Source organism: Phyllobates terribilis, unplaced genomic scaffold, assembly GCF_046119375.1.
Source record: "Phyllobates terribilis strain yellow unplaced genomic scaffold, ASM4611937v1 Scaffold_8__6_contigs__length_399053987, whole genome shotgun sequence".
In the NCBI taxonomy this organism is placed as follows: Eukaryota; Metazoa; Chordata; class Amphibia; order Anura; family Dendrobatidae; genus Phyllobates; species Phyllobates terribilis.
Genome location: NW_027362768.1, coordinates 278,232,017 through 278,808,732, shown reverse-complemented (window position 1 = coordinate 278,808,732; position 576,716 = coordinate 278,232,017). Strand labels below are relative to the sequence as shown.

The 576,716-nt window shown below is 44.8% G+C and overlaps 3 protein-coding genes and 2 long non-coding RNA genes across 9 annotated transcripts; 3 read left to right on the top strand and 2 right to left on the bottom strand.

The window, feature by feature from the left end:
- Positions 1-143,481: 143,481 nt before the first annotated feature.
- On the bottom strand, positions 143,482-285,082 carry BAIAP2L2 (BAR/IMD domain containing adaptor protein 2 like 2). The gene is made up of 14 exons (XM_073644288.1): positions 284,870-285,082; positions 284,056-284,131; positions 281,240-281,326; positions 206,682-206,743; positions 195,028-195,099; positions 193,453-193,569; positions 190,342-190,488; positions 182,459-182,524; positions 176,110-176,221; positions 175,801-176,026; positions 151,703-151,759; positions 150,966-151,125; positions 145,736-145,776; positions 143,482-143,950 (listed from the first exon to the last, which is right to left on the bottom strand). The coding sequence occupies exons 1-14, from the start codon at positions 284,918-284,920 to the stop codon at positions 143,875-143,877; spliced, it is 1,350 nt and encodes a 449-aa protein (XP_073500389.1). The 5' UTR covers positions 284,921-285,082; the 3' UTR covers positions 143,482-143,874.
- Positions 285,068-399,181, top strand: LOC141157258 (uncharacterized). 2 transcript variants are annotated; one of them, XR_012247772.1, is made up of 3 exons: positions 285,068-285,327; positions 354,641-354,825; positions 397,743-399,181. It is a non-coding gene; the product is annotated as an uncharacterized lncRNA (long non-coding RNA). The 2 variants fall into 2 exon arrangements; XR_012247773.1 differs by lacking the exon at positions 397,743-399,181 and adding an exon at positions 366,308-366,621.
- On the bottom strand, positions 337,143-403,346 carry PLA2G6 (phospholipase A2 group VI). 3 transcript variants are annotated; one of them, XM_073644286.1, is made up of 18 exons: positions 403,198-403,326; positions 401,829-402,045; positions 397,840-398,055; positions 396,220-396,403; positions 395,720-395,907; positions 395,193-395,289; positions 387,708-387,890; positions 384,298-384,406; positions 373,924-374,058; positions 373,025-373,115; positions 368,488-368,651; positions 355,362-355,512; positions 346,211-346,347; positions 345,470-345,624; positions 340,984-341,151; positions 340,820-340,893; positions 339,280-339,440; positions 337,143-337,536 (listed from the first exon to the last, which is right to left on the bottom strand). In XM_073644286.1, the coding sequence occupies exons 2-17, from the start codon at positions 402,035-402,037 to the stop codon at positions 339,296-339,298; spliced, it is 2,406 nt and encodes an 801-aa protein (XP_073500387.1). In that variant the 5' UTR covers positions 402,038-402,045; positions 403,198-403,326; the 3' UTR covers positions 337,143-337,536; positions 339,280-339,295. The 3 variants fall into 3 exon arrangements, with proteins under 3 accessions (XP_073500387.1, XP_073500385.1, XP_073500388.1); XM_073644284.1 differs by having other exon boundaries at positions 337,144-337,536; positions 403,212-403,346; XM_073644287.1 differs by lacking the exon at positions 373,924-374,058 and having other exon boundaries at positions 337,144-337,536; positions 403,212-403,346.
- On the top strand, positions 359,684-360,451 carry LOC141156522 (uncharacterized). The gene is made up of 3 exons (XR_012247654.1): positions 359,684-359,730; positions 359,993-360,064; positions 360,324-360,451. It is a non-coding gene; the product is annotated as an uncharacterized lncRNA (long non-coding RNA).
- Positions 403,347-497,577: 94,231 nt separating the features above from the next.
- On the top strand, positions 497,578-538,144 carry MAFF (MAF bZIP transcription factor F). 2 transcript variants are annotated; one of them, XM_073644283.1, is made up of 3 exons: positions 497,578-497,767; positions 521,326-521,385; positions 532,851-538,144. In XM_073644283.1, exons 2-3 carry the CDS (start codon positions 521,350-521,352, stop codon positions 533,259-533,261), a joined length of 447 nt encoding a protein of 148 aa, XP_073500384.1. In that variant the 5' UTR covers positions 497,578-497,767; positions 521,326-521,349; the 3' UTR covers positions 533,262-538,144. The 2 variants fall into 2 exon arrangements, with proteins under 2 accessions (XP_073500384.1, XP_073500383.1); XM_073644282.1 differs by lacking the exon at positions 497,578-497,767 and adding an exon at positions 515,309-515,390.
- Positions 538,145-576,716: the final 38,572 nt, after the last annotated feature.

Genomic DNA, 576,716 nt, shown 5'->3' with positions numbered 1-576,716 from the left:
AGACAAAAAGGTGAAATGGCTGAGTATAGTCCGGTAAGCCCAAGGCCGGGGCAGAGACAACAGCCTGTTTAAGGCGGTCAAAACATAGTCTGTGTTGATGAGAAACACGTGGATCTTCAGCATGAAACCAAACTGAGCCTTCATTCTTGAGACAGTCGTACAGAGGTTGCATGAGCTTTGAGGCATCAGGGATCCATTGCCTGCAGTAAGTGATGAGGCCAAGGAAAGTCTGCATAGCGGAGTAGGTGGTTGGGAAGGTGATATCCATGATGGCTTGTTTTCTTTCTTCAGTCAGATGTCTAGCACCTTGTGATATACAATGTCCGAGGAAAATGACCTTGGGCAGACACCATTGGACCTCGCCTTTCGAGACTTTACAGTTAGCTGAGTGAAGAAACCAGAGAAGGGATACTGACATCTCTGGCAAATTTTCTTCAGTGCCACAGAGTAAAAGATCATCCACATACTGTAGAAGGGTGACCTGAGGGTTCTCTTGAACCCATGGCTCCAGAATAGACTTTATAGAATGAGTGAATTGGTTAGGAGAGTTCTGGGCTCTTTGAAAGGTGAAAACAAAAAGAAACCACGAATCTTCATGTAAGGGTATACTGAAGAAGGCGTTGGCCAGATCTAACACCGTAAACAAAGTGGCCGTTGGAGGCAGCTGAGACAAGAGGGTGTTTGGGTTGGGTACCACTGGAGTTTCTAAAATGGTAGCTGCATTGACGGCTCTGAGATCCTGAACCAACCGGTATTTTGGAGGCTCTCCTGGAGCGGTTTTCCTTTTTACAGGAAAGAGGGGTGTATTGCATGGAGATACACATCTGACAAGGACTCCTGATTCCAGGAGGGAAACGATTTGGGTACCCAAGTGTTGTTCTTGTGCAGCCTTGAGGGGGTATTGTGGCAACCGTGGATACCTGTGTCCAGGCTTGAGGTGTACTCGGACCGGGGGAACCTGCAGGAGGCCGACGTCCTCTGGCCCACTGGACCACAGAGAGTTAGGTTGTATGGTCATCATCATGAGAGGGAAGGCTTTAAGAACACAGCGGTCTTCAGTCCCTTGTTCGGAATGAGGGTCCCGCAAAAGAAGCTCCATACCATGCTTTCCGAAGGTAATTATTGCCTTCATCCGCTCTAAGAGATTGGTTCCCAACAGATTGACAGGACAAGTTTCAGAGACCAAGAATCTTGTGAGTACTCCGGTGAACGGTCCTGCAGACACAGGGACTGTGAGTGGAGAGGAAATATGTTGGCCTTCCACCCCAACACAGGTGAGGGTATCCGGTGATAGGGATACAGAAGGAGGGAGCTGTGCAGAGGAAATGACAGATGTGGCCGCCCCAGTGTCCACCAGGAACTCCAGTGGTTGATGGTTCACCTGTAAAGTGACAGTCTCTGAGGATGTGGTCAAGGCTACCACACTCCCAACATAACATTCATCCTTCAGAATCACGAGGTTGTCTTCTGTTTCTAGATGATCCCTTGTCATCTCTTCTGTCTTGTCTTCTATATGTGGGAGGAGTATCATCACCTGTGCCTTTAACTATTACCCACTTGATTCTATGTTGGTTGCCAGGGAGGGGGTGGGTAGCTTTCTTGAGCTTGATATACCATGGCAGGAGCGGTTTTCTTCTTTGGCTTAGTATCCTTTTCCATTTTTAGCATTGATTTTTGGAAAGCTTTAACGATATCCACCGCGTCGTTGAAAGAAGAAGAACGAATCTCGGGCCGTACTCTCAGGACTTCATCTCTGAGAGCGTCTTGTAGGCCATCTATTAGGGCCTGAACCAACAGGGCGGCCTGCGTCTTGACGTGAGGACTGTATCCAAGATGCTCAAAATGCATGCTGAGTCTTGCAGCATATCTTTCCACAGATTCATCAGGGTCTTTTTGAACATCTTGTACAGACCCAGCTTGATCTGACAAGCGATCCTGAGCCCAGACTTTTAACTGTTTCATGTATTCTAGGCCGGATTCATACGTACTAAGGGGTCCTGCTTTTGTGGAATCCATAGCCTTTTGAAAGCTCTCCGTTTTCGGCTAAGTGAGCCTGGCATTCTGCAGCCAGAGTAGAACCAGCAGCAAGGGCAATTTTACGAACCAATCCTCCAGCATGGCTCATACAGGTGTTTGCAGGGTTGACTATGGCCCCCACCCGATGTGTAAGGATGTCACCATAGCTTATTGACAGAGTGACAGGGCGTCCTGATGGGTCTACTAGGTTCCGGGAGCGGCAGGGGTCCCAGACTTCTGAGGGGCTGGGGGGGTGGTGCTCTTTCAGCAGTTGCTTGGAGCAAGGGCCGGAGTATGGGCAATGAATGTGGGGCGGAGGATGCCATAGGAAACGTATGGGGTAAAGGGGGGGGGGCTGGAGTATCTTGAGCCCATCCCTCATCTGGCTCCGTATCGTCTTGAGTAACAGTATGTTGGCGGAGGGAGAGCAGTCTGGCCTGAAATTCTGGGGGGGTTGAGGAGGATATCCCCAGGGTTGTGGGTGACTCCCATAGGAAACAGGGGAAGCGTCTCAGCATCGTGGACTGGAGCAGAGGGTATCACATTAGTTTCAGATGGGTACTCTGGGACTACGGGCTTTTCCACCTGTGCTGGTGGCTGGTAATATGCACCGGACGGATCTAGTAGTGGATATAGGCTGGATTGGGGCTTTCCGGGCCTCCCACAACAAGTAAGAGGTGTAGCAAGATGGCCGTGGGAGGGAGGAGTTAAAATGGAAGTGGGATTATTCTTGGAGGCAGGAAAAGGTGTAGTAAGATGGCCGTTGGAGGGAGGAGGTGGGAGTGGGGGTGGGATTGTTCTTGGGGGCAGGGAAAGGTGTAGTAACAGGCATCAACGGGGTTACGGCCAATTTGAGGGCACATAACAAATCACAATCTGCAGCTTTCATGTATCCGAACAAAGGCTCGGCATTCTCTGTTCCCCCCTGCACCATCTACTCTAAGATGTGCCTGAGCCTGATGCAAAAGTCGTCACCCAACTTTCCCAACTTCTGTGTAACACATTCTTTCCAAACTGAAGACTAAAGCCTGCCTGTACTGGATAAGCTTATCATGTTATACAAATTCCTAACATTCTTCTTGCCTTCTTGCCTTCCCGTAACTCCACTAATTGGCTTAACTCCTACAGCAGCATTCCGCAACTTACGAGATCTTTCAAATTTGAATATACACAACATTTTCTTATAGAATGCAATGATCTGTCGCGACTCAGATCACTGGTGCAGCCGACAGGTCGCCACTCGTCAGTGTAGAGTACACCTCTCAATACACTGATAAGACAGAGAGTAACCTCTCAATCTGTCCCTTCCCTAACCTTGAATGGCGACTTTACAGTACGACTCACCACGGCACCCTGACAGCAGAACCCCTCCTTATGAGGTTTCTCTGTATAAGACGAAGAGCACCTCTCAATTCGTCTTCTTTCCTACTACGGCATCACCCGTCAGTGTAGAGTCACCTCTCAATACACTGTTTCCTAACCTTGACTTTACAGCAGTCTCTGTATTAGACGAAGAATACTCCTCAATTCGTCACAGATTCTGACAGCACAACACCTTACACTACAATTCAGGAATGCTTTGAAACTTCGACTATCAGTTACGGGAGGCAGCTATCTAAGAAAAGTACAGTGACCGGGGGAGGAGGAGGTGGTGTGCACACGAGCACGCGCAGGCATGCGACGTCACTCGGTTTAACACTTGCTGGTTCAGGACGTGGTGCGGGACGCCCAAGGTCTCACCACTCGACCGGTCACCCACCCAGATCCAACCTGACAATCCCACAGAAACCGCTGCGGCTGACACACAGGCAAGTGAGACATATAAAATACATCTCAACTTACCGTGTTCGATGGAGGTTGATCAGGCCTCAAATTCAGCCACCGCGGTCACCACCAGGGAAGTCAGCAATATGGGTCCGGGAGGGCGGCGTACCGCTAGCCACGCCCCACGTTGGGCGCCATTTGTGGGGGTCGTGATGACATTCCACTCGTCCTCCAGTCACTCCAAATTCAAACTATGAGCATGGGTCAACCATTCAAAGAATGAGTCAGACAACAAGCTGGTTCAAGCTCAGAGCATGCTCAGAAGACTACTACAGTCAACGTCCTCAGCAATGTTCTGCGTTTATTTTTACATACACAAATCTAAATACACTACATAATGGGAGGGAAAAGGGGTTGTCCGGGGCGGGGTAAACCATGAAAGTCCAGTGTCTGGCCACTCCTGATTGGTCCACATCTCCTTATCTCAGTCTCTGGGCAGATATTGCAGCCGTCAGCTTATAATCTTGTTTCGTTTCTCTGAAATAAGTCCTGGCAACACTGGAAATGTCTTAGTTTAAGTTTCGATTTGAGTATTACGTAGCAAGGAAAGCTTATTGTTATATGACACAAAATGGTGGTTAGTACATTAGCAAAAAAGCGTATAAAAGTTACAAGAATATAAAAGTTACAAATATATATATTCTCTTTTTCCCCGACAGAAGTTCATCAAGAGAATGCCAAGAGTGTGCAAAGCAGTCATCAAAGCAAAAGGTGGCTACTTTGAAGAACCTAAAATATAAGACATATTTTCAGTTGTTTCACACTTTTTTGTTAAATATATAATTCCACATGTGTTAATTCATAGTTTTGATGCCTTTAGTGTGAATGTACAATTTTCATAGTCATGAAAATACAGAAAAATCTTTAAATGAGAAGGTGTGTCCAAACTTTTGGTCTGTACTGTATCTCTCTGATTTAAGGGCATAAAAATTCAAATTTTGAAAATTGCTAAATTTTCAAAATTTTCACCAAATTTCTGTTTTTTCACAAATAAACACAAGTGATATCGAAGAAATTTTACCACAATCATGAAGTACAATATGTCACGAAAAACCGGTCTCAGAATCAGGGGGATCCATTGAAGCGTTCCAGAGTAATTACCTCATAAATTGTGGTCAGAATTGTAAAAATTGGCTTGGTCATTAACGTGCAAACCACCTTGGTTTGTAAAGGGGTTAAAATGCCTAGAGTGATGATGTTAGAGGAGTTTGCTGGGTAACCTGAGACACCCGGAGTGGACTGCTGCAAAGGGAGGCAGCCATAGAAAAGAGCAAGGCCAGGACAGTGTCACAATACTGTTGTCTGATAACCCGGGACCAGGGGCTCCTACCCTGTCCCTAACGCTAGGGGCACCCTAGCTATCCCTGCTCCCCAGGGTACATCTGATGGTGAAGATGCTGGGGACACTTACATTGCTGTTCTCCTGAATCAGCCCTTATATGTTACTTCCCCCACCCAGGTAAGTGGGGAGGAATAGTGTATATAAATGCACAAAGCAGACAAACAAGGAAAGGACATACAGGGTTAAATGAAAATACCAAACATACAAAATATGCACTCACAGACAACAGATGGAAAACACCAAAGGGATTAGGAAGGTAAACAAAAATAGAAGAGGAAGGGACTATGCACACGGCCAAAACACCTAGCAACAGTCACAGAACAACTCTCCTTAAACGCCTCTACTGAACCTCCACTCCTCACTAGGCAGTACAACACTTAACACTGGCAATCTAGATTGCCAGAGCAGACACTATGTAGGAGAGGTGAGTGGCTGATACTGCACAGCTGAGAATCTCCAGGAAGAAAGCTACAGAGACTCAAAGCTTTGTAGTTTAACTCCTGCACTACTGGAAGAAACCAGCACCATTTAATAAGAGGGAGAAAGTCCCTCTAATCAGTGCAGGAGTGCGTGAACTCAGACGCTGCGGTCTTTTGGCTCCTCTCTGTCGCGGTAAACCCATGACAGACTGGTTGAATAACACATGCTTGCTGCTAATTAAAAAAAAACCTCATATGATTGAATAGAACTGATTGGAACCCCTGACAAATCATTTGTGAACCACGCGTCGGGTGTTTGGTGTGTGAGCTACTTATTACTTATTACATTTTGTCTTCACCTTTACTGCATTTGATTTTTTCTGTGGGATACATATTGACTGGTACTCCAATCTCCATCATTATATGGTCATAGACCCCAGGTTTTTAGTATATCTGTTACTGCTTATTTTGTATATACATATTTTATGATTGGGGCTTTTTTATTATTGTGGTTCTCACAGTGGCTCACCCACCAATTTGTCCTTGTCTCTGTATGTTGGGATTTTTTGTACAACCTTTTTAATATTTTGTATTCAATAAAGTTTAAATGTTTTAAATTAATTATTGTTATGATTTCAGTCCTGGCACATATTTTTTATTTTTTTTCTATGTCATTAGCGCCTTTTTGGACACCTTACCCTTTCCCGGTATTACAATTTTCTGTAGTGCATCAAATTTCTGCAACAAATCTGTTGCGCATATACCTTTATATAATCAAGATGTGATAGGCTGAATATATGAAGTTTCCTGAGCATACTTAGAAGCTGGAAACTTATAACTGCTTCCCCAAAGCAAGCGGTTTGAGGAGCAGGTATTTGATGGTAGAACATCCGGGATTGGACACATACATACTGAATAATAATATGACTGCTGGACCAAGAGTTGACATTGTCCCACAAGTTTAATTAGCAGCAGAAGACACAAAACACCTGGAAATTTTCAATGAGACTATTTGTAAAATTGTGTCTTTTTCCTTTGTAGATATATTGGAGCAATAAAAAATGTTGTAAAAGTATACCTTTAATTTGAATTCATGTGAGAACTTAATGGTATATTTAGATTGGGACAGACTGTGGGACAATGTTTCATTGCCTTATGCCGTCAACAGGTGAGATTAGAGGTGACTGGGAAACGGCACTGACTTTGTTTTGTTTGTAACTGCAATAGTTAAGGCAATGAGCGGCATCATGCCAGCATGTTTTGGAGATAAGTCTCAGAACTCGTTTCTAGTTTCAAACCCAAGCCCAAGGGCTTTTGGTTATGTCCCCTCCGCCTCTTCAGTACTCGGCCCCCCTCCCTATACTTCACTTGGGGCACAATGAAGTCTTTTGTCCCCAGTGATGCGGATGATGTGGAACAGCCAGCAAATCACATTGCGGTTAAAGAAACGTGTAGATGATACAGACCTCGGGCGCAGGACACCTCCCACCTAATGTGACAGGGACAAGGTGACATAGAACTGTATTCTGGGAAAGTGCCCCATGTTACCTCCGTTCCCAGAAATATAACCTGAATTTACTGCAAGGATACACACAACACGAACTGCAGAACTACAAGTGCCAGTATGTACCAATGGACGAACCACAATGCAAGTACTACAAGTATTCTTGGTATGAGTCTAAATATTTTAACCCTTTACTCCTCCCCTCAGCTATAGTAGAGGCAATGATCCCATTTGGACAAATGCTATTTTACACGTGTTGTTTGTATTTACATTATTTTCTTAAATATTACAAACTTCACACAACTTTAACATATTTACCGTACACACGTTATATAGAAGAAAGAAACCGGAAGTAACAAGACACCTTCTCGAAATCAATGTTTACGCTGCAGAACTTCTTTTAGCCATAGTATGCACCTTGGTTTCACTAAGTAGAAAGACAAGGACAGAACAGGGCATCCCCTAGTGGGCAATGTAATAAGCTAAAAATAAATATACCTTTCATGATATTGAGTATTCTGGCAGAAGAAAAAAAATTTTTTTTAGCTGTAATTAGTTTTCCTAAGTAGGATAGAAAGCAAAACACTAAGGCTATGTTCACATGTTGCGTTTTTGCAGCAGCCAAAACCGGCTCTCATGGCAGTAAAATTGTTGAGTACAAAATGCCCCTGCGATTGCAGCAAAAAATGCACCATGGTTGAAAAGTGTGACCACAGTCTTAGGCTATGTTGTTCACATGTTGTGTTTTTGCTATTTTTTTAGCAGCTTTTTTTATGCACATTAAAAGCGGATTTTTACAGTATCAGCAAAAGCTATGACAATTCAGAAATCTCGCGCACTCACTTGTTTTTTGTTTCCTGAGTGAATTGGACAACCGCAGTGTTTATTAAATCCGCATGTCAGCGTTTTTGCAATGTTTTTCACTTTCTCATGACTTTTTATGGGTGAAAAAATGCTGCAAAAAACGCTGAAGGATTTGACACGCTGCAGATTTAATAAACTCTGCAGTTTTCCAATTCACTCCGGAAGCTAAAAAAACCCAAATGTGTGAATGATATTTCTAAAATGTCATAGCTAATACTGTCAAAATCTGATTTTTATTTGCAAAAAGCTGCTAAAAACGCAGAAAAAACACAACGTGTAAACATAGCGTTGGTTTTAAATAAATTGGTGAACCAGAGAAAGTGTCGGGGAGTAACTTTTCAAATAAAGGTTTTTTTTGTGTGTGTTTTTTATTTTTGATTACTGGGTTCGTAATGGGATGTCTGATAGACACCTCTGCATTACTAACAAAAGGGCTTAATGTCAGATGTGATTTGAGACAAAACACAGCTGTCATCAACCCCAACTAATATTACTTCAATTGCCAACGCACCAGGGCAATCAGGAAGAGCAAGTCAAAACACCAGAATTGGCGCATCTCATGTGATGCGCCACTTCTGAGGCGGCTGGGGGCCGGTATTTTTAGGCTGGGAAGGGCCCAATAACCATGGACCTTCCCAGCCTGATAATATCAGCTCTCAGCTGTCTGCTTTACCTTTCCTGGTTATCAAAATAAGAAGGGCCCCACGTCATTTTTTTAAATTATTTATTCATTAGGTTAAATTATTATTATTTATTATTATAGCACCATTTATTCCATGGCACTTTACATGTGAAAAAGGGGTATACAGTACATACAAGAACAATTACAATAATCTTGAACAAAACGTGACGGCGACTGGTACAGGAGGAGAGAGGACCTGTCCACGAGGGCTCACAGTCTACAAGGGATGGGTGAGGATACAGTAGGTCGGGGCAGAGCTGGTCATGCAGCAGTATGCTGGAGCGAGGGTTACTGCAGGTTGTACGCTTGTTGGAAGAGGTGGGTCTTCAGCTTCCTGTTGAAGGTTTCCACGGTAGGCGAGAGCCTGATATGTAGAGATGAGCGTTGTTCTACTCGAACTGTTCGCCAATCTCAAATTCGAGCTGTTTTGGGCGGTGTTCGAGCCGGTCGGCGAACACGAACAATTTGAGAAAAATTCGGCTGTTCGAGGTTATGTTCGATAACTGTTCGTGCACCAAAATCATAACTGGATTTTTTCTCAGTAATGATGAAAATTAATGTTAATACGCAGTTTGAGTGTACAGCGGGGCGGGGGGAGGGGCAGGGGATGGATCTCTGCAGGAACAATGAAGATCTCCATTTTTTTTTCTCTTTCCCGCATTTGCAGTGGGGAGGTGCAATCTGTCAGCCTATCAGCAGCGCACACACGGAGCGAAGTGCTTTTTTTCACACAAGCAAGGGCATGTGTGATTGGCAGTGTATGTCACATGTCCTTGCCCTATAAGACCAAGCCATTTTCCCCGTCGCCACCATTTTCTCACTGCTGCAGCTGCGTGTTAGACGGCACCGCTGTTGCTGTGTGCGCTATACCTTGTTAATTTCAAGCCAATTTTCGCACAAATATACAGATAGCTTGGGAGTAGGGAATAGTTGTGATTGCAGTCCTTTTAAGGACTAGGTTACAGCATTTCCTACGACTTTTATCAGGCAGGTCTGTGCTCTTAAATAGATAGATTGTGGGAGTAAAGACTAATTGTAATTGGAGTCCTTTTCAGGACTAGGTTACATCAGTTCCTATCAGTTTTTGCCAGGCAGGTCTGTGCCAGTGCTGTGCAAGTTTTTTTCACAGCATTTGGCTGAATCTAGCAAAGCTAATCCTTTTTGGCCTATTGCAGAGTGTGTTAGTCAGTGGAGTAGCCTATCTGTGTTGCAAGATATACCACCTGTGTATAGAATACCAATTTTTTTACTGCACCTAGTGAAGTAAAATCTTTTGGGCATAGCATCATTCTATTAGTCCATCTATACTGACCTCCATCAGGTTGCAAACTGAATATAATTTTTTTCTGCATCTAGCTCTGAAAAAATATTTGGGCTTCTAGCAGTGTGTGGGACTTGGTCTATTAGTCCATCTATACTGACCTCCATCAGGTTGCAAATTAAAAATAATTTTTTTCTTCATTTAGCTCTGAAAAAATATTTGGGCTTCTAGCAGTGTGTGGGACTTGTTCTATTAGTCCTTCTATACTGACCTCCAGCAGGTTGCAAATTGAATATAATTTTTTTCTGCATCTAGCTCTGAAAAAATATTTGGGCTTCTAGCGGTGTGTGGGACTTAGTCTATTAGTCCATCTATACTGACCTCCATCAGGTTGCAAATTAAAAATATTTTTTTTCTGCATCTAGCTCTGAAAAAATATTTGGGCTTCTAGCAGTGTGTGGGACTTGGTCTATTAGTCCATCTATACTGACCTCCATCAGGTTGCAAATTAAAAATAATTTTTTTCTTCATTTATCTCTGAAAAAATATTTGGGCTTCTAGCAGCGTGTGGGACTTGTTCTATTAGTCCATCTATACTGACCTCCATCAGGTTGCAAATTAAAAATAATTTTTTTCTGCATCTAGCTCTGAAAAAATATTTGGCCTTCTAGCAGTGTGTGGGACTTGGTCTATTAGTCCATCTATACTGACCTCCATCAGGTTGCAAATTAAAAATAATTTTTTTCTGCATCTAGCTCTGAAAAAATATTTGGGCTTCTAGCAGTGTGTGGGACTTGGTCTATTAGTCCATCTATACTGACCTCCATCAGGTTGCAAATTGAATAAAAAAAATTTCTGCATCTAGCTCTGAAAAAATATTTGGGCTTCTAGCGGTGTGTGGGACTTGGTCTATTAGTCCATCTATACTGACCTCCATCAGGTTGCAAATTAAAAATAATTTTTTTCTGCATCTAACCCAGCCAATAGTTTTGGCCTGATACCACAGTTTGGCCACTCAGCTCTGCTCGGTTACCATCCATTGTTTTTTTGTGCAAACAACTCCAGAGTTGTGAATTAGTTAACCACCAAAATGAGAGGAAAAAGGCCTGCTGCTGGTGGAAAGGGGAATAGGCGTGTTGGGAAGGGGAAAAAAGGTTGTGTCCGTGGGGTAGGTGCAGAAGAAAGACCATCTTCCAGCCAAACTAAAATGTCTACTTCTTTTAGCGGACAATGTGATAAGATCCCTTTCTTACGGCCACGCCAATCGCTACAAATTCCAGATGAGGCACAAAAACAGCAGGTGCTTCAACGGATATCAAGTGCTCCTTTAATTGGGCTCTCCTCCACATCAACTTCAACATCACAAATACTCCAGTCCTCAAAGGTGTCACCCAAATCGCACTTGCTTCCTCACAGCTCCCAAATCTCCAGCTGCCCGTCTGAGTATGAGGTAGAACAGATGGTTGAGTCTGCAGAGCTGTTTACTCATACTATAGCCTGGGAATCAGAGGTCGACTCCAGCGCTTCTGTGAATCCAGACGAGGAAATGATCTGCACTGATGCCCAGAATCTTTATGAGTCGGATCCAGGACCAGACGCAGAAGGTTCTGACCATAATGTAGACCCTCATTCCCAAACTGTAACTCCTGTTGGTGGAGACAATGAGGAAGACGATGATAAGACTCAAATACCTGATTGGAGCGACAACTTTAGTTTTTTGTCAGGGCAGGAACAGGTTGGCTCTGAGGACGACGGGTGTGATAACGCACAGGGTGATGATGATGAGGTCGGAGATCCCACTTACTGTCAACCCACAGTCAGCCAAGAGATGAGGTCAGCAGAGGAGGTGGAGGAAGATGCTAGTGACGACGAGGTCAGGTTGCGCCTTCCTGGACAGAGACGTAGTACTGGAAGCACGTCAACAACTGCATCCTCAAACACAACTCTGCCTCTCACCACAAGTCGTGGTGGCTCTTCAGGTCGCATGGGTGCTAAGCCTTGCATAGCCTGGGCATTTTTTCAGATCGATAAAGATGACCCAACTCGTGTTATCTGTAACATTTGTCAGCAAAAGCTAAGTAGAGGCCAAAAAATACATAGTTTGAGTACTTCATGCATGAACCGGCACATGGACATGAAGCATAAGTTGCAGTGGGAAGCTCAGTGTGCTACAATGCGGTCTAGCCGGCCGGGCCAACCACCGTCTGCCATATCTTGTGCATCCGCGGCCTCTTCATCCTCTGTGACTGGGGGGACAGCAGTCACACCTGTTTTGGGGCGCAGACCTGCCACCTCTTTACCCGCAACAGCCAGCGTGATTGGCAGGTCATCATTTTCTTTGGAGGTGGTAACACCAGCTGGTCTTGAGCGCTGTCCGACATCGATAGCACCACCTTTGGATCAAGGCAACCTAACATGTCCGCCTGCATCTTCCTCACAGACCGGCAGTTTGCCGGGGACACCCTTATCAACCCCGTCTAAGCACAATAGCCAGCCCTCGGTCCCTCAGATGTGGACAAGTAAAAGACCATTTCCTCCTAGCCATGAGAAAGCTAAGAGGTTGAATTTCACCATCTGCAAGCTCTTGGCTACAGAAATGCTGCCTTTCCGCCTGGTGGACACAGAGGATTTTCGAGACCTTATGTCCGTCGCAGTGCCCCAGTACCAGATGCCCAGTCGGCACTACTTCTCAAAGAAAGGTGTGCCTGCGCTCCACCAGCATGTCGCACACAACATCACCGCTTCTTTGAGAAACTCTGTGTGTGACAGGGTGCATTTCACCACAGACACTTGGACGAGTAGGCATGGACAGGGGCGTTACATGTCGCTGACTGGGCACTGGGTAACTATGGTGACAGCAGGACAAGGGGCTGCTGTCCAAGTCTTGCCGTCCCCACGAGTTGTGCGTCAATTCTCTTTATGTCATTTTTCCTCCACTGCTTCTGCCTCCTCAACCTCCTCTCGGTCTTCCACCTGCACCCAAAGCCTGTCTGGTCATGCCACAAGCTTTCTAACTGCGCAGAAGGGATCCTGCACACCACCTTACTATGCTGGCAGTAGGGCTCAACGTCATCAGGCGGTTTTTACATTGAAATGTCTGGGAAATGTGAGTCACACAGCTGAGGAGTTGTGGTCAGCTCTGGAGAACCAATTTCATGAATGGTTGTCTCCACTGGACCTGAAACCAGGGAAGGCCGTGTGCGACAATGCTGCAATCCTGGGTGCGGCCCTTCGCCGGGGCAATGTCACACACGTGCCTTGTATGGCTCACGTGTTGAACCTGGTTGTCCAGCAATTTTTAGCCCACTATCCCAGACTAGATGGCCTTCTGCAGAGGGCACGGTCGCTGTGTGCTCACTTCCGCCGTTCGCATCCCGCAGCTCAGCGACTTACATCTCTACAGAAGTCGTTGGGCCTGCCACTTCACCGGCTAAAATGCAATGTGCCTACCCGGTGGAATTCAACTCTGCACATGTTGCAGCGACTGTGGCAGCACCGACAAGCCCTGGTGCAATACGTTCTGACGTATAGCCTGGGCCAACGAGATTCAGAGGTGGGGCAAATCACGCTGGAGGAGTGGTCTCAGATCAGGGACCTATGCACCCTTCTGCACAGTTTTGAAATGGCGACGAAGATGTTTAGTGCTGACGATGCCATTATCAGCATGACTATTCCGGTGATTTACATGCTGGAGCACATGTTAAACAGAATTCGGAGTCAGGTGGTGGCACAAGAGGAGGTGGAGGAAGTAGAGGAGGAGGAGTTGTATGCGGAAGGGCTAACATCTGCAAGGTCCAGACGGTCGGCAGCACCAAGGCGGCAGGCATGTGAGGGTGGGGGAGATGATTTTACCAGGGCGCATGGTAGCAGCCAAACTAGTGAGGAAGGTGCAGGAGCCCAGGAAGAAGTGGAGGACGAACTGATGGAAGACTCATCAGATGAGGGAGACCTTGATCACATTTCTGTTGTGCGAGGTTGGGGGGAGAGGACAGAGGAAGGAAGCATGATTGCTACCTCGCCACCAACACAACAGGGACTTGGTGCTCCTGGATGCGCAACACACATGAGTGCCTTCTTGCTGCACTACCTGCAACATGACCCTCGAATTGTGAGAATTAGAAATAATCCTGACTACTGGGTTGCCACACTGTTAGATCCCCGGTACAAAAGTAAATTTGCAGAAATTATTCCTGCCATAGAAAGGGATGCACGCATGCAGGAGTATCAGCAGAGACTGTTGCAGAATCTTACATGTGCTTTTCCACAAAATACCAGTGGTGCACGTAGTGAATCTCACAGTTCCAACTTGCCAACCGTGGGACCGTCAAGTGTTCAGCACTCAAACCGTAACAGAACCACAGTATCTGCTGGTAACATCAATTTTGCGGAATCATTTCACCACTTTTTTAGCCCATCCTTTGCAAGGCCACAGGAGACAAGAAGTCTGACACATAGTCAACGCCTAGAGACGATGGTACAGGAGTATCTCCAAGTAAACATTGAAGCCACGACTGTGTCACTGGACCCTTGCTCTTTTTGGGCTTCCAATCTGGATAAATGGCCGGAGCTAGCCACTTACGCCTTGGAGATCTTGTCATGCCCCGCAGCCAGCGTTCTGTCTGAACGTGTGTTCAGCGCTGCTGGTGGTGTGCTGACAGATAAGCGCACGTGGCTCTCCACTGATAATGTAGACAGACTCACGTTCATAAAGATGAACAAATCATGGATCCGAAACGACTTTTCTACCCCTGTGTCATCCTGGGGAGAGTAAAAGCTTGATGATTGGTTAAAATCACCCTACCAACCGTTTTAAGCTTTCAAATTACTAATCATGTTTATCTGTATCTTGACTGGAAAATAATTTGGGCTTTGTAGCAGTGTGCAGCACTGATCCTATTAGGCCATCTATAATAAGCTTCACCAGATTTAAAATTAAAAATAATTTTTAGCTGCATCTAGCCCGGAAAATAATTTTGGGGCTCCGAGATGCGCAAGACACATAAGTGCCTTCTTGCTGCACTACCTGCAGCATGACCCTCATATTGTCAGAATTCGAAGTAATCATGACTACTGGGTTGCCACACTCTTAGATCCCCCAAACTTTTCGATCAACCTTTTCATTTTAATAAAGACCAAAAAAATGGTCATTTTTGAAATTATAAGCATTAGCAGGTTGTTAGAAACTGAAATCAAACAGTTTTCAACTCAAAACTTTATTCTAGGTGATGTTACATTTTCACATAGGACCCCTTGTTCGAAAGGAGCTTCTGAACTCTCTCGTCCATTGAATTTGTCAGGTTTTGGATGGTTTCTGCTTCAATTGTTTTGCATGAGGACAGAATACCCTCCCAGAGCTGTTGCTTAGATGTGAACTGCCTCCCGCCATCATAGACACTCCTTTTAATGATGCTCCAAAGGTTCTGAATGGGGTAGAGGTCAGGGGAGCATGGGGGTCACACCATAAGTTTGTCCCCTTTTATGCCCATATCAGCCAGAGATGCAGATGTTTTATGTGCAGCATGAGATGGTGCATTATCATGCAGAAAAATGATCTTGCTGTGAAATACACGGTTCTTCTTCTTGAACCATGGCAGGAAGTGCTGTTTGAGAAAATCCACATACATTATGGAGTTCATCTTTAGCGCCTTCAGGGATCCTAAAGGGGCCGACAATCTCTCTCCCCATGATTCCAGCCCAAAACATTACTCCACCTCCTCCTTGTTGGCGCTGTAGCCGTGTTTGCGTGGGGTGTCCATCAACCAGCCATCCTCCACTCCATTCATCTGGACCATCGAGCGCTGCACGGCACTCATCCGTGAACAAAACAGTTTTGAAATCAGTCTTCATGTAATGTTTGGCCCACTGGAGCCGTTTCTGCTTGTGTGAAGTGGATAGAGGAGGTCGACAGGATGGCATATGCACAGCTGCAAACCTCTGAAGGACCCTGCATCTTGTTGTTCGGGGGACGTTGGAGGCACAAGCAGCTTCAAAAACTTGTCTGCTGCTATGACAAGGCTTTTTTGCCGCTGCTCTTTCAACCTGACGTAATTGCCTGTAGGAAAGAGTCCTCAATTTGCCCTTATCAGCACGCACACGTGTGTACTGTGAATCAGCTACATACTTCTTGATTGCCAAGACACTTCATCCTGATCATCGCACAATGTTGATTGTAGTCATGCCTTGACCTAAACACTCCACAATTTGTTGCTTCTCAGCAGCCGACACATCCTTTTTCTTTCCCATTTTGGCAGAAAATGTAGGCTGCTTAATAATGTGAGAGAGCCTTCTTAAGTAGTCTTGCCTTTCATTGGACACACCTGCCAAACTAATTAGCACAGGTGTCTGCAATTGCTTACAGTGATATAAAGAGCCCTGACACACATCACCATCAATGAGTTTAACTGACAAACAAACAAATTCTTCCCTTATCACTCCTAAACACTTTTTGCATAATAATTTGGAACGCAGTGTACATGTGCTTTTCCACAAAACACCAGTGGTTCACGTAGTGAATCTTACAGTTCTAACTTGCCAACCGTGGTCTGTATGGAATTGTTCAATAAAGGGCCCAAAATTAAGATAACATAGATGGGAGAGGTCTCTATGAATAGGAATTCCTAAGTATTTGATACCCTGTGAGGGCCAGGCAAAGGGAAAGTTGGACTGGATGGAATCCTATATGGATTTAGGGAGGGAGACATCGAGGGCCTCAGACTTCGCTGCATTGATTTTAAAATTTTACCATGTAACAAAGTGATCTATTTCAGCCATAACAGCAGGGATGGATATATGTGATTGAGTGATATATACTAGGACATCATCAGCAAATAGAGAGCACTTGTACTCGGTGCCTCCCACCTCAATCCACCTAATATTGGGGTTATGGCGAATTGATGAGAGCAGGTGCTCCGTCACTAGGATGTATAAGAGAGGGGACAGAGGACATCCCTGCCTTGTCCCATTGGTGATTGTGAAAGGTGATGAAAATGTTCTGACGCACCCCCTGGGCCTTGGGACACCCGGAGCCGGACCCTTTTTGGTGGATGCTGGTGGTTGTAGTCTTCGTGGCGGCGATCCGGTTCCGTGGCTCAGGGCGGTCAAACCAGTGGCGGAACTATTTATGTGGTTTTGATGTTTAAATGTCCGACTACGCCACCCGTGGATTGCGGTCAGAGTGAACCGCCGCTACAGGGCAGACCGCTAAGGCTGGTGTTGTGGGTGCAGCAGAGCGTAGCATAACTCCCCACGGGAGGAGTATAGCCTCAGGGCAGTGTATGCGGAGGATGGGGGTGATGGTGCAGGGCAGCAGCAGTAACGACACGGAGTCAGTGATGCAGTTCAGGGCCTTTACTCACAGTTCTTATTATCCAGACCACGTCTGCAGGTAACGGCTGCCCACGTCGTACTGTGCTCACCAGGTGAGGGGCTCAGACAACTCCCAGATAACTTTGGAGCGCTTCACAGGACCCCCTTTGTGTGTCCTTTGTCTGGCCTTTCTTACCAACACTTCTGTCCGGCTGCCTCGGGCCTCCTCTTGGTAAACTTGGCGCCAGTTTCCCTGACCCTATGTGGTGCCTTCCTAGCGGGTGGAGCAAGGGGCTGCGCCACATAAAATGTCAGAGCCTCCGGTTTCTAGCTGAGGGTCGTTTCCTGCCTCCACTAGTTCGGGGACCGGTCTCCCCCTTTGGCCTGACCCCTCCACGCAGGTGGATTCGGGCGTGCGGTGGCGACTCGCCCGTCCGCACCCCTGGGATCCCTTCATTCCTCGTTCCTGGAGCCTTCTCCGCTCCTCTTCCTTCCTTCTCCCTCTTGCAGGCCTGGGCCTCTGTTACTAGGCCCGCCTCCGGAGCAGAGCTCATGCAGAGCCCCTGCTCCCTGCCACTTCTGCTCAGACTTCTCTGCACTGAACTAAGATGGTGCCCACCTTTTATACTCCCTTCTCAATGCACCCAGGAACTGCTTCCTCCCTGCTCCTGCACTGCAGGGTTCCCCTTCCTCAGTGTTCCCTCCCCCCACTCCAGCCAGGGACAGGGACTGTCGTGCCCATCTCAGGGGCATATTGGTCGCCCTGCCCCACGGCAATGTGGTGTAATGCATGCAGGTGTCGGGTCCTGATCCACACTCCATCCTTATCTGAGAGTGAGATATCACACCTCTGGGTGAGGTGCAATACGTCTGTAGCAACCGAGCCCTCGGTGCTACAGTTCCATTTATCTTCACCCTAGGTGACGTATTGTGATACAGGGCCGTGATTTGGGCTATAAAAGGGTCCCCTAGACCCCTACCCCAAGCTTTTTAAGAGAATCATATATGGCGTGCCAGGAGACTCTATGGAATGCTTTCTCAGCATCCAACGAGAGTATCTACTTACAAATTTTTAACTGCATCTAGCCCAGGAAATACTTTGTGCCTAGTAGCAGTGTCTGCTAGTCAGCGGATTATCCCGGCTGTTAAGCAAGCTACACCACCTGTAGTTTGGACACTTAATTTTTTCAAAGGAAATGCTTCGGGACCACGGGATACTTAGTGAAGAGCATCAGGAGGCACCCCAAGGCATAGGGGCTGGGACTGGCACTAGGATGCCTTGCGGTGGACAGCCGAGCTCGATCCTTATAAAAGCTTTTTAACTGCAGCAGCTTTAGTGGACGCTACTGGAGCTGGAATTACGCGGCTGCTGGCATGAGACTTGCCCTCCAATAGATCCTTGTAAATGGATTTAAAGTGTATTCATTCAAATTAGAGGGACAATTTAAATTAAAAAGCTTAGAGCTGCCTCCACCACAGGGGGGCTCTCTCGACCCACCAGCGGACAGGCACCAGTATTGGGAGAGGGGGGCTGGCCGTCAGGGTTCACCGCGGCTCTGGCACAAACCCGGCGACACGGAGGTGGCACGGGCAGGAGCGGACTGGCCGTCTCGGCTTCTCACTTTTTGGATTTTAGAAGGGCATGACATGCCTATATCTGTGTCTCCCCCTCCTTTTACTCCTCCACCTCTTTTCTTTTCGCATGACTATATGTACTTGTCACTTTTCCATGTGTTAGTTGTGTCTTCTGAGCAGTTTGTCAGCTTTTGGACACCTTTGAAGGTGTTTTCTATGTGTTTCTATGTGTTTTTGTTTGCCTGCCATTGGTTTTAACGGTGTTCGAAGGTGTTTGACGAACAGTTCGACGAACAGTTCGGCGAACACACGGGTGTTCGACGAACCGAACCGAACTCGAACACTACGGGGGTGGCTCAACACTACTGATATGTTGTGGTAGAGAGTTCCAGAGTAGGGGGCATACACAGGAGAAATCTTGTATACGATTGTGGGAAGAGGAGATAAGAGGGGAGTAGAGAAGGAGATCTTATGAGGATCAGAGGTTGTGTTTAGGTATGTACCGGGAGACTAGGTCACAGATCTATGGAGGATACAGGTTGTGGATGGCTTTGTATGCCATGGTTAGGGTTTTAAACTGGAGTCTCTGGGCAATGGGGAGCCAGTAAAGGGATTGACAGAGAGAAGAGACCGGGTAATAGTGACGCACCCCCGAAGCCGTGGGGTACTCGGCAGCCGGGCCTCTGGTTGCCGGGGGATATCACGGTGGCTGGCCCGGTCCGTGACTCAGGGCGGTCAGTGAAAAGGGGAACTTCTATTATATGGGGTTTTTGGGATTATTCGTGACGCCACCTGTGGAATGCGGCTACGGGGTGCCGCCGCTGCGGAGCAGTCCTCTGAGGCAGATGGTAGGGCAACTTGTGATGGAATGGCTCCCCACAGGTGGAGCGGGCTTCAGGGCAGCGTGGGGGATGTACTGGATGGTGGTGCAGGGGAGAGATGGCAGGATGGTCCCGGAGGAAGGATGGACACTCACACAGGGGTAAGCTTCAGTACCTTTACTGGTGATGCTGCAGGCACGGTCCAGGGTACTCCAGGTGAAGGGCACACTTCTGGACTCTCCCCAGTGAGCGGGTATAGGGCCTCCTGATCCTTTGCTTTACTCACTAAGCTTCTGGCCTGCCTGGAGCTAGGCCTAGCTTGGTTACTGTCTCTCTCTGCACCTACTGACCTGGAGGTAGGGCCTTCTCTTTGGAGATCACTCTCCCTGGATGCTGGGACCTCCGTGACTCCTAGCCCTGGTACTTTAGTCAGTGTTTGGTGAACCTGGGACCTGTAGTCCTCCAGGAGTTCCGGTGATTCCTACTGGGTGTAAAGGGTCCCTGTAGGCGCAGACCCGGCGTCCGGTATATATATCGGGGTGAGCCTGGTATGCTCCTCTGCCCCCTCATTACTTCTTCTTTCTCCTCTCGCCTTCGGCCCACTCAAGGCCCTCACTAGGCTTCCACACGTGCTGTAGGCCTTGGCTCGCCTAAGCACAGCAGCCAGCTTGCTGCTTTCTTCACTGCTCTCTGAGCGGCAGCACACTCTCAGCTCACTCTGAGCTCTGTCCCTCTCTGTGTCTCAGCAGGAACTCAACTGAGCTGCCTGGCTCCACCCTCCCTATATATATCCCTAACGGGCTCCTTCTGCTGGTCTGAGGTGGTAGGGTGAAGGTGTGTGAATGTGTGAGGGCCTCTTGTGGAGAAGTCCATCCATGCACCCTTCTGGGTTCTGTGGCACCAATGCACAGCAGAGCGCCACAATAGCGGGGAACAGGTGGATTAGTCGGGCAGCAGAGTTTAGGATAGATTGGAGGGGCGCAAGAGTGTTGGAAGGGAGGCCACAGAGCAGGAGGTTGCAGTAGTCAAGGAGGGAGATGATGAGGGCATGCACTAGTGTTTTTGCAGATTCATGGTTGAGGAATGTGCAGATCCAGGAGATATTTTTGAGTTGGAGTCAGCAAGACGTGAAAAGGGCTTGGATATGTGGTTTGAAGGAGAGATCATAGTCCAGGGTTACCCTAAGGCAGTGAGCTTGCGGGACTGGGGAGAGTGAACAGCTATTGACGTTGATAGATAGGTCGAGTGAGGGGGATGAATGAGATGGTGGAAAGATGATGAATTCTGTTTTGTCCATGTTAAGTTTTAGAAATCTAGCAGAGAAGAAGGATGAGATAGCGGACAGACATTGTGGGATTTTGGTTAGTAGGGAGGAGATGTCAGGTCCAGAGAGGTAGATCTGTGTGTCATCAGCATAGAGGTGATACTGAAAGCCATGAGACTCTATGAGCTGTCCCAGGCCAAAGGTGTAGATGGAGAAGTGGAGGGGTCCTAGGACTGAGCCTTGGGGGACACCGACAAATAGGGGGTGAGATGAGGAGGTGGTGTGTGAATGGGAGACACTGAATGTCCTGTTTGTTAGGTATGAAGAGATATAAGATAGGACCAAGTCTGTGATGCCGAGAGATGAGAGTGTTTGTAGTAAGAGGGAATGGTCCACTGTGTCGAAGGCAGATGACAAGTCTACGAGGAGGAGGACAGAGTAGTGTCGCTTGAATTTGGCGGTTAGTAGGTCGTTGGTGACTTTAGTCCGGGCAGTAAATAAGTAAATAAGGCTAAACACCCTTTAGTACCACATGAAAGGCACTAAAGGGTGCTAGTTTATTATATGTAGGGGGCTTGTGACATTATATATCTACAGTATATCTATCTTTTCTATCTCTCTATTCTGAGGGTTCTGGCTGTGAATTTACTGTACTCGGATGATGAAATTTCGTGGTTCCTTTGAGAAGTGTGCGTAAAAACCGGTTCCGTGTGCCATCTGATTTTTTTCTCCCACCCATTGACTTGCATTGGCGAGTCTCGTTCGATATACGCAGTCAATCATAGCATGCTGCAATTTTTTTCCTGATGCCGCTTAGACCCGAGAAAAAATATGCAGATGAGCACTGCCTCATTGAATAACATTGGTCAGAGTGCAATGTGATGTTCTCTAGCATTGCACTCCTCCATATTATACACAAGTGTGAGCGAGCCCTAAAACTACAACGTGTCTGCCAGGATTTTTTTTTAAATCTCTGCAAATGGGGGGATTTTATTTTGGTCACAAAAAAACTGCATCGTGGCTGCAACGTATGAATGCAGCCTAAGAGAATAGGTTTTCACATGCAGCAGATTTGTTATGGAAATTACTACATGTAAAAAATGAGTTTTACAGATATGAATGGGTATGTATCTGCAAGCCTCATTCAGATTATTAGGACATTGAGAGCCAGCATCTTTTTCTAAAATCCTCCAGGATTCTCTTCATACATTCCGTACATACGTGGGCTTACTTCATGTACACAAAAAAACAGAAGTGTATTGGTATATTACAGGTAGGGTATTAAATTAAAAATAATTCACCTGCAACTCCTCCGCTCTCAGTACTGTGTCCCCCCGACGTTCGTCTGGTATTAATATCCAATCAGGTACAGTCTTCACATTCTGTCTGAGCCTTTTTCTTCAGCTCTGATGGAATGTGAAGGTTTTAGTGTGAAGTTCCACTTTTCAATAAGTTTTGGAGCAAAAGCCAGAAGTGGAATAAATCATCTGACGCGCCCCTGGGCCTGTGTCGCGCTGCGTTGCGCACGCGGGAGCTTACCCGGAGCCGGATCTGTTTAGGGTTGTAGTCTCGTGGCGGTGACCCGGTCCGTGCCCAGGGAGTCAAACTGGACGGCAGTCTGTTAGCGGTAGAAAATGGTTGATGACTACGCCACCCGTTGAATGCAGCCAGGGGGCTGCTGCTGCAGGGCAGACCGCTGAGGCCGGTGGAAGGATGGTGCAGCGTGATAGTATAACCCCCAACGGGAGGGGTATGGCCTCAGGGCAGCCGACGTGGATGATGGGGGTAGCAGGAACCACTCAGAGACGGTATGGTAGCGTTCAGGGTCTTTACTGGTAACAACGATAGACCCTCCCGGAGTACTTGCTAGCGAACGGGGCCTGGTCAGTCCTTGAGCAGATGGGATCTCCCCTGGCCAGGCGTAGTTGTAGGCCTCCCAAGCTGACTGTACTCTTCTGGCTACCTTGCTAGAAGCTGATGTAAGTAGCCCACGTCCCTGAGTGTACCGTGTGGTGCTCACCCGTATGGCCGGTGACTCGGGGCCTTCTAATGGCTTCCGCTCCACGATGGCGGTGCTGGTCCCACGCGTGTGACCGGGCCTTCGGGCTTCTGGGCCAGGGGACCTGAAATCCCCTGCCTGACGGATTCTGCTGCTGGGTAGAAGTTAGTCCCCACAGCCTCGGACTCCGGGTCCGGTAAAGAATCTTCTTAGTCAGGGCGAGCTCTTTAGCTGCCAGCCCCTGACTCCTTGTGACTCTGTTGCTTCCTATGCTGCTCTTGTCTCTACTCTTCCTGGACTCACTCACCCTGCCTCAGCCCCGAGTTTATACAGGGGAAGTTCTTCCCCTCCCAAGGCTGGGCAGGAGGTGTGGCATGCACAGGATCCCTGACCAAAGGACCTCCCACCTGCTCTCAGACGTAATATCTCTATCACTGTGACAACCAGACCCCTGGGGTGTCACACTCCCCCCTAGTGAAATTTAGTACTCCGGGACTAAACACTTTTTAGAAAAATATAACAAGGTATATCAAAGAACAATAAAATACAATAAGGAAACACAATAAGATGGTCACGGATGTCCGCAACCGGGTGCAGTCTTTGAAGAAAAGCAAAGGTGTCCATTTCACCAACACAGGGAGACGTAACCAGGTAGGGGTCTGTCCTACCCCAAGTCCTTAACAGTCTCTAGTCCATCCTGGGTTACGCTCCAACTATATACAAAGGATTCCCGGTAAATCCACCGAAGACTCCTAAAAACAACTAGAAACACAAAATTACACACAAGCAACAATAAACAGGTAAACATTGTAAAACAACTTAAACATTTAGATCCTCCAACGTGCGGGTAACTGGCCTCTAGTGGCCCTAGTGGACCTACGGAGCTGACTGTCTGGCCCTGAACTACAGGGTGTAGGAGATGTCAAGGGTAAACTGGGCAGCTGTCTACCGGCTCTTTGTCTCACTAGGGGTACGGCAGGCTCACTATAAGCAGAGGGTGGATTCTCCTGTTCCGCTTGGGTGGAGTCTTCTGCCTCCTGGACCGGCTGCTCTTCCAGCTCTACCCGTTGCTCCGTAGGTTCTTGGGATGATGGTTGGAGGAAGGTGAGTACGGGTACCACAACTGCACCATTGACTTGAGTCCAAGACCGAGGGAAGTCCCCGAGCACGGTACTAACCATATCTTCCCTTTCTTCCACGGGTCGATGGTCTTCCTGTTCCTCCTCAGGGTTCCTCAGTTGTTCGGGGCACTTCTTCAGGTGGTCCCGGGATACAATGGCTGTGGTTTCCCCTCCGTCTTTACTGATGGTACAGACCTTCGGGTTCTCGTGGCTTGAGGGCAGTACGGTGTACGGGTCCTTCTCCCACTGGTCGTCCAACTTGTGGAGCCGTCTCTTCCTCTTCAAGACCTGCTCTCCGGGTACCAGGGGAACAGCGGGAGCATACTGGTTGTAAGTCTTCTCTTGTCTTTCCCTAGCCTGACAGAGACTTCGCTCCACGCTCTCCTGTACTTTCCGGTACTGCTGCTGCCTCTCTGTGTCCCAGTCTGTTTCTGGTGAAGTGTCCTCGGGCGTCAGGACTCCCATTTCCAGGTCAACAGGTAACTTACCAGGTCTTGCCCTCATTAGGTAAGCCGGGGTACAGTTGGTGGAACCTACCGGGATGTGGTTGTATAGGTCCACCAGATCGGGCAACTTCTCAGGCCACAGACTGCGTTCTTCCAGGGGCAACGTTTTTAGAAGATCCATTACCACCTGGTTCATTTTCTCACAAAGTCCATTAGTTTGCGGATGGTAGGGTGTCGTCCTTATCTTCCGGCAGCCATACAGATTGCAGAATTCCTGGAAGACCTCCGCTTCAAAGGCAGGTCCCTGGTCCGTCAGCACTTGGTCCGGGTACCCGTGTGGACGGCAAAAGTGCTGCTGGAAGGCTCTAGCTGCTGTTCGAGCCGTTAAGTCCTTGACGGGGACGACAACCAGAAACCGGGAGTAATGATCCACGATGGTTAACGCGTAGACGTAGCCACTTCTGCTGGGGGTCAGTTTTACATGATCCAAGGCTACCAGTTCCAACGGTTGCCGGGTGACGATGGACTGCAGGGGAGTCTTCTGGCTGGCCCGGTCCTTCCTTCTCAGATTGCACGGGCCACAGTCTCTGCACCACTTCTCGATGGTTCCCCTCATGCCTACCCAGTGGAACCGCTCGCGCAGCAGGAACTCCAGCTTTTTCCACCCGAAGTGTCCAGCTCCGTCGTGGTATGCCTCCATCACCATGGCTGCGTCTCTTCGTGGCACCACTACTTGCCAGAGTAGTTCATGCGTCCTGGAGTTAACCATTCTTCGGCACAACTTCCCCTTGTAAAGGAACAGTCGACTCTTCTCTGCCCATAGTTGTTTGGCTTCCTCTGGAGCGTCTGATTCCAGGCTAGCCTCCGGGCGAGTCAGCATCTCCTTCACCAGTCGGACGGCAGGGTCGCTGTCTTGCGTTTCCGCCCAGTTGTAGTGAGGTAAGGGGTTCAACGTAGCAGCCTGCTTACTCCTTACCCGGTGGGAATACTGGATAGTCCCATGACGGTGGAACGCAGGGAGTTCAACTTCTTCCAGTCCCTCCGGATCTTCTCCTCCGTCCGGCAGGTTGGGCATCCTGGACAGGGCGTCCGCGTTGGTATTGGAGCGCCCTGCCCGGTATTTAATTGTGAACTCGTAGTTGGACAGACGGGCCATCCACCTCTGCTCCAGGGCACCGAGTCTTGCCGTGTCCAGGTGTGTCAACGGGTTGTTATCCGTGTATACGGTGAACCGGGAAGAAGCGAGGTAATGCCTAAAGCGCTCGGTGACTGCCCATACCACGGCCAGGAACTCTAGCTTAAATGAGCTGTAATTTTCGGGGTTCCTTTCGGTGGGTCGCAGTTTTCGGCTGGCATAGGAGATTACTCGTTCTCTCCCCTGCTGAATCTGGGACAGTACGGCTCCTAGCCCGATGTTACTGGCGTCGGTGTAGAGGATGAAGGGCTGGCTATAGTCCGGGTACGCCAAGATTTCATCCCCCGTGAGGGCCATCTTCAGCTGGCGGAAGGACTCTTCTTCTAGCTTTTCCCATTTGAAGGGCGGCTTCTGGTTCTTGGCCTTCCGGGACTGGCCTATCAGGAGGTCCTGCATAGGTGCTGCCTTTTTGGTGAAACCGGGAATAAACCTTCGGTAGTAGCCTACCAACCCTAGGAACTGCCGCACTTCTTTTACGCTGGAGGGGCTTGGCCATCCCTTAATTGCGGTGATCTTATCGGGGTCGGGAGCCACTCCGTCAGCGCTCACCACGTGTCCCAGGTATTGCACCTTTGGTTTCAGGAGGTGACACTTGGAGGGTTTCACCTTTAGGCCGTAACTCGCCAGAGCTTCGAACACCTCCGCCAGGTGTTTCAGGTGGTCCTCATAAGTTTTGGAGTATACGATGACATCGTCCAGGTACAACAGGACCGTCTCGAAGTTTCTGTGGCCCAGACAGCACTCCATTAATCGTTGGAAGGTTCCTGGGGCGTTGCAGAGTCCGAACGGCATGCAGGTGAACTCGCTAAGTCCCATCGGGGTGGTGAATGCGGTCTTCTCCCGGTCCGCCTCTGCTACAGGAACCTGCCAGTACCCGCTAGTGAGATCCAAGGTAGAGAAGAAGTTAGCAGATCTTAAAGCAGCCAATGACTCCTCTATCCTTGGTAAGGGGTACGCATCCTTGTGTGTGATACGGTTGATTTTCCGGTAATCTACACACATCCTCATGGTGTTGTCTTTCTTTTTGACTAAAACTAGTGGGGCTGCCCAGGGGCTACAGCTATCCCGGATTACCCCAGCCTCCTTCATGTCTCTAAGCATCCCCTTGGCGTGTTGGTAATGTGCAGGGGGTACGGGTCGATACCTCTCTTTTATGGGAGGATGATCTCCCGTGGGGATGCGGTGTTCTACCCCCTTGACTCGCCCGAAGTCTAACGGGTGTTTACTAAACACTCTCTCATACTCTTGAACCACCCGATAGACTCCTTGTTTCTGGTGTGAGGGAGTGGAGTCAGTACCCAGATGTAGTTGCTGACACCAGTCCTCCATGTCTTTCTTAGAGCCGTTACCTTCCTCCGGGTGAGATGGAGGCAAGGGTTCCACAGATTGTATAGAATTTTGATTAGTGGTATATAATTTGGCTAGCGTGGCATACCGGGGCAGGTACACTTCCCTCTCCCCGATATTTATTATGCGAACGGGCACCCTCCCATGGCGTACATTGACCACCCCCCGTGCTGTCAAAATGGTGGGCCTACTGTCTGAGTAAACTGGTTCTACCATTGCCTGGTAATCTCTACCTCTCAGACCAATAGCTGCCCGGCACCAAATCATCATTTCACTTTTTGGGGGCATGGCAATAGGAAAAGGGTCACACATTCTTACGCTACCAATCTCACCGCCGGAGAGTTCCACTTGTTGCCGTTGCATCAGTGCCCGGATCTCTTTCTGGAGCACCCGCTGCTCGCCGGAGCTGGCATTCTTGGCAACCTGCTGTAAAAGGAAAATCACCTCTGCAAGACAATTTTCAATTACATTAGTTCCTAGAGTTATTTTTGGGTGACTCTCATGTTTGTCAATATCTACAATGATCAGTCCCTGTGCGGCCAGTTCGACTCTACCAATTTTGATGGTCACCTCTTTAAATCCGATCTGTGGCACGGGCTGACCATTGCTGGCGATGATACTCAAGTCGTCGTCAGGGTAGCGGGTAATATCCGAGTCATTCCAGTACTGCTTGAAGAGCACGTACGGGATGGTGGTGACCTGTGACCCGGTGTCCAGTAGGGCACTCATGGGAATGCCATCCAGTACCACAGGCAAGACTGGACGTCCTCCCACATATCTGTCGCGCCAGTTCGATGGGCCTGGTGATCTTTTTCCTGGGGGTTGGCCCTCTACCCCAGGTTGTGCCCGTTTAAAGAACAGTACCTTTCCATATGTCCGGGTTGATTGCAGCGGCGGCAGATGGGTCGTCCGTCCTCGCTGTATCGGTCACTGGGTCTTCCTCTGGCCGGTGGGGTCCTCCTTGGTCGACGCCACGGGATGTCCTCCGGTCCGGATGCCAGCTGGATCTTCCCTGGAGTGGAAACCTGTAAAGACTGCACAGTTCGGGTTAGCGCAGCAACGCTTTTAGCTAGCTCTTGGACCTGATGGTGTAGGTCTGGAGCCGGGTCATTGTCCAAAGCCTGCGCATCAGCTCCCACAGGCCCTGCTGACAAGGGCGCCGCCTCCTGGTAGTAAGTGGTAGTGGGGCGTCTGTGGGTCACAACGCCACCTGGTGCCGGTTCTCGGAGCACCCGGATGGCTCTGTCCTTGAACTGTGCAAATTCTAGATGAGGGTCCTGTAAGGCCATTGCCCGCAACTGGGTGCGGTGGGCATTGCAATATAAACCCTCTATAAATTGTTCGGTCAACAGCCTGTCCTCGTTTCCCACTCCATTAGGGTCGGTCTGCTTAATGGCCCTCAGGGCCTCTTGTAGGTTGAGTGCATAGTCCCTTATACTCTCATGCGCTCGCTGCTTGCACCCGTAGAATCTAAGTTTAATCTCGGCTGAGGTGCGGGTATCAAAGGTGTCCTTCAGCCGGGTTAGTATCCCTGCGACAGTCTTCCTCCCAGGTGGCCAGGATTTTACTTCCCTTTTGGCTGCCCCAGTTAGTTGGGCCACCAGGATGCTCACTTTTTGCTCTTCTGTGAGGGGGTACACCTGGAAGAGGCTATCCAGCTTTTCTCTAAAGTCATGCAGGGTATGTGACTCCCCTGAGTACTGGGGTAGCCAAGCTGCTCCCGGGATATAGGGCATGGTGAAGGGCATAACTGCAACAGCGGTAGCGCTGGCGGGGGTTGAGGCAGTGGAGCTCTCCTCCGTATCCGACATCTTCCTCCCCCCTAGTGGACCGTGGCCTACCTTGCGATGATCCTGTTCCGTAGGCCGCGGCTCCGCAGTGGATCGTCAGGGTTGAGGACCTTCCGTCGCGCTCCTGTGACGTCGGCGACTGCTGGGCTCCTTCCAGGACCTTACGCAACGTCCGGACGTGAGGCGGGGCTTCAGTTCTCGCGCGCTTTCGGAGTCCACGCCCCTCTTCTTCCCGCGCGGCGTCCTCAAGATGGCGTCCAATGGCGGGAAAACTCCACGGATGGTGGGAAGAAGGCTGAAGATGGCGCCGGATGGCGGGAAACTTCACCGATGGCGGGAAGAAGGCTGAAGATGGCGCCGGATGGCGGGAATCTTCACCGATGGCGGGAATCTTCACCACTGGTAAGTTTGAACAGTCTTTGCTTTTCAGGCACGCAGTACCCGGTGGTTGCGGGCACGTGATCCTGCCGACTACGCCAAAGTTGACGCGCCCCTGGGCCTGTGTCGCGCTGCGTTGCGCACGCGGGAGCTTACCCGGAGCCGGATCTGTTTAGGGTTGTAGTCTCGTGGCGGTGACCCGGTCCGTGCCCAGGGAGTCAAACTGGACGGCAGTCTGTTAGCGGTAGAAAATGGTTGATGACTACGCCACCCGTTGAATGCAGCCAGGGGGCTGCTGCTGCAGGGCAGACCGCTGAGGCCGGTGGAAGGATGGTGCAGCGTGATAGTATAACCCCCAACGGGAGGGGTATGGCCTCAGGGCAGCCGACGTGGATGATGGGGGTAGCAGGAACCACTCAGAGACGGTATGGTAGCGTTCAGGGTCTTTACTGGTAACAACGATAGACCCTCCCGGAGTACTTGCTAGCGAACGGGGCCTGGTCAGTCCTTGAGCAGATGGGATCTCCCCTGGCCAGGCGTAGTTGTAGGCCTCCCAAGCTGACTGTACTCTTCTGGCTACCTTGCTAGAAGCTGATGTAAGTAGCCCACGTCCCTGAGTGTACCGTGTGGTGCTCACCCGTATGGCCGGTGACTCGGGGCCTTCTAATGGCTTCCGCTCCACGATGGCGGTGCTGGTCCCACGCGTGTGACCGGGCCTTCGGGCTTCTGGGCCAGGGGACCTGAAATCCCCTGCCTGACGGATTCTGCTGCTGGGTAGAAGTTAGTCCCCACAGCCTCGGACTCCGGGTCCGGTAAAGAATCTTCTTAGTCAGGGCGAGCTCTTTAGCTGCCAGCCCCTGACTCCTTGTGACTCTGTTGCTTCCTATGCTGCTCTTGTCTCTACTCTTCCTGGACTCACTCACCCTGCCTCAGCCCCGAGTTTATACAGGGGAAGTTCTTCCCCTCCCAAGGCTGGGCAGGAGGTGTGGCATGCACAGGATCCCTGACCAAAGGACCTCCCACCTGCTCTCAGACGTAATATCTCTATCACTGTGACAACCAGACCCCTGGGGTGTCACACATCCATAGGCTTTCAGGTTAAAAAACGTTTACAGCACATTATTGTTTTGTAGGTTCCTTCTTTATCTATGGAATAGCACAACTGGTTGCATTAATCTATATAAAAAGGTATACTAATGCCTGAAATGTGCCTGCATTACAGGGATATTAAATCGACCTAAATGTAAAAGTGTAAATTTTCGGCTGACTTCACAAATCTGTAATCCACGGTTCGTGTACAGAGAGTGCTGTCCAGACCAGCTGTGGGTCGCCTGACCCGAACTCAACAACCTCATATGATCACAGACATCGGGTCACGAGACCAGCCGCCGGTTCTGGATATCACAGTCTGCTCTTGGACCATGAATTGCAAGTATCAAGCTCACCTTAAAGGGAATCTGTCATCAGGTTTATGCTATGCAATCTGACAGCACCATGATGTAGGGACAGAGACCCTGATTCCAGTGACGTTTTACTTTGTTTACTGGATGCAGCAGTTATATTAGCGTCACAGGTTTCTCTGCTGCAGATTGAGTAGAGCTCAGTTGTTGAGCTGTGTATAACCTGCCCACACCACAGCTTTCTGTGAACATTGTATAGTGACAGCGAGCTGCTAATCAGTGCTGTGGGCACTGTTGGACTAGGATGCATGAGGACAGTTGTCCTGTAGTGATAATCCCCTGCTGATAAAACACTGATTGTATTGAGACAACAAAATACAGCCCAGTAAGCGACACATCACTGTAATAGAGGACACTCTTCCTACATTATGGTTCTCTCAGATTACACAGCAAAAACCTACTGACAGATTCCCTTTAAGGAGAGGATATTGCAGAGCAAAAAGACCCATTTGAGTGTTCTACAAGAAAACTAGACTTTTTATTGTTTTATACCCCAAATTATACGCCTCCCTTCCAATAGGTGCCCTTAACTATCATAGCAGTCAGAACACACTCCTCTTAAAGTAAAGCAAATGGCAAAAGCAGGGTGTAAACATCCCACTGCTAACCACAACCTTTAACTGGGATTACGTATGTTATTATTATTATTATTATTATTAATTTATATAGCGCCATTGATTCCATGGTGCTGTACATAAGAAAGGGTTACATACCAAATACAAATATCACTTACAGTAAATGAACTAATGATGATAGACTGGTACAGAGAGAAGAGGACCCTGCCCTTGCAGGCTTACATTCTACAGGATGGTGGGGGAGGAGACAGGTTGGGGGGTTGCAGTCGCTCCGCTGTTGTTGATGTGTATGTTTTACATTACTACAAATGGAATAAAATGGGAAAACAGCAGATGATAAAATGTATGGAATTAAAGCCCTATATGTTACTAACACCTGTATCCCATTCTCCTGATGATGCCATAGATGTAATGAAAAACTATATAACATCAGTAAGGTCAAATGAGTCAACAAGAAATAGATTCTTGCAACAAGTGATCATCTCCAATGTCAGTGTGACGCCCTGCAGCTGCAGGCTGTCACAGAACTCCTGGGTGTTGCACAGATGGGATTCTCCCCAGTGGCCTCAATACATGCAGACACCTCCACCCAAGTCCACTAGATGGAGCCCTGTCAGGTATATATATACTAGGGGGTGGAGTTCAGGAAGTCAGTCAGTGGGAAGCAGTGAGTGTGACACGATGCTGCAGCACCAGACAAGCTGAAGTCTGTGTGGCTGAAAGCCAGGCTAGGCCCAAGCTGCGGGCTAGTCTGGCCAGTGAAAGCCTAGAGTGGGCTAGAAGGCAAGGAGAAGAGAAGAGCCATGAGGGACAGAGGAACCACAGAGAGTTTGTTCCCTGATGCAAGCCGGGCACCGGGCCCGAGCCTATTGGGATCCCTCTGCCCAGTAGGGAATCCGGCATACTGAGGAGGATTTCATATCCCTCAGTCCACCCGTGAATACCGCATATTCAGAGGACTAGGTACCACGAAGGCCCCAGGGTCCAGGGATCATGGTAACCAGTTGGAAAGCCCTCGCCGCCAAGCAAGACGGGTGAGAGAAACATCAAGGGAGCTAGACCCTGTTCCAGGCAGGTCAGAAGCTCCAGGGAGAGAGACAGGAAGATACAGAAAAGAGGCCTTACACCCGCTCACTGGGGAGCAAGTCCAGAAGTGCAAACCACCTACAAGTACCCCGGACCGTACCTGACTACCATCTGCAGTAAAGGTACTGAAACTAGCCCCGGTGTGTGTGTCTGTTCTTCCTCTGACCCAGCTGGGTCCCATCTCTCCTGCATCCCTTTACACCATCCCTGCCATGGGGGTCTGCTCCACCTGTGGGGAGCAGAAACACCTCAGCTACCATCCCATCACCCCCCGGAGGTCTGCAGCAGCGCTGGTAAACCTTACCAGGTACCACAGGTGGCGTCACAAACTATTTATTCATTTTTATCCAAGTTACAAATTCCCCTTTTTGGTTGACCGCCCTGGGCCACGGACCGGGCCAGCCACCGTGATATCCCCCAGCAAACAGTGGCCCGGCTGCCGAGTGCCCCATTGCCCTGGGGGGCATGTCATCAGCTCCCAATGATGTTGTCTTCTGCTGAATCTACAGGCCCACGAGAGTGTCCCATGGTACTAAGATGGGCCCATCTATCTCTGGATGTTTATCATTTATCACATTTTAAATGTGTCATTATGAGGAGATGGACATACTGCCCACATTCCCCCTTGAAGACTCAATTATTGTTATGGTTTATAATTAGTGATGATCGAGCATACTCGCAAGTACTCAGTACTCGCCTGAGCATCTCAGTACTCGAGATGCTCTGAGCTCACCAACTACTTGCGAGATGCTTGGTCGGATGCTCGGGTCCCCTCTCTGCATGTTTGGCTCTCTTTAGAGAGCCAATGAACATGCAGGGATTGCCTGCCACTCATTGTAATGCCGCAGCCATGTTGGTTGTGGCATTACAGTGATTGGCTGGCCGCACAGCGTCATCAGGTCTATATCAGACCTGGCGCCGCTGTGCTCGTCAGTCTACTCCGTAATCAGGCAGTGTAGGGAGAGGTGCTGCTGAGCTAGGGAGAGATTTGCTTGTTTATTAGGTAGTGTAGGTAGAACAGAAGTATATTACACATATCCATCTCAACAAACAGTCCTTCTGAGGACTAATCCATCTGCAGAGATATCAGGCAGGCAGTGTATATAGGCAGGCAGGCAATGTATATAGCAGACTGCAGTGCACATAGCACAAGAGGCTCCATTCCAGTTCTGCCTTCTGCTGCTGTTAGATATTTCTAGACAAAGGCCCAAGTCTCAGGGGCCAGGAATAATTTTTTTTGGATCTTAATCCTCATTATTTGCTTAAAAAGCAATCCAGAGGACACCGTTTTTCTGTGCCATTTGCTTGTTGGCACTGCAGAATACAGCCAGGTCTTTTCCATATTACAGCGCTAAAAATCCAGCTACTTAAAACTGTGGTTTGTCCGTCACACGGATCACATATACGTTTTCAGAAAATACTGCCATTTCTGGCCTCCATTAAAAAAAATTTTCAGTGTGTCAGCGAAGTTTTTGACACCGGTTTGCTGTTCAAAATAGTTACCTACAGGCCAGGTATTTAAAACTGTGGTTTCTCTGTCACACGGATCACATATACGTTTTCAGAAAATACTGCTGACGCGCCCCCCTGGGCCGTGTGTGTTGTGGAATACCCGGAGCCGAGTCTCTGTGTAACGCTGGGGGTTGTAGTCTCCGTGGCGGCGACCCGGTCCCGTGGCTCAGGGTGGTCAAACCAGTGGCGGATCTGTTTATTTGGGTTTTGTAATGCTTAAATGTCCGACTACGCCACCCGTGGATTGCGGTCACTAAGGACCGCCGCTGCGGGCAGACCGCTGAGGCTGATGTTGTGTGCACAGCAGTGGGTAGTATAACTCCCCATGGGTGGAGTATAGCCTCAGGGCAGTGAATGTGGATGGTGGGGGTGATGGTGCTCGGGAGCAGCAGTAATGACTCAGAGTCCAGTGATGCAGTCCAGGGTCTTTACTCACAGTTTTACACTCCAAGCCTCTTCTGCAGATGATGGCTGTCCAGGTCGTGCTGTGCTCACCAGGTGAGGGGCTCGGCCAACTCCCAGGTACCTTTGGAGTGCTTTTCAGGACCCCCTTCGTGTGTCCCTTCTCTGGCCTGTCGTACCCCACAATTGACCACGTTTCTGTCCAGCTGCCTCGGGCCTTGGCGGGCAAGCGTATGTTCCGTTTCCCTGGGTCCTATGTGGTGCCTTCCTAACGGGTGTAGTGAGGGGCCGTAACATGTGCAATGCCACGGCCTCCGGTTACTAGCTGAGGGTAGTTGCTCTCCTCCACTAGATGAGGGATCCGGTTCCCTTTCTTGGCCTGACCCCCCTACTCTGGTAGCGGCGGGCGTGCGGTGGCGGCTGGCCGGTCCACACCCCTGGGGTCCCTTCAGTCTTCTCTTAGAGCTTCCTCCATTCTTCTCCCTTCCTTCCTTCTCCTTCAGGCCCAGGCCTTAAGACTTGGCCTGCCTGCGGAGCAGAGCCCATGCAGAGCCTCTGCTCCCAGCCTCCTTCTCTCTCTCTGCTCTCTCTCACTTCCTACTCCTTTCTCCTCTACTCTAAGATGGTGCCCACCATATAGACTCCCCTATACAGTGCACCCAGGATTTACTCTTCCCACCCACACACTACCGGGTTCCCCCTTTCTAGGTGTTCCCTCCCCCCACTCCAGCCAGGGACAGGGACAGTTGTGCTCACTCTTGGGAGCATTGTCGCCCTATTCCCCGGAAATGTGGTGTAGTGCATGTGGGTGTTAGGGTCCTGAGCCATACTCCATCCTTACCTGGAAGTGAGATATCACACCTCTGGGTGAGATGCAATACCTCTGTAGCAACCGAACCCTCGGGGCGCCATTTCTGGCCTCCGTTAAAAATTTGTTTCAGTGTGTCAGCGAAGTTTTTGACATCGGTTTGCTGTTCAAAATAGTTACCTACAGGCCAGGTATTTAAAACTGTGGTTTCTCTGTCACACGGATCACATATACGTTTTCAGAAAATACTGCCATTTCTGGCCTCCGTTAAAAATTTGTTTCAGTGTGTCAGCGAAGTTTTTGACACCGGTTTGCTGTTCAAAATAGTTACCTACAAGCCAGGTATTTAAAACTGTGGTTTCTCTGTCACACGGATCACATATACGTTTTCAGAAAATACTGCCATTTCTGGCCTCCGTTAAAAATTTGTTTCAGTGTGTCAGCGAAGTTTTTGACACAGGTATGTTGTTCAAAATAGTTACCTACAGGCCAGGTATTTAAAACTGTGGTTTCTCCATCACACGGATCACATATAACTTCGCTCCAAATTCATCCATTTGTAGTGAGCGTGGAAGATATTGTCCTCCATTTAAAATGGGCAAGGCGGGTGGCAAAGGACAGGGAACTGGACGTGATGGTGATGGTGCATGCAGAGGCCGAGGTCGTTGGCAAGCCGAAATTGTGGCACAACAAACATCCACATCTTCTCGCCCGACCTTCCTATCCCAATTCTTAGAGGATCGCAGCACACCACTATTGAACCCAGAGCAGTGTCAAAAGGTTGGTGGATAGCGGATAATGCTTCCAGTCACTTTGCCACCACCACTACCACCACCCTGGCTTTCACACGGTCAAGTCTCAGTAGCCATGAGTCTGGACCGCATATTTCTCACCCTGATCCTCCTTCCTCCCACCATGCCGAGTGCCAGGAGACAACTGATCCCACACTTGGACACTCCGAAGAGCTGTTCACTTTTCCATTTATAGATTCGGGCCTCTCACCCGGTCCACTTGAAGCAGGGCAAGAGGAGATTGCATGTAGCGATGCACAAATATTTGAGCAGCCACGGTCACATGAAGGCGACGGTGGGAAAGTGTCACAAGAGGTGGTCGATGATGAGACACAATTGCCAGAAAGTCAGGAGGAGGATCAGGTTGCGGAAGTGGAAGACGAGGTGGCGGATGATATAATAACTGACCCAACCTGGCAGGGGGACATGCAGAGCGAGGACAGCAGCACACAGGGGGAGGGAGGCAGAGCACCCCAACAGGCAGGAAGAAGCAGTGTGGTGGCCGCAGACAGAAGGAAGGCAACTGTTCCCTGTAACACCAACACGAAGGAAGTTGCCAGTACAACTGTTAGGTCTTCCCGAGTCTGATTGTTTTTCAAAGACTCTGCCGATAACCCCTAAAAGGCCATTTGCACCACCTACCAGGCCAGCATCAGCAGGGGTGGGAAAACTACCAGCCTGACCACCACCAGCATGATCAGGCACATGGCAGCAAAGCACCCGACTTTGTAGGCTGAACCCCAGGGTCCAGGAAGCACGTTCATGTCCTTGTCCCAGCGCAGCATTCAGTTGTCCATACCCCAGTCCTTGGAACGCAAGCGCAAGTACGCAGCCAACACCCCACAGGCCACACTACTAAATTCCCACATTTCACGACTGCTTGTGCTCGAAATGTTGCCTTTTAGGCTCGTGGAGCCTTTTAGGCCTCGGTACTCGGTCTCCAGCGGCCACTATTTCTCCCGGTGTGCCATCCCTGCATTACACAAGCACGTGTCCCAAAACATTAGCCGTGCCCTCAACAACACAGTTACTGGGAAAGTCCACCTTACCATGGACACGTGGACAAGTGCTTGTGGGCTGGGACGGTACATCTCGCTGACGGCACACTGGGTTAACATAGTGGAAGCCAGGACCCTGTCGGACCTTGGGATGGAACACGTCCTCCCGACGCCAAGGATTGAGGGCCCTAGGTCAACCAGGGTTGCCCCCACAGTCTACAGCTCCTGCACCTCATCCTCCTCAGCCTCCATCTCTGAAATGACCACATCAGTCACAAGCTGGAAGCACTGCAGCACTGCCTCGGCCAAACGGTAACAGGCTATGCTGAAGCTAATATGCTTAGGTGACAAACTGCACAATGCTGAAGAGTTGTGGACAGTTCTGAAAGAGCAGGCAGATCTGTGGCTCACACCGCTGAACCTACAGCCAGGCATGGTCATGTGTGACAATGGCCGGAACCTGGTGGCGGCTCTGAGGCGAGGCGAGCTCACACACCTACCATGCCTGGCCCATGTGCTTAACCTCAAGGTTCAGTGGTTTCTCAAATCCTACCTGGAGCTGCTGGATCTGCTTGTTAAAGTACGCCGCCTGTGTGCCCATTTTAGAAAGTCACCTAGAGCTTCCGTCGCCCTTGCCGTGTTTCAGCAGCGTTTGCAGCTTCCGGCTCACAGACTGGTGTGTGATGTCCCCACGCGTTGGATCGCTACACTGCAGATGTTGGGAAGGATTTGTGAGCAGAAAAGGACAGTTGTTGAGTACCAGCATCAACAAGGCCGTCGGTATTCAGTTCAGACTCTACACATAAGACCTCAGGAGTGGACATGGATGTCAGACATATGTATCATCCTCCAAAACTTTGAGGACTCCACCAAGATGGTGAGTGGCGATGACGCCATAATTAGTGTCACCATCCTGCTTCTCTCTCTTCTGAAATGCTCTCTGCTCACAATCAAAGAGGATGCATTGCAGGTGGAGCACGATGAGATGGAGCAAGGAACCATACAGGGTGATTACACACAGCCCAGCCTCATCTCATCAAAACGTGGATTGGGTGATGTTGTCACTGAATTTTGGGTCTTCTATCCTTTGGATTACGAGCTCTGAGAGAATGAAGACACAGGACAGGATGTTTGTGTCTAAACATACTCTAAAAACTTTATTACAAAACACAGGGCTAATATACACCCTAAAGGCAGGAAACGGATTTGCCATATATGGTTCGATTATACAGTTTAGCTGAACAAGCGAAAAAAGCTAGTTTCTGTATGCTTTAAAATATTTAATTAGACTTATCTAGTTAGCAAGGTCATTTCATCTTTCTGCAAAAACACATTATTGCTACACTAGAAGAAACATCTGGCCAGGGAGAATCACTTTATCTTCTCCCAAGGACACGCTATTGATACAAGAAGGAACATTCATAGCTGTTGTTTTCACCTAAAATAACTGTCAGACTTATATAGCATAGATGGGGCCTTTAAACTTGAGGGACTCCATCTTCTGCTATAACATTCCATCCTTTTGTTCCTTCATTTATCAATACGAATTTCTATGTTTTCTTTTAGTACATCGCTGAATACACATTAGAAAAAACTTAAAAACCAAATAAACCGCAAGACACATTAGCAAAACCTGTAAAATAGCTTGTACTATACCAGCCAACCACCCACCAATACCTTTAAACCAATTTGCGGGATTTAGAAAGGAAAATCTCTGTGTGGAATTATTGGCCCAAGTATCTGAACAGTTCACCCAAAAGTTTATCTCTTCCCATGAGACCGGAACAGCGAGAAAGGGTATGCTAGTGGACGTCACAGGGGCATGTGTACATATCCAACAGTTAGCAATGGTCTGGTTTTGCTCCTTTAGTCCATCGATTAGAGCAAGATGGTGTCTAATGAATCTATTGTCGTCTCCATCCATGGTGCCTAACCTAGTCCATGCACCTGTGGTCGCAAGTATGCAGGTAAGTATAAACAATGTCATCATTCTTTGTCCGCTGGTTCTCCTAGTATCTTTTTGCAATGGGACGCGTGCGTGGATCCAGGTCTCTTTTCCCTCTAGCTTAACGGCTGTACTTGTGGTCAGCAGAACTTGAAAGGGTCCGTCAAACCGTGGATCTAGGCTTTTCCTCACGTGTCTTTTTATAACCACCCAGTCTCCAGGTTGCAGCGTATGGCTGCTAGAGTCTTGATCTGGATCTGGAAGAGAACTGAAGACATTATCGTGTACTTGCTTAATCTTTTTGTGTAAAGCCCTCACATAGGAACTTAGCACATGGTTGTTCATTTCTAATGCTTGCGGATAGAAACACCCTAGGCTGGGTACGTTGCCAAACAATATCTCATATGGAGAGAGTCCAGTCTTTCTATTAGGCGTGTATCTTACTGAAAACAGAGCAAGTGGTAAACAGTCTGGCCATGGTTTTCCTGTCTCAGCCATGGCTTTCTGAATTTTTAATTTCAATGTCCCATTCAGTCTTTCCACTTTACCACTACTTTGTGGGTGATATGGGGTATGGAATGATTGTTGAATTCCTAGAGCTGACATGACTTCATTCATTATTTCACCTGTGAAGTGTGTACCTCTGTCACTCTCAATTACCTCTGGTACCCCATACCTGCAGACCACCTCCACAAGCAGTTTCTTTGCGGTTGCCGCAGCCGTGGCTTTGGCAATCGGGAAAGCCTCTGGCCATCCTGAGAACAAATCAATACAGACCAACACATATTCCCATGATCCTGACTTTGGCAGCTGAATATAATCAATTTGCAGTCTCTGGAATGGATAGAGGGGCCGGGGGGTGTGTTTGGGTGGTGTTTTAACTACTCTACCCTGATTATGTGTAGCACATATCATGCACCCTTGTACGAGGTTTTCAATACAGGTGGAGAATCCTGGTGCCACCCAATGTTTCTGCATCACACTCATCACACCCGTTTTAGATTGGTGTGTCGGCCCATGTAGTATCTGGGCAGCTGCTGGGTACAGTGCCCTTGGAAGGCATCGTCGTGTCCCTTTCCCCCATACCCCATTTGCTTCATTCAGGCATGCACCTTCCTTTAACCACTTATCAACCTCCTCCTTTTGAGCCTGAGCCTGCATTTGGGATAAGATGTCCTCCGACACAAAGGGGTTTTTAGGGGCACTTAACTGACGTACTGTTGACCCTTGTTGCGGCTTACAGGCTGCTGTTTTTGCCGCTGCATCTGCCATCGCGTTTCCTCTGCTTACCTGGTCGGTGCGTCTGGTATGAGCTCTTACCTTTATGACAGCTACTTGTTTAGGCAGTTGTAGCGCATCAATTAACTGCTGGACCGCATCAGCATTCTTAATGGGGTGTCCTGCTGCCGTCAGGAAACCTCTTGACTTCCATATTGGACCAAAATCATGCGATATACCGAATGCGTACCTAGAATCTGTGTAAATGTTAACAATACTACCTTCCGCTAGTTTACAGGCCTCGGTTAGGGCCCTAAGTTCAGCTTCTTGAGCCGACTGGTGTGGGAGCATTGGTTCTGCCTTGATTACTGCATTGAGGGAGACAACTGCATATCCAGTATGGAAGGTACCTGAATCGTCCTGATGACGGGATCCATCTACAAAAAATTCAAAATCTGCATTTTGTAATTCATGTTCAAATACAGTAGGTAAACCTGCCGTTTCTTGTGCCATCATTTGTACACAGTCATGAGGAACTTCCTCTCTTGGATCTTCCTTAAAAAGCAGAGTACCTGACTCCTCCTTTAGATCCGAGAGAGGTAACAAAGTTGCTGGATTCAGGGTAGTACACCTCTGTAAAGAAACATTGGGAGGCATTAACAGTGCACATTGTAACCTGAGATGACGTGCTGCTGAGAGGTGAGCGGGTTGCACTTGATTCAATATAGTGTAGACATCATGAGGTGTTAGAACGGTGAGCGGGTGGTCAAGAACAATGTCTGCGGATTTATGGAGTAATAGTCCAACAGCATGCAGAGCACGTACGCAGGATGGTGCACCTCTGGCTACCGCATCCAATCTGCCACTAAAGTAGGCAACAGGTCTCTGATTATCACCGTGTGTTTGAGTTAAAACTCCTGCTGCATGTCCAGCTTGTTCATGAAGGTACAGAGTAAATGGGAGCTCATAATTAGGGGTACCCAAAGCTGGAGCGGCCAAAATACGGTTCTTGAGAGAATAAAAACAGTCTATTGCCTCTGATGTTAGTACAAAAGGTGTTGGGGTAAGACAGTCATAGAGGGGCTGCATTAAAACAGAGACGGCATGAATCCACTGTCTGCAATAGGAAACAAGTCCAAGAAAAGTTCTGAGGGCTGCAACATTAATGGGGATGGTGAATGCCTGTACTGCTTGTTTGCGTGCATTTGTTAAATGACGGGCTCCTGGTGTAATGCAATGTCCCAAAAAGGTGACTGAAGATTTACAAAACTGAAGCTTATCTTTCGATGCCTTGCAGCCAGCGTGATAGAGAAACAACATAAGCGATATAGTTGCACTATGACATTGTTTCCTGGAGGGGGCACAAATGAGCAGGTCATCGACATATTGCAAAACAACGATATGTGGTTCAGACCATCCCTCCAGTATTTCCTGCAGACTTGCAGTGTACATTGTGGGTGAATTCTGGGCACCCTGTGGCAACACTGTCCATGTATACTGACTACCCTGGAATGTGAAAGCAAACAGGTACTGGCAGTCAGGATGTAATGGTACACTGAAAAATGCATTTGCCAAATCGATCACTGAAAAACAAAGAGAGTTAGAAGGTATCTGTGACAGAAGAGTATGCCGGTTGGGCACAACAGGTGTTAGAAGTTCTGTGGCTTTGTTAACCAACCGGAGGTCATGGACCATTCTATATGCGGCTGGTTGTCCTGGCACACTCTTTTTCTTTACTGGGAACAGGGGAGTGTTGCAAGGGGACTGGGTTTTGACTAGGACTCCTCTCTGTAGTAATTTTTGGACCTGCTGGGCTATGGCATTCTCCTGAGCCGAGCTAAGGGGATACTGACTCTGTTGGGGTAAGATGGCTCCTGGTTTTAATTTTACTATTACTGGTTGAACTCTTAACCTACCAACATCTGTTTTGTCTGAGGCCCAAAAATCATGTGGTACAGCCTGCTCCAATATCGGGGGAAACTCATTTGTCTCTTCTATGCTGGCAATATCTAGTGACATAATTTTGCAAAGGGTACTTGGTTTTAAACCTGGGGTCATGGTGACAGTGCCATCGGGATGATACTCTATATGTGCTTGTAATTGGGACAACACATCATTTCCCAAAAGGTTACATTGGCCTCGGGGCGATACCATGAGCTGGCTATGTACAGTAGCTCCTTGAATTTGCAGGGGAATTCTTTTAGTGACAGGAAGCAGGACAGACGAGGAATTGAAGGGGGTGGCAATGACATGATGTGAAAAATCAGTGTCAGTGTATGGCCAATCACCTTACGTAATTACTGAATTGTCGGCCCCCGTATCTACTTGGAAATCAATTTCATGTCCCCCTGGTAGGTTCACCTGCACTATACAACTGGGAGTTGGGGGTAAGGAGATGAGGGGGTTCATGTGCAAGCTATCCTCATCCTATGGGGGCGTTGTTTGGTCAGCTGGAGGACCCGTACTCTGAGCATTTGGATACGGGTTGGTCCTACAGTTCTTTCTAAAATGTCCTGGCTTTTTACATCCGTAACACAGTTTCTGTCCTCCTCCTTCAGTCCGTCCTCTGCCTCTGTTGTTTCTGGGGGTCGTCTCTACTATATGTATTCTGGCAGCTCTTTTTGCCGGCGCTATGTCATGTTGTGCCCCCTGAGCTATTCTAGCTAAATCTTCTGCCTTCACTGATCTCCAGTCCGGTCTACTTGCTTTTACCTTCTCTGCAATCTCTTTCTTTAGTCCATTCATTAAAGCACTTGCTAATACCCTCTCACTAGTCTTATTCCCGGGGTTGAACCCCATTTCTGACCAGGTTTTCTTTAGTGCATAGAAATAATCCTTAGGATCTTCCTCCTTTCCCTGCACTCTATCTTCTAGTGTAACTTGCTTTTCTGCTTGCCTGTCTTGACATGCTTTTACCAACGCTGCTGCGAATAGGACTCCAGCTGCTGCATCATTAGATTCTGCATCTACGGGTCCGGTCCTATTGGCATACTGTTTTTTTGTCTCACCTATCAACCTATCATAGCGGGCTTCATCTGCCAATTTTCCCTTAATTACCCCCTGCAGATCTATTCTAGTGAAACCTACAAAAGACAAAAATATATCTCATACCCTACCATCATTATATATAAATGTAAAGCAAAGTTGCATAATAAATATAGGGTACTTAGTGAACTATTTTTGATCAAAAAAAGTATACAAGCCGTCCCACCAGCGGCAAGGTGACCCTAAATTGGGACGGTACCTATACTGCCTATATTAAAAACCTTACTGTATATCAAAGTTGAAGTAATGCATATAAAAGGGTAGACAAATAGGACCGGGTCCCAACTCCAGACCACCTAGGCCCGTGGTAAGCTACATATATACTAATCAGCTCAACAAAGGGGATGCCACACCCTTAAATTGCACAGAACGCAAACAAGACAAAAAACCAAGCAATGTGAACTGAGGTCTAAGATGGTAGACATGCAAGAAATAGGAGCATGTTCACACTAGCAAAAAGAAGCAAAACCTACAAAAGACAAAAATATATCTCATACCCTACCATCATTATATATAAATGTAAAGCAAAGTTGCATAATAAATATAGGGTACTTAGTGAACTATTTTTGATCAAAAAAAGTATACAAGCCGTCCCACCAGCGGCAAGGTGACCCTAAATTGGGACGGTACCTATACTGCCTATATTAAAAACCTTACTGTATATCAAAGTTGAAGTAATGCATATAAAAGGGTAGACAAATAGGACCGGGTCCCAACTCCAGACCACCTAGGCCCGTGGTAAGCTACATATATACTAATCAGCTCAACAAAGGGGATGCCACACCCTTAAATTGCACAGAACGCAAACAAGACAAAAAACCAAGCAATGTGAACTGAGGTCTAAGATGGTAGACATGCAAGAAATAGGAGCATGTTCACACTAGCAAAAAGAAGCAAAACCTACAAAAGACAAAAATATATCTCATACCCTACCATCATTATATATAAATGTAAAGCAAAGTTGCATAATAAATATAGGGTACTTAGTGAACTATTTTTGATCAAAAAAAGTATACAAGCCGTCCCACCAGCGGCAAGGTGACCCTAAATTGGGACGGTACCTATACTGCCTATATTAAAAACCTTACTGTATATCAAAGTTGAAGTAATGCATATAAAAGGGTAGACAAATAGGACCGGGTCCCAACTCCAGACCACCTAGGCCCGTGGTAAGCTACATATATACTAATCAGCTCAACAAAGGGGATGCCACACCCTTAAATTGCACAGAATGCAAACAAGACAAAAAACCAAGCAATGTGAACTGAGGTCTAAGATGGTAGACATGCAAGAAATAGGAGCATGTTCACACTAGCAAAAAGAAGCAAAACCTACAAAAGACAAAAATATATCTCATACCCTACCATCATTATATATAAATGTAAAGCAAAGTTGCATAATAAATATAGGGTACTTAGTGAACTATTTTTGATCAAAAAAAGTATACAAGCCGTCCCACCAGCGACAAGGTGACCCTAAATTGGGACGGTACCTATACTGCCTATATTAAAAACCTTACTGTATATCAAAGTTGAAGTAATGCATATAAAAGGGTAGACAAATAGGACCGGGTCCCAACTCCAGACCACCTAGGCCCGTGGTAAGCTACATATATACTAATCAGCTCAACAAAGGGGATGCCACACCCTTAAATTGCACAGAATGCAAACAAGACAAAAAACCAAGCAATGTGAACTGAGGTCTAAGATGGTAGACATGCATGAAATAGGAGCATGTTCACACTAGCAAAAAGAAGCAAAACCTACAAAAGACAAAAATATATCTCATACCCTACCATCATTATATATAAATGTAAAGCAAAGTTGCATCATAAATATAGGGTACTTAGTGAACTATTTTTGATCAAAAAAAGTATACAAGCCGTCCCACCAGCGGCAAGGTGACCCTAAATTGGGACGGTACCTATACTGCCTATATTAAAAACCTTTCACTAAGTACCCTATATTTATTATGCAACTTTGCTTTACATTTATATATAATGATGGTAGGGTATGAGATATATTTTTGTCTTTTGTAGGTTTTGCTTCTTTTTGCTAGTGTGAACATGCTCCTATTTCTTGCATGTCTACCATCTTAGACCTCAGTTCACATTGCTTGGTTTTTTGTCTTGTTTGCATTCTGTGCAATTTAAGGGTGTGGCATCCCCTTTGTTGAGCTGATTAGTATATATGTAGCTTACCACGGGCCTAGGTGGTCTGGAGTTGGGACCCGGTCCTATTTGTCTACCCTTTTATATGCATTACTTCAACTTTGATATACAGTAAGGTTTTTAATATAGGCAGTATAGGTACCGTCCCAATTTAGGGTCACCTTGCCGCTGGTGGGACGGCTTGTATACTTTTTTTGATCAAAAATAGTTCACTAAGTACCCTATATTTATTATGCAACTTTGCTTTACATTTATATATAATGATGGTAGGGTATGAGATATATTTTTGTCTTTTGTAGGTTTTGCTTCTTTTTGCTAGTGTGAACATGCTCCTATTTCTTGCATGTCTACCATCTTAGACCTCAGTTCACATTGCTTGGTTTTTTGTCTTGTTTGCATTCTGTGCAATTTAAGGGTGTGGCACCCCCTTTGTTGAGCTGATTAGTATATATGTAGCTTACCACGGGCCTAGGTGGTCTGGAGTTGGGACCCGGTCCTATTTGTCTACCCTTTTATATGCATTACTTCAACTTTGATATACAGTAAGGTTTTTAATATAGGCAGTATAGGTACCGTCCCAATTTAGGGTCACCTTGCCGCTGGTGGGACGGCTTGTATACTTTTTTTGATCAAAAATAGTTCACTAAGTACCCTATATTTATTATGCAACTTTGCTTTACATTTATATATAATGATGGTAGGGTATGAGATATATTTTTGTCTTTTGTAGGTTTTGCTTCTTTTTGCTAGTGTGAACATGCTCCTATTTCTTGCATGTCTACCATCTTAGACCTCAGTTCACATTGCTTGGTTTTTAGATCTATTCTAGTGGCATGGTACGTATCCTGTATGGTGGTGATCATTCTAGCAAAACCCATAGGGGACTGGGACGGATCTGGCAGCTGGGAGATCAGTGCCAACTGCTCTGTAGGGCTCCATGGTCTATACATTAACATTGTGCGAGCTTCCTGACCTGGAACCACTGCATCCCCCCCTGCTGCTGCTGCTGCTGCTGGTGCTCCTGGCACAACTACCGTCCTCATTGGGAATTGTCTAGCTGGGTGGGGTCTCGGTCCTCCACATGCCACACAGATGTCTACTGTCAAGGGATTCTGCTGTCCACATCTGGGGCAAACCCAACATTTAGGTTCCTGGGAATTCTGGTACTGGGGTGGGGGTGACGTCGGGAGCGGACAGGGAGGAAAATCTGTCATTCCAGTTTTTGTCAGTCTGTAACGTCCGTCTCCTAATTCTTCAATCTTTCCTTCAAAATAAGCGCATGCATTCATCCATACATCTACTGTCCCTAACAGACCCTTATCTTTCAGCCATCCATGATAGGAGTTAAAGAAGGATTTCCATTTCTCTCCATTCATCTCTCCATTCTCATTCATTCCCGCTTTACACAATATTTTGTCAATTCCAATCAGTGCCTGTTTCCCTTCTCTGCGTACCACTAAGTCTTTGGCTATAATGCCTTCCTTGGCATTTTGGTTCCCCATTTTTTTCGGTTCTCCTCACCTAGAAGAGACTCCTCAGTCACTTAGACAATGGGCCACAAAGGTTTCTGAACCATTCCACTACTAGCCTCTCTAGGACTTATACGCCAACCAGAAAAACAGACCAAAAACATCAATCCCGGGACACATCCACAACACAATCATCAGATCCATACTTTCATTCTTAAATTCTCCAAAGGATAGAAGGCAGGACTGTCAATTTATCTGAGGGATTCTACTGGTTCAAAGGGACCCGAGCCAGACAACAATCTGTTGAATTACCTGGGGAGCCGACCGCTCGGGGGTGAGGGAGTCTCTTCTATGCAGTGATATAATTAGGTAGAATATAACAGTTATTCTTACCTCAGCGCTGTATATATCACCAACAGAGTGCTTCACTCGTCCCATGTCTCGGACCGGTCGAGCACCCTTGGGTAGATTAACTCAATGTCCCTGTTCGAGGCGCCAGCTGTCGTCACTGAATTTTGGGTCTTCTATCCTTTGGATTACGAGCTCGGAGAGAATGAAGACACAGGACAGGATGTTTGTGTCTAAACATACTCTAAAAACTTTATTACAAAACACAGGGCTAATATACACCCTAAAGGCAGGAAACGGATTTGCCATATATGGTTCGATTATACAGTTTAGCTGAACAAGCGAAAAAAGCTAGTTTCTGTATGCTTTAAAATATTTAATTAGACTTATCTAGTTAGCAAGGTCATTTCATCTTTCTGCAAGAACACATTATTGCTACACTAGAAGAAACATCTGGCCAGGGAGAATCACTTTATCTTCTCCCAAGGACACGCTATTGATACAAGAAGGAACATTCATAGCTGCTGTTTTCACCTAAAATAACTGTCAGACTTATATAGCATAGATGGGGCCTTTAAACTTGAGGGACTCCATCTTCTGCTATAACAGTGACAATGAGGAAGAGGAGGAAGGACAGGAGCTAGTTTCATGCACTATAGACGGTACTACCTGCACAACTGTCATACCGTCTGTTAAGCGTGGATGGCCTGAGGACAGAGAGGAGGAGGAGGAGAGCATGGTCAGTCGTCCTATTGGTGAGGACATGGAAGTCTTGCCTGTTAGCAGTCTGGCACACATGGCTGAGTTTATGGTACGCTGCCTTTCCAATGACCCTCGCGTTCTCAAAATTTTGGGTGACAGTCATTACTAGTTAGTGACACTACTAGACCCACGCTACAAGGAGAACTTTCTATCTCTTATTCCTGAGGCGGACAGGTCTACATAAATGGGGCAGTACCAGAAGGCCCTTGTTAAAAAATTCCCATCTGAAAACGCTGGCGGCAGAGGTCACAGTTCATTGGACAACCAAAGTCTACAGGCGAGAGAGACACAACTCCAATCCAGCAGAGGCAGGGCACTGTCAAAGTTCTGGGAGAATTTTCTCAGCCCCTCCCATCGCACAGGCCCTGAGGCCCGGGGTACTCTCACAAGGAGTGCAAAGTTTGGGAAGATGCTGAGGGAGTACCTTGCCGACCGTACCATCCGTGATTCCTCTGTGCCTTATAATTATTGGGTATCCAAGCTGGATATGTGGAATGAACTGGCTCTCTATGCCTTGGAGGTCCTGGCCTGCTCTGCCGCTAGCGTTTTATCAGAGCGGGTTTTTAGTGCCGCTGGTGGAATTATAACTGATAAGCGCATCCGCCTGTCAACTGAAAATGCTGACAGGCTGACGCTTATAAAAATGAACAAGGGCTGGATTGGGCCAGACTTCTCAACACCACCGAATGATACCAGCATAACATAAAGTCAAATACAGTGTCTTTTTTTGGGAGGTGTATTCCCATGCACTTTTTCACAACCACACATGGGTATATGCTTCCTGCTTTTGGCTATTTGCTCTTGTCCTCCTCCTTCTCCTCATCCTCATCCTCCACCACCATATCACCAGGGTGACCGTGGTCCGTGATGCAACACCCACAGAATTTTTTTAAAGGCTGTTTATGATGCCCGTAAAAAAAAATGTTTATACAGTATGTTCATGTATACCCCCCAGGGGTAAATGTTTGTCAGCCCATACACTTAGTGCATGGGCATTACAAGTGTAGGAGACCCGCTCCTTTCTAATGGGAACATTTTTTTATGAGTGCCTCCCAATTTTTGGCAACCCTTGCATTCACTGCATAGGCAAACACAATGGGAGACCCACTTCCTAATAATGGGAACATTGTTTTCTGGAGGCCCTCTGACCTCCACATCTCTTCCAAGGGGCATTGGAGTGCCTCCATATTTTTGGCAAACCTTGCATTCACTGCATAGGCAAACACAATGGGAGACCCACTTCCTAATAATGGGAACATTGTTTTCAGGAGGCCCTCTGACCTCCACATCTTTTCCAAGGGGCATTGGAGTGCCTACAAATTTTTGGCAACCCTTGCATTCACTGCATAGGCAAACACAATGGGAGACCCACTTCCTAATAATGGGAACATTGTTTTCAGGAGGCCCTCTGACCTCCACGTCTCTTCCAAGGGGCATTGGAGTGCCTCTAAATTTTTGGCAACCCTTGCATTCACTGCATAGGCAAACACAATGGGAGAACCACTTCCTAATAATGGGAACATTTTATTTCAGGAGGCCCTCCTCTAAGTCTCTTCAAAGGGGTATTGGGGTGCGTCCAAATTTTCAAAGGGGTATTGGGATGCGTCCAAATTTTGGGCAGCCCTGCCACTCATTGCATATGCTATAACAGTATAGGAGACCCACTCTTTAGTAATGGGAACAACAAAGCATAGCCGGCTGATGGCTCTCTAAGAATAGTGAGGGACGACTGCTGGCCCTTTAAGAATAGTAAAGGCTGCCTGATGGCCCTATAAAAATAGGTTTTGTGACTTTCAGAGTCCCTCCTTCATAAATGAAACAGGATGTGTCTGATCATGTCTCACACACCACATGGCCAGATAAGGTTGTAAAATGTTAAAATGACATTTCCTGGTGAATGCATTTGTCATGGTTGAAAGCAATGCGAAAGTGCAAAAACGCATTAAAAACGCTACGTGTGAACATAGCCTATGATGTGGAGGAGTATTTTTGTTTTTGGTTATTTATTTTGCCTTATATACAAGTTATTACTCTGGAAAGGATGTTCCTTAACATATTTCCCAGGAAAATCCATTTTGTTTTTGTGAGTCCGTAAAAGTGGCATAATACCTCTGACAACATTGTTGACGGCAGTGACCTGGGAGTCAGAAATGCTTCCAGGGGTCTTCCCCATGCTGTTCCCATGCCATTTGAGCACTGTTCCCATCTATTTGGGCAATTTTTAGGCCCTCTGCAGACCGCCGGGGGGAGCCGCTGGAAAAATGCTTGAGTTTCCCATAGACTTACATTGGGCTCATTGCTTGGGTCGAGCACCCAAGTATTCCAATGTGCTCGACCCGAGCATCGAGCACCCGAGCATTTTAATGCTCGCCCATCACTATTTATAATGTGAATTGAAATATGCATTATTGGTCATAATGTTGTGTTCTGCCCAACTGTAGGGAGAGTTAGAGATAATATTTGGGACTAGCCCAGAGTGTGAGGGGATCAGGTGAAGGGACAGAGACCATTTCCTGTCAGGACGACAGATAGGGCCCAGTGTGCATCAGAAGAAGACCTAAGGTCTGGAAAGTAAACAGTGCTAAATGACATGGGTGTCCCGAAGTTAGAGGAGACCGAACCAGTGGATAGAATGATCCGGAGTAAAAAGGAAGGAAAACTGACAGAAGGACAGAGTGATCAAGCAGAGATGGGTCCTTGGAAAGGACGCCTAGCAGTACGGCCCTGAGTTTATAACTCAAAGAGGTAATGGGCCAGTACGGGACAGAGGACATGAGATGAAGAGAGTGCCCCAGGCAGGAGTTCCAAGGCATCAGGAGCAGAGAAGCTAAGTACTGGCCATATTGGCAAACTAGTTCCCTTGAGAGGGAAGGGGATGCGGAACCGTGGGTGAAGAATAGGACTCTCACTAACTGGACTGTAGTACTGATCTGGGTTGTGGTGAAGGAAGGTGAACCAGTGGATCCAGAGTCCAAGTGAGTTAAGAGAAAGAACCTGAGATCACAATCTGCGCATGCGCCGCCTCCGGCGGCCATTTTCCCACAGCCCACAATATGTAAATCAATGGGAAGGGGACTCAGCTCACTGGCTGACATTTTATGAAAGCCCTGGGCCTTGCACCACTGGGAAATCCCCTCCTTCCAGCAAGGGGCCCGCATTATCATCCCACTCCTGCCGCCGCCGGTCTCCTGCAGCAGCAACCCTGCTTCCTGTGACCCAGCTCCACCACAGCCGGTAAGCTATATTCGGATTATAAGACGCACCCCCATTTTCCTCCCAAATTTGAGGGGGAAAAGTGCATCTTATATTCTAAAAAATACAGTATGCTCCACCAAGTTATCATTCAGTAAAAAGTTAATTTTGGCTGGTGGTCTCCCTCATTGAACTGTTCAACATATGGTCCTGGCTAACCTAAGTCATCGGTAACGTGAGGCCTACTAGGGTGTTGCGCCCATGTAGATGAAGTCCACACACCCAGCCAGGTCTCCCACCAGGGTGTAAAAGACAAGTACCTCGCCCAATGCTACCGCCTGCGCCACGTTACACTATTACAAATAATATAGGAGTGTATATGGGTTTGAGTGTAAGAACCAGGACGAGTACATTTGGCTTCAAGTATACCAGGAGAGCCACAGTGTCACAAGCATCTGAATCAACAGCCAGATCTAAATAGTTGTAAGGCTATGTGCCCACGATGCAGAAATGCTCAGGATTTTTTCCTGAGCGATTCTGCATCTCCCTGGGAGAAAAAAACGCATGCGGATTGTACATGCGGATTGTACATGCGTTTTCCTGTCAAGGACATGCGGAAATGAAGCAATTACCCACTGACATTTCCGCATGCGGATTGACAAGCGCTTTCCAGGCGATTAGCATCACTTGGAAAGTGCTTGTGACAACTAGGTCACACTATATAAATCCATGCAAACAGCATGGATTTATATAGTGTGACCCGAGAGAGTGGTAAAAATAAAAAAATAAATATATACTTACCCTCCGATGGACCCCGGTGTCCCGCTCACTCCGTTCTCCCTTGCCGGCAACAGTGAATTGAAAGACCTGCCGACGTCAGCGTCACGTGACCCGTCACATGACTCTGACGTCAGCGCAGGTCCTTCAACTCACTGCAAAATGCCGGGAACCAAGCAGGAGCGCTGCGCGGGCTGACAGAAGGTAAGTATACATTTATTTTTTATTTTATTCTTGTTTTTTACAGCTTTTTATGGTACCTGGGTGTGGAGGAGAGTCTCATCTTCTCCACACTCGGGTACCATCCGCACATTAGAACGCGCCAATAATGCAAGTACAAATGCAGTCTTGCGGAATTGGCGCATTCTAATGCAAGTCAATGGCGGCGATTACGCCGCGCTTCCGCAAAATTAATGGACATGCTGCGGATTTTTGAGTGCAGAATAAACGCAGCATGGGCATTGAAAGTGCGGAATTGCATAGGGGACCATGGCAGAAGGCTTACCATGCGTTTATCATGCGTTTACGCTGCGGAAATTTCCGCACCAAAAACGCATGAAATACGCATCATGGGCACACAGCCTAACAATCTGTTAGCTCAAAGCAGCTAACCAAGGTAAGACTCTGCATAGACCAATCTGTTTAGTCTAAAGGGCTCGCTAATGTTTACCCTTTAACTCATATACAGGGATCTATGGTCTTCACTGGCAATTCTGGCCTTTGGGATCCATAGGTTGCATCTGTAGAGTAGCTGTTGACCAGTGGAGCAAGCCAAGGGAAAAATAGACAAGTCAGGGTGAGAACCAGAGAATTAATGATAGGCCACGGCCCAACTATCAGTATTTGGTCAGTATTCGGTCAGTATTTTTTCTCAGAGGTGGAGGCCAAAACCAGGTGAGGAACAATCAGAGAAAAGGTATAATAGAAACAAGTCACCAATTCTGCATTTATCACCCACTCCAAAACCTAAGATAGAAGTAAAATGAACATATACCCTGCTGTAAGTAAAAAGCAATGGTGCATATAAATAAATAGAGTACTTAGTAAACACTGTTTTTGATAAAAAAAAAATGGAAAATCCATCCCACCAGCGTCAAGGTGTACCCAAATCGGGATGGTCCTGACCTCTAATATTCAAACCTAACTATGTGTTAAAGTGACGTCAATGTGAATAAGGGCCAAGCAAGACCGGGTCCTGAATATGGACACCCAGCAATAGGAAGCTATATAAATGTAATGTCCAGCTCAAAGAAAGGGAGGCCACACCCTTTCCTACACTGAGTGCAGAAACCCATTGCATACAATAACCCCCACACACAGCTCTATTGACCAAATAAATGGAAACGCTATGGGTCTCGGAAAATGGTGACAATAAAAAAATATATCTTTTTTTTACAAATTTCCTATTTTTTTTCACAATTAAAATAATAAAAACACTGGACAAGTTTGGTATCACCGTAATTGTACTGACAAGGAGAATAATGATGCTAGGTTAACAATGTATGCTGTAAAAGCAATTCCAAAAAAGCAATGTCTGAATTTTTTTTTTTTTTTTTTAGCAATTTCACCTCACTTGGAATTTTGTTCCTGTTTTCCAGTGAGGTATGTGATAACATGTATGGCGTTATTCAAAAGTACAACTCTTCCTACAAAATTCAAGCCCTGATCTGTTTATCTGGAAGGAAAAATAAAAAAAGGTAATAGCCCTTGGAAGAAGGGGAGGAAAAAATTAAAATGCAAAAACAGAAATTGTCCATGCCGGGAAGGGGTTAACAAGGGTGCCACAAACCGTATTTGGCTGCTTAACCCAGTCTCTATTAGTCTGCTGACCAGCTGTCCAGTTTGACAGGTCAGACAAGCGTTACGATTGGTCAGTAGCACTATCTGTCATCCTAGCTGGACAGCCAGGTACATTGGGCATCCAGCATCTCTGTCTGCGCCACGGCAGAAACCATAAGGCTAGGCCATCAATTTCAGATCAGTGGGTCCCTGACTCTCGATCAGCACATGACCATTCAAGCAGATGATTAAGGAATGGTTCCAGGAGTCGGACTTGATATTGATTCCTTCTCCAGAGTGTGTATTATATAAACGTGTGCTGTCCAAGTTAAAATAGGTATAGCACATTGACCAATATAACTCAATTGGGCTGTTAAGATAACAGTGGTTTCACAAAGACCAAGTGTTCACATGAAAAAATAGCAGCATGTACTGTTCTCTTCCGTATTACGGATGAGAATTATCATGGGTTTACAGAGAGGGTCCAGGAGACCGCTGTGTCTGATTCCACATACTCCTGAACAGTGCAGGGGTTAAACTGTTCAGCTTGGAGTCTCTGAAGCTTCCATTCTTGGATGATCTCAGCTGTTCAGTATTGGCCACTCCCCTCTCCTATATATACTCGCCTCTGCAATCTGGATTGCCAGTGTTAAGTCTTGTACTGCCTGGTGAGGAGCGGATGAGTCGGTGGTTGGTAGAGGCGTTTTGGAGTGTTTATCTTTGACTGTTGGTAGGTGTTTCGTCTGTGTGCAATCCTTCGTCCTCTCCTATTTAGTTTCCCTACCTTTTTCCCCTGGTGTTCCCCTTTGTTGTCTGTAAGTGCATATTTGTATAATTGGTATATTTATTCATCCCTGTACGTCCTTCCTATTTTGTCTGGTTTGTGTATATACATACACTATTCCTCCCCATTTCCCTGAGTGGGGGAGGAGGACGGATATAGGGCTGATTCAGGAGTTCAGCAAGGTAAGTGGCCCCAGCATCTTCACCATCAGAAGTAATCTGGTGTGCAGGGATAGCTAGGGCGCCCAAGCATTAGAGACAGGGAAGAAGCCCTTGGCCCCGGTTAATCAGACAACAGAAACATGTTGAGAATTGTGTTTTCAATTCTGTGGGGAAAAAAATCGGGTGCCATAGAGGTCATCCATATTGCATCTGATTTTTACGGATACATTGCAATTGTTAGCCTAAGAAACTATATTTGATCATATACATTTTAAACTGTTGATGTACAGTATAATTACAATTGCCACACGAAAGTCTTACAGATGACACAGAGATGGAATACAGATAACAATATGGATGAAAATAGTTAGAGTTTTATGGATGAAAATCGGACAATTGCCTCATCTGAACCAGGCTTAAAGCTAATTACTTAGTACCTTTGGGTGCCTCCAACTTCATACAGAGGTACTGTGGAAATATAGCTACATACAGAGGTTAACCCCTTAACGACATATGATGTTCTGGGTACGTCCTATACCGGTTCCCTGACTTTGATGCGGGCTCACAAGCCTGCACATGATAGCTGTGATAATTCAGCAATCATCTGCCTCTAATAGTCACGGGCTGAACAGAGCTGTTAACCTGTCAAATGCCGCTATCAATCTCTGACAGCGGCATTTAATGCATGCCAACAGGGGTGTGCAGCATTCTATGTGCCCATCAGTACTCCCGTGACGTGATCGTGGGGCACCAATGGGTTGCCATGACAGCCAGGGGTCTGCTGAAGGCCCCTGTGCCTGTCATGATTGTACTCCTTTGAAAGCCAGTCCATGGCTGGAATTCATAGGAGGCCATCAGTTTTGCTATATATAGCAATGCTGTGGCATTGCTGTATAAACCACAAGCAAACGGTTGATCACAGGTTCAAGTTCCCTAAGGGGACTAACAAATACAGAGAAAGGTTTAAAAAAATGTTTTAAAAAATATGGAAAATAATTCAAATCACCCCTTTTCTCCCCATTAAAAATTAAGAAATAAAAAAATACATGTCTTTGATATCCCTGTTTTCATAAAAGTCCGATCAATCAAAATATAAAATAAATTAATCTGATCATTACATGGTGTAACGAGAAAAAAATCAAAACGACAGAGTTGCGGTTTTACTGCCACCACAACAACACAAAATAATGTAATAAGAGGTCTTCGAAACATTGCATCTACCCAAAGATAATATCAATAAAAACATTGGCGTGGGGCATATAAAACAAGCCCTCACACAGTTCCATGTCCTGAAAATTGGAAAATGACGTCACAAGCAAATTACATTTTTATACAAATTTCTGAATTTTTGCTCTCCATTTAAATAAAACAAAAACTATACATGTTTGGTATATGTGTAATGGAGAATCATATTGTCAGGTAATTTTTACCCTAAAATGAATGCTTTAAATGAATAAACCAAAAAATATTTGCGGAATTGCACTTTTTTTGCTCTTTTGCAACACTTGGAATTTTTTTCCCCGCTTTCCAGTACATCACAAGATAAAATGGATGGTGTCATTCAAAAGTACAACTCTTCCCGCAAAAAACAAGCTCTCGCAAGGCTATGTCGGAGGAAAACTAAAAAGTTATGGCTGCTGGAATATGAGGAGGAAAAGAGGAAAGAGCAAAAATGAAAAATCGCTCTGTCTTTAAGGGGTTAAGATTTTGCATCAATTGGACAGAAAACAAAGCTGTCATGCTGCACTGGATTCTGATCTGTCATCATTATCTTCCTCTACAATCAGAGTGTATTTCTGGTGGACATACCCAACAAAGCCTATGCGGAAGCACATACAGTCTACTAGACCTTCATCAGCTGGAAATTACATGGATAATAATACAACATGGCATAAATACATCTGAGCCCAACAAATAAAACTCCAGAAGTAATACTGCTGCATCTGTGGGGACAATGCAAGTGCAGGAGAGCAGCGACAAAGAGTTCAGAGGTAGCACTTAGGTCGTTCAGAGGTAGCACTTAGACCCTGGAGTCCAAAAGGACCTGAAGACATCCCTGTCATATAAGACACAGGTATATATAGATGACATGTTAGAATGGGGACTACTCACAAATATCGCTCTGGGGCAAAGGGGCTTCAAGTTATACATCCGACTGACCGGCATTTCCAGTATGTCTAAAAAATCTGAAAATCAGGGAAATCTGTCAACAATAAATAAAAGGAAGAAATCGGAAGAAGCAGATTCATAATAAAAATTGGCTTACTAATAAATCTCAGCCTTACTAAAGGAATCAATAGGAGCTGAGGAAAAATAAGCGACCAAGCGATTGTTTAAATGGTTAATAGTACAATAAGCCTTATATTGCCTGGGACTATATGTAAACAGGACAGCAGAACTGGGCCATGTTGGGACTTGGACAAAGAAAGGGTGGGATGCGGGGGACAGTGAGATGGAAGGAATGCAAGAAGGGGCATTGCATGGGGGGTGAGGGAGGGCAGGGGTGCTTGTGAGGCTAAATTAAATTCAATGAGGTCACATGCTCAGCCTGCTTTCATCTGTTTTTCGGTTCCCCCTTTTAAAGAACAAGGAAAGCCATTCATGGTCCGGCATCTGAGTTGGCGGGACACAAGGCCCCCCGGCTCCTTCCCCTTGCTTTTTAATGGCCATATTCTCACTGTTAGGGCCGAGAAGGAAATAAATATGGAAAATAAGAAATATGTAGCGCATGATTCCATGGGTGATTCAGACATAGCCCTGCAGGGGGAGGACAAATGGAAGGAAGCCAGGATTAATTGTTCCGTCTCACAGAGGTCAGAGATACGGTACAGTAATGAAATAGCTATGCACTGACCTGTATACTCCATGTCACCACCTGCATGTGTGTCATATGGTTTTCCCCCCAGACATTCATGCTTTACTGTTGATGGCTCTGCTAATTTTATAGGACAAATTACTATTATTTTTTGTTATTATGATCAAGTGGATACTGATTGTAGGGACTTCGAAACTTTTTTTCTCCCAGAATATTCTGTTTTCTGCTTGGGTCTTCCTTGGCATACATCTGGCTCAGGAGCAGAGGGCAAGAAGTGGGTATTGGCTCCCATCCCTGTGTAGCACCCTGAGGATTCGGCTGCTACAGGGGTATTGCACCTCAACCCAGAGGTGTGATATTCCACTCCCGGGTAAGGATGGAGTGTGGAACTGAGCTCGGTAGGCTGCATGCACTACACACATCCCATTTCCGAGGAGCAGACCGACGGTACTCCCACTTAGAAATGTGCAGGTACGACCGAGTCTGTTCCTGGCTGGAGTGGGAGGGGGGTGGTACATCCCAAGTAGTGTAGGGGCAGATAGGGGGAGCAGCCTGGGTAAAGATAGGAGCTCATTGGGTGCTGGTCACCTGAGCTCACACATAGAGGGTGTATATAAGGTGGGCACCATCAAAGAACAGGGTCAGTCAGCCACAGTCAGTCAGGCTGTGAGTCAGTTGCAGAGAGAAAGTCAGCGAGCAGAGGAGAAGAGAGACCCAGAGTGAGAGAGGAGAAAGAGAGACCCAGAGGGGGAAACAGAGAAGAGAGGACTCTAAGAACCCAAATTAAATCCCCGGGTGAAGAGTCGGCATCAGGGTACCGGAACCCAAGCTGGTGGGGGCAAAAACACACCCCAGCCAGAGACCGGAGGCCGTGGGCAGCGTCTGCCACGGCCACCCACCACATCCACCACGAAGGCATACCACGTGGAGGGTCAGGGAACCCAAGGCCAAGGGTCTCCCAACAGAAGGCCCGAGGGAGCTGGACCTGGGTGGATCAATAGTGGGGACGGCCAGAGAAAGGACAGAAGGAGAGCTCAGGGTCACGCTCCGGACTTATTTGGGGGTTGGCTGGATCCAGAACCTGGTGGACGCAGCACGGCTCGGGAGGTCACTCGAAGCTGGAGTGACCGGAACATCAGCAGTGAGTAAACATCCTAAACTGCATAACCCGACTCTGTCTCTGATTGCCGTCTACACTGCATCACCACAACCCCCATCCTCTGCACCTGATCCCCCTGAGGCTATACCCCACCCGTTGGGGGTTATATCACCAAAGCTGCACCTACACCATCAGCCTCAGCGGACCCTGCTGCAGCGGCGGCCGTAGTGACCGCAATACAACGGGTGGCGTAGTCGACATTAAGAACTTATTAACATCTGTAGGACTGCCACATACAACTGAGTTTGACACCCTGGGCACGGACCGGGTCACAGCCACTCGGAAGACTACAACTCCCATCTGATCCGGCTCCGGATATTCCCCCTAAAGAATATGGCCCAGGGGGTGCGTCAACTTTGGCGTAGTCGGCAGGATTACGTGCCCGCAACACCCGGGTACTGCGTGCCTGAAGAAAAGAACGAGTTTACCTCAAAAAGAAGTCTCCTGCCGGTTCCGGAGGGTCCCCGCCATCGGACCCCATCACCAGTCGATTCCAGCCGGTTGTCCGCCATTAACCGCGTTTTCCCGCCATCTGCAGAGTTTCCCGCCATTGGGAAGCGATTCCCGCCATTTCCAAAGGTTTCCCGCCTTGGAAGAGCGGACGCCATTATGGGCGTGCCAGAGGGTGGCGAGAGGCCACCTCCCATCGTGGGCCAGGACCGAAAATGGCGCCAAAAGTGGAAACCGCCCCCACCAACAGAGACTGTGATGCTAGAGGTGTCTGTCAGCGTGAAAGAACAGCCCCTGGAGCTGACAATCACCAAGTGGCCCCGGGACCGCCCTCGAAGTGGGAGGAGACGAAAGGAGAGAACAAAGATGGGTGCCGCCTGGAGCAGTCTAGAGCGAGCGCACCCGGAGGCAAGAAGCCTGGAGAAGAGTATCGGAGGAGCTTACCCGGAGATGGCGAGAAAGCAGAGCAGCACCGGCCCGTTGGCCAGGAGCCTGCTAGAAACAGAGGAGGGAGAGCAGAGCAGCACCGGCCCGCTGGCCAGGAGCCTGCTGGAGACGACTGTAGGAGAGCAGAGCAGCACCGACCCGTTGGTCAGGAGCCTGCTGGAAACAACGACCCCACTAGGCCTAGTGGAGGTCCTAGCACAGCTCCCCCGAGACCGGGAGTGTGCACAGACCGCTCTGGAGGGCCTCGCACGGAGGATGGCCCGGGTACAGCGAGAGACATTGGCGGAGTGGAGCCGAGAGATGGCCCAGCAAACCAAGACCCGGAGCACGCCAGCCAAGATGAGGAGACAGACCGCCTCTGAGGATGGCGCGGGAGGACCCAAGGCCGGAGACGGCGCCGAGAAGGGAGCCGAACGCATGGAGGCAGGTAAAGGGGACGTCTATACCCCAAACCGGGAAACCGCTTACCTGCCCCAGCTCCCCGTCGCAGAGCCCGAAAGTCCCCCTGCTGTGCCCGAAAACGCCATGTCACCGACGCAGACTAGGCCCCAACCGGAAGCCGCCGCCGCGACCCCTGTGACGCCATGCGCAACGACCCCGAGCGTGGCAAAACAGGAAGCAACACCAGCCTGGTCGCAGGGCCTAGAATCCCCGGGCGTCGCATCACCAACAGCGCCCCCTACCTCCGCGGAGCCTCCGGCCTGGCCGCAAGGCCAGGTAGCCCAGGGCGCCGCCGTCCTAACGGTGCCCTTCACCTTCCAGGTGCCCCAGACCTGGCCGCAAGGCCTGGGCAACCCGGGCGCCACCACCACCGCGCCCGCGCCCGTAAAACCAAGGGTGCCGCGTCTGGGAGAGGACTTGTTTGCCCAGCACACATGGCCGGACGGGCAGCCTTTCATCTGGCCCCAGGAATATTATGGACTGGAGCACCAGAGGAGGGTTGGGGCCATGTGTGCACCCCTGATTCCGGCTCCGAAGCCCGTGATAAGGATCTCGCCCCCGCTTGAAGAGACCCAATTTGAGTGGGACCCCACCGGAGAAGATCTAATGGGGTTCACTCAAGAAACCCGGGCAGCTGCAGCGGAGCGTGCTGAGTGCTGCCGACAGCAGCTCGAGGAGTTTGCGAGGGAGCGGAGAGAGAGGCGGGTCCGGGAACAACAGGCCCAAATAAGGAGCGCCGAGCAGAAGAGCCGGACCAGGAGGGACCCACGTGCAGCGCACAGTCCCCGCACCACCGGGACTGTAATCAAGTTCAACATGCAGCACGGGTGGGGCTTCATCCGAGACCACAACACCCCCGGCGACGTCTTTGTCACGCGCAGAGACGTGGAGTCCCATCTGCCGGAGGGGCACAGAGGTCGTGACCTTTACATCGGGGACGAGGTCACCTTTACCCGGCACAAGTGTGCCAAAGGACCTTACGCCCTCCATGTGCATCGCCTGACAGAGGAGGAGCTGCGATGTGAGGAGGAAGAGCAAGAGGACCCGGACGGGTCTGAAGCTAAGATCCCCAAAGAAAGAGCAGGAGGAAGACGTCGTTAAGTACAGCGGAGCAGGTGCTGTAAATAGTTACCCGACCGGGGTACAAAGAAACTGTTACTGCAAATATAGTCCCCGTTGGGACCAGCTGATGTGAACTGTTTACCCGTGTTTCCCTTAGTCCCACTGACCGAGGACTGAGAGCGGCCACACTGTCCCTTGTACATAGTTGCGCTTCCTAAAGCGCCCCCTACTGGTTTTACTGTAAAACCACCTTAAAGAAAGGAACTGTCGCACTTTGCCCGGTCAACAGTTGCCCAGTGACCGGAGGAGGCGCAAGAGACGACGAGAATGTTTATTATAAAAAGTTTTATTGATGCTGCTAATTTATATGATGTTTTATATGTTTTATATGTTTATGAAAAAAAAAAAAAAAAAATTGTATGTTTGGATGTTTTTGTCTTACAGCCCGAGGACGTGCTGTGATTTACCAGGGGGGAATGTAGCACCCTGAGGATTCGGCTGCTACAGGGGTATTGCACCTCAACCCAGAGGTGTGATATTCCACTCCCGGGTAAGGATGGAGTGTGGAACTGAGCTCGGTAGGCTGCATGCACTACACACATCCCATTTCCGAGGAGCAGACCGACGGTACTCCCACTTAGAAATGTGCAGGTACGACCGAGTCTGTTCCTGGCTGGAGTGGGAGGGGGGTGGTACATCCCAAGTAGTGTAGGGGCAGATAGGGGGAGCAGCCTGGGTAAAGATAGGAGCTCATTGGGTGCTGGTCACCTGAGCTCACACATAGAGGGTGTATATAAGGTGGGCACCATCAAAGAACAGGGTCAGTCAGCCACAGTCAGTCAGGCTGTGAGTCAGTTGCAGAGAGAAAGTCAGCGAGCAGAGGAGAAGAGAGACCCAGAGTGAGAGAGGAGAAAGAGAGACCCAGAGGGGGAAACAGAGAAGAGAGGACTCTAAGAACCCAAATTAAATCCCCGGGTGAAGAGTCGGCATCAGGGTACCGGAACCCAAGCTGGTGGGGGCAAAAACACACCCCAGCCAGAGACCGGAGGCCGTGGGCAGCGTCTGCCACGGCCACCCACCACATCCACCACGAAGGCATACCACGTGGAGGGTCAGGGAACCCAAGGCCAAGGGTCTCCCAACAGAAGGCCCGAGGGAGCTGGACCTGGGTGGATCAATAGTGGGGACGGCCAGAGAAAGGACAGAAGGAGAGCTCAGGGTCACGCTCCGGACTTATTTGGGGGTTGGCTGGATCCAGAACCTGGTGGACGCAGCACGGCTCGGGAGGTCACTCGAAGCTGGAGTGACCGGAACATCAGCAGTGAGTAAACATCCTAAACTGCATAACCCGACTCTGTCTCTGATTGCCGTCTACACTGCATCACCACAACCCCCATCCTCTGCACCTGATCCCCCTGAGGCTGTACCCCACCCGTTGGGGGTTATATCACCAAAGCTGCACCTACACCATCAGCCTCAGCGGACCCTGCTGCAGCGGCGGCCGTAGTGACCGCAATACAACGGGTGGCGTAGTCGACATTAAGAACTTATTAACATCTGTAGGACTGCCACATACAACTGAGTTTGACACCCTGGGCACGGACCGGGTCACAGCCACTCGGAAGACTACAACTCCCATCTGATCCGGCTCCGGATATTCCCCCTAAAGAATATGGCCCAGGGGGTGCGTCACCTGCAATGCCAACAAAAGAACAGAAAAAATGTACAGTAAATGGATGAAAGTATTGGGACACCTCCACATTATACCTACTGGAGCTTTAATCACATCACATTCCAAATACATACTTGTAGTCTTTAATATGAAGTTGGTCCCACCTGTAATGGTAAGATTGATAAGATTTTGGAACATGTGGTAATTTTTACCCATTCACCCAAAACAGCATTTGTAAGGTCAAACACTTATATTGGAGAGGGCCAGGCTCACAATCTGTTTTCTAGATCAACCCATAGGTGTTCCATAGTGTTGATGCCTTGGATCTGTGTGGATCAGTCATGTCTTTTAGACCAAACTCATTCAACCTTGTCTTTATGGACCTTGCTTTGTGCACTGGTGCACAGTCATGGGGAACAGAAAAGGGTCTTCACCAAACTGTTCCCACAAAGTTGGAAGTTACAATTGTTCAAAATGCTGGTATAGGTGGCGCTATAGAGTTCAAGTCCTCTTTTTCTCAGAAGAGGCAATTTGCATGTGGTGTACTGAACAAATTAAAATCTCACTTAAAAGAAACATGAGTCAGCAGTCAGTCAGAGACAGGAGGCAGGCAGCGGGTGGGTGGAAGGAGAGCTGTAAGTGCAGTGTCCCACCCACTGCACTTGCCAATCATTAGCATACAACTTTAACTATGGAATTCTCTAAAACGGCAAAACATATTTCTACAAGAAAGGTAAGGATTTAATCAACATTAAAATTCCTTTACATACATGTGTGACATGCAGAAGTAGTGCTGTTGCTTCAAAAGCACGCAGCAACTAGAGGGTTTAACACAGTCACAGGAGACAGGGAGTGTTTTAGCAGAGCCCCAGAGAGATTTTGGGGAACTTGTTATTGTAGTCTGGCTGAAGCCGAAGAGAAAGGTGGTGTGTTATCTGTATCTGACAGAAGGCATCTGAACAGGATTCAGATTAGTAGAGAAACTAAACACAGGTCAGATAAACTCCCTGAACTAACAGTGTGGAGTATTATCTGGCAGGAAGATAAGGACTGGAAGGAATTGTGTCACAGGGATCATCTCCCTCATCAAACCCTCCCCCCTCCATCTCCATGCAGGATAAAAAATGTTGTGTACTATTGTGTTCTTGTGAAGGAAAAGCCTGTGATTGTGTATGCATAGAAGTGTGCTGCTAAGAGATCTAATCTGTGCTGAATTATGCTACTGAAGAGACTGTAATACTGTGCCTTGTGAAGAAACTACTGTATTATTACTGGAGCCGGTTGCTCAAGAAACTCAGACTGTAATGTAATGAAGATTGTTGCTGTAATATCCCTGAATTGCACTGGCTGTGCTTCAGATTAAATTCCACTGTTAAACTGTTGAAAAAGACTCTTTGTCAGATGTGTCTGGTCAGCAATTGAATCTATTGTGTGCCTGAGAGAAGCTGCAGCCTATGGTCGCCCTGAGTAACGGTTCCCCCAGAATTCCAAAGAATTCATGAAACCCGTCTCGCCCTATCTGAACCTGGCGGTGTGCGTGTCACATATGTTCATGTGTTGCATTTTTGCATTTGATTTTCTCACTCGTTTTTGCCAGAAAAAAAAACACAGCATTATACTGTACCAGCAAACTCAATGAGATTTCTGAAATCTCATGCACATGCTGCTTATTTTTTCCTTACAGATTTGTAGCAGTTTAAATTTCTGTGTTTTACAGCGATTTTTACCCTTTCAAATAAATGGGATAAAAATGCATAAAAAGCACACACAAAAAACTTTTAATTAATAGGACAGATGGACTGCAGACTTGTGAATCCTCACATCGTGTGCACTGTGCACTATAAGGGTTCTCCAATGCTGGCACTGGGAGGAGGTGGTCATGTGACCACAAGTGTACAATTTGCGTACTTCTGGCCACATTCTGACTAAACATATGAAGTAATAAACAGACATGGACTTTTAAAGGAACATGCCTCCTGTTTGCCTCCCGTCGCACTCAAGTGAGTAAAAACCCTACAATTGGTGGAGAATGCGGGCAAACTGGAGGCATGTTCCTTTAAAAGTCCATGTCGGTTTATTACTTCATAAACCAAAAAGCAAAAAGGAAACAAACCACCTTTAGTTCAGGCAAACAAAGTAAAGTATCCTTTAAGCAAGTCTCTGCTTAACCAGTCCTGTGGGCATACAGGCTGGATAGCATCCAGTATCCTGGCTCGGTCTGGAGACAACAATACACAGGAGGCCTTCTCCCTCCAAACACACAGAACATGTGCCAAACAAACGGCCTCCATTTTATAGGTTGTTAACCACACCCAGAGGTGAGGTATGTGGGTTGCTGGACCTGCCCAACTGTCCAAACTACCCGGAACCCGGTCCCAGGTGCACCAATCAGTCCTCTTAGTGCTTACGTGTACTAGAGCAACACTCCGGGTTACATCACAGAGGACAGCCATCTCTGTGACACATACCTCCCGTCAACTATGCGACCGTTAGCCACCTTACATACTTCCCCTCTTCTGCCTAAAGCCATGGGGCTTGGCACCTTCTACTACCAGACAGGGGATTCTCGAGAGGGCATCGGCATTACCATGTAGCTTCCCTGCTCTATTTTCTACATGGAAGTTGAAATCTTGTAGGTCTAAGAACCCGTAGGTGACCCCAGCATTTTTACCCTTTGTTTCCCTAATCCAACTGAGTGGGGCATGGTCGTATACCAATCTAAACTTCCGTCCCAACAAATAGTACCGTAACGTGTCCACCGCCCACTTTATGGCCAAGCAATCCTTCTCTATGACCGAATAATTCTCCTCACATGAGGACAGCTTCCTACTCGGGTAGAGAACAAGGTGCTTCTCCCCGTGTATCTCCTGGGAAAGGACTGCTCCTAAACTGACATCTGAGGAAGTCTGAGGCTAGGAAGAAAGTAACTTTTATGGATAGGTATTTATGTGGGATCTCTTCCATAGCTTCAGAGAAGAAACATAAATCTATTAGGATTAAGTACCAATTTACTAGGTCAGGGGAAGGCAAATCTCTTCTTAGCAGTTTAAGACTTCTCCTACCAAGTGCTCTAATGATAGGATCTATAATGTCACAAGACTGAGGATGGTAGGTCTATCCTAACAGACTTCTAGAGGATTAGACGTAGAGTATACATTATTTATGACTTTGTTAAAGTCCCAATTTACCACAGGTGTGAGGATGGAAAAAAAGTTTTAACAGACCAATTCAGGCCACTACTCCAAGAGCTTTTACAAGGATCTACCCACAAAACAGACAGGGCTGAAGTTTAGACCTTCTAAGTCAAGGTCAATTAATTCAAGCCTGAAGTTTAGACCTTCTAAGTCAAGGTCAATTAATTCAAGCCTCTTAAAACTATTTTGTACAGGAAGATTATAATATTGTTAATAAAAAGTTGTCTTTATTCACTCTCTTAGTTGAATATCAAGCTAAATAGATTTATTATTATTATTATTATTATTTATTATTATAGCGGCATTAATTCCATGGCGCTTTACATGTTTAAAAGGGGTATACATAGCAAACAACAAGTAAAATAATTTGAACAAAAATGAGCCAGCCACTGGTACAGGAGGAGAGAGGACCCTGCCCGTGAGGGCTCACAATCTACAAGGGATGGGTGAGGATACAGTAGGTGAGGGTAGAGCTGGTCGTGCAGCGAGGGTTACTGCAGGTTGTAGGCTTGTCGGAAGAGGTAGGTCTTCACGTTCCGATTGAAGGTTTCCACGGTAGGCAAGAGTCTGATGTGTTGGGGTAGAGAGTTCCAGAGTATGGGGGATGCACGGCAAAAATCTTGTATGCGATTGTGGGAAGAGGAGATAAGAGGGGAGTAGAGAAGGAGATCTTGTGAGGATCGGAAGTTGCGCGCAGGTATGTACCGGGAGACTAGGTCACATATGTATGGAGGAGACAGGATGTGAATGGCTTTGTATGTCATGTTTAGGGTTTTGAACTGGAGTCTCTGGGCAATGGGGAGCCAGTGAAGGGATTGACAGAGAGGAGAGGCCGGGGAATAGTGGGGGGACAGGTGGATTAGTCGGGCAGCAGAGTTTAGGATAGATTAGGTTTCTGTCAATTATCAAAGACAATTATTTGTCACAACTTGTGCAGGAACCAACTAGAGGGACGGCCCTTTTAGACTTAATATTAACTAACAGGCCAGACAGAATAACTGAGGTGCAGGTCGGGGGGCACCTGGGAAATAGTGACCACAACATTATACAATTCCACATGTGCTTCAGTAGGGTGCCCAGCAAGGGAGTCACAAAAACACTGAACTTCAGGAGGGCAAAGTTTGATCAGCTAAGAGATGCCCTTCACCTTATAGACTGGGATAGTATCTTCAGTAATAGGAGTGTAGCGCCCCGAGGGTTCGGCCGCTACAGGGGTATTGCACCTCAGTCCAGAGGTGTGATATTCCACTCCCGGGTAAGGATGGAGTATGGACCAGGGCTCAGTTAGCTGCATACAGCACACACACCCCATTTCCGAGGGACAGCTCAACGGTGCTCCCACTAGACAGAAGTGCAGGCACGACCGACTATGTCCCTGCCTGGAGTGGGGAGGGGGGTGGAACACCCAGTGCTGTAGGGGCAGATAGGGGTTGGTTCCTGAGCGTAGATAGGAGCTCATTGGTTGCAGGTCACCTGGGCTCATGGTCAGAGGGAGGTATAAAAGGTGGGCACCATCTTAGAACAGTGTTCAGTCTGTGAGGAGAGGAGAGCTGACAGGGAGCAGCAGCTCAGGCTGAGTGCTGCTCCAGAGGCAGGCCTAGAGAAGAGGCCGGAGCCTGAGAGGAGAAGGAGAAGTGGGCCTGGAGAAGAGGCCAAGGGAAGGAGGAGAAGACAGAACAGGAAAGAAGGAGAAGAGAGAGAGAAACAGAAGGGCTCAGAAACAAGAAGGTGGAAGGGACCCTAAGAACCCACGAGAATCCAGGGTGAAGGGTCAGGCAGATTAAGGGTACCGGATCCCAAGTTGGTGGAGGAGAAACTACCCTCAGCCAAAGACCGGTCGTCGTGATCATTTATTGGTGCGACACCTCATCAAACCTGCTAGGAAGGCACCATATAGGACAGCGGAGGACCGGGCCCACGTTTACCCGCACAAGTCTGCGGCAGCTGGACAAAAGTGGGTCACTGGTGAGGCAGGCCAGAGAAAGGATTAAAGGGGGTCCTGTGCCATGCTCCTGAACTGCCTGGGAGTTGACCGAGCCCCTCACCTGGTGGACGCAGCACAGCTCGGGCAGTCATTCCCTGCAGAAGTGACTTGGATATTAACCGTGAGTAAAGACCCTGGACTGCAGTACGTTGTCTGTGTGCTTTTTCGCTCCTCCGGCACTACCGGTACTGGGACTCTCACCACCATCACTCCCACCATCCACTACACTGCCCTGGGGCCGCACTCTTCCCGTGGGGAGTCACACTACCCTAGCTGCACACCTCATCAGCCCCAGCGGTCTGCATGCAGCGGCGGTTCCTAATAACCACAATCCACGGGTGGCGTAGTCGGACATTATCTGAAGCACGTAGCAGACTACCATTGGCCTGACCACCCTGAGCCGCGGGACTGGGCCGCCACTACTACCACCCCCATCGTTCCCCTATCGCCCGGATCCGCGTGCCCCACGGCCCAGGGGGCGAGTCAGGAGCACTTATAGAAAATGGGAAATTTTCAAAACAGTCCTACATAGTCACTGTAGAAGGTACATACCTTATGGGAATAAAAGGGCTAGGAATAGGAGGAAGCCAATGTGGCTAAATAAGGAAGTCAAGAGGGCAATGAAAAACAAAAAAAGGGCTTTCTCTAAACTTAAACAAGAAGGCAGCGAGGAAGCGCTAATATCTTATAGGGAAAAAAACAAAATCTGTAAGAAACAAATAAGAATAGCAAAAGAGGAGACAGAGAGACTAATTGCCAAGGAAAGTAAAACAAATCCCAAACTGTTCTTTAACTATATAAACAGTAAAAGGATTAAAACGGATGGAGTTGGCCCATTGAAAAATAACCTGGGTAAAATCATGAGGGTAAAGCTAACCTACTCAATAGCTTCTTCTCCACTGTTTTCACAAAAGAAAACAATTTATCAGAGGAAATGCAGAGTGATAAAGTAAACCCTCCGCTAAATATCACCCACCTAACCCAGGAGGAAGTTCAGAAACGCCTAAATAATATCAAAATAGACAAGTCACCAGGCCCAGATGGCATACACCCCCGGGTACTAAAAGAATTAAGTAATGTGATAGACAGACCGCTGTATCTTATATTCAAGCACTCTTTATGGACAGGGACTGTCCCAATAGACTGGCGCCAAGCAAATGTGGTACCAATATTCAAAAAGGGGTCTAAAAGTGACCCTGGGAACTATAGACCAGTCAGCTTAACGTCTGTTGTGGGTAAATTGTTTGAAGGATTTCTTAGAGATGCTATTGTAGAATATCTTAATGATAATAACTCTCTAACTCCATATCAACATGGATTCATGAGGGATCGCTCCTGCCAAACAAACCTGATGGCCTTCTACGAGGAGGTGAGCTCACAGCTGGACCGGGGAGAGTCAGTGGATGTTGTATACCTTGACTTCTCCAAAGCGTTTGATACCGTGCCACACAAAAGGTTGGTATATAAAATGAGAATGCTTGGTCTGGGGGATAATGTGTGCAAGTGGGTAAATAGCTGGCTGAGTGATAGAAAGCAGAGGGTGGTTATCAATGGAGTAAGCTCAGGGTGTGTCAGGGTTACTAGCGGGGTGCCTCAAGGGTCTGTCTTGGGCCCTATATTATTTAATATATTTATTAATGATCTAGTGGAAGGGTTGCATAGTAAAATAGAAATATTTGCAGATGATACTAAACTTTGTAAAGTAGTTAATACAGATGAGGATAGGGCACAGCTACAGGAGGATTTAGATAAATTGGGGAGTTGGGCCAAAAAATGGCAAATGGGGTTCAATGCCGATAAATGTAAGGTCATGCACATGGGAAAGAAAAACAGCAGTCACCCATGCATATTAAATGGGAAACCGTTGGGGAAATCTGACATGGAGAAGGACCTGGGCGTCTTGGTTAATAGCAAATTAAATTGGAGTGCCCAGTGTCAGGCAGCAGCTGCAAAGGCAAATAGAGTCATGGCATGCATCAGAAGAGGAATAGGGGCATATGATGAGAACATTGTTCTTCCTCTGTATAAAGCGCTGGTAAGGCCGCACTTAGAATATTGTGCACAGTTCTGGGCTCCGGTGCTCAGGAAAGACATATTGGAGCTAGAGAGGGTACAAAGGAGGGCGACTAAGGTAATAAAGGGAATGGAGGGACTAGAATACCCAGATAGGTTGTCAAAATTAGGCCTATTTACATTGGAAAAGAGAAGGCTTAGGGGAGTATAAATACATCAAGGGGCAGTACAGAGATCTCTCCCATGACCTGTTTATACCAAGGATGGTGACAAAGACGAGGGGGCACACTATGCGTCTGGAGGAAAGGAGGTTCCTGCACCAGCATAGAAGGGGATTCTTTACGGTCAGAGCCGTGAGACTCTGGAACTCTCTGGGAGAGGAAGTGGTGATGTCCAACTCACTTAATGAGTTCAAGAGAGGCCTGGACGCCTTTCTTGAGAACAATAAAATTACATCTTATGCTTAGTTAATTAATCCAGGGATTTAATCTGACTGCCAGATTGGTGTCGGGAAGTGAATTTTTCCTCAATGATGTAAATTGGCCTATACTGCATGGTATAGGAATAGCGGAATAGCTGCAGTGCACAAGAAATAGGCTGAACTGGATGGACGCTTGTCTTTTTTCGGCCTTATAAACTATGTAACTATGTAACTATGTAAAGATTGGAGGGGTGCGAGAGTGGTAAAAGGGAGGCCACAGAGCAGGAGGTTGCAGTAGTCGAGGCGGGAGATGATGAGGGCATGCACTAGTGTTTTTGCAGATTTGTGGTTGAGGATCCTATTTCTTGGTGGGTTCAGGCCTGGACTGTGAAAAGGACCTCCTTACATTATTGAAGCGCCCACTAGATTATTATATGTGCTGGACAACCTTCAGAAGTCTTCCGAAAAAGCCATTCCATCTGAGTGAGTTGGGTCATAAGAGTCAAAAATCTGCATTTGCAGTTGATAGTGCTAACATATGGCAAGAGACCCACTGCTGCCAAGACTCTTACCTGTAGTACAAGAGTAAGAAATGGAATTGCTCCTGGAAATTTATGACAAAGCCTAGAAGGTATTGTTCGTTAATGGAACAATGAACCTATTATTATCCAACAGTGTTCAAGTACTTGAACAGTAGTCTTGAAACTTAGGCATCACATTGTCTTCAGAAGAAATTTCAAATAGTGAGAGGTAAGAAGCTACAGGTATCCCCTGTGTTATCAAGGGAGCTACTGTATATCGGATCCAAAGAGATCCTGCACAGAAGAGCTGTGAGTTGAAGGTGTTTGACATGGCTAATTATTTTAACAGCTGTTCTAGTATAAGGTAAACACATATTTTGGCCAGAAAGTCGAAGAAAACCTCTTTCTCCTAAATGTCTTTAAGAAATCTGAGGTCAATGCTAGCTGTGGAGTTCACCTGCACAGCAACTGACACTTGTGACAATTGTCAGTTGTGGAGTTTTTCTGCACAGCAATTGCTAGCTGTGGTGATTTCCTGCACAGCAATTACTTGTTGTGGAAGACATGGCCATAGTGTTGTCTGACAACTTAGCAGTTGGTAGGTAGTAACTCAAGATAAACTCTGTACATGTTTAACTCCGGCATGAAGATCTAACTTGGGCTTGAAAAGATCCATTTTCTTAGAGCATTGAGAAATTAATGGAACTTGTAATTCCTAGCAATTCATCACTCCACTGTTTAGCAGAGTAAATCATCAAAGGGCAGCACGGTGGCTCAGTGGTTATCACTGAAGCCTTGCAGCACAGGGGTCATGGGTTCAAATCCCATCAAGGACAACATCTGCAAGGAGTTTGTATGTTCTCCCCTTGTTTGCGTGGGTTTCCTCCGGGTTCTCCGGTTTCCTCCCACACTCCAAAGACATACTGATAGGGAATTTAGATTGTGAGCCCTAATGGGGACAGCGATGATAATGTACACACGTGGTCAAAATTGTTGGTACCCCTCGTTTAATGAAAGAAAAATCTATAATGGTCACAGAAATAACTTGAATCTGACAAAAGTAATAATAAATTTAAAATCTATGAAAATGAACAAATGAAAGTCAGACATTGCTTTTCGACGCTGCTTCCACAGAATTTAAAAAAAAATTTAACTCATGAAATAGGCCTGGACGGAAATGATGGTACTCTTCTTAACTTAATATTTTGTTGAACAACCTTTTGAGGCAATCACTGGAATCAAACGATTCCTGTAACTGTCAATGAGACTTCTGCACCTCTCGACAGGTATTTTGGCCCACTCCTCATGAGCAAACTGCTCTAGTTGTCTCGTGTTTGAAGGTTGCCTTTTTCAGACGGCATGTTTCAGCTCTTTTCAAAGATGCTCAATAGGATTTAGGTCAGGGCTCATAGAAGGTGACTTCAGAATAGTCCAATGTTTTCCTCTTAGCCATTCTTGGGTGTTTTTAGCTGTGTGTTTTGGGTCATTATCTTGTTACAAGACCCATGACCTGCGACTGAGACCAAGCTTTCTGACACTGGGCAGCACATTTCTCTCTAGAATCACTTGATAGTCTTGAGATTTCATTGTACTCTGCACAGATTCAAGACACCTTGTGCCAGATGCAGCAAAGCAGCCCCAGAACATAACAGAGCCTCCTCCATGTTTCACAGTAGGGACAGTGTTCTTTTCTTGATATGCTTCATTTTTCTGTCTGTGAACATAGAGCTAATGTGCCTTGACAAAAACTTACATTTTTGTCTCTTCTGTCCATAGGACATTCTCCCAGAAGCTTTGTGGCTTGTCAACATGTAGTTTGGCAAATTCCAGTCTGGCTTTTTTATTATTTTTTTTCAACAATGGTGTTCTCCTTGGTCGTCTCCCATGAAGTCCACTTTGGATCAAAGAATGACGGATGGTGCGATCTGACACTGATGTTCCTTGAGCTTGAAGTTCACCTTTAATCTCTTTAGAAGTTATCCTGGGCTCTTTTGTTACCATTCGTATTATCTGTCTCTTTGATTTGTCATCAATTTTCCTCCTGCGGCCACGTCCAGAGAGGTTGGCTACAGTCCCATGGATCTTAAATTTCTGCATAATATGTGCAACTGTAGTCACAGAAACAGTAAGCTGCTTGGATATGGTCTTATAAACCTTTACCTTTAACATGCGCGTCTATCATTTCCTTTCTAATCTCCTGAGGCTACTCTTTCCTTTGCTTCCTCTGGTCTATTTTGAGTGTGGTACACACCATGTCACCAAACAGCACAGTGAGTATCTGTAGCCCTATATACAGGCCCACTGACTGATTACAAGATTGAAGACACCTGTGATGCTAATTAGTGGACACAACTTGATTTAACATGTCCCTTTTGTCACATTATTTTCAGGGGTACCATCATTTCTGTCCAGGCCTATTTCATGAGTTTAATTTTTTTTTTAATTCTGTGAAAGCAGGGTTGAAAAGCAATGACTGACTTTCATTTGTTCATTTTCATAGATTTTTATTTTATTATTACTTTTGTCAGATTCAAGTTATTTCTGTGACCATTGTGGGTTTTTCTTTCATAAAACGAGGGGTACCAACAATTTTGACCACGTGTGTATGTAAAGCATTGCGGAATTAATGGTGCTATATTAAGTGAGCAAAATAAATAAATAAAGGGCACATTCAATGTAACATTCTTGATGAATGAATATGTCTCATCAGGTTCATATCTAATCTTGAAGAAGCTTTCCACTGCTTACTCTATTACAGGATGTTTACTTCTGCAATCATAGCATCTTCCAAAGCTTTAAAGAACTATAACTTCCAAGAGATGGACACTGGAGCTTCACCATAGTTAACAGTGAAAATCCGCCAAGTGGATGGACTACTATAATTTCTGTATTCTGTTACAAAAAAGAATACATATCAGAAAATGCAGTGAGTGGGGTCATTGCTCTCAGCAGCATTCAGGCCATATTGATAGAGGAGTCTAAGTATAGATTTTGGGACATAGTTCTTGAGATACTGTATCTCCCGAGATACATGTTCAGCAATGGTCCCCAGTAGGTGGATACTGAAGCTTTCCCTGGTCAACATCCTAAATCCAGAGATTAGATGAAGTTCAATAATTTCTTTATTCTCTTCTCAAGAATATATACTTATCAGAATAATGCAGTGACTAGGGGCATTGCTATTGACAATGGTAGACTCTCTTCCTAGAGCAGATGTGACGGATAGATATCACACATGGTGTTGTTAAGCATCCAGCAACTAGAGGGGTTAACAGGGTGCAGCTAGGGGGGAGTGGCCAGGCCTGCCTCAGAGAGACTGAGTAGTGTCAGTTCTGAGTTGGGGAGTGAGCTTAAAGGATGCAGACCTGTTTTCCTGTTAAGGCCGGACAGGCCTCTAGTTAAAAAAAAAAAAACGATGTAAATAGCTGGACAAGCTACAATTTATTTTTGTTTGCCTTATATTTTTATTTGCACCTGTTGTGCCCTTTTCTGCTGGATATGCGGGCACATCAAGCCAAGTTGGGGATTCCTCACTCTCAACTTATGGACTGTGCCGTACCCTGTCCAGGGACTGTTACTTGAATTTGCACTTTATGGACTGTGCCTTAATAGTTTACAAGAAACGGACATTGTTTCTGCCCCTGTTTAAATGATTGTCCCCTTTTCCTGTTCCAGGGTCCTTACCCAGAAAGACCGAGGATCCTGTGCCTTAAGAGAAAAAGGACTGTGTTCTTAAATGGCACAAACTTTCTCAGGAACATTGAATGTATTGAATATGTGTTTTATTGATTGTCAAGTATTTTACCAAAGACTGTTGCAGGATTGAAATATGTTTGCACTTGAATCTGAGAAAAATGTGTAGCGGTAGTTAGGGAGAGCCGGTTGAAGACGGGTAAAAAGCTCCGGCTGAAGAAGCGACTGTTGGTTAAAATTTTGCTTCTAAATGTTTTTTTTCCTTGCAGTAGGATGACTGACAAGAGAGCTAGATAGAGATGGGTTATTATATGTGTAAATTGCTAAAAGGGGTCCACAGTGTCCAACTACCACCACCTCACCTTTAAGTAAAGGGGCAGTATTGGGGGAACACTATCTGAGGATAGTTAGGGGAGAACTACCACAACTCCAAAGGGCTGGTTAAAGTAACCAGGTAGAAGGGTAAATGTCGAGGATGACATTCAAAAAGGAGGGAAGAGTGTGATGGGTAGATATCACACATGGTGTTATTAAGCATCCAGCAACTAGAGGGGTTAACAGGGTGCAGATAGGGAGTGGCCTGGCCTGCCTCAGAATGACTGAGTAGTGTCTGTTCTGAGTTGGGGAGCGAGCTTAAAAGATGCAGACCTCTTCACCAGGCTCATGAGGGCCCTGGGACTTTCTCATTGCAACTGCCGTCCAGTTGTTAGTGGTAACTACAGGAGGAAGTAGTGAAGAAAGGAGTGAACTGTTTTTCAGCAGAAGCAAGGAGAGAACACCACGTCTGAGGACTGAACTCATCCATCTATTTAACTCCCCCTCCCCTGTACCTCACTGCAATAAAGGTAAACCCGGGGACTGCTGGTAGGAGCCCTGTGCTAATGGATGGACTGTGTGCTGTACTGTACTACTAAAAAGACTGTGTGCTACTGTTAAGGAAATTGTATTGTTGTTACTGGAGCCTGTTGCTCAAAGAACATTTACATTGCACTGGCCGTGCTGTGAGAATAAATGTGACTGTTCAACTGTTTCTGAAGATTCGTGTCAGTTATGTCTGGTCAGTAATTTAATCTGTCCTGTGCCTGAGAGAAGCTGCAGCCTATGATTGCCCTGAGTAACGGTTCTTTGGCGCCCCTGAGGGTTCGGTCGCCACAGAGGTACTGCATCTCACCCAGAGGTGTGGTATCTCACTCTCAGGTAAGGAAGGAGTACAGCTCAGGACCCTAACACCTGCATCCAACACATACCCACAGTGGGGGTAGGGCGAGATTGCTCCTAAGGGAGAGCACAGTCCTGGGTCCCTAGCTGGGGGGCAGGAACTATGTAGTGGGTGTGGGTGGAGGAAGTAGCTTAGGGGAGCACATGAGAGGAAGGTATAAAAAGGGAAGGCATCTTAGAAAGACAAGCCAGTCAGTCTGAGGAGAGAGAGAGAACAGTCTACAGTGAGAGGAGTGGGGCAGGGCTCTGCAGGAGCTCTGCTGAGGCAGAGGGCCTGAGGAGAGGCCCAGGACTGAAGAAAGAGGAGAAGGAGCAGGAAGGGCTCCAGGAACGGAAGAAGGAACCCCAGAGGTACGGGCAGTGCTGGAGGCCACCCGTACGCCTGAATCTACCGGGAGATGGAGGGGTCAGGCCACACAAAGGGGATCGGTCCCTCAACTAGCAGAGAACTTTATGACTCAACTAGAAACCGGAGGCTGCAGTATTTCAAGTCCTGCAGCGAACAGTCCATATCAGTCTCACCAAGAAGGTAGCTATATATGACCCAGGGGACAGAACAGACGTCGCCCGACAAGGCCCGCAGGTACCGGATTGGGACACTAGGTATGAGGTTGTCAGGATCTAGGCCTGGAACCTGTTGTTTCTTTTGCCCTTAGTTAACATGGATCTTTATGTTTCACATCGGCCATCTTGCTTCCTGCCAAAGATATATATAAAGTCAGCACCTGCTCTGTTTCCTTGCTTGTGTATTATGTTTTGGACCTTGTTCCTCTGCAGTCTCAAGCCTGGACTTACGATCCCTGTTGGTCCTTTTCTAACAGCGGAGTCCTCTGCCGACCTGCACGTCTGGATCCCCGCCTGGTGACCGAGTGATTGCTAACACCTGACTTCAGAAATCTCCAACCTGACTACACCTGCGGCTATGTAAGAACTCCCGCCAGCTTGTGTTCCTCTGCTCTGCAAGAGAGTCTGTCAGTGCTGGACATCTTGGTGCTCTTATTGCTCAGTGACTTTGCATGCTATATTGCCGAGTGTAAGCTCTGCCGCTATTGTCTGTTGGATTGGCTAAAGACTCGTCTGAACTTCTATGCTGTATTGCATTCAAATCATCAATACAATATCACTTGTTTAACCCTTGTGTCTGCAGTCTCTTTGACCTAGCTACTGGTGTCCAGTTGTATCCACTAGTATCGTGACAGAGGTGCAGGGAGACGGCCAGAGAGAGGACACAGAAGGGGGTCCTGCTAAGTACTATGGAGATATCTGAGGGTGGACTGAACCCCTCCCTGAGTAAGCGCAGCACGACGAGGGAAGTTACTTTGGCGCCTGTAACTTGGACTGCAATAACCGTGAGTAAAGACCCTGAGGACTGCACTTCCTTGTCTCTGTGATTATTGCTGCGCCATCAAACCCTGCACTACAACGCCCAGCATAACTCATAATATCTACATTGCCCTGGAGCTAAGCTCTACCTGTGGAGAGCCACACCATCCCTGCTGCAGTAACATCGGCTCCAGAGGACCTGCTCCGCAGCGGCGGCTCCCTTAGCTGCATACCACAGGTGGCGTCACGAACTTTGTACATATTCCCCTGTAAATAATTCCCTACGGTCACGGACCGGGTCACCGCCACTGTGACATCCCCCAGCATCTACCGGTACCCCACGGCCCAGGGGGTGCGTCAGTTCCCCCAAGATTCCAACAAATTTATGTAACCTGTCTCACCCCTATCTGAACTTAAGCAGCGTGCGTGTAACAGAGACTCTACATCGTGCCAGTGACTCGCCCAGCCCGCGACAAGGGATAATGAGAATGAACAAATGGACCCCACAGTTTGGCACACAATTTCTGCCCAGAGCATTAGAACAGTGGTCATACAGTACTGTTTGGACACATGGCAGGGCTTGGAATGGAAGAAGTGCCACTTGACTTTTAAATAGTAGATTATGCTGGAATCATAGGCGGATTATAATGAGGGCAATCTGGGCTACCGCCCGGGGCCCCGAGGCTCCGGGGGGCACATGGCCAGATTGCCCTCATTATAATATGTGCGGCGCCGCGGCACATACCGGCAGTCAGAGGCGGGGGGGCACGGCCGCTGCTTCTTCTTCGGCCAGGCCAGCACTGCACCTGTTAACTTCCCTGTGTGCTGGCCCGGCTACGTCACAGCTAGGAGACACGGCCCTGTGCGTGGCCGTGTCTGCTAGTGTGACTTCACGCAGTGCGCACCCTGCACTGCTACTTACCACCGGAGAGGAGCTGGACGACTGGAGCCGAGCCGGGGGATGGTGAGTGAGTGTTGAGAGTGTGAGTGAGTGTGTGTGTGTGCAGGCAGATATCATTGTGTGATGTCTGTTTATATGTATTTTTGTGTTTCAAATGTGTTTATGCGTGTATGTATATGTCTGTATATGTTTGTGTGTGTGCGTGACTGCGTGCGGCCTCCCGCTGTATCTGGGGGGGCGCCGTGTGGCCTCCCGCTGTGTATAGATGGCATCGTGTGGCCTCCAGCTGTGTATAGATGGCTACGTGCGTCCTCCTGCTGTGTATAGATGGCAATGTGCGGCCTCCTGCTGTGTATAGATGGCGCCGTGCGGCCTCCTGCTGTGTATAGATGGCTCCGTGCGTCATCCCGCTGTGTATAGATGGCTACGTACGGCCTCCCGCTGTGTATAGATGGCGCCATGCGTCCTCCTGCTGTGTATAGATGGCTACGTGCGGCCTCCCGCTGTGTATAGATGGTACCGTGCGGCCTCCCACTGTGTATAGATGGCTTTGTGCGGCCTCCTGCTGTGTATAGATGGCTACGTGCGGCCTCCTGCTGTGTATAGATGGCTACGTGCGGCCTCCTGCTGTGTATAGATGGCTACGTGCGGCCTACTGCTGTGCATAGATGGCTACGTGCGACCTCCTGCTGTGTATAGATGGTGCCGTGCGGCCTCCTGCTGTGTACAGATGGCTCTGTGCGTCCTCCCGCTGTGTATAGATGGCTACGTGCGGCCTCCCGCTGTGTATAGATGGCGCCGTACGTCCTCTCGCTGTGTATAGATGACTACGTGCAGCCTCCCGCTGTGTATAGATGGCTACGTGCGGCCTCCCGCTGTGTATAGATGGCTGCGTGCGGTCTCCTGCTGTGTACAGATGGCTCTGTGCGTCCTCCCGCTGTGTATAGATGGCTACGTGCGGCCTCCCGCTGTGTATAGATGGCGCCGTACGTCCTCTCGCTGTGTATAGATGGCTACGTGCAGCCTCCCGCTGTGTATAGATGGCTACGTGCGGCCTCCCGCTGTGTATAGATGGCTGCGTGCGGTCTCCTGCTGTGTATAGATGGCTACGTGCGGCCTCCCGCTGTGTATAGATAGCTACGTGCGGCCTCCTGCTGTGTATAGAAGGCTACATGCGGCCTCCCGCTTTGTATAGATGGCACCATGCGGACTCCCGCTGTGTATAGATGGTGCCATGCGGCCTCCTGCTGTGTATAGGATTGTGGCAGCTCATATTGTGTGTAGGGTCTCATTCTCATACTGTATATAGGGGATGTCAGCATACTAAGACTAAGTGCCCATGTTGCGGAACTGAAGCAGATTTTTTACGCTTCTCCCTGGCGGGAAAATCGCATGCGGATTTTACATGCGGTTTTCCCGCCAGGTAGAAGCGTTTGTGAGGCGTCTTTGCAGCGTCTTTGCATGCATTTCCGCATGCGGGTTATCAAGCACTTCTCCAAGTGATTTAAGCATCACTTGGAAAAGTGCTTGACAACTTGTTCACACTATATAAATCCATGCAACCGGCATGGATTTATATAGTGTGACCAAGTAATAGTTAAAAAAAAAGAATCAGAATGGTAAAAAATAAAAAAATAAAGTTTATACTCACCTACCGATGCATTCTCTGCCCCGTCCGGAGTCTTGAGCGGCTCACGCTGTTGTGTGCAGGACCTGCAGTGACGCCATTGAGTCATGTGATGGGTCACATGACTCAATGACGTGGCAGGTCCTTCACACAACAGCGCGACGGCGGGAAAACACCGGGAAGACATCAGAAGATAAGTATAAACTTTATTTTTTCTTTTTTTTACAGGTTCTTTGGTACCCAGGTCTGGATGAGAGTCTCCTCTCATCCAGACTTGGGTACCATCCGCACATTGATTCCGCAGCGCTTCCGCAAAATTAATGAACATGCTGCGGATTTTTGGCCTCAGCATATACGCTGCGGAAAAATCCGCAGCATGGGCATTGACATTGCGGAATGCCATTGGGGACCATGGGGTGCGGATATACATGCGTTTTACAAGTGTTTACGCTGCGTAAATTCCGCAGCATATACGCTTGTAATACGCAACGTGGGCACGCAGCCTTAATGGTGTTCAATATTAAGTCATACAATTAAGGTAAAACAAATTATTATAATTAATATATTAATATTGTGCCAAATTAATTTCACGTGAACTATCACATGATCTATCACAGGGGATCATGTGACATGTCACATGATACATCAGGTGTGTTTGTGTGGGGGGGGAGGCCGCACCTTCTAAACTGCCCGGGGCCCTTGCTACTCTTAAATCACCCCTGGCTGGAATAGTTTATGGGTGCCATTTGCAGCCCTCTTAATGTTCCAGGACAGCAGACAAATACCAAAAGCAACCCACTTTTGGAATTTACACCCCTCACTGAATTCATCTATGGGCATAATTACTATTTTGACTCCACAAGTGTTTTCCAGAAATTAGTGCACAGTGGATGTTGCAGAATGAAAATTTCAAATATACCATTTTAGTGCCCAATACATTGTGCCCAGCTTGTGTTTCAGGAGACCCGCACCTCGTAGATTGTTAAGTAGGTTCTTCCCTCTAAATTACTACCCCTCATTTTGATGCAAAATCCGGCTTTGGCACACTGTGATGCTTAGACGTAAGGGGGCTGGGGCACTTGGCTTTTGGAGCACAGATTTTACAGTTTAGTTTTTGGGACTTGTCACTTTTTCATAGCCTTTGTATAACCAGTAATGTGGAAACCTCCCATTTTTCCAATGATGGACCTGAGAGAGAGAATAAGGTCAAGTTTTGATACTATTTCGAGGTATATAACATATTTTAATCCATTTACCTATACGTCCAAGGTCGTCTCCTCCCTTTTGATGCGGGTTCCGGCGCTGAGCCCGCATCTTTCCCGACACATAACAGCTGATCTGATCAGCTGTCATGTGCCCCTAACAGCCGCTGGTGGAATCGTGATCCACCCGTGGCTGTTAATATGTTAAATGCCGCTGTCAAACTCCAACAGCGGCATTTAACATGGCCACGCCAGAAGCGCGTCATAAGACCCACCCATCGTCGCGCCCATCACATGATCGCAGGCCGCCGATGCGTTGTCATGACAATCCGGGGTCTGCAGGAGACCCCTGTGGTTGTTTGAGCCGATATGCTATGAGCACCGCACAGCGGTCGGCGTTCATAGCAGATGAGCTTTTTTGTTACACATAGCAGGGCTGCTATGTATAGCACAGGCGATCAGATGAGACTATTGAAGCAAGTGAAAAGTGTAAAAAAATGTTTTTAAAAATTTAAAAAAATTTAAAAGTTCAAATCACCCCCCCTTTTGCCCCACTCCAAATAAAACAATTAAAAAAATACAAAAATGCACATATTTGGTATTGCCGCATTCAGAATCGCCCGATCTATCAATATATAAAAATAATTAATGCGATCGGTAAACAACGTAACGAGAAAAAAAATCGAAATGCCAGAATTAAGTTTTTTTGGTTGCTGCAAAATTGCAATAAAATGCAATAACAGGCGGTTAAAACATCATATCTACCCCAAAATGTTATCAATAAAAATGTTAGCTTGGCGCGCAAAAAATAAGCCCTCACCCGGCCCCAGATCCCGAAAAATTGAGACGCTATGGGTCTCGGAAAATTGTGCCATTTTTTTACCACTTAAATAAAAAAGAACCTATAGATGTTTGGTATCTGCGCACTCGTACTGACCTGGAGAATCATAATGGCAGGTCAGTTTTAGCATTTAGTGAACATGGTAAAAAAAAAAAAAAAACTATTGTAGAATTGCACTTTTCTTTCAATTTCACCGCACTTGGACTTTGTTTCCTGTTTTCCAGTACACGATATGGTAAAACTAATGGTGTCGTTCAAAAGTACAACTCGTCCAGCAAAAAACAAGCCCTCACATGGCCATATTGATGGAAAAATAAAAAAGTTATGGCTCTGGGAAGAAGGGAAGCAAAAAACGAAAATGCAAAAAACCCAAGGTGGTGAAGGGATTAATATTGTTCCAACGATGAGGTTTTAGTGAGTTTTTATGCTGCATATTTTCGAAAAAATGCAAGTAACCTATTTTACCTAATGGGTGCAGAAAACTCACCAAAAGCTCATCATGGGACTGTAGCCTTATTCGGATTTTTGGGAGGCCAAATAAACAGCAATTCAGGCATCGCTTTTTTTTTTTTTTTTTTAAGTTTTACGCCGTTCACTATGCAGTAAAATTGATAAGACAGCGTTATTCTTTGGGTCAGTATGATTACAGTCGTAACAGATTTATGTTTTGTCACTTTTACACTGTAAAAACATTACAAAAAAAGTATTTTTTTTGGCATCGTCATATTTTAAGAGCTATAACATTTTTATTTTACAGAGCTGTATGAGAGCTTGTTTTTTGAGGGCTGAGTTGACGTTTTTATTGCTTCCATTTTGGGGTGTATAATGTCTTCTGATCACTTTTTTATTTTAATTCTTGGAGGCTGTATGAACAAAAAAGAGGAATTCGTTTCATTTTATTTATTTTTTTAACACTGTTCTCCATGCTTTAGAAATGACAACAACTTTATTCTTCAAGTAAGTACAATTACAGCAACTTTTGCACACTGAAAACACAGAACACTGGCTTTTACAGAAAATAATTAGTTTTTGCATTGCCATATTCTGAGGGCTATTGTGAGGGCTTTTCTGTGCAACACGCTGAGTTGTTTTTTTACTGTGCATACGATTGTTTGATCGGCTGTATGATGAAAAAATATCATTTTTAGAGTGTTTCTTTTTTTCATGTGTTTATCATATGGGTTAAATAATGGGACCATGGCTTCGGTTCTTCCTGATGTTGCAATAACTGCATATGTTTTTTGTTTTTTTTTATATAGCATGCATTTTTAATGGCGAAAAAAAAATATTTTTTTTTATAAATTTTATTTAATTGTTCTTTACCGAGTCCCACTATGAGGCTTGAATGTTTTACACTTTGATTGCTTGTCTAAATCATTGCAATATACTCATGTGTTTTAGGCTGTGTTCCCACAATGAGTTTTTGATGCTGCGTACTTTTGCTGCTTCAAAAAAAAGCATCTTACAGTTCCACCAAAAGTGGATGGGATGTATAGAAATCTCATGCCCACTGTACTTTTTTTTACTCCACGTAAACTGATCTGCGGTGCATGTTACAAATCTGCAACATGTTATTTTTTCTTGAAAGTACGCTGAGTTTTATGTGTAGATTTTCCCCATAGAATCACAACAGATGCAGAAAATTTGCGGATAAAAAAATGTATGTATGTTTTCAGAGCATTTCCGCTAAAAACACACATAATTCACACATGAGATTTTGTCAAAGCCAAATACCAGGAAGTATCTAAAACAAAGCAGCTTTATTTAAAACATGACACACCAACAAGAGGGGCCCATGACCAGATTGCCCTCATTATAATGTTTAATGCACCGTGCCGCTGATGCGGCGCACATATTCCGGCAACTTGCAGCTACGTGCGGCCCCATACTGTACCCAGGGAGCTACGTGCAGCCCCATACTGTAACCAGGGAACTACATGCGGCCCCATACTGTACCCAGGGGGGCTACATGCGCTGCCCCATACTGTACCCAGGGGGCTACGCGCGGCCCCATACTGTACCCAGGGAGCTACGTGCGGCCCCATACTGTACCCAGGGAGCTACATGTGGCCCCATATGTTACACGCACGCCTCTAGGTTCAGATAGGGCGAGACGGGTTTCATGAATTCTTTGGAATCCTTGGGGGAACCGTTACTCTGGGCGACCATAGGCTGCAGCTTCTCTCAGGCACACGATAGATTCAATTGCTGACCAGACACATCTGACAAGAGTCTTTTTCAACAGTTTAACAGTGGAATTTAATCTGAAGCACGGCCAGTGCAATTCAGGGATATTACAGCAACAATCTTCATTACAGTACAGTCTGAGTTTCTTGAGCAACCGGCTCCAGTAACAATGCAGTAATTTCTTCACAAGGCTCAGTATTACAGTCACTTCAGTAGCATAATTCAGCATAGATTAGATCTCTTAGCAGCACACTTCTAGGCATACACAACCACAGGTTTTTCTTCACAAGGACACAAAAGTACACAGCATTCTTTATCCTGCATGGAGATGGAGGGGGTAGGGTTTGATGAGGGAGATGATCCCTGTGACATAATTCCTTCCAGTCCTTATCTTCCTGCCCGATAATACTCTGCACTGTTAGTTCAGCGAGTTTATCTGACCCGTGTTTAGTTTCTCTCCTGATCTGAATCCTGTTCAGTTGCCTTCTGTCAGATCCAGATAACACCCCCCCCCCTTTCACTTCGGCTTCAGACAGACTACAATAACAATCCCCCTGGGGCTCTGCTAAAACACTCCTTGTCTCCTGTGACTGTGTTGACTCCTCTAGTTGCTGGATGCTTTTGAAGAACAACACTTTCTGATTCCTTTGCTTGTGTTATTTGTAACAGTTGCTGGATGCTTTGGAAGCAACAACACTACTTCTGCATATCACACTCTTCCCTCATTTTTGAATGTCGTCCTCGACATTCGTCTTAGTTGGTCAATCTGACCAATTCTGAGACAGTGGTGAAAGCTTAGTAACTATATATATAAATTTGTCATTGTCAAATTGGTATAACATTTATAAACATTGGTAACAACCTATTCTTACAACCCTTTTTCTTGTAGGACTCCTGTAAGAAATAAACAATTAACACAATTAACACAATCAGTATTTCTTCCGCTGGAGATATTCGTACGTCTTCAACCAGCTCTCTCAAAAGGCCAAAACAAGTCTTTCCACCAGGTAACATTGTCCATACTGTCTCTCGTTGGTGAATACCATTCAAGTGGGCTTACCTGGTCCGCAGGCAGAGATACCTGTTTCCAGTCGACAGTCCTTGGCACTTGACTTGGTTCTCCAAGTGTCTCGCACGTCAACATCATTGGCCTCCTCACTTCTCGAGTTGACATCCTCCTGGTGGGTTGTTCCTCAGATACCATGGGTTCTTCGGTTACAGGAGTTTCTTCTGCCGCACTCATTTTTCGTACTTCCTCAGATGATCTTGGAACTGCCTCTGTAAGTTCCTGTACTTCTCTTGAATCGTCCGTTTCTACCTCGTCTGGTAATTCTGCTACTCCTAAGTGTTGATCGGTCTCTTCAGTGACCGGTGTTCGATCATCAGATCTGAATTGGACTTCATCTGTACTCCTTGGTACAAACTCTGGAGCCTCGGGACTTAGTTCACTCTCCTGAGGATGGTACGTCCCTCTCCTTGCCGTCCGAGAAATACAACGGCGTGCTCTTCCTCATCAGAACTTTCAAGGTCACTATCCACCTCCGGAGCTTCAGTCTGTGGTGGTCCCTTAGTCGATCTCGGTCGATGTCGGCCTGCTTCTGGGAAGTCTTGTTGTGGTGGGAGATAATCACAGGGCAGTAATAAATTCCGATGAACTATTCTGGTTTTCTTGTCCCCTCTTTCCAATCAGATTTCATACACTGGACTGTCATCGGCTTTCCTCTTTACGACCACATACACCTTGTCTTCCCAGTATGAATGAAGTTTTACTGGACCATGTTTCTCATGTATGTTCTTGACTAGCATGCGGCTTCCCAGTGCCAATTCTGCTCCATAAAATTCTTGATCATAGTACTCCTTACTCTTGCTCTGTCCTTGCGTAACCACTTTGGACACTATGTTGTATGCCTCTGCCATCCATTCCTTCCATTTCCGAACGTACTCCGGATACGTTCTGTAAGTCTCTAACACCGGAGTACTGAACATGATGTCGATTGGCAGTCTTGGCAATCGTCCATACAATAGGAATAAAGGTGAGTAGCCCGTTGCATCGCTCTTTGTACAGTTATAGGCATGTACCACTTTTGACAGGGAACTCTTCCAGTCTTTCTTCTCGTCAGCTGTTAAAGTGCGCAACATTGACAATAATGTCTGGTTAAAACGTTCCACTTGTCCATTACCCTCTGGGTGATAGGGCGTTGTGTGGGATCTCTGAATTCTACAATACTCTCCAAGCTTGGCGAAGAGCTGGTTCTCAAATTCTCTTCCTAGGTCTTGGTGTAACCACGTAGGGAACCCAAACCTCAAAGCAAAATCATCGAAGATCTTCTCTGCCGCTGTTCGACCAGCTTTATTAGTGGTGGCACATGCTTGGGCAAATCGAGTAAAATGGTCCATCACCACCAATATGTATTCGTAACCACCCTTGCACGTCTCGAGATGTAGAAAGTCTATTGAGACCATCTCAAATGGATACGCAGTTTGGATGTTGCCCGGGTTGATGTGTTGGGACGTTTATCTTTCAGACACCCACTCTCCCTGGTCACGTACAGTACCTCTCAATATCTCTCTGCATGTACGACCAGAAGAAACGTTCATAGATCAAGTTGATTGTCCTTTCCACTCCCAGGTGTCCCATGTTTTCATGGAGTTCTTTGAAGACCAACCTACGGAATACTCTGGGTAGTACCAACTGCCAGTTTTTTCCTCCTTCACGATACAGAATACCGTCTTCACTGAGGTAGAGCTTCGTCCATTCTTTAACTAAAACAGATACTGCTGTTGACTCATAATCTCTCTCCCTTTTACTTGGAAACCGATTTTGGTCCACATAAAGTAGTATTCTATCAATTATCTGATCTTCTCGTTGTGCTCTGCGGATTTTCCCTTTTGGTAGTTGTTGAATAGACAGGGGGTGATCTTGTTCTCTCGCTTTTATAGTGGTTTCCACCGTCAACGGACACCACAATGGTGTGTTTTCCTCTTGATAAGCTTGCACTGCTTGGGTAGTGCTCTCAATTGCTTTCAGACTGACTTCCTCCGAGCATTCTTGCATGAACTCCTCAGGCTCTAGTGGAATTCTCGACAATCCTTCAGCATCTACATTGCATTTTCCTGGCCTGTACTTGATGCTGAAATTGAAGTCAGCTAGTTCAGCGACCCATCTCTGACCCGTTGCATTCAGTTTGGCTATAATGAGGACATTGGTCAAAGGGTTATTGTCAGTGTATACCTCAAACTCTTTGCAGTAGTAGAAATAATCTCTAAATCGTTCACAGATGGCCCATTTCAATCCAGGAACTCCAATTTTCCGGAATGTAGATGGTAATTCTGCACGGCGTCTGTCAACGTTCTAGAACCGTAACCAATAGCTCTAAATTTTCCATCATGATGCTGATACAGGGCAGCTCCCAGTCTAACTTCAGAAGCGTCACAATGAGAAACAAATGGTAAGTTGAAATCAGGATATCCCAAGATGGGTGGTTTTACCAGGCAGTCTACTAGTTCTTCTAATACCTCCTGGTGGTCTGGTGTCCAGAGAATGGGCTGTTGGGAGGAAACGGCGTTGTTTCTTTTAAGCCCGGTACTACCTGCGTTATTTTTTTTCTCCGTGGGTTTTGTTGACTCTGTCATCGTCCCCCAAGAGAAGGGAAAGTGGGGCTGCAATCCTGGGGAAGTTCCGAACGTAAGTACGATAGTAGGAGATGAATCCTAATGAATCAGCGCACAAGTGTTCCAGGGATACAGGGGGATCCCAGGACCCTGAGGTGGGTCGTGCAATTTCCTCTCCTGGGCAACTCCTGTTCCTTGGTGGGGAGACTGAATTCATGGTAGACCCCTGGGCGGGTCTCACACTGGCTGGATATACTGTTTTAACGGTTTCAATGTGACCTAACACAGTCTTTGGATCCAGTCTAATTTCGTATTTCCTAGTATTCATCACTGATACTGTCACTTGAGCAAACCCACCAGTAGGAATCATAAGCACAGTCTCACCTTGAACTAGGCCTTCTGGAAGTTCTGAGGAGTCTTTTGGCACGAACTGTCTTTACTGGACTTTTCTTCCCGGTTCTACCTGGACTCCACACCTCACCCCCACCATTTCGTTTGCAGTGATGATGGTTGGGCACAAGCCTACCTTGACTTCTTTTAGGTCCATTATATTCTGTGCTTTCTTTACTCTATGAATCACATTTTCCACCACGGCGTTGGGTATGGCAAGTGATGTGGCAATTGCATCCACCACCAGCGTCCCTGACTTGTGTTTTGTGATGACCTCACTGATTACATTATAACCCAGGATAGGATCCTCTGCCACGTTCTGATCACTGGTCACGAGAAAAGATACCAAAAGCTCAATGGTGTTGCTGTTCTTCGTGGCCCTCCATTGGAAAGTCACTTCCACCCAGCCTATGAAAGGGATTTCAGTCTGGTTGACAGCTTTGCTGGGGAGTTCCACTGGTCCTAAGAGTTCTTTTAGCGACCGAAGGCAGGCCTGTGGCAGGTAGTGCTTTCTCCATTCTTCATGTAAAAGGATCGCTTGGGCTCCTGTGTCCCATAGTGCTTTTACCAGGAGTCCATCTAGCTGGCACTGTAAAGCACCTTTCACCGATTAGGCTGATGAGGCTATCTTTACTGACTGAGAAATCCTCGTCCCAGGAGTACATCGTTTGACCTCCACACTGGGCGTTAAGTAACTGATGCCCCTGTCTTTCTTGCATCTGTTGTAGATGGGAACACACTTGGGGATAGTACTGATGCAGCTGTTTTACCTCATGCGCCATTCTGGGGTTTGGTGAGATTTGGATTTACTTCTGGGGCCTCCTCTGTGTTGCGGTTACTAGTCGCCCCACACTGGCAACCTCCTGTCTTTTAACCCAAACGACCGTGACCATTGGCATTCCTTGGCATAATGTCCTTCCTCATCACATCTCAGACAGTGGACACACACCGTACTCTGATTTGATGAACAGCACGCTTCACAAGCTGGGTATCTTCTGTTTTGGAACCCACTCCTGGATCTGAAGGATACAGGTTTTGGCCTGGAACGAACCAACTTTTTCACCTCAATCAACTCGGCTTGCAGTTCCCCTATTACTTCCTCCCAGTCAGTGCTGGCAGTCCTCTCTTTTGTTGGTGATTTAAGGTTCCCTCTCAGAGGTGGCGCTGGAGGGTCTCCATGATGATCTCCAGACTGGCCACCGTGGGTCTCCAACTTCAGCTGACTCATTTTGGTGATTTTAGGAGCCGAGCCTTTCTTTAACTTCTGTTGGCTCTCTGACTCCAAACTAGCTGCCTCACGCATTTTTTCAATTAGGACTTCGTCCAGAATGCCAGGATTTTCTAGGTACTGTTTCAGCTTCATCTTGATGTCTTTGCTGATTAACCCCATTCCCAATGATCTCAAGAACTTCTTCTGGACTCGTCCAGCTTCAAACTTCTCCTCTGCTTCTACATTTCTGGATGCAAACAACAGTCTATACTTCAGTTCAATTGCTCTGAACAAGAAACTTTGGGGTGATTCATTATTTTTCTGTGAGAGGTTAATGAGTCAGTGGAACAATTCTGAAGTACTCTTTTCTTTATAGTACTCTTTTAAAATCATCTTCAGCTGTTGCAAGGTCAATTGACTCTTTATTTCTAGCATACTACGGAGGTTCAGTCCTGGGCTGATCGCTCTCCCCATCCCTCGACGATCTCATCTGGCTGGTAGCCTTTCTGTAAGCCTGCATCGATCTGGTGCAACAAGTTCATATAAGACAGTTTCTCTTTCTGTTCAAACTCTCCAGTCTGTCCCAGGATCTCAAATTCTTTCCTTATGGTGATTTGTGGTGTTAGAGAGGACTGTGTTCCTGATTTATCTAACCCGAGCAGGGTAAAGGTTCTGTCTGAGTCTGTCAGCCATTCAGAGGTTTTGGTCGATTCCTGCAGGGAGGTTGTTAGGGCTTTGAATTGTTCTTTCAATTCCTGTAGTTCTGTCTGCGGACGGAGATTCCCGCTTTTGGTAATTGGTGCCGCCCCTCCATCCTCCAACTTCAACCTGGTTAGAAACTGTGTTATCTCCTGGAGGAATATCCCCATGACACCTTCAGCTTCTTTCTCCCCCAGCTCATCCAATTTTGCATTAATGACAGCTAACAGTTGCCTGCAGTTGTGTGCTTTAGAAATCTGTTCTTCTGACATCTTTATATGTTCTGCTACTGTTCTCAATTCTTCACAGGTTAACTGAAGAAGCAGCTCACTAATTCTGTCCATTTGTATTTCCACATCCATTGCTGCTAGTGAGTTTTCTTTAGGGCTGGTCCTCTTTAACTGGTGTAGCAGAGTTGAATTGAGGTGCTGTGCTGCTGTGTTTTTCCGGACACTTTTCCTCTTCTCCCTCTACACGCTAATTCCCGCTCAGGATTCTCTGTACACGCACGCCTCTAGGTTCAGATAGGGCGAGACGGGTTTCATGAATTCTTTGGAATCCCTGGGGGAACCGTTACTCAGGGCGACCATAGGCTGCAGCTTCTCTCAGGCACACCATAGATTCAATTGCTGACCAGACACATCTGACAAGAATGTTTTTCATCAGTTTAACAGTGGAATTTAATCTGAAGCACGGCCAGTGCAATTCAGGGATATTACAGCAAAAATCTTCATTACAGTACAATCTGAGTTTATTGAGCAACTGGCTCCAGTAACAATACAGTAGTTTCTTCACAAGGCACAGTATTATAGTCTCTTCAGTAGTATAATTCAGCATATATTAAATCTCTTAGCAGCACACTTCTATGCATACATAACCACAAGCTTTTCCTTCACAAGGACACAATAGTACACAGCATTCTTTATCCTGCATGGAGATGGATGGGGGTAGGGTTTGATGAGGGAGATGATCCCTGTGACAAAATTCCTTCCAGTCCTTATCTTCCTGCCTGATAATACTCTGCACTGTTAGTTCAGGGAGTTTATTTGACCTGTGTTTAGTTTCTCTCCTGATCTGAATCCTTTTCAGTTGTCTTATGTCAGATCCAGATACCGCACCACCTGTTAGAACCCTCCTGTTTGTTTTTTTCCATCTTGTGTTTTGCGGTCATGTGACCATCTGCCTTTATATTCCAGATCCGCCCTTTTGGCTGTGCTGGACTTCAGTGTTTGATTGTTTCTCTAGCCATGTGCTTCGGTGCCTTTCTCTGTCAGTTCGCTTGGTCCTTCTGGGAACTCTAGTACCTTTCTGTCAGTTTGTCTTTTTGTGTTCTGCAACAACTTCTCTGTTTAGGAGGTGTCCCATTTTTGTCCCAGTCCTTAGTTCTTTTAGGGACCCCTCCCCTTATGCTATAGGTCTTCGTTCAGACTAGCCGAGGACTGAGGCGGGTCTGTTCGCTAGGAACAGGCAGCCCGCTACATCGTAGGGATTCAGATTAGTCTTACTGTAGGGACAGCTTTCCCCTATCTTTCCTTAGTACTTGTTGCAGATCATAACACCACCATTCTCTTCAGCTTCAGCCAGACTACAATAACAAGTTCCCCACAATCCCCCTGGGGCTCTGCTAAAACACTCCCTGTCTCCTGTGACTGTGTTAACCCCTCTAGTTGCTGGATGCTTCTAAAGCACAACACTTACGGTCTCCTGTGATTGTGTTATTTTTAACAGTTGCTGGATGCTTTGGAAGCAACAGCACTACTTCTGCATGTCACACATACTGTACCCAGGGAGCTACGTGCGACTTCATGCTGTACCCAGGGAGCTACGAGCGGCCTCATACTGCACCCAGGGAGCTATGCGCGGCCTCATACTGTATCCAGCGGGCTACGCGTGGCCTCATACTGCACCCAGGGAGCTACGCGTGGCCTCATACTGCACCCAGGGAGCTACGCGTGGCCTCATACTGCACCCAGGGAGCTACTCGTGGCCTCATACTGCACCCAGGGAGCTACACGTGGCCTCATACTGCACCCAGGGAGCTACGCGTGGCTTCATACTGTACCCAGGGAGCTACGCGTAGCCTCATACTGCACCCAGGGAGCTACGCGTGGCCTCATACTGTACCCAGGGAGCTACGCGTGGCCTCATACTGTATCCAAGGAGCTACGCGTGGCCTCATACTGTATCCAGGGAGCTACGCGTGGCCTCATACTGTACCCAAGGAGCTACGTGCAGCCTCATACTGGATCTAGGGAACTATGTGTGGCCTCACTCTGTATATAGATGGATATGTGTGGCCTCACACTATATCTAGGGATTTATATGGGGGCTCATACTGTATCTAGGGAGCTATATGGGGACTCATACTGTATATAGTTGGATGTCAGCATACTTAATTGTGCTCAATATTAAGTCATACAATTAATTATAATTAATATGTTAATATTAATTCCTTCATGACTGGAGCATTTTCCGTTTTTACGTTTTCGTTTTTTGCTCTCCTTGTTCCCAGAGCCATAACTTTTTTTATTTTTCCATTAATGTGGCCGTGTGAGGGCTTATTTTTTGCAGGACAAGTTGTACTTTTGAACGCCATCACTCTTTTTACCATATCATGTACTGGAAAACGGGAAAAATTTCCAAGTGCGGTGAAATTGTAAAAAAAAAAGTGCAATACCGCCGTTATTTATTTATTTTTTACCACGTTTACTGAATGCTAAAACTGACCTGCCATTATTATTCTACTGGTCATTACGAGTTTGTAGACACCAAACATGTATAGGTTCTTTTTTATTTAAGTGGTGAAAAAAAATCCAAAGTTTGCTAAAAAAAAAAAAAATTCGCCATTTTCCGAGACCTCTAGGGTCTCCATTTTTTGTGATCTGGGGCCAGGTGAGGGCTTATTTTTTGCGCACCGAGTTGACGTTTTTATTGATACCATTTTGGGGTAGATCTGATGTTTTGATCGCACGTTATTGCATTTTATTGCAATGTTGCGGGGACCCAAAAAACCTAATTCTGGCATTTAGAATTTTTTTCTTGCTACGCCATTTACCGATCGGATTAATTATTTTTTTTATATTGATAGATCGGCGATTCTGAACTCGGCGATTCCAAATATGTGTATGTGGTTTTTTTTTTATTGTTTTATTTTGAATGGGGCAAAAGTGGGGTGATTTAAACTTTTAGATTTTTTTATTTTTTTAAATATTTTTAAAAACTTTTTTTTTTTACTTTTTGCTTGCTTCTATAGTCTCCAGAGGAGACTAGAAGCAGCACTTGCGTGATCGGCTCTGCTACATAGAGGTGATGAGCAGATCGCCTGTATGCAGCAGATGTGCTCGCTTGCTATGAGCGCCGACCAAATATGTGTATGTGGTGTTTTTTTTTTATTGTTTTTTTTTGAATGCGGCAAAAGTGGGGTGATTTAAACTTTTAGATTTTTTTATTTTTTTTAATATTTTTAAAAACTTTTTTTTTTTACTTTTTGCTTGCTTCTATAGTCTCCAGAGGAGACTAGAAGCCGCACTTGCGTGATCGGCTCTGCTATATAGAGGTGATGAGCAGATCGCCTGTATGCAGCAGATGTGCTCACTTGCTATGAGCGCTGACCATTGAGCGGCGCTCATAGCAATCTGGACATGACAACCACAGGGGTCTGCTGCAGACCCCGGGTTGTCATGCCAACCCATCGGTGACCCGCGATCATGTGACGGGGTCACCGATGGGTGGGGTAAGTGACGCGCATCCGGTTTGCGAGAGTTAAATGCCACTGTCAGAGATTGACAGCGGAGTTTAACTGGTTAACAGCCGCGGGTTGATCGCGATTCCACCCGCGGCTGTTGCGGGCACATGTCAGCTGTATAAATCAGCTGACATGTGCCCAGTTCAATGCTGGCTCAGCGCCAGAGCCCTCACTGAACTGGGGGTTCCGACATGGTGCGTACTATTACTTACCACATCGGAAAGGGGTTAATATTGTGCAGAATTAAATTCAGCCTATTGGTTCGGCCTCCACAACAGTCACGGTCTCTCATGTGGCCCCTTGTGAAAATTGATCTCCCACCCCTGCTCTATTTTGCTTAGCGCTATGTTATGCATAGCGCTGTACACAAGGGAAAAATTTGCGTGACACGCGTTGCTTTCGCTCTTTTTCTATCTGCAGATATGCACCAAAGCACATGTGTGTTGCTCACATGACTTATCACATGATTTATCAAAGGGGAACATGTGATACATCAGGTACTGGTAGGGGGCCCGCGCTTTCTAAACTGCCCGGGGCCCTGGCTACTCTTAATCCACACCTGCTTGCAATCCTCCATATTCATGAGCTCTGTATAAATCCGCCCCCCACCACTGATTGGCAGCTTTCTGCCTATGCACAGTGTACACAGAAAGTTGCCAATCACTGGTGGGGGCGGGCTAAAATAGAGCCCATGAATATAGAGGACTACATGGCAGCAGGTTTACTAGTTGTCTAGTAATAATCTCCTGCTGATAAAACTGTGGTTTTATCCAAACTGCAACAAGCAACCCAGTAAGGGACACATCACTGGAATTATGTTATCTACCACTACATCATGCTGCTCTCAGATAGGGTAGCAAAAGCTGGTAACAGATTTCCTTTAGGGCTGGCTCACACTGTCGTATAACACGGCCGAGTGCTACCTGATGTCTTATCGGATAGCTCTATGGGGCAGTGTTATTCTATGAGGCAGTGCAGATCTGCAATTATTTTCTCATGCCAATCTGTCATAAGAAAACAATTGCAGCATGCTGCAAGTGGCTCCGATATTCGGATCAAGCGCACCCATACAAGTCTAAGGGTGCGTGTGAAACATTGGACTGCCTCGGATGTCATGTGAGTGCAGTCCGATGTTCGCTCACGGAGACAATGGAGAAGATGGAGAAATTAAGTTCTCCATCTTCTCTGCACCTGTGCTGTGATTCCCTCATTCGAGAAAATCGGATCACAGTAAACTGACACTCGGCTAAAACTCTGACAGAGTTTGAGCCTAGTGACATTAGCATAATCGGCCTGATTGTCCCGCATGAGAGAATATACGCCAGTGTGAGCGAACCCTTAGACCTCGGCCCCACTATCAAAACCAGGTGAGGAACAATCAGAGAAAAGGTATAATAGAACCAAGTCACCAATTGTGTATTTCTCACCCACTCCTGGTTTTGGCTTCCACTCCTGACAAAAAATACTGACCGAATACTGACCAAATACTGATAGTGGGGACGTGGCCTTAGGATGATTCTAGGACATGAAATAGCAGTCAGCGCCTGCACCCAACCACTATGCGGACAAGTACACGGCACTGCATATAGAACCAGCCATGTCTGCAAGGTTTAGCTCTTGTCTGAACTTAGCCTAAAGGGGTTACATACATGCCTTTTCTATGTGCTCTAGTAGCCAGGAAGGAGTGTCTATAAAGAGAAGCTCTCACTTTGGTTCATCCAATCTGTCCACGTACTGAAGACACTGACACACGTAGACCCATTCATATCTATGGGTCTGCGCACGTCCGTGTGCTCCACGCGCTGACATGTCCATTTTTTACACGCTGCACGGTCCGCAAAATGTCCCACGCTGAACACACACGGATGACATCCGTGTGTCATCAGTGTGACTCATACCGGCGCCTGGGAATCAGTGTACAGTTAGCACTGTTCCCAAGCACCGGGTGCTGAACAGTGCCCTCATCATTGTCCCCTGCTTGCGCTGTGATCAGCACGAGCAAGGGACAATGTTGGGAGTAGTAGTAGTCTGCTCCCTCAATGTGTAAAGATAAGAATAAAATGATAAAATCCTTATACTCACCTGTCTGGAGATGTCCCCCGCTGTAATCCTCTGACCGCTGATGCTGAGGAGCCAGGGAGAATGAGCCGCTCCAGCAAGTGAGCCCTGGAGCTGCTCTGAGCTCTGGAGCAGCGCAGGGCCCCGCTCGCAGGAGCAGCTCATTCTCCCCGGCTCCTCGGCATCAGTGGTCAGAGAATTACAGTGGGGGATATCTCCGGACAGGGGAGTATAAGAATTTTATTATTTTATCCTTATTTTTACACATGGACACTGCGGGAGCAGACTACTACTACTCCCAACATTGTTCCTTGGTCTTGCTGATCACAGCGCAAGCAGGGGACAATGATGAGGGCAGCGTTCAGCACCCAGTGCTTGGGAACAGCGGTAACTGTACACTGATTCCCAGGCGCCGGTACGTGTGATACTGATGCAACACATGGACACGGATATCTCCAGTACGGGTTTTTCCGGTACCAGAAAAATCAGGACGTGTGTAACTGGCCTTGAGGAGATGTAAATTCAGACGCATCAATAATGAACTGTTTTAATAAAGAATAAAATGATTGCTGTGAAGAGACAACCCTGTTAAATGGAACTGGTCACTCGATCGGTGCTGCCCAAAAGATGGGCATCAGAGCCTGGCTGCACGATTTACGATGCGTTTCAGAGCTGGCCGGGCTCTTCAAAATGTGTTTTCTCTGAAACACCGAAGTGTTGGACAATGGATAACACTTGTCACCTATCCACATGAAAGTGATACATTTTTGACCACTCTGCACTCGGACTCACTGATCCAGGGTCCTATTTCCCCTGACTGAATGGAGCGTTTATCATCCTATGCTCATGCTCATACTCATGCACATAACAGCTTCCTTCATTGTCTATGCGACTGACAAAGATAGCCAATCACAGTACTCGGCTATTTCAGTCAGCCCCATGGACAATGAATAGAGAGGAGGTGGGCACCATGCATGACCACTGCTCAATTTAAACAAGGACACAGGGCCTTGTTTTAATGATTGGTGTGGGTCCTAATGGTGGGACATTCACCAATCATACATTTATCTCCCAAACTGTGGAAGAGTGATAAATGTTAATTGTGTTCTATCACTTTTAACTTCATGCAAATGTAGCGCCCCGAGGGTTCGGCCGCTACAGGGGTAATGCACCTGAGGTGTGATATTCCACTTCCGGGTAAGGATGGAGTATGGACCAGGGCTCAGTTAGCTGCATGCATCACACACACTTCATTTCCGGGGGACAGCTCAACGGTGCTCCCATTTATACAGTAATGCAGGCACGACAGACTATGTCCCTGGCTGGAGTGGGGAGGGAGGAGGAAAACCCAGTGATGTAGGAGCAGAGGAGGACGGTTTCTGAGCATAGGTAGGAGCTCATTGGGTGCTGGTCACCTGAGCTCACACTCAGTGGGGAAGTATAAAAGGTGGGAACCATCTTAGATCAGGGTTCAGTTCAGTCAGACAGTCAGTGAGAGGAGAAGACAGGGAGCGGAGGCTCTGTAGGAGCTCTGCTCAAAGGCAGGCCTAGGGTGAAGGCCGGAGCCTGGGAGGAGAAGGAGAAGTAGGCCTGGAGAAGAGGCCGAGGGAAGGAGGAGAAGAAGGAACAGGAAAGGAGGAGGAGTGACAGAGAAACAGAAGGGCTCAGAAACAAGAAGGCAGAAGGGACCCAGGAAATTACGGGTGACGGGTCAGGCAAGAAAAGGGTACCGGATCCCAAATTGGTGGAGGTAAATTATCCTTCAGCCAAGAACCGGAGGTCGTGATCATCACTTGGTGCGACCCCCTGCTAAACCTTGCTAGGAAGGCACCATATAGGATAGCGGGAAACAGGGCCCACGTTTACCCGCATAGATCCGCGGCAGCTGGACAAAAGCTTGGTCACTGGTGGGGCACGAACCAGAGGAAGGATAGAAGGGAGTCCTGTGCCATGCTCCTGAATTGCCTGGGGGTTGACCGAGCCCCTCACCTGGTGGACGCAGCACGGCTTGGGCAGTCACTACCTGTACAGAAGTGGCTTGGAGTATACGAACTGTGAGTAAAAGACCCTGGACTGCAACACGTTGTCTTTGTGCTTCTTACTTCGCCAGCACTAATGGTACTGGGACTCCCTGCACCATCACCCCCACCATCTACTACACTGCCCTGAGGCTACACTCTTCCCGTGGGGAGTTATACTATCTCAGCTGCACACACCATCAGCCTCCGGGGACTGCCTTGCAGCGGCGGTTCATAATTGCCGCAATCCACGGGTGGCGTAGTCGGACATTACCTAAAACATATATGAGACTGCCACTGGTCTGACCACCCTGAGCCACGGGACCGGGTCGCCACTACTACCCCCATCATTGCACTGAAGCCCGGTTCCGAGTGCCCCACGGTCCAGGGGGCGAGTCACAAACTTTTTAAAATTAAATTTAAAGGCTCCAATATCAATTAATATAGCAGAAAGGCTCTACTCAGGCACTCTTAATATTCATGTGGTCCAAAGAATAGTGGTATTTGACATTTTAACTCAATAGTAGGTTCAAGTGCCATAAATTTACACTGCTTGGTCTTTGTCTTTAACCGAACATTATTGTAAATTTAGTGCGCTAGGTTTAAAGCTCCTGTAATCTACTAGTTTATTACGGTTTCTGTTTTTTATTTTGCTGGCTACATATAGGTGCATCTCACTAAATTAGAATATCAATCAAAAAGTTAATTTATTTCAGTTCTTCAATACAAAAAGTGAAGCTCATATTATATAGAGTCATTACAAACAGAGTGATCTATTTCAAGTGTTTATTTCTGTTAATATTGATGATTATGGCTTACAGCTAATGAAAACACAAAAGTCATTATCTCATTAAATTACAATAATTAACAAAAAACACCTGCAAAGGCTTCCTAAGCATTTAAAATGGCCCCTTAGCCTCTTTCAGCAGGCTCCAAAATCATGGGGAAGACTGCTGACTTGACAGATGTCCAGAAGGCAGTCATTGACACACTCCACAAGGTCCCAGAGTTCCAATTTTCATTTGGAAATCAAGGTCCCAGAGTGTGGAGGAAGAGTGGAGAGGCCACAATCCAAGCTGCTTGAGGTCTAATGTGAAGTTTCCACAATCAGTGATGGTTTGGGGAGCCATGTCATCTGCTGGTGTAGGTCCACTGTGTTTTATTAAGACTAAAGTCAGTGCAGCCGTCTACCAGGAAATTTTAGAGCACTTCATGCTTCCCTCTGCCGACAAGCTTTTTGGAGATGGAAATGTCATTCTCCAGCAGGACTTGGCACCTGTCCACACTGCCAAAAGTACCAATACCTGGTTTAAAAACAACAGTATCGTCTGACCTTAACCCCATAGAGAATCTATTATAGAGAATCTATGGACTATTGTCAAGAGGAAGATGACACCAGACCCAACAATGCAGACGAGCTGAAGGCTGCTATCAAAGCAACCTGGGCTTCCATAACACCTCAGCAGTGCCACAGGCTGATCACCTCCATGCCAAGCCGCATTGATGCAGTAATTGATGCAAAAGGAGCCCCAATCAAGTATTGAGTGCATTTACTGAACATACATTTCAGTAGGCCAACATTTTGGATTTTAAAAACATTTTTCAAGCTGTTGTTATAAAGTATTCTAATTTACTGAGATAATGACTGTTGTGTTTTCATTGGCTGTAAGCCATAATCATTAACAGAAATAAACACTTGAAATAGATCACTCTGTTTGTAATGACTCTATATAATATATGAGTTTCACTTTTTGTATTGAAGAACTGAAATAAATTAACTTTTTGATGATATTCTAATTTTGTGAGATGCACCTGTACTATGCAGTGAACAGAATCATAGGCATTGCTGATGTGGCACCCCAGGGGTCTGGTTACCACAGTAATAGAGATATTATGTCTGAGAGCAAGTGGGAGGTTTCTCTGGTCAGGAGCCCTAAGCATGCAACACAGCCCACCCAGACCTGGGAGGGGAGGAATCTGCCCTTATAAACTGGGTCTGGGGCGGGATTAGAGCAGACTGAGCCTGCAGAACAAGCAGAGCAGTCAGAGCCTGGAGTGAAGTCCCAGACAGAGACACAGTCAGGTCTGGAGGACAGCAGACACAGGGAAAGTAACAACAGGAGCTCTGTAGGAGCAGGAGCGAGTGCCAGAGGCTGGAAGCTAGGAAGCTCGCCTTGGCTGAAGACATTAAACCCGGACACGGAGTCCGAGGCTGTGGGGACATCCAGGTCCAGCAGCAGAATCCAACCGGCAGGGGATTCCATGTCCTCTGGCCTTAGAAACCCGAAGGCACGGTCACAAGCAAGGGACCAGCACCGCCATCGTGAAGTGGAGGCTAACGGAAGTCACCGGCCATGCGGGTGAGCACCACACGGTATACTCAGGGACGTGGGCTACTTCTACCCGCATAGAGCAAGGTAGCCAGGAAAGAGTGCAGATAGTCGGGGAGGCCTACAACTCCACCTGGCCAGGGGAGATCCTACTTGCTTACAGACTGACCAGGCCCCTACTGCTAACCAGTACTCCCGGGAGGGTCTGTGTTATACCATCAGTAAAGACCCTGAACTGCACCACACGTCTCTGTGTTTCATCGCCGCACCAGCACCATCAGTATTGGGACGCTCACACCATCACCCCCATCATCCACACTAGCTGCCTTGAGGCAATACTTCTCCCGTGGGGAGTCATCCCATACTTGGCTGCGCATACAACATCAGCCTCAGCGGTCTGCAGCGCAGCGGCGGTCCCCACTGACCGCAATCCACGGGTGGCGTAGGCGGACATTTATCACACTAAGACTGCCACTGGTTTGACCGCCCTGGGCACGGACCGGGTCACCGCCACACTGAGACTACAACCCCCAGCGATCCGGCTCCGGGTATCCCCCTGCACAGCACAGGCCCAGGGGGCGCTTCAACTTTGGCGTAGTCGGCAGGATTTCGTGCCTGCAACCACCGGGTACTGCGTGCCTGAAAAAGACTTTTGAACTTACCTGTGGTGAAGTTTCCCGCCGTCTGGAGTCGTTTCCCGCCATCCGCAGCCGATTCCCGCCATCAGACGCCATCTTGGACCGTTTCCCGCCGTCTTCTGCCTTCTTCCCGCCATCCGCAGCTGCTTTCCGCCTTCGGACGCCATCTTCGGGACGCCGCGCAGGAAGAAGAGGGGCGTGGACGCCGAAAGCGCGCGAGATCCGAAGCTCCGCCCCACGCTCCGACGCTGCGTAAGGTCCTGGAAGGGAGGAAGAGCGACGCTGACGTCATCGGAGCGCGACGCCAGGTCCTCAACCCCGACGATCGACTGCGGAGCCGCGGCCTACGGAAGAAGAGCATCGCAAGGTAGGCCACGGTCCACTAAGGGGGAAGGAGGATGTCGGACACCGAGGGGAGCTCCACTGCCACAGCCACCGCCAGCGCAACCGCTGCAGCAGTCATGCCATTCACCATGCCCTATATCCCGGGGGCAACCTGGCTACCCCAGTACTCAGGTGAGTCACATACCCTGAGTGACTTTAGGGAAAGACTTGATAGCCTCTTCCAGGTATACCCCCTCACATAAGAGCAAAAAGTGAGCATTCTGGTGGCCCAGTTAATCGGGGCAGCCCAAAGGGAGGTAAAGTCCTGGTCACCTGGGAAGAAGAGGACTGTCAGAGAGATACTAGCCCGGCTGAAAGACACATTTGATACCCGAACCTCAGCCGAAATAAAGCTCAGATTTTACGGGTGCAAACAACGGGCACATGAAAGTATAAGAGACTATGCCCTAAACCTACAAGAGGCCCTGAGAGCCATTAAGCAGGCAGACCCTGACAGCGTGGGAAATGAAGACAAGCTGTTGACTGAACAATTTATTGAGGGTCTACTGTGCAATGTCCACCGAACCCAGTTGCGGGCAATGGCCTTACAGGACCCTGACCTGGACTTTGCACAGTTCAAGAACAGAGCCATCCGGGTGCTCCGAGAACCGGCACCAGGTGGCGCTGTGACCCACAGGCGCCCTGCTATCACTTATCACCAGGACGCGGCGCCCTTGTCTGCAGGGCCTGTGGGAGCTGATGCGCAGGCTTTGAACAATGAGCCGGCTACAGACCTGCACCATCAGGTCCAAGAGCTGACTAAGAGCGTTGCCACGCTAACCAGAACTGTGCAGTCTTTACAGGTCTCTTCTCCAGTAAAGATCCAGCTGGCATCCGGACCGGAGGACGTCCCGTGGCGCCGACTGAGGAGGACCCCACCGGCCAGAGGAAGACCCAGCGACAGATACAACGAGGACGGACGACCCATCTGCCGCCGCTGCAATCAACCCGGACATATGGCAAGGTACTGTCATTTAAACGGGCACAACCTGGGGTAGAGGGCCAACCCCCAGGCTTAAGATCATCAGGCCCATCAAACTGGCGGGACAAATACGTAAGGGGACGTCCGGTCTTGCCTGTGGTACTGGATGGCATTCCTATGAGTGCCCTACTAGACACCGGGTCACAGGTCACCACCATCCCGTACGTGCTCTTCAAGCGGTACTGGAATGATTCGGACATAACCCGCTACCCAGATGACGACCTGAGCATTATAGCCAGCAATGGTCAGCCCGTGCCACAGATAGGATTTAAGGAAGTGACCATCAAGGTCGGTAAAGTTGAACTGCCGGCACAAGGACTTATCATTGTGGACATTGACCGTCGCGAGAGTCACCCAAAAATAACCCTAGGTACTAATGTAATCGAAAACTGTCTTGCAGAGGTGATTCTTATTTTGCAGCAGGTTGCCAAGAACGCCAGTTCCAGCCAGCAGCGTGTGCTCCATAAAGAGATCCGGGCACTGATGAAACGGCAACAGGTGGAACTATCTGGTGGTGAGATAGGTAGCGTGAGAATGTGTGACCCGTTCCCTATTGCCATGCCCCCAAAAAGTGAGATGATGATTTGGTGCCGGGCAGCTATTGGTCTAAGAGGTAGAGACTACCAAGCAATGGTAGAACCCGTCTACTCAGACAGTAGGCCCACCATTTTGACAGCACGGGGGGTGGTCGATGTACGCCATGGGAGGGTGCCCGTCCGCATCATCAATATCGGAGAGAGAGAAGTATACCTGCCTCGGTATGCCACGCTAGCCAAATTGTTCACCATAAACCAGAATTCTGTACAGGCCGTGGAACCCTTGCCTCCATCTCAACCAGAGGAAGGTAACGGCTCTAAGAAACCAATGGAGGACTGGTGTCAGCAACTGCATTTGGGTACTGACTCCACTCCCTCACACCAAAAACAGGGAGTCTACCGGGTGGTTCAAGAGTACGAGAGAGTGTTTAGTAAACACCCGCTAGACTTCGGGCGAGTAAAGGGGGTAGAACATCACATCCCCACGGGAGACCATCCTCCCATAAAGGAGAGATACCGACCCGTATTCCCTGCACACTATCAACACGCCAAGGGGATGCTAAAAGACATGAAGGAGGCTGGGGTAATTAGGGACAGCTGTAGCCCCTGGGCAGCTCCACTAGTCTTAGTGAAAAAGAAAGACAACACCTTGAGAATGTGTGTAGACTACAGGAAGGTCAACCGTATCACACACAAAGATGCGTACCCGTTACCAAGGATAGAAGAGTCCTTAGCTGCATTAAAATCTCCTAACTTCTTCTCTACTTTGGATCTCACTAGCGGGTACTGGCAGGTTCCTGTAGCAGAGGCGGACCGGGAGAAGACCGCATTCACCACCCCGATGGGACTCAGCGAATTTAACTGTATGCCGTTCGGACTGTGCAATGCACCAGGAACCTTCCAACGGTTGATGGAATGCTGTCTGGGACACCGGAACTTCGAGACGGTCCTACTATACCTGGACGACGTCATCGTCTATTCCAAGACCTATGAGGACCATCTGGAACACCTGGCAGAAGTGTTTGAAGCCCTGGCGAACTATGGCCTAAAGGTAAAACCCTCAAAGTGTCATCTCCTGAAGCCAAAGGTACAGTACCTGGGACACGTGGTGAGTGCTGACGGAGTAGCCCCCGACCCTGACAAGATCACCGTGATTAATGACTGGCCATGACCATCCAGCATAAAGGAAGTGCGGCAGTTCCTCGGGTTGGTAGGCTACTACCGAAGATTCATTCCCGGTTTTACCAAGAAGGCAGCTCCTATGCAGGACCTCCTGATAGGCCAGTCCAGGAAGGCCAAAAACCAGAAGCCACCCTTCAAATGGGAAAAGCTGGAAGAGGAGTCCTTCCGCCAGCTGAAGATGGCACTCACGGGGGATGAAATCCTGGCGTACCCTGATTACATCAGCCCTTTATCCTCTACACGGACGCAAGCAACATCAGGCTAGGAGCCGTACTGTCCCAGATCCAGCAGGGGAGAGAATGGGTAATTGCTTACGCCAGCCGAAAACTGCGACCCACGGAAAGAAACCCTGAGAATTACAGCTCGTTCAAGCTAGAGTTCCTGGCAGTGGTGTGGGCAGTAACCGAACGTTTTAAGCATTACCTTGCCTCTTCCAGGTTCACCGTGTACATGGACAACAACCCGTTGACACACCTGGACACTGCAAGACTGGGTGCCCTGGAGCAGAGATGGATGGCCCGCCTGTCCAATTTTGAGTTCACGATCAAGTACCGGGCAGGACGCTCCAATACCAACGTGGACGCCCTGTCCAGGATGCCAAACCTACCGGACGGAGGGGAAGATCCAGAAGAACTGGAAGAGGTCAAACTCCCTGCGTTCCACCGTCATGGGATTACCCAGTATTCCCACCGTGTGAGGGGCCAGCGATCCGCTACGTTCAACCCCTTACCCCACTACAACTGGGCGGAGACTCAGGACAGTGACCCTGCAGTCCGTCTGGTGAAGGAGATGCTGACCCAGGCTGACGCCCGCCTGGACCCAGACGCTCCGGAAGAGACGAAGCAACTGTGGACGGAGAAGAGCAGACTGTTTCTCTACAAGGAGAAGTGCCGCAGAATGGTCAATTCCCGGACACATGAACTGATCTGCCAGGTGGTGGTACCGAGACGGGACGCAGCTATGGTGCTGGAGGCCTACCACAATGGGGCAGGGCACTTCGGATGGAAGAAGCTGGAGTTCCTGCTGCGTGAACGGTTCTACTGGATAGGCATGAGAGGAGCCATTGAGAGGTGGTGTAGAGACTGTGGCCCGTGCAATCTAAGAAGAAGGGAACGTGCCAGCCAGAGGACTCCCCTGCAGCCCATCATCACCAGGCAGCCGCTGGAACTGGTCGCTCTGGACCATGTTAAACTGGCTCCAAGCAGAAGCAGGTATGTCTACGCCCTAACCATCGTGGATCACTACTCCCGGTCCCTGGTGGTGGTCCCTGTCAAAGACCTGATGGCTCAGACAGCAGCCAGAGCCTTCCAGCTGCACTTCTGCTGCCCACACGGGTACCCGGACCAAGTGCTGACAGACCAAGGACCAGCCTTCGAAGCGGAGGTCTTCCAGGAGTTCTGCAACCTGTATGGCTGCAAGAAGATAAGAACGACGCCCTATCACCCCCAAACCAATGGACTCTGCGAGAAGATGAACCAGGTGGTGATAGATCTGCTCCATAAGTTGGACGACCAGTGGGAAAAGGACCCGTACACCGTACTGCCCTCAAGCCACAATAATCCAAAGGTGTACGTCATCAGCAAGGATGGAGGAGAGACCACAGCCACTGTCTCCAGAGACCACCTGAAAAAGTGCCCCGAGAAGTTACAAAGCACGGATGAAGATCAGGAAGACCCTCAACCCGTAGAGGAAAAGGAGGAAATGATCACCACCGTACTCGGAGCCTTTCCCGGTCCTGGACACAAGTAAACAACGCTATCGTGGTGCCCGTCCTCACCTTTCTCCAGCCAGCCCCTTAAGTGCCTACAAAAGACCAGGTAGAGCTGGAAGAGCAGCCGGCCCAGGAGGCAGAAGAGTCCACACCAGCAGCCCAGGAGAATCAACCCTCTGCTAGTAGTGAGCCTGCCGTGCCCCTAGTGAGCCAAAGAGTGCGCAGACAGCTGCCCAGCTTACCCATAACACCTCCTACACCCTGTAGTGCAGGACCAGTTAGTGAGCTCCGTAGGTCCACTAGAGTCACTAGAGGTCAGATGCCCGCTAGCTGGAAAATCTAAACTAATGCACTGTGAATTTATCTGTTTATGGTTTATGTTTGTTGCCTGTTATTAATTATGTTTCTCAGTTACCCTGCAGATTTCTTTGGATTTCTTTGGACTAGCAGGTTATGGACGCTGGATAACCGGAACAGTTTTGTAGATAGTTGCACCTTGGTGCCTCTTGCGAAGATGGCCGCGGAAGAGAAAACCTGTCTGGCGTGGCCTACTTGCGGCCCAAAGTAGCTAGCTCCAGCCTTGCAGCCACGCCCAAGGCCAACGCAAGGGGTTTACTTTGGACAGGTCCCCTACTTCGCTTAAAACTTCACCTTGGGTGATATGGACACCCGGTTGCGGACACGCCGTATCCTTTAAAGAACTAAAGCTTCTTGTAAATATGTTATTGTATTATTGTTATACCCTGTATTTATGTTTCTTAAAAAAATGTGTTTAGTCCCGGAGTACTAAAATTTACTAGGGGGGAATGTGGCACCCCAGGGGTCTGGTTACCACAGTAATAGAGATATTATGTCTGAGAGCAAGTGGGAGGTTTCTCTGGTCAGGAGCCCTAAGCATGCAACACCAGTACTCCCGGGAGGGTCTGTGTTATACCATCAGTAAAGACCCTGAACTGCACCACACGTCTCTGTGTTTCATCGCCGCACCAGCACCATCAGTATTGGGACGCTCACACCATCACCCCCATCATCCACACTAGCTGCCTTGAGGCAATACTTCTCCCGTGGGGAGTCATCCCATACTTGGCTGCGCATACATCAGCCTCAGCGGTCTGCAGCGCAGCGGCGGTCCCCACTGACCGCAATCCACGGGTGGCGTAGTCGGACATTTATCACACTAAGACTGCCACTGGTTTGACCGCCCTGGGCACGGACCGGGTCACCACCACACTGAGACTACAACCCCCAGCGATCCGGCTCCGGGTATCCCCCTGCACAGCACAGGCCCAGGGGGCGCGTCACTGATGTTTTTGTAGAACTTGGCGATCACATGATCACATGATCACCAGGTGTGTGGCCGGCATAGCAGAGCTGCTGGATCCTAACAGACTCAGATCAGCTCTGTCAGTATTGTGTGGCACAACAAGGAGCTGTTTCCCCTGTCACTGGGGCTCCTATGAAAATAAACAGTAAAGGAAAAAAATTAATAAGTTCCCTAGTGATTTTTTATGATAATTTATGCAAAAATATATACATATAAAATAACAAAAATCTGTAATAAAAATTAAAAAGTCTTAATATATATATATATTTTTTTAAAAAGCAAATAAAAGCCTACTTGAAAAAAATATCTACAATACCATAAAATCCTGGATAAATCATTCAAAAGGGTATTTGATGTGATATGTGAACAGTAAAAAAATAAAAACTACAAAAATATGCTTTTTATATATTTGGGTCATTTGTTTAATAAAAATTACACATTAGTGTACTACAGCGCACCCTCTGTGCCGAGCAGTGCAGAGGGTCAGACACTGAGGAGACCGGAACGGGGAGAGGTGAGTATTTGATTATTTATTTCTATGTATGGAGCATTATATGGGGCCCATTATACTGTATGGAGTGTGGAAACCTACATCGAATGTTTTAGGAGAAACTCAACGTTTGCCAGTTTTGATCAAATGAGGGAGTCGATCGATCGGAGACAAGAGCACACAACCATTGTCAGTGTATGGGCTTGTCTGACTCTCACATGCCCAGTTAGAAATCTCTATTACAACCACAGAGATATGAAAAGGGGGGATGGCTTTACAGGCTTTACGTTCCCTAACAGAACAGATATTTTAATTGGGGAAAGAAGATATTTTAATTGGTAATAACAAGGTCATCCTTGAATACTGACTGTATCCAGAATTTTCCTATGCCTTCTTGTAATAAACAAAACTTAACAGAAAGACAGCTCTATATCAGAGACAATTCCATGTGTTATTGCTTTTTATGAATAACACTTAAAAAGCTAATACTAAAATACAAAATTATCAAAGATATATGAATTGTTTAAATAATGATCACAGCAAAGTATAAATACACTGCTCAAAAAATAAAGGGAACACTTAAACAACAGAATATAACTCCAAGTAAATCAAACTTCTGTGAAATCAAACTGTCCACTTAGGAAGCAACACTGATTGACAATCAATTTCACATGCTGTTGTGCAAATGGAATAGACAATAGATGGAAATTATTGGCAATTATCAAGACACCCTCAATAAAGGAGTGGTTCTGCAGGTGGGGACCACCGACCACATCTCAGTACCAATGCTTTCTGGATGATGTTTTGGTCACTTTTGAATGTTGGTTGTGCTTTCACACTCGTGGTAGCATGAGACAGACTCTACAACCCACAGAAGTTGCTCAGGTAGTGCAGCTCATCCAGGATGGCACATCAATGCGAGCTGTGGCAAGAAGGATTGCTGTGTCTGTCAGCGTAGTGTCCGGAGGCTGAAGGTGGTACCAGGAGACAGTCAGTACACCAGGAGATGTGGAGGGCAACAACCCAGCAGCAGGACCGCTACCTCCGCCTTTGTGCAAGGAGGAACAGGAGGAGCACTGCCAGAGCCCTGCAAAATGACCTCCAGCAGGTCACAAATGTGCAGGTGTCTGCACAAATGGTTAGAAACCGACATCATAAGGGTGGTATGAGGGCCCGACGTCCACAGATGGGGGTTGTGCTCACAGCCCAACACCGTGCAGGACGCTTGGCATTTGCCACAGAACACCAGGTTCAGATGAAAGCAGGTTCACACTGAGCACATGTGACAGATGTGACAGAGTCTGGAGACGCCCTGGAGAGCAATCTGCTGCCTGCAACATCCTTCAGCATGACCGGTTTGGCAGTGGGTCAGTAATGGTGTGGGGTGGCATTTCTTTGGAGGGCCGCACAGCCCTCCATGTGCTCGCCTGAGGTAGCCTGACTGCCATTAGGTACCGAGATGAGATCCTCAGACCCCTTGTGAGACCATATGCTGGTGCGGTTGGCCCTGGGTTCCTCCTAATGCAGGACAATGCCAGACCTCATGTGGCTGGAGTGTGTCAGCAGTTCCTGCAAGATGAAGGCATTGAAGCTATGGACTGGCTCGCCCGTTCCCCAGACCTGAATCCGATTGAGCACATGTGGGACATCATGTCTCGCTCCATCCACCAATGTCACGTTGCACCACAGACTGTCCATAAGTTGGCGGATGCTTTAGTCCAGGTCTGGGAGGAGATCCCACAGGAGACCATCCGCAACCTCATCAGGAGCATGCCCAGGCATTGTAGGGAGGTCGTACAGGCACGTGGAGGCCACACACAATACTGAGCCTCATTTTGACTTGTTTTGAGGACATTACATCAAAGTTGGATCAGCCTGTGTGTTTTTCCACTTTAATTTTGTGGGTGACTCCAAATCCAGGCCTCCACTGGTTAATAAATTTGATTTCCATTGATGATTTTTGTGTGATTTTGTTGTCAGCACATTCAACTTTGTACAGAACAAAGTATTCAATGAGAATATTTCATTCATTCAGATCTAGGATGTGTTATTTGAGTGTTCCCTTTATTTTTTTGAGCAGTGTATTTACCATAACAGGAGCAATATATGGGGCCCATTATACTGTATGGAGCAATATACGGGGTCCATTATACTGTATGGAGCAATACATGGGGTCCATATTACTGTATTGAAGCACTGTATGGGGCCCATTATATTGTATGGGGCACTATGTGGTGCCCATAATATTATATGGAGGACTATGTGGTGCCCATAATACTGTATGGAGGACTATGTGGGGCCCATTATACTGTATGGAGCAATATTTGGGGCCCATTATACTGTATGGAGCACTATGTGGTGCCCATAATACTGTATGGAGGACTACGTGGTGCCCATAATACTGTATGGAGGACTATGTGGGGCCCATTATACTGTATGGAAGACTATGTGGGACCCATTATACTGTATGGAGCACTATGTGGTGCCCATAATACTGTATGGAGGACTATGTGGGGCCCATTTACTGTATGGAGCAATATATGGGGCCCATTATACTGTATGGAGCAATATTTGGGGCCCATTATACTGTATGGAGCACTATGTGGTGCCCATAATATTGTATGGAGTACTATATGGTGCCCATAATACTGTATGGAGGACTATGTGGTGCCCATAATAGTGCATGAATGACTAGGTGGTGCCCATAATACAGTATCAGGGACTATGTGGTGGCCATAATACTGTATGGAGGACTATGTGGTGCCCATAATACTATATGGAGGACTATGTGGTGCCCATAATACTGTATGGAGGACTATGTGGTGCCCATAATAGTGCATGAATGACTAGGTGGTGCCCATAATACAGTATCGGGGACTATGTGGGGCCCATAATACTATATGGAGGACTATGTGGTGCCCATAATACTATATGGAGGACTATGTGGTGCCCATAATACTATATAGAGGACTATGTGGTGCCCATAATACTATATAGAGGACTATGTGGTGCCCACAATTATGTATGGAGGACTATGTGGTGGTCATAATACTGTATGGAGGACTATATAGGAGGAAAATGACTCTGTAAGGGCTGCAAAGTTGTGAGATTTGTTCTGTGAGCCCATTTCATTGAATATTAAGGGTTTTTTGGGAGGGGGATGGGGGCAAATAGAACTTCTGCTATGGGGCCCCATGATTTCTATGTATGCCCCTGCCTTACAGGTCTGGTTATTAAGGAGTTGAATTATATAATTTAGTTACTGATTTATTTCTTTTTATTTTGACTTAAGTACAACAACAATTTGACTGATGAGGAATTTGCAAATTCTGCTTGCAACGTGTTCATCAGTTCACTATAAGGGATATATTCCATTATAGAAGAAAAAAGATCAGTGGAGAGCATCATGTGATGAAATTTGCCAGTGTAATATATCTGTAGCAAGAGTGATAATAGCTCATGGACCATAATGCATTCAGATTAATTAGGTCTCATGTGGCCTCTGACCTTTAGAGGTTTAATGGCTAATTACGGTTAGTGATCTAATCCCTACTGTGTCAGGGAGGCAGGCTCATCATTGTTCTCCTCCAGAGAGAACTAATTAAACTGCTGTCTATAATTAGGGACCAAGGCAAGATTAACAAGGAATGTTACAGAAAATTCTGTAAATGTATCAAATACAAGAAAATACACCTTTAGGCTGCGTGCCCACTATGCGTTTTTCAAGAGTTTTTGATGCGGAATTTCCGCAGCGTAAACGCTTGCAAAACGCTTGTTAATCCGTGCCCCATGATCCCCTATGAAAATCTGTATGTTCTGTGCCCATGCTGCGGAATTTTCCGCTGCAGATTTTCTGTGAGTAAAAATCCGCAGCATGTCCATTATTTGTGCGTTTCCGCATGCGGATTTGAGGTCACAATGCATTTGAAAAACGCAAGTCAAATCTGCATGTAAAAATGCTGAAAAAACGCTTGAAAAACGCGTGTAAAATCCGAAAGAGTTTTTACTGCCAAGAACATGCAGAAACACTGCGGAAATTTTCTGCTTCAATTCTGCATCGTGGGCACATAGCCATAAAGTGAAATACAAAATTATAGTTACCTAGAATTACATTATATGACATTGGAAAAATCCTGAAAGCTCGGTCAGAATGGCCCACCTAGGAGCTTACATGTTCTTCCAATGGGCCTAAGATCTGACATAATAATAGGGCCTATGTGGTCCAATGTGGACAACCACTTTCTGAAGCTGGCAGTAGATAAGGTCTCTTTCTTATGGGGTTTATCACTTCCTTTGGGTTACCTGAATTTGCAATGTAGTTAACAGTGCAGGTAACAGGGGACATACAAATTTGCTGTACAGCTGTGTAGTGGCTTTACAAAACTATTTTAAAAACTGTAAAACAATCACTTATGCATAATTTTTGCTAAATTAATTATATCCCCCAATGCCATGAAGAAGATGGAGACATTTTTTTTTCTTCTCCACATCTGAGAAAATAGATTCACATTGTGATCACACTCTTTCCAGACTGTGATTAGAGTTTGATCAGAGTGTAATTAGCACTGTTTAGGTAAGAATGTCTCTCTGTATTTTTAGGCACTTACAGCTAATAATGGATGCTATTGGGAACTAGGGCCACAGTGTCTTCCCTGAGAGGCTCCATATATACCCATGAGTGCATGTTTACATATTATATTTGTGGATATTCATATAATTAAGTCACTTCTGTTACCTGTCTTATTTTTACCTATTTTTGCATTAATAAATATACCTTTTATACCTTTAAACTCCAGTTTTCCTCCTGTTTTTATCAAATCAGACTGTGATCAGAGTGTGATTAGCATAATCGTCCGGATTTTCTCAGATGAGAGAAAAACGGTCATATGACCTTAGCCTAGATATAGGTCATCAATATGAAAGTGGTGGAAAATCCTGTTTAAGGCTACGCTCCCACAATGAGCTTTTGGTGAGTTTTTCATATTGTAGATTTTCTGCACCTATTAAGTAAATTAGGTTACTTGCGCTTTTTCATTACTTTTTTATCACATTTTTGATGTTGTGGTTTTGTTCTTTTTGTTGTGTCATATTTTAAATAAAGCTGCTTTGTTTTTGATACTTCCGGGTATTTGGCTTTGACAAAACTTTATTGATACATGTGTGGATTAGGAATGAGCACACCTGAATGGTAAAGTTCGGGGTCCATACCGAACACCTAGTCTTCATGCACAGACTCCAAACAGGGACTTCTCCAGGAAGTCTGTGTTACTGTTTGGATTCGGCAGCCCGAACATCGGGTGTCTCCCATGCTGTCATCTGTGTGACAGCGCAAGAAACACTGGCTCTGATCGGCGGTAAGTTCTTTGTTCATTAGAATCATTACCGCAGGTCAGAGTGCTGTGGTTTCCATGCTGTCCCATAGATGAAAAGGTTACCGCCGGTAACAGGCTTTGGCTGATGAGAGTACTACTCATAGCAGCGAGAGCAGGTGTATAATGATGGTAATATTCACCAGCCGGCACCTGTGCTATAAATAAATAATTTTAAAAATGACATGCGGTCTCTCTATTTTTGACAACCAGCGCAGGCAAAACCGCAGCCCCTAGCTGTCAGCTTTATCATGACTGGTTATCAACAATAGATGGTTCCCCCGCCGTTTTTTTAAAAAAAAATATTTAAATAAATAATTGTATAAAACGGCGTAGGATTTCCCCCATTCTTGACAACCAGCCAAGCTAAAGCGGACAGCTGGGGGCTGGTATTCTCAGACTGGGAAGGGGCCATGTATATTGGCTCTCTCCAGGCTAAAAATAGCAGCCTACAGCCGACCCATAGAAGGCGCATCTATTAAATGCGCCAATTCTGGTGCTTTACCTGGCTTTTCCCACTAGCCCTAGTGCGGTGGCAAGTGGGGTAATAGATTTGGGGTTAATGTCAGCTGTTTTATGGCTGCTGATATCAAGCCTATGGATAGGTACTGGAGAGGCATCTATAAGTCGCCCCCATTACTAACCCCATAGTTAGATTGTAAAAAATACCTAGCCAGAATAAAGTCCTTTAATTTAAATAAAGACACAGACTTTCAAAAAAGGCACCGCCGGTCATTTTATGCAGTGTAAAATAAAGCACAGTGGGCATGAGATTTCTATGAATCCCATCCACTTTGCTGGAACGGTAAGATGCTGAGTTTTTCCACAGCAAAAATACGCAGCATCAAAAACTCACCAAAAACTTATCGTGGGAACTAAACCTAAACAGCTCAATAAATCCAACATTTCTGATGCACGGTCAGCCAAAGTGTTCTTAGATTGCTACTGACACATTCATGCACTATGGTGTCCTTTTGGCAAATATTATTATTATTCATTATTATAGCGCTATTAATTCCATGGCGCTTGACATGTTTAAAAGGGGTATACATAACAAACAACAAGTACAATAATTTGAACAAAAACGAGTCAGCGACTGGTACAGGAGGAGCGAGGACCCTGCCTACGAGGGCTCACAATCTACAAGGGATGGGTGAGGATACAGTAGGTCGGGGTAGAGCTGGTCGTGCAGCGGTATGGTGGAGCGAGGGTTACTGCAGGTTGTAGGCTTGTTGGAAGAAGTGGGTCTTCAGCTTCCTTTTGAAGGTTTCCATGGTAAGCGAGAGTCTGATATGTTGGGGTAGAGAGTTCCAGAGTAATGGGGATGCACGGGGGAAATCATGTATGCGATTGTGGGAAGAGGAGATAAGAGGGGAATAGAGAAGGAGATCTTGTGAGGATCGGAGGTTGCGTGCAGGTAAGTACCAGGAGACTAGGTCACAGATGTATGGAGGAGACAGGTTGTGAATGGCTTTGTATGTCATGGTTAGGGTTTTGAACTCGAGTCTCTGGGCAATGGGGAGCCAGTGAAGGGATTGACAGAGAGGAGAGGCCGGGGAATAGTGGGGGACAGGTGGATTAGTCTGGCAGCAGAGTTTAGGATAGATTAGAGGGGTGCAAGAGTGGTAGAAGGAAGGCCACAGAGCAGGAGGTTGCAGTAGTCGAGGCGGGAGATGATGAGGGCGTGCTTTTGCAGATTCATGGTTGAGGAATGTGCCGATCCTGGAAATATTTTTGATCTGGAGTCAGCAAGAAGTGGAAAAGGCTTGGATATGAGGTTTGAAGGAGAGATCAGAGTCAAGGGTTACCCCTAGGTAGTGAGCTTGTGGGACTGGGGAGAATGGACAGCCATTGACTTTGACAGATAGGTCAGATGGGAGTTGGGCGAGATGCTGGAAAGATGATGAATTCAGTTTTATCCATATTAAGTTTTAGGAATCTAGCAGAGAAGAAAGATGAAATAGCAGACAGGCAGTGTGGGATTCTGGTTAGTAGGGAGGTGATATCAGGTCCAGAGAGGTAGATCTATGTGTCATCAGCGTAGAGGTGATACTGAAAGTCGTGAGGCTCTATGAGCTTTCCCAAGCTGAAGGTGTAGATGGAGAAGAACAGGTGTCCTAAAACTGAGCCTTGGGGAACACCGACAGATAGGGGGCGAGGTGAGGAGGTGATGTATGAGTGGGAGACGCTGAATGTCTGGTCTGTTAGGTATGAGGAGATCCAAGATAGGGCCAAGTCTGTGATGCCGAGAGATGAGAGTCTGTAGTAGGAGGGAATGGTCTACTGTGTCAAAGGCAAATGACAGGTCCACAAGGAGAAGGATAGAGTAGTGTCGCTTGGATTTGGCGGTCAGTAGGTTGTTGGTGACTTTAGTCAGGGCAATTTCAGTAGAATGGTGGAAGCCAGATTGGAGGCGGTCAAAGAGGGAGCAGGAGGAGAGGTGGGAGAACAGCTCAAGATGGACGTGTTGTTCCAATAGTTTTGAGGCATAGGGGAGAAGTGATATGCGGCGATAGCTAGACAGAGAGGATGGGTCAAGGGATGGCTTTTTGAGGATGGGTGTGATTGAGGCATGTTTGACGCATGAGGGGAAGACATCAGTTGCTAGTGACAGGTTGAAGAGGTGGGTTAGGGTGGGGATGAAGACTGTGGTAAGGTTTGGGATGAGGTGGGACAGGATTTGGTCAAGTTTGCAGGTGGTGAGATGTGACTTGGAGAGTAAAGAGGAAAGTTGATCTTCCGTGATGGTGGAGAAGCTGGTTTTGGAGGAGGACAGTTGATTAGATATGAGGAAGGACTGTGGGGACTTATGGCAAAAGCTTTGTCTGATGCTGTCAATCTTCCGCTTGAAGAATGAGGCAAAGTCTTCAGCTGAGATGAGTGGAGATGGAGGAGGTGCTGGGGGACGGAGGAGAGAATTGAAAGTACTGAATAGCTGTTTAGGGTTGTGAGACAGGGAGGTTATGAGAGATGATAAGTACGGTATGTTTGTTTTTAAATATTTGACCAGTAAAGCTACAGCTCAATTCACACCGAATTTGTGGTGTGCATACACCATTGTGTTTCCATTGTGTTCATACACTGTTCTGTGCAAACTTATGCAAAAACTATATAAGTCATATATGAAAGTATTGGCACCCTTGAAATTGTTCCTAAAATTGAAGTATATCTCCCAGAAAATTATTGCAATTACACATGTTTATTTCCTTTGTTTGTATTATGTTCAATTAGCCTTTTTTTCAGTTTTTTTGTTGTTCCAATACACACAAAGGAAATAAACATGTGTATAACAGAACGTGTAATTGCAATAATTTTCTGGGAGAAATACTTCATTTTTGGGAACAATTTCAAGGGTGACAGCACTTTCGGCCATGGCTGTAACTTGATTTCCCACAGCTCCAACTACAGTATATTGAAAAGTGTAGATGCTTTGCAATACAAATTTATTTATTTAAAAAAGTGCAACTGTGTAGGCTCTAAAGTAATTCTCAAATATTGCGTGAAAAATGCTTAATATTATACTACAAGAACACTTCCTGCTAGTTATCCAAATTTCCCAGTTACATATTCAGGTTGCCATGTGACACAAAGTACAACTGATTTTCTTAAAGGGTCTGTGAGGAAGATAACTATATAGCTTTATATACAGTATATACAGTGGGGGAAATAAGTATTTGACCCCTTGCTGTTTTTGTAAGTTTGCCCACTGACAAAGACATGAACAGTCTATAATTTTAAGGGTAGGTTAATTTTAACATTGAGAGCTAGAATATCCAAAAAAAAATCAAGAAAATCTCATTGTATAAATTAGATACATTTTTTTGCATTTTGCAGTGAGAAATAAGTATTTAATCCCCTACAAACCATTATGAGTTCTGGCTCATACAGACCAGTTAGACGCTCCTAATCAACTCGTTACCTGCATTAAAGACAGCTGTCTTACATAGTCACCTGTATAAAAGACTCCTGTCCACAGACTCAATTAATCAGGCAGACTCTAACCTCTACAACATGGACAAGACCAAAGAACTTTCTAAAGATGTCAGGGCCAAGATCATAGACCTGCATAAAGCTGGAATGGCCTACAAAACCATAAGTAAGACGCTGGGTGAGAAGGAGACAACTGTTGGTGCAATAGTAAGAAAATGGAAGAAATACAAAATGACTGTCAATCGACATTGATCTGGGGCACCATGCAAAATCTCACCTTGTGGAGTATCCTTCATCATGAGGAAGGTGAGAGATCAGCCTAAAACTACACAGGGGGAACTTGTTAATGATCTCAAGGCAGCTGGGACCACAGTCACCAAGAAAACCATTGGTAACACATTACGCCTTAAAGGTTTAAAATCCTGCATTGCCCACAAGGTCCCCCTGCTCAAGAAGGCACATGTGCAGGCCCGTCTGAAGTTTGCCAATGAACACCTGGATGATTCTGTGAGTTATTGGGAGAAGGTGCTGTGGTCAGATGAGACAAAAATAGAGCTCTTTAGCATTAACTCAACTCGCCGTGTTTGGAGGAAGAGAAATGCTGCCTATGACCCAAAGAACACCATCCCCACTGTCAAGCATGGAGGTGGAAACATTATGTTTTGGGGGAGTTTCTCTGCTAAGGGCACAGGACTACTTCACCGCATCAATGGGAGAATGGATGGAGCCATGTGACACGCCCCCTGGGCCGTGGGGTACTCGGCAGCCGGGCCTCTGTAGATGCCGGTGGGGGATATCACGGTGGCTGGCCCGGTCCGTGACCCAGGGCGGTCAGTAAAAAGGGGAATTTCTATTTATATGGGGTTTTTGGAATAATGTTCGTGATGTCACCTGTGGATTGCGGCTAAAGGGTGCCACCGCTGCGGAGAGGTCCTCTGGAGCTGGTGTTACGGCAGCAGGGGTGGTGTGGCTCTCCACAGGTAGAGCTCCAGGGCAGTGTAAGGTGTGTATGTTGCGCTGGGCATTGTAGTGCCAGCAGGGAGAGATGGCGCAGATGAAAGAAGGGACGGAGGCAGTGCGGTGCAGTCATCCGAGTTTTTACTCACAGTTCTTATGACGGTTCCACTGGTGCACTGTACAGGTATCAACCTCCCACGTCGCGCTACGTTCACCAGGCCGGGGATCAGCACTTCCTCAGGCAGATCAGGAGTACCTGGCAGAACCCCACTTTCTTGTGTTCCTAGCTAGACCATCTTCACGCTAGGTCTTTCTCCCTCCTGCCCTGCACTTCCCGTTCTCAATCCCGCTCGGGTGCTCTGAAGTCCCTCCTGTCTCGTCGGAGTTCCCGGACCTGCTTGACCCTCATGGGGATTAGAATGAGACTTCAGCAACTGGCTATAGAAGCCAGAAGCCTCCGGTTTTCCCAGCCGAGACGTAGAGTAGCACGGCTGGACCAGGGGCCGGTCCCCTTCTTGCGGCCTACGATCCCTCTGTCTTCTGACAGATGCAGGGCATACGGGTGCCGTCCTGCACTCGCCGTACCCCCTAGGATCCCTTCTTAGAACGGAGTCTACTCCTCTGCTCCCCACCTGGGCCTCTAGAACTGGGCCTCTAGAACTGGGCCCTACTTGTGGAGCAGAGCTCCTAAAGAGACTCTGCTCCCTGACTGTTCTCCACTGACTAACCTGACTGAACTGCCACCCTAAGATGGCTTCCCATTATATACCTCCTGTAAAAGTGCTCCCTCAAGCTGCTTCCTCCACCCACACCCACTACTGGTTCCCCCTACCTCTGGGTTCCCCCCACTCCAGCCAGAGACAGGGCTCAGCAGCTGCGCACATGCATGTTGCTCTTCCAGCCGGCCTGGAGCAGTGTAGTGTTGGATGCAGGTGTTGGAGTTCCGGGCAGCACTCCCTCCTTACCTGAGAGAAGGAGATACCACACCTCTGGGTGAGGTGCAGTACCTCTGTGGCGACTGAACCCTCAGGGGCGCCACACATGTACCATAAAATTCTGAGTGACAACCTCCTTCCCTCCGGCAGAACATTAAAAATGGGTCGTGGCTGGGTCTTCCAGCAAGACAATGACCCAAAACATACAGCCAAGGCAACAAAGGAATGGCTCAAAAAGAAGCACAGTAAGGTCATGGAGTGGCCTAGCCAGTCTCCAGACCTTAATTCCATAGAAAACTTATGGAGGGAGTTGAAGCTCCGAGTTGCCAAGTGACAGCCTCAAAATCTGAATGATTTAGAGATGATCTGCAAAGAGGAGTGGACAAAAATTCCTCCTGACATGTGCGCAACCCTCATCATCAACTACAAAAAACGTCTGACTGCTGTGCTTCCCAACAAGGGTTTTGCCACCAAATATTACGTTTTGTTTGCCAGAGGGATCAAATACTTATTTCTCACTGCAAAATGCGAAAAAAAATGTATCTCATTTATACAATGTGATTTTCTTGATTTTTTTGGGATATTCTATCTCTCAATGTTAAAATTAACCTACCCTTAAAATTATAGACTTTTCATGTCTTTGTCAGTGGGCAAACTTACAAAAACAGCAAGGGATCAAATACTTATTTACCTCACTGTGTTTATATATATATATATATACTGCATAAACTGTAATGCACTTTTTGTGCCTTTGTGCTTTGTGGGCTTTGAATTGGCGGAAGCTGTTGTTTAAACAAGTACACCCATATAGTGATCCTATAATTAAGCTGGGTACATGTACAATGGTCTAGTTGATAGGGAAACAAAGTTGCGCTGGATGTCTGAAGGGACTAAAAGGCCTTTCTAACACACGAGAGAATAACATTATAATATAATGGCGTTAGGAGGGACAGTATAATGGCTCATCTTGACAACATATTCACTGCATGAAAATGTATGATTATGCATGCTTTATAATATTTATTATAATATTCCTTATATTATTCCTTTTTTTGCTTAACATAACAGTCTTTTCTCCAATTCTCTTTTAACACTTAAAACATGTTTGTTTTGTAAATACTTGTATTCTTAATAAAATAACAATTAAAGGAGTGGTCCAAAACTACATTTTTTTTAATTCTAAATGTCTATTTATTGTAATAATCTAATCTCTTTTGTAATATACTTTAATTAAAAAGTCCATACTGTTCCCTCTCTACTCTATCTACCTATTTTATTATTATTTTTTTTTACCAACTTCCTGTTTAATGACGCTTTGCTTGAGAACCCCCAGTGTATGCTGAGATACTCAAACGAGACGTCATCATGGGCAGAAGCTGCGGTCACTGCTGCAGCCTCTGCTCTCTCCCTGAAATGAAGTGTCATCAGTGACGTGCGTTTCAGAGATTGGGCTAGTCCCTACTCTACAGAGCCTGCATCGGTTGTCCATACCAATATATGCTCAGTAGGATCCGGTCAGTGTGCGATATTCTTTTTAATGCACAGTTAAAACACAAGGCAGAAAGTAGCACAAATAGGGCTTATCCGACAAACATTAAAGTTATTTTTTATCAGATTGTGCTAACCTGATCCGTAGTGTTAAGCGTTTTAAGTTTGATGTTCAGCTGCTGCGGATCCACGGGTTGTCAAAACCGATGAATATCAGGATCTGTAAAATTTGTGGATACCTCCTGCGTTGCTGATTTATTGAAGACATCAATTCAAAGAGATTTATTAACTTGCAGTTTTTATTCAATGCGTTTCGAAGTGACAGGCATTTCTTCTTCAGGAACAACCACATACAGACAATATCATACAATTCAGTAAACTTTGACACAACTCAGACAGTCATGTGTTGATTTGGTGCCTTAATTCAAAATTCAAGCCTTTAAAAACTGTCCTGTACGAAATTGTCTGTATGTAGTTGTCTCCTGAAGAAAAGTGCCTGTCACTTAGAAACGCGTTGAATAAAAAACGCAAGTTAATAAATCTCTTTCAATTGATGTCTTTAATAAATCAGCAGCGTGGGCGTTATCCACAAATTTTCCAGATCCTGATTTAAGTGCACAGTGACAGTGCGCTCCCTCACCAGCTCTGATGGCAAGTGACGAGTCGGCAAGAAAGCGCACTGTCAGCTTGCCTTGTAAGGAGATAATTTGGCTAGCAAGGGGAGAAGAGATCAGTTCCACCATCGAAAATGATGTCACTTCGGGGGCAAAACTGGTCTCTACTTTCTTGCTTAACAAGTTACCTCCTTACAATACGCACTGACATTGTGCTCTCTTACCAGCTCGTCACTTCTCATCAGAGCCGGTGAAGGAGCGCACAGTCACTATTATAAAAAATATTGCATAGTGACAAGAATCTACTGAGCATAAGTTGGAGTTAACAACCTCAGTAGAGCAGGAACTAGCCCAGCCCCTGAAACGGGTGTCACTGATGAAGTTTTTTTTTAAAAAAAAATAAAGCAGTTAGAGTAGAGAGGGAATGATAGGAACTCTTTAATTAAAGTATAATAGAAAAGAGATTTGATTATTACAATAAATAGTTAGACATTTAGGATTAAATCAGTGTTAGTTTTGTACCACCCCTTTAAGGATCTGGCTTTCACAGAACTCTGCATTTTTGCTGATCCTAAATACTGACAGGAAGAGGTAGTGCACTGCACTACATAACATTACATATGCGTTCATAGAATCGCATTTTCAAGATCCCCAGAAGATCTAATAAGTATTGTAAAAAATAAATTAATTAAATGTAAAAAAAAAATCACAAGGCAGAATCCACCTGAGAAAGAGCCACAAAAGTGCCACATAAAATGAACCGAATGGAAACCCTGTAGCAAATAAAAGATGTGATATGCTCATTCTTCAGGCAGCTTCCGCTCAGAAGACATCCACTCTCTATACTTCACATTATAGAATAAAAGACGCTGCAAGAACAACAGCAAAACCGCCGCAAAAGCAGTTTTAGGAAAGCGATCACCGTTTTCCTGAAATGGCTTTGCTTGGAAAAACTTGGCGGCTGCACAGGTGTCTAAAAGACGACCTGTGAACATTGCCAGATTCCAGTTTCTCTCAAGAAAAAATGGTTTAAGAGAAAAAAAAACAAATGCTCCCAAAAAGACACATATTTTGTATTACCTTGTCCATAACAATCAGTACTATAAAAATATATCATTGTTCATTCCTCACGGTGAATGCTGGAAAAAGAATAATACAAAAATCAATGCCAGAATAGCTGTGTTTGTTCATCCCCACCACGCGAAAAATGCAAGAAGAGAGAATCGGGCAGATTATGATAATCACACTCTGATCAGAGTGGGAGCATAGTGTGATCCGACTCTCTTGAATGAGAGGACGGTGACAAACATTTCCATCTTCTCCATTCTTTCAGTGCGTGGAAATCGAACTGCGCTCAGATGTCATCCGAGTGCAGTCCCATGTTTCCCATTGACTTGTATGGCCGAGTGTGATCTGAATTTTGGGAATGCAGCAATTTATTTCCTCGCACAGTCTTTGTCCAAGCAAAAAATCAGACATGTACATGGCCCCACAGACTAGCATTGTTCCGAGTGCGATCCGATGTTTTGCCTGGACTTGCCCTTAGAATGAAGCGGCACTGCACATCCTCAACCACAGTTACATTGATTCCCTATGGGGCTGCCGAGTGCTTTGCTCAGCTTTCTCCAGCAGCCTCATATGGAATGAATAGAGCAGTGATCTGGCGTCTGACTTCATGCTCAATTTTGTAATGGGGATAATAGTTCCTCGTCGGGGATAAAAATTCCTTGTTCTGCCAATCGGTGCAATTCCCAGTGATCATTCATTAAATGGACAGTGATCATTCATTAAATGGACAGTGATCATGCATTAAATGGACAGTGATCATGCATTAAATGGACAGTGATCATGCATTAAATGGACAGTGATCATGCATTAAATACATGGTCTTCCAGTAGGCAGGGTAGCAGGCACCTCCATCTTCAGAATGCCAACATTGGGACTCCCATCCTGCAGACATTTCTCTCATAGACAATTGATTTGGAGTAAATATTTGTGCAGTATGATTCCTTCCTGTGTTTGTAAGACATGCAATAAAAGATACATGAAACAGAAAACAAATAAAATCTTGTATATTATATGGAAAAAACGCATCCGATCTCACAGAGGTAAGAAACTAAACTGTCATTACAATGTGATTATGAAGACAAGAATGGATATCTGATACTGTGCAATTTATAAATTAATACTAATGACCAGTTTCAATGGTAAGAAATTAAAACAGCAAAAATGGAGTAAAGAAGGACAATTAGAGCAGGGACAAGATCTTATCTGGTAGAGGAGAAGTAAAGGGACAGGACTGTACAACACTGCTTGGCTGGCACTGCGTCCCCAGAACAATTGGGCATCTGTAGGACATGAACAATAGGAGCACACAAGCTGTAACTGGGGGATGCAGGGGGCCTGGGCTCCCTTTCATCCCCTGCCTTTTTATCACCCAAAACCCTCAGGCAGAGCAATAAGGTCTCAGGGTCAATTCAGCATGTAAAAAATCCCACCCCCTAACCTCTCCGTACCAATGACGCATGGAGAAGTATGACGTCTACTATAACGCCAATACATAACAGAGGGCAAAGGTGCACCGTGATAGCAATCATTTACAAAGCATTACTTCCTTTAATCATCCGTACAATTCTTGCATGCTTTGCAAATTCTTTTCTTCTTCATAAAAAAGGGCTTAGTGGCTAAATGTTCCTTGCCCACTGACACTAGCAGATTTAAAGCCGTCTCCTGGAGAAGCCAATGTAAAGCCATTATCTTTATAATCTATTGGTCTAAAACCGCTGTACATTTTTTTGATATGTGATAATTATTAGCACTGATTTTCTAAGCTCTTTACTTCAGCCATTAAAAGGGTTGATTGTGACTTGTAGGATTGCTGCTTCCAATAGGTGGCGCTATAGAGTTCAAGTCCTCTTTTTCTCTGAAGAGGCGATTTGCATACATCTTTGGCACAATTTTTTATTTCTTTTATTTTGTATCCTTTTAAAAGTCTCAAAAAAATGAGTCAAATTGAGAATTCCATTCAAAATCCTTACCCCAAGGGAGATGGGAAGTAATGGAGTGAGATGAGCAAAAAGAAATGTGACATTTGGTAAAAGTTGCATTTCATGATTCTATTTAAAACATAAGTATATGTAAAGTTGTAGAGGAAAATAAAAAAAGACTTAAAAAAAGAAAGAGAACTTAAAAAGTGGCTTAAAAGATATCGAGAAAAAGGCACAAGTGCTAAAGCCACTAAAAAAGGAGGAAATTACTCCAGAAAAGTGTAGAAACAACAATGATGAATCAGGACAGAAGACCCTGATACCAGCGATGTGTTACTTACTGGGCTGTTTGCTGCAGTTTTTATACAATCACTGTTATATCAGCTGGAGATTATAACCTGCTGCCTAGGCAGTCCTCCAAAATTATGAGCTGTGTCTAACCCCGCACTCCCCACTGAGTGACAACTTTGTGCCTATGCACAGTGAACACAGAAACCTGCTAATCAGTGGTGTGGGCAGGAAAACAGAACTCAGCAGAGAACTTCTAGATCTGCAACAGAGAAAAAAAGTGATTTTATCAAAATTACAGCAGCAGTAAGTGATACATCACTGGAATCAGGGTCTCTGACCCAACATTATGCTGCTCTCAGATGAGGTAGCAAAAACATGGTGAAAGATTCAACATCCTAGGCAGGGCCGGCTCCAGGTTTTTGTGGGCCCCGGGCAAAAGAGTCTCAGTGGCCCCCTTTAGCACATACCACAATTCATGATGCACAGATACGAAGGAGAAATATAGGTATATAGCACAGGGCCGCCCTGCCACCTCATCCTTCACATATGCAGACACGCACAAGCACACACACACAATACGCAGACACGCACACACACACACAATACGCAGACACGCACACACACAATACGCAGACACGCACACAATACGCAGACACACACACAATATGCAGACACGCACACACACACAATACGCAGACACTCACACACACACACAATACGCAGACACACACACAATATGCAGACACGCACACACACACAATACGCAGACACACACACAATACGCAGACACACACACACAATACGCAGACACTCACACACACACAATACGCAGACACACACACAATACGCAGACACACACACACAATACGCAGACACGCGCGCACACACACACACACAATACGCCGACACGCACACACAATACGCAGATACGCACACACACAATACGCAGACACGCACACACACACAATATGCAGACACACACAATACGCAGACACACACACACAATATGCAGACACACACAATTCGCAGACACACACAATATGCAGACACACACACACACAATACGCAGACACACACACACAATACGCAGACACGCGCGCACACACACACACACAATACGCCGACACGCACACACAATACGCAGATACGCGCAGACACGCACACACACACAATATGCAGACACACACAATACGCAGACACACGCACACACACACAATATGCAGACACACACAATACGCAGACACGCACACACACACAATACGCAAACACACACAATATGCAGACACACACAATACGCAGACACACACAATACGCAGACACACACACACAATACACGGACACACACAATATACGCATACACGCACACACAATACGCAGACACGCACACACACGCACACAATATGCAGACACGCACACACAGTGCACAGACATGCGCATGCACACACATACACACATGAACATAGTACACAGATATACACACACACAATACACAGACACACACACACACAATACGCGGACGCACACACAATACGCAGACACGCACACACAATACGCAGACACGCACACAATACGCAGACACGCACACACAATACGCAGACACGCACATACACTGCACAGACATGCGCATGCACACACATACACACATGAACATGGTACACAGATATACAGTGCCTACAAGTAGTATTCAACCCCCTGCAGATTTAGCTGGTTGACACATGCGGAATTAACTTGGCATTGTGACATTTGTACTGTAGATCAGCCTGGAAGTGGGAAATGCACTGCAGCAAATTTTTTTTTTTTTTTTTTTTTTAAAAACGTTAAAAGTTAATTCAGAGTGTCATTTATTATTCAACCCCTCTAACCACAAGAATTCTGTTTGGTCCCCCTAAAGTATTAAGAAGTAGTTCAGGCACCAAGAATAATGAGCTTCACATGTGTGGATTAAGGATCTCTTTTGCCAGCCTTTTCTGACTATTTAAGACCCTCCCCAAACTTGTGAACAGCACTCAGACATGGTCAATATGGGAAAGACAAAGGAGCATTCCAAGGCCATCAGAGACAAGATCGTGGAGGGTCACAAGGCTGGCAAGGGGTACAAAACCCTTTCCGAGGAGTTGGGCCTACCTGTCTCCACTGTTGGGAGCATCATCCGTAAGTGGAAGGCTTATGGAACTACTGTTAGCCTTCCACGGCCAGGACAGCCTTTGAAAGTGTCCTCCCGTGCCGAGGCCAGGCTTGTCCGAAGAGTCAAGGCTAACCCAAGGACAACAAGGAAGGAGCTCCGGGAAGATCTCATGGCAGTGGGGACATTGGTTTCAGTCAATACCATAAGTAACGTACTCCACCGCAATGGTCTCCGTTCCAGACGAGCCCGTAAGGTACCTTTACTTTCAAAGCGTCATGTCAAGGCTCGTCTACAGTTTGCTCATGATCACTTGGAGGACTCTGAGACAGACTGGTTCAAGTTTCTATGGTCGGATGAGACCAAGATCGAGATCTTTGGTGCCAACCACACACGTGACGTTTGGAGACTGGATGGCACTGCATACGACCCCAAGAATACCATCCCTACAGTCAAGCATGGTGGTGGCAGCATCATGCTGTGGGGCTGTTTCTCTGCCAAGGGGCCTGGCCATCTGGTCCGCATCCATGGGAAGATGGATAGCACGGCCTACCTGGAGATTTTGGCCAAGAACCTCCGCTCCTCCATCAAGGATCTTAAGATGGGTCGTAATTTCATCTTCCAACAAGACAACGACCCAAAGCACACAGCCAAGAAAACCAAGGCCTGGTTCAAGAGAGAAAAAGTCAAGGTGTTGGAGTGGCCTAGTCAGTCTCCTGACCTTAACCCAATTGAAAACTTGTGGAAGGAGCTCAAGAATAAAGTCCACATGAGACACCCAAAGAACCTAGATAACTTGGAGAAGATCTGCATGGAGGAGTGGGCCAAGATAACTCCACAGACCTGTGCCGGCCTGATCAGGTCTTATAAAAGACGATTATTAGCTGTAATTGCAAACAAGGGTTATTCCACAAAATATTAAACATAGGGGTTGTATAATAATTGACCCACACTTTTATGTTTAAAATTTAATAAAATTCAACTGAGCAACATAACTTTTTGGTTTGTAAGATTTATGCTTCTGTTCATAAAACCTACTCTCGTTTGCAGTTTGAAGGCTCTAACTTATTTGCATCTTATCAAACCAGCTAAATCTGCAGGGGGTTGAATACTACTTGTAGGCACTGTACACACACATACAATACGCAGACACGCACAGATACATACTGTACACATACATATTTGAACACATTCTTAAAAACACATATAAAACAGACATAAATATATATACACAGTCATACACACTGACATACACAGACATTCACATCACACATGCACACACACAAAAGAAATATTTTTTATATGGGGATTGGGGAAGCTCACTCACCTGCCCTCTGGCCTGTGTCCCGTCCAGCTCCTCAGTCATGTGGCAGTGCAGGGCCTCAGGTGTGTCACATGGCCCTGGACCATAGGGGGGCCCACTCGCCATCAGGGCCCGGGCTGCTTCCCCGGCATCTGTGCAGGACCACCGGTGCTGTTCAAGCCCTGCTCTGCTTCATTCAGCAGTCAGTGTGCGGTCAGTGTGCTGCTGCTCCACCAATCAGGCCCAGTGCTGTCACTTTCCAGACATGGCCGCGCGCTGTACTCTTTGCGCCTGTCACTGGTAGTAATGACACGGCAGGTGCGACACACAAGCACAATTAAAGGCGCAGTGTTGCCCCTGCGTGTCATTACTACCAGACACAGCCGCACTGCGCACAGCGCCCGGCCATGTCTGGAAAGTGACAGCACTGGGCCTGATTGGTGGAGCAGCAGCAGACTGACCGCACACTGAGGCTGTGTGCCCACGATGCGTTTTTCAAGTGTTTATGCTGCGTAAACGCTTGGGAAACGCTTGGTAAACCTTCCCCCATGGTCTCCAATTCAATTCCGCACTTTCAATGCCCATGCTGTGTATTTTTCCGCAGCGTTTATGCTGTCCTCAAAAATCCGCAGCATGTCCATTAATTTTGCGGAAGCGCTGCGTTTTCGCCGCCATTGACTTGCATTAGAACGCGCCAATTCCGCAAGACTGCATCTGTACTTGCGTAATTGGCGCGTTCTAATGTGCGGATGGTACCCGGGTGTGGAGGACAGGAGACTCTCATCCAGACCTGGGTACCATTAAAAGCTGTAAAAGAAAGAATAAAATTAAAAATAAAGATTATATTCACCTTCCGACGGCCCCCGGACTCCTTCTCTGTGCTTGCCTGCAGATCGCGCAGGACTGAAGGACCTGCGGTGACGTCACAATCATGTGACGGCAGGTCTTTCAGTACAGCGTACCGCGATCTTTTGGCAGCCAGGAACGAGTGCAGCAAGACTGCAGGGGCCATCGGAAGGTAAGTATAGGTTTATTTTTTTATTTTTAACCATTCTCTCGGGTCACACTATATAAATCCATGCTGGTTGCATGGATTTATATAGTGTGACCAAGTTGTCACAAGCACTTTCCAAGTGATGCTAAAATCGCTTGGAAAGCGCTTGATAACCCGCATGCGGAAATGCATGTGAAGAACGCTTCACATCCGCATGTCCCTGGCAGGAAAAACTCATGTACAATCTGCATGTACAATCTGCATGTACAATCTGCATGTACAATCCGCATGCGTTTTTTTCTGCCAGGGAGATGTAGAAACGTTCAGGAAAAAATCCTGAGCATTTCTGCATCATGGGCACATAGCCTGACTTCTGCTGCCTGAAGCTGAGCAGGGCTTGAACAGCAGCGGCAGCCCTGCACAGATGCCGGGATAGCAGCCCGGGCCCCGAAAACGAGTGGGCCCCCCTGATGGTCCAGGGTCCCGGCACTTGCCCGGGTACACCGGGTGCTGACGCCAGCCCTGATCCTAGGGATATAATGTTATTTTTGGCTTGTTTGTTTTTTCATATGCACATTTGGAAAGCAATAACTTTCTTACTTTATTTTTCTATGAGAGCAGCTTTGTTTTTTGTAGGATAAGTTGTAATTTAGCTTTCCCTCTGCTTTCATGGACTGCAAGTGCGCGGTGAATGCTGGGCTGTGGTGTGCGGTGAAACCCCACCCACAGCCCATCAATCAGGGGGTGCCTGCGAATGGGTCACGCCTCCAGTAATCCAGAAGTTGACCGTGACATCAACGGATGTCAGAGGAGCCTGCAGCCGGGGTCACATGATGCCTGCTGAGTGGTCAGCAATAGCGCCGCTCACAGGAACAATTGCCAGTAGTATGTATTTACAAAAAATACTTGTTTACAAGGTTTAAATCAATAGGAGCAGTCAGAGCTGCCATCAGGAATTTCGGGGCCCCATACTGGCAACATTTTGAGACTCCGCCCAGGCTTCAACCAAGCTCCGCCTCCATCCCTTGAACCTTCCACAGTCCCACCGCCCACTCTTGGAAAAACTCCACTTCTGCACCCCGTCCTCACCAATCACACATTACCAGTTCCCATCGAACACGATATCACATTTATAGCCAGCAGCTTTTGTTTTCGCCAAAAGATTTTTTAAGCCACTACCACAACAAGGAGAGTCTACTGGTCGGGCCCTATTCTACTCTAACCTATTAAACATTTCTTATAATACCCAATACTCTTTTTAGGTATATTTTTATTTAGGGAATGAGTCACATACATTTTTTAAAATGACCACTGATATCACATACAAGGGACAAATACCCCCACACCAGGACCAGATCACATATTACCACCACATACTGACTGAATAATATCACATACAAGAGACAAATACCGCCACACCACACTAGACCACATATTACCACCACATAGTGTCCAATTAATCCAACATACAAGGGACAAATACCGCCACACCGTGACCAGATCACATATTACCACCACATAGTGACGGAATAATACCACATGCAAGGGACAAATACTGCCACAGCATGACCAGATCGCATAATACCACCACATAGTGACCGAATACTACAATACTGATCGATAATAAAAAAAACCCAGAATGCTGATATTACCCTAATTGCCATTATATGTACACAGGAGACCTGTACATAGTATACAGTGTATAGTGTCAGCGTGCAGATAACACACTGACTGACTACCGGTAACATCTCTAGTTGAAGTCCTTCATCTTCGCTTTTCCTCTTCATCCAGCGCAGACCACCATCACCTCTTTTAGCCAGGACTCGTCTCTGCATAAAATAACAGTTATCTAGAGCACCACTTCTAGAGCACATTCCCCAATTTTCCACAACTTCTACACTACACCAGATGAAGAAAAAAAAGCGACATAGTGCCACCCTGAACAGTAACAGGACCCCGCTCTCACTGAAAACAGTATCCTCAAAAATAAAATACATCACAGCAGTAATAATATCCTTTAATTAGCCCCTACAGTAATAATGTCCCACATCCTGCTCCCATATGTAGTCCATTCTGGACCCCACATGTATCTCAATTCTGCTGCCCCCCCACCCCACGTATCTCCATTCTGCTGCCCCCCCCACCTCATGTACCTCCATTCTGCTGCCCCCTACGTATCTCCATTCTGCTGCCCCCCCACATATCTCCATTCTGCTGCCCCCCCACATATCTCCATTCTGCTGCCCCCCACATATCGCCATTCTGCTGCCCCCCACATATCTCCATTCTGCTGCCCCCCACATATCTCCATTCTGCTGCCCCCCACATATTTCCATTCTGCTGCCCCCCACATATCTCCATTCTGCTGCCCCCCCCACATATCTCCATTCTGCTGCCCCCCACATATTTCCATTCTGCTGCCCCCCACATATTTCCATTCTGCTGCCCCCCACATATCTCCATTCTGCTGCCCCCCCACATATCTCCATTCTGCTGCCCCCCACATATTTCCATTCTGCTGCCCCCCACATATTTACATTCTGCTGCCCCCCACATATCTCCATTCTGCTGCCCGCCCCCACGTATCTCCATTCTGCTGCCCCCCCATGTATCTCCATTCTGCTGCCCCCCACATATCTCCATTCTGCTGCCCCCCCACATATCTCCATTCTGCTGCCCCCCCATATCTCCATTCTGCTGCCCCCCCATATCTCCATTCTGCTGCCCCCCCCACGTATCTCCATTTCCCCCCATTGTCTCTCCATTCTCCCCCCCCATTGTCTCTCCATTCCCCCCCCCCCATTGTCTCTCCATTCTTCCCCCCCATTGTCTCTCCGTTCTGCCCCCCAATGTGTCTCCTTTCTGCCCTCATTGTCTATCATCCTGTCCTGGTGCTGCTTTAAAAAAAAAAAAAAAGTTAAAAAGAGAAAAGTTTCTTCTTAACTTGAGGCGCTCCAGCGCAGGGCTCTCCCATCACTGGAAGCATGATCGCTGGCACATGACCGTGACATCATACACCAGCTACGTGCGCACTGACTTCAGCCGCCGGCCTGCGGCTGTTAACTATTGCCGTGCGGGAAGCTTCCCGGGCGGAAATAGATGTAAAATGAACCTGCATCCAAGGGCGCACGTTCACTGAACCGGCAGAATGCTGCTGCTGGGGCCCGGTGAGCAGAAGAACGGGACCACGACCAGGCCCTCTCTGTTCAGCGGGCCCCATATGCCAGTAAGGGCAGTAATGCCCTGATGGCGGCCCTGGGGGCAGTATACTATGTAGTGGACAACCTCTTTAAGTCAAAAACTGAGAGAGGCAGGAAGAAAAGCTAGTTGTTACGTGACCATAAGGCCACGGCCCCACTATCAGTATTTGGTGAGTATTCAGTATTTTTTCTCAGGAGTGGGAGACAAAACCAGGAGTGGGTGATAAATGCAGAATTGGTGCACTTGTTTCTATTACACCTTTCCTCTGATTATTCCTCATCTGGTTTTGACTCCCACTCCTGAGAAAAAATACTGACTGAATACTGACCAAATACTGATAGTGGAGCCATGGCCTAAGCATCAACATCACATATGAGTGAAGTGGCCATGTGATGACTGCTGGAACCAGCAAGCAGTGCTGAATCCTGGCAGAGAGTACATTACACGCTGTTAAGATTGGCTTCAGGGATTCATTTTATAATTAAAGGTCTCGTCCAAGTTAGAGATGAAAGTCTGCAGTCGCTCTAGGTGACTGGAGGCTTCTGAATTCTCACAGCGCATGCACTGCACACTTTTAGGATTTTCCATTGTAGGTGACAAGAGTAGACGGTCATGTCAGCACAAGCACACGATTCTGGCCACATTCCGATTAGACGTGTCTGGACTCGCTGAATTCATTTTCATTGAGCATTGTCTAATCAGCACATGATTGCATGTATACAAATCGCATACTTGCAGTTTTGTGACCTCACACTCTCACCGCCTACACCAGAGAATCCTGACAGCTTGCAGTGTGCACTGTGAGAATTAACAAGACTGCAGTCACATAGAATGACTGCAGGCTCATAAACTTTGACAACCCCTTTAATGCTCCTAAAATAAATAAAAACATAGTAACCTTTAATTTTTTAGACAGCACAACACTTTATTAACATAGCCATGTATTACGTAATCTTACAAGTTATGGATTGCTACATGTATACAGGATCAGAACCAATAACAGCACAAGAATCCATAGCCAGAACCACCAGCAGTACAGGAACACATCATCACAAACCTCATCAGTACAGAAATACATCACCAGAACCACCAGCAGTACAGAAATGTAATATCAGAACCACCAGCAGTACAGAAATACATCTGTATAACCCCTATCAGTACAGAAATACAGCATCAAAACCCTCATTAGTACAGGAATACATCACAAAAACCACCATCAGTACATAAATATATCACCAGGACCACCAACAGTACATAAATACAACACTAGGACCACCGTCAGTACATGGTACATCAATTGTAATATCAGGTCAGACCCATATACATTTGTATCTTATAAACCTACAACTTCCAGTACATCTTTGACAATGGTAAGGAGATACCGAGAGTTGTTAAAAGACTGCGAACCACACAGGAACCACAGTACTGATGAGAATTAGTCAGTTTCACAAATAAACATTTACATCCAGGTACCTTATAGATGACGTGGTCTCTGATTGGAGTAGTTCTCTTTCTTTTCTTATTCTTGTCCAAATGCCATGATGACTTTTCATAGCCACTGCACATCTCTGCAGACTTCCATCTTCTCTGTTCTTGTGCAGCACATCCCCACACAATACCCTTAAAAATAGCAGAGTCGTTATCATTCTCCGGAATAAAAATATTTGCCCTACGCTGTGCCCCTGAATAAGTAATTGATCCTCATTGTGTTCCCTGCACAAAATATGACCCACACACTGTCCCTCTTATGGTACATGCCCTCCACACTGCCCTCTCCTTTCCATACTGGGCCCCATCTTCACACTGTCCTCTCACACTGTCCTCCTCTATACTGCATAGTCTCTATACTGCCTAGTCTCTATAATGTGCTCCTTCATCACACTTCCCCTCCTCAGTGTACTGTTCCCTCCTTGCTGTGGCCTAACACTGTCCCCCCATGCTGCCCCCTGTACCCACCGCCTCTCCACTACAGTGCCTTTATCCTGTGCCCTCTCACAGGTTTCTCATCCCATACTGTCTCCTCACACTATTTCTCTAAATAGTCTCCTTACACATCTCCTAGCTCTCCATACTGTGTCCACACCCATCCCACCCTCGCTCCTCATACTGTGTCCGCATACATTTCCCTTTCGCTCCCCATACAGTCCATACCCATCCCCCCCCACTCTGGATATTGTGGCCCCATACATTCCCCCTTTGCTCCCCATACTGTGTCCTCAAATGTACCTCCTCACTCCCCATACTGTCCTTTGATTTCTCCCCCCATACTGTGCATGCACCCATCCCCCCTCGCTCTCCATACTGTGTCTGCACCCACCCCGCACTCTCCATACTGTGTCCTAAAATTTCTTCCCCCCTTTTTCTCCCCATACTGTCTCCAAATACACTCCCCCCTTGCTCCCCATACTGTGTCCGCATACATTCCCCCCACCCTCTCTCCCCATACTGTGTACTCAAATTTCTTCCGCATTTCCCCTAATTGCAAATAAATCTTTGGTGTCTTCAGCGTCATCGAAGCACTTACCACACCAAACTTGCCACCTACAGTTAGGTCCATATGTACTTGGACAGAGACAACATTTTTCTCATTTTGGTTCTAGACATTACCACAATGAATTTTAAACAAAACAATTCAGATGCAGTTGAAGTTCAGACTTTCGGCTTTCATTTGAGGGTATCCACATTAAAATTGGATGAAAGGTTTAGGAGTTTCAGCTCCTTAACATGTGCCACCCTGTTTTTAAAGGGACCAAAAGTAATTGGACAGATTAAATAATTGTAAATAAAATGTTCATTTCTAGTACTTGGTTGAAAACCCTTTGTTGGCAATGACTGCCTGAAGTCTTGAACTCATGGACATCACCAGACGCTGTGTTTCCTCCTTTTTGATGCTCTGCCAGGCCTTCACTGCGGTGGTTTTCAGTTGCTGTTTGTTTGTGGGCCTTTCTGTCTGAAGTTTAGTCTTTAACAAGTGAAATGCATGCTCAATTGGGTTGAGATCAGGTGACTGACTTGGCCATTCAAGAATATTCCACTTCTTTGCTTTAATAAACGCCTGGGTTGCTTTGGCTTTATGTTTTGGGTCATTGTCCATCTGTAGTATGAAACGACGACCAATCAGTTTGGCTGCATTTGGCTGGATCTGAGCACACAGTATGGCTCTGAATACATCAGAATTCATTCGGCTGCTTCTGTTCTGTGTCACATCATCAATAAACACTAGTGACCCAGTGCCACTGGCAGCCATGCATGCCCAAGCCATCATACTGCCTCCGCCGTGTTTTACAGATGATGTGGTATGCTTTGGATCATGAGCTGTACCACGTCTTCGCCATACTTTTCTCTTTCCATCATTCTGGTAGAGGTTGATCTTGGTTTCATCTGTCCAAAGAATATTCTTCCAGAACTATGCTGGCTTTTTTAGATGTTTTTTAGCAAAGTCCAGTCTAGCCTTTTTCTTCTTGATTCTTATGAGTGGCTTGCACCGTGCAGTGAACCCTCTGTATTTACTTTCATGCAGTCTTCTCTTTATGGTAGATTTGGATATTGATATGCCTAGCTCCTGGAGAGTGTTGTTCACTTGGTTGGCTGTTGTGAAGGGGTTTCTCTTCACCATGGAGATTATTCTGCAATCATCCACCACTATTGTCTTAAGTGGGCGCCCAGGTCTTTTTGCATTGATGAGTTCACCAGTGCTTTCTTTCTTTCTCAGGATGTACCAAACTGTAGATTTTGCCACTCCTAATATTGTAGCAATTTCTCGGATGGGTTTTTTCTGTTTTTGCAGCTTAAGGATGGCTTGTTTCACCTGCATGGAGAGCTCCTTTGACTGCATGTTTACTTCACAGCAAAGCCTTCCAAATGCAAGCACCACACCTCAAATCAACTCCAGGCCTTTTATCTGCTTAATTGAGAATGACATAACGAAGGGATTGCCCACACCTGTCCATGAAATAGCCTTGGAGTCAATTGTCCAATTACTTTTGGTCCCTTTAAAAACAGGGTGGCACATGTTAAGGAGCTGAAACTCCTAAACCCTTCATCCAATTTTAATGTGGATACCCTCAAATGAAAGCTGAAAGTCTGAACTTCAACTGCATCTGAATTGTTTTGTTTAAAATTCATTGTGGTAATGTCTAGAACCAAAATTAGAAAAATGTTGTCTCTGTCCAAATATATATGGACCTAACTGTATGCGGCGCCGAGGAATGATCACTGACGTCAGCAGTGTGATCACATGACCTAATGACGCTGCTGACGTCGCCCAGACCCAGAAGTGCTGGCAATCAGGGCTTCAATTGTACTCGTGCCTGAAATATGCAAATAAAATTGATCACTGGCAGCCAGCGCTCTGCATCTTCTCTGAGCTGACTGTCTGGACGCTGGACTGGAGTCCCACAAATAGATCCGCTCAACTCTAATTGTCACTGCAGATTTCTCCATTTTTAAATGGGTGGTGTGCAGCACAACCTGCAGCAACACCTGCTTGTAACCTTCAGATTTTGCAGAGGTTTTACCTGATGCTACCTGGTTTTGTAGTAAGATACGCAATGGAACATTTTATTATTTCTGAACTTACTTTTAATGAGGACCAGTCATCCGATCAAAAGTGGCCAGAATTTTGCTCTTATTTTATTCCCGCTGCTCCCCTGAGTAATCCACATTTTACTTTTTAAAATCCGCCATACTGTTCCAGAGATATAAGCCTCATCATCCTTTTTTTTTATAATCTTTTCAAGGGGTCGTGGTTACATGATTCTCTGTGGATGTGTCTGTGAACAAGTTCCCCTTGGAAAGACCATATCCATAGCTCCCAACCGTCACGGATTCAGTGGGACTGTCTCGAATTCTGCGGGACTGTCACGATTTGAGGGCTCAGTGCTGCATTTCGTCACATCAAAGCTTTTTGTCCCAGCCAGAGGCGTAGCTAGGGGTTCAGCTCAGGTTGGGCGAAACATCTGAGTGGGCCCCTAACCAGGTAACCTTGGGTACAACTATGGTGGTGAACCCTGATCATGGGTATTGAGGATCCTCAGGAGATGAACGCTCTGAAAATGAATCTCTACACAAAGACCAACACTGATATTATCACCATATGGTGACCATATAGTGGTAGATACCAGTGCTGCAGAACATACAAGTAATCACAATACAGTTATATATAGTAACTTACAACTGATGTTCTTTCTGGTGGAGTCATTCATTTTCCCGTCTTTTCCATCTGGCCCAGACCGACATGACGACTTCTCCAGCCAGGACTCGTCTGCAGAGATTACAACGAAAACACATTTGACTTCTCACATTTCCAGACCCATCCCCATCTATCCCCAACCTGCACAAATGCTTCATCTTGCTGATACCCCAATACTGAGCCTCTGCTGTCGAATGTGTCCCTATTACTGCACATGCTGCGTGGTACAAAAACAGAGCTTATCTTAGTGCCCCACATAGTAATGACACCACTGTGCCCCTTGTAAAGTAATAATGCCTCCTTTGTGCCCATTAGATGGTAAAATTTCTGCCTTGAAAAGATTAATGCACTGTGCAAATGCACTAGAAAAGTGTCCACATTTTGCCCATTTGATGGTTACAACACTCTGAGTGCCCTTATAACAATAATGCTTCAATAGTGTCCACTTGACATTTAATTATGTTCTCTGGGTCCCCCAATATACAGCTTCTCTATATACAGTATAGTGGACCCATAGCTCCCTTATACAGAGTATGATGTCCCCACAGCTCCCCTATATACAGTATGATTGGACCATAGCTTCCTTCTACACAATATAATGTCCTACAGCTTCCCTTTACACAATATGATGGGCCCACAGCTACCATATACACAGAACCACCGTCAGTACATGAATGCAGCACCAGAACCACTATTGGTAAATGAATGCAGTGCCAGAACCAGTAGATTAATACAGCACTAGAATCATGCTTTTCTTTCTCTGCATACTGCCCACAAGATAATGTGCCTTCACATATACAATAAAAGTCCCTATAAGTTTTGGCTCTATAAGGTGCTTACCTTTCCCACTTCGGCAACAGGGTGAATGGGGCAGCAGGGTGACAGCCACAGTATGGTGGCAGTGACAGAAAGGTGACTGCCTCAGCAGGGTAACGACCCCTGATCAGTTATGGATTGGTATATTTGTACGTGATCAGAACCACGGTTAGTACATGAATCCATTACTAGATGCACTGTCAGTACATGAATCCAACTTCTCCATACTGTGCCCCCACTTCTCCATATTGTCCCCTCACACTCTCATCTCTACATACTGTGCCCACACTTCTCTATAATGTCCCCAAAGCTCTCACCTCTCCATACTGTCCCGCCACACTCCCATCGTTACATACTGTTCCCCCACTTCCCAATACTGTGCCTCCACTTCTCCATATTGTTCCCCACGCTCTCAGCTCTCCATACTGTCTCCCCACGCTCCCATTTCTACTTACTGTTCCACTGCTTCTCCATACAATCCCGTCAAACTCCCGCTTCTACATATGGACCCACACACTTTCAATTCTCCATTCTGTACCCCCATTTCTCCATATTGTCCCCTACGCTCCCATCTCTCTATACTGTCCCCCTACTTCTTCGTATTGCACACCCACTTCTCCATACGGTCCACCCACGCTCCCATTTTTCCATATGGTCCCCCCACCTCTCCATAATGTCCTCTACTTCTCCATATAGTCCCCCCACACCTCCATATGGTCCCCCCACTTCTTCATAAAATCCCACCACACTCCCTCTTCTCCATATAGCCCTCAGATGCTACCAGTTCTCCATCCTGTTCCCCCATACCCATATTGCCACTTACGGCTCCCACCTCTCCATACTGTCCCTCCACTTCATGTTGAACACCCATTTCTCCCTAGGGCCCCCCAACTCTCCATAATGTCCCCCACTTCTCCAAATAGTCCCCCATGCTTCCTCCTCTCCTTACTTTCCCAACACTTTTCTATATGGTCCACCCCCCTTGCTGCTCCCTCTCACAATTTTCCCCACTACCCCATACCGTGCAAGCACAATGCGTCCTTTGCGGCTCAGTGATCACAGCAACAGAGTGATGAGGTCAGCTGTGTGCGACCTCATCACTCCACTGTACATCGGGGCGGGGAGATGAGAGCTCCTCTTCATGCCCTTGCTGCAGTGTTGCTCAGATGTATTCATGTCTAAGAGATGTGAATACAGTTGAGCACAAGGATAAGGGAGCCGGCGGCGAGTAGCTTGCTGTGCAGTCCTGGCTTAGCCATATTGGAGTGTTGTGCACTCCGATATAGCTAAGCATAGCGTAGTTCTGGATGGGCGCCCCGTGGTGGGCCCCGTGGTGGGCCCCCCCCTGAGCACGGGGCCCAGGGCGACCGCACCCTCTGCTCCCCCCGGTTGCTATGCCACTGGTCCCAGCTTCATCATTCTGCAGCTCCTCCTCCAGGGAACTTGGCTTCTCTCTGCATAAATTAAATTATATATTCACTGCCTCTCCTGTGATCAGGTCCCCCTGGGACTCGAGCTGACATGTCCAAATGAGCTACAGCTTTTACACCTAGGAGAATTTGGTAATCTTGACCTCTATTGCAGAAAATAAACACAGAAGCAGGTTATACATGTCCATAGAAATACATAATGTATTTCTATGGTTCCTGTATACTGAGGTGAAGAAAAATATTTTTTTGTACCTATAAAAGTAGTAAAAATAAAAAGAAATTACAAAAAAAAATTAGTTATTTTTTTCTTTCTGTGAGTCTCCCGGTCTGATGAAGTAACAGGGAGAATTTTGTGAACTTGATCTGTATTACAGGCTCTGACTCCACATGCAGATTGTACTGATAGGAATACACTGCTGTGTACAGTGTATGTATTTATTTTCTAGAGGGAGAATAAGAGATTTTTTCATCCTATAAAATTACTAAAAAATAATGAAAACACTTGATAATGAAAACAATTTTTAATGCGTTTTTTTAAAATAATAAACATCCCAAATCAGCAAATAACAGACATATTTGGTGTCCCTGTAACCATAACGACCCGCATAACACAGTGATCAGATTATTTACATGGATCGGTAAATTACGTAAAAAAATGGCGTGATTGATATTTTTTCTCTATTCAACCCAGAAAAAAGTTAATAAAACTGTAATGCTGAGGCCGTGTTCATAAGTAGCGTAAATGCTGTGTTCTTTCTGCTGCTTTTGTCTGTAGGTGTTCGCACCACACAACGCAGTAACAATCTTCTCTGGTTATTACATGTTTGCAGTATTTCTTTTATGCGATTTTGGGGCAGAAATGAAGCAGAGTTTTTAACGCTTTTTTAATAGTACAAAAAAGCTTTGATTCTGCGTTTAAAAATGCGATAGAATTTTTTATTTTCATGTGCTTTTTTCAGAAGAAGCCTATAGAGAAAAACAGCACCAAAACCGCAGAGTTCAGCAGCGTCTTCAGACCACAGAGCGGAGATTTCATGGAATCACGTCCACTTTGCTTCAAAATTTAGACCTTGTTCACATGTAGTATAAATGCTGCTTTTTTGCACAAAATTCTCCTGTGTTTAAGGTCCAAGCAATGTAACATAGTAACATAGTAACATCGTTTTTAAGGTTGAAGGAAGACTAAGTCCATCTAGTTCAACCCATAGCCTAACATGTTGATCCAGAGGAAGGCAAAAAAAAACATGTGGCAAACACTAAGCTCCACATTGGAGAAAAAAATTCCTTCCCAACTCCATACGACTATCAGACTAGTTCCCTGGATCAACGCCCTATCAAGGAATCTAGTATATATAACCTGTAATATTATACTTTTCAAGAAAGGCATCCATGCCCTTCTTAAATTTTAGTAGTGAATCACTCATTACAACATCATGCGGCAGAGAGTTCCATAGTCTCACTGCTCTTACAGTAAAGAATCCCCGTCTGTGATTATGATTAAACCTTCTTTCCTCCAGACGTAGAAGATGCCCCCTTGTCCCCGTCTCAGGCCTCAGAGTAAAAAGATCAGTAGAAAGGTCTTTGTACTGTCCCCTCATATACTTGTACATAGTAATAAGATCACCCCTAAGCCTTCGTTTTTCCAAAGTAAATAACCCCAAGTGTAATAACCTGTCTTGGTATTGCAGACCCCCCAGTCCTCTAATAACCTTGGTCGCTCTTCTCTGCACCCGCTCTAGTTCAGCTATGTCTTTCTTATACACCGGAGACCAGACAGTATTCTAAGTGTGGTCGCACTAATGACTTGTATAGAGGTAAAATTATGTTCTCCTCATGAGCATCTATGCCTCTTTTAATGCATCCCATTATTTTATTTGACTTTGCAGCAGCAGCCTGACACTGGCCACTAAACGTGAGCTTGTCGTCCACCAATACACCCAGGTCTTTTTCAGTTACAGTTTTGCCCAGTGTTTTACAATTAAGCATATAATTATACATTTTATTTCCTCTGCCCAAGTGCATTACCTTACATTTATCCCCATTAAAGCTCATTTGCCATTTATCAGCCCAAGCTTCTAGTTTACATAGATCCTCCTGTAATATAAAATTGTCCTCCTCTGTATTGATTACCCTGCAGAGTTTAGTGTCATCCGCAAATATTGAAATATTACTCTGTATGCCCCCTACAAGGTCATTAATAAATATGTTAAAAAGAAGGGGGCCCAATACTGACCCCTGTGGTACCCCACTGTTAACTGAGACCCAGTCTGAGTGCTTTCCATTAATAACCACCATTTGTTTCCTATCACTGAGCCAATTCTTAACCCACATACATATATTTTCCCCTATCCCCATTGTTCTCATTTTATGTATCAACCTTTTGTGTGGAACCGTATCATGAAAACTGTGCCCCCTGTGGTCTAAAGACGCTGCTGAACTGTGCGGTTTTGGTGCTTTTCTTCTCTCTTGTCTTCTATGTGGGGTCTTTAAAAAATGCATGTAAAAAACTGTCGTCTAGTGAAACTACATAAAGATGAGAAAGTTCTGGTGGCTCCGACTGTGAATGAATGAACAAAAAATACTCCATAGGTTCCAACTAGAGATGAGCAGGTAGCACAGATGACGTTGCGCTGCCCTGAGTGATCAAAAGCCGCCAGGGACGCCTGATGGTTAGGGATTCACGGCCTCCTGTCCAGCCACCAGGTACCACTGATCTGGACATTGGACTGGAGAGCCGTGAATCCATCCACTCATCTCAAGTCCCAACAGTCCTGGATACAGCGGACAGTCCTGGTTTTGGGTCTCCGCCCTGCAGTCTCAGGCGTCTGCTGAATGTCCCTCACTGCCAGCACCCCTCTAACAACTCCTCCTGCCAGGGGAGAAAGAAAAGGTAAATGGGCGTAGATTGGGGTGTGGCCAGGCCAAATTTGCCACGGACCGCTACGCGCGCCGCATGATCTGTCCCTTCTTTCTGTTCTTCAAAGGTTGGGAGGTATGCTACATAAGTGAGCATAGTGGGAACATTGCAAAAAAAAGTCCATCTCTCTGCAACCGTATGGTGGATTTAAAAACAAACAAGCAAAAAAATGGATACTGAGGGAACAGCGGGAACAAATTAAGAGCAAAAACTGGACATTTTAGACCTGTTGACAGGACTTCTTTGAAGTGAAAGAGGGTGAGCTAAGGACAAGAGAAACACCTGGACAAGGGAGGTATTGTTTCTAGAAGAAAGCAGCCATGGCTTACTAACCCATACAACTGGTTAGGTGATGGTGCCAGATGATTCTGCACTTTGGGTTTCATCCTTTGCTTAGTTAGAACTCTCACCATCAACATTTGCTACTTTTTGCAAACAATCTTTCATATTCAACCTTTACTTGTGTATAGGATTCTCAGGCCTCGCTCACACGAGCGTATAGTACGGTCGAGTGCTATGTGATGTTTTATCGGATTGCCGCCCAATGTTATTCTGTGGGGCAGTGCAGATCTGCGATTATTTTCTCATGCCGATTCAGCAGCATGCTGTGACTGGTAGCGAGACTCGGCTCACAAGCACCCATACAAGTCTATGGGTACGTGTGAGACATCGGACTGCACTCGGATGTCATCTGCCTGCAGTCTGATATATGCCAAGACAGGCAATGGAGGAAATGGAGAAATTACTTAAAAGGGAATCTGTCAACAGGTTTTTGCTACCTATTCTGAGAGCAGCATAATGTAGGAGCAGAAACCCTGATTCCAGTAATGTGTCACTTACTAGGCTGCTTGCTGTAGTTTTGATCAAATCAGATTATCACTAGAAGACTAGTAAATGTGCTGCTATGTAGTCCTCCATATTCATGAGCTCTGTATATCCCCACTCCCACCACTGATTAGCAGCTTTCTGCCTATGCACAGTGTCCACAGGAAGCTGCCAATCAGTGGTTTGGGTGGTGATATACACAGCTCAGCATTCAATGAACAGTTAGATCTGGTGTTGATAAAACAACTTTTAATCAAAACTGCAGCAACCAGTAAAATAAGTTATATATCACTGGAGTCAGGGTCTCTGCTCCTACAATATGTTGCTCTCTAATAGAGTAGAAAAAAACCTGGTAACAGATTCCATATAATTGTCTCTAGTGGGAAAATCCATTGAGTTCTTGACAGCCTAGAGCAGCTGTAGATTAAAGTAAGTTGTATTAGGTCCAGTAGCATGACCAAAATGGAGATAAAATACCTGGATGCCGTAGTAAAATAATGCAGTGACCATAAAAAATATACAATTTTATATGAATTTCTTACTTAAATGCATGTATTTTTTGGTTAAAATTGATTTTTGTGATTGGGGCTCATTAAAAAGTTTGTACCGTTTGCCTTCTATAGCCTCTGTGCTGCACTGCCCATTGCTGACTGCAGAATGAGGTAACTGAGAATCTGTCAGTGAGCTCCTTCTGATGGTCCAACAGCAGAGTTTCCCACTCCTTTAGCCATCTTTTTTTTTTTTTTTGCTCTTATCAGCTGATTTATGACCACAAACCACATCAAAGTTGAATTTGCAAGGAAATAAAAAAGCTTGTAAAAGCCAATCTGTGCAAAATTTTTAATGAAACCCAGTTGCAAAAATGATGCTTAACCCCAAATACATGCATTTAAGGAAAAAAATAAATAAATTGGCCCCAGAGGTGTACAAGCTGATGAGAAAATATCTTGATGTACACCCAAAACTGAAATATTATCAGAGTCCACTAGATGGCAGTGTAACAATGTTTAGGTCCTCATCTTTTTATTTTTTTTCCCCTGGTTCCTCTACAGTCGCTAGCAGCAATATGTTCACATATATCATACATAGAATAGTGTGACCCCTTATTGCTGACGTTATTAGGGATTTATGTAGAGAAGAACAGTAATAAACTTCTGAGTATTAAGCATGTAAGGCAAGAAGCTCATCCGGTTTTCTAATATATTAATCTTTATTTACATCCATCAGTATTTTGCTATAATCACTTCTTATTAATATATATATTTACAAGGTATTTAAGTGTAAGTCACCAAATCTATTATATTTCTGCAAACTCCACAAAATGGTCATTTTCACAGAAGCAACAAGGAGATGACATCATCCACAATAAATCCAACATGAAGATCTGATTGGAGATATTTACAATCGCTGGAACATAAATGTACAACATGTGCAATAGTTTCCAACCTATGGATACAAACTGGAAGTAGGTTTATATATTTAATGACACCTTTATGGCTATTCGTGATTAATAGGGCTTCATTTTATTGTTGTACCCACTGGACTCCGGGAAAATGGTGGCATGATTCAGAAATATGAACCATCTTGTCTCACCGTATCAGAGGAGCAGATCGATCATTAGTTACGGTGGGACGGAGCTTTACCGTTGCAAACGGATTTGTTCCCCTGGTAGAAAGTAAAAGTGAATTAAAATGGAAGAATTGCCAAACTTAACACAAGATTATTGGATATAGATTTATTTTCTTATTTCCTAGGGACAACATTAGGTGTTTAGTCTGCATAAAATGTCTTACTACATTGCAAAGCAGAGAAAAGACTGCTCCAAAGAAAAAAAAGAAAAGCGACTTAAAAAAACGAAAATGATGAATCGGGCCCTTTGTCTATTACATAGATACAGAACCTAGCACCTCAGCAGAACCTGACATCCACAGTGTAATATTTTTTTTACTTAAAGGGGTATAATAAATTTTTGCAAACAAGCTTGGAGCAGATTCATCCTTGTTTTTTTTTCTGTAACAAAAATTGTTCCAACAGTGACTTTTTTACCTGCGTCATATTCCTTATTTAAAAGGGAACTTGTTTTGTCCAGAAACACTATTTACCTGCAGTTAGAGGGTTAGTCTGTAGGTAGATAGGATGGGGCCATGTTCACATGTTGTGTTTTTTTTCAGCATTTTTTAATGCAAATTAAAAGCTGCATTTTACAGTACAAGCCGAAGCTACGATATTTCAGAAACCTCATGCACACACTTGTTGTTTTTTGTTTTATTTCCTGACTGAATTGGAAAACTGTAGCATTTTTGAATTTTGTAGGATGTCAATTCTTTCAGCATTTTTCACCCATAGAAAGCAATGAGAGTGCAAAAACGCAACTAAGCATTTTTGCAGCGTTGTTTTTTTTTTTTGAGTGAATAAAACTAATTTCTCTAAACAAGTACTATAGACAAATCACAAGAGTAATCTGCACCAAAAAAAATGCTGCAAATATGCTGAAAAATGGGCTTTTTGAACACTGTGCTTTTACTGCCAAGAAAGCAGGTTTTTGCTGCTGGAAAAAAAAACGCAGCAAAAATGCAATGTGTGAATATAGCATTAAAATACTAGCTGGCTGCTTTAATGGAAGCATGTCTACAGGGAGGAAATTAAGTTTTATACTGCAGCCGCTCGCTTCCAGTCAATGGGGGGGGGGTACAGGGAGCGGTTATAGTCACCGGTCACTATACTGTGAGTGCAGATGTAATCACTGCCTGACACATTGATAGTCTGCTGTGCATACACATTACACACACTGCACACACACGCTGCACACACACGCTGCACACACACGCTGCAGAGCAGGCGGTCAGTAAAAGTGTCGGGCAGTGATTACTCCTGCCTCACTGTATAGTAAGTAGTGACTGGAATTTCTCCCTGCACTGGTGGAAGAAGATGAATTACTGCAGGCGGTATGAAGAAGGTTCTTTTATTAAGACAACGCTTTTCGAAAACTGATGTTGTACTTAAGTAGAAAAAGACAAATCTTGACTTGAGAAAGACGTCAGTCCGGCTTCGAAACGCGTTGTCTGAATAAAAGAACCTTCTTGATACCGCCTGCAGTAATTCATCTTCTTCCTCCAGCGCAGTCTATTTTATCAGTGATTTTTATTCCTTTTTTGGACATTTCACCTGGGGACTCTCCCCAGCCACGATGGAGCAGTAGGTGGATCTTTTAACCCACTATCCCTAGGTGAGCAACACCTTTTTACCATTTTTTCTCCCTCCTTACATAGGGTCAACTTATTGTGTGCGCTTTCCCCGCAGCTCTGTCTAAAAAGGGTAAACTCTGCATAGAGTTTGCTTGCTAAATATATTTTTTTCCATTTCACTTTCCATACATACAAGGTAGAGACAAAAATATATTGAATTCTACTTTCCGTTTATATCAAAATACTTTATTTTAGCTGGACTTACTTGGGAAACAGATTTCCGCGCACCCCTTCTTCTCCAGACTTCTGAGATTAAAAAAAGCACACAATGAATAACACATAGACATATACATAACAAACACATGCAGATATACAGTACTGTGCAAGCGTTTTATACAGGTGTGGAAAAACTGCTACAAAGTAAGAATGATTTCAAAAGTAGAAGTATTTTTATATCTATTAACAATGAATAAACAAAAGAGAAATCTAAATCACCTCAGTATTTGGCGTGACAGTCTTTTTCAAAATAGCATCAATTCTTCTAGGTACACTTGTACTTAAACACAGCTTTTGAAAGAACTCGACAGGGAGGTTGCCCCAAACATCTTGGAAAACAGACCACTGATCTTCTGTGGATGAAAATCCTCAAATCTTCAATGTTGCTAATTTCTTGGTGTCTTTAAAGAAGTTGGCCACAACTTTTTTTATGCCCTTAATGTATCCTCCCAGGGCCCATAAGTATATTTGTAAATACCTTCTGTTGCAGGTTCTGCCTGTGAGCGGGGCTATCGCTGGCAGCTGACATGCATCACGTGACCCTGTGCTGATGACAAGTGAGGCGTGACTCAGCGCTGGGGTCCCTGCGGTGACTGCTGGGTTGTGGGCGGGGTTTCCCCATGCGTCACACCCAGCATCCACCGTGCGCTTTCCCAATGAATGGGGAGAGGGAGAGCACGCAGTGGATGCTGGGTGTGACGCGGGGGTAACCCCGCCCACAACCCAGCAGCCACCGTGGAATGCGGAAGAGGGACCCCCGGCTGCAGCCTGGACTTGTCAGCGGATGTCAGCGCTGGCTGCAGCCGGGGGTCACGTGCTGCCTGTGAGCGGCCAGTGATAGCGCCGCTCACAGGCAGTAACTGCAACACAAGGTATTTACAAAAACACTTATGGTTATGGGCCCCAGGGGGATACATTGGGGAGGGGATAATAAGTAGTGGACAACCCCTTTAATGCTGAGATATACAGGCACAGTATATTACTTATCCATCATGCAGAACAATCAGGGAGGTGTCTGATTGGCTTCAAATTTATTCTGCACCAGGACAAAGACAGCAAACAAACAGCCAATATCATTAAGAATTATCTTCAGAGTAAAGAAGAACAATGAGTCCTGGAAGTGATGATGTGGCCCCCACAGAGCCCTGATCTCAGCATCATCCATCCTGTCTGGGATTACATGAAGAGACAGAGATTGGCGTAAGCGACATCCACAGGAGTTCTGTGGTTGGTTCTCCAAGATGTTTGGAATAATCTGCCTACTGAGTTCCTTCAAAAACTGTGTGCAAGTACAAGTTTACAGAGAAGAATTGATGCTGTTTTGAAGGTAAAGGGCGATCACAGCAAATATTGATGTGATTTATATTTCTCTATTGTTCATTCACTCTGCATTTTGTTAACTGATAAAAATAAACAAATTATCACTTCTATATTTGAGAGAATTCTTTCCACGCATGCCAAAATCGTTTGCACTGCAAAAATGGAGCCACTGCAAAACATTGTCTATGCCCTGTTATTTACTGACAGACTTTTGGCATGTGGTGTTCTAAGGGAAAGCAGGTTCATGCAATAAAGGGACAACGTTACATTTGTCATAACTAGGCTTCTATTGGTGGCAGAGCTCAATGTGCATGCTTGGGATTAAGGAATAGTTAAAGGGGATGTCAAACCACAAAATCCACACAGTAAATTACATTTAAATGATATAATTTACTGATATAGGTCAATGGCCTCATGTGCCCCAATCCTCTAGTAGATCTAGTTTAGGGTCTCGGCAGCTTTACATCCAGTCCCAAAGCTTCATGCAGCATACTGGTTCCTGTTTTGGCACATGACCGGAGCAGTGTGCAAAAGGGGCTATCTGACTACTCATTTCAATGGCTAAGCCAGCCTCCTTCACTCACAGCTCTGATCATGTGCTGACATAAGAAATACTGTCCAAAGAAATAGAAGTAAAGCTGTTGAGACCTGGGATAAGAGGTTCCAACAGAGGGCGTGGGGCACCTGGCGTAATTAAACCAGGGATGAACCTACCATGGGTGCAGTCGCACAGGGGCCCAAGAGGTAAGGGGGGCACTACCACCTCCAAAGCAGGTGGAATTGTGCATTATGGTGAGATATTACACTGAAAAGGGACTATATATTGTTCTTGCATAGGGGCCTCTTCTGTCTGTGTCCACCCTGAATTGAACTATATCATAGTTCTACTACATAGAAATTACATTATTGACACTTGGGGCACAGTCAGCCGGCCCTATAAATCAGATCCCGGCACTCACGTGTTGGTGGTTAATTCGTTTATTCCACAACTCACAATTTGTTTATTTGAGTTGTGGAATAAACTAATTAACCACCAACACGTGAGTGCCGGGATTTGCTTTTCCTAGAACATTACTTTCCACATGCACCACCCCAGCTGTACGGAGTGCCGACTATATTCTCTTGGCCCTATAAATCAGACCAAGATCGGAACACAGTGCACGGACTGGCCGGCGTCTCTGCCGACCCAAGCGTGTCAACTGCATAGAAATATATGAGGCTGGCACGCTCGGGTCCGGAGAGCCACAAGCCAGTCCAAGCATTGCGTTCCGATCTTGGTCCGATTTATACGGTTGTCATACGGTACCCCAAGTGTCAATAATGTAATTTCTTTGTATCTGCTATGCCTAGCGAAACCACACACCCACGACCCACGCCCTGCAGTCAGATTCTTCACGCCGTGGACTCTTATACATGTATAGATCTAACCCCACTTCTATCACAGTTTGGGGACCTCCATGCAGGGTTGCAGACAAGGATCATACATTTAGCAGTCAGAGCTTTCATCCTGTATCCACCAGAAGTGTGGCTCAGGTGTCATAGATGTGAGGATGGAGCTAAAGGGACCCTGCTGGGAAGAGAGACGAGTTTGAGAGTATGTGGGGTCCGAGGTTATAAAAGTAGGGGGGAAAGGATGAAAGATCATGGGGAACTTACTGACTGTATAACCATGCAGTGTTACACCGTGCCATTACTGACCAAAGCCTTCTGTAGGTGGCAAAAATCCCATTTTTACCGGAATACATGTGCTTTTGTCTTAAAGAGTAACCATCGTTTTCATTTTCATTTTTGAAAATAAACAACTTTGTATTATATATTTTCAGAGAAATCTGCTTATTTCACATTCTGGATTGATTTTTCACTCTCAAATCACTGGTTAAATGCGTGTTCAGTGAAGAGAGATTTTTCCATTACTGAAATAGGAGAAGACAGTTGGCGCTTTTAACATTACATGCAGGGGGAGGAGCTGGAGGCAGACAGACATTCTGCTGCAAGTTCTCCTGAAATAACTGTTACTGTTCTTCATAGGATTCTATAAGCACCAACTGTCAAATCCTATCTCAGTAATGGGAAAATCTGTATTCATTAAAGGCAGATTTCATCTGAGAATTGAGAAATGTAAGAATGAAAGATCAGTTCAGCAGGAGAAAGAAGCGGATTTCACTAATAAGATAAATTACAAAGTTTCTTATTTTCAGGTGTACTATATACAGTGGGGAAAATAAGTATTTGATACACTGCTGATTTTGCAAGTTTTCCCACCTACAAAGAACGGAGAAATAAATATTTGATCACCTACCAACCAGCAAGAATTCTGTCTCTCACAGACCTGTTAGTTTTTTCTTTAAGAAGCCCTCCTACTCTGTACTTATTACCTCTATTACTTGCACCTGTTTTAATTCATTACCTGTATAAAAGACACCTGTGCACACACTCAATCAATCAACCTCTCCACCATGGCCAAGACCAAAGAGCTGTCTAAGGACACCAGGGACAAAATTGTAGACCTGCACAAGGCTGGGATGGGCTACAGGACAATAGGCAAGCAGCTTGGTGCAATTATTAGAAAATGAAAGAAACACAAGATGACTGTCAATCTTCCTTGGTCTGGGGCTCGATGCAAGATCTCACCTCATGGGGGAAGGATGATTCTGAGAAAGGCAGAAATCAGCGCAGAACTACAAGGGAGGACCTGGTCAATGACTTGAAGAAAGCTGTGACCACAGTCTAAAACATTACCGTTAGTAACACACCACGCCGTCATGAATTAAAGTCTTGCAGGACATGCAAGGTCCCCCTCCTCACGCCAGCACATGTCCAGGCCCGTTTGAAGTTTGCCAATGACCATATGGATGATCCAGAGGATGCATGGGAGGAGGTCATGTGGTCAGATGAGACCAATATAGAACTTTTTGATATCAACTCCACTCACCGTGTTTGGAGGAAGAAGAAGGATGAGTACAACCCCAAGAACTCTGTCCCAACCATAAAACATGGTGGGGGAAACATCATATTTTGGGGGTGCTTTTTTGCAAAGGGGACAGGACAACTACACCGTATTGAAGGGAGGATGGATGGGGTCATGTATAGCAAGATTTTGGTTAGCAACCTCCTTCCCTCAGTAAGAGCATTGAAGATGGGACGTGACTGGGTCTTCCAGCATCACAATGACCCGAAACACACAGCCAGGGCAACTAAGGAAAGGCTCAGTAAGTAGCATTTTAAGGTCCTGGAGTGGCCTAGCCAGTCTTCAGACCTGAACCCAATAGAAAATCTTTGGAAGGAGCTGAAACTCAATGTTGCCCAGCGACAGCCCCGAAACCTGAAAGATCTGGAGAAGATCTGTATGGAGGAGTGGGACAAAATTCCTGCTGCAGTGTGTGCAAACCTGGTCAAGAACTACAGGAAACGTCTGACCTCTGTAATTGCAAACAAAGTTTTCTGTACCAAATATTAAGCTCTGTTTTTCTATTGTATCAAACACTTATTTCATGCAATAAAATGCTAATTAATTATATAAAAATCATACAATGTGATTTTCTGGATTTTTTTTAGATTCTGTCTCTCACAGTTGAAGTGTACCTACGATAAAAATTACAGACCTCTCCATTGTTTGTAGGTAGGAAAACACGCAAAATCGGTAGTGTATCAAATACTTATTTTCCCCACTGTATGCATACAAAAAAATCACAGTTACACAATTTATTCCTCAGTCTCTACATTAAATCGGTCATTGTCAGGGAAGATGGTCTAGTTAGTACTGGAGTGTTTATGGGCCACTTGGTTGCAAAGTATGGCTTGTGGATTGATGAAGGTGCAGTTACATGCGTTGAATCAGCGTTTTTAATAAATGTGCTTTTAGTCCCTTGTGTGAGTCCCAGGTGGACTCCTGCACTTACTTTTACACTGTTGTTCATTGGAGGTGGTGGAGGAGCTGCATTGGAAGCTTTGGGGATAAACCTCTGATCTGCGGCATTCTGCTTGTAGTCCGGCTGTGGGATATTGTTCATACCATCCAGGAGATCGTTGGCACTGTGTGCACTACGTAGCATGGTGGGCCTGCACAGACAGATTAATACAGTAGTTATAGCATATCATATATAAAACCATACTTACTGCAGCGTGATCATTAGGATTGCTCCATAGTTACCAACAAAATAATGTTGGACAGCAATCACCAGGTGTAGAAAATATGGAAACAATTCCTTTATTGCTCCATGCATAAAGCAGTTCAGACCTTTCTCAAGCTTAAGAAAGACAGGAATAAGCTTAAGAAACCTGAACTGTCGAAGCGTTGCTTTGTTATGTGCATGGAGCAATAAACGAATTGTTTCCATATTTTCTACCCCTGGTGAGGGCTGGCCATCAATTTTTTGGGGGGGATTATATGTAGATCAGAAAATTCTGGTCTTTCTTGTGGCCACTTACAATAAAGAGGGCTCTGAGAATATATATATATTTTTTTTTGGGTCCATAGTTACATCATTAGTAGGGTTGAAAAAAAGATACATGTCCATCAAGGTCAACTGAAGGATAGGGGTGGATAAAGTGAAGCAGTATAGATGCAACCATTACTCTAGCACAATACTGAAATAAGAACAGCGCCCATCCTTATAAATCATGACGTGTGTCTTGCCTGGAATTAAAATCTGCATCCATAGATTTTACATATGCCTCAGGAAACCAGCCAGTCCTATGAAGACAAAAGGGGAGGACAATTAGGGATAAGTTGCAGTAAGGAAAGCCGGTCCTATATAATATCAATTTATTATCTCTACTTACTCAAGTGAGTATTTGCTGGCCTACTCTGTTCAATGTTTATATCCGGCCAAAATCAGAGCCAATATCAGCTGATCGGTGTTGGACCCCACCGATCTCATACCAAACACTTATCCTAAGGATAAGTCATCAATATCAGGTGACCGGAGAACCCCTTTAAAAGGAGATTTAACCTAAGGCTGGCCATACACTTAGGTGTTGTCTTATTTGGTTATCACCCCTGACCTCGGCATGTGTGCTCATTAGGAAGAGAGGAATCTGCCAAACACCTTTGGGGGCAGATTATCTCCCTGAGAACAAAAAGTTAAGGAACTTTAGACCTAACTTGTCCAAATCTTTCCCCTTGCCTACGGTGAGCTTTAAGGACCCCATACACATTAGATTAAAGTTGGCAGCACCTGCCGATATCAAAGGGTTTGGCCGTCAGTGTAATGTGTATGGGGGCCCCGGACAGATGATGTCAGGGAAGAGAAGGATCCATCATGTCTGATTTCAGATTCCTTTTTTTCTCAAGAGATGAGTTGCCAGCAAAGATGTCTGTCAGTGGCTTTCTCGTAGAGAACACAGGAGCGCTCGGCAAAGTGAGCCATCTTGAGAGAGCCGGCCAAGATAGCTGCCAGAAGAACGATGGTTTAGCCAAAAGGTATCTAAAATGTATGGGAGCTTTAGACTTGCCATACACATTAGAAAAGTCATCTAATCCTGCCAAATTCAGCACAATTGTAAAACTATATAATCAATAGGGGAAGCCAAAGTGTTCCCTAACTGAGGATGTCCTGGGAAAAGAGGGTATGTTTGATGTCAACATCCCCGATCTAGTGTTCCCATAGGAGATGAGATATTCCAAAGGGCTAATTCCCCTCTATCCACTGGAATACACTTGTTTTCTTGGTGGAATCTTGAAAAATATCTCAGGAACAGAAAACGGATGTTTCCAAATATTCCTTTATTGCATCATCATAGAAAAGCTACAAACAAGCTATGGCGACATTTATATTACAGAAGGAGAAAGAAGTGGGAGTTCTGCAAGTCCCGGCTGTAAGTATGGAGGGGTATGTGGAGGGGATGCCTAGAGCTGGGGCAGTATTATTTATATGCATAGTAACCTTAATAATCTTATATCTATACAAGACTTTTGATTCTATTTACTTCAGTCCTGGTATAAAATAAAACACAACATCATTGATTGGTTTATTTCTGCTATTATATGTATTTTGTGAAAATTGCAGCTTTTGTAATTCATGCTTTAACAGTATTTAACCCATGTTGATATGGCTACTAGCACCTAAGCAAGTACTTTACGAACTGGGGTATTACAATTAGGTTGCCTGCTGGTAAGAAGATGAGATGCCTTGTGTGTTCTCTCCGAGTCAACCATCCTTCGATCCAAGACTTGAATGTTGATTGGCCTGGTTACAATACCAACATCATCAAGTGGGGTAGATGGTTATACCTAATGAACCGGATGCGTTTTGCCGTGTGATGGCTTCATATTTTGCAGCCATTTTCTAATGCCGCTGTTAGATAATATGAGAAGATGGTGCATCCAGTGAATGGGAAGTTGTCTATTAGCTGACCGCATTATGGGATGAAATTGGAGTTAGCGCCATTAGATGCCAGAAGGGAAGACGGAAATGCCCACATGAGGTAGGTCGCGGTTCAGCGTTGTTACAATGGCAGTGGTAGAGGTTGTTTGACAAACCCTAAATCGCTGTGGTTGGTATGAGGTTATGGTCCTCACGAAATAATAAACACCAGATAGGTTGTCAGGATGACTTACATAAACTACGGATAAAGAAATATGATCTAATGGCCAGATCGAGCACAGACAGACCTATATACACTATCCCTGTACTCAGTTATGAATGGTTTTATCACAATTTTATTGAATTTTGATGTTTTTACTTATATTGATATGATTGTTTTTAGTGGCCATGTTAATGGAGTGTGACCAGGAGGAAGAGGAGTAGTTGCTGTGCTCTGTAGATGTTCTACATGTATTGTGAAGTTGTTTCTTATAAAGGGAATCTGTCACCAAATTTTTGCTACCAAATCTGAAAGCATAATAATGTAGAGACAGAGACCCTAATTCTAGTGAAATGTCGCCAACTGAGCTGCTTAGTGTAGTTTTTATAAAACAACTGTTTTATCAGCAAGAGATTATTACTAGTGTTGAGCCACCCCCGTAGTGTTCGAGTTCGGTTCGGTTCGTCGAACACCCGTATGTTCGCCGAACTCTTCGTCGAACTGTTCGTCGAACACCTTCGAACACCGTTAAAACCAATGGCAGGCAAACAAAAACACATAGAAACACATAGAAAACACTTCAAAGGTGTCCAAAAGCTGACAAACTGCTCAGAAGACACAACTAACACATGGAAAAGTGACAAGTACATATAGTCATGCGAATAGAAAAGAGGTGGAGGAGTAAAAGGAGGGGGAGACACAGATATAGGCATGTCATGCCCTTCTAAAACCAAAAAAGTGCGAAGCCGACATGGCCAGTCCGTTCCTGCCCGTGCGACCTCCGTGTCGCCGGGTTTGTGCCAGAGCTGCGGTGGACCCTGCCGGCCAGCCCCCCTCTCCCAATACTGGTGGCTGTCCGCTGGTGGGTCGAGCGAGCCCCCCTGCGGTAGAGTCAGGTTTCTGTAATTTGAATGAGTACACTTTAAGTCCTTTTACAAGGATCTATTGGAGGGCAAGTCTCATGCCAGCAGCCGCGGTAATTCCAGCTCCAGTAGCATCCAGTAGTGCTCTTCACTGAGTGTCCCAGGGGCCCGAAGCATTTCCTTTGAAAAAATTAAGTGTCCAAACTACAGGTGGTGTAGCTTGCTTAACAGCTAGGTTAATCCGCTGACTAGCAGACACTGCTACTAGGCCCAAAGTATTGCTTGGGCTAGATGCAGTTAAAAATTTGTAATTAGATACTCTCGTTGGATGCTGAGAAAACATTCCATAGAGTCTCCTGGCACGCCATATATTATTCTCTTAAAAATCTTGGGGTAGGGGACCCTTTTATAGCCAAAATCATGGCCCTGTATCGCAATCCGTCAGCTAGGCTGAAGATAAATGGAACATTATCATCACCTTTCATAATTACCAATGGGACAAGGCAAGGATGTTGTCTGTCCCCTTTCTTATACATCCTAGTGATGGAGCAACTGCTCTCATCAATTCACGATAACCCCAATATTAGGGGGATTGAGGTGGGAGGCACCGAGTACAAGTGCTCTGCATTTGCTGATGATGTCCTAGTATATATCACTCAACCACATATATCCATCCCTGCTGTTATGGCTGAAATAGATCACTTTGGTACATGGTCAAATTTTAAAATCAATGCAGCGAAGTCTGAGGCCCTCGATGTCTCCCTCCCCAAATCCATACAGGATTCCATCCAGTCCAACTTTCCCTTTGCCTGGCCCTCACAGGGTATCAAATACTTAGGAATTCGTATTCATAGAGACCTCTCCCGTCTATTTTATCTTAATTTTGGGCCCTTTATTGAACAACTCCATAGAGATCTTACTTCTTGGACGGTGAAGGATTTTTCCTGGTTCGGCAGAATAAATATACTAAAAATGAAAGTCCTACCTAAACTCATACCTCTTCCAAACCATTCCCGTGGTAATTCCCTCAAATTTTTGGAAAAGACTACGCAGTAGCTTTTGCAGATTTATCTGGGCAAGTGGGCGTCCACGCATTCGGGGGGACGTTCTGATCAGACACAAACAAAAGGGGGGCCTTAGCCTTCCGGATTGTAGAAGATATTACATGGCAGCAGTACACGCTAGAATCCTGGACTTCTTCCATCATTCGGAGGGGAAATTGTGGGTCAAAATAGCTCAATCCATTTGTCCTAAAGCTCTTACCACTCTCCCATGGTGCGGCCATTTAATTGTCCCCTCTCTTGGCCTCATGTCATATAGTACTTATGCCACTGCTTTGGCTTTGAGATCCCAAAAAAAAGTTTATCCTCAATCGACCCCCAGGGCCCCTTGCTCCCGATTTCAGATAATCCAGATTTCCCACCAGGACTATCTGCAAATAGATTTCTCGGTTCAAATAAATCCCATCCGATATTATTTTCTCATGTCATCTCCAATACTTTGCTGCTCCCCCGTTAATGACTTGTTACAGGGAAGAGCCACTTCCCCGAAGGCTAATTTTGAATATAGCCAGTTACAACACTTCTATTCAACTGTGAAGAAGCGCACACATCTTCATAGAGATCTCACAAACTTTGAAAAATTGAGCCTATCATTGTCACCCCCTACACACTCCATCTCCCTACTGTATAATCTCCTCATTGCCCAGGTAACTGACAATAGGCCAGGATTCTGCGGTGCATGGGAAAGGGAACTGGGGAAGTCCTTCTCTGACTCACAATGGGATAAATGTTTCTTCCTAACACATAAAACCTCAATAGGGTCCAAAGCTCAGGAAACCTCCTTCAAAATTATCTCTAGATGGTACCGGGTACCAGCAGTCCTTCATAGATGGTATCCAGTAGTCTCAGATAGATGTTGGAGATGTGGGGAGGGGGAAGGGACAATGTCACACATATGGTGGGCGTGCCCTATAATAAATGCATTTTGGGCAAAGGTGGTTCCCATGATTGAGAAAATAACTGGTTTGACTATCCCTGATACGCCAGAAGCCCTCCTTTTATCAATGTTACCAATAAGTAGTTATAAAAGGTCATCAATAGGCTACCTAATACAGGCGGCTAAGAATGTCATTCCACGACACTGGAAAAGCAGAGACCCACCCACTGTGGAGGAATGGTTTGCCGAGATCTCCCTCCTTAATAGGATGGAGCATCTGATTGCCATCTCACCGGCTGATGTTGATAGATACTGTGTGATTTGGAGGGATTGGATTGATTTGCAAAACTCTGACGCCTACCATCTAGCCCTCAACTAAAGTTATCCGTGATGTCGGCACAACAATGATCATAATCGCACTCTATTGATTGGTGGTCTGCCGTGGTCCGCTCCCTCTCTCTCTATCTTTCATATGGAAAAATACATGCTTGATCTGGATATTGATGGAAAACCCTCCCTGTACCCCCCAATGTACTGTTGTTATGCATAGATTTATAGTTATACTACCCCTTTTACTATGTATATTGTATTTTCTTGTACTTTTTCAACACAAAAATAAAAAAAAACTTGAATTTGAAAAAAAAATTGTAATTAGATCTACAGGCGGTGGCTACTCCGCTGACTAGCAGACACTGAAGCTTGGGAGCATACCTCTGATTCCCAGGATATAGTATGAGTAAACAGCTCTTCAGACTCAACCATCTGTGTTACCCCAAGCCATAGTGTATGTAGTTTCTTACGGTTAAAAGGGGGGGGGGAGACCCGACCCACCTGGAATTGACGATGGCAACGTCATGTAAAACACAGCAAGGGGACTCCAAAAAGAGTCTCCATTTGTTCCCAAAATTGTGGCACAGACACCACTTAAGTGGCATCAATTGTCCCAGAGTTGCTTAAAATGGTTGGTGAGGTGATTTTCCAAAATCCTCAAGCTTTTAGTCTCCCCAGAATGACACAGGTGGGGCAGATGGTGGTTGTCCCGGCCCGCTAGGCCGCATTGTAGCACAGTGAGCTTCGCACTGCAACTTATGCTTCATATCCATGTGACGGTTCATGCATGAAGTACTCAAACTATGGATTTTTGGGCCTCTACTTAGCTTTTGGTGACAAATGTTACAGATAACACGAGTTGGGCCATCCTTATCGATCTGAAAAAATGCACAGGCTATGCAAGGTTTAGAGCCCATGCGACTCTGCTACTAGCAATACTATCAAATGATTCGCTGGGTTAGATGCAGAGCGTCTGGGTTTGGTTGGGGGTCCCCACAGTCTGCCTAGGCTAGATGCAGTTAAAAATTATTATTAGATACACAGGCGGTGCAGCTTGCTTCGCAGCTGGGCTAATACGCCCAAAGTATTGGTAGACTCTATACTAAATAAGGAAGGATTCACTGACTGTGGTGGCCCCTCCGCGGGCCGTGTTGATTGGTGGAGATTTGGTGGATGATTATAGGAGAAAGCTCCTTAATAGAGAAAGTTGGTGGATTTATACTTTAAATACACGTGTACCAGCGGGTTTAAACATCAGACATGATTTGATGTATCATTATGAGTGATCATTTATAGATTATTATTATATATACAGTACAGACCAAAAGTTTGGACACACCTTCTCATTTAAAGATTTTTCTGTATTTTCTTGACTATGGTAATTGTACATTCACACTGAAGGCATCAAAACTATGAATTAACACATGTGGAATTATATACTTAACAAAAAAGTGTGAAACAACTGAAAATATGTCTTATATTCTAGGTTCTTCAAAGTAGCCACCTTTTGCTTTTATGACTGCTTTGCACACTCTTGGCATTCTCTTGATGAGCTTCAAGAGGTAATCACCGGAAATGGTCTTCCAACAATCTTGAAGGAGTTCCCAGAGATGCTTAGCAAATGTTGGCCCTTTTGCCTTCACTCTGCGGTCCAGCTCACCCCAAACTATCTTGATTGGGTTCAGGTCTGGTGACTGTGGAGACCAGGTCATCTGGCGTAGCACCCCATCACTCTCCTTCTTGGTCAAATAGCCCTTACACAGCCTGGAGGTGTGTTTGGGGTCATTGTCCTGTTGAAAAATAAATGATGGTCCAACTAAATGCAAACCGGATGGAATAGCATGCCGCTGCAAGATACTGTGGTAGCCATGCTGGTTCAGTATGCCTTCAATTTTGAATAAATCCCCAACAGTGTCACCAGCAAAGCACCCCCACACCATCACACCTCCTCCGCCACGCTTCATGGTGGGAACCAGGCATGTAGAGTCCATCCGTTCACCTTTTCTGCGTCGCACAAAGACACGGTGGTTGGAACCCAAGATCTCAAATTTGGACTCATCAGACCAAAGCACAGATTTCCACTGGTCTAATGTCCATTTTTTGTGTTCTTTAGCCCAAACAAGTCTCTTCTGCTTGTTGCCTGTCCTTAGCAGTGGTTTCCTAGCAGCTATTTTACCATGAAGGCCTGCTGCACAAAGTCTCCTTTTAATAGTTTTTGAAGAGATGTGTCGGCTGCTAGAACTCTGTGTGGTATTGACCTGATCTCTAATCTGAGCTGCTGTTAACCTGCGATTTCTGAGGCTGGTGACTCGGATAAACTTATCCTCAGAAGCAGAGGTGACTCTTGGTCTTCCTTTCCTGGGGCGGTCCTCATGTGAGCCAGTTTCTTTGTAGCGCTTGATGGTTTTTGCAACTGTACTTGGGGACACTTTCAAAGTTTGCCCAATTATTCGTACTGACTGACCTTCATTTCTTAAAGTATTGATGGCCACTCGTTTTTCTTTACTTAGCTGCTTTTTTCTTGCCATCTCTGGGAACTCCTTCAAGATTGTTGGAAGACCATTTCCGGTGATTACCTCTTGAAGCTCATCAAGAGAATGCCAAGAGTGTGCAAAGCAGTCATAAAAGCAAAAGGTGGCCACTTTGAAGAACCTAGAATATAAGACTTATTTTCAGTTGTTTCACACTTTTTTGTTAAGTATATAATTCCACATGTGTTAATTCATAGTTTTGACGCCTTCAGTGTGAATGTACAATTTTCACAGTCATGAAAATACAGAAAAATCTTTAAATGAGAAAGTGTGTCCAAACTTTTGGTCTGTACTGTATGTTCCTTTTTTCTTCTTTTCTTTTGGATTATTTACATTTATATGCATTGTTTCTATGCTATACGATTTTAACATGGTATGTGTTTAAATTTCTGATTAACTCAGCCTTGAACAGGTGCATAGCAGGACATGACATATAAATACCACTTCCTTGCTGTTTTTTTGCTATGCAATGAATAAGAACCTTTAGTTCGAAACGCGTTTGCTGTTCTTCTCCAAGGTGGACTTTTAAAATATTTTTTGTATGACCCAATAAAAAGTGGATTTTAGAAGATTTGTTCAGCTGGATCTTCCTGGTTCCTCATGTTCGTCTGGTAGCACTCCTGGCTCCGTGCTGTTGATCTTCTAGGTGGGTGAGCTGATTTTTTCCTTTCTTTTTCTGCCATGTGGCGATTGGTCATCCACTTTCGCTGCCCCTTACTCAACGAATTCACAAACATCTCCCGTCGGTTTGGAGCCCCATTATGCCCAACCAAAAACATAGGCCCCACAACTAAAAAAAATCGTTCTTAGGCATCGAAATCAACACCACAGCAAGGTTGTTCCGCCTCCCATGGGAAAAAATACCAAAACATTACACCTGATCTAGTTTTTTTGCGCAGTATGGAAAGTAACACTACAGCAGATGCAAGTATTACTAGGTCTCCTCGTGTTTGCGAGCCGGGTTATGCCAGTCGGAAGGGTTTTTTCTCTTCATTTATCGCCCGCAACAAAAGGGGCATCTAAACCAAGTCATACAATCAGAATCAACAGGCAGCTACGGGCGGACTTAGAGGTGTGGAAAACCTTCTTATAATCATTCAACGGTCACACGTTATTTATGTCAGCAGAACAGTCCAACATTGAACTAAGATTATTCACCGGGGCGGCAGAATCAGGCGGATATGCAGCGATACTAAATAACCAATGGTGCACAGGCTTATGGCCTCCGTATTGGGCAGAACAAGTGCTGACAAAAAAAACAGACACTCCTGGAACTGTTTCCAATAGTGGTAGCAATAGAAATATGGGGCGCGCGCCTGGCTAACAAAAATATACTCTTCATAACAAAAAACACCAGCCTAGCGCACTTCATTAATAATATGGCATCATCGTCTAACCCAGTGCTAGGCCTACTACGCCGGCTAGCATTCCTGTGCCTAAAACACAATGCATGGGTCCGCGCTAGCCACGATGCTGAGGGGTCTAACGCTGCTGCTAACGCTTTATCACAATTCAATTGGCAGATTTTCACAGAGCTCCTCCCCAACGCCCACCCATCGGGCAACAGTTGCCCAGCCGCCCTATGGGATCTAGTGGAGAATAGTTGATGCCATTAATCAGAGCGTCAGTTGCCCCGTCGATGTGGCAAGCATATGGTAAGGCATGGGAACAGTGGACACGACTAGTAGCAGGCAGACGGGTTGACCAATGTGAACAAGCCAGATTACAAGTCACCATAGAATTTCTCCACCAGCTAATGATGAGGGGCATATCAGGGGCGTCAGCGCAGCGGTGGCTGACCGGAGTAGCATTTCACTTCCAACTACTGAAATGGGGACATGTGACAAAGAGATTCATCATCAGACAATCCATAAAAGGGTGGAAAAGGGGTCAGCCAAGTCAGGAGTGTAGACGTCCCGTCCCGTGTCACTAAAACTGATTTCTCACATCATATCCCTAACACCATTAACATGACACTCACAATTTGAAGCAACACTACTGTCTACTGCATTTGCGATCGCCTTCTTCGGGGCGCTATGCATAAGCGAATTAGTCCCTCAATCCAAAATTAACACCAGTGGAGGCTTATTACACCAGGACATAGTCATAGCCAATAATGCAATACGTCTACGCATACGCAAATCGAAAACGGTTCCAGCGGGCAGGGGCACTTGGATACTTCTACAACCCACAAATGGTACGCTGAGTCGGGTAACAATAGTAAAAACATATATAACCATCAGATCACAAAGTAATTTCTTCCTATCACACATTGTTGGAACGCCATTATCAAGATACCAGTTCCAAGCTATATTTAATAAATGCATAACATCGGCAAGGAACCACCCCAAAGATTATGGGACACACTCATTCCGCATAGGCGCGGCCACGGAAGCAGCAAGAGCAGGACTGTCACAAACGGAAGTTCGGAGGATAGGGAGATGGCGATCCACGTGTTTGGCGAGATACATAAGACCGGACTTGTTATCCTAACGTGGTTTGTTTCATTTACAAGTGACGCTAAGCCAACAGTGTGGGTGATAGGCCACTCGTATATATATATTGTGCAGAAAAAAGGGCGAAAGTCTGCCCAGGCGGGAGGAAATTTGAGTTTCATAACACATATTTGAACTGGAGAGGTATTAGAGGCCTGCAATGGCCACAGGTACTAATGGAGGTAATCAAGGTAGGGAGAGAGGCAAGAGGTCCGGTCATCTTAGTTATACAGGCCGGGGGAAACGACCTAGGTTATCTCAAGAGCACATAACTAATGGCAATAATGAAACTAGACACTGAGCGCTTCAGAGAATTTTTCACAAAAATAGTCAGAGATTGTGCCGAGCGCGGTATGGCAAGGTGCCCGAGACATCACGGCCATCGAACGGACAAGGCGGTTAATAAATATTTGGATGGCAAAATTTATAAGAGACAGAGGCGGACAACTGGAAGGAGATAAAGCAGGCCTCATACGGCCCGACTGTGTTCACTTAATGGATATTGGACTGGACATATTCCTGTCAGGACTCCAGGACGGAGTGGAACAAGCGTTAAGAGTGATGGACGGGGGTCAGAGTCCTGCATACGAGTACGCAGGATCCTCCGTGGCCTGGAAATAGAAAGGACATGCTGGAGAGTTACACTTGTTGGCCAACTTGCCGTTGTGGAGACTGGAGACACAGGGCATGCTGCAACAAGCTGAATTATTTTAGAAATAAAATGCATTTCTAATGTAATGAGTATAAACAGTTAATAAAGCTGTGACCGATCCTCACCCATCCAGTTGTAAGAGTTACATGATTGTATTGTCAATGAAAGGGGGGCGGTAGGGGGCTGAGCGTCTGGGTTTGGTTGGGGGTCACCACAGTCTGCCTAGGCTAGATGCAGTTAAAAATCATTATTAGATACACAGGCGGTGCAGCTTGCTTCGCAGCTGGGTTACTACGCTGACTAGCAGACACTGAAGCTTTGGAGCAGACCTCTGAATAAACAGCTCTTCAGACTCAACCATCTGTGTTACCCCAAGCCATAGTGTATGTAGTTTCTTATGGTTAAAAGGGGGGGGGGGTTGAGACCCAACCCACCTGTAATTGACGATTCCAACGTCATGTAAAACACAGCAAGGGGACTCCAAAAAGAGTCTCAATTTTTTCAAAAAATTTGGGGCACAGACACCACTTAAGTGGCATCAATTGCCCCAGAGTTGCTTAAAACGGTTGGTGAGGTGATTTTAACAAATCCTCAAGCTTTTACTCTCCCCAGGATGACACAGGGGTAGAAAAGTCCTTGCGGATCCATGATTTGTTCATCTTTATGAACGTGAGTCTGTCTACATTGTCAGTGGACAGCCGTGTGCGCTTATCTGTCAGCACACCACCAGCAGCGCTGAACACACGTTCAGAGAGAACAAAAATTATTATTAATTTGAAAGCTGGTGGAGCTTAGTATAGATGGCCTAATAGAATGAGTACCACACACTGCTACTATGCCCAAAATTATTTTCCAGACAAGATGCAGCTAAAAATTATTAGCAATTTGAAAGTTGGTGGAGCTTAGTATAGATGGCCTAATAGAATGAGTACCACACACTGCTACAAGCCCAAAATTATTTTCCAGGCAAGATGCAGCTAAAAATTATTAGTAATTTGAAAGCTGGTGGAGCTTAGTATAGATGGCCTAATAGAATGAGCACTACACACTGCTACAGGCCCAAAATTATTTTCCGGGCTAGATGCAGCTAAAAATTATTAGTAATTTGAAAGCTTAAAATGGTTGGTGAGGTGATTTTAACAAATCCTCAAGCTTTTACTCTCCCCAGGATGACACAGGGGTAGAAAAGTCCTTGCGGATCCATGATTTGTTCATCTTTATGAACGTGAGTCTGTCTACATTGTCAGTGGACAGCCGCGTGCACTTATCTGTCAGCACACCACCAGCAGCGCTGAATACACGTTCAGAGAAAACGCTGGCTGCAGGGCATGACAAGATCTCCAAGGCGTGAGTGGCGAGCTCCAGCCATTTATCGAGATTGGAATCCCAAAAAGAGCAAGGGTCCAGTGACACAGTCATGGCTTCGATGTTCACTTGGAGATACTCCTGTACCATCGTCTCTAGGCATTGACTATGTGTCAGACTTCTTGTCTCCTGTGGCCTTGCAAAGGATGGGCTAAAAAAGTGGTGAAAGGATTCCGCAAAATTGCTGTTACCAGCAGATACTGTGTTTCTGTTACGGTTTGAGCGCTGAAGACTCGACAGTCCCACGGTTGTCAAGTTAGAACTGTGAGATTCACTACGTGCACCACTGGTGTTTTGTGGAAAAGCACATGTAAGATTCTGCAACAGTCTCTGCTGATACTCCTGCATGCGTGAATCCCTTTCTATGGCAGGAATTATTTCGGCAAATTTACTTTTGTACCGGGGATCTAAGAGTGTGGCAACCCAGTAGTCAGGATTATTTTGAATTTTGACAATTCAAGGGTCATGTTGCAGGTAGTGCAGCAAGAAGGCACTCATGTGTCTTGCGCATCCAGGAGCACCAAGTCCCTGTTGTGTTGGTGACGAGGTAAGAATCATGCTTCCTTCCTCTGCCCTCTCCCCCCAGCCTCGCACAACAGAAATGTGATCAAGGTCTCCCTCATCTGATGAGTATTCCATGCCCATCGCCAGTTCGTCCTCCACTTTTTCCTGGGTTCCTGCACCTTCCTCACTAGTTTGGCTGCTACCATGCGCCCTGTTTAATCCCTCTCCCCCACCCTCCCATGCCTGCCGCCTTGGTGCTGCCGACCGTCTGGACCTTGCAGATGTTAGCCCTTCCGCATACAACTGCTCCTCCTCTACTTCCTCCACCTCCTCTTGTCCCACCACCTGACTCCGAATTCTGTTTAACATGTGCAGCTAAAAATTATTAGTAATTTGAAAGCTGGTGGAGCTTAGTATAGATGACCTAATAGAATGAGTACCACACACTGCTACAGGCCCAAAATTATTTTCCAGGCAAGATGCAGCTAAAAATTATTAGTAATTTGAAAGCTGGTGGAGCTTAGTATAGATGGCCTAATAGAATGAGTACCACACACTGCTACAGGCCCAAAATTATTTTCCAGGCAAGATGCAGCTAAAAATTATTAGTAATTTGAAAGCTGGTGGAGCTTAGCATAGATGGCCTAATTGAATGAGTACCACATACAGCTACAGGCCCAAAATTATTTTCCAGGCAAGTTGCAGCTAAAAATTATTAGTAATTTGAAAGCTGGTGGAGCTTAGTATAGATGGCCTAATAGAATGAGTACCACACACTGCTACTATGCCCAAAATTATTTTCCTGGCAAGATGCAGCTAAAAATTATTAGTAATTTGAAAGCTTAAAATGGTTGGTGAGGTGATTTTAACAAATCCTCAAGCTTTTACTCTCCCCAGGATGACACAGGGGTAGAAAAGTCCTTGCGGATCCATGATTTGTTCATCTTTATGAACGTGAGTCTGTCTACATTGTCAGTGGACAGCCGCGTGCACTTATCTGTCAGCACACCACCAGCAGCGCTGAACACACGTTCAGAGAGAACGCTGGCTGCAGGGCATGACAAGATCTCCAAGGCGTGAGTGGCGAGCTCCAGCCATTTATCTAGATTGGAAGCCCAAAAAGAGCAAGGGTCCAGTGACACAGTCATGGCTTCGATGTTCACTTGGAGATACTCCTGTACCATCGTCTCTAGGCGTTGACTATGTGTCAGACTTCTTGTCTCCTGTGGCCTTGCAAAGGATGGGCTAAAAAAGTGGTGAAAGGATTCCGCAAAATTGCTGTTACCAGCAGATACTGTGTTTCTGTTACGGTTTGAGCGCTGAAGACTCGACAGTCCCACGGTTGTCAAGTTAGAACTGTGAGATTCACTACGTGCACCACTGGTGTTTTGTGGAAAAGCACATGTAAGATTCTGCAACAGTCTCTGCTGATACTCCTGCATGCGTGAATCCCTTTCTATGGCAGGAATTATTTCGGCAAATTTACTTTTGTACCGGGGATCTAAGAGTGTGGCAACCCAGTAGTCAGGATTATTTCGAATTTTGACAATTCAAGGGTCATGTTGCAGGTAGTGCAGCAAGAAGGCACTCATGTGTCTTGCGCATCCAGGAGCACCAAGTCCCTGTTGTGTTGGTGACAAGGTAAGAATCATGCTTCCTTCCTCTGCCCTCTCCCCCCAGCCTCGCACAACAGAAATGTGATCAAGGTCTCCCTCATCTGATGAGTATTCCATGCCCATCGCCAGTTCGTCCTCCACTTTTTCCTGGGTTCCTGCACCTTCCTCACTAGTTTGGCTGCTACCATGCGCCCTGGTTAATCCCTCTCCCCCCACCCTCCCATGCCTGCCGCCTTGGTGCTGTCGACCGTCTGGACCTTGCAGATGTTATCCCTTCCGCATACAACTCCTCCTCCTCTACTTCCTCCACCTCCTCTTGTCCCACCACCTGACTCCAAATTCTGTTTAACATGTGCAGCTAAAAATTATTAGTAATTTGAAAGCTGGTGGAGTTTAGTATAGATGGCCTAATAGAATGAGTACCACACACTGCTACAGGCCCAAAATTATTTTCCAGGCAAGATGCAGCTAAAAATTATTAGTAATTTGAAAGCTGGTGGAGCTTAGTATAGATAGCCTAATAGAATGAGTACCACACACTGCTAATATGCCCAAAAGGTTTTACTTGGCTAGGTGCAGTAAAAAATTTGTATTACATACACAGGTGGTGTAGCTTGCAACACAGATAGGCTACTCCACTGACTAACACACACTGCAAGAGGCCCAAAAAGATTTGCTTAGCTAGATTTAGCCAAATGCTGTGAAAAACACTTGCACAGCACTAAAACAGACCTGCCTGGCAAAAAGTGATAGGAACTGATGTAACCTAGCCCTCAAAAGGGCTGCAATTACAACTAGTCACTACTCCCAACCTATCTGTCTATTTAAGAGCACAGACCTGCCTGCTAAAAGTCATAGGAAATGCTGTAACCTAGCCCTGAAAAGGGCTGCAATTAGAACTAGTCCCTACTCCCAAGCTATCTGTCTATTTCAGATAAAATTCGCTTGCAATTCACACAGTTATACTGTATAGCACGCACACAGCAGCAGCGGTGCCGTCTAACACTCAGCTGCAGCAGTGAGAAAATGGTGGCGACGGGGAAAATGGCTGGGTCTTATAGGGCAAGGACATGTGACTTACACAGCCAATGACACATGCCCTTGCTTGTGTGAAAAAAAGCACTTCGCTCCGTGTGTGTGTAGCGCCCCGAGGGTTCGGCCGCTACAGGGGTATTGCACCTCTGCCAGAGGTGTGATATTCCACTCCCGGGTAAGGATGGAGTGTGGACCAGGGCTCAGTTAGCTGGATGCATCACACACACCCCATTTCCGGGGGACAGCTCAACGGTGGTCCCATTTATACAGTAATGCAGGCACGACAGACCATGTCCCTGGCTGGAGTGGGGAGGGGGGAGGAAAACCCAGTGATGTAGGAGCAGAAGGGGACGGTTTCTGTAGCATAGGAAGGAGCTCATTGGGTGCTGGTCACCTGAGCTCACACTCAGAGGGGAGGTATAAAAGGTGGGCACCATCTTAGGACAGCAGTCAGTTCAGACAGTCAGTGAGAGGAGAAGACAGGGAGCGGAGGCTCTGTAGGAGCTCTGCTCAAAGGCAGGCCTAGGGTGAGGGCCGCAGCCTGGGAGGAGAAGGAGAAGCAGGCCTGGAGAAGAGGCCGACGGAAGGAGGAGAAGTGACAGAGAAACAGAAGGGCTCAGAAACAAGAAGGCAGAAGGGACCCTAAGGACCAACGTGAAATCGGGTGACGGGTCAGGCAAGAAAAGGGTACCGGATCCCAAATTGGTGGAGGTAAATTATCCCTCAGCCAAGAACCGGAGGTCGTGATCATCACTTGGTGCGACCCCCTGCTAAACCTTGCTAGGAAGGCACCATATAGGATAGCGGGAAACGGGGCCCACGTTTACCCGCATAGATCCGCGGCAGCTGGACAAAAGCTTGGTCACTGGTGGGGCACGAGCCAGAGGAAGGATAGAAGGGAGTCCTGTGCCATACTCCTGAGTTGCCTGGGAGTTGGCCGAGCCCCTCACCTGGTGGACGCAGCACGGCTCGTGCAGTCATTACCCGTGGAAGTGACTTGGAGTATACGAACTGTGAGTAAAAGACCCTGGCCTGCAACACGTTGTCTTTGCATTTCTTGCCGCGCCAGCACTACCAGTACTGGGACGCCCAGCACTACAACCCCCTCCATCTACGCTCACTGCCCTGGGGCTACACTCTTCCCGTGGAGAGTTACACTACCTCAGCTGCACACACCATCAGCCTCAGTGGACTGCCTCGCAGCGGCGGTTCATGATAGCCGCAATCCACGGGTGGCGTAGTCGGACATTACCTAAAACTTATAAAGGACTGCTACTGGTCTGACCACCCTGAGCCACGGGACCGGGTCGCCACTACTACTCCCAGCATTGCCCTGAAGTCCGGTCCCGGGTGCCCCATGGCCCAGGGGGCGAGTCATGTGCGCTGCTGATAGGCTGACAGACTGCACCTCCCCACTGTAAATGCGGGAAAGAGAAAAAAAAATGGAGATCTTCATTATTCCTGCAGAGATTCATCCCCTGCCCCTCCCCCCACCCCGCTGTACACTCAAACTGTGTATTAACATTAATTATCAGCATTACTGTGAAAAAATCCAGTTACGATTTTGGTGCACGAACAGTTATCGAACATAACCTCGAACAGCCGGATTTTTTTCAAATCGTTCGGGTTCGTCGAACGGCTCGAACACCGCCCAAAACAGCTCGAATTTGAGATTGGCGAACAGTTCGATTCGAACCGCTCATCTCTAATTATTACTAGAGGAGTAGTAAAACTGCAGCCAGGTAGTCTAACCATGCCCCCACCAATGATTGACAGCTTTCTGCCTATGCACAGTGTACTTAGAAAGCTGCCAATCAGTGATGTGGGCGGGGTTATACAGAGTCAGCATTCACAGAACTGCTAGATCTGCAGCAAATAAAACATCACTGGAATCAAGGTTTCTACCCCTACATTATGCTGCTCTCAGAAGGGGTAGCCAAAACCCAGTGACAGATATTCCCTAAAATGTTAGCTCGAAAAAGGCAGCTTGCAGCTGAACTTCTTTATTAGAGATGAGCGGTGTTCGACTAGAACTGTTCGCCAATCTCAAATTCGAGCTGTTTTGGGCGGTGTTCGAGTTGTTCGACGAACCCGAACGATTTGCAAAAAATTCGGCTGTTCGAGGTTATGTTCGATAACTGTTCGTGCACCAAAAGCGTGTCCTGCATGTCTGGCGCTATTTAGAGCACCAATCATGCAGGGATTGTCTGCCACTCACTGTAATGCCACAGCCATGGTGGTTGTGGCATTACAGTGATTGCCCAAATCGATGGGAACAGTGCTCACAGTGAAACATGAAAAGCCGGCAATTCATCAGCGGCATACACCGGTACCCGAGAATTTAGAACAGAAAGAATAGAGCTTCACACATAGATTAGATAGATAGAAACATGTCAGTCACATATATATGAAGTACAGTGACAGTGTTGCTTACTGTACTTGTCATTTAGTGTAAAGGATTTATCAAAAAAAATAATAGTGTTTTCATGCACCGTCTCTTTAAAAAAGCCGGCCGGCAATTCAGCATCTGTACCCGACAATTTATAACAGACAGAATAGAGCTTCACACATAGATTAGATAGATAGAAACATGTCAGTCACATATATATGAAGTACAGTGACAGTGTTGATTACTGTACTTGTCATTTAGTGTAAAGGATTTATTAAAAAAAATAATAGTGTTTTCATGCACCGTCTCTTTAAAAAAGCCGGCCAGCAATTCAGCATCTGTACCCAACAATTTAGAATAGAAGAAATAGAGAATCACACATAGATTAGGTAGATAGAAACATGTCAGTCACATATATATGAAGTACAGTAACAGTGTTGCTTACTGTACTTGTCATTTAGTATAAAGGATTTATTAAAAAAAATAATAGTGTTTTCATGCACTGTCTCTTTAAAAAAGCCGGCCGGCAATTCAGCATCTGTACCCGACAATTTAGAATAGAAGGAATAGAGAATCACACATAGATTAGATAGATAGAAACAGGTCAGTCACATATATATGAAGTACAGTGACAGTGTTGCTTACTGTACTTGTCATTTAGTGTAAAGGATTTATTAAAAAAAAATAATAGTGTTTTCATGCACCGTCTCTTTAAAAAAGCCGGCCGGCAATTCAGCATCTGTACCCGACAATTTAGAATAGAAGGAATAGAGAATCACACATAGATTAGATAGATAGAAACATGTCAGTCACATATATATGAAGTACAGTGACAGTGTTGATTACTGTACTTGTCATTTAGTGTTAAAATAAAGGATTTATTTAAAAAAAAATTGGCGTGGGGTTCCCCTTAATTTTAGTCTCTAGCGGAGGTTAAGCAGACTGCTGGGGCAGATGTTTGAAGCCTGGGAAGGGGGTAATGCCCACGGAGCTTCCCAGGCTACTAATATCAGCCCCCAGCGGAATACCTAGCCTTTACTAGCTATTAAAATGGGGGACCCCCCAAAAAAATGACGTGGGGTCCCCCCTATTTTAATAGCTAGCAAAGGCTAGGCAGACAGCTGGGGGCTGATATTAATAGCCCAGGAAGGGAGCCATGAATATTGGCCCCCTCCCAGGCTAGAAACACCAGCCGTCAGCCGCCCCAGAAATGGCGCATCCTTAGAATGCGCCAATTCTGGCACTTAGCCTTGCTCTTCCCACTGCCCTGTAGCGGTGGCAGTGGGGTAATAGGGTTGGGGTTGATGTCAGCTTATAATGCCAGCTGACATCAAGCCCAGGTTAGTAATGGAGAGGCGTCTATAAGACACCCCCATTACTAACCCCATAGTCAAAGTTAAAAGAAAACACAAACACCCAGAATAAAGTCCTTTAATTGAAATAAAGACACATTCCTTTATTGTTCTAAATTAAACCATACTTACCGTCACGCCCATTCCAGCTGAAGCCAACGATCTCCTGCAATAAAAGAAAAATAATAAAGCAACCTCATCCTTACCTTTCCATGGTTCCCACGACAGCTTCAGCTCTGCTACATCGAGATAACAGGCTGGACCGCAGCAGAACGCCGCCATCCAGCCTGTCATCCCGCAGACACTGAGAAGCGCAGGCATTCTTGCGCTCTGCAGTGTCTGGCTGTGACGGCATACAGATGAGCCGAGGTCATGTCCAATGAACTCAGCTCACCTCATGCACGTCACTGACAGCGTGGGAGAATTCTCCTGCACTCAGCACTTCAGCGTGAGAATTCTCCCACGCTGTCAGTGACGTACATGAGGTCAGCTGAGTTCATTGGACATGAATGAGCTCACCTCATGCACGTCACTGACAGCGTGGGAGAATTCTCACGCTGTAGCGCTGAGTGCAGGAGAATTTTCCCACGCTGTCAGTGACGTGCATGAGGTGAGCTGAGATCATTGGACATGAATGAGCTCACCTCATGCACGTCACTGACAGCGTGGGAAAATTCTCCTGCACTCAGCGCTTCAGCGTGAGAATTTTCCCACGCTGTCAGTGACGTGCATGAGGTGAGCTCATTCATGTCCAATGAACTCAGCTGACCTCATGTACGTCACTGACAGCGTGGGAGAATTCTCACGCTGAAGTGCTGAGTGCAGGAGAATTCTCCCACGCTGTCAGTGACGTGCATGAGGTGAGCCGAGTTCATTGGACATGAACTTGTCTCATCTTTATGCCGTCACAGCCAGACACTGCAGAGCGCAAGCAAGCCTGCGCTTCTCAGTGTCCACGGGATGACAGGCTGGATGGCAGCTTTCTGCTGCGGTCCAGCCTGTCATCTCGATGTAGCAGAGCTGAAGCTGTCCTGGGAACCATGGAAAGGTAAGGATGATGTTGGTTTATTATTTTACTTTTATTGCAGAAGACATTGGCTTCAGCTGGAATGGGCGTGATGGTAAGTATGGTTTAATTTAGAACAATAAAGAATTGTGTGTTTATTTCAATTAAAGGACTTTATTCTGGGTGTTTGTGTTTTTTTAAATACTTTACTAGAAATTCATGGTGGTCATGTCTAATATTGGCGTGACCCCATCAATTTCGGGCTTAGGGCCAGCTGATAATGCCAAGCTGGCCTTAACCCCTTTATTACCCAGTGAGCCACCGCACCAGGGCCCTGGATGAGTTGGGTACAGCGCCAGAAGATGGCGCTTCTATGAACGCGCCATTTTCCGGGGTGGCTGCGGACTGCAATTTGCAGCGGGTGGGGCCCAGAAAGCTTGGGCCTCCCTGCGCTGCGGATTCCAGCTCCCAGCTGCCTAGTTGTACCTGGCTGGGCACAAAAATAGGGCGAAGCCCCACGCATTTTTTTTTTAAATTATTTCATGAAATTCATGGAATAATTAAGAAAAAAAGGGCTTCCCTATATTGTTGTGTCCAACCAGGTACAAATAGGCAGCTGGTGGTTGGGGGCAGCCCGTCCCTGCCTGCTGTACCTGGCTGGACACAAATATAGTGCGAAGCCCCACGTCAATTTTTTTTTAATTATTTCATGAAATAATTTTTTTAAAAAAGGGCTTCCCTATATTGTTGTGTCTGGCCAGGTACAAATAGGCAGCTGGTGGTTGGGGGAAGCCCGTTCCTGCCTGCTGTACCTGACTGGACACAAATATAGGGCGAAGCCCCACGTCAATTTTTTTTAAATTATTTCAGGAAATTCATGAAATAATGAAAAAAAAATTGATGTGGGGCTTCGCCCTATATTTGTGTCCAGTCAGGTACAGCAGGCAGGAACGGGCTGCTCCCAACCACCAGCTGCCTATTTGTACCTAGCCGGACACAACAATATAGGGAAGCCCTTTTTTTCTTAATTATTCCATGAATTTCATGAATCTAAAAAAAAAATGCGTGGAGCTACGCCCTATTTTTGTGTCCAGCCAGGTACAACTAGGCAGCTGGGGGCTGGAATCTGCAGCGCAGGGAGGCCCAAGCTTTCTGGGCCCCACCCGCTGCAAATTGCAGTCCGCAGCCGCCCCGGAAAATGGCGCGTTCATAGAAGCGCCATCTTCTGGCGCTGTACCCAACTCATCCAGGGCCCTGGTGCGGTGGCTCACTGGGTAATAAAGGGGTTAAGGCCAGCTTGGCATTATCAGCTGGCCCTAAGCCCGAAATTCATGGGGTCACGCCAATATTAGACATGACCACCATGAATTTCTAGTAAAGTATTTAAAAAAAACACAACACCCAGAAAAAAGTCCTTTAATTGAAATAAACACACAATTCTTTATTGTTCTAAATTAAACCATACTTACCATCACGCCCATTCCAGCTGAAGCCAACGATCTCCTGCAATAAAAGAAAAATAATAAAGCAACATCATCCTTACCTTTCCATGGCTCCCACGACAGCTTCAGCTCTGCTACATCGAGATGACAGGCTGGACCGCAGCAGAACGCTGCCATCCAGCCTGTCATCCCGCAGACACTGAGAAGCGCAGGCTTGCTTGCGCTACTCAGTGTCTGGCTGTGACGGCATCCAGATGAGCCGAGGTCACGTCCAATGAACTCGGCGCACCTCATGCACGTCACTGACAGCGTGGGAAAATTCTCACGCTGAAGCGCTGAGTGCAGGAGAATTTTCCCACGCTGTCAGTGACGTACATGAGGTGAGCCGAGTTCATTGTCGGCTCATCTGGATGCCGTCACAGTCAGACACTGAGGAGCGCAAGCATGCCTGCGCTTCTCAGTGTCCGCGGGATGACAGGCTGGATGGCAGCGTTCTGCTGCGGTCCAGCCTGTCATCTCGATGTAGCAGAGCTGGAGCTGTCCTGGGAACCATGGAAAGGTAAGGATGAGGTTGCTTTATTATTTTTCTTTTATTGCAGGAGATCGTTGGCTTCAGCTGGAATGGGCGTGATGGAAAGTATGGTTTAATTTAGAACAATAAAGAATTGTGTCTTTATTTCAATTAAAGGACTTTATTCTGGGTGTTTGTGTTTTTTTTTTAACTTTGACTATGGGGTTAGTAATGGGGGTGTCTTATAGACGCCTCTCCATTACTAACCTGGGCTTGATGTCAGCTGGCATTATAAGCTGACATCAACCCCAACCCTATTACCCCCTGCCACCGCACCAGGGCAGCGTGGAAGAGCGAGGCTAAGTGCCAGAATTGGCGCATCCTATGGATGCGCCATTTCTGGGGCGGCTGACGGCTGGTGTTTCTAGCCTGGGAGGGGGCCAATATTCATGGCTCCCTTCCTGGGCTATTAATATCAGCCCCCAGCTGTCTGCCTAGCCTTTGCTAGCTATTAAATTAGGGGGGACCCCACGTCATTTTTTTGGGGGGGTCCTCCATTTTAATAGCTAGTAAAGGCTAGGTATTCAGCTGGGGGCTGATATTAGTAGCCTGGGAAGCTCCGTGGGTATTACCCCCTTCCCAGGCTTCAAACATCTGCCCCAGCCGTCTGCTTAACCTCCGCTAGAGACTAAAATTACGGGGAATCCCACGCCAATTTTTTTTAATAATAAATCCTTTATTTTAATACTAAATGACAAGTACAGTAACCAACACTATCACTGTACTTATTATATATGTGACTGACATGTTTCTATCTATCTAATCTATGTGTGAAGCTCTATTCTGTCTGTTATAAATTGTTGGGTACAGATGCTGAATTGCCGGCCGGCTTTCTTAAAGAGACGGTGCATGAAAACACTATTATTTTTTTTGATAAATCCTTTACACTAAATGACAATTACAGTAAGCAACACTGTCACTGTACTTCATATATATGTGACTGACATGTTTCTATCTATCTAATCTATGTGTGATTCTCTATTCCTTCTATTCTAAATTGTCGGGTACAGATGCTGAATTGCCGGCCGGCTTTTTTAAAGAGACGGTGCATGAAAACACTATTATTTTTTTTAATAAATCCTTTGCAGTAAATGACAAGTACAGTAAGCAAGACTGTCACTGTACTTCATATATATGTGACTGACATGTTTCTATCTATCTAATCTATGTGTGAAGCTCTATTCTGTCTGTTATAAATTGTCGGGTACCGCTGCTGAATTGCCGGCCGGCTTTTTTAAAGAGACGGTGCACGAAAACACTATTATATTTTTTAATAAATCCTTTACACTAAATGACAAGTACAGTAAGCAACACCGTCACTGTACTTCATATATATGTGACTGACATGTTTCTATCTATCTAATCTATGTGTGATGCTCTATTCCTTCATGTCTAAATTGTCGGGTACCGGTGTATGCCGCTGCTGAATTGCCGGCCGGCTTTTTTAAAGAAAGCGTCTTCTGAGCAGTTTGTCAGCTTTTGGACACCTTTGAAGGTGTTTTCTATGTGTTCCTATGTGTTTTTGTTTGCCTGCCATTGGTTTTAACGGTGTTCGACGGTGTTCTAAGGTGTTCGACGAACAGTTCGACGAACAGTTCCTCGAACATCCCGGTGTTCGACGAACCGAACCGAACCCGAACACTACGGGGGTGGCTCAACACTATTCTTTATAACTTTTCAATGATGATGCAATAAAGAAAGTTTTGGAAATATCCGATGCCCATTTTGTGTTCCTGAATTGAGTGACCGGGTGGAGAGTCACTTCCAAGAAACATGGAGTTACAATCGTGGTTCAAGGATTCCAATTTCTATCTGGCAAAATAGCAGTCAGCAACTTTGGAGGCCCACCGCTGTAATCCCACCAAGAGGTTCCACATTTGAAGTTTATGAATCTGCCATTAAGCCAAGTGCTGAACTCCGCTATCTTCATCAGTCCATAGACTTGGAATGGAGAGGCAGCGCACATGCTCAACTGTTGCTACATTGAAACAGGGAACACGTGTCCATCAGAACAAAATGTAATCATGTTATCATTTCTACAGCTGTTAGATCAGTAATTGAGGTGAGGACTACGATACATAAAATGGACCTATGTACATTGTTGCTTAAACCTAACTTACGTGGAGAGAGCATCGAGTTTTCCATACAGCCAACCATTACGAGCTTCTGACACCAGTAAAGTGATCACATTGCCTTTTGAAAACTGCAGCATGGTAGGATTTCCTCCTGGTTTATGGTCTACAATGGCCTGGACCTTCCTATTTCCAGCATTTGCTGCTGCTGCAACTGCAGCTACTGCTACCTCACCAAAGGAATTAGAACGAGAACGAGTACTGCCTAAAGTTCCTAAAAGAAATGGAATAAAAAAAAACTATTTAATATGTTCAGGGAGAGAAGAATAAGGCCAGAAATGAAAGTGTTTGTCCTACCATTAGACGGTGTCCTACGCAGTCCTCTCGTAGTATGTTCAACAGGGCCTCTCATATTATTCTGCTCTTGACGACTGACCATGGATACAACATCGACTACAGATCTCGGTGTCTGAATGATAAATAAAAATGTATTTGGGATTATTGGCCATTAAAAGGGAACTTGTCATGTTCCCAAACACTATTAACCTGTAGATATAGGGTTGACCTGTAGGTCAATAGTGTTACAAAGCCATCCAGCCACCTTACTGAAATCATAGCCCCCTGGGAGAAAATGAGCTTTATATCTCTTGGGAGCCCCCGGCTTTCAAAGTACAGATGCCTGGTGCACCTTCCGTGTGGCTAAACATTTAAGTGCAGCTTCCCACCTATTTATTTTATCTCTATCTCCACCCACCCCCTCTTCTTTGATTGACAGCTCCGACTTTATAAAGACAGAAAAGGGCGGAGATAGATGGAAAGCAAGTTGGTGGGAAGGAATATTCTGTGCTTACAAAACCTCCTTTCCGTCACAGAGGCATGCTCAGAGCATCGGCAGTCACCGCTCGGTACACAGTGAGTGGCGGCTGTAAGCATGCCCCATCACTTTGATTGACAGCTCCTTCTATGCAGAGCATGTTACCATTCAAAGATGCCGGGTGTGCTTACAGTCGCTACTCACAATGCTGTAATCCGTGTCTGTAGAAGGAGACGCCTCTATGACTGAAAGCCAGTGGTCCCGGGAAGAAACATTTTCTCTTGGTAACGGCACTTTTAGTAAGGCGGACAAACAGCATTATTGAGCTAAATACTTGCAGATTAACCCTATATCTGCAGGTAAATCGTGTTTGTGGACATGACAGGTTCCTTGTAATATTTAGGTAGTACATACAAAAATAAACATTTCGTAAGGCAATTCTTCATTTTTTAAATGATGTACTTTTAGAATATATTCACAAATATTAGACTTGCCAATGACTTCTCACGCAGATTTGCACACAGTAAATCCCCAGTGTATTACATTGACAGCTAAATCTTATCTATGCATTGCAGAAAATTTAGTTGCAAAATTGAAACATGGCGTGGATTCTAAAATATGCAGTTTATTAATTTTAATTCTGCCAATGCAAAAAGTGAATTCTGCAGCAAATCTGCACCAAAATCTGCAGTGGCATCTGCATATAACATACAAATTATGATACAGGTACTTTGTGGAAAAATCCACAGCAAATGTGTCAAGTGTAAAAATGACTATCAATGTCAACTGGAATACAAATTATTTAGACATTGCAAATCTAGTAAATACAGGAAAGACTTCAAGTATAATATTTCACTGGCGCCGCAGACTGTGTTCACATCTCCACTTATCCTTTCAGTTTGCTCATTCTGTTTAGAACAGATAAATAGAATTAGGATACTGAGCAATTCTTTGTCAAGCTGAAGCAGAGGGGTCCCATTGATTTATAGTGGCATGAGAAAGTATTCACTCCCTTGGCTTTTTACCTATTTTGTAACATTGCAACCTGTGTTTAAATATTTTTGTAATCCGATTTGCGTGTGATGCATCATCACTAACTAGTCTAAGTTGGTGAAGTGAAGTGAGAAAAATATAGGTAAAAATGTAATTTATGGGATAAAATAAATTAAAATTGGCATGTGCATATGTATTCACCCCTTTTGCTATGAAGCCCCTAAAGATTTCTGGTGCAAGCAATTCCCTTCATAAGTCACATGGTTAGTGAAAGGAAGTCCACCTGTGTGCAATCTAAGTGTCACATGGTCTGTCAGTATATACACTTTACCTTTTCTGAAAGGTCACAGAGACTGCAACACCATAAAGCAAGAGGCACCACTAACCAAACAACACCATGAAGACCAAGGAGATCTCCAAACAAGACAGGGACATAGTTGTTGAGAAGTACAAGTCAGGGTTGGGTTATAAAAAAAAAATATCCTAATCTCTGATGATCCCCCGGAGCACCATCAAATCCATTATCATCAAATAGAAAGAACATGGTATCACAACAAATCTGCCAAGAGAGGGCCGCCCACCAAAACTCTCAGCCTGGGCAAGGATGGCATTAATCAGAGAGTCAGCACAGAGACCAAAGGTAACCCTGAAGGAGCTGCAGAGTTCCCAAGCAAAGACTGGAGTATCTGTCCATACAACCACAATAAGCTGTACACTCCATAGAGGTGGCCTTTATGGAAGAGTAGGCAGATAAAAGCCTTTACTTATACGCGGGCCACGAACCGAGGAGTGCCTGGAGGGGCGTGACTAGGGGCCTCGCCAGATCCGACCACACGGCGGCTTAATAGACTCCGTGGTCCGAGGAGGGACGTGGGAGGTGGCCCAGATGCTACTCCAGGTCAGACCCCAGTCACAGCTGTTGACCCACACCAGGGAATGCAGGAACGGGCAGGTTAGGCTGGTATGCAGACAGGTGGGTACTGGCAGACACGGCTGGTATGCAGACAGGTGGGTACTGGCAGGCACGGCTGGTATGCAGACAGGTGGGTACTGGCAGGCACAGCAGGTATGCAGACAGGCGGGTACTGGCAGGCACGGCACGTATGCAGACAGGCCGATACTGGCAGGTAGGAAAGCAGGCTGAATAGGGACCAGTACAGACTGGGATACAGGAACAGAGCCGCTGGTGTGGTGGACAAGCAGAGCAGAACCGCAGGCATGGAGGACAAGCAGAGCAGAACCGCAGGCGCGGAGGACAAGCAGAGCAGAGCAGCACCACAGGCGCGGAGGACAAGCAGAGCAGAGCAGAACAGCAGGCGCAGAGGACAAGCAGAGCAGAACCGCAGGCACGGAGGACAAGCAGAGCAGAACCACAGGCGCGGAGGACAAGTGGAGCGGGGCGGAACCGCAGGCGTGGAGGACAAGCGGAGTAGAGCAGAGCGGAACCGCAGGTGCAGAGGATGAGCAGATCAGAGCGGAACCGCAGGTGCGGAGGACGAGCGGAGCAGAGCGGAACCGCAGGTGCGGATGACAAGAGGAGAAGAGCCAAGCGGAACCGCAGGTGCAGGCAGACAGGACAGGGCTCTGTTCACATGGAACAGACTGGGAAACACAGGAAGATAGGGAGAACATAATAGGTAAATACGGAGGCAGGGAAACGGGACAAGCAGAACCAGATACACACAAGGTACTTGCAATGAAGTAGAGAGTGGACACAAAACTCACAAACAGAAGTACAGAGACAACGGGTTGGAGTTAGGTGCAGGTTCAGACACTGCAGGAAAAGGAAAGGATCGGACATAGAGACAAACAGGTAACGCGTAGGGCACAGTTCAGACAGGAACTGAACCTGGAACAAGATACAGGAACGAGCCTGGGAACTCAGCCCCCTGGGTGGCAGAATCAGACAAGATACAGGACAGGACCTGGCAACTCAGCTGCACAGAACACACTGAAAGAAAGCGTTTTTCAGGCACCTCCTACTGGGTGGAGGGGGTTTAAGTATCCAGTGACTCACAGCAATAGGCTGGGGACGCATTAGGACTGCGCACACTGTAACTTTAAGAATCAGGAAGTAACAGCGCCGCCTCCCTAAGCAATCAGACAAGAGACATGCACACAGCAAGTAATGGAGCAAAGTGTGCAGACTGGACTGATAGGTAAGTTGGCAGTCTTGCATGGTGGGACATGGTAAGCCATGCCAGCACGCCGCCAGGGATGTTACAGGCTTGTTTTGAGTTTGCCAAAAGACACGTGGGAGACTCCCCCAATGTATGAAGGAAGCTGCAGTGGTCAGATGATACCAAAATTGAACTTTTTGGCCACCAAGGTAAACGCTATGTCTGGCACCAAACCAACACAGCTCTTTACCCAAAAAACACCATCCCCACAGTGAAACATTGTGATGGCAGCATCATGCTGTGGGTATGTTTTTTCGCAGAAATAAGGGGGGATATTCTTGAACAAAATCTGTTTTAGTCTGTCAGTGATTTTTGAGTCTGGGATGGAGGTTAACCTTCCAACATATTGCTTCCAACATACAGCAAACTGCTAAAGCAACACTCGAGTGGTTTAAGGGGAAACGTGTAAATGTTTTGGAGTGGCTTAAGCAAAACCCAGATCTTAATCCAATTGAGAATCTATAGTCAGACTTGAAGATTGCTGTTAACTATCTAACTTGAAGGAGATGGAGCAGTTTTGCCTTGAGGAATGGGCAAAAATGCCAGTGGCAAGATGTGGAAAGCTCATGGAGACTTATCCAAAGCGACCTGGTGCTGTAATTGCCGAAAAGGAGGCTCTATCAAGTACTGACGTTAGGGAAGTGAATAGTTATGCACACTGAAGTTTTTAGTTATTTTGTCCTATTTGTTGTTTGCTTCACAATAAAAAGAAAACCAAATATTTACAATTGTAGCCATGTTCTTTACATCAACTGATGCAAACCCTCAAAAAAAAAAACAAACAGTGAAATTCCAGGTTGCGAGGTAGCAAAACATGAAAAATGCCAAGTGGAGTGAATACTTTTGCAAGCCACGGTATATGAGATCAGTTTTGTTTCTCTTTGTGGTCTATTTTTGTAATGGAAGAAAAAAATTAGTCATTCGAGACTTTTTGTTATGGTCCAAAAAAATTACACCAAACAGAAACCAGATGGAACCATTATAAATCAAAGTTTCTGTTTGAAATAGCAATGCACAGGATCCTAATTCCATTTATTCTGTTCCGTTTGTCTGTTTTAAACAGAACAGACAAAAGACAAACATAAATGGACATGTGAACAGTGCGAAAGGATACCTATTTAGAGCCTTTTAAAGGGGATCTGTCATCAGATTTCACAACACATTCTGCATATATGCATCATGTAGCCAAATCAGTTCTCATACTTTGCACTGATGAGGGCCAACAGCCCAAAACACCGTGTCTACAAATTGAGATTCTGATTTGGCTTTTATCTTAAGTCATATTGCACGACTCGTTAAAGTGTTGATTGTGACTTGTAGGATTGCTGCTTCCAATAGGTGGTGAGGTAGAGTTCAAGTCCTCTTTTTCTCTGAAGAGTCAATCTGCAAATGCATATATTATTTAACTTGATCTCTTAAACCTGATGAGCCCAGTGTACTGTATGCCAAAATGGCTGTATATGATTATGTTCCCACAATGAGTTTTTGGTGAGATTTTGATGCCATAAATTTTCGCTGCGCAAAAAACACAGCATATTACAGTTCCAGTAAAGGGGAGGTGAATAATAGAAATCTCCTGCCCAGTTTTTTTTTACGTAGTGTAACCTGGCCTACCATGCGTTTTTTAAATGAGCAAAATGTCAATTCCTTTTGCAGTTATGCTGAGTTTTATGTGGGGATTTTCCCAATAGATTGGATTATAGGTGGAAAATCCACTGGTAAAAAATACATAAGCGTTTTTAGTGTGTAATCACGTAATTTTTTATTTTTACATGCGTTTTATTGTGTGTTTGATGCTGCCGTGTTTGTCTCTTATTGGTATGTCATGTTTAAAAGCTGCTCTGTTTTTGATGCTTCCTGGTGTCATAGTTAATATTTTATATCTTGCTTTGATTATCATTTAAGGGCCATTCCATCAAAACTGAAGATTGCCACAATTTTTTTTAAATTATTCATTTTATAACTTTAACCTCACTGATTAAAAGTTAAATGTACATATTTTTTATTACATCAATTATATTACACCTTTTTTAACATACTGGCCTAGTTAATGGGAGTATTCTTGCACTAAAAGCAACAATTTCAGTTATTTTTTGTAGCTTACATATCCTTTTGCGGTAATGTACTATAACTTTCTCTTCTGTGGGTACAAGAAAACCTCTGTCTTGGTACCTGAGACCAGACAAGCCTTGTACACTTGCAGACATGGAGGTGTATGTTCTTGTCTTCAATGCATCGTTCCTAATTTGGCCAACGCTGGCAGATCTGGAGATCCCTTGTGTCTCACCCCAATTTAGCTCTTTCAGTAAAGGGGTTTCCACGACACTGGTATTGTGTGTTTTTTTTCATGTGTAGTTTAGATGTGTTTTTTCCGCAGCAGAAACACAATAAAAACGCTTATTAATTTTTTACCTGTGGATTTTCCGCATCTAAAACAATTCTATGGGGAAAATCTGCACATAAAAATCAGCATACCCACAAGAGAAATTGACATGTTGAGGATTTAAAAAACATACTGTAGGTCAGTATACACAGCAAAAAAAAAAGCATGGGGATGAGATTTCTATAAATCCAATCCACTTTGCTGAAGCTGTGTTTTTTGGGCAGCAAAAATACACAGTGTTAAAAACTCTCAAAAACCTCACGGGAAGTTCATCTGAAATGGGCTTGGGCTAGTCATTTGCTGACCCGATGTATAATTTTGAGAAGCTGAACCCACCTGAGCTCTGCTTGCATCAATCTGTTCTTTCCAATTAGACAATCGTACGTTAAGCACACCATGAGCCTAAAACACAAAGCAAACACCCCATTAATACATCTGAAACTATCATTACATCTGGATGAAAACAACTTTAATGCCATAGTGTCAATGAACATGAGATATTCATGAGGAATCGAGTTCAACCTGGCCTACAGAAGTTTTGTTTGACCTACAGTACTGTACAAAAGATTTAGGCAGGTGTGGAAAACATGCTGCAAAGTAAGAATGCTTTTAAATATAGAAATGTTGGCAGTTTCTTTTTATCAATTAACAAAATTCAAAATGAATAAACAAAAGAGAAATCTAGATGAAATCAATATTTGGTCTCACCACCCATAACTTTGGTATCGTAGACCCCTCAGTAGTCAAACCCGACTTCATACACCCCTTACTTTACGTTTCCTTCATCCCAACCAACCCCTCCCTTCAATAAAATTCTTACACTTTAGGTTGGATAATTTGGCCACAGCATCCTTTATTATAACAAATACATTACAACTTTAACAGCTTAGCCATATAATAAACTTTGTAAGGACCTTGGAGCTACAAAATCATACAATGATTCCAAAACAATCCAATAAACCGTAATTACTTCTAGCCATGATCCACAGGCTCATGAGCACCATAACCCAAACTGTTTCTTTCCAATAACAGATACCCAGGGACCCAACATTCTCTTGCCGTAAGTAAAAAAAAAAAATCCCCAGACCAACTAAAAAAAGTTACCAATTTAGAACCAACCTCAAAGACCTCACCAAGCGCCACAACCACAATGAGAGCACTTTGATCACCTCAAATGCTTGAGTACCCCCTTTCACGCAAGCGCATGGTCCATTCAATGCCCTCTTGCCTGGCCAAAGACCACAAATCAATACCCAAGACAATTAGATGTACCCGATCTGGCAACCAAAACTTGTCATCTTCATGTTCCAGATCGAAGTGATGCACTGCAATGCCCCCGTTCCGACTAACAAAATTAGAAATTGCCCTATTAACTTTTATACGGGCCTTATTCAACTTCTCCACTGACTGAGTGTTCCGCCAGGTTTTTCGTGGAACAATTTCTAACCATACATGGATGAGCCCAGAGAAAGATACCCAGAGAGTCAACAAATCATGCTTTATGTCTCTGACTAACTCTCTGAAAGGGCTGTACCAGTAAATCATTACCTCCAACATGTAAGACTAAAATATCTGGGGCCTTGTCTAAACTAACATATCGGTGCATTTCTTGTAACACTCTGCTCCACCCCATACTATACCTCTAAAACCCAGCCACCTGACAACCGCTGATTCTCTGGAAAAACCAAGCTGTCTACCTTCCTTACTCACATTTGCCCGAACCGCTACCCAATACACATACAAGTGGCCCATGATCCATATCAGAAGAGAAGTGTGCTCTGTAATAAAACAACAAGCAAAGGAAAAATGGCCTAAAGACTGAAAAAACATGCCATACCATTTTATTGTATTTACCGAAACTACCCCTCCACTAATTCAGGCCTAACGTATGACAGAAAACGCCAATGCGTTGAGCAATTTCTAGGCTTAAGCCGCAGACAGCAGCTTCCATTGCGGCCCACGTTGAGAACAGAATAAGCTGCAAAACAAGAAGAATCCCACCCCAAAGCCAATAAGCATCTCCTAAATATTTTGGCAAACTGATACCTTGATAGAAAGGAACCATCTTCATGGCATAGCAATGGGCCACACTGCTGTGGCCTAAGAGTGTTAAATTGCTCTAGACTTCGTAAACGACACATAACCAATTCAGGGATGGCGCCTAAAAATAATGGTCTGCCTCTTCCTGCTTGGGCTGTCTTTGATTTCTGAATCCAAAATTCCACCCCTCTATTAGTGGAAAAGCCATTCCTCAAAAATTGAACCACAAATTGATGCCAATACATTACCCAGGCGCTCTAGCAAAACAAAAGACACTGGGCACCTGCCGTATTTTTGTGTTCTGCCCTTCAGAAAACCTTTTAGGGCTTGTTTCACAAAAAAATTCTTTGTTAAGTAACTTTGACTGAGCAACTTAGCTAAAGACTATTTTTCAACTGCTCCATTACTCAACCACAATAACAACACTCCTACCTGATCCTTTTCTGAAAATGTGCCACCAAACAATCCTAACCAACTCCCCAAAGGTGCCATACCGACTGATATGCTACCCATGTGCTACCGGCAAGAGACGACTTAATCATGGGTTCGGCTGCTCGAATATCAAACTATTATCACAATTAAAGCGTACCTTGTTGTTTTGAAGCCACTGTTTCTACAGTGTTATAACACGAGTATCGGAAATATCTCTAGAAGAGCAATAATCCTAACAGACTGAACTTGAACCTCTCCTTGGGCACCCTACCCACACACCACTGCCCTTTAAAATAAGCACTAAAACTGGAACTGCCAGCTGCACCTGTATAGAAATCGAGCTCAGAATTATCCACTACATCATTGGTATTCCAATGCTCTAAAAACTGTGCCATACTGCTAAATCCGCCTTATGCTCTTCTTCCTGGCGCATATAATGGTGAGGAGCCTAACTCCACCTGTAGAGCTAGCCAACCTACAAGAAAAAACCCTCTTTATGGGTATGATCCAACAAGCAAAATTAAGCATGCCCAAAAAGGATCAAATTCCTATGAGAGTGAGCTTCATCACAGGACATGCTTTAGCTACCTCAGCTCTCAACAACAATATCTTTTCATCCAGGACACAGAATTCCTATTTCTTGGAGTTAATGACTATACCCAGAAAACAAATATATGTAGTGGGACCCTCGGTTTTTCAAAAGGAACCCCGAAAAGCCTAGCTACCAATTCCTTGGAACTGAGAATAGACTCACACAAGGGGGAATCCCTGTGGCCGATACACAAAAAATCGGTCAAATAATGTATAATGGATCCAAAACCAGAAACATTGCATACTACCCACTCAAAAAAATAACTAAACGCCTCGAACAATACACAGGAAAGAGTACAACCCATTACCAAGTAACGATCAACAAAATATGCTCCATCACAAAAATAGCTCAGTAAATGAATGCTGTCTGGGTCAACTGGCAACAACTTGAAGGCAGATTCGGCACCAGTCTTCGCCATTAGAGCACCTTTTCCATATCTTCTAACCCATCTAGAAGCCTCATCAAAGGACGTATGTACCAAAGAACCAAAGAACAAAGTTCTGAGTCAATACCACCATTAACTGACATTCCTCGAGGATAGGAAAGATGCTAAATTAGCCATTTGGTTCCTTCTTAGGGACAATCCCTAATGGGAAAATTAATAAATCAGGAAAGGGGGGTAAGTTAAATGGGCCAGATATTCGGCTCTGAGCTACTTCCTTCCCCACCTTATCCGAGACCACTGCTGACTATCGATAAGCTGATTTTAGGTTTTTGAGGACACATGGAATTTTAAAGGGGGGAGGCAGAATTGTAACACCCTTGTTGAAACCTGCTATCAGTAATTCAGCTTTTTACGATCAGTAAACCTATTTAGATAAGGGAGCATCCCAGTTAACTTCACCGGCATCACTCCCTTGATAATTACTGTTGGGTGTCTTTCCCTCACCTCTCTTGAAACAACTTATGGCACTGTGCGATGATCTGGAGCAATAGGAGCAGAGAGAGGTGCTAAAACTTACAGCTGACCCCAAATTTTCACTGGCTGTCATTGAATTGCCGCACAAACCCAGCTTTTGAGGTACCGGCTGTACAGATTGACTTTCAGATCCCCAATTTGCTGACTGACCAGTGATACCTACCCCCTTGAAAGGAATGCCCATATCTAGCGGGGGCTATCATGCGCAACCTTAGGACGATATCCTTTTGGTCCCATCGTATAATTAGACAAATGGCTTTTCGCTGACTAAACTATACATCGTAGCTCAACCACGCCTGTTCCCCATACACCCTGTAAGCCTCACCTATGGAATCCATGTATCAAACGATAGGAGAACAATTCTCAGGTGTCTTTTCGCCAATAACACTAACAAAATTCACAAACTCTTGCAACCAATTTGTGAATGTCTAAGGATTCAAGCGCCATCAGCTATTCTCTTGCTCCTCTTTTTTGCTATCGTCCTTTTTACCCAAAAGTAAAAGAGAAAAAATTTGGAAGCATTCGTCTTTCTAAATTTTTTTTCTTACTTTTTTTTTTAAGATGGGCACCTAGGAGACATTCAAAGCAAACATACACTTCACCACATGCCCTATCATCCATGTGAATCCTATTATTCTTTTCCGTCTGCATTGATAATGACACTGGGGCTGAAACCTGTGTCCCCTCACCCAGACTACTTTGCACCTCACTTTGTATGCTGACACATTGCTAGTAGATCAAACTTCTGTGAAATCAAACTGTCCACTTAGGAAGCAACACTGATTGACAATAAATTTCACATGCTGTTGTGCAAATGGAATAGACAATAGATGGAAATTATTGGCAATTATCAAGACACCCTCAATAAAGGAGTGGTTCTGCAGGTGGGGACCACAGACCACATCTCAGTACCAATGCTTTCTGGCTGATGTTTTGGTCACTTTTGAATGTTGGTTGTGCTTTCACACTCGTGGTAGCATGAGACGGACTCTACAACCCACAGAAGTTGCTCAGGAAGTGCAGCTCATCCAGGATGGCATATCAATGCGAGCTGTGGCAAGAAGATTTGCTGTGTCTGTCAGCGTAGTGTCCAGAGGTTGGAGGCGCTACCAGGAGACTGGCCAGTACACCAGGAGACGTAGAGGGGGCCGTAGGAAGGCAACAACCCAGCAGCAGGACCGCTACCTCTGCCTTTGTGCAAGGAGGAACAGGAGGACCACTGCCAGAGCCCTGCAAAATGACCTCCAGCAGGCCACAAATGTGCATGTGTCTGCACTAACGGTTAGAAACAGACTCCATGAGGATGGTATGAGGGCCCGACGTCCACAGATGGGCCACAGAACACCAGGATTGGCAAAGTCAAAACTGGCACCCTGTTCTCTTCACAGATGAAATCAGGTTCACACTGAGCACATGTGAAAGATGTGACAGAGTCAGGAGACACCGTGGAGAGCGATCTGCTGCCTGCAACATACTTCAGCATGACCGGTTTGGCAGTGGGTCAGTAATGGTGTGGGGTAGCATTTCTTTGGAGGGCCGCACAGCCCTCCATGTGCTCGCCAGAGGTAGCCTGACTGCCATTAGGTACCGAGATGAGATCCTCAGACCCCTTGTCAGGCCATATGCTGGTGCGGTTGGCCCTGGGTTCCTCCTAATGCAGGACAATGCCAGACCTCATGTGGTTGGAGTGTGTCAGCAGTTCCTGCAAGATGAAGTGAAGGCATTGAAGCTATTGAATGACCCGTTCCCCAGACCTGAATCCGATTGAGCACATCTGGAACATCATGTCTCGCTCCATCCATCCATTGCACCACAGACTGTCCAGGAGTTGGCGGATGCTTTAGTCCAGGTCTGGGAGGAGATCCCACAGGAGACCATCCGCAATCTCATCAGGAGCATGTCCAGGTGTTGTAGGGAGGTCATACAGGCACGTGGAGGTCACACACAATACTGAGCCTCATTTTGACTTGTTTTAAGGACATTACATCAAAGTTGGATCAGCCTGTAGTGTGTTTTTCCACTTTAATTTTGGGGGTGACTCCAAATCCAGGCCTCCATTGGTTAATAAATTTGATTTCCATTGATGATTTGTGCATGATTTTGTTGTCAGCACATTCAACTTTGTACAGAACAAAGTATTCAATGAGAATATTTAATTCATTCAGATCTAGGATGTGTTATTTGAGTGTTCCCTTTATTTTTTTGAGCAGTGTATATTGGCTCTATCTCCCATAAACCCAACCCCTGGTAAAACACTTGTTAAACCTGTCCCCTGGTTACACTCTACACCTTGAGACATTAAAATAGGAGGAAACGGACAAGACATGGAGTAATACTCATGAGGCTGCATAGGAGCTATGATCCCACTAGCTGCCAGAAATCCCATATCCAAACAACTGTCCTCAACTTCTGTCCCAATAGCTATCCTTGATGTATCTTTTGTGGAGTGGGAGCTCCCGGAGATGGTAGAGGGGGACTGTTTGTCTGGGACCCATAAGGCCTCAAAACACCTGAGAAAGATGGTGCAGAGGAGGTAGGTGGACCAGAAGACTGTAGCTGAAATGATGACTCTCCTGATCACAGCCGATCCAGTCAAGGTGTGGGTCAGATGGGCATCCGCTAAAGAAGGAGTGGGCCACCCAACAGGAAGATCACTGCAACGGCCCACCCCCAGTGGAGGACTACCAACCGCCACAGGACTCAGCCGCGCACCTGGATTCCTCCCAAGCCGCGGGGCCTACCTGACCGTTTTGTTCGCACTGGAGGGTCCCTGGAGGGCTCCAGTTCTGACACTGAGCCCGAGTAGCCAGATTAGGAGACAATCTAGTCAGGGGCCGTGACCTGCAGGGGTGCCGCTCAGGCAATGATAAGGTTACCGCCGACTCTGCTTCTCCAATGATGATCCAGCAATTTACTCTTTCAGCCAGCCTGGAGGATTGGCACCAGAAACAGTCTTCAGATGTTCCAGGTGCAGTTCCACCGATGACATCTGAGGTAAAGGAGGGGGATCCCGAAGCAACTCTATTCGTGTCCCTAGAAGCAGGATAATGAAAAGCTTCGCCCCTACTATCTCTGCCCCTACTCCTCCCACTATAGTGACCCAACCTTCCCTCTAAACCATTTTCATGCCGACCTCCACCCAGTGGCAGGGACTAAGGCTTTTCTTTACCTTCATAAAAGCGTCTATTTTTCTTGGTACACTTGTACACAGTTTTTGAAGGAACCTGACGGAGAGGTTTTTACAAACATCTTAGAGAATTAACCACAGATCTTCTGTAGCTGTAGGCTTGCACAAACTCTTCTGTCTCTTCATGTAATCCCACAAAGACTCACAGATCACTTTTCTGAACAGTAGATGGGTGCAGCTGATCCCATTGGTTGCTGCTAGTTTTGAGCGGCACTGCTAGACATCTTCCGATGTCAAAGGAAAGAATGCAAGATGGGTCTTTCATCAGCTGCACTAAATTTCCTTGGCCATTCACTGTGTCTACGGTCCTCGACAATGCTTATTTCTTGGTGATTCTTCAAAAGAGCTTGAACAGCACATTTTGAAACCACAGTCTGCTTTGATACCTTTACCTGGGAGAGACCTTGCAGTTGCAGTATAACTACCTTGTGCCTTGTTGCTGTGCTCAGTCTTGCCATGGTGTATGACCGGTGACATGAAAAGGTCGTCGACAACATTACAACATTGTAGGAGAGTTTGTCTGCTCCTCACACAGTTTTAAGTGTTATACACAACTGTTCCTGTTTTAGCTAATGACTGTGTTTCAACCTTCATATGAAAATAATGATCATTATGACCTGATTGATATAATTAGTTACTCATACACCTGACTATAATACTACAAAATCCCTGACTTTGTCCAATTGTTGCTAGAAGAATTGATGCTTTGATGCTGTTTTGACGGCAAATGACGGTCACACCAAATATTGATGAGATTTAGATTTCTCATTTGTTCATTTATTTTCCATTTTGTTAATTACTAAAAATAAACTATTAACACTTTTATTTTTTAAAGTATTCTTACTTTGCAGCATTTTTTCCATACCTGCATAACATTTTTGCACAGTACTGTAATTTTGATACTTTGATAATTTTTTGTGCTCAGAGTATAAATGATCACATTCTTGATCTGCAGTTCTCTACCTTCAACACTCTAATCTATCAGGTAAGTTGATTTATGTAACAAATCTTTAAGAGAAACAAATGATGTGTAAGGGGAAACTTCGTACCCGGTTGTGATATTGCACAAAGGTATTGCACAGTAGCCAATGTCGTTCGGCCAGAAACCGGTATCTTCGCTTCTCCTCCAGTTCTGCTGCTTGCTGGCTCTCTCTGACAAATGAAAGCATGTCGGAATGCAACATATTCACTTTTTCCTACAAAAGATAAAAGACCAAATCATTTTTCACTTTTTTCCTGCAAAGTATGAAGGAACAAATCACCAAGAGAGTTACTATTAATATAGCAGACTATGGGATTCAACATCCAAAGGAGACCACCTCCACTCATAAGTATGGTACATGGAGTGACCATAAATGAAAAGGACAGTAAAATATGGCAGAGAAACTTGCACAAGAAATTACCTGCAAAACTAGGAAAGGGGTCGCTGAAGGTTGTTGTGGTGGAGCAAAGACCATTTCTAAATATTTCTTTGGTACCTCAAGGTTCGTAATTACTAGTATACATACAATATCTAATGTGTGTCTACACATGGAAAGCAATGTGCCTTTATATTGCACAGGTTTGGATAACAATGTTAACTATGAAATGCAGATTTCTATTAACAAAATTGATAAATCCTCAACTTTATAACTTTCTTACTAATTTTTTTATTTGGTAGCAATAACACGTCAATAAAGAATTGTAGGGATGTGGACTGTCATACCTTGTTCCTGCCCCTGAAGACAACAGACGCACTATGTGAATACAGTCGTGCGGTTTTATATGAAAGTAACATGTGTCCAATGTAATGTACAGCATATAAGGTGTTAATACATAATGTGAGTATAGCATAAGGATAAGCTTAGGACAGCATAGGATATAGAATAATGATAATAGGTTTAGCATATTAGATAGGAAATGGTTAAGGATAGAGCTAGCCCAATGGGTGGGCACTAGTGCTGATAAAAGGGGACCACTTACTGGTTAGAGGGAGTTCAGTGTCAGCCAAGTTCAGGTGGTGCGAGTGGCTAGGGGCAGCATGGGCCAAATGTTCAGGGCAGTGGGCGGCCAAATGCAGATCCCTGATGGACATTCCAACAATGTCTGGAGCCTAGGGCTAGGGCCAGGTACCATGAAGCGTGCCTGGTCTTCCGACATCACGAGATCGGTAGACATGGAGTTACATGGGTGTCAGGTGGACGGCCCCGGGTGCACTGCCAGAGTGGACAATGAATCCGAATGGAGTCAGCGGGCTTGAGGGTAGTCCACAATGAACGTGTGGAAGAACTGAAGAGGAGTTGTGCTAAGGTGCAAGAAAGTCTGATTTGCTTTGCCCTATTCCACTTGTATCCACCTGATGAACTTGGACTGTTTAGTAAAAGTTTGACTGTTGCAAAGAACTTGGTTATCCTATGCATTGTGCGCAGCGGCTCCTGAGGACGGAAGCCTGGAGGCAGCGGAGGCCTGTGACCTACAAGTGAGTGTGATGGACCCCATACTCTACAGCAGACTGGGACACCCATTGTCTGTAAAGTGCCAGAGCGAAACTGGACAGCAGCTCGGTCGCAACTACCACTCTCAGACACTTTACAGAATCATCAATGGGAAATAAAATAATGAAACCTTAGAAGTAAGTCTGTACTCAAGATAATTAGCCTAATTAGGAAAAACATGTATACAGCAGTTACAGCGTTCTGGCACATTAGTAAACCCCTTTATATAGGACCTGTCACCACTCCTGACATTTCTGTTTTAGTAAAGACCTGTATTCCCTATAATATTACAATTCTAGAGCATCTTTTTTTATAACTCCCAGTTGTATCATTCTTTTGTTATTTTTACTAGCAATTTATTAATAAGTTGACAACTGAGCATTACCAGCCTCTCACTAGGTGTCAAGGCAGCCCGCTTCTCAGTATCCTCCATTCTCTCAATGTCTAAGATGGCAGATACACAGGTCACACTGATCTAGCAATGGTGTGAAATCTAGTGCAAAGCCTTTATAGAAGCGTTAAGGGTGTGACAGCACCAAGAAATCTCTTTATAACCTCACATATCATCTATCATTAGCCCAGCTCCAGATAACCAATAAGCTGGCACTGCAATGTATCTATCATGGCAATGTTCCCACTGGGACATGGTGACTATACAACACTGTGAAGCTACACAAAGCTTATACCGCACAATAATGCCCACACAGAAATGCTGAGCAAGAACGGCAAAGGGAACAGAGCGCACGATAGGGTGATATCCTATTAAAAGAACAATAGAATTCAAGGGAATGTGCTCACCTGAGCGAGTTGTGTCAGGCACAACTCCTATACAGGTATGATATCAGCTGCTACCCCATGGCTGGGGGACGAAAGCCTCCAGAATATTTGACTGAATTGGAGAATGCACTTCCGAAATAAAGATCCTATCTTACTACATAAAGAGCTTAAAGTTGAGGTAAGTCCGAGAAAAACCATCAGCTGCAATGTTACACGATTAGTTGTAACATCATTGAATAGAAATGTTCTTGAGGCAGAGATTTTAACAGGATCAGCTGAAGGTGATAAAGTATTTATACCAAGAATTGATTTATGTCCATCAGGAACAGGACTACCATTTAAATTGAAGAGACGACAATTCCAGTAAAACTGGCTTTTGCAATGACAATTAATAAAGCCTCAAGGAGAAACACTTGAACGAGTCGGCATTTATTTGCCTCAGCCCGTGTTTGGACATGGCCAATTATATGTGGCGTTATTAATTATGACAACTTTGTTGTTTATCGTGTAAAAAGGCTGAAATTCAATAGACATGGGTAATTTGAGTTAGTTTTTATTATGTAGAGCACACTTTTATAGCTTCCGAAACTTATTTGTTTTGGAACTCGGGCTGCTAGTTGCTAAAGCGGTTTTTATGCCACAACGCATTTCGACGCCGGGCTGTACAGTTGGTCTTTACACTTGCGAAAGACATCAGTCCAGCATCAAAACTCATTGTGGAATAAAAACCACTCAATCTATACTAGGAAATAGGACCTTTATTTCGGCAGCAAAGCTCAACATCGTCCAATTTGGTCACATAGAAGTGTAAACAGATTCCACTACATGATATTGGTGTAATATTGAAATTAAGACTGATGAGCTACAGTGTCAGAAGTGTTGGAATAAAGACTTGCATCTTGTCCTTACTTTCATACTTTGCAGGTTACGGTCCCTTTGTCTCTCCATTTTCCAAGCATCTTGCATACATTTATCAAGGGTACTTGCTCTCTGGCGATACTCCATTTCATAACGGTTTTGGCTGTCCTGTGTAAGAATGGAAAATAAAATACCAGAGAAAAAATCCATACAAGTAATAAACTGATATGTATACAGTATATTACACAACGCTATCCCTTTAGTACGACATAATGTGGGTACAATAGTCACCTTACATTCAAGCAGGTTTCCTTCTAAAGGGGTTGTCCACTTAGGGAATTCTTTGTGTTGTTGGAATGATCCGCTTATGTTCAAGATCCCTATCTCTTGTGAATGGTGAGAACTTGAAACATTCTAAAGCGGTGTTCCCCAACTCTAGTCCTCAATGCCCACCAACAGGTCATGTTTTCAGGATTTCCTTAGTATTAAGCCAGTGGTGGAATTATCACCTGGGCAATACTAAGGAAATCCTGAAAACATGACCTGTTGGTGGGCCTTGAGGACTAGAATTGGGGAACACTGTTCTAAAGGACCTGTCCTTTTTGCCATACCCATGCAAACATGTAATTTGAATGGCCACTGTGTAATACTTTATTTCCCCGGTGGTGGCGCTGCAGGAAAACGAAACATATGCTGTCAGGCAACCCACTGATTACAGCTAATCTTTGGGGAACCTGACAGATAGTTACTATGTTCTGCTTATTGGGAACCTTTCTAACAAGTAGGCATTGTCTAAATTGGAAAATACCTTTAAAGGGAATCAGCCACTAGGTTTTTGTTACCCCCATCTGAGAGCAGCATAATGTAAGGGCATAGACCCTGATCCTGATTACTGGGCTGCTTGCTGTAGTTTTGAGAAAATCACAGTTTTATCTGCAGCAGATCAACCAGTTCTCTAAATGCTGAGCCCTGTATAACCCAACCCACACCACTGATTGGCAGCTTTCTGTGCACACTGTGCATAGGCAGAAAGCTGCCAATCAGTGGTGGGGGCATAGCTGGACTACATGGCAGCAGGTTTACTAGTCCTCTAGTAATAATCTTCTGCTTATAAAGAGTGATTTTATCAAAACTACAGCAAGCAGTCCAGCAAGTGACACATCAATGGAATCAGAGTCTCTGTCTCTACATTAAGCTTCTCTTAGAATAGGTACCAAAAACCTGGTGATAGATTCCTTTTAAAGGGGTTGTGCAGTACTGAACAATCCCTTATTAACAGCCCGAGGGATGTGAAAAAATATAAATTCTCAGTTCCTGGACCGGCATCGTCCCTCCAAACGCAATGCTGTGTTCCCAACAGGACTCTTAGCATCAACACATGGCAGGGACATCAGAAGCCCCTGATCGGCTGCAAACTTCATATTTCGTCTGAGTCGAAAGAAACAGTATAGCATCAGTTTGCAAGGTGAGTATTGATTATTTATTTTTCATCTTCCTGGGTCCATTAATATGGAATTGTACAGTATTGGTTAAATATTCAGAACGCATTGGGGTAAACACATGAAATTGTAGTCTGAACATATAAAGGATGAATAAACCAGGATATATATTGTAAATGCTACTCACTCGTATAAACTGCATATCCAGCTTTGTGTTCTTGCCCATTTGTTGGACAATCTCACCATGTAATGTCTGAACCTATAAAACATTCACAAATTATTCTGGCTCAAAAGTCCATGAAGTTTTAATAACGGAGGTTAAGGGCTTTCAGTTAAAGACTATTTGTCCATAGTTTTTAAAATCAATTTAGAAATTATACAGAACAAAAATACATGTTGAAAGTTGTCTCTTGGTTCCTAAAGACCCCATACACATTAAAGGGATCCTGTCCCCTCCAGAAATGCTACTTGCCTCCAGATACAGTTGTATGAAAAAGTTTGGGCACCCCTACTAATCTTAAGCTTAATGTTTTATAAAAATTGGTGTTTTTGCAACAGCTATTTCAGTTTGATATATGTAATAACTGTTTCTGCCTTGAAATGAGGTTTATTGTACTAACAGAAAATGTGCAATCTGCATTCAAACAAAATTTGACAGGTGCATAAGTATGGGCACCCTTATCATTTTCTTGTTTTAAATACTCCTACCTACTTTTTACTGACTTACTAAAGCACTTTTTTTGGTTTTGTAACCTCATTGAGCTTTGAACTTCATAGCCAGGTGTATGCAATCATGAGAAAAGCTACTTAAAGTGGCCACTTGCAAGTTGTTCTCCTGTTTGAATCTCCTCTGAAGAGTGGCATCATGGGCTCCTCAAAACAACTGTCAAATGATCTGAAAACAAAGATTATTTAACATAGTTGTTCAGGGGAAGGATACAAAAAGCTGTCTCAGCGATTTAACCTGTCAGTTTCCACTGTGAGTAACATAGTAAGGAAATGGAAGAACACAGGGACAGTTCTTGTTAAGGCCAGAAGTGGCAGGCCAAGAAAAACATCAGAAAGGCAGAGAAGAAGAATGGTGAGATCAGTCAAGGACAATCCTCAGACCACCTCCAGAGAGCTGCAGCATCAACTTGCTGCAGATGGTGTCACTGTGCATCGGTCAACTATACAACGCACTTTGCACAAGGAGAAGCTGTATGGGAGAGTGATGCGAAAGAAGCCGTTTCTGCAAGCACGCCACAAACAGACTTGGCTGAGGTATGCAAAAGCACATTTGGAGAAGCCAATTTCTTTTTGGAAGAAGGTCCTGTGGACTGATGAAACCAAGATTGAGTTGTTTGGTTATACAAAAAGGCGTTATGCATGGCGGCAAAAAAACACAGCATTCCAAGAAAAACACTTGCTACCCACAGTAAAATTTGGTGGAGGTTCCATCATGCTTTTGGCTGTGTGGCCAATGCCGGCACCGGAAATCTTGTTAAAGTTGAGGGACGCATGGATTCCACTCAGTATCAGCAGATTCTTGACAATAATGTTCAAGAATCAGTGACAAAGTTGTAGTTACGCAGGGGATGGATCTTTCAGCAAGACAATGATCCAAAACACCGCTCCAAATCTACTCAGGCATTCATGCAGAGGAACAATTACAATGTTCTGGAATGGCCATCCCAGTCCCCAGACCTGAATATCATTGAACATTTGTGGGATCATTTGAAGAGGGCTGTCCATGCTCAGGGACCATCAAACTTAACTGAACTGGAATTGTTTTGTAAAGAGGAATGGTCAAAAATACCTTCATCCAGGATCCAGGAACTCATTAAAAGCTACAGGAAGCGACTAGAGGCTGTTATTTTTGCAAAAGGAGGATCAACTAAATATTAATGTCACTTTTCTGGTGAGGTGCCCATACTTATGCACCTGTCAAATTTTGTTTGAATGCAGATTGCACATTTTCTGTTAGTACAATAAACCTCATTTCAAGGCAGAAACATTACTGTGTCCAACAGTTATTACATATATCAAACTGAAATAGCTGTTGCAAAAACACCAATTTTTATAAAACATTAAGCTTAAGATTAATAGGGGTGCCCAAACTTTTTCATATAACTGTATAATGATAATCTGCAGGTAAATAGAGTATAAATCCTGTTAGACTGCCTTACTGGAGTAGCGGCTAGAGGGAGAAAATAAAGTTACAGTGGATATAAAAAATCTACACACCCCTGTTAAAATGTTATATTTTTGTCATCTAAAAGAATCATACCAATAGGAATCATTTCAGAACTTTTTCCACCTTTAATGTTAGACATAATCTGCACAAATCCATTGAGAAGCAAACTGAAATCATTTTGAGGGGGTAAATAAAAATACAATTAAAATAATGTGGTTGCATAAGTGTGAACACCCTCTTATAATTTGGAACGCGGTTGTGTTGAAAATTTGCCAAATCACATGTAAACTCATGCTGAATAGTAATCACTGCACAGCTGCCATCATTTACAGCGATTCTGACTGACATATGCTTAGCTGCATTTTACAGCAAAAGTCACATGGTCCATAAACAGCTTACAACACAGCAAAGACAGCTCACTGGGGAAAGTTACCAGTCAGGAGAAGAGTACAAAAAAATTCAAAGGCATTGGATATACCATTAAACACTGTGAAAACGATAATCAAAAGTGGCATCAATTTGGTACAACAATGACATTACCTAGAACTGGACATCCCTCAAAAATTGTTGAAAAGAAGGAAATTGGTCCAGGGGGTGGCCAAAAGGCCTACAGCAACATTAAAAGAGCTGCAGGAATTTCTAGCAAGTACTGGGTTGTGTAATGCATGTGACAACAATCTCCCGTATTCTTAATATGTCTGGCCTGTGGAGTAGGGAGGCAAGATGGAAGAATTTCCTTACAAAGAAAAGCATCCAAGCCCTGCTATGTTTTACCAAAACCTATATCAAGCCTGCCAAAAGCATGTGGACAAAATGTGTTATGGTCTGACGAGAACAAGGTTGAACTTTTTGGCCATAATTCCAAAGGTAAGTTTGGTGCAAAGCCAACACTGTGCAACATCAAAAGAACACCATACGCACAGTGAAGCTTGGTGGAGGCAGCATTACGCTTTGGGGCTGTACTTCGCCAGCTGGAGCTGGAGCTTTAGTCAAGATGGAGGGAATTATGAACAATTCCAAATATCAGTCAATTTTTCAACAAACTCTTTAGTCCTCTGCTAAAAAGTTGAAGATGAATTTCATTTTTGAGCATGATAATGTACTTAAACATGCCTCCAAATTAACAAAAGAATGGCTTTGCCAGAAGAAGATCAACGTTTTGGAATGGTCTATACGGAGCCCAGACAGAATCTAATTAAAAATCTGTGGGTGAACTGAAGAGGGACTCTGTACGCGGGAGATCTCGCAATCTGACAGATTTGGAGCACTACTGCATGGAAGTGGTCAAAGATTGCCAATTCTTGTTCCATGCTGATAGACTCCTACCCAAAAGACTGAATGCTGTGATAAATTCAAAGGGTACTTCAACAAATTATTAGTTTAAAGGGGTTGTCCGGTCAAAAGTGATAAGTCTGCAGTCACGCTGTGTGACTGCAGACTTATGAATCCCCCCAGTGCACACACTGTGCACTGCAGGGAGTTGCCGGTTTTAGACCCTGGATCGGAGGGTATGTATAAGTTATACATACCCCCAGCAAGTCCATACACTTGTATTGAGCGAGGCCATTCCCCATCTAGTGTCGTGGATGGCCAGTGGGCGCCTCCGACTAGAAGGCGTGGCCTTGCTTAATACAAGTCTATGGAGAGAGAGGCCATGCCCACTGGCCGGGTGTTAGAACCTTGCTCTTAGGTTTTTTTTCCTTTGCTGGTCACATGACCTTGTTGGCCTATTTAATCCTGCTCCGCCCTTCTGGCTTTGCTGGACTTCATTGTATATCTACTTTCTAGCTAGCCTGTGCTCTGTGTCTTGCTCTGTTAGTTTGCTTGGTCTACTGACCTCTATGTTCTATATATTTTGTTTGTTCGTCTGTCTGCTACTATTTCTGTTAGGAGGTGTCCCATATTCCTCCCAGTCCTTAGTACTTGTAGGGATTCCTTCCCCACATCTATAGGTCTCCGTACAGACTAGCTTAGGACTTTAGCAGGTCTGATCACAGGATCAGGTCCCCTGTTACATCGTAGGGATTAAGCTGAGTTCTATCGTAGGGACAGATCTCCTCTCTTTCCTTAGCTCTGGTAGCAGAACATAACACTTAGGACTTTAGCAGGTCTGATCGCAGGATCAGGTCCCCTGTTATATCGTAGGGATTAAGCTGAGTTCTATCGTAGGGACAGATCTCCTCTCTTTCCTTAGCTCTGGTAGCAGAACATAACAGTAAGTCCAGCCAGCAAATTCTCTAAGGAAATATTTTTCTGTTCCATCATGGTGTCGGTTCAGGATTTGGTTCATCGCCTGCAGGGACTCTCTCTGGAGGTGGCCGAGCTCCGTCAGCACGTGAGTAACTGTCCTGGAGCACATTTCTTGGAGCCTAAGGTATGTTTGCCGGATTTATTTTTTGGTGAACACCGAGAATTTTTTTCATTTAAAAATGCTTGCTTATTGTATTTTCGTTTGAGACCTAAGTCCTCTGGGGATGAATCCCAGCGCGTAGGGTTCATAATGTCACTTTTGCGCAAAGAGCCTCAGGAGTGGGCCTTTTCTTTGCAACCTAGTGATACATGCTTCAGATCAGTGGATAGTTTTTTTTCTGCTTTGGGACTATTATATGATGATCCTGACCGTGTCGCATCAGCTGAGACTGAGTTGAGACGTTTAAAACAGGGATCAGGTAATGTGGAAAAATATTGTACTCATTTCCGTCGTTGGTCTACTCAAACAGGGTGGAACGATTCTGCTCTGAAAAGTCTATTTCTTGCTGGGCTCAGTGAAAGGGTTAAAGACCTGCTAATTGCTTATCCTACACCTGAAGATTTGCAACAGGCTATGCAATTAGCTATACGGGTGGATAGAAGACTGCGTGCAAGGGTTAATGAGAGCAAATCCTCTGCTATGTCAGTTTCTGGTTATGAGAATGTGTGTACTAACAGTGGTGAACCGATGGAGATTGGATCGGTGGCACCTCGCTCTCAAGAAAAAGACTGTCGATTTTCTGAAGGCTTGTGTTTCTATTGCGGAAAATCTGGTCATTTGATTAAAGGCTGTGAGCTTCGTATGAAGAAAGAAAAAAAAATGGTCAGTCACGCCCGTATTGCCTGTTTAAATTCCAAGGGTATATTTTTAGCTGCTTCCACGATTGCTCAGAAAAAATTAATGGAATTTCGGGTGTTTGTTGATTGCGGGTCTACTCTGAATGTAATTGATGGGGGATTCGTGGAAAGACTCAATTTAAAACCTGAACCTTTATCATCCCCCATTGCTGTGGTTTCTGTGGATGGCTCCCCTTTGAAGAATATTACTCTCAAGGTCTGTGAATTTCCTCTCACTATTAATGGTGTTCACCATGAGAAATTGGATTTGGTAGTGTTGAATAACTTGCCTTCTCCAGTAATCTTGGGATTGCCCTGGTTAAAATTTCACAATCCTGTACTGGATTGGTCTACCAGTGAAATTAAATCCTGGAGCCATAAATGTTATGACAAGTGTTGCAACGGGCGTATTGCAGCTTTGGATAGGGGAGAATTGCCTGTTCCTATTCAGGATTTTTGGAGAGTTTTTTCTGAGAAGGAATCGCAGGTTTTGCCTCCCCATAGAGACTATGATTGTTCTGTTGAATTTGTCCCTGGAGCGACTCTTCCTAAAAGTCGTTTATTTAACCTTACTATTCCTGAGAGGAAGGCTTTGGAGGAATACATACAGACAAGTTTGGCCGCCGGTCACATTAGGCCCTCTAAGTCTCCTGTGGCGGTTGGATTTTTTTTTGTAAAAAAAAAAGGACGGCGGTTTACGTCCTTGTCTGGATTTTCGTGAGATTAACAAAATTACTGTACGCAATCCTTACCCACTGCCATTGATTCCTGATCTGTTTAACCAGTTAATGGGGGCCAAGTGGTTCTCTAAAATTGAATTTAAGGGGGCATACAATCTGTTGCGCATGAAGGAGGGTGACGAATGGAAGACTGCTTTTAACACTCCTGTGGGTCATTTTGAGAATCTGGTTATGCCTTTTGGTCTTACTAATGCTCCTGCATTTTTTCAGAATCTGATTAATGACATCCTTAGACCTTTGATCGGCAAAAATGTGGTTGTGTATTTGGATGACATTTTGATTTATTCGCCGGATCTGGAGTCTCATTGGCGGAGCGTGCGTGAGGTATTACAGTTATTAATGGACAATTCGCTTTTTGCTAAGCTGGAGAAATGTGAGTTCGCTGTACAGAGAATTAGTTTTTTGGGCTACATTATCTCCAGCAAAGGTTTTGAGATGGATCCGGTTAAGGTTCAGGCTGTGCAGGAATGGCCTAGGCCTATTGGTTTGAAATCGATACAGAGGTTTTTGGGTTTCGCCAATTACTACAGAAAATTCATAAAAAATTTTTCTAGTATTGTCAAACCTCTGACTGATCTCACCAGGAAAGGTGCTGATGCGGTTCAGTGGTCTTCTGAGGCCATTGAAGCTTTTGTGTATCTCAAGGAGAGGTTCACCTCTGCTCCCATCCTTATGCAGCCTGATGTTACTAGGCCGTTTTTGGTTGAGGTTGATGCTTCCTCTGTGGGGGTTGGCGCAGTATTGTCTCAGGATAACGGGGATGGATTACATCCCTGTGCCTTTTTTTCAAAAAAATTTTCGGAGACTGAACTGAATTACGATATTGGTAATCGGGAATTATTGGCTATTAAACTCGCATTTGAACACTGGCGCCACTTCTTGGAAGGTGCGGAATTTCCCGTTCAGGTTCTTACGGATCATAAAAATCTGATATATCTTGATGCTGCCAAGCGCCTGAATGCCCGTCAGGCTAGGTGGGCACTGTTTTTCTCGCGGTTTAATTTCTCCGTTACTTACATCCCTGGTACTAAGAATGTTAAGGCGGATGCCTTGTCTCGCAGTTTTTCTCCCATAGTCGGTGCTGAGAAAGAGGAGAACATTTTACAAGAAGGTGTTGTGATAGCTGCTTTGGACTCCGTTTTGGAAAATGAGATTTCCTGATAAGCCTGGTCCTAGGGGATCCGGAGGATCCTCTTAGAAGGGGGGGTACTGTTAGAACCTTGCTCTTAGGTTTTTTTTCCTTTGCTGGTCACATGACCTTGTTGGCCTATTTAATCCTGCTCCGCCCTTATGGCTTTGCTGGACTTCATTGTATATCTACTTTCTAGCTAGCCTGTGCTCTGTGTCTTGCTCTGTTAGTTTGCTTGGTCTACTGACCTCTATGTTCTATATATTTTGTTTGTTCGTCTGTCTGCTACTATTTCTGTTAGGAGGTGTCCCATATTCCTCCCAGTCCTTAGTACTTGTAGGGATTCCTTCCCCACATCTATAGGTCTCCGTACAGACTAGCTTAGGACTTTAGCAGGTCTGATCGCAGGATCAGGTCCCCTGTTACATCGTAGGGATTAAGCTGAGTTCTATCGTAGGGACAGATCTCCTCTCTTTCCTTAGCTCTGGTAGCAGAACATAACACCGGGGGTATGTATAACTTATACATACCCTCCGGTCCCGGGTCTGAAACCGGCAAATCCCCGCAGCGCACAGTGCTTGTGCTGGGGGGATTCATAAGTCTGCAGTCATACAGAGTGACTGCAGACTTAACACTTTTGACAGGACAATCCCTTTAAGGGTGTGCATATTTATGTAACATCATTCATTTAGCTCTTTAGTTTCCTTTTTCCACCCAAAATTATTTCAGTTTATTTTTGTATTTGATTGTACAGATTATAGGTAACATTAAAAGGTGGAAAAAGTTCTCAAATGATTCTTCTTGGTATGATTTTTGAACATGACAAAAACTTGGCATTTTAACAGGGGTGTATACATTTTTTTATATCGACTGTGTATTCTCCTTGCAGTTGCTCACTTCCAGTAGTTGTGTATTCTCCACTTCCAGTCATTAGGGTGGTGTAGGGGGCATTTACAGTCACCACTCACTACACATAGTGAATGTGCTGTGATCACGCCATAGCAGATGGACAGCCTGCTCTACACTGTGAGTGTGTAGAGCAGTAGTGATTACAGCATGCTCTCTGTGTAGTGAGCCAAGACTGTAACCGCTCTCCCCAATGATTGGAAGCGAGCAGCTGCATGGAGAAATAAAAACATTATTTCCTCCCTGTAGCCGCTGCTCCAGTAAGGCAGCCAGGTAGGATTAAAATGCTATTTACCTGCAGATTACTCTGTAGCAGGTAAAAAGCATTTCTAGAGGCGATGGGTTCCGTATAAAGCTATTTTGGCGGGACCGGCCGATCATCTAAAGTCTTCTGACTATCCTCCTGCAGATGATGCTTTAGGAAATAAGAAATAGCATGTGAGATTTATCAGGTTCCATACTTTTCTTCTTTCTGGAAATAAGCCACTACTAAAGGTTGCAAGATGGCGGCTTGCTCTCTCCATGGAAAGTAACTAGCGCTGATCCAAGCGTGCACATCACCAGAGTGTATTTGGACATCTTAAAGTGAACCTATCACCGTGAAAATGCAGTCGAATTTGCAGGCATCAAAATATAGAGCAGGGGGAGCAGAGTAGATTGATATATACAGTACAGACCAAAAGTTTGGACACACCTTCTCATTTAAAGATTTTTCTGTATTTTCATGACTATGAAAATTGTACATTCACACTGAAGGCATCAACACTATGAATTAACACATGTGGAATTATATACTTAGCAAAGAAGTGTGAAACAATTGAAAATATGTCTTATATTCTAGGTTCTTCAAAGTAGCCACCTTTTGCTTTGATGACTGCTTTGCACACTCTTGGCATTCTCTTGATGAGCTTCAAGAGGTAGTCACCGGAAATGGTTTTCACTTCACAGGTGTGCCCTGTCAGGTTTAATAAGTGGGATTTCTTGCCTTATAAATGGGGTTGGGACCATCAGTTGTGTTGTGCAGAAGTCTGGTGGATACACAGCGGATAGTCCTACTGAATAGACTGTTAGAATTTGTATTATGGCAAGAAAAAAGCAGCTAAGTAAAGAAAAACGAGTGGCCATCACTACTTTAAGAAATGAAGGTCAGTCAGTCTGAAAAATTGGGAAAACTTTGAAAGTGTCCCCAAGTGCAGTTGCAAAAACCATCAAGCACTACAAAGAAACTGGCTCACATGAGGACCGCCCCAGGAAATAGACCAAGAGTCACTTCTGCTTCTGAGGATAAGTTTATCCGAGTCACCAGCCTCAGAAATCGCAGGTTAACAGCAGCTCAGATTAGAGATCAGGTCAATGCCACACAGAGTTCTAGCAGCAGACACATCTCTACAACAACTGTTAAGAGGAGACTTTGTGCAGCAGGCCTTCATGGTAAAATAGCTGCTAGGAAACCACTGCTAAGGACAGGCAACAAGCAGAAGAGACTTGTTTGGGCTAAAGAACACAATGAATGGACATTAGACCAGTGGAAATCTGTGCTTTAGTCTGATGAGTCCAAATTTGAGATCTTTGGTTCCAACCACCGTGTCTTTGTGCGACGCAGAAAAGGTGAACGGATGGACTCTACATGCCTGGTTCCCACTGTGAAGCATGGAGGAGGAGGTGTGATGGTGTGGGGGTGCTTTGCTGGTGACACTGTTGGGGATTTATACAAAATTGAAGGCATACTGAACCAGCATGGCTACCACAGCATCTTGCAGCGGCATGCTATTCCATCCGGTTTGCGTTTAGTTGGACCATCATTTATTTTTCAACAGGACAATGACCCCAAACACACCTCCAGGCTGTGTAAGGGCTATTTGACCAACAAGGAGAGTGATGGGGTGCTACACCAGATGACCTGGCCTCCACAGTCACCAGACCTGAACCCAATCGAGATGGTTTGGGGTGAGCTGGACCGCAGAGTGAAGGCAAAAGGGCCAACAAGTGCTAAGCATCTCTGGGAACTCCTTCAAGATTGTTGGAAGACCATTTCCGGTGACTACCTCTTGAAGCTCATCAAGAGAATGCCAAGAGTGTGCAAAGCAGTTATCAAAGCAAAAGGTGGCTACTTTGAAGAACCTAGAATATAAGACATATTTTCAGTTGTTTCACACTTTTTTGTTAAGTATATAATTCCACATGTGTTAATTCATAGTTTTGATGCCTTCAGTGTGAATGTACAATTTTCATAGTCATGAAAAATCTTTAAATGAGAAGGTGTGTCCAAACTTTTGGTCTGTACTGTAGTTTTATGAGAAATGATTCAGGATAACCTGTGATTCTCGGTCCCGTGGGGGCGGTCCTATCAGTGACTGACAGCATTCTATGTATAAGTGTGCTTAGAAAGAAAGCTGTCAGTCACTGATGGGTCCGCCCCCACTGGACCAAAAAAAAAAAAGCAGAGGTTTAAATCATGAAAAAACAGGTTATACTGAATGTGTTTTCCCCAAACTACATATCAATCTATATGGTGCCTGCAGATTAAACTGCATTTTCATGGTGACCGGTTCCCTTTAACACTTTAGAGGTTTTTAAGCTATCCTCGTAGAGTGACCAAGACACTAGGATTTATTAAAATAGTCCAAAAGTAAAACTGTCTTTTTTTGCCCAGAGCAATCAGTCCCAGTTCAGCTTTGATTTCTAAAGCTTCTTTTAAGAAATTAAAGATTTGCTGGAATTGCTTGCTATGAACAACGAAGACAGTTTTGTCATTAGGCAATTTTGAAAAATCTGCCCCAATATATAATCTTGTTTTGCCTTTAGTTTTACTATTTTGTAAATAACGGAATAAAATTCACCAGCGACTCTTGTTCCCTACAGCAGCTAAATTGGATTTGTGACCATATACCCTTGTTCTGATTTGCTACTTAATTAAAGGGGTTGCTCATTTTTTTAAAGGAAATATGTGAACAGGTTTTTGCTCTCTAATCTGAGAGTTACATGATGTAGGGGCAGAGAACCTAATTCAAGTAATGTGTCACTTACTAAGCTGTGTGTTGTTGTGTCAATAAAATCGGTGTTTTATCAGCAGGAGATTATCACTACAGGACTAGGGGTCTCTTGTCTCCTAGTCAACTGCTCTGTGTAATCCCACCCCCACCACTAATTGGCAACTTTCTGTCAATATGCATTGTACACAGAAAATGGCCAATCAGTGGTGTGGGAGGGGTTATACAGAGCTCAGCATTCAGAGAACTGCTTGATCTGCAGCGCAGAAAACAGTGATTGTATCAAAATGACAGCTTGCAGCCAAGCAAGTGATACATCACTGGAATCAGTGTCTCAGCTGGTACATCATGCTGCTCTCAGATTACATAGCTAAAAACCTACTGACAGATTACTTTTAAGATAAGTCATCATTATCAGATCAGTGGGGGATCAACATCCAGCACCTCCACCAATCAGCTGTTTGCAGCACTAGCTAGATGTTAACAGTGTGTGAAACTGTAACAGCGTGGCTTAATAAATAATGGCCATACTTGAGTACTGCAGCTCAGCTCCTATTGAAACAATAAAAAGATGAACTATAATAATTTATTAGGTTATTGTATAAAAAGGTCATGTAACATGGAAAAAAGGTGGTAACTTCTGGGGTTAGAAATAAATAAATTGATAAAGACAAACTTCTGGAGATTTCAATTCTTGAAGAAAATGCACTATTTGGTTTTACCGAAAGATTTGCTATTTGAATAGTTAAGGAATGTCTTCTTAACCAATTATAAAGGTTACATTGTGTAAACATTATAGTTACAATTCCTTACCACTAACTGAAGCCCAGAACTTGCATTTTTGCAGTTGTCAGCCATCTGGATGAGTATTTGACCTATAATATTGAAAGGGAGAACATTGCAGTTATGTGTAACTGAAGATCTTGGCTTTGTCTTTCACAGTTTAAAATATTTTTTTATACACTTCAGTAGAGTCCCTGCACACAATTTTCAGAAAAAAAATTCTGCAACAGCAATGTGTGAAATCACCAAATGATCAATTATCTTTTAGGTATCATCTGAAAGACACTGGGTAGATTTATCAAGCTAAATGTGCCAGAATTTCAATTTTGCCAAAAAATTTACTTGCACTGTATCTATTATGAATTGTAGACACCTTCATCACCTTGAATGATAATGCTCATTGGAGACGAGACATAGCATAGGGTATGGCACTGTGCACCAAAAAATGTGCCAAAATGTAGTTCAAATATCTGGCACAAAGTAAGCCAACTAATAGGTGATGTAAACTTGGACTAGACAGTATAAAAGTAAGTCAAATTTGTCAAACATCATGAATTACTATGATAAATCTTTTGCATTTTAAGATTGTCTTTACAGCTTCACAGAACTGAATGGACAGTCCTATTCTTATAGGCTAAAACTAAATTTCCCAGCAGCACACTGCTTCTCCCCAGTGCTGCAGGTACCATCCTCTGCTATCCTGTGTGTTTCCTGATAGAGACAGATATAAACTGCTCAAAAAAATAAAGGGAACACTAAAATACCACATCCTAGATATCATTGAATAAAATATTCAAGTTGCAAATCTTTATTCATTACATAGTAGAATGTGTGGAGAACAATAAAACTTAAAAATGATCAATGTAAATCAAAATTAATATCCAATGGAGGTCTGGATTTGGAATGATACTCAAAATCAAAGTGGAAAATCAAATTAGCGGCTGATCCAACTTCAGTGGAAATGCCTCAAGACAAGGAAATGATGCTCAGTAGTGTGTGTGGCCTCCACGTGCCTGCATGACCTCCCTGTAATCCTATACCTGGGCATGCTACTGATGAGGCAGCAGATGTTCTCCTGAGGGATCTCCTCCCAGACCTGGATTAAAACAGTCAACTCCTGGACAGCCTGTAGTGAATGGAACGAGACATGATGTCCCAGATGTTCTCGATTGAATTCAAGTCTGGGGAATGGGCAGGCCAGTCCAAAGCATCAATGCCTTCACCATGCAGGAACTGCTAACATACTTCACCCACATGAGGCCTAGCATTGTCATGCATCAGAAGGAACCCAGGGCTCACTGCACCTGCATATGGTCTCACAATGAATCTGAGGATCTCATCCCGGTACCTAATGGCAGTCAGGGTACCTCTGGCTTGCACATGGAGGGCTGTGCGGCCCTCCAAAGAAATGCCTCCCCACACCATCACTCACCCACTGCCAATCGCCCTGCACAGTGTTGGGCTGTAAGCCCAACACCCAGTTGTGGACGTTGGGACCCCATATCACCATCATGGAGTTTGTTTCTGACAGTTTGAGCAGACACATGGATGTTAGTGGACTGCTGGAGGTCATTTTGCAGGGCTCTGGCACTGCTCCTCTTGTTCCTCCTTGCATAAAGGAGGAGGTAGTGGTTCAGCTGCTGGGTTGTTGCCCTCTTATGGCCCTCTCCACATCTCCTGGTGTACTGGCCTGTCTCCTGGTATCTGCTCCATGCTCTGGACACTGTGCTGACAGATACAACTACCCTTCTTTCCACAGCTCACATTGATGTGCCATCCTGAATGAGCTGCACTACCTGAGCAACTTCTGTGGGTTGTAGACACTGCCTCATGCTACTGTACCTCTAGGGGTGAGAGCAATGACAAAATGCAAAAGTGACCAAAACAACAGCCAAAAAGAATGAACAGAGAAATGGTCTATGGTCACCACATGCAGAATCACTCCTTTATAGGGGTTGTATTGGTAATTGCCTATAATTTGTAACTGTTGTCTGTTGCATTTGCACAACATCAGGAGAAATTGATTCACAGTCAGTGTTGCTTCAGAACTGGACAGGTAGATTTCACAGAAATGTGATTGACTTGGAGTTACATTGGGTTGTTTAAGTGTTCCCTTTATTTTTTGAGCAGTGTATATTTTCTATATAGAGAAGGAGATGCGAGAAAGCGTGAAAGAACAAAAAAAAAAAGAATACACAGAAGAAGAGAGGGAAACGGAGGAGAGAGGGGAACAGAAAGAAGAGGTAGAGAAAGAAGGGAAACGGAGAGGTAGTACAGTAGACTACTTACTGTACTTCATTATTGTTATTAGCAAAAACTTGATTTTATAACAATTTCATAAGGTTGCTTTTGTTAAAAAATATATATATATCCACATCTAATAATTAATGTGATGGGTAATCCGGTAAACATGACCATGCTCTCTATTGCATGCATATAAGAGCTGAGCATAGCATAACTGAGCTGTGCTACAACCCGACTGTCAGGGCAATGAGGATGTAGAGTGTTTTATTAGACAAGGTAATTGGGTTTCATGAATCATACAAGGTCATTAGGTGCAGCTTCAGCAGGAATCACTAGTATTTTAAGAGACAAGCATAGATGAGCTGTATTACAACCCGACTGCCAGATTATTAGACACAGTCATTACATGCATCTGAGCATGCTCAACCTATTGCATTAGAACTACTGAAAGATGGATCTAGTGGCAATGGAAGGAAAACAGAACCTTGAGGGCATCATTAGGGGGTGATAGCTAATAGATTTAAAAATAGGTTGTATTGGCATGCATGATTAATTATGCACGTACAGAAAACTGAGACCACATCATAATGATTCTGGGAATAAACCTTTAACATGATACCATTGAATCTCTGTAGTTTTTTCCATTGTGTCAGGCACTGACTTCATAATTAAAGTGGTTGTTCCACGAACAAAGCACATTTTAATTAATAGATCTTTGCATAATAATAAGTTCCACATTTGAATTTGCTCATATAATATTATAAATGTGCCCCTGCTATGTGCTGTGTAAAGGCTGTATCCAACCATGCAGAGTTGCTGTAGTTCATGGTTGGCACATACCATAGCTCTTAGCCAGGGGTGGAAGCATAAGTCACTTATGATAAGTGAGTATAGTATACAGACAAAATAGCAGGGGCTCATAGCTGCTGATTTCTGAGGCAACACATTTCCCTACCTGAGGTAGCACATTTCTCTGTTTGTTTTATCACAGGAGTGTATGTTTCTGCCACGTCACCAGTTCTGTGAGCTCATCAAAAATCAAGTCTGTGACATACAATTTCAGCAGCCGCTGGAGCTCCTACATGACTGACAAGATTTATGATGAGCTTAGAGTGCTGGAGACGTGGAAGAATCACCAGCTCCTGTGATTCCTCAGGCAGGGAAATGTGTTACCTCAGAAAGCAGCCACTGCGAACCCTTGCTGTTTTATCTGTATACTCATTTATCATAAGTGACTTATACTTCCTCCCCTGGCCAGGAGCTGTGGTATGTGCAGACCATGTTCCTGCATGGTAAGACATAGCCATTACACAGTACATACTGTAAAAGGGGAACATTTATAAAATTATCTTAGCACAGGAACTTTTTTTTTAACACATCGAATTCTGGAACATATTATTAAAAGATCTATTGATTAAATTGAATTTTGTCTCTCAGTGAGACAACCCCTTTAAGCTTAATATGAGTTAATCAGAGCTGCAATGTAGAGCCCATAGACTTCTGTAGGTCTGTAGGGCTCTAATAGACATTTCAATTATTGACCAGACAATGGCACAATGAGTGCCTTCTAGTGATGAGTGAGCATGCTCGCCACTGCTCGATACTCGATAGAGCATTGGGGTACTCGGGCACACTTGTTACTTAATCGAGTATCACGGGTGTTTGAGTACTGTGCTCGAGTCCCGGCCCCGCATATTTGGTGTCAGCTAGACAGCCAATTAACATGCAGGGATTGCCCACCATACATGGTAATGCCATAGCCACGTTGGATACTGACATTACTGTAATTGGCCAGCTGCATCGCGTCATGGGGTCTTATATAAGACCTGGTGACGCGATGCTCGGCACACTGTGTTCAGGAAGCAGTTCAATGAGAGTTGTTATAGGAGTGAGAGCGTAGTTTAGAACAGGGATATAGTCAGGGTTTAATAATTGCTACAGGAGTACCTGTATACTGCTCCTGCAACATTAAAACAACAGTCCCTTTCAGGGATAAATATTTTCCTTTCTGTAGTAAAACCGCTGTTATCTGCATTCAGTGGAGGGAATGTTTAGGATTAGAGACATCTAGGCACGGTTTAATACTACTATGGCAGTACTTGTCTACTGTTGCTGCTGCAATGTTAAACAACAGTCCTTGTCAGGGCTAAATATTTTCCTTTCTGTAGTAAAACCACTGTTATCTGCATTCAGTGGAGGGGAAGTTTAGGATTAGAGGCATCTAGGCAGGATTTAATATTGCTATTGCAGTACTTGTCTACTGCTGCTGCTGCACCGTTAAAACAACAGTCTTTGTCAGTGCTAAATATTTTTTTGACTATTAATACCGGAAACTTTGCAGGCATATACAGTACTAGATGGTGGCCCGATTCTAACGCATTGGGTATTCTAGAATATGTATGCAGCCTACCGGGCGCAATCAGCAGAACGTTGTTTAAATCTGGCGCCAAAATCGCTGATTGGTCGCGACCGCGACCAATCAGCAGAGCGGGGTTTAAATTTGGCGCCAATAATGCTGATTGGTTGCGGCTGGCGACCAATCAACAGAGCGGTGTTTAAATTTGGCGCCAATGTCGCTGATTGGTCGCAACCGCTGGCCGCGACCAATCAGCAGAGCGGTGTTTAAATTTGGCGCCAATATCGCTGATTGATCTCGGCTGGCGGTCGCGACCAATCAGCAGAGCGGTGTTTAAATTTGGCGCCAATAATGCAGATTGGTCGCGGCCGGCGGTCGCGACCAATCAGCAGAGGGGTGTTTAAATTTGGCGCCAATATCGCTGATTGGTCGCGGTTGCCGGCCGCGACCAATCAGCAGAGGGGTGTTTAAATTTGGCGCCAATAATGTTGATTGGTCGCGGCCGGCGACCGCAACCAATCAGCAAAGCGTGGTTTAAATTTGGCGCCAATCTCGCTGATTGGTCACAGTCGGCTGGCAGCCGCGACCAATCAGCAGAGCGTTGTTTAAATTTGGCGCCAATCTCGCTGATTGGTCGCAGCCAGCGGTCGCGACCAATCAGCAGAGCGGTGTTTAAATTTGGCGCCAATATCGCTGATTGATCTCGGCTGGCGGCCGCGACCAATCAGCACAGCAGTGTTTAAATGTGTCGGCAAGATCGCTGATTGGTCGCGGGCAGCGTCCGCGACCAATCAGCACAACAGTGTTTAAATGTGGCGCCAAGATCGCTGATTGGTCGTGGGCAGCGGCCGCGACCAATCAGCACAGCGGTGTTTAAATTTTGCGCCAAGATCACTGATTGGTCGCGGCCGCTGTTTAAATTTTGCGGTAAAATCGCTGATTGGTCGCGGGCAGCGTCCGCGACCAATCAGCACAGCAGTGTTTAAATGTGTCGGCAAGATCGCTGATTGGTCGCGGGCAGCGTCCGCGACCAATCAGCACAACAGTTTTTAAATGTGGCGCCAAGATCGCTGATTGGTCGTGGGCAGCGGCCGCGACCAATCAGCACAGCGGTGTTTAAATTTTGCGCCAAGATCACTGATTGGTCGCGACCAATCAGCAAATCGTATTGGTGGGGAGCGGAATCGTATTGGTGAGGACCGGGGAGCGGCGCTGCCTGAGCGGCTACTTCCGCTGCGAGAAGCCGGGAGGGGAGCGGAATCGTATTGGTGAGGACCGGGGAGCGTCGCTGCCTGTGCGGCTACTTCCGCTGCGAGAAGCCGGGAGATGAGCGGATGCTCGCAGCAGAATTATCCCGACGCCGCTGGTCGGGATACTTCTGCTGCTATCGCCCGAGAGATGAGCGCCTCGCGCCGCCTCATCTCTCGGCTGCATCGCCGCTGACCTCCGTCCGGCAGATGAGCCGCTAACGGCCGCCATCTTTTTCTCAAATCCCGCGTCTCTGATTGGCTGCGGCCGGACCAATGAGCGACGCGGGATTTCCTGGAAAGACAGACAGAAAGACAGACAGAAAGACAGACGGGATAAGACGATTATATATATAGATACTGCTGATGGTGCACGCAGAGTCCGAGGCCGTGGCCGTGGGCCAGTTGAAACTGTGCTTGCTGTGGGAGCACAACAAACACACTCATCCACGAGACCAAGCTTCCTGTCCCACTTTGCAGGTGGGCGCAGGACACCACTATTGAAGCCAGAACAGCATGAACAGGTGATCGGTTGATGGAAGATAATGCTTCCAGTATGTTTCCCAGTACCACCCGGGCTTCCACACGGTCCAGTCTCACTAGCCAAGAGTCTGGACCACATAATACTCACCCTGATCCTCCTTCCTCCCACCATGGCGACTCCCAGGAGACAAGTGATCCCACACTCGGACACTCCGAGGAGCTCTTTACATTTCCATTTATTGATTCTGGCCTCTCGCCCTGCATGTTTCAAGAGGGACATGAGGAGCTCATGTGTAGTGATGCCCAAATATTTGAGCAGCCACGATCAGAAAAAGACGACGGTGGAGAATGGCAAATAGTTTCTCAAGAGGTAGATGATGGAGAGACACAGTTGCCAACAAGTAATGTTGTTAAGTCAACAACTCAGAAGGACCAGAGTGCGGAAGTGGAAGACGTGGTGGTGGTGGACTATGAAGTTACTAACCCAACCTGGGAAGGTGACATACAGAGCAAGGCCAGCAACGCAGAGGGGGAGAGATCCACAGCACCATAACAGGCAGGAAGAGGCAGTGGGGTGGCCAGAGGGAGAAGGCGGGCAACTGTTCCCCAGAGCACCCACAAGCGTCAAGTTCCCAGGCCAAGGGATAGATGTTCCCCAATCTGGCGCTTTTTTAAAGAAAGTACGATTAAAGAATGGTCATTTGCAACCTGTGCCCTACCTAGATCAGCAGAGGCCTGACCACTACCAGCCTGACCATCACCAGCATACTCAGCCACATGTCATCAAAGTACCCGTTTAGGTGGGCCGAACGCCTGGGTCCACAATCAGCGTCTGCGGGTGACACCACTGCCTCTTCCCTTGTGCTATGTGCTTGCCAATCCCCTGTAGATGACACAAGTGCGGATGCCTCACGCCCTGTCCCCGTCGTTGCACATTCGCAAACACCATCAGCAACCATGTCCAATTTCTTGTCCCAGCACAGCGTTCAGCTGTCCCTACCACAGGCTTTTGGAATGAAAGCGTAAATACTCAGCCATCCACCCACAGGCCCAAACACTAAATGGGCACATTTCCAGACTGCATCGATTGGAAATGTGCCGTTTAGACTTGTGGACACTGAGGCTTTCCGCAGCCTCATGGCGGCGGCCGTCCCTAGGTACTCGTTCCCCAGCCACCACTATTTTTCCTGGTGTGCCATCCACGCCTTACACCAGCACATGTCCAATAACATCACCTGTGCTCTAACCAACGAAGTTACTGTGAAGGTCCACTTAACAACAGACATGTGGACAAGTGCTTGTGGCCAGAGATACTACATTTCCCTGACGGCACATTTGGTGAACTTATTGGAGGCTGGGACCAAGTTGCACCCTGTGACGGCACACATGCTACTGACGCCAGGGATTGAGGTCCCCAGATCCATCAATGTTTCCTTCACCTCCTACACCAGTTCCTACATCACTCCCTCCTCCTCATCCTCCATCTCCGAATTGTTATCCATGTCAGTCGCAAGGTGGAAGCACTGCAGCTCTGTCTGCTCTGATGAAACTAATTTGTTTAGGTGACCAACAGCACACAGCTGCAGAGTTGTTGAAAGGTCTAACAGACCAGACAGACCTGTGGTTCTCGCCACTGAACCTACAACCAGGCATGGTCGTGTGTGACAATGGCCATAACCTGGTGGCGGCTCTGAAGCTTGGCAAGCTTGCACATGTACCCCGCCTGGCCCACATGCTCAACTTAGTGGTTCAGCGGTTTCTTAAAACCTACCCATATTTTCCTGAGCTATTTGTGAAGGTACGCCCAGTGTGTGCCCATTTCTGCAAATAAGCTACAGCTGCAGCAAGTCTGGCAGTGTTGCTGCAGCGCTTGCAAGTGCCAGTTCACCGAGTTGTGTGCGACATGACCACACGCTGGAACTCCACATTGCATATGTTGGCAAGGCTTTGTGAGCAGCACAGGGCAGTAGTTGAATACCAGCTACAACATGCCCTTCTGTATTCTGGTCAGCGATCGAACGGAACAACCGACGAGTGGGCATGGATGTCTGAGATCTGTGAGGTTCTATAAAACTTTGAGGAATCAACCAAGATGACGCCATAATCAGCGTAACCATCCCACTTCTGTGTCTACTAAAATGCTTGCTGCTCACAACTAAAGAGGAAGCTTTGCATGTGGACCAGGTAGAGATGGAGGAAAAAAGTTCACAGGATGGTACTACCCAGCTCAGCCTCATCTCATCTCATCTTCTCAGCAAAGATTGGGTGATAATGAGGAGGAGAAGGAGGAACAGGAGATGGTTGCCTGCGCTACAGAGGGTCATACCCACACCAGCTTCATCTCGTTTGTTCAGCGTGGATGGGCTGAAGAAGAGGAGGAGAAGAGGGAGAAGGAAATGGAGAGTCATCCTCCTGATGGGGACAGGGAAGTCTTGCCTGTTGAGAGTCTATCACACATGGCTGACTTGAGGTCTCTCGCGCTATACGCATCTTGGCCATTACTGATTACTGGTTATTCACCCTTCTTGACCCAGGCGACAAGGAGAACTTTCCATCTCTTCTGTGGTGGAGAGGGCTAGTAAAATGGTGCAATACCAGAAGGCCCTAGTTGAACAATTAGTAAAAAAAAATCCCATCAGACAACACTGGCAGCAGAGGTCATAAATCCTTGGGCAACCAAGGAGAAGAGAGGAGGGAGACACCAGGTCCAACAGAGGCAGGGGAACATTATCACAAGTCTGGGACAGTTTCATTAGACCCTCCCAGTGCACAGGCTCTGATGCATGGGGAAGTCTGACAAGCAGGGAAATGTTTTTGAAGACGGTAAAAGAATACCTAGCCGACCATCATCCTCCATGATTCCTTTGTGCCGTACAACTATTGGGTATCCAAGCTGGACACATGGCATAAAGTGTCCCTCTATGCCTTGGAGGTGTTGGCCTGCCCTGCCGCTAGTGTTTTGCCAGAGCGGGTTTTTAGTGCTGCCAGGGACATAATAATTGATAGGCGCATCCACCAGTCAGCTGAAAATGCTGATAGGCTGACTCTTATCAAAATGCACAAGGCCTGGATTGGCCCAGACTTCTAAAACCCACCGGATGACAGTAGCAGAACATAAAACCAACTCAAATGTAGGGTCATCATGCGACCCTTACTCCAAAATTTTTAGAAGGTCATTATGCGTCACTCTTTTCAAACTTTTAGAGGGTCAATATGCGTCAGTCTCTCCAAATTTTTAGAGGGTCATTATGCGTTACTCTCCAAAATTTTAGAGGGTCATTATGTGTCGCTCCAAATTTTTAGAAAGTCATTATGTGTTACTCAAAATTTTTCTCTTCCAGGGTATATTGCAGTCCCTCCTTCTAATTTTTGGCCACCCTTGTATTTAGGACATAGGCTTTATGAGTCTAGGAGTCTCACTACCTAACAATTTTAACAGAATGTGTATGAGGCAATCCTTTTTGTCTAATACAGGGTGTATCAGAGTACCTCTTCCTTCTCATTTTTGGCAGTTTTTGCATTGTCCGCATAGACAACTCAGAATCTCTCCTTCATAAATTAAACAGGATGTGTCTGACCATGTCACACATACCACATACCCAGATAAGGTAATAAAATGTTAAAATTACATTTACCAGTGGCTACCGGTGGGTGTAGTTTTATTTCCCCCTCTACTATGTCATCTACTGTAGTCATAAGCGTTGGGGAAATACAGTGAGAGATGGCCTGGCTATTAAGGGGTAGAGGAGGCAGTTGTTTTTTTTTCTCTCTTTTTAATTTTGCCTTATATACAAGTCATTATACTGGAAAGATTGTTGTCCTAAATTTTTTTCCTGTAAAATCCACTTTATCTTCGGTTTTGTATGTTTTTTATTGTCAGTCCGTAATACTCTGACGTCATTGTTCCCAGCCGTTGACCTGGGAGTCATATGCGTCCAGGCGTCTTACCCATGCTGTTCCCATTCCTTTTGAGCCCTGTTTCCATCCATTTCAGCGATTTTCCTGCCTCCCCAGATCTCCTGTTTCCTGACGGAAAAATGCTTGAGTTTACCATTGTCTTCCATTATACTCGTTACTCGAGTCGAGCCTGTCTGAGCTTTTGAACTGCTCGATTCGAGTACAGAGCATTTGAGTATTTTAGTGCCTACGACTTTATAGAACAGAGCCATAGGGGGTCTGGGTGCCTTCCTGCACCATACTCCATAACCATGACAAGGAATCTGAATGATCTTAAAAATTAGTATATCTTGCTGCATATACTCATCCTTTATTTTTTTAAACCTGGTAGATATGTGTGAAGGTTAAATATTACAGCACTGAGAAGACATGTACGTCAACTGAGTTTGCAAAGTGAAGCGATAGCCTGTTTGTAAATTACCACTATGAGGGTGTGAAGAAAGCAGCTATGCCGATTTTTTTTCTATTTTCTAGTGTCAAAGTCCTTTCCTTTGTCATTAAGTGAATCTCTGCAGAGAGAAGAGATAAGCGCGAGCGATAATAAGGATGGTTACTTCCTGGAAAAAGATTTGTTTTATATGAGCAAAGGAGAACTCCTTTTATAAATACTATAAGGGCGGTTTATTTATTTTTTTCTTGATCAGCTACCGAACTTCAGTAAAGAAGGACAAAACAATGTGGTACCCAGAGAAGTTACATTTCTGGGTGCAGGTGAGAGCTAAATAATAAGGAAAAACTATCAATTTAGTTGATTATTTCTTACTGCATATACTATACATATCATTATATTTCATATATATCCTCCTAGTTGGGATCCTAATCAAATTTTCATTATCACAGTCACACACTTAAGGGCCAATTTGATGGGAAACCAGGTTACAAGTCAGAGAATACGCTGCACAACTATCAGGAAGAAGTTTAAATTCCTAGAAATGGTCGTTTCTCAATAACTGTGCAGTGTAAACAGGCAGCCAATCACCCTACAAACGAGCAAAACAAAAAGATCTTTTGGCTTGATTGGACCAATGATGCACAGAACAATTTATTACCCATCGATCTGTGCCAATGAGAAATGCAGACTGCCTAACTACGCAGACTTTTCAACCATTGACATGTGGCTGATTGGCAATCGATTAATGCCGCCGGTCGTCAAGTCTAAATGAGCCCCCAGTATATTTTTGATGGATTTTTTAAGTCTGACTTGAGCCCAGGATTTGATAGCTAAAGCTTGATTCTTTTATCAGATGTATGCAAATTGTCTCTTCAGAGAGGAAGAGGACTAGAACTCTAGTTCTACCTACAGGAAGTAGCAATCCTAAAATTCAATATCGACTCTTAACAAGCCTTATCACATGACTTAGGATTAAAGCCAAAACGTCAATTTGCAGACACTGTGTTTTGGGGTACTGCCCCTCGTCACTGCAAAGTGTGAGATCTGGTTTGGCTGGGTGAGAGGCGAATGACTGGTATCCAAGGGGTAACGTTTCTCCTTTGAGAGAGTGACATGTCAAGACTGACATGCCGAGGTGAGGAGACTTTTAAGCTGCAATTCTCCTCTGGGAAATATAAGTTAAAGACATGCTCTGGTGTATATGACGCGCCTCCAGGGCCGTGGGTTACTCGGCAGCCGGACCTCTATGGATGCCGGTGTGGGATATCACGATGGGTGGCCCGGTCCGTGACCCAGGGAGGTCAATAAAAAGGGGAATTATTTATAGGGGATTTGTAAAGTGTTCGTGACGCCACCAGTGGAATGCGGCCAAAGGGAGCCGCCGCTGCGGAGCAGTCCTCTGGAGCTGGTGTTACGGCAGCAGGGATGATGTGGCTCTCCACAGGTAGAGCTAGCTCCAGGGCAGTGTAGGATGTGTAAGTTGCGCTGGGCGTTGTAGTGCCGGGAGGCAAGATGGCACAGATGAAAGAATGGACGGAGGCAGTACAGTGCAGTCATCCGAGTTTTTACTCACAGTTCTTATGACAGTTCCACTGGCGCACTGTACGGGTATCAGCCCCCCAAGTCGCACCGCGTCCACCAGGCAGGGGTTCAGCTCTTCCTCAGGCAGATTAGGAGCACTTGACAGAACCCCACTTTCTTGTGTTCCTAGCTAGACCGTCTTCAACGCTGGGTCTTCTCCCTCCTGCCCTGCGCTTCCCCACTCTCAATCCCGCTCGGGTGCTCTGAGGTCCCTCCTGTCTTGCTGGAGTTCCCAGACCTGCTTGACCCTCACGGAGATTAGAATGAGGCTGCGGCAACTGGTCTATGAAAGCCAGAAGCCTCCAGTTTTTTTCAGCCGAGACTTGGAGTTACACGACTGGTCCAGGGGCCGGTCCCCTTCTTGCGGCCTACGATCCCTCTGTCTTCTGACAGATTCGGGGCGTACGGGTGCCGTCCTGCACTTGCCGTACCCTCTGGGATCCCTTCTTTAGATCGGAGCATACTCCTCTGCTCCCCACCTGGGCCTCTAGCACTAGGCCCTGAATTGTGGAGCAGAGCTCCTAAAGAGACTCTGCTCCCTGTCTTACTAACACTCTCTCCTCAACTGTCCTGCCACCCTAAGATGGCTCCACTTTTTATATCTCACTCTATAGTGCTCCCCTAAACGGCTTCCTCCACCCACACCCACTACTGGTTCCCCCTACCTTTGGGTTCCCCCCACTCCAGCCAGGGACAGGGCTCAGCAGCTACGCACATGCATGTTGCCCTTCCAGCCGGCCTGGAGCAGTGTAGTGTTGAATGCGGGTGTTGGGGTTCCGGGCAGCACTCCCTCCTTACCTGAGAGAAGGAGACACCACACCTCTGGGTGAGGTGCAGTACCTCTGTGGCGACTGAACCCTCAGGGGCGCAACATATACCTCTGATGGAAGACTTAAATAAAAAAATATATATATATACTGCGCACAAAAACATTTTTTATGTATAATCCATTTTCACTGAATTCTCAAAATAATAAACAGACATTTGTATACAGGTTACAAGCACCAATAAAGGCATAAACTGGAAAGAAAAGGAGATGTCATTCACCTGTACAATATTGCAAAATTGTGTATTGTATGACTTCTGAAAATACAGTATAAGAAATGGTTAGGCTAAACTACCTAAACTACTAAACTACCTACCTACACCAAACTGGTGTATGGAGAGGATAAAGGCCAGAGATATTTTTATACCAATAATTTTGAGCTGTTTAGGAAAATGCAGATTGCTTCACCCAGAGCAGGACTGGGATTAAAATGTAACGTTGGCACACATATCCCACCAGAGTACTTACATTACTCCCTCTCCCATCAAGGAAAAATAGTTACATGCATTTCAAGGTTCTATAAATTTTGCTTTACTTTGTCATATCCCTCACCATTCCCTTAAAGGGGTTGTCTAGGATTTATTTTCATTTTCACATAAGCTTACAGGTGTAGAAAATGGCAGCACAACAATGGTTATCCTTCCAAGGCCAGTGATGACCCTTTATCACTGCCCCGGTCTTTACCGACAGGCTGCAGTGGTGATGTCACAACTACAGGGCACGAGACCGCTGATACACAGGGAACAGTGGTCATGACAGCGTAGACAGCAAGAGACCACTGAGCCCAATGATCGGTCACATGCACGGTAGTTGTAGTGGCGTCAGCATTGAAGCCCATCAACAAAGACTGTGGCAGAAGCAAAGAACTGGCGCTAGGGCAGGGGTGGGACAGCATAGCTGGGCTTGTATGGGGAAAGCAGTATGTCTTCAGTGGGAATCTCCATTATGGCGCTGACAGATACTGTCAGACTGGGTTTAATTAGGTTCACTAACTTAAAATGAATCCTTACAGAACAAGTGCATGTCCTTATTTTTACTCACATTCTAACGATGTAACCGTAGACAAAGGAGATTTAATGAAATGGGTATTCCTATCTCCAAGATCCTAACCCAATATGTAGTAGGTGTAATAATAATAATAATAATAGCAAATACCTCTAATTAGAAATGTAGTATAGTTTTTCTGATGATGATAATAATAATAATAATAATAGCAAATACCTCAAATTAGAAATGTAGTATAGTTTTTCTGATTCGCTATGTCTTTTTCCTCATGTGCAGGCATTGCAGTACCTCACGTATCCATGGTTACGACCATTGATATAGTGACAGTTAGTTAGCTAGTTGCTAATGGTTGTAACCATGGATACCTAAGGTCCTGCAATGCCTACACACGAGGAAAGAGACATCAGCAAATCAGAAAAACTATACAGTACTACGTTTCTAATTGAAGGTACTGTATTTGCTACTATTATTATTATTACAACTACTACATATTGGGATAAGATCTTAGAGATGGGAATACCCCTTTTAAGGTCCAATAGGTCAACCAATAAGAAATACACCCTGGAGAGTTTATCCCCTCTGGTAACAAAAAGTCTAATAATAAAAGGAAACAACCCAATATTGCTAAACAAGAACGTACTGAGTAGAATATGACAAAATCATTTAAAAAAATAGCATTCCAGACTCAAAGCCCACCAGTTTTTTTTTATTTGAAGGCTGGAGTGGTGCCATTAATCTAAGTTCCCTGCATCCGGTCTTATACTTCCCAACCACCATCTTTATCTGTGCTCGGCGACGCTTCAGTCGGTCTCCAGCAATTTCTAACCCGGCAGATTGCTTCGGTGTTTGCTGGGTGACCAGAAGTCACAACCCAATGTAAGTCTATGAGAAACAGAACGAGGCTCTCATAGACTTACACTAAGAGCTTGTGACTGTTACCCCTGACTTCCGGTCAGTCAGAAGTTGCAGTCACAAGAAGGCGCCGAGGAACTGGAAAGGCGTAGGGAACAACTAAAGAATAGGATCAGGTAACTTAGATTAGTGACACCACTACAGCGCTGAAATAAAATAAAATGCTGGAATGGTGCTTTAAAGCACATAGATCTGTAGTTTCATTGATATATACATATACCCCTTTTAAAAACGGATCCGTGTGTCCGATCTAACAGTCTCCGATCATGTCCTATTCTCATCCATTTTGCAGATCAGACTTTGATATTAAAAGCTATGAGGGGCAGAAAATGAAGTTGACCCAGGCCCCGCACTCGGAGGGGTCCACCCGGAGCTACTGTTACTGTTACCTATATCAGCATGCATCTATCATGCAGCATGGAAGCTAAAGCAGAGGGCATTATACAGTGTGGAACAAAATGCTGGGGCCATTATACAGCATGGGTGCTAAACCGGAAGCCCTTATACATCATGGGAGCTAATCTGGGGGCCCTTATACAGCGTGGGAGCTAATGCTGGGGCCTTTATACAGCGTGGGAGCTAATCCAGGGCCCTTATACTTTGTGGGACTTAATGCCGTGGCCATTATACAGTGTGAGACCTAATGGCGGGGCCATTATACCGCATGGGAGCTAATGACGCCTGCCCTTATACAGTTTGGGAGCTAATGCCGAAGCCCTTATACAGCATGGGAGCTAATTCCAGGGCCCTTATACAGCATAGGTGTTAATCCAGGGGCCCTTATACAGTGTGGGAGCTAATTCAGGGTCCATTATACAGCGTGTAAGCTAATGCCGGGGCCATTATACAACATAGGAGCTAATGATGGGGCCCTTAAACAGTATAGGAGCTAATCTAGGGGGTACTTATACAGCATGAGACCTAATGCCGGGGCCCTAATACAGCAAGGAAGCTAATGCTGGGGGCCCTTATACAGTGTGGGAACTAATTCTGGAGCCCTTATACAGTGTGGAAGCTAATATAAGGGCCATTATACAGCGTGGGAGCTAATGCCAGGGCCCTTACACAGCATAGGAGCTAATTCGGGGGCCCTTATACAACATGGGACCTAATGACGGGGCCCTTATACAGCATGGGACCTAATGTCGAGGCCCTTAAACAGTGTGGGAGCTAATCTGGGGGCCCTTATACAGTGTGGAAACTAATGCCAGAGCCCTTATACTGCATGGGAGCTAATCTGGGGGCCATTATACAGCATTGGAGCTAATGTGAGGGCCATTATACAGTGTGGGAGCTAATCCACGGGTCCTTATACAGCATGGGAGCTAATGTGGGGGCCATTATACAGTGTGGAAGTTAATGTGGGGGCCATTATACAGTGTGGAAGTTAATGCGGGGGCCATTATACAGTGTGGAAGTTAATGCGGGGGCCATTATACAGTGTGGAAGCTAATGCAGGGGCCATTATACAGCGTGGGAGCTAATGGCAGGGCCATTATACAGCATGGGAGCTAATCAGAGGGCCCTTATACAGCTTGGAACCTAATGCCGTGACCCTTATACAGTGTGGGAGTTAATCTGGGGGCCCAAATAAACTGTGGGAACTAATGCCAGAGCCCTTATACAGCATGGGAGCTAATCTGGGGGCCATTATGCAGTGTGGGAGCTAATTCGCGGGTCCTTAAACAGCATGGGAGCTAATGTGGAAGCATTATACAGTGTGGAAACTACTGTATAGGGCCATCATACAGTGTTAGAACTATTGTGAGGGGCAGCATCATACACTGGTGGCAGTCAAACTGTGGGGACTAATTTACAAGCCATTATATAGTGTGGGAGCTAATATGAGGGACATTATACAGTTTGGGGGCTACTGTGTGGGCCCTCATACAGTGTGGGGTCCCTCATGCAGTGTGGGGGCCTTCAAACTGTGGGGGCTACTGTGGAAGCTACTGGGGGGGATCATTAAACAGTGTGGAGGCTATTTTGGAGGCTATTATACAGTGTGTGGACCATTATGCTGTGTTTTGGGGGAGCTGTGGTCACAACATACTGTTTATAGGGTAGCTGTAGGCCAATCATACTGTAAATAGGGGAGGTGTGGGGGAATTATACTCTGTATAGGGGAGTTATGGGCCCATCATACTGTGCATAGGGGAGCTGTGGAACCATCATACTGTATATAGAGGAGCTGTGGGACCATCTTACTGTGTACAGGGGAGGTATATGGGCATCATACTGTGTATAGCTGTATATGGGGGGACTCAGGGGACATTATTAAAACTTAAGTGGACACTTAAGAAACATTATTGTTATAGGGGCAGTCTTAGTATTGTGACTGTCAAAGGTGCACATAGGACATTATCCCTTTCTGGGGGCAAAATGTGGACTCTGTTTTCTAGGGAACTTGCACAGGGCATTAATATTTTCTAGGTGGCGATGAGAGCACAAAGGAGGCATTTTACTATGTAAGGGGCACAGTGGTGGCATTATTATGTGGAGCAGTAAGAGGAGCACAGTTTTTGTACCACACTGCAAGTGCAGTAGTAGGGACATATACAGCTACAGCAGATCAGCATTTGGTGGACAGCAGGATGAAGACTTTGTGCAGGTTGTGGGTAGATGTGTACGGTGCTGGAAATGTGAGAAGTCAAATGTGTATTTGTTATAATCTCTGCAGACGAGTCATGGCTGGAGAAGTTGTCATGTCGGTCTGGGCCAGATGAAAAAGACGGGAAAAGTGAACAATTGCATCAGAAAGAATAGCTGTAAGTCACTATCTGTAACTGGACTGTAATCTCTTACATGTTCTGCAAGGCTGGTATCTACTACTATACGGTCACCGCATGGCGGTAATATCAGTGTTGGTCTTTGTGTAGAGATTTATTTTCAGTACCAGCGCTGTCATCTACTGAGGTTCTCCTACATCCACTATCGGAGTGCGCCAACATAGTTGTAATCAATGTTACCTGGTTAGGGGCCCACTCAGATGTTCGCCCTCCTTCACCCCTGAGCTGAGCCCATAGTTACACCTCTGGGATCATATAGAACGGATGACACACAATACTGTATACTTCAGAGTTCTATCTGAGTTTCATCTGATGGAACACTGATCAAACTCAAATGAAACTGTGATGAAACTCTGAACAAAATCACTCATGAAACCAGGAACGTTTTTCTCATACTTGAAAAAAAAAAGACGTCTGAATGAGCGCAAATAAATTGCTGACAACAATAAAATCAATAAAAATTCTGAAATCTGTATAAATATAGAAATGCCAAAAGAAAAAAATAGAACAATATCAGGTACAAATACGTCCATGATAAAATAATTGTAAAGAAAAAGCTCAGCGATTCAACACAACGCTGCCAGATATCATTCAGGGGGACTATAATTAAGATTCATTACCCAATATTACTTACTCGACTCAAACTATACAGCTAACAAGCCAAGAGTACAAATTCAAAGGTTCACATTAATATTTAAGGGTAATGCCAGATGGCATTGTTGTGACGTGGTCATGACGTGGTCAAAAACTGTGTACAGCTGACTTCATGCATTTTTTACCTAAACAAACAAGCTTAGTCTGCAAGTTGTTTAGCAGGGTCATTACCACTGATGATCCTCATTGATTAAACTGGGTCATAAAGTCAAAAAAACTCACTCAAGTCACATCTGCAATTTGTGAAAGAGTGTGGCCTGGGCTCCTCTAAGACGGTTTTTTTTTGGTTGCTGCTCCATTTGGCCTTACCCTAATTATTTCTAACATGGAAGCCCATGAGAGAAGGACTATATGTTTCTAAGAAGCCTGATGATGACAAAAATCACATAAGGACAGTCCCTTCATTCAGTATACTATACAAGAGCCTTGACTTCATAACAAAATATCACTTTACAAGTCCTTACATAGTGTAATAAAAGAATGATGGGTGCAATTTAGTTAACGAGATCAAAGGTACAAACACTCCCATGATATTGCACACGCTCTTTTGAGTCATCAATGACACCTTTAATTCATTATCTCCAAATGTCATGCACCATGAGCTGCTTTGTTGGACAGTTTTGGCTGCCACATTAATGTTAGCAATTTTTAGGTTCACCTGAATATAAACATGCTGCTATGTATTTATTATATGTTTTGGGCCAAAATTTAAAAAAAATGATCACACACACAATTGTGCCATGTAATATGCCTGGAAGAAAGAATGCATCAAAAACAAAAAAAGAAATTCAAAATGGTTCCTAATCCTGACAGCGGCTCACTCTTGAGTTCTGTTCTGCATTACCCTTAGGAACTTGCTCTTCTGTTAGTTGCTAGTCCAGCCATAAGCCCTACATTGCTATTTTTCATAAATATAACCCATGTCTATTGATACATAGACACCAAGTCCATCAAGTTCAACCTTTCGCGATCAACAATATCTTATCTGTGTTTAGGAAAATAACAAATCCTTACTTGGGTATTCCAGAATTTTCCCAGTACAATGACGTACAGTTTGCAAATTTCACTAATGTCATTTATAAATTGGCAAATCTTTTTTATATTTTTGCATGAATTGTAGCTTTTTATCTACGCTGAGTGACTATTTCTTTCGGAATTTTGACAACTGAATTGTGATGTTACTATCTATTTTTTATGGGGTATTGATTTGGGTAACCCTTGGGTATCTTTTTTGACCAATTTTTTTTAGCAATGTTCTTTCAATTTTTTAATACCGGGTTGTATTTGTCATGTTAAAGATTAAAGGGACTCTATCAGCACAGAATGACTATTAAAACCAAGTACAGGCGCTTGGTGCACCCTTGGTGTGGCCAAACATTTAAGTGCACCTTCCCACCTGATTGTTTTCCCTCTATCTCCCTCTCTTCTTTGATTGATAGCTCAAGCTCTATAGCGCCGGAAAAGGGTAGAAATAGACTGAAAACAAGTAGGTGGGAAGGTGCACTTAAAAATAAACTGTCACCAGGTTTTCCGAATATAAAGTACGACCAGCACTTTAAGCCCTCTATTACAGCATTTTAGTATGCTATCTGTATGTCCCTAATTCCCTATGCAAGATACAAAAAAAGACCGTTTATTATACTCACAGACGGTGCGGTCCTGTCTTCATCCAGCATCTCTTCTCTTCTTACTATCGTCGGGAAAGGCCAAAGAGCGCCGATAACCCATAGGTAAAACCAATGCGGTAAAAGAGGACTTAAAGGTGCTGGCCCTACTTTATATTGGGAAAACCTGGTGACAGGTTCCCTTTAAATGAATGGCCACGCCAAGGGTGCTCCGAGCGCCTGTACTTGGTTTGATCAGTCATTCTGTGCTGACAGAGTCCCTTTAAGCTTAGGCATCAATCATTTCATTGAATCTTACTATGAGATTTATATTTTGGGGTGTTTTTGTGTTTGACTTTTAATGACGGTCTACATTCTATTTTTCTTTTTAATACAGACTTTTTTGTTACTTGTATTGTTGGTTGATTGTTGTAGCAACGGCCCCAGCCTTTGTAAGCCATATCACAGTCAGGATATTGTTCAGAAGATAAGGGAGGATATGATCTGTAATGCAGAAAGGACTAGAAAGCTGCAATTTGTTGCCAAGTAAAAAAAAAAAAATGAACTCATAAATGACTGATAAAGGAGCAATCTGAATCCTTTTACTTAATTGCTTTAAAATATATGATTCCTTCACATAAACTGCAGTCACAAAGTGTGATTTCAATTACTACCTAAAACAAACATGTCTCCTTTAACCCCTTCACCCCCGGAGCCTGTTTTCACCTTCATGACCAGACCAAATTTTACAATTCTGACCACTGTCACTTTATGCGGTAATAACTCTGGAACGCTTCAACGGATCCCCCTGATTCTGAGACTGTTTTTTCAGGACATATTGTACTTCATGATAGTGGTAAAATTTGTTTGATATGACGTGTTTATTTGTACAATTTTCAAAATTTTTGCCAAATTTCCGATTTTTTTCACAATTTTCAAACTTTTAATTCTTATGCCCTTAACCCCTTTTTGACATGAGGTGTAATAATATGTCTCTGTGACGTGGGCCTTAACGACCAGGTATGTATTATTACGCCTCACTGATCTGTGCCCGCACAGAGGCTGTGTGGGTGCGATCGCCACCGGGTGTCAACTGATTCTGACAGGTGACACCCGGTACTCTGTCAAGAGCGGTCCCGCACTGCTCCCAGCACATTAACCCCTGAAATGCTGCGATCGAAGTCGATCGCAGCATTTCCGGAGCAGGCAGAGGTAAGAGAGCCCCTCTTACTTTGCATCAGAGACCCCGCGCTGTCATTACGGGGTTCCGGTCATTGCCATGATTACTCGATGTCGTCATGACGACATCCGGGTCGCCAGCCATCAGGAAGTTAGTTAGATCATGCACAGAGCACGATCTATCTAACTTGTGCCAGTGCAGAGATGACAACCTGCATAGCACAAGGATGCTGCTACATCCCTATGCAAAGTGTAAAAGTGTCAGAAAGTGGGGAAAAAAAAGTGAAAAAAAAATTGTAAAATATTAAAAAAATGAAAAAATAATCCAAAAAATAAAAATATACCGTACTCATAAATAAATATTATTATGGGAAAAAAACTAACAAACAATAAATGTACACATATTTGGCATCGACGTGTCCAGAACGACCTGATCTATAAAACTGTCCCAATACTCCCAAAAAGATGAATGTACATTAAAATGGCACTGCTGAAAACATCATTTTGTCCCGCAAAAAACAAGCTGCCATACAGCTCCATCATCCGAAAAATAAAAAAGTTATAGCTCTCAGAATAAAGCGATGCAAATTTTTTTTTTTCTATAAAATAGTTTTGGTTGTGTAAAAGCGCCAAAACATAAAAAAAAACTACCGTATATATTCGAGTATAAGCTGAGTTTTTCAGCACATTTTTTGCGCTGAAAAAGCCCCCCTCGGCTTATACTCGGGTATATACTCGAGTATATATAAATTCCGTTGGTGGATAGTGTGTGGGGGGGGTGCGGCGGCGGAGGAGCACTGCACACGCAGCTACCACGTGTGCCCACTGCTAAAGGGAAATGAATATTCCCTCTTCTTCACTCCCATGGGCTTGGAGAACAATGAATATTCATTCTCTTTAGTAGCGGGCACAGAGGAGCGCTGAGCCGCGGCTCCTGCTGACAGTGCCCACTACTAAAGAGAATGCATATTCACTCTTCTCCACGCCCATAGTCCAGGCGTGGAGAGGAGTGAATATGCCGGAAGCTCACATCAGCGTCTGAGAGCTCATGGAAGCAACGCCATGCACTGCTCAGATGCTGACATGAGCTACTGGCAGACAGGATGCAGCGTTGGAGCAGAGGTGAGGAAGGAAATGTTTATTTTTTATGTGTGCAGTTATTGGGCCATGCATACCAGGATTGGGGGATGAGGGGGCCATGCATACCAGGTTTGGGGGATGAGGGGGCCATGCATACCAGGATTGGGGGACGAGGGGGCCATATATACCAGAATTGGGGGATGAGGGGGATATGCATACCAGGTTTGGGGGATGAGGGGGCCATGCATACTAGTATTGGGGGATGAGGGGGCCATGCATACCAGGATTGGAGATGAGGAGGCCATGCATACAAGGATTGGGGATGAAGGGGCCATGCATAACAGGACAGAGGATTAAGGGGCCATGCATACCAGGTTCGGGGATGAGGGGGCCATGCATACCAGGATTGGGGGATGAAGGGGCCATGCATACCAGGATTGGGGGATGAAGGGGCCATGCATACCAGGATTGGGGGATGAAGGGGCCATGCATACCAGGATTGGGGGATGAAGGGGCCATGCATACCAGGATTGGGCATGAAGGGGCCATGCATACCAGGACTGGGGATGAAGGGGCCATGCATACCAGGATTGGGGATGAGGAGGCCATGCATACCAGGATTGGGGATGAAGGGGCCATGCATACCAGGATTGGGGATGAGGAGGCCATGCATACCAGGATTGGGGATGAAGGGGCCATGCATACCAGGATTGGGGGATGAAGGGGCCATGCATACCAGGATTGGGGATGAGGGGGCCATGCATACCAGGATTGGGGGATGAGGAAGCCATGCATACCAGGATTGTGGGATGAGGGGTCATGCATACCAGGATTGGGGGATGAGGGGTGCCATACATACCAGGATTGGGGGATGAGGGGGCCATGCATACCAGGATTGGGGGATGAAGGGGCCATGCATACCAGGATTGGGGATGAGGGGACCATGCATACCAGGATTGGGGGATGAAGGGGCCATGCATACCAGGATTGGGCATGAAGGGGCCATGCATACCAGGACTGGGGATGAAGGGGCCATGCATACCAGGACTGGGGATGAAGGGGCCATGCATACCAGGATTGGGGATGAGGAGGCCATGCATACCAGGATTGGGGATGAGGGGTGCCATGCATACCAGGATTGGGGATGAGGCGGCCATGCATACCAGGATTGGGGATGAACAGGCCATGCATACCAGGATTGGGGGATGAAGGGGCCATGCATACCAGGATTGGGGATGAGGGGGCCATGCATACCAGGATTGGGGGATGAGGAAGCCATGCATACGAGGATTGTGGGATGAGGGGTCATGCATACCAGGATTGGGGGATGAGGGGTGCCATACATACCAGGATTGGGGGATGAGGGGGCCATGCATACCAGGATTGGGGGATGAGGGGGCCATGCATACCAGGATTGGGGGATGAGGGGTGCCATACATACCAGGATTGTAGATGAGGGTGCCATATATACCAGGATTGGAGATGAAGGTGCCATACATACCAGGATTGGAGATGAAGGTGCCATACATACCAGGATTGGAGATGAGGGTGCCATTCATACTAGGATTGGAGATGACGGGGCCATGCATACCAGGATTGGGGATGAGGGGGCCATGCATACCAGGATTGGGATGGGGGGCTATGCATACCAGGATTGGGGATGAGGCGGCCATGGATACCAGGATTGGGGATGAGGGAGCAATACGTACCAGGATGAGGAAATTTACCAGTAGCTGCTGCATTTCCCACCCTAGGCTTAAACTCGAGTCAATAAGTTTTCCCAGTTTTTTTGTGGTAAAATTAGGTACCTCGGTATATAAATGTAGTATCGCTGTAAACGTACTGACCTGAAGAATAAAGCTGTCTTATCAATTTTACCACATGTGGAACGGAATAAAAAAAACAAACAAACAATTCCTGTATTGTTTGTTTTTGTTTATTCTGCCTCTCAAAAATAAGAATAGAAAGCGATCAAAAAATGTCACGTGCATGAAAACGGTATCAATAAAAACGCCAACTTGTCCCGCAAAAAACAAGCCCTTACATGACTCTGTCGGCCAAAATATGGAAAAATTATTGCAAAAACTAGTCTTTGCAAAAAAATAGCATCTTTTAGTGTGTGACAGCTGCCAAACATAAAAACCCAATATGAATCTGGTATCGCTGTAATCGCACCGACCTGAAGAATAAAGTCGTATAATCACTTATACTGCATGAGGAACAGCCTAAAAAATAAACTTTAGGATTAGAGTTACGGTTATGATTAGGGTTGTGTTAAGGTTAGGGTTGTGTTAGTGTTAGGGTTGTATTAAGGTTGGGGTGAGGGTTGTGTTAGGGTTAAGGTTGTGTTAGAGTTTGGGTTGTGTTAGGGTTGGGTTAGGGTTAGTGTTGTATTAGGGTTGAGGTTAGGGTTGTGTTGGGGTTGGGATTTTTTCAAAAGTAAAGAAAAAAAAATGATGACGATATGGCGACAAGTGTTGAGTGCAAGTGCTTGCTTTTCAAGCAAATTTTACATTCAAAGAGTCAAATGGGGCTCCTTCCCTTCAGAGCCCTGCTGCGTGCCCAAACAGTGTTTTTCCCCAACAGATTGAGTATCGGATCGGCGTGCTCAGGAGAAATTGCACAACAAATTTTGTGATCCATTTTTTCCTGTTACCCTTGTGAAAATAAAAAAAAAAATTGGATCTAAAGTAACATTTTTTGTGAAAAAAAGTTAAATGTTCATTGTTTTTCTTCTGATTCGGTCGACAGGGGTAGGGGTACTCGGATACTAGGATGGATGGGTTACTTCTGTGGGGAACACGGTTGGTCAGTTTCCGGTTCTGTGCCCTGGACCGTCAGTAAAGGGATGGGGGTCAGGATGATGGGAGAATTGTGTCCTGACGCCTCGTGTGGTAACTGGTAAAATCGGTTACCAGCACTGTATATGGTTGCTGAGGTGATCGGCATACGGCTTGTACGAACGCTATAAGCAGTAATGTCAAAGTAGGCACGCACACACATTAAGTCTTTGTTTCAGTACCTTTCTTTTACTGATGTCCGGTAACAGGTACAGTTCAGGAGGGTAACCAGGTTTTCGGTGCAGGTAGTGATATTCACTCTGGAGATTTGCGAGGCCTCCTCTAACAATGTGTGCGTTGTTTGAGATCAGTCCTGCCTTAAGCTGAACCTGCCACCTTTTACTTTCTTTGGGGTCCTTCTCCACAACTGACAATAAGGTCCTTTCCTTAGGGCTACCAATTCTCTTTCTGGGCCCCTGATCCTATACTTGGTCAAGTTTGGCAACTCTTTCCCCTTCTTCTTCAGGGGGAGTAGATCCTCCTGATCTATCCGGGTTTTCTATGCTATTCCTGAATTAATAGCAATCTCGGACTCCGGTGTCCGGGTGAGCTAAAGGGATAATAGTTTTATCTCTTTCTTTCTCCTTCTAGCCTCTGTCCCTCCTATCTTCAAAAAGGGGAAGAAGGTGGACCCAGGGAACTATAGGCCGGTGAGTCTGACTTCTATACCAGGAAAGATCTTTGAACAAATTATTAAACAACATGTATGTAAGTATATGGATAAGAATGAAGTGATTAACCAGAGTCAGCATGGGTTTGTAACTAACAAGTCATGTCAGACTAACTTAATTTCCTTCTATGACAGAATCACTGACTGGGTGGATCAGGGAAATGCTGTAGATATAGTATATCTTGACTTCAGCAAAGCATTTGACAAAGTATCTCACACCATCCTTATTGAAAAAATGACCAAGTATGCAATGGACCAGGCAACTGTTAGGTGGATTCATAACTGGCTTAGTGATCGGACTCAAAGGGTGGTTGTAAATGGCTTCACATCCAGCTGGATGAATGTCTCAAGTGGGGTACCACAGGGCTCCGTCCTGGGACCTGTATTGTTCAACATCTTTATCAATGATTTAGATGAAGGAATTGAGGGTAAACTGATTAAATTTGCTGATGACACAAAGCTAGGAGGGATAGCTAATACTAGAGAAGAGAGAGAGAGGATTCAAAAAGACCTAAATAAACTGGAGCAGTGGGCAGCAACCAACAGAATGGTTTTTAACAGGGAAAAATGCAAAGTACTACATCTGGGCAATAAAAATGAAAAAAGCATATACAGAATGGGAGGAATAGAGCTAAGCAACAGTACATGTGAAAAAGACTTAGGTATACTAATAGATCATAGACTGAACATGAGTCAACAGTGTGATGCAGCAGCAAAAAAGGCAAATACAATTCTGGGATGTATTAACAGAAGCATACAGTCTAGATCACGTGAAGTCATTATCGGTCTTTACTCCTCTTTGGTCAGACCTCATCTGGAATACTGTGTACAGTTTTGGGCACCACATTTTAAAAAAGACATAGACAAACTGGAGCAAGTTCAGAGAAGAGCGACCAGAATGGTGACTGGTCTGCAAACCATGTCCTATGAGGAACGGTTGCAGGATTTGGGAATGTTTAGCTTGCAAAAAAGAAGACTGAGAGGAGACTTAATAGCTGTCTACAAATATGTCAAGGGCTGTCACATTGTAGAAGGATCATCTTTATTCTCATTTGCACAAGGAAAGACTAGAAGCAATGGGATGAAACTAAATGGGAGGAGACACAGATTAGATATTAGAAAAAACTTTTTGACAGTTAGGGTGATTAATGAGTGGAACAGGCTGCCACGAGAGGTGGTGAGTTCCCCTTCAATGGACGTCTTCAAACAGAGGCTGGACAGACATCTGTCTGAGATGATCTAGTGAATCCTGCTTTGAGCAGGGGGTTGGACCAGATGACCCAGGAGGTCCCTTCCAACTCTACCATTCTATGATTCTATGATTCTAGGGCGCTTTCACAACACAGACCTGTTTCCTAGTTCAGGGCTTAACTGGTCCTCAGCCAACAGCTCTCTGTGTCTCTCTCCTCCTTCATCCCTCACAAGACCAACTGCCGCTTTGCTGTCTCCCTTGAAACTGACTCCTCCTCTCAGACCTGGGGTGGAAGGTGTTGTTTGTGCCCAAGTGTACATCTCTCCCTGCACCTATGGATCCTGTGGTAATTCCCCGCAGGGGTGCCACATTCCCCCCTAGTTAACTTCAGTCCTCCGGGACTGAAACATTTTTTTTTTAACAAAGATAACATAACATTAACATTTATATTTGTAATTTGAACAGAGTCTCAAAAATAAAGTTTACAATAACCAGGGAAAATGGGAAAAACGGATAAACAGTCCATACAACGCTAGTAGATCTGCTGCAAGCTGTTAAAGGGAGAGTGTTTTTGCCACCACCAGTCCTGTGGCTTCGGTCCATTCTTAAAAATGTTCAAAAAGTTTCAGATGTCCAAACAGGTAAAGTCTCTTTAGGCTTAAAGATTCAAATAAAATTAATAATTCACAATACACAACAAAACATTTACTACATGTGCCTTGGCGCAAGGGTCCTAGGTACTGCAGGGGCCTCTCCCGGTCATAAGCACTGTAGGCCCTTTGGCCCAGGGGTCACCTATTGGCCAAGATTTTGCTCTCCCTAGACAGCTTCTTACGCCAACTCTACTCACCCCTTTTTTATGTTGTGTACCTGGTGTAACCTGTTTTGGTCTACTCGTCACCCTTCTATATACTGACTTTAACTACATATTTACATTTTTGAACCCATTTACATTTTCCTTTTGTTATGGTTTACTCCCTGTATCTGAGTGGTGGGTGTCCAAAATTAATATGTGATGACCTTCGTAAAACTGGTATCCCACTGGTGCGTAAGCCTGATGTGGAGCGAACACTACTTACTGACTCATGTGTTGGTCTACGTAGCACAGGTATGCCGGAGTGTCTTCCCACTCCCCTAGTGGGAATGGCAGATACATCGATTGCAGGATTCCCTAGCTCGGCTGCAGCAGGTGGTTCTTCTGCACTTGATCCTTCTACTGGTTGTGGGAATGTCAACATGGGAATTAAATATGCTCCTTCTATTTGGGGCCAATCTGCGGGTAACTCTCCTAAGATTGTCTTAATTGTCCTTGGCGTCTCTTCTTCTGGTATGGGACAAGGGATATATTCTTTTTGCTGTAAGGGTTGAGGATACTTCTTTAAATGGTCTCGGGACACTGTTGCTGTTGCTTTTCCATTATCCTTGCTGATTAGACAGGTTTTCTGGTTGTCAAAATTGGATGGTAATACAGTGTATGGTTCTTCTTCCCATTGATTATCTAGCTTATGAAGTCTCTTTTTCCTTTTCAAAACTAATTCTCCGGGGGTTAACGGGATTCCTTGTGCATTTTTATTGAAATTGGTTTCTTGTCTTTCTCTGGATTTTGCTAGACTTTTCTCAACACACTCCTGTATTTTATTGTATTGTTCTGTTCTGGCCTACAACTCCACCTGGCCAGGAGGACTCTATGCTTGCTCCCAGACTGACCGGGCTCTTATCACTAGCCAGTACTCCAGTCCAGGCCTGTTTAAAGTATCATCAGTAAAGACCCTGGGACTGCACTGTACAGACTCTGTGGTTATTTCTGCACAACTACCATCATCCACACACACTGCCCTGAAGCAACACTCCTCCTGTGGGGAGTTATACTACCCTTGCTGCCAAACCACCAGCTTCACAGGACTGTTCCGCAGCGGCGGTCTCTATTGACCGCATTCCACAGGTGGCGTAGTCGGACATTATAACCTATATACACCTAAATACGCCTTGAATTGACCACCTGGGTCACGGACCGGGTCACCGCCACGGTGACTACAACCCCCAGCATCTACAGGCCCGGCTCCGGGTACCCCATGGCCCAAGGGGCGCGTCAACTTTGGAGTAGTCGGCAGGATTTCGTGCCCGTTGCCACCAGGTACTGTGCGCCTTTAAGAACTGTGTCGCATACCGTGGTGATGTTTTCCCGCTATTGCTGCTGTTTTCCCGCCATTGTCTGCCATTTTCGGGTCGCCGCGCGGGAAGAAGAAGGGCGTAACCGCTGGAAGCGCGCGAAGCCCAAGCCCCGCCTCACGCACTGACGCAGCGCCAGGTCCTGGAAGGAGCCCCAGCGAGCGCTGACGTCAGAGGTGAGCGACGCCAGGTCCTCAAAGGAGACCATCACCTGCGAAACTGCGGCCTACGGAAGAAAAGTGAAGGAAGGTAGGCCACGGTTCACTAGGGGGGAGGAAGACGCCCGATATGGAGGGAACTTCAGTCGCAGGCACGGCCGCTGCCGGCATGGTTGCCCCAGTACTCAGGAGAGTCACACATCCCGAGTGACTTTAAAGAAAGACTGAGCAGCTTGTTTAAAGTGTACCCCCTGTCCGAGGAGCAGAAAGTGAGCATCCTCATAGGCCAGTTAATTGGAGCAGCTCAGAGAGAAGTGAAGTCCTGGTCAGCCAGAGACAAAGGGACTGTGAGAGAGATACTGGCCCGCCTAAAGGACACTTTTGACACCCGTACTACAGCTGAGATAAAAATGAAGTTTTATGGGTGCAAACAACGGGCGCAGGACAGCGTACGGGACTATGCTTTAAACCTGCAGGAGGCGCTAAGGGCCATCAAACAGGTAGACCCCGAGATGAGAACAGACTGTTAACTGAGCAGTTTATTGAGGGTCTACTGTCCAGCACTCCCAGGACCCAGCTGCGCATAATAGCTCTGCAAAACCCTGACCTGGACTTTGCACAATTTAAAGACAGAGCCATTCGGGTGCTACGGGAACCAACACCAGGTGGCGCTATACCTCACCGGCGCCCAGCTATCACCTACCACCAAGAGGTGGTTCCCTTTTCCCCAGAGCCTGTAGGAGCTGATGCACAGACTCTGGACAATGATCTGTCTACAGACCTGCACCTTCAGGTCCAAGAGCAGGCTAAAAGTGTGGCTGCCCTAACCAAAACTGTGCAGTCCTTGCAGGTGTCCCCCTAGGAAAAGATCCAGCTGGCTTCCAGTCCGGAGGACGTCCCGTGGCGACGACAAAGGAGGATTCCACCAACCAGAGGGAGGAACAGCGACCGCTACGACCAGGACGGACAACCCATCTGCCGTCGCTGTCACAAGCCAGGACATTATGCAAGGTAGTGTAATTTAAACGAGCAAAACCTGGGGCAGAGGGCCAACTCCCAGGCATAAGATCACCAGGCCCACACAGCTGGCGAGATAAGTACGTGGGAGGATGGCCGGTCCTACCTGTTGTACTTGATGGCATCCCAATGAGCGCGTTGCTGGACACTGGATTCCAGGTGACCACTACGCCATACATTCTTTATAAACGGTACTGGACTGATTCGGACATCACCCGGCGTCCAGATGAACATTTAAGCATCTATGCCAGTGTAGCGCCCCAAGGGTTCGGTTGCTACAAGGGTATTGCACCTCAACCAGAGGTGTGATATTCCACTCCCAGGTAAGGATGGAGTGTGGATCAGGGCTCAGTTAGCTGCATACACACACTCACCCCATTTCCGGGGGACAGCTCGACGGTGCTCCCATTTATGCAGGCACGACTGACTAGGCTCGACAGTGCTCCCATTTATGCAGGCACAACTGACCATGTCCCCGGCTGGAGTGGGGAGGGGGGAGAGAACCCAGTGATGTAGGAGCAGAAGGGGACGGTTTCTGGAGCATAGGAAGGAGCTCATTGGGTGCAGGTCACCTGAGCTCAGACACAGAGAAGCAGATAAAAGGTGGGAGCCATCTTTAGTCAGTTGAGTTCAGTCAGAGCAGAAAGGGAGAGGGAGCTGACAGGCTCGGCCTGAGCTCAGCTCCACGAGGCAGGCCTAGAGAGAAGGCCGGGGCTGGAGAGGAGTAGAGAAGAAGGAGAAGAAAGGAGAAGAGACAGAGGAGTAGAAAGGCTCCAGAAACAAGAAGGCAGAAGGGACCCTAAGAGAGCAGAAGGGACAGCAACCGTTGCAAGCCCGAGTGATATCGGGTGAAGGGTCAGGTCGTGGAAGGGTACCGGATTCCCAAGTTGGTGGAGGTAAATCATCCCTCAGCCAAGAACCGGAGGTCATGATCATTTATTGGTGCGACCCCTTGCTACACCCGCTAGGAAGGCACCACATAGGGTCAGGGAAACTGGCGCCAAGTTTTACCAGAGAGGGCCCGAGGCAGCCGGACAGAAGCGTGGTCACTGGTGGGGCGCGAGAGGCCAGAAAAAGGATAAAAGGGGGTCCTGTGCCATACTCCTGAATTGCCTGGGGGTTGACCGAGCTCCTCACCTGATGGACGCAGCACGGCTTGGGGCAGTCAATGCTGACAGAAGTGACTTGGATAACAACTGTGAGTAAAAGACCCTGGACTGCATAATTGGACTCTGTGTGATTTCTGCTGCATCTGCACCATCACCCTCAGCATCCTATTACACTGCCCTGAGGCTACACTCTTCCCGTGGGGAGTTATCCCATCCCTGTGCTGCACACCAACACCAGCCTCAGTGGTCTGCCTTGCAGCGGCGGTCATCCCCGACCGCAATCCACGGGTGGCGTAGTTGGACATTCATAAATCTACAAATAGACTGCCACAACATTGGTCTGACCACCCTGAGCCACGGGACCGGGTTGCCACTACTACCCCCATCAGCACCGTACACTAGAAGGCCCGGTTCCGGGTACCCCACGGCCCAGGGGGCGAGTCACCAGCAATGGTCAGCCCGTACCTGAGATGGGGTTTAAAGAAGTGACCATAAAGGTTGGCAAAGTAGAGTTGCCAGCACAAGGACTGATAATTGTTGACATTGATCGCCGAGAAAGTCATCCCATGATAACCTTAGGCACTAATGTCATTGAAAATTGTCTTTCAGAAATTTTTGTCTTGTTACAGCAGGTTGCGGAGACCGCCAGTTCCAGTCAGCAGCAGGTTCTGCAGAGAGAGATCAGAGCCCTGATGAGAAGACAACAGGTACAACTGTCTGGTGGTGAAATTGGCAGTGTCAGGATGAGTGACCCATTCCCCATTGCCATGCCCCCAAGAAGTGAGATGTTGGTATGGTGTCGGGCAGCAATCGGTCTCAGCGGTCGAGATTACCAGGCCCTGGTAGAGCCCGTATACTCTGACAGTAGGCCCACCATCTTGAAAGCCAGGGGGTGCTTGATGTCCGCCATGGGAGAGTGCCAGTCCGCATCCTGAATATTGGGGAGAAAGAAGTCCATTTGCCCCGGAATGCTACCCTTGCCAAATTGTTCACCGTCAGCAACAATTCTATAAAAACAGTGGAACCCTTGCCTCCATCCAAACCGGCGGAGGATAATGGCTCCAAGGGACAGATGGAGGACTGGTGTCAGAAGCTACATGTGGGCACTGACTCCACCCCTCAGCACCAAAAACATGGAGTATACCGGGTGGTCCAGGAGTATGAGCGGGTCTTCAGCAAACACCCGCTAGACTTCTCGCAGGTAAAAGGGGTACAGCACCATATCCCCACAGGAGATCATCCACCCATTAAAGAGCGGTACCGGCTGTACCCCCAGCACACTACCAAAATTCCAAAGGGATGTTACGAGAGATGAAGGAGGCTGGGGTGATAAGAGACAGTTGTAGCCCCTGGGCAGCTCCATTAGTTCTTGTAAGGAAAAAGGATGGCACAATGAGAATGTATGTAGACTACAGGCAAATTAACAGCATTACACATAAAGATGCCTACCCGTTATCCAGGATTGAGGAGTCACTAGCTGCATTAAAATCTGCTAATTATTTCTCTACTTTGGATCTCACTAGTGGGTATTGGCAGGTTCCTGTGGCAGAGGCGGATAAAGAGAAGACCGCATTCACAACCCCGATGGGCCTCAGCGAGTTCAACTGCATGCCATTCGGGCTCTGCAACGCCCCAGGAACCTTCCAGCGGTTGCTGTCTAGGACATAAGAACTTCAAGACAGTCCTGCTGTACCTGGATGACGCCATAGTATACTCCAAGTCCTATGAAGATCACCTGAAGCACCTGGCAGAGGTGTTTGAAGCCCTAGCTCGTTTTGGCCTAAAGGTGAAGCCGTCAAAATGCCACCTGTTGAAGCCCAAGGTACAGTACCTAGGTCATGTGGTGTAGCACCAGACCCTAACAAGGTTACAGTAATCAAGGACTGGCCAAGACCCTCCACTATCAAGGAAGTGCGTCAGTTCCTCGGGTTGGTAGGCTACTACCGAAGATTTAGCCAAGGCTTCACCAAGATGGCGGCACCCATGCAGGACCTCCTAGTAGGCCTGTCCAGGAAGGCCAAAAACCCAAAGACTCCATTCAAATGGGATAAGCTGGAAGACGAATCCTTCAGCAGGCTGAAGATGGCTCTCACGGGAGACGAGAACCTGGCCTACCCTGACTATGGCCAACCCTTCATACTCTATACAGACATGAGCAACGTGGGGCTGGGAGCGGTGCTGTCCCAGATACAGCAGGGCAGAGAAAGAGTGATTGCCTATGCCACCAGGAAGCTCCGGCCCACAGAAAGGAACCCTGATCACTACAGCTCCTTCAAGTTGGAGTTCCTCGCCGTAGTCTGGGCAGTGACAGAGCGCATTATCTTGCCTCCTCCAAATTCACTGTCTTCACAGACAACAACCCGCTGACGCACCTGGACACTGCGAAACTTGGTGCCCTGGAACAAAGATGGATGGCCCAACTGTCTAATTATGAGTTCACCATCAAGTACCGGGCTGGGCGCAAGAATGCAAACGCTGATGCGCTGTCCAGGATGCCTAACTTGCCAGATGGGGGAGAAGACCCGGAAGAACTGGAGGAGATAGAGATCCCCGCTTTCCACGGTCATGGGGTAACCCAGTGCTCCCACTGTGTGAAGAACAGGTGCTCTGCCAACAAAGAGGCCACATTAAATCCATTGCCCCACCATGGATGGGCAGAGACGCAAGATAGTGACCCGGCTGTCCGTCTAGTCAAGGAGTTGCTGACACAAGCTGACTCACACCCTGATCCAGATGCTCCAGAGGAGACCAAACAGTTGTGGAAGGAGAAGGGCAAGTTATTCATCTATGAAGGGAAGCTGTGTCAAAGAGCCATCAACTCCCGGACACATGAACTAGTCTGGCAGGTGGTAGTCCCGAGGCGGGATGCATATATGGTCTTGGAAGCGTACCACGATGGAGCAGGACACTTCGGCTGGAAGAAGTTGGAAGTCCTGCTGCGTGAACGATTCTACTGGGCTGGCATGAGGAAGGCAATCGAGAGATGGTGTCGAGAATGCGGACCATGCAACCTGAGAAGAAAAGACCGCGACAGCCAGAGGGCTCCCCTGCAGCCCATCATCACCAAACAGCCACTTGAACTGGTAGCCTTGGACCACGTGAAGCTAGCCCCAAGCAGGTCAGGCTATGTCTACGCTCTCACCATCGTAGACCACTACTCCCGATTCCTGGTAGTAGTGCCCGTGAAAGACCAGACGGCTCAGACGGCAGCCAGAGCTTTCCAACAGCACTTCTGTCGCCTGCACGGTTACCCTGACCGTGTGCTGACTGACCAAGGTCCAGCCTTCGAAGCGGAGGTGTTCCAGGAATTCTGCAACCTGTATGGCTGCAAGAAAATCAGGACAACGCCGTACCACCCCCAAACCAACGGGTTGTGTGAGAAGATGAACCAGGTGGTGATAGACCTGTTGAAAACATTGCCTTGGAAGAACGCAGTCTGTGGCCAGAGAAGTTGCCAGATCTGGTGGACCTCTACAACCACATCCCAGTGAACTCTACCAACTGCACACCTGCTTACCTGATGAGAGCAAAACCTGGTAAGCTCCCCATCGACCTGGACATGGGAGTCCTAACACCAGAGACCGCCTCACCAGATGCAGATTGGGATACTGAGCGGCAACTACAATACCGTAAAGTGCAAGAGAGTGTTGAAAGTTTGTCTCAAGCAAGACAAAAGCAAGAGAAAACTTACAATCAACATGCACATGCAGTTCCCCTGTCACCTGGAGAGCAAGTCATTAAGAGGAAGAGGCAACTCCACAAATTGGATGACCAGTGGGAGGTAGAGCCGTACACCATCCTACCCTCGAGTCATGATAACACCAAGGTGTGCCTCATTAGTAAGGATGGAGGAGAAACATCAGCAACAGTTTCAAGAGACCACTTGAAGAAATGTCCCGATCAACTGCAACACCCTAAAAACCAAGATAGCCCTCAACCAGCAGAGGAAGTGGAAGAAATGGTCAAAACAGTACTCGGAGAATTTCCCCGGTCGTGGACACAAGTGAACAATGCAATTGTTGTGCCAGTTCTTACCTTTTTCCAACCAGCCCCTCAGGAAGCAGCAGAAGTCCCAGAAGAGTTGGAAGAACAGTTGGCCCCGGAGGCAGAAGTTTCATCAACAGCAGACCCGGAGAATCTACCCTCGGCTAACAGTGAACCTGCCGTACCCACGCAAGAAGGCACAGCCAATGGTGCACTTGCCAGTTCCATGGAGAGGTTAAGGCAATTTTACAATCTACCCACACGTAGGACTGACAGTGTAGCAGATAGTGCAGATACAGATACCATCCACACTCCCGTACTACGCAGATCAACACGTAGCACCAAAGGCCATGCCCCTGTCAGGTTCAGTGAATAAGTAGAAATACCTATAGTATAAATAGTTGCCCCTGGTGTATATTATTCTTGTGCAATTTTCATGTATTTAATTATTAATGTGTTTTGCCTTACAATTGACAATTTAGGTGACTTGGACACTTTTCTTGTTGCATTTAGTTACCCGTAGGGGTATATATATAAAAGACTCGGTGGCTGAGCACTGTGAGCAGCCCAAAAGCTGTCCTGTAAATAGTTGGACTTGTTAAAGTGCCCCTTTGTGAAAGACCACGAACAAAAACCCGTTGGAGGTGGCCGAAGATGTGGTCCAACACCTGGATCATCTATGCCCTGCAGCCACCCCAGGGCCTCCGTGGAGGGTTTGGGACGGGTCCCTCAAATTGCATCTTGCGCAGTGGAATGGACACCTGGTTGCAGATTATACTGTAACCTATTAAAGACTGTAATGTTTGTAATATTCTAATGTACCTTGTTTGTTGTTACCTGTTGTTTTTTGCAAAATATTCTCAGCCCCGGAGTGCTGAAATTAACTAGGGGGGAATGTGGCACCCCAGAGGGTCTGGTTGCCACAGTGGCATTGCTTCCCTTAAAAGAGGTGATGCCATGTCTGGAGGCAAGCAGGGGTTTCCTGGTCAGGAACACTATACATGCAACACTTCCTGTCTCCAGGCCAACAAGGGGAGTTACTCCCCTTGACAACTGGTATCTGGGGGCGGGGTTAGTTTAGTCAGTGTCAAGGAGTTGAGTTTAGGACATCGAGGAGAGAGGAGCTAGGGACTGGAGCTGGAGATAGCTCGTCCTAGCTGGACTACACGGAGAACCGGACACCGGAGTCCGAGGCTGTGGGGCATTCCAGACCCAGCAGCAGATACTGCAGGGCAGGAGATTGCAGGTCTCCTGGCCCCATCAGAAGCTCGGAGGCTCAGCAGCACAGAAGGACCAGTACCGCCAAGGAGGAGCGAGGCACCCACAAGGCCCAAGCTGCCAGCCATACGGGTGAGCACAGCACGTTACATTCAGGGACGTGGGCTACAACACAGCTATAAGCGGAATAGCCAAAAGAGTACAGTAAGAACGGCAGGCCTACAACTCCACTTGGCCAGTTGGACTCTATGCTTGCTCCCAGACTGACCGGGCTCTTATCACTAGCCAGTACTCCAGTCCAGGCCTGTTTAAAGTATCATCAGTAAAGACCCTGGGACTGCACTGTACGGACTCTGTGGTTATTTCTGCACCGCGACACCCTGCACAACCACCATCATCCACACACACTGCCTGGAAGCAACACTCATCCTGTGGGGAGTTATACTACCCTTGCTGCCAAACCACCAGCTTCAGAGGACTGTTCCGCGGCGGCAGTCTCTATTGACCGCACTCCACAGGTGGCGTAGTCGGACATTATAACCTATATACACCTAAATACGCCTGGGATTGAACACCTGGGTCACGGACCGGGTCACCGCCACGGTGACTACATCCCCCAGCATCTACAAGCCCGGCTCCGGGTACCCCACGGCCCAGGGGGCGCGTCACTAGATTTACCCCACAACAATTATCAGAAGAAACAGATCATGTTGTGCAATATGTGATTCAGCTTGCCAAAGCCTTAACTAACACCTATGCGTTAGTATCATCTTCTATTCCAGATCCAGCTGATGCAGAAGGTTGTCATACCCCCAAGCCCGGAGATTACGTGTATGTGAAGAAGCACGTTCGGAAACACGGACTAGAACCATTGTATGACGGACCATACCAAGTGCTCCTGACGACCCCAACAGTAGAAAACATGAATTTTCTGAATATAAGCATAGTGATCCAACACGTGGCAATCCGAATGTTGGATGCTGTAGCCCCCTGGGACAAGTATCCTCATGGTGTATGTTATCAAATAACACCGTTATAACACCTTTTTTATCGATTTGGTACATAAATTAGTATTACAGCACTCCGCTTTATGGGATTTGCCATCAGCCACATATTGGGTCTGTGGGAATAATGCATATAAATGTCTCCCAGTCGGAGTAGGGGGGACTTGTGCGTTGGCCCGGCTAACTCCAGCCACTCATCTTATCCCCCATAGTAAAGTAGATATGAGAGCCATCCCTCTACCCACGCCTCCAGAGAGACTGGAGGCCCAGCCTGTTGTCACTATATTGACCCCGACTCTACCATACAGTTAAAGACTAAAATGGAAGACATTAGGAAACGCAGGGAAGAATACAACAAACATAATGAATTGACCAAAGACAGTTGGTGGTCTGATACGTTTTCCTTTTGAATCCTGCTAATTGGTTTAAAGGGATTGGTAGAGGGTACACCGGTTTGTAAGTTGCGTGGTATCCGAAGTTGAGCAGGTTTTAGCTCTGGAGCGGCTGCACCGGTTGCCATGTCTGATGACTGGAGTTTCAAGAAACAAAGCTATAGGCCAAGATATCTTGGAAATAAAGTTCAAGATATTCCCGACTTGAAACTTGAGGATATGGTGTCCTTTGTGATTAAATATTTTATGTGACAACTTCCACTGCAGACTTTGACTCGCTTGTTAATGGCAGTTCATTGTCTGAGCAAGTGACAAGTGATCAAAGCAGAGAGGAAGAAGCCCAAGATGCTTCCACATCTATCGTAAGTGACTCACCTGGACAATCGAAAGATGTATATTTGAAGACCGCAAATGATCCGCCAAAAAACATCAGTCCTTTTGAACTCAATGAAAATCCTGAGTTTTCTGATAAGGAGTCTGATAATCTACATAATTACATGATAGAAAAGTTGATAGAGGAAAGTTTCACAGAGAATAATGACTTATTGGGCAATTCCAAAAAGCGTGTAGAAAAATTGTATAATTCTAACACTTCTGTACTGCAAGAGCCACCCAGTCCAACTTCTAAAATTAATGCAAAGAAATGTTTGAGTTTCCAAGATGTGGCAGCTGTAGCCAGGAAGAATGACAACACTGATAAGGCATTAAGTAAATTGTCACACAACATGGAACAGTTGGAGCTCCAGGAGTCCTTGAATTTAAGCAATGAAAATCCTAAACCCACAGATACTAAATCAGATCTGTTGACGGTAAACTCTGAAAGAATGTCAAAAGACCCGAATTCAAGGAGGATAAGTTCTTTGGATGCTTTCTTTAATACTTCAGCATTTGGACATGTGGGCAATAAATCATCTGTGGTCCACGAAACCCCTCCTATTTCATTCACTGCCATTACTGATGAGGAGTTTAATCTAGAAGGAATGTCAAGCGAAAATAAATCCTTCCATATTACATTGCCTGTAAAGGCAATATCTACACAAAATGCTTATGTTAATAAGGGAGAGCAAACTGCCCTGAAAATGGCAAACTCTAAATCGGAGAGGAAAAAATGCAGTGAAAGAAAGGAACCTATGTCTTCTAAAAAAAGCCATTAAGAAATTTGTGCAGGAAGTTGCTCCTTCATGAACTGGAGAAGCGGTTGAACCAGGTCCTGAAACTAAAGATGCGAGAACGCAGCAGGTCCTTGAACAGTTTGAAAAGCCAATGGCATCATCTCAAGATGCTGGTTTGCCACACATTGTAGAAGAGGAGGAAGATGGTTATGAAGATATGTTGCTAGTTGAAAACCAAGATGACAATGATTCCCAACATGGAAAAGACAAAGCACAATCGACTAAGCCTGCCCAAAAGACTAAAAAATCCAAATAGTCAGAAAAAAAATTAGAACACCAAGTGAGAGAGAGAAAAACCAAGAATGTAGTGAAAAAGACACCTCTATACAGTCAATCTCAACGTGGGAGATTAAAAATTGATCATCGTGATAAACAAACAGCAGAGACAGAGGAGGATCTTCTGCCGAGAAAAAGAAAGGCTAAGACAAAGCACATTAGCACACCGTATCATGCTGAACACCTCAAGAAAGAATCAGTCTTTCAAAGTGAGCCTGTCATTCGCCAAAGAGCACTTCGATCTACTGCGGCAATTAAACCGGTTGCATGTGATTTGGATTCTCTGGAGTCTGAGGGCCTGGAGAAACATGTGTCTTATGAAGTTGACAATGATGCGGCTGTTAACATTTTTAGTTCAGATCTAGAATCTGAGGCAGAAGAGCAACACAATTCACCTGAAGATCATAAATCTATTGTTTATTCAAAAAAACATAAGGGATTATTTGAACACTATTCAATTGTTTTCGATCCTGATACACAAAGTGATGTGCTTGTTGATTGCATTTCCCAGGGTGAAAAGAGTGCATTTTTTGGTGATGATGCTTGTACTTCATGGTATAGCTTTAACAACAATTTATTTAACACGGGAAAGTTGATTATCGCCAAGAAGAAATTCACTACGATTCGCATTTCAATGTCTGTTATGATTTACTATATTGAACAAAGTCAAGTGAGGTTGAATCTACACAAGTCTGAACGGATTTTAAAGGCTGGAGACTTTTTTTTCGTTCCTTCAGCTAACACAAGCAAAATAATAAATCTACAAGACAAGGAAGCGGTGTTAGTCTTCAACAAATTAAATGTATTTTCATAATTTACAGAATGTTAAAGCAATGTGAAATACATTTTATCTGTGTTGGGTTCAACTTATCTGCATTGAGAGAAAAAGAAGGTTTAAAGTTGGTTGAAATTTTAGAAAGTATAGAATTATTTCAGATTTGTTGCTGTGAAAGTAATAAAAAAACCTTTTTAGAACATACCTGTCATTTAGGCTTATTCTATTATTGGGTTAATCTGCATGTTGATAGTTCTACAGAGGTGCCTGGCCGTCATACTGAAAGTACGGCTTCAGGGAGAAAATTAACCTTATTGCTCCCTGGAGCCGCCAGTTTTCAGTCATGCAGGCATGCCGGCATGGCTACAGTCACACCTGGCACTTTGACAGCTGGCTCTGCAGTGCATCAGTGCAGAATCATCTGTCAGTCAAAGTGTCAGGGCGTGCTTACAGGTACTGCACACTCCGTACTGAGCAGTGACACTAGCTGTGCTGGCATGCCTGTGTGACAGAGGGCTTGTGGCTCCCAGGAGGAATTAAGTTAAGTTTCTCCTTGGAGTCATGCTTTCAGTACAGAAGCCAGCACCTTTTGTTATGCTATTATCCTGCAGATTAACCTTCATAGTGTTATACGTGGCAAAGTTGTCTTTTAGGTTTTACTCCAATAGTTTTATGGGTTTTTTAGACATGTGCCCCCTCGTATGCTAACCTATTTTTGGGGTTGTGGGAAAGGGAAATATTGATGACCAATCCACTACCCCTAACTAATAATATTCTATATCGGGGTAGATATATAGATGATATATTCTTTCTATGACAGGGCTCCAGTGAAGATGTTACATCCTTCATTAATCTACTCAACAGAAATGATCGCAATATCAAACTTACTTTCAAAACAGGAAGAGAGAAAATTGAATACTTAGGGTCAATTTCCAGAGTGACATCTAACGGCTTCATCCAAACAGACGTCCACCGCAAACCCACCGCTGCAAACATTCTACTTCATGCGCAATCCTCACATCCAAAAAATCTTATCAAAAGCATTCCTGCTGGACAGTTCTTAACAATGCGCCGCATCTGCTCTGACGACATCAAATTTGAAAGACAAGCCCTAGACCTCAAAATCAGATTTCACAACCGAGGCTACAATAACAGAACCATCCATCAAGGCTACCGTAGAGCAAAATTTACCAAAAGAAAGGATCTCCTTTACCATACAAGAGCTAAAAACAAGGAAGACATGGTGAGATTCATCTCCACCTATAACGCAAGAAATGGTGAAATGTGGAAAGCTCTGAAAAAACACTGGAAAGTTCTACAAATTGATCCAACTCTGAATAAATATTTACCATCTAATCCCACAATCACGTATCGACGTTCAAAACATTTGAAGGATCTTTTGGTTCACAGTCACCTAGAACCCCATAAAACCAAGGGGCTTTTTGGAACAAAGGGCTCTCCCTGGGGTTGCTGCCCATGTGGCTCCTGTGTAGCCTGTGCTAATATCGAATCTACTAAAGTCATTACCAATTCAGATCAGATGAAAGAATTCAAGATCACTCACGGTATCACTTGCATGACCAATGGGGTAGTCTACTGCGCAAAATGCCCCTGTGGCAAGAAATACATTGGCTTAACTTCAAGAGAACTGCGGCGACGAACCAGAGAACACGTCCTTGATATTAGGGCAGCCAGGGAAAATGACAACTTAGACCATCTCAAAACACTTCCCCGTCATTTCAAACAATTTCATGACTGTGATCCATCTGGTCTTCAGGTAAGCGGCATAGACAGGGTTTATCCTGATATTAGGGGCAGGAATTGGAAAAAGTTGTTGGCACAAGGAGAGGCAAGATGGATCACGATTTTGAACACCTTGACCCCCTCTGGTCTCAACGAAACAAACAGCTTTATTTCCTTCCTTTAAGCTTTAGAGTAGCACTAACATGACTGTAATTTGATCATTCATAACTTTATATACTTTTAACATCTTTTTTTAACTAATTATTTTTTCGTGTTTTATGCTGTATATGTTCTCTTTCTTGCTTATTTATTTCTCTTTTTATTCGTTTTAGTTCTTTCGCCTGACGTCTCATCTTCCGTCCAGTCCAAATTTTTGGGAGTCGGCTACAGTATTTCCTAATTTTTCCACATTATATATTATTATATTAATTAACTTTTGGTAATATAATTGTTACTATCTTAGGTATGACACCTATGTTTATCAACATGTCTATATTATTTAGTACGTACCAATATATGGTGACATTATAACTACATGGGGTTAGGTGGTGACGTGGTACACATATATATCAAATAGCATACAGTTATGGTCTCTCATGCAGTTTTTATGGCCTACATTATTTATATTTCTTATCTATTACGACATGACATCTTGGTTGTTAAAAAATCTTGTTAAAAAATCTTCTTGGTTTCGGACTGGTTTCCGCCATCATATAGCGGCATTTCGATCATAATCACCTAGGCCTAACATATTTTATATTATGTATATGGTCCCTTATGGACTCAAAGCATCTTATTCCATTATGTGGCTCAAATGTATTTTATTTTATTATTACCTTTATTTATTTTATCAAAATAACTTTTTTTACACACATGTACACAGTTATTTACCACACACACACATATATATATATTTTATGCACTTGTATTGCTTCATAATTTTCCTTACTACATTATCAATTCTCTCTTCATCAATTTATTATGTTATTCATATCATTGCCTTACGGCCTCTTCTCTCTCACTTAGTTATTTCACACATTCACATTATCATCTACAGTATATATATAATCGTCTTATCTCATCTGTCTGTCTGTCTGTCCAGGAAATCCCGCGTCGCTCATTGGTCCGGCAGCGGCCAATCAGCGACGCGGGATTTCAGAAAAAAGATGGCGGCCGTTAGCGGCTCATCTGCTGGACGGAGATGCAGCGGGAGATGACCGGCGTGAAGCGCTCATCTCCCGGCCGCTAGCAGCAGAAGGACCCCGACCGCCAGAGCCGCTGACCTCCATGCAGTTACGATGTCAAGGGAGGACCGGGGAGCGGCGCTGACCTCCATGCGGCTAGGGTGTCAAGGGAGGACCGGGGAGCGGCGCTGCGGGTCGGGATACTTCTGCTGCGAGCGCCCGCTCATCTCCCGGCTTCTCGCAGCGGAAGTAGCTGCACAGGCAGCGGCGCTCCCCGGTCCTCACCAATACGATTCCGCTCCCCGGCCCTCACCAATACGATTCGCTGATTGGTCGCGGTCCAGGAGGCCCGCCCCTCGCTACTACCCAAGCCACTCCTAGTGCCCCATCCTCACCCTGCAGCGGCCATGTTGCTACACCCATTGCATCACCTCCGGCCTCTGACCAGATGTCAGTGGGTGTGCTCCTTCCCAGTGGAACGCACCCTTCCTGTAGGATGCTTCCTTCTGGTGACGGCCATCTTAGTGCACCCTTCCTGTAGTATGCTTCCTTCCGGTGGCGGCCATCTTGGCACACCCGGAATACAGGCCGCAATACACACTACACCCAGAATGTGTATGAGGAAGATCATCATGATGAGTGTGTGACAGAGCATTAGACGCCAATACGTATGAGAGTGGGGTTGACTTCTGTCAAGCCCTTAAAATATGGGCTCAGGATAAGTTGGCTGATCAATCCACTACCCTCAACAGCACATATTTATGTCCACTTTGACATTAGGGCTAAAATATGGTGATATAAACTAATTCTCTAGATGGTCATATATCCTTAAGTTTCTAATAGATACATACACACGCTGCCTGGTTTACAGTAATTGATTTAGCAAACACTTTTTTCAGCATTTCACTACACAAAGACTGTCAGTTTCTGTTTGCATTTACATATCAGGGCAGGCAATTGACTTGGACGGTGATGCCGCAGGGTGCGCAGAATAGCCCCAATCAGTTTGCAAAGAACATGTCTAGCTGTCTGCTGCCGTGGCAGCTCGACAACTCTGAGGTAGTACTATTACAATATGTGGATGATCTTCTCTTGTGTGCCCCCACGGAGCAAATGTCCATCAGGGCCAGTGTTAGCCTCCTCAAGCATCTAGCAAAACTGAATTGTCGAGTCTCAGCCTTGAAACTTCAGTTTTGCCTCAGTAAAGTGGTCTTCTTAGGCCACTGCCTTACTCAGGGTGCCAGACATCTCACAGAAGAAAGGAAGATGGCCAGCTACGCACTAACATTCCCAAAAGATCCCATAGAGCTGCAACGGTTCCTCGGACTATGTACATATTGCAGACAATGGATCCCAGACGCCTCACATCTGATGCAGCCCCTATATGATGCATTAAAAGAAAACACTCTGGCTGATGTAAACAACAAGGACCACCAAGAACTGCTGCAACAAGCTTTTGAGCAACTAAAGTTAAGGATAATGACAGCCCCTGCCCTTGGAAATCCGGACTATGCTCAACCTTTCCATTTGTATGTCTCTGAGACAGGAGGACATGCAGCTGGGGTACTCACGCAGAGACACTGTACAAAGTAGCGCCCAGTCGGGTATTACTCAGCGCATCTGGACCCGGTAGCCAGGGCCTCCCCCAGCTGTCTACGAGCGGTTCACGCCACACAGCAGTTACTTGAAAAAATGGCAGACATCATCCTTGGACATGAGACTCACATTTATGCTCCGCACGATATTGCGGCTGTTCTGGCTTTACAGCAACCTAAACATCTGTCCACACAGAGACACCTGCGGCTGCAGTGTTCGTTGATTTTGCCAGAAAATGTGAAATTACACCGGTGCACCACTATCAACCCAGCCACCCTGCTGCCAGCACCTGAAGGAGAGGGGAAAGAGGCTTCACCGCATGATTGTCTGGAACAAATTACTGCGGAGTCAACTCCACTTGTTCTAGTGGGGGAAGTACCCTTGGATGATCCAGAACTTACGTTATATACGAATGGATCCAGATATGTTGACACCTCTGGTAGGTTTCATACTGGATACTGGATATGCTTTTGACGCGCCCCCTGGGCCAGTGTTGTTGGGGATACCCGGAGCCGGATCAGATGGGGGTTGTAGTCTCCGAGTGGCTGTGACCCGGTCCGTGCCCAGGGTGTCAAGCTCAGTGTGTGGCAGTCCTTATGATGTTACTAGATGTTCTTTTGTGTCGACTACGCCACCCGTTGATTTGCGGTCAATACGGCCGCCGCTGCAGCAGGGTCCACTGAGGCTGATGATGTGAGTGCAGCTTAGGTAGTATAACCCCCAACGGGAGGGGTATAGCCTCAGGGGGTCAGCCGTGGAGGATGGTGGTTGTGAAGGTGCAGCAAGGAGACTCAGAGGCATAAAATGCAGTTCCAGGGTTTTACTTACTGGTGTTGCTCGGGTCACTGTGTACAGCAGTGACCACCCAAGCCGTGCTGCGTCCACCAGGTCCTGGACTCGGTCAACTCCCAGGCAACTCCGGAGTGTGGTCCTGAGCTCCTTTCTGTCTCTCCCTTCTTCTGGCCGTTTCCACCAGGGATCCACCTAAGTCCGGCTCCCTCGGGCCTCTTGTTGGTCAAGCCTCCTCTGGGCTCCCTGACCCTATTCTTGGTCTGCCTTCCGGGTGGATTTAGTGGGTGATCGTGGCAGATCCTGCCCACGACCTCCGGTTCCTGGCTAAGGTGTGCTGTAGCCTCTGCCAGCTTGGGATCCGGTACCCTGTTGCCGACCCTTCACCCTATTAGCTCTCTTATGGGCTCTTGGGGTCCCCTCTGCGCCTCTGGGTCTCTCTCTCTTCTCCTCTGCTCTGCTTCTCAGGTTACACTCTGACAGACTGACGTCTCACAGACTGACAACTGACTGACTGACTGACTGACCCTGATCTAAGATGGTTCCCACCTTATATACTCCCTCTATGTGTGAGCTCAGGTGACCAGCACCCAATGAGCTCCTAGCTTTACCCAGGCTGCTCCCCCTTTCTGCCCCTACACTACTGGGATGTTCCACCCCCCTCCCACTCCAGCCAGGAACAGACACTGTCGTACCTGCACATTTCTCTAGTGGGAGTACCATCGGTCTGTTCCCCGGAAATGGGATGTGTGTAGTGCATGCAGCCTACTAGCTCAGTTCCACACTCCATCCTTACCCGGGAGTGGAATATCACACCTCTGGGTTGAGGTGCAATACCCCTGTAGCAGCCGAATCCTCAGGGTGCTACACTTTCACAACTGAAGATACATTGGTAGAGGCTGCAACCTTACCACAGTCAAGAAGCTGGTCTCTGAAGTTGTTTGCCGGTATGGAGTCCCAGAATTTATCGAAAGTGATCAAAGACCAGCCTTTTCCTCATGCGTATATCAAGAAATGCTTACTGTAACGGGTCTGGGAGGCGGAACCTCTGAGCTACTATACAAGGTCCTTGTAAGGGAGCGGGTGGCGACCAGGGTAGACGGGCAGGCAGTCACAGCAGGTGACCGGGACAGTCTCTGAATGAACGGACAGGAGGTCACGGCAAGTGACCGGGGCAGTCTCTGGATGAACGGGCAGGAGGTCACGGCAAGTGACCGGGGCAGTCTCTGGATGAATGGGCAGGAGGTCACGGCAAGTGACCGGGGCAGTCTCTGGATGAACGGGTAGGAGGTCACGGCAAGTGACCGGGGCAGTCTCTGGATGAACGGGCAGGAGGTCACGGCAAGTGACCGGGGCAGTCTCTGGATGAACGGGCAGGAGGTCACGGCAAGTGACCGGGGCAGTCTCTGAGTAAAGGATTGATACGACCTGTGGCGGCAGATGATAGACGTGAGCTCCCAGGTGAGCAGGCGAGGGTCTCTGGATAATCGGGTGGTCACAGCATGTGACGGCGGAGCCTCCAGGAAGTCCAACAGACAGGTAGCAGATGAGCGCTCCCAGGTGAGCGGGCAAGAGTCTCTAGAATAGCAGGTGGTCACAGCACGTGACGGCGGAGCCTCCAGGTAGGCAAGCAGGCAGGTAGCGGAGGAGCGCTCCCAGGTGAGCGGGCAGGAGTCTCTGGAATAGCAGGTGGTCACAGCACGTGACGGCGGAGCCTCCAGGAAGGCTAGCAGGCAGGTAGCAGATGTGCGCTCCCAGGTGAGCGGCCAAGCTGGTCCATAGACAGACTGACAGGAGTAGGAAGGCAGACCGTCGGACCTCAGGCTAGCAAGCAGGTAGCAGGAATATCAGGCAGGAAACAGACAGCAAACTTGCAGGACTCTGGCAGGAATCAGGCAGGTAACTGGCAACGGGACCTGAGGGCTGAAGCAGAGTAGTGAACAGTGCAACAACATTGCTCGGGCACCTCCATTTTGGAGGAGGTGCCTTATATATGGTGAAGTCCTCCGGGCATTGGCCGGGGACTCCTTAGGACGGCGCGCGCGGCCCCTTTAAGAGGGAGGGAGCGCGCGCGCGCCCTAAGCACAGTGGCCGGGAAGGAGCGCGCGCTGCCAGCAGAGCGGGAGGAGGACGCCGGGCTCGGAGCAGAGAGGTGAGGGGAACAGCGTCCCTGCCTAGCAGAGGGCAGGGACGCCGACGCTACAGTACCCCCCCCTTTAGGCCCCCCCTTTTTTAGGCCAGACAGAAATTTAGCAAGGATGAGAGGGGCATGGATGTTCTCCCGGGGCTCCCACGTTCTCTCTTCAGGACCAAACCCCTTCCAATCTACTAGAAAAAAGGTCTTCCCTCTTACCCTTTTGGTGGCCAGAATGTTCTCTACCTCAAATTCGTTTTCAGCGGAAACCGGAGCAGGAGGCGTGCCTGTAGACTTGGAAAAAGAGTTAAGTACCACAGGTTTGAGGAGAGATACATGGAAGGAGTTAGGGATCCGCAAGTTGGCCGGGAGTTTCAATTTATAGGCCACCGGGTTGATCTGACTGATGATTTCCAGAGGACCGATGAACCGAGGCCCTAACTTATAGGAAGGAATCTTGAGCCGGACATACTTGGACGAGAGCCAGACCTTATCCCCTGGACAGAATTGAGGAGGATCCAGACGTTTTTTGTCAGCATGTCTTTTCATACGCTCGGATGACAGAAGGAGTGCGGACCGGGTACTCTCCCATGTGGAGGAAAATTTGTTAACAAGAGATTCCGCAGCCGGATTGTTCACCGAGGTGGAGACGGGAAACGGGATCCGAGGATGCTGACCGAAGACTACAAAAAACGGGGATTTGGAGGAAGATTCGCTCTCGTGATTGTTGTACGAGAATTCGGCCCATGGCAGGAGATCCACCCAGTCAGAATGGTGGGCATTAACGAAGTGCCGGAGGTAACTGGTCAGGATCTGATTGATCCGCTCCACTTGACCATTAGACTGTGGGTGGTAAGCGGAGGAGAAGTCCAGGGTGACGTCTAGCAATTTACAAGTGGCTCTCCAGAAATGAGAAGTGAACTGTACCCCACGATCCGACACGATGTGACGGGGCAGGCCATGAAGACGGAAGATGTGGCGGATAAAGTCTTTAGCCAGCTCAGGTGCAGACGGGAGGCCTGGCAGGGGAATGAAGTGAGCCATCTTGGAAAAGCGGTCAGCGACCACCCAAATGACTGTACAACCGGCAGAGACGGGAAGATCAGTTATGAAGTCCATCGCTATATGCTGCCAGGGGGCAGCAGGTACTGGCAGAGGAAGAAGGCGACCGGCTGGCAGGTGTCTCGGAACTTTGTTGCGGGCACAGGACACACAGGCAGAAACAAAGTCTATTACATCCTTGCGCAGGTTAGGCCACCAGTAGTGCCGGGAAATAAGCTGGAGGGTCTTTTTCTGACCGGCGTGGCCAGCTAGTTTAGACGAATGACCCCAGTGTAGGATCTTCTCCCGATCAGGTACCGATACGAACGTCTTACCGGGAGGGAGACGACTTAGACTCACGGGAGCCACCTGCATTACTCTGGCGGGATCGATGATATGTTTAGGTTCTTCCTCGAGATCAGATACCAGAAAGGATCGGGACAAGGCGTCTGCTTTGATGTTCTTGTCAGCCGGGCGAAAATGTAGAACAAAATCAAAGTGAGCAAAAAACAAGGACCACCGGGCTTGGCGCGGATTAAGTCTCTGGGCATGCTGGAGATAAGCCAAGTTCTTGTGGTCAGTGTAAATTATTACCGGATGAAGAGCCCCCTCGAGTAGGTAACGCCACTCCTCCAATGCCAGCTTGATGGCCAATAACTCTCGGTCTCCTATGGAATAATTGCGCTCAGAAGAGGAGAAGAGTTTGGAGAAGAAGCCGCAAGTTACCATCCTCCCGGAAGAAGATTTTTGAGTAAGTACAGCTCCGGCTCCAGAGGAGGAGGCGTCAACCTCCAGAAAGAACTGCTTGTTGCCGTCCGGACGATGCAGCACCGGGGCGGAAGAGAAGGCCTGTTTTAAGGAAAGAAAGGCCTCCTCTGCTTCGGGCGGCCACTCTTTGGGATTAGTACCCTTACGGGTGAGCGCGGAAATTGGGGCAGTCCGGGAAGAGAAGTGCGGTATGAAGAGGCGGTAGTAGTTGGCGAAGCCCAGGAACCGCTGAATGGCCTTCAACCCCTCCGGTCGGGGCCATTTCTCGATGGCAGACAGTTTCTCTGGATCCATTCGTAGGCCGGTCTGAGAAATAATGTAGCCCAAAAACGGAAGCGAGGTCTGCTCAAAGAGGCACTTCTCATATTTAGCGAAGAGGTGGTTCTGCCTGAGCCTGAGCAGGACCTGACGAACGTCCCTCCGGTGAGTCTGGAGATCCGGAGAGAAGACCAAGATGTCGTCCAGGTACACCACAACGCAGGAGTAGAGAAGGTCCCGGAAGATGTCATTGACCAACTCTTGAAAGACGGCAGGAGCGTTACAGAGACCAAAGGGCATTACCAGATATTCATAGTGGCCGTCCCGGGTGTTGAATGCAGTCTTCCATTCATCCCCTTGACGGATACGGACCAGGTTGTACGCCCCACGGAGGTCCAGTTTGGTGAAGACTCTAGCCCCCCTCAGGCGATCAAATAATTCTGGAATGAGCGGAAGGGGGTACTTATTCTTCACCGTGATATGGTTAAGGCCTCTATAGTCTATACAGGGACGGAGAGAGCCGTCCTTCTTTTTTACGAAGAAGAAGCCTGCTCCCGCCAGGGAGGTAGATTTCCGGATGAATCCCCTGGCCAAATTCTCCTCAATATATTCGGACATCGACCGGGTCTCAGCAGCGGACAATGGGTAAATACGCCCACGGGGAGGAGTAGTACCGGGTAACAGGTCGATAGGACAGTCGTATGGTCTATGAGGGGGTAATGTCTCTGCCTCCTTTTTATTAAAGACATCAGCAAATGACCAATAGGGAATCGGAAGTCCAGGTAGATTAGTTGGGGTAGGAGAAGGACGGACGGGATGAACAGGAACCAAACAAGTCTTATGACAGTCCTGTCCCCAGCGAAGGACTTCTCCGGTCTGCCAGTCAAGCACGGGCGCATGTCTCTGGAGCCAAGGTAGACCTAGTAAGAGGGCGTGAGAGAGTCCAGGCAGAACATGAAAAGAGATGCTCTCAGAATGCAGCATTCCCACCTGCAGAGTTACGGATTTGGTGATGAGTTGGATGGGACGTGGTAAGAGGACCCCATCCACAGCAGCGACAGATAATGGTACAGCCAGAGGTTTGGTGGGAATGCGGTATTTTTCTACCAGGGACTGTGAGATAAGATTCCCGGCCGCTCCAGAGTCAAGTTGGGCTAGTTCGAAATAACGATTCTCCCCGCAGATAATAGAGACTGACAGTAGCAGAGACGGAGAGGATTTATTCTTGTCTAGGTTGACCTCTCTGAGCGAACCTAGACACAGGCGTTTCCCGACCTCTCCGGGCAGGTACGGATCCGGTGCTCCTTACTGCCACAGTAGAAGCAGCTCCCTTCGGCACGGCGTAAGTCCTGACGGGTTTTGACCATCTTGGTCTGGTCGACCTGCATAGGCTCAGGAGAGTGTACCTGGGGAGAGACGGATTTCTGAAAAGTAGGAGCTAGACGTGGAAACCTCCTCTCACGGGTGACCTCTTTGGCACGCTCCTGGAACCGTAGGTCAATCCGGGTGGCAAGAGTTATTAGGTCATCGAGAGTGGTAGGAATGTCCCGACCGGCAAGTTCATCTTTAATACGGCCGGACAGACCCTCCCAGAAGACGGATACCAGAGCGTCGTTATCCCAGGCCAGCTCCGAGGCAAGGGTACGGAACCGTATGGCATATTGGCCCACGGTGAGACTTCCCTGACGGAGGCGTAGCAGAGATGATGCGGATGAGGTCTTCCGTCCGGGTTCGTCGAAGACTTTCCGGAAAGCCATGAGAAAGGCAGGCAAGTCGGACACCAGGGGGTCTCCTCTCTCCCATAGAGGATTTAGCCAGGCCAGGGCCTCCCCGGTGAGATGGGACATGATGAAGGCAATTTTGGCCCGGTCGGAGTTAAACTGGTGGGACAGGAGTTCAAAGTGCAGGGTGCACTGATTTATGAAGCCCCAAGCCTGGGCGGAGTCGCCTCCGAAGCGAGGAGGTGCAGAAAGCCGGGGTCCGGGGTAGGATACCATGGTATTGGTGGGCAGCGGAGCTGCCGGGTTGCGAGTCATGGCACTGGCGGTGGTTGCTGGTGGAGCAGTCAGAGTGTCCAGGCGAGAATTGACATTCCGCAGGTGACCCAGGATGGACTCCTGTTGGGACCTTTGACGGGACAGTTCATGACAGAGGTCCGAGAGCGAGGGAGCTTGGGTGCCACCGGGTTCCATGGCCCGAGCAAACTGTAACGGGTCTGGGAGGCGGAACCTCTGAGCTACTATACAAGGGGGCGGTCCTTGTAAGGGAGCGGGTGGCGACCAGGGTAGACGGGCAGGCAGTCACAGCAGGTGACCGGGACAGTCTCTGAATGAACGGACAGGAGGTGACGGCAAGTGACCGGGGCAGTCTCTGGATGAACGGGCAGGAGGTCACGGCAAGTGACCGGGGCAGTCTCTGGATGAACGGGCAGGAGGTCACGGCAAGTGACCGGGGCAGTCTCTGGATGAACGGGTAGGAGGTCACGGCAAGTGACCGGGGCAGTCTCTGGATGAACGGGCAGGAGGTCACGGCAAGTGACCGGGGCAGTCTCTGGATGAACGGGCAGGAGGTCACGGCAAGTGACCGGGGCAGTCTCTGAGTAAAGGATTGGTACGACCTGTGGCGGCAGATGATAGACGTGAGCTCCCAGGTGAGCAGACGAGGGTCTCTGGATAATCGGGTGGTCACAGCATGTGACGGCGGAGCCTCCAGGAAGTCCAACAGACAGGTAGCAGATGAGCGCTCCCAGGTGAGCGGGCAAGAGTCTCTGGAATAGCAGGTGGTCACAGCACGTGACGGCGGAGCCTCCAGGTAGGCAAGCAGGCAGGTAGCGGAGGAGCGCTCCCAGGTGAGCGGGCAGGAGTCTCTGGAATAGCAGGTGGTCACAGCACGTGACGGCGGAGCCTCCAGGAAGGCTAGCAGGCAGGTAGCAGATGTGCGCTCCCAGGTGAGCTGCCAAGCTGGTCCATAGACAGACTGACAGGAGTAGGAAGGCAGACCGTCGGACCTCAGGCTAGCAAGAAGGTAGCAGGAATATCAGGCAGGAAACAGACAGCAAACTGGCAGGACTCTGGCAGGAATCAGGCAGGTAACTGGCAACGGGACCTGAGGGCTGAAGCAGAGTAGTGAACAGTGCAACAACATTGCTCGGGCACCTCCATTTTGGAGGAGGTGCCTTATATATGGTGAAGTCCTCCGGCCATTGGCCGGGGACTCCTTAGGACGGCGCGCGCGGCCCCTTTAAGAGGGAGGGAGCGCGCGCGCGCCCTAAGCACAGTGGCCGGGAAGGAGCGCGCGCTGCCAGCAGAGCGGGAGGAGGACGCCGGGCTCGGAGCAGAGAGGTGAGGGGAACAGCGTCCCTGCCTAGCAGAGGGCAGGGACGCCGACGCTACACTTACCATGATCAGATCCACAGTGGCATTACATACTCCTTACCATCCACAGTCAAGCGGCAAGGTGGAGAGATTGAATGGCACACTGAAAGGGCAATTGACCAAAATGATGCAGGAGACTACGGTCCAGTGGCCTGAGCTCCTTCCCATTGCACTATATTACATACGCACCACCCCCATAGGGAAACACAAACTGTCACCCTATGAGATACTATTTGGGTCACAACCAGCCATAGCTAGTGTGGCACCCCAGGGGTCTGGTTTTCCACAGTAATGTAATGTTATGTCTGAGAGCAGGTGGGAGGTCCTTTGGTCAGGGATCCTGTGCATGCCACACCTCCTGCCCAGTCTTGGGAGGGGAAGAACTTCCCCTGTATAAACCCGGGGCTGAGGCAGGGAGAGTCAGACAAGGAGAGTGGAGACAAGAAGCAGCATAGGAAACAGCAGAGTTACAAGGAGTCAGGGGCTGGCAGCTGCAGAGCTCGCCCTGACTAAGAAGATTCTTTACCGGACCCGGAGTCCGAGGCTGTGGGGACTAACTCCTACCCAGCAGCAGAATCCGTCAGGCAGGGGATTTCAGGTCCTCTGGCCCAGAAGCCCGAAGGCACGGTCACACGCGTGGGACCAGCACCGCCATCGTGGAGCGGAAGCCATTAGAAGGCCCCGAGTCACCGGCCATACGGGTGAGCACCACACGGTACACTCAGGGACGTGGGCTACTTACATCAGCTTCTAGCAAGGTAGCCAGAAGAGTACAGTCAGTTTGGGAGGCCTACAACTACGCCTGGCCAGGGGAGATCCCATCTGCTCAAAGACTGACCAGGCCCCGTTTGCTAGCAAGTACTCCGGGAGGGTCTGTCGTTGTTACCAGTAAAGACCCTGAACTACACCGTACCGTCTCTGAGTGGTTCCTGCTACCCCCATCATCCACGTCGGCTGCCCTGAGGCCATACCCCTCCCGTTGGGGGTTATACTATCACGCTGCACCATCCATCCACCGGCCTCAGCGGTCTGCCCTGCAGCAGCAGCTTCCTGGCTGCACTCAACGGGTGGCGTAGTCATCAACTATTTACTACTAATAGACTGCCGTCTAGTTTGACTCCCTGGGCACGGACCGGGTCACCGCCACGAGACTACAACCCTCCACTGATCCGGCTCCGGGTAGGCTCCCGCGTGCGCAACGCAGCGCGACACAGGCCCAGGGGCGCGTCAACTTTGGCGTAGTCGGCAGGATTTCGTGCCCGCAACCACCGGGTACTGCGTGCCTGAAAAGCAAAGACTGTTCAAACTTACCAGTGGTGAAGGTTTCCCGCCATCCGGCGCCATCTTCTACCTTCTTCCCGCCATCCGCGAAGTTTTCCCGCCATCCGGCGCCATCTTCGACCTTCTTCCCGCCATCCGTGGAGTTTTCCCGCCATTGGACGCCATCTTGAGGACGCCGCGCGGGAAGAAGAGGGGCGTGGACTCCGAAAGCGCGCGAGAACTGAAGCCCCGCCTCACGTCCGGACGTTGCGTAAGGTCCTGGAAGGAGCCCAGCAGACGCCGACGTCACAGGAGCGCGACGGAAGGTCCTCAACCCTGACGATCCACTGCGGAGCCGCGGCCTACGGAAGAGGATCATCGCAAGGTAGGCCACGGTCCACTAGGGGGGAGGAAGATGTCGGATACGGAGGAGAGCTTCACTGCCTCAACCCCCGCCAGCGCTACCGCTGCTGCAGTTATGCCCTTCACCATGCCCTATATCCCGGGAGCAGCTTGGCTACCCCAGTACTCAGGGGAGTCACATACCCTGCATGACTTTAGAGAAAAGCTGGATAGCCTCTTCCAGGTGTACCCCCTCACAGAAGAGCAAAAAGTGAGCATCCTGGTGGCCCAACTAACCGGGGCAGCCAAAAGGGAAGTAAAATCCTGGCCACCTGGGAGGAAGACTGTCGCAGGGATACTAACCCGGCTGAAGGACACCTTTGATACCCGCACCTCAGCCGAGATTAAGCTTAGATTCTACGGGTGCAAGCAGCGAGCGCATGAGAGTATAAGGGATTATGCACTAAACCTACAAGAGGCCCTGAGGGCCATAAAGCAGACCGACCCTGATGGGGTGGGAAACGAGGACAGGCTATTGACTGAACAATTTATAGAGGGTTTATATTGCAATGCCCACCGAACCCAGTTGCGGGCAATGGCCTTACAGGATCCCCATCTGGACTTTGCACAGTTCAAGGATAGAGCTATCCGGGTGCTCCGAGAACCAGCACCGGGTGGCGTTGTTACCCACAGGCGCCCAGCTATCACTTACCACCAGGAGGCGGCGCCCTTGTCGGCAGGGCCTGTGGGAGCTGATGCGCAGGCTTTGGACAATGACCCGGCTCCAGACCTACACCATCAGGTCCAAGAGCTAGCTAAGAGCGTTGCTGCGCTAACCCGAACTGTGCAGTCTTTACAGGTTTCCACCCCAGGGAAGATCCAGCTGGCATCCGGACCGGAGGACATCCCGTGGCGTCGACCAAGGAGGACCCCACCGGCCAGAGGAAGACCCAGTGACCGATACAGCGAGGACGGACGACCCATCTGCCGCCGCTGCAATCAACCCGGACATATGGAAAGGTACTGTTCTTTAAACGGGCACAACCTGGGGTAGAGGGCCAACCCCCAGGAAAAAGATCACCAGGCCCATCGAACTGGCGCGACAGATATGTGGGAGGACGTCCAGTCTTGCCTGTGGTACTGGATGGCATTCCCATGAGTGCCCTACTGGATACCGGGTCACAGGTCACCACCATCCCGTACGTGCTCTTCAAGCAGTACTGGAATGACTCGGATATTACCCGCTACCCTGACGACGACTTGAGTATCATCGCCAGCAATGGCCAGCCCGTGCCACAGATCGGATTTAAAGAGGTGACCCTCAAAATCGGTAGAGTCGAACTGGCCGCACCGGGACTGATCATTGTAGATATTGATAAACATGAGAGTCACCCAAAAATAACTCTAGGAACTAACGTAATTGAAAATTGTCTTGCAGAGGTGATTTTCCTTTTACAGCAGGTTGCCAAGAACGCCAGCTCCGGCGAGCAGCGGGTGCTCCAGAAAGAGATCCGGGCACTGATGCAACGGCAACAAGTGGAACTCTCCGGCGGTGAGATTGGTAGCGTAAGAATGTGTGACCCTTTTCCTATTGCCATGCCCCCAAAAAGTGAAATGATGATTTGGTGCCGGGCAGCTATTGGTCTGAGAGGTAGAGATTACCAGGCAATGGTAGAACCAGTTTACTCAGACAGTAGGCCCACCATTTTGACAGCACGGGGGGTGGTCAATGTACGCCATGGGAGGGTGCCCATTCGCATAATAAATATCGGGGAGAGGGAAGTGTACCTGCCCCGGTATGCCACGCTAGCCAAATTATATACCACTAATCAAAATTCTATACAATCTGTGGAACCCTTGCCTCCATCTCACCCGGAGGAAGGTAACGGCTCTAAGAAAGACATGGAGGACTGGTGTCAGCAACTACATTTGGGTACTGATTCCACTCCCTCACATCAGAAACAAGGAGTCTATCGGGTGGTTCAAGAGTATGAGAGAGTGTTTAGTAAACACCCGTTAGACTTCGGGCGAGTCAAGGGGGTAGAACACCGCATCCCCACGGGAGATCATCCTCCCATAAAAGAGAGGTATCGACCCGTACCCCCTGCACATTACCAACACGCCAAGGGGATGCTTCGAGACATGAAGGAGGCTGGGGTAATCCGGGATAGCTGTAGCCCCTGGGCAGCCCCACTAGTTTTAGTCAAAAAGAAAGACAACACCATGAGGATGTGTGTAGATTACCGGAAAATCAACCGTATCACACACAAGGATGCGTACCCCTTACCAAGGATAGAGGAGTCATTGGCTGCTTTAAGATCTGCTAACTTCTTCTCTACCTTGGATCTCACTAGCGGGTACTGGCAGGTTCCTGTAGCAGAGGCGGACCGGGAGAAGACCGCATTCACCACCCCGATGGGACTTAGCGAGTTCACCTGCATGCCGTTCGGACTCTGCAACGCCCCAGGAACCTTCCAACGATTAATGGAGTGCTGTCTGGGCCACAGAAACTTCGAGACGGTCCTGTTGTACCTGGACGATGTCATCGTATACTCCAAAACTTATGAGGACCACCTGAAACACCTGGCGGAGGTGTTCGAAGCTCTGGCGAGTTACGGCCTAAAGGTGAAACCCTCCAAGTGTCACCTCCTGAAACCAAAGGTGCAATACCTGGGACACGTGGTGAGCGCTGACGGAGTGGCTCCCGACCCCGATAAGATCACCGCAATTAAGGGATGGCCAAGCCCCTCCAGCGTAAAAGAAGTGCGGCAGTTCCTAGGGTTGGTAGGCTACTACCGAAGGTTTATTCCCGGTTTCACCAAAAAGGCAGCGCCTATGCAGGACCTCCTGATAGGCCAGTCCCGGAAGGCCAAGAACCAGAAGCCGCCCTTCAAATGGGAAGAGCTAGAAGAAGAGTCCTTCCGCCAGCTGAAGATGGCCCTCACGGGGGATGAAATCTTGGCGTACCCGGACTATAGCCAGCCCTTCATCCTCTACACCGACGCCAGTAACATCGGGCTAGGAGCCGTACTGTCCCAGATTCAGCAGGGGAGAGAACGAGTAATCTCCTATGCCAGCCGAAAACTGCGACCCACCGAAAGGAACCCCGAGAATTACAGCTCATTTAAGCTAGAGTTCCTGGCCGTGGTATGGGCAGTCACCGAGCGCTTTAGGCATTACCTCGCTTCTTCCCGGTTCACCGTATACACGGATAACAACCCGTTGACACACCTGGACACGGCAAGACTCGGTGCCCTGGAGCAGAGGTGGATGGCCCGTCTGTCCAACTACGAGTTCACAATCAAATACCGGGCAGGACGCTCCAATACTAACGCGGATGCCCTGTCCAGGATGCCCAACCTGCCGGACGAAGGAGAAGATCCGGAGGGACTGGAAGAAGTTGAACTCCCTGCGTTCCACCGTCATGGGACTATCCAGTATTCCCACCGGGTAAGGGGTAAGCAGGCTGCTACGTTGAACCCCTTACCCCACTACAACTGGGCGGAAACGCAAGACAGCGACCCTGCCGTCCGACTGGTGAAGGAGATGCTGACTCGGCCGGAGGCTCGCCTTGAACCAGACGCTCCGGAGGAAGCCAAACAACTATGGGCGGAGAAGAGTCGACTATTCCTTTACAAGGGGAAGTTGTGCCGCAGAATGGTCAACTCCCGGACGCATGAACTACTCTGGCAAGTAGTGGTGCCACGAAGAGACGCAGCCATGGTGATGGAGGCATACCACGACGGAGCTGGACACTTCGGGTGGAAAAAGCTGGAGTTCCTGCTGCGCGAGCGGTTCCACTGGGTAGGCATGAGGGGAACCATCGAGAAGTGGTGCAGAGACTGTGGCCCGTGCAATCTGAGAAGGAAGGACCGGGCCAGCCAGAAGACTCCCCTGCAGTCCATCGTCACCCGGCAACCGTTGGAACTGGTAGCCTTGGATCATGTAAAACTGACCCCAAGCAGAAGTGGCTACGTCTACGCGTTAACCATCGTGGATCATTACTCCCGGTTCTTGGTTGTCGTCCCCGTCAAGGACTTAACGGCTCAAACAGCAGCTAGAGCCTTCCAGCAGCACTTCTGCCGTCCACACGGGTACCCGGACCAAGTGCTGACGGACCAGGGACCTGCCTTTGAAGCGGAGGTCTTCCAGGAATTCTGCAATCTGTATGGCTGCCGGAAGATAAGGACGACACCCTACCATCCGCAAACTAATGGACTTTGTGAAAAAATGAACCAGGTGGTAATGGATCTTCTAAAAACATTGCCCCTGGAAGAACGCAGTCTGTGGCCTGAGAAGTTGCCCGATCTGGTGGACCTATACAACCACATCCCGGTAGGTTCCACCAACTGTACCCCGGCTTACCTAATGAGGGCGAGACCTGGTAAGTTACCTGTTGACCTGGAAATGGGAGTCCTGACACCTGAGGACACTTCACCAGAAACAGACTGGGACACAGAGAGGCAGCAGCAGTACCGGAGAGTACAAGAGAGCGTGGAGCGAAGTCTCTGTCAGGCTAGGGAAAGACAAGAGAAGACTTACAACCAGTATGCTCCCGCTGTTCCCCTGGTACCCGGAGAGCAGGTCTTGAAGAGGAAAAGACGGCTCCACAAGTTGGATGACCAGTGGGAGAAGGACCCGTACACCGTACTGCCCTCAAGCCACGAGAACCCGAAGGTCTGTACCATCAGTAAAGACGGAGGGGAAACCACAGCCATTGTATCCCGGGACCACCTGAAGAAGTGTCCCGAACAACTGAGGAACCCTGAAGAAGAACAAGAAGACCATCGACCCGTAGAGGAAAGGGAAGATATGGTTAGTACCGTGCTCGGGGACTTCCCTCGGTCTTGGACTCAAGTCAATGGTGCAGTTGTGGTACCCGTACTCACCTTCCTCCAACCATCATCCCAAGAACCTACGGAGCAACGGGTAGAGCTGGAAGAACAGCCGGTCCAGGAGGCAGAAGACTCCACACAAGTAGAACAGGAGAATCAACCCTCTGCTTATAGTGAGCCTGCCGTACCCCTAGTGAGACAAAGAGCCGGTAGACAGCTGCCCAGTTTACCCTTGACAGCTCCTACACCCTGTAGTTCAGGGCCAGACAGTCAGCTCCGTAGGTCCACTAGGGCCACTAGAGGCCAGTTACCCGCACGCTGGAGAATTTGAAGTGTAAAAATAGTTTTATTTATGTTTATCTGTGTATTGTTGCTTGTGTATAATTTTGTGTTTCCAGTTGTTTTTAGGAAACCTTGGTGGATTTACCGGGAATCCTTGTATATAGTTGGAGCGTAACCCAGGATGGACTAGAGACTGTTAAGGACTCGGGGTAGGACAGACCCCTACCTGGTTACGTCTCCCTGTGTTGGTGAAATGGACACCTTTGCTTTTCTTCAAAGACTGCACCCGGTTGCGGAAACGCCGTAACCATCTTATGTGTTTTTCTTATTGTATTGTTATTGTTATACTTTGTTATGTTTTTCTAAATGTGTTTAGTCCCGGAGTACTAAATTTCACTAGGGGGGAATGTGGCACCCCAGGGGTCTGGTTTTCCACAGTAATGTAATGTTATGTCTGAGAGCAGGTGGGAGGTCCTTTGGTCAGGGATCCTGTGCATGCCACACCTCCTGCCCAGTCTTGGGAGGGGAAGAACTTCCCCTGTATAAACCCGGGGCTGAGGCAGGGAGAGTCAGACAAGGAGAGTGGAGACAAGAAGCAGCATAGGAAACAGCAGAGTTACAAGGAGTCAGGGGCTGGCAGCTGCAGAGCTCGCCCTGACTAAGAAGATTCTTTACCGGACCCGGAGTCCGAGGCTGTGGGGACTAACTCCTACCCAGCAGCAGAATCCGTCAGGCAGGGGATTTCAGGTCCTCTGGCCCAGAAGCCCGAAGGCACGGTCACACGCGTGGGACCAGCACCGCCATCGTGGAGCGGAAGCCATTAGAAGGCCCCGAGTCACCGGCCATACGGGTGAGCACCACACGGTACACTCAGGGACGTGGGCTACTTACATCAGCTTTTAGCAAGGTAGCCAGAAGAGTACAGTCAGTTTGGGAGGCCTACAACTACGCCTGGCCAGGGGAGATCCCATCTGCTCAAAGACTGACCAGGCCCCGTTTGCTAGCAAGTACTCCGGGAGGGTCTGTCGTTGTTACCAGTAAAGACCCTGAACTACACCGTACCGTCTCTGAGTGGTTCCTGCTACCCCCATCATCCACGTCGGCTGCCCTGAGGCCATACCCCTCCCGTTGGGGGTTATACTATCACGCTGCACCATCCATCCACCGGCCTCAGCGGTCTGCCCTGCAGCAGCAGCTTCCTGGCTGCACTCAACGGGTGGCGTAGTCATCAACTATTTACTACTAATAGACTGCCGTCTAGTTTGACTCCCTGGGCACGGACCGGGTCACCGCCACGAGACTACAACCCTCCACTGATCCGGCTCCGGGTAGGCTCCCGCGTGCGCAACGCAGCGCGACACAGGCCCAGGGGCGCGTCACTAGATTTACCCCACAACAATTATCAGAAGAAACAGATCATGTTGTGCAATATGTGATTCAGCTTGCCAAAGCCTTAACTAACACCCATGCGTTAGTATCATCTTCTATTCCAGATCCAGCTGATGCAGAAGGTTGTCATACCCTCAAGCCCGGAGATTACGTGTATGTGAAGAAGCACGTTCGGAAACACGGACTAGAACCACTGTATGACGGACCATACCAAGTGCTCCTGACAAACCCAACAGCAGTAAAACATGAATTTTCTGAATATAAGCCTAGTGATCCAACACGTGGCAATCCAGATGTTGGATATTGTAGCCCCCTGGGACAAATGTCCTCATGGTGTATGTTATCAAATAACACCGTTATAACACCTTTTTTATCGATTTGGTACATAAATTAGTATTACAGCACTCCGCTTTATGGGATTTGCCATCAGCCACATATTGGGTCTGTGGGAATAATGCATATAAATGGCTCCCAGTCGGAGTAGGGGGGACTTGTACGTTGGCCCGGCTAACTCCAGCCACTCATCTTATCCCCCATAGTAAAGTAGATTTGAGAGCCATCCCTCTACCCACGCCTCCAGAGAGACTGGAGGCCCAGCCTGTTGTCACTATATTGACCCCGACTCTACCATACAGTTAAAGACTAAAATGGAAGACATTAGGAAACTCAGGGAAGAATACAACAAACAACGAATTGACCAAAGACAGTTGGTGGTCTGATACGTTTTCCTTTTAAATCCTGCTAATTGGTTTAAAGGGATTGGTGGATGGATTGCTGGAATATTACAAGGAGTGTTGCATATTGCTGCTTGCATCTTGTTAATATATGTCTTACTAAAACTAGTCTTTTATTGTATCCCATTTTGCATGAGGAAAACCTGCCAGTCATCAGAGAGCAAGGAGGACACTGTCAACCAACATCCAGTGCTATTATACACAGACCTCCCAGATGTAACCAGCATTGAGGACCTGGACAACAAGGGAATGATGACCTTTATCCGCTTACCCCAACCAGCCTCACATCTGAAGATCTGAGCTTTATGATTATGTCAACAAACAAGGGGGGATGGACATGCCGCGACAGCCTCAATTGGTAACAAGGGCACTAATTGGGTGAAGACCATTGTCCCTCAGGCTCAAAACATGACCCTGGGAAAGCACCTCTATTGTTGATAATAACATAATTTTTAGGGGGGAATGTAAAGGACTTATTAATATTCATGCTATCCAAGTGTAAAGGACATATTGATACTCATGCTCCATTTTGTCTGCTTGCTTTAAAATCATGTTATTATCACTCCTTGTATAACATACATTCTTTTCTCATGCTTTACATGGAACTTTCTCACACTGACCTTTCCTCACAAGAACATTTTGTCAGACACCCTGCTTCTGTTATCTAACTAGTCTAGGCCAGGATTGACCTTATAAATTTCCATCGTGCTTCAAACTAACGATGATAATATGACAATATATGTGTTTCCGTAATAATTGCACTAATATTGGCTCAAGCCTGTAGTACTGTAGTATGGCTGTAAGTGATTGGACATTAATAAACTCAAAACAATATAAAATGCTAAGCAAAATAAACGGGATCAGAGATTCTTTGAATCCTCCCATACAGAGCATTGCCTCCGTTTGGTTTTCTGTGGATTGCAATCAACCTAATAATTTGACACTCACTTGGTCAACCGTGAAGGGTTATTGCCCTCCCTCAACAGTTCGATAGCCGGGCCATCCAGCGCTGCTCCAATGCACCAAGCTTTGCAGTATCCAAGTGCGTTAGTGGATTATTTTCCGTAAAGATGTTAAATTTGGAAGCTGCTAAGTAATGCTTGAACCTCTCCGTGACTGCCCAGACCAAGGCCAGGAACTCCAACTTAAAGGAACTGTAATTTTCCGGGTTCCTCTTGGTAGGTTGAAGTCTTCTACTGGCATAGGCAATTACTCTTTCCTTGCCTTCTTGTATTTGGGACAGTACTGCTCCCAGGCCTACATTACTTGCATCCGTGTAGAGGACAAATGGTAGGTTATAATCTGGGTACGCCAAGATTTCCTCACCGGTCAGGGCCTGTTTCATTTGTTGGAAGGAGTCTTCTTGTTTCTTTCCCCAGTCCAACGGCGGCTCTGAAGACCTTCTCTTCTTAGCTTGGCCTACCAGAAGATCTTGTAGGGGCGCTGCCATCTTCATGTAGCCCTTAATAAATCTTCTGTAATACCCAAACAAACCTAAGAACTGACGTACCTCCCTTACGGTGGTCGGCCTCTGCCAGTCCTGGATAGCTGTCACTTTTTCCGGATCTGGTGCTACGCCATCCGCGCTGACCACATGCCCTAGGTATTGGACTTTTGGCTTCAGCAGGTAACATTTAGATGGTTTGAGCTTCATTCCATACTTTGTTAGAGCTGTAAATACCTCCGCCAGGTGTTCCAGATGTTCTTCATAGGTTTTTGACTACACGGTATAAAAGTACAGTCTCAAAATTCCAGTGTCCCAGGCAGCATTCCATGAGTCTCTGAAACGTCCCCGGTGCATTGCATAACCCAAATGGCATGCTATTGAATTCGCATAGGCCCATTGGTGTTGTGAATGCTGTTTTCTCCCGATCTTCTTCTGCAACGGAGACCTGCCAATACCCACTAGTGAGATCTAATGTGGAGAAATACTTAGCCGTCTTTAATGCAGCAAGAGACTCCTCTATTCGGGGTAACGGGTAAGCATCTTTGTGAGTGATCTTATTGACCTCCCTGTAATCCACACACATCCTCATAGTGCCATCCTTCTTTCTGACTAAGACTAAGGGGGCCGCCCAGGGACTACAGCTATCTCTTATAACCCCGGCCTCCTTCATGTCCTGCAGCATCTCTTTAGCACACTGGTAGTGGTTTGGTGGGATGGGTCTATGCCTCACTTTAATTGGGGGATGATCTCCTGTGGGTATGTGATGGTGTACCCCTTTTATCCTCCCAAAATCTAATGGATGCTTACTGAATACTTGGCTAAACTCTTGTACTACCCGAAAAACTCCTTGCTTCTGGTGGTCGGGAGTGGCATCAGTCCCTATGTGTAACTGCTGACAGCACTCCTCCAGCTGTCCCTTGGGGTTGTTGTCCTCCGCCTGACTTGACGGGGGCAAGGGCTCTAGTGTCTGTATGTTGTTATTACTGACAGTGTACAGCTTTGCTACAGTAGCATACCGGGGTAGTTTCACTTCTTCCTCACCACAATTCAACACACGGATTGGTACTCTTCCCCTGCGTACATCTACCACCCCTCTAGCTGTCAGCAGTGTAGGTCTATGCTCTGAATATACCGGTTCTACAATTGCATTCCTTTCTTCTGATACCCATAGCTGCTCGACACCATATCATCATTTCACTGTTTTGTGGTAATACAATGGGAAACGGGTCTGTTACTCGTGCACTGCCAATCTCCCCCCCAGACAGATTTACCTGTTGCTTGTGAATTAAGGCACGGATTTCTCTTTGAAGGACTCTCCTCTGCCCAATGCCAGCAGTCTCTGTAATCTGTTGGAGTAAAAACAGCACTTCTTCAAGGCAGTTTTCAATTACATTAGTACCAAGCACCATGTAAGGATATTTGTTATTGGGGTCATCTTCTACCACACATAACCCTTGGTCCCTCAACTCCACCCTCCCCAGCTTTATTGTCACTTCTTTAAAACCCCACCTGATTCAGTGGTCGACCATTAGCTGCTAAAATGACAAGACTAGAGTCTGGGGGGCTAAGATCAGCATCAGACCAAAATTTCTTGTAAAGGATATGTGGGATGGTGGTGACTTGTGACCCAGTGTCCAATAGGGCCGATGTGGGAATTCCTTCTAGTGTAATGTTGAGGTACGGACTACGCCAGTCATATGGGCCCTGCCGTTTTATTCCTGGGGATTGGCCCGCGGACCCAGGAATCTCGGGTTTAAACGACATCCTCTTGCAAAGTGGCCCGGTTTGTTGCAACGAAGGCAAACAGGTTGTCCTGAAGAATCCGTGTGGTCAGTGGCTCTGCGTCGGAATGGTGCGTTGGTCCCCTGAACGGGCGACTTGTTGATCCCCTCCACGGGCGACATGGCTCTGCGTCGGAATGGTGTGTAGGTCCCCTTCACGGGCGACATGAGCTTTCTCCTCATCCACGGAACATCCTCAGGGGATTCAGCTAACTGGATTTTGCTTGGTGGTTGTGCCTCCGGTCTGGCTTGCAAGAGTTTTAACACGTAGTCCATGTTTTTAGTTAGTTGTGACACCTGATTACGTAGGTCATCAGCAGATTCGGGTGCGACAGCTTGTCCTACCGCTTCTATAGAGTTTTTAGGGGTAGGCTCTAAGTTCATGTGAGAGGTATTAACCTGCCAGGATGGGATTGCAGGTTTTGCAGGTAATGGGTCTCGTAGTACAGTTATAGCACGGTCCTTTAAGGTATTAAAATCCACATCTGGATGATCTAGGACCCACATGTGCACCTGCTGACGGTGAAAGTCTGATCTCAACCCATTCATAAACTGTTCTGCAAGCAATTTATCTTCGTCTTGCACACTTGCTGGATCTACCTGTTTTATGGACCGGAGTGCCGCTTTTAAACGTAGGGCAAAGTCTCTGATGGTATCTTGCGGTCTCTGCTTGCATTGCTAGAATAGCATCCTTAGTTCAGACTGTGTGCGTTTTTCAAAAGCAGCTTTGAGCTTATCAAACACATTTTCTATAGAGTCTCCATCAGCATCGCTCCAAGTCTCAGCTTCTAGCTCTGCAGCACCTATTAATTGTCCCTGCACAACGGAGGCTCGCTGCTTTCCTGTCATTGCATACATGTCCAGCACCGTACACATTTTAAGTTTGAAAGCTGCTAAGGTACCGAGTTTACCTTCATACGTTGGTAACCATTTGGCCCCCGGTACATACGGCAAGGCAATTGGCATTATCAGAGCCATCGCTCCAGATGCTGCGGCTCCTTCACCAGCTGAGGAACCGGCTGCTGCTGCGTCTTGGGCATCCCCTCCCTCAAGGTCTCGGACATCATCTGTTTACTCATGACGGTGCCCCCCTAGTTAACCGTTGCCAGCCGCTACGATCAACTCCTTCAGTAACCGGTGACTCCAAAAAAAAAAACGGCGGGGCTATCCTTGCGCTCTTTAGCTGCGCCCCCGCGACTCTCTCCCCTCTCTGTGACGCAGCTCAATTTCTCTATGATGCAGTAATGACGGCCCGTTTTACAGTACACAAATTTTCAATAAAGTCCAATTTAAGCACACAGTACCCGGTTCTACCGGGCCCGGTATCCTGTTCGTGACGCCAAACTGATTCGGTCGACAGGGGTAGGGGTACTCAGATACCGGGATGGATGGGTTACTTCTGTGGGGATCATGGTTGGTCGGTTCCTGGTTCCGTGCCCTGGACCGTCAGTAAAGGGATGGGGGTCAGGATGATGGGAGAATTGTGTCCTGACGCCTCCTGTGATAACTGGTAAAATCGGTTACCAGCGCTGTGTATGGTTGCTGAGGTGATCGGCATACGGCTTGTACGAACGCTATAGGCAGTAATGTCAAAGTAGGCACGCACACACATTAAGTCTTTGTTTCAGTACCTTTCTTTTGCTGATGTCCGGTAACAGGTACAGTTCAGGAGGGTAACCAGGTTTTCGGTGCAGGTAGTGATATTCACTCTGGAGATTTGTGAGGCCTCCTCTAACAATGTGTGCGTTGTTTGGGATCAGTCCTGCCTTAAGCTGAACCTGCCACCTTTTACTTTCTTTGGGGTCCTTCTCCACAACTGACAATGAGGACCTTTCCTTGGGGCTACCAATTCTCTTTCTGGGCCCCTGGTCCTATACTTGGTCAAGTTTGGCAACTCTTTCCCCTTCTTCTTCAGGGGGAGTAGATCCTCCTGATCTGTCCGGGTTTTCTATGCTATTCCTGAATTAATAGCAATCTCGGACTCCGGTGTCCGGGTGAGCTAAAGGGATAATAGTTTTATCTCTTTCTTTCTCCTTCTAGCCTCTGTCCCTCTCTCTAGGGCGCTTTCACAACACAGACCTGTTTCCTAGTTCAGGGCTTAACTGGTCCTCAGCCAACAGCTCTCTGTGTCTCCTTCCTCCTTCATCCCTCACAAGACTAACTGCTGCTTTGCGGTCTCCATGGAAACTGACTCCTCCCCTCAGACCTGGGGTGGAAGGTGTTGTGTGTGCCCAAGTATACATCTCTCTCTGCACCTATGGATCCTGTGGTAATCCCCCGCAAGGGTGCCACACTTCCACATTCCAAAAATTCCTGTGAAGCACCTGAAGGGTTAATAAACTTCTTGAATGTGGTTTTGGAGCACCTTGAGGGGTGCAATTTTTAGAATGGTGTCACTTTTGGGTATTTTCTGTCATAAAGGCCCCTCAAAGTCACTTCAAATGTGATGTGATCCCTAAAAAAATGGTTTTGTAAATTTTATTGGAAAATAGTTAATAAATTACATTTATCACGTATCTGCTTTACATCTGCATATTTTTTTAAATATATATTTTTTTTCTTTGAAAGGTTAAAAGTTGACCAGCGATTTCTCATTTTTCCAACAGAATTCAAAAAACATTTTTTTAGGGACCACATCACATTTGAAGTGACTTTGGAGGGCCTATACGAAAGAAAATACCCAAAAGTGACACCAAAAACTGCACCCCTCAAACTGCTCAAAACCACATCCAAGAACCCTTCAGGTGCTTCACAGAAATTAATGCAATGTGGAAGGAAAAAAATGAGTATTTTACTTTTTTTCACAAACAATTTACTTTAGCCCCAATTTTTTTATTTTCACAAGGGTAACAGTAAGTTTTGGAAACTATACCCCTCAAGGAATTTATCTAGATGTGTATCTAGATGTGTGGTGAGCACCTTGAACCCCACGTGCTTCACAGAAGTTTATCACGTAGAGCTGTGAAAATAAAAAAAAAAAATCAAATTTTTCCAACACAAATGTTCTTTTAGCCCCAATTTGTTTCACAAGCCCCGGAGATGCCAGAACAGCAGAACCCCCCATAAGTGACCCCATTTTACAAGCTACACCTCTCAATGAATTCATCTAGGGGTGCAGTGATCATATTGACACCTCAGGTGTGTCACAAAATGTTATACCATTGGGCAGTGAAGAAGAAAAAATTACATTTTTACCATCTGTTTTAGCTCCAGATTTTACATTTTCATAGGAGGAAATGGGTAAAAATGGCACCAAAATGTATTACACAATGTCTGCTGAACATAGAAATACCCCATATGTGGCTGTACAGTACTGCTTAGCCACATGGCAAGACTCGAGAGGGGCGGAGCTCTATTTCCCTCTTGGAGCACAGATTTTCCTAGAATAGTTTGCGGACTCCATAAACAGAGCCCATAAGTGCTAGAAGAGCAGAATACCCCCCTCAAGTGACCCCATAATGGAAATTGTATACCTTTGGGAATTTATATACAGGTATAGTAATGATTAAACTGAAAGGGTGTTTCCCAGAAACAAGCAGCAGTGGATTTTGCTGAGTGAAAATTGAAAATCTGCTAATTTTGGATCCAATTTGGATTTGGAAGTGCAGAAATTGCTAAATTTCTTTTGGGGGGCGAGGAGCCAATAGTGCTTTTCCAGAGCCTTAATGCTACCAAGTAATGTGGAAGCCCCCTATATTTACGCTAACAAATGATGGACCTGAGTGGGCACTTGCTTTTTTTGTGGATTGTGTTGAAGCTTTTATTGGTAACATTTTACATAGTGTTTGGGATAATATTTATCCTGTGCTCTACGCTGAGCACTTACGTCGGGGTTTCCATCTAAATCTCCAAATGACATAATTCAGATGACACGCCTGACCGGTCCCATTCACTATAATGAGGCAGCCAAGTTACTCTGGTCTCCATCTGGCCTCTGTTCAACATTGTCCATATTTTTAGAAGTGCACAAAACTATGGCGGACCGCTCTTTTATGCATGCCTAAAAAGACAGATCATAGGCCAGACAACATCCAAAGTGACTCCATCTGCTTCATTATAGGAAATCTTCTGATGGGGGTTCCGTCTGAATCATGTATTTGTATTTACATGTAGAACCTGGTGCAAGCGCTCAGCGCAGAGCGCAGGATAAATGTGAGCCAAGCCTTACTGCGATCTTTGGTAGGCAGAAAGAACAAAGCAACAGCAGGTGAAAAATTGTTTTTTTTGTTTTTTTTTTACGCCGTTCCTCGTGCGGTATAAGTGATTAGACGGCTTTATTCTTCAGGTTTGTGTGACTACAGCGATACCAGATTAATATTGTTATTTTATGTTTGGCTGCTGTCACACTCTAAAATATGCTTTTTTTTTTGCAAAAACTAGTTTTTGCATTGCATATTTTGAGAGCTATAATTTTTCCATATTTCGGCTAACAGTCATGTGAGGGCTTGTTTTTTGCAGGATGAGTTGGCGCTTTTATTGGTACCATTTTCGATCAAATGACATTTTTTGCTCGCTTTCTATTCCGATTTTTGTGAGGCAGAATGAACATAAACCAGCAATTCAGGTTTTTTTTTTTTTTTATGCCATTCCGTATGTGGTAAAATTGATAAGGCAGCTTTATTCTTCGGGTCAGTACGATTACAGCGAAAACAACTTTATATCTTTTTTTACGTTTTGGCACTTTTACACAATAAAAACTATTTTATAGTAAAAATAATTATTTTTACATTGCTGTATTCTAAGAGCTATAACTTTTTTATTTTTCCACTGATGGAGCTGTATTGTGGCTTGTTTATTGTGGGACAAGATGATATTGTCAACGATACCATTTTTATATACATTCGTCTTTTTGATCGCGTTTTATTCCACTTTTTGTTCGGCAGTATGATGAAAAAGCATTGTTTTTTGCCTCTTTTTTTTTTTTTTTTTTTTTTAACGGTGTTCACTGAAAGGGTTAACTAGTGTGACAGTTTTATAGGTCGGGTCATTCCGGACCCGGCAATACCAAATATGTGTACTTTTTTAAAAAAAAATACTATTTATGGGTACAATATATTTGGATTTTTTACTATTTTTTGATTTTTAAAAAAATATATTTTTACAATTTTTTTTTTACATTTTTACTTAGTCCCCCTATGGGACTTTCACTTTCAGCACTCTGATCGCTGGTATAATGCATTGCAATGCTTTAAAATTGGCAGTGTTGCACTGACACAAGCCCCTTTTGACCATGCTCTGTGCATGCTCTAAATGGCTTGCCGTAACCTGGTGACCCGGATGTCATCATGACGACCTCGGATCACCATGGCAACAATCGGGCCCTTGCGGTAATATTGCAGGAGTGCCGATTGAAGGGGAGAGGGAGCTCCGTCCCTTCTAAATGCTGCGATCGATGTCGATCGAAGCATTTAGGGTGTTAAACTGCTGGGAGAGGTGCGGGCACATCTGTCAGTGAGAGCCAGGTGTTAACTGTGATGTTGGCTGAACACCCGATGGCCATGACATATATATACTTCATTGGTCGGGAAGTCCTTTCCTTCCATGATGTATAGATACATCTAATGTTGTGAAGGGGTTAAAGAAGCACTCCTATAATAGTTTTTATTCTCTTAATATATTGCAGTCGTCATATTATATAGCACTGTGTACTTACAATTGCTCATTTTGCCTTTGTACCCAGCTAATTCTTCTCTTTTCTCTGCATTATGTAGAAACAGGAAGTCTCTTTCCCCTGCAAAAAATCATTCTCCGTTTCAACTCCTGTTTTGTTCCTCTCCTCTCTGCCTGGGACTTTTGCAGTGACTTATAACTCATACAGGGAAAAGTGACCTCCTGTTTCTACATAGAGCTTAGAAGAAAATATGGGAAGGAAATGCAGCGTATTTTCTCTCAGGATTCAGGATGGAAAATTTGCAGCAGAACACCGCAGCAGCAAAGTGGGTAAGGTTTGATCAAGTCCTATCTGAGTTGCAGATTTTTTTTAAGCAACAGTACGTCAATTTTTACTGAGGAAATATCAAGGATTTGTTCCAGATTGTAACGTATGGCTTCAATTGGGAAGTGAAAATCCACAATCAAATCTGAATCTGCCTCTACCATGGCAAGGCTTCCTCAATCTCCCTGTCCTCCTGTGGACACGTGACTTCTGCAGATAGTATCAGCAATTACCTCTGTCAAAGCCAAGGAGCCGGGGAGAATGACTCCTGCAGCGAGCGGGCCCCGAAGCAGCGCTGCACTCAGTGAGTGACAGGGCACCGCTTGCTGAGCACAGCTTCAGGGCCCGCTCGCTGCAGGAGTCATTCTCCCCGGCTCCCCTGCTGAGCGGTCACATGGATTACAGCGGGGGACACTTAGGACAGGTGAGTATATGGATTTTTTTATTTTATTCTTATTTTTATAGGTGGAGACACCGGGAGCTGAATACTACTCTCATCATTAAAACCTGCTGGTGCTGATCGCAGTGGCGGCAGGGGACTATGATGAGGGCACCATTCAGCACTCAGCGCTTGGGAACAGCGCTAACTGTACCACTGATTCCCAAGCGCCAGTACGTGTCACATGAATGGTATCCGTGTGCGGTTTGTGTTTACACTACCCATTGACTTGAATGGGTCCGTGTGATCCGTGTTGCCGGCCAAAAACGGACATGTCTACTTGTGGATCGCATGGACACACACTGACATGTGCGCAGACCCACTCATTTGAATGGGTCTATGTGTGTCAGTGTCTCCGGTGGAAACGGTCACTACAAGTACTAGACACACTGACGTGTGAAAGAGCCTAAAGGGAATGCCTCATCAGAAAATTACCTATTGTTAAAATCAGATTTTTCAATTAAACATATTTTCTAAAACATTTTTAGCAATGTTTTTTTTCCTATCAGAATCTTTATTAAAAAAAATAAAAAATCTTAAAATTTTTACACTGGTCACTTGGGCTTTTTAGACTCTAAATTTCCGATGTTTCAGAACACAATACTTTTACATTAGCCACAATGAACACACATCTTTTGTATTGAAGCATCTAATGAGCGTGTGCAAAGATCATGGTGAAGGGAGAAGGAGCAGGGTCAGCTGTGACATCGCCTATAGCGATTGCTGGATCCTTTGTTATCAGATGTGTACATAGGTGTTATGCTCTGTTCACATGTCCAGTTTTTATCCATTTGTAATGCATGCAATATTTAAAAAAATGTCGATCCATTCTAAACAAAGCAACACAGATTCACACTTTGGTTTCCATTTTGCATCCGTTTTTGTTCTATTTGTAATGGATCAGTTTTTGCTAGTGGTGTTTCTAAACATCTGTAGTGTTGTGAGCGAGCGCAGAGCTTACACAGCGGATCCATTAACGAATGACATAAATGATGATCATCTGTTATAATCAGTTTCCCATAGACTAAAATACTTAGCAAAATATATCCAGTTGATATCTGTTTTTTTTAGCAGGACAAAATGCTGTGCAGACTACTTTTTTCAATCCAGCTAAAAAAAAACTGCAGCTGGATAGGAGGTAAGCGGAAGAAACTAAAGAATATACTTAAAAAATGGACACAATCCTTAAAAGTCCACCCTTTCAAATGATATAAATATTTAAACCCATACAGTAAAGGAAAATAAATAAAGTAGCTCAGAATTGCGCTTTTCTGGTCACTTTGCCTCCTAAAAACATAAAACAAGAAGTCATCGAAAAGTCATATGTACCCCAAAATGACACCAATAAAAACTACAGCTTGTTCTGCAAAAATAAGCTCTATCAACTGGAACATAAATAAAGTCATGGGGCTCAGAAAATGGCGACACAAACCAAATAGGACATATATACACCTGGGCTTAGTCAGCCAGTGTTACACGTCATATCCCTACCCTTTATAATTCAATAAAAGATAAAACTGTGCCCTGCACCTATCCACTAGTTATGTCATTCACTGTCATATGTGGCAGTCTAATTGTTCAAAGATCTATATAGACAATTATGAAGAATTAAGTGTTCGCTGTTGTATCTATCATTCTATGGTTTTCACCATTCAATATATACCGTACTTCAGCCCAGTAAAGATTCCTCAAAGGGTCCTTGTAAAGACCGGTGAAACATTTTCCCATTCTTAAGGCTAAATTCACACAACAGTATAAAAAATCGTTCAGACTTTCATCCAGAAATGTGGGATGATTTTTTTTTTTCTCACTTGTCATACATGTACAATCCATTTTATTGCAGCAGCAGCTATTAATCATTTACATGACCATTTACACTTTCCAATGTTACAGATTTGCAATCTATCCATAAATATTGGATGCTATACTGTTGCTCTGTATTGCACCCGATTTTTTTTTCGCACCCATAAACTTGAATGAGCCACTGTCATCGGATTTACGGAAGAAACTAGTGGATGCTGCGATTGTTTTCACACGTGGATTCGGTCAGTGAAAAATATCGCCCATCTGCACTGCCCCATTGAATAACATTGTTCTGAGTATTGCCCATTTATTCCACGGACAGCACGTGGACTGAAAATATGGTCATGTGACCGAGCCCTAAGAATCATTCACGGACAAGAGAGGAGATTAAAGCCTCATCTAATGTGCAAGTCAATCACCATAATAGTCAAAATGTTTCCATTAGCAACTCCATCAAGGTGACCCCATTAAAAGTACCAGGAGAGTGCGACTTCAACCCCTCCCCCCAAAAAATAGAAAAGCAGTACCTCTTGACTGTCACAAGAGTGTCTGTACCCAAAACCAAAGAGTAGGCAAGTTTTTTTTTAACACTTATGCTATTGATTTTATAGGGTTTTTTCTACAAATTTTAGTCTAAAAATCCTAATACATCTCCAAATTAGTAAAAATATTTTTTAAATGTACTGTATGTGCAAAGTGAATGGTCACATGACCCCAACTAAGATCTACAACATGTTCCAGAAGTCCACCATCTTCACAGCTCATGCATGAGCTCTGTCTTTATCCATCCCATTGGAATGTGCATAGCTAGTTTTGGACAGAAACTGAGTTTGCTGTTGATCTTGGGTCAGCTTTCTTCTATTCAGCCTTTCCTATGGGCTCTAGATGGGTCCATAAAACAGTGGATGCTCTGAAAAAGTGTGCTAACAAGTAAGAAGAGCATCTAGCAAAATCCAGAGTCGGCATTGGGGCATTGCATGCCATAGGTAGAACTGCGCTTCATGGTCATATCCAATGCAGAATACAGATAGATACGGACCGTAGGCTGCAGATATACTGAAAACTGTAAAACGCAGCAATAATTTGAATTGCTCCCAATAACTTCCCATTTCCTTTGCCTATACGTTAAAATATAATAAGTTTTGTGGAAAAACCTTTCCTCTGACTCACCCAGGCCATGACATGTAGAGTTCTGCAACGCTTGTTCACCTATCTTCCTAATCGCATTAAAATAAGACTCCGCAATTTCAGATAGACCTGTGGATAGGGAGGAGACATCAGCGTATATTATATATCAATCCCTGGTAATATCCTTTGTGAAGACGTTTTATTAAAATCAAGACTTTTCTGTTTTTCTATATTATAATCAATGGCATGACTACCACCATAGCCTGTATTTTCAATGGGGCTTTGGCTGCCTAATCCAGCTAGATCAAGCAGTCCAAGCCCCCCGGAGAACACAATGAAGAAATTGAGTTAGTGCAGACAGTAGGATGCCCTGTAATGTCACTGCATCCCATGGCCTGCCAAGCATGAAGAGAAAGAGGTACAGACTCATTGTGGGATAAGGGTTCGGTAAATATAAATTGTTGCTTTTTCCTTTTAAAAAGGTACCCAAAGGGGGAACACTATTATTGTATTTATCATATCATTAATGGGGAGAAGGGAGGTACAAAAGAACATATTTCCATATGGGCACAAACAGGAACACTACTACTTTGTAAAGAGAATAATTATTGAGTGGGGTCATAAAAGGGGAATTATTACCTGATCATGGCATGAAAGGAAGCATTATTACCAGTGAGGATATGAAAGGTAAAATAATTATGGAGTGTAGAGTACTATAATCAGAACTTAATGTGTACAGTCTTTTGAGAACAAAAATAAGGTGGTACTTTTACTATATGGGCCCCAAGGATGATATTTTTTACTATTGGTAGCATATTGGGTGGGGAGTTTTGTGTAGTGGTGGGATTATGTTGGAGGTGTGCTGGAAAACTTTGGAGCCAATGATGTCTGTGCCAAATTCTTCAGAATGAAGTAGTGACTGGAAGAATTGACACTCCAAGCTGGATGTAGAAGAAAAAGGTACAATCAATCACAACCTGTGAGCCGCTGAGTGTTTCTGTAATGCATTCACTTATGTGGTCTGCAATACCCCAGTACAGAACTGGTAACTGCCACGTCTATAATGTTACTACATCGTGGTAATAGTCTGTTCTGTCCAGTGTTTTTGTTAAAGGAAACCTGTCAGCTTGGAAGTGCAGTGCAATTTGCCAGCAGCAAGTTATAGAGAAACAACTCAACAGATTGATATACAGTTCTGTTGGAAAAGACTCAGTATAATGCATCATTCACACGTTCAGTATTGATGTAAAATACTGACCAAACACTAAACGTGGCCTAAGTTGTGTGTTATGCAATAAAATCCCTGCTCTTCCTGTGCGCTCAGGTCCAGGGGGCAGTTTTAATCAGTGATTGACAGCCACCTCTACAGCATAGTCACACTTACACAAGGAACGCTGTCTATCACGGATAATTAGATATAATGTTGTGTAATGGTTATTATATTGCAATAGCAGATACAATTCCTTTATAGGTCTGGTTAACCAAAACAAGGGTGGGCTTCCCACATGTATATTCCTGCCCATTGGCAGAGTGTTTACAAAGGGTGTTAATAATGGCATATTTCTGGCATCATTTTATGATTAAAGAGGGCAGAGCGCTACATCAGAACTGTACCCCCTTCATTCTCAGGATCGGAGTGGGGGTCAGTGATGGCGTATACCAGCCATAGGAAACCACTTTACTGCAGAACCATTCAGGACAAGGAGTCACTAGTCTTTTTGACATTAAGTATCATCATTCATTCATGTGATAACCAAAGCACTGCCTGACATATTGGCCCAGATAATCATTAATGGCATGCTGCAATTTACTACTTTCTTAAGAAACACGATTATACTAGACACATTGATAATAGTATCAATAAGAGAGTCATGCACACACTGTCCGCCATAAGCGCCAGATAGTGCCCCATGCACATAGTGCACCATAAACACTTACCTGGCCCCTTTCCCCACTCTTTCTGACATGGAAGATTTATATGAGAAGTCACTAGTGCATGCCAACCTGTATCTCCAAAGATCTCCACTAATACCTACAATATTTGGGGATATATAGGGAAGAAAGAACAGAGCTGCCATCCAATGACAGCAATCTATTCCCTCCATCAGAAAAAAAGTGGCTGCTCTTTCCCAGCTGTGCGTATTGGGACACAGACAGAGAAATACATTTATGTCCTGTTGGATGGAGGCCACAAAAACTGGCATCAAGGGGCACAAGTTGTGCAGTGTTGGACTGGGGTGCCAAGTGCCCACCAGTAACATTGACATTGGAAGGGCCCACTATTCACCTGAATGCAAATATTACATTACCCTCTTTCTAAAATTTACCTCTGCCGCTATATAATAATAAGCTGATAAAGTTTGATAAATGAATGATGATATGCTGCACTTTTCTGTACCAAGTGAATTATGCCAAGTACTGCCCACACAGTGGGGTTGGAGGCCCATGTCTGCACAGGGGCCCCCGGGGGATACAATCTACATTCCCTATCAGTATGTCTTTGGAGTGTGGGAGGAAACCGGAGAACCCGGAGGAAATCCACACAAACAAGGGGAACATACAAACTCCTTGCAGGTGTTGTCCTTGGTGGGATTTGAACCCAGGACCCCTGCGCTGCAAGGCTGCAGTGCTAACCACTGAGCCACCATGCAGCCCTATCGGCATGGCAAATAAAAGCTAACCTATGCAATACATGGTTAACAGAACCTCTAGATTATCATCTATAGTCCATGTCCAACTTTAGCAGTGACCGAATGTCTAGAGATAAAATGCTCAAAATGAATGTCCGGTGCAATGTTCTGGTTACATTGAAAGAATATCAAATACTTAATATGTGGCACAATGGTAGAGACACTTACCACTTAATGCTCGGAGGTAGTTATTACCTAGGTATACAAGGTTTTCCAGAGCTGGGTTAAATTGACCTAAAATTTTCTGCAAAGAAAAAATGAAAAATTAGGTTGATACATTGGCTGAACTCTTTTTTGCTTTGAATGTGAGTGTGATTATAGTAGTGTATCTGTTCTGTCCTTGTGTACGAGTATGGATCTCTATGAAATCTAGAATATAGTGAAACAGAACTATAAAGAAAAATTATATACGTTCTTGCCAGAAAAAGTCATTGATTTCTTCCTGTAAAGCCGGTTCTCATTACGAGAGTCATCTTTACTATTTACAATTAAACCCGAGTTAGTCATTGACACCGATCCTATAAATGATGAAGTTGCATATACAGCAAGACATACTTATTGATCCCTTCACAATCAGGAGATTCCTTTTATAAGAAATTCAAACTCCAGAGAATCTACTTTTATTGCCTAATATAAAGTCTACGAAGCAGTAGATATTCACTTTCATAAAAAAATCAAGTGTTGGGATGAGAGGGAATTCCCAGCAACTTCCCTGATCCATTATCGGATTGTTCCTGCTTGTAAAGGCCGTCCACTGACAAATAGATAGATGTGAATTACAGAGAATCTAAATTTTCAAGAAACTATTTCTTTCTTTGAAAACTGGATAATACATTCTCCTCCATCTTCTGATTATAGAACTAAGTATCTGCAGTAAATTCATAGATTTCCCTTCAACTGTTAAATTTGATCATTTTTGAATTAGGATATAAATAAGAACAGATAATTTTATGTATGAAGTATAGGAGGAGAGCGATCTCACCTTATACGAGGCAATTGTGGAGGTATAAATGGAATCCATTTCTCGAGCCATGGCTGCTCTCTCCTGGAGTCAGCAAGAAAAAAGAAGAAGGTACCTCTACCAGCGGAGTTTGGACGTTGACCACAGGGAGAGGGGAAGAGAGAATGGTTTAATAATTCACCAAGTACAATGATACCTGATCATGCAGGTAACAGAACACCTGGGAGTTTAATAAGTGCTCTGGTAAGGAGTGCACCATTTGATTATCTAGGAACAGCTGACAGAGACACAGTCTGTTCCTCCCACTGGAAGGTGACGTGAAGCCGGCTCCTGCCCCAGCACCGCTGCTACAACAGGGGACAGCAGGAGTTAGCGCAAGGGGAGTCTCCTGAAAATAGACATGATACATAGATAGATGGATAGATCAGGAGCGGACTTAGCATTGGTGCAACCTGTGCAGCCGCACAAGGGCCAAAGAGGTAAGATACAGGGCTGCCAACTTGACTTTTTTATTTTTTATGGACAGTTTATCAAAAATCACGGACGATACGTTGTAAAACCATAATAAATCATTATGATTATCAGTGACATGTCTCAGGCCATAAATCTTATATGAAGACATCAGCTGCATTCACTATAAAATGTAAAATGATGTTACGTGCAATCATGATAATCTGTATAAGTTTCTTCAACTTTAAAAAAAATCACAGAGGTCTTATTTTTTTAATGACAGTTACCTAATTTTACAGACTGTTGTGGAATTTCTGGACAGTTGGCAACCCTGGGTAAGAGGGTCCACGTCCACCTCCAAAGCAGTTGGAATTGTGCATTATTAAGCTATTGGACTGCAAAGGGCTCATATATTGTTCTTGCACAGGGGTCTCTTCTGCCTGTATTCGCTCCAGAGATAGATAGATAGACAGAAAGAATACAGCAGCACTTTGTAAGTGCTAAGATGTATGCAAACATTGAATGGGATATTTGGACTGCAGTACTGCTATATGAAATACAAAAATGAAGGTACTTCGCACATACAGTGTAAGAGCCCACCAGCTGCAACAAGGTGTATCTTTCTCTAATGGGACCCTAAACCTAATAGATAGTAGAATATATATGTATACCTTAAGTTGCTGCACACTGAGATGTGGTGAGTTTTTCATGCTGTTTATACAGAGTGATTCACTCGCTCCTTTATCCGGAAAAATTGCTGAAACTTTAAAAGAGACAGTCGACCATACTGAAATTTGGACTGTACATACTTTGTTCATGAGAAGTGAGAGTGCAATTAACCTCAGCAATGAGAATCTTCCTCGCGTAGAGTGGTCTCGCCAGCTTGTCGCCCCGCCGGTTGTATCCAGTTTGGAGGAGAGGGTTTCCATTGTGAAAACTTATTGGAAAACTGAGTTTCTAAAGACGTTTGGAGGTCGAAATCCGCAGACAGAGTGTTTTCCAAGGGACTGTGGCCACCAAGATCGAATGATTTAGCTCCACCGGATTTTTTCCTTTGGGGCCACTTGAAAGGTCGAGTGTAGAGTAACAAGCCACAAACATTATAGGCACTCCGAGAACATACAGATAGAAATTTAGGTTATGACCCCAGATGTCCTGCGGGAATACATTCAACAATATGGAAAGGCGCGTGCAGGCGTCTTTGGGTGCCAACAGGAACAGTGGACATTTTCAACACCTGATTTAGAACATAAGTTTCTTATGAACCAAGGTATGTACAGTCCAAATTTCAGTATGGTCGACAGTCTGTTTTAGAAGTTACAGCAATTTTTCCCGGGTAAAGTAGTCAGTGAATCACCTTGTATTTTGCTAAATGAAATATATTTAAATCAATAAAATGTGTTTTGTTACATTGAAAGTGACTTTCTAATATTTTATTAACAATATGTTGCCATATTTCTGCATGTCAGCACATTGTACCTGTGATTACAAATATGCACATAGGGGCGTAACGACCCCAGTTGAAACGTTCACTGCTGCGTCTTGGCCGGCGGGTCAGGCGCCCGCTGATGCAAGCAGAAACTTCAACTAGATGTGCATCCTCGGAAGCACATCCATTGGAAAGTGTATTGCACCGCACAGACCAATTAGAGGCCAGCAGCTAATGTCGGAGTGCACGTGATCGGGGGCGCGTGGCAGTGACGTCATGCATTCGCGTCACACAATGAAGTCAGCTTCAGAAGAAGACGCTGCGCAACGGGGGAGCGGAGGGAAGGTGAGTATTTTTTTTTTAAATCAGTAGCCATACTACTACATGGATGACTATGGGCTGTGCATTACACTACATGGATGACTATGGGCTGTGCATTATACTACATGAATGACTATGGGCTGTGCATTATACTACATGAATGACTATGGGCTGTGCATTATACTACATGGATGACTATGGGCTGTGCATTATACTACATGTATGACTATGGGCTGTGCATTACACTACATGTATGGACTATGGGCTGTGCATTACACTACATGGATGACTATGGGCTGTGCATTATACTACATGAATGACTATGGGCTGTGCATTATACTACATGGATGACTATGGGCTGTGCATTATACTACATGTATGGACTATGGGCTGTGCATTATACTACATGAATGGACTATGGGCTGTGCATTATACTACATGTATGGACTATGGGCTGTGCATTATACTACATGAATGGACTATGGGCTGTGCATTATACTACATGTATGGACTATGGGCTGTGCATTACACTACATGTATGGACTATGGGCTGTGCATTACACTACATGTATGACTATGGGCTGTGCATTACACTACATGAATGACTATGGGCTGTGCATTATACTACATGTATGGGCTATGGGCTGTGCATTATACTACATGGATGGACTATGGGCTGTGCATTATACTACATGAATGACTATGGGCTGTGCATTATACTACATGAATGACTATGGGCTGTGCATTATACTACATGTATGACTATGGGCTGTGCATTATACTACATGTATGACTATGGGCTGTGCATTATACTACATGAATGACTATGGGCTGTGCATTATACTACATGAATGACTATGGGCTGTGCATTATACTACATGTATGGACTATGGGCTGTGCATTATACTACATGAATGACTATGGGCTGTGCATTATACTACATGAATGACTATGGGCTGTGCATTATACTACATGAATGACTATGGGCTGTGCATTATACTACATGAATGACTATGGGCTGTGCATTATACTACATGTATGACTATGGGCTGTGCATTATACTACATGAATGACTATGGGCTGTGCATTATACTTGATGGATGACTATGGGCTGTGCATTATACTACATGAATGACTATGGGCTGTGCATTATACTACATGTATGGACTATGGGCTGTGCATTATACTACATGTATGGACTATGGGCTGTGCATTATACTACATGTACGGACTATGGGCTGTGCATTATACTACATGTATGGACTATGGGCTGTGCATTACACTACATGTATGGACTATGGGCTGTGCATTATACTACATGGATGACTATGGGCTGTGCATTATACTACATGAATGACTATGGGCTGTGCATTATACTACATGTATGGACTATGGGCTGTGTATTATACTACATGTATGGACTATGGGCTGTGCATTATACTACATGTATGGACTATGGGCTGTGCATTATACTACATGTATGACTATGGGCTGTGCATTATACTACATGTATGACTATGGGCTGTGCATTATACTACATGTATGACTATGGGCTGTGCATTATACTACATGTATGGACTATGGGCTGTGCATTATACTACATGTATGGACTATGGGCTGTGCATTATACTACATGTATGGACTATGGGCTGTGCATTATACTACATGTATGGACTATGGGCTGTGCATTATACTACATGTATGGACTATGGGCTGTGCATTATACTACATGAATGATTATGGGCTGTGTATTATACTACATGTATGGACTATGGGCTGTGCATTATACTACATGTATGGACTATGGGCTGTGCATTACACTACATGTATGGACTATGGGCTGTGCATTATACTACATGAATGACTATGGGCTGTGTATTATACTACATGTATGGACTATGGGCTGTGCATTATACTACATGTATGACTATGGGCTGTGCAGTATACTACATGAATGATTATGGGCTGTGTATTATACTACATGTATGGACTATGGGCTGTGCATTATACTACATGTATGACTATGGGCTGTGCATTACACTACATGTATGGACTATGGGCTGTGCATTATACTACATGAATGACTATGGGCTGTGCATTACACTACATGTATGGACTATGGGCTGTGCATTATACTACATGAATGACTATGGGCTGTGCATTATACTACATGAATGACTATGGGCTGTGCATTATACTACATGTATGGACTATGGGCTGTGCATTATACTACATGAATGACTATGGGCTGTGCATTATACTACATGTATGGACTATGGGCTGTGCATTATACTACATGTATGGACTATGGGCTGTGCATTATACTACATGTATGGACTATGGGCTGTGCATTATACTACATGTATGGACTATGGGCTGTGCATTATACTACATGAATGACTATGGGCTGTGCATTATACTACATGAATGACTATGGGCTGTGCATTACACTACATGTATGGACTATGGGTTGTGCATTACACTACATGTATGGACTATGGGCTGTGCATTATACTACATGAATGACTATGGGCTGTGCATTATACTACATGAATGACTATGGGCTGTGCATTATACTACATGAATGACTATGGGCTGTGCATTATACTACATGTATGGACTATGGGCTGTGCATTATACTACATGAATGACTATGGGCTGTGCATTATACTACATGAATGGACTATGGGCTGTGCATTATACTACATGTATGGACTATGGGCTGTGCATTATACTACATGTATGGACTATGGGCTGTGCATTATACTACATGAATGACTATGGGCTGTGCATTATACTACATGTATGGACTATGGGCTGTGCATTATACTACATGTATGGACTATGGGCTGTGCATTATATTACATGAATGACTATGGGCTGTACATTATACTACATGTATGGACTATGGGCTGTGCATTATACTACATGTATGGACTATGGGCTGTGCATTATATTACATGAATGACTATGGGCTGTGCATTATACTACATGAATGACTATGGGCTGTGCATTATACTACATGCATGACTATGGGCTGTGCATTATACTACATGAATAACTATGGGCTGTGCATTACACTACATGTATGGACTATGGGTTGTGCATTACACTACATGTATGGACTATGGGCTGTGCATTATACTACATGTATGGACTATGGGCTGTGCATTATACTACATGTATGGACTATGGGCTGTGCATTACACTACATGTATGACTATGGGCTGTGCATTACACTACATGTATGACTATGGGCTGTGCATTACACTACATGAATGACTATGGGCTGTGCATTATACTACATGTATGGACTATGGGCTGTGCATTATACTACATGAATGACTATGGGCTGTGCATTATACTACATGAATGACTATGGGCTGTGCATTATACTACATGTATGGACTATGGGCTGTGCATTACACTACATGTATGACTATGGGCTGTGCATTATACTACATGAATGACTATGGTCTGTGCATTATACTACATGAATGACTATGGGCTGTGCATTATACTACATGAATGACTATGGGCTGTGCATTATACTACATGTATGACTATGGGCTGTGCATTATACTACATGTATGGACTATGGGCTGTGCATTATACTACATGAATGACTATGGGCTGTGCATTATACTACATGAATGACTATGGGCTGTGCATTATACTACATGAATAACTATGGGCTGTGCATTATACTACATGTATGGACTATGGGCTGTGCATTATACTACATGAATGACTATGGGCTGTGCATTATACTACATGTATGACTATGGGCTGTGCATTACACTACATGTATGGACTATGGGCTGTGCATTACACTACATGAATGACTATGGGCTGTGCATTATACTACATGAATGACTATGGTCTGTGCATTATACTACATGAATGACTATGGGCTGTGCATTATACTACATGAATGACTATGGGCTGTGCTTTATACTACATAAATGACAATGGGCTGTGCATTATACTACATGTATGGATTATGGGCTGTGCATTATACTACATAAATGACTATGGGCTGTGCATTATACTACATGTATGGATTATGGGCTGTGCATTATACTACATAAATGACTATGGGCTGTGCATTATACTACATGTATGGACTATGGGCTGTGCTTTATACTACATAAATGACTATGGGCTGTGCATTATACTACATGAATGACTATGGTCTGTGCATTATACTACATGAATGACTATGGGCTGTGCATTATACTACATGAATGACTATGGGCTGTGCATTACACTACATAAATGACTATGGGCTGTGCATTATACTACATGAATGACTATAGGCTGTGCATTATACTACATGAATGACTATGGGCTGTGCATTATACTACATGTATGGACTATGGGCTGTGCATTACACTACATGTATGACTATGGGCTGTGCATTATACTACATGTATGACTATGGGCTGTGCATTACACTACATGAATGACTATGGGCTGTGCATTATACTACATGAATGACTATGGGCTGTGCTTTATACTACATAAATGACTATGGGCTGTGCATTACACTACATGTATGACTAAGGGCTGTGCATTACACTACATGAATGACTATGGGCTGTGCATTATACTACATGAATGACTATGGGCTGTGCATTATACTACATGAATGACTATGGGCTGTGCATTATACTACATGAATGACTATGGGCTGTGCGTTATACTACATGAATGACTATGGGCTGTGCGTTATACTACATGAATGACTATGGGCTGTGCGTTATACTACATGAATGACTATGGGCTGTGCATTATACTACATGAATGACTATGGGCTGTGCATTACACTACATGTATGGACTATGGGTTGTGCATTACACTACATGTATGGACTATGGGCTGTGCATTATACTACATGTATGGACTATGGGCTGTGCCTTATACTACATGAATGACTATGGGCTGTGCATTATACTACATGAATGGACTATGGGCTGTGCATTATACTACATTGTATGACTATGGGCTGTGCATTACACTACATGTATGGACTATGGGCTGTGCATTACACTACATGTATGGGCTATGGGCTGTGCATTATACTACATGGATGGACTATGGGCTGTGCATTATACTACATGAATGACTATGGGCTGTGCATTATACTTGATGGATGACTATGGGCTGTGCATTATACTACATGGATGGACTATGGGCTGTGCATTATACTACATGTATGACTATGGGCTGTGCATTATACTACATGTATAACTATGGGCTGTGCATTACACTACATGTATGGACTATGGGCTGTGCATTATACTACATGTATGGACTATGGGCTGTGCATTATACTACATGTATGACTATGGGCTGTGCATTATACTACATGTATGGACTATGGGCTGTGCATTATACTACATGTATGGACTATGGGCTGTGCATTATACTACATGTATGGACTATGGGCTGTGCATTATACTACATGAATGACTATGGGCTGTGCATTATACTACATGTATGGACTATGGGCTGTGCATTATACTACATGAATGACTATAGGCTGTGCATTATACTACATGTATGGACTATGGGCTGTGCATTATACTACATGAATGACTATAGGCTGTGCATTATACTACATGTATGGACTATGGGCTGTGCATTATACTACATGAATGACTATGGGCTGTGCATTATACTACATGAATGACTATGGGCTGTGCATTATACTACATGAATGACTATGAGCTGTGCATTATACTACATGAATGACTATGGGCTGTGCATTATACTACATGTATGGACTATGGGCTGTGCATTATACTACATGTATGGACTATGGGCTGTGCATTATACTACATGAATGACTATGGGCTGTGCATTATACTACATGAATGACTATGAGCTGTGCATTATACTACATGAATGACTATGGGCTGTGCATTATACTACATGTATGGACTATGGGCTGTGCATTATACTACATGTATGGACTATGGGCTGTGCATTATACTACATGAATGACTATGGGCTGTGCATTACACTACATGAATGACTATGGGCTGTGCATTATACTACATGGATGGACTATGGGCTGTGCATTATACTACATGTATGACTATGGGCTGTGCATTATACTACATGGATGGACTATGGGCTGTGCATTATACTACATGTATGACTATGGGCTGTGCATTATACTACATGTATGGACTATGGGCTGTGCATTATACTACATGTATGACTATGGGCTGTGCATTATACTACATGTATGGACTATGGGCTGTGCATTATACTACATGAATGACTATAGGCTGTGCATTATACTACATGAATGACTATGGGCTGTGCATTATACTACATGAATGACTATGGGCTGTGCATTATACTACATGAATGACTATGGGCTGTGCATTATACTACATGTATGGACTATGGGCTGTGCATTATACTACATGTATGGACTATGGGCTGTGCATTATACTACATGAATGACTATGGGCTGTGCATTATACTACATGAATGACTATGGGCTGTGCATTATACTACATGTATGGACTATGGGCTGTGCATTATACTACATGTAAGGACTATGGGCTGTGCATTATACTACATGAATGACTATAGGCTGTGCATTATACTACATGGATGGACTATGGGCTGTGCATTATACTACATGTATGACTATGGGCTGTGCATTATACTACATGTATGGACTATGGGCTGTGCATTATACTACATGAATGACTATGGGCTGTGCATTATACTACATGTATGGACTATGGGCTGTGCATTATACTACATGTATGGACTATGGGCTGTGCATTATACTACATGTATGGACTATGGGCTGTGCATTATACTACATGAATGACTATAGGCTGTGCATTATACTACATGTATGGACTATGGGCTGTGCATTATACTACATGAATGACTATAGGCTGTGCATTATACTACATGTATGGACTATGGGCTGTGCATTATACTACATGAATGACTATGGGCTGTGCATTATACTACATGAATGACTATGGGCTGTGCATTATACTACATGTATGGACTATGGGCTGTGCATTATACTACATGTATGGACTATGGGCTGTGCATTATACTACATGAATGACTATGGGCTGTGCATTATACTACATGTATGACTATGGGCTGTGCATTATACTACATGGATGGACTATGGGCTGTGCATTATACTACATGTATGACTATGGGCTGTGCATTATACTACATGTATGGACTATGGGCTGTGCATTATACTACATGTATGACTATGGGCTGTGCATTATACTACATGTATGGACTATGGGCTGTGCATTATACTACATGAATGACTATAGGCTGTGCATTATACTACATGAATGACTATGGGCTGTGCATTATACTACATGAATGACTATGGGCTGTGCATTATACTACATGAATGACTATGGGCTGTGCATTATACTACATGAATGACTATGGGCTGTGCATTATACTACATGTACGGACTATGGGCTGTGCATTATACTACATGTATGGACTATGGGCTGTGCATTATACTACATGTATGACTATGGGCTGTGCATTATACTACATGAATGACTATGGGCTGTGCATTACACTACATGTATGGACTATGGGTTGTGCATTACACTACATGTATGGACTATGGGCTGTGCATTATACTACATGAATGACTATGGGCTGTGCATTATACTACATGAATGACTATGGGCTGTGCATTATACTACATGTATGGACTATGGGCTGTGCATTATACTACATGAATAACTATGGGCTGTGCATTACACTACATGTATGGACTATGGGCTGTGCATTACACTACATGTATGACTATGGGCTGTGCATTACACTACATGAATGACTATGGGCTGTGCATTATACTACATGAATGACTATGGGCTGTGCATTATACTACATGTATGGACTATGGGCTGTGCATTATACTACATGAATGACTATGGACTGTGCATTATACTACATGAATGACTATGGGCTGTGCATTATACTACATGTATGGACTATGGGCTGTGCATTATACTACATGAATGACTATGGGCTGTGCATTACACTACATGAATGACTATGGGCTGTGCATTATACTACATGTATGGACTATGGGCTGTGCATTATACTACATGTATCACTATGGGCTGTGCATTATACTACATGTATGACTATGGGCTGTGCATTATACTACATGTATGACTATGGGCTGTGCATTATACTACATGAATGACTATGGGCTGTGCTTTATACTACATAAATGACTATGGGCTGTGCATTATACTACATGTATGGATTATGGGCTGTGCATTACACTACATGTATGACTATGGGCTGTGCATTATACTACATGTATGACTATGGGCTGTGCATTATACTACATGAATGACTATGGGCTGTGCTTTATACTACATAAATGACTATGGGCTGTGCATTATACTACATGTATGGATTATGGGCTGTGCATTATACTACATGTATGACTATGGGCTGTGCATTATACTACATGAATGACTATGGGCTGTGCTTTATACTACATAAATGACTATGGGCTGTGCATTATACTACATGTATGGATTATGGGCTGTGCATTACACTACATGAATGACTATAGGCTGTGCATTATACTACATGTATGACTATGGGCTGTGCATTATACTACATGTATCACTATGGGCTGTGCATTATACTACATGTATGACTATGGGCTGTGCATTATACTACATGTATGGACTATGGGCTGTGCATTATACTACATGAATGACTATGGGCTGTGCATTACACTACATGAATGACTATGGGCTGTGCATTATACTACATGTATGGACTATGGGCTGTGCATTATACTACATGTATCACTATGGGCTGTGCATTATACTACATGTATGACTATGGGCTGTGCATTATACTACATGTATGACTATGGGCTGTGCATTATACTACATGAATGACTATGGGCTGTGCTTTATACTACATAAATGACTATGGGCTGTGCATTATACTACATGTATGGATTATGGGCTGTGCATTACACTACATGTATGACTATGGGCTGTGCATTACACTACATGAATGACTATGGGCTGTGCATTATACTACATAAATGACTATGGGCTGTGCATTATACTACATGTATGGATTATGGGCTGTGCATTACACTACATGTATGACTATGGGCTGTGCATTACACTACATGAATGACTATGGGCTGTGCTTTAAACTACATAAATGACTATGGGCTGTGCATTATACTACATGTATGGACTATGGGCTGTGCATTATACTACATGAATAACTATGGGCTGTGCATTATACTACATGTATGGACTATGGGCTGTGCATTATACTACATGTATGGACTATGGGCTGTGCATTATACTACATGTATGACTATGGGCTGTGCATTACACTACATGTATGACTATGGGCTGTGCATTACACTACATGTATGACTATGGGCTGTGCATTACACTACATGTATGACTATGGGCTGTGCATTACACTACATGTATGACTATGGGCTGTGCATTACACTACATGTATGACTATGGGCTGTGCATTATACTACATGAATGACTATGGGCTGTGCATTATACTACATGAATAACTATGGGCTGTGCATTATACTACATGTATGGACTATGGGCTGTGCATTATACTACATGAATGACTATGGGCTGTGCATTATACTACATAAATGACTATGGGCTGTGCATTATACTACATGTATGGACTATGGGCTGTGCATTATACTACATGTATGGACTATGGGCTGTGCATTATACTACATGTATGGACTATGGGCTGTGCATTATACTACATGAATGACTATGGGCTGTGCATTATACTACATGTATGGACTATGGGCTGTGCATTATACTACATGTATGACTATGGGCTGTGCATTACACTACATGTATGACTATGGGCTGTGCATTACACTACATGTATGACTATGGGCTGTGCATTACACTACATGTATGACTATGGGCTGTGCATTACACTACATGTATGACTATGGGCTGTGCATTACACTACATGTATGACTATGGGCTGTGCATTATACTACATGAATGACTATGGGCTGTGCATTATACTACATGAATAACTATGGGCTGTGCATTATACTACATGTATGGACTATGGGCTGTGCATTATACTACATGAATGACTATGGGCTGTGCTTTATACTACATAAATGACTATGGGCTGTGCATTATACTACATGTATGGACTATGGGCTGTGCATTATACTACATGTATGGACTATGGGCTGTGCATTATACTACATGAATGACTATGGGCTGTGCATTATACTACATGTATGGACTATGGGCTGTGCATTATACTACATGAATGACTATGGGCTGTGCATTATACTACATGAATGACTATGGGCTGTGCATTATACTACATGTATGGACTATGGGCTGTGCATTATACTACATGAATGACTATGGGCTGTGCATTATACTACATGAATGACTATGGGCTGTGCATTATACTACATGAATGACTATGGGCTGTGCATTATACTACATGAATGACTATGGGCTGTGCATTATACTACATGAATGACTATGGGCTGTGCATTATACTACATGAATGACTATGGGCTGTGCATTATACTACATGTATGGACTATGGGCTGTGCATTATACTACATGAATGACTATGGGCTGTGCATTATACTACATGAATGACTATGGGCTGTGCATTATACTACATGAATGACTATGGGCTGTGCATTATACTACATGAATGACTATGGGCTGTGCATTACACTACATGTATGGACTATGGGTTGTGCATTACACTACATGTATGGACTATGGGCTGTGCATTATACTACATGTATGGACTATGGGCTGTGCCTTATACTACATGAATGACTATGGGCTGTGCATTATACTACATGAATGGACTATGGGCTGCGCATTATACTACATGTATGACTATGGGCTGTGCATTACACTACATGTATGGACTATGGGCTGTGCATTACACTACATGTATGGGCTATGGGCTGTGCATTATACTACATGGATGGACTATGGGCTGTGCATTATACTACATGAATGACTATGGGCTGTGCATTATACTACATGAATGACTATGGGCTGTGCATTATACTACATGAATGACTATGGGCTGTGCATTATACTTGATGGATGACTATGGGCTGTGCATTACACTACATGTATGGACTATGGGCTGTGCATTATACTACATGTATGACTATGGGCTGTGCATTATACTACATGTATGACTATGGGCTGTGCATTATACTACATGTATGGACTATGGGCTGTGCATTATACTACATGTATGACTATGGGCTGTGCATTATACTACATGTATGGACTATGGGCTGTGCATTATACTACATGTATGGACTATGGGCTGTGCATTATACTACATGTATGACTATGGGCTGTGCATTATACTACATGTATGGACTATGGGCTGTGCATTATACTACATGTATGGACTATGGGCTGTGCATTATACTACATGTATGACTATGGGCTGTGCATTATACTACATGTATGGACTATGGGCTGTGCATTATACTACATGTATGGACTATGGGCTGTGCATTATACTACATGTATGGACTATGGGCTGTGCATTATACTACATGAATGACTATGGGCTGTGCATTATACTACATGTATGGACTATGGGCTGTGCATTATACTACATGAATGACTATAGGCTGTGCATTATACTACATGTATGGACTATGGGCTGTGCATTATACTACATGAATGACTATAGGCTGTGCATTATACTACATGTATGGACTATGGGCTGTGCATTATACTACATGAATGACTATGGGCTGTGCATTATACTACATGAATGACTATGGGCTGTGCATTATACTACATGTATGGACTATGGGCTGTGCATTATACTACATGTATGGACTATGGGCTGTGCATTATACTACATGAATGACTATGGGCTGTGCATTATACTACATGTATGACTATGGGCTGTGCATTATACTACATGAATGACTATAGGCTGTGCATTATACTACATGTATGGACTATGGGCTGTGCATTATACTACATGAATGACTATGGGCTGTGCATTATACTACATGAATGACTATGGGCTGTGCATTATACTACATGGATGGACCATGGGCTGTGCATTATACTACATGTATGACTATGGGCTGTGCATTATACTACATGTATGGACTATGGGCTGTGCATTATACTACATGTATGACTATGGGCTGTGCATTATACTACATGTATGGACTATGGGCTGTGCATTATACTACATGAATGACTATAGGCTGTGCATTATACTACATGAATGACTATGGGCTGTGCATTATACTACATGAATGACTATGGGCTGTGCATTATACTACATGAATGACTATGGACTGTGCATTATACTACATGAATGACTATGGGCTGTGCATTATACTACATGTATGGACTATGGGCTGTGCATTATACTACATGTATGGACTATGGGCTGTGCATTATACTACATGAATGACTATGGGCTGTGCATTATACTACATGTATGACTATGGGCTGTGCATTATACTACATGGATGGACTATGGGCTGTGCATTATACTACATGTATGACTATGGGCTGTGCATTATACTACATGTATGGACTATGGGCTGTGCATTATACTACATGTATGACTATGGGCTGTGCATTATACTACATGAATGACTATGGGCTGTGCATTATACTACATGAATGACTATGGGCTGTGCATTATACTACATGTATGACTATGGGCTGTGCATTATACTACATGAATGATTATGGGCTGTGCATTATACTACATGAATGACTATGGGCTGTGCATTATACTACATGTATGGACTATGGGCTGTGCATTATACTACATGTATGGACTATGGGCTGTGCATTATACTACATGTATGGACTATGGGCTGTGCATTATACTACATGAATGACTATGGGCTGTGCATTATACTACATGTATGACTATGGGCTGTGCATTATACTACATGTATGGACTATGGGCTGTGCATTATACTACATGTATGGACTATGGGCTGTGCATTATACTACATGAATGACTATGGGCTGTGCATTATACTACATGAATGACTATAGGCTGTGCATTATACTACATGGATGGACTATGGGCTGTGCATTATACTACATGTATGACTATGGGCTGTGCATTATACTACATGTATGGACTATGGGCTGTGCATTATACTACATGAATGACTATGGGCTGTGCATTATACTACATGTATGGACTATGGGCTGTGCATTATACTACATGTATGGACTATGGGCTGTGCATTATACTACATGAATGACTATGGGCTGTGCATTATACTACATGTATCACTATGGGCTGTGCATTATACTACATGTATGACTATGGGCTGTGCATTATACTACATGTATGGACTATGGGCTGTGCATTATACTACATGAATGACTATGGGCTGTGCATTATACTACATGAATGACTATGGGCTGTGCATTATACTACATGTATGGACTATGGGCTGTGCATTATACTACATGTATGGACTATGGGCTGTGCATTATACTACATGAATGATTATGGGCTGTGTATTATACTACATGTATGGACTATGGGCTGTGCATTATACTACATGAATGATTATGGGCTGTGCATTATACTACATGTATGGACTATGGGCTGTGCATTATACTACATGAATGACTATGGGCTGTGCATTATACTACATGAATGACTATGGGCTGTGCATTATACTACATGTATGGACTATGGGCTGTGCATTATACTACATGAATGACTATGGGCTGTGCATTATACTACATGAATGACTATGGGCTGTGCATTATACTACATGTACGGACTATGGGCTGTGCATTATACTACATGTATGGACTATGGGCTGTGCATTACACTACATGTATGGACTATGGGCTGTGCATTATACTACATGTATGGACTATGGGCTGTGCATTATACTACATGAATGACTATGGGCTGTGCATTATACTACATGAATGACTATGGGCTGTGCATTACACTACATGTATGGACTATGGGCTGTGCATTACACTACATGTATGGACTATGGGCTGTGCATTATACTACATGTATGGACTATGGGCTGTGCATTATACTACATGAATGACTATGGGCTGTGCATTATACTACATGAATGACTATGGGCTGTGCATTACACTACATGTATGGACTATGGGCTGTGCATTATACTACATGAATGACTATGGGCTGTGCATTATACTACATGTATGGAATATGGGCTGTGCATTATACTACATGAATGACTATGGGCTGTGCATTATACTACATGAATGATTATGGGCTGTGCATTATACTACATGTATGGACTATGGGCTGTGCATTATACTACATGAATGACTATGGGCTGTGCATTATACTACATGAATGACTATGGGCTGTGCATTATACTACATGAATGACTATGGGCTGTGCATTATACTACATGAATGACTATGGGCTGTGCATTATACTACATGTACGGACTATGGGCTGTGCATTATACTACATGTATGGACTATGGGCTGTGCATTATACTACATGAATGATTATGGGCTGTGTATTATACTACATGTATGGACTATGGGCTGTGCATTATACTACATGAATGACTATGGGCTGTGCATTATACTACATGTATGGACTATGGGCTGTGCATTATACTACATGAATGACTATGGGCTGTGCATTATACTACATGAATAACTATGGGCTGTGCATTATACTACATGTATGGACTATGGGCTGTGCATTATACTACATGAATGACTATGGGCTGTGCATTATACTACATGTATGGACTATGGGCTGTGCATTATACTACATGTATGGACTATGGGCTGTGCATTATACTACATGTATGACTATGGGCTGTGCATTATACTACATGAATGACTATGGGCTGTGCATTATACTACATGAATGACTATGGGCTGTGCATTATACTACATGAATGACTATGGGCTGTGCATTATACTACATGAATGACTATAGGCTGTGCATTATACTACATGTATGGACTATGGGCTGTGCATTATACTACATGTATGGACTATGGGCTGTGCATTATACTACATGTATGGACTATGGGCTGTGCATTATACTACATGAATGACTATGGGCTGTGCATTATACTACATGAATGAGTATGGGCTGTGCATTACACTACATGTATGGACTATGGGTTGTGCATTACACTACATGTATGGACTATGGGCTGTGCATTATACTACATGTATGGACTATGGGCTGTGCATTATACTACATGAATGACTATGGGCTGTGCATTATACTACATGAATGGACTATGGGCTGTGCATTATACTACATGTATGGACTATGGGCTGTGCATTATACTACATGTATGACTATGGGCTGTGCATTATACTACATGAATGACTATGGGCTGTGCATTATACTACATGAATGACTATGGGCTGTGCATTACACTACATGTATGGACTATGGGCTGTGCATTATACTACATGTATGGACTATGGGCTGTGCCTTATACTACATGAATGACTATGGGCTGTGCATTATACTACATGTATGGACTATGGGCTGTGCATTATACTACATGTATGGACTATGGGCTGTGCATTATACTACATGTATGGACTATGGGCTGTGCATTATACTACATGAATGACTATGGGCTGTGCATTATACTACATGTATGGACTATGGGCTGTGCATTATACTACATGAATAACTATGGGCTGTGCATTATACTACATGTATGGATTATGGGCTGTGCATTACACTACATGTATGACTATGGGCTGTGCATTACACTACATGAATGACTATGGGCTGTGCTTTAAACTACATAAATGACTATGGGCTGTGCATTATACTACATGTATGGACTATGGGCTGTGCATTATACTACATGAATAACTATGGGCTGTGCATTATACTACATGTATGGACTATGGGCTGTGCATTATACTACATGTATGGACTATGGGCTGTGCATTATACTACATGTATGACTATGGGCTGTGCATTACACTACATGTATGACTATGGGCTGTGCATTACACTACATGTATGACTATGGGCTGTGCATTACACTACATGTATGACTATGGGCTGTGCATTATACTACATGTATGACTATGGGCTGTGCATTATACTACATGAATGACTATGGGCTGTGCATTATACTACATGAATAACTATGGGCTGTGCATTATACTACATGTATGGACTATGGGCTGTGCATTATACTACATGAATGACTATGGGCTGTGCTTTATACTACATAAATGACTATGGGCTGTGCATTATACTACATGTATGGACTATGGGCTGTGCATTATACTACATGTATGGACTATGGGCTGTGCATTATACTACATGAATGACTATGGGCTGTGCATTATACTACATGTATGGACTATGGGCTGTGCATTATACTACATGTATGACTATGGGCTGTGCATTACACTACATGTATGACTATGGGCTGTGCATTACACTACATGTATGACTATGGGCTGTGCATTACACTACATGTATGACTATGGGCTGTGCATTACACTACATGTATGACTATGGGCTGTGCATTACACTACATGTATGACTATGGGCTGTGCATTATACTACATGAATGACTATGGGCTGTGCATTATACTACATGAATAACTATGGGCTGTGCATTATACTACATGTATGGACTATGGGCTGTGCATTATACTACATGAATGACTATGGGCTGTGCTTTATACTACATAAATGACTATGGGCTGTGCATTATACTACATGTATGGACTATGGGCTGTGCATTATACTACATGTATGGACTATGGGCTGTGCATTATACTACATGAATGACTATGGGCTGTGCATTATACTACATGTATGGACTATGGGCTGTGCATTATACTACATGAATGACTATGGGCTGTGCATTATACTACATGAATGACTATGGGCTGTGCATTATACTACATGAATGACTATGGGCTGTGCATTATACTACATGAATGACTATGGGCTGTGCATTATACTACATGAATGACTATGGGCTGTGCATTATACTACATGTATGGACTATGGGCTGTGCATTATACTACATGAATGACTATGGGCTGTGCATTATACTACATGAATGACTATGGGCTGTGCATTATACTACATGAATGACTATGGGCTGTGCATTATACTACATGAATGACTATGGGCTGTGCATTATACTACATGAATGACTATGGGCTGTGCATTATACTACATGAATGACTATGGGCTGTGCATTATACTACATGTATGGACTATGGGCTGTGCATTATACTACATGAATGACTATGGGCTGTGCATTATACTACATGAATGACTATGGGCTGTGCATTATACTACATGAATGACTATGGGCTGTGCATTATACTACATGAATGACTATGGGCTGTGCATTATACTACATGAATGACTATGGGCTGTGCATTATACTACATGTATGGATTATGGGCTGTGCATTATACTACATGTATGGACTATGGGCTGTGCATTAGACTACATGAATGACTATGGGCTGTGCATTATACTACATGAATAACTATGGGCTGTGCATTATACTACATGTATGGATTATGGGCTGTGCATTATACTACATGTATGGACTATGGGCTGTGCATTATACTACATGAATGACTATGGGCTGTGCATTATACTACATGAATGACTATGGGCTGTGCATTATACTACATGAATGACTATGGGCTGTGCATTATACTACATGAATGACTATGGGCTGTGCATTACACTACATGTATGGACTATGGGTTGTGCATTACACTACATGTATGGACTATGGGCTGTGCATTATACTACATGTATGGACTATGGGCTGTGCCTTATACTACATGAATGACTATGGGCTGTGCATTATACTACATGAATGACTATGGGCTGTGCATTATACTACATGTATGACTATGGGCTGTGCATTACACTACATGTATGGACTATGGGCTGTGCATTACACTACATGTATGGGCTATGGGCTGTGCATTATACTACATGGATGGACTATGGGCTGTGCATTATACTACATGAATGACTATGGGCTGTGCATTATACTACATGAATGACTATGGGCTGTGCATTATACTACATGTATGACTATGGGCTGTGCATTATACTACATGAATGACTATGGGCTGTGCATTATACTTGATGGATGACTATGGGCTGTGCATTACACTACATGTATGGACTATGGGCTGTGCATTATACTACATGTATGACTATGGGCTGTGCATTATACTACATGTATGACTATGGGCTGTGCATTATACTACATGTATGGACTATGGGCTGTGCATTATACTACATGTATGACTATGGGCTGTGCATTATACTACATGTATGGACTATGGGCTGTGCATTATACTACATGTATGGACTATGGGCTGTGCATTATACTACATGTATGACTATGGGCTGTGCATTATACTACATGTATGGACTATGGGCTGTGCATTATACTACATGTATGGACTATGGGCTGTGCATTATACTACATGTATGACTATGGGCTGTGCATTATACTACATGTATGGACTATGGGCTGTGCATTATACTACATGTATGGACTATGGGCTGTGCATTATACTACATGTATGGACTATGGGCTGTGCATTATACTACATGAATGACTATGGGCTGTGCATTATACTACATGTATGGACTATGGGCTGTGCATTATACTACATGAATGACTATAGGCTGTGCATTATACTACATGTATGGACTATGGGCTGTGCATTATACTACATGAATGACTATAGGCTGTGCATTATACTACCTGTATGGACTATGGGCTGTGCATTATACTACATGAATGACTATGGGCTGTGCATTATACTACATGAATGACTATGGGCTGTGCATTATACTACATGTATGGACTATGGGCTGTGCATTATACTACATGTATGGACTATGGGCTGTGCATTATACTACATGAATGACTATGGGCTGTGCATTATACTACATGTATGACTATGGGCTGTGCATTATACTACATGGATGGACCATGGGCTGTGCATTATACTACATGTATGACTATGGGCTGTGCATTATACTACATGTATGGACTATGGGCTGTGCATTATACTACATGTATGACTATGGGCTGTGCATTATACTACATGTATGGACTATGGGCTGTGCATTATACTACATGAATGACTATAGGCTGTGCATTATACTACATGAATGACTATGGGCTGTGCATTATACTACATGAATGACTATGGGCTGTGCATTATACTACATGAATGACTATGGACTGTGCATTATACTACATGAATGACTATGGGCTGTGCATTATACTACATGTATGGACTATGGGCTGTGCATTATACTACATGTATGGACTATGGGCTGTGCATTATACTACATGAATGACTATGGGCTGTGCATTATACTACATGTATGACTATGGGCTGTGCATTATACTACATGGATGGACTATGGGCTGTGCATTATACTACATGTATGACTATGGGCTGTGCATTATACTACATGTATGGACTATGGGCTGTGCATTATACTACATGTATGACTATGGGCTGTGCATTATACTACATGAATGACTATGGGCTGTGCATTATACTACATGAATGACTATGGGCTGTGCATTATACTACATGTATGACTATGGGCTGTGCATTATACTACATGAATGATTATGGGCTGTGCATTATACTACATGAATGACTATGGGCTGTGCATTATACTACATGAATGACTATGGGCTGTGCATTATACTACATGTATGGACTATGGGCTGTGCATTATACTACATGTATGGACTATGGGCTGTGCATTATACTACATGAATGACTATGGGCTGTGCATTATACTACATGTATGACTATGGGCTGTGCATTATACTACATGGATGGACTATGGGCTGTGCATTATACTACATGTATGACTATGGGCTGTGCATTATACTACATGTATGGACTATGGGCTGTGCATTATACTACATGTATGACTATGGGCTGTGCATTATACTACATGAATGACTATGGGCTGTGCATTATACTACATGTATGACTATGGGCTGTGCATTATACTACATGAATGATTATGGGCTGTGCATTATACTACATGAATGACTATGGGCTGTGCATTATACTACATGTATGGACTATGGGCTGTGCATTATACTACATGTATGGACTATGGGCTGTGCATTATACTACATGTATGGACTATGGGCTGTGCATTATACTACATGAATGACTATGGGCTGTGCATTATACTACATGTATGACTATGGGCTGTGCATTATACTACATGTATGGACTATGGGCTGTGCATTATACTACATGTATGGACTATGGGCTGTGCATTATACTACATGAATGACTATGGGCTGTGCATTATACTACATGAATGACTATAGGCTGTGCATTATACTACATGGATGGACTATGGGCTGTGCATTATACTACATGTATGACTATGGGCTGTGCATTATACTACATGTATGGACTATGGGCTGTGCATTATACTACATGAATGACTATGGGCTGTGCATTATACTACATGTATGGACTATGGGCTGTGCATTATACTACATGTATGGACTATGGGCTGTGCATTATACTACATGAATGACTATGGGCTGTGCATTATACTACATGTATCACTATGGGCTGTGCATTATACTACATGTATGACTATGGGCTGTGCATTATACTACATGTATGGACTATGGGCTGTGCATTATACTACATGAATGACTATGGGCTGTGCATTATACTACATGAATGACTATGGGCTGTGCATTATACTACATGTATGGACTATGGGCTGTGCATTATACTACATGTATGGACTATGGGCTGTGCATTATACTACATGAATGATTATGGGCTGTGTATTATACTACATGTATGGACTATGGGCTGTGCATTATACTACATGAATGATTATGGGCTGTGCATTATACTACATGTATGGACTATGGGCTGTGCATTATACTACATGAATGACTATGGGCTGTGCATTATACTACATGAATGACTATGGGCTGTGCATTATACTACATGTATGGACTATGGGCTGTGCATTATACTACATGAATGACTATGGGCTGTGCATTATACTACATGAATGACTATGGGCTGTGCATTATACTACATGTACGGACTATGGGCTGTGCATTATACTACATGTATGGACTATGGGCTGTGCATTATACTACATGAATGATTATGGGCTGTGTATTATACTACATGTATGGACTATTGGCTGTGCATTATACTACATGTATGGACTATGGGCTGTGCATTACACTACATGTATGGACTATGGGCTGTGCATTATACTACATGAATGACTATGGGCTGTGCATTATACTACATGTATGGACTATGGGCTGTGCATTATACTACATGTATGGACTATGGGCTGTGCATTATACTACATGTATGGACTATGGGCTGTGCATTATACTACATGTATGGACTATGGGCTGTGCATTATACTACATGAATGACTATGGGCTGTGCATTATACTACATGAATGACTATGGGCTGTGCATTACACTACATGTATGGACTATGGGCTGTGCATTATACTACATGAATGACTATGGGCTGTGCATTATACTACATGTATGGAATATGGGCTGTGCATTATACTACATGAATGACTATGGGCTGTGCATTATACTACATGAATGATTATGGGCTGTGCATTATACTACATGTATGGACTATGGGCTGTGCATTATACTACATGAATGACTATGGGCTGTGCATTATACTACATGAATGACTATGGGCTGTGCATTATACTACATGTATGGACTATGGGCTGTGCATTATACTACATGGATGACTATGGGCTGTGCATTATACTACATGAATGACTATGGGCTGTGCATTATACTACATGAATGACTATGGGCTGTGCATTATACTACATGTACGGACTATGGGCTGTGCATTATACTACATGTATGGACTATGGGCTGTGCATTATACTACATGAATGATTATGGGCTGTGTATTATACTACATGTATGGACTATGGGCTGTGCATTATACTACATGAATGACTATGGGCTGTGCATTATACTACATGTATGGACTATGGGCTGTGCATTATACTACATGAATGACTATGGGCTGTGCATTATACTACATGAATAACTATGGGCTGTGCATTATACTACATGTATGGACTATGGGCTGTGCATTATACTACATGAATGACTATGGGCTGTGCATTATACTACATGTATGGACTATGGGCTGTGCATTATACTACATGTATGGACTATGGGCTGTGCATTATACTACATGTATGACTATGGGCTGTGCATTATACTACATGAATGACTATGGGCTGTGCATTATACTACATGAATGACTATGGGCTGTGCATTATACTACATGAATGACTATGGGCTGTGCATTATGCTACATGAATGACTATAGGCTGTGCATTATACTACATGTATGGACTATGGGCTGTGCACTATACTACATGTATGGACTATGGGCTGTGCATTATACTACATGTATGGACTATGGGCTGTGCATTATACTACATGAATGACTATGGGCTGTGCATTATACTACATGAATGAGTATGGGCTGTGCATTACACTACATGTATGGACTATGGGTTGTGCATTACACTACATGTATGGACTATGGGCTGTGCATTATACTACATGTATGGACTATGGGCTGTGCATTATACTACATGAATGACTATGGGCTGTGCATTATACTACATGAATGGACTATGGGCTGTGCATTATACTACATGTATGGACTATGGGCTGTGCATTATACTACATGTATGACTATGGGCTGTGCATTATACTACATGAATGACTATGGGCTGTGCATTATACTACATGAATGACTATGGGCTGTGCATTACACTACATGTATGGACTATGGGCTGTGCATTATACTACATGTATGGACTATGGGCTGTGCCTTATACTACATGAATGACTATGGGCTGTGCATTATACTACATGTATGGACTATGGGCTGTGCATTATACTACATGTATGGACTATGGGCTGTGCATTATACTACATGTATGGACTATGGGCTGTGCATTATACTACATGAATGACTATGGGCTGTGCATTATACTACATGAATGACTATGGGCTGTGCATTACACTACATGTATGGACTATGGGCTGTGCATTATACTACATGTATGGACTATGGGCTGTGCATTATACTACATGAATGACTATGGGCTGTGCATTATACTACATGAATGACTATGGGCTGTGCATTATACTACATGAATGACTATGGGCTGTGCATTATACTACATGTATGGACTATGGGCTGTGCATTATACTACATGAACAACTATGGGCTGTGCATTATACTACATGTATGGACTATGGGCTGTGCATTACACTACATGTATGACTATGGGCTGTGCATTACACTACATGTATGACTATGGGCTGTGCATTACACTACATGAATGACTATGGGCTGTGCATTATACTACATGTATGGACTATGGGCTGTGCATTATACTACATGAATGACTATGGGCTGTGCATTATACTACATGAATGACTATGGGCTGTGCATTATACTACATGTATGGACTATGGGCTGTGCATTATACTACATGTATGGACTATGGGCTGTGCATTATACTACATGAATGACTATGGGCTGTGCATTATACTACATGAATGACTATGGGCTGTGCATTATACTACATGTATGGACTATGGGCTGTGCATTATACTACATGTATGACTATGGGCTGTGCATTATACTACATGTATGGACTATGGGCTGTGCATTATACTACATGAATGACTATGGGCTGTGCATTATACTACATGAATGACTATGGGCTGTGCATTACATTACATGAATGACTATGGGCTGTGCATTATACTACATGAATGACTATGGGCTGTGCATTATACTACATGAATGACTATGGGCTGTGCATTATACTACATGAATGACTATGGGCTGTGCTTTATACTACATAAATGACTATGGGCTGTGCATTATACTACATAAATGACTATGGGCTGTGCATTATACTACATGTATGGATTATGGGCTGTGCATTACACTACATGTATGACTATGGGCTGTGCATTACACTACATGAATGACTATGGGCTGTGCATTATACTACATGAATGACTATGGGCTGTGCATTACACTACATGAATGACTATGGGCTGTGCATTACACTACATGAATGACTATGGGCTGTGCATTACACTACATGAATGACTATGGGCTGTGCATTACACTACATGAATGACTATGGGCTGTGCATTATACTACATGTATGGACTATGGGCTGTGCATTATACTACATGAATAACTATGGGCTGTGCATTATACTACATGTATGGACTATGGGCTGTGCATTATACTACATGTATGGACTATGGGCTGTGCATTACACTACATGTATGACTATGGGCTGTGCATTACACTACATGTATGACTATGGGCTGTGCATTACACTACATGAATGACTATGGGCTGTGCATTATACTACATGTATGGACTATGGGCTGTGCATTATACTACATGAATGATTATGGGCTGTGTATTATACTACATGTATGGACTATGGGCTGTGCATTATACTACATGAATGACTATGGGCTGTGCATTATACTACATGAATAACTATGGGCTGTGCATTATACTACATGTATGGACTATGGGCTGTGCATTATACTACATGAATGACTATGGGCTGTGCATTATACTACATGTATGGACTATGGGCTGTGCATTATACTACATGTATGGACTATGGGCTGTGCATTATACTACATGTATGACTATGGGCTGTGCATTATACTACATGAATGACTATGGGCTGTGCATTATACTACATGAATGACTATGGGCTGTGCATTATACTACATGAATGACTATGGGCTGTGCATTATACTACATGAATGACTATAGGCTGTGCATTATACTACATGTATGGACTATGGGCTGTGCATTATACTACATGTATGGACTATGGGCTGTGCATTATACTACATGTATGGACTATGGGCTGTGCATTATACTACATGAATGACTATGGGCTGTGCATTATACTACATGAATGACTATGGGCTGTGCATTACACTACATGTATGGACTATGGGTTGTGCATTACACTACATGTATGGACTATGGGCTGTGCATTATACTACATGTATGGACTATGGGCTGTGCATTATACTACATGAATGACTATGGGCTGTGCATTATACTACATGAATGGACTATGGGCTGTGCATTATACTACATGTATGGACTATGGGCTGTGCATTATACTACATGTATGACTATGGGCTGTGCATTATACTACATGTATGGACTATGGGCTGTGCCTTATACTACATGAATGACTATGGGCTGTGCATTATACTACATGTATGGACTATGGGCTGTGCATTATACTACATGTATGGACTATGGGCTGTGCATTATACTACATGCATGGACTATGGGCTGTGCATTATACTACATGAATGACTATGGGCTGTGCATTATACTACATGAATGACTATGGGCTGTGCATTACACTACATGTATGGACTATGGGTTGTGCATTACACTACATGTATGGACTATGGGCTGTGCATTATACTACATGTATGGACTATGGGCTGTGCATTATACTACATGAATGACTATGGGCTGTGCATTATACTACATGAATGACTATGGGCTGTGCATTATACTACATGTATGGACTATGGGCTGTGCATTATACTACATGAATAACTATGGGCTGTGCATTATACTACATGTATGGACTATGGGCTGTGCATTACACTACATGTATGACTATGGGCTGTGCATTACACTACATGTATGACTATGGGCTGTGCATTACACTACATGAATGACTATGGGCTGTGCATTATACTACATGTATGGACTATGGGCTGTGCATTATACTACATGAATGACTATGGGCTGTGCATTATACTACATGAATGACTATGGGCTGTGCATTACATTACATGAATGACTATGGGCTGTGCATTATACTACATGAATGACTATGGGCTGTGCATTATACTACATGAATGACTATGGGCTGTGCATTATACTACATGAATGACTATGGGCTGTGCATTATACTACATGAATGACTATGGGCTGTGCTTTATACTACATAAATGACTATGGGCTGTGCATTATACTACATAAATGACTATGGGCTGTGCATTATACTACATGTATGGATTATGGGCTGTGCATTACACTACATGTATGACTATGGGCTGTGCATTACACTACATGAATGACTATGGGCTGTGCATTATACTACATGAATGACTATGGGCTGTGCTTTATACTACATAAATGACTATGGGCTGTGCATTATACTACATGTATGGACTATGGGCTGTGCATTATACTACATGTATGGACTATGGGCTGTGCATTACACTACATGTATGACTATGGGCTGTGCATTACACTACATGAATGACTATGGGCTGTGCATTATACTACATGTATGGACTATGGGCTGTGCATTATACTACATGAATAACTATGGGCTGTGCATTATACTACATGTATGGACTATGGGCTGTGCATTATACTACATGTATGGACTATGGGCTGTGCATTACACTACATGTATGACTATGGGCTGTGCATTACACTACATGAATGACTATGGGCTGTGCATTATACTACATGAATGACTATGGGCTGTGCATTATACTACATGTATGGACTATGGGCTGTGCATTATACTACATGAATAACTATGGGCTGTGCATTATACTACATGTATGGACTATGGGCTGTGCATTATACTACATGAATGACTATGGGCTGTGCATTATACTACATGTATGGACTATGGGCTGTGCATTATACTACATGAATGACTATGGGCTGTGCATTATACTACATGTATGGACTATGGGCTGTGCATTATACTACATGAATAACTATGGGCTGTGCATTATACTACATGTATGGACTATGGGCTGTGCATTATACTACATGAATGACTATAGGCTGTGCATTATACTACATGTATGACTATGGGCTGTGCATTATACTACATGAATGACTATGGGCTGTGCATTATACTACATGTATGGACTATGGGCTGTGCATTACACTACATGTATGACTATGGGCTGTGCATTACACTACATGAATGACTATGGGCTGTGCATTATACTACATGAATAACTATGGGCTGTGCATTATACTACATGAATGACTATGGGCTGTGCATTATACTACATGTATGGACTATTGGCTGTGCATTATACTACATGTATGGACTATGGGCTGTGCATTATACTACATGAATGACTATGGGCTGTGCATTATACTACATGAATGACTATGGGCTGTGCATTATACTACATGAATGACTATGGGCTGTGCATTATACTACATGAATGACTATGGGCTGTGCATTATACTACATGAATGACTATGGGCTGTGCATTATACTACATGAATGACTATGGGCTGTGCATTATACTACATGAATGACTATGGGCTGTGCATTATACTACATGAATGACTATGGGCTGTGCATTATACTACATGAATGACTATGGGCTGTGCATTATACTACATGTATGGACTATTGGCTGTGCATTATACTACATGTATGGACTATGGGCTGTGCATTATACTACATGAATGACTATGGGCTGTGCATTATACTACATGAATGACTATGGGCTGTGCATTATACTACATGTATGACTATGGGCTGTGCATTATACTACATGTATGGACTATGGGCTGTGCATTATACTACATGAATGACTATGGGCTGTGTATTATACTACATGAATGACTATGGGCTGTGTATTATACTACATGAATGACTATGGGCTGTGCATTATACTACATGAATGACTATGGGCTGTGCATTATACTACATGAATGACTATGGGCTGTGCATTATACTACATGTATGGACTATGGGCTGTGCATTATACTACATGAATGACTATGGGCTGTGCATTATACTACATGTATGGATTATGGGCTGTGCATTATACTACATGTATGGACTATGGGCTGTGCATTATACTACATGAATGACTATGGGCTGTGCATTATACTACATGAATGACTATGGGCTGTGCATTATACTACATGAATGACTATGGGCTGTGCATTACACTACATGTATGGACTATGGGTTGTGCATTACACTACATGTATGGACTATGGGCTGTGCATTATACTACATGTATGGACTATGGGCTGTGCATTATACTACATGTATGACTATGGGCTGTGCATTATACTACATGTATGGACTATGGGCTGTGCATTATACTACATGAACAACTATGGGCTGTGCATTATACTACACTCTCCATAATCTTTGAAAATTCTTGGAGAACAGGAGAAGTCAAAGAAGACTGGAGAAGAGCAAATGTTGTTCCTATCTTCAAAAAGGGGAAGAAGGTGGACCCAGCGAACTATAGGCCGGTGAGTCTGACTTCTATACCAGGAAAGATCTTTGAACAAATTATTAAACAACATGTATGTAAGTACATGGATAAGAATGAAGTGATTAACCAGAGTCAGCATGGGTTTGTAACTAACAAGTCATGTCAGACTAACTTAATTTCCTTCTATGACAGAATCACTGACTGGGAGGATCAGGGAAATGCTGTAGATATAGTATATCTTGACTTCAGCAAAGCATTTGACAAAGTATCTCACACCATCCTTATTGAAAAAATGACCAAGTATGCAATGGACCAGGCAACTGTTAGGTGGATTCATAACTGGCTTAGTGATCGGACTCAAAGGGTGGTTGTAAATGGCTTCACATCCAGCTGGATGAATGTCTCAAGTGGGGTACCACAGGGCTCCGTTCTGGGACCTGTATTGTTCAACATCTTTATCAATGATTTAGATGAAGGAATTGAGGGTAAACTGATTAAATTTGCTGATGACACAAAGCTAGGAGGGATAGCTAATACTAGAGAAGAGAGAGAGAGGATTCAAAAAGACCTAAATAAACTGGAGCAGTGGGCAGCAACCAACAGAATGGTTTTTAACAGGGAAAAATGCAAAGTACTACATCTGGGCAATAAAAATGAAAAAAGCATATACAGAATGGGAGGAATAGAGCTAAGCAACAGTACATGTGAAAAAGACTTAGGTATACTAATAGATCATAGACTGAACATGAGTCAACAGTGTGATGCAGCAGCAAAAAAGGCAAATACAATTCTGGGATGTATTAACAGAAGCATACAGTCTAGATCACGTGAAGTCATTATCGGTCTTTACTCCTCTTTGGTCAGACCTCATCTGGAATACTGTGTACAGTTTTGGGCACCACATTTTAAAAAAGACATAGACAAACTGGAGCAAGTTCAGAGAAGAGCGACCAGAATGGTGACTGGTCTGCAAACCATGTCCTATGAGGAACGGTTGCAGGATTTGGGAATGTTTAGCTTGCAAAAAAGAAGACTGAGAGGAGACTTAATAGCTGTCTACAAATATGTCAAGGGCTGTCACATTGTAGAAGGATCATCTTTATTCTCATTTGCACAAGGAAAGACTAGAAGCAATGGGATGAAACTAAATGGGAGGAGACACAGATTAGATATTAGAAAAAACTTTTTGACAGTTAGGGTGATTAATGAGTGGAACAGGCTGCCACGAGAGGTGGTGAGTTCCCCTTCAATGGACGTCTTCAAACAGAGGCTGGACAGACATCTGTCTGAGATGATCTAGTGAATCCTGCTTTGAGCAGGGGGTTGGACCAGATGACCCAGGAGGTCCCTTCCAACTCTACCATTCTATGATTCTATGATTCTATGATTCTATGTATGGACTATGGGCTGTGCATTATACTACATGTATGGACTATGGGCTGTGCATTATACTACATGAATAACTATGGGCTGTGCATTATACTACATGTATGGACTATGGGCTGTGCATTATACTACATGTATGGACTATGGGCTGTGCATTATACTACATGTATGGACTATGGGCTGTGCATTATACTACATGAATGACTATGGGCTGTGCATTATACTACATGAATGACTATGGGCTGTGCATTACACTACATGAATGACTATGGGCTGTGCATTATACTACATGAATAACTATGGGCTGTGCATTATACTACATGAATGACTATGGGCTGTGCATTATACTACATGTATGACTATGGGCTGTGCATTATACTACATGAATGACTATGGGCTGTGCATTACACTACATGAATGACTATGGGCGGTGCATTATACTACATGAATGACTATGGGCTGTGGATTACACTACATGAATGACTATGGGCTGTGCATTATACTACATGAATGACTATGGGCTGTGCATTATACTACATGAATGACTATGGGCTGTGCATTACACTACATGAATGACTATGGGCTGTGCATTATACTACATGAATAACTATGGGCTGTGCATTATACTACATGTATGGACTATGGGCTGTGCATTACACTACATGAATGACTATGGGCTGTGCATTATACTACATGTATGGACTATGGGCTGTGCATTACACTACATGAATGACTATGGGCTGTGCATTATACTACATGAATGACTATGGGCTGTGCATTATACTACATGAATGACTATGGGCTGTGCATTATACTACATGAATGACTATGGGCTGTGCATTATACTACATGTATGGACTATGGGCTGTGCATTACACTACATGAATGACTATGGGCTGTGCATTATACTACATGAATGACTATGGGCTGTGCATTATACTACATGAATGACTATGGGCTGTGCATTATACTACATGAATGACTATGGGCTGTGCATTATACTACATGTATGGACTATGGGCTGTGCATTATACTACATGAATGACTATGGGCTGTGCATTATACTACATGAATGACTATAGGCTGTGCATTATACTACATATATGGACTATGGGCTGTGCATTATACTACATGAATGACTATGGGCTGTGCATTATACTACATGAATGACTATGGGCTGTGCATTATACTACATGTATGGACTATGGGCTGTGCATTATACTACATGTATGGACTATGGGCTGTGCATTATACTACATGAATGACTATGGGCTGTGCATTATACTACATGTATGGACTATGGGCTGTGCATTATACTACATGAATGACTATGGGCTGTGCATTATACTACATGTATGGACTATGGGCTGTGCATTATACTACATGAATGACTATGGGCTGTGCATTATACTACATGAATGACTATGGGCTGTGTATTATACTACATGAATGACTATGGGCTGTGCATTATACTACATGTATGGATTATGGGCTGTGCATTATACTAAATGTATGGACTATGGGCTGTGCATTATACTACATGAATGACTATGGGCTGTGCATTATACTACATGAATAACTATGGGCTGTGCATTATACTACATGTATGGACTATGGGCTGTGCATTATACTACTGAATGACTATGGGCTGTGCATTATACTACATGAATGACTATGGGCTGTGCATTATACTACATGAATGACTATGGGCTGTGCATTATACTACATGAATGACTATGGGCTGTGTATTATACTACATGAATGACTATGGGCTGTGCATTACACTACATGTATGGACTATGGGCTGTGCATTACACTACATGTATGGACTATAGGCTGTGCATTATACTACATGAATGACTATGGGCTGTGCATTATACTACATGAATGACTATGGGCTGTGCATTATACTACATGAATGACTATGGGCTGTGCATTATACTACATGAATGACTATGGGCTGTGTATTATACTACATGAATGACTATGGGCTGTGAATTATACTACATGTATGGACTATGGGCTGTGCATTATACTACATGAATGACTATGGGCTGTGCATTATACTACATGTATGGACTATGGGCTGTGCATTACACTACATGTATGGACTATAGGCTGTGCATTATACTACATGAATGACTATGGGCTGTGCATTATACTACATGAATGACTATGGGCTGTGCATTATACTACATGAATGACTATGGGCTGTGCATTATACTACATGAATGACTATGGGCTGTGTATTATACTACATGAATGACTATGGGCTGTGAATTATACTACATGTATGGACTATGGGCTGTGCATTATACTACATGAATGACTATGGGCTGTGCATTATACTACATGTATGGACTATGGGCTGTGCATTATACTACATGTATGGACTATGGGCTGTGCATTATACTACATGAATGACTATGGGCTGTGCATTATACTACATGAATGACTATAGGGTGTGCATTATACTACATGAATGACTATGGGCTGTGCATTATACTACATGTATGGACTATGGGCTGTGCATTATACTACAGGAATGACTATGGGCTGTGCATTATACTACATGAATGACTATAGGCTGTGCATTATACTACATGAATGACTATGGGCTGTGCATTATACTACATGTATGGACTATGGGCTGTGCATTATACTACATGAATGACTATGGGCTGTGCATTATACTACATGAATGACTATGGGCTGTGTATTATACTAAATGGATGACTATGGGCTGTGTATTATACTAAATGGATGACTATGGGCTGTGTATTATACTAAATGGATGACTATGGGCTGTGAATTATATTACATGTATGGACTATGGGCTGTGCATTATACTACATGTATGGACTATGGGCTGTGCATTATACTACATGTATGGACTATGGGCTGTGCATTATACTACATGTATGGACTATGGGCTGTGCATTATACTACATGGATGGACTATGGGCTGTGCATTATACTACATGAATGACTATGGGCTGTGCATTATACTACATGTATGGACTATGGGCTGTGCATTACACTACATGTATGGACTATGGGCTGTGCATTATACTACATGTATGGACTATGGGCTGTGCATTATACTACATGAATGACTATGGGCTGTGCATTATACTACATGAATGACTATAGGCTGTGCATTATACTACATGAATGACTATGGGCTGTGCATTATACTACATGTATGGACTATGGGCTGTGCATTATACTACATGTATGGACTATGGGCTGTGCATTATACTACATGAATGACTATGGGCTGTGCATTATACTACATGAATGACTATGGGCTGTGTATTATACTAAATGGATGACTATGGGCTGTGTATTATACTAAATGGATGACTATGGGCTGTGAATTATATTACATGTATGGACTATGGGCTGTGCATTATACTACATGTATGGACTATGGGCTGTGCATTATACTACATGTATGGACTATGGGCTGTGCATTATACTACATGTATGGACTATGGGCTGTGCATTATACTACATGGATGGACTATGGGCTGTGCATTATACTACATGAATGGACTATGGGCTGTGCATTATACTACATGTATGGACTATGGGCTGTGCATTACACTACATGTATGGACTATGGGCTGTGCATTACACTACATGTATGGACTATGGGCTGTGCATTATACTACATCAATGACTATGGGCTGTGTATTATACTAAATGGATGACTATGGGCTGTGAGTTATATTACATGTATGGACTGTGCATTATACTACATGAATGACTATGGGCTGTGTATTATACTAAATGGATGACTATGGGCTGTGCATTATACTACATGAATGACTATGGGCTGTGTATTATACTAAATGGATGACTATGGGCTGTGAATTATATTACATGTATGGGCTATGGGCTGTGCATTATACTACATGTATGGACTATGGGCTGTGCATTATACTACATGTATGGACTATGGGCTGTGCATTATACTACATGTATGGACTATGGGCTGTGCATTATACTACATGAATGACTATGGGCTGTGCATTATACTACATGAATGACTATGGGCTGTGCATTATACTACATGTATGGACTATGGGCTGTGCATTATACTACATGTATGGACTATGGGCTGTGCATTATACTACATGTATGGACTATGGGCTGTGCATTATACTACATGTATGGACTATGGGCTGTGCATTATACTACATGTATGGACTATGGGCTGTGCATTATACTACATGTATGGACTATGGGCTGTGCATTATACTACATGAATGACTATGGGCTGTGCATTATACTACTTGAATGACTATGGGCTGTGCATTATACTACATGAATGACTATGGGCTGTGCATTATACTACATGAATGACTATGGGCTGTGCATTATACTACATGGATGACTATGGGCTGTGCATTATACTACATGTATGGGCTATGGGCTGTGCATTACACTACATGTATGGGCTATGGGCTGTGCATTACACTACATGTATGGACTATGGGCTGTGCATTACACTACATGTATGGACTATGGGCTGTGCATTACACTACATGTATGGACTATGGGCTGTGCATTATACTACATGAATGACTATGGGCTGTGTATTATATTACATGAATGACTATGGGCTGTGCATTATACTACATGTATGGACTATGGGCTGTGCATTATACTACATGAATGACTATGGGCTGTGCATTATACTACATGAATAACTATGGGCTGTGCATTATACTACATGTATGGACTATGGGCTGTGCATTATACTACATGTATGGACTATGGGCTGTGCATTATACTACATGTATGGACTATGGGCTGTGCATTATACTACATGTATGGACTATGGGCTGTGCATTATACTACATGTATGGACTATGGGCTGTGCATTATACTACATGTATGGACTATGGGCTGTGCATTATACTACATGAATGACTATGGGCTGTGCATTATACTACTTGAATGACTATGGGCTGTGCATTATACTACATGAATGACTATGGGCTGTGCATTATACTACATGGATGACTATGGGCTGTGCATTATACTACATGTATGGGCTATGGGCTGTGCATTACACTACATGTATGGGCTATGGGCTGTGCATTACACTACATGTATGGACTATGGGCTGTGCATTACACTACATGTATGGACTATGGGCTGTGCATTACACTACATGTATGGACTATGGGCTGTGCATTATACTACATGAATGACTATGGGCTGTGTATTATATTACATGAATGACTATGGGCTGTGCATTATACTACATGTATGGACTATGGGCTGTGCATTATACTACATGAATGACTATGGGCTGTGCATTATACTACATGAATAACTATGGGCTGTGCATTATACTACATGAATGACTATGGGCTGTGCATTATACTACATGAATGACTATGGGCTGTGCATTATACTACATGTATGGGCTATGGGCTGTGCATTATACTACATGTATGGACTATGGGCTGTGCATTATACTACATGTATGGACTATGGGCTGTGCATTATACTACATGAATGACTATGGGCTGTGTATTATACTACATGTATGGGCTATGGGCTGTGCATTATACTACATGTATGGACTATGGGCTGTGCATTATACTACATGTATGACTATGGGCTGTGCATTATACTAAATGGATGACTATGGGCTGTGAATTATATTACATGTATGGACTATGGGCTGTGCATTATACTACATGAATGACTATGGGCTGTGCATTATACTACATGTATGGACTATGGGCTGTGCATTATACTACATGTATGACTATGGGCTGTGCATTATACTACATGAATGACTATGGGCTGTGTATTATACTACATGTATGGGCTATGGGCTGTGCATTATACTACATGTATGGACTATGGGCTGTGCATTATACTACATGTATGACTATGGGCTGTGCATTATACTAAATGGATGACTATGGGCTGTGAATTATATTACATGTATGGACTATGGGCTGTGCATTATACTACATGTATGACTATGGGCTGTGCATTATACTACATGAATGACTATGGGCTGTGCATTATACTTGATGGATCACTTTGGGCTGTGCATTATACTACATGAATGACTATGGGCTGTGCATTATACTACAGGTATGGACTATGGGCTGTGCATTATACTACATGTATGGACTATGGGCTGTGCATTATACTACATGTATGGACTATGGGCTGTGCATTATACTACATGAATGACTATGGGCTGTGCATTATACTACATGAATGACTATGGGCTGTGCATTATACTACATGAATGACTATGGGCTGTGCATTATACTACATGAATGACTATGGGCTGTGCATTATACTACATGTATGGACTATGGGCTGTGCATTATACTACATGTATGGGCTATGGGCTGTGCATTATACTACATGAATGACTATGGGTTGTGCATTATACTACATGGATGACTATTGGCTGTGAATTATATTACATGTATGGACTATGGGGGTGCATTATATTATATGGAGGACTATGGGCCAAGTAGTATATTATATGGAGGACTATGGGCTGTGCAGTATATTATATAGAGACCTATGGGCTGTGTAGTATATTATATGGAGGACTATGGGCTTTTCAGTGTATTATATGGAGGACTATGGGATGCATTATATTATATGGAGGACTATGCGCGGTGCATTATACTATAGGGAGGACTATGGGCTGTGCGTTATACTATATGGGGGACTATGTGGAGTGCATTATGCTTCTGCTATGGGGCCCCATGACGTCTATGTATGCCCCTGGTGAGTATAGTGGTTTAGTTTTTTTTTACATTAAACAACAGCAGCAGAACGGGAAACGTATATCAGGACGAGGGACATATATACTGGGATGAGGCCCAAAATAAGATATATATACCAGGATGGGGGATATACACTACAGACCAAAAGTTTGGACACACCTTCTCATTTAAAGATTTCTCTGTATTTTCAAGACTTTGAAAATTGTACATTCACACTGAATGCATCAAAACTATGAATTAACACATGTGGAATTATATACTTAACAAAAAAGTGTGAAACAACTGAAAATATGTCTTATATTCTAGGTTCTTCAAAGTAGCCACCTTTTGCTTTGATGACTGCTTTGCACACTCTTGGCATTCTCTTGATGAGCTTCAAGAGGTAGTCACAGGAAATGGTCTTCCAACAATCTTGAAGGAGTTCCCAGAGATGCTTAGCACTTGTTGGCCCTTTTGCCTTCACTCTGCGGTCCAGCTCACCCCAAACCATCTCGATTGGGTTCAGGTCTGGTGACTGTGGAGGCCAGGTCATCTGGTGTAGCACCCCATCACTCTCCTTCTTGGTCAAATAGCCCTTACACAGCCTGGAGGTGTGTCTGGGGTCATTGTCCTGTTGAAAAATAAATAATGGTCCAACTAAACGCAAACTGGATGGAATGGCATGCTGCTGCAAGATGCTGTGATATTCATGCTGGTTCAGTATACCTTCAATTTTGAATAAATCCCCAACAGTGTCACCAGCAAAGCACCCCCCACACCATCACACCTCCTCCTCCATGCTTCACGGTGGGAACCAGGCATGTAGAGTCCATCCGTTCACCTTTTCTGCGTCGCATAAAGACACGGTGGTTGGAACCAAAGATCTCAAATTTGGACTCATCAGACTAAAGCACAGATTTCCACTGGTCTAATGTCCATTCCTTGTGTTCTTTAGCCCAAACAAGTCTCTTCTGCTTGTTGCCTGTCCTTAGCAGTGGTTTCCTAGCAGCTATTTTACCATGAAGGCCTGCTGCACAAAGTCTCCTCTTAACAGTTGTTGTAGAGATGTGTCTGTTGCTAGAACTCTGTGTGGCATGGACCTGGTCTCTAATCTGAGCTGCTGTTAACCTGCGATTTCTGAGGCTGGTGACTTGGATAAACTTATCCTCAGAAGCAGAGGTGACTCTTGGTCTTCCTTTCCTGGAGCGGTCCTCATGTGAGCCAGTTTCTTTGCAGTGCCTGATGGTTTTTGCAACTGCACTTGGAGACACTTTCAAAGTTCACCCAATTTTTCAGACTGACTGACCTTCATTTCTTAAAGTAGTGATGGCCACTCGTTTTTCTTTACTTAGCTGCTTTTTTCTTGCAATAATACAAATTCTAACAGTCTATTCAGTAGGACTATCAGCTGTGTATCCACCTGACTTCTGCACAACACAACTGATGGTCCTAACCCCATTTATAAGGCAAGAAATCCCACTTATTAAACCTGACAGGGCACACCCGTGATGTGAAAACCATTTCCGGTGACTACCTCTTGAAGCTCATCAAGAGAATGCCAAGAGTGTGCAAAGCAGTCATCAAAGCAAAAGGTGTCTACTTTGAAGAACCTAGAATATAAGACATATTTTCGGTTGTTTCATACTTTTTTGTTAAGTATATAATTCCACATGTGTTAATTCATAGTTTTGATGCCTTCAGTGTGAATGTACAATTTTCAAAGTCATGAAAATACAGAAAAATCTTTAAATGAGAAGGTGTGTCCAAACTTTTGGTCTGTACTGTATATACCAGGATGGGGCCCGGATGAGGGACATATATACCAGTATGGAGGGCGCATATATACAGTCATGGCCGAAAGTGTTGGTATCCTTGAAATTGTTCCAGAAAATGAAGTATTTCTCCCAGGAAATTATTGCAATTACACTTGTTTTGTTATACACGTTTTTTTTTCTTTGTGTGTATTGGAACAACACAAAAAAAAAAAAAACTGATAAAAAGTCAAATTGGACATAATTTCAAACAAAACTCCAAGAATGGGCAGGACAAAATTGTTGGCACCTTTCCAAAATTATGAGTAAACAACTTTGTTTCAAGCATATGATGCTCGTTCAAACTCACCTGTGGCAAGTAACATGTGTGGGCAATGTGAAAATCACACCTTAAACCAGATGAAAAGGGAGAAGTTGACTCAATCATTGCATTCTGTGTGCCACACTAAGCATGGAGAACAGAAAGAGGAGAAGAGAACTGTCTGAAGACTTGAGAACCAAAATTGTTGAATAATATCAACAATTTCAAGGTTACAAGTCCATCTCCAGAGATCCTGATGTTCCTTTGTCCACGGTTCGCAGCATAATCAAGAAGTTTAAAACTAATGGCACTGTAGCTAATCTCCCTGGAAGAGGACGGGAGAGAAAAATTGATGAAGAGTGGTGGATAGTCTGGATGGTGGATAAGCAACCTCAATCAAGTTCCAAAGAAATTCAAGCAGTCCTGCAGGCTCAGGGTGCATCAGTGTTGACTATCCGTCGACATTTGAATGAAATGAAACGCTATGGCAGGAGGCACAGGAGGACCCCACTGCTGACATAGACATAAAAAAGCTAGACTGCAATTTGCCAAAATGTATGGGAGTAAGCCAAAATCCTTTTGGGAAAGCATCCTGTGGACAGATGAGACCAAGATAGGACATTTTGGTAAAGCATATCATTCTACGGTTTACTGAAAACGGAATGAGGCCTACAAAGAAAAGAACACAGTACCTACAGTCAAATATGGAGGAGGTTCAAAGATGTTTTGGGGTTGTTTTGCTGCCTCTGGCAATGGGTGCCTTGACTGTGTGCAAGGTATCATGAAATCTGAAGATTACCAACGGAGTTTGGGTCGCAATGTAGTGTCCAGTGTCAGAAATCTGGGTTGGCGTCCTAGGTCATGCGTCTTCCAGCAAGACAATGACTCCAAACGTACTTCAAGAAGCATCCAGAAATGGACTGAAACAAAGCTTTGGAGAGCTCTGAAGTGGCCAGCAATGAGTCCGGATCTAAATCCCATTGAACACGTGTGGAGAGATCTTAAAATTGCTTTTGGGAGAAGGTGCCCTTCAAATATGAGACTTGGAGCAGTTTGCAAAAGAAGAGTGGTCCAAAATTCCAGCTGAGAGGTGGAAGAAATTTGTTGATTGTTATAGGAAGCGATGAGGGTGCAGCAATTTTGGCCGGCCCATTTTTGGGGTTTTGTGTGAAATTATGTCCAATTTGCCTTTTTTTCTCTGTTTTTCTGTTGCTCCAATACACATAAAAGAAATAAACGTGTATAACAAAACGTGTAATTGCAATAATTTTATGAAGGAAACACTTAATTTTCTGGAACAATTTCAAGGGTGCCAACACTTTCGGCCATGTCTGTAATATACTGTATAATACAGTACAGACCAAAAGTTTGAACACACCTTCTCATTTAAAGATTTTTCTGTATTTTCATGACTTTGAAAATTGTACATTCACACTGAATGCATCAAAACTATGAATTAACACAAGAGTGTGCAAAGCAGTCATCAAAGCAAAAGGTGGCTACTTTGAAGAACCTAGAATATAAGACATATTTTCAGTTGTTTCACACTTTTTTGTTAAGTATATAATTCCACATGTGTTAATTCATAGTTTTGATGCCTTCAGTGTGAATGTACAATTTTCAAAGTCATGAAAATACAGAAATTTTTTTAAAAGAGGTGTGTCCAAACTTTTGGTCTGTACTATATATATATATATATATATATATATATATATATATATATATATATATATATATATATATATATATATAATATTATATAATTTATGCCAGATTGGGGGGGGGGGGGGAGTGGCCCGGTCCAAATCTTGCAGCGCAGCCCATCAGACTCTAGTTACGCCACTGAATGCACAGGTGCCTATACAGGAATATTATGACCGGTAGTGGCCACTAAACAGTGTGACAGAGCCAAGGGGTTCCACTCCGTACTCTATACCGGCCTCTGCATGAGCTGGTAACAGCTGATAAAGTAGGAGTGCCAAGTCCCCACTGACCTGATATTGCAGACCAATCCTACGAATAGGTCATCAATATCATAGAAGTGGAAAATCCATTTAAAGGGAAACTGTCAGCTGATTCATGGTCCCCAAACCATGGGAGGCATGAATCAGATCTTGGCTGCACGATTGCAGCCAGGTATATTTTTCTCTGAAACACTCTGGTGTTATAGAGAATATACTTTAAAGATAGGGCCAGTGACCATAGCCAAAACTATTCCGACACCGTCCCTGAGAGCTCATCCCAGCTAGAGGTGATTGACAGTGTCCCAATATGAAGGAGAGACCTGTCAATTACCAGTAGCAGCGCGGGGAAGAGCCGGCTGAGGGCAGCACCGGACTAATCTGGTCTCCAGCTACGATCCCAAAGTAAATCTCTCTGAACCACCAGAGTATTTCAAAGAAAAATATACCTGGATGCAATTGTGCAGCCAAGCTGCAATTCATGCTGCCCATGGGCAGGTTAGAGGACAGGTTCACCTTTAAGAAATTTACTGCCAGGATCATCTTTTTCTCTAATCCAATTTTTTATCAATTCAATAAAGCTTCACTTTTATTAATATTTTCTAAAACTATACCTTATTAAACACAAATCATGTGTTTAAAAGCTTCTGTTTTTTGCTGGCTGGTTGCCAGTGTTCAATGTATACAAATGGTAAGCACTATTTTATGTGTGTGATTGTTGTAGTAAAGTCACATGAAGGTGTGACTGCAGTTCACACCCTCACTAGAATACTGCACCTATGCCAGGATGAGTAAAAATAACATCTAAAAACTTAGCCATAAATAATGGTTACTTATCCTGGCATAAGTGCAATGATGTGAGGGTGTGAAGCGCAGTCACACCTTCCTTGGTCTTAGGCAGGCTGCACACGACTATGAAACATGGAAGATGCTTGGATCAGAAGACCGGGCCTGACCACCGGGTGTCCTGACTTGAGCGTACTGCATCATAGGCATATATTAAAGGGGTTGTCCACTACTAAGACAACCCCTTCTCAATCTTAATGTTTGCCTCTGTTATTAATTTAACACTTATACTCACCTCTGGTACCAGCGGTGTTCCAGTGGCGTCGGCACTCGCATTTCCAGGCCTCACGTGAGGCTATTACGTCATGAGTCCTACACCCAATCAGCGCTGCCTGGCGTCACTGTCCCAGTCTTTTGACAATTCGAACATCAAGAGGAAGTCATAGAGCAGCCGCAGCTTTGACTTCCTGTTGATGTTCAATACGTCTGAAGGTGGGGACAGTGATGCCAGCGCTGATTGGATGAAGGGCTCACATGACGCAACAACCTCACAAGAGCCCCGAGAACACGAGTTCCGACACAGGTACCGGAGGTGAGTATAAGTGTTATCATCTTAACGAAGGCAAACATTAAGATTGAGAAGTGGTTGTCCTAGTATTGGACAAACCGTTTAAGGAGTTAGCTCAAGTCAGGAGGTCCAGCCGATGGACCGGGCCCTCTGTTCCAATCATATATGTGATTTTAATCTGTATACATTAAAAAAAAGGGCAATTGGTCTCCTCATTTCCCAGAAGTTTACAGACTGTTGTAAAATGAAGAATGAATGCTACACAATGGTAGACATGGCTCTACCCCAACTTTTTGGAGATGTGTTGCTGCCATCAATTTCTAAAGGAGTTAATTTTTTCAAATGAAATGGAAAAATGTCCAACGTTCATTTTCTGTTCTGTGTCATGTGTCCTGTTCTGAATAAAATTTGGTTGTAAGAGATTTACAAATCATTGCATCCATATTTTCTTTACATTTTACACAACGTCCCAACTATTTGGAAATTGGGGTTGTAGATTTAGCTAAAAAAATATATATATATTTTTTCAATTGGTAATAAGAAAAAAAGTACTATGTACAAATAAGATAATAGCCTACATATGATTATAACCTACAGTTTGGGCACACACTGGGGCTCGTAAGGCTCAATCTGAAAATAGGCTGAGACAGTGGACAGGCCTGACACTTCCCATTCCTATTGTCAAATGAGGAGGATGCAGGGGAAAAAGAATAAACACATTTTATCCAACATTGCATCTCATTCCCCAAACCCATGCATCCGTGCATCTCAAATAATAAGTCCCCGTTTACTTGGTCAAACGCTTTGTTGGCATCTATAGATAGGATGAACATAGGAAGCAAGGATACAGTAGTGCAGTAGATTAAAGTGCCTTGGTGGTATTGTCCCTAGTTTTGTGGAGTGGTATAATGCCCACTATGTCCTAATGAATAATATTCTGAAGAATGAGAGTAAACCTAGAGGCCAGGATCTTTTAAAAATAGTAAGATCTTGAATGAATACTTCAAAACCAAAAGTCACACCTGACTCCAACTCATTCATGGTCTGGGTGGTTTAAAATGACTTCATTAGTGGGTTCTTGATTAGAATAGGCTGGTGTCTGAAAAAAAGAATGCTCGGCTCAGTTAGAAGACTCCAATCCAGCTTTCATACCCTTGAATAAACACATAAATCTACATTAGACAGGTCAATGTGGACCCAGTTATGCCAGTTGAGGGGGAAGGTGAAGTTTCTGTGCTTGATTAGGCTAGATGCCACTTTCGCTAAATGCAGACTACATTTTTATGAATGTGGCAATAATCTGAGTAGGGAACGGACCCAGGCATGGTGAGCAACTCAGGCTCACATGTACATTGCACACATTGACTCATCGCAGGGTCGCCAAGTTCATTTGTCACACCAAGTAGCTGAGACGTTTCGAGCCTACTATTGCTCCCTTTTACAATATCCACAGTCTGATACTTTTTTGGACAGAGAAACCTCAGGAGAATAGGAGCTTACCTACAATCCTCTCACATAGGTAGTGTATATATACCAGATATATAAGACCAGGGAGCATAGGGGAGGAAAACCATTAAGGAAGGTGTCAGATAGATTCCCACCCCCTCAAAAAGCCTAAAAATCCTAGCAAAAGTAGTAATAACGACCAGTAGCCCTAGTAGCTTCTTGTGGACAATGAATAATCTCAAGGGCACGCTCTCCTTTTCTCTTGGAAACCACGGATGTTGAGAAACTAGAGTATATAAACTTCTCTGTCCCACCTCAACCTAATAATAGTGATGACCAAAAAGAAGAAGAAACAAAACAGAGTGGGCATTTGAGTCTCATTAATCTTAAACGATTGTAAGTAAAGTCCTGGTACAGGGGGCACCATTGTCTTGGATGCTGAAGCATTAAGATTTCTCTTCAATGAAAGCCTAGGACAACCCCTGAAAAATAGCCTCATAGCATTCTCTCTCCTTCCCCAAAGTTTACAGTTGGCACAATGCAGTCATGTAGGTAACGTTCTCGTGGCATCCGCCAAACCCAGCTTCGTCCATAAGACATCCAGATAAAGAAGTGTGAGTCGTCCCTCCACAAAACATGTTTCTAATGCTGCACAATCCACTGAACTCTACTTTACACAACTACATCTAATGCTTAGTGATGCTTGCATGCAAAGACCATGAAGCTCCCTGTGCACACAGTTTATGTTGGTGATGTTAATAACTTCAAAGCTCTGTAGCAAAGCCAGGTAGGACGGAGTTAAATTCTCGCACTCCAGGTCTTAATTAGATGCACTGGGCTAAGCTTTGACTAAAAAACAGGAAATGGGTTCACTCTGGGCCAGTCTGCTGAATGAAGCAGAGTTGAGCTTGTTGAAGCTGGTGAGTGACCAGACAAAATGTGAGCTGTCTCTGAATGAAGATTGCACGGATCAGCTAGGAAAGCTGAGCACTCTGTGTGTTCGAGCATAGTAACATGTGGAAGCTGCAGCCTGTTCACAGTGAACTATGCATGGAGATGAACACTTCTGTTTGGCGCTGGAAGCTGCTGGAGCTCAGGCTGAAAGGAGAGACTGTACTAATTCTCATTCCTCATTGATAAATAAATGAGTCAATAAAGAGTACAAATACTTCATAAATATGTTATATCACAAGAAGATTTTTATTACAACAAAGACACCCCATAAAATATTTGAAAGCCCCTTAAACAGAGAAACCCCATAAAAGATGAGGCAGTGTGGTCGGGTGGGTGAGCCCGCACTGACATATGTGCCTGCTAAAATAATTCTTTAGTTTCTGTTATATCTTTGTGCCCATAAGAGGTTGTTTTGGGTTTGAATCCCTTTTATAGTTTTATGAAAGCAATAAAACTGCACGTTTGGACCACACCGCATTGCCTGTGTGAACACTACCTAATGCCTACCTGAGAGCGTGCATTCCTAAAGCTCCATTGCGTCATCAGAGCGTTGGTGACTTTCAGTTATGCCACTCTGTAGCTTTATGGGCTGCTACCTTGTTGCTGCATTGCAGCGGCTCCTAAATGCTTCCAATTTTTTTTAAATATGACTGACAGGTGATTGTGAATTTCTTCCCTCCTAAATATTCCACCAACGGACTTGTGTTACGATTGTGGCATCCTATTACAGGACCATGGTGGAATTCTGTGAGATCCTTAGAAAGTCCAATTATTGCACAAAAGTAAATGCAGACTGCATGGCAAGATGATTGATTTTATACACCTGTGGCAATAGGACTGAATGAAAAACATGAACTCAATGATTAAGAGGGGTGTATCCCAATACTTTTATTCATAAAGTGTATGTACAGTACCAGTCAAAAGTTTGGACACATCTATTCATGTAATGGTTTTCATTCTTCTTAGTGGAATATGAATATTATAGATTCAGAATGATAGCAGAGAAAACAAATAGGAGAACATATGGAAACAAGGAGTACAGAAACATGTGTGACACAAACCAAAATATGTGTTACACCTTAGATTCCTCATGTATACCCTATTACTCTGATGACCGCTTTACACTGTATTGGCATTCTCTCCAGCAGCTTCATCAGGTAGTTATCTGGAGTCGCTACCAATGGACATCTGTGGCATCACCGGCATTCAGAAAGTGTTTGTGGTCACCCGGTGTGTTTTTCAGAAGCAGCGTTAGGCCCCAGGTCTATACAGTGCTGAGCCCTATTCCTCAAGTGTTCTACGCCAGAATATAGCAAGAACAACCCAACTAAGTAAAGAGAAACATCAGCTGTGCGATGCTCTGTGTGCGCAGCTTATGTAAGAGCTGCGGACTTCAGTGTGCAGATCAGTGTTTTTAGCGATTTATGTCCATCTAAGAACCAGACTCCACCAATCACAAACTTTTTTAAAATGACAGATAAACTTTAAGACATAAAAATCACTCAATCCGGAAAATTGTTAGAAGCTTGAAGATATCCTTAAGTGCAGTCATCAAAACCATTATTCGCTATGATGAAACTTTCCCTCCTAATGACCACCCCAGGAAATTAAGACCAAGAATTGCCACTGCTGCACAAATTAACAGCACCTCAGATAGCAGCCCTCATAAATGGTTCACAGATATCAAATAGCAGACAAATATCATCATCTTATAACTGCTGTATGGGAGCCTCTACTGAGGACCGCACACAAGACGACACTTGTTTGGACCAAGTAATAAAAGGACTAGACATTAGATCAGTGGAAATCTGTACTGTGGTCTCATGAGCCAAATTTGAGATTTTTTGGTATAAACCACCGGAAAAGGTGAACAGATGGGTTTTGTGAGTCACAGAAAAGGTGAGCGGATGGTTTCTATGTGTGGTGTCCACAATGAAGAATGAAGGTGGTGGTGTTTTGAGTGAGTGCTTTGATCGTGATACTGTTGGTGATTTATTCCAATTTCAAAACACACTTATCCAGCATGGCTACCACAACATTGTGAAACAAAATGCCATCCTGTCTGGTTTGCACTTAGTGGGACCATCATAGGTGAGTGGCAACAATGAACCCAAAACCCCTTCAGGCTATGAAAGGTCTATGTGACCGACCGAGAGAGAGGGAAGTGCTGCTTCAGATGACATGGCCTCACCCGACCTCAACCCAATTGAGATTATTTGGCATGAGTTGGACCACAGAGTGAAGGCAAAGCAGCCAAGTGCTCAGCACCTCTGGGAACTCCTCCAAGACAGATGGAAAGTGATTCTAAGATGGTTAACTGATGAAGCTACTTGAGACAATGCCATGGGGTGTAAAACTATCACCAGACTAAAAGGGGGGTGAGGGGAGGTATTTGGAGAAATCTAAGGTTTAATTCACGTTTTTGTTTGTTTCACACGTTTCCATATTCACCTTCATGGTTTTGCTGCCTTCGGTATGAATCTACAATTCATATTTCAATAATAACAAAGAAAAACACTGCATAAATAGGTGTGTCCAATCTGTATGTGTGTGATATGTGTACCTACCCTATATACAGTGGGTACGGAAAGTATTGAGACCCCTTTAAATTTTTCACTCTGTTTCATTGCAGCCATTTGGTAAATTCTAAAAAGTTAATTTTTTTTTCTCATTAATGTAAACTCTGCACCCCATCTTGACTGGAAAAAAAACAGAAATGTAGAAATTTTTGCAATTTCCAGTGCATCACATGATAAAATGTATGATGTCATTCAAAAGTACAACTCGTCCCACAAAAAACAAGACCTCATACGGCTATGTGGATGAAAAAATAAGACAGTTATGGCACTTGGAAGAAGGGGAGGAAAAAATTATATTGTAAAAATGGAAAAATCACTTGGGGTTACATTCCCAGTGGAACATTGCATGGCCTATAAATCTCCCTATGCCAACTTGGAGCCCACCATACTTGGTCGTAAGTTATGTTGTCCCCTTGTTTTGGCAATTGAATGCTGTGGCTTTAATCACTGGAAACCAGCTTTGATGACAATTAATATACAACTGAATTTCTGGACACTTTTATTCTACCAGTTATAAATCTAATGAAAGGGAATATGTCACCAGGTTTTTCCCACCTCATCTGGGAACAGCATGATGTAGGGGCAGAGAAACTGATTCCAGTGCTGTATCACTTAGTTTACTGGGTGCAGCAGTTGTGACACAATCAAAGTTTTTTAAACGTAGCAGAGCTCAGAAAACTAACTGTGCCCACACCACAGCTTTCTGTGTACATTGTCTATTGACAGTGAGCTGCTTATCAGAGTAGGGGGCGGGGATGGGCCAGGATGCACATGGGCACCAGTCCGGGCAGTGATTATCTCCTGGTGATAAAACACTCATTATATTGAAACAACAGCTCACAGCCTAATAAGTGACACATTCCTGAATTCTGTGTCTCAGACCCTACCTCTTGCTGCCCTCAGATTACAAAGGAAAAACCTGCCGACAGATTCAGTATAAGTTTTGAAATTATAATAAATAGTGCATATAAGGGAGTCAAATAAATGCTGGAATACTGGTGGCAAAATGTTATCATTGTCACAAACTTGACAGGTCTCACCATATACACAAATGTGGAAAGACCTGTCAATCAAACCAAGCTGGTAATAGTGAGGGGTGAGGATGGATGTTCAAAACTTCCTACTAAAGTTGGAATCAATCCCTTTTTCTCTCCTGGAAAAAAACAGGGAAAAGTAGCAAAAATTCCTGAATAGATTTTGTTAATATTTTTATTACATTATGTATTCACTTATAGACAATTTAATAAGAATGTTAAATCAAAGAATTATTCAGTGCATTTTGGAAGAAGAGCAGCAATAATCCAGTAATAAATTATGAAGTATTATTCATATATTGCCTATAGATAAAAAAAAAAAATTACATTTGCAATATTTGTTCCTTGAAGAGTTTTAAGTGTAAGGTCACCTTTATATGAACCCACATGGATATATCTTTGGCAGTCACTGCTGTAAGTTTCAGGCTCCGTGTGTTATCTCCAGTTCAGGGACGTTATAGCATGAGGTCTGGCAGACTATTGGCTGCTGTGAACAGCAGCTTGCAATCTGCTAACATGCACAGTGCAGTCTCCTAGACCTGGAGAATTTGTACGAGACCTCAATCAGATAGATGTAATGCATATTCATTCGAGAACAACCCCGTCCATTACAGAGGTGATTGGGAAGATGGTGCAAGAGGAGGATGCAAGGACCAGTGACCCACGTACATATGGGCTCTTTGATTGGGGCAACTAGGGCGTTAAAGAAACAAATTAGTAGTAAATGTCCAAAATCAATTTGATGTTAGACACTTTACCATCAATTTAACAACCAATATCTAAAACCGCAGTTGCTCTAGCAGTTTAGACAAAAAGATTCCAGCTACATAATAAAAATACATTTTATTGAATTCAGATATATAACAGAGAGCAATAAAAAGACAGAGCAATAAACCTCCAAAAAAAGGGAGGAACACAAGCAATTTGAAATAAATTTAAATACAGAGATTGTAATCCCTAAAGAGCTATCCACAACACATAGATCACTCTTTAGATATAGTGTAGGAGAGGGTATATATATATATATATATATATATATATATATATATATATATATATATATATATATATATATATATATATATATATATATATATATATATATATATATATATATATATATACACATATACATACATGTAATCAACTATGTTACTAATAATATAGTATGCAAAGTGCAATGTTAATATTAAACACTTATAGATGACAGACAAACCAAATGAGTAGGTGATAAATAATATACATACTGCATCACAGGTCCCCAAAGGGTATCCCAGTTGCTAGGGCCCCAGCCACAAAAATTACCAAAGTGCCAAGTGCAATGTAAGTGATCACTATAGTCAAATAATATGGGTATATTACCGGGGCCCCCAGAAGAAGAATAGGCGAAACGGCGTCGGGTGTGGGGAAGACACAGCTTTACTTCCCTCCTAGGTGGCTGGTGTACCAGGTAATATACCCTTATTAATTGACTATAGGGATCACTGGCCATTTAGGATTTGTACCTTATGCTGTCCTGACATTAGGTATACATGGACGAGTAGGTCTTGATGTTTACAACTTATATTGCACTTTGGTATTTTTTGTGGGTGGGTCCTTAGCAAATAGGATACCCTTTGGGGACCGTTCATGCAATATATTATTTATCACCTACTCATTTGGTTTGTCTGTCATCTATAAGTGTTTAATATTAACATTGCACTTTGCATACTATATTATTAGTAACATGGTTGATTACATGCCTATTATATATATATATATATATATATATATATATATCTATATATATACACACACATACATATACCCTCTCCTACACTATATCTAAAGAGTGATATCTGTGTTATGGATAGCTAATTTGGGATTACAATCTCTGTATTTAAATTTATTTCAAATTGCTTGTGTTCCTCCCCTTTTTGGGGTTTATTGCTCTGTCTTTTTATCGTTCTGTTTTTATATCTGAATTCAATAAAATTTATTTTTATTATGTAGCTGGAATCTCTTTTTGTTTAAACTGCTAGAGCAACTGCGGTTTTAGATATTGGTTGTTAAATTAAAAAAACTAATCAGCAATTTATCATGTATCCGGCGGACTGTTGGTAACTTGCAAGTTGGGAATAACTCTAAGGTATAGAAAACAAAAGCCATGAAGTCCATATGTGAGTGACTGGGAGGTGCATCAGCAATTGTATCCAGTCCCCTGTAGGACGGAGACCTTATATCAGGGAGAAACTGTTCATTAGGCTCTAGGTGAAATGTAATGAATAACTGCAAGGAATATCATCCACAGGAAGAAAAGCTGGACAAGGCCTGTATCAGTAGGGATATTTCTTTACTGGCTGCTTTCAGTCCATACAAGTTCCAGTTGTTTCACAGCAAATTACGTCTTTTGTCAGGGATTACACCTGAAAGACAAGGATTTCAGTGTCACACTCTATAACTAACAGAATAAAACTTCATGAATTTATGCAGGGACGCAACTAAAGAGGTCGCAGAGATAGCCACTGCAACCGGGCCCGGCGGGTGAGGGGCCACCGACACCAGCAAATACTTCAGCTAGATGGACGTCCTCGGGACGGACATTCACCTGAAGTGGTGTATTGTGGCGCACAGATACGTTGAGTTGGTAAACGCAATACGCGCTGCCGGACAATCAGAGACCAGCAGCTGATGACGGCATGCAAGTAACTGGGGGCGCAGGGCAGTGATGTCATGTGCTCCCACTGCTTGCATGCTGAAGTCAGCTGCCGGATTCAGAAGAGGACGCCGCGTGGCGAAGGAGCGGAAGGAAGGAAAGTATAGTGGTTTAATGTATAGAAATAAATAAAGAACAGCGGCAGAACGGGGAACATATACAGGGTGGTCCAAAAGTAGGTGGACAGAAAATAATAACATTTATTTTGATTTATATATAAAATTATATTTACTAACACAAGCATAACATTGATAATTACAATTTATTCTGAACAATAATACAAAAGCCCTTACATTTTATCAACGCTGGTGCTCAAACTGTTTTCCATTACAATTTGCACAGCTTTGAAGTCTGCCTCTTACGCGTCGACAAACTTTTTTACACAAGTCTCTTTGGGTATTAATTTCTTGAAATGCATCTCTTAGGTAATTTTTTAAATCACTGACACTTTTTGGTTTTCGACTATAGACTTTGTCCTTGAGTGCTCCCCAAAATAAAAAATCCATTGGGGTCAAGTCTGGTGAACGTGCCGGCCAATCAAGTGGGCCTCTTCGGCCAATCCATTTATTAGGAAATGTTTCATCAAGATACTCGCGGACTACTCTTGAATAATGTGGAGGGGCCCCATCTTGTTGGAAATAAAGGTCATTTGAATTAGGCTGTTGCTGTAACTGGGGAACAACTTGATTCATTAGAATTTCGAGATACTTATCCCCTGTGACTGTTCCATCAAAAAATATTGGCCCTAAAACACCAAAACTTGAAATACCACCCCAAACATTGACACCAGGCTCATTTAGTTGTTGCTCTAATGTTAAATGCATGTTCTCATTATACCAGTAAATACAATTATGTCTGTTAATATGGCCGGAGAATTTGAAAATAGCTTATCACTCCACATAATGTTATCTAAAATTACTGGATTTTGTTTGATAAATCTCCCGCTTCATAACCTTATTCCACTTTCTGTCCACCTACTTTTGGACCACCCTATATATATACCAGGATAAGTGACATATTACCAGGATGGGGCCCAGGATAAGTGACAGATTACCAGGATAGGGCCCAAAATAAGGGACATATATACCAGGATGGAGAACATATATAACTATACCAGGATGAGGGACATACTGTATATATCAGGATGGGGGGGCCCCGGTCCAAATCTTGCACCGGGGCCCATAAGACTAGTTACGCCACAGAATATATGCATTATATAGACAGATTGTTATAGGATTTCGAATTAAATAGAGAAGATTTTCATGCAGATAAAACAATTAGAGCTGAATAGTATTTGTATAGACAGCCAATACCCAGCTTACCACTCTATAGAAGGAAACAGGCAGCTGGCCACTTCCCAGCTAATATGGCTACAGAAGACTGAATCCAGTCCCATACACAGCACCAGTGTTCTATAGCCGTGCAGAGAACTGTGACGATATACGGCACTTACTGATAGAATTCAGCCTTCAGGGGGCTAATAAAAGGCTTGCTAATCTTTGCAGGTGTTCCTTCTGCTGGTAGATGTAGATCTGAGTGTCCCACAGCATGTTCACTAACACCGCATCGCTAATTTCATCCAGCATGACATCTGTTTGGAGCTGTGGACTCAATCTACAATATGGATATTAAAAAAAAAAAAAAAAAAAAAAAAAAAAGCAAAGAGACAAAATGACCACAACATGTAATACAATACAGGTTTAGATTACATGTCAGTCTCAAGCAGTAAGATTACAGAGAGGCATATTCACCCTGACACATACAGTACGTAGGACCATATTTTTCTAGTTATACAGCCATAAAAGGGATATGCCATTAATCACCTACCCAATGACTAGACGACAAATTCTAAGCCGGTGGAGTGCCAGACTGGGGCAGTGCCACAAATTCTGAATGGAGCCTCCATTCATACCACTGCCCCATTCACACTTCTCTTAGCCGCAGTTCTGTATTGGTGTCGTTGTCGCTCAGGAATAAACATAAAAGTTATGGATACCACCAGTGTCTGTGGCAACCTGCCTACCTCCCCATTAGAATTGTATACCCTAACTAATTGCATATGTGTAAAGGCCCTTTAATGCTAATTAAACCCTTACCTTCATGGTAAAATTTAGTTTTTCCATTTTCGAGAAATCCAGAGTTTACATTTTATGCTAATGAGCTGCAAGTGAGGCACTGCACTTGTGGCTCTCCTTCCCCTCCTCCCTATTCCCTGCCCACTGCTTGCCTCCTGTCTCTGACTGACAGGTCACTCTTGCCTCAGTGACCTGCCTCCCCTGCTCAAATTGTCTCCTTTGAAGGGACAGTGCATGTGCACATCAATAGTCTGCCTCTCGTCATGTCATCAGGACCTTACTGCAAATGCACTGCCCTAAGCAATGATGGCGCTTGTGCGAAATCACATGCAGGGAGGGGAGGCAGGTAATAGGCAAAAGAGCTGTAAGTGCAGGTTCCCTCTCCGCTGCACTTGCAGCTCATTAGCATGAAATTTGAACCCTGGATCTCTCTAAAATGAAAAACAAAAAATCTGCAAGCAAGTTAAGGATTTAATCAGCATTAACCCCTTTCTGACATCGCTATTTTCCAGTTCTTCCAAGAACCATAACTTGTATTTTTCCATTCACATAGCCGTATGATAGTTTATCTTTTTCAGGATGAGTTGTACTGTTGCTGGGCACCATTCATTACATGATGCAATGTACTGGAAAGCGGGAAAAAAATCCAAGTGCGGAATTCCACAATTGTTTTTTATTTACAATGTTCAATATACGGTAAAATTACTCAGCAACATGATTCTCCAGCTCCGCTCCGCCCACAGCTGTTAGAGGCAGGTGATGGCAGAATATCACATTCTTCATTTACTGGGAAAGAGGCGGGCTCGGCTAGTGAGCCCGCATCAAAGTCAGGGTCTGTACATCATATGTCGGTAAGGGAACAAAGTGCCTTTACATGCGTGCCATTGGTTAGGGGCATAAAATCAATAACATTCTCACCTGAAGTATGGGATGTCTATCATCTCACACCATGCCTGGGCCCTATTTACAGCTGGTCCATCTGAATCTGTGCACTAGAAAGACACAACTAGAGTAAATGTGTGTATGCAAGCTGAATCCACAGAATAACCGAACAGTCCTTGCTCTGGATGAGCTATACATACACAGTCTATAACCATCTTGCCCAGTTCTCTTGCTCCAACCACAGTCTTCATCACCTCCCATGGGTTAGATGGCCTAAACACATCAACAGAGCTCACTTGTATTTGTGGAGGCTTCCCGGTGCCTAGTGATACCACCACACCTAACTTCTTTACCTGCTCGCCTTTCCCCTGGATAGAACAGATGAAAACATAATAATATATTATTAAAGGGATTTTATGTTAATAAGGTTACTCACTGTGTGGTTAAAAGTTATGGAGACTTCTATAAAAACTTCAAAAAACAAGTTTATGCTTCCTTTCACTGACAGCAAGTAACCGAAACTGTATTAGAAAGTTGCATGACTAGTAATACTTTATTAAGTACATGAAAGCCACTGTAAATTATATATGATAGCTGATCTGAGCATAAATGTTATTGAGTATTTCATGAACAGAGGGCAAGACCACATACCATTTATCTCAGTCTCTAGAGAGAAATTAAGTGGCCACACACCTAAGACAGCTGATGGCAAACATTCGTTCTAACCACAATTCATCCAGGGCCCCCATACACATACATGCTCAACCCATGCACATCTACTCTCAATAAAATTTGTTCATTTTTTTTTTTAATTCTATTCTAACATAGTAACATAGTCTTCCTTCAACCTTAAAAACTATGTCCATCTAGTTCAACCCATAGCCTAACAAGTTGATCCAGAGGAAGGCAAAAAAAACATGTGGCAAACACTAAGCTCCACATTGGAGAAAAAAATTCCTTCCTGACTCCACATACAGCAATCAGACTAGTTCCCTGGATCAACGCCCTATCAAGGAATCTGGTATATATAACCTGTAATATTATACTTTTCAAGAAAGGCATCCATGCCCTTCTTAAATTTTAGTAGTGAATTACTCATTACAACATCATGCGGCAGAGAGTTCCATAGTCTCACTGCTCTTACAGTAAAGAATCCGCGTCTGTGATTATGATTAAACCTTCTTTCCTCCAGACGTAGAAGATGCCCCCTTGTCCCCATCTCAGGCCTCAGAGTAAAAAGATCAGTAGAAAGGTCTTTGTACTGTCCCCTCATATACTTGTACATAGTAATAAGATCACCCCTAAGCCTTTGTTTTGCCAAACTAAATAACCCCAAGTGTAATAACCTGTCTTGGTATTGCAGACCCCGCAGTCCTCCAATAACCTTGGTCGCTCTTCTCTGCACCCGCTCTAGTTCAGCTAGTATTTTCTTTTGGTAGATTATGGAGCGGATTCATTAAAGAGGTTGGCCACAACTATTGTTAGGTTAGGCCATCAATATCTGTTCGGTGAGAGTGCGACACCTGGCATTCCCACCTATCAGCCGTTACCGGAGCCGGTAGGCAGTTCTATGATGCAGCCGGAACACAGGAGCTCTGTCAAAACTATAGTGGATGCGGCCAAGTACTACAGATCCACTCCCTATTCTTCTGATCTACAATAGCCTGCTCTGGCCACTACAGAAATGACAAAGCTGTTGTGCTTCGGCAGCATCCAAGATCTTCCGTCCAGAGCCAGTAACAGCTATCCTAAGGATAGTGCATCGATAAAACAGTAGTGGTCATCCCCATTTAGAGTTGGCTTGCACACACCGGTCTTAATGAAGGGCTCGCTGGAGTACGATACACTGAATTTATCAAGAGGCATACGCCACTAACTGAATTCGGCGGATCTTCTCTGTCGTGCACTCAACCAGAAGAGGTACTGGAGGGGCTGGAATAGCATTTCTGATGTAAGAAACATTGGCAATTTTAATAAATTTGATGGGCTGTTGTGGCCACGAGCTGTCCCCTCCCAAGCTCTGCCCATTTTGGCAGAACCGCTTCAAAGTAACATGAAACTGCCAAAAATCTGAACATTTTTACGCAACAGTTTTCTGGCGGTTCCTTAGTGTTCGAATGTGTCTTATATCCTGAGAACAAAAGGATCTGACTTGCTGAAATCCAATATGTCTGACCCTTCTTTCCTTCAAATATCTACCTTTCGGGCATAGCTTGGATATCCTCAAAAGCAATAGATGGTTGGACAGACATTCTATGGGTTTTTCCATTCTTTTGCTTCAGTAGCGCACACCTCCCCTGCCTCCTGGCTTCCTAGGGACTGTGTGCTTCTGATTGATTAATTGACTAACAGATGGCTCTGTTCCGAGCGGAGGCAGCTTTCCCTCTGCATCATCGGAGTAGCGTTCTGGCACTGAAGACAGCCCGATCCGGCAACCCAACCAACTTCAGAGCAGTGCTTACAAGTGCACAGATTTGATATAATGAGAATAATCCTTTAAAAGGGAACCTGTCATTATATTCATACAAAAAGTCTTATAAATCACAGGCAAAATGCGAGTCTCAGGAACATGTGAAAAAACTATAGGCGATAGCAGGGTTGGAAAGGGACTAAAAAGCAGCCCTAGCACACAAACCTAACCAGCCCCAATCATATACTCCCACACACCAACCAAAAGATATCAGTAAGTAATGCACGATAGCCCAAATTTTGCTTTACTTTGGTATATCTTTCAGCATTCTCTTAACCATCTAGCCACACTATTAACACATGGCACAGGAATGGCGAGGAGATGATTATCTGTTTTTTTTTAATTTATACTGGGGAATACAGTATTTATGAAGTGGTTGTCCAAGTAGAGGACAACCTCTTAAAGTAACACAAGTCACACAATAAAAACATATTGTACACACAGAACATCAAAGCATCTGCACACAAGCACTATGTACACATCAAAACAAGCACAGCGCCATGCACAGCACACTCACAGAGCACGCCATGCACAGCACACAAGCACAGAGCACGCCATGCACAGCACACAAGCACAGAGCACGCCATGCACAGCACACAAGCACAGCACACAAGCACAGAGCACGCCATGCACAGCACACAAGCACAGCACACAAGCACAGAGCACAAGCACAGAGCACGCCATGCACAGCACACAAGCACAGAGCACGCCATGCACAGCACACAAGCACAGAGCACGCCATGCACAGAGCACGCCATGCACAGAGCACACGCCATGCACAGAGCACACGCCATGCACAGCACACGAGCACAGGGCACGCTATGCACAGCACACAAGCACATTGCAACGCACACGTTATACAGGTCACACATTCACTATGCACAGAAGTCAGACATGAAAGAATTAGAGTGCACACACAACACGGGAAAACGTCATACATGTCACACAAGCACAGAGAACACGTCATACATGGAACACGTCATACATGGAACATGGAAAAACATCCTACATGTCACACACACACTGTTCATACGTTGCACATGGCACAGAAGCACACTGCACTGGGTACACAAGCACAGCACACATCATACATGTCACACAAGCACTATGCACACATGTCAGACGTGAAATAATCACAATGCACATGGCATAAAAGCACAGCACACATATGAAAGAAACGCAGTGCACACAAATAAAGGTTATGCACAGCACAAACCACCTTTTATACATGACAGTAAAGTGTCAGTCACATTGTCATGATTACTATCTTCATCCAATGCAAAGCCCAACCAGATGGATACTGCAACTAGAATAGTCTGCCCATAACACCGCTAAGCTCTGACTCATGCCAAAAAACTACAAGAAGAAATTCCTTCTCAAAATGTTTATGTGAAGCCCCCCCCTTCACCCTGCCCCCATTCCCACACACAGGGTCAATGCTGATATATGGCTCTAGACACACAGCCAAGGAGCAGATTCTCTGACTTCCCTAAAGCTAAGCAGAGGCCGCAAACACCAAGAGAGGCCGAGCTGAGAGAGTGGGGGAACTCTAGCTCTGTCCCAACACAGCGTCCTGACGGCCAGCGTCAGTCAACAAAGCAGGATGTTGTGTGCAAGCTGTTAGGAATAGAAGTCACCGGGAGAATTAGAAGCGATAGCAGGTGGTCCAATGTGGCTTAGGGCAATGCAGCCCACCATTAATCGGCCCTATTGGGCAGATGGACAGTCTGGGACTGGGAGACAGTGACAAACTGATACTTTGCTTGGATCTCAAGGTAACCTTCCAATGATCGCAATATACAGTGGGTTTCAAACCTCAAAAAAACAGTATATTTTGGCCATGGTGGCACCCTGGAAAACTTTGGGTTCTGATACCACTTATACCTGGGCAGCACAGCTGTTACCACTGTTGCTTTGTAGCACTGGGTTCAAATCCCACCAAGGACGACATCTGCAAGGAGTTTGTATGTTCTCCCCGTGTTTGTGTGGGTTTCATCCAGGTTCTCCGGTTTCCTCCCACACTCCAAAGACATACTGATAGGGAATTTAGATTATTTGTCCCTATAGGGACAGTGATGATGGTGCTATATAAGTAAAATATCTAAATAATGAATACCTAGGCCATGTGTTGCTATGTCACAGCTTAATGTTCTGCATATCAGTTTTTAATACATGTCCCACTACCTTTGAAGTAAAAAAAAAAAAAATGACCGTACCTGGCGTTTCATGCAGGTGTTGTATTCATGTACTTCAGTCATGGCATCTAAGGTGGGATTATTTGATAGCAGCCCACCATCTAGGAAACGGCCAATAGGACGGAAATAGGACGGGGCAGCACCACTGGAACGGGCAGCACGCCACACCAACTGCTCTGTAAAAGAAGGAGGGCACAATAAAAGGAAGAACGTAGATCATAAAGAGAAACCATCAGGAAATTTGCTGAATGTACTGGAATCCTCTTTATTGAGAGAAAAAAAATTGTATTAAATGACAGGTATAATATAATGGAGCATCTTAGTGACCTAAAACTACTGTGGTACTAATGTGCGCACTCTACAAGTGATTCTAAGTTAATTCAGCCTGTCTGAGTGGGGTAAAACGGTAATAGCAGCTGGCAGACACTACTCATACCTTCCCACGACAGCGCTAAACTTTCAACCTCTTCACCTACAAGTGGTAAGCAAATATAATTATGCAAAATATATCTAGAGTAACAAACCAGCTAATTATTAGGGTGGTACAGAATTTTGTTTAAGCAAAGCAGACTGTCAGAGTACAGCTTGGATTATCAGTTTTTAGTCAAATATTTTAATCCCTGAGTGTGGGGGCCACGTTTAGGCTTGTATTTGTGCTGCTCAGTAGGAAAGGGCCATTGTAGAGTGATAGTATTTCCACAGACACTGATAGCAGAAATTTTTTTAGACCAAACACCAGGTTCATGGTTGCACATAATTTACCTTCTGGTCCTGTTACCGGACGGAAAGTAGCAAGCCTCTTGAATGTTGGCTGTCGTCCTGTATTAGGTTGTTCATAGTTTCGAAACAGATGCAGTTCTGCAGGGTGCCGATCTGACAGTGTACCAGTTACCATTACCCTGGAAAAATAGAAAGGGGGAAAAAAAAGACAAAATTACTTACAGGTAATGGGATTTTCCAGAGCACATGACAGCATCACATGAAAGAGGGGAACTGCCCATCAAGAACAGGAACCTACTGAATAAAAGGGCAGAACCTCTCCCCCGCATCACTTGAGTTACAGAGCACGAGTGGACCTCCAAGACAGTTATATGTACATACCATCACAAGACAATAACTACAACACCATCTAGACTATACATCTACATTTTTATTAGTGTACACCAATACCAGTGACAGGGGGGAAATATAAGGGTGCTGTCATGGGCTCTGGAAAATCCTGTTACCGGTAAGTAATTTAGTCTTTTCCTTTTTCCCCGTGACAGCACCACACAAGAGATTTAGAAAGAAACCAAATCCACTTTAGGGAGGGACGACGGCTTGTAGAACCCTTCTCCCAAAAGATAGATCAACAGGGGAGGTCAGATCAAGCCTATAGTGCTTATGGAAGGTTGAAGACAAGGACCATATTGCTGCCTTACAGATCTAGTCAATAGACACCTCCACCTTCTCCGCCCAAGAGGTCGCGACAGCCCGAGTAGAATGAGCTTTTATACTCTCTGGAACTGATACACCACTAGAGGAGTAAGCTAACCTAATGGCTTCCCTAATCCATCTAGCTAGGGTACCCCTTGAGACTTTAAGGCCTTTCCTAGAGCCCTGGAAGGAAACAAACAACGACTGGCTCTTCCTCCATTGTTTCGTTACTGACATGTAATTTATTAAAGACCTCCTAACATCCAGTGTGTGGAATTTTTCCTAATTGGATTCCTAGGATTAGTACAAAAGGAGGGAAGAATAATCTTCTGACTCCTATGAAACGTCATGGCTACTTTTGGAAGGTAGCCTGGATCCTGTTTTAGAATAATCCTATTGTCCAAAATCTGTGCAGAGGGGGGATTAGCTGACAAGGCCTGGATATCGCTGACTATATAGGCTGAAGTCAACGCTACTAGAATTAATTTCTTTATGGCACGATTTTTAACAGATGACTCTTCTAGCGGTTCAGAGAAGCTTTGGTTAACACCTCCGGCACCAAGTTCAGATCCCAAGGAGGATTTTTTGGACTAGGGATTGGCCTAGACCTATCACATGCTTTAATAAACCCAATTATCCATCTATTGCCTGCCAAATCACAGTTATACAACGCCCCTAAGGCCACGGCCGCACCATCAGTATTTGGTCAGTATTCGGTCAGTATGTTTTCTCAGGAGTGGGAGCCAAAACCAGGAGTGGGTGATGAATGCAGAATTGGTGCACTTGTTTTTATGACACTTTTTCTTTGATTGTTCCTCACCTGGTTTTGGCTCCCACTCCTGAGAAAAAATACTGACCAAATACTGATGGTGGGGCCGTGGCCTCGACGGGTATTCTCTGATATTCCTTAGTACTGCTGAGATAATCATTAATGAAGGAAAGGCATAGGCTAGATCAAAGTTCCATGCGATCTGGAAGGCATCTAAAGCATGGGGTCTTTTCTTGGGATTTAGCGAGCAGAATTTTTTTACCTTCCTGTTCCGCCTGTTTGAGAACAAGTCTATACTTGGAAGGCCCCAAAAGCCTACTATTTTCTTAAAAACTTTCGGATTCAGATCCCATTCTCCCTGTCTTAGTCGATTTCAGCTTAGGAAGTCTGCCCTGTCATTCTTTTCCTTTTATGTATAACGCTGTGAATGACAAGAGATACTTTTCTGCAACTTGGAAAATTTCCTCCATTGCCACCATCAGGGAGTTTTCTCCCTGATGGTTGATGTAAGCCACAGTTGTTCCCCTTTTTTCCCCTCTTTCACTGGTACCTCTATGGAGAACCTGTTTCTGAAATAGATTCAAAACTTCTGATGCCAGGGCTAACTGTTCCTCCCAAGATTTCCAGGGGGATGTTACTGTGAATGTTTGCAGAGGTACAGTCCGAAATTCCAACCTCAGGCCTGATTCCACTATACCTAGAATCCAGCCACTGGATAAAATTCTTGCCCAGGCAGGGAGGAAGAGGGAAAGCCTTCCACCTACACAGGGAATGGCATCACTGGGAAAACTTCCTTTCCCCCCCGAGGAGGGAACCCAAACATGAATCCTCTATTTTTTCCTCTTGTCTTCCTATTTTTCTTGATCCCTGGGAGGTCTTTTCCGGTCGTACCTTCTCCTTCAAAAGGACATTATATACTCCGGGATGGACAAACTGGGAAATCCCTTCTTTTTATCAACAGCTTTGTCCAGGATGTCATCCAGAAGCTGACCAAAGAGATACTCTCCACCACATGGAATGAAACATAACTTGGTTTTAGACTGGACATCCCCTGGCTAACATTTCAGCCCTAGTGCCCTACGAGCATCGTTAAAGATGCACACTGAACTGGCTGCCAACCTCCGCATCTATAAGAAAGGCTGCTGATCCCTGCATCAATGGTAGCTTGGCCAGGATATTTTCTATCAGAGCATTATCCCTTAATTGACCCTCCAGTTGTTCCATCCAGATCATCAAAGATCTGGCTGTACAGGTTGCCGAGATAGCCAGTTTCAGGGCTCCTGCTGAGGATTCCCAGGTTTGCCGTAGGTATCCATCAGCCTTCCTATCCAGAGGATCATTCAGGATACCCTTTGAAGACATGGGTAACTTAGATTTTCTGGACAATTTGGCCACTGCTCCATCTATCTTTGGAACTTTATCCTACGGGGCTGTCCCCTGCTCTTCAAAGAAGTACCTTCTCTTTGAAGAGGATGGTGGCAAACCTTTCTTTTCCGACTTTTCCGTTTTGCTTTTTTCTATGTGGGCTTGAATTCTCTCTTTTACTGAAAATGTACGCCTCTTCTTTTGCTCTAATCCTCCAAACATAATATCCTGTACTGATTTGTTTTTTTTACGTCTATGATGTCCATGGTTGGCCTTACAGCTTTGATCAATTTGTGTGTCTTCTACACGGATGCACAGCCTATCCCCTGTATCGCCTGTACAGGGGATGAAGCGGAAGGAGAATCAGATCCACGTTCACCTTGTGACTTTACTGATTCATTCGAATCAGATGATAACAATCTGGTTTTCTTTTTCCCCTTTCTATTGCTTTCTTTCTTTATGGATTACGGTCTTAGGGCAGAAGTTAAAGATTCCCTTAATAATGGATTTTAAATCCATTGCAAAATTCAATGATTCCTCCCAAATAGTTTTCTGGATACATGCTGAGCAGAGTTTCTTCTGCCATGAGCAGGATAAGATATCCCCGCAAAGTGCACATTATTTATTTTAAAGCTTTGAGCTACATTTCTTAGGTCTTTCCTAGTAATTAAACAACAAGAAAAAATACCAATTCCCATGGTGAACTTTCACAAAGATCACTCACCAATCAGTTGTTAAGTTAGAGTACCGGATTCGGAGGCTGAATCAAAATCACACAATTGTTCTCCCCTGGAGGTGGTGGATCCACGATCCACTCTGCTTCTCTGGTTGGCCTTACTGTCGCTTCATCTGTCACTAGTGTGACTGCCACTGCTGCGCCTTCTCCGACGCTGGCGCTGCCATTGTCGCTGCTGCTCCTCCATAATCACAGTGGAAAGGAGAACTGGAGCAAACTAGCTCTTTCGCGGTCAGACCCCATTTTTAAATGAGGGACCAGCCAGCAGCATCTCCTCCCACTGTGAAGGCCTCCTCCGGATCCCCCGGAAGTTACCACTTCCAGGTCAGAAGTCACCGGCGTACTCGTCATCAGGGCATGCCTTCCTAGAGCAGCCCGTGCATGCACAGACCCGGGACGACGTGTCAGCCGACAGACACATGAAAAGTGACGGTCGCATGCGTTCACACATTCGCACAAGCCCCCACTGGACCTGCGGCGGCGCCTCCACGACCTGACACCGGCGCTACAAACAAGGAACCGTTCTTCCAGGCACCTGGGCCGGATCTGGGTAAGTCTTCTTCCGTTCCTTTCCGTACACGATTCTTCAGATACAGGCTCCCTCAAACACCGGAAACTAACTGATGCGGTGAAGAGGTTATGTCCTTTTATTCAGTTGGCTTTTGTCCTTGATGGGCGGATGCCCTCTAGTGTGGTGCTGTAATGGGGGAAAGGAAAATATATATAGTAAATATTATATATAGAGCCAATACAGAAAGCCACAGCTGGAGAACTTAGTGGACAAAGTTACACAATAGCAAACACATTGCATGCCAGAGAAAAAAATAATAATCTTTCAAGTGCACGGATACATCCAAAAAGAAGCAATTGTAACCAAGTTACCTAACCTTCTATGAAGGGTTTCTTAAAGGAAATCTGTCACTGGGTTTTTGCGAATCTCTGCCTCGCATTATAATGCGCCATACGCCATGTGTACCAAACCTGGTTTCATCGATAGCAGTGACGTAGCTGGCTGAGTCCCATGTCATTGCTGCCTCTCTGAGCATGTGCAGTGGGCCAATCAAGCTAGGGTGCATACACCCGTCTTAAAGCGCATTGTCAGAGAGGCAGAGATTTTCAAATGCTGAAGGCGACGCCGCTTTTGCAAATAATGTTACTCATACCCACAGAGGTGTGATAATCCCACTAATCATGTTATTAGTTTGGGAAAAACAATGCCCGGTGGGGGTGTTGGGTGGGGGGATAATTATTGGGATTTGAAAGTCACTACTAGGAACAGTGTATTTGCATGCTTGTTTGAAGATGCTTTTTGCTATTAAATAGGTTGTCCACTACTCTTTCATTGATGACTTATCCTAAGGATAGGTCATCAATGTTTGATCGACACCCCTGCTGATCAGCTGTTATCGGTGGCCACCGGCCAGAAATACTCACTTGCGGAGCTGGCCGTCTTCTTGTAGTGGCTGCCGCAGGGTACAATACATTTGCCTCCTATTCAAATCAATAGGACTGTGGACTGATGAAATAAAAATTGTTCTTTTTGGGTCCAAGGGTCGCCGGCAGTACGTCAGATGACACCCAAACTCTGCATTCAAGCCACAGTGCACTCTGAAGACAGTGAAGCATGGTGGTGCAAGCATCATGATATGGGCATGTTTCTCTTACTATGGTGCCGGGCCTATTTACCGCATACCATCATGGACCAGTTTGCATATATTAAAATACTAGAAGAGGTCAAGTTACCTTACGCTGAAGAGGATATGCCCTTGAAATGGGTGTTTCAATAAGACAACGACCCTAAACACATCAGTAAACGAGCAAAATCTTGATCCAGTCCAACAAAATTGAGGTTATGGAGTGGCCAGCCCAATCCCCAGACCTTAATCCGATAGAACACTTGTGGGGCGACATCAAAAATGCCGTTTCCGAGGCAAAGCCAACCAATGCCAAAAAATTGTGGGATGTAGTCAAAGCATCCTGGGCTGGAAAAACAGTTGACAGGTGCCAGAAGTTGGTTGACTCTATGCAACATAGATGTGAAGCAGTTCTAAAAGACTGTAGGTATACAGCTAAATATTAGGTTAGTGATTCACAGGAATGCTAAATCCTTAAAAAATAAGTACATATTGTGAGTTTGTAAAGGCAAATGCAGACACTGCTATGTTTTAGAACAGCCCAATGTTCATTTGTTGTTATTTTCTGTAAAGTAGTTAAAAGTTATATACATTGCTCTTCATGTTTTGAAATAGAAAACAGTGTGCAATGTTCCCAATGTATGGAAATAAAAACTAGTATAAAGATGTTGTGCTTAACTCATGAAAACACTGCTATTATTTTGAACACTACTGTACATGAGTCGGGTTACAGCTTCACAAAATACATTCAAGGGTGCAGTACCTACATTCAGATCGAAAAATTCTGTCAGCTTCCCCCAATATTATCTAGGTTGATAAGTTTGAGCCAAAATGGCTTAAGTTTTCAGTCTAAAAAATATCTATTTCGCATTGGGTCTACTTGTATGTGAAATAGGAGAGGAGATTGGTCTGATCGGGACCTAGGGGCGTATTTGATATTGAAAAGATACAGGACCATAGGAGGGGTTGCAGAGAATCATGCTTATTCTTGAAAGAGATCGGTATGTCGAGGATGTATATGAAAAAAACTTTAGGTTAAGAGCTCTTTCCCTCCAAATATTTACCAAATCCACTTCATTAATCAGGCGGCCAAAAGGGGACAAATTGTCATCCCCCGCTGGACACCCATCATTAATAGAGTTACATATATTATTTAAGTCGCCCATAATTATGAAGGGGATATCCGGCAAATTCGCTAGCTTCACTAGTATTTGAGACGGCTTACAACGAACCAAAACAAATCTACCCTCATCATCTTTAAATAAATCTAAATATTTAAAAGGGAATGTTCTTATGTACTCTGGGGCATAGCTAGAATGAACAGAATAACGACTAAGCCCCATCCAGGATCTGTTCAGCAGATTAATAGATTCCTTGGTCAAGTGCATTTCCTGCAGTCCTTCAATAGCCGGGATTAATTCTCCTAATGTGCTCGAAGTGCTAAGTGTGCTTGCCTCTTAGCATTGTCTTTAAGAAAGCAAAGATTCCAAGACATAAATTTTACCATTAAACCCATATTTTAAAATTCAAGAATAACTTTCAATATTCCATCTTGTGTAGAAATTTTCCCAACCCAGAGCTAAGAATTAAAACATGTGTATACCCATGAAAACCAACCCAATCTCCAAACTCTTCCCCCCACCTTATCCAGCGTAAACCTACCCTTACAAGGGATGAGGTATAAAAATATATAGAACCATTCGTTATGCTCTCTTACTGTAGGAACACAAACACTTCTTTACCAGCTCTATTGCTATAAGTATCAGAGAGAATTAAATACATACTCAGAACTAAACCGTAGCTTTAACATACATTCTTATACAATCTTGAACTTTCAAGGAAACCCGGGGTTCCAGGCTGAAACCCCCCCCAGTGAACTTTTTGCCTCCCCCCCCCGCCACCAGAAGATTTAGTGCAACAGAATTCTTCTTCTATAGACTCCTTTTCACTCAAGCCCTTCCAGCTCTCATGTCCTGTTGAGACTCCTATGGATGCCGTGAGATGTTTGGACTCTCATGAGTGTGAGACTCAAGGAAGGCAGTAGTACCAAGGGAAACCACTCAACTTAGCAGGATAAATCATGGAATATTGTACTCCCAGTGTTCTCAATCTCCTTTTAATGTCCAGAAACATGGATCTCTTTCACTGAACGGCCACTGAAAAATCCAGAAAGAATGAGACCTTCTGCCCACCAAGCCTAATGTCTTTCATCTCCCAGGCCTTTCTCAGATTTATGTCCTGATCTTCGTAAAGTAATATTTTAATCAGAACAGGCTGGGGAGGTCTGCCCACTGGTCCCAGTCTAGTAGGGACTCTATTGGCCCTTTCCATCGCCAATAGATGGGTAAGGACTTCTTTGCTGAAGGTGTCAAGAAGCCATCTTTCAAAGAAACTGCCTGGGTTTCCCCCTTCCACTTCCTACAGGACACCCACCAGCCTAATGTTATTGCGTCTCTGAAGATTTTCTAGGTCTTCAGCTCTAGCCAACAGCTCTGCCACCATCTGTGTATGATTTTGAACATCACTATGGACAGGAGGAAATGAGTCTTTCAGCTCACTTACCTGGCTCTCGACGGCCGTGGTAAGTTCCACTCCCTTCTGCACATCCAGACAGATTATAGAAATAGTTTCCTGAATAAAGCCTACTTGACCTGTAGGTGTATCAAGAGTTGACTTACACTTATTTACTGAATTAAGAACATCCAATAGGGAAGGAGAGTCACCCAGCGATATATTCACAGATGCACCCTTTGTGCCTTCCACGTCCAAAGGCCTTCCCAGTTCAGGGACCCCCCCATGAAGAGGAAGCCATTTCACATTCTACATCCATAGAAAAAGTAGAGTAGCGGGAACCCGTAGGTGACATATTTAGTGACCGTTGCACTTTCCATCATGACCATTGGGGCCTGGGCGTTGTATTTTGTGCCTTGTGAGCGAATTGCTCCAGTTTGGCAGTCACCTCACCGCTTACATCTCTCTGTCTCCTCACACAGGATAATCTGGCATTTTCCTCAACTTCTGGCTGTGCCCTTCCTTCTTCCCTACCGACACGTTTGCTGCGACTCATTTAGTCCCTCAAACATCCTCTGCAACTGGGTACACCTCCCAGCCCTCTATGGAGGCAGTGCCTAGGATATAATCCAGGTCAGGAAGCATGTTGCTGGGGGGAGAATGGCACTAATCTGTTCACCAGGGGAAGTGGAGAATGAGCACACACCGTCCCTCTTGTTTTTCCCAGAGGTTTATTTAATGCCTTTCTTTCGCACTCACAGGGGTCCTCCAAGCTCCAGGCTTCCTCTCTGCGCCACACCTGTATCTCCTTGCTGCCAGCAGCATCTAAGGTATGGTGGCACTAGGACCCAGCAACGTCTTTGCCTCCCTGCCGCACGGAAGACAGGAGAACTGACACCGCCGCTGAGCCGGGGTCCCCGGGGCAACTGGACACTCAAGAGTACAGGTGGGTGAATCGGTGAGGCTGTTCCTGGTCCCTTCTCCTTCTCTCGGCACTCCTCACCTCTCAGCCCCGTATCCGGCTTCAAGATGGCCGCTGCATTCTCCTCAGAGTGGGGTTGGCTTAAGGGCCTTGGGAGGGGGCACAGGGTCTTTCTGCCTTCTCCGCCGCTGCCAAACGGAGCCCAGCGGATTCCTCTCACCCACTGAAAAATTCCACCCAGAGGGGGAAACTTATATTACGGTAATTCAGGCTGTATTCTTCACAGGATATCAGGAGCTCTGCTGCAGTGCGGCCGCTCAGCTGCATAACCACGTCCCCCCAAAGGTGGTATTTAAAGCCTTATGTTGATGCCATTAACAGTAAAGAAACATTGGGGTCAAGACGGTAAAACACATGAACCTAGGACATTAAAGAAAACTAAGAACTGGGAAAGGGCAAAAAAAAGATTACTATAGTAAACAAAAAGAGCAAACTGGTATAAATGTTATTAGAGTTAAAAGCTCAGTAAAAATTAAACATTTTACTTAGATTCAACTCACTTGGGGTGCATCACATCTGTCATCTTGGTTTGCTCCCCAAATTCCCTTTTTAAAAACTCCTCAAGAGGTCCAGACTCATAAGGTCGTGATCCACGAAAAACCTCATTCTTCATGCGGAAGTACAAGCAGCGAAGGTATTCCATGGACTTTCCTGCCAGAACAAATATAGACATATATTTATATATGCATATTTGCAAAGTGCCCTGTAAAAGTATACATCCCCATAAAAATATATTGTTTTGTATTACAAATAGCACGTCTTCTTAACCACTTGGTGTTTTGCACCCTATTGCACAGTGCTAAACAATAGAGTTGTTTTCTAAAGGGGTTTTCTGATCTTAAAGTAAAAGAAAAGAGAAGCAACTACTCTCCTTAAAGGGGTTGTCCACTACTAAGACAACCCCTTCTTGATCTAAATGTTTGGCCCCGATAAAATAAAAAAGCCTATACTCCCCTCCCGTGCCGGCTCCGTTCCAGCAGTGTCGGCACTCGCGGTCCCGGGGCTCTCATGCGGTTGTTATGACACGTAAGCCCGGCGCCCAATAAGCGCTGGCGTCACAGTCTCTGCCTTCGGATGTTTTGAACATAAAGAGGAAGTGAGAGATCAGCTACAGACCAGACTTCCTCTCCGACTTCGGACGCTTTGAACATGGAGACAGTGACGCCAGCGCTGATTGGGCGCCGGGCACTACGTGTCATTCCCCCGCACGGGAAACCCGGGACCGCGAGTGCCGACACCGCTGGTATGGCGCCAGCATGGAGGTGAATATAGGCTTTTTATTTTGTTGGGGCCAAACATTTAGATCAAGAAGGGGTTGTCCTAGTAGTGGACAACCCCTTTAACATTAAAACTGCAACATCAAGAAGGAAAAGTTGTGGAATTATGGAAATCAAGATGGATAGAGATGTTACTGATCTGCAAATGATGAAAAAATGGAAATAAAATTTTCAAAACATCTCTCAATTTATTCAGTATAGAATATGAATGTCACATGCAGAAATACAGCCACTTACAGCCCTGTCTGCGGTCAACGAGGTTATTAATGGTTGTCTGAGGAATGTTCTTCCACGCCGAATGCACAAATCATCAAGTTCCACTGCTGGCAGCTCCCTTTATTGCCAACCAATGATGTCCAGATGTGCTTGATGGGAGACAAGTCCAGAGATGCTGCAGGACATAGTAGCATATTTTGGGCATTCAGCCTTCTCACAGTAGCACGAGCAACATGTGGCCTGGCTTTGTTGTGTTGACATACTTTGGATAAATAACCATATCCCAGATTCCATGACCAAATCAATGTAACGCCAAGCTCTTAGTTTAGCTGGAAAGAAAAAAAATCTGACTATCCAACATTTTGTCATTCCCACACCATAATCCCAGATGTAGGACCAGTGTGACTTTCCCTAGTGAAGGCTTCTTCTAGGGTTGCCCACAAAGTCTCCTCAGATTAGAAGAATGACGCATACTGATCCATACTGTACTGCAAGTGCAATTACACGTCACATACCAAGACTAAAGACATCAGTGACTACACAAACTACACAATCAAAAACATTCACACGACATTGGGCTAGGAGCCACACCAGCTACAGGTGTTCTATTGACCACACGTCACCGCTCTCAAAGGCTATCATGGGGCAGAGCATGAAAGCAAAGGAGGGCTATCCTCTTCAGCAATGAGTTCCTCTTTTGTCTTGGATGCATTGATACCCAAGATTGGTCTGGACACCACATGGGCAAAGCCATGAAGATGCCTTCACGCGGGAATATGAATGTGTCCCACTAGCAGTTTTTCAACAAGACAATGCCAGGCCGTATGACGCTCCTGCTACTGTGAGCAGCCTGCGTGGCATAGACATGCTGCCATGTCCTGCAGTGTCTCTGGATGTGTCTCCTAATCAGCACATCTGGGACATCATTGGTCAGCAATTGCAAAGGAAGCTGCCAGCAGAGGATCTTGATAATTTCTGTGCCTAAGTGCATTCAGTGCGGCAGAACAATCCTCAGACAACCATTAATAACCTTGGGAGCAGCCAAGGTGTGTAAGTGCGTGTAATTCAACATGTCCAATGCTTTCTTCCCAGAAAAAATAAGCCACTTATTCCCCTGTATCTTTTGGAAAAAAAAACATGAATGCTTAAAAAGTAATTGTGATCTAAGATCAGCAAGATGTAGGGGCAGAGACCCTGATTCCAGCGATATATATCACTTACTGGGATGTTTGGTGCAGTTTTGATAGAATCCCTGTTTTCTCTGCTCTAGGTGTAGCAGTGGTTAGAATGCTGAGCTCGGCATAACCCTGCCCACACCATGGATTGGCAGCTTCCTGTGGCAAGCAGCCAATCAGCGGTGGGGGTGGAGTTACATAGATTAGCTGGACTGCCGGGCACGTGACACCTAGCCCTGCAGTGATAATCTCCTGCTGATAAAACACTGATTGTATTGAAAGTATAGCACACAGCCCAGTAAGTGAAACATTGTTGGAATCAAGCTCTCTGCCCTGCCCCTACATCATATTGCTCTCAGATTACATAGCAAAAACCTGCTGGCATATTATAATATGCCAGCAGGTATTATAATATAATATAATTATCTAAGCGTGCATGTACACTACCGTTCAAAAGTTTGGGGTCGCCCAGACAATTTTGTGTTTTCTATGAAAACTCATACTTTTATTTATCAAATGAGTTGCAAAATGAATAGAAAATATTGTCCAGACATTGACAAGGTAACAAATAATGATTTTTATTTGAAAGAATAATTTTCTCCTTCAAACTTTGCTTTCGCCACAGAATGCTCCATTTGCAGCAATTCCAGCATTGCAGACCTTTGGCATTCTAGCTGTTAATTTGCTGAGGTAATCTTGAGAAATTTCACCCCATGCTTCCTGAAGCCCCTCTCACAAGTTGGATTGGCTTGATGGGCACTTTTTGCGCACCATACGGTCAAGCTGCTCCCACAACAGCTCAATGGGGTTGAGATCTGGTGACTGCGCTGGCCACTCCATTACAGATAGAATACCAGCTGCCTGCTTCTTCCCTAAATAGTTCATGCATAATTTGCAGGTGTGCTTTGGGTCATTGTCCTGTTGTAGGATGAAATTGGCTCCAATCAAGCGCTGTCCACAGGGTATGGCATGGCGTTGCAAAATGGAGTGATAGCCTTCCTTATTCAAAATCCCATTTACCTTGTACAAATCTCCCACTTTACCAGCACCAAAGCAACCCCAGACCATCACATTACCTCCACCATGCTTGACAGTTGGCGTCAGGCACTCTTCCAGCATCTTTTCAGTTGTTCTGAGTCTCACAAATGTTCTTCTATGTGATCCAAACACCTCAAACTTTGATTTGTCTGTCCATAAAACTTTGTTTCCAATCTTCCTCTGTCCAATGTCTGTGTTCTTTTGCTCATATTAATCTTTCCCTTTTATTAGCCAGTCTCAGATATGGCTTTTTCTTTGCCACTTTGCCCTGAAGGCCAGCCTCCCGCAGTCGCCTCTTCACTGTAGACGTTGACACTGGCGTTTTGCATGTACTATTTAATGAAGCTGCCAATTGAGGAGCTGTGAGGTGTCGATTTCTCAAACTAGAGACTCTAATGTACTTGTCTTGTTGCTCAGTTGTGCAGCAGGGCCTCCCACTTCTCTTTCTACTCTGGTTAGAGCCTGTTTGTGCTCTCCTCTGAAGGGAATAGTACACACTGTTGTAGGAAATCTTCAGTTTCTTGGCAACTTCTCGCATGGAATAGCCTTCATTTCTAAAAACAAGAATAGACTGTAGAGTTTCACATGAAAGTTCTCGTTTTCTGTGTTAGAACCTTGCTGTTAGGTTTTTTTTCCTTTGCTGGTCACATGACCTTGTTGGCCTATTTAATCCTGCTCCGCCCTTCTGGCTTTGCTGGACTTCATTGTATATCTACTTTCTAGCTAGCCTGTGCTCTGTATCTAGCTCTGTTAGTTTGCTTGGTCTACGGACCTCTATGTTCTATCTATTTTGTTTGTTCGTCTGTCTGCTACTATTTCTGTTAGGAGGTGTCCCATATTCCTCCCAGTCCTTAGTACTTGTAGGGATTCCCTCCCCACATCTATAGGTCTCCGTACAGACTAGATTAGGACTTTAGCAGGTCTGATCGCAGGATCAGGTTCCCTGTTACATCGTAGGGATTCAGCTGAGTCCTATAGTAGGGACAGATCTCCTCTCTTTCCTTAGCTCTGGTAGCAGAACATAACAGTAAGTCCAGCCTGCAAATTCTCTAAGGAAAGATTTTTTTTTTTTTTTTTTTTTTTGTTCCATCATGGTGTCGGTTCAGGATTTGGCTAAACACCTGCAGGGACTCTCTCTGGAAGTGGCCGAGCTCCGTCAGCACGTGAGTAACTGTCCTGGAGCATATTTCTTGGAGCCTAAGGTATGTTTGCCGGATTTATTTTTTGGTGAACATCGAGAATTTTTTTCATTTAAAAATGCTTGCTTATTGTATTTTCGTTTGAGACCCAAGTCCTCTGGGGATGAATCCCAGCGCGTAGGGTTCATAATGTCACTTTTGCGCAAAGAGCCTCAGGAGTGGGCCTTTTCTTTGCAACCTAGTGATACATGCTTCAGATCAGTGGATAGTTTTCTTTCTGCTTTAGGACTATTATATGATGATCCTGACCGTGTGGCATCAGCTGAGACTGAGTTGAGACGTTTAAAACAAGGATCAGGTAATGTAGAAAAATATTGTACTCATTTTCGTCGTTGGTCCACTCAAACAGGGTGGAACGATTCTGCTCTGAAAAGTCTATTTCTTGCTGGGCTCAGTGAAAAGGTTAAAGACCTGCTAATTGCTTATCCTACACCTGAGGATTTGCAACAGGCTATGCAATTAGCTATACGGGTGGATAGAAGACTGCGTGCTAGGGTTAATGAGAGCAAATCCTCTGCTATGTCAGTTTCTGGTTATGATAATGTGTGTACTAACAGTGGTGAACCGATGGAGATTGGATCGGTGGCACCTCGCTCTCAAGAAAAAGACCGTCGTTTTTCGGAAGGCTTGTGTTTCTATTGCGGAAAATCTGGTCATTTGATTAAAGGCTGTGAGCTTCGTATGAAGAAAGAAAAAAAAATGGTCAGTCACGCCCGTATTGCCTGTTTAAATTCCAAGGGTATATTTTTAGCTGCTTCCACGATTGCTCAGGAAAAATTAATGGAATTTCGGGTGTTTGTTGATTGCAGGTCTACTCTGAATGTTATTGATGGCGGATTCGTGGAAAAACTCAATTTAAAACCTGAACCTTTATCATCCCCCATTGCTGTGGTTTCTGTGGATGGCTCCCCTTTGAAGAATATTACTCTCAAGGTCAGTGAATTTCCTCTCACTATTAATGGTGTTCACCATGAGAAATTGGATTTGGTAGTGTTGAATAACTTGCCTTCTCCAGTAATATTGGGTTTGCCCTGGTTAAAATTTCACAATCCTGTACTGGATTGGTCTACCAGTGAAATTAAATCCTGGAGCCATAAATGTTATGACAAGTGTTGTAACGGGCGTATTGCAGCTTTGGATAGGGGAGAATTGCCTGTTCCTATTCAGGATTTTTGGAGAGTTTTTTCTGAGAAGGAATCGCAGGTTTTGCCTCCCCATAGAGACTATGATTGTTCTATTGAATTTGTCCCTGGAGCGACTCTTCCTAAAAGTCGTTTATTTAACCTTACTATTCCTGAGAGGAAGGCTTTGGAGGAATACATACAGACAAGTTTGGCCGCCGGTCACATTAGGCCCTCTAAGTCTCCTGTGGCGGTTGGATTTTTTTTTGTAAAAAAAAAGGACGGCGGTTTACGTCCTTGTCTGGATTTTCGTGAGATTAACAAAATTACGGTACGCAATCCTTACCCACTGCCATTGATTCCTGATCTGTTTAACCAGTTATTGGGGGCCAAGTGGTTCTCTAAAATTGACCTTAAGGGGGCATACAATCTGTTGCGCATGAAGGAGGGTGATGAATGGAAGACTGCTTTTAACACTCCTGTGGGTCATTTTGAGAATCTTGTTATGCCTTTTGGTCTTACTAATGCTCCTGCATTTTTTCAGAATCTGATTAATGACATCCTTAGACCTTTGATTGGTAAAAATGTGGTTGTGTATTTGGATGACATTTTGATTTATTCGCCAGATCTGGAGTCTCATTGGCGGAGCGTGCGTGAGGTATTACAGTTATTAATGGACAATTCGCTTTTTGCTAAGCTGGAGAAATGTGAGTTCGCTGTACAGAGAATTAGTTTTTTGGGCTACATTATCTCCAGCAAAGGTTTTGAGATGGATCCGGTTAAGGTTCAGGCTGTGCAGGAATGGCCTAGGCCTATTGGTTTGAAATCGATACAGAGGTTTTTGGGTTTCGCCAATTACTATAGAAAATTCATAAAAAAATTTTCTAGTATTGTCAAACCTCTGACTGATCTCACCAGGAAAGGTGCTGATGCGGTTCAGTGGTCTTCTGAGGCCATTGAAGCTTTTGTGTATCTCAAGGAGAGGTTCACCTCTGCTCCCATCCTTATGCAGCCTGATGTTACTAGGCCGTTTTTGGTTGAGGTTGATGCTTCCTCTGTGGGGGTTGGCGCAGTATTGTCTCAGGATAACGGGGATGGATTACATCCCTGTGCCTTTTTTTCAAAAAAATTTTCGGAGACTGAATTGAATTACGATATTGGTAATCGGGAATTATTGGCTATTAAACTCGCATTTGAACACTGGCGCCACTTCTTGGAAGGTGCAGAATTTCCCGTTCAGGTTCTTACGGATCATAAAAATCTGATATATCTTGATGCTGCCAAGCGCCTGAATGCCCGTCAGGCTAGGTGGGCACTGTTTTTCTCGCGGTTTAATTTCTCCGTTACTTACATCCCTGGTACTAAGAATGTTAAGGCGGATGCCTTGTCTCGCAGTTTTTCTCCCATAGTCGGTGCTGAGAAAGAGGAAAACATTTTACAAGAAGGTGTTGTGATAGCTGCTTTAGACTCCGTTTTGGAAGATGAGATTCTTAAAGCTCAGGAGAATGCCCCATCTAACACTCCTCATGGGAGGTTGTTTGTGCCTGGGACCTTTAGGAGAGATTTGTTTGTTGAGTGTCACGAATCTCGGTTGGCAGGTCATCCCGGAATCTCTGAGACCAAGAGACTGGTGGGTCGCAGTTTTTGGTGGCCTGGATGGCAGAAGGAAGTCATTAAGTGGGTGCGCCAATGTACTATATGTGCTAGATCTAAGTCCTCACATACTCCTGCTGCGGGGTTGCTTTGTCCTTTGGAGGTCCCCAGTGCTCCTTGGACACATTTGGCTATGGACTTTATAACTGACCTTCCCCCCTCTGAGGGTTTTACTGTCATCTGGGTGGTCGTGGACAGTTTTAGCAAGATGTGTCACTTGGTTCCCTTCGTCAAACTGCCCTGCGCTAAAACTCTCGCTAAGGCCTTTGTCAAGGAAATTGTCAGACTTCATGGCGTTCCTACTGACATTGTTTCTGATAGGGGTCCTCAGTTCGTCGCTCGTTTTTGGCGTGCCTTTTGTGACAGGTTGGGAATTCATTTGTCGTTTTCGTCCGGATATCATCCTGAATCTAATGGCCAGACAGAAAGGAAAAACCAGGATGTTGAGCAGTTCTTGCGTTGTTTTGTGGCAGACAATCAAGAGGGGTGGTCTGAGTTTCTGCCACTTGCCGAATTTGCTCTGAACAATCATACATCTTCTTCTGCTGGTTGTTCGCCTTTTTTTTGTTGTTCTGGGAGACATCCGTCGTTTGGGTCGTTCTCCAAGTTGGGATCTGCCGTGCCTGAGGAGGAGAATTTTTCCGGTGATTTGGAAAGAGTTTGGACGGATGTGCGTGGTAATCTTCAGGAGGCCAACAGAAAATCTAAAGACTACTTTGATAGGAAACGACAGGAGGTTTTGTTCGCTGTTGGTGACATGGTTTGGTTGTCCTCTAGGAATCTGCGGTTGAGGATTCCTTCTAAGAAATTGGGTCCCAAGTTTGTAGGGCCCTTTAAGGTGCTTCAGGTTGTCAACCAATCTGCTGTTAGGTTGGAGGTTCCTACCTCCTGGAGAATTAATCCGGTCTTTCATGTCTCTCTGTTAAAAAAAGCTGTTGTGTCGGATGGTGACGCCTCTGCCTCTGTTCCTCCGGTGGTGGAGGACGGGGAATATGAAATTTCTCGCATCCTTGACTCTAGACGGTATAGAGGTAGTTTGCAGTATCTTGTGGCCTGGAAAGGTTTCGGACCCGAGGATAACTCTTGGGTGAGGTCAGATGATGTTTCCGCGTCCAGACTTATCAGAGCGTTTCACAGGAGATTTCCTGATAAGCCTGGTCCTAGGGGATCCGGAGGATCCTCTTAGAAGGGGGGGTACTGTTAGAACCTTGCTGTTAGGTTTTTTTTCCTTTGCTAGTCACATGACCTTGTTGGCCTATTTAATCCTGCTCCGCCCTTCTGGCTTTGCTGGACTTCATTGTATATCTACTTTCTAGCTAGCCTGTGCTCTGTATCTAGCTCTGTTAGTTTGCTTGGTCTACGGACCTCTATGTTCTATCTATTTTGTTTGTTCGTCTGTCTGCTACTATTTCTGTTAGGAGGTGTCCCATATTCCTCCCAGTCCTTAGTACTTGTAGGGATTCCCTCCCCACATCTATAGGTCTCCGTACAGACTAGATTAGGACTTTAGCAGGTCTGATCGCAGGATCAGGTTCCCTGTTACATCGTAGGGATTCAGCTGAGTCCTATAGTAGGGACAGATCTCCTCTCTTTCCTTAGCTCTGGTAGCAGAACATAACATTCTGCCCATTTTGAGAGTTTCATAGAACAAACAAATGTAATGCTCCAGATTCTCAACTAGCTCAAAGGAAGGTCAATTTTTTAGCTTCTCAAATCAGCCAAACCGTTTTCAGCTGGGCTAACATATTTGTGCAAGGGTTTTCTAGGGTTTTCTAAACATCCATTAACCTTCTTACACAGTTAGCAAACACAATGTACCATTCAAGCACTGGAGTGGTGGTTGTTGGAAATGGGCCTCTATACACCTATGTAGATATTGCACTAAAAACAAGACGTTTGCAGCTAGAATAATCATTTACCACATTAACAATGTATAGAGTGTATTTTTGATTCATTTAAAGTTAGCTTCACTGAAAAAAAAATGTGCTTTTCTTTAAAAAATAATTAAATTTCTAAATGACCCCAAACTTTTTCAACAGTAGTATATCTGGGTGGTTAAGGGAAATAGCTATGGGTCAAATGTGCATTCATCTTAGAGTTATCTAAAATGTATGGGCAGCTTAAATGGTTATTCCCAAATGCTTATAAATGATAGCTGGGGGTGGCAGCTGGGACCCCCAGCAATTCCAAGAAAGGTGCTCAGAGCCCTGTCCTGAATGAAGCAAAGGTGCACATGCTCGACCTCAAGCTCAATTCATTGTCTATAGGAGCTGGAAATGGCTAAGTGCTGTACTGACAGTTGTTCCTCCAGACCCTCCTATGTACATACAGGATCAAACAAGTGTGAAAGTATTTTCAAAAAGGACAGGGGAATACTCTGTGGACGTCTTTGGCAGTGACTTTTATCTGCTGCAAGAACAAAGTATCAGGCATGATGAAATCCAAAGACGTTTCTTAGAATATCAGAACATGGTGTGACGTACTTAATGGCTATAATGAAAAGATAAGTATTGTTCTCAAAGAACATGCTTAAAATGTAACTACATTTCAAAGTAAGTCATATATATTGTAGTTAATAATCAACCTTTTCAGGACTTGTATTCCTTGAACAAAGTTCTCAAGTCTTCCCATATTTGTCACAAATGCAGACATCAGCCAATACTTCATGGCTACAAAGGCCACAATCAATAGGGAGCATACTGGTCAGTATTGCAGGGCTGTGGAGTTGGTAAGCCAAACCTCCGACTCCTGAATTTCCATGACACCGACTCCACGACTCCGACTCCCTCATACATGGCTCATGTTTAAGTGATAAATTTACAGCAGCACAGATTCATCTCAGCTAAAAGTCTAGACCCTTAGATCAGGAATAGGACATTTCATAACTTTCCCAAATCCTTATGAAAAAAATATTCCCCACAAACTGCATTGAACTACTGTACCCAATTTATTATATATTTTAGGAGTCGGAGTTGGTCCATTTTATAGCAACTCTGACTCCACCAAAATGGGCTCCGACTCCACAGCCCTGAGTATTTGGCATTTGTTTTTCGTAGAGCATGATCACAAGCAGTGGCAGCATACTGGACATTCTACAGGAGTACTGAGCGGTGTTTATCTCACTCCAGTACTGGATTCATAGTTACATATTACAGATTTCTAAAACTTAACATGGACAAACCAGAATTCATCATCTTTCCTCCATCTCACTCAACCCCTCCAACAGACCTATCCATTAAAGCCAATGGCTGCCCACTCTCTCCAGTCCAACAAGCTCGCTGCCAGGGGGTAACCCTGGACTCTGATCTCTCCTTCAAACCACATATCCAAGCCCTTTCCTCTTCCTGCCGACTCAACCGCAAAAATATTTCCCAGATCCGCACATTCCTTAATCAAGAATCTGCAAAAAACATTAGTCCATGCCCTCATCATCTCCCACCTCGACCTCTGCAACCTCCTGCTCTGTGGCCTTCCCTTTAACACTCTCGCACCCCTCCAATCTATCCTCAACTCTGCTGCCCGACTAATCCACCTGTCCCCTCGCTATTCCCCAGCCTCTCCCCTCTGTCAATCCCTGCACTGGCTCTCCATCGTCCAGAGACTCCAGTTCAAAACCCTAACCATGGCATACAAAGCCATCCACAACCTGTCTCCTCCATATATTTGTGACCTAGTCTCCTGGTACTTACCTGCATGCAACCTCCGATCCTCACAAGATCTCTTTCTCTACTCCCCTCTTATCTCCTCTTCCCAAAATCGCATACAAGATTTCTCCCGTGCATACCCCCTACTCTGGAAATATCTACCCCAACACATCAGACTCTCGCCTACCATGGAAACCTTCAAAAGGAACCTGAAGACCCACCTCTTCCGACAAGCCTACAACCTGCAGTAACCACCACTCCACAAATAATGCTGCACGACCAGCTCTACCCTCACCTACTGTACCCTCACCCATCCCTTGTAGATTGTGAGCCCTCACGGGCAGGGTGCTGTCTCCTTCTGTACCAGTCGGTGACTTGTATTGTTTAAGATTATTATACTTGTTTTTTATTATGTTTACCCCTTTTCACATGTAAAGCGCCATGGAATAAATAATAATTACATTAATGTTTGTGTGTCTCTGTCTCCCTCTCTTGCTCTGCTCCCTCCCTTTTCTATAAACTTCAAAATGCAGCGGTGATATGTTACCACAGTGAGTGTTCATCTTGTTTTGATGGATTTAGCTGTATTTCAGAGTTCAGAAGAAAGAACTGGCTCTTAAGTGTAGAAAGAAGCAGATTTCTCTCATAAGATATGATACAAAGTCTTTTTTGTATTTGCTTGTGCTACTGAATTATACAAAGGTTGTTGAAATAACAGTGACCATTTAGTTGTAGGCTGTGTTGCTGTAGCACCTTTGTTCCATGGTTTGATGCAGGTCCCAGGAGTTAATACTCCGATACCCATGCCAAATCTGAAAAATATGCCACATCTCAAGGAGCCCAACACCTTAGATAGAAGTTGGGCTGAGAAATCATGTTCAAAGTTCTTGTTTTCTCTATTGGGATAATAGATCAAGCTGCGGTCAGAAAACTCTGGTGAAAAACCTTCCATGAAAACAAAAAGGATGATACTTTTAAATTCAAGGGGTCCAAGACCCTTTTTCTCCTTAAACATCATCTTTCAGGGAATATTTGGGAGGCCACATTTACATTACATGGTCGCTCTATCCCACCAATATTGTCAGATTCAGACAACTTTATTCTAATGTGTTTGGAGGGCTTAAAAATCACTTCCATAAGATACGTGGTAATTTGCTGATCACTGGGGGTCCAGCAGCTGGCAGCTTGACCGGTCCCAAGAACCAGACTCTGCAGAGTCCCATAAGAATGATGCGGTGGTAGGACATGCGCACCACCTCATATATTTTCTAGGGGACTGTTGGAGATAACGGAGTACAGCACTCAGCTTTTGCCACTAGCTTTATATGAGACAGAATGAGACAAGCCTGGCCACCACTCCTTTAAATTGAGACACTGTTAGCCCTAATTTTGTTTCCGATGGCGCTCCCAGGAATTGAACCCTCAACTATGCACAAGATCTCAGTAATCCTATTAATGGGTGATAACTGCTAAAGATGGGGGTAACCGTTTAACTATGGAGGGAAATTATATTATATTAAATTATACGGAACAAAAATTCCTAGGAATACTTGTCTCCTGATAATCAGCCGGTGTAATCAGGCTGCCAATCGCTCATTTGTTGGGTGAAACGATTTTTAATAAGCTTTCTTTAAAAAAAAAAAAAAAAGCCAGCATTCTCTACAGCACATTGTGTAAGCAGGATATGTGCTGCCGAGAACAATGGAAGTCTATGAGCACAGAATTAGCAGGTTAGCACTCGTTCTCTGTGCGTGGATGTGTGGTCGCACCATCTATGCCGGCCATTAGATGACTGCCGATTGGCTTCTACGAAGCCAATTGGAGGGCGATTAACAACGCGGGTCAGTTTGTCTAAATCCATATTAAGCTTTTCAAAATAAAATATAATAAAATTATATAGCTTAGTAAAATCAATAACCTCACAACTACTTCCTAAAACTGTACTTTCTGAAGAGTACATACACCAAAATAAGCTAAAAGTTTTTATTTCTATGAAAAAGTCAATAAGAAATAGTACAATTCTTTATAACACAGTTTCCTAATGGTCTGACAGGCTTGTGATGCCCTCTGGAGGACAGCGGAGGATCTGTGAACCTAGGAGTCATTTTTATCTGCAATGTGAATTAATAAAATAGTATGCTCATGAGAAGACAGTAGAAAGATAAAGATAAGACAAGGATGCAGAAAATGTACCTCTATGTGATAATATATTCCCAAAACTTGGAAAAATGAAAATATTCTAAAGCAACAACCTAAAAACAAATGTTAGTGTAAAGTTAAAAAGAAAGTGAGGATGAACTTACCATGTACTATGGCTAATGCCAAGATGCCACCAGTACTGGTACCAGAAACCCAATCAAAGAGCTCTCTTATAGGCCGGCCCGCTAATTTCTCTATGGCGATAAGCAGCTGAATAAGAACCAGTCCACGAATTCCACCACCATCCAAGCACAGAAGACGATCCTGCCTGCAGGTACAAATGGAGTAAACCTCTTCTCTATATATCAGTTATTACATTGTCACACTCCCGGGTATTTGGTAACCAGCACTTGGCTATCACTGGCCTTTACCATCCTGCCTGTGGCTATGAGAGGAGCTGGGCTAAGCCATAAAACATTGCTAAATGGATTTTGCTGCAATGAATATGAAAAGAAATGTGGATGTGTGATCTAGGGATGTAGTAATGTTATCTTTACAGCCAGTGGGCTATACAATTAATAAACCATGGTGCTCTGCACTACTAATGTACTGCACCTTCTGATAGTAAGAGCATTATAACCGAATGCTATGTGACTAGTGTACCATGCCGACTGTAAAGATAAGAATTGGTATGCAAGAAGTTTTTATAGTGGATAAGGTTGAAAAAGTCATGGAAGGTGGAAACAACCTTTCAATGAAACTAAAACAGCTGTGTAGGAGGCTTAAAATGGAGCGCAGAACAGACAAATTCTGCTACAAGGTGGGTTTGTGGAAGACCATGTCATTGTCCTATCACAGATCATACACCTTAGCAAGACTGAGGACCGCAATAAGACACAAGGTAGTTATACTGCATCATACTGCATCAGCAAGATCTCTCCCAGACAAAGATTTCAAAGTGTACTGTTCAAGCTCTTTTGAAGAAGAAGCAAGAAATGGGCAACGTTTAGGATCACAGGTGTAGTGATCAGTCATGGAAACGTAGTGCAGCAAATGAAAGACACATCATGCTTACTTCCCTTCTAAATAGTAAGACGTCCAGCAGTGCCATTGACTCAGAACAGGCAGCAACGAGTGGGACCCAGCTAAAGCCACTGTCAAGACATGGGGTCTTCCAAGGGCATAATAGTACTCAGATAACAGGGTGAGGGCAAAACAGTGTGGCAATACTTTATTGGACCACCAAAAGGACCATAAATACATAGAACAGTCCCAGCAAATAACCAAGATGGTACAACATTCCAGTCTCACCCTTCCGCTGGCCCGTCTGCGATAGTACAGCTGCGACTTTGGGACTTCCAGGGCCAACTACCTTAACCAGTGGCCCCCCGCTTCTGGCAGGCCCCCACAGAGAGGAGGTAGCAGAAAGCTTTAGAAGCTAGCAGTACATTGAGGCACAAGGCCAGAAGACCCGAGGGTCCCACACTGGCCTCTCTGAGAGTTTCCATGGGGCCAGATGATTAGCGAGTCCCAATCTGGCTTCTCCGAATGTCTCCATAGGTTCCAGGCGACCGGAGGGTCCCACCTGGCAACTTCACCGTCCCAACCTGGTCTCCCCAAATATACCCATGGGCTCTATGATGGTCAGTGGAGCAGATTCATATCTTTCCAGTCAGGGTCATATACCCTTAGGCCGGAATCATGTCGAATCCAAATCTGTCTCTCTTTGGATGGAGCCGCCATGCCATCCATCTACTGTCCTGAATAATGTCTCTCATTCTTGTCAAGTCTTTCTGATTCTCCTTGCAGCACTACAGACATCCCTGTTTATATTTACATCTGTGTAAGGTCATCATTCACAGGTCAAGGGTCAGGGATGAAGGTGGAAGGGGCTCATGACTGATTGTTTGAGCATTTAATCAACTTGCATAGTTTGTATCTATCTTGTCGCTTTTACACAAAAACTTTTATAGAAAAAAAAAATTTCCATCATTTTATTCTGAGAGATATAACTTTTTTATTTTTCGGTTGATGGAGCTATATGGCAGCTTGATTTTTGCAGGACGTTTTCAGCGGTACCATTTTTTTTTTTATATTAGTCTTTTTGATCACATTTTTTTCCACGTTTGGTGGTATGATGATAAAGCATAGTTTTTTGCTTTTTTTTACCGTGTTCACTAAAGGGGTTAAGTAGTGGGACAGTTTTATAGGTCAGGTCGTTCAGGACGCGGCGATACCAAATAGGTGTACTTTTGTTTTTTTCATAATAATATTTATTTATGGGTGCAATATATTTTTTTAACATTTTATTTTGTGATTTTTAAAAAAATATTTTTACAGCTTTTTTTCACTTTTTTACTTAGTCCCACTATGGGACTTTCACTTTCTGCAGTCTGATTGCAGTTATAAAGGTATAGCAGAGCAAGATCACTGCTATATCTTCTAACCTGTCAGCGCTGCAGACTCAAGATGGTTAGACCATGCACTGCGCATGATCTAACTAACTTACTAGTGCCTGGTGACCGGGATGTCGTCAGGACGACATAGGATCACTATGGCAACGATCGGGACCCCGCGATAATGTCACGAGTTCTCCGATCCAAGAGCAGGGGGGCTTCTGTCCGTCTGCTTGCTTGCTAAATTCTACGATCACAGCATTTCGCGGGTTAAATGCACTTAGTGCCGGATGTCAGCTGTCAGAAAAAGCTGACATCCAGCAGCGATGGTCGAGATGTATCCATACGTCCCTGGTCAATAAGTACCCGGGCACAGGGACATATGGATATGTCTCGCGTCAGAAAGGGGTTAAATAATTAAATTGCATTTTAGTGTATGAAATAAGTATTTGATCACCTACCAACCAGCAAGAATTCTGGCTCTCACAGACCTGTTAGTTTTTCTGTAAGAAGCCCTCCTACTCTGCACTCATTACCTGTGTTAATTGCACCTGTTTGAACACATTACCTGTATAAAAGACACCTGTCCACACAATCAATCACACTCTAACCTCTCCACCATGGCCAAGACCAAAGAGCTGTCTAAGGACACCACGGACAAAATTGTAGACCTGCACAAGGCTGGGATGGGCTACAGGGCAATAGGCAAGCAGTTTGGTGAGAAGGCAACAACTCTGGGCACAATTATTAGAAAATGGAAGAAACACAAGATGACTAACAATCTTCCACGATCTGGGGCTCCATGCAGGATCTCACCTAGTGGGGTAAGGATAATTCTAAGGAAGGTCGGGAATCAGCCCAGAAATACACAAGAGGACCTTGTCAATGACCTGAAGAAAGCTGGGACCATAGTCTCAAACATTACAGTTAGTAACACACTACGCCGTTATGGATTAAAATCTTACAGGGCATACAACGTCCCCCTGCTCATACCAGCATATGTCCAGGCCCATTTGAAGTCCACCAATGACCATTTGGATGATCCAGAAGAGGCATGGGAGAAGGTCATGTGGTCATATTAGAGCAAAATAGAACTTTTTGGTATCAATTCCACTCGCTGTGTTTGGAGGAAGAAGAAGGATGAGTACAATCCCAAGAACACCATTCTAACCGTGAAGCATGGAGAGGAAAACATCATATTTTGGGGGTGCTTTTCTACAAAGGGGACAGGACGACTGCACCGTATTGAAGGGAGGATGGATGGGGTCATGTATTGCAAGGTTTTGGCCAACATCCTCCTTCCCTCAGTAAGAGCATTGAAGATGGGTCGTGGCTGGGTCTTCCAGCATGACAATGACCCGATACACGCAACCAGTGCAACTAAGGAGTGGCTCTGTAAGAAGCATTTCTAGATCTGAACCCAATAAAAAAATCTTTGGGAGGAAGAGAAACTCAATGTTGCAAAGCAACAGCCCCGAAACCTAAAAGATCTGGAGAAGATCTGTATGGAGGAGTGGGCCAAAATCTCTGCTGCAGTGTGTGCAAACCTGGTCAAGAACTACAGGAAACGTCTGACCTCTGTAATTGCAAACAAAGGTTTCTGTCCCAAACAATAGAAAGACAGAACTTAATTTATCAAACGCTTATTTCATGCAATATAATGCAAATTAAATATGTAAGAATCATACAATGTGATTTTCTGGATTTTTTTTTTATAGATTCTGTCTCTCACAGTTGAAGTGTACCTACGATAAAAATTACAGACCTCTCCATTCTTTGTAGGTGGGAAAACTTGCAAAATCGGCAGTGTATCAAATACTTATTTTCCCCACTGTATGTATGTGTGTGTGTGTGTGTGTGTGTGTGTATCTATAGCTAGCTATCTATCTATATACACACATACAGTACAGACCAAAAGTTTGGACACACCTTCTCATTTAAAGATTTTTCTGTATTTTCATGACTTTGAAAATTGTACATTCACACTGAAGGCATCAAAACTATGAATTAACACATGTGGAATTATATACTTAACAAAAAAGTGTGAAACAACTGAAAATATGTCTTATATTCTAGGTTCTTCAAAGTAGCCGCCTTTTGCTTTGATGACTGCTTTGCACGCTCTTGGCATTCTCTTGAAGGTGTGTCCAAACTTTTGGTCTGTAGTGTATATATACACATACACACACACACACATATGTGTGTGTGCGTATATATACACACACACACACACACACACACTGTACATCAGCAGGCAAACAAAGGTAAGTGGAGCTCATACAAGTGCACCTCATATGTCACTCACGTTCTTAGGCCGTCTCCCGCAAAATCCACACAGTCATGTGACCCCATCATACTGCTTAAAGCGGTGGAAACATATATCAAGTCCTGGAAACCTTCGTAATAATAACAAACAAATTTTAGAACACCGGCAAATAATCCAACAGCAGTAAGTAAAGAAAAGAAGCCAATGGATAAAAAAGCCATTCATTACTAGGATAAGGAGTAAATAGAAAAGTGATGAAAGCCAATAGAAAGTCATTACTGAAACCCATGACTGATGAGTAGACAATTCTAGAGATCTGCAACCTCTGGCACTCCAGCTGTTGTGGAATTGCAACTCCCAGCATACCGTGACAGCAACAAGCTGTCAGTGCACATTGAGAATTGTAGTTTGACAGCAGCTAGAGTGCCAAAGGTTGCTGATCCCTGTTCTATTCCATGACTCTTTCAGAAAGGTTTCGGAAGAGTGATCTAGACAGCATGCAACATTATACATATATTGGAATGAATGAGGTTCCCATGCATCACATAAATAAAGAGATCTGAGACTCCTTATATACACACAAAGACCTATACGTATAGATCTGTAAAGGAAAGCTTACAAAGAAGAAACCATTGTGCATTAAACGAGAAAGGATTCCCACATCACTCGTGGAAAAACACAGAAAGAGCACCTGGAAAAATAAAAGAAGCAGCAAGGATTTAGAAAGGAGGCTTGCAAAAAGGAAAAGGAGCAGGAGAAGATACACCCAGTAAGGGGAAGGTCACCATCATTACTGGAAACTCAGAACCATATGAATGATGAAACGTATTATTTCATGGTAATAATGTCAAAAATTAATAAGAGAAGTGAAAAATTAGGTTTTGAGTTGCCGGTATGATTGTAGGAGGGAAGATCTGTGCAGGAGACAGTCAGGTTACCTATGCTGCCATTTCTGTCCACAGGGGGCGCTGCTGTGGGGAAGGATGCAGCTACTGGAAGCTGGGTGCCAGGGGGGAAACAGCGCTGTGCTCCTACGTTACAAAGCATGTCGAGCAGCACCTTGCGATTGGACCCTTTAAAATGGGGGAGGGGAAGAAAAACATCATATGGACGGATCCAGCTTTTGAAATGGTAATGGAAAACATGATCTATCACAGACGCAACTGAAGTGGTGATGGGAAGAAATATGTTAGAAAACATGAATAATACAGTAATACATCGAATGAAGATTGAACACGCCATCCGACGAGAAAGCTGGTATAATAATTTTATTTCTAAAGCACCAACATATTCTGTGAAATCAACAGTAGGTGATGAATTAGTAAAAGTTACGTTTTAACATTATCTATTATAAAAATCAAATAATGCTGCTTAAAATAATAAGATACAGAAAAGACAACAACACTGAACTCCAACTGGGATCCTGTGCCAGTAAAATATGGAGCAATTGAAATTTTCTGAGATCAAATAACTGACTATCTACAGTGGGTACGGAAAGTATTCAGACCCCTTTACATTTTTCACTCTTTGTTTCATTGCAGCCATTTGGTAAATTCTAAAAAGTTCCATTTTTTTCTCATTAAAGTACACTCTGCACCCCATCTTGACTGAGAAAAAACAGAACTGTAGACATTTTTGCAAATTTATTAAAAAAGAAAAACTGAAATATCACATGGTCATAAGTATTCAGACCCTTTGCTCAGACACTCATATTTAAGTCATATGCTGTCCATTTCCTTGTTATACTCCTTGAGATGGTTCTGCTCCTTCATTGGAGTCCATCTGTGCTTAATTACACTGATAGGACTTGATTTGGAAAGGCACACACCTGTCTATATAAGACCTCACAGCTCACAGTGCATGTCAGACCAAATGAGAATCATGAGCTTAAAGGAACTGCCCAAGGAGCTCAGAGACAGAATTGTGGCAAGGAACAGATCTGGCCAAGGTTACAAAAGAATTTGTGCATTACTCAAGGTTCCTAAGAGCACAGTGGCCTCCATAATCCTTAAATGGAAGAAGTTTGGGACTACCAGGAGTCTTCCTAGACCTGGCCGTCCAGCCAAACTGAGCAATCATGGGAGAAGAGTCTTGGTGAGAGAGGTAAAGAAGAACCCCAAGATCACTGTGGCTGAGCTCCAGAGATGCAGTAGGGAGATGGGAGAAAGTTTCACAAAGTCAACTATCACTTCAGTCCTCATACAGTCGGGCCTTTATGGCAGAGTGGCCCAACGGAAGCCTCTCCTCAGTGCAAGACACATGAAAGCCTGCATAGAGTTTGCTCAAAAACACATGAAGGACTCCCAGACTATGAGAAATAAGATTCTCTGGTCTGATGAGATGAAGATAGAACTTTCTGGTGATAATTCTAAGCGGTATGTGTGGAGAAAACCAGGCACAGCTCATCACCAGCCCAATACAATCCCAACAGTGAAACATGGTGGTGGCAGCATCATGCTATGGGGGTATTTTTCAGCTGCAAGGACAGGACGACTGGATGCAATTGAAGGAAACATGAATGCGGCCAAGTACAGAGATATCCTGATGAAAACCTCTTTCAGAGTGCTCTGGACCTCTGACTTGGCCGAAGGTTCACCTTCCAACAAGACAATGGCCCTAAGCACACAGCTAAAATAACAAAGGAGTGGCTTCAGAACAACTCTGTGACTATTCTTGACTGGCACAGTCAGAGCCCTGACCTAAACCCAATTGAGCATCTCTGGAGAGACCTGAAAATGGCTGTCCACCAATGTTCACCATCCAACCTGACGGAACGGGAGAGGATCTGCAAGAAAGAATGGCAGAAGATCCCCAAATCCAGGTGTGAAAAACTTGTTGCATCATTCCCAAGAAGACTCATGGCTGTACTAGCTCAAAAGGGTGCTACTACTCAATACTGAGCAAAGGGTCTGAATACTTATGACCATGTGATATTTCAGTTTTTCTTTTTAAATAAATTTGCAAAAATTTCTACATTTCTGTTTTTTTTCAGCCAAGAAGGGGTGCAGAGTGTACTTTAATGAGAAAAAAAATGATCTTTTTAGAATTTACCGAATAGCTGCAATGAAACAAATAGTGAAAAATTTAAAGGGGTCTGAATACTTTCCATACCCACTGTATATTAATGGTATGGGTATGATTATAAGGACGTGTGTTTTATATAGGAATATTTTGACCACTGTCATTAATTGGACCAGATAGAGGAAATCCTGGTTTTGATCTGCTCAAATAGTTCAGACTCACTGTCCAGCTATTCCTTAATTGGACTATTGCGACAGATTGATAAGTGACTAAGATAAACTGGTGGCCCAGAAGCAATCCTAGTTCTGATATCCTGGATTTGACCCGTGTATATGCTTTTGCACCTGGATCCCATTTTCTCTGTTAGTCATTTATCTGATCTCAGGAAATTTCAATTGCTCCATATGCTACAGGCACAGGATCCTGGTTGGAGTTCAGTCTTGTCGTTTCTGTAAAATATTATTTTAGGCAGCATTATTTGATGAGGTTTTATAATAATTTAGTAAAAGTTACGTTTAACATTGTCTGTCACCTATTACTGGTTTCACAAATTATTGTGGGTGCCTAATACATTAGTGGGTATTCTCCGCTTGCTGCTGAGCACTAACATATTCTGCACCACTTTACAATTAAGAGGGGACATGTACAGACAGACGTTACAAAGTAACACTTAGTTCAACAATTACAGTAGGAGGGCCCTGCTCGAAAGCTTACAATCTATAAGGAAATGGGGGGGACACAACAGGTAGAACGTGCTTGTCATGTAAGGTCCAGACATTGTTTCAGATAAAGCTGCTTGATACGGTCATCAGTCAGTATCTGTGTAAGTACAGTTACCAAGTGCTATAGGATTTGGGAGACAGATGAATAGGAGGGAGCAGATTCTAAAGGAAAATTTAGGAGGGAGGGGGGCAGAGAAGTCAGATTAGTGAAGTGAGGTGGTAGGCTTGTCTAAAGAGATGTGCATTTAGACCATCTTTAAAAATGTTGGCGTTAGGCATTAGTCGGATAATCTGGAGTAGTACATTCCAGAGAATTGGAGCAGCAAGAGAGAAGTCTTAGGCTGAGTTCACAAGATGCGTTTTTCATGCGTTTCCGCGGCGTTTTTGCAGTTGCGTAAACGCCGCGGAAACGCATGAAAAACGCATGGTAGAAGGGCAGCAATGTTCCCCAATGGAAATCCGCATGTGCTGTGCCCATGATGCGGATTTTTCCGCAGCATAAACGCTGCGGTCAAAAATCCGCAGCATGTCAATTAATTTTGCGGAAACGCTGCTCTTTTGCCGCCATTGACTTGCATTAGACCGCATGGAATCCGCATCACTGTATATGTTGATGCGCTTTTCATGCGGTCTAATGTGCGGATGGTACCCGGGTGTGGAGGAGAGGACTCTCATCCAGACCCAGGTACCATTAAAAAAAAAAGAATAAAATAAAAAATATATATATTCTCACCTTCTGACGGCCCGTGCAGCGCTCCTGCTGGCTTCCCGGGCACTTCGCGGTTGAATGAAGGACCTTCGCTGACGTCAGAGTCATGTGACGGGTCACGTGACGCTGACGTCGGAAGGTCCTAAAGTCTTCACTGCCGGCAGCCGGGACCGAGCGAAGCCGGACACCGGGGGCCATCAGAGGGTAAAGTATAGATTTATTTTTTATTTTTTGACATTCACACACTATATAAATCCATGCCGGTTGCATGGATTTATATAGTGTAAAGTTGACAAGCACTTTCCAAGTGATGCTAAAATCGCTTGGGAAGCGCTTGTCAACCCGCATGCGGAAATGAAAGTGAAGACCGCTTCATTTCCGCATGTCCCTGGCAGGAAACCGCATGTACAATCCGCATGCGTTTTTTCCTGCCAGAGAGATGCAGAAACGCTCAGGAAAAAATCCTGAGCATTTCTGCATCGTGTGCACATACCCTTAGAGATGGAGCTGCAAGGTTTGGATTGTTTTGGATATTAATCTTAGATCAGTTGCAGAATGGAGGGCACATGTAGGGTGATATAAAGGGATGAGGGAGGGGATATAGAGCGGTGCAGAACTGTTGAGAGCTTTGTGAGTGAGAGAGATAAGTTTATATTGTACTCTGTAATGGACTGGTAACTAGTGCAATGACTGCCACAGAGTGACAGCATCAGTGTAGCAGCTGGACAGAAATATGGCCCTGGCTGCAGCATTTAGGATTGATTGGCAAGGGGAGAGTTTAGTAAGAGGGAGACTGATCAGTAGAGAGTTGTAGTACAGACGGGAATGAATAAGAGCGACAGTAAGAGTTTTTGCACTCAGTTTCAAAGGTAAGAAAAGGTCGGACTGTAAAGAGGTGTTTAACATGCAGGTGACATGAGCAAGTGAGTGATTGGATATAGGGAATTAAAGAAGTTGTCCACTACTATTTAAAATCCCCCAATGTATTTAAACTGGGAAGAGAAGTTTTTTTGTAATTACCTTGTGTGTTCTTTATTGCCTGTGAGCGGCGTTATCGCTGACCGCTCAAAGGCATCACGTGACCCAGTGCTGCGCTCCCCACTGATTGATAGGCTGTGGGCAGCGTTTCCCTGCACGTCACAGCCCAGCATTCACCGCGCACTTTCCCAATGAATACAGGAGAGGGAAAGCGCGCCGTGGATGCTGGGCTGTGAAGTGCAGGGAAACCCCGCCCACAGCTTATCAATCAGTGGGGAGCGCGTCACTGAGTCACGCCCGACTTGACGTGACATATGTGGATGCCAGAGGAGGCTGCAGCCGGGGGTCACGTGATGCCTGTGAGTAGTCAGCGATAGCGCCGCTCACAGGCAATAAAGAAGACACAAGGTAATTATAAAAAAACTTCTCTTCCCAGCTTAAATACATTGGGGGGCATTTTAAATAGTAGTGGACAACTTCTTTAACCCCTTAAGCCCCGAGGGTGGTTTGCACGTTAATGACCAGGCCAATTTTTACAATTCTGACCACTGTCAATTTATGAGGTAATTACTCTGGAACGCTTCAACGGATCCCCGATTCTGAGATTGTTTTTTCGTGACATATTGTACTTCATGATTGTGGTAAAATTTCTTCGATATCACTTGCGTTTATTTGTGAAAAAAAACAGAAATTTGCCGAAAATTTTGAAAATTTTGCAATTTTCAAAATTTGAATTTTTATGCCCTTAAATCAGAGAGATATGTCACTCAAAAGAGTTAATAAATAACATTTCCCACATGTCTACTTTACATCAGCACAATTTTGGAACCAAAATTTTTTTTTGTTAGGGAGCTATAAGGGTTAAAAGTTGACCAGCGATTTCTCATTTTTCCAACAAAATTTACAAAACCATTTTTTTAGGGACCACATCACATTTGAAGTCACTTTGAGAGGTCTTTATGACAGAAAATACCCAAAAGTGACACCATTCTAAAAACTGCACTCCTCAAGGTGCTCAAAACCACATTCAAGAACTTTATTAACCCTTCAGGTGCTTCACAGGAATTTTTGGAATGTGGAAGAAAAAAATGAACATTTAATTTTTTTCACAAAAAGGTTACTTTAGACCCAATTTTTTTTATTTTCACAGGGGTAACAAGAAAAAATGGACCCCAAAATTTGTTGTGCAATTTCCCCAGGGCACGCAGATACCCAATATTTGGGGAAAAAACACTGTTTGGGCGCACTGCAGGGCTCGGAAGGGAAGGAGCGCCATTTGACTTTTTGATTGTAAAATTTGCTTGAATAATTAGCGGACGCCATGTTGTGTTTGGAGAGCCCCGGTGTGCCCAAACATTGGAGCACCCCCACAAGTGACCCCATTTTGGAAACTAGACCCCCCAAGGCACCTATCTAGACCCCCCAAGGCACCTATCTAGATGCATAGTGAGCACTTGGAACCCCCAGGTGCTTCACAAATTGATTCGTAAAAATGAAAAAGTGAAAAAAAAAAAACACTTTTTCATTTTTATGAATCAATTTGTGAAGCACCTGGGGGTTCCAAGTGCTCACTATGCATCTAGATAGGTGCCTTGGGGGGTCTAGTTTCCAAAATGGGGTCACTTGTGGGGGAGCTGCAATGTTTGGGCACGCAGGGGCTCTCCAAACGCAACATGGCGTCCGCTAACAATTTGAGACGATTTTCCATTCAATTTGTTAGCGGACACCATGTCGCGTTTGGAGAGACCGTGATGTGCCTAAACAGTGGAGCTCCCCCACAAGTGACCCCATTTTGGAAACTATACCCCCCAAGGATTTTATTAAGGTGTATAGTGAACATTTTGAACCCAGAGGTACGACACAGAATTTGTTTACATTAGGTCATGATATTGAATAAGTTGTCATTAGTCTTGAGCGCAAGTGCTCGCTACTTGAGTTTGCATCGGGTACTCAGGTATGCACCATGTACAGCGTGTGCTCGAGTGACATGCTCGAGTCCCTGCTCCGCATGTTTCACGGTTATTAGACACCCAAAAAAAAACATGCGGGGATCGCTCGTGCATGGCAGGCAATCCCCGTAAAATTTTTTTGGCCGCGAAGCATATGGGGCAGAGACTCGAGCATGTCACTCAAATACCCACGATACTCAATGCATACCAGAGCACCCGATGCAAACTCAAGTAGCGAGCACTTGCGCTCAACACTAGTCGCCATATCGTCATCTTTTTTTCTTACTTTTGAAAAAAATCCCAACACCATCACAACCCTAACCCCAACCCTAACCCCAACCCCAGCCCTAACCCTAGCACAACCCTAACCGTAGCACAACCCTAACCGTAGCACAACCCTAGCCCTAGCACAACCCTAGCCCTAGCACAACCCTAGCCCCAAACCCAACCCTAACCCTAGCACAACCCTAACCCGAGAGTTTATTTTTGACGCTGTTCCTTGTGCGGTATAAGTGATTAGACGACTTTATTGTTCGGGTCGGTGTGATTACAGCAATACCAGAATCATATGGGGTTTTTATGACTGACAGCTGTCACACACTAAAAGACGCATTTTTTGTAAAATCTAGTTTTTGCATCGCCATATTTTGAGAGCTATAATTTTTCTAGATTTTGGCAGACAGTCATGTGACGGCTCGTTTTTTGCGAGATGACTTGACGTTGTTATTGGTGCCATTTCCAGGCAAGTGACATTTTTTGATCGCTTTCTATTCCGATTTTTGGGAGGCAGAATAAACAAAAACCAACAATTCAGGAATTGTTTTTTTTGGGTTTTTTTATTCTGTTCCGCGTGTGGTAAAATTGATAAGGTAGCTTTATTCTTCGGGTCAGTACGTTTACAGCGGTACCACATTTATATCGTTTTTCTATGTTTTGCACTTTTACATAATAAAAGCAATTTTATAGAAAAAAATATTTTTTAGCATCGCTTTATTCTGAGAGCTATAACTTTTTTATTTTTCGGATGATGGAGCTGTATGGCGGCTTGTTTTTTGCGGGACGAGATGACGTTTTCAGCGGTACCATTTTTATTTATATTTGTCTTTTTGATCGCGTGTTATTCCATTTTTTGTTTGGGGGTATGGTGATAAAGCATTGTTTTTTGCTTCGGTGTTTTTTTTTTTTTTTTTTACCATGTTCACTGAAGGGGTTAACTAGTGGGACAGTTTTATAGGTCAGGTTGTTCCGGACGCGGCGATACCAAATATGTGTACTTTTATTGTTTGTTTTTTTTTTATAATAATATTTATTGATGGGTACATTATATTTTTATTTTTGGTGGATTATTTTTTTTATTTTTTTTTAATATTTTTGCAATTTTTTTTTTTTTTTCACTTTCTGGAAGCTTATATAGTTTATTACTTTGTCCCACTCTGGGATTCACTTTTTTTTCTCTGATCGCCTGCATGGCACAGGAATGCAGCACCATCCCTGTGCCATGCAGGCTGTCAGCGCCGGACAGGGAGAAGATTGTTTGGAGATGCACTGCGCATGTCCAAACAATCTTCCTGCTGTCTGGTGACCCGGATGTTGTCATGACGACATCGGGTCGTCATGGCAACACCCGGGAAGCCTTTGCAGACAGCGATGGAAGCCGGAAGAGGAGGTGAGTATCTGCGATCACCTCCCCTTGCCCCCGCAATGCTGCGATCGACTTCGATCGCAGCATAGCGGGGGTTAATGTGCTGGGAGAGGTGCATGACCGCTCCCTGCACATAGTATCGGGTGTCAGCTGTGACAATCAGCTGACACCCGGCGGCGATCGCGCCCGCACAGCCTGTGTGCGCGCGCGATTGCCATGACGTACTAATACGGGTCTGGCTCTTAAGTCCCAGGGCACAGACGCGTATTAGTACGTCAGATGTTGTTACTAGAGGGAGGAAACATGAGAAGTTCAGTTTTGGAAAGATTCAGTTTCAGATAGAGGGAGGACATGATATTAGAGACAGGGGACAGACAATCACTGGTGTTTTGTAGTAAAGCAGGGGTGATGTTCGGAGACGATGTGCATAATTGGGTGTCATCGGCATAGAGATGTTATTGAAAACCAAATATGCTGACGGTTTGTCTTATAGGGGCAGTATACAGACAGAAGAGGAGGGGAACGTGTTGTGAATCTGGAGGAAACCCGACAGTAGAGGGGGGAGGGGGATAGCCAGAAAATGATACAATGAAAGAGCGGTCAGAGAGGTAGGAGGAGAACAAAGAGAGAACAGTGTCCTTGAGCCTGATAGAGCGGAAGCATAGTGAAGAGGAGCAGGTGATCCACAGTGTCAAATGCTGCAGAGAGATCCAGGGGAATCAACAGGGAGTGGTCACCATTAGATTTAGCTGTTAGTAGATCATTAGAGACTTTAGTAAGGGCAGTGTAACGCTAATGACTATGTCCCCGCATGGCTTACCTCCTTCCTCCATGCAGGGATGCCGACATATTCACCGCCCCAGGTGCACAGCGTGGTCGTCTCCATGCTCCTTGCTTCCTGCTGTCAGTGCAATCCGCACCTCCTGGTGGCATGCCTACTACACGTGCATGCTTCACTGTTCTTAAAGGAACGTGCGTGCACCTGCAAAGATGCCACCAGCCAGTAGATGGGAGGCATCTAAGTATGAAAGGCACCTTCTCCATTATGGAGGTGTCTAAGCAACGTTATTTTATTAGTGAGTTCATGGGCTACTAATGAGTTGTTAGGTCCCAGTCCTAAACCCAAACCCCTGGTTCTACGTGTCCGGCCAGGTCCTGAAGCCAAACCCCTGGTTCTACGTGTCCGGCCAGGTCCTGAAGCCAAACCCCTGGTTCTACGTGTTCGGCAAGGTCCTGAAGCCAAACCCCTGGTTCTACGTGTGCGGCAAGGTCCTGAGGCCAAATCCCTGGTCCTCATGCGGCCAGGTCCTGAAGCCAAACTCCTGGTCCTCGTGCGGGCAGGTCCTGAAGCCAAACTCCTGGTCCTCGTGCGGGCAGGTCCAGAACTCTGAAGCCGCTCCGGCAGAACCTGAACCAGTTCCCGAGACCTGTGTGTCTGAACATGTACCTATCCCTGTACTCCGTGTTGTCCGAACTGTTATCTCAGTCTCCGAATCCAGCCCTGTCTGTGAGTCAGTGTCAGTTCTGCCTGAGGATACAGATCCAGTGTAGTCTGAACAGAGCCCAAGTCCGTGTCCACAAGCCTGACCCCCTGGGCACTGCCTAAGAGTGGTATCTTACAACTACCTACAACTTAAGCCTGACTCCATCAGGAGCTCCAGTGAAAACCAGGTAGCCGCTTAGCTATGGCCCTCCTAGGCAAGCCCGGCCCCGTGGCACAATGAGTCCATAAACCACGTGCTCCATCATCGTGCGTGACAGGTAGTTTCTGTAGAGTGTAAGCAGCGGAGCCCAGATAGTAAAGGGTCAAAAAAATAGTTATCTGTAGACAGCGAATTAGATGGGAGTGGTTAAAACAATCCAGAAGTTTAGAGATGAAGGGAAGATTAGCGACAGGTCTGTAGTTAGCAGAACAGTTCTGGTCAAGTGATTTTGTTTTTTTTCAAGTAAAGGAGCTATGATGGTGTGTTTGAATGATGAGGAAGAGTCTGGAAGAAAGAGAGAGGTTAAATATTTTAGGTCGGTGAGTGGTGACAGCCGGAGAAAGGGACTAAAGGAGCTGTGAGGGAATAGTCTCAGTGGTGCAGATAGTAGGGCGAGAAGGAAGGAAGGAGCCTGGTAACTTACTCTTCTGTAACAGGTTCAAAGGTGGAAAGTGAACTTTAGGCACAGGGGGTTGGGAGGTGGGATATTTGATGGCTTGCTAGGTAGAAGACATCATGTTATTGATACAAGTCAAATATACATATTACACTATTAAACTTACCACTACAGTCATTGAAATGTATTACCTTTACTTGCTCTTGCTGCGAGGAGTCCTGGCGTTTCCCCAAAATCATTAGCCTGCTCCACATCAGCCCCAAAAACCATGAGGGCTTTAATAAGCTCCAGGTGATCTTTCTGTTGAGCAAGAAACATGTAGATGTCAGTTCTTCACTGCTTTCCGCTTACGTTGGACGTTGAGTTAATCTAATATCTTCAAAGATTCCAATCCAGTCATTAGCTATGATTTGGTCATGACCACTTGGTAATTATCTAGGTCTTCATCACGGCTGTGATATCATCCTAGTAATGCTCTACCACAGTTATGACAGCAACTACCAAAGATACAGCTATGTGTAAAGATACAAGTAAAGTAAAGGCTGCCACGAGAGGTGGTGAGTTCCCCTTCAATGGACGTCTTCAAACAGAGGCTGGACAGATATGTGTCTGAGATGATTTAAGGCCCCGTCACACTAAGCGACGCTACAGCGATCCCGACAAAGATAAGACCTGACAGGGATCGTTGCTGCGTCGCTATGTGGTCGTAGCGACGATGCGGCGACCCGTAACGATCTGTATAACGATGCACGCCTATGTGTTTCTGTGGTTGGGTCGTTAACAAGGTCATTGGTAAGGTGTCAAACACAGCGATGCATGCTACCCAGCGGGGCCTCAGCGATCAAAGAAATGTCCAGACCATTCCGACATGACCAGCGATCTCACAGAAGGGGCCTGGTCGCTGCTAAGTGTCAAACGTAGCGAGATCGCTACTGAGGTCGCTGTTGCGTCACAAAACTTGTGACTCAGCAGCAATCTCGCTAGCAATCTTGCTTAGTGTGACGGGGGCTTTAGTGAATCCTGCTTTGAGCAGGGGGTTGGACCAGATGACCGAGGAGGTCCCCTCCAACTCTACCATTCTATGATTCTATGATCTAGTGGCCAAACAAAACTGTTGAAAGCTTTGTGGGTGATAGATGTATTGTACTCTGTAGCGGATAGGTAACCAGTGCAATGACTGGCACAGAGTGACAGCATCAGTGTAGCAGCTGGACAGAAATATGGCCCTGGATGCTGCATTCAGGATGGATTGGAGAGGAGAGCGTTTGGTAAGAGGAAGATCGATCAGTAGAGAGTTGCAGTAGTACAGACGAGAATGAATAAGAATAGATGTGTGTGAAATGATGTCGCACAGGTGTGTGTGTGGATTTTAGCATTAGAGCTGTGTGTGTATTAATATAGTAGATCTGTGGATGTGGACATGTTTGTATTGACGTAGCAGAGCTATGTGCATTTCTATCGATTTAGCAGACTGTTATGGGATTATTGATATAGCACAGCTGTGTATGTATCGATGTAGCAGACCGGTATGTGCGTGTTGATGTAGCAGTGCTGTATGTGTATTGATGTAGTAGAGTTGCGCGTGTACATCATGCGGGAATCATACTATGTACTGTGGAGGGATATAAAAATTGATGCTGTGCTCTAAGAACACCACCGTATGGTTCCCTCTTTCTTGTTTTTAATGGTTGGAGGTATGACATACAGAAAAATCATCCGTGTTTAATCCACTGAGCCCCATTATATCAACCCATTGACTTCTATTAGATAAAAATGTTACATTTATTGTTTCGTTGGGACACAGAAAAAAAAACACCACGTGCATAAGTAAAGGTATTAAAATACATGGTAAATAAAATCAAAAACAATTAAATGTATGGGTTATGTTTTTTTTAAACGAAAAAAGGGAATATACATGCCAATCCATAATATGAAAGTGTGAACAAACCCTAACCAATCATGTTCACTCCATGTTAACAGCAAGCATGAGCGGTCATCACAAGTGTTCTTAGGGCTCATATGAATGTGTATTGCCTTCTTGTTTCTCCACACAGGAAGCAGAAAAAGGTTGTGAAGTAATAGCAGCCCTAAGCTACCGCTAATGGGTTTGTCCCATGTTCAGCCTTCAGGAACGCACTGTAGAATCTAGAAAGCTGGTAGGCCAGGGTGCAGTGCATTCCTGATTGACAGCTCAGACCAGTGGCATGGAGAAGCCCTGATGGCCTGAACATTGCACTCTGCAATGCTGTAGCATCAAAGGAGAACAAGGAGACTGAAGCTGGCCCACAAGCACAACTGAAAAAAGCCTATCAGTGCTGTGCTCTTTGCCTAGGAGACCAGCCACTACTGGTAGATTGCAGAGGTGGCCATAAGCTAAGCAACACGCAGTAAATCATAGAATTAAAAATCCCTCTGTTCTTGAGAATGTAAAGAATTTTTAATAAACAACTTGTAAAGGTACCCGTTACACAAGCACTTTGCTATTTTACCCATTTAGGAAGTTGAGAGAACCTGATTATATGGTTACGCTTTAGAAGCCATCATTCTTAGTGCATACATACAGCAATGAGACTGCAATGGGTACTTTCCCCATGCAGTAGGAAATATAAACCAATTAGGCAAATTCCACTATTGTGAACTGCTCTATATTACGATCATAGACAATCCATGGCATATCCACAGAATGCGGTACAGATTTCTGAGAGATGCAGTTCTCTCCTCTCTGCTGGCTGTCGCTTCCAGATAGAAAATTGATGGAAAGGTGGCAACAGCTCCCTCTAATCATTTCTAGGGGCTGTCTACCTCCAGAACCTGCATCTGTCAGACATTTATGGTATATGCAGTCGATAGGTGATGGTATATGCTGTAGACTGGAGAAGTGGGTAACATTGATTATCTCATGACAATGAAACCTCTGACGATGGGGGTGGTATTCATTTGACATGTAGCATCTACCTAAATATTGTTCCAGACCAAGGAACCAAGGACACATCATTCTCTAATAGCAGTGGAAGTATGATGCCTCTGCCAAGCTGCAAAAATTGTTCTGGAATGGTTTGAGTAACACAACAAATATCAAAGACTGTCCGTCACTTCCAAACAGGGAACAGGTTTGAACAGGTGCATATATAACAAATAAAGCTGCATTCTGTAACGCTATAGCATGCAAACATGAAATATATGAAATTGGAATCGTATTACTGCTCTACAAAATAGGAAAAAACATTAGGTTAGGTTCCGAGCAAAGAGGATCGCCTGCTCGTGGTTGCTTCGCATACATGAATTGGCCAATTTATGTGCGAAGTATCTTCATGTTTTCCTATTTTCTAGAGTAGTAATTCAATCCCAATTTCATGTATTTCATGTTTGTATGCTATAGCGTTACAGAGTGCAACTTTGTTAGCTGAGTAACACAACAAGGCCAAAAAATTAAAAAGACCTCATCTGTCCGATCCATAGATCCGATCAGGACTTGGTGCTGCTAACGTCTTACTGCTGAATATTGTGTTGTGTGTGTGAAATCTCTTCCACCCCCCTTTAAAAAATAATTTTTACTCCTATCTAAGCCAATATCAAAGTAAACCATTAAGAATTTTCATACCTTCATAGCAAGATGCAGAGCTGAATTTCCATGTTCACCCTTAGAATTTGGGTTTGCTCCATTTGTCAAGAGCACCATGACGCAGTCAAATCGGTCCTTCTTGACCATAATGTGTAAAGGTGTTTCTGCTGTTCTACTTACAGCATTAACTTTACTTCCACGCTCAAGCATTAGTACAGCCATCTACAGAAAGAAAAAAACGGAAATACTCATTAAGTAATCGTGCAGGCTTAAAACAATAAAGAAAAATCTTTAATCCTGTACACAGAAGTAAGACACAATGTGCGAACCGTGCTCTATTACTCTTATGATTCTTCTAAAATTTCCCCACACCCCTATTCATTCATATGCCCACCTGTGAGATAGATGCCATCTCCTGAATTTCCACAGAAGTGGAGGGAGCCTCCTCTCCGGTCACAGCACCAGTCAGAAAGGGGATATGGGACCCCGTTTCTGGACTTGCACCTTTCAGACATTTTGGCACATTCTTTGCACCTAAAACATGCTGCTGATGGAGAAACAACAGTTTCTGAACCTTCCCTGTGCATGAACCGCACATGTTGCAAAAAGTATTCGATATTTGCATGGCAGATGTAATGGACTTAGTTGCTGCTCTAAGCAAATAACACAGCTGGACCTAGCTGCTGCCACAGTGTGATGCGGTGAAAAGCTTGGCACATCTGTACATCCATTACTCATGGGATCTGTCATAATTTGAAATTAAGGCCAAGATGCCAATGTGAACATGGCCGGGCTGGTGCCAGTCAGTTTGCTGGCATGTGCATCACCTGTAGACATAAGCTGCCATACACATAAGATCACCCCATGAATGGGCACACTTGGCTAAGCCTACTGCTCCACTTAACTGGAGCAAAAGAATAAAAAAGGCTTTATATTTTTACTAGCTTTTACTTGCGGTTTCGCTCGCGTGGAATTTGGTCTGCCACATTAAGTTTCGTGACAGATCATTTTAATAGTAAAAAAAATAATCTTAGTTACTCGTACATCCAAAATTTCAGCTGTCTAACTTCAAAACAGACGGATTCCATACAATCTTTGAACCCCTATAATATTAAAGACGGAAACTCGAGGGTGGAATTGTCAAAATTCCTTTCTTAGTGCTCATTTAAGCTATAACAGAACCTATCTGCAAATTTCAAGATGCTAAGTTCAGTGGTTTCGGCTGTGCGTTGACCGCTAGGTGTGTCAGTCAATCAGGTTTACAGTTTTATATAATCTTCACCTGTATGGTGTGTTTATAAAAAGTAGCCCTATGTCCTTCCCCAGGCTTGAAATTATCCATATCAAATTTCATCAAACGGATTACTAAACACTGATTAATAAACCGGACGGACTGAAGTTACTTGCGTTTAATATTGTTCGTGTTAGTAAAGAATTAGTATGTAATTGGAATAATGGACATCTGCAGGTAATTTATCTATGTGTTTTTACTGCAATATACTCCTGTAAACTATGTTATTTGATTTATTTCGTTCAGCGAAAATATGTAGATTTTGCGATTTAGAAACACGTGAGCAAGCTACGTATAGCTGACCGTGGGAAAAACAGGGCGTGCCTAAATGTATCCCCGCTACCTTCAAAGTTTGCCCTTGCGATTTATTGATGGTCATTGAAAATGCAACTTTAAGTGGGAACTGCAAACGTTTGAAATTAAAGGGTAAGTTATTGGGTATTATTGGGATGCGTGGTATAAGAATATTTTCACCCTTAGCTTCTCCAGTTAAAATTGTGGCCTTTACAATGTGCCTGCCTAGTTCAGTGACTCGCAATCTAGTGCCACTACATAATCTCGGGGCGTCCAAGTTGCGCATTAACAAAACGGGTATACCGACCTTTAATTCGAGCTTATGAGATTGGAGCTATCCGGGGTCCCAAGAGTTAAGAAACTCCACGGGGTAGCTCGTACAGTCTTCAGATGACATGACTGTGTCGATGGAGTTGTAGGTTGTTGCATCACTGGTTACTTGGTCCAAGATAATTTTATTGATTTTCGCAACTGTTTCATTTCTTGGTGCTAGTATAGTTCTTTCACATAGCCAATTTTCATCGTGGATGTTTTGTTGCAAATTTGGAAAAACTTGAGCAATAAGTGCGTCTTCCGAATCCACAACATGACAAAATTGGTTAGTGAATAGAACCATACCTTCTTCGTCAGTTTCGATTCGACCTTCACCGATCTCGAGCAGTTTCTCAGCGTACGCGCCCGACTCTAGATCACTGAATAACTGGACACGCATGTTGGTGGTGAGGTGCAGCTTTTCAACTTTGGTCCATAAATATGAGGATTTCAGACATGCGTTAATTTCGTCTGCTGCAGTGCCTCGCTCGATGACAGGCAAAGTTTGCCTAAAGTCCCCAGCCAATAAAACAACCACACCACCCATTATTGTTTGTTTACTGTGTAAGTTTTGTAGACAACGATCAAGAGCTTCGATGACGCGTTTGTGTGACATTGTGCACTCGTCCCACACGATTAGTTTGCACTGTTGCAACAGGAGGCCACGGGCGCTGCTCTTGCTGATATTACACGATGGGGTTTCTTCGTTCACCAGATTAAGAGGTAATTTAAAGACTGAATGTGCCGTCCGTCCACCGCTTAGCAATGTTGCAGCAATTCCAGAGGAAGCCACAGCTAATGCAACGTTATGACTGCTACGAATTTTTGATAAAAGTAAATTAAGCAAGAAAGTTTTTCCTGTACCACCCGGGGCATCAAGATAAAAAAAGTCCGCCTTCACCATTCTCAACTCGTCCTACTATTTTGTGATAAATCTCTCTTTAATCAGGTAGCAAACGTGGCTCAGTTTTGCAAACGTGAGCGTCTAACTGGTTGGTATCATAGCTTAGCTCTTTTATCAACTCGTTCGACAGCTCTCCTCTACGCCGCGGTGAGGGTAGACCAAAATCGGACAATTTCTTTCCAGAAATTATTAATATTTTGTCCTCGATAAGCCCCAACGCCTCATTGAAGCAGAGATCATCGTTAACGTGATCCATTCTTTCAAATCTGTGCATGATATCCTCTGATAACGCAGTTTTATACTTGTGCCAGAGTTGTAGAGGATTGGATAAACCGCAAATGCATATCAATATGGCAAACAGCTCTCTTATTTGCGCCGGGGAGCGACATAGCACGGCCTCTTCTAAGGTGGTATCCCAGTGGTTATCATCTTCCAACAACCCCATCTTCTCACACACCTGCCGAAAAGTTGCAAGTTCTTGACCTTCAAATGTTTTTAAATCCGAGAAGTTGGTTGGACCCCTTATTACATTCAGCAGCATACGCAAGCAATAACATTCAAAATTGCTAACGTGCACCGTGTAAATGCGACCTAGAGCGTCTCCTGCCTTCACACCTGGCCAGCCATCGACAGGTGTTCCTTGTAAACGACGTTTCCATTGCTTCCGTGCCACATTCCAAGTAGCGAGGCACGTCAATGTAAAGTAATGTTTTTGCAAACGTATCACTTTGGCACAACAGGAAAAATGCAGTTAGTGTAGCTTTAGGTGGTGCTTCTAATCTCTCTCTAAAATTATTTTCCGTAAAGTAAACCCTCTCGCCATTGGGTAAATGAATCGCGAGATGAGTGACGGTTGGGTGTCTCTCGTGCAGAGGCAGACCTAAGATCCGCCACGCTGCTTCGTTACTACTAACATATCGGCCGGTTCTAAAGGTCTGCACCTCAGCTCTTGGGTCAATGTTAACATTCCCTTGCTGGCGGATGTTAAAAATAGCCTGGTCGCTACCCTTATTAATATATTTACAGATATATTTTATCGCCTGTACCGTATTACAGAACTCTACATTTAAATGAGAATTAAAAATTTTTGATAAGAGTGGAGAATATGGGACCACCCAGCTATTGTCCACCAATATTTCCTGTGTTCCTCTACGGGTTTTTATAATAGTCGTGCGTCCACCATTCTCTGGTGCTCTGCGCCTGTACAAAGGATAACCTTTGTCATTGGTTTGAGTATCTTTTAAAAGCTTCCTCAGATATTTTTTGGTACATTTTCCTTCCTTCATGCATGGCGATGAAGAATTGAATGTACCACATGGCCCGTGAATCATATTCTTTGTCACTGTATCATAGAGCTTTTGATCGGTTTCTGGGTTTGGTATCTCAGCACATATGATTTCGTCAATTTGGTTCGGATGCAATTTTTCCTTTAACCACAGCAGTAAGTGCACATGAGGCAAACCTCGCTTTTGCCACTCGATCGAGTACATGAAGCATTGCATATCACCAAATATGTTACCTTTTTGTAAGAAGAGCTACCAACTTCTGTACTTTTATTCTAAATACTCGAGCTGTTAAGTCATGTCCGTCCGTTGAATTTTGACCAGCGATAAGCTCTTTGGTGATTTCTGGCCAAGCGGGGTTGCAAGTCATTGTAATAAATAAATCAGGCCTCCCATAATTACGTACGTATGTGAACGCATCTTGTGTGTATTCGTGTAGGTATCTCGGGCTATTTACAAATGATGACGGGAGAATCACCATCTGACCTAAGTTATTTGGATCCAAATCCGCATCATTTCTTATTGCATCTTGCAAGTGAATATAATTTTCTGCGCGCAGTTTTTTTTTTTATTTAAAGAAATGAACCTTAAGCGCTCACTTTCCATCTTTACATACATGTCGACCAGAAATTGATGAAGTAGGAGCCTACACTTAAGCCTCAAATTAAAATCAATGCGACGGACTATCAAGTGAAAGGCATAAAAATCTTTGCAGGACACCTTTTTGCTTGGCATTGCTTGTTTGGTAATTGGATTTATCTGAGGAATATCAATGCTGTACCCCTCTTGTCCTTTCCAAAAAATGATTGGGTACTCGAGAGCGTCATAGAATCTATGTTTATCGGGAACCCTAGTGAGCATGCCATAGCGCGGCTGCACAACGATGTCCCGAGACATAGTTTGTTCGCTACTAACTATTACAGCAGCTATTTCATTTGTAGTAGGGGCATTGAATAGTCTCTCATGTTGACCACGTGGTACACGGTCTGGGTGAATCACTACTTTGAAATGATCGTCATTGATCATTCTGTCTCTAGCCGTTTTAAATTCATGCACCAAAATGTTGTGGTCGTGAAGTACTCGTAATTTTTTAACTATGTTTCTATCTACGCTTTGCACGCACTCAGTACGCCTGTTGATTTGTTCTTCTTCGTCACCTATGAAATAAACTTGTAAAAATTGTGGTTGCGAAATGGACGTAGGAATTAAAGAACCGATACGGTGGTATACTTGTCCTTGTATTGTAAAGGTCGGGCAAAACCCTGGCATTGAGACAATTTGATCTGCTCCAAAAGACGTCATATGAAAGCACATGTTGTATTTTCATATATTATTTAGAAAAAGGCGAGATTCATCAGTTTCATTAGAGAAAAGCTCTTTTAAAGGTTGAACTGGCTCGTCTATATAAGGAAGAGCTACTTTCCCGCCCAAACAACACATACCTGCTGCTTCCTCTTTCCACTTAAGAGCTCCGCAATATTTGCAATCTATGGTCATTGCTTCTATTTTTATAAGCTTGTGAGTTTCATAATCAAGAGTCTCGTCATACTCAAATGCAGCTTTATTAAACAATATCCATGTATTTCTTGTAAATGTTTGACGTCGCTGTGCTGCCCTTTCAGCAACAGTGCGTCTGCGAGATTCGGCCATTTCATAAGTTTCAGTGGCTCTTTGGGACGCCATGTAAGTCGCTTGCTGCTGACGTCGAGCTTGGGACTGTTCTGGGGTTTCAGCAGCCCGTTGAGACGCCAGATACTCCGCATGCTGTTCACGTCGGGCTTGGGATTGTTCTGGAGTCTCTGCAGCTCTTTGTGCCGCACAACACACCGCCTGCTCAAGCCTTCGTTGCTCGGCTTGTTGAGACGTCTCATCACGTCTAATTATTTTCATAGCTCGGGCTTTATTAGAGCTTTGCGAAATGTTAGACTTACGCTTTCGCGGAATTTTTATAAGCACTAATTACAAAATAGGTACTTAGTAAAGTTCAAACAAAATACTAAAACAATCTAATTAGTTATATTACGATCGCTGTACAGACGATATCAGTTGTATATGACTGGTCTATGAGGAGCAGCTGTGGCGCGATTACCCATAGCAACCATTCCCAGTGCTCTGTGGGAGCTGAGAGCAGCCTGCTGGTGCTGTGGGTGACATGGTCTATGAGGAGCAGCTGTGGCGCGGTTACCCATAGCAACCATTCCCAGTGCTCTGTGGGAGCTGGGAGCAGCCTGCTGGTGCTGTGGGTGACATGCTGCGCTGCACACACACAGGGCTGTGCTGCACACAGGAGGGGAGGACGCCATTTGTGTAGCGCTGCTGCCGGTGCTGTCAGGCTGCAGTGTGTGCATCCTCCATGGAGCCGCGCTCAGGTAACTGCCCCTCCCCGTGTGTGAGTCACTTCCCCTCCGCCCAGGTGAGGCGCTCGGAACATTCCCGGCTGCAGCAGCTGGCGCAGGTGAGCGCATGTTTTATTATACGGTGTTATGTGGAGGGACAATGGCGGCGGGAACCCCCTGTGTGAGGACAATGACAGCCCGGTGCCCCCGGGCAACCTGCAGGTGGAAGCCTCACACTCCCCCCGGGCTGTGGGCGCGGGCAGGCCGTGCTGGGACGTGTAGTTCCCTAGTAACCTGTTCCTGACATATGGGCTGTTTTCTGGGCTATTTTTTTTTTAAGTCTGAGAAAATGTCATAAATTATCCTTCTCCCTTCAGCTGTTTCCAGAGTGTAATGTATCAGGGTGAGCTCATGACTGACAGCTGCCAAAGTTTCTAGGAAATGTCAGTCCCTGGGGGTCGTGTGTGAACCCCCTGTGCCACACTTGTACCTGGCCACGGTATATGATCACCCCTGTATTCTGACTGTGGACAGGCGGCAACTGTGACCTCACTATACAATGATCCACTATGGGCAAATTATTGTATTATCAATCTCTTCTGACTGCTGTAAATCAGCCATTTAAATATCACCTGTGTATATGTGTATATAAGAGTTTGATAAATATACTAAAAAGTTTGATAAATATACTAAAATGTGCATTGTAAAATAGTATCTAATTTAATTAAATTTATGGTTCACAATTTTGGTCATAGTGGCTTCCACATAAAAGGTAGATATATGCTGTCGCGGACTTTTATTTAGAACTATTTAAGACAAACAATTCTACGGTACATCATCTTTGTGTAACTCCAGCATACGCCAAGATAGCTCTCAGAGGCCAGATTTTTTTCCGACTTAATTGACATGTATCGTTATATTACGACCAAAATTACATAAAATCATTACAAATTGTAGCCTATATGTTATTCCGATGTATAATCTATATTACTGTAAAGTTTCATGCAAATCCGTCCAGTAGTTTTTTCGTGAAAGAGTAACAAACACACATAATCACAAACTTTCGCATTTATAATATTAGTAGGATGTCCAGCAATGTCATACCTCAGCGGTCTTTGCCCAATGCAAAGGGATTCCATGATATTTAGGATCTTCAACATGGACTTGGTTTGCGGAAACATCTAATATAGCTTCAGCACATCTAGGTAAAACAAAGATACGTAGTTACGTTTCTTTTTATTATTAAATTCCCAGTTTGGCCTCAGTAAAGCAAGGATTTCGGAGAACTAAAAGAAAAAAAAAAAAAAAAAAAAAAAAAACATGAAAACTAATATGGACTATCAGCTCCAACAGTGATTGTCCCTTTTGGAAATCCAGCATCCAGGATAACTAATAAATGGCTGAACATAGTTACAAAAAACAATCTGGGGCTTATATAACTGTACTATATAAATATCAATGAAAATGTAGAACTGCTTACATGAAATATATTATATATATATATATATATATATATATATATATATATATATATATATATATATATATATATATATATATATATATATATATATATATATATATATATATATATTGGAGCAATTCCTGAGGGAATAGTGTGTCTGCCTCACCCTTTCATTGAGTATTTCATAGCCGTGTGAATGGCGTATCCATCCTTTCCAAGGACATCACAGCGAGCATGGCTGCGCAAAAAGGCTAGCACTGACTCAGTTTTGCCCATGCGACAAGCCACATGCAATGGAGTTTCTCCGGTGTTGCTCAGGTGGTTGATTCCAACAGAAGGTACGGAGCACAGGATCTGAGGATGTAACATACATAAAGCAAAAAATGTGTAAGACATAGAGAAAAACAAGCAGCAGGGTAAGTCATTCACATCAGGTAGTAGCTTAAACCTTTGATCACACAGTGCAGATTTGGTACACTTTTCAAAACCAGTATATGTGTTTCCTTTATATTGTTGTGGATCAGTTTAGAAACGGTGTTACAGGAACGCACCAAATCTGCACTGATGATGAGGATTTTTACAAAGGATTTGTGCAGCCACATCATGCATTACTGAAGCATAATCATTATATGTCAAGGAAAGACAGCACAGGACAAAAATAATAACCTCAATAACACGGGGGTTGTTTTGCCGGGCAGCGTAGTGGTACACGGTCTCGCCGTTGAAGTCAGCAATATCCTGGCGAGCCTGGCATTCTTCCACCAACTCCTGTATGCACTCAATATCCCCTTTCTTACAGGCCAGGTGAAGTGGGGTGCAGCCATCGTCACACTCAGTACTATTCACACTTCTGGAAAAGGAAATTCTGTATTGCATATAAAGGATAATACCTGAGCTCCCCACAAAAAGCATCTGATTACAGCTTGTTGACACCAGGTTATGGAGTTTTATACAGTAACTAATGTTCCTTTTTTTTCAATTAAAAAATTGCAAAATTCTGTAATGATCAATCAATGTAAATGATTAAATGTAATTATGGCTACAGCAAAGAGTCGGCACAAGTCATCTTCTCTAAGTGTTGTATGGTCAAAGTGTTGCTTCAAATAAACATGTCAATCATTTAAAACCTCATTATACATATTTTGTGTATGAGTACTATCCAAGTGTTTCACGGATAGCACTAGTACCCAGCATAGTGAAGGTTGCCATTCACATGTCCATGATTTTTCAAGTAACTAACGTTCCGCACAAAATTGCGGAGACATGTCCGATTTTTGGATCAAAATCAGCAATGCAAATCTATGGGTCAGAGAAAAAAAAAATCAGACTGCAATCGGATGACATCAGAGTGCTTTCCCTTTCTCACAGACTGTTAGACAGAAGAGGATAGAGATTTTTTTTTGGTTTCTAATCAGAGATGAAACTTTGACCAAACTCTGATGGTAAAACCTGACACAATGACCAAACTTTGATTAAAAAAACACTGATGAAACTCCGACCGATTTTCTCACGAGAAAATCACTGATGTGTGAATGAGGCCTAAAGACACCTGTCCTCAATGCTTCTATATAGCAGGGTTCCCCACCTCCAGTCCTCAAGGCCCACCAACAGGCCACGTTTTCAGGATTTCATTAGCATTACACAGGTGATAATTACATCACCTGCACAATAGTAAGGAAATCCTGAAAAGATAACCTGTTAGTGGGCCTTGAGGACTGGAGGTGGGGAACCCTGATATATAGGACTCCACAGAATTACGTATATTTGCCATCCTCATAGCTTCTTTCTCCAGTTTTGCTGTCCTTTGCTGTAAGGCTACTGTCATAAATCACTGAACTAAGCAAAATCCGCAGTCTGTCCCCATTCTCCTGCTATCAGATGTTGGGGACATCGCCTCTGACTCAAGTCCACCTTCACTTCAACTTCTTACCTAGCACACAAGGAACCCTACAAATATGATTACCGTTAGGACCTCAAGGATTTTATTTAAGAAAGGCATACAATTTTTGACAAAAAAAAACAAAAAACTTTCTTCAAGGGGTCTTTATTAACAATGTTAAAGGGTTATTCCCATTTCCAGAGATGGTTATGGTCAGATTGTGTTAGCAAAAACAAGCACATTTGTAATTCACTGCTTATTAAAATTTGCAACCGTTCTTGAGATATTAACACTTTTCTTTTGTTTACAGCTGGTTGCCTAGGAGACCGACCACCGCGGCTGTCTAGCTTGCAAGCACTGGGCTGTGGCTGGCCGGAATTAGGCGGTAAAAGTAACAACGTACCTACCTCAGAATGCAGTTGTGTTTAAAACTTTCCCGAAGACCCAACTCTACAGCCACGTGTGCCAAAGACCAGCTGGGGTGCCCACGTAGACAGTCTGTTAGTAGCTGGACAGTGTCCAGGCGCAGACCGTGTCTGGAGCTCTCATAGAATGGACGCATTTTGGTTGCATATTCTTGGAACAGACGTAAAGCTTCTGTCTCTGAATCCAACTGAAATAGACTGAGAGGAGATTGGAAACATTCAATTATAAGTAAATATGTGAATGACGATAACTCTGTGATAAATTAAGCCAGGTCTGTAACCCCCTTTGATTAGCTGTTATTGGCATGGAAAGGTGAAATGTAACACTAGGGCTATCAGACACCCGTGATCCTCAGAATGAAGAGGTCTCTGAACTCTTTCGGCCCCTTCTTCCCATACAATGGCTTTTCCTGCCACCTGCGGTGCGGGGAAATGGGGTGCAGCATTCATTCTTCTGTCCCTCTATTCTTAGGTTCAATGGGGTCTTGAAGTTTTCTTGTTAGAGTAGGAATCACTCTACAACCCGTGTGCAAGAGGGTCCAGGGGACGAGTTACTGAGTAGGTCAAAATGTTCTCCAGTACCAAAGGAAAGTAGTTAAAACTTTACCTTTAATCATATAGGATAAAAATATTGACAGAATGTTAAACTAAAAAAACATAATGCTTACGCGTTTCGTGTAGAAAAACCCTTAATCAATCATAGCTAGACATTCTAAAATGGAATGAAAAGAACCAGGGCTGTGGAGTCGGTAAGCCAAACCTCCGACTTCTCAATATCCCTGACTGAGACCCCACAACACGGCCTCACTACTGAGCGTGTACATAAAGTGCAGCACAGATTCATCTCAACTAAAAGCAGAGATCCTTAGATCAGGAACAGGACAGACATTTATAGGACATTTCATAACTTTAACAAATTCTTATGAAAACATTTACAGCACATCCTACATTGTACTACTGAACCCAATTTATTATATATTGTTTGAGTCAGTCCATTTAATTCCGACTCCACAGCCCTGAAAAGAACTAGAGGCACAAAACAACAATATCTAGACACAAAAACAGTGTAAATTGTAATTATGGCATAAGTAGCTTTTCGTTCTGGCATTCCCGTCTATGACATCCATAAGCCCCAATAGGGCATACATATAGAGGTTGTCCTTGTGGGACTACTCCTTTATTAATAAGACAAGAAAGTCTTCAGGGCAAAACTACTCCAAGACCAATTTCTCCATCAGCGGAATACAGGCCATTTCTACACCTGGACTCTAGAGACAAATACAGGCCCAACAGCAGATCTAATGCCCCAAGCCAACAGCATCATAGAGACGGATGACCAGCAGTCGGCCTTGTACATAAATTCTGAAATGCCATTGATTCACATTTGCTTAAAAATTAAAGTAATAGTGAAACCTAATACAAGGAAATTGCTGGCATTTTTGTATCCTTAAGACAGATTTAACTCTGCCCAAACCTGTTCTTTAATAACCCAGCTGGCAGAGCTTCAGTCTAGAAAGAATGGATCTTCCAGGCCAAGTTTCTGTACCAGTGAATGAGCCGGCTCTTTAATTGTCCTGGATTTTAAACAAAGCTGAAAAAGTAAGTAAACCTTCAGTTTTTTTTATATGTAGCAGACGCTTTAATTGCCTGCAGGCTGGTGGGGTCCAGGTCCTGAGACCCCCAATGAATGCTCAAAGGTCACCCGAAAAGTGCGCAGCTCAGACAACTGAAGCGCATTGCTCCTGCCTGAGCGGAGTAGAGAGTCACTAGAGAGCAGAGGCTTTGTGACCTCTCTGCGTGCACTCTGGCAGGAGTGATCTGACAAGCCGAAAATGGCCACTACATCAATCACTAGCTGAGACGGGCATTTCCGGACATTTAGCACACATTTAGCACACACCGCTAGGGAACGAGTAAGTGTCATGAGTGTGTCAGAGGTGACAGACAGCCGCCCTGCAGTTAGTTGCAGGAGTTCTCTACATTTGGGATTACAGACATCTTCTTAGAGGCTGTCTCTAGGACTCAGCGGCTACCTCCCTCTGGCTAATTAGCTCCCTGGCCTGGGTGTATAAATACCTGGTGTGTCTGAGAGGGAGGTGCTGGCAATATTCATTACTACTTGTGAGGCTTTAGTAAGAGCAGTACTTCGTCCTCTCTGGAGCTTGAGGCTGTGTGCGCATTTGTTTGGAGTCGTCTAAAGCTAAGCAATCCCCCCCGTTTGTCTACCCTTGTTGTCTATAGAGTTAAGTGGAGATCGACTAATGCTCATCTCCTTCCTTCCCTAGCCTTAGCCATACGCCAGGGAAAAACAGGGTGAGACACGCATACGGCGATTGGTGAAGAGCCAATATAGGGACGGTAGTTGAGACAGGGTGACACTAGATCAGACTAGGAGGTCTCCACTCCCCCCTTTCCCTAGTGTCTGGGCTCCTTTTCCCTCTTCCCTCTGTGTTGCACTAAGTCTTTCCCACACCTTGCGTGACACAAAGCACCAGAACAGTTCTGAGCCTTTTTATGACTACAATTTATGGGCTGGGGAACCAGTTTATAAAAAAAAAAAAATGCCAACTTATGCTTCAGCATCCAGGCCTCATCTTCAGGAAATTACCTATTGTTTAAGTCAGATTTTTGTGGTTAAAGTATTTTTTTTTAAACCCTTAAAGGGGTTAGCTAGGATTATAATATTTTTTTTACTATGGGCCTAGGTACTAACAGGCAGGTAGTTGCTACCTACCTGCCTGTTGTGCCCGGTGCCGATCTCTGCCGTCAGAGCTGTCACGGTCCCCTCCTGCCGGTGTCTCTGCGGCTTCCACTGACATCACATCAACAGGGCAGCGGCTTCTCTTCTGGGCTGTTCTGTTCACGGGGCATGACTGCCGATGTCATGATGAAAGACAGTCGGCTCCCCGCTGCCTAATTGCAGGAAGCCGGCTGTCAACCATCATGATTTTGACAGTCACACTCCTACAACAGAGCAAACGGAAGAGGAAAGGAAGACTAATATATTTCTATATAACTCCTTTAACAAGAGGGTGATTTTCCTTTTTTGCACTTTTGCTTTTTCTCATGTTCATTCTGCAAAATATGATCATAATGAGTTACACATTATAATATTTAAAGGTGTTTGTCCAATTAAAACAAGTTATCGCTTGTCAACAGGATAAGTGATAACTTTCTAATCACCGGGATTCTGACTGCTGCGACCCACACTGATCGTCAGAACGAGGAATTTTTATGCCTGTTGGAACTGAGTGACTGTGCACATGCTCGACCACCGCTCTATTCATTCCCTATGGAGCTGCTGAGCACTGCACTCCTCTTTTTCCAGCAGTCCAATAGAGAATGAATGGAGCGGTGGACGGGTGTTAGACCTGTTGCAACATTTTGCAAAAGGTAATAAAATTCCCCGTTCTGCCGATCGGTGCAGGTTCCAGTGATCGAACTCACACCAATCAGCAAGTTATCACTTATCCTGTGGACAATCGTTGTAACCTCTTTAATTTTATGATAATCATTTTCATTGTAGCAAACTAGTATTAGGCCACGTTCACACGTTCAGTATTTTACATCTTTATTTGTAAGCCAAAATCAGGAGTGGGTGATAAATACAGAAGTGGTGACGTGTTTCTATTATACTTTTTCTCTGATTGTTCCTCTCCTGGTTTTGGCTTACAAATACTGATGTAAAATACTGAAGTGTGAACAAGTCCTTAGGGAGAGATTGGTGCCTCTGTTGGGGAAAGTCAGTACATCAGATGACCTAAAGTCAGGTTTTCAGGGTTGAGTAGTGAATAACTCCCACTTATCCCATAGAGGTCAAGGCTGGGGATGGACACATACACCGGGGCCCTCTTTCCCAATCAGCAGGACTCCTAGACACCATCCTTAACTCCCCTTTACATCATTTCTACATTGCCAATATTGGCAACAGTTTAGCGAGCCGCACCAGAGAAAGCCAAGTGGAAACTTACCGAAAGGCATTTTGTGGAGAGAGAGGATTCACCAAGAGACATTCCCACGATTTAGCCGTCTTGCTCTTGTAGAGTAAGACTCGTCCATCTTCCCGAATTCGATGGCATCCGACATAGTCCAAAAGTGCCACCTCCCGCACTCGATAAGGATTTGTGAAAAGGCTGCCCACCGCGCTCACAGTGTTGAATATTTTTCCAAACAGCTCCATGGAAGTCACTGGGAGAAACGTCATCACCGGGAAATAAGGGTTAATGAAAAAGAACCAGATAGGAAGAAGTCTCCAGGACTGCGTGTACTATTAGATTTGTCACCCATTATTAACCCCTAATTCCAGCAGGAATACAAAGATCAAGGCCATTTATGTGATCTGCTGTTTGGGTGCAAAATAAAGGTTTTATCATGTAAAGGGGTTGTCCGGCTCGTACATTTATAGCATTCCCAATAACAGGACCCAAATCTAATTCAAGAATGGGGAGCAGAACTCCCATATAGATGAATGGCACCCGCGTCTACTATACATTTACCCGGTGGAGACACCATAAATGTACTAACTGGGACAATCCCTTTAAAGGGGTGTCAGCTGTACTTCCCTGCCCCAGTGATGCCCGCCATTGCTGCTCCTGGTCACTGGCTGCAGTGGTGACATTATGTCTACAGCATACATCACCGCTGCAGCCAATCACTGGGCTTAGCAGTGATGCTGATTTAAACAGCATGAATGGTGCACCATACATGTGCTGGGACAACCCCTTATAACACCCCGATCATTGCTAACGAGTTGCAGGAGTGACATCATGACCACAGTGCGCATGTGACCACTGCAGCCAATCACTGAGCTCAGCTTCTTGTGCTGCCTCCATAAGCATCAATGCTGAGCCAGGTGATTAGCAGCAGCGCTGTTGTGAGCGGTAGTCATGATGCCATCACTGTAGCAAGTAAACAATGACCAGCAGAGTCATGGAGGGTTGTTAAAGGGGTTGTCCGGGCACATCAGCACTGCTGCTAAGCCCTGTGATTGGCTGCAGCGGTGATGCATGCTGTAGTCAGGAACGTCTCCGCAGCAGTGGGGAGGCGGTGTTGGAGCGGGGGAGGGGAAGTACAGCTGATTTATTTTACATAAGACAAGCCAATGTGGTGAAAAATGTGACTATAGTAAATCCCTTTAATAAGATAGAGGGTGGGACACCTGGGTGGCGGTAAATTCACAGGGGAGCAATAATTATTTTTTTATTCACTGCTCTGCAGCAAAATTTTAAGGAAAATCTGTCCAGCCCCCATAATAACCATAGAATAACCTAGAGCTTTCCACAACAGGACCGAGCCCTCCTCACAGACACACACACTGGGATAACGGCCCCGAGCGGTCACCTGTAGCCACTCACGTGATGCTGCAAGTCACAACAAGCCTCCTCCATCCACCTCCCCGCCGGCTGTCACACGCTTCCGCACTAGGAGGACTTGCACGGCGGTGGGAATTACTGACCAATCCGCGCTCTCCGGCGTGAGCCTCAATCCTCTGCTAACCAATGAACGCTCTAAGAGGGCGGGACTTCCTAAGACACGAACCAATAAGGCATTGGATATTCGAGTAGCCGTGTGCGTAGCTACAATACAACAGAAGCGGTTATGGTAATGTCACATTGTAACCAAACCAGCTGGGAAGCCGCTAGCAACGTCCGCCATCTTGTGGGAGATCGAGGGGAAACAGCGAGCGCCATTTTTACTGTTGTAACCAGTAAGCTTGCCAGTAACGGGAATGGAGCGAGCAGTGGCGTAGCGCTGATTACCACGCACTGTACGGCCAGCTACAGCGCACACCGTCATTACACTTGTGTATTAGGACGATTGGAAAAAATCTTGTTGAGGAAAACCGTGCTGTTATTGGGCGGCCTGTATTAGCAGGAGTCCATTAACCCCTTCAAGACTGGGCTTTTTTTCCATTTTTGCGCTTTTGTTCTTCCTCTTCACCCAAGACATTTTTGTATTTTTCCATCCATGAGGACTTGGGGGGGGTTTGAATGAGACCATTCATTTTATTGTTCAAAGGACATGAAAACGGGAATAAAGTACAAGAGCAGTGGAACGGTGAAAAAAATATGTGATTTTGTTATGTATTTTGGGGCATTTCTTTTATGATGTTCATTGTGTGGTAAAAAATGGCCTGGAAACCTGATTGTTCCCGTCTGGAGGATCATGGCGATAACAAACTATTCTAGCAGTTAAATAAAATTCAGAACCTTGTAAGGAAAAGAAAATTGATTTGTGCCGCCATTTTCTGAGCTGTTTTTAGTTTTTCCGTGGCGGGGGCTGTGTAAGGGCTTGGTTTTTCCGTGGCGGGGGCTGTGTAAGGGCTTGGTTTTTCCGTGGCGGGAGCTGTTCGAGGACTTGGTTTTTCTGTGGCTGGGGCTGTGGGAGGGCTTTGTTTTCCGTGGCGAGGGCTTGGTTTTTCCGTGGCGGGGGCTGCGCGAGGGCTTGGTTTTTCCGTGGCGGGGGCTGCGCGAGGGCTTGGTTTTTCCGTGGCGGGGGCTGCGCGAGGGCTTGGTTTTTCCGTGGCGGGGGCTGCGCGAGGGCTTGGTTTTTCCGTGGCGGGGGCTGTGTGAGGGCCGGTTTTTCCGTGGCTGGGGCTTGTTTTTTTCCATGGTTTTTCATTGTTTTCCCTCGCCACGGAAAAACCAAGCCCTCACACAGCTCCCGCCACGGGGCTTGGTTTTTTCGTGGCGAGGGCTTGGTTTTTCCGTGGCGGGAGCTGTGCGAGGGCTTGGTTTTTCCGTGGCGGGGGCTGTGCGAGGACTTGGTTTTTCTGTGGCGGGGGCTGTGGGAGGGCTTTGTTTTCCGTGGCGAGGGCTTGGTTTTTCCATTGCGGGGGCTGTGACAGGGCTTGGTTTTTCCGTGGCGGGGGCTGTGACAGGGCTTGGTTTTTCCGTGGCGGGGGCTGTGACAGGGCTTGGTTTTTCCGTGGCGGGGGCTGTTTTAGGGCTTGGTTTTTCCGTGGCGGGGGCTGTGTTAGGGCTTGGTTTTTCCGTGGCGGGGGCTATGTTAGGGCTTGGTTTTTCCGTGGCGGGGGCTGTGCGAGGGCTTGGTTTTTCCGTGGCGGGGGCTTGGTTTTTCCATGGTTTTTCATTGTTTTACCCTCGCACAGCCCTCGCCACGGAAAAATCAAGCCCTCATCACGGAAAAACCAAGCCCTCACAGCTCCCGCCACGGGGCTTGGTTTTTTCGTGGCGAGGGCTTGGTTTTTCCGTGGCGGGAGCTGTGTGAGGGCCGGTTTTTCCGTGGCGGGGGCTTGGTTTGTTCCATGTTTTTTCATTGTTTTCCCTCGTCACGGAAAAACCAAGCCCTCACACAGCTCCCGCCACGGGGCTTGGTTTTTTCGTGGCGAGGGCTTGGTTTTTCCGTGGCGGGAGCTGTGTGAAGGCTTGGTTTTTCCGTGGCAGGGGCTGTGCGAGGACTTGGTTTTTCTGTGGCGGGGGCTGTGGGAGGGCTTTGTTTTCCGTGGTGAGGGCTTGGTTTTTCCGTGGCGGGGGTTGTGAGGAGCTGTGTGAGGGCTTGGTTTTTCCGTGGCGGGGGCTGTGTAAGTGCTTGGTTTTTCCGTGGCGGGGGCTGTGCGAGGACTTGGTTTTTCTGTGGCGGGGGCTGTGGGAGGGCTTTGTTTTCCGTGGCGAGGGCTTGGTTTTTCCATGGCAGGGGCTGTGACAGGGCTTGGTTTTTCCGTGGCGGGGGCTGTGTTAGGGCTTGGTTTTTCTGTGGCGGGGGCTTGTGAGGGCTTGGTTTTTCTGTGGCGGGGGCTGTGTTAGGGCTTGGTTTTTCTGTGGCGGGGGCTGTGTTAGGGCTTGGTTTTTCTGTGGCGGGGGCTGTGTGAGGGCTTGGTTTTTCTGTGGCGGGGGCTGTGTGAGGGCTTGGTTTTTCCGTGGCGGGGGCTGTGCGAGGGCTTGGTTTTTCCGTGGCCGGGGCTGTGCGAGGGCTTGGTTTTTCCATGGCGGGGGCTGTGTGAGGGTCGGGGCTGTGTGAGGGCTTGTTTTTTCCGTGGCGGGGGCTTGGTTTTTCATTGTTTTTCCCCCGCCACGGAAAAACCAAACCCTCGCACAGCCCTTGCCACGGAAAAACCAAGCCCTCGCCACGGAAAAACCAAGCCCTCGTCACGGAAAAGCCAAGCCCTCACAGCTCCCGCCACAGGGCTTGGTTTTTTCGTGGCGAGGGCTTGGTTTTTCCGTGGCGGGGGCTGTGTGAGGGCTTGGTTTTCCGTGACGAGGGGTTGGTTTTTTCGTGGCGGGGGCTGTGCGAGGGGTTGGTTTTTCCGTGGCGGGGGCTGTGCGAGGGGTTGGTTTTTTCGCGGCGGGGGCTGTGCGAGAGCTTGGTTTTTTCCGTGGCGGGGGCTGTGTGAGGGATTAGTTTTTCCGTGGCGAGGGCTTGGTTTTTCCGTGGCGGGGGCTGTGCGAGGGCTTGTGTTTCGCATGATGACTTGCAGTATTTCTACCATTTAGGAGCATGTACGACGTTCTGATCACTTTTTTTTGTTGAATTTTTCTATAGGTGCAGTGTCCAAATTACAGTTGTTTTCTTTCCTTTATGTGGATTGCCCTTTTGGTTGATTAATTTTATATTTTGATAGACTGGACTTTTACAGACGCCGCTATGCCAAATATGTTTTATCTTTTTATTTCAGACCTCATTCGGACGTCCATGTTGCATGTACATGTTCTGTCCATTTATTTGACAGAAAGCAACATTATAATCTATGGTGCTGTTCACATATCCGTTTTTTTTTTCCAGAAGGACAGCTGACAAGTGCCAATACAAGTCTATTGACCCGTAAAAAACACGTACAGCACACGGATGGCATCCGTCTACTACATCTGATTGTCCGCCTCCTGTAGGTGTATAATCTCGAAAATGATGCACAACAGGCGCACTTTCAGTCGGCCATCACCATTATAGTCTATGGCCCTGTCAGCACATACGTGTGAATCCCATTTGCAAGGTGCTTGAAAGTAAGAAAGGAGTTTGTATGTTCTCCCCGTGTTTGCGTGGGTTTCCTCTGGGTTCTCCGGTTTCCTCTCACACTCCAAAGACATACTGATGGGGCTCACAATCTACATTCCCTAATGGGGACAGTGCCCATCATGTCTGTAAAGCACTGTGGAATTAATGACGCTATATAAGTGAATAAAATAAAGTAAACCCCAACGGGGCCACTCAGCGGGTGCTGAAACGCAATGTGAAAGCACCCTAAGAAATATTTGTTTTCTTTTGGGAAAAAATTGGAAACTGTTGTTGCGGACAACTAATTTTGCTGCAGCTCATTTCATTCCTCCTTTAAAATTCGCTGACAGGGACTCCACGAGTCCATAAATGTTCTGACGGCGATCTTTCAGAATGACTTGCAGAGTTTTCCCCACATTTTCATCAGATCGGGCTTTCGAGTGACGTCCGGAATGAGGTTCATCATCAGTTAACATTTTGCTTCTTTTAAAACGGAAGAACCATTGTTTTTTTTTACTTATGGCGGTTCCTTGTCGGCTGTTTGTTGCATAATAACCGTTTCCGATGCTATTTTTTTTTCTTACAAGGAAACAAAATGTCATACTCGCACATTGTCTTTGTGAATCAGATATCACAAAATAGGCAAACGATTTGAACAACTTACTGAAAAGAAATATTCCTGGAGCCAAATACAACTTTCCCGACCAATGTTGGCTGGCATACTGGCTCAGAATGGATCCACAAACTTTAACCTTGCAACAGAAGCCTGTACTACAATTGCTCTGCTATCCCAAAGACCATTCATGGGTTTTTACGCATACTCCCCCCATATAGCAAAATTGACATTCTCCAATTAAGCGCAGCCTAAGGCCACGGCCCCACTATCAGTATTCGGTCAGTATTTTTTCTCAGGAGTGGGAGCCAAAACCAGGTGAGGAACAATCAGAGAAAAGGTAGAATAGAAACAAGTCACCAATTCTGCATTTATCACCCACTCCTGGTTTTGGTTCCAACTCCTGGGAGAGAATTCTGACCAAATACTGATAGTGGGGCCATGGCCTAAGGCAGAGTATCCCACATCAGGTGGCAAAGCTCATTATGGCGTCATTATTGAGTTATAGCATGGCTTCGTCCACCAGGTGGCAGTAGAGAGCCAGCTTTCTTCATTTAGAAAGAAGCTAGCTTTGAAGAATCCATTGAGTTAGTGGATGGCACCAGTGCCACACATGCTCACCTGCAGCGCCTCCTTTCAGGTCACCAATTCTAGTGAACATTGGGATCTCACTGATGCTATGGATATGTCTAATGTGGGACAATCCAATCCACTGACACCTAAAGGGGCTCTTATATCTGTGAATGATTGAGGCGATACTGAGAATGAAGGGGACGGCTTTAGTGTTGCGTCTCCTCTGCAGTTTTCCCCTGCACATGGACTCCCTTAGTAATCGCTGTGCAGTTAAACCTCCTTTTTACTGAAAGAAAGATATTTGCCAACCCTTTATTATTGATGACCTATCCTTAATAGAGGCCATCAGTATGTGATCGGTGGGTGTGCAACACTCGGCACCCTCACTGATCAGCTATTACCGGCAGCTGCCAGAAGTTTTTGGGCTGCCGATTACTCTGTTCTCCCAAAGCAAAACAAGCGCTCCTATGTATGGGAGAGATTGCCGAGATGGATGCTGGCCGAACCATCGACAGCCTTTTAATGTGTATAGGGGACTTAAGTTAAGACTGTGCCATGGCGGATGTGAAGTGTGGCACTAGAGCGGGCACGCCAGCTTCTACTAAAATGATGGTGATGAACACATGGCTAGAAGTGAACAGAAGCTAGAAAGTCTTGTCTGAAAGCTGGAGAAGCAGCATAGGTTAGATTAGGTTAGGAATAGTGATGATCGAGCATGCTTGTTGCTCGAGATTTACGAGCATGCTCGGGCGAGCACCTATTATCTTCAGCGTGCTCGGGCTTTAAGTTTTCGTCGCTCCGTGAACATGATTTGCGACTGTTTGACAACTTTAATACATGTGAGGAATGCCTGTTTTCCCCTCACCCATGACAGCACACCTTGAGAGAGGGATCCGCCCCACCAAGGACAGGAAACCGTCTGAAATAAAAGGGCGGTACCTCTCCCTCGCTTCAGTTGGTTTCCTGTCCTTGATGGGACTGTTCCGGTGTGGAAGAGCGTGCACCAGCCTGTGCACCGGGTTCCGGGTTCCAGAAACGCCGTCCGCAGTTCCCTGGAGCCGTGTCCAAGCGGGCGCAGGCGGTGAGGAGGGCTCCGGCTCCACGCAGACCGCTGCGCTGTCCTCTCCCTGCCGCAGGCCCCTGGCTGGTCGCACGCCGGGAGCAGCGTCTTCCGGGTGTGACGCGCCTGACGTCACAGGCGCGGTGCACGCTGGGAGAGGCGTGCCCGATGACGTCGGAGGGCGGCACCCGGATCCAAGATGGCGGCGCCCTTTAAGCGCTTGCCGGCCGGCTTATTTCTAACATCGGCCGGTGGGTGCCAGGAGGGGGGAGGACACAAGAACCAGAGGAGGTCCGGATGTGCCCTATTTAAGGTGGGGGTTGTCCTGGTCAAACACTGCCTATACTCTTGTGGTGTAGCAGCTATGGCAGACCAGGACAGCCAGGAGCAGCAGCAGCTGACCCCTCCATTGTTATGTTCTGCTACCAGAGCTAAGGAAAGAGAGGAGATCTGTCCCTACGATAGAACTCAGCTTAATCCCTACGATGTAACAGGGGACCTGATCCTGCGATCAGACCTGCTAAAGTCCTAAGCTAGTCTGTACGGAGACCTATAGATGTGGGGAGGGAATCCCTACAAGTACTAAGGACTGGGAGGAATATGGGACACCACCTAACAGAAATAGTAGCAGACAGACGAACAAACAAAATATATAGAACATAGAGGTCAGTAGACCAAGCAAACTAACAGAGTTAGATACAGAGCACAGGCTAGCTAGAAAGTAGATATACAATGAAGTCCAGCAAAGCCAGAAGGGCGGAGCAGGATTAAATAGGCCAACAAGGTCATGTGACCAGCAAAGGAAAAAAAACCTAACAGCAAGGTTCTAACAGTACCCCCCCCTTCTAAGAGGATCCTCCGGATCCCCTAGGACCAGGCTTATCAGGAAATCTCCTGTGAAACGCTCTGATAAGTCTGGACGCGGAAACATCATCTGACCTCACCCAAGAGTTATCCTCGGGTCCGAAACCTTTCCAGGCCACAAGATACTGCAAACTACCTCTATACCGTCTAGAGTCAAGGATGCGAGAAATTTCATATTCCCCGTCCTCCACCACCGGAGGAACAGAGGCAGAGGCGTCACCATCCGACACAACAGCTTTTTTTAACAGAGAGACATGAAAGACCGGATTAATTCTCCAGGAGGTAGGAACCTCCAACCTAACAGCAGATTGGTTGACAACCTGAAGCACCTTAAAGGGCCCTACAAACTTGGGACCCAATTTCTTAGAAGGAATCCTCAACCGCAGATTCCTAGAGGACAACCAAACCATGTCACCAACAGCGAACAAAACCTCCTGTCGTTTCCTATCAAAGTAGTCTTTAGATTTTCTGTTGGCCTCCTGAAGATTACCACGCACATCCGTCCAAACTCTTTCCAAATCACCGGAAAAATTCTCCTCCTCAGGCACGGCAGATCCCAACTTGGAGAACGACCCAAACGACGGATGTCTCCCAGAACAACAAAAAAAAGGCGAACAACCAGCAGAAGAAGATGTATGATTGTTCTGAGCAAATTCGGCAAGTGACAGAAACTCAGACCACCCCTCTTGATTGTCTGCCACAAAACAACGCAAGAACTGCTCAACATCCTGGTTTTTCCTTTCTGTCTGGCCATTAGATTCAGGATGATATCCGGACGAAAACGACAAATGAATTCCCAACCTGTCACAAAAGGCACGCCAAAAACGAGCCACGAACTGAGGACCCCTATCAGAAACAATGTCAGTAGGAACGCCATGAAGTCTGACAATTTCCTTGACAAAGGCCTTGGCGAGAGTTTTAGCGCAGGGCAGTTTGACGAAGGGAACCAAGTGACACATCTTGCTAAAACGGTCCACGACCACCCAGATGACAGTAAAACCCTCAGAGGGGGGAAGGTCAGTTATAAAGTCCATAGCCAAATGTGTCCAAGGAGCACTGGGGACCTCCAAAGGACAAAGCAACCCTGCAGCAGGAGTATGTGAGGACTTAGATCTAGCACATATAGTACATTGGCGCACCCACTTAATGACTTCCTTCTGCCATCCAGGCCACCAAAAACTGCGACCCACCAGTCTCTTGGTCTCAGAGATTCCGGGATGACCTGCCAACCGAGATTCGTGACACTCAACAAACAAATCTCTCCTAAAGGTCCCAGGCACAAACAACCTCCCATGAGGAGTGTTAGATGGGGCATTCTCCTGAGCTTTAAGAATCTCATCTTCCAAAACGGAGTCTAAAGCAGCTATCACAACACCTTCTTGTAAAATGTTTTCCTCTTTCTCAGCACCGACTATGGGAGAAAAACTGCGAGACAAGGCATCCGCCTTAACATTCTTAGTACCAGGGATGTAAGTAACGGAGAAATTAAACCGCGAGAAAAACAGTGCCCACCTAGCCTGACGGGCATTCAGGCGCTTGGCAGCATCAAGATATATCAGATTTTTATGATCCGTAAGAACCTGAACGGGAAATTCCGCACCTTCCAAGAAGTGGCGCCAGTGTTCAAATGCGAGTTTAATAGCCAATAATTCCCGATTACCAATATCGTAATTCAATTCAGTCTCCGAAAATTTTTTTGAAAAAAAGGCACAGGGATGTAATCCATCCCCGTTATCCTGAGACAATACTGCGCCAACCCCCACAGAGGAAGCATCAACCTCAACCAAAAACGGCCTAGTAACATCAGGCTGCATAAGGATGGGAGCAGAGGTGAACCTCTCCTTGAGATACACAAAAGCTTCAATGGCCTCAGAAGACCACTGAACCGCATCAGCACCTTTCCTGGTGAGATCAGTCAGAGGTTTGACAATACTAGAAAATTTTTTTATGAATTTTCTATAGTAATTGGCGAAACCCAAAAACCTCTGTATCGATTTCAAACCAATAGGCCTAGGCCATTCCTGCACAGCCTGAACCTTAACCGGATCCATCTCAAAACCTTTGCTGGAGATAATGTAGCCCAAAAAACTAATTCTCTGTACAGCGAACTCACATTTCTCCAGCTTAGCAAAAAGCGAATTGTCCATTAATAACTGTAATACCTCACGCACGCTCCGCCAATGAGACTCCAGATCTGGCGAATAAATCAAAATGTCATCCAAATACACAACCACATTTTTACCGATCAAAGGTCTAAGGATGTCATTAATCAGATTCTGAAAAAATGCAGGAGCATTAGTAAGACCAAAAGGCATCACCAGATTCTCAAAATGACCCACAGGAGTGTTAAAAGCAGTCTTCCATTCATCACCCTCCTTCATGCGCAACAGATTGTATGCCCCCTTAAGGTCAATTTTAGAGAACCACTTGGCCCCCAATAACTGGTTAAACAGATCAGGAATCAATGGCAGTGGGTAAGGATTGCGTACCGTAATTTTGTTAATCTCACGAAAATCCAGACAAGGACGTAAACCGCCGTCCTTTTTTTTTACAAAAAAAAATCCAACCGCCACAGGAGACTTAGAGGGCCTAATGTGACCGGCGGCCAAACTTGTCTGTATGTATTCCTCCAAAGCCTTCCTCTCAGGAATAGTAAGGTTAAATAAACGACTTTTAGGAAGAGTCGCTCCAGGGACAAATTCAATAGTACAATCATAGTCTCTATGGGGAGGCAAAACCTGCGATTCTTTCTCAGAAAAAACTCTCCAAAAATCCTGAATAGGAACAGGCAATTCTCCCCTATCCAAAGCTGCAATACGCCCGTTACAACACTTGTCATAACATTTATGGCTCCAGGATTTAATTTCACTGGTAGACCAATCCAGTACAGGATTGTGAAATTTTAACCAGGGCAAACCCAATATTACTGGAGAAGGCAAGTTATTCAACACTACCAAATCCAATTTCTCATGGTGAACACCATTAATAGTGAGAGGAAATTCACTGACCTTGAGAGTAATATTCTTCAAAGGGGAGCCATCCACAGAAACCACAGCAATGGGGGATGATAAAGGTTCAGGTTTTAAATTGAGTTTTTCCACGAATCCCCCATCAATTACATTCAGTGTAGACCCGCAATCAACAAACACCCGAAATTCCATTAATTTTTCCTGAGCAATCGTGGAAGCAGCTAAAAATATACCCTTGGAATTTAAACAGGCAATACGGGCGTGACTGACCATTTTTTTTTTCTTTCTTCATACGAAGCTCACAGCCTTTAATCAAATGACCAGATTTTCCGCAATAGAAACACAAGCCTTCCGAAAAACGACGGTCTTTTTCTTGAGAGCGAGGTGCCACCGATCCAATCTCCATCGGTTCACCACTGTTAGTACACACATTATCATAACCAGAAACTGACATAGCAGAGGATTTGCTCTCATTAACCCTAGCACGCAGTCTTCTATCCACCCGTATAGCTAATTGCATAGCCTGTTGCAAATCCTCAGGTGTAGGATAAGCAATTAGCAGGTCTTTAACCCTTTCACTGAGCCCAGCAAGAAATAGACTTTTCAGAGCAGAATCGTTCCACCCTGTTTGAGTCGACCAACGACGGAAATGAGTACAATATTTTTCAACATTACCTGATCCTTGTTTTAAACGTCTCAACTCAGTCTCAGCTGATCCGACACGGTCAGGATCATCATATAATAGTCCCAAAGCAGAAAAAAAACTATCCACTGATCTGAAGCATGTATCACTAGGTTGCAAAGAAAAGGCCCACTCCTGAGGCTCTTTGCGCAAAAGTGACATTATGAACCCTATGCGCTGGGATTCATCCCCAGAGGACTTAGGTCTCAAACGAAAATACAATAAGCAAGCATTTTTAAATGAAAAAAATTCTCGGTGTTCACCAAAAAATAAATCCGGCAAACATACCTTAGGCTCCAAGAAATGTGCTCCAGGACAGTTACTCACGTGCTGACGGAGCTCGGCCACCTCCAGAGAGAGTCCCTGCAGGCGATGAACCAAATCCTGAACCGACACCATGATGGAACAGAAAAATCTTTCCTTAGAGAATTTGCTGGCTGGACTTACTGTTATGTTCTGCTACCAGAGCTAAGGAAAGAGAGGAGATCTGTCCCTACGATAGAACTCAGCTTAATCCCTACGATGTAACAGGGGACCTGATCCTGCGATCAGACCTGCTAAAGTCCTAAGCTAGTCTGTACGGAGACCTATAGATGTGGGGAGAGAATCCCTACAAGTACTAAGGACTGGGAGGAATATGGGACACCTCCTAACAGAAATAGTAGCAGACAGACGAACAAACAAAATATATAGAACATAGAGGTCAGTAGACCAAGCAAACTAACAGAGTTAGATACAGAGCACAGGCTAGCTAGAAAGTAGATATACAATGAAGTCCAGCAAAGCCAGAAGGGCGGAGCAGGATTAAATAGGCCAACAAGGTCATGTGACCAGCAAAGGAAAAAAAACCTAACAGCAAGGTTCTAACATCCATCTCATCAACGCCAGCGGAAGAAGCAGTCAGACACCTCGCACACGGACGGCCGCTCCAGCAACCGCAGCGGCAGCAGGAGAAGTAAGGTGTCGGACGCTTCAGGGCCATCCAGAAGGGATTCATCTTATGTCCCGCCACAGCCTCCAAATCCGGTACCCTTTTGTGACTTTAGGGGTGAGTGATCTTCGTGAATGTCACTTAATAGTAATGGAAAGTTATTATGTGCTTCATTCCTTAGGAACCTAAGAAGAGTAGCGCCAAAAAGAAGCACAGGGTTTGCGCCTTATGCCAGGCCCTCCTTTCCATAGATTGGCAGAAACAGCTTTGTGCAAGCTGTATTAACCAAGCCATAGCGGAGAGCACCCCGGATTTCGCTTCTAATTTGAGGTCCGTAATCCGTTTAGAGGTTCAGGATTCCCTGAAAGGCTTACTAAAGGGGAAAAAGAGAATCCATAAAGATATCTCCTCCGACTATGATTTATCCTCCCAGTCAGAGGATCTTTGCCTCAGTGATTCAGCATCCTCCTCTTCATCAGACAGTGGTAGGCCCAGTTTCCCTATTGAGGATACTGACAAGTTGGTCAGAGCGGTCAGATCTACCATGGGGTTGAGGGAGGAAAAGGCAGCCAGGTCCCTGGAAGACATTATGTTCGCAGGCCTGGAGGAAAAAAAAAAGACGCTCCTTTCCAGTGAATCCTAAAATTCAGACCTTTATAGACCAGGAATGGAGGAAGCCGGAGAAATCAGGAGTGTTGCCCTCATCCTCTAAAAGGAGGTACCCCTTCGAGGATAGTGTCTCTGGGTCCTGGGACAAAATTCCTAAAGTTGATGGGTCTGTCGCCCGATCATCCAAAAGATCGTCCCTGCCCCTGGAAGATTCGGGCAGTCTAAAGGATGTTCTGGATAAGAAGGCAGATTCCTTCCTGCGTCACTCCTGGGAAGCAGCAGCAGGGGGCCTGAAACCAGTGGTAGCAGGCACTTGTGTCGCTAGGTCACTTACGGTGTGGCTTCAGCAATTAGGAGACCAGCTCAAGGATAAAAAGATATCCAGAGATAAAATCCTCTCCAATCTGCCTTTGCTACAAGCAGCATCTGCTTTTCTGGCCGACTCCTCAGCGGATTCAGTTAAACTCGCTGCCAGGTCTGCAAATTTGTCTAATGCTGCCAGACGAGCCCTGTGGCTCAAGGGTTGCCCAGGAGACCTACAATCGAAACATAAGCTATGTTCCCTTCCTTGTGATGGTAAACTCTTGTTTGGCCAAAAACTGGACGAGCTTTTGGAGAAGGCTGGCGATAGAAAGAGAGGTTTCACGGGGGACACAAAAAGGTCCTATTTTAGGAGGAAGAGATTTAACCGGGGTCGCCCTCCGGGAGAAGGGAAAAGATGGGAGCCCAGATCTAAAAAGGACTCTGGTTACATGTTTGGAGGACCATCCTCCAGTACCAAAAAATCTCCCCAATGATGCGAGGCTAGAGGTCGGGGGAAGGCTTTCCCATTTTATCCCAGCTTGGGAAGCCATCACTTCAAATCCCTGGGTGTTGAGTATCATAAAGAACGGCCTAAAGATACGCTTCAGTCAGGTCCCTCACTGAACCTTCATGATCACCTCCAGGAGGAAGTCCAGGGAGGAGCAGATGGCCCTAGAATCGGAAGTGTTAGACTTAGTCAACAAGCAGGTCCTTCACGAAGTCCCAGTTTCATAATGGGGACGGGGATTTTATTCCCCCCTGTTCGTGATAAAAAAATAACAAATGGGTCCTTAAGGACCATTATCAACCTCAAAAGTCTAAATCAGCTGATAAACAACCAGAATTTCAAGATGGAATCAGTGAATTCTGCAGTAAAACTCCTACACCACAATTGTTTCATGGCAGTTATCAACCTAAAAGATGCCTACTATCACGTCCCAATCCATCCAGACTACCGGAAGTACCTAAGGGTAGCCCTGTTCATCCAAGGGCAATTGAGACATTTCCAATTTACTGCCCTACCTTTTGGACTCTCGATAGCACCGAGAGTGTTTACAAAGGTTATAGCGGAGGTGACAACTTTTCTCCGAATCAAAAACGTGGTGATTGTTCCCTATCTGGACGACTTTCTGATAATAGGGAAATCGGAGGACCACTGTTCCTCTCAACTTTTAGAGGTCAGGACAGCTTTACATCAGCTAGGGTGGTTAATAAATATTCAAAAATCAAAACTATCCCCCCTCAAGGACTCAGATCTTTCTGGGCTTGACGCTAGATTCCCAACTCCAATCCTGTTTCCTCCCGGAAGACAAGGTTTGCAAAATAATCAGCCTGGTCTCAAGGGCCATAAAGTCTCCCATGATGTCCTTGAGAGAAGCAATGTCCCTACTAGGCTCCATGACTTCCTGTCTCCCGGCAGTCAAATGGGCCCAGAGTCATATGAGGCTTCTTCAGTGGGAGGTCCTGTCAGCACAAAAATCCTTCAACGGACATTTAGAAAAAAGTCTATCTCTTTCTTTGGAGACAGTAAACTCCCTCTCCTGGTGGACAAACAGGGAGAATCTGACCTCAGGCTTACAGTGGTCCAGACCAGTCGACCATATAATTACAACAGATTCAAGTGGCTCGGGCTGGGGGGGGTCATCTAGCAGATCTCTCAGTTCAGGGGCTCTGGCTACGTCACGAAATAGAAGCGTCATCGAACCTAAAGGAGCTTTTGGCAGTAGAGAAATCCCTGATAGGCTTTCTTCCCCACATACTGGGTCACCATGTCCAGATCAGGTCCGACAATCGGACGACAGTGGCGTATATAAATCACCAGGGAGGAACAAGATCTCGCTTCCTTATGGTAGTGGCAAACAGAATCCTGCATCTAGCAGAACAGCATCTCCCATTCCTCCGTGCTCTTTACATCCGGGGGGTAGAAAATTCAAGGGCAGATTTCCTCAGTTGCCACACTTTAAGACAAGGAGAGTGGGCTCTAAACCCGATAATCTTCCAACAAATTATCCAGCTATGGGGGGTCTCCGGACATAGATTTGTTCGCCTCCAGGGCGAACAGGAAGGTAAAGAGATTCTGTTCACTAAATCCAACAGAGAATCCCTATGCTGTGGACGCTCTCCAGATACCCTGGAAGTTCGGGAAGGCCTACGCATTTTCACCGATAGTAATGATACCGGCAGTGGTGAGGAAAATTCGGGAGGAGGGGGCAAGGATAATTCTGATAGCCCCCTTTTGGCCAAAAAGACCCTTGTTCTCCCTGCTTCGCCTAATGTCGATCTCTGATCCCTGGGTCCTGCCGGACAGGCCAGACCTTCTCATCCAGGGGCCAATATTCCATGCACAAGCCAAAGGTTTCCATCTGGCGGCTTGGAATTTGAGAGGTTGTTACTGAGCAATAGGGGGTTTTCACCAGGCCTAGTTTCTACCCTGTTGGGTAGTAGGAAGCCCATAACAACTAAGTTTTATTCCAGGATCTGGGGAAAATTCCCGGATTTTATAGATATACCTCGGATAAACCTCCAGTTAAAGAAGTCCTAGAATTTTTACAAAAGGGACTTGACCTGGGGTTGGCTACGGGAACACTTAAAGTTCAAGTGTCCGCCCTAGGGGTGCTCTATAATTGTAACCTGGCAGGGAACAGATGGGTCTCTAGATTCATTAAATCCTGTTCCAGAGCTAAGCCAGTTCGGGCTCTGAGAGTTCCTCCCTGGGACCTGAATTTGCTTTTAAACGCACTTTCTGGCGACCCATTTGAACCCCTGCAGGTTCTCTCCAAAGTTCCTCACCCTCAAAACCATTCTCTTAGGGGTCCTAACGTTGACCCATAGGGTGAGTGACCTGCAGGCCCTTTCTGTTGATTCCCCTCCCATACACCCAAATTCATGAGGACCGGGTCGTCCTGCATACAGATCCGGCATACCTTCCGAAAGTAGTATCCAGATTCCACTGTAATCAGGAGATTGTACTTCCCTCTTTCTGCAGTAACCCTAAAACCCCCGGGGAGGTTAGGTTCCACAATCTAGATGTTAGAAGGGCATTACTACAGTACATAGCCATGACTAGTAAGTGGAGGAAGGACAAGTCCTTGTTTCTGGCCTTTCAGGGGAGTAGGAAAGGTCACGGGGTATCAAAGGGAACTATTGCCAGGTGGCTTAGGGATGCCATTTGTCTAGCTTATACATCTACAGGTGTTCCGGCACCGGATGGTATTAAAGCTCATTCCACCAGAGCTGTAGCGACCTCCTGGGCAGAGAGAGCAGACGTCTCGATTAACCAGATATATAAAGCTGCTACTTGGTCTGCACCATCCACCTTCTACAAGCACTAAAAATCCTGTTGGCTCTATCCTCCTCTGACCTTACCTTTGGGAGAAGGGTACTTCAGGTGGTGGTCCCTCCCTAGGGTGCTCATATTCTCCAAAATTCTCTCAAGGTGTGCTGTCATGGGTGAGGGGAAAACACAAAGGTTACTTACCGGTAGCCGTTTTTTCCTGAACCCATGACGGCACCCGTAGTCCGTCCCCCCCCCCCCCCTCTATCTTGAGAGAGAGAGAGAAAAGAGAGAAGAGAGAGAGACAAAAGTTTGGACACACCTTCTCATTTAAAGATTTTTCTGTATTTTCATGACTATGAAAATTGTACATTCACACCGAAGGCATCAAAACTATGAATTAACACATGTGGAATTATATACTTAACAAAAAAGTGTGAAACAACTGAAAATATGTCTATGTCTTATATTCTAGGTTCTTCAAAGTAGCCACCTTTTGCTTTGATGACTGCTTTGCATACTCTTGGCATTCTCTTGATGAGCTTCAAGAGGTAGTCACCGGAAATGGTCTTCCAACAATCTTGAAGGAGTTCCCAGAGATGCTTAGCACTTGTTGGCCCTTTTGCCTTCACTCTGCGGTCCAGCTCACCCCAAACCATCTCGATTGGGTTCAGGTCTGGTGACTGTGGAGGCCAGGTCATCTGGCGTAGCACCCCATCACTCTCCTTCTTGGTTAAATAGCCCTCACACAGCCTGGAGGTGTGTTTGGGGTCATTGTCCTGTTGAAAAATAAATGATGGTCCAACTAAACGCAAACCGGATGGAATAGCATGCCGCTGCAAGATGCTGTGGTAGCCATGCTGGTTCAGTATGCCTTCAATTTTGAATAAATCCCCAACAGTGTCACCAGCAAAGCACCCCCACACCATCACACCTCCTCCTCCATGCTTCACAGTGGGAACCAAGCATGTAGAGTTCATCCGTTCACCTTTTCTGCGTCGCACAAAGACACGGTGGTTGGAACCAAAGATCTCAAATTTGGACTCCTCAGACCAAAGCACAGATTTCCACTGGTCTAATGTCCATTTCTTGTGTTCTTTAGCCCAAACAAGTCTCTTCTGCTTGTTGCCTGTCCTTAGCAGTGGTTTCCTAGCAGCTATTTTACCATGAAGGCCTGCTGCACAAAGTCTCCTCTTAACAGTTGTTGTAGAGATGTGTCTGCTGCTAGAACTCTGTGTGGCATTGACCTTGGCTCTAATCTGAGCTGCTGTTAACCTGAGATTTCTGAGGCTGGTGACTCAGATAAACTTATCCTCAGAATCAGAGGTGACTCTTGGTCTTCCTTTCCTGGGGCGGTCCTCATGTGAGCCAGTTTCTTTGTAGCGCTTGATGGTTTTTGCACCTACACTTGGGGACACTTTCAAAGTTTGCCCAATTTTTTGGACTGACTGACCTTCATTTCTTAAAGTAATGATGGCCACTCGTTTTTCTTTACTTAGCTGCTTTTTTCTTGCCATAATACAAATTCTAACAGTCTATTCAGTAGGACTATCAGCTGTGTATCCACCTGACTTCTGCACAACACAACTGATGGTCCCAACCCCATTTATAAGGCAAGAAATCCCACTTATTAAACCTGACAGGGCACACCTGTGAAGTGAAAACCATTTCCGGTGACTACCTCTTGAAACTCATCAAGAGAATGCCAAGAGTGTGCAAAGCAGTCATCATAGCAAAAGGTGGCTACTTTGAAGAACCTAGAATATAAGACATATTTTCAGTTGTTTCACATTTTTTTGTTAAGTATATAATTCCACATGTGTTAATTCATAGTTTTGATGCCTCCAGTGTGAATGTACAATTTTCATAGTCATGAAAATACAGAAAAATCTTTAAATGAGAAGGTGTGTCCAAACTTTTGGCCTGTACTGAGATATATATATACACAGTGCCTACAAGTAGTATTCAACCCCCTGCAGATTTAGCTGGTTTGATAAGATGCAAATAAGTTAGAGCCTTCAAACTGCAAACGAGAGTAGGTTTTATGAACAGAGGCATAAATCTTACAAACCAAAAAGTTATGTTGCTCAGTTGAATTTTATTAAATTTTAAACATAAAAGTGTGGGCCAATTATTATACAACCCCTATGTTTAATATTTTGTGGAATAACCCTTGTTTGCAATTACAGCTAATAATCGTCTTTTATAAGACCTGATCAGGCCGGCACAGGTCTGTGGAGTTATCTTGGCCCACTCCTCCATGCAGATCTTCTCCAAGTTATCTAGGTTCTTTGGGTGTCTCATGTGGACTTTATTCTTGAGCTCCTTCCACAAGTTTTCAATTGGGTTAAGGTCAGGAGACTGACTAGGCCACTCCAACACCTTGACTTTTTCCCTCTTGAACCAGGCCTTGGTTTTCTTGGCTGTGTGCTTTGGGTCGTTGTCTTGTTGGAAGATGAAATTACGACCCATCTTAAGATCCTTGATGGAGGAGCGGAGGTTCTTGGCCAAAATCTCCAGGTAGGCCGTGCTATCCATCTTCCCATGGATGCGGACCAGATGGCCAGGCCCCTTGGCAGAGAAACAGCCCCACAGCATGATGCTGCCACCACCATGCTTGACTGTAGGGATGGTATTCTTGGGGTCGTATGCAGTGCCATCCAGTCTCCAAACGTCACGTGTGTGGTTGGCACCAAAGATCTCTATCTTGGTCTCATCAGACCATAGAACCTTGAACCAGTCTGTCTCAGAGTCCTCCAAGTGATCATGAGCAAACTGTAGACGAGCCTTGACATGACGCTTTGAAAGTAAAGGTACCTTACGGGCTCGTCTGGAACGGAGACCATTGCGGTGGAGTACGTTACTTATGGTATTGACTGAAACCAATGTCCCCACTGCCATGAGATCTTCCCGGAGCTCCTTCCTTGTTGTCCTTGGGTTAGCCTTGACTCTTCGGACAAGCCTGGCCTCGGCACGGGAGGACACTTTCAAAGGCTGTCCTGGCCGTGGAAGGCTAACAGTAGTTCCATAAGCCTTCCACTTACGGATGATGCTCCCAACAGTGGAGACAGGTAGGCCCAACTCCTTGGAAAGGGTTTTATACCCCTTGCCAGCCTTGTGACCCTCCACGATCTTGTCTCTGATGGCCTTGGAATGCTCCTTTGTCTTTCCCATGTTGACCATGTCTGAGTGCTGTTCACAAGTTTGGGGAGGGTCTTAAATAGTCAGAAAAGGCTGGCAAAAGAGATCTTTAATCCACACATGTGAAGCTCATTATTCTTGGTGCCTGAACTACTTCTTAATACTTTTGGGGGACCAAACAGAATTCTTGTGGTTTGAGGGGTTGAATAATAAATGACACTCTGAATTAACTTTTAACGTTTTTAAAAAAAAAAAAATAATAATTTGCTGCAGTGCATTTCCCACTTCCAGGCTGATCTACAGTACAAATGTCACAATGCCAAGTTAATTCCGCATGTGTCAACCAGCTAAATCTGCAGGGGGTTGAATACTACTTGTAGGCACTGTGTGTGTGTGTGTGTGTGTATGTATATATGTATATATGTATGTGTGTGTATGTATATATATATATATATATATATATATATATATATTACAGTTATATGAAAAAGTTTGGGCACCCCTATTAATCTTAAGCTTAATGTTTTATAAAAATTGGTGTTTTTGCAACAGCTATTTCAGTTTTGATATATGTAATAACTGTTGGACACAGTAATGTTTCTGCCTTGAAATTAGGTTTATTGTACTAACAGAAAGTGTGCAATCTGCATTCAAACAAAATTTGACAGGTGCATAAGTATGGGCACCCTTATCATTTTCTAGTTTTAAATACTCCTACCTACTTTTTACTGACTTACTAAAGCACTTTTTTTGGTTGTGTAACCTCATTGAGCTTTGAACTTCATAGCCAGGTGTATGCAATCATGAGAAAAGCTACTTAAAGTGGCCAATTGCAAGTTGTTCTCCTGTTTGAATCTCCTCTGAAGAGTGGCATCATGGGCTCCTCAAAACAACTGTCAAATGATCTGAAAACAAAGATTATTCAACATAGTTGTTCAGGGGAAGGATACAAAAATCTGTCTCAGAGATTTAACCTGTCAGTTTCCACTGTGAGGAACATAGTAAGGAAATGGAAGAACACAGGGACAGTTCTTGTTAAGGCCAGAAGTGGCAGGCCAAGAAAAACATCAGAAAGGCAGAGAAGAAGAATGGTGAGATCAGTCAAGGACAATCCTCAGACCACCTCCAGAGAGCTGCAGCATCAACTTGCTGCAGATGGTGTCACTGTGCATCGGTCAACTATACAACGCACTTTGCACAAGGAGAAGCTGTATGGGAGAGTGATGCGAAAGAAGCCATTTCAGCAAGCACGCCACAAACAGAGTCGGCTGAGGTATGCAAAAGCACAATTGGAGAAGCCAATTTCTTTTTGGAAGAAGGTCCTGTAGACTGATGAAACAAAGATTGAATTGTTTGGTCATACAAAAAGGCGTTATGCATGGCGGCAAAAAAACACAGCATTCCAAGAAAAACACTTGCTACCCACAGTAAAATTTGGTGGAGGTTCCGTCATGCTTTGGGGCTGTGTGGCCAATGCCGGCACCGGGAATCTTGTTAAAGTTGAGGGACACATGGATTCCACTCAGTATCAGCAGATTCTTGACAATAATGTTCAAGAATCAGTGACAAAGTTGAGGTTACGCAGGGGATGGATCTTTCAGCAAGACAATGATCCAAAACACCGCTCCAAATCTACTCAGGCATTCATGCAGAGGAACAATTACAATGTTCTGGAATGGCCATCCCAGTCCCCAGACCTGAATATCACTGAACATCTGTGGGATCATTTGAAGAGGGCTGTACATGCTCGGCGACCATCAAACTTAACTGAACTGGAATTGTTTTGTAAAGAGGAATGGTCAAAAATACCTTCATCCAGGATCCAGGAAATCATTAAAAGCTACAGGAAGTGACTAGAGGCTGTTATTTTTGCAAAAGGAGGATCTACTAAATATTAATGTCACTTTTCTGGTGAGGTGTCCATACTTATGCACCTGTCAAATTTTGTTTGAATGCAGATTGCACATTTTCTGTTAGTACAATAAACCTCATTTCAAGGCAGAAACATTACTGTGTCCAACAGTTATTACATATATCAATCTGAAATAGCTGTTGCAAAAACACCAATTTTTATAAAACATTAAGCTTAAGATTAATAGGGGTGCCCAAACTTTTTCATATAACTGTGTGTGTGTGTGTGTGTGTATATATATATATATATATATATATATATATATATATATATATATATATATATATATATATATATATATATATATATATATATATATATATATATATATATATATATATATATAGTAGGTGTTGGTTATGTGTCTAACCTTTTCTGGAGGTCCTCTCAATGCTCTGTAATCCAACTGAAGTGAGGGAGAGGTACCGCCCTTTTATTTCAGACGGTTTCCTGTCCTTGGTGGGACGGATCCCTCTCTCAAGGTGTGCTGTCATGGGTTCAGGAAAAACCGGCTACCGGTAAGTAACCTTGGTGTTTTTCCAGCATTCCTCACATGTATTAAAGCTGTCAAACAGTCGCAAATCATATTCACGGAGCGACGAAAACTTAACGCCCGAGCACGCTGAAGATAATAGGTGCTGGCCCAAGCATGCTTGATTATCACTGGTTAGGAACTCTGCTATGAGACACTATTACTTTCAGAGGCACTTTAGGGAACCTATGAGGCACCAGGAGAGACCTCTGCCACAATTTAGTTTTTTGGGCACTAGTCATGTTGGAGACACTATGGGAGCATTTTGCTTGGCGCTATTGCTGTTCAGGACACTCTGGTTATTTTGGGAGTACTACATGTTCACTTACTATTGGAGGCACACTTATAGGCACTATGGGGCACTGATGCATGTTTTGTGGGCATTATTGATTAAAGAATCAATGGGGTTATTTGGACATAAAATTTGTCAAGGACTCTAAACATGCAGAATCCAGTGTGCAATGTAGTTGGCGTTAGAATTTTGATGTTTCCACACTCGCCACATGACTGCTTATATGTGATTTGCATACTTGCGATCATGTGGTGGCTGCTTTCTCTTCCGCTTCTCCCAATAGTCTTGTTTGAGAGAACCTATAGAAAGACTGAGCATAAAGTCCGGTGCAGTGTCTGCCTCTATTCCTACATGCATGTTTTTTGACTCATCCTTTGTTTGACCATAGAGTCTACACAATTGATTATGAGATTGTGCTTGATCTACATGTCTGACACGATATATTATTTATAATTACATGTCTCCTCTTTTTTAAATATTGTATATACACCTGCAGACAATTTTGTTCCTCCACTTTATTTATCCTTTTCTATTTTTTTGATTTATGATTGTGTTTGTACTTGGGTGTGTGCCCTCTCTTCTTTTTTATACATCTACCTCCCACTACCTTGGTCTTTAATAAAGGAAGGTTTACTTTATTAATGACATGAGTCATGGACTTTATGGTCGGTCGTCTTTTTTTTCTTTATAGGTTCCTAGTTTGTTTTTTTACCAATTTGTCCAGTAGGCAGCTATTGACTACACATACAGCTATCTGAGATAGTGACTGTAACGCCTCGGGAACGTTGAAACATCTTTTTGTATTAAGCAATGGTGATCTAAAAATTTTCATCATCTGAGATCTATGATTGCATGTGTCATTGTAAACCTTTGTAGATAAAGACTATCCCTAATTGCATCAAAAGGACTGAAGTGTAGTCACGTAGGAAATCAAGATTTACAACAAGACCAATAATACTGCTATATAATATTAAATAGTACTGCTACATTGTGAGTATATTATACCACCATATAGTGACAGAATAATGTCACTATACTGATCATTTTCGGAAGGCAGTAGTGCAGCCTCCTGAATCCTAGTGGTGTGTAATATACACAACTTTCAGATTCAGCTCTGATCACCTGTACCAGCAGTTATCACATGATCACAAGTACGTAATTTGCATATTTATGGTTGCGTGACAATTAGAGTCTCAGCTTCTTTGCTTAATGTTCTATTCTAGTTGACTTGTGACTGAAATCACATACTTGTGGTCAGTGACCACTACTGGAATTGGCAAGCTACAGTACTTGCTGACAATTTACTCAGCGTTTTAACAAACATGATCACTGTACCAAGACCAATAATAGCACCAATATTACAATATAATGGTCGAATAATACCGCTAGGCCATAACCAAATATTACCAGCATATACACTAGTGATAATGCCACCATACTGATCATTAATCAAAACCACTGTACTAGGATTGATATTACCACCATACAGTTACCATATAATGGTAATCAGTTATACATATATATATATGTGTATACTGTACAGATACCAGTTACGTTCTCACTAATTGTTGTCATTCATCCCCCCCCCCCCCCACACACACACACACACACACACACACACACACACACACACACACACACACACACACACCTGATGTATCACATGTCACATGATCCCCTGTGATAGATCATGTGATAGTTCACGTGAAATTAATTTGGCACAATATTAATTCTAATAATTTTTTTTAGGCTGTGTGCCCACTATGCGTTTTTTAAGCGTTTCCGCAGCGGCAATTCCGCTGCAGAAACGCTTAAAAAACGCATGGTAGAAGGTCTGTCATGTTCCCCAATGATAATCCGCATGTGCTGTGCACATGCTGTGGATATTTCCGCTGCGGATTATCATTGCAGAAAAATCCGCAGCATTACCAGTTACTTTGCGGAAGCGTGGCGTTTTCGCCGCCATTGACTTGCATTGGAACGCATGGAATCCGCATCACTGCATCTGTACATGCGGAATCCATGCGTTTCAATGTGCAGATGGTACCCGGGTATGGAGGAGAGGAGACTCTCCTCCGGACCCGGGTACCATAGAACCTGTGAAAAAAAGAATAAAATAAAAAATAAATATTATACTTGCCTTCTGATGGCCCCCGGTGTCTTTATCCGATGCGTCCTGGCTTGCCGGCAGCTTGCGATGGTCTGAAAAGGACCTGCCGTGACGTCATTTAGTCATGTGATGGGTCACGCGACCGCTGACGTCGGCAGGCCATCAGAAGGTAATTATATATTTATTTTTTACCATTCTTTTACGGTCACACTATATAAATCCATGCTAGTTGCATGGATTTATATAGTGTGACCAAGTTGTCAAGCACTTTCCAAGTGATGCTAAAATCGCTTGGAAAGCGCTTGTCAACCAGCAGAAATGCATGTGAAGAACGCTTCACTTCCGCTTGTCCCTGGCAGGAAAAACGCATGTACAATCCGCATGCATTTTTTCTGCCAGGGAGATGCAGAAACACTCAAAAAAAATCCGGAGCATTTCTGCATTGTGGGCACATAGCCTTACATTAATTGTATGACTCAATATTGAGCACACGGTGCCATCTATACGCAGCGGGAGGCCGCGCGTAGCCATCTATACGCAGCGGGAGGCCGCGCGTAGCCATCTATACGCAGCGGGAGGCCGCGCGTAGCCATGCACACACAAACATATACAGACATATACATACACGCATAAACACATTTGAAACACAAAAATACATATAAACAGACATCACACAATGATATCTGCCTGCACACACTCACTCAATCAAACACACACACACTCACACTGACCACCCCCTGGCTGCAGTCCTCCTGCCCCTCTCCGGTGCAGCAGTGCAGTCCGGGCACACACTGCGTGACGTCACAGCTAGAAGACACGGCCGCGCACAGGGCCGTGTCTCCTAGCTGTGACGCGGCCAGGCCAGCACAGGGAAGTTAACAGCTGCAGTGCTGGCCCGGCCGAAGAAGAAGTAGCGGCCGTGCGTCGCTGCTGGGGGAGCGGTCTGGGCCCCCCCCCCCGCCACTGTCTGCCGGTATGTGCTGCGGTGCCGCACATATAATGAGGGCAATCTGGCCATAGACACCCTGGGCCCCCTGGAGGGGGTAGCCCAGATTGCCCTCATTATAATCCACCTATGGTGCTATAACCAGTGCTCTAGACAGAAATAATGCCCCCTCTAAACTGTATAATCTTCTTTTTGTGCCCCATACATTAACAGTGCCCCCTCTATGCATCTACACAGTAATAATGCTTTCTCTGTACTTTCTCTAAGTAATAATGTGCATCCTTATAGTTATAGTGCACCATATAAAAATAATGGCCCACTGTGCCTGTTTATAATAACCCCCCCATGCCTCATTTAATGATTCCCCCATGGCCCATTATAATAATGACTCTGTACCTCCTTATAATAAATGCACCCACTCCCATCTGCTTGCTTATAATAATAATAATATTCCTGTGATCACCCCATTGAACGTCCTTATAATGATACCCCACAGCTTCCCAAACGGTAAGCTGGCCACACAGCCCTCTATATACAGTATTATAACCCATAGCCCCTATACACAGTATGATGCCCTATAGCCCCATATAAGCAATATGATGTCCATAGCCCCTTATACACAGTATTATGCCCCATAACCCTCTATACACAGTATGATGACCCATAGCCCCTCTATACATTTATGATACCCCATAGCCCCATATTGCAGATTATGATGTCCGATAGCTACTATTGATAGTATGATGTCCCATGGTCTCCTATACAGAGTGTTATGCCCCACAGCTCCTTATACACAGTATTAAGCCCAATATACACAGTATTATGCCCCAGGACATTGGCAGAAAAGTCCCTTTTGTCTATTTATGCTTTCAGTTATAGTTAAAGGGGTATTCTCATGTTACTAAATTGCTTTAGTTACTTAACCCCTTTTTGAAGTGAGGTGTAATAATACGTCTCTGTGACCTGGGCCTTAATGGCCAGGTACGTATTATTGCGCCTCACAGATCGCTCCCACACAGAAGCTGCCGCTGATTTTGACAGCTGACACTCGGCTCCCGGCACATTAACCCCCAAAATGCGGCAATCGAAGTCAATCGCAGCATTTCCAGGGCAGGCAGAGGTAAGAGCGCCCCTCTTACTTTGGATCGGAGACCCTGTGCTGTCAGTGCGGGGTCCCGATCGTTGCCATGTTGACCCGATGCCATCATGATGACATCCGGGTCACCAGGCATCAGGAAGTTAGATCGTGTGCAGTGCATGATCTATCTAACTTGTGCCAGTGCAGAGCTGACAGCCCGCATAGCACAGGGATGCTGGAGGGTGGAATCACCCTATGCTATGCAAGCTATCAGCCTGCAAAAAATGAAAGTCCCATAGTGGGACAATGTGTCAAAGTGAAAAAATAATTGCAATCACAAATTCTTTGGTATTATTCTCTTCATTTAATTTGTCTTCAATGAAAAAAAAACACAAAAAGAATTGTCCTAAAGCCAAATTGGATATAATTTCACACCAAACCTAAAAATCATGTGATGCTTCTCTAATTCGTGTAACAGCACCTGTGTAACGGGTCTGGGAGGCGGAACCTCTGAGCTACTATACAAGGGGGGCGGTCCTTGTAAGGGAGCGGGTGGCGACCAGGGAAGACGGGCAGGCAGTCACAGCAGGTGACCGGGACAGTCTCTGGGTGAACGGACAGGAGGTCACGGCAAGTGACCGGGGCAGTCTCTGGATGAACGGGCAGGAGGTCACGGCAAGTGACCGGGGCAGTCTCTGGATGAACGGGCAGGAGGTCACGGCAAGTGACCGGGGCAGTCTCTGGGTAAAGGGTTGGTACGACCTGTGACGGCTGAGCCTCCAGGTAGGCTAGCAGGCAGATGGTAGACGTGAGCTCCCAGGTGAGCAGACGAGAGTCTCTGGATAAGCGGGTGGTCACAGCATGTGACGGCGGAGCCTCCAGGTAGACCAACAGAGAGGCAGCAGATGAGCGCTCCCAGGTGAGCGGGCAGGAGTCTCTGGACAGGCGGGTGGTCACAGCACGTGACGGCGGAGCCTCCAGGTAGGCTAGCAGACAGGCAGCAGATGAGCGCTCCCAGGTGAGCGGGCAGGAGTCTCTGGACAGGCGGGTGGTCACAGCACGTGACGGCGGAGCCTCCAGGTAGGCTAGCAGGCAGGTAGCAGATGTGCGCTCCCAGGTGAACGGGCAAGCTGGTCCATAGACAGACTGACAGGAGTTGGAGGGCAGACCGTCGGACCTCAGGCTAGCAGGCAGGTAGCAGAAGTGCGCTCCCAGGTGAGCGGGCAAGCTGGTCCTTAGACAGACTGACAGGAGTCGGTAGGCAGACCGTCGGACCTCAGGCTAGCAGGCAGGTAAGCGGAATATCAGGCAGGAATCAGACAGAAAACTGGCAGGTAACTGGCAACGGGACCCGAGGGCTGAAGCAGAGTAGTGAACAGTGCAACAACATTGCTCGGGCACCTCCATTTTAGAGGAGGTGCCTTATATATGGTGAAGTCCTCCGGCCATTGGCCGGGGACTCCTTAGGACGGCGCGCGTGGCCCCTTTAAGAGGGAGGGAGGGCGCCCTAAGCACAGTGGCCGGGAAGGAGCGCATGCTGCCAGCAGAGCGGGAGGAGGACGCCGGGCTCGGAGCAGAGGGATGAGGGGAACAGCGTCCCTGCCTAGCAGAGGGCAGGGACGCCGGCGCTACAACCTGTAACTTACCTGTGGCACCTAACAGGTGTTGGCAATAACTAAATCACACTTGCAGCCAGTTAACAAGGATTAAAGTTGACTCAACCTCTGTCCTGTGTCCTTGTGTGTACCACATTGAGCATGGAGAAAAGAAAGAAGACCAAAGAACTGTCTGAGGACTTGAGAAACCAAATTGTGAGGAAGCATGAGCAATCTCAAGGCTACAAGTCCATCTCCAAAGACCTGAATGTTCCTGTGTCTTCCGTGTGCAGTGTCATCAAGAAGTTTAAAGCCCATGGCACTGTGGCTAACCTCCCTAGATGTGGACGGAAAAGAAAAATTGACGAGAGATTTCAACGCAAGATTGTGCGGATGGTGGATAAAGAACCTCGACTAACATCCAAACAAGTTCAAGTTGCCCTGCAGTCCGAGGGTACAACAGTGTCAACCCGTACTATCCGTCGGCGTCTGAATGAAAAGGGACTGTATGGTAGGATACCCAGGAAGACCCCACTTCTTACCCCGAGACATAAAAAAGCCAGGCTGGAGTTTGCCAAAACTTACCTGAGAAAGCCTAAAACGTTTTGGAAGAATGTTCTCTGGTCAGATGAGACAAAAGTAGAGCTTTTTGGGAAAAAGCATCAACATAGAGTGTACAGGAAAAAAAAAGAGGCATTCAAAGAAAAGAACACTGTCCCTACAGTGAAACATGGCGGAGGTTCCCTGATGTTTTGGGGTTGCTTTGCTGCCTCTGGCACTGGACTGCTTGACCGTGTGCATGGCATTATGAAGTCTGAAGACTACCAACAAATTTTGCAGCATAATGTAGGGCCCAGTGTGAGAAAGCTGGGTCTCCCTCAGAGGTCATGGGTCTTCCAGCAGGACAATGACCCAAAACACACTTCCAAAAGCACTATAAAATGGTTTTAGAGAAAGCACTGGAGACTTCTAAGGTGGCCAGCAATGAGTCCAGACCTGAATCCCATAGAACACCTGTGGAGAGATCTCAAAATGGCAGTTTGGAGAAGGCACCCTTCAAATATCAGGGACCTGGAGCAGTTTGCCAAAGAAGAATGGTCTACAATTCCAGCAGAGCATTGTAAGAAACACATTGATGGTTACCGGAAGCGGTTGTGCGCAGTTATTTTGGCTAAAGGTTGTGCAACCAAGTATTAGGCTGAGGGTGCCAATACTTTTGTCCGGCCCTTTTTTGGAGTTTTGTGTGAAATGATCAATGATTTGATTTTTGCTTCATTCTCTTTTGTGTTTTTTCCTTGCAAGCAAATTAAATGAAGAGAATAATACCAAACAATTTGTGATTGCAATCATTTTCTGGAAGAAACTGAGTATTATCTGACAGAATTGCAGGGGTGCCAATACTTTTGGCCAGCACTGTATATATACTGTACCCATCAATAAATATTATTAAAAAAAAACAATAAGAACAGAACGACCTGACCTTTAAAACTGTCCCACTACACTGTGTTCCAAATTATTATGCAAATAATATTTTCTCAGATTTTCCCAAATTACCTATATGAATTGCAGTCATTGTAATTTTCCAGTCAAATAACTATTAGAGTACAATTGAAAGGTTTTTGTACAAACTGCCTATGATAACAGTATATTTTTTAAAAAATAAACTCAAACTGCACTCAAAATGCATGTTCCAAATTGTTATGCACAGCAGAGTTTTCAACCTTTTTCATTTTAATAAAGAATAAAAAAATGGTCATTTTTGAAATTATAAGCATTAGCAGGTTATTACAAACTGAAATCAAACAGTTTTCAACTCAAAACTTTATTTTAGGTGATGTTACATTTGCACATAGGACCCCTTGTTCGAAAGGAGCTTCTGAACTCTCGTCCATTGAATTTGTCAGGTTTTGGATTGGTTCTGTTTTAATTGTTTTGCATGAGGACAGAATACCCTCCCAGAGCTGTTGCTTAGATGTGAACTGCCTCCCGCCATCATAGACACGCCTTTTGATGATGCTCCAGAGGTTCTCAATGGGGTTGAGGTCAGGGGAGCATGGGTGCCACACCATAAGTTTGTCCCCTTTTATGCCCATAGCAGCCAGAGATGCAGATGTGTTATGTGCAGCATGAGACGGGGCATTATCATGCATGAAAATGATCTTGCTGCGGAATGCACGGTTCTTCTTCTTGAATCATGGAAGGAAGTGCTGTTTGAGAAACTCAACATACATTATGGAGTTCATCTTTACCCCTTCAGGGATCCTAAAAGGGCCGACAATCTCTCTCCCCATGATTCCAGCCCAAAACATTACTCCACCTCCTCCTTGTTAGCGCCGTAGCCGTGTTTGCATGGGGTGTCCATCAACCAGCCATCCTCCACTCCATCCATCTGGACCATCGAGATCATTTCATGCATGATAATGCCCCGTCTCATGCTGCACATAACACATTTGCATCTCTGGCTGCTATGGGCATAAAAGGGGACAAACTTATGGTGTGGCACCCATGCTCCCCTGACCTCAACCCCATTGAGAACCTCTAGAGCATCATCAAAAGGAGTGTCTATGATGGCGGGAGGCAGTTCACATCTAAGCAACAGCTCTGGGAGGGTATTCTGTCCTCATGCAAAACAATTGAAGCAGAAACCATCCAAAACCTGACAAGTTCAATGGACGAGAGAGTTCAGAAGCTCCTTTCGAACAAGGGGTCCTATGTGCAAATGTAACATCACCTAGAATAAAGTTTTGAGTTGAAAACTGTTTGATTTCAGTTTGTAATAACCTGCTAATGCTTAAAATTTCAAAAATGACCATTTTTTTGTTCTTTATTAAAATGAAAAGGTTGAAAACTCTGCTGTGCATAATAATTTGGAACATGCATTTTGAGTGCAGTTTGAGTTTTTTATTTTTTTAAAAATATACTGTTATCATAGGCAGTTTGTACAAAAACCTTTCAATTGTACTCTAATAGTTATTTGACTGGAAAATTACAATGACTGCAATTCATATAGGTAATTTGGGAAAATCTGAGAAAATATTATTTGCATAATAATTTGGAACACAGTGTAGTTAACAATTTAGTGAACACAGTAAAAAAAAATAAAAAAATTATGCTTTATCATACCGCCAAACAAAAAATGGAATAAAACTCGATCAAAAAGACGAATGTAAATAAAAAGGTTACCGCTGAAAACATCATCTTGTCCCGCAACAAAACAAGCCACCAGACAGCTCCATCAGCCGAAAAATATAAGTTATAGCTGTCAGAATAGAGCAATGCAAAAAAATATTTTTTTTTGTAAATTAGTTTTTATTGTGTAAAAGCACCAAAACATAAAATAACAATATAAATGTAGTATCGCTGTAAACCTACTGACCAGAAGAATTAAGCTACCTTATCAATTTTACCACATGCGGAACGGCATAAAAAAAAAAACCAATTCCTGAATTGTTGGTTTTTCTTTATTCTGCCTCCCAAAAGTTGGAATGGAAAGCTATAAAAAAAATGTCACGTGCCCGAAAATGATACCAATAAAAAACGTTAACTTGTCCCGCAAAAAACAAGCCCTTACATGAGACTGACGAAATATGGAAAAATTATGGCAAAAACTAGTCTTTGCAAAAAAAGCGTCTTTTAGTGTGTGACAGCTGCCAAATATAAAAACCCGATATGAATCTGGTATCTCTGTAATTTCACCGACCCGAAGAATAAAGTCGTCTAATGACTTATACCGCATGAGGAATGGCGTAAAAAATACACTCTAGGGTTAGGGTTGTGTTAGGGTTGGGATTTTTTCAAAAGTAAAGAAAAAAAAATGATGACAATATGGCGACTAGTGTTGAGCACAAGTGCTCGCTACTTGGGTTTGCATCGGATCCTTGGGTATGCACTGAGTATAGCGGGTGATCGAGTGACATGCTCGAGTCTCTGCCCCATATGTTTCACGGCTGTTATACAGCCAAAAAAAACACGTGGGGATTGCCTGCCATGCACGAGCGATCCCCGCATGGTTTTGTTTTGGGTGTCTAATAATCATGAAACATGCAGGGCGAAGACTCAAGCATGTCACGCATGCACCCGCGATACTTGGTGCATACCTAAGTACCCGATGCAAACTCAAGTAGCGAGCACTTGCGCTCAAGTATAATGACATCTTATTCAATATGATGACCTAATGTTATCATATTCTGTGTCGTACCTCTGGGTTCAAAATGTTCACCGCTTGATAAAATCTTTGAGGAGTCTAGTTTCCAAAATGGGGTCACTTGTGGGGGGTTTCCACTATTTAGGCATATCAGGGGCTCTCCAAACGCAAAATGGCGTCCGCTCTCGATTCCAGCCATTTTTGGTTTGAAAAAGTCACACAGTGCTCCTTCCCTTCTGAACTCTGCCGTGTGCCCAAACAGTGCATTTTCCCCACATATGGGGTATCTGCGTACTCAGGAGAAATTGCACACGTTTTTGGGGTCCATTTCCTCCTCTTACCCTTGTGAAAATAAAAAATTTGGGGCTAAAAGATCATTTTTGTGGAAAAAGTTTGATTTTTTTTTTTTTTTCACGGCTCTACGTTATAAACTTCTGTGAAGAACCTGGGAGTTCAAGGTGCTCACCACACATCTAGATAAGTTCCTTGAGGGGTCTAGTTTCCAAAATGGTGTCACTTTTTGGGGAGTTCCACTTTTTAGGCACATCAGGGGCCCTCCAATTGCGGCATGGTATCCGCTAATTATTCAAGCAAATTTTACACTCAAAAAGTCAAATGGCGCTCCTTCCCTTCCGAGCCCTGCTGTGTGCCTAAACAGTGGTTTTCCCCCACATTTTGGGTATCGGCGTACTCAGGAGAAATTGCACAACAAATTTTGTGGTCCATTTTTTCCTGTTACCCCTGCGGAAATAAAAAAAATTGGGTCTAAAGTAACATCTTTGTGAAAAAAAGTGAAATGTTCATTGTTTTCTTCCACATTCCAAAAATTCCTGTGAAGCACCTGAAGGGTTAATAAACTTCTTGAATGTGGTTTTGAGCACCTTGAGGGGAGCCGTTTTTAGAATGATGTCACTTTTGGGTATTTTATGTCATAAAGGTCCCTCAAATGATTTTGTTGGAAAAATGAGAAATCGCTGGTCAACTTTTAACCTTTATAACTTCTTAACAAAAAAAATAAATTGGTTCCAAAATTGTGCTGATGTAAAGTAGACATGTGGGAATGTTATTTATTAACTATTTTGTGTGACATATCTCTCTGATTTAAGGGCATGAAAATTAAAATTTTGAAGATTGCGAAATTTTCGCCAAATTTATGATTTTTTTCACAAATAAACGCAAATCATATAGAATAAATGTTGCCACTATCATGAAGTACAATATGTCACACAAAAAAACAATCTCCGAATCAGTGGGATCTGTTGAAGCATTCCAGAGTTATTACCTCATAAAGTGACAGTGGTCAGAATTGTAAGAATTGGTCTGGTCATTAGCATTGTGGCAAGACGACTCGCTTGGCTCTACTGGAGGCAGACTCAGGACACACGTTCTCAGGTTTCCTTTCTGCTGGTTTATTATCAGCCATAAACTCATGCAGGTTTCACAGGAAAAACAAACATGACCCTTCTGGGTTAAACGGAAAAAAAAACAAAAAACAAAGTATAACTCAGTCCATAGATGAGCGGGTTCCGCCCGCTCTCGGTAGCATAATCTGCACTGCTAAAGTCCATGTGAAAAGCTCTGCAGGTTCCACAATACTGTCTGGAGACTTCCCTCTCCAGACCACACTCCAGAGGAAAAAAAAAAGGGACTGAGCTTTTACACATTGCTCAGCCACACCCTGAGGGGAGGTAGGGGGAATGGCGTCCCGCCCTCTTTGCCATTCCCATAAAACCACACACCCTTTAACAGAATAAGCCTACCAGCATATAACACACTGGCAGAAAAATAAAGTAGGTCTTAGTTCACACAGGAGAGCATCCTGAGTGACACATACCTCCCCTCACATATAAAACCAGTGACACTGTCACATATTCCCCCCCTCTGCCCAAAGCCGGGGGTTTGGGCACCTTCTGACACCAAGCAGGGAATCCTAGAGAGGGCATCTGCATTCCCATGTAACTTCCCGGGCCTATGCTCCACGTGAAAGTTAAACTCTTGAAGTCCTAGGAACCATCTAGTTACCCTGGCATTTTTACCCCTCTTCTCCCTCAACCATCTCAATGGGGCATGGTCTGATACTAATCTAAACTTCCGGCCTAGTAGGTAATATTTCAGTGTATCCACGGCCCATTTTATGGCTAAACACTCTTTCTCTACTATGGCGTAGTTCTTCTCGCAGGAGGGCAGCTTTCGGTTCAGATAGAGAATGGGATGTTCTTCCCCATTTATCTCTTGGGAGAGTACAGCCCCTAGACCAACCTCTGAAGCGTCCGTCTGGACCACAAATTCTTTCTTGAAGTCTGGCGCGACCAGGACCGGCTGCTTGCACAATGTTAGATTCAACTCTTGAAATGCGGTCTCCGTTTCTTCCGTCCATTTCACCATGGTTGATTTGGTGCCTTTTAGAAGATCCGTTAGTGGCGCGGCAATCATGGCGAAATTCGGGATAAACCGCCAGTAGTATCCTACCATTCCTAGGAATGCTCTCACCTGCTTCTTCGAGAGTGGTTGCGGACAGGTTTGAATTGCCTCCACTTTCTTGATTTGCGGCTTTATTTTGCCTCTCCCAACAACATAGCCCAGGTACTTGGCCTCCTCCTTCCCGATGGCACACTTTCTTGGATTTATGGTAAATCCTGCCTTCCTTAGCGCGTCCAGAATGGCCTATAGTTTAGGTAGGTGACTAGCCCAGTCTTGGGCTAAAGACCACAATGTCGTCGAGGTAGGCTGCGACATACTTCTTATGTGGGGCTAGGATCCGATCCATAGCCCTCTGGAAAGTGGCTGGGGCCCCCTGTAGTCCGAACGGCATCCGCGTGTATTGAAAACATCCATCAGGTGTTGAGAAAGCCGTCTTCTCCTTATCCATCTGGGACATGGGGATCTGCCAGTAGCCCTTCGTCAGGTCGAGAGTGGTAATGTACCTCGCCGGTCCAAGCCTCTCGATGAGTTCGTCGACGCGGGGCATCGGGTACGCGTCACACTTGGATACCTCATTCAGCCGGCAGTAGTCATTACAAAACCTCCACTCTCCATTGGGTTTCGGCACGAGGACGATTGGGCTCGACCACCCACTCTTTGACTCCTCTATTACTCCGAGGTCTAACATCCTCTTCACCTCGGCCGAGATCACCTCCCGGCGTGCTTCCGGAATCCGATACGGCTTCAGATTCACTCGTACGTGCGGCTCTGTCAGCAGATCATGCTCTACCACTTGAGTATGCCCCGGCAACTCTGAGAACAGCTCCCAATTCCGCTGTAGTAATTCTCGACACTGTTGCTTCGGGGCCGATGATAGAGTCTCTGCAATAGTGACCTCCTCCACCTTGCCTTCTGGTGCGGCTCCCAGGTTAGGAGTTTCCACAGGTTCACGGTCCCGCCACGGCTTGAGCAAATTTACATGATATATTTGATGCGGCTTTCCTCGGCCAGGCTGGTGGACTTTATAATTAACCTCGCTGACTTTCTCCACCACCTCGTATGGACCTTGCCACTTGGCGAGGAACTTGCTCTTGATGGTAGGGATCAGCACCAAAACACAGTCCCCAGGCTGGAACTGTCTTAGTCTCGCCGACTGGTTATAGACCCTCGCCTGAGCTTCCTGCGCCTGGAGGAGATGTTCCTTCACGATGGGCATCACTTTTGACATTCTCTCCTGTAACTGGGCGACATGTTCGATGATACTCCGGTGTGGTGTGACTTCAGCCTCCCAAGTTTCCTTGGCGATGTCTAGGAGACCTCTTGGATGCTGCCCATATAGGAGCTCAAATGGAGAGAAGCCAGTGGAGGAACTTCTCTGACCGAGAAAAGCAGAAATGGGAGCAGGTAGTCCCAGTCTCGCCCATCCTTTTCAACGACCTTCTTGAGCATCGCCTTTAAGGTCTTGTTGAAGCGTTCCACTAGGCCGTCCGTCTGTGGATGATAAACCGAGGTCCGAAGCTGAGTTATCTGAAGGACACTGCAAAGCTCCTTCATCACCTTGCTCATGAAGGGGGTTCCTTGGTCTGTCAGAATCTCTTTTGGTAGACCTGTCCGAGCAAAAATATGGACCAGCTCTCGGGCTATACTTTTACTGGACATGTTCCTTAGGGGAACCGCTTCCGGATACCGAGTCGCATAGTCCATGATGACCAGGATATATTGGTGGCCCCAAGCTGATTTAACTAAGGGGCCCACGAGGTCCATGGCAATCCTCTCAAAGGGAACCTCTATCACAGGTAGTGGGACTAAGGGGCTACGGAAGTGGGAGGAGGGAGCGGTTATTTGGCAGGTGGGGCAGGACCTACAATAGTTTTGAACTTCTCGATAACACCCTGGCCAATAAAACCTTCTCAATATCCTCTCCTGAGTTTTCTTGACCCCTAGGTGTCCCCCCAGAACATGTGAATGGGCCATATCCAGCACCCGCCGTCTGTATGGCCCCGGCACTAACAGCTGTTCCACTATCTCACCGCCCTTCAGTTTGGCCACCCGATATAGCAACTCCCCCTGCACTGCAAAGTGGGGGAATCTGGTGTCGGCCCCCGGCTCTTGGGCAACCCCATTACATACAGTAACCTGGTCGAACGCCCCTTTTAAGGTCAGGTCTCGAACTTGAGCAGTCCCAAAGTTCTCTTTGGACATATCTAGCGCAGGGAGGTCGGCCTCCTCGGTCACCGTCTCACCCTCATCACCGACAAGGATGCACAGTGGGAACTCCTCCATCTGAGACTTCGTCGGGGGTTCTTCTTCAAGGACCTGGCTTTTCCCCATACTACTTAGTCCAGTTCCCTTCCCCCACAAGTCCCAGAATAAGGAAAAATCGCGGCCCAATATGACGGGATGTATCAGGTCCTTTACTACCCCGACTTCATGGGACTGGGCACCACAGTCTGTCCCCACTGTTACTGTGGCCACGGGATAGTCCTTGGCGTCACCATGGATGCACCGAACGCCCAGGGTTTTGGAAGGGATCAACTGGTGGGGAAGGGATGCTCTGATCAAGGTCACCAGACTCCCGGAGTCCAACAGCCCAAGCACTTTTACTCCATTAATGGACACTGCACACGCCTGCGGCCCTTCGCCGGGTTGACAGTCCACGCTACAGGCTGGATAGGCATAATAGGAGACCCGTCTGCCTAGGCTGCAGTCCATGGGCTCAGGGGATATTTGACACCTGGCGGCTACATGTCCAGGGTTGTGACACCGCCAGCGAACTATATCTTTACCAACTGTTCTAAAAGCACCTTCAGTAGGAGTGGGTCGTCCCCCAGTGGTGGCTCTAGACCCCTTCCGTGGTGAACCCGCCCCCTTTTGGGTATCCCAGTAGGGAGAAGTGACTGCATCCGGTTTCCCAAGAGATCTCTCTACTACCTGGTACCTCTCTACCAGGCCGATGAAGTCATCTGCGTTCTGGGGATCACCCTGGGCCACCCAGGTCTGTACTGGCTTGGGAAGGGAATGCATGAACCTGTCAATCACCACCCGCTCAACCATCTGGGCCGGAGTGGAGGAATCCGGTTGTAGCCACTTCTGAACAAGATGCAGGAGGTCAAACATCTGCGAGTGAGGGGGTTTGTTGCTAGCATACGCCCAGTGATGAACTCGCTGGGCTCTTACCGCCATATTTACTCCTAGACGTCCTAAGATCTCTGTCTTTAGTTTGGCATATTCCTTAGCATCTTGCAGCGCCAAGTCAAAATACGCGTTCTGGGGTTCACCCGATAAATATGGCGCCAGAACCTCTGCCACCTGTGCTGGAGGAAGTCTCTCACGATCAGCCACCCTCTCAAAAACAGTCAGAAATGCTTCTACATCATCCCCAGGGGTCATCTTCTGCATGGCCCGCCTTACCGCCTTCCTGATGTGAGAATCATCAGTCGGCCCTGGGCGTGGGGAGGCTGCCCTGCTCTGGATGGCATCCGCCAAAAGATGTATCAGCTGTTGCGCCTCCTGCTGGTGCTGCTGCGCCTCCTGCTGGTGCTGCTGCTGTGACTTTTGCTGCAACTGGATCTGCTGAAGCAACAGTTTGGTCGTCTCCTGGTGCTGCTGCTGCATGCTCCGCTGGGCCTGCTGCATACTCTCCTGGTGTTGCTGCTGCATGCTCTGCTGGGCCTGCAGGTGTTGCTGCTGCATGCTCTGCTGGTCCTGGACCAGGTGCTTAACGAGCTCCTCCATGCTGCTGGACTTCCCTGGCTGGCTGGCGGCCTTCACCCAGGACATCCACCGGTCTTTGTAGCAGGTACACGTGTTCTTGGAATCCTGCACGCACTCTCACACCAACTGTGGCAAGACGACTCGCTCGGCTCTACTGGAGGCAGACTCAGGACACACGTTCTCAGGTTTCCTTTCTGCTGGTTTATTATCAGCCATAAACTCATGCAGGTTTCACAGGAAAAACAAACATGACCCTTCTGGGTTAAACGGAAAAAAAAACAAAAAACAAAGTATAACTCAGTCCATAGATGAGCGGGTTCCGCCCGCTCTCGGTAGCATAAACTGCACTGCTAAAGTCCATGTGAAAAGCTCTGCAGCTTCCACAATACTGTCTGGAGACTTCCCTCTCCAGACCACACTCCAGAGGAAAAAAAAAAGGGACTGAGCTTTTACACATTGCTCAGCCACACCCTGAGGGGAGGTAGGGGGGAATGGCGTCCCGCCCTCTTTGCCATTCCCATAAAACCGCACACCCTTTAACAGAGTAAGCCTACCAGCATATAACACGCTGGCAGAAAAATAAAATAGGTCTTAGTTCACACAGGAGAGCATCCTGAGTGACACATACCTCCCCTCACATATAAAACCAGTGACACTGTCACAGCATGCAAACCACCTTCGGGGATACTTTCTGTGAGGTAAAACATTTCTTAAAAACTGGCAATGAATTGTCCCCTGCTGTAATGTCTATATACACATGTGGTCAAAATTGTTGGTACCCCTCGTTTAATGAAAGGAAAAACTCACAATGGTCGCAGAAATAACTTGAATCTGACAAAAGTAATAATAAATTAAATATCTATGAAAATGAACAAATGAAAGTCAGTCATTGCTTTTCAACCCTGCTTCCACAGAATTAAAAAAAAAATAAATAAACTCATTAAATAGTCCTGGACAGAAATGATGGTACCCCTGAAAATAATGTGACAAAAGGGACATGTTAAATCAAGTTGTGTCCACTAATTAGCATCACAGCCGTCTACAATCTTGTAATCAGTCAGTGGGCCTGTATATAGGGCTACAGATACTCACTGTGCTGTTTGGTGACATGGTGTGTACCACACTTAACATGGACCAGAAGAAGCTAAGGAAAGAGTTGTCTCAGGAGATTAGAAAGAAAATTATAGACGCGCATGTTAAAGGTAAAGGTTATAAGACCATCTCCAAGCAGCTTGATCTTCCTGTGACTACACTTGTACATATTATTCAGAAATTTAAGATCCATGGGACTGTAGCCAACCTCCCTGGACGTGGACGCAGGAGGAAAATTGATGACAAATCAAAGAGACTGATAATACGAATGGTAACAAAAGAGCCCAGGATAACTTCTAAAGAGATTAAGGGTGAACTAGCTCAAGGAACATCAGTGTTAGATCACACCATCCGTCGATGTTTGATCCAAAGTGAACATCATGGGAAATGTCCAAGGAGAACACCATTGTTGAAAAAAAATCATAAAAAAGCCAGACTGGAATTTGCCAAACTACATGTTGACGAGCCACAAAGCTTCTGAGAGAATGTCCTATGGACAGATGAGCCAGAAACTTTCATTTTTGTCTCAAGGCACATCAGCTCTATGTTCACAGACGGAAAAATGAAGCATATCAAGAAAAGAACACTGTCCCTACTGTGAAACATGGAGGATACTCTGTTATGTTCTGGGGCTGCATCTGGCACAAGGTGTCTTGAATCTGTGCAGGGCACAATGAAATCTCAAGACTATGAAGGGATTTTAGAGAGAAATGTGCTTCCCAGTATCAGAAAGCTTGGTCTCAGTCGCAGGTCATGGGTCTTGCAACAGGATAATGACCCAAAACACACAGCTAAAAACACCCAAGAATGGCTAAGAGGAAAACATTGGACTATTCTGAAGTCACCTTCTATGAGCCCTGACCTAAATCTTATTGAGCATCTTTGGAAAGAGCTGAAACATGCCGTCTGAAAAAAGGCAACCTTCAAACACAAGACAACTGGAGCAGTTTGCTCATGAGGAGTGGGCCAAAATACCTGTTGAGAGGTGCAGAAGTCTCATTGACAGTTACAGGAATCGTTTGATTGCAGTGATTGCCTCAAAAGGTTGTTCAACAAAATATTAAGTTAAGAGTACCATCATTTCTGTCCAGGCCTATTCCATAAGTTTTTAATTTTTAAAAAAATTCTGTGGAAGCAGGGTTGAAAAGCAATGTCTGTCTTTCATTTGTTCATTTTCATAGATATTTAATTTATTATTAATTTTGTCAGATTCAAGTTATTGCTGTGACCATTGTGGGCTTTTCTTTCATTAAACAAGGGGTACCAACAATTTTGACCACGTGTGTACAGTACTTTCCTGTGCGTCCTCCCCTGCCCAGGAGATGTGGTATGATCAGACCATGTTCCTGTACGGTCAGACACAGCCATTACACAGTACACAGCAGGGGTACATTTCTGAAAGTACCTCAACACATCCAATTGTGGAACATATTATTCCAAAATTTATTAATTAAAATATACTTTGTGGGTAAACTCCTTTTAGCAGTATGAAAGTAAGCAAGATTGCAATTGACTTTCTTTTTCTGTCTGCTGTCATTCTTTTGCAGTGAAACTTTTCAAATCCTGGCCAAATATTTGCAGGTGCTAACTCCTGAGTTCAGTCACCTCTCTACAGCCCATTGTTTTATATGCAGCAGTTAGGTGCTCTGCTTCCTCTCAGCTCCAAAGCTGTTGTCAGTCACAATCATCTGGCCCCCACCTTTGGCAGCTTCCTAAACAGCTTTCCCAAACCATGCACTTGTTCAAAGGTCCTGTATTTTCAATATGCAAATATAGTGATAAGTGTACACTTCAGAACAAGCACTGACAGACCAATAATGTGTCACGGTAGCAAGACAAAGCTCCTGGATCAGACCTGTCACTCAAGGAGGGGGGGTGGACACCTCCGCAAGCAAACCCCAGCAACAAGGAAGTGAGAAGACTGCAGAGCTGTGTGCTGCTCAAGGGATAACTCAAGAATACTCCTAATCACAGAGCTGCGCATGTACAGTGACTATGAAGGAGTCAGCTACTTGCACACAGTACAAGAGTAGGCACCCTTTTCATCATTGCTTCCTGTCAGGTGAAACCCAGAAATGTAGAAAATGGCTTCAGAGAGGAGGAGAGATCAGTTTTGTGCTCCTGCTGTCTTCACTGCATGCACAGAATAGGCCAATGTCAGCGCTGATATTGACCTATTCTGTGATGCATTGAGCACTGCAAAAGTACATACCTGATGCTCTCGGAAGCCACTTGCTATACTTCAGGGTGTATCAGTGTATTGAGCGATGGCTGCTGTCAGGAAGCAATGCTGAAATTGGGGGCCCGTCCCTGTATTGTGTGAGTGCCGTTGACTCCTTCACAGTCGGTGTGTACGTGCAGCGCCTTGGTTAGGGTTTAGGCAGATCTTGCTCTGGCCAAGCATGCACTGTCAATCAGAGTCAAAGAACTGCACAGAATGCAAATTGATGTATTGGCAAATTGGTGCAGAACTCGAACAGTAACACCGACTTCCTGAGGAAATCTGTGTTCGGGGTCTGTGCCCGAACACTAGGTGTTCGGTATGCACCCCGAACTTTACTGTTCATGTTCGTCCATCTCTAGATTTTAGCAAGAAATTGCTAGCACTGTGCCACAGACCACTCAGGCCCCCCAGCCTACATTGAGGGCACGGTTATTCTCTGGGTGCCTCCTTTGGCACGGTTATTATAAACATCACCCTGGACACTCTTACTATAAGGCACTATCTGATTAGCAACAATATTTTTGTGGCTACTGTTTCTCTGGGCCCTGCTGCTCAGAACAATTATTTGGGGGGCACTATGTGTTGCTAATGAGCAACAAAAAAGATTTTGGTGAAAGCAGACCATGTTTATGATCAGCATTGGAATCATATATTGGAGTCATATAATTGTCATTCCCGCTTGAGACCACTAGCAAACATCCAATAAGATAAAGGGTCAAATAACATCCACATTATTTCATAAAATCACAGCTTTATAGTAAATCCACTATAGACCACTGGTACACATGCTAGACTGACGTGTTTCTGGACTTTTTCCACCCTTTATTCATAGTCCATAACTAAGTACTCCAGGAATATGTCAATATTTCTATCATGTATATGTATAGTTTTTAATGGATTTACAATAAAGCAGTAAATTTATGGAATAATGTGAATGTGCCACGACCCTCTTGACCTTATTGTATGTGTCGCAAATATTGTTGGGCATTGTATACTGTATTATTTCACACAGTAGACAAAAAAAAAATAATAAAAGCATGCTCATTTTACTGATGTCTGGGTCACTCTCAGGTCTCCGTGCTTCCTCTTCTTGGCACTGTAGCCAATCACTGGTAGCAGTGGTCATCACCGTAGTCAGTGATTGGCTGCACCGATCATGTGTCCATACAGATAAATCAAGATGTACAGAGACCAGCACTGGACATACTGTCTAAAGGACTTGGAACCGCCGCAGTCAATAGCATCTTTCCTTTTTTTTGTGAACAAGAGTGTATTTACGGAAACTGACCTACATGATCAGCGATCAATGTTATCCTGTGTGCTAGTGCACATCGGCTACTTTCCACTAAATTAAAAGTAAACCTTAATGGGTGCAGGGTTGTTTGTGTAATAAATTTAAAAAAAACAAGACTTCCCCCTACTAGCCCAGACCAGCACTTCTCCTCCACACTTTGTACTGTGTCCTCAATCGTCTCCCAGTCATCAACATCGGTTGGACCAGGGGCGGGCCTACCAACGGTGCAGCTGCACCGGGGTCCGGCGGTGCAGGGGGGCCCTTGCCGGGCTGCTAATATTGAGGGCAATTTGACCAGCTTCTTGGAGCCCGAAGCTCCGGGGACCCATGGCCAGATTGCTCTCTTATGTGCGATGGGCAGGGAGCGATCTCTGCAGCTCCGCTGCTGACGGGAGGAAAATGGCAGCAGAGCTGCAGAGATCCATCCTCTGCTTCCTCCCTGACAAAGGCTCGCACTGCTTGATGACAGCAGCGAGCCTTTTTTATTAATACATGGTGCTTAATCTCTGTTTTTTTCTCTTTGGAATTTTTTGGCAATATTGACAAAAAAAATCTAAAGAAGAGGTTTCTGTCTTTCTATAGCACAAAGTGCAGAAATAAGTAATTTATTTTAACCCCCTTCTCAACGCAAGACCTACTAGTACGTCCTGTGTTGGGAATATGTACAGCGGGGAAAATAAGTATTTGATACACTGCCGATTTTGCAGGTTTTCCACCTACAAAGAATGGAGAGGTCTGTAATTTTTATCGTAGGTACACTTCAAATGTGAGAGACAGAATCTAAAGGAGAAAAAAAACCAAAACAGAAAATTACATGGTATGATTTTTACATAATTAATTTGCATTTTTATTGCATGAAATAAGTATTTGATACTGTACAGAAACCTTTGTTTGCAATTACAGAGGTCAGACTTTTCCTGTAGTTCTTGACCAAGTTTGCACACACTGCAGCAGGGATTTTGGCCCACTCCTCCACACAGATCTTCCCTAGATCTTTCAGGTTTCGGGGCTGTCGCTGGGAAACATTGAGTTTCAGCTCCCTCCCAAGATTTTCTATTTGGTTCAGATCTGGAGACTGGCTATTCCAGGGGTGGACACTGACAGCTTGGGGCCCCTGTGCAAGAAATGTGTCTGGGTCCTCTGCTTTTATGGCGACAAGCTACAGACATATATAGTCTCCTTTATTATGTATATTGCCGTCCCTTATTACACAGTGCCCTCTTTTGTTATGTACAGCACCGTCCCTTACATATCGGATTATATAGAGCCCTGATTTTTATTACATATCGTCCTTTCTTGTTAGATATATAATGCAATAACTGCTGATCTGCTGATGGAGCATGGGAAAGCTTCTTTTCTGATGGAGGTGACTGATGGACTGGTCTTCTCATCACCCGCGGCTCCATCAGCTCCTCCATCAGCAGTCATTTTATATCTAACAAGAGGGGACTATGTAATAAAGAGGGCACTGTGAATAAAAAAAATAACAAGAATATGCTATGTAAGGGATGATGCTATTCATAACCAGGTATAAAGTGTCATATGCACCTTCCTCCTCCTCTCCAACTCCCCAATACATTTTAAGTCCCTAGTGTCATAATAAATTGTGAGATTGGGGTGAACGCTATCATATTTAACGTCCTCCTCCCCCTCCCACTGTTCATAAATCCATCATGGTCTTCTCCCCCACATCCCATCATTGTCTTCTCCCCCACATCCCATCATTGTTCTCTCCCTACTTCAATCGGTCTGTCATCTCTCCCCACTTCCATCATTATCCTCTCCCCAGTATATTAGATAAAAAAAAAAAAAAACACTCACCTTTCCGTCCGTTCCCCCGCAGCATCATCGTTGCTGGCAACTTTCTCTCTGACACAGGCGCTGACTTCATCAAGCCACGCGTGCCTATGTCACTGAGAAAGCGCTGGGCAGGAAGCAGAGGACAGATTCTTGCTGCTCCGCTGCCATTTGCTCCCTGCCCGCCACACATGATGAGGGCAACCTGGCTATGGGCCCCGGAGCCTTGGGCCCCCCTCCACCTCCGGGCCCCGCGGTGAAACTGCATCGGCTGCACTGGCGGTATGTCCGCCCCAGGGCTAGGCCACTCCAGGACCTTGAAATGCTTCTTACGGAGCCACTCCTTCATTGCCCTGGCTGTGTGTTTCTGGTCATTGTCATGCTGGAAGACCCAGCCATGACCCATCTTAAATGCTCTTACTGAGGGAAGGAAGTTGTTGGCCAAAATCTTGCGATACATGACTCCATCTATCCTCCCTTCAATACAGTGCAGTTATCCTGTTCCCTTTGCAGAAAAGTATGATGTTTCCCCACCATGCTTAACGGTTGGGACGGGGTTGTTGGGGTTGTACTCCTCCTTCTTCTTCCTCCAAACATGACGAGTGGAGTTGATACCAAAAAGTTCTATTTTGGTGAGCATTTTGAACCCCCAGGTGCTTCACAGAAGTTTATAACCTAGAGCCATGAAAATAAAAAATTACATTTTTTCCACACAAAAGATCTTTTAGACCCAAATGTTTTATTTTCATAAAGGTAACAGGAGAAATTAGACCCCAAAAGTTGTTATGCAATTTCACCTGAGTACGCTGATAACCCATATGTGGGGGAAACTGCTGTTTGGGCGTACGGCAGGGCTTGGAAGGAAGGAGCACCGTTTGACTTTTTCAACAAAAAATTGGCTGGAATTGAGAGCGGATGCAATGTCGCGTTCGGCGAGCCCCTGATGTGCCTAAACAGTGAAAAAAACCCACAAGTGACTCCATTTTGAAAACTAGAACCCCCAAGGATTTTAACTAAATGTGTGGTGAGTACCTAGAACCCCCAGGTGCTTCACAGAAAATGATAATATTGAGTTCCAAAAAAATGATCTTTTAGCGCCCAATTTTTTTATTTTCACAAGGAGAAAATGGACCCCAAAATATGTTGTGTAATTTCTCCTGAGTATGCTGATACCCCATATGTGGTGGGAAAACCACCGAGCAGGGCTCGGAAGGGAAGAAATTACATTTTGCAGACTTTGATGGAATGGTCTACGGCATCATGTTGCGTTTGGAGAGCCCTTGATGTGCCTAAACAGTGGAAATCCCCCAAAAGTGACCCTATATTTGAATTGATCTAGTGTTTTCCTGGTATGTGAATTTTTTTATGTTGTGGTACGCGTGCGTTATGTAGTGTACGTCAGGTTGGCTTAAGTGAGTACTGTAAATCAGAAATAAATGTATTAGTCCATGGATGAGTGGTAGACTCTGAAGCAGTATTTCATACACAGACCACACACGTGTCACTTTGATAAATGGTGTCCTTTCGTATCCCCCTTCTGTAACACCCTTTGCACCTTTTTTGCGTCCTTCCTCTCTTCGCAGTTTGAGGGACCTCTCAGACGAAATGTTGACAAGGTACAATACAAGAACCTTCACTTCTGGAGGTACTGGATGCTGCTCATTGACTGCCAAATATTAGGGCCTTGATCACTACATCCTGGAACTGAAGGAAGGTCCCGGTCTGGCCTGCACATTGTGATAGCACAAAAGCATTGTACATTGCCATCAGTACGATGTGCACAGCCAGCTTTTTGTACCACACCTTGGCCATTCTCATGGCACTGTATAGCTGGAGGACTTGATCAGGGAGATCAACTCCCCCCATGTTTTTGTTGTACCTCAGTACACAGTCTGGTTTGATAACCTGTGTAGAGATACCTCGTAGAGCGGTTTGGGTGCTGTCATCACCATGTATGGTGGTCAAGAAAAGGACATCCCTCTTTTCCTTGTACTTGACCACCAGCATGTTGTCGCTACTTTGGGCTCTGCTCTCACCCTTTCTGAGCAGCTGCCCAATTAGCGCCATTAAGCGCCTAGGGAGACATCTCTAATTCTTGTAGACTGTACCGCAGGCTGCGGTAGCTTGCACAGAGAGGGTCTTGAAGAGTGGGATGCTGGTATAAAAGTTATCCACGTAGAGGTGATAACCTTGATCCAGCAGTGGACTCCTCACAGAAGCACCCCGAGTCCTGGGCATGATGGTCAGAGTCAGGACCTGCGCTCCACATTGAGTAAGTTCCCGGAACCCGACGCCTCCTGCCAAAAGCCGAGGTCTGGACCCCCTTAACCCAAGCCTGAGAGACTACCGTCGACAGTCAAGCCGAGAAGAGCTGAGAGAGGACTACGACAGGAGAGACGTGCCAGCAACAGCGGAGGAATCGCGCAAGTGAACAGGGCCGTCGCTTCCAACTCTCACCTACAGTACCGGGGACAGTTGGGATTAGGACTGCAGGTTAGGAGGGGGCCGGTTGGTGCGTTGGAGGCTAAACAGGATCTGATAGACTTTATCCGGAAGAGACTTGCGGCCTATAAAAAGAACTCACATGTGACTCCCATGACTGGGTGCAGGGTCTGACTGGCCTGGTGGGGTACCAGTGAAATGCCCGATGGGCTCCAGCCCCCGCCCCAGAAAAGGAGATAAGAAAAAAATGAAAAAAAAAGTTTTTCAGGGCACGGGCCCTTTAAAACCGAAGACAGGGGCGCGCACACGCAGGTTTCTTACCTGACCCGCCGCGGCGACACACATCCTAGATGAACGCGGGCTGCAGTGGTGAGAGGGCGCTCTGCTCTGACAGGGAGAGCGCCGACGTCACATAGGCCGGCGGCCATGTAATGTCACTGCTATCAGAGGCCGCACTCAACAGCTTGTGGTCTCTGATAGGCCGGCGGCCTTTCAGCGTTCCTGCTATGTGACGTCAGAGCGCGGCCTGTCAGAGCACAGCGCCCTGACACAGCTGCAGTCGGCGGCCATTTAAAAGACCGCGCCAAATATGAAGCCTTAAGAGGACACCGAGGGAGCGCAGGAAGGTAAGAATTTTTTTATCCCCCTCCCACCCTCTGTGGCTGGACAGGGTAGAGGATATGGGGTCTGACAGAGGGGCTCAGGATGAAGGCAACAAAGCAGCCCAGGATGGGGTGACATAGGGGCTTAGGATGGGGACATCATTACTAATTTAAGGGGCCCAGGATGGGGACATTTCTAATTGGAGGGGCCCAGGATGGGAACATTACTAATTGGTGTTGACTATGGGGTCTGGAGGCGAAGGATCCATTATAACTTTGGGCATGAATGTGCTAAAAGAAGTCAGACAGTTCTTAGCCGAGGGCCCCGACAAAAAAAATTGGACCCGCGCCACTCGCGATCAGGCCAGCAAGAGAGTATTCCAGCATCTCTTGCGAGTCAACCAAATTCAAAAGCTGCCCGCTGCCTCCATGTATCTCGGTAAAGTATTGATACCGCCTGAAGCCACGGTGACACTGCCAGTGAGACAGACTTTACTCACTATACCAGCACATGTATCCTTAGAAGGCGTGGATGTTCAGATTGAGCCAATGGAGGGAGAGGAGGCGCCCTCCGGTCTCTTGATTGCTCGCACCCTAGCCACCGTGAGACAGGGGCGGATGCCCATACATTGCATCAACCTAAGCAGAGAGTCTACAGTTATGGCCCGACAAGAGCTGGCTCGAATTTGTATAATGCCAGAGGACCTCACCAGAGCTGACCCTATAGGATTGACACCTGTGAAAGGAGAACCATGGATCCTAGAGGTGTCACTCAACAGTCAAGACAATGGAAGAGAACCACTGGCTGGACGCCATCTCTTAGAGCAAATGGAGTGTTGGAATAATACATATTAATCTGTATGTGTATTGCAACAACTACTGTGCTGTTTCATATGTTGTACATATTGTGAGGTTGTTAACAAAATTTAGTTAAAAAAAAAAAAAACTCACACAGACAGGATGCCCCCTCCTTCTCTTCCTGTGTTGTTGTTATATATGTCTTTGTTTTCCTCATGCTGCAGTAACACCAGACTCCATGCTGTGCCTATTCTCGATATGAATAAACCTACATTCTGTATTCTAAACTCTGGATGTCACGCGGATTAATCCTCTGCTAACAGGTTGTGGGCCCAGATGTACCAGAGTCCCCAGAGTCACAGATCCCCAGAACACAGAGGAAAGAAAAGAAAGAAAGACAGCAAACTGAGAAGAAGCAAAGATGGCCACCAGAATCAGCTCCATGAAATTTACAGTGCCAAGTCTCACTAACCAGAATTATCAATCCTGGAAATTCAAAGTGAAAATGCTGCTGATAAGAGAAGGTACGTGGAAATACACACAGGAGCCTAAACCTGACCCAGTGCCACAGGAGTGGACAGAGATGGATCAGAAAGCACAAAGTACCATATCACTCAGTATAGATGATGACCAGATTGTGCATGTGTGTAAATGTAATACTGCAAAGGAAATGTGGGAGCAGTTGCAAAAGGTACATGAGAGGATAAATTTAAGCAATAAGCTCTATCTCATGAGAAAGCTGTACCAGTCTAAGCTACAGAAAGGTCAGGATATGCAGGATTACATAAGAAGTATTCTGGAAGTTGTAGAACGCCTGAGAGGCATTGGGGAAGATCTAAAGGACTTTCATGTGGCCGCATTACTGCTTAGTGGCCTTCCAGAGAGCTATGATACGCTTGTAACCGCACTAGATGCGCGTCCAGATGATGAGCTTACACTGGAGTATGTCAGGGGGAAGCTCATAGACGAATATAAGCGAAAGGCAGAAGGTCTAAACAGTAAGACATGCAACACAGAATCTGCTTTATAGACACAAAACCTAACTGATAACAGGAAGCACATAAAAGAAACACGTGAATGTTTTGTTTGCAAGAAATCAGGACATTTGAAAGCTGACTGCAGAGTCTGGAAAGCTAGAATGAATCAGCTGAAAAAGCAAAGCAGTCATCAAAGGGTTAAAAGTGCTGTATCTGGAGAAAATGATTCTGTGAATACTGAAACTGCATTTACTGTCAGTGCAAATACATCAAAGCATGCATGGTGTATAGACTCTGGAGCAACTAGTCACATGACTAATAACAGAGACTTCTTTTCTAAGCTTGACCAAAGTAAATCAGAGAATGTGATTATGGCTAATGGTCAGTACATGACTTCAGAAGGCATAGGAGATGGTTATATTGATTGTCAAATCTCACCAAAACAAAGCAGGAAGATCCCAGTAAAGGATGTGCTGTATGTGCCTAGTCTTGAAAGTAATCTACTATCTGTGAAGAAACTCACAAAACAAGGAAATGAAGTTACATTTAAGCATGATAGCTACATCATCTCAAAGGAAGGTCACACACTAGCAGAGGGAAACATCACAGATGAACTTTATCAGCCGAAATGCAAAGAGTGTGTGTATACACCGCAACAAGAAGAGCATAAAAACTGTATTCATGTGTGGCATAGGCGTCTGGCACACAGAGACCCAGAAGCAATAAGAAAGTTAGTCCAAAAGCAACTAGCTGAGGATATTACAATTGATCTATGTAACCAGACAATGAAGTGTACTAGCTGCATCAAAGGGAAAATGTCTAGGAAAGCTTTTCCTAAGAGAATTAGTACAACAACAGCACAGCCTCTAGATTTAATACACACAGATGTCTGTGGACCAATGAGCACTCTGACTCCAGGGAAGAAGAGATATTTTCTCACATTTATTGATGATCATTCAAGATATACAGTTGTCCACCTGCTTCACAGCAAGAAGGAAGTTCCAGAGAAACTTGAAATATACCTAGCTGAAGTATATAATAAATTTGGAAGAATGCCAAAGATTCTACGTGCAGATAATGGGACTGAATATACAAGTAATAAGACACAGAGCATTTTAAAGAAAAATGGAATCCTATTTCAGACCACTGTACCGTACAACCCAGAGCAAAATGGTGTCGCGGAAAGAAGGAACCGAACACTATGTGAAAGTGGAAGAAGCATGTTATTTGATGCAAATCTGCCCACAGCATATTGGGGTGAAGCAATCATAACAGCTTGCTATCTTCAGAACAGACTACCAGGTAAAGCTACAGAGAAAACTCCATTTGAGCAATGGAATAGCAGAAAGCCAAAACTACATCACATAAGAATATTCAGAAGTAAAGCATTTGTACATGTTCCCAAAGAAAAGCGAACTAAGTGGGAATCTCACACTAAGGAAGGTATCCTGGTAGGCTACAGCGAAACCCAGAAAGGTTATAGGATTCTACACCCAGAAACAAACAAGATCACAATAAGTAGAGATGTAGTGATTGATGAGAACTTTGTATCACCCAAGTTTTGTGACATCACGCCAGTAGTCCAGCTGAAGTCACAATTACAAGACAGCAACAAGGAGGATGTAGAGGTCTGGCTGGATTCTTCAACTAATGAAGGAACAACAGAAAAGTCAGGTGAATCTGAAATCAGGAGATCGTCAAGATCAAACAAAGGTATACCAGCTAAACGTCTATCCTACATTGTCAAGACACTACCTGAGTCAGAGCCGCAGTCATGGGATGAAATGCAAGCACTACCTGTCCATGAAAGAACAAAGTGGATCGATGCCGCTAATGAGGAAATCAAATCGCTTCATCAACTCCAAACTTGGAAACTCACCAAGCTACCACAGGGCAAAAAGGCAATCAAGTGCAAGTGGGTCTTCAAAACCAAATATGACTCTGAAGGTAAAGTCCACAGATTCAAAGCAAGGTTGGTCGCAAAAGGATATTCTCAAAAGTATGGTGAAGATTACGATGCTACATTTGCTCCAGTCGCTAAACAGACCACGTTCAGAGCTTTGTTAGCTGTAGCTGCTGTACAAAAGATGTATGTCAGGCATTTGGATATAAAAACTGCCTTTTCTAAATGGTGACATTAAGGAGGACTTATACATGACTCAACCTGAAGGTTATGTAAAAAGAGGTGAAGAGAATCTTGTTTGCAAACTACAAAAATCTATCTATGGTCTTAAGCAATCAGCAAGAGCATGGAACACCAAGATGAATAAAGTCTTGTTGGAAGAAGGATTTAAAAGAGGTCAACCAGATCCGTGCTTATACACAAAATATACAGATGGGAAGTGGATGTATATTCTCTTATATGTGGACGACGTGATTGTTGTTCATCAAGACGACGCAGAAATTGGAAAAATGACTGAAATTCTGAATCAGCACTTTGAAACAAAAGACCTTGGAAGTGTGACATATTATCTAGGAATCCAAATCCAGAGAGAGGAAGATGGAAGTTTTCTTCTAAGCCAAAGTGCAAAAATTAATTTGATTCTGAATCAGTTTAAAATGTCAGAGGCCAAAGGTATATCAACCCCAATGGAACCATCCTACCTGAAGCTGGAAGGAGAAGATGACCTGTTGCCTAACAATGAGAAATATCGTCAGGCAGTGGGGGCACTTCTATACATATCAACTATGACTCGACCGGATATCACAACAACAGTTGGAATCCTTTGCAGATATGTGGAAAAAAAGCGCCAAAGAGACTGGAATGCCATTAAGAGACTTCTTCGATATTTGAAAGAAACGCAAGATGTAAATTTAAAACTATCTGCAGCAGGAGATCTAGAACTTACCGGCTATGTAGATGCGGATTGGGCTGGTGATTCGCGTGCTCGTAAATCCACAAGTGGATACTTGTTTAAAGTTGGAGAAAGTTCAATCTCCTGGTCTAGTAGGAAACAAGTGTCTGTTGCCTTGTCATCTACAGAAGCGGAGTATGCGTCCGCAGCCTATGCAAGCCAGGAGGTTGTTTGGCTAAGACAATTGATGGACGATCTTGGCAAACCGACAACTCAGCCGACGGTGATTTATGAGGACAACCAAGGATGCATTAAACTTGCATGCAGTGAAAAGATCAGTGCTAGAACCAAGCACATTGACGTTAGACATCATCATCTACGTGATTTGATAGATCGTGGCATAATTCAGTTTGTCTATTGTGAAACTGATAAGATGGTAGCTGACATTATGACAAAGCCATTGCCACGAGCTAGGTTCCAAGAATTGAGAACCACAATGGGACTAAGAGGATAAGTAGTTGTTGAGTGGGGGTGTTGGAATAATACATATTAATCTATATGTGTATTGCAACAACTACTGTGCTGCTTCATATGTTGTACATATTGTGAGGTTGTTAACAAAGTTTAGTTAAAAAAAAAACAAAAAAACTCACAGACAGGATGCCCCCTCCTTCTCTTCTTGTGTTGTTGTTATATGTCTTTGTTTTCCTCATGCTGCAGTAACACCAGACTCCATGCTGTGCCTATTCTGGATATGAATAAACCTACATTCTGTATTCTAAACTCTGGATGTCACGCGGATTAATCCTCTGCTAACATGGAGGCTAACTGAGTTTTCCGCTAGCCAAGTCAGACAGTTTGAGCAGTTACTACAGCAGTGCCAGAGTGTGTTTTCTCAGCATGAAGACTACTTCGGGTGCACCCAGGACATTCAGCATGAAATATCTAGAGGAAATACTGCTCCCATTTGAGAGGGGTATTGGCAGATCCCACCTCAGATGTATCAGGAGGTGAAAGAACTGTTGGCTCACATGTTGCAGAATGGCATGATGCGCGAGAGTCAGAGTCCCTGGACGTCCCCTATCATGTTGGTCCAGAAGAAGGATGGTACTTTGAGTTTTTGTAGATTACCGGAAGCTTAATGCATGCACTGTGCGGGACTCCTATCTCTTACCCAGAATCAAAGAATCTCTATCAGCATTGGGAAGTGACAAATTCTTCTCTTCCCTCGATCTAGCTAGTGGCTATTGGCAAGTCCCGGTAGCTGAGAAGGACCGTCCGAAGACAGCATTTGTTCTCCCTATGGGCTTGTTCGAGTTCAACCGGATGCCGTTTGGGCTGACAAATGCGCCAGGGACCTTCCAAAGGCTGACGGAAAGATGCTTTGGGGATCTTAACTTCGAAGCCACTTTGATATACTTAGATGATATAATTATCTATTCCTCTACGTTTGAAGATGACCTCCGTCGACTGGAACAAGTGTTAGAGCGACTTCAGAAACACTAATTGAAAATCAAGCCTTGCAAGTGTTATCTATTCAAGTGGGAGATTGAATATCTGGGGCACACTGTGTCCAGTGCAGGAGTGCACCCCACCGCAGAGAAAGTAGCTGCAGTAAAGAAGTGGCCCACACCTACCAACCTGAGAGAACTGAGGGCATTTCTGGAGCTCGCCGGATACTACCGCCCATTCATAAAAGACTTCACTAAGATTGCGGTACCGCTCAATGAGCTGCTGAGAGGAACAGCGGGGGGGCCAAGCGACAACCTATTCAGTGGGGCTCAAGACAAGAGGAAGCCTTCCAAGCATTGAAGATGGCACTAACGGATGCCCCAATTCTGGCCTATACTGATTTTTCACTACCCTTCCTGTTGTACACTGACGGGAGCTTGTATGGCCTGGGAGCAGTATTGGCACAATTACAAGAAGGAAGAGAGCGGGTGATCATTTTTTGCCAGTCGATTACTGCATGATACAGAGTAGAAACCAGACAACTACAGTTCGTTTTAACTGGAACTACTGGCATTGGTATGGGCCATTACCGAGAAATTTGCAGAGTACTTGTCAGGGTCAGAAGTACAAGTGCGGACAGACAACAACCCTTTGGCCCACTTAGAGAATGTGAAGCTGAGCCCATTAGAACAGCGTTGGTTCGTAAGGATGTCTAAGTACCAGTACAAAATCACCTATCGGTCTAAGGTCCTGAACACTCATGCAGATGCCTTGTCCCGAGTCACCCAAGCGAGGCCAAAAAGAGATGTAGACGAAGAGCTCGAAAGTGACAAGATCCCGGATATCAGTCAGTTTGCCGCTGCTCAAATTCAAATTCTAGGCCGATCAAGAGACTAGTGGATACATCTACAGCAGTCTGACCCAGAACATTGCATGCGATGACTAAGGACGTAACCGTCTGAAACGCATATGTGATTACTCTGTCTGGAGTTTTTATGGATTTGCAATAAAGAAGAATTTTTTATGAGGACCCAGTGCTGGATGCACCTTCCTTTTCTCTTCATTGTTCCTTGCTATACTACAAGACCGTATGTGCAGAGGAGATCCTCGGTCCATAGGTGAGCTGAATACCAGGTTACCGCAAGGTTTCCTAGGACTTTCATAAGACCTTCCGATGGTTGCAAAGGCTGGTGTATTGGCCCCAACTGCGGCAAGAAGTTGAAGGAGTTTGCCGAAAATGTCATCAGTGTGACCTAAGTAAGCCCCCGAAACAGAGGGCTCCCGTTCAGACAATCCAAACTTCTGCGCCCTTGGAGGTCTTGATGATTGACTACCTGATGATCGGAACTTTGTATAATGGTTACGGGTATTGCTTGGTGATGACTGACCACTTCACCAAGTTCACAGTGGTGACTTCTACTCGAGACCAGACAGCAGAGGCTGCAGCTTCTGCTATCTGTCAAGATTTCATTTGAATATATGGGTACCCGAAGCGAATACACTCCGACCAGGGAGCCTGCTTCCAGGGGCGAGTGATGAATGAGCTGTATCGAATCTATGGAATTGATAAATCCTGAACATTGCCATATTATCCCCAAGGGAACGAAGCCTGCAAACGCTTCAACCAAACCCTGTTGCAAATGTTGCGAACGTTGTAAGAAGTCAAGAAGATGAAGTGGCCCGAATTTGTGTCTGAGCTGGTGTATAAGAATCGAGTCCATGCGACTACTGGCTACACCCCTTACATGTTGCTGTTTGGGAGGAATGGGCAAGAAATCACTGAACTGGAGCTGGACTCAGAAGACCCCTTATCCGGGCAGCAGCCCAAGTACCTGGATTCGGGAGCACCGACGCAGACTTCACACTGTGAGAAGATTGGTTGAACAGAAGTTCCGGGAAGTGGAACATCCAAGTCGGCCCCAGACCTCGGGTGGACCACTCCAGCCAGGGGACCGTGTGGTTGTGCGAGCCAAGTGGCTCCGCAGTAAGCTAGATCACCGTTGGGAGGCAATACCCTACTGAGTAGTGAAAAGGGTCCACCCGAATAACCCAGTCTACGAGGTCCGACCCTAAGGGGATGACACCGTGACATCTAGAGTGTTGCACCGCAATATGCTGTGGCCCTGCTCCTCCGAAGTGAAGGACTGTCATGGGTCTGAATCTCCAACTGAAGTAGCTGAAGCGCCACAAACAGGGGCCTTAGGGGATGAAGTAGGATGGGCTACAATGCCATTGAGTCTGTCAGAGCTGCCAGTGCCACTCTCGAGTGGGACCGTGAACGAATCGGGAGGCGATTTACAATCCCCAGTGATTGATCCTTCCGGAACTCCAGAATTTCCTCCGCAGCACTGAGCGGAGTAATGCCAGAATCTCTCCTAACCGGTATGCCCAAGAACAGTTTATCTGGTCTCAGATTCAACAGAAAACAGAAGAGTGTGCTCAACTCTTGTCTGAACTTGTGCTGCCTGGAAGGAGACGTCAATCCCCCAAGAAGTCCACTCGCCCAAGGACTGGTAAGCAAAAAGGGGGGAGGAATGTAGTAGCGGGCAAAGAACCAGCAGGAGAACTAATCCACGATGTGCCAGAGAGGAGGAGAGATTGCCATCTGCTGGTCAGGCGAAATCAAGCGGAACCAAGTTGTGCTAGAAGATTTGAAGGGGGAGCCAATTCAGATGCCGGACTTGATCAGGTGGCAAAATGAAAGAAGAACAAAAGCTGTCTATGGAGCGCTGGATTGATCACTAGAAGACAGAAATGGGGCTAAAAAACATTTAATATGCCCGGTCCACAACGCGTTTTGATAGCCAAACTATCTTCATCAGGTGGTACCTGAAGATACACTGTGTGCAGAATTATTAGGCAAGTTGTATTTTAGAGGATTATTTTTATTCTTGATCAACAACTATGTTCTCAATCAACCCAAAAGACTCATAAATATCCAAGCTTAATGTTTTTGGAAGTTGGAGTGTTTTGTTTTTTAGATTTGGCTATTTTAGGAGGATATATGTTTGTGCAGGTAACTATTACTGTGCAGAATTATTAGGCAACTTAATAAAAAACAAATATAATCCCATCTCACTTGTTTATTTTCACCAGGTAAACCAATATCAGTGCACAAAATTTAGAAATTAAGATTTCTGACATACAAAAACAAAAAAAATAGTGATCAATATACAGTACAGACCAAAAGTTTGGACACACCTTCTCATTTAAAGATTTTTCTGTATTTTCATGACTTTGAAAATTGTAGATTCACACTGAAGGTATCAAAACTATGAATTAACACATGTGGAATTATATACTTAACAAAAAAGTGTAAAACAACTGAAAATATGTCTTATATTCTAGGATCTTCAAAGTAGCCACCTTTTGCTTTGATGACTGCTTTGCACACTCTTGCACATTCTCATCAAGAGAATGCCAAGAGTGTGCAAAGATTTGAGAGTCCTCAGTGGTTGATACCATCTTTTCAGTTAGCCATTAAAAGGTAACAAATTGCAAGCTTTTGAGACTACTCAGGCCTCTTCATCAGGCATAGTATACACAAAATCTGAAAAGTCACATATGTATACACAATAGGACACAGAAATAATGCAATAGATGAGACAGGTGACGGAAAGCAGAGCTATTACTATGGGAGAGATAAACCGTTCTGGCTGTAAATATTTTAGCAGTTCATAGATAAGGAGTGTGAAAGTTTTATTGTCCTGTGACTGAGAGGGTTGTGATAACCCTACAGGTCTGATGGGCACATTCCTTAGTTGACGTAGAATGACATAAATCCATGCGACACATTCATTCCTGCTCTGAAGGTGTCAAAGGTTACCATGAGTTTATATTCCCAGACTCTTCTGTTTCTCAGGCCTTTTAAAAGTAACTTCAAATCTCAGAGTAGTCTCGAAAGCTTGCAACTTGTTACCATCTTTTCAGTTAGCCATTAAAAGGTATCAACCTGTTACGGAACCAGGTGGTGGAACCTCTGTGCTGCGGTGCAGGGAGGGACCCAGAGGGGCGTAATTAAGTATCAACTCGGACCGACCCAGGTCGTACGGCGGCTAACGACTCCGTGACCAGGGAGGGACCGAGCAGAGGGACCAGGTGCTACTCTGGGGACGACCTTGTAAGGGAGCAGGTGACTCCCACGGTACAGATGGCTGAGACTGACCGATACTGCAGATGGGCACAGCAGGCAGGCTGACGAGACATCCAGGTAGATGAACTGGCAGAGACAGCAGGCGAAAGGCGGAAGCCTCTAGGTAGGCTGTCAGGTGGTCATGGCAAGTGACGGGAAGGAGCCTCCAGGTAGGCTGACAGGTGGTCATGGCAAGTGACGGGAAGGAGCCTCCAGGTAGGCTGACAGGTGGTCACGGCAAGTGACAGGCAGGAGCCTTTAGGTAGGCTGTCAGGTGGTCACGGCAAGTGACGGGCAGGAGCCTCCAGGTAGGCAGACAGGTGGTCACAGCAATTGACAGGCGGGAGCCTCTAGGTAGGCTGGCAGTTGGTCACGGCAAGTGACAGACAAGAGCCTCCAGGTAGGCTGACAGGTAACAGGCAGGTGCTTCCAGGTAAGCAGGCGGGTGAAGCCCATAGACAGACTGGTGGACTGAATGGAAGACAGACTGTCGGGCTGGAGAGTAGTCAGGCTGGCGGACTGGACTGATAGTCAGGCTGGCGGGCAGGACTAGTAGTCAGGCTATTAGCGGGACCTGAGGGCTGAAGCAGAGGTAAGAACACTGTTGCTCGGGCACCTCCATTTTGGAGGAGGTGCAATATATATGGGAGGACCTCCAGCAATTGGCCGGGGACTCCTTAGGGCGGTGCGCGCGGCCTCTTAAAGAGGGAGGGAGCGCACGTGCCCTACGCACAGTTCCCGGGAAGCTGCTCGCGCCGGCAGCAGAAACAGGAAGAGGAGTGCTGGAGGACGCCGGGCAGGGAGCGCGGCGGTGAGAAGGACGGCATCTCTGCCTGGCAGGGGTCAGAGACGCCGATGCTATAGTACCCCCCCTTTACGCCCCCTCTTTTTTAGGCCAGAAAGAAATTTTTCAAGAAGAAGCGGGGCATGAATGTTCTTCCTGGGTTCCCAAGTTCTCTCCTCTGGGCCAAACCCCTTCCAATCCACCAGAAAAAAGGTTTTTCCTCTTACCCTCTTGGTGGCCAGAATGTTCTCTACCTCAAAAACATCCTCAGCGGAAACCGGAGCAGGTGGGAGTACCTGGATTGTTGGAAAAAGAATTAAACACAACTGGTTTAAGGAGAGATACGTGGAAGGAGTTGGGAATCCGTAAGGTGGCCGAGAGTTTTAGCTTGTAGGCCACTGGGTTGATTTGTTTGAGGACTTCAAATGGACCGAAGAACCGAGGACCCAACTTGTAGGAGGGTATTTGGAGCCGAACATGTTTGGAGGAGAGCCTAACCTTGACGGAGTTGAGGCGGATCCAGACGTCTCTTGTCAGCATATCTCTTCATCCGCTCGGAGGACTGAAGAAGTGCGGACCTGGTATTCTCCCAAATGGTGGAAAATTCGCTGACCAGAGACTCCGCGGCAGGGTTGTCCACAGAAGCGGAGACGGGAAACGGAATCAGGGGATGTTGACCATAGACTACAAAGAACGGGGACTTGGAAGTCGATTCGCTCTTATGGTTGTTGTAGGAGAATTCGGCCCATGGTAGGAGGTCCACCCAATCAATATGGTGAGCATTAACAAAGTGCCGGAGGTAGCTGGTAAGGATCTGGTTGATACGCTCCACTTGGCCATTGGACTGTGGATGGTAAGCGGAGGAGAAATCCAGGGTGACATCCAGCAGCTTACACGTAGCTCTCCAGAAGCGTGAGGTGAACTGAACCCCTCGATCCGACACAATGTGGAAGGGTAGGCCATGGAGACGGAAAATGTGAAGGAAGAACTCCTTAGCCAGCTCTGATGCAGACGGGAGACCAGGCAGAGGGATGAAGTGTGCCATTTTAGAAAATCGGTCGGCGACCACCCAAATGACTGTACAGCCGGCAGAAACAGGGAGATCTGTAATAAAGTCCATAGCAATGTGTTGCCAAGGGGCAGCAGGTACGGGAAGAGGCAGGAGGTGACCGGCTGGAAGATGTCTGGGAACTTTGCTGCGGGCACAAGACGAACAGGCCGAGACGAAGTCTACCACATCCTTGCGCAAGGTGGGCCACCAGTAATGCCGGGAAATGAGCAGGAAAGTTTTCTTCTGACCGGCATGGCCGGCTAATTTAGATGAATGACCCCAGTGAAGAATCTTCTCCTGATCTGGAACTGCTACAAACGTCTTACCGGGTGGGAGACGAGTCAGTTCTAAGGGGGCCATACTCATCACTTTGGAGGGGTCGATGATGTGTGTAGGCTCCTCCTCTAGATCGGAGGACAGAAAGGATCGGGACAAGGCGTCAGCTTTAACATTCTTGTCCGCCGGGCGGAAATGTAGGATAAAGTCGAAGCGAGCGAAGAACAAAGACCACCGGGCCTGACACGGATTGAGTCTTTGGGCATTCTGGAGATATGCAAGGTTTTTGTGATCAGTATAGATGATCACTGGGTATAGAGCCCCTTCAAGCAGGTAACGCCACTCCTCCAGCGCCAATTTGATGGCTAGCAGTTATCGGTCTCCTATGGAGTAGTTGCGCTCAGACGAGGAGAAGAGTTTGGAGAAGAAGCCGCAGGTTACCATTCTCCCGGATGAAGATTTTTGGGTAAGCACCGCTCCGGCTCCGGAGGAGGAAGCATCAACCTCCAGGAAGAACTGTTTGTTGCAGTCCGGACGGTGCAGCACTGGGGCAGAGGAGAAGGCTTACTTTAAGGAAAGGAAGGCCTCGTCAGCCTCGGGCGGCCATACCTTGGGATTTGCTCCCTTACGGGTGAGCACAGAGATGGGAGCAGTCCGAGAAGAGAAGTGCGGAATGAAGAGACGGTAGTAGTTGGCGAAGCCCAGGAATCGCTGAATCGCCTTCAACCCCTCCGGATGGGGCCATTTTAAGACTGCAGAGAGCTTCTCGGGGTCCATTCATAGACCTGTCTGGGAGATAATATAACCCAGGAACGGAAGGGAGGTCTGCTTGAAGAGGCACTTCTCAAATTTGGCATAGAGGTGATTCTGCCTGAGCCTAAGCAGGACCTGACGAACATCCCTCCGGTGTATGGGAAGGTCCGGAGAGAAGACCAAGATGTCGTCCAGGTACACCACCACGCAGGAATATAGAAGGTCACGGAAGATGTCATTGACTAATTCTTGGAAGACGGCGGGAGCATTGCAGAGACTGAAGGGCATAACACGGTATTCATAGTGACCGTCCCGGGTATTGAATGCCGTCTTCCACTCGTCTCCTTGACGGATCCGGACCAGGTTATACGCCCCACGTAGATCCAGCTTGGAAAAGATCCTAGCGCCCTTAAGGCGGTCAAACAACTCGGAGATGAGTGGCAGGGGGTATTTGTTTTTGACCGTGATTTGGTTAAGTCCTCGATAGTCTATACAGGGGCGTAGTGAACCATCCTTCTTCTTGACGAAGAAGAATCCGGCTCCAGCGGGGAGGTAGATTTCCGGATGAATCCCCTAGCCAGATTCTCCTTAATGTATTCCGACATGGCCTGGGTTTCGGCCGACTACAACGGGTAGATACGCCCACGGGGTGGAGTGGCACCGGGTACCCAGGTCGATCGGGCAATCATATGGCCTATGAGGTGGCAGTGTCTCTGCTCCCTTTTTGTCGAAGACATCTGCATAGGACCAGTAAGGTGCCGGTAAACCGGGTAGATGAGCCGGGGTGAGGGGCAGACGAACCGGGCAGACCGGGACCAGGCAGGTCTTATGGCAATCCTGCCCCCAACGGAGAACTTCACCGGATTGCCAGCTCAGCATGGGTTCATGTCTCTGAAGCCAGGGTAGACCAAGCAATAGGGAGTGAGAGAGACCGGAAAGCACATGGAAGGAGATCCTCTCAGAGTGCAGCATTCCCACCTGCAGGGTTATAGGTTCTGTGACGAGCAGGATGGTCACCGGAAGGAGTCTTCCATCCACGGAGGTGACTGCCAATTGTTCAGCCAGAGGTTTGGTGGGAATGTGATATTTCCCTACCACGGACTGAGAAATGAGGTTCCCAGCAGCTCCGGAATCTAGGTGTGCAATTTCAAAGTAGTGGTTCTCTCCCCAGGAGATGGAGACAGACAAAGTCAGGGAAGGAGAGGGTTTACTTTAGCCTAGGACAACCTCTCCGAGCGGTCCTAGGTACTGGCGTTTTCCGGCTTCACCGGGCAGGAACGGATGAAGTGCTCCTTACTGCCATAGTAGAAACAGCTCCCCTCGGCTCGGCGTGACTCTTGGAGAGATTGGACCATCTTGGTCTGGTCGACCTGCATAGGTTCGGGCGAGCGTGCCCGGGGAGTTGCTAATTGAGAGACAGGTCTCTGGAAAGTAGGAGCAAGATGAGGAAATCTTTACTCCCGGGTAGTCTCTTTAGCACATTCCAGGAAACGGATGTCGATCCGGGTAGCTAGCGACACCAGGTCATCCAGGGTGGTAGGAATGTCCCGGCCGGCTAACTCATTCTTAATCCGACCGGAAAGGCCCTCCCAGAAGATGGACACCAGGGCCTCGTTGTCCCAGGCAAGCTCAGAAGCGAGGGTACGGAACCGTATGGCATATTGGCCCACGGTGAGACTCCCTTGGCATATACGAAGCAGAGAGGAGGCAGTAGAGGATTTTCGTCCTGGTTCATCGAAGACTTTCCAGAAAGCAGTGAGGAAAGACGATAGATCGGACACCAGGGGATCCCCTCTCTCCCACAGGGGATTTAGCCATGCCAGTGCTTCTCCAGTGAGGTGAGACATGATGAACGCCACCTTGGCCCGGTCGGAGGGAAACTGATGTGCCAAAAGTTCAAAGTGCAGGGTGCACTGGTTTATGAAACCCCGAGCTAGAGCGGGGTCACCTCCAAAACGAGGAGGTGCAGAAAGCCGGGGGCCTGGGTTGGATGCCGTGGTATTGGTGGGCAGCGGCACTGCCAGGGCGGGAGTCGCACGACTCAAGGCAGACACAGGAGGAACAGTCAGTGTGTCCAGGCGGGAGTTGACACTCCGCAGGAAGTTCAGGATGGTTTCCTGTTGGGATCTCTGACGAGAAACCTCCTGGTACAGGTCAGAGAGCGAAGGAGCTTGGGAGCCACCGGGTTCCACGGCCCGAGCAAACTGTTACGGAACCGGGTGGTGGAACCTCTGTGCTGCGGTGCAGGGAGGGACCCAGAGGGGCGTAATTAAGTATCAACTCGGACCGACCCAGGCCGTACGGCGGCTAACGACTCCGTGACCAGGGAGGGACCGAGCAGAGGGACCAGGTGCTACTCTGGGGACGACCTTGTAAGGGAGCAGGTGACTCCCACGGTACAGATGGCTGAGACTGACCGGGATTGGAGATGAGCACAGCAGGCAGGCTGACGAGAGATCCGGGTAGATGAACTGGCAGAGACAGCAGGCGAAAGGCGCAAGCCTCTAGGTAGGCTGTCAGGTGGTCACGGCAAGTGACGGGAAGGAGCCTCCAGGTAGGCTGACAGGTGGTCACGGCAAGTGACGGGAAGGAGCCTCCAGGTAGACTGACAGGTGGTCACGGCAAGTGACAGGCAGGAGCCTCCAGGTAGGCAGACAGGTGGTCACGGCAAGTGACAGGCGGGAGCCTCTAGGTAGGCTGTCAGGTGGTCACGGCAAGTGACAGGCAGGAGCCTCCAGGTAGGCAGACAGGTGGTCACGGCAAGTGACAGACAAGAGCCTCCAGGTAGGCTGACAGGTAACAGGCAGGTGCTTCCAGGTAAGCAGGCGGGTGAAGCCCATAGACAGACTGGTGGACTGAATGGAAGACAGACTGTCGGGCTGGAGAGTAGTCAGGCTGGTGGACTGGACTGATAGTCAGGCTGGCGGGCAGGACTAGTAGTCAGGCTAGCAGCGGAACCTGAGGGCTGCGGTAAAAACACTGTGCATCAACTATTGCTCGGGTGCCTTATATATGGGAGGACCTCCGGCAATTGGCCGGGGACTCCTTAGCACAGTGCCCGGGAAGCTGTGCGCGCCGGCAGCAGAAGCAGGAAGAGGAGCGCTGGAGGACGCCGGGCAGGGAGCGCGGCGGTGAGAAGGACGGCGTCTCTGCCTGGCAGGGGGCAGAGACGCCGATGCTACACAACCACTGAGGACTTTCAAATCTAAATATTTTTCTAACTACTGGCTAACACGGTACGAAAATATATATTTTCCCTATACACAACAAGACACAGAAATAATGCAATAGGTGAGACAAGTGATGTATAGCAGAACTATTAGTATGGGAGAGGGATAAACAGTTGTAGCTGTACATATTGGAATAGTTCATAGATAAGGAGTGTGAAAGTTTTATTGTCCTGTGATTGAAGTCTGGTCCGGGAAGGGGAGTGGGGGGCTGTGCTGCCCCCAAAGGTCTGAGGAGCGCGTTCCTTAGTTGATGTAGAATGACATAAATCCAAGTGACACATTCATTCCTGAGTGTGTCAAAGGTTGTCATTCGTTTGTATTCCCAGACTTTTCTGCCTTTCTGACTTTTGAAATTACCTTTTAATATCCATAATTTCATGTCTGTGATGCTGTGATCAGGGATACAAAAATGTTTGGCCACAGGTACATCTATTATTTTCTTTTATTGAGTGGTGATGAGAATTCATCCTTGTTCTAGGGTTTTGCCCTGTTTCTACGTTCTGTAGTGATAACTCTGGAACGGTTCAACATATTCTAGTGATTCTGAGATATTTTTTTTTCTGCAATACATTGTGCTTCATAATAGTAGTAAATTTACGTCAATGTGATTTGCATTTATTTATGAAAATCTTGAAAAATTCGTAATATTAAACTTTGAATTTTTATGTCCTTAAACCAGTTACTTATACCACCCAAAATAGTTAATAAATAACATTTACCACATGTCTACTTTACATCAGCATCATTGTTGAAACATCATTTTTTGTTGGGAAATTAGAAAAACTGATAAACGTTTAACGTATTTAAAATGTCCAAAACCTTTTTTTTTTTTTTTTTAAGGACCACTTCACATTTGAAGTGACTTTGAGATGCCTATGACACAAAATACCTGAAAGTGACATAATTTTAAAACTGCACTCCTCAAGGTAATCAAAATCACATTCAAGAAGTTTTTTAACCCTTTAGGTGCTTCACAGGAATTTTATAGCAATGTGAAAAAAAAAATTAAATATTACTTTTCATTTTTCTTACAAAAATAATAATCTTTTTATTTATATAACACCAACATATTCCGCAGCGCTTTACAATTCAGACAATTTACAGATATTATGGGCGCTGTCCCCATTGGGGCTCTCAATCTAGATTCCCTATCAGTATGTCTTTGGAGTGTGGGAAAAAACTGGAGAACCCACGCAAACACAGGGAGAACATACAAACGCCTTGCGGATGTTGTCCTTGGTGGGTTTTGAACCTAGGGCCTCAGCACTGCAAGGCTTCTGTGCTAAGCACTGAACCACCGTGCTGCATGCTGCTTTAGCCCTAAATTTTTAATTTTCACAAGGGTAATAGGAAAAATGGACCTCATAATTTGATGTGCAATTTCTCTTGAGTTCGCTGATACCTGATATATGGTGGAAAACTACTGTTTGGGCACATGGCAGAGCTTTGAAGAGAAGTAGGAACATTTGACTTTTGGAGTGCAAAATTTGCTGAAACAAATAGTGGACACCATGTCGCGTTTGCAGTGCCACTGATGTGCAAAAACAATAGAACCCCCCCCCCTTAAGTGACACTCTTTTGGAAACTACATCCCTCAAGGAATTTATCTGAAGGTGTGGTGCTTCACAGAATTTTATAACATTAAGCCATTAAAATGAAAGTACATTTTTCCCTCAAAAATGTTACTTTAGCCTCAAATTTTTCATTTTCACAAGGGTAACAGTAGAAAATAGATCCCAAAATTTGTTGTGCAATTTCTCCTGAATACATTTATGCCCCTAATATGGGGGAAAACTACAGTTTGAGCACACTGCTGAGCTCCGAAAGGAACATGTGGCGATATGGAGCGCAGATTTTGATGGAATGGTTTGCGTGCGCCATGTCGCGTTTGCAGAGGCCTTGATGTGCAAGCAGAAAACCTCCACAAGTGACCCTATTTTGGAATTGATATAGGGGTTTACTGAGATATAGTTTTATTGAGGGTTTTCCTGGTATGCAGATTGACTAGCTTAAGCGTTATCCAGTGATCTGTGCAATGTGCACGGCCAGCTTTTTGTACCATACTTTTGTTTTCCACATGGCACTGTAAGGCTGGAGGACTTGATTATATAGATCTACTCCCCATGTTCTTATTGTACCCCAGGACACATTCTCGCTTGGGGACCTGCGTAGACGTACCTCCTACAGTAGTGAGGGTGCTGCCATTGCCGTGTATTTGGGTCAAGATAAGGACATCCCTCTTGTCCTTATACTTGACCACCAGCATGTTGTCGCTACTTTGGGCTCTGCTCTCACCCTTTCTTAGTAATTGCCCAATTAGCGACTTTGGTAGGCCTCTCTTGTTGCTGCAAACAGTACCACATGCTGCGGTAGCCCTGGCAGAATGGCACTTGAAGGCTATGTGCCCACGTAGCAGATTTGATGCAGAGCGTTTTTGCCTCTCTCTGGCAGAAAAAAACGCATGCGGATTTACATGCGTTTTTTTCTGCCAGAGAGAAGCGTTTTTTCAGCGTTTTTGCATGCATTTTTTCAAGCAGTTTTCCAAGCGATTTTTGAGCATCACTTGGAAAAGTGCTTGACAAGTTGGTCACACATTATAAATCCATGCAACCGGCATGGATTTATAATGTGTGAACAACTGATGCTTTCAATGCAGCATCTATAGTAAAAAAAAAAAGAGAATTAAAATGCTAAAGATAAAAAAAACCTGTATACTCACCTCTCCGGTCTCCTCCAGTCTGCTCCCGGCCGCGTCCTCTCTCTTCGGCATCCCGCAGTGTACTGTCAGGACCTGCGGTGACGTCATTTAGTCAGCTGATAGTCACGCGACCATCACCTGACCGCCAACATCAGCGGTCGCGTGACCATCAGCTGACTAAATGACGTCACCGCAAGTCCTGACAGTACACTGCGGGATGCCAAGGAGAGAGGACGCCGCCGGGAGCAGACCGGGGGCCGCCGGAGAGGTGAATATACAGGTTTTGTTTATTTTTAACTTTTTTATTTCTTTTTTTCACCGCGTGGTAGCCGGGATGAAGAGGAGTTGTAGTCTCCTCTTCATCCCGGGTACCACACGCACCGCGATTACGCTGCAAATTCGCGGCCATTGAATTTAATTGAAACGCAGCAAATCCTCATATACCTGCGGGTTTGCTGCGTTTCAATGTTCCTCAATGGCCGCGAATTTGCAGCGTAATCGCGGTAGAAATGGTCATGCTGCATTTTGCAACGCAATGCGAATTCGGCGCAAATTAGCGCATCATGTGCACAGCACATCTGAATTCACATTGCTTTGCATGGCAGACTATTTTACAAGCGTTTTCGCAGCTGCAAAAACGCTACAAAAACGCTACGTGGGCACATGGCCGAAGAGTGGGACACTGGTGTAGATGTTACCAAGTAGAGGTGATAACCTTGACCCAGCAGTGGGTGTGTGGCGCCCCTGAGGGTTCGGTCGCCACAGAGGTACTGCATCTCAACCAGAGGTGTGGTATCTCACTCTCAGGTAAGGAAGGAGTACAGCTCAGGACCCTAACACCTGCATCCAACACATACCCGCAGTGGGGGTAGGGCGAGATTGCTCCTAAGGGAGAGCACAGTCCCGGGTCCCTAACTGGGGGGGAGGAACTATGTAGTGGGTGTGGGTGGAGGAAGTAGCTAAGGGGAGAACATGGAAGAAAGGTATCAAAAGAGGAGCCATCTTAGAAAGACAGTACAGCCAGTCTGAGGAGAGAGTGAGAATGAACAGTCAACAGTGAGAGGAGTTGGGAGCAGAGGCTCAAAAGGAGCCCTGCTCAGGCAGAGGGCCTGAGGAGAGGCGCAGGACTGAGGAAAGAGGAGAGGGAGCAGGAAGGGCTCCAGGAACGGAAGAAGGGACCCCAGGGGTACGGGCAGTGCTGGAGGCCACCAGTACGCCCGAATCCACCAGGAGGTGGAGGGGTCAGGCCACACAAAGGGGACCAGTCCCTCAACTAGCAGAGAACTTTATGACTCAGCTAGAAACCGGAGGCTGCAGTATTTCAAGTCCTGCAGGCAACAGTCCTTATCAGTCTCACCAAGAAGGTAGCTATAGAGGACCCAGGGAACGGAACAGACGTCGCCCGACAAGGCCCGCAGGTACCGGATTGGGACACTTGGTATGAGGCGCAGGGAGACGGCCAGAGAGAGGACACAGAAGGGGGTCCTGCTAAGTACTCCAGAGATACCTGAGGGTGGACCGAACCCCTCCCTGAGTAAGCGCAGCACGACGGGTGAAGTTACTTTGGTACTTGTAACTTGGACTGCAATAACCGTGAGTAAAGACCCTGAGGACTGCACTTCATTGTCTCTGTGATTCTTGCTGCGCCATCACTCCCTGCACTACAACGCCCAGCACAACCTACAACATCTACACTGCCCTGGAGCTAAGCTCTACCTGTGGAGAGCCACACCATCCCTGCTGCAGTAACATCAGCTCCAAAGGACCTGCTCCGCAGTTGCGGGTTCCTTAGCCGCATACCACAGGTGGTGTCACGAACTATATTCTGTAAAAACTATTAATCCCCTATCAATATTCTCCTTATTATTGACCGCCCTGGGTCACGGACCGGGTCATCGCCACTGTGACATCCCCCAGCATCTACTGGCCCGGCACCGGGTACCCCACGGCCCAGGGGGACGCGTCAGGTGCACCAATTCCCACACAATTTTCCCACTCGCTCCAAAAACATTGGAGGCACTCAGAATGTTCAATCCGGATGTCCCTCCCTTTGTGAACCCCACGTCTGTGGGTGTACTCTTTCACAGTTTATACATTTTGACTTTAAACGTTACCCTCTTACTGAGAAGGTATTGCTGGAATTTAATCCTCCCCTTGTAGTGGATTAGGGACTGATCTACTCAGATGAGCCTAACTTTGAAAAGTTTGTCAAAGTTGGGGTCATCTCAGGGTGGACAATTTGCATTGTGCATTATCAATGATATAACTTGAAAATGGCCTCAAAATTTGACCAAGTCATCACCATGTGGAAAACTTGAGAGTTATATAAAATATCAGAACTCCAGTATTGCCGAAGTTCTGGCTTCATCACTACTCCCATGTGAAGCCCCAAAACTTAATCAATTCTATCGCATCTAAGGAAATCCAATTAGCAAATGAGGAAGTAAGGTTTTGGGGAAAAAAATGTGAGGGTATAAATTTGTCTGGGCCACCATGAGGTTTAAGACTTTGAAAAAGTCAATTTCTGTGAGGCCGGCTGCAGGGCCGCCATCAGGGCATTACTGCCCTTACTGCTATATGGGGCCCCGTGAACAGCAGTACAGAGGTGGGGCCCGAGCCCAGTCGGGGGTCCCCCCTCTTGTGCTTCTGCTCATGGGGCCCCTGGCCCATGCTGAAATAAAGTGCCGAGTTTCGGCGCTGGGTTCCTTACTGGAGCTGCGCAGCTGCAGCAGCTCCTTTATACTTCTCCTGACTTCTGGTCATCTGACAGCGCGTACAAGCCGTCACCTGACCAGAAGTCAGGAGAACCCGGCGGCGGCGTGCATCTCCTCGTCGCAGCAGGAGCGCCAGGATGCTGCAGGGATCGTATGAGGGGTAAGTATGACAACTTTTTTTTTTTTTTTTAAATAGAATTAATGAAATGGGAGTGGGAGGATGAGCTGCACATGGGGAATTGGGAGTGGAAGCTGCACATGAGGATTTGGGAATTGGGGGGGGAGGATGAGCGCATGGTGGATTGGGAGTGGTGAGTGGGAAGAGCGCATGGTGAATTGGGGGTGGGGAGAGCACATGATGAATTGCGAGGCGGGGGAGAATAAATGATGATGAATAGAGAGTGGGGGTGGGGAGAGCACTGACATGACATAATGAATTGGAGCAGAGGGTGCATGTAAATATAATGAATCGGGGGAGCAGGAGGTACAGAGTAGGGGGTGTTGATGATGCAGGAGTGTGACTGGTAATATATTGGGGGAAAGAGTACAGTTTCTAATTTATTTATATATTTATTAGGTAGGGAAAGTGGCTATTTACAGTTAGTTGGGGCACCGTGGTGGATTACGATTTATATTTGGAATGGTGGGTTGCATAATGACTAATTATATATTAATGGTGGGTGCACATCTGTATTTAGCTGTGTAATGTAGAAGTTGGGGAATGTGCTCTAGATAACTTTGTGTTATTTTATGCAGAGACAATTCCTGGCTGGAAGAAGTGATGGCGGTCTGTGCTGGATTTAAGGTACCGTCACACTTAGCGACGCTACAGCGATCCCGACAACGATACGACCTGGCAGAGATCGTTGCTGTGTCGCTGTGTAGACGCTGGTGAGATGTCAAACAGTCAGATCTTCCCAATGACGCAGCAAAGATACGGCGACCCGTAGCGACCTGTATAACGATGCAACGCAAATGCACGCCTATGTGTCTCAGTTCTGAGTCGCCAACGAGGTCGATGGTAAGGTGTCAAACACACTGATGCATGCTGCCCAGCGGGACCTCAACGATCAAAAAATGGTCCAGGCCATTTCGACACTACCAGCAATCTCACAGCAGGGGCCTGGTCGCTGCTACGTGAGGTAGCTGTTGCGTCACAAAACTTGTGACTCAGCAGCGATCTCGCTAGCGATCTCGCTTAGTGTGACGGGGGCTTTAGGAGAAAAGAGAAGATGAAGGACTTCACCTAGAGACATCACCAGTGATTCAGTGTATTACATGTGCACGGACACTATACACTATATACTATGTACAGGGCTCCTGTGTATAATGTCAATGGTGATCACTGTATTACCTGTACACTATATACAGAGCTCCTGTGTATAATGTCACTGGTGATCACTATATTACCTGTACACTTACGTTATACACTGCATACCATGTACAGAGCTCATTTGTATAATGGCACTTATGGTAATATTAGTATTGTGTTTTTTTTTATTAATGATCAGTATTGTACTGTAGTATTCAGTGACAATGTGGTGGTAATATGTGGTCTGGTCATGGTGTGGCGGTATTCCTTGTATGTGATATTATTCGGTCACTATGTGGTCTGGTCATGGTGTGGTGGTATTTGATCCTTGTATGTGGTATTATTGGTCATTTTAAAAAATGTATATGACACATTCCCTTAAAGAATAATAAATAAAAATATACCTAAAAAGAGTATTGGATATTTTAAGAAAATTTGAATAGGTTAGAATAGAGTAGGGCCCGGCCAGAAGAGTCCACCTTATCGTGGTGGCAGCTTTAAAAATCTTTTGGCCAAAACAAAAGCTGCTGGCTAAGTGTATGATCTGGTGTTCATTGGGAACTGGTAATGTGTGATTGGTGAGGACAAGGTGCAGAAGTGTAGTTTTTCCAAGAGTGGGCGGTGGGTCTGTAGAAGGTTTGAGGGATGGAGGCGGAGCCTGGGCGGAGTCTCATTGGGGCCCGAAAACTTTGCCAGTATGGGGCCTCGAAATTCCTGATGGCAGCCCTTGCCGGCAGTATCAAATTGGTTTCCTGATTGAGCCTCAAATTACAGGTTTAGTGGCCCAATCGTCAGGGGTGGGGTCCACAGGTGGTCACTAGAGGAGGTGGAGAAGGAGGAAAATAGAGGAATGTGGCAGCCTCTCCTCACTATCTGTGTCGGAGGCAAGGAAGGCGTATGCCTCCTCGGCTGGATACACTTTTTGAGAAGAGCATGACATTTTATTTTTTTCAAGGGGCTACTGTGTGTGTACAGTGGGTACGGAAATTATTCAGACCCCTTTAAATTTTTCACTCTTTGTTTCATTGAAGCCATTTGGTAAATTCTAAAAAGTTCATTTTTTTTCTCATTAAAGTACACTCTGCACCCCATCTTGACTGTAAAAAACAAATGTAGAAATGTTTGCAAATTTATTAAAGAAAAACTGAAATATCACATGGTCATAAGTATTCAGACCCTTTGCTCAGACACTCATATTTAAGTCATATGCTGTCCATTTCCTTGTGATCCTCCTTGAGATGGTTGTACTCCTTCATTGGAGTCCAGCTGTGTTTAATTAAACTGATACAACTTGATTTGGAAAGGCACACACCTGTCTATATATACCTCACAGCTCACAGTGCATGTCAGACCAAATGAGAATCATGAGCTCAAAAGGAGCTGCCCAAGGAGCTCAGAGACAGAATTGTGGCAAGGCACAGATCTGGCTAAGGTTACAAAAGAATTTCTGCATTACTCAAGGTTCCTAAGAGCACAGTGGCCTCCATAATCCTTAAATGGAATTAGTTTGGGACCACCAGAAGTCTTCCTAGACTGGCCCGTCCAGCCAAACTGAGCAATCGTGAGAGAGGGGTAACGAAGAACTCCAAGATCACTGCGGCAGAGCTCCAGAGATGCAGTAGGGAGATGGGAGAAAGTTCCACACAGTCAACTATCACTGCAGCCCTCCACCAGTCGGGCCTTTATGGCAGAGTGGCCCGACGGAAGCCTCTCCTCAGTGCAAGACATATGAAAGCCCGCATAGAGTTTGCTCAAAAACACATGAAGGACTCCCAGACTATAAGAAATAAGGTTCTCTGGTCTGATGAGATGAAGAGAGAACTTTTTGGTGATAATTCTAAGCGGTATGTGTGGAGAAAACCAGGCACTGCTCATCACCTGCCCAATATAATCCCAACATTGAAACATGGTGGCAGCAGCATCATGCTATGGGGGTGTTTTTCAGCTGCAGGGACAGGACGACTGGTTGCAATTGAAGAAAACATGAATGCGGCCAAGTACAGAGATATCCTGGATGAAAACCTCTGGACCTCAGACTTGGCCGAAGGTTCACCTTCCAATAAGACAATGACCCTAAGCACACAGCTAAAATAACAAAGGAGTAGCTTCAGAACAACTCTGTGACCATTCTTGACTGGCCCAGTCAGAGCTCTGACCTAAACCCAATTGAGCATCTCTGGAGAGACCTTAAAATGGCTCTCCACTAGTGTTGAGCGAGCATGCTCGACACTGCTTGGTACTCGCCCGAGCATCTCACTACTCGGGATGTTCGGCGAGCACCGAGCATTTCCGGGTTACTCGGGCGGGAGCTCGGGTCTAAGCCCTGCACGTTTGGCGCTCTTTACAGAGCCAATGAACATGCAGGGATTGCCAGCCAGTCACTGTAATGCCGCAGCCATGTTGTTTGTGGGCATTATAGTGATTGGCTGGCCGCACAGCGTCACCTCGAGTATTTAAAACCGGGTGCTGCCATCTTGGACACAGTCGCTCCGGATCAGCCAATGTAGGGTCAGTGCTGCTGAGCTAGGGAGAGATTTATCCTGCAAAATAGTTAGTGTAGGGTCTCTAAAGCCGGCCTGGTCAGACACTAATATATCTGTTTAAAAGATTCTGGTGTAGGCCAGATAACTAGAACTGTGGTTTTCCTCTTCCACGGTTCTAATCTCCTTTTTATTACCCTTTTTCCATTGATCGTGCGAGTGTAAGCTATTTTACTTCATTTACAATGGGCAAGGCGCGTGGCAAGGGACGTGGAACTGGATGTTCTGGTGATGGTGCGTGTAGAGGACGGGGCCGTGGCCAAGGTGAAAATGTGCCACAGCACCACTGCTTTCTACAATGCCACTCTCGCATCAGCTATTGACTCGGTCGCCCCTCTTATGCATGGCAGAGCGCGACGAGTCAACAGGCAACCCTGGCACAACAACCTCACTAAACAGCTTCGACAAGCGTCCAGGGTTGCGGAGCGGCGTTGGAAGAAAACACATACTCAAGATGACTTCACTGCATTCAAACAAGCAACAATCGCATTCAAATCAGCACTCACCTCTGCTAAACAGGCCTACTTCACAACCCTGATATCGTCCCTATCCTACAACCCCAAACAACTATTCAACACTTTCAACTCTCTCCTCCGCCCTCCACTGCCCCCTCCAACCTCCTTCATCTCTGCTGAGGAGTTTGCAACACACTTCAAAAACAAGATTGACCAAACACGGCAAGTCTTTACTGTCCGACCACCACAACCCCTCTGTCTTCCACACCACTTTCCCACCCCTATAACCTCCCTTCCCAACATCACGGAAAGAGAACTTACTCATCTCCTCTCCAAATCACACCTCACCACATGTGCACTCGACCCGATCCCATCCCACATCCTCCCTAACATCACCCCCACACTCGTCCCATCCCTAACCCATCTCTTCAACCTATCACTATCCTCTGGTACTTTCCCTGCTGCCTTCAAACATGCCACAATCACACCCATCCTCAAAAAGCCATCCCTCGACCCAACCGCCCTGTCCAGCTATCGCCCCATATCGCTGCTCCCATTTGCCTCCAAACTCCTTGAGCAACACGTTCACGCTGAACTTTCCTCCCACTTTTCATCTAACTCTCTCTTCGACAACCGACAATCCGGCTTCTGCCCCCACCATTCCACCGAAACTGCCCTTACCAAAATCACCAATGACATACTTACAGCCAAAGCTAACAGACAATTCTCTGTACTCCTACTTGACCTGTCTTCTGCTTTCGATACAGTTGACCTCTGCCTCCTACTGCAGATCCTCTCTTCCTTTGGCGTCAAAGACCTTGCCCTATCCTGAATCTCCTCATACCTTTCTAACCGCACATTTAGCGTCTCCCACTCCCACGCTACCTCCTCACCCATCCCCCTCTCTGTTGGAGTCCCTCAAGGCTCTGTCCTAGGACCCCTACTCTTCTCAATCTATACCCTTGGCCTGGGACAGCTCATAAAATCCTATGGCTTCCAGTACCATCTGTATGCTGATGACACCCAGATCTACCTCTCTGGCCCAGACGTCACCTCTCTGCTGTCCAGAATCCCAGCATGTCTAGCAGCCATATCCTCCTTCTTCTCCTCCCGCTACCTCAAGCTCAATGTGGAAAAAACTGAACTCATTATCTTTCCCCCATCTCGCATATCTTCCCCACCTGATCTATCTATCACAATAAACGACATCACTCTTCCTGCTGTACCGACAATCCGCTGCCTCGGAGTAACCCTTGACTCTGCCCTGTCCTTCAAACCCCACATCCAAGCTCCCGCCACCTCCTGTCGCCTCCACCTCAAAAACATTTCCAGAATCCGTCCTTTCCTCAACCCTAACTCTACTAAACTGCTTGTGCATGCCCTCATCATCTCCCGCCTCGACTATTGCAGCATCCTCCTCTGTGGCCTCCCTGTTAACACTCTCGCACTCATCCAGTCCATCCTCAACTCTGCTGCATGACTCGTTCATCTCTCGCCTCGCTACTCCTCTGCTAAGCCCCTTTGCAAATCGCTTCACTGGCTCCCAATTGCCCAGCGCATCCAGTTCAAACTACTAACACTGACCTACAAAGCCATCCTTAACCTCTCTCCTCCGTACATCTCTGAACTAATCTCCCGATATATTCCCTCACGTAACCTCCGGTCCTCCCACGACCTCCTTCTCTCCTCCACACTTATCCGTTCCTCACGCAATCGCCTCCAAGATTTCTCCCAAATATCCCCCACCCTATGGAATTCTGTGCCTCAACACGTCCAATTATCCACCACATCCGGATCCTCCAGACGGAACCTGAAAACCCATCTCTTCAAGAAAGCTTACAGCCTGCAATGACCCCGCTGCCTCCTCAACAACGCCGAAGCTACTACTACTGCAACCCCCCAACCTACTGTCTCCTCCCTATTCCCGTAGAATGTAAGCCCGCAAGGGCAGGGTCCTCTTCCCTCCGTACCAGTCTATCATTGTTACTTTGTTTACTGTAGTGATATTCTTATTTTGTATGTAACCCCCTTAGGTACAGCGCCATGGAATCAATGGCGCTATATAAATTAATAATAATAATAATAATAATAACCAACAGCCACATCTTCTCGCTCCCAGTTCTTGACCGAATTACTAGAGAAGCACACAACAACAAGACCACTATTGCGAACTGATCAGTGTGAACAGGTTATTAATTGGATAGCAGATAATACTTCCAGTTACCTGGGCACCACCACCTCCTTCCTCCGTCTTCCACACGGTCAAGTTTTAGTAGCCGTGAGTCTCGACCGCATACTCCTCCTCACCCTGATGCTCCTTCCTCCCATCATGCCGAGTGTCGTCAGACAGCAACTGATCCCACACTTGGACACTCTGAAGAGCTGTTCACTGGTCCATTTCCATATTTGTGCCCCTCGCCTGCTCCGCTTGAAGTGGTGGAAGAGGAGATCCCATGTAGAAATGCCCAAATATTTGAACAGCCACGGCCAGAGGAAGTCGACGCTGGCAATTTGTCACAAGAGGTGGATGATGACGAGACACAATTGCCACGAAGTGAGGAGAAGGATCTTGGTGCGCAAGTGGAAGAGGAGGAGGTGGTGGATGATCTATTAACTGACCCAACGTGGCAGGAGGACATGCAGAGCGAAGCCAGCAGCACACAGGGGGAGGGAAGCAGAGTACCCCAACAGGCAGGAAGAAGCAGTGTGGTGGCCGCAGACAAAAGGCGGGCAACCGTTCCCCTTAACACCAACACGAGGGACGTTGCCAGTACAACCGGTAGGTCTTCCAGAGTCTGGAATTTTTTTAAAGACTCTGCTGATAACCCCAAAAAGGCCATTTGTACCACCTGCCATGCCAGCATCAGCAGGGGTGACAAAACTACCAGCCTGACCACCACCAGAATGATCAGGCACATGGCAGCAAAGCACCCAACTTTGTGGGGTGAACCCCAGGGTCAACGACCAGTGTCACCACTGCTTCTTCCGCTGTTGTGCGTGTAATACAACCCCCTGTTGTGCGTGCAAAACAATCCCCTGTCCATACTGCATGCAAAGATGCCCCCTCCTCTCAGTCTTCACTTGTTATGGCAGTTTCTCAAGAAACCGCATCAACGTCCACGTCCCACCGCAGCGTTCAATTGTCCATATCCCAGACCTTTGAACGAAAGCGCAAATTCGCAGCCAACGCCCCACAGGCCACAGTCCTAAATTCGCACATTTCACGACTGCTTGCGTTGGAAATGCTGCCTTTTAGGCTGGTGGAGACAGAATCCTTCCGCAACCTTATGTAGGTGGCCGTCCCTCGGTACTCGGTCCCCAGCCAGCACTATTTTGCCCTGTGTGCCATCCCCGCACTACACAAGCACGTGTCCCAAAACATCAGCCGTGCCCTCAACAACGCAGTTACTGGGAGAGTCCACCTGACAACGGACACGTGGACAAGTGCTTGTGGCCAGGGATGGTACATCTCCCTGATGGCACACTGGGTAAACATAGTGGAAGCCGGGACCCAGTCGGACCTTGGGACGGAACACATCCTCCCACACTGAGGATTGCGGGCCCTATGTCAGTCAGAGTTGCCCCCACAGTGTACAGCTCCTGCACATCATCCTCCTCCTCCTCCTCCTCATGTTCAGCCTCCATCTCAGATATCACATCAGTTACAAGCTGGAAGCACTGCAGTACTGCCTCAGCCAAGCTGAAGCAGGCTGTGCTGAAACTCATAAGCTTAGGTGATAAACCTCACACTGCTTGTGAGTTGTGGACAGCTGTGAAAGAGCAGGCAGATCTGTGGCTGAGACCGCTGAACCTACATCCAGGCATGGTCGTGTGTGACAATGGCTGTAACCTGGTGGCGGCTCTGAGGCGAGGTGAGATCACACACGTACCATGCCTGGCTCATGTGCTTAACCTCGTGGTTCAGCGGTTTCTTAATTCGTACCCCGAGTTGCCAAGATCTGCTCGTCAAAGTACGCCGCCTGTCAGCTCATTTTCGGAAGTCGGCTACAGCTTCCACCGCCCTTGCTGTGTTGCAGCAGCGTTTGCAGCTTCCGGCACACCGACTGGTGTGTGATGTCCCCACACGTTGGAACTCTACCCTCCACATGTTGCAAAGGATTTGTGAGCAGAATAGAGCAGTTGTGGAGTACCAGCTGCAACAAGGCCGTCGATATTCAGGTCAGACTCCGCACATAAGACCTCAGGAGTGGACCTGGATGTCTGACATATGTACCATCCTGACAAACTTTGAGGAGTCCACCAAGATGGTGAGTGGCGATGATGCCATCATTAGCGTCAGCATCCCACTTGTCTGTCTTTTGCAACGCTCTCTGCAGAGAATTAAAGAGGAGGCATTGCAGCCAGAGTATGATGAGATGGATCAAGAAGCCGTAGCGGGCGATTACACACAGCCCAGCCTCATCTCATCCCAATGTGCATTGGGGGACAATGAGGGAGAGGAGGAGGAGGAGGAGGAGGAGGAGGAAGAACAGGATCTGGTATCATGCGCTGTAGACGGTAGTACCTGTACAACTGTCATACAGTCGGGTCAGCGTGGGTGGCCTGAGGACAGGGGGGAAGAGGAGGAGGAGGAGAGCATGGTCAGTCGTCATCTTGGTGAGGACACGGAAGTCTTGCTCATTACCAGTCTGGCATGCATGGCTGACTTTATGTTACGCTGCCTTAACTGTGACCCTCACGTTGTCAAAATGTTGGGTGACAGTCATTACTGGTTGGTGACACATTTAGACCCCCGCTACAAGGAGAACTTTCACTCTCTTATTCCTGAGGTGGAGAGGTCTACAAAAATGTGGCAGTACCAGAAGGCCCTTGCTGCAGAACTGTTAAAAAAATTCCCATCTGAACACGCTAGCGGCAGAGGTCACAGTTCGTTGACCAACCAAGGCGTACAGGTGAGAGAGACGCAACTCCAATCCAGCAGAGGCAGGGGAACACTGTCAACATTCTGGGACAGTTTTCTGAGACCCGCCCAGCTTACAGGCCCTGAGGCGCGGGGTACTCTCACAAGGAGTGGAAAGTTTCAAAAGATGGTGAGGGAGTACCTTGCCGACCGTACCAGCGTCCTCCGTGATTCCTCTGTGCCTTTTAATTATTGGGTCACCAAGCTGGACACTTGGAATGAACTCGCTCTGTACGCCTTGGAGGTCCTGGCCTGCCCTGCCGCTAGCGTGTTATCGGAGAGTGTTTTTAGTGCCGCTGGGGGAATTATAACTGATAAGCGCACTCGCCTGTCAACTGACAATGCTGACAAGCTGACCCTTATCAAAATGAACAAGGGCTGGATTGGGCCAGACTTCTCATCACCACCAAATGACAGCAGAGTAACATAAAGTCAAATCCACTGTGTTGTTTCGGGAGGTGTATTCCCATGCACCGCTTCACACCCACACATGGGTATACGCTTCCTCATTTCGGCTGTATTTTGCTCTTCTCCTTATCCTCAGCCTCCACCACCACTATAACACCAGGGTGACCGTGGTCCGTGTTGCCAGCATTGCAAGTTCCTCCATCCTAATTTTTGCCAGCTTTTGCTTGGAAGGCATACGCAAAGACTATGGGAGACCAACTCCCCAATAATGGGAATAATGTTTTTAATATGCTGTACTGCATGGCTCTTGTAAGGGGCATTAAAATCGTCTTGTTAAGCTACTGCGACCTCCAACAGTCTTCCAAGGGGCATTAAAACCGTCTTGTTAAGCTACTGCGACCTCCACGTCTCTTCCAAGGGGCATTTAAACCGTCTTGTTAAGCTACTGCAACCTCCACGTCTCTTCGAAGGGGCATTTAAACTGTCTTGTTAAGCTACTGCGACCTCCACGTCTCTTCCAAGGGGCATTAAAACCATCTTTTTAAGCTACTGCGACCTCCACCACTTCTGCAAGGGGCATTAAAACCGTCTTATTAAGCTACTGCAACCTCCACGTCTCTTCCAAGGGGCATTTAAACCATCTTGTTAAGCTACTGCGACCTCCACGTCTCTTCCAAGGGGCATTAAAACCGTCTTGTTAAGCTACTGCGACCTCCATGTCTCTTCCAAGGGGCATTTAAACCATCTTATTAAGCTACTGCGACCTCTACCATTCTTCCAAGGGGCATTTAAACCGTCTTGTTAAGCTACTGCGACCTACACGTCTCTTCCAAGGGGCATTTAAACCGTCTTGTTAAGCAACTGAGACCTCCACCACTTCTGCAAGGGGCATTAAAACCGTCTTATTAAGCTACTGCAACCTCCACGTCTCTTCCAAGGGGCATTTAAACCATCTTGTTAAGCTACTGCGACCTCCACGTCTCTTCCAAGGGGCATTAAAACCGTCTTGTTAAGCTACTGCGACCTCCATGTCTCTTCCAAGGGGCATTTAAACCATCTTATTAAGCTACTGCGACCTCTACCATTCTTCCAAGGGGCATTTAAACCGTCTTGTTAAGCTACTGCGACCTACACGTCTCTTCCAAGGGGCATTTAAACCGTCTTGTTAAGCAACTGAGACCTCCACCACTTCTCCAAGGGGCATTAAAACCGTTTTGTTAAGCTACTGCGACCTCCACCGCTCTTCCAAGGGGCATTAAAACCGTCTCTTTAAGCTACTGCGACCTCCACGTCTCTTCCAAGGGGCATTAAAACCATCTTATTAAACCATTCTGAACTCCACAGCTCTTCCAAGGGGCATTGAAATGTTGTTTTTAATTAACTCTAACCTCCATGACTCTTCCAACGGGCATTTCATTTCCTCCTAATTTTAGTCAGCTTTTGCTTTTCAATGCATAGGCGAACACTAAGGGAGACCCACTCCCCAATAATGGGTAGAAGGTTTTTAGTATGCTGTAATCCACGTCTGTTTCAAGGGCCATTGCAGTTCCTCATAATTTTTGGAAAGCCTTCCATTCACTGCTTAGGCCAACAGTGCACAGGAGACCCAGTTGCTATAAATGGAAAAAAAAGGTTTAGTTAAGGCCCTCTGACCTCCATGTCACTTCCAAGGGACATTGGAGTGCCTCAAAATTTTTGGTAGGCATTGCACTCACTGTATGCCCTATAACTGTGTAGCCGAACCGCTCCTTTTGGTACAGAAACATATCCTACAAGACATGTGTGGTTGACTGGCCTGATATTGATGTGAATGGTCCCTGTTCCTCCTGCTCTTTCTCCTTTGCCACCACCTCATCCATCATTCATCACCTGAAGCTTTGTTTTAAAGGGAGTCATAGAACTGGGATAGTAGCAGGAAAACATCCAGCAATCCTCGGAGGAGGTAGGATATGCGCCAAAACGCTGAACACCTCAGGCCTCGCCGCTACTACATACATGCGCTTGCATTCCAAGGAACAGAAAGCTAAGGAGATGGATGGCCTCATGATCATGAATAATTTACTCGTTGTGTAGGAGGCCGACCACTGCTGCTGTCTACCTTTTGAACTTTGTGTTGAAGCCTGATTGACCCAGGACCCGCAATCCTCTTTGTCTGGAGGACGTGTTGCATCCCAGTGTCCAACTGTGTCCCGGCTTCCACAATATTAACCCAGTGTGAAGGCGTGAGATGGACCATCCCTGGCCACATTCACTTGTCCACGTGTTTGTGGTTAGGCTGTCCTTCAAATAGGGGCAGCTGGGGACCGTTTATGGACACCCGGCCGCCCCCAGGCGGCTGGGGACCGTGTGTGGACACCCGGCCGCGGGGCGGCTGGGGACCGAGTATGGACACCCGGCCGCCCCCTGGCGGCTGGGGACCGAGCGTGGACACCCGGCCGCCGGGCGGCTGGGGACTGAGTATGGATACCTCGCTGCCGAAGCAGCCATGAGGTAATGGCCAGCTTCAGCCTCCTCCAAACTAAAAGGCCCCATTTCAAGTGCAAGCTAGCAGTATGGTATTGCAGCCTGGGGGTGGGTGGGTGACAGGTTGCACACTTACGCTTGCACTCCAAGAAAACAGATGCTAACTTCTATCATCATCATCATGCTCCTCACCTTGGCACTCTCAACTCCTCTGATGGAAAAGCCAGGGCCCACCGGAGGAGTTTGGTTCTCTGGTGGGCTCGTCCAATGCTGCCCTAAAGCAGGCCGGGCTAAGAAAAGTGTGTGGGGGATGTTCCGCAGAGAAATAGGGGTGGCTGGGGACCGTTTATGAACCCTCGGCCGCCCCCTGGCGGCTGGGGACCGAGCGTGGACACCCGGCCGCCAGGCGGCTGGGGACTGAGTATGGATACCTCGCTGCCAAAGCAGCCATGAGGTATGGCCAGCTTCGGCCTCCTTCAAACTAAAAGGCCCCATTTCAAGTGCAAGCTAGCAGTATGGTATTGCAGCCTAGGGGTGGATGGGTGGCAGGATGCATACTTGCGCTTGCATTGCAAGGAATGGGGGAGGTACAATTGAACACTGCCCTAGGACAAGGACTTGCACGGGGATAGTTGCAAGTCTGCATCTTCTGATGCGGCAAGGATCACTTCTGATGGGCACACTTTTAGGCAGTGACCTGGGTGTCAGATGCTTCCAGGGGTCTTCCCCATGCTGTTCCCATGTCTTTTCAGCACTGTATGCATGTTTCACACAGCACATGGCCAGATAAGATTGTAAAATGTTAAAATGACATTTCCCGGTGAATGCATTTGTCACGGTTGAAAGCAATACAAAAGTGCAAAAACGCATAAAAAATGCTACTTGTGAACATAGCCCAAGTTGTGGAGGAGTATTTTTGTTTTTGGTTATTTATTTTACCTTATACACAAGTCTTTACCCTGGAAAGGAAGTTCCTTAACATATTTCACAGGAAAACACTTTCAGTTTCGTTTTTGAACGTTTTATTGTGAGCCCGTAAAAGTTGCTTAATACCTCTGACCACGTTGTTGACAGCAGTGACCTAGGGGTCAGAAATGCTTCCTGGGGCGATGCCCATGCTGTCCCCATGTCTTTTGAGCACTGTCACTATCGTTTTGGGCACTTTTTAGGCTTTCTACAGACTGCCGGGGGTGCAGCCGCAAAAATGCTCGGGTCTCCCGTAGACTAACATTGGGCACGTTGCTCGGGTCGAGCACCCGAGTGTCACGGCGAGCTCGGCCCGAGCTTCGAGCAGAAGTGCATTTTAGTGCTCGCTCAACACTACTGTCCACCAACGTTCACCATCCAACCTGACGGAACTGGAGAGGATCTGCAAGGAAGAATCGCAGAGGATCCCCAAATCCAGGTGTGAAAAACGTCATCATTCCCAAGAAGACTCATGGCTGTACTAGCTCAAAAGGGTGCTTCTACTCCATACTGAGCAAAGGGCCTGAATACTTATGACCATGTGATATTTCAGTTTTTCTTTTTTAATAAATTTGCAAAAATTTCTACATTTTTTTTTTTTTTTCAGTCAAGATGGGGTGCAGCGTGTACTTTAATGAGAAAAAATGAACTTTTTAGAATTTACCAAATGGCAGCAATGAAACAAAGAGTGAAAAATTTAAAGGGGTCAGAATACTTTCCGTACCCACTGTAAGTCTGTGGTGTTTTCACGTGTATTGTGTAACTAAATTTTATTCAGATGTGTGTTTTGGATAAACTTCATTGGATTAGAATAGAAGTTAAAAAGGAAAGGAAAAATATGAATAGAAAAAGAATGTAAGAACAGAATAGAACAAAAAAAAGAGAATATGAAAATTTAAAATATACTACCGTAAGCGAATGTCAGTAAAGACAATTACTAAACACTTGTAACTAGCCTTTGCTAACCGTACATCTATAGATTAGGAAAAAACTGTAGTTAAATAATTACTACAGTAAATTTCTAAACTAAATTAAAATGTGCTAGTGGACATCAGTAAAAAAAAAAAAATACTGAACGCCTACTACTCACTGTGACTAACTGTAATTTTATGGATTATTAGATAAAAAAAGGTAATAATTACTACAGTAATTCCCACTAAATTTCTGAAACAATACTAATTATAATTTATAATGTGGACGTAAGCAAAAATCAATTACTGAGCATCTGCAACTCACTGACACTAACTGTAATTATGTCAGTAAAAAATACTGTAGTATAAACTAATTACCACTATATATTTTTACTATATTTACTTAGATTCTGCTGTCCCTATATCTAACCCTATCAGCTAATTAATTTTTTTTTTTTTCACAAAAAAAAAAAAACTGCAGCAAAATTTTAACAGACTCTGACCAGTGATGTTCAATACGGATCAGAACACTGCGCAGGTTGTACACACAAGGTAGTGGTGCGCATAAAGTCACAAAAAAGTCACAATGTAATAACAAAAAACCTGCAACTAAATTTGAGTATGGATAACGATCAGTGATGTGCGTCGCTGATCAGCACTCTGTGGCAGCAGGACGCAAACACAGAAATGGTGCAAGAGTAAAAATTAAAAAATAACGGAAAAAAAAGTTCTGGCCAAAAATTGAGCACGGGCGCCGATCAGTGATGGCCAGAAAACGCATACATGGAAGTGGTGCCAAGAAAAAAAATTCACTGGTCCTGCACTTTTGGCGCAAAAGTGGCGCTCAACAGCAGCTGGACATGGAGGAAGGGGATGGGGAGGGGGATGGGGAGGTGGAATTTGGGGGTTTTGGAGGGGAAGATACTGTGGTGATGATGAAAGTGAATCACATACAGCAGCAGTAGCACAGACTTTGGAGGAGGAGCAGCAGCAGAAAGAACTGGAGCACTATGGCCGCATCACTGAGGGTCCTCATAGTGATTGTGACAGCACCACACGTCACTGAGGGTCCTCATAGTGATTGTGACAGCACCACACGTCACTGAGGGTCCTCATAGTGATTGGTGCTGTCAGAGACGTCACTGAGGGTCTTCATAGTGATTGGTGCTGTCACAGACGTCACTGAGGGTCCCTCAGAACGGGTGAGAATAGGACCTCGCGGATTGAACACTGTCGTTTTTAAAACTTATGGATGGATGAATGAAGTCTTATGGGTCATCATGCTGTCCGAGAAAAAGACAGCAGTAGGACGTGTCACATGGATGTGTGAATGTAGCCTATGACCCAGTGGCTAAGTAGTTGCTCAGGACTTTTCTGCAAATATTCAAATTAGGAGATTTACTGAAATTATCTGTCTTTGTAAATAAAAAGTAAATGTTTAAAAGCAGCGATTCTCCAAAATGCAAGATCTTTATAATACTAGACCCAATTGAGTTTACTAGAAATAGATGAAATACTTTAATTGCCATCCCCAATTTGAATAACCATAATGTCAGGACAGCAATCTTTACGTCCAAGAGATATTGGACTCAGACTGTTTAGTAGTTTGAATGTAGCCATTTTTATGTAGAAATAAGGATGTCATGTGGGCAGCCCGGTGGTTCAGTGGTTAGCACTGCAGCCTTGCAGCGCTGGGGTCCTGGGCTCAAATCCCACCAAGGACAACATCTGCAAGGAGTTTGTATGTTCACCCTGTGTTTGTGTGATTTTCCTCCCACACTCCAAAGACATACTGATAGTGAAGGTAGATTGTGAGCCCCAATGGGGACAGTGATGGTGCTGTATAAGTGAGTGAAGTAACCAAATAATGGAAATAAAAATCTGACATATGGATGAAAGAAAAAACATGGTTTTTTTTCTTTCTGGTATTAACCCCTTACAGACATGTGCCGTACATGTACGGCACATGTCTTGCCTCTCCCTTTGGTGCGGGCTCTGGCGAAGAGCCCGCACCTTTCTGGGGACATAACAGCTGATCTGATCAGCTGTCACGTGCCCCTAACAGCCGCGGGTGGAATCGCGATCCAACCGCGGCTGTTAACATGCTAAATGCCGCTGTAAATCCCTGACAGTGGCATTTAACATGATCGCGCCGGAAGCGCGTCATTAGCTCCTGCCATTGGCGCCCGTGACACATGACTGTGTGTCGCCAATGGGTTGGCATGACAGCCAGCGGTCGGCGCTCATAACAAGTGAGCATTACTGCTCCACACAGACGATCTGATGGAGACTATTGAAGCATGTGGAAAGTAAAAAAAAAAAAAAGTTTTTAAAAATATTTAAAAAAATTTAAGTTTAAATCACCCCCCTTTCATCTGATTCAAAATAAAACCATAAAAAAAATCAAATATACACATATCAGGTATCGCTGAGTTCAGAATCGCCCGATCTATCAATATATAAAAAGAATTAATCCGATCTGTAAACGGCAGAATTACTTTTTTCTGGTCGCAGCAACATTGCAATAAAATGCAATAACTGGCGATGAAAACATCACACCTACTCCAAAATGGTATCAATAAAAACATCAGCTCGGAGCGCAAAAAATAAGCCCTCACCCGGCCCCAGATCCGGGAAAATGGAGACTCTACGGGTCTCGGAAAATGGCGGGGTTTTTTTTTTTTTTTACACACTTTGGATATTTTTTTCACCATTTAAATAAGAAATAACCTATACATGTTTGATATCTGTGAACTCGTAATGACCGGGAGAATCATAATTGCAGGTCAGTTTTAGCATTTAGAGAACATAGTAAAAAAAAGATCAATTGTGGAATTGCACTTTTTTTGCAATTTCATCGCACGTTCTCTAGTACACAATATGGTAAAACCAATGGTGTCGTTCAAAAGTACAACTTGTCTCGCAAAAAATAAGCCCTCACACGGCCATATTGACCAAAAAATAAAAAAGATATGGCTCTGGGAAGAAGGGGAGCAAAAAACAAAAGCGCAAAAATAACAGAAAAAGACCAGGGGTTGAAGGGGTTTATTTATATTTATACCGCAACTGATAAGAGGGTGTGTCTAACCAATTAAACAATTTATACAGCAATTATGTGAGAATTCAATTAAAAACAATTTTACTCATTATCCATTAAATGTATTACCTACACAGACACATGATAGGATAGTCAAGCTTCTCACTCAAACACTTTCCTAAAAAAGTGAACAGAGTATTTACAGTACTAGAGCGTAATGGAGTCTTATGACAACAGTCGCAACTATCTATTCAATGGGGTGATAGCACCCACTAATCACTGTTCAACTCCAAATAAGCTTATGGACACCTTAATTTGAATAATGATTGCACAAAACACAAAAAGGGTGTCTGCTAGAAATAAAGAAACTCCAAGGCAAACAAGCTATATATTTGAATGTGGGTATGGTTGGACGAGGTTGTCTGGGGCCCACAGGGAAAATGAACTTTAATGGTCCACCCTACAGCTATATGCAAAAACCTGTTGGCCATTATTCTTGTTATAGTGGAGCATCGACTGTAAATCACGGGAGGCTCCTACACATCTACTGTGCGCCACCATAACTGAGATGTACAATTCCGGTAGTTTGCATTAAAGGGTTCTTTGATGAAAACAAATCATCACCGATCCACAGGTTAGATAGGTGATAACTTATTAATCAGTGGAATCCGAGCATTGGAAACCGCACCCATCGGAAGAATGGGGATCTTTTATCCCCATTTTAAAATGGAGCGGCAGATGGGATATCTGACCGCAGCTCCATTCATCCTCTTTGGAGGCTTCCAGAAAAATCCAAGTGCAGCCCCTTATGGAATGAATGGATCAGTCGCACATGCCGCTCCATACTAATGAGGATAAAAGCTCCACATTCTGAAGATTGGTGCAGGTCCCAGCAGTCGCCCCCCTCTAATCAATGACTTATCACTTATCCTTTGGCCACATTCACACGTTCAGTATTTGGTCAGTATTTTATATCAGTATTTGTAAGCCAAAACCAGGAGTGGAACAATCCGAGGAAAAGTATAATAGAAACACGTCGCCACTTCTGCATTTATCACCCACTCCTGGTTTTAGCTTACAAATACTGATGTAAAATACTGACCAAATACTGAACGTGTGAACATGGCCTTAGGATAGGTGATTACTTGTTTTCACCATAGAACACCTGTAATTCTGTGTGCCCACGATGCGTTTTTTAAGCGTTTCCGCAGCGGCAAAAAAGCTGCAGAAACGCTTTAATCAGCACTACCAATTATTTTGCGGAAGCGCTGCGTTTTCGCTGCCATTGACTTGCATTGAAACGCATAATATCCGCATCACTGGATCTGCACATGCGGAATCCACACGTTTCAATGTGCGGATGGTACCCAGGCGTGAAGGACAGGAGACTCTCCTCCGGACCCAGGTACCATAGAACCTGTGAAAAAAAGAATAAAATAAAAAATAAATGCTATATTTACCTTCTGATGGCCCCCGCTGCGCTCGTCCTCCCTTGCCGGCAGATCGCGGTGGACTGAAGGACATGCGCTGACGTCATAGTCATGTGACGGCAGGTCCTTCAGTGTACCGCGATCTGTTGACAAGGGAGAACGGAGCGAAGCAAGACTCCGGGGGCCATCGGAAGGTAAGTATAGATTTATTTTTTTATTTTTAACCATTCTTTAAGGTCACACTATATAAATCCATGCCGTTTGCATGGATTTATATAGTGTGACCAAGTTGTCAAGCACTTTCCAAGTGAAGCTAAAATCGCTTGGAAAGCGCTTGTCAACCCGCATGCGGAAATGCACGTGAAGAACGCTTCACATCCGCATGTCCCTGGCAGGAAAACGCATGTACAATCCGCATGTACAATCCGCATGCGTTTTTTCTGCCAGGGAGATGCAGAAACGCTCAGGAAAAATCCAGAGCATTTCTGCATCGTGGGCACATAGCCTAAGTGCATATTTGCTACTGTGTAATAGTCACAAGAGAGGGAGGGGTTAAAATCCAAGTATTTAATCTCTATTGGGAATCAAGAATCTTCCCCTTATTGATATCAGAGAGAACAAATGGCCGCCACACACAACACAATCCACTATATCAATAGCACCATATGCAAGGGATAAACACCGCCACACCGTGACCAGACTACATATTACCACCACATAGTGACAGAATAATACCACATACAAGGAACAAATACCGCCACACCATGACCAGACCAGACTACATGCAGGCGATTAATACCGTCACACCATGACAAGACCACATATTACCTCCACACCATTACCAGACCACATAGAGACTGAATAATACTGTCACATCATGACCAGACCAGGTATTACCCCCACAGTGACTGAATAATACCACATAGAAGGAACAAATACCTCCACACCATGACCAAATCATATATTACCACCTCATAGTGAGTCAGTTTTTTGTTTGTTTTTTTTCCTTTAAATGGCTGGCGATAATGTCATGCTAGGTATGGGAAGAACCCAGCATACAACGGCTGGAAAAAGGGGGAAGCCCTGCAACTAGGGCAAGGAAGAGTGGAGACCCCTGAGCAGATCTAATGACACCCTGACTCCCCTATCATCCCTAAATAGGTTCCGCACCTGTCGCTGAGCAGGATACCTTAGCCCTGGCTGAACCTACAGCTAGGCCCTAGGTAGGGAAGGGGAGGGGTGAGCTCTAGTCAGCCCCACTGCAACTAAAGACAAACAAGGGAAACAGACAAGGGGATACACTAAGTTTTGAGAAGACACCAGAGAGATCACGACTACAATCCACAAAGGAACTCCAAGGAGAATCTAGCCGACTGCTAGAATTCCAGACCTGAACAGAGGAATTTACTCTATCACCAGCAACTCTTTGGAGAAACTGAGTATATTTAAGGATCCAGCAAGGGTGTGTTAATTAACAGCAGAAGGTGGAGATCCACTGCGTCCTAAAGGTCTAATCCCCGAGCAAGGTGAGGATCACCGCTGGGTCCTAGAGAGAGAGGGTTGATGAAAGGATCAAGAAGATGTTTGCAAGGCTAAGCGCAGTGACCTTCTATAGCCAGATCCAGTATGACTGTCTGTTAAACCTGACACACCCGTGACAGCGTATTAAACATCGGACTGCACTTGAATAACACCCAAGTGCAGTGCCGATGCTGGTAACAGAGGTGATGGAGGAATTACTTTCTTCGTCTCCTCCGCACCTGTGCTGTGATTCTCTCATGCGAGCGGATCGGAGCACAGTGCACTGACACTCAGCTCAAACTCGCAGCAGAGCTAGAGCCGAGTGTCATTAGCATATTGCATCTGATGCTCTTGTTCTATCAGAGAGAACAATTAACCTCCGTACACAACACAATTCCCAATACCAAGACGAATAATACCACATTTTACCACAACACAGTGACCGAATAATACCACATACAAGGGACAAATACCCCCACACCATGACAAGACCACATCTTACCACCACATAGTGGTCAAATAATACCACATACAAGGGACCGAATAATACTACATTAATGAAAATGACTAAAAACCACAATACTAATACCACAATTACCACTGTTGACATTATACACAGAAGCTTTGTATATAGTGTCAGTGTACAGGTAATACAGTGATCACCAGTGACATTATACACAGGAGCTCTGTATATAGTGTACAGGTAATATAGTGAACACAAGTGACATTATACACAGGAGCTCTGTATATAGTGTCAGTGTACAGGTAATACACTAAATCACCAGTGACATTATACACAGGAGCTATGTATATAGTGTATAGGTAATATAGTGAACACAAGTGACATTATATACAGGAGCTCTGTATATAGTGTCAGTGTACAGGTAATACACTAAATCACCAGTAACATTATACACAGGAGCCCTGTATATAGTGTACAGGTAATATAGTGAACACAAGTGACATTATACACAGGAGCTCAGTATATAATGTCAGTGTACAGGTAATACAGTGATCACCAGTGACATTATACACAGGAGCCCTGTATATAGTGTATAGGTAATATAGTGAACACAAGTGACATTATTCACAGGAACCCTATACAGTTCAAACCAGAAGTTTACATACACTATATAAAAAGACACATATGCATGTTTTTCTCAATATCTGACATGAAATCAGAATAAACCTTTCCCGTTTTAGGTCAATTAGGATTAACTTAATTTTTAATATTTGCCAAATGCCTGAATAATGAGAGAGAGAAGAGAGAATGTTTTAAGGAATTTTTATTATTTACTGCAAAGTCAAAAGTTTACAGACATTTCATTAGTATTTGGTACCATTGACCTTAAACTGAATGACTTGGGTCAAACATTTGGGATCTCCTTCCACAATAGTTGGTCGGAATTTGGGCCCATTCCTCCTGACAAAACTGGTGTAACTGATCCAGGTTTGTAGGTCGCCTTGCTCGCACATGCCTTTCAGCTTTGCCCATGAATTTTCAATAGGATTGAGATCAGGGCTTTGGCGACGTCCTCTTTCAGCTTCATATCGGCGTGGTCTTTAACATTGCTGCCAACCCATTAGAGGCCGCGTGCTGATGTTGGAGTGCGGCGCATAGCAGAGACATTTAAAGGCCGCAGACATCACTACTATGGGCCGTGAACAGACGTCAGCGCACGGCGCATAGCAGTGACATAGCTAAAGAGCACGGCCTTTGATGTCACGGCTATGCGCCGCAGGACAATGTCAGCGTGCGGTGCATAGCAGACAGTGACGTACGTTCCCGGCGGTCGTCATGACAAAGGCGAACGCTGCGCGCTTGGCGCAGCAGCCTCTGATATGCCCTTGGTTAGGAAGACCACGGTTACCAGAGGGACCCCACTATATCCGGCACAGGGGCCCACCGGGGGATTGTCCGGTGTTCCGGCGGGCCAGTATGACGCTGAATGCATGTATCAACAGTGGTTGGCACATATGCTAGCTTAATACCTTTTGGATCAGTTTATATCAACAATGGTCGATAAGAGATACAATAGGTTTGCATACTAAAAATCAATCAGATATCTCCAATATTGCACGTGTATCCGTATAATTTATATTTTTTCCGAGCACAATGTTGACATCCTCACAGAAAGATAGGACAGGAGTATAATAATAATAATTTTTACTTATATTTTGCCGACATATTCCACAGCACTTTACAATTAAGTATCTGCATCTGGAGACAGTCAGGGAACTGGTTGTGACCTGCCTGACCCTAAGCCCCAAAACTCCTGCCCTTATGAAGGGCAGTCCACGGCTAGCCCTGTTAGTTTGGTTCTGTATATTTCCTGTGCTCCTTCCGACGCATTTCCTCCATCATGGATTCCTCAGGGGAATTGCTTTAAGGCCTAATCTGCATCTGGAGACAGTCAGAATACCAATAAGGGGGTATTGACATAGAATCCTTGGCATAACACAGTATCAATATCAATACCTCCTTATTGGTATTCTGACTGTCTCCAGATCCAGATACTCATGTCCTACCTTCCTGTGAGGGTGCCAACCTTGGAGGTGAGATCATTCCAATTCTATATGTCATCACTGTGATATACCAGATGGTCAAATACATATATATACTATCCCTCAGAAGGGTTGAACTATCTATTGTCACGGTACTGTTGCAGTACTCGGGGGAAGGGGCTCCTTCTCTATCCCTCAGGGTGCCCTAGTTTATCCCTGTCCCCCGGAAGGTGGAGATGCCGTGGTCAAGTGCCTTGCTATGCTCCTGTCTTGTCCTTATCTGTTCCCTCCCCCACGCAGGAAGGTGTGAGGCAAAGTGTATAGGATTACACTAACCGGACAGACAGGGATAAATGAAAACAGCCATCATACAAAAATACACTCACCAAACAATAGAGTGGAACACAGGGAGGGTAATGTAGGTGAAACCAAATAGGAGAGTAGGAGGATGAACACGCAAACAAACTCCATGCAGAAATCTCCAGAACAACTCTCCAATCGCCAACTCCAAACAAGGCAGAATGGACTATCACTGGCAATTCCCAAATGCCAGTGGCGAGCATATATACCAGAGGGGAGTGTCCAACACAGAACAGCTGAGGCAATCCATGATTGAGAGCTCCAGGAGATCAACTGAACTGATTTACCCTAGCAATGCCAGAGCAAAGAGAACCTGCACTGTTTAGTATGATGGTGAATCATATCTAACCAGTGCAGGAGTTCGAATGACCAGACGTAGCGATCTTCTGGCCCCTCTCTGTCACAGTATCCCCGTGACATCTATATGCACGTTAAAAATTTAATTGTATGAATACACGTGCATAATTGATTTTTAGTATGTAAGCCTTTTGTATCTGTTATCGACCACTGTTGATGTAAACTGATCCAAGGGCATTAAGCTAGCATACAGTTAGGTCCATATATATTTGGACAGAGAAAACATTTTTCTAATTTTGGTTCTAGACATTACCGCAATGAATTTTAAACAAAACAATTCAGATGCAGTTGAAGTTCAGACTTTCAGCTTTCATTTGAGGGTATCCACATTAAAATTGGATGAAGAGTTTAGGAGTTTCAGCTCCTTAACATGTGCCACCCTGTTTTTAAAGGGACCAAAAGTAATTGGACAAATTAAATAATTGTAAATAAAATGTTCATTTCTAGTACTTGGTTGAAAACTCTTTGTTGGCAATGTCAGCCTGAAGTCTTGAACTCATGGACATCACCAGACGCTGTGTTTCCTCCTTTTTGATGCTCTACCAGGCCTTCACTGCGGTGGTTTTCAGTTGCTGTTTGTTTGTGGGCCTTTCTGTCTGAAGTTTAGTCTTTAACAAGTGAAATGCATGCTCAATTGGGTTGAGATCAGGTGACTGACTTGGCCATTCAAGAATATTCCACTTCTTTGCTTTAATAAACTCCTGGGTTGCTTTATGTTTTGGGTCATTGGTCGTCGTTTCATACTACAGATGGACAATCAGTTTGGCTGCATTTGGCTGGATCTGAGCACACAGTATGGCTCTGAATACATCAGAATTCATTCGGCTGCTTCTGTCCTGTGTCACAACATCAATAAACTCTAGTGGCCCGGTGCCACTAGCAGCCATGCATGCCCAAGCCATCACACTGCCTCCGCCGTGTTTTACAGATGATGTGGTATGCTTTGGATCATGAGCTGTACCACGCCTTCGCCATACTTTTCTCTTTCCATCATTCTGGTAGAGGTTGATCTTGGTTTCATCTGTCCAAAGAATGTTCTTCCAGAACTCTGCTGGCTTTTTTAGATGTTTTTAGCAAAGTCCAGTCTAACCTTTTTATTCTTGATGCTTATGAGTGGCTTGCACCGTGCAGTGAACCCTCTGTATTTACTTTCATGCAGTCTTCTCTTTATGGTAGATTTGGATATTGATACACCTACCTCCTGGAGAGTGTTGTTCACTTGGTTGGCTGTTGTGAAGGGGTATCTCTTCACCATGGAGATTATTCTGCGATCATCCACCACTGTTGTCTTCCATGGGCGCCCAGGTCTTTTTGCATTGATGAGTTCACCAGTGCTTTCTTTCTTTCTCAGGATGTACCAAACTGTAGATTTTGCCTCTCCTAATATTGTAGCAATTTCTCGGATGGGTTTTTTCTGTTTTTGCAGCTTAAGGATGGCTTGTTTCACCTGCATGGAGAGCTCCTTTGACCGCATGTTTACTTCACAGCAAAACCTTCCAAATGCAAGCACCACACCTCAAATCAACTCCAGGCCTTTTATCTGCTTAATTGAGAATGACATAACGAAGGGATTGCCCACACCTGTCCATGAAATAGCCTTGGAGTCAATTGTCCAATTACTTTTGGTCCCTTTAAAAACAGGGTGGCACATGTTAAGGAGCTGAAACTCCTAAACCCTTCATCCAATTTAATGTGGATACCCTCAAATGAAAGCTGAAAGTCTGAACTTCAACTGCATCTGAATTGTTTTGTTTAAAATTCATTGTGGTAATGTCTAGAACCAAAATTAGAAAAATGTTGTCTCTGTCCAAATATATATGGACCTAACTGTATGTGCCAACTACTGTGACCACTGTTGATACATGAATTCAAATATATAGCTAGTTTATTTATTCCTAGCAAAGACACCCTTTTTGTCTTGTGCATTCTATCATTATTCAAATTAAGGTGTCCATAAGCTTATTTGGAGTTGAACAGTGATTAGCGGGTGTTATCACCCTATTGAATAGATAGTGGTGATTGTTGTCATAAAACTCCATTACGCTCTAGTACTGTAATTACTAGCTGTTCATTTTTTTAGGATGGTATGAGTGAGAAGCTTTACCATCCTATCATTTGTCTTTCTAGATCATATATTTTAATGGATAATGAATAAAATTGTTTTTAATTGAATTCTCACATAATTGCTATATAAATTGTGGATGAAATAAGGATGATTTTACATGAGCTGGTGTGGATCCAGCCAAAATTAAATATAATTTTCGGCAGAAAATAATAAATATTTAGCTAAGAAATGTGTCACGCAGCCACCAGCCAGCCCCACACAGCAGCCAGCCCGCCCGCCCCACACAGCCACTAGCCGCACGCAGCCACTAGCCCCACACAGCCAACAGCCAGCCCTATAAAGCCACTAGCCCCACACAGCCAGCCCAATACAGCCACCAGCCAGCCCTACCCCGATATGGCCATTAGCCCCATGCAGCCACCAGCCCTGTATGGCCACTAGCTCCATGCAGCCACCAGCCCTATATGGCCACTATCTCCATGCAGCCACCAGCCCTATATGGCCACTATCTCCATGCAGCCACCAGCCCCACACAGCCAGCTAACCCCATGCAGGCTGCCAGCAGCCGAGCAATGTGAACAGCAGACCTTCCTTTGCCCCTTTAACACGGAGTCAGGCATGCAGATGACATCACTGCCCATCATGTGACGGCCTAGGCCCCGCCTCGGGATGACGTCAGTGCATGACTGTGTTTTTATGAATGAAAGGAATCTGTGAGTGAGTAATTCCAGGAAACTGTAACATTACAACTCAGCAGATCTGAGCACTCCCTCCGTCAGGCACAAGGCAGCAGCGTCAGGGACCTCCAGGCCCCGCGTCCCCCAGCAGCGCAGGTAAGGCGGCCCCGACCCCCATGTGCGGCTCGTCCATGCTATGGGTGGGGGCTGATTGTATTACACCCTGGATGGTGCGGGGGGCGCTGTGTGCGATCACAGGGAGCCCGATCTGCCTGATCGCTGGCTACATCCGGGAACGGCCGGGATCTGCAACCTGTAGCTTCCCAGCTGTTGTGAGGGCGTGCTGGGAGCAGTAGTCCCCACGGCTGGGGAGCGCTGATCAGTAGGCGTGTGAGGGGGAGGGGAGGTGTTGTTGTTCTCCTGTATCAGCCCAGTGTCGGCTGTTAGTAAATATTGCTGTGTGGTGTACATGGAGGAAGGCCTTCACTGGGAGAACTTCCTCTGAAATGTGCTGGCACAACAAGAGGGCACAGGATTGGCCCAGATGGCAATATGTCTTCTGCCTTACTGTCACCCTCTGGCTCCCCCTCAGTAGGGTGGTTATGGAGGAGTTAACACTTTCAGAGAAAGTAGCTATGATCCCATAACGCGCCTTTAATATAGAGCCTTGTACACATGATGGCCAGTCAGAACTGTCATAGTCCCCTTCCAGATGTCTATGACAGCTCATCCATGTGTGTAGCTGGGCAGGACAGATCCATGCCCCCCAGTGTGTGCCATATTGGGTGCCATGACACTACTATGGGGTCGGGGTGCCATCAGACATTGTGTAAGCCTCATACTGGAGGGAGGGTTCTGGCTCCCGCTCTGTTTTCCTTGCTGATTGCTCCCAGATGAAGTCATGTTCTTCCGGAGAGGAGTGTGTGTAACATTCCTTACGTAACATTCCTGTTTTTCCTTGGGTGTTGTCTGTGTCTTATTGTAAGTAACATGCAGGAGGCGTGGAGATCTGCTGGAAGGAGCTCTGGGCAGTCTCAGATCTGCAGGAAAGCACAAGAGGTTGTCTCTGCTTCACATTCTTATTCCTTTCCATATTTTGTTTCCGAAAATGGGAACAATCCAGAGCTCAGAGCTGAAGAATAGTACTCGGTCTTCCCATACAATCTTCAGCCCTTTTGGCATCTGTGTTTGGGAACTTTTTCAAGTCTCATACAGTGCAGTCAGGAAGAAGGTCACCATTACACGGAGCGCCGGCTATAGTGGGGGATTCTGACCTTTCATATGTCATTGACCCTACAACATAAGCCGTCTATGGCTCCTGTCTCAGACTATATTATTATGGGGTCTGTCTTGGTCCGTGCAGAACTTCTTTTTTCATTCTAAAAACAGACACCAAAAAGAATAAATATTAGGGCCCCTATTCTTCAGTTTGCATTCTGATGCAACGGAACGGACATGTACACAGCCTAAGACAGTATCTATCACAGGAACGGCAGGGCTCATATTCCTATAGAAGTGCTAGATGAGTTAGAAGCCTTCTCCTATTGTACATGAAGCAGCAGTAATATTATATTCCCCTTCCATATCTTATTTTGTTTCCAAAAATGGGAACAATCAGAGGGGAGTGATGTAAGGTGACCGGGGCACCCCAACATTCTCCTGTATACTAGATATACATGTCATTATATACACTGTGTTCCAAATTATTATGCAAATAATATTTTCTCTGATTTTCCCAAATTACCTATATGAATTGCAGTCATTGTAATTTTCCAGTCAAATAACTATTAGAGTACAATTGAAAGGTTTTTGTACAAACTGCCTATGATAACAGTATATTTTTTAAAAAATAAAAAACTCAAACTGCACTCAAAATGCATGTTCCAAATTATTATGCACAGCAGAGTTTTCAACCTTTTCATTTTAATAAAGAACAAAAAAATGGTCATTTTTGAAATTATAAGCATTAGCAGGTTATTACAAACTGAAATCAAACAGTTTTCAACTCAAAACTTGATTCTAGGTGATGTCACATTTGCACATAGGAGCCCTTGTTCGAAAGGAGCTTCTGAACTCTCTCGTCCATTGAATTTGTCAGGTTTTGGATGGTTTCTGCTTCAATTGTTTTGCATGAGGACAGAATACCCTCCCAGAGCTGTTGCTTAGATGTGAACTGCCTCCCGCCATCATAGACACTCCTTTTGATGATGCTCCAGAGGTTCTCAATGGGGTTGAGGTCAGGGGAGCATGGGTGCCACACCATAAGTTTGTCCCCTTTTATGCCCATAGCAGCCAGAGATGCAGATGTGTTATGTGCAGCATGAGACGGGGCATTATCATGCATGAAATGATCTCGATGGTCCAGATGTATGGAGTGGAGGATGGCTGGTTGATGGACACCCCATGCAAACACGGCTACGGCGCTAACAAGGAGGAGGTGGAGTAATGTTTTGGGCTGGAATCATGGGGAGAGAGATTGTCGGCCCTTTTAGGATCCCTGAAGGGGTAAAGATGAACTCCATAATGTATGTTGAGTTTCTCAAACAGCACTTCCTTCCATGGTTCAAGAAGAAGAACCGTGCATTCCGCAGCAAGATCATTTTCATGCATGATAATGCCCCGTCTCATGCTGCACATAACACATCTGCATCTCTGGCTGCTATGGGCATAAAAGGGGACAAACTTATGGTGTGGCCCCCATGCTCCCCTGACCTCAACCCCATTGAGAACCTCTGGAGCATCATCAAAAGGAGTGTCTATGATGGCGGGAGGCAGCTCACATCTAAGCAACAGCTCTGGGAGGGTATTCTGTCCTCATGCAAAACAATTGAAGCAGAAACCATCCAAAACCTGACAAATTCAATGGACGAGAGAGTTCAGAAGCTCCTTTCGAACAAGCGGTCCTATGTGCAAATGTAACATCACCTAGAATAAAGTTTTGAGTTGAAAACTGTTTGATTTCAGTTTGTAATAACCTGCTAATGCTTATAATTTCAAAAATGACCATTTTTTTGTTCTTTATTAAAATGAAAAGGTTGAAAACTCTGCTGTGCATAATAATTTGGAACATGCATTTTGAGTGCAGTTTGAGTTTTTTATTTTTTTAAAAATATACTGTTATCATAGGCAGTTTGTACAAAAACCTTTCAATTGTACTCTAATAGTTATTTGACTGGAAAATTACAATGACTGCAATTCATATAGGTAATTTGGGAAAATCTGAGAAAATATTATTTGCATAATAATTTGGAACACCGTGTAGGGACCCTGTTCTGTCTTTCCCTGTTGTGACCCTTTACTACCTTATACCAAAAACTATAACGTAGGGCAAGGTCAGATGGACGTATTTTCACTCATCCGAGAGAATCTGGCCGATTACGCAATTCACACTCTGATCAGAGAGTCAACATAGTGCGATCTTATTCTCTAGGACGAGGAGAAGATGGAGGAAAAAATTCTCCATTCAGTCAGTCCATGGAGATGTCATCCGAGTGCAATCCGAATATCAGATCAAACTTGGGAATACAGTGATTCTCCTTCCTCGGACAGTCTCTGTCCGGAAAAAGAATCGGACATGTGAACGGCCCCATAGACTAATATTAGTCGGCACGTGCGCAAGAGATCGGTCAGGGGAGTCTGGTTACTGAAACCAGAGTGACCTGTAGTTCAGACACAGGAGGCAAGTGGGGAATAGAGAGGGAGGGTAGGGTAGCTTAAGTGCTATGTCTTCCCTTGAAGCACTTGTGGCTCATTTGCATATGATTTAAATGCTGGATATCTTAGAAACTGGAAAACAGATTTCTGCAATTTAAGGTATGGCTTCAATCGGCCTCAAAGTGCTTGCCCATTCATGGCATTAGTTTGTTGTGTAAAATCCTCACAACAGGTTAACTTTAAGGATACACATCACCCTACTATGGGTTCATTTTGTACAGCGCCATGATAGAGCACTCATAGAAGTGTATGGGGCTTCATTGTACCTCCATGTATCTCCTGTCCGATACAGAGCTTTTCTATGTTTGATTCTCTGTGAATATAATAGAGGAAAACTTGGCGCGCATTAATCTATTGAGCTATTCTCCGCTTGTTACAATCTCTCTCAGTAAGGGCACGTGCACACGGCCGTATTTTTCATCCGAGTGCGATCCATCAAAATTTCATATCGCACTCGGACCAATGTTAGTCTTTGGAGCCGTGAACGTCTGATTTATTTATTTATTTTTCAAATCTCTGCATGCCTGAGTTTCATCTGATATTTGGATCACACTCGGCTATGCAAGTCAGTGGAAACCCACGGACTGCACTCGGATGACATCTGAGTGCAGTCCGATTTCCCTGGACTGACAGAATGCAGAAGATGGAGACTTTTTTTTTTTTTCTTGTGTGGCCCCCAAATAATACATATGACTCCCAATGGAGCATTGCATGGCGGCACATCGAGTACATGCAGCTCCTTAGTGTGGAGATCCTTAGTACAGAGGTGTACAGGATTCCTTATGCTATCTACAGACCTTCTGCGTAAGAGGACTGCTGCACCCAGGTCTTGAGATCCTCCTGGCACCTTGACATGGGTCTCTTCTGAGTTTATTTCTGACTGATGGTTGCCATATGCTGCCTGGAGACAAGTCTCTCACTAGCTGTAGAGGGTCTCCGCCTGTAGCTGGTAAGGGGACAATAGATTTGCTCTACGTTTATTTTTAGACGTTGTTCATGTTTGACCTCCCAGGAAAGTCTAAGAGAACTGCCATTGCTCCTGTGTCTGGGCAGGAGTCATCCAATGTCCTGAGATCAGAGGCAAAGGTCTATCACTATGGATGTACAGTGTATGATGTGTGGCTGGAGATGAGACAATGTTACGTTTGTCCATTGATACAGGTATAGCAATCTACAGCATGGACATGTGCTGTCTATATTGATGAGATGGTGATTGGTGCCCACCTGTCACTGGCTGCCACCCCTGAGAAGAATCTCACATGAGATGTGTTATTATGAATAACTTTATAATTCCTTGTAATATTGAGTGTGTAGAAACATAGGGAGTGTAACCTACGATTCTCTGTAGAAAGTCCTTGCTCAGCACTGAACTACTGACCCCTCAGGTGGAGGACTAACACGGAAGTCAAGGAGCCAAAATATCCTTTGTCATGGAGTAAAGTTCATCTCCAGGGAGATCTGCAATTCCTGCCAGGTTTGGAGGAAGCTATATAGGGTTCGGAGGAAGCTTCTGTATCATGGTAGGCCCCAGGATATGAGATGGGCCTTATGCAATCTTTTGCTGGTAATTTTCGTTGTATTTCACATAGAAGTTCTTGAAACAGCTTTTCTGAGAACAGGAGAATTTTTTTAAGACTTCCTTAGTGCTGTCTTCTAATCCTTATTGTCTGCCACTTGTTTCCATCTCCGCCTAGTCCTATTGTGATGCCTATGGGGGTCCACACCAGGATCGGAGCGGTTCGTGTCTGGTTGGGTGATGCTAGTAATAGGTAGGGTCTACGCCACTATTTGTGGGTAAAACACAGTTCTCCTGATCTCGCATGTAATGTTCTGCTATGTAAGTAGAGTAGACCTTTTTACATGACACTGGAACATAGAGGGCCACAGGTAGACCTGTGCTTTAGTATTGGTGTGGCTGCCAGGGCATGCTGGGAGTTGTAGTTTCACAACTGCTGTCCAGCCATTAGACTAATCTGTTGGACAGTAGTGACTAGAACATTGCTAATAATTCATTATTGTGCTAGATAAGGACTGCTTCATCCTTGTTGTACATATGGATTTTCTAATTACATTTTGTACTTTCATTCGTCGGTTTTAGTGCTGGTTGTGATGTACATGTCACGGGTGTGTCAAAGGTGACAGCCCTGCTGTTGGTTGCTGGAGATCTCTACATTTGGCATTACAGACATCTTCTTAGAGGCTGTCTCTAGGACCCAGCAGCTACCTACCTCTGGATAATTAGCTCCCTGGCCTGGGTGTATATATACCTGGTGTGTCTGAGAGGGAGGTGCCGGTGATCTTCATTACGACTTGTGAGGCTTTAGCAAGGGCAGTACTTCGTACTCTCTGGAGCTTGAGGCCGTGTGCTCATTTGTCTGGAGTCATCTAAAGCTAAGCAATTCCCCCCTGTTTGTCCTCCCTTGTTGTCTATAGAGTTTAGTGGAGATTGATTAGTGCTCATCTCCTCCCTTCCCTAGCCTTAGCCATACACCAGGGAAAGTCAGGGCGAGGCACACGTGCGGCGATTGGTGAAGAGACAATATAGGGACGTTAGTTGAGACAGGGTGACACTAGACCAGACAACTGCCGTGACATTGTCACTGTCTATTCATTATAAATCTCAGCAGTGTGCCTGTCAAAAATTTCATAAAAGTGTCTTTTTTTTTTCCTCACTTCCTGCAATGTATTACCACCATCATCTGACAACCACTGGATTGGTCTGTGGCCAACATGTGGGGGAAAAAGTGGAGGTTGATCTGGCCACCTGCTGCATAAAACATTGGCGGGAAGACTGGGTCCAATTTTCTAATTGACCTTAAGGTCAATGTTCACACTATGCGTTTTTAACCTTTTTCATTATTTCTTATGCAAATTTTCAGCTGCGTTTTATAGTACCAGCAAAGTCTGAGATTTCAGAAATCTCATGCACACACATTGGTTTTTGTGCCAAAACCTGAAGAAGTTGAATAGGTAATTTTTTATTTTTTTTTTTTTCACTGAACTTTATCAGCATGCATAAAGAGACAAATGGACAGTGAAAAAAAAAAACACCAAGCAAAACCTGCTTTTTGGAGGCAGAAACTTTACTGCCAAAAGATCATCCAGGCATCCGTTTTTCTTGGTTTTGGAAAAAAAAAACTGTTTCTCCACCATCTCCATTCTGTTAGTACATGAAAATCGGACCGCACTCAAGTGATCTAAGTCAAGTCATCCAAATGTGGTCCTTCTTTTTTTTTTTTTCATGAACCCATAGACTTGCATTGCTGATTTTGAACCAACACTCAGATCAAATCGGACACATCTCCAATTTTTTCTTCTGCGGACCTCTTGGACCAAGGAAACAACCGGACATGTGCACACTTCCATAGAATATCATGTGTACCAGTGCTTTCTGTGAAAACCACGAATAGCACTCATACGAGAAAATCGGTCATGTGCACGAGCCCTTATAGTGTGAATATTTAGTGACTCTTGTTACCCAGACCTATACACAACTCATTGACATATGCCATGGATGTTCTATGTTACATAGCTTTCCTAGGAGTCTATATCCTTTTTCTTACCTTTCCCAGTAGGTCAGTGCCATCATAGAAGTAAAAGTCTACTAGCTCATGACCAATTTTATCTTTCTTCAAGCTAAAAAAACATGTTAGATAAAGGGGTTGTGTCATGTACATTAATGTTTAAAATTACAAAGTACTTGTAAAAACAAGAAACTTTGCAATATACAAATTTTATAAAAAAAAATCTTCAATTTTGTAGTCCACTGCTAGTAGCCTAAGTAACTGGCTGTTTGGTCTTCTAGGCAAGGAATGTGCACTTGTAAACTGTTTGCTATACAGCTTACAAGCGTCTCTAAAGAAGACTGGATCGCTGTATTCGGACAGCTTTAGTGACACAGGGGTACCCCCATGCTGCACAGGCAAAATTGCCTCTGCTAGCAGCATCAGAGAGTTCACTGTGGCCCAACCATGCTGCTGGTCTGAACAGTTAAGCTTCAGGAGCGCACTGCCCCCTTACATCCAGGAAGTCAGGAGGCCGAGCAGCAGTGCGCTCCTGCAGACAGAAGATGAGCCATGGCCATGAATTGTTATGATGACCATACAGCTTCTTTAGCCTCCTTACCCTCCCCATACACATGCAGCCTCAGCTTGTCTCACTTTGAGAGAGGGGACTAACCTTCTGCCAGTGTCTAATCTCCCCAAGAATAAAAAGCGCAAATTATGAAATTTAATAGACCTGATCCTTTTCTCCCCCCAACATCGGGGTGAGTCTGCAGACCTTCGTACAATTTAGACACTCAGCTGGACCTGTCTCTTTGCTCTAAGACATGTGGGCACCTTTACTTTCCTCTTACTATACTGTCAGAAGATTAGTGAATGGATAACAATTATTGACGTGCTTAGATTTTAATTTTTCTGATTTCACTGTTCTACATATTTTCAAAAGTTGTCAGGTTCAGTTATGAAATCAGCCATTTGTTATTGATTTTGGCTTCCTGACAATGAAAATTTCTAGTTGTCTCTTGTTTCTATGATATCAAAGAATTTTCCTTTTACTGCTACATATTAATGCATAAAAGTTTCAGTACTTTGAAATATTATTTTTGCAAATATAAAGATGCAGAATATTTTGTTATGCCAATTTTCTGATATTCTTTAGAGAAAACTTAGCTGCAATTGAAATAACTAAAACATGTTTAAACACTATTGTGAATTATAAAGTGCGCTACAAAATTTGATCCTCAGCGACGACTCTTTTTTTGCTTGTCTCTTGTACTCCTGCATTGGATCGTCTCTCACAATTGTGCAACAGTAATCTGCAAGCATTGATGGATTCCATTTTCCTTGATCTCTTTTCTCAATAGCCGCAATATCTTGGTGAAATCTCTCACCATGCTTGTCGCTCACTGCTCCGCAGTTTGGTGGGAAAAAAAACTGTCACCGGAAATAATGCTATTAACCTGCAGATATGTGGTTAATCTGCAGGTTAATAGTGTTGCTAATGCTATGCTTCCTGGCGCCTGCACGCAGCTGAATGCAGCGGGGAGAAAATTAACTTAATTCGCCCCGCCAGCATTCTGTTTCAGTCATGGGGGCGGGGGCGCCGCGGGTTCAGTCATCTCTCTAAGAATGTAGAGCGCCGGCTGTAACCGCGCCCCTGGCCATGACTGGCTACCAACAGCAATGCAGAGCCAGTGTCAGTCAGGGCTGGGGGTGCGGTTACAGCCACCTCTCTTTATGCTCAGAGCAGTGACTGAACCGGCACCGCCTCTGTGACTGAAACCGAATGCTGGCGGGGAGAATAAAATTAATTTTCTCCCCGCTGCATGCAGGCGCCGGGCATCATAATAACGCTATTAACCTTCAGATTACCCACATATCTGCAGGATAATGGCATTATTTCCTGTGACCGGTTCTCTTTAAGGACATGTTACAGCCAAGATCCTTATGTGTTAATGCGAATGCTAACCATGAAGCCTAGAGAAAATACTCATCTTGAAGAAGCTTACGAATCTGAGGTCCAATAAAGACTCCTTCCTTTAACTCTGCTTAACTCAATCTTGAAAATGTATCAATGAGATACTTGAAGGATTTTGCATTTTTATCCATTGCCTTTACAAAGTTTTTCATTAGGCCCAAATTGATATGCAATTGTGGTAACACAATCTTATGTGGATTCACAAATGCTGGATACAGGACATTTTTACTCCCTGGCTGAAGTGAATGTTGGAGATGTTAGTCTCTCTTTTATTGTAGTGATATTCTCTTGCACGACTATCCCCCTCACACAGAGCACAGTAGTACTTTTTGTATCTACCCTGGAGATCAAGTATGAGGGCAAACACCTTTTAATCACCACTGAGGGGCCACAAATGTTGGTGATAGTTCAGGCACCTCAAAAGTCGTTTCGTGTTGTCATAGGTTTTTTTTCCTGTGGACTGCATAACCAACTGGAATTGAAGGTAGAGCATTGCTATTATGCAGCAAGACAGCTTTTAGGCTTGTTTTGAATGAATCAATGAAGAGCCTCCATTCCTCTGGATTATGATTTATCTTCAGAGCTTCCATTAAACTGTTGATGTTGTTGCATACCACAAGATCGCCCTCCATAAAAAAGTATTGGTTAAGATCTTTATCACAGTTGCGAAACAAAAAAATCCGAACAGCGCCCGCTAGGAGATTCCACTTCTGTAGTCGGGAACCTAAGAGCTCAGCCTTACTCTTGGGCAGATCTAAATCTATAACAAGATTGTTCAGTTCACTTGGTTATAAGGTGTGGTTCAGTTGACGTTGCTGACAGAAAGTCTTGGTCGTGAGAGGAAGATGCTTCATGACACCAAGCGCCCTTTTCTTCCTCTCTTGATTCTGCTGAACATGTTTCTGGTGCTTTTGGAATCGGTAGTTCTTCTGTATGTGGTATTGGGCGTATTGCAGATGGAATGTTTGGGTATTATAAAGTCCACTACTTGTTCCTTGAAACTCCTTTCTTAATGAGGGGCACTATGCAGAAATGGCAAATAGTAGTGTAATCTGTTGGCTTTCTCCAGATCATTGGGACAGCAAAAGGCATCGATTGTCTCTTCCCATGCAACTATTGGGTAAGATGTGATGCACATCTATTACAGCATATGTGTGGAGCCCAACTCTTGTTCTGATCTCCTATTTTACCACCAAAATACAGGTTGTAGGCTTTCCTTATCATGGTAGTCACGTTTCACCTTTGTGATTTCTCCGCGTATGTAGCTTTGTTAATGCAAGAACGAGACATATCTGAAAAAAACATGTCACTATGCTAAGAAACTAAACTAAGAAGTCCTAAAACGGTATAACTTACAGAGAGAGCATTTATAAAAGTAGGTGATTTAGCTGTAATTAGGATTACGTTACCGGAGCTAAATTGGCGTTTTTTGATTGATCACCCTTAAGATTATAGAAGACTGAAGGCTCAATAGACTAAATAGATGATGTAATAAACTAGCTACTAACAATGCAATAATGATGATGAAATAACGCAATTTTTCTATAAGCCTGCATGGAAGGAGTAATAAGTAATTACAACCTCCGCTGGGTTTTTGAAAATAAGAGTTAATCAGAAAACTGAAGAATTATACTGTATTAGTTTTCGGCACATAATTAAGTTCAACTGTTTTTGTCTCTGAATCAATTTGGCTGTAGAACAGTGTAATTCTTAATTGAACAGAGGTAATGAAACCAAAAAATCTGTGTAGACCTGTCCTTCACGTACAAAATTGAGGAAACTTGTCAGTAGAAATAACGCTATTAACCTGCAGATATTGGGTTAATCTACAGTTTAATAGCATTATTAACCTGTGTGGTGCCCGCACTTAGCCGAATGCTGCGGGGAGAAAATGAACTTTATTTCCCCCTGCAGAGTTCTGGTTTCAGTCACCACTCTGTGTATAGAGAGCGGTGGCTGTAGCTGCGCCCCGGCCCTGACTGGCACTGGCTCTGCATTCAGCCAGTGTTATTAATAAAACAAAAAACCTCCACTGTCCAGAGCCACAATGTGATATCAAATATTGCACCCTTCTACCAAATAACTTTAAAATGGATCATCATGTGACCTACTCCCCCCTCTTGGACTGTAGTACCCCATTGCTTCTTCTTTGCACCTTCTTAATCATTCCTCCTGCAACAGGTAGATCCTCACTTGTTCTACTCCTCTTAAAAATAAGGTATTTGACTTTAATGTAGTCTCAAGTTTGAAAGTTATCCCCTATCCATAGTATAAGGGATAACTTTCTGAACGCTGCGGGTCCGAACTCCGTGGCCCCCAGCTATCCCTTAATTGAGTATTACCAAGTTCGAAAGTTATCCCTTAACCATGGGATAGGATATAACTTTACAGTCACTGGAGGTCCCACTGCCGATCCCAAGGCTGAATATAGCGGTGGTCGATCATGCGCTCTGTCGCTCCTTTCAGTCTTAATGGGAGTGCCATAGATTGCCACTTCTGCACTTAACTGATCTTCGGCACTCCCATTAAAATGAACGGGACGGCAATGCGTGTAATCGACCTTCCATTCAGCACTGGTTCTTGGGCTCTCTAGGGGCCACGGCATTCTGACCTCCAGTGACTGTAAAATTATGCCCTATATTATGGCTAGGTGATAACTTTCAAACTTCTATAATATCCCCCTTAAGGCTAAGTGTATAAGGTAAATACCGCTGTTTGAAATAGTTGCTGTATTGGTGTGATTAGGCCACACATTTCATCCTTAGTAAAGCAATCTGCATCTCCAGTTGATTTATGCTATGAATATTCTCTGCAGCATGTGCATGAGAATTCTTTTTCAGACAGATTCCGCCTTCAAACGACCACCGGTTCGTAAAAGGTCGTATCATGCAACTAGTCAATCTGTGTAAAATGCACCTGTTACGCCAGGTGTGGGAAAGACTTAGTGCAACACAAAGGGAAGAGGGAAAGGGAGCCCAGACTCTAGGGAAAGGGAGGAGTGGAGACCTCCTAGGCTGAACTACTATCGCCCTGTCTCCACTAACGTCACTATATTTGCTCTTCACCAATTGCCGCACTCGAACCTCGCCCTGTCTTTCCCTGGCGTTGGGCCCTGGCTAGGGAAGGGAGGGGGATGAGCTCTGGTCGATCCCCACTGACCACTGAAGGCAACAAGGGGGAACAAACAAGGGAAGATAGCTTAGCTTAGCTTTTAGTCGACTTCAGAGAGATTAACACCCATCCTCATAGCTCCAGAGAGGATGAAGTAATGCACTACTCCGAGCCTTCACAAAGGGTAATGTGAGTATCGCCGGCACCTCCCTCTTTCAGACAACTTGTATTTATACACCCAGGCCAGGGTGTTAATTAGCCAGAGGAAGGTAGCCGCTGGGTCCTAGAGAGACAGCCTCTAAGAAGGGATCTGTAATGCCAAACGAAGTGATCTCCTGCAATCAACTGCAGAGTCTGTCACTTCTGACACACCCGTGACAGCACCTTAATATTGAGGGATTCGTGATTACTTGTGCTGGGTTACAATCCTCAAATGACTTGATGTTCATATATCTAGCACAATATCTTTGCAGAAATAATAAACAAAGCAAGCACTTTTTAAAGCACTTTGACAGTAAAACATCTGAGAAGAGAGCTGTTGCTCTGCAGTGAAATCAGGAGCGCAGACTGTCAGTCATTACATGTCTTACACTAGTAACGCCCCCTTTCATTTAAAAAAAGCCACAGACTCGGGGAGATCTATATTCGGCATATACCAAAGTATCATTGTATTCAGCTTCCTATGACCTACATGCCCATATAGACTGCTTAAGAGGGTTGATCCTACTGACAGATTCCCTTTAAGTCTGACAAATGCTGGAGCGAAGAATGTGTTGTAGTTGTGGGATCACTTACTCAGATGCACACTGTGATGACTGTAGCTCCCTCACATATTTGAGGAATTCCACTATATATGTAGTACGCAATGTAATTTTTATATATTGGACCAAGTACGTCCTGCTTCACCTATCACTTACATACTGCTGATTCCTCCTCCATTGTCACTGTGCTGATAAAATTTTGTACTTCGAATTATCATATAATTAATAACTATAAGGTTTCTTACCTGGAGCTAAACTACATGAGTCCCAGAAAAAAAAATGCCATAACTAAGCGTATAATATAATTACATGACAGTAAGGTGCAAGTTTTGAGCAGGTGTGTAAGAATGCTTTAAAAACTCAAAGTGAATAAACAAAAGTGAAAACTAAATCACATCAATATTTGGTCTGACCGCCCTTTGCCTTCAAATGGCATGAAAGCATCAATTCTTCTAGGTACTTGCACACAGTTTTTTAAAGAGCTCAGCAGGGAGGTTGTTCCAAACATCTTGGAGAACTCACCACAGATCTTCTGTGACAGTTTTAGGCAGATATGTAAGAATGCTTTAAGAAATAAACAGTTGATAGTTTATTTACAAAATGCAACATGAATGAACAAAAGAGAAATCTAAATTACATATATACATGAGTTGAATTAAGTACACCTTCTTTGAATGCTATGGTTATGTATCCGGACATAATTTTAAAAAATCTCGTCCTTTTTAGAAAGTTTTAATATTAGGTAAATACAACTTCAGATGAACAACAACACATGACAATTGACATCACATTGTTATTTGTTTGTACAAAATTAGACCAAAATGCAGAAGCAGTGCGTGAAAAATGAAGTACACCCAATAATCAATAGTTTGTAGAACCATCTTTAGCAGCAATAACTTAAAGTAATCATTTTCTGTATGACTTTCTCAGTGTCTCTCATCGTTCTGTAGGGATTTTGGCCCACTCTTCTTTACAATGTTCCTTCAGCTCATTGAGGTTTGGTTTGTGAGTATTTGTTTATGCATAGCTCTCTTAACGTCCTGCCACAGAATTTCATTTGGACTGTGACTGGGCCATTGTAACATGTTAATTGTTTGTTTTTTTTAGTTATTCTGATATAGCTTTGCTGGCAGGCTTGGGATCATTATGTTGCATGACCCGATTCCAGCCAAGCTTTAGCTTTTAGATAGATGGCCTCACATTTGACTCTAGAATACTTTGGAGCAGAGAGGAGTTCATGGTCGAGTCAAGGACTGCAAGGTTCTGGTTACTCACCTGTCTCAGCTACAGGGCTTGGCTCTCAAGTAGCTTCATCAGGTAGTCACCTAGAATGGTTTTCTAACACTCTTGAAGGAGGTCACAGTGGTGCTGAGCACTTGTTGGCTGCTTTGCCTTCACTCTGCGTCCAGCTGAGACCAAACCATTTCACCTGAGTTGCGGTTGGGTGGTTCTGGAGGCCACCACTCATCTTGGTTGCATAGCCCTTCCATATTCTGGAGGTGTTTTTTTTTTTTTCATAATTGTCCTGTTGCAGCAGAAATGATGTTCCTACTAAAGGCACACCAGATGCGATGGCATGTCGTCGCAGAATTCTGTGGTAGCCATGCTGGGTAAGTGCCTTAAATCTGGAATAAGTGACCAATTTTGTCACCAGCAAAGCACTCCACATCACACCTCACCTCACCTCCATGCTTCATGGTGGCCACCATACATAAAAATAATACTACATACAAAAATCTCAACTTTTAACCATATTACAGATTTACACTAATCTAATGTCCAATCCTTTTGTTGCTTGGCCCAACAGGTCTCTTATTGTTTGCGGTGTTAAGCAGAGGCTTCTTTGCAGCAATTTAACCATAAAGATCTGATTCTCGCATTTTCGTCTAGACAGTTGATGCAGAGTTGCGTCTGCTAGTTGTTGTCTATGCGTCATTTATGAGAGCTATTATCTGTGATACTGGCATTTTGCTTTTTCTGAGGCTGATAACTCTGATAAACTTATCCTCTGCAGCAGAGGTAATTCTTGGTATTCCTTTCTTATCAGAGCCACTTTCAACATAGCAATTGATAGTTTTCTTAGTTGCATTTGAGGGTTCTAACTATTTTCCAGATTGGCTGACCTTCATTTCTTAAAGTAATGATGGACTGTTGTTTCTTAGTTGAATAGTTCTTGCTATATTCTGTTTTTTTTTTATAGCAGTTGTGTAATTGGGCTACGCACTCTATGGAATTGTGTACAAACGCATTCCTCTGCAATACCCATCTTATGGTTTTAAAAACTTTCTGAAGGCCAATGATTCCACAAAAGGACTCTTGACTAAGCATCCCTTTCAATTGGAAGCCATCCCAAGTTACTACCAGAGGAAGCTACCTGAGAGAATGCCAAGCAGGTGTAAAGCTGTCATCGGAGTGAAAGAAGGGTATATAAGGTTTAACACTTTTTTTCTGGTTTGATTCACAAGTGTTTCTCTACTTCTTGTTTCCATGTGTTTTCCTTGTGGTTTTTCTGTCTTTAGTCTGAATAATCTACAATGTGCAAATTCCAATAAGAATAACAGGTGTGTCCAAACCTTTGACTGATACTGTGACTGTGTATGTGAATATATATATTTGCACCTCCCTCAGGAGTTTTCACTTTCCCATATTCCAGACCATCCATCTTTCTGGTGTTTTATCTTCACTGTCATCGGTCCTTCTGGACATGTGTATGATCACTAGGATTTGATTACTGAGTCCCTGCAAATACCAAGAACAGGATAAAAATCTTGTGTGTGAATGGAGTAGTAATGAGCATGTGAGACAACCAGCCAGTGTGAATAGTCCTACCTTTTTCACCTACCTTAATGTTATTTATACCAGAACTTCTTTAAGGTGGCTATAGATATTCAGTAACTGTTTACCGAATACTTTCAGTCCATATCTATTCCTCCAAACCTAGTTATACATATTCATACCAGAATAAGTCGATGAGTGTTGTCTGTCTAGATCTCTTTCAAAGGTGTTTGATAAAAGGTTTCTACATAAAATGAGAACAATGGGACTAAGTGAAAATGTGTAATTGGGTCAACAACTGGCTCAGTGATCGAAAACAAATGGTGTTTATTACTGGAACATACTGTGATTAGATCACAGTTGACAATAGAGCACCACAGCTGACAAGAGAACCACACAGGTCTGTATTGGGCCCTCTTTTTCATATATTTATTAATGTTGTTGTAGAGGGCATACAGAATAGAATTTTAACCCCTTTATGACCTATGACATATATATATATATATATATATATATATATGTATATATGTATATATGTATATGTATGTATGTATGTCATAAGTCGCCTCCCTCTTTTTTGTGCAGGCTCCGGTGATGAGTCTGCACCTTTTCAGGCACAGCTGTCATCTGCCCCTAACTGCCGCGGGTAGAATCACGATCCACCCGCAGCTGTTAACATGTTAAATGCCTCTGTCAATCTCTGACAACGGCATTTAACATGATCGCGCTGGGAGCGCATCATTAGCTCCGTCCATCGGCGCATCGGTTGACATAATAATCCTGGAGCCCCGCTATGTGTGACACAAGCGATCAGAAGATTGCAGCTTCTAGTCTCCCATGGAGACTATTGATGCATGTAAAAAGTAAAAAATAAAATAAAAAAAAGTTTAAAATATAAAAAAAAAAATTAAAAGGTCAAACCAAGGTACCAATAAAAACGTCAGTTCGGCACGCAAAAAAATAAGCCCTCACCTGGCCCTAGATCCCAAAAAAATTAGATGCTATGGGTCTCGGAAAATGGTGACATTTTTTTTTACATTTTTTTTCTCATTACATAAATAAAAAAGAACTTATACATGTTTGGTATCTGCTAACTCGTAATGACCTGGGGAATCATAATGGCAGGTCAGTTTTAGCATTTAATGAACATGGTTAAAAAAAAAAAAAAAAAACAGTTGTGGAATTTCACTTTTTTGCAATTTCACCGCACTTGGAATTTTTTTCTCGTTTTCCAGTACACATATGGTAAAATCTGTGGTGTCGTTCAAACGTACAACTTGTCCCGCAAAAAAAAAAACAAGAAGCCCTCACATGGCCATATTGATGGAAAAATAAAAAACTTATGGCTCTGAGAAGAAGGGGAGCAAAAAAAACGAAACCGAAAAAACCCAAGGTGGTGAAGGGGTTAATATTTGCAGGTGATACTAAAGTCTGCAAGGTAATCAACACAGAAGAGGATAATTTAATATTACAGATGGATTTATGAAAGCTGGAGGCTTGGGCGGAGAAATGACAATTGAAGTCTAATGTAGATAAATGTAAGGTCATGCAGTTGAGCAGAGGGGAAAAAAAAGATACAATTATTTACTAAATGGTAAAACTGTCACTGAAAAAAAGACTTGGGTGGACATGAAACTCCTCTTTAGTGACCAGTTCCAGGCAGATAAAGTCAAGGCAAAAAAAAATTACGGTAACATGAACACTTATTTTATTATCTAATGGCTTCTTGTTTGTTAGTACTGTAATATAGTCCTGTTTAGATCTACTTCCTTATACTGGGCAGTTCTCATTTTCTTTCTCTGGTCTAGTAACTTCCTTTCTAGAAAAATAATTTATAACTGTTCTGTTTGTAAGTTAATGTTTAATCACAGAAAGGTAACCATCCTGACTACACCTGCTAATGTGAGAGGAGGCTGGAAATGAAAGCCACTATACAGGTACAGGATGATATAGCAGAATGTTATAAGGAAGCCACATTAATGGGATTATAGGTGTTTTCCAACCATTGCCATTATAACTTAATATAACTTATGATACACAACTACATTTTGCAATTAATTGTTTTGCATGAGACTTTTTTTGCTGGATATTTTGCTACTCAAATGGCATGAAAAAGTAAATTTATGTAGAAGTCTAGCCAATAATCAGATAGGATGTAAATGGCTAATCCATTGTAAGACTTTGAGTGGTTTCATGATTTTTTTTTTTGTTTTCTTATACTATTGGCATCTGTTCTGTTTATTTGCTATAAGAATGGAGTGGATGTAAGATTTCATAATACAGAAAATGTCAAAAATTAGGTAGATTGCACTAAAAAGATTTATTAAATGGGTTTTCCAGGCGATTTTAAAATCTTTAAAGTAAGTAAAGTATACTCCTCTGTTGTGGCCAGTGACAACAATTTTTCCATATCTAGACCTCCATGTTTAGAAGCTAAAATACTCTCTCTTTCCATTGAAAATTTAGTCTTAGAGTGTAATCTTTCAAATGAATGGTCAACCATGTCATACTTGGTCAAATAATACACATTCGGTCTACAGTTTATTGTGTATGGGGGTTTCCCTACAAATGATGTTGGTGGACAGAAGGATCTGACATATCTGATGTCGAGCTGTCGATTCTTTTGTTCTGCAAGAGATAAGCTGCCATCAGAATGACCTGGCAAGCTCTCTCATAAAAAAACAGTAGCACTTAGCCAGCTATGAGCTCCTGTCTGTCGAAGTTTGGCGAGATAGTAGATGGCTAAACGATCATTCATCTGACAACTATCTAAAGTGTATATGGGGGGGGGGGGCTTAAGAATTAAGCTCCCTGTAGACATTAGACTAACTTCAGCCATACTTGCCAATATCAAGAGGATTGGCCCACAATGTGTATGGGCCGCTAGAGATGTCTCGCAGCGAACACATGATTATCAGAGGCGTTAAACCTCCCAATGTCTAATTTCAGACTGCTGATCTTTTTGATCTCCTTGAGGTAAGCTGCTACAAGAGATGTCTAGCAGCGGTCTTCTAATAGAAAACATAGTCGCGCTCTTCCAAGCTGATGTTCCTATTTGTGGGAGAGACTGCCGCGATAGCTGGCTGCCAAATGATTGGCTGAACCTTCGTTTGGTCAACAGCCACCTAAAGTTTATGTGTTAAAAGTGGGCCTTCATGTTGAAAAAAACCTTATCAATGGAATCCACAAGTCCTATCAGGGGTTTTAGTTTTCTAATGAAAAAAATATTTTGGGGTCCAAAATAGCCCGATTATGAAGAGCATACCTTTTTCTTTCTAACTGCTTAACATTGTGCAAATTTGGGACAGAAAGAGCAAATGAATCAATGAACTATTGAATTACGAATCAATGTTTTTTACAGTCTCGAGTTGGTACAGTTTTTGTATATAGGGACACACATAACATGCTTAAAGAAGACCTGTTTCAAGGTCAACCGTGGCCAGTTTTTGCTCTGATTATTCCTTTTTTTTTTCTTTTACTAAATTCACTATACGGTTCTACAGATATGAGCAATTTTTATTTAGTGCTAATTTTTGTAGTCTTTGCCAAAGGGGCGTTTCTCACAGGATTCTTTGGGGTCATGTCTTTAGGCTGCTTTGAATTATAACCCTGTGAGCAACGTCCCCTTGGTAAAGACCATAAAAGTTAGCACTAAATAAAAAGGCCCCTATCTCTTCAACTGCATGGTGACTTTAAAAAACTAAAACTGAATACTCGGAAGCAGCAGGAATAAAATGAGAGCAAAATCTAGCCGATTTTGATCCGGTGACAGGTCCTCTTTAATTGCATAGGTAACATTGCATAATAACTACATGGAATTTTTCACACCTCCACAGACTACCAGTAAATTGCCTACCAGATGCTCTCCCATTACTGCTTGATGGCGGATTCTGTATGGTATAAAACATTTTTAGATGCAAGTAGTTATATTAAATTTCTCCTTTTTGTAATGTCTGAAAGCCAACCTCAGATGCACATTCAGCTGAAGTGTATTGCGGTGCAGAGAGCCGTCGGGTCCGTGCACGGCAATACACGCTGCCAGCCAATCAGAGACCAGCAGCTGACTTCGGCGTACACGTGACTGGGCAGTGACATCATGTGCTCCCGTCACTTGCACGCTGAAGTCAGCTGCTGGCTGTAGAAGAGGATGCTGAAATTTCAGTAATCTCATGCACACGCCTTGTTTATTTTTCCTGACTGTTTTGTCAAAGAGCTGCTTTTTTGCAAAATGCAGCATGTCACTTCGATCAGCGTTTTTTTCTCAGCGTTTTTCAACCATAAAAAGCAATGAGTAAGTGCAAAAACGCAGCAAAAAACGCAGGTATCAGGTTTTGCTGCGTTTTTTTGGTGCCAAAACCTGAGGAAGTTGAATCAGGTTTTTTTTATGCACTAAACTTTATCAGCATGCACAAGAGACAAATTGTCACGGGTGTGTCAGAGGTGACAGTCGCCCTGCAGTTGGTTGCAGGAGATCTCTACGTTTGGCATTACAGACATCTTCTTAGAGGCTGGCTGTCTCTAGGACCCAGCGGCTACCTCCCTCTGGCTAATTAGCTCCCTGGCCTGGGTGTATAAATACCTGGTGTGTCTGAGAGGGAGGTGCCGGCTATATTCATTACTACTTGTGAGGCTTTAGCAAGAGCAGTACTTCGTCCTCTCTGGAGCTTGAGGCCGTGTGCGCATTTGTCTGGAGTCGTCGAAAGCTAAGCATTCTCCCCCTGTTTGTCTACCCTTGTCTATAGAGTTTAGTGGAGATCGACTAGTGCTCATCTCCTCCCTTCCCTAGCCTTAGCCATACGCCAGGGAAAGACAGTGCAAGGTACGCATGCGGTGATTGGTGAAGAGCCAATATAGGGATGTTAGTTGAGACAGGGTGACACTAGACCAGACTAGGAGGTCTCCACTCCCCCTTTTCCCTAGTGTCTGGGCTCCCTTTCCCTCTTCATTGCACTAAGTCTTTCCCCCACCCTGCGTGACATAAATGTACAATGACAAAAACGCAGCAAAAACTCATCAGAACCTGCTTTTTTGATGTTGCTTCTTTACTGCCAAGAGAGCAGGTTTTGCCTGTGGAAAAACACGCAGCCTAATTGTTTCGTTTTTTCTTTACATTAAAGAACAGTGGAGAAACGGGGGATATATACCAGGATGGAGGGGATATAGAGATATATATACATACCAGGATGGGGGGGGTAGCAGGCCCAGCTCTTGCAGCGGGGCCCTTTGGACGCTAGTTACGCCACTGCTCCTAACAGAAGTGTTTCAGTGTGGAGGATAAAACAGCAATGAGTGTTGTCCTGTATTACAGACACCTAAGGTGTCACCATTAGAGCAAGGATCGCAGAACCTACTGTTTTCAGTACTTCTGTTGATCCCCCATCTAGATGTATTGGGCTTGTTGTATTTCGACATGTGTCTGGCAGTGGCTTATTTCCCCCTTCTCATTGAGAGCACATGTAACTGAATGTACTTGTGTAATGTGGTTATGAAGAAAGTGAGCAGCTATTGAAGATGTGTACGCACCTATACACACAGACGAGGCTTTTTTACTGCTGCTGATTCTGCTGGGTGAGGGTAGCTAGATTATGTAATTTACCATCTTTTTCTCAATATTTAGCTGGATAAGTTTATATTGAATAATTGCTCCTCTCTAACTGCATTTCCTTTAGTCTGGTAATATGTGTAGGTCTGCTTTATTACATAACTTGCAATGGGGAAGCTCAAGCAATGCAGGTGACATTTTGAGGAAGTGTGATTGCGTGTATCATCTATAGTAGTTGGAAGCTCTCCTTCTTAACTGAGTCCAGATAATTCTGCATGTATAAAAATAATGTCCTGAAAGCGCCTTCTGAGGATATATTTTAATTGTTGCAGAATCTTCCCCAAAGGAATCACCTACTACTTATTGCCAAGTGGTCTGCTTCACTTTGTATTTCTTTAGGATGAAAACTAAAATTCCAGCTGGTCCATACAAACAAAAGAGCTTTGTAGACCCAAGTCACTGGTATTGCTGGTGATGCGATCATCGGACCGTCTGCTTTCACAAGTATGCAATCTGCATACTTCTGGCCACATTCCGACTAGACGTGCCTGGCTTTATTCAATACCAGTGACTTGACAGAAGCCGAGCATGTCTAGTTTGCATGTATGCCTGCTCTCACTGGCAATACCAGTGAACCCTGACAGCTTGCGCACCGCACACTGTCAGGAGACCGGACAACCCATTTAAGGCTGTCTAATCTTCACCAAGTTGTCTACACCATAGCACTGATAAAGAGTTATTCAAAGATAAGGAAAATCTGGTTTAAGGGGAGGGGCAAAACCTCATATAAGACCCATTCACATTTGGCGCTTCAGTCGGGTGTTCCATCTGAATCCTCGAAACGGGAGCTTCAGACAAAGCCATAGAGTACCATGAGACAAATGGACTCCATTTGTGCTTTTTTTCCCACAGTCTTTTCAAGCAGGCACAAAGCATAGTAGACTACAAGGAAGGGGTAGGGGATCAAACAAGGTTTTGTCCTTATACCCCATAGATCTTGGTTTTCTAAATTGCAAAGTTGTGGGAAATATTCACTTTTTGACTTGTAGCTTGTACAGATGTGTCCTTTTTTACCTTTTGTCTTCCTCCTCACGAGATCCCGAGATGAGTGATGTAAGATGGACAAAAAAAAAATAGTCGAAAAATAAGCTGACTAAGAGCACATCTGTACCATGTGAATTCCACTTGACATGCACGAGTGATAAAAACGCAAGCGTATATTAATAGATATGTAGTGTATGAAGTTCTGTGTCGAAAGCCTTGATTGTGAAAACATATCTGCTGCTGTGACTCATGGTTGTTTGTAAACCTGACCTGCAGTTCCACCACTCCCTTGTTCAACATGACCAATATAGCAGTAACAGAAATACTTACCCTGCAAATGTTTATATATGGGATTAGTGGCGTGAGGTTTTTTCATTTCTACCTACACAGTGGTTTCTGTTTGGCCTATACAGGGGTAGTTAAAGAGCATCTGTCACTTAAATTGAGTTAAATCCCTTGTAAAAATCCCCTTTTTGCGCTACATCACTTGTTCAGCTGGGGGTTTCTTCAGTCTTCTCTTGCCGCGAGCGCTTTCACCCCTCCCTTCCAGATGCTGCCAATCACAGCTCAGCTGCCCCTAAGGCTGATCAGATGCCGAGCTGTGATTGGCAGCGTCTGGGAGGGAGTGGTGATAGTACACGCCCCCAGAGAGGACTCTGAAGAGATGCTCAGTTGGCCTGCAAAGCAGAGATTTCACATACTGCGCTTCAGAAGAAACAAATGTGAATATCTCTGCAGTGGAGAAACCCAGCGCAAAAAGCGAAACTGCGGCAGCATCAAGGAAGCTCAAAGATTTTAACAATGTATTTAACTTCATTATTTGAGAAAATGACAGGTCCTCTTTAACGTGATGAACCGACAGCTATCATTATTGTTATGTAGCACAGGGGTCCTGTGTTCTTATTCTGCCAGGGCACCATCTTATGAAGATTATATTTTAAAGATTTGATGCGTGTATTTTTTGTTTATCACTGTAGATTTATTAAAATGTAACATTGCTAACCAATATAGCTGCACTTCCTGGTGTAACTTTTGCCCAAACTTGGCACAGCAGTATTAGAGTTACATGTCAATAACTATATATAAAACACATACCAAACTTTGTCTTCTGATCTAACTTCTGATTTACTAATGATATATTCTGTTAATATGATGGGCAGAGGTCCCCTTTAAATCCAATTTAGAATTATTTTCATTCATTACAAGAATAGCCTTGCTCTTTGGACAATGTTTGCTTTATAGTTCTAGCTTTATAGTTATGGTTTTAATATTGTTCATTTTTCCAGACAGGTCGTGATCCCCAGGTGACAATGTCGTCTGATGGACTGTCATCCAAGGCATTGAAGGTATTGCATTTAGTTTTCACTTTTTTTTTTCTTTTTATCCCCTAAGTAATTAAATATAAATATCACTTTTCATTTTCTCAGTTATATTATATAGTTACATAGGTCCACCAGTTATAAATTCTCTATCGCTAGATTGTGTAACCCATAATGCCATTTGTTGTGAGGAAATCATCCAGTCCTTTTTTGAAAGCTGTTGTAGTATCTGCCATTATCACCTCTTGTGGTCGGGCATTCCACAGTCTGACTGCTCTGACTGTAAAGAACCCTTTCCTTTTTAAATTCCTGAATCTCCTTTCCTCCATATTCAATGAATCTCCCCTGTATTGTAAAATATGCATTCATGTATGAGACGAATTCATAATTTTGAAAATACAGTTCAGCCATTTTGAACCCAACAATCCTTTAAAGGGTGATCCAGGACTAAACTAATGATGACCGATCCGTAGGATAAGTCATCGGTATAAGATTGCTGAGGTCTGACCCCAGCACCCCAAGATGAGAAAATGAATGAGGAATGAATTGCATTACTCAGTAGCTGACACAATTCGGTGTTCCACTTCATACATCGCTTACATTCAGCTCCACCAGGGCAGATATCAGTTGATCTCTGGGTGTCGGACATCCATTGATCTCTGATGCCTTATCCTAATGACAGCCACTTTAAACAAGCACTTGTGGTCCTGATCCAGAGAACCATGTGATATAGTCCTTTCAGAATTGAGCTATTTCGGTTACAGATGTAATAGCTTTTCATAGTAACATAGACATTAGTGTTTGTTCCTCAGCTTATAGGAGTTGTCCTGCAATCACAACCCATCACCTTTATACCAGGATAAGTGATGAGCTACTGATCCCTGGGGGTCAAACTGCTGGGACTTTCACTGATCACAAGAACAGAGATCCAAAGTTGTACTGCACTATCTCCGTCAATCTCATAGCCTTTCTATGCAGGGGCAGTGTGCTCAACCATTACTCCATTTCAACAGGGGGATTGATTGTCAACTTATGACCGAAAGAACCTGGGCCCCTTTGTTCTTGTGATCTTTGGGGGTCCCAGAGGTTGACTCTTTGTTATAGATGAGAAAATGAATTCACAGGACCCCAATCCAGAAGCCGTGCTGTCATCCCCGTGCCGTATTTTTCGGACTATAAGACCACCTAGGTTTTAGAGGAGGAAAATAGACAAAAAAATGTAAGCAAAAAATGTGGTCATGATGTCCTGTTAAGGGGGAGTGGATCTGCTGCTGACACTGGTATAGGGGTAATGTCCCCCAATTCTGTTTAATATCCCCCATCCTGGTATATATGGCCCCCTCCTTCCTGTTATTTGTGGCCCTCATTCCCATCCTGGTATTCATGGCTCCCCAGTCCACCATGGGAGTGGTGAATATTCATGGCCTTTAATAGCGGGCACACTGACAGCCGAGCGCAGCAGGAGCTGCACTGCGGCTACAGTGTGCGCACTATTAGGGAGTATGAATGGTCACTGCTCCCCACGCATGCAGTCCTGGTGTGGGGTGCAGTGACTATTGCGGCACAGAGCGTGACGCAGCACTGGAGAAGAGAGGAGGCGAGTATGAAAGTTTTTTTTTTTTCTGTGCAGCGTGTCGGGGATCAGAGGGTGCCAAGCATAACAGGGTGAGAGGGCCTTGGGGAGCAGTGAATATTCATTTTCTTTTGTAGTGGGCACAGTGTAGGCTGCAGCAGGCACTGTCACTTCCCTCACATCCCCAACCACCCACAGCCACAGTATTTATGTATATCGGACTAGAAGACGCACTCCCCACTTTCCTACAAAATTTTGGAGGAAAAAAGTGCGTCTTATAGTCCGAAAAATACGGTACGTTCATATAAAAGATCTTCCTTTATTCCATTCACTTAGAATTCACATATTTCAGCAACATGTTCCTTTGAACGCTCGTTCAACTGATTATTGGCCGGTGTAAAAGACCTTCCAAGCTGAATCTCAAGTTGCTGAATTCTTTAAACATTCTCCCTCCTATTTGAAGATAAGACGTTAATGGCCTACTTGGACAAGTTTGTCACTGCGGAATAAGCATATGTAATAAGTAGGAATTTATTTTATTTATTTTACTCACTTATATAGCGCCATTAATTCCACAGCACTTTACAGACATCATCATCTCTGTCCCCATTGGGACTCACAATCTACATTCCCTATCAGTATGCCTTTGGAGCGTGGGAGGAAACCGGAGAACCCGGAGGAAACCCACACAAACACGGAGATAACATACAAACTCCTTGCAGATGTTGTGCTTAGTGGGATTTGAAACCAGGACCCCAGCGCTAACCACCGAGCCGCTGTGCTGACTTAGTTTCCTGTATATCAGCCCACCATAATGGCTGCAGTGATTTTTAAGCAGGCTAAAAAATCATCGTTATTTTCAGCACGTCGCGTCATATAAACAGATGATGTGCTGGTGAGAACGTGACATTCTATGGACACAGAACAATCCTATTAACGATCGTTCTGTGCACATAGTATGTTCAGGCTGTTCAAACCGGCTAGTTAGACTCCACTGATCAGCGGTCGATTGGCAGGAAGGAGACGTTGGGCCTCTTTCATTTCTTATACAGCTGAGGTAAAGTGAAAGCAGAGCTCTGATTGGTTGCTATGGGCAACAAAGACAAGATGGCTGTATGGCCGTTCTGATGAATGAGGTCTGATAACCATTGCCCTTTACAAACCACACGAGGAAAATAGGGGGCTGTTATTCCTGGCCCACCCTGTGTAAAATCCAAAGAATGAAATGTGTACATTTATTGCATTACGTATCCTATTATACAGTCTGTATTTCTAACAATTCTGCAGAATTCAGTGCGGAAATCTCCCAGCATTCCTTCCTGGATCAGCGACTGGTGACTTTTGTATTTTGTGAAGTGTAACCTTTACACCAGGCACTGCGCAGTCATCTGATGCCAAGATGTGTCTGTCAACAAGCTTGTTTACTATTTGCAATGACAGCCAGCAGAATTGTGAATACAGCTCTGGGCTGTAATATGGAATGTACCCCGTGATCACTGCCAGTAATGCAAAGTGAATGTAGATGGTATCTGTACACAAACTATAAAAGGATATCTAAAGATGAACATATACTGATGTCATTTTTGCAGTGCAAAAATACCTTTTATCTGTCCTCAAATTAAAACAAAAATTGCAGTACAGAGATAGAAAAAGCCTCGGTTTACTAACACACATGATAAAATCCCTCTGAAGTCTTTTTTTCTTCTATGAGCTGCCAACACCCCGAGTAGAATGTCAGGAAATGAGACGATTTTGGCAAACCCTGCCTATTGTTAAATGCGAACAACCCTCAAAACCCCATCACAGGAGCTCCTCTGTGACTACTGACGCATGTGCCAGCTCGTGGCTTATCTCACTCTTTTATCTAGTTTCTTTTTACATGGGCAGGGCATGTGAATGATCTTTAATTATAAGGTACGTCAAGGACTCGTGGGTGTGGAGTCACAGGTAGCATTCCTGTCTCTTATCGTGGAGTGGCACAAGTGTTGCGTATTGTCTCTCGTCAGCAATGAAAGCGTAAAAAGTGTAAATTTACATGTTTCAGCAAGTCGGCGATGACTCTCTGCCCACGAGGTCATAACATGTGCAATTGCCATAGTAAGATTACACCACTGTCAGACACCTTATTTGGAAATGGGACTCGCAGATAAAAAAAAAGGCTTGCTTGAGATTAGGAAGAAGGTTTGCTTTTTGTTTTTTTTTTCACAAATTGCTTTGCTCTTGGTCATGGGCTGTGTCTAGAATTCTGTGGTGTCGGTGTCCATTTTGGTGGAGTCGGTGTAAAATAGACCAACTCCAACTCGTAAAATATATAATAAATTGGGTACAGTAGTTCAAAGCAGTTTGTGGGGAATATATTTTCATAAGAATTTGGGAAAGTTATGAAATGTCCTATTCCTGATCTAAGGGTCTAGACTTTTAGCTGAGATGAATCTGTCCTACCGTAAATTTATCACTTAAACATGAGCCATGTATGAGGGAGTCGGAGTCAGAGTTGGAGTCGGTGTCATGGAAATTGAGGAGTCTAAGTCGGAGGTTTGGCTTACCGACTTCACAGCCCTGATTCTAGTCAATAGGGTTAAGTTACAAGAGCCAACACTGGCACTGTTCTCCAAGGAACACAGTTCTTGTTCCTAATCTTAATCTTTCAAGTAATGTTGAAAGCCCAGAGTTGTTTTTCTACGTCACACATCAAATAATTTTCAAGATCTTTAAAATTGATCGTCTTGTACTTAGGAAGGCCATCGATTATTAGATGGAGGTTCTCGTCAATCCTGGTGAGTTGTTTGAGGGGGCCGTGGTTGTTCATGCAGTCTTGTGCAGGAGTCAAACGCTCCTGATTCATGAAGAGGCATACGTCATCAGGAATGTCGGACGAGCGATATGTACAGTACAGACCAAACGTTTGGACACACCTCATTTAAAGATTTTTCTGTATTTTCATGATTTTGAAAATTATACATTCACACTGAAGGCATCAAAACTATGAATTAACACATGTGGAATTATATACTTAACAAAAAAGTGTGAAACTACTGAAAATATGTCTTATATTCTAGGTTCTTCAAAGAAGCCACCTTTTGCTATGATGACTGCTTTGCACACTCTTGGCATTCTCTTGATGAGCTTCAAGAGGTAGTCACCGGAAATGGTTTTCACTTCACAGGTGTGCCCTGTCAGGTTTAGTAAGTGGGATTTCTTGCCTTATAAATGGGGTTGGGACCATCAGTTGTGTTGTGCAGAAGTCAGGTGGATACACAGCTGATAGTCCTACTGAATAGACTGTTAGCTGCTTTTTTCTTGCCATAATACAAATTCTAAGTAAAGAAAAACGAGTGGCCATCATTACTTTAAGAAATGAAGGTCAGTCAGTCCGAAAAATTGGGCAAACTTTGAAAGTGTCTCCAAGTGCAGTTGCAAAAACCATCAAGCGCTACAAAGAAACTGGCTCACATGAGGACCGCCCCAGGAAAGAAAGACCAAGAGTCACCTCTGCTTCTGAGGATAAGTTTATCTGAGTCACCGGCCTCAGGTTAACAGCAGCTCAGATTAGATACCAGGTCAATGCGACACCGAGTTCTAGCAGCAGACACATCTCTACAACAACTGTTAAGAGGAGACTTTGTACAGCAGGCCTTCATGGTAAAATAGCTGCTAGGAAACCACTGCTAAGGACAGGCAACAAGCAGAAGAGACTTGTTTGGGCTAAAGAACACATGTAATGGACATTAGACCAGTGGAAATCTGTGCTTTGGTCTGAGGAGTCCAAATTTGAGATCTTTGGTTCCAACCACTGTGTCTTTGTGTGACGCAGAAAAGGTGAACGGGTGGACTCTACATGCCTGGTTCCCACCGTGAAGCATGGAGGAGGAGGTGTGGGGGTGCTTTGCTGGTGACACTGTTGGGGATTTATTCAAAATTGAAGGCATACTGAACCAGCATGGCTACCACAGCATCTTGCAGCGGCATGCTATTACATCTGGTTTTCGTTTAGTTGGACCATCATTTATTTTTCAACAGGACAATGACCCCAAACACACCTCCAGGCTGTGTAAGGGCTATTTGACCAAGAAGGAGAGTGATGGGGTGCTACGCCAGATGACCTGGCCTCCACAGTCACCAGATCTGAACCCAATCGAGATGGTTTGGGGTGAGCTTTACCGCAGAGTGAAGGCAAAAGGGCCAACAAGTGCTAAGCATCTCTGGGAACTCCTTCAAGATTGTTGGAAGACCATTTCCTGTGACTACCTCTTGAAGCTCATCAAGAGAATGCCAAGAGTGTGCAAAGCAGTCATCAAAGCAAAAGGTGGCTAATTTGAAGAACCTAGAATATAAGACATATTTTCAGTTGTTTCACACTTTTTTGTTAAGTATATAATTCCACGTATTAATTCATAGTTTTGATGCCTTCAGTGTGAATGTACAATTTTCAAAGTCATGAAAATACAGAAAAATCTTTAAATGAGAAGGTGTGTCCAAACGTTTGGTCTGTACTGTACCTCACCTCAAATCCTACTCCAGTTCCTGCTGGAGTAAAGTTTGTAGTATTGTGAACACCGCTGTTTATCCTGAAGTTGACGAGTGGTGGTCGCCACGCCCCTGTCCCGCCCCAGGTCCTTACATTTTGTCGGAGCTGGGAGAAACTGGCGCCAAAAGTAAAAAAAAATTAGGTCCATCTCCAAGTTGCGACTTTTCAAATCTTTTACGCCAGAATTCTGGCCTGAACGCTTTGATGTATCGAGCCCTTTGGCCCCTTCATTGTTTATACTGCTCAGTATAAACCACTCTGTACTTTTAGGCTGCTTGCAACTATATCTTAAACCTGCTCATCAACTTTAAAGGGGTTGTCCAACAGGTACAATTCTTTAACAAAAAGCTCAGAATGTGGTAAAACGAAAGGAGGAGTCAGCACTTAACCCTTCCAATTCTCACATTACCTCATCCCCCACCAATGTCTACCTCCTGCTGCAGCGATGAAATCACGGTCATGAGAACTCTGCAGTCAGTCACTGGCCTCAGCAATCTACCAATCTTGTCCACAAGTTCTAATGTCAGAACATCATTGCTGCAACGGGTACTAGAAACCCGCAAGGGAATGAGCAGCGTTTAGAATGAGAGCGGCACAGTGAGTATTGTGCCTTTTACATTTTATTTTAACCCATTTTGAGTCTATTGTGTGTGTGTGTGTGTGTGTATATATATATATATATATATATATATATATATATATATATATATATATATATATATATATATATATATATATATATATATATATATATATATATATATATAAATTAGTTTATCCATCATTCTAATCCTTTATAGAACTGGAATATCCTTTTAAGGAGAACCTGTTTGCTGATTTGACATGTCTGCTTTAGTACAGTGGATATAAAAAGTATACATACCCTTGTTATAATGCCAGGTTTTTGTCATGGTAAAAATCATACCAAGAAGAATAGTTTTAGAACTTTCAACACCCATAATCTGTACAGTTAAGTAGAAAAATAAATAAATAAAATAATGTGATTGCATAAACATGCACACCTTTAGAATAACGTATTTTTCAGCAGATTATACACTGCACTCCCACCCCCCCCCCCCCCCCCCCCCTAAAATTTGGTAGGAAAATGGGAATGCATCTTATAATCCAAAGGTAGCTTACGTGGGTGGGCGGCTGCGGTGGAGTGGGGTCACAGGAGGCAGGATCACTGCTGCTGTAGGCCGGCGGTGGCAGCAGTGGTGGGGCAATGCTGCTGGCCCCGTGCTCGGAGGAGGGAGTGTCCCAGCAGTGCGAAGCAGCGGGCCCTGGGGTTTCATAAGATGGCGGCGAGCGCAGTCCCCTTCCCATTGATTTCCATTCAGTGGGCTTCGGGGAAAAGGGCCGCCGGTGACAGCGCATACGCATAATGAGATCTCAATCTGCGCATGTGACCTTGCCTCCTGTAACCCAGCTCCACCACAACCGGCCCCCGCACCACTGGTAGGCTACCGTGAAATCGGACTAGAAGACGCACCACCATTTTATTTAAAATTGAGGTGCGTCTTATAGTCTGCAAAATGCGGTACTTTCTTGAAGTGCCCCTTAAATTTATGACCGCATCAAGGAGGTGGTCCACTACAATGTACAGTATATTGTGCACATTTAAACCTTCCAAATTAATATTTTTGGAAATACTTTATGTTGACATATTTGCCTCTGAGCGGCGCTATCTCTGCTCGCTCACTCCTGATCACGTGACCCCTGGCTGCAGCCGCCGCTGACATCGGGTGATGTCACATCAACTTCCGGACTCTGGAAGCTGACTGATTCCATCACCGATGCGTGACCGAGTCTCACGCACCCACCCAGATTGACTGGTCTGTGGGCGGTGTTTGACCACACGTCACAGCCCAGTATCCAGAAAATCAAAAATATGATCAGCTTGAATCTGAAAGTTATCAGAAGAACCATTTCTCTGGGTCCTAATAGTCTCATCTACCAGGACACTCTTGATAATGTGCGGAGGGTGACATGACAGAGTATGGAGTTACCTGCAATATTTTTACCATGGGCGGAAATATCATTGGTGCAACCTGTGTGGCCGGACAGGGGCTAAAGAGGCAAGGGGGGTCATTTCCACCCAAAAGTTGGTGGAATTGTGCATTATTATGAGCTATTGGACTGCAAAGGGGCCCCTATGTTCTTGCACAGGGGTCCTCTCCTGACTGTATCCGCCAGTGATTCTTCTGATAAGTATAAGTCATGACACTGCTAGTGATGAAGTCATCTGAGTGTAGGAGTAAGAAAATTAACTGCATGTGATGCAATACACACCAGTAATTGCAAACCCTTGTGATTAGAAGTCAGAAGATTGTCACAGCCATCACATAGTTGCCCGAAATAAACAAGTGGTTGTCAATGTAATGGCTGTAGAAAAGAATGCATGTCAAGAATGGACATGGGAGCACATGTCAATGAAAGAAATTTATCTGCCACTTTTGATGGATCACACAAGTCAGGTGTTCCAAATTTATTAAATGGTTCAGGTCTTTTTTAATAAATTTGGCTCCCATTCAGACTGTCAATGTGTCACCATTTTAAATATACTAAATTGTAGTAAATCCAATGGTCCAACTCTGCCCAAATCTAGTTTATTTTGTTTTTAACTCCAGAAAAGTGGTGTACAGGCAGTGGTGATAAATTCCCTCTGATGTGCGTAATTAAGTTTTTTAGAAGGATATACAGTGCATTGTGAAAGTATTTGGCCCCCTTGAACTTTTCTACCTTTTGCCACATTTCTGGCTTCAAACATTAAAAATATAAAATTCTAATTTTTTGGGGAAGAATCAACAACAAGTGGGACACAATCGTGAAGTGGAACGAAATTTATTGGATATTTTAAACTTTCTTAAATTAAAAACTGAAAAGTGGGGCGTGCAATATTATTCAGCCCCCTTAAGTTAATACTTTGTAGCGCCACCTTTTGCTGCGATTACAGATACAAGTCGCTTGGGGTATGTCTCTATCAGTTTTGCACATAGAGAGGCTGAAATTCTTGCCCATTCTTCCTTGCAAAACAGCTCGAGCTCATTGAGGTCGGATGGAGGGCGTTTGTGAACAGCAGTTTTCAGCTCTTTCCACAGATTCTCGATTGGATTCAGGTCTGGACTTTGACTTGGCCATTCTAACACCTGGATACATTTATTTTTTAACCATTCCATTGTAGATTTTGCTTTATGTTTGGGATCATTGTCTTGGAAGATAAATCCCCTTCCAAGTCTCAGGTCTTTTGTAGACTCCAACAGGTTTTCTTCCAGAATGGTCCTGTATTTGGCTTCGTCCATCTTCCCATCAATTTTAACCATCTTCCCTGTCCCTGCTGAAAAAAAGCAGGCCCAAACCATGATGCTGCCACCACCATGTTTGACAGTGGGGATGGTGTTTTGAGGGTGATGAGCTGTGTTGCTTTTACTCCAAACATATCGTTTTGCATTGTGGGCAAAAAGTTCAATTTTGGTTTCATCTGACCAGAGCACCTTATTCCATATGTTTGGTGTGTCTCCCAGGTGGCTTGTGGCAAACTTCAAACAAGACTTTTTATGGATTTCTTTGAGAAATGGCTTTCTTCTTGCCACTCTTCCATAAAGGCCAGATTTATGCAGTGTACGACTGATTGTTGTCCTATGGACAGACTCTCCCACCTCAGCTGTAGATCTCTGCAGTTCATCCAGAGTGATCATGGGCCTTTTGGCTGCATCTCTGATCAGTCTTTTCCTTGTTCGAGATGAAAGTTTAGAGGGACGGCCGGGTCTCGGTAGATTTGCAGTGGTCTGATACTCCTTCCATTTCAATATGATCGCTTGCACTGTGCTCCTTGAGATGTTTAAAACTTGGGAAATCTTTTTGTATCCAAATCCGGCTTTAAACTTCGCCACAACAGTATCTCGGACCTGCCTGGTGTGTTCCTTGGTCTTCATGATGCTCTCTGCACTTGAAACAGAACCCTGAGACTATCACAGAGCAGGTGCATTTATACGAGACTTGATTACACACAGGTGGATTCTATTTATCATTACCAGTCTATTTTACTTATTGTTGTTTCAGCCAACATTCAAGTATTTGTAGCATATTTTTCTGCACCAAAAACCAAATGTGTGCACATACACTAAAGGGGGCAGTAGGGTGTACAAAAAATAAAAGGGAAAGGGTTAAACATTGATACATTTAAGATACCTGTATTAGAGAAGTTTGTCAAACCTTTTTTCTAATCTCGATGAATGACGATTTTTTTTTTGTATGTTTGGTTTTTTTAAAAAACAAAAAACAAAACAAAAAAAAAAAAACATTTTTCAGAAATATTTGTGCAAAAGATAGACTGTCAATATTTGATTGGTGGATTGTAAGTCTCACCTGAGAGACCCCAGCAATGAGTAACCCAAAGGGGGCTTAGCACGGACTGATGCGAGATGATGCCACTATTAATAATCTTTTTATTGATACAGTAGTGCATCAGTACAGTACATGCATCTCATCCTGTTACTGCAGCTCCATTCAGTTGATTAGTGATACCCTCACAGTCATATGGTCTATTCTAAGCATGGCTACTTCTAGGAAAACTCTTTTAATGCCTACTATTACTATACAATAAAGGGGTTGTTCCAATCTTATGGTATATAATATTTTTTATTTATTTATCTTGCTTATATAGCGCCATTAATTCCACAGCGCTTCACAGACATGATCATCGCTGTCCCCACTGGGGCTCACAATCTAGATTCCCTATCAGTATATCTTTGGCTTGTGGTAAGAAACTGGAGAACCAGGAGGAAACTCACATAAACACGGGGAGAACATACAAACTCCTTGTAGATGTTGTCCTTGGTGGGATTTCAACCCAGGACACCAGCGCTGCAAGGCTAACCACCATGCTGCCCTATCCACAGGATATCCATTGAATCTTAACAAGATAATGGTTCCACTATTGGGACCAGTATTTATCTTGACATGGGGGCCCATAGCTTGATGTCGCCCATGCAGAGGTGGTTGGGATTCTCCTACATATGAACTCTTCTCTACTGACCACATTCTCTCAATAGATGCAGGTTCCATTGGTGGGATCCACGTCTACTATACATTTATGGTATATTCTGTGAATAAAGCAACACCCTTAAATTAATAAAAATGAGACCTCTGTATCACTCGTGTTTATGTATTATACTACTGTACATGGGTCTTTGAACATGACCCATGACTGTTGTATGCTGGGAACTTTTCATTGCTTTTCCACTGGTGACCATCTGTTCTCTGGTTATACTGGACTGGACCTAGATTGATTTCATTGATATACTTTGTTAGAAACCTCTCATTTTCATTGCATTACAGAATATAAAGTTCTTAAATAAAATATAAACGCGTATTATTCTTGCCTTCTAGGTAAAAAGAGAAATGGGAGAGAATACACCGGTGCTCTCAGACGACGAATTAATGTCCATGTCTGTGCGGGAGCTTAATCACCACTTACGTGGTTTATCGAAGGAGGAGGTAGTCCGGCTCAAACAACGGAGGAGGACCCTAAAGAATAGGGGCTATGCTGCCAGCTGCCGTGTGAAACGTGTGTCGCAGAAGGAGGAACTGGAGAAGCAGAAGAATGACCTACAACAAGAAGTAGATAAGTTGGCACAGGAGAATTCCACCATTAAACTGGAACTGGATGCGTTGAGGGCCAAGTATGAGGCTCTACAAAACTTTGCCCACTCGGTGTCCAGAGGCTCTGTCACTCCAGCTAAAGTGGCTGCCACCAGCGTAATCACCATTGTGAAGTCCTCTGGGAATTCTTACTCTTAACACAGGCAATAAAACATTGCTTGAGAACCCAAATCCCACCTCACCTTGTCAAAACCTACAAACCACGCACCAGATAGCAGTTTCCCAAAGACTTGGATATTCATCAGTATGAGGCTACCGATGCGAACCTGTCACTTCCAACAAGAAGATGTTGGTTCCATAACTCTGCAAATAATTTTAATTAAGGAACGTAGGGGGTTTTGTCTTAAAGTAAACCTGCCACAAATATGTTGACTATAATTTTGATTATATTTTGTACTGGTTGTTTAGCTAATGCAAAATCTTATCGATCTTATTAATCGTAAGGAAATATTTAACATTCCGTCTCTGAGAGGATCTTTAAACCCAAAGTCGTTATATAACCTTAAGTTAATATTTAATTTATTTTCACAATATTTATTCTAATAAAAATGCTACAGATTATCTATATGACAGGTTTACTTTAGGAAGCCACTATGGTTTTTGTTTTGTTTTTTCTAAATAAGAAAGTACCGCCTATTTATGACAAATTTAATCTTTATTCACAGAACTTGATGGTTACTTGTGGAGTTTGCTTCCATATTTTTGATCCTTAGGATCTTGGTCCAAAAAAAAAAGAAAGAAAGTAGTAGAAAGTTTTTAAAAAAGATCAATAGTGCAAAGGTAAAGTGAATGTGAAACGGGAAAGGAAAACAGGATGTAGGAAACTCGAATGTGAAAGGGGAGTTTTGGCAAGTCAGAGAGGAAGGAAAAATATTGCAGAATTGAGAAAGTTGAATTAGGGGAAAAGATTGGTTATGTGATAAAAGTTTCTAATGTGCCCTACTTGTATTGACTGCTCTGTCGTAAGAGGTATAGTTGGACGTAAATATCAATGTTTCCAGATCTGGTGCTTCCCAAAACACAGTAAAAGAACTTGTTACTTTGACCGTAGAGATAGAAAACGTATTATATCCTGCTCAATGATTCCTGACAAAGTAGCCAACATGTGAAAAGCTGTTCATACACCTTCATAGCTGTCGGCCGAATGCTCGTGTGGCTGACAGCTATTTCTCTCCACTCCCCCATCCAAGTACATTCTCAGTATGGCCAAGTGTTCCTGCTTTTTTAATGGAGAGAGAGGAGTAAGCTACTGCCGGACACCTCCAAGAGGATTGGTGCTGAAATTTAGACTGCCCAATTCTTCATTCCCCATCTGTTGGGGGAGAGTTGGTCTCTCCCACAGAAATCGTTCGTTCAGCCTACTTTGTTCTACTATGTATGGCAACCTTAATTTTATGGAAACCTTGATTTATCACAATGGTTTCTGCTGTTTGATAAATCTGCCGTATTTTTAAACATTCTAGTCACCTATTAATTGGAATACTTTATGTAAAAAATTTGCACCAAAGTTTTGGTGCATTTTTGGTACACATTGTTGCTTATCAGGCTGTTTTCCCTGTTGGACAAGATGGAGACAGTGTCGAAAGTGCTTAATAAATATTGTGCAAGACACTTTTTTTGTCTCAAGTTGCCCCAGAATTCTGGTGCAGTTATATTGATAAATCTTCCACATGGTGTCAAACAAGATTTGTAACATGCTTTACGTCTCACTACACGAAAGACCTCCATACACATGAGATAACCGACAGCTATCTTTCCCGACTTCCCCGTAGACAGAACGCTCTGCTCAGCCTAGCCCTCCTGTGTTCTTTATTAGAGAGTTGCGGCCAGACTGTTCTGGCAGTGGTTCTCTCCAGGGAGAATAAGGAAAAAAACACATCAAAATCGCGTCAAAAAAAAGATTTTTGCTGCAGAAAAAATTGGCTGCAAATACTCAACGTGTGCACATGCCCTAAAGCAATCATCTACTGCAATTCATCGGGCCGGATCCTTCTCTCTTCCAACATAGTCTGTTTGAAGGCCCCAGATATAATCAGCTCAAGCTGACTTTAGTTTAATGTGTATGGGAGCCTTAAGCCTCTTTGAGGTAGGAATTGAAGTAGAGGCACTATAGAAGTAGCAGTATTTTAGGGTCCTTCCCTGGTAATAGGTTTGGGAAGCCCAGATGTATAAAGGTCTCCCGCCTCCTGAAATTCAAAGCTGGGAAAGTAGATACTCATAGGGACAGATCCTTTACTGAGTTGTTCTTGTGATATTAGCTATTGTTCCTATGATTATAACGACAGAGCGTTGAAAAGCTACCTTTGATGAGTTGGGTTAATATCCATTTTCAGCATCAATCTCCTTTTTACCATGTTATTTTCAGCTTGGGTGTTGGATAAAGAAGCAACTAAAAACAATTCTATAAAAATATATATATTTAGATAAAAATCTAAAACTCAACATGTACTTATTATGACCCCTGCAACCATGACTGTCGTCAGATGTGACTTAATGAATGTTTGGATAAGAACGAAGGAATAAGAGGTGGCTTATACTATTGCAAAGAGTAGGAAGGGATTGTCAGACAAGTGAACAGTAAGCAGGTGGACCCAAAATCCTATAGGACACAGAGCGCTAGAAGCAATCTCCACCAGGAACCCGAATCATCGATGCTGGTGAGGTCACGTAGTGTCCTGGTTATGGGACTCATGCTGATGCATACTGATACTGGTGCAAGGTACTTTAATGTCTTCTGGACATCACGCTATAGAATTACTGTAAGTTTTAAAGTGGCCAGTTTCGGGCATATGACAAGAACCCCGCTCCCATGTGTAATATTACTTGTGGCGAGATGGGTCTGCTCCAATGTTCAGGAGAAACTCTAAAAAAAAAATAAATAAATAAATACTTTATTAGCTGCTCAATAAAAGAAAAATCATTTTGACAAAATATGGGACAGAGAATTCACAATATCTGGGGAGGGAGGGGGCGAGTCACAGACCTCAGTTTTCCAGGCCATTTCTCTCTGATTATCCCGGTTGCCCTTATTTTGCTTTCTTATTTATGTTTGAGACTTTTATTTTTCTGCATATTTATATATTTTTATTTTAAAGAATTTAGGGTAAAGGGTGGGAAATATTTTAAATGTTTGCTATGTCTCATAGGATGATTGATTTCTGTTAATGGTTATTGATAATGATAGCATTATTACTTGAGCGTATAATTAGTGGGATTCGTAAATTCCAATGTAAGTGACAGGCACAAGTCCAGACACTTTGAACCTTTATTTACATCATGCTATAGGTATTATTAATAAGAATCGGATACTTTATACCTGATGACTGGGGTCGGTAACCTACTGAGCAATACACAGGAACTTTAGAGGTTAATTCTTATCGATGGTTCTGCTGTTGGCCCTAGGTCGGCGGGTTCATCGGAAAGCCATGCTGCAAAAACGTTAGATGGGTTGCCTGAGATTGGAAAATAAATGTTCTGTTTCAGCTGCTCTTATCCATTCTGTTTCAGCTGCTCTTATCCATTCTGTATCAGTTGCCCTTGTCCATAGACTGTTTCTGATCTTAGTCCACTTGAATGCAGATACTCTGCAGAGCCTATAGAGAACCGTGGTGCTGTGTTGGGGTGGGGGGGGGGATTAAAGAGTAGGGCTTTCATTTTTCTAATTCTTGAAGGCTCTTAAGTTTGCTTCTATCACCCAACTGGCAAACCTATTCTATCCAATTGGTGCATTTTTTCTTTAGTGTTGAAAGACAGAACAATTCATTTGGACGAGTCCTTTAAAAGAAATGTCACCAGGTTTTTGCCACCTAATCTGAGAGCAGCATGGTGTAGAGACAGGAACATTTATTCCATCAATGTGTCACTTACTGGGCTACCTAGTTTAGTTTTGATAAAATCAGTGTTTTATTAGCAGGAGATTATTACTAGAGAACTAGTAAACCTGCTGCCTCCATATTCATGAACTCTGTGTATAACCCCAACCCCACCACTGATTAGCTGCTTTCTGTGTGTACACTGTGCATAGACAGAAAGCTGCCAATCAGTGTTGTGTGCGGGTTATGCAGAGCTCAGTATTCAGAGAACCGATATATCTGCAGCAGATAAAACAGGGATTTTATCAAAATGACAGCAAGAAGCTCAGTAAGTGACACATGACTGGAATCGAGGTCTCTGCTCCTACATCATACATTAGAAACCTGGTGACAGATTCCCTTTTAATAATAGCTATAACACCACAGTTTGCCATAGCTGACCGAGACAGCCGTATAATTAAAGGGGTTCACTGCCTTCAGACAACCTTGGTAACAGATACCCTAAAAGGGGTATGTCTATGCATTTTTAGAAAGGAATCCCTTGTTCATTGCTTTTGAAGCAATTACAAATATTGCATAGCAGAAATGGCAAATTCTTCACAATTGCCCTTAGTCCCCAATGCCAGTCTGCCTGCTGCACAGGAGGTACTTTTTTTTGCCTTTGAATACCCCAGAGCTCAGCTCCGCACTATTGCATTCATGAAACGTTTGCTTTTATCATATCTAAGAAGCAGTTTGTCTATTAGACATATTTCCCCCAAAAAACCTGTGCCTATATAGAGCATATAACTTATGCCACCCTGCAAATTCCAGCTGCTTTACTATGGAGGATTTGACCAGCAGATGTGGCTCCCTTGGCAAGAGGAGGGTTGACTAGTCCAGTTGTTGATCCATTTAGCTTCTAAATTTCTAGTTTCTGAGCGTTGGCTTCCCGTCCATGGCTTATTCAGTGGTTACCCACCTTCTTTATCAATCTTTACCAGCTGAGGTGTGTGGCATATTTCAGGTGTAGTATCTGTGTGTGGGTCAGATACAAGTGCACAGTACTTATTCTGTATTATGAGTCACATGTATTGAACATTTTCATATATCTAATATATGTGTGTATATAAATATAGTGAATGCTATTTATTTTTCTGAAGCATTTTAAAGTCCCTTTATAAGTGTATTTTATATTGTTCGAATAAAGCATTTTTTTCATGTAAATTGTGTATTTGCCTCTGAAGTTTATATGTCTGTGTAGTATAGCACTTTATTATTTGAATCTGTTCTTTTCTTTGTTTCTGGCATGTATATTCCTAATGTATAACCCAAACTGGATATGTCTGCCATTGACTCCTATTATTAAAAAAAAAGAAACCAGGGACCTGATGCGATACGAGTAAAATCGGCGCGAGACTCGAGCACTGTGGAAGACATGGAAGACATCATCCACTTCCAACCAAATAGAAGAGGCATGTTAATTTTGTTGGTCTGCTCCTATGACAGAGTACAACAGTGGAAATAACCTAAGACTCTGTTCACATCAGTTTTTTTTTATGTGCCCACGATGCAGATTGCAAGCAGAAATTTCCTGAGTGTTTTTTCTTCTCCCTAGCAGAAAAAACACTTGCAGATTTACATGCGTTTTTTCTGACAGGGAGAAGCGTTTTTACATGCGTTTATGCATTTGTTTTTTCAAGCGCTTTTCCAAGCGATTTTAGCATCACTTGGAAAGTTCTTGACAAGTTGATCACACAACATAAATCCATGCAACCGGCATGGATTTATATTGTGTGACCAGAGAGTTCTGCTTGCAAATGCTGCATCCATAGTAAAATAAATAAATAAAGTTAAAAATAAAAAAACCTTATACACACCTCTCCGGCGGCCCCCTGTCTGATCCCGGCGACGATCCTCTCTCCCCGGCGTCCCGCGGTGTACTGGCAGGAGTCATTTAGTCAGCTGATGGTCACACCACCATCATCTGACCGCTGACGTCAGCGGTCGCGTGACAATCAGCTGACTAAATGACTCCTGCGAGTACACCGCGGGACGCCGAGGAGAGAGAACGTCGCCAGGAGGAGACCAGGGGCCGCCGGAGAGGTAAGTTATGAATTTTTGTTTATTTTTTTACTTTAAAATTCTTTTTTTAACTTGCAGTTACGATGCTACCTGGGTCGGATGAGAGTCTCCTCTTCTCCAGACCCGGGTACCATCTGCGCATTGAACAGCATAACATCCGCATGTATACATGTGGATGTTATGTAGTTCAATGCAAGTCAATGGCGCCGATTTCGCCGCAAAATCGCACAAGAAATGCTTGTGCTGCGGATTTTTGCGCAATGATAATAATGGCAGACATGTTAACAAGCGTTTTTAATGCGTTTCCGCGGCGGAAATGCATTAAATCTGCATCGTGGGCACATGGCCTTAACAAATCTTTTTCATAGGCTAGTTTCACACATCTATGAAACGCAGACTGTGCTGCTTGGATTGGAAGACCTGACCCGAGTGCTGGTTCTCCTTACCTGAGATATCTGCCTCATATATTCCTATGATGCAGTTGGTACAGGTTGAGAGACCCTGGATTTGGGCCTAGTTTTCAGATTTAGCTACAGTCCGTGTTTCACAATGTGTGAAAATGGCCAAACTTTGTGGGGAAAAAAAAAAAATTAATTTAATTGGAAAGCATGTCAATTTATGCAATGGAGTGTCACCACGGATTTCAACTTTTGCTCTGTAAAAGGTAAAATCTGTGCCAAATCCTCATGTAACTACAACTATATTATTATTTATTTATATAGCGCCATTGATTCCATCGTGCTGTACATAAGAAGAGGTTACATGCAAAATACAAATATCACTTACAGTAAACGAACTAACAATGATAGACTGGTACAGAGGGAAGAAAACCCTGCCCTTGCGGGCTTACAGTCTACAGGAATGGGGAAGGAGACAGTAGGTTGAGGGGTTGCGGTAGCTCCGGTGTTGTTGAGGTGGCGGCAAGCAAGGTCATGGCAGGCTGTAAGCTTGTTTGAAGAGATGGGTTTTCAGGTTCCGTCTGAAGGATCCAAGTGTGGCCGATAATCGGATGTGTTGAGGCACAGAATTCCATAGGACCGGGGATATTTGGGAGAAGTCTTGGAGGCGATTGCGTGAGGAATGAATAAGTGTGGAGGAGAGAAGGAGGTCTTGGGAGGACCATAGATTACGTGAGGGAATATATCGGGAGATTAGTTCAGAGATGTACGGAGGAGAGAGGTTATGGATGGCTTTGTAGGTCAGTGTTAGTAGTCTGAACTGGATACGCTGGGGAAATGGGAGCCATTGAAGGGATTTGCAAAGGGGGGTAGCAAAGGAGTCGCGAGGTGATGAGATGGACCAGTTGCGCAGCAGAGTTAAGGATGGATTGGAGGGGTGCGAGAGTGCTAGCAGGTAGGCTACAGAGGCGGATGTTGCAGTAGTCGAGGTGGGAGATGATGAGGGCATGCACAAGCATTTTAGTAGATTGAGGGTTAAGGAAAGGACTGATTCTGGAAATATTTTTGAGCTGGAGGCGACAGGAGGTGGCGAGAGCTTGGCTGTGGGGTTTGAAGGACAGGGCAGAGTCAAGGGTTACTTCGAGGCAGCGGATTGTCGGTACAGGGGAAAGAGTGATGTCATTTATTGTGATAGAAAAATCAGGTGGGAAAGATATGCGAGATGGGGGAAAGATAATGAGTTCAGTTTTGTCCACATTGAGCTTGAGGTAGCAGGAGGAGAAGGAGGATATTGCTGCTAGTCATGCTGGGATTCTGGACAGCAGAGAGGTGACATATGGGCCAGAGAGATAGATCTGGGTGTCATCAGCGTACAGATGGTACTGGAAGCCATGGGATTTTATGAGCTTTCCCAGGCCAAGGGTATAGATTGAGAAGAGTAGGAGACCTAGGACAGAGCCTTGAGGGACTCTAACAGAGAGGGAGTGGGGTGAGGATGTAGTGTGGGAGTGGGAGACGCTAAATGTGCGGTTAGAAAGGTATGAGGAGATCCAAGATAGGGCAAGGTCTTTGACGCCAAAGGAAGAGCGGATCTGTAGTAGGAGGCTGTGGTCAACTGTATCGAAAGCAGAGGACAGGTCAAGAAGAAGGCATACAGAGAATTGTCTGTTAGCTTTAACTGTAAGTAAGTCATTGGTGATTTTGGTAAGGGCGGAAGCCGGATTGTCGGTTGTCGAAGAGAGAGTTAGATGAAAAGTGGGAGGAAAGTTCAGCGTGAACGGGTTGCTCAAGAAGTTTGGAGGCTAATTGGAACAGCGATATGGGGCGATAGCTGGATAAGGCGGTTCGGTCGAGGGATGGCTTTTTGAGGATGGGCGTGATTGTGGCATGTTTGAAGGCAGCGGGGAAGGTACCAAGAGATAGTGATAGGTTGAAAAGATGGGTTAGGGATGGAATGAGTGTGGGGGTGAGGTTGAGGAGGAGGTGGGATGGGGTCGAGTGCACATATGGTGAGGTGTGATTTGGAGAGGAGACGAGTAAGGTCTCTTTCCATGATGTTGGGAAGGGAGGTTATGGGGGTAGGGCAATGGTGTGGAAAACAAAGGGGTTGTAGTGGTCGGACAGTAAAGACTTGCCGTGTTTGGTCAATCTTGTTTTTGAAGTGTGTGGCAAACTCCTCAGCAGAGATGACGGAGGTTGTAGTGGGCAGTGGAGGGCGGAGGAGAGAGTTAAAGGTGTTGAATAGCTGTTTGGGGTTGTAGGATAAGGAAGATATGAGGGTTGTGAAGTAGGTCTGTTTAGTAAGGTGAGTGCTGATTTGAATGCGAGTGTTGCTTCTTTGAATGCAGTGAAGTCATCTTGAGAATGTGTTTTCTTCCAACGCCGCTCCACAACCCTGGACGCTTGTCGAAGCTGTTTAGTGAGGTTGTTGTGCCAGGGTTGCCTGTTGACTCGTTGCACTCTGCCTTGCATAAGAGGGGCGACCGAGTCAATAGCTGATGCGAGAGTGGCATTGTAGAAAGCAGTGGCACTGTCTGTGTCATGAAGTGAAGATATGGATGTCAGTGGTAGAATAAAGTTAGAGAGTGTGTGGGTGTTTCTAGATGTGCAAGGTATCTGCAGGGGCTTGCCAGTTGCTGGACATGGGTGACAGGTGAGGAGGACAGAGATGAGAAAGTGAGTAGATGGTGGTCAGATTAGGGGTAGGGGGGAGGTTGTGAGGTTAGATAGGGAGCAGAGTCGGGTGAAGATGAGGTCTAGTGCGTGTCTGTGTGTGTGGCTGAGGAGGACCACTGAGTAAGTCCAAAGGATGAAGTAAGCGACAGGAGTTTGGATGCTGCTGACTGGCGAGTGTCAGTTGGGATGTTGAAATCGCCCATGATTGTGGGAATGTCAGCAGACAGAAAATAAAGAAGCCTGGTGGAGAATTGGTCCATAAAGGCAGTGACCGAGCTTGGAGGTCGGTATATGACAGTCACTTGGAGGTTGGAGGGAGAGTAGATGCTGACAGAGTGGACTTCAAAAGAAGGGAGAATAAGGGAGGGAAGAGGAGGAGTAGGGCTAAAGGTGCAGTTGTTAGAGAGGAGAAGACCCACTCCTCCACCATGTCTGTTACTAGGGCGAGGAGTGTGGGTGAAGTGTAAGCCACCGTAACACAGCGCAGCAGGGGAGGCAGTGTCGGAGGGTGTCAGCCATGTCTCTGTGATGCCCAGGAAGGAGAGATGACGAGAGGTAAAGAGGTCGTGGACAAAATGGAGCTTGTTGCAGATAGGGCGGGCATTCCAGAGTGCTCCAGAGAGGGGGAACAGGGGGGTAGGCATCAGGGGCACCGGTTTTGCGTAAGAGATGTTGTGGTAGTTTGCAGTTGGTTTGATGCGATAGATGAATTGGGAATTGGTGGAAGGTGCACGCTGTGGGGGTCCAGGATTGGGAGATACAGTGGGTACAGAAAGTATTCAGACCCCTTTATATTTTTCACTCTTTGTTTCATTGCAGCCATTTGGTAAATTCTAAAAAGTTCATTTTTTTATCATTAAAGTACACTCTGCACCCCATCTTGACTGAAAAAAAAACAGAAATGTAAAAATTTTTGCAAATTTATTAAAAAAGAAAAACTGAAATATCACATGGTCATAAGTATTCAGACCCTTTGCTCAGTATTGAGCAGAAGCACCTTTTGAGCTAGTACAGCCATGAGTCTTCTTGGGAATGATGCTACAAGTTTTTCACACCTGGATTTGGGGATTCTCTGCCATTCTTCCATTGCAGATCCTCTCCAGTTCCGTCAGGTTGGATGGTGAACGATGGTGGACAGCCATTTTCAGGTCTCTCCAGAGATGCTCAGTTGGGTTTAGGTCAGTTCTCTGGCTGGGCCAGTAAAGAATGGTCACAGAGTTGTTCTGAAGCTACTCCTTTGTTATTTTAGCTGTGTGCTTAGGGTCATTGTCTTCTTGGAGGGTGAACCTTTGGCCAAGTCTGAGGTCCAGAGCACTCTGGAAGAGGTTTTCATCCAGGATATCTCTGTACTTGGCTGCATTCATGTTTCCTTCAATTGCAACCAGTTGCCCTGTCCATGCAGCTGAAAACCACCCCCATAGCATGATGCTGCTACCACCATGTTGCACTGTTGGGATTGAATTGGGCAGGTGATGAGCAGTGCCTGGTGTTCTCCACACATACCGCTTAGAATTATCACCAAAAAGTTCTCTCTTCATCTCATCAGACCAGAGAATCTTATTTCTGGGAGTCCTTCATGTGTTTTTGAGCAAACTCTATACGGGCTTTCATATGTCTTGCACTGAGGAGAGGCTTCCGTCAGGCCACTCTGCCATAAAGGCCCGACTGGTGGAGGACTGCAGTGATGGTTGACTTTGTGGAACTTTCTCCCATTTCCCTACTGCATCTCTGGAGCTCAGCCAAAGTGATCTTGGGGTTCTTCTTTACCTCTCTCACCAAGGCTCTTCTCCCACGATTGCTCAGTTTGGCTGGATGGCCAGGTCTAGGAAGACTTCTAGTGGTCCCAAACTTCTTCCATTTAAGGATTATGGCGGCAACTGTGCTCTTAGGAACCATGAGTAATGCAGAAATTCTTTTGTAACCTTGGCTAGATCTGTGCCTTGCCACAATTCTGTCTCTGAGCTCCTTGGGCAGTTCCTTTGAGCTCATGCTTCTCATTTGGTCTGACATGCACTGTGAGCTGTGAAGTCTTATATAGACAGGTGTGTGCCTTTCCAAATCAAGTCCTATCAGTGTAATTAAACACAGCTGGACTCCAATGAAGTAGTAGAACCATCTTAAGGAGGATCACAAGGAAATTGACAGCATGTGACAATATGAGTGTCTGAGCAAAGGGTCTGAATACTTATGACCATGTGATATTTCGGTTTTCTTTTTTAATAAATTTGTAAAAATTTCTACATTTCTGTTTTTTCTCAGTCAAGATGGGGTGCAGAGTGTACATTAATGAGAAATAAAAATGAACTTTTTAGAATTTACCAAATGGCTGGAATGAAACAAAGAGTGAAAAATGTAAAGGGGTCTGAATACTTTCCGTACCCACTGTGTGTCGCTAGCACATTCGCACATTTGTGTGACACGTTCGTTGGCTCACCATTTTTTTTTTTCTCGGATCTGTCCATATCAGTATCTACTTTCCTAGCTTTGAATATTAGGAGGGGGGAGACCTGTATACATCTGGGCTTCCAAAACCTATTACCAGGAAGGACGCCAAAATACTACTACTTCTATAGTGCCTCTGCTTCAATCCCTACTTCTAAGAGGCTTAAGGCTCCCATACACATTAGATTAAAGTCAACCTGAACTGATAGCAAAAATCATAGTGTTGTCAGGAAAAATACGAGTATTTTTGATGCGCTTTTGATGTGCTCTTTTCCTTATTCTCCCTGGAGAGAACCACTGCCAGAAGAGTCTGGCCGCATCTCTCTCATAGAGAACACAGGAGGGCTCGGCTGAGCAGAGCGTTCTGTCTACGGGGAAGTCGGGAAAGATAGCTGTCGGTTATCTCATGTGTACGGAGGTCTTTCGTGTAGTGAGATGTAAAGTATGCTGGTGCAACTTGAGGCAAAAAAGTGTCTTGCACAATGTTTATTAAGCACTTTGGACACTGTCTCTATCTTGTCCAACAGGGAAAACAGCCTAATAAGCAACAATGTGTGCCAACACACTTGGCTATCTTAGAGAAAAATTAAAATCCATACAGACCTCTCCAGGAAGGGGACATGTCCCCCTCACATTGAGCATATGGGAAGAGAGAAATAACTAACACTTTAACCTTCATTGAAGTAGAACATCACATTGAACATATGGGATTAATTATAGCTGGGAAGAGAAAAACGGATTATAACTAGGGAAGAGAAAGAGAGCTGACACTTCCATCTCCATTGAGACCTCCCGAAGCGAAGATATCCTGTAAGTTGACAATCTCATGGAATTCTGAAGGACCTAGCACATCCCACAACCAGCCCCCATGTGAGCTCTTCAATGGGGGGTAATGCGGGGGTATCATTGAGCTAATAAAAATGAAAGTTTGGATCTCTTTGTTCATTCTGGAAGACATAAGTTCTCTGTGGATTCTGTCCATTTTCCCAATCGGATTGCTTCCCTCCGCCAAGCTCTGAGACATTTCCGTGATATCAGGTTTAGTAATTTTCTTTCGTTATTCCTTTTTATTTTGTGTAATTGTATATACCGTATTGTTTTGTTCCCATTTTGTATCATCTTTGTACAGTACAGACCAAAAGTTTGGACACACCTTCTCATTTTAAGATTTTTCTGTATTTTCATGACTTTGAAAATCGTACATTCACACTGAAGGCATCAAAACTATGAATTAACACATGTGGAATTATATATTTAACAAAAAAGTGTGAAACAACTGAAAATATGTCTTATATTCTAGATTCTTCATAGTAGCCACCTTTTGCTTTGATGAACCAGCCGATGAGGGAGTGTGGCCCTTATCAGGGTCACCAAACTACCTGAGTCCAATAGTCCAGAGACTTGTGCCCCGTTTACTGACACTGAGCATGCCTGAGGGCCCTCGCCATGTTGAGGAACCACGCTGCAGGCGGGGTAGGCAAAATAAGAGCAACGCCGGCCCATGTTGCAGTCCATTGGCTCAGAGTTTATTGGACACCGGGCGGCAATATGGCCAGGGGTATGACATCACCAACACACTATATTATGGGGTGGGACCTTGGGCAGCAACTCAGACCCCTCCCGAACTCTAGGACGCCCCCCAGGTGTGGCGCTAGCTCCCTTTTTTTTTGGGTGTCCGCCGCCTTTTGGGAACCCCAGTATTGAGAGGCTATGACCCCTTGTTTTCCCAACGGACTCTCAACCGCCTGGTATCTTTCTACCAACCCCACCAAGTCATCGGCATTATGGAGATCTCCCTGGGCAACCCAGGATTTCACCGACTTTGGGAGAGAGTGTATAAACCTGTCTATAACGACCTTCTCCACCATCTGTGCTGGGGAGGAAGATTCAAGTTGCAACCACTTTTGGACCAGGTGTAGGAGGTCGAACATCTGGGACCGGGGAGGTTTGTCACTGCAATAGGCCCAGTGGTGCAGACGTTGCGCCCTGACAGTCAGAGTTACTCCCAAGCGCGCCAAAATCTCAGTTCAACTTAGCGTACTCTTTCGCGTCCTGCAAGGCCAAGTCATAATAGGCCTGCGGCTCGCCTGTCAAATATGGCGCCAGTACCTCTGCCCACTGCTCTGAAGGCAATTTCTCCCGCTCTGCCACCCTCTCAAAGACTGTCAGGAATGCCTCAACGTCATCACCCGGGGTCATCCTTGCTGCTGTTGGATCTGCTGCATCAGAAGTTTATTTGTTTCCTGCTGCTGCTCCCGTTGCTGCTGCAGCTGCTCCCGATGCTGCTCTGCTGGCTCTGCAGGTACTGCTGCTGGAACTGCGCCTGCTGAGCCTGCTGTTGCTGAAATTGCTGCTGGTGCTGCGCTTGTTGTGCCTGCTGTGCCTGCAACAGATGTTTAAGCAGGTCCTCCATTTTTTCCGGTGACACTTGCTGGCTTATGGCCGACTTCACCCAGGACATATACGTCTTCTTGTAGCAGTCACACTGCCGCTTGGGATCTGTGCCCGTGCTTCTAGCACCAATTGTAGGGATTTGTACTCACTGAGCCGCGTTGGAGGTAGGCACAGGTTCACACAGTGATGCAGTCCACGGGTTAAAATAAACTGGTGGTTTATTTTAGTGTCCATACACCAGTTAAGAAACAAAAGTAACAGCCTTTTCCTGGCACAAAAAGGAATAACAGAACAAAGCTGAAAATCACATGTCCATGCAGCACGGCTTCAGCCGTTTAAACAAGGTGCTTTTCTCTGCCTCCTGCAGAGTCTAAGAAGCACCTGCAAGGTCTGCTCACCTTGCCCAACAAACACAGACAGACAGAGACAGGCACAGCTGTCTTAAATTAGCCTTCCAAGACCTGGACTGGAAGTAAGTGAGCAGCTGCTCCCCCCCCCAGCTCTTTCAGCTGCTCGTAAAACCCGGCCCTGTAATCCGGGCCCATTAAATTCCTCTCAGCACTATGTGTGCTGGAGCCTGCTTCTCCGGGTCCTACATCACCGAAGCTTGGCACTTCGGGGACACATACCTCCCGTCCACGACCTGTCCGGCAGCCACCTTACATATATATATATATATATATATATATATATATATATATATATATATATATATATATATGTGTATTGTGACAGAGTCACTGGTATGGTATATGAGGGGAGGTATGTGTCATGCAGGTTGCTGGCAAGTGTGAACTGAAACCAATAGACTTTCTGCCAGCATGTTCTATGCTGGAGGTTAATTTTTTTAAAGTATGTGGTTTTATGGGAATGACATAGAGATGGGAGGGAAGTCATTCCCCTTACCTTCCCTCAGGGTGTGGCTGAGCAAGGTTTAAATGCTCAGTCAGCTTTGTTTCTGTGGAGTGTGTGTGGTCTGGAGAGTGAAGTCTCCAGGCTTTGTTTGGGTGAAACCAGAGAGCTACACCAGAGGACTGTTGTTGCTGATGACTTCACTGTGCTACCTGAAGCGGGCAGAGCTTCGCTTAATATTGAACTCTGTCATACCCTATCTTTTGTTTTCCCGTTAACCTCAAGAGGGACTGTTTATTTTTTATGGGACGCTGCTGGAGTTTATGCCGCACAATAAACCCACAGACAGTTTACCCAAACCATTTGTCCTGTGTCTGATCCAGAGAGCCGAGCAAGTCGTCTTGCCACAGTTGGTGGAGAATGCGGCAAGATTCCAGGAACACGTGTACCTGCCACAGAGACCGGTGGATGTCCTGAGTGAAGACCGTCAGCCAGCCAGAGATGTCCTCTAACATGGAAGAGCTTATTAAGCATTTAGTCCAGAGCCAGTAGCAGCAACATCAGCAGCACCTGCAACAATTACAGCAACACCGGAAGCTACAGCAGCAGCAGATCCTGCAGCAGCAGCAAGCTCAACAGGAGATGACCAAACTGTTGCTTCAGCAGATCCAGTTGCAGCAAAAGTTGCAGAAGCAGCACCAGCAGGAGGCGCAACAGCAGACACAGCTTCTGGCGGATGCCATCCAAGGCAGGGCGACCACCCCACCTCCAGGGCCGACTGATGATTCCCACGTCAGGAAGGCGGTAAGACGGGCCATGCAGAAAATGACCCCCGGGGATGATGTAGAAGCATTTTTGACTGTCTTTGAGCAGGTGGCTGATAGGGAGAGACTACCACCAGAACAGTGGGCAGAGGTTCTGGCGCCATATTTGTGTGGTGAACCCCAAAAGGCATATTACGACTTGGCACTGCAGGATACCAAGGAATATGCCAAACTAAAGACAGAGATCTTAGCACGCCTGGGAGTGAATATGGCGGTGAGAGCCCAACGAGTCCATCACTGGGCATATGCCAGCGACAAACCCCCCGGCTCGCAGATGTTTGACCTACTGCATCTCGTTCAGAAGTGGTTGCAACCAGATGGTTGAGCGGGTGGTGATTGACAGATTCGTGCATTCCCTTCCCAAACCAGTACATACCTGGGTAGCCCAGGGCGATTCCCAGAACGCAGATGACTTCATCAGCCTGGTAGAGAGGTACCAGGTGGTTGAGAAATCCCTCGGGAAACCAGATATAGTCACTTCTCCATACCGGGATACCCAAAAGGGGATGGGTTCACCACGGAAGGGGTCTAGAGCCACCACTGAGGGGCATCCCACTCCCACTGAAGGTGCCACAAGGACTGGAGTTAAGGATATAGTCTGTTGGTGTCACAACCCTGGACACATAGCCGACAGGTGTCACATGTCCCCTGACCCCATGGACTATAGCCTGGGCAGGCGGGTCTCCTATTATGCTTACCCAGCCTGCAGTGTGGACTGTCACAGGGGCCTCAGGCATGTGCCGTATCCATTAATGGAGTTAAAGTGCTTGGACTGTTAGACTCTGGGAGTGTGGTGACCTTAATCAGAGCTACCCTTCCCCACCAGTTGATCCCTTCCAAAACTGTGGGTATTCGGTGCATCCATGGCGATGCCAAGGACAATCCCGTGGCCACAGTGACAGTGGGAACAGACTGTTGTGCCCAATCCCACGAGGTCGGGGTGGTTAAGGATCTGATATATCCCGTCATATTGGGCCGTGATTTTTCTTTATTTTGGGACTTGTGAGGGAAGGGAACTGGACTAAGTAGTGTGGGCAAAAGCCAGGTCCCCGGAGAAGAAGCCCTGACGAAGTCTCAGGTGGATGAGTTCCCACTGTGCATCCTTGCCGGCGATGAGGGTGAGACGGTGACCGAGGAGGCTGACCTCCCTGAGTTAGATATGTTCGAAGGGAACTTTGGGACTCCTCAAATTCGAGACCTGACCTTAAAAGGGGCGCTTGACCAAGTTACTGTATGTAATGGTGTTGCCCAAGAGCCAGGGGCCGACACCAGGTTCCCCCACTTTGCAGTGCAGGGGGAGTTGCTATATCGGGTGGCCAAACTAAGGGGCAGTGAGTTAGTGAAACAGCTGTTAGTGCCGGGGCCATACAGACGGAGGGTACTAGATGGCCCATTCACATGTTCTGGAGGGACATCTAGGGGTCGAGAAAACTCAGGAGAGGATACTGAGGAGGTTTTACTGGCCAGGGTGTTACCGAGAAATTCAGAACTATTGTAGGTCCTGCCCCACCTGCCAAATAACCGCTAGCTCTTCCCACTTTCATAGCCCCTTAGTTCCACTACCTGTGATAGAGGTTCCCTTTGAGAGGATTACCATGGACGTCATAGGTCCCTTAGTTAAATCAGCCTGGGGGCCACCAATATATCCTGGTGGTCATGGACTATGCAACTCGGTACCCCGAAGCAGTACTCCTAAGGAACTCGTCCAGTAAAAGTATAGCCCGAAAGCTGATCCATATTTTTGCTCGAACGGGTCTGCCAAAAGAGATTCTGACACGCCAAGGAGCCCCCTTCATGAGCAAAGTGATAAAGGAGCTTTGCAGAGTCCTTCAGATAGTTTAGATTCGGACCTCGGTTTATCATCTGCAGACGGACGGCCTAGTGAAACGCTTCAACAAGACCTTAAAGGCGGTGCTCAGGAACTTCGTTGAAAAGGATGGGCGACACTGGGACTACCTGCTACCATTTCTACTTTTCTCTGTCAGAGAAGTTCCTCAAGCCTCCACTGTTTTTTCTCCGTTTGGGGTCTTATATGAGCGGCATCCAAGAGGTCTCCTAGACATCGCCAAGTAAACCTGGGAGGCCGAGGTCACACCACACCAGAGTATCATCGATCATGTCGCCCAGTTACAGGAGAGAATGTCGAAGGTGATGCCCATAGTGAAGGAACAGCTCCTCCTGGCGCAGGAAGCCCAGGTGAGGGTATATAACCAGTCGGCGAGACTAAGACAGTTCCAGCCTGGGGACCGTGTTTTGGTGCTAATCCCTACCGTCGAGAGCAAGTTCCTGGCCAAATGGCAAGGTTCGTACAAGGTGGTGGAGAAAGTCAGCAAGGTTAATTATAAAGTCCACCAGCCTGGCTGAAGAAAACCGCACCAAATATACCATGTGAACTTGCTCAAGCCGTGGCGGGACCAGGAACCTGTGGAAACACCTTGCCTGGAAGCCGCACCTGAAGGCAAGGTGGAGGAGGTCACTATTGCAGAGACTCTATCGCTGGCCCAGGAGCAACAAGGTCGAGAACTACTTCAGCAGAATCGGGAGCTGTTCTCAGAGTTGCCAGAGCATACTCAGGTGGTAGCGCATGACGTGCTAACACAGCCACACGTAAGAGTGAATCTGGAGCCGTACCGGATTCCGGAAGCACGTCGGGAGGTGATCTCGGCTGAGGTGAAGAGGATGTTAGACCTCAGGGTGATAGAGGAGTCAAAGAGTGGGTGGTTGAGCCCAATCGTCCTCGTGCCAAAACCCAATGGAGAATGGAGGTTTTGTAATGACTATCGCCGGCTGAATGAGGTATCCCAGTGTGACGCGTACCAGATGCCCCGCGTCGACGAACTAATTGAGAGGCTTGGACCGGCGAGGCATATCACCACTCAAGACCTGACGAAGGGCTACTGGCAGATCCCCATGTCCCTGACAGCTAAGGAGAAGACGGCTTTCTCGACACCTGATGGGTGTTTTCAATAGACGCGGATGCCGTTCGGACTACAGGGGGCCCCAGCCACCCTCCAGAGGGCTATGGATCGGATCTTAGTCCCACATAAGAAGTATGCCGCAGCCTACCTTGACGACATCCTAGTCTTTAGCCCCGACTGGGCTAGCCACCTACCTAAACTACAGGGCATTCTGGATGCTCTGAGAAAGGTGGGATTTACTATAAATCCGAAAAAATGTGCCGTTGGAAAAGAAGAGGCCAAGTACTTAGGCTATGTCCTCGGGAGAGGCAAAATAAAGGCGCAAGTCAAGAAAGTGGAGGCAATCCAGACCTGGCCGCAACCTAACTCCAAGAAGCAAGTAAGAGCATTCTCGGGAATGGTAGGATATTACCGGCGGTTAATCACAAATTTCGCCATGATGACCGCACCACTGACGGATCTTCTAAAAGGCCCCAAATCAACCATGGTGAAATGGACGGAAGAAACAGAGACCGCCTTTCAACATTTGAAGCTAGCACTGTGCAAGCAGCCAGTCCTGGTCGCGCCAGACTTTAAGAAAGGATTTGTGGTCCAGACGGATGCTTCAGAGGTTGGTCTAGGGGCCGTACTTTCTCAAGAGATAAATTGGGAAGAGCATCCCATTCTCTATCTGAGCCGGAAGCTTTCGTCCTGCGAGAATCACGCCATAGTAGAGAAAGAGTGTTTAGCCATAAAATGGGCCGTGGATACACTAAAATATTACCTATTAGGCCGGAAGTTTAAATTAGTATCTGACCATGCCCCATTGAGATGGTTGAGGGAGAAGAGGGAAAAAAACGCCAGGGTAACTAGTTGGTTCATAGGGCTCCAAGATTTTAACTTTTACGTGGAGCCTAGGCCCGGGAAGTTACATGGGAACACGGATGCCCTCTCTAGGATTCACTGCCTGGTGTCGGAAGGTGCCCAAACCCCTGGCTTTGGGCAGAGGGGGGGAATATGTGATAGAGTCACTGGTATGGTATATGAGGGGAGGTATGTGTCACGCAGGTTGCTTGCCTGTGTGAACTGAAACCAATAGACTTTCTGCCAGCATGTTATATGCTGGAGGTTAACTCTTTTAAAGGGTTTGGTTTTATGGGAATGACATAGAGATGGGAGGGAAGTCATTCCCCCTACCTCCCCTCAGGGTGTGGCTGAGCAAGGTTTAAATGCTCAGTCAGCTTTGTTTCTGTGGAGTGTGTGTGGTCTGGAGAGTGAAGTCTCCCGGCTTTGTTTGGGTGAAACCAGAGAGCAACACCGGAGGACGGGCAGAGCCTCGCTTAATATTGGACTCTGTCATGCCTTATCTTTTGTTTTCCCGTTAACCCCAAGAGGGACTGTTTATTTTTTATGGATGCTGCTGGAGTTTATGCTGCACAATAACCCCGCAGACAGTTTACCCAAACCGTGTGTCCTGTGTCTGCCTCCGAAGAGCCGAGCAAGTCGTCTTGCCACAATATACAGTATATATATATATGTATCTATATATATATATATATATATATATATATATATATATATATATATATATATATTACTGTGAGTTCCCCAATAACTGGCCTACTAGTGGAAGCAGCCGTGGCCTCTTCCATCACTTGTCAGCCAATTGCATAATTGTCCTGATGATTGGAGGCAGCAGAGTTGCGTTCACTTGACAACTTGTGGCAGCGGTGGGATCTGTGGGATCTCTCTAGTGTCATCTGTGACAAAGTGGTAACAGTGGTGTAATCTGCGTGAACCCCCGGCTGTTATCACTGACCCATACAGTTTCATTGATCCATACACACATCCATTTGAAAACTGACCGTGTCTCCAACCTGTGAAACTCCAAGCAGGTTCTATTCTCATCATTTTTGCTGATTTGGCTCGGCCAAAGTCCATTAGTATCCGCATAAAGAAGATTAAACGGGAAGACCGACTTTGTAATTAGAGTTCGATCTGTGTCCCATCCATTTTTCACTGATCCATTGCTAACAGTCAATGTATTAAAAAAGTTCAGACAGTACCTGCTTCAATTTTATAAAATTGGTGGATTTATCTTCCAGCCACAGGGCAGCAGCTGTTTTTTTTTCTTCATGCCTTCATAGGAGTTATGCCTGTCACAACTCCATCAGGTGAGTGTAACCAGCACTCTCTTACTCTCCCTCCATAGGGTATCACCCTATTGTGCGCTCTGTTCCCCACATTTAGATCTACATATAATTTTATAAAAATGGATGAGAACAAAAAAAAAGCAAATGCCAGACTGCTACAGGCAGTAACGGATGTAAAAGTTCACCAAGATGTGTGCATATAGCCTAATGCCAATTTTTTTTAAATTACATCCTGTATAGACAATTGTATCCTAATATTGGAGCTATAATATCAGCCATATCAGTTGTCTACCAACTTTGACATATACAAACAGCCTGACTTTTTTTCCCTTTTATATAGGAATAGATCAAATCCAAATAAGAAAAATAATATTATTATTTATTTTACTCACTTATATAGCGCCATTAATCCATAGCACTTTACAGACATTAACATTGCTGTCCCCATTGGGGCTCACAATCTAGACTCCCTATCAGTATGTCTTTGGAGTGTGGGAGGAAACTTGAGAACCTGGAGGAAATGCAGATAAACACGGGGAGAACATATAAACTCATTGTAGATGTTGTCCTTGGTGGGATTTGAACCCAGGACCCCAGTGCTGCAAGGCCACCATGCTAATATATGGTAATCACTGTATTAAGTGAACTTTTTTGTGATTGAAGAGTTTTTCCTTGTATTTTTTTTCTTCTTTTTTTAATAACTATGAAGAGGAGTTGGGCTGCGATCAAAATCACTGTAAAACCACATATCAATTGCCAGTCACTTTCTCAAAAATGCAGTAAAAAGCATTTTCAGTCCAATTTCAGAAAATCACGTCAAAAACATTAATGCAGTTTTACCACAATTGGAAAATGTGTGCACTCAGCCTTTTAGGGAAGACTCGTATTTGTTGCATAAATTTCTGCAAATGAAAATCAGTTCTCATATAAATAGGGTTGTGTTGGCAACAATCACATGGATCTCTGCAACTCCTATTCAAATGAATGGGAAAATTTGATTTTTCTGCAACATATAATTTACCTTTTAAAGAAAACTTGTCAATAGGATTTAGCAATATAAAGTAAAGTCAGGGTCATATTGGCGCTGTTATACTGAATAAATTGATACCTTTGGTGAATCAGTCCAATCTGTGGTTCTTGTTTTATCAGTATTTGAAGTTTTCAGCTAATGATATTTCAGTGCACAGGGGCGACTGGGGGTAGGGTCTTCTCCTCCTGCTCCGGCCCCTTCACCTGCCTCCTGTGTTTCTACGACAAGTCACTGATTCCTCGGTGACCGGCCTCCTGTTTGAAATTTTGCTCTGCTGCCGCCATTAGTGTGGGTGGCGCGTGCGTAGTGTGATTCCATGGCCGGTCTTTGAGAAAATGGCGCTGGAGGTGGTGCATGTGCAAATTGAGATCTTGGCTTGATGAAGGTGTCATTGAGTGGAGATTTTGATCTGCGCCTGCTCCGCCTTCGGCGCCATTTTATCAAAGACCTGAAGACCGGCCATGGAATCAAACTATGCACGCGCCGCCCACGCCAACATTGAAGTCTATGGATAGCTGATCCGTTAATTTGCCATCAGTTTTTCTTTCATTTGAAAAGGATCCATTTTTTTGCTTACTGGATCCGACTCAAAGGAAACAAAACAGATGGCTTTTTAACTGATCAGTTTTCTTAGACCTCAATGTTAAAAAAACGGGGATCCAGTTGAAATCAGTTTTTTTAAACTGACAAAAAAGTTGTCTGTACAACTTTTTTTGTCAACAGACTGCTGCTGGTTTCGTTCTAACTGATGATTACTGGACATGTGAACACAGCCTTACAAATACTGATGTAAAATACTGACCGTGTGAACGTGGCCTTATATTGCGAAATCCTGCTTACGGGTTCTATGATTGCTCTCGAGAAACCTTTTTTCACAATTGCCATTGTGTTTCTGTGTCTGCTAACTGTTCATTGTAGGTCACTTGCACCATTTCTGCAAACTCAGGAATAACAGTGTAAGATATTCAGTTCTGTAATTTAGAAAATGAAAATACAAGAAAGTGCTCAAAGGCATCGTATCCTCCATTCAGTCTCATTGGCTGACTAACAGGGCTTGGCCGCAATCTCTCTGGCACTTGAATGACAACAAATTTTCCAGTTACAAATGAAAAAAATGCTTTCAAGACATATTAACCTAGGCAGAGTAAACATTTCATTATTTTTTTTCTCCATAAATCAATAGTACGCATGAAGATAATATATTTCACAAAGTTTTTTTTATCAGAGAAATCTGCTTCTTTCTCTTCCTGAACTGATTATTTATTCTCAGAATGGGTAAAATGTATCTTCAGTGAATACAGAAGGTTACATTACTGCGATAGAAGATGGGAGTTGGTATTCATAAAGTTCTATGGAGAACTCTAACTCGTGTTTAAGCAATTTGCAGCAGTATGTCTGTGTCTGCCTCTAGCTCCTCCTCCCTCCATAGAATTTTAAAAGCACCAACTGCCATCTCCTATCTTAGTAATGGGAAAATCTGTCTTCACTGAATACAGATTGTATCCAAGAGGAGAAAAAAGTTGATTTCTCTAATCAGATATAATGAAAATTAAAATGGTGGTTATTCTCTAAAGACTAGCAGCAGATGATAGAATTTTTGCGTGATAGCAAGAGTTTATTACTTAAGGGCCCAGACAAAACGTATACACCAATTCCTTCTTTAAAAATCTGAAAAATTTTGGTGTGCGATGAACATGAACTCACTGTGTATTTACCACAAATGTGGAGTGAATTTATACCCGAGAACATCTTAAGGCGAATGGACAATGTTCCAAATAGGTAAGTGTAATTTCTTCCTGTTCTTTTGCGTTCCATGGGAATTGTGAAATTAAAAATTAGTAGGGAAAAACATTGTTATTAGAGATGAGCGAAGTTTGGGGTTCGTATTGGACACCTAGTGTCCGATGCTGAACTCCGAACACAGACTTCTCCCGAACGTCAGTCTCGGAGAGAGAAATAGAGCGCCTCTAGCAGCCCCCTAGCTCTTACTGCAACCATTTTACAGCACCAAAGTTCCGGTCCCCATTGACTTCTCTGGGGTTTGGGTTCAGATTCAAGTTCTGGCACCCGAACCAAACTTTGGACTAAGGCTCTGACAAACCACAACATCCATGGATCAGCTCATCCCTAATTGTTAGAACTGCACAGGCAGAGAAGTGTTTTACCTCACAGAAACAATCATCTGTGATCCCACACTGTAATGTCTGTATACTCTTTTGCTTCCTCTCCTGCCCAGGAGCTGTGGTATGATCAGACCATGTTCCTGTACAGTCAGACACAGCCATTACACAGTACACAGCAGGGGCACATTTATAAGATTATCTCAGCACAGGGACATTTTATTTAAACACATCCAATTGTGGAAGTAATTATTATTCCAAGATCTATTTATCCCTTTACCCGCGGGCCATTTTCCGTTTTAGTTTTTTCCTCCCCATCTTCCAAGAGCCATAACTTTTTAATTTTTCAGTCAATATAGCTGTATGAGGGCTTGTTTTTTTGCGGGACAAGTTGTACTTTGATTTGCACCATTGATTTTATCATATAGTGTCATGCAAAATGGGAAAAAAATTCCAAGTGCGGTGAAATTGCAAAAAAAGTGCAATTCCACAATTGTTACTATTTTTATTTTTCTTATTTATCATATTGACTATATCGTAAAACTGAACTGGCAATATGATTCTCCAGGTTAGTAAGAATACATAGATACCAAAAGTGTAGTTTATTTATTTATTTAAGTGGTGAAAAAAATTTGGAAGTTTGCATGAAAAAAATATTTAGCTTTTGCTGCCGTTTTCCTAGAATTGCAACGTTTTCATTTTTCGGGATCTGGGGCTGGGTGAGGGCTTATTTTTTTGCGCCCTGAACATTCATTTTTACTTCTAACATTTTGGGGAAGTTAAGATGTTTTCATCGTCTCTTATTGCAATTTAGTGCAATGTTGCAGCGGCCAAAAAAGCATAATTCTGGTTGTTCAATTTTTTTCTCATTACTTTGTTTACCGATCAGATTAATTTATTTTATATTTTGATAGTTCGGACATTTCTGAACGCAGCGATACCAAATTAGTGTGTTTTATTTTCAATGGGGCAAAAAAGGTGATTTGAACTTGTGTTTTTTTTCAATATTTTTTTAAAACTTTCTTTTTACTTTATTTAATAGTTCCCTTAGGAGACTTGCAGCTGCGATTGTCTGATCGCCTGTGCTATACATAGCAGTACATCAGCACTTCCATATATAGCAGAAACCACAATCTCCTATGAACGCTGGCCACAATCCGGCGTTCACAAGAGGATTGTAGTGACCGGCACCGTGGTCATCAGCAGATCCCTGGCTGTCATGACAACCCATTGGCACATGATGCGCTTCTGGACAGCTTGTGTTAAATCCCGCTGTCAGTGATTGACAGCGGGATTTAACTGGATAAATCCCACGGCTGTTAAAGACACATGATGACTGATTAAATAAGTCATCACGTGCGTTGAAAGTCAGGGACACGACATATGACGTAAATATACGTCATGTCGTGAAGGTGATAGTTTAAATGTAGTTTGTTCGAGGGACAACCTGTTTAATTGCCGCTTTCAATCACTGACAATCTTTTCTAGAATATAAAAAATATCCCTGAAGTATTTTTTCCTACAGAATTTTCTCCTGTTGAGTGGAGTTCGTTCATTGGAGATCATAATTTTCTAGCCGTAAAATAGGCTTTGAAGGAGTGGAAACATCTTCTTAAAAGGAGCTAAGTTTCTGGTGACCATATTTACAAGCCATAAAAATTTGGAATAACTTAAATTTGGCAATAGACTTAATCCTCGTCAAGATAGGTAGTTGCTTTTCTTCCGCCAATTTGTCTTCATTATCACCTATCATCCACCCAGAAAGAACCACAGCGTAGACCCTCTTTCTATACCTTTTGATCTGTGTGACACCTCTGAACATGTACCCTCTTCTCTAACTGAATGAATTCTTGCCTCTATCTCTTTTTCATCTACAGCTCCACCAAAGGGACTATAAACCATTTCAAAGGTCTTATCTCAGGCTCATTTTTCATTCCTATATGGTCACTCTGGAGTTAAATGGAACACTAAACTCATATCCCGCTTCTGTTGGTGGCCTATGTGGAGATAAAATGTTAGAGTTTGTACCATCTTGCTCTCAATGTGCCCAATTCAAATATTCTCACCAATTGCCTCTTGGCCATTACCTATTCCAAAAGAACCTTGGGCTGAGCTTACTATCTATGAACTTTGGCACTGACAAGGGCTCACTACCACCTTGGGTAGTGGTGGTTTGTTTTCCAAGATATTTCGTTGGCCCAAGTTCTCTCTAGAGACATTTACCATTTCCACGGTCTTCCTGCTCGTAAAGTTTCAGAGCAAGACATGCAGGTTCAAGATTTTGGAGGGTGCTTTTCAAAATCTTATGATTGTTTTAAATTTCTCCTCTGACTACCACCCCTCAAAGCAATGTGCAAACTAAGAGCATCAATCAGTCTTTGGAACAATATATTTGGATTTTCTCTAATGCTCATCAGGACAATTGGGCGGATTTGCTTTCTTTGGCTGAATTTGCTCACCAGAAATCAGTTTCTAAGGTTGTCGGAAAATAACCCTTTGTCACAGTCTTTGATCGAGAGCCCTGTCTTACTTTGTCAATTGGATCTCAAAGTCAACTTTCTGCTATAAAAGTCTGTCTAAAAACATGTCATCTGGACCAACATGCAATGTACTTTAGCTGCTGCTACCTGCGCTTCGCTCCAAGGTTCATCAATCCATTTCAATTAAGTAAGCAAATCAACCCAGCTCCTTTCTGTTTGAAACGGCCTTCCACCTAGAAGATTCCCATTGCTTTTTATGTTTCTGTACTTCGTTCATTCGTGTTCACAGTTTCCAAAAAAAAACTGTATGGCCATTAAACAATAGGCAAGCCATTTGCAATTAATTTCTAATGATGCAGCAGAAAACCTTTTGTTCACTTGTTGCTCATTTACAGTAGAACTGCAGCGATGTTTGAAAAAAAAAAAAAAGCAACATGGTCACAACCTGTAAATGCAGCATTTGGATGTGCACTATATGTGATGGGCATCTAGCCAGAGATCTTGTGCAGTGCTATAACTTGATTTTAATAAGTGTCAGCTGCAGTCTCCAAGTTTGCATCCAACTCGGTGTATTTACTTGGGCTGCAGCAGTAACTTGATAGTTAACATCAGTCAGTGACACTACAGAGAGTCTCTGTACAGACCTATAAAAAAACATGCCAGTTATTTCCGTGAATTGCAGACCTCAGTGCTCCACGTGCAGCTCTGTGTGCTTGTCTGCATTGTGTATAGGTGAAGGAGCTGTCTGCTATTGACATGCATAAGGGTAGGTGCAGATGGCCGTATTTTCTGTACAAGTGCGATCCGACAAAACATTGGATCGCACTCGGACCAATAGTATGCTATGCGGCCCTGCATATGTCTGATTTTTTTCCTTGGAGTGAAAAATAAAATCGCAGCATGCAAGTCCATGGAAAACATCAGGCTGCACTTGGATGACATGTGAGTGCAGAGCAACTGCCAGAATGAAGAAGACTGAGACTTTTTTTTCCATCTTCTCCACATCAGAAAAAAAATGGAATCACACTCTGATCAATCTCTGATAAGAGTGTGATTTGCATAATCGGCCTGAGTTTCTCAGCTCAGAGAAAATACAATGGTGTGACGCTGGCCTCAGTCTGTGATGTGTAGCAGACAGACTCATACTGTGACTTTTGTTTTTCACATGGATCTATGTGGAAAGTCACTGTTTTTCACCGACACATTCCTGGATGTAAAATATGTCTGTGTGAACCCAGCCTCCGTATGACACCAAATGGTGCCTATCCGCTGTGGGCCAAAGGGCACATAATTATAAAACAAAATTGTGCAGTCATTAGGCACCGCAGATGGCAGAGATTGGATTGCGCAGTTTAACCCTTACGGTGCTGTCCGTAATATTGTAATCAACCTGATTGCTGATTTCATTGTTCAACATTTACCTGTTAAAAACTGAGAATTGTTAACATTCTACCAGAACAATTGCTTATTTATAGACTCAAATACATTGTTTTGAGAATAGACTTCAATTTCTACGGAAAAGTTACGGTACTTCCTCTTTCGTTAGTAATCATCATTAGGACTCCCACAGCCCGGGGGCAGGACTCGTCCCAAAGCCGCTGTATCATAGTGACTGTACACCCCTCCGTCCGCTCCTTCCACAGACACACAAGAAGCTGTGGCTATAGACAATCAGCTCCACCACATTGTGCTATTTACTTTACAACATGAAAACTCCCAAACTCAGTCACATGGTTGGAGTTTATGTCTCTTATGACAAGTAACCAGTTATGTTTGTAAATGTCTGCATCTGATGACTCATGGGACAATGAACAGTTTTTCATTTGCTCTCCCTGCTTGAAACAATGTTACCAGGGGTAAGAAGGAAACATGATTTCCTATTCTAATGTCATTATTCCTGTCTTCTTACACTATGACTTTTTCAACTGAAAGGCACTGATGTTTTATCTTTGTTATGTGCAGATTTCACCCAAAGTGTGTAGGCAATTCATAAGAAAATTTCCACGTTTGACCGTGGTTTGAAGATGACGTAATTCAAGATATCTAGCCTCTAGCACCATAGAGTTATTAAAGAACCTAAAGCATTTATTAACCGATATCCACCAGATAGGTGATAATAAATACTAAATTGGTGTGGATCCAACCCCTGGGAACCAACACCACAACTGGGGACCCTTCAAAATCTATGGTACTGGCAAAAATATCTGAGCCCAGCGTAGCTCTTAGCCTTAGCCCTCACTGAATACGTACGTTCACATGACTGTATTTTCGATCAGAGTGCTGTACTTGAATAGACTAACCCCCACGGGCAGCATTCGGCCAATATTATTCAATAGGGCTATGTGCACATGGCATCTTTTTCAGGTGGGTACTGCCTGCAATCTGCCTGCAAAAGTGCCCCATAGAATGAACAGAATGCACTGCAATGTCAAAATAAGGTTATTGTGCACATGTTCCATCTTATGTCACTTCTTTCAACCACTTCTGGCTTTGGAAATCTCAAAGCGGTTGAAAGAAGTGACATGCTCAGACTTTGAGCGACTTCTGCCAATGGTGCAGAGCTGTACAAGGGCTTCATTGATTTCAATGAAAAAAAGTGATTTGAATTGATCAACACGTGTCCACAGAAATCTCAAGATCATGGTTCGGAGAAACCTATGCTCTGACCATGGACTAGCCAGCAGATATCTTATCCTGTTTCTTTAATTCTCCAATGTCTATACAAACATGAGGGCTGGATTAGATACGACAGTGCCTATACAGTCCCTTCTACTGACTCCATCTTCTTTATGGTGTAACAGAAAGTGACAGTGCCAGATAATTTCTTGAACATCACTGCTAAGTCAATAACCCAGGCAATGTGTCTGCATACCTTGCAACTACTCAGACACTCATTGTGAGATCTGGAGGAATTCAGGTGCCAAATGTGAGATCTGGGGTGCGTTAGATTGTAGCATTGTTCTAAGCCCTCATTCAGACATCCATGTGACAGTGACAAGTTGAGCATCACTCTGCACTCAGCATCCAGGCTCTAAAAGAGGTCGTTCCTGAAGAATGGAAAAAGATGTTGCAATATGTCACCAAATGGTTCATTCCATGCCTAGACGACTTGGTGTTGTCCTTAAAAATCATGGAGGTCATTCTAAATACTAGATGTAGTATTTTGTGATATGGCGTGTATTCATTTTTGCATCAAATAATTTGAGCAAAACTGAAGATTTTGTAATGATAGTTATATTATTAATCTTACTTTCATGTTATGGGTTAAAAAAAGGTTCTATTAAACTCAAAAGTTGTCAAAAGTTTGGAAATTGTTCTTGTGTTCAGTGAGATATTGATTAAATTCTTACTTTTCAAAGGGGGTGTACTCATTTATGCTGAGCACTGCATGTGCCTTCATGGTAACATATTACAAGCTGCCTAGTCTGACCCTGCAGCTTTGCGATACTCCAATGCCTAGAAAAGAGGAAGCAGATGGACGAAAGTGATACATGACACAAGAAACACTTTTTGCAAAGTTGCTTCATTTTTGTTATTTTGTATGCAGTGAAACAAAAAAAAGTGCATGTCTCATACACTGTAGTTCGCTATCTTTATTATTTATATTTTCTTTACTCCATACATTAATTTTATGTGATTACATAGGAAGCAGGGGCATACTGCCCATAGCGGTAGACCATGAGACCACTATGGGTCCCGTGAGTTGGGGGAGCCTGACATTGCTCAGCACCAGGTCCCCTCACCCACCCGTCATCATAATTTCAGTGGTATCCTCATTTTAGGGCATGGATACTGTTGAATAGAATGGTGGATCAAGGAGCTGAAGGCTCCTATGACTATCCTTTTACTAGGGCGGATTTCGCTCTATAATGGGTGCTGCTGATCAATGATATAATAAGTAGATCAGTGCTCATTTAAAGGTCCTTTCATATAAATCGATACAAACTGAATTGAAACAATCATTTATACCATTTTTTGCTCCCCATTGAGTTTTCATATTGTCCGATGCTGATTCCTTGGAATATTCTCTGCTTGTAGCAATGTTTTATGTTGCATAAAAGATGCAGCGATCAGCCAATCAGCATTTGCTCATTCATCAGCTGATCACTGCCATGATCACATGGGTCAAAGATCGGGAAAAAATGTTCTTATAAAATCTTGTAAGACTGATTAGTTCATGTCTTAAGGAACATTGGGGCAGATTTATAAAGACTAAGGGCCCGATTCATCAGTTTTCCCCAGAAATTTGGTGCAAATGTGAGGAAGGAAACCGATTGTTTCCAAAACATGTAGGAATTGATCCTACATTCATCCTTACCAGTGATGAGCGAACGTGCTCCCCACTGCTTGGTCCCCTCTCTGCATGTTTGGCGCACTTTAGAGAACCAATGAACATGCAGGGATTGCATGTCATGCACTGTAATGCAGTAGCCATGTTGGTTGTGGGCATTACAGTGATTGGCTGGCCGTACAGCATCATCACGTGTATACAAGACCTGGCGCCGCCATGCTCGTCACAGTGTACCCTGGAATCAGGCAGAGTAGGGAGAGCTGCTGTTGCGTCTGGGAGAGATTTGCTTGTTTATAGTTAGTATAGGTATTCCACAACATATATATATCCAACTGAACTAACAGTCCTTCTGAGGACTAATCCAGCTGCATATATTCAGTGGTGATAGCAGGAGTTAGGCAGGCAGGCAGGGTATGTGGCAAACTGCAGTGCATGATACAGCACAAGAGGGTCCATTGAACGTCCTGTTAGTATAGGTATTCCACAATATATATATATATATATATATGTATATATATATATATATATATATATATATACACTGCTCAAAAAAATAAAGGGAACACTCAAATAACACATCCTAGATCTGAATGAATGAAATATTCTCATTGAATACTTTGTTCTGTACAAAGTTGAATGTGCTGACAACAAAATCACACAAAAATCATCAATGGAAATCAAATTTATTATCCAATGGACGCCTGGATTTGGAGTCACGCCCAAAATTAAAGTGGAAAAACACACTACAGGCTGATCCAACTTTGATGTATGACCTCCCTACAACACCTGGGCATTCTCCTGATGAGGTTGCGGATGGTCTCCTGTGGGATCTCCTCCCAGACCTGGACTAAAGCATCCGCCAACTCCTGGACAGTCTGTGGTGCAACGTGACTTTGGTGGATGGAGCGAGACATGATGTCCCAGATGTGCTCAATCGGATTCAGGTCTGGGGAACGGGCGAGCCAGTCCATAGCTTCAATGCCTTCATCTTGCAGGAACTGCTGACACACTCCAGCCATATCAGGTCTGGCATTGTCCTGCATTAGGAGGAACCCAGGGCCAACCGCACCAGCATATGGTCTCACAAGGGGTCTGAGGATCTCCTCTCGGTACCTAATGGCAGTCAGGCTACATCTTGCGAGCACATGGAGGGCTGTGCACCCCACACCATTACTGACCCACTGCCAAACCGGTCATGCTGAAGGATGTTGCAGGCAGCAGATCGCTCTCCAAGGCGTCTCCAGACTCTGTCACGTCTGTCACATGTGCTCAGTGTGAACCTGCTTTCATCTGTGAAGAGCACAGGGCGCCAGTGGCGACTTTAACAATCCTGGTGTTCTGTGGCAAATGCCAAGCGTCCTGCACGGTGTTGGCCTGTGAGCCAACTCCCATCTGTGGATGTCAGGCCCTCATACCGCCCTCATGGAGTCGGTTTCTAACCGTTTGTGCAGACACATGCACATTTATGGCCTGCTGGAGGTCATTTTGCAGGGCTTTGGCAGTGCTCCTCCTGTTCCTCCTTGCACAAAGGCGGAGGTAGCAGTCCTGCTGCTGGGTTGCTGCCCTCCTACGGCCCCTTCCACGTCTCCTGGTGTACTGGCCTGTCTCCTGGTAGCGCCTCCAGCCTCTGGACACTACGCTGACAGACACAACAAACCTTCTTGCCACAGCTTACATTGATGTGCCATCCTGGATGAGCTGCACTACCTGAGCAACTTCTGTGGGTCGTAGAGTCCGTCTCATGCTACCACGAGTGTGAAAGCACAACCAACATTCAAAAGTGACTAAAACATCAGCCAGAAAGCAATTGGTACTGAGATGTGGTCTGTGGTCCCCACCTGCAGAACTACTCCTTTATTGAGGGTGTCTTGATAATTGCCAATAATTTCCATCTATTGTCTATTCCATTTGCACAACAGCATGTGAAATTGATTGTCAATCAGTGTTGCTTCCTAAGTGGACAGTTTGATTTCACAGAAGTTTGATTGACTTGGAGTTATATTCTGTTGTTTAAGTGTTCCCTTTATTTTTTTGAGCAGTGTATATATTTACAGTACAGACCAAAAGTTTGGACATACCTTCTCATTTAAAGATTTTTCTGTATTTTCATGACTATGAAAATTGTACATTCACATTGAAGGCATCAAAACTATGAATTAACACATGTGGTATTATATACTTAACAAAAAAGTGTGAAACAACTGAAAATATGTCTTATATTCTAGGTTCTTCAAAGTAGCCACCTTTTGCTTTGATGACTGCTTTGCACACTATTGGCATTCTCTTGATGAGCTTCAAGAGGTAGTCGCCGGAAATGGTCTTCCAACAATCTTGAAGGAGTTCCCAGAGATGCTTAGCACTTGTTGACCCTTTTGCCTTCACTTTGTGGTCCAGCTCACCCCAAATCATCTCGATTGGGTTCAGGTCTGGTGACTGTGGAGGCCAGGTCATCTGGCATAGCACCCCATCACTCTCCTTCTTGGTCAAATAGCCCTTACACAGCCTGGAGGTGTGTTTGGGGTCATTGTCCTGTTGAAAAATAAATGATGGTCCAACTAAACGCAAACCGGATGGAATAGCATGCCGCTGCAAGATGCTGTGGTAGCCATGCTGGTCCAGTATGCCTTCAATTTTGAATAAATCCCCAACAGTGTCACCAGCAAAGCATCCCCACACCATCACACCTCCTCCTCCATGCTTCACGGTGGGAACCAGGCATGTAGAGTCCATCCGTTCACCTTTTCTGCGTCGCACAAAGACACGGTGGTTGGAACCAAAGATCTCAAATTTGGACTCATCAGACCAAAGCACAGATTTCCACTGGAATAATGTCCATTCCTTGTATTCTTTAGCTCAAACAAGTCTCTTCTGCTTGTTGCCTGTCCTTAGCAGTGGTTTCCTAGCAGCTATTTTACCATGAAAGCCTGCTGCACAAAGTCTCCTCTTAACAGTTGTTCTGAGGCTGGTGACTTGGATAAACTTATCCTCAGAAGCAGAGGTGACTCTTGGTCTTCCTTTCCTGGGGCGGTCCTCATGTGAGCCAGTTTCTTTGTAGCGCTTGATAGTTTTTGCAACTGCACTTGGGGACACTTTCAAAGTTTTCCCAATTTTTCGGACTGACTGACCTTCATTTCTTAAAGTAATGATGGCCACTCGTTTTTCTTTACTTAGCTGCTTTTTTTATTGCCATAATACAAATTCTAACAGTCTATTCAGTAGGACTATCAGCTGTGTATCCACCTGACTTCTGCACAACACAACTGATGGTCCCAACCCCATTTATAAGGCAAGAAATCCCACTTATTAAACCTGACAGGGCACACCTGTGAAGTGAAAACCATTTCCGGTGACTACCTCTTGAAGCTCATCAAGAGAATGCCAAGAGTGTGCAAAGCAGTCATCAAAGCAAAAGGTGGCTACTTTGAAGAACCTAGAATATAAGACATATTTTCAGTTGTTTCACACTTTTTTGTTAAGTATATAATTCCACATGTGTTAATTCATAGTTTTGATGCCTTCAGTGTGAATGTACAATTTTCATAGTCATGAAAATACAGAAAAATCTTTACATGAGAAGGTGTGTCCAAACTTTTGGTCTGTACTGTATATAGTAACATAGTTTGTAAAGCCGAATAAAGACTTACGTCCATCAAGTTCGACCTGTTAGTTCTGTAATTGCTAAAGTTGATCCAGAGGAGGGCAAAAACCCCAAATGATTTGGCCAATCTTCACCTGAGGAAAAATTCCCTCCCGACTCTGAAACCAGCAGTCAGAATAAATCCCTGTATCAACCTACTATTTTATTTTATTTTTAAGTATACGCTGAAATCTGCCTGGTATCTAGAAATGCATCCAGTCCCCGCTTGAACTGGTTTAGTGAATCCGACATTACCGTCTCCTCACTCAGTGAATTCCATATTCTCACTGCTCTTACCGTAAAGAACCCCTTCCTATGCTGGTGCTGAAACCTTTTCTCTTCCAGTCTTAGTGAATGCCCTCTTGTTACCGTAATATCCCTCCTTTTGAACAAATCCCGGGCAAGATCTCTATACTGTCCCCTAACATATTTGTACACATTTATTATGTCCCCCCTCAACCTTCTCTTTTCCAGGCTGAATAGTCCTAGTTTTGCCAACCTCTCTGGGTATTGCAGTCCCTCCATTCCCCTTATTAATTTTGTTGCCCTCCTTTGTACCTTTTCAAGCTCATTTATATCCTTTCTATATATTGGGGCCCATAACTGAGCACAGTATTCCAAGTGTGGTCTGACCAGTGCTTTGTACAGTGGAAGAACAATGTTCTCATCCTTTGCAGCTATACCTCTTCTGATACATCCCATTACCCTGTTTGCCCTTACAGCAGCGTCCTGACTTTGGGCACTCCAATTTAGTTTGCTATCAATCAAGATGCCCAAGTCCTTCTCCATCTCTGAATTCCCCAATGATTTCCCATTCAGTGAGTACTGGTGACTTCCATTTTTCCTTCCCATATGTATGACCTTACATTTCTCCTCGTTAAACCTCATTTGCCATTTAATGCTCCACCTACCCAGTTTATCCAAATCCCTCTGTAGGTCTGCACTGTCCTCTTTTGTATTAATTGTTTTACATAACTTTGTGTCATCTGCAAATATTGATATTTTACTATTTATCCCGTTGACTATGTCGTTAATAAAGATATTAAATAACATTGGGCCTAGTACAGACCCCTGTGGTACCCCACTAGTGACGCTTACCCAATCTGAGTATATTCCATTTATAACCACCCTCTGCCTTCTATCCTTTAGCCAGTTAGCTACCCACTTGCAGACATTTTCCCCCAGCCCCATCATTCTCATTTTGTATACCAACCTATTATGTGGCACGCTATCGAACGCTTTTGAGAAGTCGAGATACACGACATCCACTGGTTCCCCCTGATCTACTCGAGAGCTAACCTCCTCGTAGAAGTCAATCAGGTTTGTTTGGCAGGAGCGATTCCTCATGAATCCATGTTGGTTCGGGATTAAAAGATTATTAGCATCAAGATGCTCCGTAATTGCCTCTTTAATGAAGCTTTCAAAAATTTTGCCCACAACGGACGTCAGACTCACCGGCCGATAGTTTCCGGCGACACTTTTCGCTCCCTTTTTGAATATTGGCACTACATTCGCCTGTCGCCAATCAAGTGGCACAGACCCAGTCTCAACAGAGTCCTTAAATATAAGATATAACGGTCTGTCTATCACATTACTTAGTTCCCTTAGTACCCGTGGGTGTATGCCATCAGGTCCTGGTGATTTGTTTATTTTAATGTTACTGAGGCGCTTCTGTACCTCAACTTGGGTTAGATTAGTCATACTTAGTGGAGGATTAAGCTTGTCACTTCTCATTTCTCCTGTTAGTTCGATTTCCTTTGTGAAAGTTGTCGAAAAAAAATTATTTAATAGATTAGCTTTATCCTCATCTTTCTCTGATTTTGCCTTCCTCACTTTTTATCGGTCCAATATTATCTGATTTAATCCTTTTACTATTTATATACGTAAAGAACAGTTTGGGATTTGATCTACTTTCCCTAGCAATACGTTTCTCTGTTTCCTCCTTCGCTATTTTTATTTGTTTTTTACAGGTTCTCGTTTTTTCCTTGTAACACATTAGTGCCTCCTTACTGTTTTCCTGTTTTAATCTCTTGAATGCCTCTTTTTTGCTATTTAACGCCCCTTTTACGTTCTTGTTCAACCATATTGGTTTCCTCTTATTTCTGGCCCTTTTATTCCCATACGGTATATACCTCTCGCACTGAGTATTCAGAATTCTTTTGAAGGTTTCCCATTTACTATTCGTATTCCTTTGATTAAGAACTTTGTCCCAGTCTATAAGTTGAAGGTTTTCTTTCAGCTGATCAAACTTCGCCCTCCTAAAGTTTAATGTTTTAGTTGTTCCCTTATTGATAACCCTACTGAAGGGCATTTTGAAGTCGATAATATTATGATCGCTATTACCTAGGTGCCCCCCTATCTGTACCTCAGTTATTCTATCAGGCCTATTAGTCAATATGAAGTCCAACACGGCCTTCCCTCTCGTTGGTTCCTGCACTAGTTGGGAGAGATAATTATCCTTAATATTTGTCAAGAACCTTTTTCCTTTCTGAGATCTACAGGTATATATCCATCTGAACTAACAGTCCTTCTGAGGACTAATCCAGCTGCATATAATCAGTGCTAGGCAGGCAGGCAGTGTATGTGGCAGACTGCAGTGTATGATACAGCACAAGAGGGTCCATTGAACGTTCTGTCTGCTGCTACTGCTGTAATAATTACAGATATTTGTAGACATAGCCCCAGATATCAAGGGCCAGGGCAAATTTTTTTTTTATCTTAATCCTGGTTATTTGCTTAAAAAGCAATCCAGAGTACACCATTTTTCTGCTCCATTTGTTGTTCTCACTGCAGAATAAAGCCAGACCTGTTCCATATTTCAGTGAAAAAAAATCAGAAATTTGAACTGAACGTGGAAAATATTGGCCTCCTTTTCCATTCTGTTGCAGTGTGTCGATCATGCTATTCAGACTAGGTGTCTGTGAAGAATAGTATTAGTAAATTACAGGACTGCTATTTATAACCGTGGTTCTCTGTCAGACATATCACCTGTAAGACTGTTCCAAAATCAGCCATTTCTTCCATTTCCATTCTGTTGCAGTGTGTCGGTCAAGCTATTCACACTAGGTGTCTGTGAAGAATAGTATTAGTAAATTACAGTCCTGCTATGTAAAACCGTGGTTCTCTGTCAGACATATCACATATAACTGCGTTCCAAAATCAGCCGTTTCTAGTGAACGTGGAAAATATTGTCCTCCATTAAAAATGGGCAAGGTGGTGGCAAGGGACGGGGAAGTGCACGTGATGGTGATGGTGCATGCAGAGGTCGAGGACGTGGCTGTGGGCAAGCTGAATTTGTGCCACAACAAACATCCACATCTTGTCGCTCGACCTTCCTGTCCCAATTACTAGGGGACCGCAAAACACCACTATTGAAAACAGAGCAGTGTCAAAAGGTTGTTGGTTGCATAGCAGATAATGCTTCCAGTCACTTAGCCACCACCACCACCCGGTCAAGTCTCTGTAGCCGTGAGTCTGGACCGCATATTCCTCACCCTGATCCTCCTTTCTTCTACCATGCCGAGTGCCCGGAGACAACTGATCCCACACTTGGACACTCAGAACAGCTGTTCACTTTTCCATTTGTAGGTTCGGGCCTCTCCCCGGGCCAGCTTCAAGCATGTCAAGAGGAGAACGCATGTAGCGGTGCCCAAATATTAGAGCAGCCATGGTCACACGAAGGCGACGGTGGGAAAGTGCAAATACTGTTGCAAGAGGTGGATGATGATGATGAGACACAATTGCCAGAAAGTCAGGAGGAGTAACAGGGTGCGGAAGTGGAAGACGAGGTGGTGGATGATATAGTAACTGACCCAACCTGGCAGGGGGACATACAGAGCGAGGACAGCAGCACACAGGGGGAGGGAGGCGTAGCACAACAACAGGCAGGAAGAAGCAGTGTGGTGGCCGCAGACATAAGGCGGGAAAGCGTTCCTCGTAACGCCAACACGATGGACGTTGCCAGTACAACTGTTAGGGCTTCCCGAGCCTGGTTAATATTTAAAGACTCTGCGAATAACCCCAAAAAGGCCATTTGCACCACCTGCCATGCCAGCATCAGCAGGGGTAGCAAAACTAGCAGCCTGACCACCACCAGCATGATCAGGCACATGGCAGCAAAGCACCCGACTAAGTGGGCCGAACCCCAGGGTCCAGCAACAGTGTCTGCGGGTGACACCACTGCTTGTTCTGCTGTTGTGCGTGCACGCCAACCCCCTGTCCATGGCGCAAGCCAAGATGCCTCCCGCCCTGCACCAGTCGTTGAACACTCTCAACTAGCACCATCAGCAAGCACCTCCACGTCCTTGTTCCAGCGCAGCGTTCAGTTGTCCCTACCCCAGTCCTTGGAACGCAAGCGCAAATATGCAGCCAACGCCCCACAGGCCACACTACTAAATTCACACATTTCGCGAATGCTTGCGCTCGAAATGTTGCCTTTTAGGCTCATGGAGACAGAAGCTTTCATCACACTTCCAGTCTTGTTAAGGAATAGTTTTCAGCAGGCTCTTTATCATCAGAGGCAGGATTATAATGACAGGCACCACCACTATACACAGCGGATAACACAGGATCCACCAATCACTATAGGCGATGTCACATCTGACCCTACTCCTCCTCTCTTCACAATCACCTTTGTACACGCTCATTAGATGCTTCAATACAATACATAGGGTCTGAATATGGTTATTGTTGCTATGTACATGTATTGTTTTCTGAAACACCATAAAGTTAGTAGTCTAAAAAAGACCTGGTGGCCATTGTGAAAAGTGCAAAATTTCTATTTTTTAATGCAGATTGTGATATGGAAATAAAATTGAAAAACAAAAAAATCCAAAAACCTGATTTAAACAATTGGTCACTTCCCGATGTTAGATCCCCTTTCGGAAATATCAATCTTTACAAGTTCGGGAGCATAAGACATTGTGAATCAATTTCAACTGCTTTGGTGAAAATGAAAGTGACAACAGGAGCGCTGGAGAGGAACAGAGAGACAACCACCAGAAGGGGAAGAGCTTTGAAGGTGATGGCCGCAGACAATTATTCTCTCCTTATCCTCTCTTATTGATGCTTCTCTAGTTTTAAAGAGACACTGTCAGCACAGAATGACTGTTCAAACAAAGTATAGGCAGTTGCATCATGGCGGGGCCAGACATTTAACCTCACCTTCCCACCTGCTTGGTTTCCCTCTATCTCCCTCCTTCTCTGGCTCTATGAAGCAAGAGCTGTCAATCAAAGAAGAGGAGGGGGCATGGAGATATTGGGAAAACAAGATAGTGGGAAGGTGCACATATACCCTACCGTTCAAAAGTTTGGGGTCATTTAGAAATTTCCTTATTTTTGAAAGAAAAGCAATTTTTTTTTTCAATGAAGCTAACATTAAATGAATCAGAAATACACTCTGTATTTGTATTGTTAATGTGGTAAAGGACTATTCTAGCTGAAAACATCTTGTTTTTATTGCAATATCTACATAGGTGTATAGAGGTCCATTTCCAACAACCACCACTCCAGTGTTTTAATGGTACATTGTGTTTGCTAACTGTGTAAGAAGGTTAATGGATGTTTAGAAAACCCTAGAAAACCCTTGCACAAGTATGTTAGTGTGTCACCCTGGCCTGGATGCCACAAATATAATAAAACTGTGTCTGAGAGCAAGGGGGAGGTCCTCTAGTCAAGGACCATTAGCATGCAGCACCTCCTGTCCCAGACCAGTAGGGGGAGCAGGCTGCCCCTATAAAAGCTGGAGCTGGGGGCAGGGTTAGAGAGAACTGGACAACCTGTCTCTGGATTGAGAGGTGTCCCAGAGCAGGGACAGACAGTTGTGTTGCAGCCTAAGAGGCCATGTGGCAGTAGGAGAGCCACGAGCCAGGGACAAAAGGTGAAGTGAGCCTGTCCTGGAAGATAAAGAAACTAATCTACCAGACTTTGGTGTCTGAGGCTGGGAGGATTCCAAGTCCTACAGCAGATAACCAGTCCGCAGGGGACTGTATGTTCCTTGGCCTAAGAAGCCCGGAGGCTCCGCCACAGCAGAAGGGACCAGCAAAGCCGTACCAGGCCGGGAGTAGAAAGGGACCCAAGTTGCAAGCCATACGGGCGAGAGGACACGGTGAGCTCGGGAACGTGGGCTGTTACACTACAAGGAGGGAAATAGCCAGAAGGAGCACAGAGAGCACGGTAGGCCTACACCCTCACCCTGTCCAGGGCCAGCTTCCCACTTGTTCTCAGACATCCAGGCCCCCTCCTAGCCAGGCCTGTTTCTGGGTCATTTTACCTGTTCTAACAAAGACCCTGAACTGTATAAGAGGCCTCCGTTTCCTGGCTATCACGGTCAGAATCATCCCCTCCATCATCCATTATATATACTGCCCTGGGGCCATACTCCTCCCGTGGGGAGTTGAACTATTCAGTGATGCACATTTATATCAGCCCCAGCGGTCTGCACTGCAGCGGCGGTTAGCCCTGACCGCAATCTACGGGTGGCGTAGTCGGACATTACCTACAGCACATCATAGACTGCCACTGGTCTGACCACCCTGAGTCACGGAACCGGGTCGCCACTACTACTCCCAGCATTGCCCTGAAGCCTGGTTCCGAGTTCCCCACGGCCCAGGGGGCGAGTCATTAGCCCAGCTGAAAACTGTTTGGCTGATTTGAGAAGCTATAAAATTTACCTTCCTTTGAGCTAGTTGAGAATCTGGAGCATTATATTTGTTTGTTCTATGAAACTCTCAAAATGGCTAGAAAAAGAGAACTTTCATGTGAAACTCGACAGTCTATTCTTGTTCTTAGAAATGAAGGCTATTCCATGCGAGTAATTGCCAAGAAACTGAAGATTTCCTACAACGGTGTGTACTACTCCCTTCAGAGGAGAGCACAAACAGGCTCTAACCAGAGTAGAAAGAGAAGTGGGAGGTCCCGCTGCACAACTGAGCAACAAGACAAGTACATTAGAGTCTCTAGTTTGAGAAATCGATGCTTCATAGCTCCTCAACTGGCAGCTTCATTAAATAGTACATGCAAAACGCCAGTGTCAATGTCTACAGTGAAGCGGCGACACCGGGAGGTTGGCCTTCAGGGCAAAATGGCAAAGAAAAAGCCATATCTGAGACTGGCTAATGAAAGGAAAAGATTACTATGGGCAAAAGAACACAGACATGGGACAGAGGAAGATTGAAAAACAGTTTTATGGACAGATGAATCAAAGTTTGAGGTGTTTGGATCACACATAAGAACATTTGTGAGACGCAGAACAACTGAAAATATGCTGGAAGAGTGCCTGACGCCATCTGTCAATCATGGTGGAGGTAATGTGATGGTCTGGGGTTGCTTTGGTGCTGGTAAAGTGGGAGATTTGTACAAGGTAAATGGGATTTTGAATAAGGAAGGCTATCACTCCATTTTGCAATGCCATACCCTGTGGACAGCGCTTGACTGGAGCCAATTTCATCCTACAACAGGACAATGACCCAACGCACACCTCCAAATTATGCATGAACTATTTAGGGAAGAAGCAGACAGCTGGTATTCTATCTGTAATGGAGTGGCCAGCGCAGTCACCAGATCTCAACCCCATTGATCTGTTGTGGGAGCAGCTTGACCGTATGGTATGCAAAAAGTGCCCATCAAGCCAATCCAACTTGTGGAGGGGCTTCAGGAAGCATGGGGTGAAATGTCTCAAGATTACCTCAGCAAATTAACAGCTAGAATGCCAAAGGTCTGCAATGCTGGAATTGCTGCAAATCAAGCATTTGTTGACGAAAGCAAAGTCTGAAGGAGAAAATTATTCTTTCTAATAAAAATCATTATTTCTAACCTTGTCAATGTCTGGACTATATTTTGTAATCATTTTGCAACTCATTTGATAAATAAAAGTATGAGTTTTCATAGAAAACACAAAATTGTCTGGGTGACCTCAAACTTTTGAACGGTAGTGTATTTGGCCATGTCATGATGCACCGAGCGCCTGTGCTTGATTTGAACAGTCATTCTGTGCTAACAGAGTCCCTTTAATTTCTGCTAGTGTTCTTGTCACTACTGGTGGCATAAGGTGGTACCAGCAGCCCATTCAAGCTATGCAAGTAGTCTAGCTTTTCCCAGCAGGCACATTCATATGGGCTTTGTCAAGGTTCACTACGTCTCCCAACATGGACTCAAGGCATGGATACCAGGTCATGGGGCTTTACACAAGGAGAGCCAGAGATGGACATAGAAAGGCTCAATGCCAACAGCAGGACCGATATCTGCTCCTGCGTGGGAGGGAGAGAAAGAGCATTGTCAGTGACCTACAAACTGTGTTCCAACGAGCTATTAGTGTGCATGTTTCTGTTTCCATAATGGTGATATGCTGTGTCGGCATCCTGTAGTGCCACTTGTGTTTATACCCAGCACCTCGACTGGCATTTACCAGAGAACATCAGAATTGTCAGACATGAAAATGTCTGGAGACAATGTAGTGAATATTATGCAGCCTGCAACATAGTCCAGGATGACTCATTTGGTGGTGGGTCAGTAATAGTCTGGGGAACCATATCACTGGAGGCTCACACAAACATCCATATACAGTGGCATGTAAAAGTTTGGACACCCCTGGTCAAAGTTAGTGTTATTGTGAACAGTTAAGCAAGTTGAAGATGAAATGATCTCTAAAAGGCCTGAAGTTAAAGATAACAGATTTCCTTTGTATTTTAGGCAAAAAAATATATATTTTTTAATCTTTTACATTTTAAAAATGACGAAAAAGGAAAATGGGCCAATGCAAAAGTTTGGGCATCCGGCATGGTTAGTACCTAGTAGCACCCCCTTTTGAAAGTATCACAGCTTGTGAAAGCTTTTTGTAGCAAGACAAGAGTCTTTCAATTCTTATTTGAGGGATTTTCATCCATTCTTCCTTGGAAAATCCTTCCAGTTCTGTGAGATTCCTTGGTCATCTTGCATGCACTGCTATTTTGAGGTCTAGCCGCAGATTTTCATTGATGTTCAGAAGAGGGGACTGTGAGGGCCATTGTAAAACCTTCAGCTTGCACCTTTTGAGGTAGCCTATTGTGTATTTTGATGTTTGTTTAGGATCATTAACCATTTGTAGAAGCCATCCTCTTTTCAACTTCAGCTTTTTTACAGATGGTGTTATGTTTGCATCAAGAATTTGTTGAAATTTCATTGAATCCATTGTTCCCTCTACCCGTGAAATGTCCCCTGTACCATTGGCTGCAACACAACCCCAAAGCATGACTGATCCACCCCCATGCTTAATAGTTGGCAAGATGTTATTTTCCTGAAATTTGGTGGCCTTTTTTCTCCACACATAGCTTTGATCATTGTGGCCAAAGACTTCTATTTTAACCTTTTCGGTCGACAGAACTGGTTTCCAAAATGTATAAGGCTTGTTTAGATGTTTTTTTGCATACTTCTGATGCTGAATTTTATGGTGAGGCTGCAGGAGAGGTTTTCTTCTGATGACTCTTCCATGAAGGTCATATTTGTGCAGGTGTCTCTGAACAGTAGAACAATGAACCACAAAGCTAGA

Coding starts and splice junctions, on each gene's coding strand:
- BAIAP2L2 (XM_073644288.1), bottom strand. CDS start 284,920: ATGGCTCGAGAAATGGATTCCATTTATACCTCCACAATTGCCTCGTAT. Junction 195,100..206,681: donor GTTCTGGGCTTCAGTTAGTG/GTAAGGAATTGT, acceptor AATGTTTTATAG/GTTCAGACATTACATGGTGA. Junction 176,222..182,458: donor TTGATGCAAGCAGAGCTCAG/GTGGGTTCAGCT, acceptor TTTATCATTCAG/ACACCGAGATCTGTAGTCGA.
- MAFF (XM_073644282.1), top strand. Junction 521,386..532,850: donor TGTCATCCAAGGCATTGAAG/GTATTGCATTTA, acceptor CTTGCCTTCTAG/GTAAAAAGAGAAATGGGAGA.
- PLA2G6 (XM_073644284.1), bottom strand. CDS start 402,037: ATGGAGCTGTTTGGAAAAATATTCAACACTGTGAGCGCGGTGGGCAGC. Junction 355,513..368,487: donor GGCATTAGCCATAGTACATG/GTAAGTTCATCC, acceptor TTGTTCTGGCAG/GAAAGTCCATGGAATACCTT. Junction 340,894..340,983: donor GCAAGATGGTTATAGACTGT/GTATGTATAGCT, acceptor GTGTCTTTCTAG/TGCACAGATTCAGATGGACC.